This window comes from Podarcis bocagei (assembly GCF_964188305.1).
Source record: "Podarcis bocagei genome assembly, chromosome: 13".
In the NCBI taxonomy this organism is placed as follows: domain Eukaryota; kingdom Metazoa; phylum Chordata; class Lepidosauria; order Squamata; family Lacertidae; genus Podarcis; species Podarcis bocagei.
Window position 1 is genome coordinate 10,175,107 of NC_138138.1, and position 563,491 is coordinate 10,738,597.

The window sequence follows — 563,491 nt, forward strand, 5'->3', positions numbered from 1 at the left end:
TGAAGGAGACATACAAGGTGCAATCCAACCATCTTAGGGACTCCACACCTGATTTGTGTAGGGTTTACTCCTTAGCCTTGCCTTCTCCTGAAGATCTCCTGCAAGGCAGCGGAGGTTGAGGATCAGAGTTTTCCTTCTATATATAGCTATAGCTATATCTTCTAGCTATAACAAAGGTGGCATTTTTTCATCTCCGCCAAGCTAAGCAATTGGCTCCTTACCTCTGACCTAGCCACTGTGACGGTCACCTCCAGACTTGATTATTGTAACTCGCTCTACGTGGGGCTGCCCTTGAGACTGACCCAGAAACTCCAGCGGGTGCAGAATGCCGCAGCGAGACTCCTTACGGGGTCCTCGCTGCGGGATCACATTCACCCGGTGCTATACCAGCTGCACTGGCTCCCGGTGGAGTACAGGATCAGGTTTAAGGTGCTGGTTTTAACCTTTAAAGCCCTATACGGCCTAGGACCCTCGTACCTACGGGACCGCCTCTCCTGGTATGTCCCACGGAGGACCATACGGTCTTCAAACAAAAACATATTGGAGGTCCCGGGCCACAGGGAGGTTAGGCTGGCCTCAACCAGAGACTAGGGCCCTGCGGGACTTGACATCTTTCTGCAGGGCCTGCAAGACAGAGCTGTTCCACCAGTCCTTTGGCCAAGGCACAGTCTGACCCCCTCCTTTGGTAATCCTCATAGAACTCTAGCCCAATGGTTGCCATTAATTTGATTTTGAATTGATTTTAGAATGAATGGATTTTAGAATGTTGTGTTACTTTTTTTGTTGTTAGCTGCTCTGAGCCCGGCTTTGGCTGGGGAGGGCAGGATATAAATTAATAAAATACTAATACTAATACTAATATTATAGATGGGCTACCTTCCCAGGTTGACTAGCCCCATCTGCATCCTTTTAAATCTCACCCTGATGGTCAGGGTCAGATGTCCTAAACTCAACAACCCCATGGTAGAAGCTACATAGTCATGCCGGCTCATGTGTTAAATGGAACTGCTTATTTTTTTGGGGGGGGGAGGTTGCATGGGGTATGTGTCTTAAGAAGCATTCCCTGCCACACGTTACAGAACGGCAGATTACACCTTTGTAATTGGACAAATTACACAGAGGCAAGGAAGATTCTTTGAGTGGTCATTTGAAATTAAATTATTATTTAGAAGACCGCTTTGGGAAGGGGCCAACTTTAAAAACCTTGTATGCAATTATACACGTGCAAATTCAGTTCCTATGAGATAGCTTTAAAACTTCTGCACAACCTGTCGCTAGTTAGGAATGCATTTTAACAAATTATTCCAGTTAAAAAGAGGCCTTGGGGAAAAGTTTAAAAGGGCTGGGGAAGACAACTGCTTGCGGAACTGAAGAGCTGCTACAACACAAGGTTTGGTGAAAGCGCGGGTGGCGCTGTGCGTTAAACCACAGAGCCTAGGACTTGCTGATCAGAAGGTTGGCGCTTCGAATCCCCGTGACAGGGTGAGCCCCCGTTGCTCAGTCCCTGCTCCTGCCAACTTAGCAGTTCGAAAGCACCTCAAAGTGCAAGTAGATAAATAGGTACCGCTCTGGCGGGAAGGTAAACGACATTTCCGTGCACTGCTCTGGTTCGCCAGAAGCGGCTTAGTCACGCTGGCCAAATGACCTGGAAGATGTACGCCGGCTCCCTTGGCCAATAAAGCGAGATGAGCGCCGCAACCCCAGAGTCGGCCACGACTGGACCTAATGGTCAGGGGTCCCTTTACCTTTTTACCATAACTTGCCACTGTGAATTAGGGCTGCTGAGCTTCAGTCCTTGTAGTTAACTGAGTTCTGTGGGCAACTAGTTCCTACAGTTTACAATATTGAAGTGTAACCCTTCCTGTTCCTTGCACATAGAAGCAGATATATTGGTTAAAAAACCCCAAAAACAACCCATGTTGGACAAAAGAAAGCCTTTTGAACATGGAATATCCGTATTTCCAAAGAGGGATTACAATATCGAGGTAGCATTCCAATTTATTTTGCTGCAACTCAGCTTATGTTACCTGTATCTTGACAAACTGGTAAGTACAAAATAGAGTATCTAAAAAATACATTTTTGTATAGCATTGGCCCAAATCCTACTTACTTTAGAGTTAAGAAGTAACTGTTCTGTAAGCTGAGTCAATAATTGGAATGAACAGAAACAGCTCTACAAATTTTGCAAACATCTTCACCAATTTGCCATGTTTCCCTGATAGATGCCATGTTTGATAGCATTTTAGCAAGTCAATCTTTTTTTTTAAAAAAAAGAATTAAGACTATTCCAAATACAGCAGCATTCAAGAAACATGATTTAAAGCAGTCAGAAGTCAACCAAGTAAATGAATACTAAATAGTTATAGCATCTATTTTTATTACCAAAACAGCAAGTTGATGCAGCAACTGCACTTAATTTCTCTTTTTAAAAATCTTACCTATTGGGCGCAAAAGTCAATAAATTATAATCGATCAGTATGTGATTTTAATAATAGAACAAAAGGCTTGTTTTTAACGTGATAATCTGGTAGCATCTTAAAACTTCTGCATGGGTTTTTGCTAAAAATAAAATTCTGTTTTAATATGCTACCAAATGCTGCGGAAATTTGTCTACGGAAATCCCTCCCAAGTTGTTTCGGTTTCTCTTTTTCCTCTGAGGTACAGAATGCAGCCGTTTCAGGCACAAGGCACTCAATGCTGTACAGATCCTCTCAATCTGAAACCCACCAACAAGCAGCCAAAAGGTAAAAACCCCTTAACTTGCCAGTCCCATACACTCCAGTAATAATTTCTGTTTTGAAGTAGCAAGAAAGAGCCCATGAGTTCTCTCCATGCTGAATACAGGAAGCAATGATTTCATTCAACAGATGTTAAACCATATACATACCATATTTAATCACACCGAAGATCCAAATTAGATAAGTAATGACAAACACACAGAACATATGCAAATGCCAACACGCTTGGTTAACCAAACTGTTACCTTCCAATGCTTCAGGAAAGCATCTAAAACAGCTTCTAGTGTGTTAACAATTCGGTTCGGATGTGCATGTAAAACTTAAAACGGCAGACTTCTGTTTCAGCTACAAAGCATTTCCCAACTTCACACCAGAAACTCAGGATTAGTTCTAGTGATCCTTCCACTTCTTTAACCAGGTATTTTGCATCACAAGGCCATCAACATTTATTCTTATAATGCAGTACAGGATTCCCATATTTGACACAATAAAGCTTAATTATCTTCCTCGTCGTCTTCCTCATCGTCCCCTTCATCTTCCTCACCTTGGTCGCCAGATTCCAGTTCATCGTCATCTTCAACCTTTAAAAGAAAAAAGAGGTTGCGGCATTTAGTTAACGGATTAAAAAGTCTTCTCCATGTCCAACAATTAACTGGACAGATTTTTAAAACGGCATTTTATTTTAAAAATGGCATTGATTTTACTGGGGGGGGGGTAGTGGTGTGCTTTTGTTACGTATTTCGTGTTTTTATCTTGTATTTTTATGTTGTGAACTGCTTTGAGATCTATGGATGAAGGGTGATATGCAAATTAAATAAATAGAAATAAATTGTTTTAACTGTAAATAAAATGTTTTGCAAAAATTAGAAGTTTGCTAAAAACTTAGAACGTAAGTTAAAACTGCTTTTGGCATAAATACTTGCAAAACCGTGGATGAGAAGAGGAGGATGAAACCCTCCTCTGAGATGGTTGGAGCCTGTCTGCTACAGCACATGAATACAGTACTAAGTCAATGAAAACTAAAGCAGGGCAGCCTTTATTCCAAATTAGTTAATCCAGAATTACTTCTTCTGGCTCTGCTCATCATCAGAGCAGCAAAAACGTTGCCAATCCAGACTAAAACTGGGCTGTTTGCTTTCCATGATTGGAAAAATGAAATGCTCAAACTTAATGTCTTACCGGTTCTCCAAGCTCCTTGAGTTTATCCTTTAACGCAATTATTTTCTGATCCTGATCAGCCAGAAGAACCAGCAGATCGTCCTGTTCCTTCTTAGATTCTGCGACTTCTTTCTGCAATTTGCTCTTCTCGTTTTGCAAAATAGCCACGGTACTGTTGGATGAGTCCAGCTGCTGCTTGAGTGAAGCCTTTTCTTCGCCGTGGGCCGCAATTTCATTCTGGCAGGAGAGGGAGGGGGAAATATTAGCATGCATCACTGCTAAAATTGCTATCGCCGCCCAAGCCGATACCAAAACAGTACTTTAATATGAAAGCTATCCTGGATGTCCCAAACAAGGGGCTTTTTAAAAATAAAAGTGACCCGCTGTAATCAGAATCCTCACTTTCCTTCCCTCCGTGCTCAATCCATATGTACGATAAATGGAGCTAAATGGACACAGATTTGATACAAGGACAAGCACCAAGGAATTCTTTCCTCACCTTTAGGAATGCCAAAAATCCTTCAGAAGTGAAGTTACACTTTACCAGTTTATTCTGACATCTCTATTATACAGTGGTGCCTCGCAAGACGAAATTAATTCGTTCCGCAAGTTTTTTCTTCTTGCGAGTTTTTCGTCTTGCGAAGCACGGTTTCCCATAGGAATGCATTGAAAATCAATTAATGCGTTCCTATGGAAACCGCTTGCCAGGCTGGCGGTGCGGAGAAGGGCTTTTCTCCCCACCGCAAGCCTTCAGGACAGGTACGGGAACAGAGGGGAAGGGGCGCAGCGCTTCTCCTCTGTTCCCGGGGCTTGCGGTGGGAGTAGGGTTTTTCCTCCCCACTGCCAACATTCAGAACAGCATTCTGAATGTTGGCGGTGGGAAGGAAAACCCTCCTCCCACCGCAAGTCTTCAGGACAGCCATCCGAAGGCTGGCGCGGGGAGAAGGGCTTTCCGCCCCACCGCCAGCCTTCGGAGGAGCCTTCCGAAGGCTGGCGGTGGGGCGGAGAGCCCTCTTCCCACCGCCAGCCCTCGGAGGAGGTCCGAGGACAGTGGGGAAGACGCGCTGCGCTTCCCCGCTGTCCCGGAGATTTCCCTATGGGCTTTCGTCTTGCGAAGGAAGCCCATAGGGAAATTCGTTTTGCGAAGCGCCTCCAAAACGGAAATCCCTTTCGTCTAGCGGGTTTTCCGTCTTGCGAGGCATTCGTCTTGCGGGGCACCACTGTACCAGTTTATTTTGACATCTCCGTGGAAACTAATTATTCTAAGCAACAGAACTTCTTAAGGCGGTTCTGCTGTCTCCAGCTAAGGGGTCTCCCAGGAGTGGATAGCGATTTGTTTTATCGAGGTGCTGAACTTGGGGGATCTCATACAAGTGTTCTACCAGTGAGCTATGGCCCTTGAAAATCAAGTATCTCAGGGTGATTATACAATCCGCTGAATGTGAACCTGCGGGCCCTGCTTATCAAAAAACAATACGCTCCCAGGAAATCATTTGTTAGGTGAGCGTTTGCATAATGAGTCCACGATTTCCTATGGGAACATTTCTAATTTGTGATATCTGCCCCTTTCCCACCCCAATGTTGAGCTGAGCAAGGATGAAGCCGTCAGTTCAGCAAATCTTAACGGAACACTTCAATTAAAAACGTAGTATTTTTTGATTAGGAAACAACCTTTAGTTCTTTATTCTCTTGCAAGAGCGTCGAGAGCCTTCTTTCCAAGTCGGCTGTCTTTGCTACCATAACGGTGCCATTGTCTCCTGATACAGGAACCGGGGTTACGCTCTGCAAAACAAAGAATACTCAACAAGACTGACAGGGTGCAGCAGATATATTTGGTCCAACACCTGCAATGTGTTCTGTACGGCAAAGTGCAGCTAATGCAACAAATCAGACAATCTGTGTAAACGTGGCTAGTCTTTTCTTATACCACATAGAGGAGGGAGAAAGGTTGTTTTCTGCTGCTCCAGAGAAGCGGACACGGAGCAATGGATCCAAACTACAAGAAAGAAGATTCCACCTAAACATTAGGAAGAACTTCCTGACAGTAAGAGCTGTTCGACAGTGGAATTTGCTGCCAAGGAGTGTGGTGGAGTCTCCTTCTTTGGAGGTCTTTAAGCAGAGGCTTGACAACCATATGTCAGGAGTGCTCTGATGGTGTTTCCTGCTTGGCAGGGGGTTGGACTCGATGGCCCTTGTGGTCTCTTCCAACTCTATGATTCTATGATTCTATTTATGGATTATGCTGGACAGTTGAAGGAGACAAGAGGACTACTGCTGTTTATTAGATCCCACAGAAACAATACAAGGACAAAAAGATAAGAGGGAAAGTCTTGTATTACCAGTTTTTGAAGCAGTTCTTGCTTTTCACTCTGAAGTTTAATCATGTCTGTGGACTGTGACTGGATTTGGGCTCTCAGGGTTTCAACTTCCTGTGAAGGGGGGAAAAAATAAATGAATTCCGCTGCTAAGATAACAGCATTGTTTGCAAACAGAAGCAGGATAAGCGAATTTTCCAGAGGTTTGGAGGGCATCACCAATGCACACAACTCATTTCTTTTTTCCCCTTTTTTATTATTTTTAAAAACAAAGCAAAACAAACAAGACAAAGCAAAACAAAACAAAAAAGATAAAAAAGAAAACAAAAAGAAAAATCACATCTACAAAGAAAACCATGTCATGATACTAATCGTTACGTACATATACACAGATTGACTTCCTTCCTTTGTTCTGAGACCTCATAGTTTTTAATCTTTCTGTATTGTTGTGTCTAGTGTAGATTACCTCTATCGTTATGCCTCTTGCACCATTTTTCAATTTCTTTAACCCTGCAAAGCTTCATTCATTACATACCGATACAGTGGTGCCCCGCAAGACGAATGCCTCGCAAGACGGAAAACTCGCTAGACGAAAGAGTTTTCCGTTTTGGAGGTGCTTCGCAAAAGGAATCTCCTATGGGCTTGCTTCGCAAGACGACAATGTCTTGCGAGTTCCTGCTGGTTTTCCCCCCCTCCCCCCCTTTTCTAAGCCGCTAAGCCGCTTATCAGCTGATCCGATCAGCAGATAAGCCGCTAAAAGCCTCTAATAGCGCTAATCCGCCAATCCTTCAATGGGCTTGCTTCGCAAGACGAAAAAAACCGCTAGACAAAGAGAATCACAGAATGGATTCTTTTCGTCTTGCGAGGCACCACTGTATATTTACTCCAGAACAATGTTTTTCCATTTCAAAGGTACTCCTGGTCCGGAGAGTGTGGTGCTGAAATAGGGATTCAGCCTGTTTGGGATGGGGTGGTGCTCCCCTTAAAAAAGCAAGCTTGCCGTTTGGGGGGAGGGGGACTCTTGGATTCAGCTTTGCAACTGGATGTCTAAATAGTGGTTGTGGCCAGGGATGCTGTCAGGCGTTCGCGGGCCCAACCCCCACAGTACTTTGCCAGGGATGGATCAGACAAGGAAGGTAAAGGGTAAAGGGTAAAGGGACCTCTGACCATTAGGTCCAGTTGTGACCGACTCTGGGGTTGCGCCCTCATCTCGCTTTATTGGCTGAGGAAGCCGGCGTACAGCTTCCGGGTCATGTGGCCAGCATGACTAAGCCGCTTCTGGCAAAACAGAGCAGCGCACAGAAACGCCGTTTACCTTCCCGCCAGAGCGGTACCTATTTATCTACTTGCACTTTGATGTGCTTTCGAACTGCTAGGTTGGCAGGAGCAGGGACCGAGCAACGGGAGCTAATTACCTCATCCAGAGGAAAGGGGCAAAACCAGGCTTCCTCAAACTCGGCCCTCCAGATATTTGGGCACTACAATTCCCATCATCCCTGACCACTGGTCCTGCTCACTAGGGATCATGGGAATCGTAGGCCAAAAACATCTGGAGGGCCGAGGTTGAGGAAGCCTGGGCAAAACAAACTGTGCTGCTAAAAGCCCTAAATCTCAGAGAAGGGCCTCTGACTTCTCCCACCAGAAATAACAAGCTCAGAAAAAAAAGATTTATATAATGCTACTTTTTGATCAGGCTTCCTACTAAGGGTACCTTCACAGATTGAAACTGGGGAGGAACCATGTTCTCAAACAGCTGCAGAATATCTTATGGAAGCACCAGGAATTCTTACTTTATATAGTTCTCTGTCAACGTCAGGGCCACTTGGTTTGTTCGTTTGTGAAGACTGCTCTGTTGTTGTTCCTCCTGCCGCAGGCGAAAGCTTCTGCAAATATCGGATATTAACGAAGGAAACATTAATTTTAAAAGAATAAATATTTTTAACAAAGCACTTCCATAAATAGCATCCTGAGAAACTCAAACTTTTTCTTTTTCTTTTTAAAAAGTAAGCCCTTTGGGATTCAGCTATAGGCTGTCATGTTTGTGGCAGTGCCTGATGCCCTCTTTGAAACAAGAAGATAACTCTGCAGCATTTTCAGTGATCAGAAGGATTCAGGAAGTACAGTGGTACCTCGGGTTACATACGCTTCAGGTTACAGACTCCACTAACCCAGAAATAGTGCTTCAGGTTAAGAACTTTGCTTCAGGATGAGGACAGAAATCGTGCTCCGGCGGCGCAGCAGCAGCGGGAGGCCCCATTAGCTAAAGTGGTGCTTCAGGTTAAGAACAGTTTCAGGTTAAGTACGCACCTCCGGAACGAATTAAGTACTTAACCCGAGGTACCACAGTAGTACAGACCATTGCCACTCTGCCCATGAACAGCAGATACAAAATATGCAATATAATGACATATTTTCACATACATGGCATAGAATTTTCCATGCAGGTGTTGGTGTTATTATTTTTATTATTATGTCAGCTCTGGTATAGGTATTTAAAACCAAAATAAGAGGAAGGAATAATGCCTTTTCCATCCCGATCCACTACTTGACAATTTGCCAATGAACAAGCAGCACTGCAGATTTTACATATTGCATGTGACTACACTGCCTCCATTATTTAACTATCATTCAGAGAAATGCTGCAACAAATCAGTGACTATAATTATAAAGTTGGAAGCATTTACTACATGCGCCTCCTTACAATTCAGACACTGACACTCATAAGGTTATTAGGTCAGCATATCCATTTTAGCCTTGTGAGGACATATGTATGGAAGTCACTTACAATAGTGGACTGAAAATCATTATAAAAAAACTTCAATAATGGCTGTGAACAACCAACAGGTTATGATAGCAGTTAAAACAATAGGCAATTGTAGTTCTCAGCAGTTAAGATTTGCCACAGAGTCCCATCTGAAGACCACTTTTTGAGATTAGGTAAGTAGCTACTGAAAAAAGGATATTTATAGCAGTGGTAGCCAAACCCTGGACACCCCAGCCTAGACATGCATGCTTTGTGCCTTCTTTACTATTTTTTAGGCAGTCAATGAAATCTGTCTTGTTCTTTTTTGCCTTTAAACAAAATAGCTTTCAAAAACATCCAAAGCCCATTTAAATGCATTTCTTTGTACAGTGGTGCCCTGCAAGACGAATGCCTCGCAAGACGGAAAACTCGCTAGACGAAAGAGTTTTCCGTTTTGGAGGTGCTTCGCAAAACGAATTTCCTATGGGCTTGCTTCGCAAGACGACAATGTCTTGCGAGTTCCTGCGGGTTTTTTCCCCTTCCCCCCCTTTTTCTAATCCGCTAAGCCGCTTATCAGCTGATCCGATCAGCAGATAAGCCGCTAATAGCGCTAATCCGCTAATCCGTCAATGGGCTTGCTTCGCAAGACGAAAAAGCTGCTAGACAAAGAGAATCACAGAACGGATTCTTTTCGTCTTGCGAGGCACCACTGTACTGGTGTTTCAAGGTGGTTTTATCAGCTGTTTTTATTTTTCCCTTTCGTTATCGCAAGCCACCGCCTTGAGGCTATGTGCATTACGATGGGATAAAGGTCTTACAAACAAACATATCCATACTGCAAGTCACGTTCTTTCCCATTAACCACTCTGTTCAACTAAGGAATAAAAAGTGACAATGGGACCAGTGCCTTCTTCCCCTGGTATCAGGAACTTGCCTGCCTTCTGATTTGAGAGCAAGAAAACAAGCCATTTCTGATCAGCATTTTACAGAAGAAGAAGAAGAAGAAGAAGAAGAAGAAGAGGAGGAGGAGGAGGAGGAGTTTGGATTTGGTAACCCACTTTATCACTACACGAAGGAGTCTCAAAGTGGCTAACATTCTCCTTTCCCTTCCTCCCCCACAACAAACACTCTGAGGTGAGTGGGGCTGAGAGACTTCAGAGAAGTGTGACTGGCCCAAGGTCACCCAGCAGCTGCATGTGGAGGAGCAGGGAAGCAAACCCGGTTCACCAGATTACGAGTCTACCACTCTTAACCACTACACCACACTGGTGTACCGCTCTTAACCACTACACACACAGATGGACTGGAATTTTCATATCAGGTATCAATAGCCAACACTCATGCACTCACCAAGCTTTCAATCAAAGAATCTCGTTCCTTCAGTTGTTCCTGCAACAGTTCAAGCTTGTGTTTCCATTCTTCTATCTCCCCATGCAATTTGCTGATTTCTTCCGGCTGAACGCCATTCATCTGAGCCACATCGCCATGGGAACTATGATGCTGATTGTCTTTTCCTATTAGTCAGATTTGAAAATGACCCATTTGTAGAGCTCTGGGACAGAAATTTCCACAAATATTTCCCATCCCAAACTCATTTAAAATCTTTCCTTCCTTAGAAATGGTACTATGAGCTAGGTAAAGGTAAAGGGACCCCTGACCGTTAAGTCCAGTCGTGAACAACTCTGAAGTTGCGGCACTCATCTTGCTTTATTGGCCAAGGGAGCCGGCGTACAGCTTCCAGGTCATGTGGCCAGAATGACTAAGCTACTTCTGGCAAACCAGAGCAGCGCACGGAAACGCCGTTTACCTTCCCGCCGGAGCGGTACCTATTGATCTACTTGCACTTTGATGTGCTTTCGAACTGCTAGGTTGGCAGGAGCAGGGACCGAGAAACAGCAGCTCACTCCGTCGCGGGGATTCGAACCGCTGACCTTCTGATCGGCAAGCCCTAGGCTCTGTGGTTTAATCCACAGCGCCACCTGCGTCCCAAAAACTAGTACTAGTTTCACACATTTTCCAGGGCTGCTCAAACAATTTGCATCAAAGTAAAATGTGGCGTTCCATTTGTGGTCTGAAAATGTGCAGGAATCTGCATTTGACAGCAAAACTTAGACAGGACACAGCTAGCAGTCCTACCTAGCTGTACTTTAAGGAGATTGTACTGGTCCTTGTGTTGCTGGATCTGCGACATTTGCTGGGTGACTGTTGTCTGAAGCTGCTCGTTTTGAGCTTTTATAGATTCTACTTGTTTCTTCAATTCCTCAAGCTCCTGATCCTGGAAAATAAAACAAGAATCTACTTAATGGTATCTTACAGTCATTTTTTAATTCTGTTGATTGCTACTGTTATTTTTTTAAAAAAAAAGCACCACAAAAATTAAGCACCCATAGGCATTTACCTACAGACATTTGCAAAGGAACTTAGCTCTAACTGCTTATGCTATACAGAATGCCAACAATGCCACCGGTCTAAAATAATGCTTGCGCATGTCTGTGCATTTGCCTGTGTTTGCCAGTGCATTAAACTAGTAAAAAGGTAAAGGGACCCCTGACCATTAGGTCCAGTCGTGACCGACTCTGGGGTTGCGGTGCTCATCTCGCTTTATTGCCCGAGGGAGCCGGCGTACAGCTTCCGGGTCATGTGGCCAGCATGACTAAGCCGCTTCTGGCCAACCAGAGCAGCGCATGGAAACGCCGTTTACCTTCCCGCCGGAGCGGTACCTATTTATCTACTTGTACTTGGACGTGCTTTCGAACTGCTAGGTTGGCAGGAGCAAGCAACGGGAGCTCACCCCGTCGTGGGGATTCGAACCACCAACCTTCTGACCAGCAAGTCCTAGGCTCTGAGGTTTAACCCACAGCGCCACCTGTGTCCCTTTCGCATTAAACTAGTAGCACTGTGCAATATATTTTATGGTATAAGCAGTTAGTGCAACAAACAAAACTGCCTATTTCCAGAATTTAGGGAATTCGCGGGTGTCAGTGCACCCAGAGTGCAATGGATTAGTGCCACCCCCAAGCTGCTTTTTGTTGAGAGGGTTGCAAGTTGTAATAATATGTTTAAATAGCACGATTACGGTAATGGGTAGTTTGGCCCTAATATATACCACCTTAAGCAGATACAGGGCCCACTAGTGCAAATGAAGCTAAGATGTTTGGGTTTTTTACCTGAACTCTAATGATGCTTTTGTAGCGTGTCACTATGTTGTCGTGTTGTTCTAAGGACTTCTTCACTTCCTCTTCCTGTTTATCTTCTTCACTAGACTTATAAACTGCCTTTGTTATAATGCCTGTTTCAAAAAAATAATATCGTTTCTTTTATTAGACATTCTAAGCCACATGGTTTTGAAGCAGTCCCAGTGCCTGTTCAGATATAGAAGTTTAACAGGAGTTAGCCATTTTAGGGATTCTATCATCGAAAAAGCCATTCAAGATGCAATAAATGCGTTGTTGTAGTATGGAAAAATCATTTGTGTAAGCAAGCACTTCAGTAAATCGAGAGTATGACCTCTGCATATTTTCTTAGCTCCCAATCATTGGAATGCCTTTCCAACTGACATATTCCTGGTATTTAAATCCAAGCTCCTCTATAAGATACTTCTGTTCGTTGTTGCTGTTCTCAACTGATCCTTGCTCACTTTCCCTTTTCTTCCTCCCTAGTGTGTCATCTATTTACCTATAGACTGCAAGTCCACAGGCATGGTCCATCTTATTTTGCAAATCTCTGTACGGTACATAGCAATTTTACTATCTATTAGATCAACTACAACCTTTACAGCAGATAACGTAGCCTAATTTTGTAAGAGCAAATCTACTAGCTGCCAGGAAAAATGAACGACAAACCACATTCTCAGATGCAGAATGGATCAGAACATGTTACCAAGAATTTCAGCAGCTAAGCCTCGTTGTGCTGTAAACCAATTGCACCATCACCATCTCACCAAAGTAAACACACATGATGCAGCAAACCCTCAAATATTAAGAAGCCAAATTAACTGGTCTTATAGCACGCCGTGAACATAACAAACCTATTGTACTTCCTGTGTAAAATTGTTTGCCTCCGCGTCATAACATGCTTTAGGGTTGCAGAAAATTAAAAAACCTTAAAAGGTATAACTCAATTAACTTTACATCCAATTCTGAAAAAAAATCTTTCAAATCCAATTGTCTTAAGTAGTAGAGTGGTACCTTGGGTTACATACGCTTCAGGTTACTGACTCCGCTAACCCAGAAATAGTACCTCGGGTTAAGAACTTTGCTTCAGGATGAGAACAGAAATTGTGTTCCGGTGGCGCGGCGGCAGCGGGAGGCCCCATTAGCTAAAGTGGTGCTTCAGGTTAAGAACAGTTTCAGGTTAAGAACGGACCTCCGGAACGAATTAAGTACTTAACCCGAGGTACCACTGTAAACACAAAACTCAAGAGAAGCGAAGTAAGAAGTCTCACCCTCTAGCTCCTTTACCAGTTTAGTAAATTCATGATCAAACATCATATGGTCCGGGCTAGAAAAGCTTGGCTGAGGTTTCTGAGCTGCTCGGGAATATAATTCATGTTTGCTGATGAATCCCAATTTCTCAACGAAGTTTTCCTTGCCAATCCTCTTTTCTATCAGTTGTTTCAATTTCTCCCTGGGGGTGAGAGACGGATCACGTAAAACCACTGCAAACTGCACAAAGATGCCCTCTTTTCCATTTCACCCCACCAGTCCACCCCCAGCAAATTCCTGTTTAACAAATAGTTATATCAGTTATATCAAAGGCAACAGAGTAGTAGTACAAAGTGGTAGAGACATATGTGCCCTCAGATTTGGCAGTTTGAATGGAGTGCAGAGGGCGAAATAGAGAACAGATGAGTTTGCAAAACCGTAAAAGCTCTATTTCAAGAGCTTGGAAATAATGAGCTGAAGGGAGACTATAGTTAAAATGAACAGGATTGGTTTTCATTTTAATGTTGAGACTCAACGTTCAGTTGTGTAAGAGAAATACGACTCATCATGCTAATGGACAACTTGCTAGCTGTTAATTATGATGGAAAACATTCAACCCTACCAATGTTTGTAATAATAAAATAAGTTTAAGTCTGTATCTAATTTTCTCTGGCTTAACCATATTGGGGTGTGTGTGTGTTAATCTATTTCCTAGTCTTTGCCTTGAAAATTATATTAGAATAGACCAGGGGTCAGCAAACTTTTTCAGCAGGAGGCCAGTCCACTGTCTCTCAGACCTTGTGGGGGGCCAGACTATATTTTTGGGGGGGAAATAATGAACAAATTCCTATGGCCCACAAATAATCCAGAGATGCATTTTAAATAAAAGGACACATTCTACTCATGTAGAAACACCAGGCAGGCCCCACAAATAACCCAGAGATGCATTTTAAATAAAAGGACACATTCTACTCATGTAAAAACATGCTGACCATCCGCGGGCCGGATTTAGAAGGCGATTGGGCCTTAGTTTGCCTACCCATGGAATAGACCGACCACATTTGTAGGCAGAGGAGTGAAGCTGTATTCGTCTCTCTCTTTTTTTTACATAGGAGATACTTGGTACACCAGGAATTGTGGCCACGACACAAGTTTCCCATTCACCCTTCCAAGTACTCACTTCTTATAATTCTCGAGCGAGTTGTCATTGTAATAAATGGAAATTCCTAGTAAGAGAGCACACAACCCTTGGACTAAGTGTTCCTCTTCTCCAAGGTTTTCTGCTATCTGTCCTGTCAGCTAAAAAATTGAGTTAAGGATGTGTAGACATTTCATAGACAGAGGCATTCCAATTCTTGTACAATCTTTTTCTCTTTTCTTTTACTAATACTAGCTTAATCAAGCACAAGCATATTTATTTGTACCACACCTTTGCTCCCGAAGGAGCCCAGGGTGGCAAACATTTAAATATCGATAGAATTTAAGTAAAGCACGCACTATTTATATGCATATGGCTGAGAGGAGAGATCAAAGTATGAGACTTTTGAATTCCCTTGAAAGATAATGACCAGATTCTACAGAATGTCAGAATCTGAAACGTCTGTTACAACTGTTAAATAAAAGCCTATCTTTTGCAGGATTGCAACACCTGTCCTTCCGTTAAAGTTTACAAGTGCACATTCAAAATTAAAATCCCTGTGAGTTTATCCACGCGTCCAAGCCTATACCTGTCAAAAACTCCTTAAGAAATTTACATACACTTGTCAAGTTTGCATTTCTTAGTACAGAAAGTATTGATATGATGTGTAGAGTTCTTCCTTATTCTACGTAATTCAAGAGGGTTCTGGAAGCTTCTCTGTGTGAAAGAAGCAAGCAGAAGGTGCATGATATTTGGGTTATTCCTTCAGAGAAGATGAGTACAGCTGGCTTAAACTGGGTCTGTTATCTCTTTCTGCCAAGGTCATACTGACTATAATAGTAGGGCCAGAAGGAGCCTGAGTTTCACATTTCCTTTTTCTATCTCTCCTCTGGTGTGGTGTTTAGGTTAAGTCTGCTGCAACTGGATTTCTTATGGACCAGGGCCAATCCTGACTGTATTGGATTTGTGACCATTATGCTCATTTGCCTTCAGTAAAGTTCTGCTGAATGAAATAGAATTGCCTCTGGTCTATTTTTGGGGAATCCTGCAATGTGTTTAAGTTTTTACTCTGCTAACTATATATTGGAATCTATTCTGGATCAATATTGAGTAGAATTTCAATGACAATACTTCCATCAGACAGGTGGTGACTTCAAGCCTGCTGATCAGCGGCGCGTCAAAGCACCATGCAACTTTTTAAAAGCCCCACGTGGTGCTTTGAAGTCCCAAAAGTCATTACCTAACATGACTGTAAAAGACCAAAAGGTGAATGGCTGCACCCACCTTTCAACTTTAGCCTGTGAAGGATAAAAACCACCTGTGACCTAAAGTGTTGGGGCAGCTCTGTAGGTTATGCAAAAATACTATTTCTACAGGTATAATAGTTTCCTGCAGCAAATATGTGAAATGGGGGCAATATGTACACTTACTGAGATACCTGTGTTACATACAGGAAACACCACATATACTACCTTGAGTTCCAAGAAAGGAGGGATGTAAATGTATTTAAGAAGGAGGTAAATACTGCATTAGCAACACTAATGTGTGGAGTCTCCTTACTTTGAACTCGCATACAGAAACATTTCCTGTCATAATTCAGAGACATTAATTTCTAACGTGTAAAAGGATACAAATGGAACATTGGCAGAATTGTGCAGAAAATGTGTGACAGCAATGGGGCAGTTGCTTAGCCAGGTACAAAGCAGCATCAATAATCCAACTCTTGTCTGCACTTTGCTTCCCTGGAAGAAACAAACAAACAAAGAACAAACTTTTACTTGTATTTACAGGTTTTCTGTTTCTTCCACGCGTTGTTTCTACTTTGAAGCCTGCAGCAGTCTTAAATGTTGAGTGTCCAGAACACTTTTTACACAATTATTAAAATCCAACCATTTCCTCTATTAGGAGTGTGAATCCTTATGTAGCAAAACTGGCAAAGTCCACGCGCAAGAGGGAGGTATCAGAACACCCAGGAGATGGAGAGAAGAAAACTGAAGGTTTGCAGAAGTACAGTTGTTGCTGTTGTTAGAAAACAAGACCTTAAGGGCTGGGATGGGGAGAACCCCTCAAAACAGCTACCGTATTTTTTGCTCTATAAGACTCACTTTTTCCCTCCTAAAAAGTAAGGGGAAATGTGTGTGCGTCTTATGGAGCGAATGCAGGCTGCGCAGCTATCCCAGAAGCCAGAACAGCAAGAGGGATTGCTGCTTTCACTGCGCAGCGATCCCTCTTGCTGTTCTGGCATCTGAGATTCAGAATTTTTTTTTTCTTGTTTTCCTCCTCCAAAAACTAGGTGCGTCTTGTGGTCTGGTGTGTCTTATAGAGCGGAAAATACGGTAAATGAGGACCAAACATGGGCAGTAGCCACAGAACGCTGGGCCAATTGTTGAGGTGGGGGAGGGAGAAGGGAGTGGAATTTCCTGGCGGGAAGTAGCTGGTGAAAACGGGAATGCAACTGCAGCAACCCAAGAAGCATAAAAACACTTCTGATCAGCTAAACGTGTGTGTGTATCTGTGGTGTTTGCCTCCTGGGTGGGTCATAAGGAAAGGGTTAAAATGAGTGTGATGTGATTGGCCAGTGGAAACTGATAGGAGGAGTTAGGGTTAGAGGGGGAGTTGTGTGAAAGTCAGTTGAGAGTTGGGAGTTGAAGAAGGAAGAGGGAGGATATAAGTCTGTGGGTTGGTCGAGTTGTATTGTGAGAGAGTGAGAGGAATTGTTAGGTGGAGTCAGATAGACAGTTGGGATAATCAGTTTGAAGTTGTTAGGAACAAATAGGACAGTTAAGGAACTAAGATTAAGAAACTGCCAAGAAAAATTAACTGAAACCATAAGCTTGTTCATGCCTATAAAATAAACTTGATTATTTGTTAATGTTACCAACTGACTGGACTCTGTGTGTACCCGTGAGAAACGGGTTGGTGGCAGCGAAGAAAGCAATCACAGTGGTGCCACAGGGTCAATAGACCATCAAACTTCTGGGGGCCCTGTGTGATCGCTGCCACCACTTTTGACCCACCTTTTGACCCACCTAGGAGGCAAGCGCCACAGTATCTTTCTCTATCATCCTGTGCTCCCTTTCTCTCCTCCTCTTTCCTCACCTGAGATAAACAGGAGTACAGGAGGATGCAGAAAAGAGACACACATACAAGAAAAGAAAAGAGAATCACATCATTGTCCGGATCAGTCATCTCCTGATTTGCACTGAGAGGCTGCTTTTGAACGTTCCCAGAGATGGAGGTGAGAGCTGTCCGTAGATATCGAAGAAGAAATCAAGTATCTTGGCACAGCTGTGATTGGATGTCAAGTATGCTCATCCACACACACCCAAATAAGAGATACAGGAAAGGAAAATAATTCCAATTCACTCTAACTCAATTGCTATTCAGTGCAAAACAGTTTCCGGTGCAAATGCAGTTCATTGTCCCCACACTGGTTAGAATGGGCTGTTACTGGGAGAGAGGGGCGTGTGACATCCATGCGGTTTAGTTCACACACTGAATATTGCAGACCAGGCTCCGAGTGGTTTAAGGCAACCCTGCAGGGTTGCTCAGAGGTAGGAGACGGCTTAAATTGGAGGGAGAAATAGAAAATACAACAACTCTGTCGTATTCAGGCTGAGGGCTTGGCTAGAGAGTAGCAGCCCTTTTTACTGCCGGAGGACAAAAGCTGGGTATGTGGTTGGTTTCAAGCCCCAGTCAAAAATTCTCCATACCTCTCAGGATCGTGGCAAAGATTAAATTGCCTCCGCAGCCCTTCCTCTTAGGTCAGACCAAATACTCAATTGCGTGCAAAAGCCGCATGCATGTAAACTGATTAACCCTCTTAAACGTTTAAAAACAAAATAAATAAGATTAATGAATATATGAATATTGCATACAAAAGTCAAGTCTAGAGCAGGGACTCCTGTCTTTTTTCAGGTCCCTCAGGCTCAGGTAACTCATGCACACCAGAGATACCCTGTAACACTTTGCATAAGCCTTTTATGGAACACTACCTTCCAGTCTTGGTTCAAATGTAAAGTTCCCCAGCTTCTTAACCATGGTTAAGCAACTAGCAGACCCTCTTAGGTTAATGAATTCTGTTTCCCTTCAAATTACCGTATTTTTCACGCCATTCTGAATCTCAGAAACCAGAACAGCAAGAGGGATCGCTGCGCAGCGAAAGCAGCAATCCCTCTTGCTGTTCTGGCTTCTGGGATAGCTGCGCAGCCTGCATTCGCTCCATAAGACGCACACACATTTCCCCTTACATTTTAGGAGGGAAAAGGTGAGTCTTATAGAGCAAAAAATACGGTACTCCTTCCTGTTGCTATGATGAGTGTTCCACCTGCATCTAGTCGAACAACAATCTCGATAGCTTTAAGCCAGATTTTAAAACCATGGTTGGAGGCGAGTTTCACACTTTGTTTTAAAACAAAAGGGGGGGGGGAACACTTAACATTTCATCCGTGCCGAGTTGAAAGCTAACTATGGCTAGCTCTGAAAAGGGAAGGAAGGGATCTTAGTGGGAGAGGAGGGCACAGGCCTAACGAGGAACTGAGCAGGCATTGGGAGAGAGGAAGGTGTGCTCAAGCCAGCCCCTTCTGATACCTTAACCATGGTTAAGTGACTGGGAAATATTATGCCTGCATAGAGGTGTCAAGAGAAAAAAGTGCAAACCAAGAGGCTCAATGCAAAACCCTGCAAAAACTTAAGAGCAGCAGCATGGGAAGGGGCCTTGTTTAATACTGACCACTCATTTCAAAGAAACAGGAAATATCAGAAAGCAGCACACACTCTTGAAATGAGTGCTTTTTTTAAAAAAAAAAAAGGCACTGCCCTACTGATTTTATTGCTGCCTGTATTTAGAAAGCAATGATCTGGCATTGCTGGTCATTTAACGGGAGGGTTCCTGCTCATACCCCCAAAGGAGTTCACCTTCAAGTAACAAAACACAAGGCCCTTGTTAAATTTTGCATACATCTGCAGCAGTCAAAACATCAGCTGGCAAACTAATCTGTCTTGTCTATTTCTATACCGGAGATGATTTATCAAAACAAGCAAGATCTCTGTTTTTAGACTAAGAGCTTTACGGATGGAGGACTGCGCGTTGAGATTCCTTCATTGCAGGGGGTTTCAGTGTTTCCCAACGTTGGGCCTCCAGCTGTTTTCGAACTACAATTCCCATCATCCCTGACCACTGGTCTTGCTAGCTGAGGATTATGGGAGTTGTAGTCCAAAAAACAGCTGGAGGCCCAAGGTTGGGAAATGCTGGTCTAGATGACCCTCAGGGTCCCTCCCAACTCTAAAATTCTGTGATTCTAAGATGAATTATTTCCTTCGTCCCGCAACAGAACATTAAGGTCTCAGTCCACAGAAACCAAGGATGCAATCCCATCTGGGAATAGGCTCCCCTGAATTCAGTGGCACTTAGTCCCACATAGATATGCATACACTTTTCAACCAAACTCAGGCACTCATGGATTTGAGAACTGTGCAGCGTGGGGTATAACTGTTCACCCTATGCAGCTCTCAGGGAAAGAAAGGGGAAAGGTAAAGGACCCCTGACAGTTAAGTCCAGTCGCGAACGACTCTGGGGTTGCGGCACTCATCTCGCTTTACTGGCCGAGGGAGATGATGTTTGTCCGCAGGCAGTTTTTCCAGGTCATGTGGCCAGCATGACTAAGCTGATTCTGGCGAAACCAGAGCAGCACACAGAAACGCCGTTTACCTTCCCGCCGGAGGGGTACCTATTTATCTACTTGAACTTTGGCATGCTTTTGAACTGCTAGGTGGGCAGGAGCTGGGACTGAGCAACGGGAGCTCACCTGTCGCAGGGATTCGAACCGCTGACCTTCTGATCGGCAAGCCCAAGAAGTTCAGTGGTTTAGACCACAGCACCACCTAGTCCCTATATTTTTTGTATAGTAAAAAGTAAAGGGATCCATGACCGTTAGGTCCAGTTGTGGCCGACTCTGGGGTTGCGGCGATCATCTCGCTTTATTGGCCAAGAGAGCTGCTGGGTCATGTGGCCAGCATGACTAAGCCACTTCTGGCCAACCAGAGCAACGCACGGAAACCCCGTTTACCTTCCTGCCGAAGCAGTATCTATTTATCTACTTGCACTGGTGTGCTTTTGAACTGCTAGGTTGGCAGGAGCATGGACCGAACAATGGGAGCTCACCCCGTCGTTGGGATTTGAACCACCGACCTTCTGATCGGCAAGTCCCAGGCTCTGTGGTTTAACCCACAGCGCCACCCGCATCCCTATATTTTTTGTACACTACTACTTAATAGCTTCAAATGTTGATTAAACCTCTTGCAAAGGTGACACTAAATCCACACTGAGAAAGCCGTCTACCCATGGAGGAGGAGGAGGAGTTTGGATTTGATATCCCACTTTATCACTACCCGAAGGAGTCTCAAAGCGGCTAACATTCTCCTTTCCCTTCCTCCCCCCACAACAAACACTCTGTGAGGTGAGTGAGGCTGAGAGACTTCCAAGAAGTGTGACTGGCCCAAGGTCACCCAGCAGCTGCATGTGGAGGAGCGGGGAAGCGAACCCGGTTCACCAGATTACGAGTCCACCGCTCTTAACCACTACACCACACTGGCTGTGCAAAGCCTCCGCTTGTGGAGAAAGAAAACACCGTAACAACCAAGTTTCCCACACCACAGTTCCCAAGAGCACCAGTAGAGAAAGAGAGCTGGTTACTGGAAATAAAACTGGGCAGCAACACCAAACTGTTAAGTAGGGGAGGGGAAAAACTTCAAAGCAGTTATTTCATACAACACACGGCAAAGCTAAGAGAGCAGAAACACCCTAGTGTGATCCAAGCTCCAGGCGAACCAATACATACCCGTCTGTCGATCTTATCACCCTGTGAATCATACATTAAGAATGAGAAGGGAATGTTATAGGTCTATTATATACACTTACACAATGCAGGGTTAACTTCTAAATGTTTTGTTTTTATTTTCACTGATGGGAGCTGCCCCATGTATATTTATATCGCAGGAAGCATACAGATTAAAATTAAATAAATTAGCACTGGCCATTTCTGGTGCAGCCTGATCACTACCTTATTTTGCATGAGAAGGAAGGCAGCGCAGGAGCCCAGAGGTCTGGTGATTCTGCAGCTTATATAAATCAAATCTGACTCACGGGGATCATATTGTGCTTGTATGCAGGCAGCTACCCATGCTGTTTCCCCCAAATGCAAAACAGGATATTGCTCATTACATAAGTAGGCAATTGTGATTTATTGCGCTCCATACCAAGCAAGAGAAAAGCCTGAAAAGCCCATTTCAAGGCTTATCAAGGAACAGATTGCATGTCGAGACCCAGCAACCACCCCCTCGTTGGGAAATAACTCACACAAGGACACAAATATTAAGTTTATGTTATTGGGCAAATTTGGCCACAACTTTATTGAATTACAGAATGTGAGCGGTATTGGCTTAGGCATTGATTGGACCTGACTATATCTGACTCCTGCGTGCTGTGCAGGAAGTCCGGTAAAGGTAAACCACCAGTAGGGGGAGGAAGCGATCCAAGAGGAAGTCCTCCAGCTCGCTCCTCGGTTTAAACTGCCCCGGCCATGCCCCCCTCCGGCCAGCGGATTGGCCGGCCGGGCTCTGACGTGGCCGGGACCCCCCGGGCAACGGGGGACAAAGTCCCCCGCCCCCGGTGGAGAATGGGTGGCCACGCGGTCTGACGCAACTCCTCCCCACTGGGAAGTGGAGAAGATTTATCTTTCGTAATGGGCAGATGGGGGCGGGGGGGGGGACAACAGGAAGAACGCGAACCTGTTTGGCCTCCGCTTGTTTAGCAAAGTACAGAGTTAATACAGGAATTGGTGTAACCACACAATTCTTGGCATCTTGTCAGAAAGCAACTCAAATGCTAATACTGCCCAAGCCCCCAATCTATTATGCATATTTTGATTGCCAGTTCTGTTGAAGGTCTGCAGATCCACTTGCCTACATTATTTAGTTCTCAGCAACCCGCCGTTCTTTGTGTTACATAAGCCACAGGTGTTGCTTGTTACGCCAGAGAGCCTGACTTTACCCATCCTATTACGTCCAGCACGCTAACTGCAATTCAACAGGAACCGAAGGAGATCGTGTGCAACCTCTTGTGTCCGAGATAATTCACTAGGCACCTTGACTTGTTACAACAAAAACAATTACAGTGCTCCGCAAGACGAATGCCTCGCAAGACGGAAAGCTCGCTAGACGAAAGAGTTTTCCGTTTTGGAGGTGCTTCGCAAAACAAATTTCCTATGGGCTTGCTTCGCAAGACGACAATGTCTTGCGAGTTCCTGCTGGTTTTTTTCCCCTCCCCCCTTTTTCTAAGCCGCTAAGCTGCTTATCAGCTGATCCGATCAGCAGATAAGCCGCTAAAACCCGCTAATAGCGCTAATCCGTCAATGGGCTTGCTTCGCAAGACGAAAAAACCGCTAGACGAAGAGAATCACAGAACGGATTCTTTTCGTCTTGCGAGGCACCACTGTAGCATGAAATTTAAAATGACCGGCAGCCTCCTTTCGATTGAAGAGAACGGCACTTCCTGATATAAAGTACCGTTATTTCCCAGCTTAACAAGAGAACGATTAACGTGAGATACACAAAACGTAAACGCTGTACCTGAGACAGAATGTTGGTGCACTGTTGGAGTAAGGACACTGGAGGGTTGCCAATACTGGTTGCCAACTGCACTCTTAGCAGCTGTTCTTTCAGAGTGGCGTTTTCTTGCAAGGCGTGAGCCAGCGCCACAGCCGCGCACCAGTTGGAAAGAGAGTCTGTAGAGAAGAGTCCTCCACAGAGCAGCTGGCCAGCCGAGACGGAATTCCCAGTAGCTGCAATAGGAGGCACACAATGAAACAAAAAAATGTATTTAAATTATATATATATATATAAAATTAAATCCCTGGGAGTTCATTTAAAATACAGTGGTACCTCTGGTTACATACTTAATTCATTCCAGAGGTCCGCTCTTAACCTGAAACTGTTCTTAACCTGAAGCACCACTTTAGCTAATGGGGCCTCCTGCTGCCGCCGCTGCACGATTTCTGTTTCCATCCTGAAGCAAAGTTCTTAACCTGAGGTACTATTTCTGGGTTAGCTGAGTCTGTAACCTGAAGCGCATGTAACCCGAGGTACCACTGTACATCCGAAACATGTCAAATACAGTCGTACCTTGGTTGTCAAACTTAATCCGTTCCAGGAGTCCATTCGACTCCTGGAACCGTTCGAAAACCAAGGCGCAGCTTCCGACTGGCTGCAGGAGCTCCCTGCAGTCAACTGGAAGCCGCATCGGATGTTCGGCTTCCAAAAAACATTTGAAAAGCCTCACTCATAAAACTACAGCTACATATTTAAAATTCTATACCATCAATGGTTGAAGGTAGAAGTGTTGACACAATTTCTCCTTGCCCTTTCTCGTTCTTGTATAAGAAGCACTGGAAGCAATACAGGACTGCACAACGCAGCACAAATGGTTGTCTTTCATTCACCATCGACATAAGTAGTACTACAATTGCAGGCCTGTCAAGTTTAAAAGAAGAAAATCTATTAGTTTGGGTTTTTAAAAAAAATGTATGCAAGTATACAAACAATAATTCTCTTGGAGACTTGAATGATTATTATTAATAATAATTTATCTACAGTGGTGCCTCGCAAGACGAAATTAATCCGTTCCGCGAGTCTCTTCGTCTAGCGGTTTTTTCATCTTGCGAAGCAACCCTATTAGCGGATTAGTGCTATAGCGGCTATTAAAGGCTTAGCGGCTATTAAAGGCTTAGCGGATTAGCGGCTAAAAGGCTATTAGCGGATTAGCGGCTTAGAAAAAGGGGGGGGGAGTGGAAAAAAATCGGAACAAAAGCAAAGCAAGCCCATAGGGAAAATCGTCTTGCGAAGCAGCTCAAAAACGGAAAACCCTTTCGTCTAGCGGGTTTTCCGTCTTGCGAGGCATTCGTCTTGCGGGGCACCACTGTATATGTCAAACATCTGACTGGGCACCCCCCCAGCCACTCTGGGTGGCTTCCAACAAACTGAAACATCAGCTAAGAGCAGACATATTAACCAACAGAGGCTGCTGAACCATGTGATTCTACAATAAGCACATCCATTATTATTTTTACTTATTAAATTTGTATACTGCCCTGCATCTGAAGATCATAGGGCAGTTCAAAACATAAAAACACAAAATGAGGACACAAAATATATTTGAATAAACAAATGAATAAAAACACCAGCACTAGATTCTTATGCAAAGCAAAGAAACAGTTACGCTGATTGCAACAGGTGCTTATGGAAGTCCTCTTAAAGACTGAAAGGAAGTCTTGCAGAAATCAGAGCACAGGTAAGTGACAGAATGCACTTCAGATGGCAGTGGACTAAAGCTCCCATGTTCCTGGACGGTTAGCTACCTTGGCTGGGGCAGATGGAAGTGGGGAACCCAACGTCATCCAGATGGCACCAGGGTGGCTACCCTGACTTAAGAGGACTACAAAATAACAACAACCCTAGACCCAAAGTGGCCTGTTTGTACAGCTATAAAGTTTCAGCTCAATGAGATGCCAGCCTTGCCATTAGAAAACAGGAGAAGCATGGATTCCCCACCAGCCATCAAATGACGTCTTGATTCTCCTTTGTTTTCACGAAGGGCTGTGGCTCGGTGGTAGATCACATGTTTTACATGCAAAAGGTCTCATGTTCATTCTCCAGGTGAGGCAGGAAGAGACCCTTGTCTATTGCCAGTGAGCGTAGAAAATATTGACTTAGATGGATCAGTGGTCTGGTCTTGGTATATACCGTATTTTTTGCCCTATAGGGCGCACTGGCCCATAGAACGCACCTCATTTGGGGGGGGGATGAATAAAAAAAAATTATCCCCCCCAGCCCCCAGAACAGGCTGCTATCCGCAAGCCTTGCAAGCCCGCAAGCCTTGCAAGCCCGCGGGAACTCCCGCCGGGCGCGCAAGGCTTGCGGATAGCTTCCTGAAGCTTGGAGAGCGAGAGGGGTCGGTGCGCACCGACGCCTCTCGCTCTCCAGGCTTCAGCGAAAACCTGCATTCGCCCCATAGGACACACACACATTTCCCCTTCATTTTTGGAGGGGGGGGGAAGTGCGTCCTATAGGGCGAAAAATACGGTATAACGCACCTTCTTATGTTCCAAAGTTCTTCCAAGGAACAACTGTAACAGCTCAGATCAAATGCGAACAGCACTCAAAGCTAGAATGCAATGTTAACCCACTTAGGGATCAAAGAGAAATCTATTCCGCTGCTGGTGTTTTGTCAGCTGGCAAGAAAATGCTTCCTTAAGCTCTTTCCCCCTTGCATATAGGGATTCTCTGTCTGCGCACTCCAAGTACACATGCCAAGTCGACTTTCCACCCAAGTAGCTATGCTCATAACAGGAAGAGGAGTTTGGATTTGATATCCCGCCTTTCACTCCCTTTAAGGAGTCTCAAATTGGCTAACATTCTCCTTTCCCTTCCTCCCCCACAACAAACACTCTGTGAGGTGAGTGGGGCTGAGAGACTTCAGAGAAGTGTGACTAGCCCAAGGTCACCCAGCAGCTGCATGTGGAGGAGCGGAGACGCGAACCCGGTTCACCAGATTACGAGTCCACCGCTCTTAACCACTACACCACACTGGGTCCAAGCTGGTACACCTACCTACAAGGAGCTCTGCTTAAGACAGCCAGTGCTCCTGCTTGCATTTCCAAACAAGAAGAGTGAGCTACACTGCTGTGAAAGCTAGAGGGAGTAATCCAGGATGGGCTATACAGAAGCTGGAGGAGGATCCCCATTTCAGCAGCAGAGCACATTTACCTTCAGAGGTCCCCGGTTCAATACCTGGCTGCCTCAGTTGAGGCTCTCAGGCAGCAGATCTAAGATGGATCCCTGCCAAAGGGCCCTGGAAAGCTTCCGCAAGTTGATAAAACTTTTCAGAACTGGCGCCAACCTTTAATCCCAAGTCCTTCTAACTGAAAATGGAAATGGCAGTGGAGTGCCACTGGTGGATATAACTTATGTCAGGAAACAAAACATTCTTTGTTCTCATTCCCGAGGTACAAAACCAAAGGTCCCGACAACAATGAGCGATATGGATCAATGGTCAGCCTTGTCATGGAAATAGCTTCACAAGGTCGCTGCAAATTAAGCTTCATGAAACGCCAGAGGCTTCTGTTTTTGCCCGTTTCTGATCACATTTCTGGTTTTACACCAATCAATTCCAGTTGCAAACATCTTGCTATTTATGTTTACAATAAAGGGCATCAAAATTTTCCTTACCCTACCTTGGTGGGTTTGAAGGTGCATTTACTGAAGCAAAGTAGTCTTGATTCATTTGACACCCGCGAATGACCTCCGACACAGTGTTAATGGTCTAGAAGGCAACAAAGTAAAAGCAGGTTACTGAACCATCAGAACCGAGAGTACAATGAACTGGTCCCAGCTTCAGATCTTCAGAACTATGCAACGCTATAAAACATGCAGGGACGCGGGTGGCACTGTGGGTTAAACCACAGAGCCTAGGGCTTGCCAACTGGAAGGTCGGCGGTTCGAATCCCTGCAATGGGGTGAGCTCCCGTTACTCGGTCCCTGCTCCTGCCAACCTAGCAGTTCGAAAGCACGAAGTACAATTAGATAAATAGGTACCGCTCTGGCGGGAAGGTAAACAGTGTTTCTGTGCGCTGCTCTGGTTCGCCAGAAGTGGCTTAGTAATGCTAGGCACATGACCCGGAAGCTGTACACCAACTCCCCCGGCCAGTAAAGCGAGATGGGTACCACAACTTCAGAGTCATCCGCGACTGGACCTAATGGTCAGGGGTCGTTTTACCTTTAAAAAACATGCACATTGCTTTGTGTTTCTGTGAGTATGTGCTAGCACATGCTTTCTGCAGGTCTTGTTCTCAGCATGAAACTGTTTCAGTGAAGAATGTAAAGTAGGCAAAAACAAAGAGCCAAGTTTTCTGAGGGTGAAAAGAATCCCTTTATTTGCCAGTTCAAATTATAGGGAGGAGCAAGGGGAAGGGATAAATGATCCAAGGCAGAGCAACCGCTCTAGCCTCAACTGTACCATCGCATGGTTGTTTTTTGGGGGCATTAATCCTAATGCATCTGGTTTCATGCTCATCATTTGATGACTTGCCTTTGTGACAGAGACACTATAGGTAGCATTTGAGCATCAAACGGTCAAGAGAATTGTAGAGTTCTACAATTCCACGAGTATCATCTAGATCAGGGGTCAGCAAACTTTTTCAGCAGGGGGCTGGTCCACTGTCCCTCAGACCTTGTGGGGGACCGGACTATATGGGGGGGGGGATGAACGAATTCCTATGCCCCACAAATAACCCAGAGATGCATTTTAAATAAAAGGATGCATTCTACTCATATAAAAACACACTGATTCCCGGACCATCCGTGGGCTGGATTTAGAAGCCAATTAGGCCGGATCTGGCCCCCGGGCCTTAGTTTGCCTACCCATGATCTAGACTCTAGCCCAACTCCCTACAATGTGGGTAACTCCTGGCCAATGTAGGGCTCAAACCCACGACACTGCGATTATGAGTCTTATGCTCTACTGACTGAGCTATCGATTGACAAGTAATGCTGTTCAGCAACAGCTCACACGTTATCCAGGGATAAGTCATGCCTGTGTGAACTGAGACTGTGCATCACTACTATAATGCATTCAAGGAATTTTGACTGAGTTCATAGTCCACTATTGGTTTTCTTACACCTTAGTTCTTAAAATGAAGGATATTCATAACAATGGAACTATGGGAACTATTCAGCTGCACAACCCCAAGGACACATTTCCAACATCTCCAGCGGACTCTTATGTTCTTACCAGTTGCATTGGGGATCCCAAGCAGAAAAGTGCTGCTGCACTCATGTCCCGCTTGTGAGATTCCCAAAGGCATTTGTCTGGCTGCTGTAAGAACACAATGCTGGACTAGATACGTGTCTGATCTGACCCAGCAGCGACCTGCTTTTAAAGGTAAAGGGACCCCTGACCGTTAGGTCCAGTCGTGACCGACTCTGGGGTTGCGGCGCTCATCTCGCTTTATTGGCCGAGGGAGCCGGCGTACAGTGTCCGGGTCATGTGGCCAGCATGACTAAGCCGCTTCTGGCGAACCAGAGCAGCGCACAGAAACACGATTACCTTCCCGGTGGAGCGGTACCTATTTATCTACTTGCACTTTGACGTGCTTTTGAACTGCTAGGTTGGCAGGAGCAGGGACCGAGCAACGGGAGCTCACCCCGTCGTGGGGATTCGAACCGCTGACCTTCTAATCAGCAAGCCCTAGGTTCTGTGGTTTAGAACACAGCGCCACCCGCGTCCCTGACCTGCTCTTAAAAGCATCCAAATCCATATCATCCTCTCCTTGCCTGATCAGATCTGTTCTCAGCTACGGAGTTTATTGTTACTAAATGCACCACCTTCCTTCTACTCCCTTACCTCAGTAAGAATATCAGCAGGAACTCCAGTTGCCATCAGGATTGTACAAAGCTGCTGCAGCAACCCACAATGAAACATGGCTCTCTGACAACTGCTCGTGGCACCAGGAGGGTTCGTGGGGGACACCAGTACTCGGACCAGCTGAAAAGGATTTCATATAGCGTCATATACACATGCTAAAAATCCACCCGAGGAACTTTCCTTTTTCACAAGACAGAACTATGTCGAATTACATGAAAGTCAAAGCACTCCTTCATCATGATACAGTGGTGCCTCACAAGACGAAAAGAATCCGTTCTGTGATTCTCTTCGTCTAGCGGTTTTTTCGTCTTGCGAAGCAAGCCCATTGACGGATTAGCGGATTAGCGCTATTAGCGGCTTATCTGCTGATCGGATCAGCTGATAAGCGGCTTAGAAAAAGGGGGGGGGAGAAAAAACCCCCCGCAGGAACTCGCAAGACATTGTCGTCTTGCGAAGCAAGCCCATAGGAAATTCGTTTTGCGAAGCAACTCCAAAACGGAAAACTCTTTCGTCTAGCGAGTTTTCCGTCTTACGAGGCATTCGTCTTGCGGGGCACCACTGTATAGAGGTGAACACAACAGATCTGACCTCAAGTCACTTTGCTGGCCATTACATTACGCTGAGAAGCATTTACCTGGAGCATCAGATGAAGATTGGTTACTTTCTGAGCTGACCACCCAGAATTGTCGTCGCCAACTTCAAACCACGGCTTCATACGCTGAATATAGGAACCTTCCTTAAAGAAATTCTGATTGGAATTGTTGTTCTTCAACAAATTTTGCAGCAAGAGAAGACAATCCTCCACAACTATGCCTGAAAGGACAGAAGCGTCGAAGCATGTTAGTTTCAATAGTCAGAATTACTCCGTAAAATTTTAGCGCCGCATAATACTATTGCTAGCATCTAGGCGCCGAAAAGACTACAGTGAAGGCATCTGTTATCATGAGTTAGGGAGCTTCAAAGTGTGGGGGCTGACACACTAAAAGAATGATTTCTTACAAATGCAGAATGAGTATTTTGTGGCACTAAAATTTTATGAGATACTAAAAGGCCTTCACTACGTAAATACATTTTAGAACCAATTCTTATGTTATGATGTACGGAGCCCATCTGTCTAGATTATTTATTTATTTCCGTTATAAGAACATTCATGGACTGTTTTCAAACCCTAACAAGGATACTGAAAGCAGTCAAGACCTTTCAAAAAACAATTAAAGCAATATTTAGCAAGGTGAAGAGTAAGAAGAGCAAAGAGTGTAAAATTAAAACCGCACTACCATAATTAAATGCCATTGGCTTCCCCATCACACTTTTAGGCTATGAAGGAAGCTATGAGCACTGGCTATTTAAAATTAAGTTTCATTATCCCACCACAAAATGAGGTAATAAGGTTTAGGCTTTGACCCACAAGGTGTTCACGCTCTTTTTTCTCCCCCTTTGTTCCCTAGAATTCAGTAAGACATTGCAAAGAAAGCAAGCTGCGAAAGGGTTAACCAGGATTCCTTAACCCAGATCTGAAACTGAACAGGTTCATGTCTGACATTCAGTGCTGCATAAGCTATGATGACAGAGCGCATCTTTCAAGGCACACCTCCGTCACTGTTTCCCTCGTCCGTTATGATATCCAACAACCTCTCAAAGGCATTTTCAAAAGCGACTATTTTCTGGATGGCTGCATTACTTTTTGTCAACTGCTGAAGTAACAAGACACCCTATGGGAGAAAAAGGAAGACAGAAGTGACCAGCAAAACTTAAACTCTGGAAAAAACCAGTTTCTTTAAATCAGGGGTCAGCAAACTTTTTCAGCAGGGGGCTGGTCCACTGTCCCTCAGACCTTGTGGAGGGCCGGATTATATTTTTTGGGGGGAAATGAACGAATTCCTATGCCCCACAGATAACCCAGAGATGCATTTGAAATAGAAGCACAAATTCTACTCATGTAAAAACACGCTGATTCCCAGACCGTTCGCGGGCCGGATTTAGAAGGCAAATGGGCTGGATTTGGGCCTTAGTTTGCCTATCCATGGGGACGCGAGTGGTGCTGTGGGTTAAACCACAGAGCCTAGGACTTGCTGATCAGAAGGTCAGTGGTTCAAATCCCCGCCACGGGGTGAGCTGCCGTTGCTCGGTCCCTGCTCCTGCCAACCTAGCAGTTCAAAAGCACGTCAAAGTGCAAGTAGATAAATAGGTACCGCTCTGGTGGGAAGGTAAATGGCGTTTCCGTGCGCTGCTCTGGTTCGCCAGAAGCGGGTCAGTCATGCTGGCCACATGACCTGGAAGCTGTACGCCTCGGCCAGTAAAGCGAGATGAGCGCTGCAACCCCAGAGTCGGCCACGACTGGACCTAATGTTCAGGGGTCCCTTTACCTTTACCTTGCCTACCCATGCTTTAAATGATACACCAATGTTCAAGTGAGCAAGGTCCCATTCAGCAGAATCAGACGAGCGCCGGCGTGTGCTGCTGTGCGTGTGACTGTCAGGATTGGAAGGATCAACACCCACTATCCATTATGCGATGCCCTGAAGATCTTAATGCGCTTTCTAAACTTGAACAAATATCTTACAATCAATAATCTAGTTTGGGTATCTATTTGGACATATGGACTGCTTATATCGATATATAAATTAGGACTGATGCGTTGCTCTTATTGTTAATGTAAGATGCCACCCCCCTTTTTTAATCTGTTGTATTTGCAATAAAAATGAAAATATGATTAGCTACAACTGTACACTCTGTTATTTTCTACTTACATCATTCCGTATGACCTCTCTAGAATCTGCTAGCAGGTCCATCAGCCTTGAGACGCCTAAAAGAGAGAACCGTGACAAAATATCGTTATGCTCAGGCATATAAAGCTACCTTAATGCAAGTCAAAAGGTATGCAATTATTATTATTATTATTATTATTATTATTATTATTATTATTATTATCATCATCATCATCATCATCGTATTTTCTGGTGTATAAGACGACTGGGTTATAAGACGACCCCCCAACTTTTCCAGTTTAAATACAGAGTTTGGGATATACTCGCCGTATAAGACTACCCCTCTTCCAACGCACACCAAATAAAAATTAAAAAAACAGTCTCCAGTCCGGCTCGGAAATCCGCTCCACTTCCCAGTGGCCGGGGGCTTCTGGGGCCAATTTTCAAGCGTATTTCTGCTTCATCTAGAGAGCTTGGTGTCCTCTGATTTAATTTGCTGTCGTTTTATCCTTTGGTGGGGAGTTGCTGCAGGAGCTGCTGCTGTAGCCGGTGTATAAGACGACCCCCAACATTTGAGAAGATTTTCCTGAGTTAAAAAGTAGTCTTATACGCCAGAAAATACAGTATTATTATTATTATTATTATTATTATTATTATTATTATTATTATTATTATTATTATTATTGCTGTTGCTATTATTTATTGAAACTAAATCCTTCAAAGACAGAGGTCCTATGGCTAGGTCGGGATAGCATGGGGATGAGGGACCAACTCCCTTCTCTTGCGGGGGCCCAATTAGTGCCATTACCTTCCGTTAAGAGTTTGGGTGTAATCCTTGACGCCTCCCTTTCCATGGAGGCGCAAGTCACAGCAACAGCCAAGGCGACATTTTTCCACCTTCGCCGCATCAAGCAGTTGGTCCCTTACCTTTCCCGCCCCGACCTGGCCACAGTGATCCATGCGACAGTCATCTCCAGGCTTGACTACTGTAACTCGCTCTACGCGGGGCTGCCCTTGAAGCTGTCCCAGAAACTCCAGCGGGTACAGAATGCTGCAGCGAGGCTCCTCACAGGGTCTCTGCCATGGGAGCATATTCATCCAGTGCTTTTCAAGCTGCACTGGCTCCCGGTGGAGTACAGGGTCAGATTTAAGGTGCTGCTTTTGACCTTTAAAGCCCTTCACGGCCTAGGACCCTCGTACCTACGGGACCGCCTCGCCTGGTATGCCCCACGGAGAGCCTCAAGGTCCATAAATAACAACACCCTAGTGGTCCCAGGCCCTAAGGAAGTTAGATTGGCTTCAACCAGAGCCAGGGCCTTTTCAGCACTGGCCCCAACTTGGTGGAACGCTCTGTCTCATGAGACCAGGGCCCTGCAGGATCTGATCTCTTTCCGCAGGGCCTGTAAGACAGAGTTGTTCCGCCTGGCCTTTGGATTGGAGCCAATTTGATTCCCTCCGCCCCCTTTTTCTTTTTTCTTTTCCTTCTCCTGCAATGAGGCTCCATTTTAATATTTTAATGTTCCATTATTTTAATGTTGTATTTTATTTTTGTTTTTAAGTTGTAATCACTCATCTTGTTTTTATTATTGCTTGTAAGCCGCTCTGAGCCCGGCCTTGGCTGGGGAGGGCGGGGTATAAATAAAAAATATTATTATTATATTATTATTATTATTATTATTATTCAACTTATTTGCCATACAGAAAGTCTCCAGGTGGCTTCCATATACAACAAAAACAACTACAGTGGTCCCTTTGTTCTCAAACGCCTTGGTACTCAAACAACTTTGGAACCCAAACACTGCAAACCCGGAAGTAAAAGTTCCGGTTTGCAAACTTTTTTTGGAAGCCAAATGTGCTCCATTTTGAGTGTTGTGCTTTCGATTTGAGCGCCACAATTCTGTTTTGAGTGTTACCCTGAGGTCTGTCTTGTTTTGCTATTTATTTTGCATTTTTGTTTTTGCGGCTGTGTGGAACCCAGTTCAGCTACTGATTGATTGATTGTGTGACTGCAGTACATTGTTTATTGCTTTCATGTTATGGATCAATGGTCTTGTTAGGTAGTAAAATTCTTGTTAAATTGCTGTTTTAGGGGTTGTTTTTAAAAGTCTGGAAGAGATTAATCCGTTTTGCATTACCTTCTATGGGAAAGCACACCTTGGTTTTAGAATGCTTTGGTTTTGGAAAGGACTTCTGGACCGGATTAAGTTTGAGAACCAAGGTACCACTCTATTATGTTTAGCAAAACAATATTCCCCTAACAAAACAATATTCCTCCAAACACACTCTCTCTCTCTCTCTCTCTCTCTCTCTCTCTCTCTAACAATTATCATAATTCCTCAAAAGCCTTAACCTGCTGCTAAAAAGCCAAACACTTTCTCCTCTAACGGGCAATGGATCTCAAGGGTCTCAGCCAAGAGACCTTTCCCAGCCCTACAAATGGGGATCCATTTAACTAAAAATGCCAAGAACTGAACCTAAGAATTTCTGCATTCACACTGTGAGATGTGTCACACTTAAAAAACCTGTGAAAACAGCAACTTCTGGAATGGCTTACCAGCATTCAGAGACCTTAAAAAGCTGTGGACGCTCCCCTTTGTATCACTACAGCCTAGCAGATGTTCTGGCTACATTTCAGAGGCAGAAATGTGTTCAGGCTGCTCTGGATGGAGCATCGGATTCACAGGTTGGAGGATGCTATTGGGCTTATCTCTGAGAGGTCAAGTGGCCTTGAAGGCATGAAGCACCTTTCACCCGTTTACGTTGATGAATCTCTCCTGGATGAAAATAGCCTGGCCACAGTAATTACAGCCTGGTAATATCCTGTTTGGATTACCGCAACACAGCCTAGTTCAGAAACTAGACAGTAACTTATCTACTGTACAGTGGTACCTCAGGTTACATACGCTTCAGGTTACGTACGCTTCAGGTTACAGACTCTGCTAACCCAGAAATAGTACCTCGGGTTAAGAGCTTTGCTTCAGGATGAGAACAGAAATCGTGCTCCAGCGGCACGGTGGCAGCGGGAGGCCCCATTAGCTAAAGTGGTGCTTCAGGTTAAGAACAGCTTCAGGTTAAGAACGGACCTCTGGAACGAATTAAGTACTTAACCCGAGGTAGCACTGTATTCTGTGCTCAGTGGGATCAGGCATGTTGAACATACCTAGTCAGTCAATCTTGAACAGCTGAACTAGCTTCGGATCAGTTTCTAAGCCAAATTGAGGGTGCTGGTTTTAGCTTTAAAACCGTAAATGGCTTTAGAGCACAGTATTTCAAGGACCGGGACGCGGGTGGCGCTGTGAGTTAAACCACAGAGCCTAGGGCTTGCCGATCAGAAGGTTGGCAGTTTGAATCCCTGCGATGGGGTGAGCTCCTGTTGTTCAGTCCCTGCTCCTGCCAACCTAGCAGTTTGAAAGCACTTCAAAGTGCAAGTAGATAAATAGGTACCGCTCCGGCGGGAAGGTAAACGGTGTTTCCATGCACTGCTCTGTTTCGCCAGACGCGGCTTAGTCATGCTGGCCACATGACCCGGAAGCTGTACGCCAGCTCCCTTGACCAATAAAGCGAGATGAGCGCCGCAACCCCAGAGTCAGACACGACTGGACCTAATGGTCAGGGGTCCCTTTACCTTTACCTTTTTCAAGGACCACCTACCACAAGAGTATTTGACTTAACTATTAGCATCCTTAGAAGCCCTGATGCTGGACCACACCACACCCCTTGGTGGGATGGGTGTGGAAGCGGAATAGGACCTTCTTTTAGTTGTGGCACTTGCTAATGGAATGTGCTCCCCATAAAGGATTGTCTGGTGCATAATTTTATCTTTTCTGCACCAGCGAAAATCTTTTCAAGACTTCAGTCTCTCTCGGAGGAGAGATTCCCTGCTATGTCCCACACAGAACAAGAAGAGACCAAATGTTGGAAGCATGGCACCCAACGCCTCTTGACCCAATTTCGATTACAGTGGTACCTCGGATTACATACGCTTCAGGTTACATACGCTTCAGGTTACAGACTCCGCTAACCCAGAAATAGGGCCTCGGGTTAAGAACTTTGCTTCAGGATGAGAACAGAAATCGTGCTCTAGCAGCGTGGTGGCAGCGGGAGAACCCAATAGCTAAAGTGGTACTTCAGGTTAAGAACAGTTTCAGGTTAAGAACAGACCTCCGGAACGAATTAAGTACTTAACCTGAGGTACCACTGTACAAGATCTTCAGGTGATCATGAAGATGGATAAGAGACACTTAAGAGATTGTCTCTTCAAGTCCGATGCAGAAAGGGATTTAACCACGATTGCCTCTACCAAAAGTTCACTATGGTTCCCACTTATCAAAACGGAGTACATCCGAGCTAGTTATCTGACAAAGCTCCCACTTGCCGTACTAAGAATCGCTTTTACAGTGGTACCTCAGGTTAAGTACTTAATTCGTACAGTACAAGGAGAGACTTACATAGAGGACCTGTACCACTATTTATTGCAATGCCCGCTATATATAGAACCAAAAGTCCGATTTATAAAACCCCTGCTTACAAACGGAACACACTTGAACAGGACGGAAAGGGTGAAATGGCTGCTGAGTGATACTGACGACTTCGTAACTTATAAAGTAGCACTATATGCGTTGGCAGCTAAGAAGATCAGGAGAAAAGAACTAGATAAAATACTGGTCAGTTGCAAAGGTGATTCGGATATTTAAGCTGGCCCATTCTATCTGAGAACCAACTGCTATTCCATCGTATGCAACAAATAATTTCTAGCAGACGTGACCGTGGTTTATTGTATTTGCAGTGCCTGATGTTTTTATGGTTATTGCTGTTTTTGTTTCCTTTGTGAATGATGCCATGGCCTTTGGCTAGTGCAATAAAGTTTATGATGATGTAAATCTTTTCATGTGTCCAGGATAGTATGCCTTGATGGATGGCTTTATTTGGTTCTTAAGAAGTTTTTCTTTTGCTGGACTTTCCTTGCTTTATTGTATGGATTTTTACTGATGTTTATTTTTTTACTGTAAACTGCTTTGGGAGGTCACTGCATCTGAAAAGCTATATAGAAATGTTTTAAAATAAAATACCGTATTTTTTGCACCATAACACTCACTTTTTTCCTCCTAGAAAGTAAGGGGAAATGTCTGTGCGTGTTATGGAGCGAATGCCTACAGATGGCGGGGGGATCTGCTGCAGTTGTGAGCAGAGGATCCATGGTTCCCCTTCCTTCCCTCCTTCGTGGCTTGCTTTGAAACAGCAAAGAGGGAGAAGAGCCGCTGAGTGGGGAGGAGAGAGGGACAGAGAGCCTGCTTGCTTTAAAGGAGCAAAGCGGGAGAGGAGGGGAGAGGAGTGTAAGCGGCTCCTGTCCGGTTGGCTCCTTTAAAGCAAGCAGGCTCTCTGTCCCTCTCTCCTCCCCACTCAGCTGGCTAAATAGCAGCAAAGTTTTTCAGCGAGCAGGGGAGGAGGGAGAGAAGCAGAGCCTGCTTGCTTCTCCTCTTATACCCCTCTTCTGCATTATTAACAGCATCCTTCTCCACCCACCCCACGGGTGTTCCTTGGCCCTTGAGTGCTTTTCCTCCCCTCCCCACTTAAAACGTGGTTACAAAGCATGGGTCCACATGGATCCTCAGGATTTTTGCATTGGGCTACCTCAAACTCACCGTCAGATCACATGTCTGTGGCCACAGCATGAACCACAAAAATCATACATCCACTGTTTCGTTTAGAAAATTTTTTTTTCTTGTTTTCCTCCTCTAAAAACTATGTTCGTGTTATGGTTGGGTGCGTGTTATAGAGCGAAAAATACGGTAAATACTTACCCATGGGGCTGACTAGGATTATCTGTTGCACTTGGGGGCCCTGCTGTTTCAATAGCACTGTAAGAAGTTTCACTCCAGGCCACCGGACGTGAAAATCAAATTCCTGCAAGTCAACATGCCTAAGCATTAAAATCCACTGTATTTCATTGCTTACGATTATTCTGGCCAATATTTGTGCTATTATTTTACCAAAAACAACAACAACAGCCACAAAATGATATGCTCTGCTTCTGTCAAAGGAAGTTTACTTTCTGGTCTAAATGACAGCCAAATTAAGATAATCATAACATCACCAACATTTGTATAGAACGTCATACACATAATCAATAATCCTTACTGCAAGGCAGACCAGTATTATTCCCGTTTCAGCCATGTAGTATGCTGAGGGATGCGGGTGGCGCTGTGGGTTAAACCACAGAGCCTAGGACTGCCGATCAGAAGGTCGGCGGTTCAAATCCCTGTGATGGGGTGAGCTCCCGTTGCTCGGTCCCTGCTCCTGCCAACCTAGCAGTTCGAAAGCACATCTAAGTGCAAGTAGATAAACAGGTACCGCTCCGGGAAGGTAAACGCGTTTCCGTGTGCTGCTCTGATTCTCCAGAAGCGGCTTAGTCATGCTGGCCACATGACCCGGAAGCTGTCTGCAGACAAACGCCGGCTCCCTTGGCCTATAGACCGAGATGAGCGCGCAACCCCAGAGTCGGTCACGACTGGACCTAATGGTCAGGGGTCCCTTTACCTTTACCTAGTACGCTCACAACAGGGGCAAAATTTGCTGCAGGGACTTTCTGGTTCATATCTTAGCCACCTTAGTGCAATTAATTTATAATTTTGAAAATTCAATTACTGTTCCTGGGTACTCTACTTTAACCCTTGGACTGATCTAACAAAGCTTGAAGGCCCACACTGAAATTGAGAACAGGTTGCTATGCTACTTAAATGAAAAGATTGTTTTTTACATTTATATCCTGCCCTTCTTCCCAGGTACTCAAACTACCAGGGCTCTTCTCTTCCATGTTATCCCCACAATGTGACACTGAGCTAATCCCCCAGATAGCGTCACAACTGAATGAAGATAGGAACCCCTGACTTCCCAAGTCCCAGTTAAACATCACTTCCTCTACAACCCTTCAAATGATGCTTTTCCCCTAGCCTGGCTCTGTGACTGGATTTGCTGGTCAAGTAGGGAAGACAGCAGTAAAAAGGAGTGGACAAGATCCACCTCCCCAGATTAATACAGCTTTGTTCACCGCAATATCAACCAACAAATTTGTATGCTTATTCTGTGACTAAAGGAGAACAGTTCTCACCTCCAAATAGGTCAGAAGAAGAGTGATATTGTCTGGCTGTTTAATGAAAAGCTCTGTAAATTGACTTCCAAGGTCTTCCGGTTGTTTCTGCGAATTTTCTTCTGTAACATTAACAAAGGTTCAATTACAGCAAAGCTTCAATCAGCTCCGTAATTGCAAACAAGTACTATTTGAGTAAACGTAATAAAAATTTTAGCTTAAAAAATAATTGTCATCCACCAATCAATGTTACAGAATATATTTAATGTGCACTGGAACATTTCACAACTTCAGGCGTGAAAGTTAACATGGACTTGCTGAAAAATGCTGAAGACAGTCAGGAAAGAGAGAGCTATATTTACCAATAAATTGTTCATTATTTAATAGAACTATTTCTATCCCAGCTATCCTTCCAGATGTTCGCATTAATTTCATTGGGCCTGCTCTTTGCAAACATTAAATATTTTTAAAAATTCCATATGGGCATTTAGGAATAAGGCATCAACCATGGCAATATTACTACTGTGGCATATGTTGCATCTATTTATGAATCCAAATAATATTTGCTCCAAGCCTTTATCCCCTGTTAGCAAATCTGCTAGAAACTTAGCTTGTAGGATTCTGCTGTCTCACCCACCACTGACAGCAAATTTGGGAGAATCTCACATCAGGTGGCAGCAGGGGGAGTTCTTCCTGAAGCTCACATCAAGAAAAAGGCCTCTAAGAGGTCAAGTGTTTTGTTTAGCAATGTACTTTGCACATTTAGCTAGTATTATTCACTCAACTGTTTACAGGGTTGCCCTAACAATTTTCAAAGAGGGCCCGATTTTTTAGGATTGAAGTTGTTGAGCTTTTAGGATTTTGCACCAGGACATATACTGCCACAGGGGCCAGATTAAATCGACCAGCAAGCCACATTAAGCCTCCAAAACGGACTTTGGACATGCCTGGTTTACATCACCCGGACAGTGGCTTTGTTTTTTGTCCACCCCACTCATTTATTTTCTACATTATTCCCCAAAAACTTTATAATTAGCACATGTATTCAGTGGTGTGACATGCAGAAAGAAAAACTGAGACCTCCACTTTCCTCAGAGGCAATGTGTTAATAATTGCATGTTCATGACAAACATAATTATTTGAGATGTGCAATGCTTTACACGGCAGATATGATAGAAATGCATATTCATGCTCAAAGCAGAACCATGCTCAAAGGATGATACCTTTAATATGAGATCACATGTATAGTTCCCTGCAGTGAAGTATGAAAATCTAGCTTATCTTGGAACAGTTGCTTTTTTAAAAAATTCAGAGAGAAAAAATGAACAGACTGTTACCTTGGTAGATGAACTTAATGCGTTCCGGGAGTCCATTTGACTCCCAGAACGGTTCAAAAACCAAGGCGCAGCTTCCGATTGGCTGCAGGAGCTTCCCAGTTTGGAAGCTGCACTAGATGTTCGGCTCATGAAAAACATTCGCAAACCAGAACACTCACTTCCTGGTTTGCAGCGTTTGGGAGCCAAAACGTCTGAGTACCAAGGTGTTGGACAACTAAGGTACGACTGTAAAAGGAAGGCTGGCTTCTGGAATTCACAAAAAGAAACAAGCATTTCTATATCAAGGACACAGGTGCAGAACCTCAGGGGACATTGCCATGGCACCTGCAACTGGCCTGGGAGCTTGTAAAATGGCCAGACAGGCCAAGATTACTGCCTCAAGATTACTGAGAGACAGTGTGGTGTAGTGGTTAAGAGCGGTAGTCTCGTAATCTGGGGAACTGGGTTCGCGTCTCCGCTCCTCCACATGCAGCTGCTGGGTGACCTTGGGCCAGTCACACTTCTCTGAAGTCTCTCAGCCCCACTCACCTCACAGAGTGTTTGTTGTGGGGGAGGAAGGGAAAGGAGAATGTTAGCCGCTTTGAGACTCCTTAAAGGGAGTGAAAGGCGGGATATCAAATCCAAACTCTTCTTCTTCTTCTTCTTCAATTGTCAGTAGGAAAAACAGTGATGCCAAAACAGGGCACATTCACTTAGGTAGCACTAAAGGGGCCTGTGTCTACCAGAGAGAGGGCCTGCTCCCATAGCATTGCCCAACACTAGCGCAGCATGCCTGTCTCATGAATTTGTGGCAAGTATCCACCACCCCAGTGAGACGCAGGTGGCGCTGTGGGTTAAACCACTGAGTCTAGGACTTGCCGATCAGAAGGTCGGCGGTTCGAATCCCCATGACAGGGTGAGCTCCCGTTGCTCGGTCCCTGCTCCTGCCAACCTAGCAGTTCGAAAGCACGTCAAAATGCAAGTAGATAAATAGGTACCACTCCGGCGGGAAGGTAAACGGTGTTTCCGTGCGCTGCTCTGGTTGGCCAGAAACAGCTTAGCCATGCTGGCCACATGACCCGGAAGCTGTACGCCGGCTCCCTCAGCCAATAAAGTGAGATGAGCGCCGCAACCCCAGAGTTGGCCACGACCGGACCTAATGGTCAGGGGTTTCTTTACCTTTACCTTTATCCACCACCCCAGACAGAACAGATAACAGCTGTGATCTGAACAAACGGGGAACTTACTATCACAGCAGGCACATGGTAGCAAGGTAAAGTAAAATGCAAAATGAAAGAGAGAAAGCTTAAATAAAAAAAGGAGGGGGAGTTGTTTTTTTAAAAAGCTCAAAATGAAGAGAAAGTTCTGACAATGTTATCACTGTAGCAACCATGATCTGAGTTGTGGCTGGGGACAGGCCTGCTGCCAAAGCGTTTCATTGCCCAGATTCCAAATGTTGCACCGTAGAGCCACAAAACATGCATGTGGGACTCCACGTAAAGAAGAAACTACCATACAGAAGTGATATCCTATTTGCCATAGGATTCACATATTCATGAGTAAAGAACATTCCCAATTTGTAGAACTTCCTTTATTCTTGAAGCATCAGAGAAACATGTCTTGTGTTTTTTACTAAACAGGTGCAAGCAAAACTGCCAATTTATTAGCTCCTGTGGTTTACTGAGCTATACTCTTGCTCTGCTACTGGAAGAGGAATCCAAGACTCCTTTGACTTTAACCTTACCCCATTCCATGTGTATCTTGCTATGAAGAGAAAATACAGTGGTGCCCCACAAGACGAATGCCTCGCAAGACAGAAAACTCGCTAGACTTAAGAGTTTTCCGTTTTGGAGGTGCTTCGCAAAACAAATTTCCTACGGGCTTGCTTCGCAAGACGACAATGTCTTGCGAGTTCCTGCTGGGTTTTTTTCCTCCCCCCCTTTTTTCTAAGCCGCTAAGCCGCTTATCAGCTGATCCGATCAGCAGATAAGCCACTAAAAGCCGCTAATAGCGCTAATCCGCTAATCCTTCAATGGGGTGGCTTCGCAAGACGAAAAAACCGCTAGACGAAGAGAATCACAGAACGGATTCTTTTCGTCTTGTGAGGCACCACTGTAGTGAGTTTTGTATCGTAAAAGCCTGGTGGGGACAGTCCTCCATAAACGAGTGTACACAAATGACAGAATGGCTTGGTTCAGCCGTAACATATCATTAACCTAAGCCAAAATATTATGCAATTTGGACAATGCTATACTTGTGGCCTATCATAGTCACAGCTTCCCATTTGTGTCAGCTAATTCCTCATTCTCAATGGAAAGAAACAGCATGATCTTCAATACAGAAGGAGAACGTCTCCATTTTGACCACATGTATCGTATAGAATCAGAGATGGCTGGTGTAACCTTTCCAAATAAGGCGTTCAGCAATTTACATATAGGAATTATGAAGACCAGGCCCACTGGCTCCCAGCCAGCACACCTGAGAATCAAGTCTGAAGTGTTGAGGGCTTTTACTTCAAGCAGTATGTACTTCTCCATCAAGCAGTAGCTTTTTTCAGTCCTCTTGTTAGCTATTGCCTTCTTGTCTAGTTGCAGGACTTTAGTCTTCCAATGGCAACTTCAGAGATAGGCTTTCCAGGAGTTAGGAAAGTGGACCTCTCCCTTTTGGCTTGCCCCGTGTCTCTACCTACTTATTTTTTGCTGGGATACATCTCTACCTCTCCTGCCAACCTAGCAGTTTGAAACCACGTCAAAGTGCAAGTAGATAAATAGGTACCGCTCGGCGGGAAGGTAAACGGCGTTTCCGTGCGCTGCTCTGGTTCGCCAGAAGCGGCTTAGTCATGCTGGCCACATGACCCGGAAGCTGTACGCCGGCTCCCTCGGCCAATAAAGCGAGATGAGCGCCACTACCCCAGAGTCGGCCACAACTGGACCTAATGGTCAGGGGTCCCTTTACCTTTTTACATCTCTACCTAGTTCACTTTGAGACTTGTTAGGCAGACTCTGTTCCCCTGAAGCCCCATCTTCTGCTCTTCTAAGTCGCACCAGGTTCAGGAGGAGCCGTCATCCTATTTTCCTCCTTATCCCCTCTAGCTCCTTTTAACCTCTATTTCTCAGGCAAATCTTCTTTCCTGCTAGCCATAACCCTTCTTTGACCTCAGAAGGGCAAGCCTCTCTTCAATCTGCTCCACTCCACCACTCTGTTTGTAGGAGCAAGGGTTAGGGAAAAGCCAGGAAGGGGCTGCCGGAGGAGAAGAGTTAAGACAGTATTGGCAGCCACAGCCACAATGGAAGCATGCAATTTTGCCCATATGTCCCACTGGACACACCAATCTGAAAGTTAAAATTCCTCGATGCCATCAATTTTCCCCAGCTTTGAGGACACTGATCAATGAGGTTGACATCAAATCCAGTGAGCTGTAGCCAACCAAGTTCTACTCCTGGATAGACCCAGTGAAATTAATCAACCTAAGTTAGTCATGTAAAGTAACTTCAGTGGGTCTACTCTGAGTAGGACTAGCACTGGCTAAAACCCAACCAATATGCCAATGCCATATTCCAACATTATATTCCTTATCTTCCAAAATGTTAAAATAAACTGACAAGAGAAAATCCAGGAAAGGATACAGGCAAGATAATATGTTAATAGCAAGAAAGCCTCATATGCATATCAATATTATGCTATTAACCAGGTTACAATGTATTTGACATCATTAGTACAGTACTGCAATGAAGTATTTTAAGATTAGCCATTTGATATAAAAGTTTTTATTACAGAAGATGCCTGCAACATGATTCCAAGTGGACCTTGGAATCAAAGGGCTGTTAAGATGCATGCTCATGTACACAGCGTTGTTTAAAAAGGACACTGCAAAAAATACACTTTTGAACTTCAATTGCTATAAAATATTAGCAATTCAGCAATTATTTCTGAACACTGGGTGTTCATATTGCCCCCTTCATAATGAACTCAGCAATCTTAGTAACAAATGGAAAAGTATTTCAGGTCTTTTAATTCAGTATCTAACATTACAAGACACATTTGTCTCCATCAATTATCAATTTGAGCAGTCACGCGGCTCCCCTTTGACATGAAAGGGGCCAAAACAGATGCAAAATTTTAAAGTGTGAAGAAGAGAGGGCTAAAGCACTTGCAAAAGTCTACACAGTATCCTTTTAAAAACCGATTAATGGTGTTGTGAGTCAGTTAATGCTTAGAACTATAGCTAAAGACACACCATGCTAATATAAATTCAGGTTGCTTTACCTTCAGAATCATCTGTAAAGGCAGACAAGAAGAGAGAAAGATTCAAAAATGAAGCAGATTTCAATTTAGTACGGCACAAAAGATCGGTTAATGGCATAAAATTGATTTCAAAAGGAAGAACTACAGATCAATGCTCACTACAGTGGTTACTTGATTAGTTTAACTCAGGCACCCCTAAACAAATTTAGTTAAAAACATCCTCTGGAGGCCCAGCAAAGATTCCACAATCTTGTCCTCCCTAAGCCTTGATCGCTACGCTGATGTTTCTACACTCTCTAAAGAAACAGGTGTGTCCCTGTTCTCCCCGCCTCCCATGGGATGCCTTGGTTTGGCCAACTGTCATCAAAGCATATTCGCCATCAAGAGTGAGGAGACAGCCCTCCTGATGGCGAATATGCTGGCATAGCCCTCTCCAAAATTGGCCTAACTGGGAGCAACTCCCACTTGTTTCTTCCCTCCCTGGACTGCCTGTAAAAGTTATCATTCCAATCTGGGTAGTATATAACTGTAACGTAACTAAATCCACTGGTTTGCCTATGTCCTTTCTTTCTTTTATTGTTTTGTTAGGCATTCTGGTGGTTCAAAGCAGAGTTCAATTTAAAGTATTTAACAAATAAATAATCATCTGCTCGCAGAATATACAAAGTATTCTCAACATTCCTTCCTCAGTTTGCATTGCACAATCTAGTAGCTAAAAATTCAGAAAAATTACTTCTGAAGAATCAATACCAGAACCAGCAAGATATACTCATGCAAGTAAATATTTTGGCACATTCAAATATGCCTATACAGTGCAACGAGGCCTAATTGAAAGTTCTGTCAATGCACATTCCATTATTCCACATAAAATGAAATATTCTAGAAAACTACCTGCAAGCATTTCTATCTTGAATTCACGTAAAAAGTAAGAAGCTCTGTACAGCTATTTTCATCATGATTTCCTTCCTTTTAGTTTGTAAACATTGTACAGCTTCTCAAAAACCTAGCTGACCTCCAACTCATCAGGAAAAGCATTAAAAGTCTTGCAAGAACTCATGATCCTCCAGAGTTGCTCCTCGTGCCCAAGGCAGCCCATAAACCAGGCATAGGCAAACTCCGGCCCTCCAGATGCTTGGGACTACAATTCCCATCATCCCTAGCTAACAGGACCAGTGGTCAGGGATGATGGGAATTGTAGTCCCAAACATCTGGGGAGCCAGAGTTTGCCTATGCCTGCCATAAACTGTCGTACTTGTACACATTTGGAGGATCAGCAGGGACATGAAAAATATTTGGTGGTATGTAACCTGGCACCTGTAAGGGACGCAGGTGGCGCTGTGGTCTAAACCACGGAGCTTCTGGGGCTTGCCGATCAGAAGGTCGGCGGTTCAAATCCCCATGACAGGGTGAGCTCCCGTTGCTCTGTCCCTGCTCCTGCCAACCTAGCACTTCGAAAGCACACCACTGCAAGTAGATAAATAGGTACCGCTCCGGCGGGGAGGTAAACAGTGTTTCCTTGCACTGCTCTGGTTTCAGTGTTCCGTTGCGCCAGAAGTGGTTTAGTCATGCTGGCCACATGACCTGGAAAAACTGTCTGTGGACAAACACCAGCTCCCTCGGCCTGTAAAGCGAGATGAGCGCCGCAACCCCAGAGTCGTCTGCAACTGGACTTAACTGTCAGGGGTCCTTTACCTTTTTAACCTGGCACCTAGTATAGGTCTTAGGAAGTACAGTAGTTCTCAGTGCATTAGCACTAAGAACACGACCAAAGGCTCTGAATGGTAGATAGGGACAAGGTACAGAAGAGTGGGCGGCCACATTTGGCCCTGTCACATGTTAATGCAATCCCTAGATCTTAGCAAACTGTGAGAGGAAGCAGTAGCATTTGCAACTCCTGTTTTCCCACTTCTTTAGTGGAGAAACTCATAATCTCATTCATAACGAGCCATCATTTGGATCTCAGGAATATGACCTTGGGAGAGATCTGCAAACTCTACTCCACAATTACAAGCAAATAACCTCCTGTGGTTCAAGTAACTTGTTTCCTTCTGTCTTCCTCTTATTTGTGTAACCTATGAAGGGCTCTCATTTCCTTTTGAGGAATGTCCTTCACTGACTTCTGAAATGATCGGGTCAGCTAAATCTGTGTCATTCTGTCTGAAGATCAGTAACTTTACTGTGCTCCACAGAGTGTTGCTACAAATCCAACAGCTGCAACCAACCAGCTGCTGGTTTTACCATACGGATGAAAAGAGCATTCATTGTCCTGGTTACTTCAAGTATTCAGAAAGTGGGCATATGTGTTCTGACAAGCTTACTGAGCCCTAGGTAGCCAAAAAATGGGGCATGCTTATTCATCTAGATGTTAAGAAGCTAATATAAAAAAGCAAGTGTATACCTTGTTCTTCCTCTTCCAAATCATTCGAAATGATATTGTAGAGCGTATCCAAAGCATAGCCAATTATTTCGGAATCTGAACTGTGAATACAAGCACAATCTCTCACTGAATGAAAAGCACCAACATTCCAAAAAATAAAAATCATCCACACAAATAGTAAAAGTGGCCTAATTAGCAGCAGCAAAATAAAAGGCTGTAGCATTGATGTAAGGCTGCAAAGATCCAAATATGGTATCTCTTATGGGGCTGTGACTGTCTTATTCAGGGGTCAGCAACCTTTTTCAGCTGCGGGCCGGTCCACCGTCCCTCAGACCATGTGGTGGGCCAGACTATATTTTGGAAAAAAATAATGAACGAATTCCTGTGCATTTTAAATAAAAGCACACATTCTGCTCATGTAAAAACACCAGGCAGGCTCCACAAATAACCAGGAGATGCATTTAAAATAAAAGGACACATTCTACTCATGTAAAAACACGCTGATTCCCGGACCGTCCACTGGCCGAATTGAGAAGGCGATTGGGCCGCATCCGGCCCCCAGGCCTTAGGTTGCCTACCCCGGTCTTATTGGCTATTATTGCTCTTAATCTTTCCAAATACAAAACTGATATTTTTAAAAGCTTTTTGGACTTGCTGAGGTTAACTGAAAACAAATTGATGTTTTGGATTTTGATAAATGCCTTCTTATTTAAATAAACCGTGCAATTTCATCATTTTCACATTAATTTGAATTCAATTGCAGCTCATGCTACACAACAGAAAAAGTGACTAATGCAGAAGACTTGCTTGCATACTTTTAGATTTTCCATAAGAGGCTTACCGATCTGTCTGGAGAACGTGGATAAGATGAGGCATAGCTTGAACCCCCACTTCCAGGCGATATTTCTGTGAAATTGAAGTACAGAAGTAACAACTAAAAGAAAATTACAGAACTCTCAAATTGCCACCAAGTACTATTAGGTGAAGAAGAAGAAGAAGAGTTTGGATTTGCTATCCCGCTTTATCACTACCCGAAGGAGTCTCAAAGCGGCTAACATTCTCCTTTCCCTTCCTCCCCCGCAACAAACACTCTGTGAGGTGAGTGGGGCTGAGAGATTTCAGAGAAGTGTGACTAGCCCAAGGTCACCCAGCAGCTGCATGTGGAGGAGCGGAGACGCGAACCCGGTTCCCCAGATTACGGGACTACCACTCTTAACCACTACACCACACAGTGGTGTCATACACAATTAAAATTTCATGTAAGGGACAAAACATACATACCTTTGAAAGAGATTTTAGTGCACGTACAGCATCCCTGCGATCATCAAGTAAGGTTGAAGATGCTACTCTATCACATAATTTCTGAATCTAGAAGAGAAATAAAATTGAAGTATTTCAGAAAGTTCTCTGTTGTTTGTAAATATCTTCTCCTCACTTCATCTTTGAGCTGTTCCACCACTGAAATTTTACCCGAGTTGAAGCTCAAACTGTTCCATCAGCCTCATGCAAAAGCAAGTATCAAGGTCAGACCGTGGTCAGTTTCAGGCACGAGTCCTTCTCAGCCTTTCCCGGAGATGCCAAAGTCTGACTCCTGGAACTTTCTGTATCCATAACATCTGCCCTACCACTGTGCTGCAATCCTTCCCCCCCACCACAGGGTGGCATTCAACTAAGCTGGACTGAATGCATGACCATGGCTAAGTTGGACCCATTAATTTCAGAGGGTCGACTCTGAGTAAAACTTATAGCTGAATACTACCAGTAGACTCCGGAAAAAAGGGACAAACCTAGAATTATAGTTAGGAATGCTTAACCCACATCCATGGGACGCGGGTGGCGCTGTGGTCTAAACCAAGCCTAGGGCTTGCTGATCAGAAGGTTGGCGGTTCGAATCCCCGTGATGGGGTTCGCTCCTGTTGTTTGGTCCCAGATCCTGCCAACCTAGCAGTTCGAAAGCATGTCAAAGTGCAAGTAGATAATAAATAGGTACTGCTCCGGCGGGAACGTAAACGGCATTTCCGTGCGCTGCTCTGGTTCGCCAGAAGCGGCTTTGTCATGCTGGCCACATGACCCGGAAGCTGTCTGCGGACAAACGCCGGCTCCCTCGGCCTATAGAGTGAGATGAGCGCGCAACCCCAGAATCGTCCACGACTGGACCTAACGGTCAGGGGTACTTTTACCTTTACCCCACATCCAAATAAATTTTTTAAATAATGAATTTTGAACTTGCACGTGCCAAGACTCACTTGTTTTGTTAAAGCATCAACTATTCAACATCTATTCAATGAAAAGATGGTGCAGATCAAGAACCATGGAAGACTACAAGTTTTTCATTTTAAAGATATTAGAAGCATATATTTCTACAAAGTATTTTCACTCCCTCAGGTGTTTTCCTGTTATGCTTATTAATAATATAGCTTGCTCACCCAAGTTATGCCCGTGTGTGTGTATGTAAAGGTACCCCTGACCGTTAGGTCCAGTTGCGGATGACTCTGGGGTTTGTGCACTCACCTCGCTCTATAGGCCGAGGGAGCTGGCGTTTGTCCGCAGACACCTTCCGGGTCACATGGCCAGCATGACTAAGCTGCTTCTGGAGAACCAGAGCAGCGTACGGAAACGCTGTTTACCTTCCTGCCGGAGCGATACCTTTTTATCTACTTGCACTGGTGTGCTTTCAAACTGCTAGGTGGGCAGGAACAGGGACCGAGCAACGGGAGCTCACCCCATCGCAGGGATTCGAACCGCCGACCTTCCGATCGGCAAGCCCTAGGCCAGTGTTTCCCAACCTTTTTTGGGCAAAGGCACACTTGTTTCATGAAAAAAATCTCGAGGCACACCACCATTACAGCCCCGTGACGTCAGCGCGCAGCGTCACGCCGGGAGGGACGCACGAAAGTGTAAGTTTCAATTTTTTTCCCTCCCCCTTGCCTTCCTTCTGTGCCAACCGCCAAAAAGCCCAGAATCGCGGGACCGCCGGCGGAGGGGGGGAGGGCGAGCGGAGGCAGCGGCGAGCCCCATTCCTCCCCATCCGCCCCATTCCGTGCAAGGAGCGCGAACAGGTGTGAGAAGGGGGTCAAACCTGCGGGTCGGCGCCGGGGAACCTCCAAGCTTTGGGGGTGGGGGGGAAGGAGGCAGCAAAGCGAGGCAGGAAGGAGAGCGGGGCTTGGTGAAGTACTCGGCGGCGAAGGCCAGCAGGTCCGGCGGCCGGTGCCGCAGCACCTCCACCGTGTAGCCCTGCAGCAGCTCAGTCAGACCCGGCGGGATCTCGATGCTCATCTTGTAGCCGAGGCGCGCGGGAGACTCAACGGACGGGCCCAGGAGAGAGAGAGAGAGACACGACGGAGAGAGAGCGGGAGTCCCTGCTCGCCGTTGCCGCCGCTACAACTACTGTGGCGGTTGGTCGTGGTCGTTGCCGCCGCCGCCCACCTCTATCTATCTCTCCCCCTCAGCTTTCTACACGGGCCTGGAGCCGGTGGTGGGGGGTGGCCGCCGCCGCTTTCTCCGCCTCCACGTCCTGCCTCCTCCTCCTCGAGCCCTCCGTCAGCCCTGAGGGAACCGCCGCGCTCGCGCCGCCGCTCTCTGACACGCGAGAAAGAGAAAGGAACGGAGCGGCGGGGTAGTCTGGGGAAGGAGGGGCCGGAACGGAAGCGCGAGGCGAGCTGCGCATGCCCAGCAGGAAGCGGCGGAGAGCGCCACAGAGAGAGAGAGAGGGCGGGGAGTGGGCGGGAACACGCTTCATGCGTCACAATAACGGACAAGGGGCGCTCGAGGGATAGATTAGGACCTAATTTGACTTTTACAAAAAAAAAAAAATCTTTTTAATTTTTCCCACGGCACACCAGGCATCATCTCGCGGCACAGTAGTGTGCCGCGGAACAGTGGTTGGGAAACACTGCCCTAGGCTCAGTGGTTTAGACCACAGCGCCACCCGCGTCCCTGTGTGTGCGTGTGTGTGTGTGTGTGTGTGTATGTATCTGTATATGTGTGCATATACACAGTACATACCAATATAAACACCATTCAGCGGTCATCTTCCCTGAGCAGTAGGTAAGTTTTCTGGAGATGACGCAGCTGTAGACCCAAGGCTGAAGAACACTGGTCCACAATGACTGACAGCAGATCTCCCAGCCCTACCTGGGATTCAATATGGGACCTTCTGCATACAAGGTGCTCTATCACTGAGCTATGGCCCAAACGTTTTGCTACACTCTAATATCCATCACAAAGTTCTCCTGTTCCTTATAATAGCATACTGCAGCATTTTAGGCTTGACATGAAGTCTCGTCTTTCCATATTGTTTTAAAATACAAAGCAGAATCAATCTGAGCATGCTGCAAATCTTCAAAGATAAATGAGCAGGCAAAGACGATTAACACTTAGTCCTGTTTCAGCTCAACAGTGGGGAGGAGCGCTACAGGATACCCATATGTTTTCCTGACACAGGTGAACAAAGCTGCTTTTTTTTGGGGGGGGGGTTATAAACTGATAAGCAACTGGTGGGGGAAAGATGATTAAAATAAGCTCTCTCGATGCATCCTTCTCTCAGACTTGCAGCCTATCAATACTCAAATAGCTTTTTAAAAGAAAACAGGGGAAAGCAAACTACATGTGTCTTTTGTGTCTCAAATAGTTGATTTTTCAGTAAAACAAGTTAAGACCTACACCCACACACTATTAATTGCAGACAATAGGGGCATGCATATCTGTGGTATGATAAGGTCAAAGCACATAAAGCATTTAAGAACCATATCGTCAGGAAAGCATTGTTTAATGTTTGGATAAGATATAAGGATTTATTGGAAAACAAAACCCCAAGGTGGCTGTCACTGATGGAAGCCAAAGCACAGAAAAAGCTCAATATGGAGGCCAAATGGCCGAAATATTGGGAAATTCTGGAACAAGAGGGAGATAGACTGAAATTGCAGAGTTTTGAGAAACTAAAAAATAAAGTGTGAGATTGGCTTCATTATTATCAGATAATGGAGGCATATAATTCGGACAAGAAAATTGGTTTCCAGGTGGAAAAATCAAAATTAGGAACAGAACTGTTAGAACCCAAAACTAAGATTTTGTCAAGCATGTACAACTTGCTGTTGAAATGGAATACTCAGGATGAAACGGTGAAATCTGTTATGATTAAATGGGCACAAGATGTTGGACATAATATAATGATGGCTGGCTGGGAACAGTTATGGACCACAGGTATGAAGTTTACGGCATGTAATGCCTTAAGAGAGAATATTATGAAAATGGTATACAGGTGGTACATGACCCCAGTCAAGCTTGCAAACATCTATCATTTGCCCGATAACAAATGTTGGAAATGTAAAGAAACGGAAGGTACATTCTTCCACCTTTGGTGGACATGCCCAAGGATTACGGCTTTCTGGGAGATGATCTATAATGAATTGAAAAAAGTATTTAAATATACTTTCTTGAAGAAACCAGAGGCCTTTCTCCTGGGCATTGTCGGCCAATTGGTGCCAAAGAAGGATAGAACTTTTTTTTATGTATGCCACAACAGCAGCAAGAATACTCATTGCAAAGTATTGGAAGACACAAGATCTACCCACTCTGGAAGAATGGCAGATGAAGGTGATTGACTATATGGAACTGGCGGAAATGACTGGCAGAATCCGAGACCAGGGAAAAGAGTTGGTGGAAGAAGATTGGAAGAAATTTAGATTATTTACAGAAATATTGTAAAATTAATGAATGTTAGAATGATGTTGGATAGAAACTAAGTGGTTTTTAGCTGCAATCCTATAAGGGAATATGAAAAATGGATTACTAATAGGCAAAGATTTAATGTTACAATATTTTAAGATTAAAGATTAGGATAAACAAAGGATTTGCTGAACCAACAAACTGAATTGGAATACAAAAAAGGGAGGCGTGAGGAGGTCCGGGAAACAAGCTAATGAAAAATAAGTAATGGAAAGATTGAGTTGTTTTTAATTATTTTTATTTTGTATTTTTCTTTTTTCTATTTTTATTTTGTAATATTTTGAAAATCTTAATAAATATATTATAAAAAAAATAATTGCAGACAATAGGTTTTTGTTTAGTACTCAACATGAAGATGCACGTAAAAGTTTTTAGCACAGCAAAGCAGTGGCTACTTTCCTGGCAGCATATCTGAGAAATAAAGTGATACATACTGGGAACACTCAGAAAATGCAGGGAGTTGTTTCTCCTTCGATCAAAGGCCACAAAACATCATCTTTTATTGCAGCCTCTGCACTGAGATAACTTTCATATAGCTCTGAATGGAAAGGTGATTCCTGCAGTTGAGAAATACTCACCTGGTCTGAAACATGGTGAAGAACTGAACAAGCTAAGATGCTAAGGGTGAGAGCTCTTGGGCAACAAAAAATCTGTGGCCCTACTGTAATGACTTTGCCTCCTTTGCAAGTATGGAAACTACACTGTTGTTAAACAACTGGGAATCAGAAATCTTTCATAAATCATCCAACAAGAGGGTTGCCATATTTCAAAAAGTAAAAACCAGGACACCCAAAAGTTGTTGAGCTTTTAATTGTTCAGCTTTTTTTAAGGAAAATCTGAAAGTTGTGGACCTTTTTATAGACCCCCCCCCCCAATTTTTCGATTGTACTACTTCTTGGGGAGTTATTGGTATCATATTAGATGTCCATATGACCATATGAAGTGTGCTGGGTGTGCATCATATGCAAAATCACAGGTTACTAAACCCTCATTTATAGTGTGACATAAATCCAAACTCCCACACGCAAGTTACACAACAATGTACAAGAAGTCAGTCTGGTAAATTATTTTGTTGCAGATAGGTAGCCGTGTTGGTCTGCCATAGTCAAAATAAAAAAATTCCTTCCAATAGCACCTTAAAGACCAACTAAGTTAGTTCTTGGTATGAGCTTTCGTGTGCATGCACACTTCTTCAGATACACTGAAACAGAAGTTGCCAGATCCTTCTATATAGTGAGAAGGTGGGGAGGGGTATTACTCAGAAGGGTGGTGGGAATGGGAGATTGGCAGATAGCTGAGATGAGCCTGTTGACGACTCTTAACGACTGTAATAGGTCTTACAGGAAAAGGCAAGGGGTGAGAAGGTGAGAAATGGCTTAGTCACCTTCTCACTATATAGAAGGATCTGGCAACTTCTGTTTCAGTGTATCTGAAGAAGTGTGCATGCACACGAAAGCTCATACCAAGAACTAACTTAGTTGGTCTTTAAGGTGCTACTGGAAGGAATTTTTTTATTTTAAATTATTTTGTATTCAAGTTATGTCACTACTGGGGACTAAGGAGACAGGAAAGAGTGGTAACAAGTGTTTTGGGTAATATACGATCACACAAATGTAGAAAGCATTTTAGCAAACTGTAGCGTAGAGCTAGCAAAGATGTACCTACCAAAACTTAAATGGAAAGGCCTGGTAAAGTAGCACTATACGGAAGATAAATATGGTCCTTCACACCAAATAAATGGGCATGACAGTGGGTGGGACAGCAAGTTTGAAAAAGCAGATGAGGTCAAACAGTGGTTGGTAAATGGCAAAGTGGCATTATTTATTTAATTTGCATACTGCCTTCCACCCGAAGATAGCAGGCTGGCTCACAGCATAAAAGCACAGAACAGATGAAAAAGAACAAACTAATCACCACGCCCCCAACACCTTTGAAAGGATGTAAGGTCCGTATAGTTAAAGCTATGGTTTTCCTATTAGTGATGTACGGAAGTGAGAGCTGGACCATAAAGAAGGCTGATCTCCGAAGAATGGATGCTTTTGAATTCTGGTGCTGGAGGAGACTCTTGAGAGTCCCATGGACTGCAAGAAAATCAAACCTATCCATTCTGAAGGAAATCAGCCCTGAGCGCTCACTGGAAGGACAGATCCTGAAGCTGAGGCTCCAAGACTTTGGCCACCTGATGAGAAGAGAAGACTCCCTGGAAAAGACCCTGATGTTGGGAAATATGGAGGGCACAAGGACAGAGGACGAGATGGTTGGACAGTGTTCTCGAAGCTAATGAATGTGTTTGACCAAACTGCGGGAGGCAGTGGAAGACAGGAGTGCCTGGCGTGCTCTGGTCCATGGGGTCACCAAGAGTCGGACACGACTAAACGACTAAACAACTAAACAACAACAAGATGTTCATCGGCCCAATATAGAAATAAAATAATAATACCATCGCCATATATCAAGCCTGCATACCGCCCTTCCCCCGAGAATCAGTTGTATTAAAAACCACATTGAAAAGCATAGCGACGAACAGCCTATGTACACGCAAGGCCAAAACACGCGTGTTACACGTAACGTGTGAATCAGACCCGATGACGTGATGGGCGAGTGGAACAGGGAGCCGGCCGTCAGGCAACCGGGCGCCCTAAGGGAGGGACTTCGCCGGGGAAGGGCGACCCGGGTCGCCGCCGGGGGGGACCTAAGCGAACTTCCCCAGCGGAGGACTCACCGTGTCGGCTCCGGAGGGCTGGGGCCCGGAGCTCTGGCCGCCCATGACGCCCCGCAAGAAGTTCATCTTCCCCGGCCGGCCTTCCCCGCCTCGCCAGGCTCGCTAGGCCGCGGCTCCTCTCCTCGGGCCGCGTCAGCTCCCGTCAGCAGCCAGCAGCGCCGCCAGTGCGCCTGCGCCAAGACGTGGCACAAAGGTAGCCATCCTACGGAGAGAGACGCCGGAGAGACACCCCGCCTGAACTTCCGGTGTAGGGCACAAAGGTAGTCACCCTAGAGAGAGGAAACTGGTAGAGGGACACACCGCCTCAACTTCCGGCTTCTGTAGACTTCTCTCCCCCGAGGTTAGGAGTTGAAACCCGCCCATGGAGAGGAAATCGAAAGCTTTTTTTTGTTTTGTTTTTTCAGCGCAGGCTTTGATTTGGGCCAGCCCTCCTCATGCAGAAGGCATGGCTTGGCATTAGTTATTATTTCATTCCATTAAAAGCGTTTAAAACTGCAACGTTGTTGTTGTTTAGTCGTGTCCGACTCTTCGTGACCCCATGGGCCAGAGCACGCCAGGCACTCCTGTCTTCCACTGCCTCGCCCTTCCTCACCGCCCATCACGTCATCGGGCTGATTCACACGTTACGTGTAACACGCGCGTTTCGGCCTTGCGTGTACACAGCCTGTTTGTCGCTATGCTTTTCAATGTGGTTTTTAATAACAGTGATTTTCGGAGGATATCACTTGATATACGGCGATGGTATTATTATTTTATTTCTTTATTGGGCTGATGAACATCTTGTTGTTGTTTAGTTGTTTAGTCGTGTCCGACTCTTCGTGATCCCATGGACCAGGGCACGCCAGGCACTCCTGTCTTCCACTGCCTCCCGCAGTTTGGTCAGACTCATGCTGGTAGCCAACAAAGGTCCGTATAGTTAAAGCCATGCTTTTCCCAGTAGTGATGTATGGAAGTGAGAGATGGACCATAAAGAAGGCTGATCACTGAAGAATTGGTTCTTTTGAATTCTGGTGCTGGAGGAGACTCTTGAGAGTCCCATGGACTGCAAGAAGATCAAACCTATCCATTCTGAAAGAAATCAGCCCTGAGTGCTCACTGGAAGGACAGATCCTGAAGCTGAGGCTCCAATACTTTGGCCACCTCATGAGAAGAGAAGACTCCCTGGAAAAGACCCTGATGTTGGGAAAGATGGAGGGCACAAGGAGAAGGGGACGACAGAGGATGAGATGGTTGGACAGTGTTCTCGAAGCTACCAGCATGAGTTTGGCCAAACTGTGGGAGGCAGTGGAAGACAGGAGTGCCTGGTGTGCTTTGGTCCATGGGGTCACGAAGAGTCGGACACGACTAAACAACAACAATGGTATTTTAAACTGTGGGCGGGTGGGCGGGTATAGGGCTGAAGAGCGGCATGTAGCTATAAAATAAAAAACAATACCGTTGATGATGATGTTTCTAAATACCGCAGCCAATGTGGGGCCCAGGGACTCAGCTATACAGCTGCAAACGAAGCGTTTTGAATGTGTTGTACAGTGCCATATACAATTAGTGGCACTAGATGGCGACTGTGAGCTATAGCAAATTCAATGCCTTTTTCAAAACGATTTTTTAAAAAAAGCATTTTCACAGCGTTTTTAACACGCTTGTTAGATTCCACCCAGGTTCCAGACGGGCTCTGACAGGGGCGAGAAGTGTGGTCGATACGGAAATGCTTTCCTTTTCTTGAAAGAAAGAATGTCTTTTTAAAAAAAAATTAATAATCATTATGGATAATAATAATAATAATTAATGGAGTAGCCAAACCATAGTGGCACCTCCATAATAATAATTATGGAGGATTTTGGAAATAGAAGCCAACAACCAACTTCCCTTCCTTGACGTCCTAATCTACAAAAAACCTGATGGCTCCCTAGGACACACTATCTACCGGAAAAAAACACACACCAACCGCTACTTACATGCACAATCACACCACCACCCTGCACAAATAAACTCCGTAGCCAAGACTCTCATCTCCAGAACCAAACGCCTGGCTGACAAGGACCACTTGACAACTGAGTTACAGAATCTCTCAAATGTGTTAATCGCCAACGGATACCAACAAAACAGGGTTACGAAGCTAATCCAAAAAGAAACACCCCCCAAAAACCAAGACACAGAAGAAAACAATGGCATGGCCCTCCTTCCTTATATCAAGGGCACTACAGATAAAATTAGCAAAATCCTCCATAAACACAATATCAAAACAGCCTTTTGCACCAACCAAAAAATAGCCAATATCCTCAGAAACCCAAAAGATAAAATCCAGTTAGAAAACCAAGGGGTCTATGAAATACCCTGCAAAGTCTGCCCAGCCACGTACATTGGACAAACAAACAGACGAATAAATGCACGTATCGCAGAACACAAGAATGCCGTCAAAAAAGAAGAAAAAACTTCCTCTCTTTACCAACACATGAAAGAAACAGGACACGAAATTAATTTTGCAGATTCCAAATTGCTCTTTAACATGGAACATCACCACAAGAGAATAATCATGGAAGCCATCGAGATAGAGAAACACCCTCACAACATGAACAAGCGTGACGACACGTCCCGCCTGCCAGACATCTGGAAATTAGCCCTCCCCACAAAAACCGACACCAGAACCAGAAGCACACAGAACGCCATCTCCAATCAACCACACCAGACCCAAACCCAGACCCTCTCCACAGATAAAGTACAGACACCATCCAGTAGCCAAACCATAGTGGCACCTCCGGATGCTGCACCCCCCTGCAATCCCTACACAGATCTGGCTGGCACAGGGCACAAAACCACAGCTCGCCCCTATACACGAAGCCAAGCCAGAGCACAACTAAGTGCAGTACAGCCATCTTCTCAGAAAAACTTTTCACAAGCTCAAGAGGTCAAGACACGAAAGCTTTAGCAACTAATCCACACCTAATGACCCTCCTAAGTGGTACTCAGAATATCACTCAAGAAATCACTCAAGATATCCCTCAAGTAATTAAGAAACAAAAGAAGAAAAGGCACACTAACCTGGGAACTCCCTCTCTGCCCAGAACGTTGGAGGCTATACACCACACCCCCTCAACAGTATTTATAGGAACTCAAACACTGAGATCCTGCTCTGTTCTAGTAACAAGAAGCCGAAAGCACCAGCCTGAAGATGACGAGTGAGACCTCGTCGAAACGTCGCCTAGACACCCCAACTCTTACACGGGAAGACACCCGAAGACACCAAAACCTGCATTCCTGTACCCGTGAAAATCTACGAAAGCATATATATATATATATATATATTGACCCCTTGTAATCTCCCGCGTTTCCGGTATATAATTCAGAATTAAATTTAAATTAAATCAATTAATTCGAATTTAAATTAATTTAGAATTAAATTTAGAATGTCGTCACTCGGCGCGCCCTTCGTCACTCGTCCCGCGACGGCGCTGTAAACAGCGCCCTTTAACCTGGGAAACGCCATTGGGAGGAAGCGGGCGGGCGGAAACCATAGAGATGAAGCCGCCACTTCCGGCCTAAATTAGAAAAAAGCTACCATTGGCCCTAACAAAACAAAAAAAGAACAAAACCCGAGTGCGCGTGCGCACGCGCGTGCGCCTTCCGCTCCGGCGGCCTCTGACCCCGCCCACGTCCGGGCCGCCCTCCGGAGGCTGCGCGCGCGCCACCTTCCTCCTCCTCCTCCTCCCCAACCCCCTCTCGCTCGCCCGCCCGCTCCTCCTTATTAGAGCGAGAGCGGACGAGACATCCGGTTCCGCCCCGAATCCGTGCTTGTGAGGGAGGGAGGGAGAAAGAAAGAGACGGACGCGCTGCCCCAGTCGCTCCTCCCCCCGCGCCCTCGGCCGGGAAGCGAACCCCGGACCCTGAGACGGAGAAAGAAGAGCGTCTAGGTAACGGCGGGGAGAGGGCCGGGCCGGGCGGGGAAGGCCGCCTCCCTCCCGCCTTCCCCCGTGAAGGGGGTGTGTGGGAAGGGGGGCAGCGGGGCAGCTTCTCCTCAGAGAAAGAGAGCGGGAGGAGGAAGAGGAGGAGCGGCGGCGGCTGTCAACAGCCCCGCAGGCCCCTTCCCCGGGCGCCCAGAGGGGTGCGAGGCCGGTGGCTGCGCGACCTTCTTCCCTCCGGCCTCGCCCTGAGGGGGAAAGGGGCCGGGGAGGTGCCAGGTAGTGGTGGTAATAATAATAATAACATGCAATAAGTCCTCTTTTAGGCGCCCACGCAGCTTGCAGCCACGAAACCGCTAGCCCGTTTGCAATGCTAAGCAGGGTTCAGACGGGATGGGAGGGGGAGGGAAACGCGTGCTGAGGTTCCCTGCATGGCGGGGGGGTGGGCTGGATGGCCCCCCGGAGGCCCCCTTCCGGCTATTCGGTTCTGTGATTTTATGGTACACAAGCCCGCCTTTGAAAGAGTAAAATTGTGAGTGTGCACGTCTCTCTCTCTCTCTCTCTCTCTCTCTGTGTGTGTGTGTGTGTGTAGTGGGGGTAATAATAATAATAATAATGTGCAATAAGTCCTCTTTTAGGTGCCCACGCAGCTTGCGGCAGCATCTGCAGCCACGAAACCGCTAGCCCGTTTGCAATGCTAAGCAGGGTTCAGACTGGGTGGGAGGGGGAGGGAAACGCGTGCTGAGGTTCCCTGCATGGCGGGGGGGTGGGCTAGATGACCCCCCGGAGGCCCTCTTCCGACTATTCGGTTCTGTGATTCTATGGTACACAAGCCCACCTTTGAAAGAGTAAGATTGTGAGTGTGCACGTCTCTCTCTCACTCACTCTCTTTCTCTCTCTCTCTCTCTGTTTGTGTGTAGTGGCGGTAATAATAATAATAATAATAATAATAAAAATAATAATAATATAATATAATAATTGCAATAAGTCCTCTTTTAGGTGCTCACGCAGCTTGCGGCAGCATCTGCAGCCACAAAACCGCTAGGTCGTTTGCAATGCTAAGCAGGGTTCAGACTGGGTGGCAGGGGGAGGGAAACGCGTGCTGAGGTTCCCTGCATGGCGGGGGGTGGGCTAGATGACCCCCCGGAGGCCCCCTTCCGACTATTCGGTTCTGTGATTCTATGGTACACAAGCCCGCCTTTGAAAGAGTAAGATTGTGGGTGTGCACGTCTCTCTCTGTCACTCTCTTTCTCTCTCTAATGTGTGCATGTACAGTTATGTGTGTCCCCGTATGTGCGCACATACACACACAGCTTCCTTCACTGCGGGCTCAGTGACAGCTCCCAAATACTTAGTGCTCATGTGGCACCTTTCAAGTTCCCAGCACACCAGAGTAACATGCTTCCTGGCAAAAACAGCCCTGTAAGGTAGGGGTGGCAGTGCTAGAAGCGTGTGGAACTCCAGGTAATATGAGTGTTAGGAATCATATAATGGTTGGGTTGGAAGAGACCCTGAGGGTCATCTAGTCCAACCCCTGCTTCAGGATGGGAAAGGAGAAGAGGGCTATCAAAGGCCACTAACTATGATGGATATTCACTGCCTCTGCAGTTGCAGGCTATCATGCTTCTGAATACCAGTTACTGCTGGAAGCCTCAGGAGGGGGAAAAGTTTATTGTGCTTGAATTCTGCCTGTGGATTTCTCATAATTGGTATCTGGTCAGCTGCTGTGAGAACAGGGTGCTGGACTAGATAAGGCATTGGCCTGTTGCAGCTGACTCCTCTTAAGATCTTACAAGAGTGAAAGTGACTTACGGTGGCTAAGATCTTAAGTGGGGATTTCCTGTTCAATAACACTTAGCTACTATGCTACATCAGCTTCCATTTCACATGTGAAAATGGGTGCTGTGAACCTGTCTTGTCCCTACTGACGCATCAAGGATTGCTGAGTTTGTCAACCCCACTATAACAAATTGCTTTAACCTTTTCTTTTACCTTTTGACAGATGTACTTATTTACTGTGCATTATAGCTGGTCCTAGACCTGATTTGAAAACAAAGCTCTGTTTGGTTAAAAGGATAATAAAAAATAGAATTCCCTTAAGATGTATTATCATAGTTCTGAACACTAGCCTAGCCACCTTAATGTTTACTCCAATGCATTCATATGCAAATACCCTAGAGACAAAAATAGATCTTCCTTCCATTCAGAGAAAAACAGCAGCTTTACTGCATGTATGCATGCTAAAAGATCCATGTAGTTCCTCATCCTGTTTTCCATTGTAGCTAACCAAATGCTAATGGAAAACCCCCAGAGATGAAGTGGAGAGTGTGGGCTACTTTTACTTAAAAAGGTAAAGGTAAAGGTACCCCTGCCCGTACGGGCCAGTCTTGTCAGACTCTAGGGTTGTGCGCTCATCTCACTCTAGAGGCCGGGAGCTGGCGCCGTCTGCAGACACTTCCAGGTCACGTGGCCAGTGTGACATCGCTGCTCTGGCGAGCCAGCACCAGCGCAGCACATGGAAAGCGGTACCTATTTATCTACTTGCACTTTTAAGGGTGCTTTCGAACTGCTAGGTGGGCAGGAGCTGGGACTGAAAGACGGGAGCTCACCCCGCCGCGGGGATTTGAACCGCCGACCATACGATCGGCAAGTCCTAGGCACTGTGGTTTTACCCACAGTGCCACCCACGTCCCTTTTACTTAGCAGTCTATAAAGGGCCAGGCCAGGCTGCAAACTCATTAACAGGGTGAAGCTGCAATTGTGCAGAGCCTCTTGTTAGCTCTTCCTATAGGGCGTAGGGGCAGGAAATAGGTGAATTAGGCACAACCCCCCATGAGGGATGTGTTTGAACTGGGGCCAAATTCTCCTTTTGCATGTCAGACAACAAGTGGTCATGCCAAAAGATAAGTGGGGAGGGAGAAGCAGGCAAAATTGCAATCCAACCTTTACTCCCCCCAAACAGTTTTCCAACCACTCAGGTACAGCAGGAGGGCATATTATGGGGCACAGCATCCTGACCCAGCAAAGACCTAGAGGGTTGCACCAGGAACCCCAGGTTTCACACACAAGTGGTCCCAGGTTCAAACCTTGACTGCCATTTCCCACTAGAAAATTCTGGAAGGACTTTGTATACCTAGGATGCCTTGGTGAATGCAGAGTCTTGATCCATTCAGAGGAAATACCACATCAGTCAATTGTATGACTCCCACGTGACCCAGTTTGCTTTTGCAGCACTCAGTCCCTGCCATATAACCTAGCCACACTATTCCACATGTTCGTATGCATTATTGTCTGGTACTGCTGTTTATTTCCTCTCTATGTCTTGAGGAAAGACATGTCCCCAATTCTTTCCCCTAACAACAGACTTACTCATTCCTTCACATGCCCACTGCATAATTCATCACATCAGAAGTAACCAGGAGGCTTTTCAACTGTTAGGGGTCTCAACCCCCTTACCTGGAATTCAGATGGCCAACGAAGGAATAAACTACACCAAGACCTGGTGGAAAAGAAATCTTTGAGCCCCTTTCTCTTCATAATTCTATTCTGACACGAGCGCCTGTGAATAAGACTCAGCAGGCGTGGAAAGCAGGGTTCGAAATTAGCAGGGCACCAGGCACATTTTGCGCCTAAAGATACCCCATTTGCGAGCACCGCAAAAGGTCTGGGTTCCATTTTTTTGCACTTGGCTGACACTCAAGGATTACTGAAATGTATTAGCTTTGAAGCCTCAAAGTATATGTTAAGAATAGACAGTACATTAAGGAGTTTAATAATGTAGAGTAGAGTGTTTTGAAAACTGAAGTCTAGTACCAATATTTTATTGTAAACACCAAATTAAACATGTATTTCTTTTTAAAATGGGATATTAACAATGTGTCACTTATGTGAATTGCATATTAGTTCATGCTTATCAAAATAATAAGTGTTGCTGGACCCACCCCTAATGGCAACTAGACATTCTGTTTTGGCACCCACAGCCCAGGTCCCACGAGCCATTTGGCTCCTAGCTTTTCTATCCCAGTTTCTAACACTGGGGGGAAAGGGTCCTCAACTCCCAAACCCCATCAACACAGAAGTGGCAGCTGTAACAAAGCGGAATGAGATCTGGAAGCAGAAAATATGAACATAGCTTCCAGTCACCTTGTCTCAGCAGTGCTCCTTCATCTTTGCTATGTGGCCAACAGCAAAGGAACAGGTGTACTGCTCCATAGTGCTCCATCTCGGTGTTGGCTAGGGCTTCAACAATACATAGCTGTCCTCCCAAGCAGCTTACAAAAAAATACAGGAGCTTAGTAGAACAGGAAAGTCAGCAAAACACAAGGAATAGCACCGGTCACTCCTCTTACTAACATTGTAGTCCTATTGTGTAGTCTTAGTAGGAACTGTCCTTAGAGGGCTGCCTGTGCGCCAAGAAGAGTTGGGGACATTAATGAGCAATGGTCAGGAATCAGCAGCATAGGTTCTGGCTAGTCTCAGCTTCATCTAGCCTTTCAGAAGGGAGCTATCACCGAGACAGTACTTGCTCTTTTTCCTGTGGGGAGCTGCTGTGGAGTTCTTTGTGCAATGTCCACTTTTTTCAGACTGTGATCCTGGAAGGCAAAAGGAATAATGATTGTTTGGCTGGCACTAGCAGTAGCGGTATAAGGGACACAGGTGGCATAAGGGACACAGGTGGCGCTGTGGGTTAAACCACAGAGCCTAGGACTTGCCAATCAGAAGGTCGGCGGTTCGAATCCCTGCGACGGGGTGAGCTCCCGTTCTTCGGTCCCTGCTCCTGCCAACCTAGCAGTTCGAAAGCACGTCAAAGTGCAAGTAGATAAATAGGTACCGCTCCGGCGGGAAGGTAAACGGCGTTTCCGTGTGCTGCTCTGGTTCGCCAGAAGCTGCTTAGCCATGCTGGCCACATGACCTGGAAGCTGTACGCCGGCTCCCTCGGCCAATAAAGCGAGATGAGCGCCGCAGCCCCAGAGCCGGTCACAACTGGACCTAATGGTCAGGGGTCCCTTTACCTTTACCTAGCAGTAGCGGCAACACAAAGCTTACCTGCCCCTGAGCCTGTGTCACTACCCCACCCCACTAAGTGTGTGTACTTAGATTTGCATGGAGACATCATTACTAGCTTTGGGAGAGGAAGGCTTTGTAATGCAAAAAGTTTAACCATAAAGGTGTTGTCGGGTAAGCATGTTACTTCCTATCCCTTGCTTCGTTTTGTGGGGTGCCTTGTCCTTTCCTCCCTTGCTGGGGTAACAGAGCAACAGTTCCCGTTGTATTGTACTTCCCATATAATACTATTTAGAGGTACCCATAATACTATTTAGAGGATAAGCTTTTTGTGGAAAGTGCTCTTTCACTTTAGGAACATACGGTACTGTGCTATACTGAGCCAGATCGTTGATTCACCTTCTGTCTCCACCAATTGGCAGGAGCTCTCCTGTGTTTAGGAAGGAGCCTCTCCACCACACTCACCGTGCTACCTGGAATTGCCAGGTATTGAACTTGGGACCTAGATGTTATAATAATAATTTATAATAATAATCTGACTGGGTCTCCCCAGCCACTCTGGGTGGCTTCCAACCAAATATCAAAAACAATACAACGTCAGACATTAAAAATTTCCCTAAACAGCGCCACCTTCAGCTGTCTTTTAAAAGTAAAATAGTTTTTTATTGCCTTGACATCTGCTGGGAGGGTGTTCCACAGGGCAGGTGCCACTACCGAGAAGGCCCTCTGCCTGGTTTCCTGTAACCTCACTTCTTGCAGCAAGGGAACCACCAGAAGGCCCTCGGCGCTGGACCTCAGTGTCCGGGCTGAATGATGGGGGTGGAGATGCTATATGTATACAGGGCCGAGGCCGTTTAGGGCTTTCAAGGTCAGCACCAACACTTTGAATTGTGCTTGGAAATGAGCCAGTGTAGGTCTTTCAAGACCGATAGATGCTCTACCACTGAGCTACTGTCCTTGCGTAGCTCCCACCAGCAAGGTGAATCCTAGTGGTACAGGTTTTCCAGAAAATTTTGGACTGGAAAATTTATGTTGCCCTAAGGCATTTGAGTTCTGATTTAGCGCATTTGTTTGACTTACTTTTTATTTTTGTTTATTAAATGTGTGCTGTATTAATTTTACATGCTGTATGAACATCTCCGAAGGTTTTCCAATATCCAAAAGTATTAGAATGGAAATTTACCCCCCCACCCCATGTGCTCCAAATGAAGTTTGAAACATTGTATTCAAGCAGATTCAAAACTTCACTTGAAAATTATCTTTATTGGAATATTTGTAAATAATTTAAGGTTTAACAATTCAATAGCACATACTTTCCTTCTGTGGCAGAGGAGGGATGAAGGCGCTGCAAATGTTAACAAATGAACTTTTATCATGCTGAAAAAACAAATAAGTGTGCTACCTATGGTCACCTTATTCCAGAGTATTGTATCTATTCAATTTGATTTCAGTTGTATTAATTATGTTACATGACATACCAAATTTAAGGAAGACACTGACAAACTGGTGTGTGTCCAGAGGGGGATGACTAGCTAGAATGGTCAGTCTGGAAATAGATGCTGGACAGAAGTAGCTGGGTATGTTTAGCCTGGAAAAAATAAGTTTAAGGGGAGACACAGTGGGGGTCGAGAAGATAGAGCAGCGGTTTGACTTCAGCCCCGGAGGTGCATTTCATTGTCTCTTGAGACAGACAGATGCCAACAACAACAATTGACTAGTTTCATGGGGTGGTGGAGTCAACAGTGGTTTGGCTTGGGTAGTACATTGGTTCAGGGAGCCAGTGTGGTGTAGTGGTTAAGAGCGGTAGTCTCGTAATCTGGGGAACCGGGTTCGCGTCTCTGCTCCTCCACATGCAGCTGCTGGGTGACCTTGGGCCAGTCACACTTCTCTGAAGTCTCTCAGCCCCACTCACCTCACAGAGTGTTTGTTGTGGGGGAGGAAGGGAAAGGAGAATGTTAGCCGCTTTGAGACTCCTTAAAGGGAGTGAAAGGCGGGATATCAAATCCAAACTCTTCTTCTCTTCTTCTTAACCCTAAAGCTCTCCAGCCAGCATAAATATAGGCTTGCACCCTTAGCCATCTCTTTGATAAACTGAAAAGTCCCCAATACTTGAGCATTCCTTAGTAGGGTGCTTCCACCCTGTCATCTTCCTGGCTGCGCTTTTTTACATCTTTTCCAACTCTATATCATCTTTTTGTGATGGAGCAACTGAAATTGTAGATAGTATTCCAGATGCAAGTGCATTATAGGTTTATTTATATAAATGTGATATGATAGCAACTGCTTCATTTTAAATTCCTTTTGTAATAATTCCGAGCACGGTATTTTCCTTTTCCATTACCACCATGCTCTTAGTTAATGATTTTCACAGAGCTGTATGCACTGTGGTCGTAATATACATTTTTTTTGTTTAGTCACCACATGTTCAGATCTCATCAATATACAGGTTTTTTCCCCTCCAACGTGTATCAGTTTTCACTTAACTTGCATTGAACCTACGTTTCATTGACTATTCATGCAGTTGGGAGAGATTTTCCAGCTGCTATTAGTCGGCAACCTGAATAATTTGCTGTTCTCTGCAGACTTGGCCATTTTAGTGTTCACTCTTTGTCTCCAGATCATTTAAGGAAAAATTAAATAGTATCGGTATCTTATATTCATTGTACTTCCCATCATTGAAATAATTTTATGTTATTTCAGTCCTTAGCTTCCTGTTCTTTAGCAAATTAATGAATCTCTGTTATTTCTTCCATGACTGCTAAATTTACTCAGAAGACTTTGGTGAGGTACTTTATCAAAAGCTTTTTGGAAGCCAGAGTATATAATCTCTACTGAATCATACATGCTTGTAAAGCCCTAAAAGGCTTTGGCCCTGTATACCTGATGGAGCTTCTCCACCCCCATAGTTCAGCCCGGAGGGGCTTTCTGGTGGTTCCCTCACTGCGAGAAGCCAAGTTACAGGGAACCAGGCAGAGGGCCTTCTTGGTAGTGGCACCTGCCCTGTGGAATTCCCTCCCATCAGATGTCAAGGAAATAAACAACTATCTAATTTTTAGAAGACATTTGAAGGCAGCCATGTTCAGGGAATTTTTAAATGTTTGATGTCGTATTATGCTTTAATTTTTTTATAGCCACCCGGAGTGGTTGGGGTAACCCAGTCAGATGGGTGGTATATAAGTATTCAATAATAAATGATTGATTGTAGAAAATGAAAGGTTGGCAAGGCAGCACAGGACTCCACTTTGCCAAAGCCATGTTGTTTTACTTTACCTTCCTTCAAGTTCAGCCAGTGTTGCCAATGATCGGGGAGTTGTAATGCAGCAATATCTGGAGGACCACAGGTTTCCCCATTCCTGATTTAGAATCTAAATCTGCAGTCCTGGGAATAAGCCCCTTTGAACATGGTGGAACTTACCCTGGAGTAAACATACATTGGGTCAGAACGTTGGGCATCAAAGTAGTACATTCCTGATACTGTATATCCAAATAGTGCAAGTCCCACATAGGATGTGCAGCCCATGGACATGTCACAGAGAGGGTGGTCAGGTGTTGATGAGAATTGGGAGAGGCCAACCCAAGGGAAGGTTCTAGTGGGTTGAGAACTTGCAGCCCTAGGGAAATGGCCAGTGGATTGGGAGGAAGGGATGCAGATTCAGGAGAAGGGCCTAGTGGCTTGTCAGAGATGGACTTCCCAAGCCATATATCACCAGCTGTGGAGGTGGTTCCAGCAGCACCGTACCCTGAAAGTGAAGAGAACTTTGTGAGCTGGCTGTGTCATCTCCAAGGATGCGGAGGCAACATTGCTGGTGCAAGCAGACCATATATGTCCAGCCTCTACAGAGGAGTTCCCATTTGCTTCTCAGTCCCAAGGCTTGGGACGTCAAATGCACGAATGTGCCTGCTTCAGTCTTCAAAAGTAGAGGGCAGGGAGCACGTCAAGTGTAGGATCAAATCTTAAACTTAGCCATGTATCTTAGTACAGTGGTGCCTCGCAAGACGAAAAGAATCCGTTCTGTGATTCTCTTCGTCTAGCGGTTTTTTCGTCTTGCGAAACAAGCCCATTGACGGATTAGCGCTATTAGCGGCTTTTAGCGGCTTATCTGCTGATCAGATCAGCTGATTAGCAGCTTAGAAAAGGGGGGGGGAGGAAAAAAAACAGCAGGAACTCGCAAGACATTGTCGTCTTGTGAAGCAAGCCCATAGGAAATTCGTTTTGCGAAGCACCTCCAAAACGGAAAACTCTTTCGTCTAGCGAGTTTTCCGTCTTGCAAGGCATTCGTCTTGCGGGGCACCACTGTACTCTGCCATGCTTTAATGGCTTGTAACCTGTAGACTCATGCTGGGCTGCTGTATGAGCCAAACTTTCAGAACGCTTTGCGTTCTGAGTCCAAAGGGGTCTCAGGATATCGGGCAAATATTTTAAAATAAAGAATTGCAGCTGCTGCCCACCCCAGCTTTTATGCTTTTATCAGTCATATGTAAGTGAAGTGAACACTTGGAAGGGGAAATTACAGAAACCTTAAATTCTTTTGAAATTGAATTTTGCTGGATAGGAACTGCTGTAGTTCTTTCCCTCCCTGCAGTTATAAGATTCTACTGCATTTAATGTTCATTATCCAATGGAGTACATTTCATCTCACGTTGTGTGTGTTCTCTTGTATTACAGCCTTTGACACTGTCTACCAAAGAAATGGTGATGGAGAAGCCAAGTCCGCTGCTTGTAGGGCGGGAGTTCGTGAGGCAGTACTATACCCTGCTAAATAAAGCCCCCGACTTCTTACACAGGTAACTTCTAAATATATCAATAGCTGGTGTTGTCTTGACTAAAGTAGCAAGTTGAATTAACCCCACTTCCTCCAAATGTAACTGTTTATCTTCTTATGGACAGCTTAACTTGACTGTATGGACTAGTTCTGCCTTGATGTTTTTATTTCATTGTATGCAGCCCTTATAGTTTACTAAAGGGTGGCTTTAAAATCTTTAAATTAAATAGGGGTTCTTTAAATAAACAACAAGCATAGCCAACTTGGGCTATGTTTATTTTGTGTCCCATAATTTGTTTCACGCACAAAGAAAATCCACCCTTTCAAGCCATAAAAAATTATATTTTGAAGTGTGGATTTAATTTAGGTTCTGACTAAAACAGCTGTTCTATGTAAATTTGAAGTGGTTTAAAAAATAATAATAATGTGGGCTTCATTAATAAAGAATAAGCAATTGAAAAAGCAGCCAAACAACACAAATTGGGAGCGTTGAGAGAAGAAACAAAGCACAGATACCCTGCCTCCTATTCCTGTGTATTTATTTATTGAAGGCTTTGTTCAACTAAGTCATATTCATTAGTGACACACTGAAATCATTGGACTTCAGTTGCTCATGACTAACAATTCCATTGATTTCAGTGGGCCTAGTTTGGGCATGGCTTAGCCAGATACAACCCTATGAAAGTATTATACAATTATACTCCCAGGGTGGTTTGCAAAAAAAAAATCAAACAATTACAATGTGAATGCAAGAAAATACAGTAAATGAAAAAGCCACCAAATCATAAAAGCAGCATGATACAGCAAGATTAAAATTGTTTCTTTAAAAGCTGGAAAAATAAAAAGGTCCTTACTAGTGCTGAAAAGATGTTAAGGTAAGAGACCAAGCAAACCTCTCTAGAGATAGTGTTCTGCGCTGTAGTTGTCACTGCTGAGAAGTCTTCTCATACCCTCCCCCATTACATTAGAAAGACGTTAACAAGAGGTCCTTCATTGAGGATCTAAATATATGGGTAGGTAGCTACAAAGAGAAGCGGTCATCAGCCAATCTCATGTTCCAAATGATGCCAAATTAAGCATACACATGTTCTGTTTACATGTAAGAGACGTAGAGAAGTTATTTTGAGTGATCTCATAAATACAATAAACAAATATTTTGATTGGGAATTCCATACTGCAGCTGATCACAGTGGAGCTTGCTGTCAGCAGTGATCAGCTGATCAACATTTACAGCAAGCCTTTCTTGCCAAGGCTCCGAATTGTTTCCATGATGGTGGAACATGTGGGTATAGTTTGGAGGAAGCAGCCTTGTGGGCCAAATTAGGACTCTCAGTGGACCTAATTTCACTTGCGGGGCAAAGGTTCTCCACTATTGTACCAGTTTTCAAAAAAGCAACTTCAGAGTTTGCCTGAAAACACCCTCCTGTTGACTGACAGAATTATAACACTGTGATGTAGCTTTTCAGTTAGTCCCCACTGGCACAGTTTCTTTTCTATTGCCATGATTTTCTGTTATATGCGCCAGATAAATCTCTTGTTGCAAGAAAACTCCTTGCAATAAAGCTCATTCTCCATGATGCATAGCTGAGAAGCAGTACCTGTTACATCCTGGATACCTTGAAGTGATTTAAGCTATTCTGACCCAGGAGCTGCTTACTGAAAACAGCCAATGAGAGTGAAGTGTAAATGGTTAAGCGTCTCAACTGTGGTTTCTTGGCTTCCTGTGCCACACAGTTATGGAGAATGACAAGCGCTGTAAAGAATTCAACATGGGCAGTGAGGTCCTCAAGCAACAGTTTTGAACTGTGAAATAGAGCATCTCTTTCCCATCGATAAGTGTTGAGATAAATATGCACCTTAACTATCCCAGAAAATGCATATGACTAATACTGATGCTGGTTTTCTTCCCACTGGGGTAGTCTGCTGCTAATCAAATGATTAGTAGGTCTGTACTTCAACAAAGGGACGCGGGTGGCGCTGTGGGTTAAACCACAGAGCCTAGGACTTGCTGATCAGAAGGTTGGCGGTTCGAATCCCTGCGTTGGGGTGAGCTCCCGTTGCTCAGTCCCTGCTCCTGCCAACCTAGAAGTTCGAAAGCACGTCAAAGTGCAAGTAGATAAATAGGTACCGCTCCGGCGGGAAGGTAAAATGGCGTTTCCGTGTGCTGCTCTGGTTCGCCAGAGCCACATGACCTGAAAGCTGTCTGCGGACAAATGCCGGCTCCCTCAGCCTATAGAGCGAGATAAGCGCACAACCTTCCGGTGGGAAGGTAAATGGTGTTTCCGTGCGCTGCTCTGGTTCGCCAGAAGCGGCTTAGTCATGCTGGCCACATGACCCGGAAGCTGTACGCCGGCTCCCTCGGCCAATAAAGCAAGATGAGCACCGCAACCCCAGAGTCGGTCACGACTGGACCTAATGGTCAGGGGTCCCTTTACCTTTACCTTTAACTGGCAACATAGTGGTAGCTGACAAGAAAATTAAGAACGTCAAGGGTCATCACATACCCCTTTACTGTGATGATGACCTAGCATTTCTGTCTTTGTCTTAGGATTTGGGTCACAATCTGAATGTGTAAAGAACCTGGGCAATAGTTCAGGAGTCATTGCTTCTCTTATTGCATCTCTTGCTATTAGATTTGATGGTATTAGCATCTTGGAAGCTTTCAGAATTTCATGAACAAGAAATGCTGAATCATAAATGCATATTGATGTACTCCTTACAGCTGCTTCCAGTTTCAGGCTGCTCTTGGAGACCAATATATTGTTTGATTAGTTTTGTATTTTGTTGGCTCCGCTTAAAAAGTTACTATAGTACAGTGGTACCTCGGGTTAAGAACTTAATTCGTTCTGGAGGTCTGTTCTTAACCTAAAACGGTTCTTAACCTGAGGTACCACTTTAGCTAATGGGGCCGCCACGCCGCCGCCACGCAATTTCTGTTCTCATCCTGAAGCAAAGTTCTTAACCCGAGGTACTATTTCTGGGTTAGCGGAGTCTGTAACCTGAAGCGTCTGTAACCCGAGGTACCACTGTAATGACTTTGAAATTACTGGTGCCTTGTGGTTGGATGTGGGCAGGGGAGATCAGGGAGATTGTGTTAGAGCTTCAGAGTACTGTATTTTAATGGTTTTATTTAGTGATAAATAAAAATTGTTTCCAATTTAAAGGCATATAAGCTGATCTGAACTCTGTTCATCATATGAGGCCCTTCATCGTGTGCCTCTTCCATGAGAGGTCCAGAGGGTGGCAATACAAGAAAGGGCCTTTTCTGCAGTGGCTCCCCATTTGTGGAATGTGCTCTCCAATGAGGTTTGGCTGGCGCCTTTGTTACACATCTTTAGGCGCCCAGCAAAAACCTTCCTCTTTAAACAGGCCTTTGGCTGATGTGGCCTTTGAAATGTGTTTGTGGGAGATGGGGTTGTTGTTTTGTTTTGTTTTTGTTTAACTATTTATTTTATGCTTCTTTCCTGGTATTTTTATCTTGTGAACCTCCCTGAGATGTGATGAAGGGAGGTATATTAAGTTTAAAAAGTAATCATAATTTTAATACAGAGAACAAATAGTAAAAATAATCCTTAATGATTTCAGAACTGTAGATATCAGCATTGTATTTCGCTAACTTAATGGAAGAAGTTGGTTATAGTTGAAATTGTTCCGGCTCTGAATATTTTCAGTGATCTCCTTTAGGACTGTACCCACAGATAACCTGGAATTACGTACACTGATCCTTAAAAGACACAGTTTGTTTCATCCATGTAGTTTTATTGCCCTGGAAAGGGATTTTGGGTGAAGTTGCCGCTCCCTGAACACCCTAGTAGTTTCCCTTGAAACTAAGCAGGTCAAGGTCTGGTCAGTTCCAGAACAGGAGAATTCTTGAGAACCATTTGTTTTTATATTATGTATTAATTTATTAAGCTTGTATACCACCTTTCTTCCGAAGATCACAGGGTGGTTGACAACATAACAGTACAAAATGGAAACACAAAATACATAATAAAACAAAAGCAAAATAAACCAACACCCACTTATGTCACCTTGGGTACCATTATGGAAGAATGGTGGGATATCTTTTAAAAGAAACTTTTGTAAGGTGCCTAGATACCAAAACTGGATACAAACCAGATTTAGCGTTATCTTATATCTTATAACATTATTATTATTATTATTATTATTATTTATTATTTATTTGCTATGGGCTTTTGAACTGCATCAGAATTTTATTGATTATACCAGGTTTTAAAAACCATATAGTCCTCTTATCCAAAGCTTACATTAAACTTCTTAGCATTCTTTTTTTAATTTGCTGAAAACCAGATGTGCTCCTATATGACTGTCCTAAACCTCATGCTTGAATGTCTTTGCAGGTTTTATGGCAGGAATTCTTCTTACGTGCATGGTGGACTGGATGCCAGTGGCAAACCACAGGAAGCAGTGTATGGCCAGGCTGTATGTACCTTACCAATTATTTTAACATGTTCAGTCACAATAAATAAAGGCATAGCCTTTGGCAATACATAATGTTAAATATGGTGTTTCCATTAGATCAAGCAGTAATCTAGAGAGAGCATAGCCATTTGTTTGCAGCAGCAAAAATATCAGGGTTGTTTCCAATGCAGAGCTGAAACCTATGGGCTTTTTTTTTTTGGTCATGTATGCTGATTTCTATAGGCCTTCTTTGAGTTTGGCTTAGTTGGATGCAACCCTTAGTTGCCAGATGCTGGAAACAATTATCCCCTGCAGTGTGTAAAAATATGGGATATGACTGATATACAGTGGTGCCTCGCAAGACGAAATTAATTCGTTCCGCAAGTCTCTTCGTCTTGCGGTTTTTTCGTCTTGCGATGCAGGGTTTCCCATAGGAATGCATTGAAAATCAATTAATGCGTTCCTAGGGAAACCGCCTTCAGACCAGGTCCAGGGACAGTCTGTCCCCGGACCTCTTCTGAAGGCTGGGGGGGGGGGAACAAGGGCTTTTCTTCCCACCCCCAGCATTTTAAAAAACCCTGGGACAGCGGAGGACTTCTCCGCTGTCCGGGGCGATTTAAAAGCCCCTGGGAAGGCAGGCAGGGGGGACAAAGACTTTCGCCCCCTGCCCGCCTTCAGAAGGTGTTCCCGCCCCCCGCCCCACTTCGGAACAGCTTTCCGAAGTGGGGCGGCTGGGGCAGGTGTCCCCGCCCCCCCGCCCCACTTCGGAACAGCTTTCCGAAGTGGGGCGGCTGGGGCAGGTGTCCCCGCCCCCCCTCCCCACTTCGGAACAGCTTTCCGAAGTGGGGCGGGTGGGGCAGGTGTCCCCGCCCCCCTCCCCACTTCGGAACAGCTTTCTGAAGTGGGGTGGCTGGGCCAGGTGTCCCCGCCCCCCCTCCCCACTTCGGAACAGCTTTCCGAAGTGGGGCGGCTGGGCCAGGTGTCCCCGCCCCCCCTCCCCACTTCGGAACAGCTTTCCGAAGTGGGGCGGCTGGGGCAGGTTTCCCCGCCCCCCCTCCCCACTTCGGAACAGCTTTCTGAAGTGGGGCGGCTGGGCCAGGTGTCCCCGCCCCCCCTCCCCACTTCGGAACAGCTTTCCGAAGTGGGGCGGCTGGGCCAGGTGTCCCCGCCCCCCCTCCCCACTTCGGAACAGCTTTCCGAAGTGGGGCGGCTGGGCCAGGTGTCCCCGCCCCCCCTCCCCACTTCGGAACAGCTTTCCGAAGTGGGGCGGCTGGGCCAGGTGTCCCCGCCCCCCCTCCCCACTTCGGAACAGCTTTCCGAAGTGGGGCGGCTGGGCCAGGTGTCCCCGCCCCCCTTCGGAACAGCGTTTTAAAATGCTGGGGGTCGGGAGCGAAGCGCTGCCGACCCCCAGCATTTTAAAATCTCCCCGTGTCCCGGGAAGATTTTAAAATGCTGGGGGTCGGGCTGCTGACCCCCAGCATTTTAAAACCTTCCCGGGACACGGGGAGATTTTAAAATGCTGGGGTTCGGCAGCGCTTCGCTCCCGACCCCCAGCATTTTAAAACCTTCCCGGGACACGGGGAGATTTTAAAATGCTGGGGGTCGGCAGCGCTTCGCTCCCGACCCCCAGCATTTTAAAACCTTCCCGGGACACGGGGAGATTTTAAAATGCTGGGGATCGGCAGCGCTTCGCTCCCGACCCCCAGCATTTTAAAATCTCCCCGGACAGGGGGAGATTTTAAAATGCTGGGGGTCGGCAGCTAACGCTTCGCTCCCGACCCCCAGCATTTTAAAATCTCCCCGGGACAGAGACTTCTCTGCTGTCCCTTGGAGATTTTAAAATGCTGGGGGTCGGCAGCGAACGCTTCGCTCCCGCCCGCCAGCATTTTAAGATCGTCCGGGGCAGGCGGGGGGGAAGGCAGGCGGGGGGAGCAAAGACCTTTGCCCCCCGCCGGCCTTCAGAAGAGGTCCTCTTCTGAAGGCCGGCTGTGGGCGAAAGTCTTTGCTCCCGACCACCAGCATTTCCCTATGGGCTTTCGTCTTGCGATGCAAGCCCATAGGGAAATTCGTCTTGCGAAGCGCCTCCAAAACAGAAAACCCTTTCGTCTTGCGGGTTTTCCGTCTTGCGAGGCATTCGTCTTGCGGGGTACCACTGTACCATACAATCAAAGTTCAAGGAGGAATAGGGATATAAATGGACATTGAGAGAGAACTCCAGACATGGTGAATCCTGTTTAATTTTTTACCCTGAACTGCACTAGGGTCAAGTGATGGGGCACATCCTGTTGCATTTAACATTTCCCCTACCTTATTTTTTTAACAGATAGGGTGTCCTCCGAAGCAAAGGTGTGGACATTTGTGTCTGCCATCTTTGTTTCCCAGAGCGCTGTGCCATAGAACACACATAAGAATGTGAAAAAGCAAAGATGGTAGGCACGATTATCTGGAGCCTTCGTAGGGGTAGGTTTGTTAAAGTTGGGGAAAGACAGACAAGGCTTCTGAAAAGTTTCAAATACATTTGATTTCCCATAGAGTTTCTTGCTTGGCAGTGCTAATGTAAGAGGCTGATATCCAACAGACAATATTGGGCTTGGATGTGGGAGACCACTTCTTTCAAGGCCTCATGGTGTGACATTGGGTCAGGTCAGTTATTTTGTGCGCTTCAGAGGCTTCTATGCAAAAATGAATAATAGTGACCTATTTAAAAAGGCAGCATAGAGATTATCAAGTGCCTAGGGCTTTTGGTTTTCAGTGTTCTTGGTAATTCTGTACTGAATGTCTATGCATTTTTCGTTGTCTTTCATTTCTGTTACTTTAGCAATAGATGATCCCAGTTTTTAAAATAGAACCTGATTTTTGACTTCAAAAACTGCCAGAAAAAGAGCTCTAGTCTTGAACCAGCATCAAGACATGTAGATAGTAATCCATGCCTTTGTATCCATGTAATCTGCTCTTAACAAAAGGATAGGGGAATCTTAGGCCTTCTTGACGTTGGCCAATGGTCCAGGGTAATGGGAATTTTAATCCAACCTACAGACCTACAGACTCTCCACCTCTGCCCTAGCAGTGATACAGTTGTGATGTGGTAGAACATGCTGCAGTCTTTAAAAGGTGCACCCAGAGTTTCAAAATATTTATTCAGCGCTTGCTGGGATAGCTGCATATTGCACATTCGAATCGGATGCATTTTCTATGAAGATGATGTAGTTCCACACCTGTAGTCGTCTGTTTTTCTCTGTTGTCATCCAGATTTGGTATTTTCAGGGAAATGGCCAGCCCGTTCCTTGAAATGTTTTAAGACAGCCCGGGATCCCTGATTTCATGGTTGCTGCCCTGAGGCACATGCTTTCAAAACTATATTAACGACTGTTGCATTGTTCTCTTGCTTTCCTAATTAGACACTTAAAAAAAACACCTAAAGCAAAACTTAGCCCAATTACATGTCCTCATCCTCCCCCCACCCCCCAGATTTTAAAATACTAGATTAAGTTTATGACCACATGAAAGAGCTGCAGTGTAGTCCGTTGGCCTGCAGCCAGAATCCTCCTTGTATTAATTATGTAAATAAAAGTATAAAAAATATACCTAGTTTTTACTGGAAAAGAGAGAAAATTAGCCATGGGGATGAGCTTTGGGTTTTCTTGAAAACACTGTAGCATGCTTTAAAAATTATTACAGTGGTACCTCGGGATGCGAACAGGATCCGTTCCGGAGCCCAGTTGGCATCCTGAATGGAACGTAAGACGTGATGGTGCATCTGCGCGTGTGCAGGTCACGTTTTACTGCTTCTGCACATGCGCATGACGTCATTTTGAGCATCTGCGCATGCACGAGCGGTGAAACCCAGAAGTAACATGCTCCATTACTTCCGGGTTGCCATGGAGCGCAACCCGAAAGCGCTCAGCCTGAAGCACATTCAACCAGAGGTATGACTGTAATATTATTTTCATTATTATTATTATTTATTATTTTCTACCAAAAGTGCATTTCTCCCACATAATGTGGCACAATAGCTGTTGAGCTGCGTTACCAGCATCTGATGTGCAGAAACGTCTGAGAATTTCTTGGCTTCCCCTTTAGATTCTTTGAGCAGAGAAGATGTAGGCAGTTTGAGTTGCTCATGGCTGGGGCCGAAGCAAAAGGTTGAGTTTCACAAAATTACTTGTGAAAAGCCTGTGGAATTTCATGGAGGTTGAGGCAAAAATCCTTGTCCCTTCCTTCTTCACTCCATCCTTTCCCAAACCTCCTAGTGAGTGAAAGTGTATGTGTGTTCTCCGCCTCCTCCTCCCCCCCCCCCTTACTACCTTTCTTCCCTAGGACTTTCCCCCTACTCTTTCTAGTGTTTAACCAGGGTCCACCATTCAGGCACTGCTGTTGCAAGTACTGCAGCAGCCTTTCCTTGGCCTGTGCTGAGAAAAGCTTACTGGAGGTGGATCTGGATAGCTGGAATGGCTGCTTTGTTTGCTTGTCAGGATAGTGCCACCCTTGGCCAAACTAACCAGCTGTGTGGCTCTCTCTCAAATGCATTCAATGGAACATTGCAGCAGCCTTAGCTGTAGCCATAGAGTGAGGCACCAGGGCAGTAGGTCAATGGCTGTACAGGTGAGCAGGTGCCTTGGAAGAGGGAGGGAACCTTAAAGAGTCACATCTTCACTCTACCACATTTTAATTTATGTTAAACTTAGTTATGAAGCTGTGTAGCATTATGGAATTTTATCAACTAGCTTGTATCTACCGGTTATTGACCAACACACACACACACACACACACACACACACACAGAGCGCGCTTGTACAGATAGAAAAGGAAGAATGTGTCTCCCATGCTCTCTACATTGAAGGAAAAGCATTTCCATATTCAGCATTTTTAAAGCAATGCACTCAGTATTAAGAGGCCCTACCTAACAAAGGAAAACATCTATACAGTGGTACCTCTGGATGCGAACGGGATCCATTCCGGAGCCCTGTTCACATCCTGAGCAGAACGCAACCTGCGTCTGCGCGGGTCACGATTCGCCGCTTCTGTGCATGCGCGTGACGTCATTTTGAGCATCTGCACATGCGCGAGTGGTGAAAACCGGAAGTAATCCGTTCCATTACTTCTGGGTCGCCGCAGAATGCAACCTGAAAACGCTCAACCTGAAGCGTCCTTAACCCGAGGTATGACTGTAGTTATCAAAATCAGGTACTGAGAGCTTGGGGTTTTATTTTAAATTTTTGGCTAAGTGGGATTTAAGTTTCTTTTATTTTGTCTCTAGGACATACACAAGAAGGTGATGTCCCTGCAGTTTAGTGAATGCCGCACTAAGATCCGCCATGTGGACGCTCATGCAACTCTGAACGATGGAGTAGTTGTGCAAGTCATGGGGGAGTTGACAAATAATGGGCAGCCGATGAGGAAATTCATGCAAACCTTCGTATTGGCTCCAGAAGTAAGTAGCCACCATGAACTTCAAGCAGCAGGGCCCTAAACACGAGTTGATCCCAAATGATCGCCCTCACTTCAGAAACGTTTCAACCATCTGTGGCTGGAACAAATCTTCCTAGACTAAACATAGCACTTATTTCTGCAAGCTTGCTTTGGTCCCTCCACCAGCAATCTTATCTAGGTGTACATAGCTGCAATTATAGCTTCCAGGTAAAGGCCATTCATATATATGAGATGCCAAGTGTTCCAAATGAATTGAACATTATGGCTGAGAACTCTTACATTTCGTGTCATTACATTGGTAGACACATGAATGCAAAAGGAAAAGGGCAACTGAATTTGAAAGCAATATGTTAGAATTCCAGAGAGTTAGTTAATCAACAGTTGAGTTGTTGTTGTTTTTACCCATGGTGTGTTTGTTTTTACAGGGATCTGTTCCAAATAAGTTTTATGTACACAACGACATATTCCGTTATGAAGATGAAGTATTTGGTGACTCTGAAGCTGAACTAGATGAAGGTAAGGGAATCGGTCAGAGTTGGGATGTAGGAAGCCCTGCTAGCTCAGACTAAAGGCCTCTGATCCAGTGTTCTGTTTTGACAGCAGCCAAATGAGATACCTATAGGAAGTCCAAAAGCAGGACTTCAAGGGAGCAGCATGCTGGAACTGAGAAATTCAGGAAATGAACCTGAGCACAACTCACTGTGGAAACTGCATACAGTCATATCTCTAGTTGCGTTAGCTTCATGTTGTGGATTTTCGGGTTCCGAACACGGCAAACCCGGAGGTGTATACTTCCGGGTTTCGCTGCATGCGCAGAAGCGTTCTTTGCGCATGCGCAGAAGCGCACACATGTGCAGAAGCGCTGCTCAAGTTGCTGACTTTTTGGGGTGCGAACGGCACCCCAGAACGGATCGTGTCCACAACTAGAGGTACCATTTTAGAGGCAATCCAAGCTGAGCTAGCACATATTTCCACAAACATTTTGTGCTCCAGGTCGAAGGGATAACACCCTAGCCTTTGAATAAAAGTATGCTTATCTGAGTGCTGCTCAGGTTAGTATCTGGCTGGTGTGGCCTAATCCTGCTTGGGTTATTGTTGCCACAATCCAGCCTGGTAACAAGCCCTGCTAGCAATTTTGCACTTGGCAGGGCCTGACTAGATTATTCAAGATTCTAACCTTGCAGTTATTTGCCTGTTGCTATTCTGATTCAGTTCCCACAAAGGGCAATTTAAATGACGTTTGAATGAATCTGATTGATATTATCATGGCTGTTGTTGACCCCGGGGGGCTGACCGGTCTGTTACCCTTTCATATAACTATCAACTTGACCGGAATTCTTTCTTTCAGTTTACAGTAAGGAAAGATCAGAGAGGTGGCTGTTAGGAATAAATTGTAGTTGGGGGAAAATTTTGTCTGTTTAAAAAAGAGCAAGTCTCCTATGTGCAGACATGCAGTGGTGTGGGGGTGGTTAAGCTGAGCATTGCAGTAGTATTGTGCTGTGTGAGTCAGATTTCATTCAGAGACCAAGCACATGTTCCTCAGGAAAGATGAACGAGAAAAGGGAGCAGTGACTATACAGTGATGGAGGTGGAGCCAAAGAGAATTGCAATGTTCTGTGACTCTCTTCAGTGAACAGTACATTCCCACAGTTGTGCTTGTTGCTATTGAGTCGGCTACTTCCAAACTAAATTACTTTCCACTTTGTCAGTTTGGAGGCTAGACTGGCTGAATGCAAAGAAAGGCCTGAGGAGGCAAAGAAATAAAGGAATATCAGCTAATTTTGAATGGGAAGGATTTCTGAAATAGAGCATGTGACTGACATATAAAGAGTATCATTTCGGATGCATTCGAGTAAAACACTTTCTGTATCCAGCTGCATTGTGGTGGATTCTTCTTAATTTGATGGTTTTCGGAATTTGTGGCAGATCATTCAGTTAGTGTGCTATAATCGATCTTACGAAGGAACGCAGGTGGCGCTGTGGTCTAAACCACTGGGCCTCTTGGGCTTGCCGATAAGAACGTTGGAGGTTCGAATCCCCACAACGGGGTGAGCTCCCGTTGTTTGGTCCCAGCTCCTGCCCACATAGCAGTTCGAAAGCACATCAAGTCCAAGTAGATAAATAGGTACCGCTCTGGCGGGAAGGTAAAACGGTATTTCCATGTGCTGCTCTGGTTCGCCAGAGCCACATGACCTGAAAGCTGTCTGCAGACAAATGCCGGCTCCCTCAGCCTATAGAGCGAGATAAGCGCACAACCCCAGAGTTGTCCACAACTGGACCTAATGGTCAGGGGTACCTTTACCTTTTTAATCAATCTTATAGTCGCAAATGAAAGTGCCTTGATCTTAATAGAGCTCCTCTTTTTTACAGTAATACAATGCACAGCAGGTGTATCTATTCTGGATTATAAACCTATGTACAACCAGTGAAAGCTGTGGGTGGAATTCAACATAGTGCCAAGTCCCTGGGCTATGCATGTGGAAAATGAGGTCTGCTCAAACAATAGGACCTCCCCATCCCATACACATTCCATTCCTCCACCCTTCTGGTGCAGATTTAGGGGGTGTACGAAAGGAGGAAAAGGGAGAAAGTACTACCGTGTGATGTGGGTGGCGCTGTGGGTTAAACCACAGAGCCTAGGACTTGCCGATCAGAAGGTTGGTGGTTCGAATCCCCACGATGAGGTGAGCTCCCACTGTTCAGTCCCTGCTCCTGCCAACCTAGCAGTTCGAAAGCACGTCAAAGTGCAAGTAGATAAATGGGTACTGCTCCAGCAGGAAGGTAAACGGCGTTTCCGTGCACTGCTCTGGTTTCGCCAGAAGCGGCTTCGTCATGCTGGCCACATGACCCGGAAGCTGTACGCTGGCTCCCTTGGCCAATAAAGCGAGATGAGTGCCACAACCCCAGAGTCGGTCATGACTGGACCTAATGGTCAGGGGTCCCTTTACCTTACTACCGTGTGAGCAGGCCACGTTCTGTGCAGGCAGCAACTTAGTTGAATCCAGCCCTCAATTATAGCTTTCCCTTTAGTCATTTAAAGTGAACGATCGAGTCTGATTTTGCTTGGTGCCTATTTACTGGGTGGTTCAAACTCTATAGACCCTTATGCACATGGTTCAAATACTTTGGTTGGCTCTGGTAATCAGCCTAAAGTTGACACTGACGGGACAACGCTGATCTTCCCAGCTTTTGGGGTGGGTGGGGCCTTGTCCCTGCCAGCTTGCTGATCTTGAGAGGCACTCTACACACAGCTCATGGTTATAGATGATGGAGCTTTCAGTTCAAAGTTCAGGGGTTGGGTGGGGGATTGTCTAGTCCACTTTGAATTAGGGGGCATTTGATGTCTCTGACGTGCAAGAAAAATTGCCTAATCTCCTTACCTACCAAATTTTGCAGCCCTGTGAATTGGAGGGTACTTGTTCACTGGTTTGTTGTTGTTTAGTCGTTTAGTTGTGCCCGACTCTTCATGACCCCATGGACCAGAGCACGCCAGGCACTCCTGTCTTCCACTGCCTCCCGCAGTTTGGTCAAACTCATGTTAGCAGCTTCGAGAACACTGTCCAACCATGTCGTCCCCTTCTCCTTGTGCCCTCAATTTCAATCAGGGTTTTTTCCAGGGAGTCTTCTCTTCTCATGAGGTGGCCAAAGTATTGGAGCCTCAGCTTCAGGATCTGTCCTTCCAGTGAGCACTCAGGGCTGATTTCCTTCAGAATGGAGAGGTTTGATCTTCTTGCAGTCCATGGGACTCTCAAGAGTTTCCTCCAGCACCATAATGCCTCCACGGCATAGGTCATAGCTTCTGAGTTATTCAAGCCCCTTCGCCACAACAAGGCAATGATCCATGAAGGAGGGTTCATTGCTTAAAAGACTTTAATATGTTAATCTAACTAAGCATTGCCGATCTACTTCACTCTGCACTGTTCCATATTATATACAACGTTGTTGCTGTCAGTAAAGAGGCACGTTCCTTTAAAAGTGCTGTTCTCCTACTTAATTACCAATAGTTAAAAGGACTTTCTCTCTAACGTTTTAGAGTCAGAAGATGAAGTAGAAGAAGAGCATGAAGAAAGGCAGCCATCCCCTGAGCCTGCTCAAGAGAATGCAAGCAGTACTTATTACGATAATCACCCTGTAACGTAAGACAACTTTATATTCTTACATTGCAACCAGTCTATGCAAAATTCGTTTCATTTTTTAAATTATATAAATTCCATTTTAACAATATTGAGACATCCTGTTTTCAGCTCTTTTATCTTTAGCCTGTGATGAAATCTAATGTATGGAACTTATAATCAAAAGACGCTGAAAGATTGTTCACGTTGTGTTTCTGAGCAACAACATACTCCCTCTGGAAGATTTTTGTAAGGATTATTGCCTTACAGTGATTCTTGTAGTGTATAGAGAAATCAGAACAGAATTTATGTGAGGCATTAATGTGTAGCCCTCTTTTTAAATATTAGGCAGATGTCGTCTCAGTTGTCTTTTTAGTGCCTACTTGAAATCCATTTTAAGTAGAGATCTTTCCCATTCTCCTTCTCTGCTGGATATGTTTTTTAGATGTTTTGTCAGTTGTGTGTGAGCTGCCCTGGGCTTTGGGGAGGAAGGGTGTGACTGAGATACATACATAAAAGAAAATGTATTTCTCTTTTGGTTAATTTTACTTGTAACCAAAAATTACTGGCTTATGTATGCAAGCAGTAAGTGCTAGGGCTGTAAGGGGATGAGGTAATTGATAAGGCAAACGTAAGGCAATCCTTGGGAATCATCTAGGAAGGAAATTAATTTGTTAAACTGTGTTTCTTGGTGTGCACACTAGTGGAAGAATGGCTATGTAGTTTTTTTTATGGCACTATAGGAATGATGGATTTGTCCAGCTATCAGTAGTCAAAGTTTAAGGGGCCAGTGAAATTGTGCTTCAACAGAAAAGAGTTTAACAAAATCATGGATTGCAGGATGGTTGAGATGCATATGCAACATGGGGTAAAGGCTGGTAGGATGTACAGTCAGCTTTCCCCACCGATAGCTACCGTTGCTCATCGCCCTGATCTGGCCACAGTGATCCATGCGACGTTCACCTCCAGGCTTGATTATTGTAACTCGCTCTATGTGGGGCTGCCCTTAAAGCTGACCCAGAAACTCCAGCGGGTGCAGAATGCCGCGGCGAGGGTCCTTATGGGGTCCTTGCCGCGGGATCACATTCATCCAGTGCTTTACCAACTGCACTGTCTCCCAGTGGAGTACAGGGTCAAGTTTAAGGTGCTGGTTTTGACCCTCAAAGCCTATGCAGCCTAGGACCCACGTACCTACTGGACCGCCTCTCCTGGTATGCCCCATGGAGGACCTTAAGGTCCACAAATAACAACACTCTAGAGGTCCCGAGCCTCAAGGAGGTTAGATTGGTTTCAACTAGGGCCAGGGCCTTTTCAGCACTGGCCCCGACTTGGTGGAACGCTCTGTCACAAGAGACTAGGGCCCTGCGGGATTTGACATCTTTCCGCAGGGCCTGCAAGACAAAGCTGTTCCACCTGGCCTTTGGTTTGGACTTGGTCTGACCCTTATGTTTCCCTCCCCTTATGGTTTTGATTTATCAGCTACTTTAAAATGAGACTGCATTTTAAATTGCATTTTAACCTGTATTTTAAATTGGGGTTTTTTCCTTCTCCTCCCGCCTTTTTTGCCTATTATGTTTTTACTGTGATTTTATTGGTGTTAGCCTCCCTGAGCCCGGCTCTGGCCGGGGAGGGCGGGGTATAAGTATAATTTTTATTATTATTATTATTATTATTATTATTATTATTATTATTATTATTATTATTATATTTATTATTAATATTGTTATTATTATTAGTCGGTATATCTGGTTCTGCTATCTGTTAGCATTTTAGAATTAATTTAGCTGCATCCAATTCTTCTAGTAATGGAATAGAAGAAACGTTGGAAGAATCTACTCACGAACCTGAGCCTGAGCTGGAATCTGAATCAAAAGCTGAGGAACTAAAACCTGAAGCGGAAGAAAAAAACATTGAAGAGCTAGAAGGAAAGTCTCCATCCCCACCTCCTGCAGAAACAGTTTCTCTACCACAAGAACCACCAAAGGTGGGTTAATTTTCGATGCTTTGTGTAACTAGACTGAAGATGGCTGTCAAACTCGGATTGTGAGGAAACGTGGGTAGCTATAATCACAAACAGAACTGGTGGGAGTAGCTTTCTGCGTTGAGTATTCAGTATAAATGAGTGTTCCCATTGCCCCGTCCATACAAATGGACATTCACGTTACTTATAGTCCAAAGCCAATTGAAAAATGTTTCTAATGGGTACTGAGGCTAGTAAATGTATTTTAAGAACCTTCTTAAAAATCAAAACTCATTAGTACTGTTGATAGAGGACAGCAAGTTTTTAACATAATTGATTCTTTACTGCTTTCTTACAATGTAAATTGAAATGCATCCAGTCTCATGATTCCCTTCCCTCCCAGTAGAAGGGGAAAATATTGCAGGCACTGTGTTCTGTTATGACAGCCTATTTGAGAGCTTTGGGAAGGTTATGATCTTGAGTATTTACACCTATTGCTTTTTAGCTATGACATACTTAGCTATTACAGAGTAATCATGTTTGCTGCCTCTGGCTGAGACTCCTTCAGGAGAACATTCTATAAATAGGGATCACAACCAATTAGACCCGTTCCCTAATTGTGCCTACCTAACCTCTGGTATAAGGGCACCTGTAGAAGGATCTTGGATCAGCTGGGATAGGTTGATTTGGAAGAGGTGGTCCTTCAGAGATACTTTAGTCCAAGTCATAAAGGCAACAGCTGAAATACCGTATTTTTTGCTCTATAAGACTCACTTTTTCCCTCCTAAAAAGGGGAAATGTGTGTGCGTCTTATGGAGCGAATGCAGGCTGCGCAGCTATCCCAGAAGCCAGAACAGCAAGCGGAATTGCTGCTTTCACTGCGCAGCGATCCCGCTTGCTGTTCTGGCTTCTGAGATTCAGAATATTTTTTTCCTTGTTTTCCTCCTCCAAAAACTAGGTGCGTCCTGTGGTCTGGTGCATCTTACAGAGCGAAAAATACGGTAAAGTAATTCCTGGTCCACTGATGAGCACAATTCAAACACTCTGAATTGTGCTTGTCAGTGGACCAGCAATCAGTTTTAACTGCTTCAAAACAGACAAGGTAAATTCCATATAACTGGTCCCAGTCAGTATTCTAACCTGTTTTGAATCATCTGAAGCTTTTGACTGTTCAAAGCACATCCAGTGCTTTACAGTAGTCTAAATGGGAAGTTACCAAGGGGATCTGCCTATTTCCTTTCTGGTGGGATCTTAGCATGCAAACCAGCCCAAGCTGGTAAAAGCCACTTCATGCTGCAGATGCCACTGGGTTGTAAAAATTTAGAACAGAACCCAGTAGCATCTCTAAACTGAACTTTCTTTTCTAGGGGGGAGAGGTCCTAGTGTGGTCCTGAGAGCCAGTGTGGTCTAGCGGTTAAGAGCGGTAGTCTCGTAATCTGCTGAACCAGGTTCGCGTCTCTGCTCCTCCACTTGCAGCTGCTGGGTGACCTTGGGCTAGTCACACTTCTCTGAAGTCTCTCAGCCCCACTCACCTCACAGAGTGTTTGTTGTGGGGGAGGAAGGGAAAGGAGAATATTAGCCGCTTGGAGACTCCTTAGGGTAGTGATAAAGCGGGATATCAAATCCAAACTCTTCTTCTTCTTCTTCTTCTTCTAGTTAGGGAAGACCCTGGTTGGTCCTAATTGCAGCTAATGACAGAAATGATATCGCATGCTACCACAATTAAGACTGACAGGGAAAGTGTGAGGGAATTTGGTCCTGAGAGCAAAAGGATTGTGGATAGTGCCTGTGTTTGGCCTGTTTCCAGTCTCTGGGAATATTAAGTCTGTACTACCCCCCAAAGAATGATACAGCACGAAAAATGTACTCCTACATAACTGCCCTCTCTTTCACCCCTCGTTAAGTGAGTATAGGATTGCAACCTAAGGTGATGAATGTGATCTGTTGAAATGAATAGATAACTAAAATGGTAAAAAACATTCACAATCTGTTTTGCTGGCATCGTATTATGATTGCACTTAATTCTGAGACTGTCTTGCCATAGAGCAAATGTTTCTATTGGTCTAGTTTTCCCATAAGAAATGTTCGTGGTTTTCCATGATGAGCAGCCCAGGTTTGTTGCATTTCCTGCAGGCTTTCTCTTGGGCTTCAGTGACCAGTAAAAACCTGCCTCCTAGTGGTACTGTTTCTTCCTCTGGAATTCCACCCCATGTTAAAGCACCAGTCTCACAGGTAACCAGTCTGTGAACACCTTAGATTGTCTGCTTGTTTACATCTACAAACTGCTTCACTAACAAAGCAAGTTACAATTCCTCGAATTGTGCCAATTGGCTGCTTAATATATATCCCAGCACCCTGTACCAACTTACGACTGTTTTGTAGACTGGTTCATTCATTTCTTACAAGCAGTGCTATTTTTCTAGAGAAAGGTGCTGGAACTTGCCATGAACGCCTCCCTTGTTCTCTTATAATGGCAGTGGCGCCCACTTGAGAGCTGCTGGAACTGAATTCTGGCAAGTTCTGGCTGAAAAAAGCCCTTCTTACCAGTATTATTGTTACTCCTATTTCCAGAATGTTTGTGGCAGTGCGATATATAAGTTGTCTGGAACAAAGGTGTAGAAGGGATCCCTTGGGGATCATCCACACTTTCGTTTGAACCGTATTTTGAAAATCTGAGAAGTCTATGTGCGCATATTTCATTATTCAGGATATCATACCCAGTTACTTTCTTTAAAACAAAAAACTTCTTTATTTTTCTGTTTCAAAAAATGCATATAATAAACAATCCCTATATACCCCCACCCCCAAGAAACATTCCATTCATACGCAAAATAAATGATACAGTCAAACATTAAGCAGGTTTGTACAATAGTTTAGAGCTGATTAAAGCAGTTAAGGGTCTTCTACTCTCCGTTTTAAGAGATTGTCCCAGAGTGAACCACGAGTAGTTGAAAAGGTAGTTGAGTTTCTCTTTCTGCACCTTAAAATTACTAGAGAATGTTTTGTGGAGGACACGGAGATAGGTTTAAGCACAATGCTGCTGCTTTCCCCTTAAAAAAAAACTTAGCAAATCTGCATAAACACAGCTACCATACCAAGAGGCAAGGTGCAGAACCCAGCTCTGGTAGTAGACATTTAAAGATGTCACACTAGCAGCATAATCGGACCCTTTGACACAGCCCACTGTTGCAAGCTTAGTTGAAATGAACAGGGCAGTGGTTTTCAACCAGTGTGCTGTGGCACCTTGGGGTGCCTTGAATGATGGTCAGGGCTGCCACGGACAACACTGGCCTCTGTCCCTCTTTCCTTCCCTCTCACCGCTGATGTCCTCTTGTGTCTCTGCCTCCCAAAGGCTTGCACAGCTGTTTGTTGCAGCAGCCCTGGCTACTAGCTCCACAGGCGAATGGTGCCTCTGGGGCTGGCCAGCGGGTGCTGGTTTCCAGGAGCTGAGGCAGCTTCGGAGCAAGCAAGCAAGCACTTCAGAGAGCCCAGCCAGCCAGTCCGCCAGCCCTTGCTGTTGGAAATGGACAGACAAGTCCCAGGCCCCTGTGGAGCAATGTGAAGAGGCACCTCTCTTTGGGGGCAGCTCAGAGACCAGGGGCAGCGGCTGCCCGGAGGACTCCCAAGGAGAGGGGAGAGGAGAGGAGGCTGAGGGAACACTCCACAAGGAAGGGTTTTGAAAAAGGGTGAGGGGCTACCAGCTCTACAGGCAAGGGGTGAGCCCCACAGGGGTGCCACAGATAGAATGTAGTTGGTCAAGAGAGCTATGAACTCAAAAAGGTTGAAAACCTTTACAGTAAAACATTGCTGGCAGTGTATATAAGATTTATAGTTTTCCCGAGTGTTAAAATCATTATGTGTAAAACCATCTATTGACATGGGCATAGGAGTTGTCTCCTGTGCCCATGTCATAAAATATTTGAGGGGGCTACCCCCCTCCCAAAATTGATGGGCATTGCCATTCAAATGGTGTGTGTCTGTTGTGCCATGTGATTGATTATGTGGGGCGGTAATTACCTGCCCACCCCTCAAAATATTTTACTCAAGTTGGCCTGGAGATGGCCTCTCTCACTAATGAGTCGGTAGGATTGGTTAGTGTAGAAAGAAGCCACGTGTTTTATTGCCATCAATCCCTTTAACACTGAATACCAACAGGAATGGAGTCAAAGTTGGGTCATTGAGAAATAAGAGGGAGGTATTGGCTTGTAGAAATAAATAATAATAAATCCATTTAAAAACAAACACTCCATAGCTTTAAAAGGTAAAGGGACCCCTGACCATTAGGTCCATTCATGACCAACTCTGGGGTTGTGGCGCTCATCTCACTTTATTGGCCGAGGGAGCCGGCGTACAGCTTCCGGGTCATGTGGCCAGCATGACTAAGCCGCTTCTGGCAAACCAGAGCAGCGCACAGAAACGCCGTTTACCTTCCTGCCAGAGTGGTACCTATTTATCTACTTGCACTTTGACGTGCTTTCGAACTGCTAGGTTGGCAGGAGCAGGGACCGAGCAACGGGAGCTCACCCCGTCTCGGGGATTCGAACCGGCAAGTCCTAGGCTCTGTGGTTTAACCCACAGCACCACCCGCGTCCCTATACTCGCTAGCTTTACAGTCTAACAAATTAATAAAGATACAGCACACAAGGGAAAGAGGGGATGAGGGGGGAAGAGGAATATAAAATTCGAAACCTAGGCTCCAATTTCTAGGCAGTTCCTATATTGACCAGCTGGCTTAGTTCATAGCTCAGTGGCAGGAGGTGCCTGATGGAGCTTGGCCTCCAGCAAAGCAGATGACTTGCACCCGGCTTCCCGTCTCTCCCACCAAGGCACCAAGCTGGCCTTTCGCAGCAGAGCCAATGGGGGGAGCTCTGCTTCTCAGCTCTCCCAGTGCTTAAGCTGCTCTTTGATAGTAGCTCTCATGGCATGGTGCTTAAGAAGGCCCCTGACTTGGGGGGGGGGGGCTTTTCAGGGTTGCCAGGGGCTGACCCTTGAAAACCCTCATCACCACTAGTGCTTTGGGCCTTAGCTAGCCTGAGTTCAGAACTACTCGATGTAGTTCAGAACTCGATTCAGTGCTCTGTTTTTCTGTTTTATAACAAAAAGTAAGCCCTACAGTCCTGGATTGGTACAGAGGAATTCATAAGTGGAATGTTTTTCCAACTACAAAACAAAACAAAAAACCCCAACAGCTTTATTCTGCATTTATGAGTTGCTCTGCTTCGGCTGTCCAAGTTACCTTTAGAATTTTTGCTAACCGTGCCTTTTCTCGTTCCAGCAAAGAGTAGAAACGAAACCTGAAACCCAGTCTCAACCTCCTCGTGTGCGTGAACAGCGTCCGCGGGAGCGGCCAGGCTTTCCCTCAAGGGGCCCTAGACCAGGTAAAAAAATCCAAGCACCAGTATTTCAAATTTGGCTTACAGTGGGTTTTCTGGGTTTTCCTTAGAAAATCAGGTCGTTCACCTGGTTTGACAGGTTGGATGGCCATCTGTTATGGATGCTTTAGTTGAGATTCTTGCATTGCCGGGAGTTGGACTCGATGACTCTCAGGGACCCTTCCAACTCCACAATCCTATGATTCTGTGGCCTACCCTAAGTCTTCTAGCTTTAAATTTGAATGTGAAAGGCCCTTATGGCCTTGAAGGTACATGACAATTACACACATACACACAGAAAGAGGGCTTTCCCCCAAAGGTTTTTGCCAAGTAACAAATGAACAGTTTCTGAAAATACGTTCTTTAAAAAAAGCCCACCTGTTTTCCTCTAAGAACAAGAAGAAAACACATCCAGCTAAATCTGAACTTGACTATTTACCTATCTTAAGTTAATAAATAGGCATTTCCATTTCTGCTGGAGTTCCTCTTCTAGTTCCATTTGCAGTCTTCTCTTTTGCAGTGTTCCAAGTGTGCTCTCTAACTTCCACAGTGCTCCAGCCCCTTTTATAGTACTTCAGTGCTCTATCTTTGCTCTTTTTAATTCCCTCGTCCTTCTCTCTCTCTCTCTCTCTCTATATATATATACAGTCATACCTTGGGTTAAAGACGCTTCAGGTTAAATCCTTTCAGGTTGCGTCCCGCGGCAACCCAGAAGTAATGGAATGGGCTACTGCTGGGTTTCGACGCTCGCACATGCGCAGACACTCAGAATGATGTCACGCGCATGTGCAGACGTGGCAAATCACGACCCGCGCAGACGCGGGTTGCGTTCACATCCAGAGGTACCACTGTATATATATATAATGTTACTTCAACTTTCTCTCCTAACCTTTTAGCCTGCCAGAAAGGGAATAGAATCCAGGATAAGTTTCTAGTCGTTGATACCTGTTAGGTTTCTCCCCTGCCTCCCCTTAAAACTTTTAGGCTTCATTTTCTCCTAACTGTGAAATCCCCGGCTGAATTTTGACATTCCTGATTACAACAGATAATAAGCAAAGACAGCATCCATTTTATGAAATAGAACTGAACATGCGATTGAATCCAGAGTTCATTCTCGACAGCAGGAACATTCCATATGTTTGTAAGCTGACTGCTGTTTGCATCCCGGTTTTGTATGAATGCCAGGTCGAGGAGATATGGATCAAAATGAATCAGACAATCGACGAATAATTCGCTATCCGGATAGTCATCAGCTCTTCGTTGGCAATTTACCACATGATATTGACGAGAATGAACTGAAAGAGTTTTTCATGAGTAAGTGGCACATAAGTGCAGCTTGAGGTGGTGGGGATTCTTGCTAGTCACATATTAAGTTACCTCTCTAATTAGCATTGCTGAAATTGCCTTCTGAGTAAACTGACTTGCTGCCTAATAGATGTTATACATTTTCCCATAACCATCTACACCCTGCTTTCACAGGCTTTGGGAATGTTGTGGAACTTCGCATCAATACTAAAGGTGTTGGAGGAAAACTCCCAAACTTTGGCTTTGTGGTGTTTGATGACTCTGAGCCAGTTCAGAAGATTTTATTGGCAAAAGTAAGTAATCTACCCTAGTCACCATGTGATAAACTAGTGTTAGATTCTGTTAGATTCAATGACGCATTGAATTCTGCTGTCTTAGACTTTTGTAAGTCCCCACCCACTTAACATTCATCCATCAATGGATTTCTGTGAACCAGGAATAAGACAGTGAAAGACCGGGCTTAAAAGCCTTTCTCCTTGAGGTGCTATGGGGGGGGGGTTGTAGGTAAGTGTTCTGTGTGGAAAAAGCTTAATAATGCTATTTCCCACTTGCAGCCTGAAGTGATAAGAGTCCATTCTGTCAGGGGGGTGGGGAGTGTTGGAACCGAGGGGTGAAAAGCCAGCTGTCTCGGCCATCTCCCTCTCAGCCTTGCCGCTGCGGAGATCCATCAGTCATCCTCCTCCGACGTGCTTCTGCGACTCAAGTTGCGGTGCATGCTGGAGCACGCATTACTCAGCAGAGTAATCGCACAACAGAATCAGGCCCGAGGCGTGGATACGATACTAAGCTATGCATTTATTATACATAAATCAGGACAAAGAAAAACATGGCCTCTCTCCTTGTCGTTCTTCTTGGAGAGAGAGAGAGAAAAAAGCAGTACAGAGCGGAAGTTCCGCTCATGCCAGCAATCTGTCCTGGAATGTAAACAGACATGTGACATGTAACAATCCCACATATCTGCAGCTCGGGAGGAGTGTTATCCCAACAAGGTTAGGATCTGGCTGTAGGCCTGTTCAGATGGCACTTTCCTGCCTTTTGTAGATCAATACTTCATAGTGAAGTCTAGGAACAAGTTATGCACCTACTCTCCTTCCTCCCCACTGCACATTTATTGTAGTGGCTTTAAAACAAACAAAGGGGAATCTCCCTAACTCCGCAATCCAGACCTCAATTAAAAGAAGGATTTGAATTGAAGGTTTATGAAGAGGCCACAGTTAATGCATAGCAAGCGATAGCTGAACTGATGAGAGGCAAAGTTCAGTGTAAACCAGTCCCTAGTTAATGTAATAGTGAAAATAATCCTCTCCTATCCGAAAATAGGTCACAGCTATTTGTTTGCGACACCATTGAATACTGAGAGTGTTCTAAATTGCAAAGTGTTATTACTGAAAATTACCGCTCTTGAAAGGAGTGAATCAGGATAGAGATTTGAGGGCATAACTTTAGATGCGGCACAAAACGGTTGATTAGAACGCATACAGAATTACAATGTACGGTAGAAAGCGGCAAGAGAATAACTTCGCAATATTTCAAGATAACAGGAAGCAGTGCTATTTTTCTAGAAAAAGAGGTGCCAGAACTCACGATGAACACCTCCCTCGTCCTCTTAGAATGGGAATGGCACATACCTGAGTTCTGGCTGACAGACCCTGACGGGAAGTCATATTCTTGTAATTATTATTTTTTTAATGACCAGTTGCTTACTGTGTTTGGAAAATCAGCTCAATTGAGAATTGGCCATCCTTGCGCCCAGATCCTAGACCTGAAGAAAGGAGTGATCTGGGATAACTAAGAACATGCATTGCTTCTAAAGTGGAGTTTTGTAAGGAATGTTCAAAGTATGGCAGCTTCTGCCTCACGGGGTCTCTGCCATGGGAGCATATTCACTCAGTGCTTTTCCAGCCTCACTGGCTCCCAGTGGAGTACAGGGTCAGATTTAAGGTGCTGCTTTTGACCTTTAAAGCCCTTCACGGCCTAGGACCCTCGTACCTACGGGACCGCCTCTCCCAGTATGCCCCACGGAGGACCTTAAGGTCCATAAATAGCAACACCCTAGTGGTCCCGGGCCCTAAGGAAGTTTGATTAGCCTCAACCAAAGCCCAGGGCCTTTTCAACACTGGCTCCGGCCTGAAGGAACACTCTGTCTCATGAGACCAGCGCCCTGCGGGATCTGCTTTCTTTCCGCAGGGCCTGTAAGACAGAGTTGTTCTGCCTGGCCTTTGGCTTAGAATCAATTCGATTCCCTCCCCCTCTTTCTTTTTTCCTTTCTCCTCCTGTGAAGGGGCTGCATCCTAATCTTTTAATGTTGTATTTAATCTTCTTTTTAAAGTTGCATTTCAATCAGCTTGTTTTTATTATTGGTTGTTAGCCGCCCTGAGCCCGGTCTTGGCTGGGGAGGGCGGGGTATAAATAAAATGGATTATTATTATAGATTTCTGCCATCCATACAAACAACGTTGTCACAGATGGTGCAAAATAACATCCACTGGGTCTGTGTATTGTAGCTAGCAAGATAGCAGTAATAAGAATTGCTAATGATATGACAACCTGAATGCTAACTAGCATTGTGATTGACACACTCTAAAGAAACTATGCGTTCTGATCTGGTCTGCCAATGACTGTCAGCAGTTAGGTTAGCTATGCACACTCAGTGCTCTAATGTTGCATGCATGACATGGAGATGATGATGATGATGATTATGATTATGCCCAGCCACTCTGGGAGCCTTCTGCATATGTTCTACTAAGTGAGCTAATGAACCTCTTTGGACACTATAAAACTAGCTAAGCTTTTGGTATTAACGCTTTATCTTCTCCTTCCCTCCCCGCCCTATCAAGCCTGTTATGTTTCGTGGTGAAGTGCGCTTGAACGTAGAAGAAAAAAAGACCAGAGCTGCTCGTGAAAGGGAGACCCGAGGTGGTGGCGATGACCGCAGAGATATCCGGCGCAACGACCGAGGTCCAGGGGGTCCACGTGGCATTGTGGGTGGTGGAATGATGCGAGACCGCGATGGAAGAGGGCCTCCTCTAAGGGGTGGCATGGCCCACAAACTTGGCTCCGGAAGAGGAACTGGGCAGATGGAAGGCCGGTTCACAGGTCAACGTCGTTGAAGACCCAAATGTTGGCAGGCAGTCTTGGCAGTGATACATTATTCGTCGTGTTTGCATTCTTGTTAATTTTCTGGCTTTGGAATGTAACACAGCCTTTTTGATCATTTCTTTGATGTGAGAAACATCCTTTGGTTACCAGTTAAATTGAGGTGGACGTTCTTTCCCCAATTTCACAAAGAAGTCACACTGTTAACGTATAACTTAGACTTGGAGATTAAGAACTGAGAAATGACCATTTAAACTTTCTGCAGCAACAACTTTAAAAAAAAAAAAAAGGACAAGGGCGTGCCTAATTTGAGTTAAGGTCCTTTCAGTAAAACAAAACAAAAAAAGCACCCTCCTGCTACACATTTTGTGTAAGTGTTACTGTTTCTGCCTATTACTGTTGGAAACGCAACTAGTGCAATCTTTGCAATTGGAGAAGCTTATCCTTTTCCCCCCTTACAGAACAGTTGGCTCCAAACAACTCCCGTTTTTACGAACTCAAAAGCGCACTAATGGGTATTTGACTCCTTTTACGTTGACATCTGCTGAAAGCAGCAAGGAAAAAGTAGCTTGTGAATCGATGCAGGCATCTGCTCTGCTTTGCTCTGACCAATATATGTACACACACACAAACCTTAACGAGACTACAAGTATGTTCCAGAAGGAAACCATTTAGCTGTAAACACAGATGTAAAAACTTCAAAAATCATAGTCCTGAAAACGAACAAGTTTGGTTTGGTTTGTTTTTTTAAAGGATTTAATGAGCTCCCCCACCTTTCTCCAGAACAGGGATGGCTAACCGCTCAACACACTCCTCCTCCCCTTTTCCCTTTCTGTAAGCAGTGTACAGTGAAAAATTGTCTCTACTGTATTGAGGTCTCTGGTAATGTAATAAGCATGATGGTGCCTTCAATTAAATACATCATTCCAGTGTTGCTGGTGATTTTGTACAGTATAGTGGTATGAATGGCTGTGCTGCAAAACTTTTAACAGCTGTAAAAAAAAATATGTTTATAAAATCATTGTATAAAAAATTGCAGTATCTTGAAATCGGTAAAGGTTACTGGAATATTATTTGCCTAGCTCTGCGGTTGACATGTTTCTGAAGCCTTTGAAGGAGGGAGGAAAGAAAATGGCTGCATTTTTAAGAGAAATGGAGTTGCGGAAGCGTGTGTGCATTCTTGCATAGACAAGTCCAAAGTTAATCAAGCACGTACCTTTGTTTCAAGTATACTTCGGATAAGCATATTTAACATAAAACTTGTTACACCTCAAGGATACTGCAATTTTCACAGGGCAGGAGAATAGCTCAAAGTAATTGCTATTTCCGGGTTTCTGAACTGTCGTCACCCACTTTGCACAACCTCGAAGCGGCTCAGAATTGTACATGGAGGGAGCACCTCTTGTGTATTTGGATTTTTTTTTTAGAGCGTCTTGAATTTTGGTGAGAGGTTTGCTGTTTCCAGGTTCCTGTTTGCATAGATCGCACATTCCAGAAAACTGCAAATGTAGCAAAACGACGCTCCCCCGGCTTCACGCTGGACAGCTCAGTAAGCCTCAGGATTACTCTTGAGGAGGGGAGGCAAAAATATGTGACCACTCAGAGCTGCTCTAAGCATGGAAGACCTCACTTGTTTTAATGTAACAAAAATGCCTAATGCAAGGAGCATTTGGTTAAAAGTGACCATTGCTGTTTCCTATGAATGTGGAAAATCTTGCCTGTGTGTTAAGGGGGAGGGGGAGTGAGTTTGCATCATTTTCTCCCCTCCCCCCCCCAATAATAATAATAATAATAATAATAATTGAGGTCTTCCATGTTTGACGGTAAGTCTTGCACTATTTTCATACACTTTCTGGGACACGTTTCTCTTTTTCCATGGTTATATTTGGGGGCGTGTTTTGTGTTGGAACTGTTTCATTTTCAGACGATGCCTGGAAATGTACTTGAATGCCTCACCACAAACCATAAACCTTTAAGATGAAAGCCTTTCTTTAAACTGCTCTTCTCAGCAAGCGGTTTGCTTACCAGTGTTTTGTGTTCCTTGACTTTTTTTTTAGTGCTATGGTATTGCCCTGCGATCTTAAAAGAAAAAAACTCTTAAAAGGCAAATGGCACTGGAGAAATAATCAGAAAAATACGTAACTGACAATTAGAGGAGCTACTGAGCCATTCAGCTTACCCGGCCGGTTTCTTTAAATGCCATGAATTAACAATATTGGAAGCATACACAGAAGTTTACATGGTGACCGTTCGCCTACTGTACTGTGGACTCATAGTGTTCTCGTCCCTCCTTTCAATAAATGTACCTCTAGAAGAAAAACGCAACAGATCTCCTTTGACCTGTTATAAACTGCTGATTTGTTGACAATGGGGTAGTATTGCTATAATTGCAGTCCTATTTCAACAAACTTGCTTTAACCATCTTTTGGCTTTAGTAGGTATGCAAGACAGTGGACTACCATCTTTATTGCTGTAATGTGTTGAGCATTATATGCTAGTAGAATCTAGTTTAATTGTTGCAGGTGGAAAGTATTTACTTTTTAAGTTTCCATTTTTGAATGTGTTTTGACTAAACATACCAATAAACTACTGATGTCTGCAGCATTCATCAATGGTCCCGAATTCTCTTCTCAGTGGAATTGGTGTTCCTCCGTGGCAGTTATCTACATGGAAAGGCAATCGTGCCGGTGCTGTTGATCCCAAAATTGCTGTTGATCTGATAATTTAACTAGCAGTGGATTCCGCACCTTGCAACAACTTGCATCTTACGCTGTCAATCCGCATGTCAAAATTCTTTGTGTTGTAGCTGCTGTGAAAATATATGCACGTTGACACAGTTGTAATTGTCCATCACGCATGCTGAACCCATGGCCCTTTCTAAACCTACTAGATCTTTTATGCCAGCAAAAGAGCAGAGTCTTTACTGTAGGCCATTCAGCAGAACTTACCAAATCACATGTACTGCACTATCCGTTGCCTTTGGTGTTGAATTTTCTTGTTCTCGCTCTCCAAGGCGAAGGCTATTCTTCCACCGCTGCTGCTTCACCGTAAGCCTGTCACTTACGGAACAGTTGAAATTTTCAAACTGAATTTGTATATTCTATCTTGAGGTCCAGTTCATGCAGGCAGCTGATGAAGTGGTGAAACTATCCCTGGACTGTACCACCCAGTGGTGTTTTGATGCACGTGTGGGCAACTCAAGACTTGACGGCTGATAGATCTTAAGACAGCATGAAAAATTGTGTTGTTGTACCTGTACACTCCCATTGTCTCCCGAGACAGATGCCAGCAACACTTTGACTTCTATTTGTCACAAGTGGCTAGTTCAACAGACAGCTGCTTATTTTGCGCAGTGATGATAAAAGTCTTTTGCATTCCAGCAGAAGGCCCATGGCTTGGCTCATGGCGAAGGTCCCAGGTTCAGGGCCCGATCTGTTCGAAACCTTGGAGCTGTTGCCAGTTGAAGGTAAAGGGACCGCTGACCATTAGGTCCAGTCGTGGCCGACTCGGGTTGCGGCGCTCATCTCGCTTTACTGACCAAGGGAGCCGGCGTACAGCTTCCGGGTCATGTGGCCAGCATGACTAAGCCGCTTCTGGCCAACCAGAGCAGCGCACGGAAACGCTGTTTACCTTCCCACCAGAGCGGTACCTATTTATCTACTTGCACTTTGACGTGCTTTCGAACTGCTAGGTTGGCAGGAGCAGGGACCGAGCAACGGGAGCTCACCCAGTCGCGGGGATTCGAACCGCCGACCTTCTGATCGGCAAGCATTTATTGCATTTATATCCCCCCTTCAAGGAGTACATCGTTCACCTTCCTCCTCCGTTAATCCCTACGACAGCCCTGTGAGGTAGGTTAAAAGGCTGCGGCTGGCCCGCTGGTGTCACTCTGTGTGTTTCATGCCTTAGTGGGGATTTGAACCCTGATCTCCCGGGTCCTAGTCCAGGGGTCAGCAAACTTTTTCAGCTGTGGGCCGGTCCACTGTCCTTCAGACCTTGTGGTGGGCTGGACTATATTTTTTTTTTGGGGGGGGGAATACAGTGTACCTCGTACCATACGCTTCAGGTTACAGACTCCGCTAACCCAGAAATAGTTCCTCAGGTTAAGAACTTTGCTTCAGGGTGAGAACAGAAATGGCGCGGTGGCGGCGCGGCAGCAGTGGGAGGCCCCATTAGCTAAAGTGGTGCTTCAGGTTAAGAACAGTTTCAGGTTCTTAAACCTGAAACGAACTAATTAATCCAGAATGAATTAAGTACTTAACCCGAGTTACCACTGTAATGAATTCCTGTGCCCCAAAAATAGGGCAGAGATGCATTTTAAATAAAAGCCCACATTCCACTCATGTAAAAACACCAGGCAGGCCCCACAAATAACTCAGAGGTGCGTTTTAAATAAAAGGACATATTCTACTCATGTAAAAAACATGCTGATTCTGGACCTTCCGCAGGCCGGATTGAGAAGGCTATTGGGCCACATCCGGCCCCCGGGCCTTAGGTTGCCTACCCCTGTCCTAGTCCAACACTAGCCACCACACCGCACTGCCTTCCAGGCGTCTTCCTGCGATGGGGCAGCTGTTTAAATCAAGCAAGTAAATATGGGAAAAGCAAAACGTCACTTAGGGAAGGATCTGAAATATTTTCCTTGAAGTTTGAATTTCCTTTATTGCAGACTGTTTTGTTTGATGATTTATTGTCTTGTAAACCACTTTGAGATTTGCTTCTTCTTTATAATGCAGTATAGAAATGAAATGAAAAATAAAAATAAATCCCTTGGTTAGGTGGGGGAATGGTGCCTAGGCATTCTGTTGTGGCAGCCATAACCCAGGTTTAAGGTGCTATTTGGCGATTAGCTTATATATATATATATATGAGTTTCTAACACTGAGTCAGATCTAGTTCAGTATTATTTACATGGAGTAGCAGTGGCTGTTCAGGATTTCACATAGGGTTTTCTTCCAGCTTTGCAGTGCTTTTCTTTCGTACACTGAGACCCAAGTCGATTTTGCTCACAGGAATGGAAATAATCAAGCACCTACCGTTTTCTGTAGTGGGCAGCTGTACAGTCCAGCACTTCTAACTTCCATCACCTGCCTCCTGTCTTCTGCCAGTTGACGTTCCTCAACATACGCTGACTTCTCATCCTTCAGCCTCTTGGGGAAAAGCCCAGAAACCCATTACCAATGTGAATTTAACATCCATTTTGGTAATGGTTTTTTTTCTTTTTCGAGTCAACCATTTTCCTGTCCCTCTCAGAGCCACGGTGGGCCAGGGCGTTTGGCTATTAACCAGCAGGTTGCTGCTTGGAGCCAACCCAGGATTTCAGCATTGCTTGGGGTCCCTTCCAACTCTATAATTCTATAATCTTAGGGCTTTTCCTTGTTTTCTAGGAAAGTTCAACAAAACAGCTCAGTCTGTAGAGCAGGGGTAGGCAACCTAAGGCCCGGGGGCCGGATGTGGCCCAATCGCCTTCTCAATCCAGCCTGCAGACAGTCCAAGAACCAGCGTGGATTTTACATGAGTAGAATATGTCCTTTTATTTAAAATGCATCTCTGGGTTATTTGTGGGACCTGCCTGGTGTTTTTACATAAGCAGAATGTGTGCTTTTATTTAAAATGCATCTCTGGGTTATTTGTGGGGCCTGCCTGGTGTTTTTACATGAGTAGAATGTGTCCTTTTATTTAAAATGGATCTCTGGGTTATTTGTGGGGCATAGGAATTCATTCATATTTTTTTTCAAAATATAGTCCTCACCACATGGTCTGAGGGACGGTGGACCGGCCCACGGCTGAACAAGGTTGCTGGCCCCTGCTGTAGAACATGAGAATCTTAATCTCAGCGTCATCGGTTGGAGCCCCATGGGCAAATGATTCCTGCATTCAGGGGGTTGGACTACATGACCCTCGGGGGTCCCTTCTAATTCTGCGGTTCTTTTTTTTATAGAATATTTATTGAGATTATACAAAAAATTACACATAGAGAAAAAAACAAAAAAAACTAACAAACACAAGCTAGCAAGAAAGTTGACAAAAAGGCAACCAAGAAAGAATAAAAAAAAGAAAAAAAAGATACAAAATACAAGAAACCGATAACTAAGAAATAGGAAAAAGAAGAAAAATATTTTTAAAAAGAGTAAATCCATTTTTCAGCATCTTTGAGCTCATTTGCTTATTTCCTTGACCTCCTCACACCTCCCCTTTTGTATTCCCGTTTTCCAAGTCTTTTCAGCAAATCCTTACCCTCTTTCATTTATCTTTGCTCTATAACTTAACCTATTATAACTATATATTTTCATCCGTATAACTATCTATATTTACCTATTCTTATTAACCTTATTACCAAAACCACTTCTTTTCAGTCCAACATCATTTTAACATTCATTAATTTTACAGTATTTCTGCAGATAGTCTTTAAATTTCTTCCAATCTTCCTTCCTCCACCACTAATTCTGCGATTCTATAATCCTATGCTTTAGATGAGCAGCAAGCCTTGCCTACTGCCACCTATCGAACAGTGGGCACCATAGAATTATAGCATCGTAGAGGCAGAAGGTACCCCAAGGGTCATCTAGACCAACCTCCTGCAACGCAATGTCAGGGGTTTAGGAGCAGAGGCACGGGCAAGGGAGGAGACAGAGAGCGAAGGGGAGGAGGCAGAAGAAAAGATGAGTGATGACGACGACCCGAGATCTCCCAGTCTTTCCAGTGAATCAGAGGATTCACAGAAAGGAGCACCAGTGGCCAGGGCAAGGGGGGAGTCTAGGGGGGCACCCCAGGAAGATAGAGCCAGAGGGGACTCAGGGGGGAGCAGCTGGAAATCGGGACCAGCGTCACCGCCAGGAAGCAGGGAAGAGAAAGGGAGCCAGGGGGGAAGCGCTGGCAGCTCACCACAGGAGGGAGGGCATGAGTCAGGAGTGGCCACGCCTCCATCGGGGAGCGAAGAAACGGTTAAGAGGAAAGTGGAAGGTTGGGCGCGCGCGCCAAGTTCAAATGCAGAGGAAGGCGGCGCAGTAAGCAGCCCCGAAAGGGAACCAGGTCCTAAAGCCCGGCGCAAGGAGGCAGGAGGGTCCGGGTCAGCGTCAGAAGAATCCCGGAAGGAAGAAGCCCCGGGGGGTAGAGGGACCCAGAGGAGGACAGTCAGGCGGAAAAGGTGGAGCAAGGCTAGGATATTAAGTTGGTGCACACGGGGCGGAGACTCAGACGGAGCTTCGCCGATCTAGCTACTAGACGTAGAGTTTGCGCGCAGCAGCGTGAGAATGGAAACTGTAATTCAATAAAGACTTTTACTTAATGATCGCTGGCTAGCGTGATCCTCTGTGAGCTAGGATCTTCAAGCAGCTCTGACAGTAAGCTCCGTCTCCCCATTGTGGGCATCTACAGCCTCGAGGAGGGGAGAGAAACAGGTGCCTACTAGCGAGCTCACGAACGGCAGACGACATGACGGCTGAGCAGCAGATAGAGGACCTCAGAAAAGCAGTGGCACAACTGAACGCCGAGGTTCTCGCATCCAGGAAGAGAGAGGAGGAGGCAGCTGCCGCCTGCAGGGATCTCCAGGTCAGGTTAGACGTGCTGACAAAGCAGACACCCCGGCAGGAGGGAATTGGGTTGGCGAGACGGACAGGCGGGCTAGTCTCTCACTTCGATGGGAACCTGCAACAGTATCCCAACTTTAGAGCCGACGTACTGTGCGCACTGCAACTGCTGCATAAAGACTTTAGAGATGAACAAGAGAGAGTGGGGTTCATCATGTCCCATCTGCATGGGGATGCGAAAGCATGGCTACGCAATTTATGGAGAGATAAGGATCCGGCGCTCCAGAATGCGGATGCCTTTATTAAAGCGATGGATGGGTGCTTTTTATCAAGTATTGACGTGGATCTTGCACGGAAGGAGGTGCATGGGCTGAGACAAGGGAGGGCCAGCGTCAGGCAGTATCATGCCCGCTTTTTCGCCTTGGTCAGTGCCCTGGAATGGGACAGAGATTCGGCTCCGGTAAGAGACCTCTTTTGGGAGGGGCTGCACAACTCGATTAAAGATGAGATCGCGAGGGGGGAGAGACCCCGAACCACCCAGGAGGTCGTTCAGAGGGCACTGGCAGTGGGGGTGAGGCTGGAAGGACGTCCGTGGAGCAGGGAAGAAGGGCGTGGAGGGCGCGAACCAGCCGGGGGCCCCTCCTTCCTTCCCAGAGAAGCAGCGCGGGCGCAATCCACGCCTCCGCCAGGAGGAGGAGCCGAACCTATGGAGGTTGGAGGTGCAAGGGCTCAGTCAGCAACCAGAGCCCTAGCACCGGCAGCAGTGAAAGCGAAGCCTCCTAGAGGGAACAGGAAGTGTTACGTCTGTGAGGAACCAGGGCATATGGCAAAAGAGTGTCCCCAGAGGCCCCACAAGCTCACTGCAGCCTCGGCAATGGTGACTGCAGCAACGCAGCAAGCAGGACCACAGCAGGGAAACGACGCAGTCTGGCTGGAGGAAGAGGCACTGGGGCCCAGCCAGACGTGTTAGTGACGCAGTCCCCAGAGATTTTACAGCCCGTGAACCCCCTCCCGCCCAAACCAGTAGTGAGGCTCACAGCATCTCTCCAGCTGCCCAATGGAATCACCATAGACGTGCCAATCACCATCGACTCCGGCAGCAATGCGGACTTTATAGGACAGGACTTTGTCGACAGGCACGCTGTACAGTTACTGCCGGCCACACTGCCCCTGCAGGTTGTCACGGTGGATGGCAGGGAGCTGCTCGGGGGGCAAGTGGTGAAGCAGACGCCACCAATGGTGATGCGACTTGGGAATCACAGAGAAATCATCAGCTTCAACGTCACTCAACTATCTGACACGCCCGTTGTATTGGGCATGAGTTGGCTGGACAAGCACAGCCCAACGATGGCTTGGTACCAGAGGCAGCTGACCTTCGGCTCTTCCTTTTGTGCTGAACACTGCATAGTGCCCAGGCAGGAAGGAGAGGAAGAGGAGTCACAGCTGCTGCTAGGCACGCTGCAAGCGATTCCCCACAAGTACGCTGAATTTTTGGAAGTTTTCTGCGAGAAGGAGGCAGACAGGCTACCCCCTCACAGACCATATGACTGCAAAATTGACCTGCTGCCGGGGGCGGCGCTGCCTAAAGGGAAACTGTATTCCATGTCAGAGGACGAACTGCAAGAACTCAAGGAGTTCATTGATCATAATTTGCAGCGCGGCTTCATCCGGGAGTCCAAGGCAGTGGGGGGCAGTCCCGTATTCTTTGTTAAGAAGCGGGACACGCCCCAAAAGAGACTCGTAGTGGATTACAGGATTTTGAACAGTGTGACTAGGCCATCGGACTTCCCCATGCCCCGAATTGACGACCTCCTCGCGAAGGTACGGAAGGGCAGAGTGTTCACCAAGTTGGACCTGCGGGGGGCGTACAACCTCATTCGCATGCGGGAGGGTGATGAGTGGAAGACAGCCATGTTCACGCCCCTGGGGACCTACGAATATAGAGTTATGCCTTTTGGATTGCACAATGGCTCCCACGTTTTTCAAGCATTTATGCATCACGTGTTGGCGGGACTCCTCTACAAGACGTGCGTCTGTTTCTTAGATGACATCCTGATCTTTTCGGAGTCGCAGCAGGAGCATGACAAGCACGTCAAGGAAGTGCTGAGCAGGCTAAAGCAACATAGGCTCTACGCCAAGCTGGAGAAGTGCCAATTTGACGTGACGGAGGTGGATTTTCTGGGCTACAAGCTGTCTGACAAGGGGCTCGCCATGGACAGCGCCAAGGTTCGAGCGGTGTTGGATTGGAAGAGCCCGCGCAACCGGAAGGAGGTCCAACGGTTTGTCGGCTTTGCGAACTTCTATCGCAAGTTTATCAAGGGCTTCGCGATGCAGACGGCGCCATCACTGACACGCTTAGCTCCAAGAAAAAGAAGTTCATTTGGACAGAGCAGGCGGAGCAGTCCTTTCAGGCACTCAAGCGTCTCTTCGCGTCGGAAGAGCAGCTGCTTCATGTCAACCCCAGCAAGCCGATGAGGGTGGAGACAGACGCTTCGGACAGAGCCGTGGGGGCGGTCCTGCTGCAGAAAGACCCGCAGGGGGTGTGGCGACCGGGAGCGTTTTACTCCAGGAAGCTCAGCAAGTCCGAGCAGAACTACACCATATGGGACAGGGAGTTGCTGGCAATTCATGCAGCGTTCAAGGCGTGGAGGCACTTTCTGATCGGCGCCAAGCACACGGTGCAGGTTTGCACGGACCACAAGAATCTAGAGCACTGGCGCACGGCACAGTTCCTGAACCAGAGGCAGATACGTTGGGCTGAGTTCTTTGCGAACTTCGACTTCCGAATAGAGTATGTCCCGGGGGACACCAACATCATGGCAGACGCTCTCTCCCGTAAGCCACAGTATCTGGAGGACGCAACACCAGCGGCCGCCATGCACATCTTCGCACCGACAGTGTGGGCGTGCGCCGCGGCGACCGTGGACCTAGAGGCGGTACGGCGAGCGTTGCAGGGGGACTCCTTCGCACAAGCAAAGATGGCAGAGGTGCAAAGGGGCAAGGCAGCGGCCGACGGTTTCCAACTAAGAGATGGATTGCTCATCCGTAAAGGGGCCATCTACGTGCCGGGAGACGAACTTCGAGCCAAGGTGCTGCAGCAGCTGCACGACGCGCCCACGGCCGGGCACTTTGGCAAGGAGAAGACGGTGGAATTAGTAGCCAGGGATTTCTGGTGGCCTGGAATGAGAGGGGAGGTCGCAGACTACGTGGCGAGGTGTGACACCTGCCAGAGGGCCAAACCAGTGCACAAACCGCCGGCCGGACTGTTGGAGCCGCTGCAAACTCCGGTAGAACCTTGGGAAAGGGTGGCCCTGGACTTTGTCACGGATCTGCCCAGCTCAAGGGGCAAGACGGCAGTGCTGGTGGTGGTGGACCTGTTTTCCAAGATGGCACATTTCATTCCGTGTGCTAAGGTGGCCACGGCGGAGCAAACCGCCAAACTGTTCATAGACCACGTGTTCAAGGTTCACGGTCTGCCACGGTCTATTCTGTCCGACCGCGGGCGGCAGTTCATCTCGAACTTCTGGCAGAAGCTGATGGGCTTCCTGAACGTCAAGATCAACCTGGCGTCGGCGAGACACCCGCAGACCAACGGGCAAGCGGAGCGGGTCAATGCCATCATGCAGCAGTACCTGAGATGTTATGCAAATCAACAGCCTGCGACGTGGGTGGATTACCTGCCGCTTGCAGAGTTCGCCTACAACAACACGAAGCACGTATCCACGGGGGTCACGCCGTTCTTCGCCAACAACGGGAGGCACCCCAGAACCTTCCCGGGACTGGAAAGAATGGGGGAGGGGGAGCCGCAGACAGCAGATGCGTTCGCGTCGGAGCTGCAGGAAGTCCACGATCAGCTGAGGCGCCACCTGGAGCTGGCCAAGCACGCATACAAGGTACAAGCAGACAAGCACAGAAGGGTTGGAGAAGAGCTCCACGTGGGAGACTGGGTTTGGTTAGCGGCCCACGCAGTGCCGGCCAGGTCGTTGGCCAAGAAGAAACTAGGGCATAAACAACTGGGGCCCTACCAAGTCGAAGAGCAGGTCAACCCGGTAGCTTTCAGACTGGCACTTCCGGAGGGTTCCAGAATGCATCCGGTATTCCACAGATCGGTGCTCACTCCCTACAAGGCACCGCACAGGTTCCAGGAACCCGGAACGGCGCCGAGTCCGGCCAGAGACAGAACAGGACACGCGGGAGCGGCACAGAAAGAACGCATCAACGAAGTCACGGAGATTTTGGACTCCAGATGGGGGGAAGAGGGGGTAGAATACTTTCTCGCCAAGGAGGGCACCCCGGCCAGTGCGAACAGCTGGGTGCCGGGATACGCCTTAGACGAACCTCTGCTCAAAGACGAGTTTCATGCCCTCTTCCCACATAGACCTATGCCAGCAGACTTTTTCGACGACTGGCTTTTCACACCCACGCTTTCGGCCAGCACGTTCCGGGGGTTCGACTCGGACGAGGAACCAACGCGAGACGTCCGTTCCCCGGAGGGGTCACCCTCGGGATCTGTCTCAGAACCCTCGTATTGGTGGGACGATAGGCCAGAGGAGCAGTTCCGCAGAAAGTGGCTGGACTGCTCAGGACGAGCAACGCCGCCAGGAGGAAGTGAGGGAGAGACGGACATGGACATTTTCGGGGACGACCCTGGTTTCGAGCACGGCGGCACAGAGATGGAAGCGGAGGTGACCGTCGTCGACGAGAGCAGGGAGGAAGTCCCGGAAGAGTTCAGATGGAGGCCCGCCACGGGAAGCGACCGATATCCGACGTTCGTCCCTTTGCAACAGCAGCCCCCAGCTCCAGCACCGGAAGGAGGGGAGGGGGGACTGGGGGGCTTCGAGGGGGGGATGGATGTCAGGGGTTTAGGAGCAGAGGCACGGGCAAGGGAGGAGACAGAGAGCGAAGGGGAGGAGGCAGAAGAAAAGATGAGTGATGACGACGACCCGAGATCTCCCAGTCTTTCCAGTGAATCAGAGGATTCACAGAAAGGAGCACCAGTGGCCAGGGCAAGGGGGGAGTCTAGGGGGGCACCCCAGGAAGATAGAGCCAGAGGGGACTCAGGGGGGAGCAGCTGGAAATCGGGACCAGCGTCACCGCCAGGAAGCAGGGAAGAGAAAGGGAGCCAGGGGGGAAGCGCTGGCAGCTCACCACAGGAGGGAGGGCATGAGTCAGGAGTGGCCACGCCTCCATCGGGGAGCGAAGAAACGGTTAAGAGGAAAGTGGAAGGTTGGGCGCGCGCGCCAAGTTCAAATGCAGAGGAAGGCGGCGCAGTAAGCAGCCCCGAAAGGGAACCAGGTCCTAAAGCCCGGCGCAAGGAGGCAGGAGGGTCCGGGTCAGCGTCAGAAGAATCCCGGAAGGAAGAAGCCCCGGGGGGTAGAGGGACCCAGAGGAGGACAGTCAGGCGGAAAAGGTGGAGCAAGGCTAGGATATTAAGTTGGTGCACACGGGGCGGAGACTCAGACGGAGCTTCGCCGATCTAGCTACTAGACGTAGAGTTTGCGCGCAGCAGCGTGAGAATGGAAACTGTAATTCAATAAAGACTTTTACTTAATGATCGCTGGCTAGCGTGATCCTCTGTGAGCTAGGATCTTCAAGCAGCTCTGACAGCAGGCATCTCAAGGAAAGCATCCCTGACAGACGACCATCCAACCTCTGCTGAAAAACCTCCTGGGAAGGGGAAGAGCCCATCACCTCCTGAGGGAGACCGTTCCACAGTCAAAGGGCACTCACCGCCAGAACGTTCTCTCCGATGTCCTCAGTGAATAGTTAAACAGCGGAACTCGCTGCTGCTGGAGGCAGTGACGGCTGTTGTTGTTGTTGTTTAGTCGTGTCCGACTCTTGGTGACCCCATGGACCAGAGCACGCCAGGCACTCCTGTCTTCCACTGCCTTCCGCAGTTTGGTCAAACTCATGTTCGTAGCTTCGAGAACACTGCCCAACCATCTCGTCCTCTGTCGTCCGCTTCTCCTTGTGCCCTCCATCTTTCCCAACATCAGGGTCTTTTCCAGGGAGTCTTCTCTTCTCATGAGGTGGCCAAAGTATTGGAGCCTCAGCTTCAGGATCTGTCCTTCCAGTGAGCACTCAGGGCTGATTTCCTTCAGAATGGAGAGGTTTGATCTTCTTGCAGTCCATGGGACTCTCAAGAGTCTCCTCCAGCACCATAATTCAAAAGCATCAATTCTTCGACAATCAGCCTTCTTTATGGTCCAGCTCTCACTTCCATACATCACTACTGGGGAAACCATAGCTTTAACTATATGGACCTTTGTTGGCAAGGTGATGTCTCTGCTTTTTAAGATGCTGTCTAGGTTTGTCATTGCTTTCATCCCAAGAAGCAGACGTCTTTTAATTTCGTGGCTGCTGTCACCATCTGCAGTGATCATGGAGCCCAAGAAAGTAAAATCTCTCACTGCCTCCATTTCTTCCCCTTCTATTTGCCAGGTGATGGGACCAGTGGCCATGAGCTTCGAGTTTTTTTGATGCTGAGCTTCAGACCATATTTTGTGCTCTCCTCTTTCACCCTCATTAAAAGGGTCTTTAATTCCTTCTCACTTTCTGCCATCAAGGTTGTGCCATCTGCAGCGACAGCTACCACTACCAAAGTCGCTGGGAGTTCCGTCGGAGGCTGTGCGGCGTCATGCAGGCATGCAACAGCACCGTGCCCATTGCGGGGAGGGCCCCTCACTCCCGCACAGGCTGGCAGCAGCAAGGCGGGGTGGGGCTCTAACCTGGCCTTTGGCTTGGAGCCAATTTGATTCCCTCCCCCTCTTTCTTTTCCTTTCTCCTCCTGCGATGAGGCTACATTTTAATATTTTAATGCTTCAATATTTTAATGTTGTATTTTAATTTTGTTTTTTAAGTTGCATTCATTCAAATTATTTTTATTATTGATTGTTAGCCGCCCTGAGCTCGGCCTTGGCTGGGGAGGGCGGGGTATAAATAAAAATTATTATTATTAACCTCCACCACCTGCAGCTGCTGCAGGAGCCGCAGCCCCTTGCGCGCGCGCCCCCGCCCAGCCTTCCACCGGCGGCGCGCGAGAGAGAGCGTGTTGTGCAAGCGGGAGGCTGGCCGTTGCCCCTGGTTACCGCCCGGGCCCCGACGTTCCATTCGCGCGCCGCCCGCCCCCGCTCGCTCCTGCAGCTGCAAAAGAAGTCCCTGCGCCGTCGGAGGGCGCGCTGCTGGCGGCGGGCACGGCGGGAAGGGCTCGCCCCGGCTCGTGGAGGGCGGCAGGTGAGTGGCAGGTGCCAACTCCGGGATCCCCGGTGCTGCGTGTGCTTTTCAAGGAGGAGGTGCGGGTACCCACCTCCCAGGAGCCGGAGCAAAGGTATTTTTTGGGGGGTGCCAGCTGGGCCCCGCGACCGTGGGTGCCCGGGGCCGTGGGTGCCATGCAAGGTGCACGGCCCTGGCACCGACCTCTGTGGGTGCCCGGCCCCTTCATGGGGAATTTTGTGGGTGCTCGGGCACCCAGGGAGTCGGCACCTATGTTCGACAGTATGCCAGTCTGTGCCACCCCAGAGGGTGCCTCGCAGCCGCCTCCCTTCCTCGCACGTCGGAACCGCTGCCAGCAGAGCCTCCTGCCGTCTCTGCCCTGCCTCTGTTTCCCACAGGATCGGGCGCAAGGGGGCTGGATCGCCCCTTGGATGCGGTCCCCAAAAAGCCAACTGGCAGAGGCCGGCTCTACAGGGGCAGCAGATTCTGGCATAGATCTTGGCATGGGTCCCAGGGGTCATCTAGCTCAACGCCCCTGCAATGTGGAGTTCAAACCCACAGCCCTGAGATTAAGAGTCTCCCGTTCTACCGACTGAGCTATTTTCGCAGTAGCTTCCTTCCATCTTCCCCCTTCCTTCCCTGGTGAGGAGGAGGGGGGGGGGCTGTTTTGTCGTTCCCCTCAGGGGCCAAAAGGTCTTGGGCCGGCCCCAGGTTCAGGGACAGGTGATGAGTGGAAGATGCAATGGTACAGAGAAGGGACAGTCGGGGAACCGCAGGCAGCAGTAGCAGCTCCTTAGGGTGGCCGGGTGAAAAAGAGTCACGCGCAACCTGTAAGATTTGTGTACAGTGGTACCTCGGGTTAAGTACTTAATTCGTTCCGGAGGTCCGTTCTTAACCACTTTAGCTAATGGGGCCTCCTGCTGCCGCCGTGCCGCTGGAGCACAATTTCTGTTCTTATCCTGAAGCAAAGTTCTTAACCGGAAGCACTATTTCTGGGTTAATGGAGTCTGTAATGTGAAGCGTATGTAACCCGAGGTACCACTGTAGTTCTTGTTTGGATCAAGCCTAATAGGACAATTCCAGAGGATGCTGCAGGACTACAGTGGTACCTCAGGTTACATACGCTTCAGGTTAGAGACTCCGCTAACCCAGAAATAATGCTTCAGGTTAAGAACTTTGCTTCAGGATAAGAACAGAAATCGTGCTCCAGCGGCACGGCGGCAGCAGGAGGCCCCGTTAGCTAAAGTGGTGCTTCAGGTTAAGAACAGTTTCAGGTTAAGAACGGACCTCCGGAACGAATTAAGTACTTAACCTGAGGTACCACTGTATTAGGATAGCTCAGCTAGTAGAGCACGAGACTCAGAATTTCAGGGTTATGGATTCGAGCCCCATGTTGTGCAAAAGATTCTTGCATTACAGGGGGCTGGACTAAATGGACCTTGTGACTGTCGACGTTTCCCTTTTATTAAAGGGAAATTCCCTTATTCCAAGGACGCGGGTGGCGCTGTGGGTTAAACCACAGAGCCTAGAACTTTCCGATCAGAAGGTCGGCGGTTTGAATCCCCGCAATGGGGTGAGCTCCCGTTGCTCGGTCCCTACTCCTTGCCAACCTAGCAGTTCAAAAGCACGTCAAAGTGCAAGTAGATAAATAGGTACCACTCCAGCGGGAAGGTAAAGGGCGTTTCCATGCGCTGCTCTGGTTCGCCAGAAGTGGCTTAGTCATGCCGCTCCCTCGGCCAATAAAGCGAGATGAGCGCCGCAATCCCAGAGTCATCCACAACTGGACCTAACCGTCAGGGGTCCTTTTACCTCTTACCTTTATTCCAAATAGGATTCCTTGCAAGAAAAGGCGAAATGTTATACCTTGTGACCCCCATCCAACAATTCCATGATTCTTACCTCCTCTCCCACGGGGTGATGTGGTGGTGATTTGTAATAATTTTTATAATCTTGCTGCAGATGCATGCCTTATTTTTTAGCCAGCAAAGTGCCACACTTTTAAAAATTGGGTGGAAAATGGTGCTGATTCTGCTTAATTGATTGTGATTTTATGTAAACTGTGTTACTTTTATTGTTGTTAGCTGCTCTCAGCCCAGCTTTGGCTGGAGAGGGCAGGATATAAGTAAATATTATTATTATTATTATTATTATTATTAATTACCGTTGAGTACCCCCAGAAAAAAAGCACAGCCAATTACTAAATTTTATGCACTGTGTTCTAACGTCTAAGCTACTTTGAAGGGGGTTGGAAAGCAGCTTATATAAATATGTTTTATTTTATTTTATGAAGGATTTGCCGGTCAGCTGCTGCAAGGTGGTAGTGTGTTCGTATTGTCTCGTAGTGTTGTTGGAAAGTGGGAAGAAGGATTGGAGATGCACCCATTTGCTTGTTTAGTTACAGCTTTATCCATACACACCTGCTGCATTGCTGTTTTAATAGTAAGTATGAACCATGTGTTTCTAGTTGTCTGCAGAAATTATTTTTATGCTGCCGCTTTGTACAGTGGTGCCCCGCAAGACGAATGCCTCGCAAGACGGAAAACTCTCTAGACGAAAGAGTTTTCCGTTTTGGAGGTGCTTCGCAAAACGAATTTCCTATGGGCTTGCTTCGCAAGACGACAATGTCTTGCGAGTTCCTGCTGGGTTTTTTCCCCTTCCCCCCCTTTTTCTAAGCCGCTAAGCCGCTTATCAGCTGATCCGATCAGCAGATAAGACGCTAATAGCGCTAATCCGCTAATCCTTCAATGGGCTTGCTTCGCAAGACGAAAAAACCGCTAGACGAAGAGAATCACAGAACGGATTCTTTTCGTCTTGCGAGGCACCAGTGTACCTTGTTAAGTTATTGTTAGCAGTTTTAATTGTAGGCTGCCATTCATACATTTTGTCTTGAAAAGTGAAGAGTATAAGTGCTTAAATTTATATAAAAAATGCCAACAGGCATCAGATTTGAAATATTAATTCATGGGTAGGCAAATTAAGGCCCAGGGGCTGGATCCGGCCCAATCGCCTTCTCAATCCGGCCTGTGGACGGTTCGGGAATCGGCGTGTTTTTACATGAGTAGAATGTGTCCTTTTATTTAAAATGCACCTCTGGGTTATTTGTGGGGCCTGCCTGGTATTTTTACATGAGTAGAAGGTGTTTTGCTTGAAATAATAGAAAACCAAGGGTTCCCAAACTGTGGTCTGTAAGCTTCATTCGTGTGGTCCATGGCATGTCTATGGATTTGTGATTGAAGATGAGAGATCAGACATCTATTGTATTAAATAATCACTGCATTTCCCCACTTCCTTTATATTTTGTTATATAGCAATTCAAATCGTTGTCCCTGTTTAGGGAAGCTTTTAATGTTTAATAGACTATTGTATTTTAATATTGTGTTGGAAGCCACCCAGAGTGGCTGGGGAAACCCAGCCAGATGGGCAGGGTATAAATAATAAATTATTATTAATTATTATTATTATCATCAATTGCTAAGTCATTGCAAAGGGATCTTGGACAGGAAGCAAATGGAACACATTTTCTGTCACAGGCGCCAAAATTGTAGGGGTGTCAGCATGCGCTGCACGCTTTTGACCCATATATGCGTCTCTGAGCTCCTTTGAGAGGAAGGGTGGGGTGTAAAGTTAACAATTAATACTATTATACAGTGGTGCCCCGCAAGACGAATGCCTCGCAAGACGGAAAACTCGCTAGACGAAAGAGTTTTCCGTTTTGGAGGTGCTTCGCAAAACGAATCTCCTATGGGCTTGCTTCGCAAGACGAAAATGTCTTGCGAGTTCCTGCTGGTTTTTTCCCCTCCCTCCCCTTTTTCTAAGCCGCTAAGCCGCTTATCAGCTGATCCGATCAGCAGATAAGCCGCTAAAAGCAGCTAAAAGCCGCTAATAGCGCTAAGCCGCTTATCAGCTGATCTGATCAGCAGATAAGCCGCTGATAGCTGCTAATAGCGCAAAGCCGCTTATCAGCTGATCTGATCAGCAGATAAGCCGCTAAAAGCTGCTAATAGCGCTAAGGTGCTTATCAGCTGATCCGATCAGCAGATAAGCCGCTAAAAGCCTCTAAAAGCCGCTAATAGCGCTAATCCTTCAATGGGCTTGCTTCGCAAGACGAAAAAAACCGCTAGACGAAGAGAATCACAGAACGGATTCTTTTCGTCTTGCGAGGCACCACTGTAATCCACTTTTCAGCCTTAAAAGGGACAAGATAAATCTTTTAGAAACAGGCAGTTAGCTTGCTTAGGCAACCATTCGCAGTGCAAGCCGAGCATGTCCGCAAGGGTGACAAATTTAAGTTGGTCTCAGCTAGCCATCCGTTGTGTCTCGCAACCAGCAAGGCTTGGCTTTCTCACTCCCTGCAAATTGGAGGCAAAGTAAGTGTATCCTCTTCCCAAAGGAAGTTTGTGATCACGAAGGGGAAAGAAAGGTGAGATGCTGCTTAGAATCATAGAATCATAGAATCATAGAATCATAGAGTTGGAAGAGACCACAAGGGCCATCGAGTCCAACCCCCTGCCAAGCAGGAAACACCATCAGAGCACTCCTGACATATGGTTGTCAAGCCTCTGCTTAAAGACCTCCAAAGAAGGAGACTCCACCACACTCCTTGGCAGCAAATTCCACTGTCGAACAGCTCTTACTGTCAGGAAGTTCTTCCTAATGTTTAGGTGGAATCTTCTTTCTTGTAGTTTGGATCCATTGCTCCGTGTCCGCTTCTCTGGAGCAGCAGAAAACAACCTTTCTCCCTCCTCTATGTGACATCCTTTTATATATTTGAACATGGCTATCATATCACCCCTTAACCTCCTCTTCTCCAGGCTAAACATGCCCAGCTCCCTTAGCCGTTCCTCATAAGGCATCGTTTCCAGGCCTTTGACCATTTTGGTTGCCCTCCTCTGGACACGTTCCAGTTTGTCAGTGTCCTTCTTGAATTGTGGTGCCCAGAACTGGACACAGTACTCCAGGTGTGGTCTGACCAGAGCAGAATACAGTGGCACTATTACTTCCCTTGATCTAGATGCTATACTCCTATTGATGCAGCCCAGAATTGCATTGGCTTTTTTAGCTGCCGCGTCACACTGTTGGCTCATGTCAAGTTTGTGGTCAACCAAGACTCCTAGATCCTTTTCACATGTACTGCTCTCAAGCCAGGTGTCACCCATCTTGTATTTGTGCCTCTCATTTTTTTTGCCCAAGTGCAATACTTTACATTTCTCCCTGTTAAAATTCATTTTGTTTGTTTTTGCCCAGTTCTCTAATCTGTCAAGGTCGTTTTGAAGTGTGATCCTGTCCTCTGGGGTGTTAGCCACCCCTCCCAGTTTGGTGTCATCTGCAAATTTGATCAGGATGCCCTTGAGTCCATCATCCAAGTCGTTGATAAAGATGTTAAATAAGACCGGGCCCAAGACAGAACCCTGTGGCACCCCACTAGTCACTCTTCTCCAGGATGAAGAGGAACCATTGATGAGCACCCTTTGGGTTCGGTCAGTCAGCCAGTTACAAATCCACTGAGTGGTAGCAGAGTCAAGACCGCATTTTACCAGCTTCTTTACAAGAATATCATGGGGCACCTTGTCGAATGCCTTGTTGAAATCAAGGTAGGCTACATCCACTGCGTTCCCTTCATCTACCAGGCTTGTAATTCTGTCAAAAAATGAGATCAGGTTAGTCTGACATGACTTATTTTTCAGAAATCCATGCTGACTATTGGTGATCACAGCATTCCTTTCTAGGTGCTCACAGACTGTTTGCTTAATGATCTGCTCCAGAATCTTCCCTGCTATTGATGTCAGACTGACTGGGCGGTAATTATTTGGGTCCTCTCTTTTCCCCTTTTTGAAAATAGGGACAACATTTGCCCTCCTCCAGTCTGCCGGGACTTCGCCTGTTCTCCAGGATTTCTCGAAGATGACTGCCAGTGGTTCTGAGATCACATCTGCCAGTTCTTTTAATACTCTTGGATGCAGTTCATCTGGCCCTGGAGACTTGAATACATCTAAACTAGCCAAATATTCTTGTACTGTCTCCTTAGTTATTCTGGGCTGTGTTTCCTTTGCTGAATCATTTGCTCCAAATTCTTCAGGTCGGGCATTGTTTTCTTTATCGGAGAAGACTGAGGCAAAGAAGGCATTGAGGAGTTCAGCCCTTTCTGTGTCCCCTGTTTGCATTTCACCATCTTCTCCTCTGAGTGACCCCACTGTTTCTTTGTTCTTCCTTTTGCTACGAACATACCCATAAAAGCCTTTTTTGTTGCTTTTAACCTCTCTAGCAAGCCTGAGTTCATTCTGTGCTTTTGCTTTTCTGACTTTGTGTCTACACGTGCTGGCTATTTGTTTGAATTCCTCTTTGGTGGTTTCCCCCCTTTTCCATTTTTTGTACACATCCTTTTTTAATCTTAATTCAGTTAAAAGTTCTTTAGATAGCCACCCTGGCTTCTTTAGGCACCTTTCATGTTTCCGTCTCATTGGTATTGCCTGACGTTGTGCTTTTACTATCTCCCTCTTAACAAACTCCCAGCCATCATGAACTCCCTTTCCTTTTAGTATTGCTGTCCATGGGATCTCACCCAGCACTTCCCTAAGTTTTATGAAGTCGGCTTTCTTAAAGTCAAGAAATTGAGTCCTAGTATGCTTGGCTGCTCCTTTCCGCTGTATAGTAAACTTCAGAAGAGCATGATCACTCGCGCCTAATGATCCTTCCACTTCTACCCCACTAACCAGGTCATCAACATTGGTTAGGACCAGATCTAAAATGGCTGTTCCTCTTGTTGCTTCTCCCACTTTCTGGACAATGAAGTTGTCTGCAAGGCCAGTGAGGAATCTGTTTGACCTTATGCTCTTGGCTGAGTTTGACGCCCAACAAATATCCGGGTAATTGAAGTCCCCCATTACTACTATCTCCCTTCCTTTTGCATGCTTGGCCATCTGTTCCAGGAAGGCATCATCTATGTCCTCCGTTTGGCTTGGGGATCTATAGTAAACTCCCACAATGAGGTCTCTGTTATTCTTCTCTCCCTTAATTTTGACCCAAATGCTCTCACATTGGCTTTGAGGTTCTAAATCTTGGATCTCTTCACAGGTATACACATCCCTGACATATAACGCCACTCCTCCTCCTTTCTTGTCTGGTCTGTTTCTCTGAAATAGATTGTATCCCCCCATTATTACATTCCAATCGTGGGACTTATCCCACCAGGTTTTCAGTGATGCCTATTATGTCATATTTAGTTTGCTGTACCAAGAGCTCAAGCTCATCTTGTTTATTTCCCATGCTTTGCGCATTAGTGTACAGACATTGAAGTCCATTAATCATTCCCCCGTGTCTCTTATTTAAGGTTTTTTTCCTCCCACCACTAGGTCCGCGTGCTGTTTGCTCCATTTGGTCTATGACATTTGGATGATCATCTTCATTAATTGATAGACTCCTACCTTCAGGAGCACTGTCTCCCTCCCCCACATTAGTCAGTTTAAAGCCCTCCTGATGAGGTTTCTGAGATTTTTGGCAAAAACATTCCTTCCAACCGTTGTGAGGTGCAGCCCATCACTTGCCAGAAGTCCATCTTCAAGAAACTGCAGTCCGTGATCTAAGAATCCAAACCGTTCCTGTTTACACCATTTGCGAAGCCAGCTGTTCACTTCCACTATTTTTCCCTCTCTCCCTGGGCCACGTCGTTCAACTGGGAGGACAGACGAGATGACAATTTGTGCATTTAGTTGCTTCAATTTCCTGCCGAGAGCCTCGTAGTCTCTTTTGATCTTCTGCTTGTTTGACCTCCTCTCCCTCGACCCAGCACACCACAGTAACCCAGGATCTTTTAAAAGAGGCAAATCTCTTCCATCTTGTGTTGGTATTGGCTTTTTGAAAAAAGCGTTCCTGAAACTGGAAAAGTGATAAAACACCTACGATAAATGAGTGGCAGGTCCAAATGATAGAATATCTGCAGTTGGCTATGATGACAGGGAGAGTCAGAGAATATCCGAAACAGAAAGTACAGAAAGAATGGAAAATCTTTAAAGACTGCCTGGAAAACTATTGTAATATTAAATATCTCCTGGCAGAACTAGAATGAGTCTTGTAAAATAAGAAATATAATGTTTTTGTTGTTTGATAAAAACAAAGAAATGCAATGTAGTATTTGGAACTGTGTGTGAAAGAACAATAGAAATAATAATATAATGAGTCAAAGTGGAAGTTAAATGTATTTATTCTTTCTTTTTGATTCTTTATTGATTTCTTTTTTCCTTTTTCTTTTTTCATGATTTTCTTCTCTTCTTACTTTTTCTTTTTTCTCTCCCTCCTTTTTCTCTTCCTATCTCCCCTTTGGTCTCTTTTCTTTCTTTCCCCGCTAAGAAAGAGACAAAGTTAAATATGAAAAGTTGACTAATTCAAAGCGAATAGTTTGTTAACTATTGTTAAAGATGGTCCGCCATAGCGAATAGCGAATTGATGTGTTAGTTATTGGTGATTTATTGTTATTGTTGAATCTTAGAGAAAATTTATTAATAAAGAAAAAAGAAAAAGCGTTCCTCCTGTGATGGGAAGCGTACTAGAGGCTATCCCAGTTGGTTGGTTGCCTGAATTAAATTTCTGGTTACTGGAGACAACTTTTGGACTGTGTTTTTCAAACATCCTGTTATGGTGCACAAGGCAAGCTGCAAAGCTGGGTTTGTGCTCCTGGTAACAGGCCTGCCGTGGAGAAGACAGCCTCTGTCTTCAGCCTGAGTGTCAAGCTGAAATGCCTCATTAAAAAAGGATAACGAGCGGCTTCGTCTTGCACATGGTGACGCTGATTTCTCTCTCGTAGCCAAGCGATTCGTCAGCTGCTTGAATCCAAATGGAAAAGTATGAGATCCTTGGGCTGGTGGGAGAAGGAAGCTACGGAATGGTGATGAAATGCCGGAACAAGGAGACCGGCAGAGTCGTTGCCGTCAAGAAGTTTCTGGAAAGCGAGGATGACAAAATGGTTAAAAAAATCGCCATGAGAGAAATCAAGCTTCTCAAGGTGAGCTTACTGCTCGGGATCTTCAGAGACGTGTAGCTCTTTTCTTTAATGAGTATAAGCTTCCTGACTTCGGATAGTCATATTCAAAAGGTTCGCGCAGAACAATTGCCAGTATCTAACTGCATTATATGGGACGCGGGTGGCGCTGTGGGTTAAACCGCAGAGGCTATGACTTGCCGATCAGAAGGTCGGTGGTTCGAATCCCCACAATGGGGTGAGCTCCCGTTGCTCGGTCCTTGCTCCTGCCAACCTAGCAGTTCGAAAGCACGTCAAAGTTCAAGTAGATAAATAGGTACCACTCCGGCGGGAAGGTAAATGGCATTTCCATGCGCTGCTCTGGTTCGCCAGAAGCGGCTTAGTCATGCTGGCCACATGACCCGGAAGCTGTACACTGGCTCCGTCAGCCAATAAAGCGTAATGAGCGCCGCAACCCCAGAGTCGGCCACGACTAGACGTAATGGTCAGGGGTTCCTTTACCTTTACCTAACTGCATTATATAACAGTAATGTCATATATGTTTTAAGAAACAAACATGATTCTAAATAACTGAAGGTAGATAGGAGCAGGCAGGTGCAAAGTTGTTCTGGGAACGCATTTTATCTGCATTCATTCTGCAGCTCGGCTCTGATTTTATACATTTAGGCAACTTTGTGGGTGGCTTCTGGTTTCTGTAACTCCATATGGTAAGATTTTTTTGATAAAGGTTCCCACATGGCCTGGGCAATTGTAGTGCTAATATTGGCACATATACCGTATTTTTCCGTGTATAAGACTAGGTTTTTCCCCTTAAAAATAATGTCCAAAATTTGGGGGCCTCTTATACACAGATAGATCTCTCCCCATTTTCTTAAATCCCCAACAATAGGGGCGTCTTATACATGGGGGCGTCTTATAGACGGGAAAATACAGTATATTTGCTGGTACAAATGCACGCATTCTAATCTGCACTTGAAAGATTGGGAACAGGGTTATGTGTTCCCTTTCCCCAACACCTCCACTCTCCAGAACGAAAAACCCCTGCTCACCTTAACCATGGTTAATTGGTTCTTCTGCAATAAGTGCTAACCAGGGTTTCATCTTAATCAGACTTTGAAACTGACTCCTGTGGTTAAGATGGAACTTGATTTGCATTAGCTTCCATTTATACTAGATCTGATGCAACGCTTTGCTGCAGCAGCACTACCCAGAACTAAGCCATGGTTTGGCTCAGCGTTCTATGAAAACCCGGGCTCATGGTTTGTCTCTTAGCAAGCCACAAGTTGTAACCAAAGTCTGTTCTTGGCTTACAGCTTGCGTGGCGAGTTCCCACCTCCCCCCTCAGAAATAAAGACACGAGACACAAGAATTTGAGTTAATGGGTCAAATTAGGCCACAACTTTATTGATTACAGGAATTGAGCGGTATTGGTATTGGCTTAGGCATTGGTCCTAACAACTAACCGGCTTCAGCCTGCTTGCTTGAAGGGTTAACCGCCAGTAGGGGGAGTCCTGCAGAGGCACGTCAACTAGGAGCTGCCCCGGAGTTACCGCTCGGGGGCGTGCCGTGGGCCCACACCTCCATAGGCTTAGGACAAGGCCACGCCCCCTGGGATCCTTTACCGGACTACCCTTTTGTTTTGGGGGAAGGTGATGGCGCGACCTTCCCCCCTTCATCTCCAGAACAATAGAACAATACCCCTACCAATGCCTAACTGCCAATACCGCTGAGTTGTGACAGATTGCTACGAGGTAGGCGAAAACCAAGTGGCTGGAGCCAATCTGTCAGATGGAAAAATTCCTACCAGGCCCCTTGACGGTGACCAACCGGAGTCCATAGCAACGTCAGAGAGCCTAGCCTAATGGGTGGGAGGGGAGGGAAAAACCTGGCAAGCTGTAGCGCGAGAAAGAGGGAGACCCTTCACCGTGCCAGACCTTAATATGATGAGGCCACGCCCCCCAGGCCAGCTGCTTGGGTGGGCTGGGGATGACGCGCCCAAGGATTCCCTAGGTCGGAAGTGGCTTTGTGGGTTGTCTGGGGGAGACAAACCATCATAAGCTTTGGCTTGCATGCAGCATGTGCCAAGTCGCCACAATTTTAGCTCTTGAGTACCCACACATTTGCTTGTTCGTGTTCAGCCACAGTATTGCTTAGCATTAAATTCAAAGAAGCCACTATGTTATAAACATTGTTAGGCAAAGGCAATTTCCCTCCCGACAAATTCCCTAATACAAGTTAGGCACCAGATCCAGGGCAGTTCTTAACTTTCAGCCTCTTCCGTCGATTACATTTAGCTGTAGGTATTAAAGGTTGCGATTTTAGTACTGTGGAATAAGCTACCGTATTTTTTGCTCTATAAGACTCGCTTTTTCCTTCCTAAAAAAGTAAGGGGAAATGTGTGTGCATCTTATGCAGCGAATGCAGGCTGCGCAGCTATCCCAGAAGCCAGAACAACAAGAGGGATCGCTGCTTTTGCTGCGTAGCGATCCCTCTTGCTGTTCTGGCTTCTGAGAGTCAGAATATTTTTTTTCTTGTTTTCCTCCTCCAAAAACAGTCTTGTGGTCTGGTGTGTCTTATAGAGGGAAAAATACGGTATATGAGAGCGTTTGTCAGGATTACTGAAGCAATGTGAAGCATTTGGAGTAATTTTAAAAAGCATCGTGTGAAAACAAAAGCTGCAATCCTAAGTCATGTCTACTTGGGAGTAAGCCCTGTTGAACGCAGAGGGACTTGCTTCCAAGTAAACACGCACAGGATCAGGCTGCAAATATTATTTTCTTTTTCCTTCGCATTGTATGTATTCAAGGGGCAATTATAGTGAGTGTTTTCAGACTCTCTGTCTGCTGTGTTTTGTGACGCATTTGCTGTCTCCTGATAGCAATTAAGGCACGAGAACTTGGTGAACCTGCTGGAAGTCTGTAAGAAGAAGAAACGATGGTATCTGGTGTTTGAATTCGTGGACCACACAGTTCTTGATGATCTTGAGATGTTTCCAAATGGCCTGGATTACAACAGAGTTCGGAAATACTTATTTCAGATTATAAAAGGGATAGGATTTTGCCATAGTCATAATGTAAGTAAGCTGTTATGTCCGCTTGGTTATTTGTGTTTGTGTGCTGTTTGTTCTTGGTCAAACACATCAGATTTATCGATTCGAGGATCTGAGCTTTTAGTTTCAAATATAAGTCACAGTAAGGGACGCGGGTGCGCTGTGGGTTAAACCACAGAGCCTAGGACTTGCTGATCGGAAGGTCGGCGGTTCGAATCCCCGCGACGGGGTGAGCTCCCGTTGCTCGGTCCCTGCTGCTGCCAACCTAGCAGTTCGAAAGCATGAAGTGCAAGTAGATAAATAGGTGCCGCTCCAGTGGGAAGGTAAACGGCGTTTCCAAGCGGCTTAGTCATGCTGGCCACATGACCCGGAAGCTGTACGCTGGCTTATTGGCCAATAAAGCGAGATGAGTGCCGCAACTCCAGAGTCGGCTACAACTGGACCTAATGGTCAGGGGTCCCTTTACCTTTACCTATATGTCACAGTAGTAAGAGTTAGTTCAAATTACCCAAGTTAACAATGGGAATTATCATTGCAACAAACCTAATTTTGAGTGTTAGCTGGGTAGAATGTTTGCTAGATGTGCCGATTCTATCTACTCAAAATACATTTGCTTTTGAATTTCTAATAATTTAGGAAATTCTGAGAATTTCTGAGAATTTAGGAATTTTGTGGTGTAATTTCAGGGTTTTCACTACAGTCTAGACTGATGACCTCGGTATAGAAAAAACTGAGGTTCTTAAACATATTGCCATCTTTTTTGTCAAAGGAAAAATGGTTTGGCCTCATAATTTAAGATGCAATATGACTTCAGCCTTACGGCACAATATGGATTCCTCTGGAAAATAGGCATAGATGATAGCATATGAACGTTTTTGCATGTAGATTTTATGCTCATGTAAGGTAACAGTTTTCATAGTCTCCTCTTCTTGAACATTCAAAGAATTTGCTTCTAGAATCAGGAACACAGTATTTTAAAAAACACTCTGCATAATCTGGAAACCTGAGAAACAATATTTCTGATTGGGTGGAGAGAGCTTTTAGTGCAGGGAAATTCTTAAATTCTACTTCATTCCACACATGTTAATGGATAAAAAGGAATTGCTTCAGCTTTTTTGCCTTGCTGTAGCAAATTTATATTATGATTTTATTAGTGTGCTTCGATTTGCATTAATATATTTAAAGCATGGTATGGACGCGGGTGGCGCTGTGGGTTAAACCACAGAGCCTAGGACTTGCCGATCAAAAGGTCGGCGGTTCAAATCCCCACGATGGGGTGAGCTCCCGTTGCTCGGTCCCTGCTCCTGCCAACCTAGCAGTTCGAAAGCACGTCAAAGTGCAAGTAGATAAATAGGTACCGCTCCAGTGGGAAGGTAAACAGCGTTTCCGTGCGCTGCTCCGGTTCACCAGAAGCGGCTTAGTCATGCTGGCCACATGACCCGGAAGCTGTACACCGGCTTCCTCGGCCAATAAAGTGAGATGAGCGCCGCAACCCCAGAGTTAGTCACGACTGGACCTAATGGTCAGGGGTCCCTTTACCTTTAACTTATGTGATGTGATATAGATGGAGTTTTTTATGCCAGTAGTTGCAAATCATCACTTGATGTTGCAGTCATCAATTTAGGAATGTTTACATGTGGACTAGCCGGCCACCTTGGTGCTTAAGTGCAAAGAACCTGGGCTAATCTAAACACACACATTCTGCTTTTTTTTTAAGATCATACACAGAGATATTAAACCTGAGAATATATTGGTCTCCTATTCTGGAATTATCAAACTCTGCGATTTTGGATTTGCTCGAACCCTGGCAGCCCCTGGCGAAGCTTACACCGATTACGTGGCAACGCGATGGTATCGGGCTCCTGAGCTGCTTGTTGGAGATATCAAATATGGCAAGTAAGGAATCGTAGAATACGTTACTGGGTTTCCCCTACATTTCCAGGAATAGATCATCATTATTATTATTAATGTCAACAGAAATGTTGCTGTTCAAGCTCAGGGGGTGATAAATTGCAGCCAAAGCAGGGTTTCGTCACTGTAGGGAGGCTGGTTTTGGCACCATCCTTGTAATTATTATTAATTACAATTAATGAATTGCAAGTGGCCTCCCCAGCCACTCTGGGCAGCTCCCAACAGGATATTAAAAACAGAATAAAACATCAAACATTAAAAACTTCCCTAAACAGGGCTGCCTTCAGGTGACTTCTAAAAGTCAGATGGTTGTTTATTTCCTTGACATCTGATGGGAGGGCATTCCACAGGGTGGGTGCCACCACCGAGAAGGCTCTCTGCCTGGTTCCCTGTAACCTCACTGCTCACAGTGAGGGAACTGCCAGAAGGCCCTTGGAGCTGGACCTCAATGTCCAGGCTGAACGATGGGGGTGGAGATGCTCCTTCAGGTATACTGGGCCGAGGCCGTAATGAATATAAGCTGCCTCAGGTGTAGCCAGTCACAATCAGCTGCCTGTTATTGTTGTAAAACGTATTTTTGGTGGAGCTGTCTCTAAATATGGCGCCTGTTTTCCCTCCCCAGGGCTGTTGATGTGTGGGCCATTGGCTGCCTGGTAACAGAAATGCTTACCGGAGAGGCGCTTTTCCCTGGAGACTCGGATATTGACCAATTGTACCATATTATGAAATGTTTGGGTGAGAAAGCATCCCTTGTTTTCTTCTGTGCAGCCAGCAGAGCTTTGGAACCTTCAAGCTGATAGCGAAGGCAGAAGAAAGAGAGCCTGAAATACTTAGGTTGTTGGATAAGATTATGTTGATCAGTTCCTAAATCCTTCAGGGTCCTGGCTTGTAAATCCAGATGGCCTTTCTATGAGTTGACAGCAAGAGATTTTGCACGCCATTAAGGATGGCAGAGTGCAATAGGTCTGATCCATGTAGCACAACTGGATTATGATTAGTAATAATAATTCATGATTAAAGGTAAAGGTAAAAGGACCCCTGACCATTAGGTCCAGTCGTGGCCGACTCTGGGGTTGCGGCGCTCATCTCGCTTTACTGGGCGAGGAGCCGGCGTACAGCTTCCGGGTCATGTGGCCAGCATGACTAAGTCGCTTCTGGTGAACCAGAGCAGTGCACGGAAACGCCGTTTACCTTCCCACCGGAGCAGTACCTATTTATCTACTTGCACTGGTGTGCTTTCGAACTGCTAGGTGGGCAGGAGCAGGGACCAAGCAATGGGAGCTCACCCCATCGCGGGGATTTGAACCGCCGACCTTCCAATCGGCAAGTCCTAGGCTCTGTAGTTTAACCCACAGTAATTTATTATCAGCAGCAACCTGTTTGTCTCCAGGACACAGAGAGTCGGTTTGCAGAATTAAAGAAAGCAAATAAAAGATAAACTACACAGCTATCCTAAAGCAAGGTAATCGGAAACAGTGGATTAAAACACCAGCTTCAAAGCCAAGCGCAGGGAAGTAGCAGAAAACTCAGGGATCAAATAATTTGGCTTAAGCTGTCTGCAGTTTTGCGTTCTGAAAACTGAACAGTCTTATAAATGATTATTAATTCCAGGTAACTTAATCCCAAGGCACCAAGAGTTGTTCTACAAAAACCCTCTTTTTGCTGGAGTGCGGTTGCCTGAAGTCAAGGAAATCGAACCTCTTGAAAAACGATATCCCAAACTCTCTGTTGCCGTCATAGAATTTGCTAAGGTACGTGCCTTGCCGATTCCGTAGCTTTCCATTTTGTTCCTGTTGGCAAAGCCTTCTGTTTGCTTTCTGGAGCCAGCCCTTGATAATGAGTTAGGAAGATTGAGATCCGTGGGAACTTAACTGGGAGCTGAGTCAGCCTACCCAGATTTGCTTTTGTTCAGGTGCTAGAGGCCTTTTCAGACACAGAAAGGAATACAGCTGTCCAGTATCAGCCCCTGAGATTGGCAGGAAGTACAGTGGTGCCGCGCAAGACGAATGCCTCGCAAGACGGAAAACTCGCTAGACGAAAGAGTTTTCCGTTTTGGAGGTGCTTCGCAAAACGAATTTCCTATGGGCTTGCTTCGCAAGACGACAATGTCTTGCGAGTTCCTGCTGGTTTTTTCCCCTTCCCCCCCCCTTTTTCTAAGCTGCTAAGCCACTTATCAGCTGATCCAATGAGTAGATAAGCCGCTAATAGCGCTAATCCGCTAATCCGTCAATGGGCTTGCTTCGCAAGACGAAAAAACCGCTAGACGAAGAGAATCACAGAACGGATTCTTTTCGTCTTGCGAGGCACCACTGTATAAAGCCCCTAAATTAGCCAGGCCTCGTATAAATAAAGGTAAAGGGACCCCTGACCATTAGGTCCAGTCATGACTGCCCCTGGGGTTGTAGCACTCATCTCGCTTTATTGGCCGAGGGAGCCGGCGTACAGCTTCCGGGTCGTGTGGCCAGCATGACTAAGCCGCTTCTGACGAACCAGAGCAGCACACAGAAATGCCGTTTACCTTTCCGCTGGAGTGGTACCTATTTATCTACTTGCACTTTGACGTGCTTTTGAACTGCTAGGTTGGCAGGAGCTGGGACAGAGCAACAGGAGCTCATCCCGTCGCGGGGATTCGAACTGCTGACCTGCTGGTCCTAGGCTCAGTGGTTTAACCCACAGTGCCACCCGCATCCCCTCGTATAAATACCTGAAGCCTAACCTTCTGTCCTTGCCTGGTCAGCAGACTTCTCTGTTTGCTGCTCTCAAACTTCTGTCATGCATACGCACATTATAAGCTGCGATGCGCATGTAACACACTATGTATTCCAGTTATTTATTAGCTGCTTATCAGGGTCAAGTCACAAAGCAGTGGAGAGACAGAAATAAAGCAACAGAACTTCAGGCAATGCATGAAGCACTGAGTGAATGGAGACAAACCGGGGCATGACAGCTGCGGAATTAGATAGCCACAGTTCCTTTAAGGAGAGGCAGTAGCAGAAAGTTGTGGTTTTGAGGCCCGAAAGAGGTCCAGAACTGCAGGGCCACCATCAAGAAGGCCCCGTAGTCTCAGGTGCTTGTCGGCCTAACCAGTTTCACCAGTGGGCACATAATGTCATATGGTAGTTACGTCTCAGCCATAGAGTTTGGGACTGACAGTGAGACCCTAGCCTAGAGAAAGCTGCACTTTCTATCTCTAAAGGTCAATGGTACATCATTTCCCTCCCCTTCCTTCCTTCCTTCCTTCCTTCCTTCCTTCCTTCCATGACTTACTAGACAGGACCCGGTGAGCTACCGTATTTTTTGCTCTATAAGACTCACTTTTTCCCTCCTAAAAAGTAAGGGGAAATGTGTGTACGTCTTATGGAGCGAATGCAGGCTGCGCAGCTATCCCAGAAGCCAGAACAGCAAGAGGGATTGCTGCTTTCACTGCGCAGCGATCCCTCTTGCTGTTCTGGCTTCTGAGATTCAGAATATTTTTTTTCTTGTTTTCCTCCTCCAAAAACTAGGTGCGTCTTGTGGTCTGGTGCATCTTATAGAGCGAAAAATACGGTATTTTAAGCATGCTTGAAGATGCTCAGTTGATTTTCCCCTTGCAATGTCCTTACAACGCCATAACATTGCAAACTGTTTTTAAAGCCCTCACCCTCACCATTTCAAACGTCATTTGTTATGTGGTATGGAGAGAGTAGCTATGGTTTGCCTGAAACCTTGGGAGTGCAGAACCAACTGCGTTGTTCTTTGGATCCCGGCAAATATCAATGAAATTCAACCTTTGGGATTTTCCTCCCCCCCCCCCCTCCACTGTATTTACAAGAAAAATTTTGATCTTATGTTAGCAATGTCTGCAGACTGATCCGGACAAAAGACCATCCTGTACTGAGCTGCTGCAGTGTGATCTGTTCAACAAAGATTCCTTCACTGAAAGGTGTGTGGCTTTTCCTTGTTTAGCGGAGCTGGGCCTTAAAAGGAAACTGTACTGAGAATTTTTGGGCATTGCAGTCAGTTAAGGGTTTCCTATAACTCTGTCAGTGCCCATAATTCCTTGAGGGGAAGAATGTGCTTCAAGTGGGCTTTAAATTTACATACTGGATCTCAGAGCCCATCTTGGGAAATGAAAGCTTTCCAGGGGAGAGGTGCAAAGAAAAGGTTTAGTACTTTCTGGTTCTCCTTTGACTACTTCACCGGAAACCCCCACTCCCTGCTGTCGGAAGTGAAGTGAACACAAATTTTGAAGTACAGTGGTACCTCGGGTTACATACGCTTCAGGTTACATACGCTTCAGGTTACACACTCCGCTAATCCAGAAATAGTGCTTCAGGTTAAGAACTTTGCTTCAGGATGAGAACTGAAATCGTGCTCCGGTGGTGCAGCGGTAGCAGGAGGCCCCATTAGCTAAAGTGGTGCTTCAAGTTAAGAACAGTTTCAGGTTAAGTACGGACCTCCGGAATGAATTAAGTACTTAACTTGAGGTACCACTGTACCACTGCCAAATGTCTAGTACCACCACCAGACTTAGGGCGGTTCCCCTTAAGGCAGGGGTCAGTAAACGTTTTCAGCATGGGGCCGGTCCACTGTCCCTTAGACCTTGTGGGGGGCCAGACTATATTTCGGGGGGAGGGAAATTTCTATGCCGCACAAATAACCCAGAGATGCATTTTAAATAAAAGCACACATTCTACTCATGTAAAAACACCAGGCAGGCCCCACAAATAACCCAGAGATGAATTTAAATAAAAGGACACATTCTACTCATGTAAAAACACGCTGATTCCCTGGCTATCCGTGGGCCGGATTGAGAAGGCGATTGGGCCGGATCCGGCCCCCCGGGCCTTAGTTTGCCTACCCATGCCATGGGTAGGCAGTGGGTTTTTACATGAGTAGAATGTGTGATTTCCCACATTGTCATTATTTTTGTTTTTAAAAAGCTACCATGGAAGTTGCTGTAGTTGAAATTTCTGAATCCCCGGCTCAAATTACCATCTCTTCACGTGAGCTGTATGAACTGAGGGGGGAAATGGAGAGAGGGTAGCAATGGGATATCGTGTGCGAATTTTAAGTCTACAAATTATATGCATGCTTCTTGTTCTGATCTCTTTTCCTTCGCCTCTTAAGATGCTGGAGTTATATTTCTCTTCTTCCTTTTTTATCTCCAAGGGTGGCTTTGGGTTTCGCTGTTCATTTACCTTACAAGTTTGTGGTGATGTTAAGATTGGGGCAGAACATATTATCCAGAGTCCTTGTTGCAAAGGGAGAGGATTCCAGTATAATAACAATAATATAATTCATTATTTATACCCCGCCCATCTGGCTGGGTTTCCCCAGCCACTCTGGACGGCTCCCAACCGAATATTAAAAACACAATACTGCATTAAACATTAAAAACTTCCCGCTGTAATCTCCTTTTTTCCCTAAAACCTCAATATTTTAGCATTCATCAATTTTATAATATTTCTTCAGATAATATTAAGATTAAGTAAAAGAAAAGAATAAATAAGGGACAAATTTGATAAAAATAAGTTTAGGATTTGCTGAAAAATTTTGGAAATTGGGATGTAGAAAGGGGAGGTTTGGGGGAGTCGGTGAAGTGAGGTTTATGAAAAAAGGATATGAAATTATACATGTTTGTTTGTTTCTTTATTTGTTTGTATTGTCTATAAAATTTTTGTAAAATCAATAAAAAATATTTTTAAAAAATAAACATTCAAAACTTCCCTAAACAGGGCTGCCTTCGGTGGGTTCAGAATTTTGTCTACAGAGCAATTAATTTAAAAAAGGTTTCATTTTGTACATGTGCTCTTCTTCTTCAAACACAACAAATAAAGGTTCACCCAGGAACTTAAAGCAAAGATCCAGAAAGAAAGAGAGCACCCTTTGCCCAAGAAATCGAAAATAAGCAGGAAAGACAAAGACGATTCCGGTGATGAAAAGAAAACGCTTGTAATCAAGGTATGTGGAACTTGGTTTATTCTTCCATATTCCTATCTGTAATGCTTTGTTCTGAGTCAGACCATGTCCCCTGGTCTTGTCTCTGCTGATGAAGTTCTCAAGTTAAAAGTTGCTGAGAATGGAGGAGAACAAGCAGCTAAAAAAGCCAATGCAATTCTGGGCTGCATCAATAGGAGTATAGCATCTAGATCAGTGTTTCCCAACCTTTTTTGGGCAAAGGCACACTTGTTTGATGAAAAAAATCTCGAGGCACACCACCATTACAGCCCCGTGACGTCAGCGCGCAGCGTCACGCCGGGAGGGACGCACGAAAGTGTAAGTTTCAATTTTTTCCCCTCCCCCTTGCCGGGGAACCTCCAAGCTTTGGGGGTGGGGGGGGAGGAGGCAGCAAAGCGAGGCAGGAAGGAGAGCGCGGCTTGGCTGGGTGAGCTTTGGCAGGGGCAGGGGATGAGAGCTGCGAGGCAGGCGCTGCGGACGGAGGCGCTGCCCGCCGAGCTCGCAGGCAGCCAGGCAGGCAGACGGCGAGAGCCCCGCGCTGGGCGGCCTCTCCTCGCCGCCGCCGCCCCGCCTCTCGCCGCCCGACTCGCCCGCCTCCCTCCAGGCAACATCTCGCGGCACACCAGGCAACATCTCGCGGCACACTAGTGTGCCGCGGAACAGTGGTTGGGAAACACTGATCTAGATCAAGGGAAGTAATAGTGCCACTGTATTCTGCTCTGGTCAGACCTCACCTGGAGTACTGTGTCCAGTTCTGGGCACCACAATTCAAGAAGGACACTGGCAAACTGGAACGTGTCCAGAGGAGGGCAACCAAAATGGTCAAAGGCCTGGAAACGATGCCTTATGAGGGACGGCTAAGGGAGCTGGGCATGTTTAGCCTGGAGAAGAGGAGGTTGAGGGGTGATATGATGGCCATGTTCAAATATATAAAAGGATGTCACATAGAGGAGGGAGAAAGGTTGTTTTCTGCTGCTCCAGAGAAGCGGACACGGAGCAATGGATCCAAACTACAAGAAAGAAGATTCCACCTAAACATTAGGAAGAACTTCCTGACAGTAAGAGCTGTTCGACAGTGGAATTTGCTGCCAAGGAGTGTGGTGGAGTCTCCTTCTTTGGAGGTCTTTAAGCAGAGGCTTGACAACCATATGTCAGGAGTGCTCTGATGGTGTTTCCTGCTTGGCAGGGGGTTGGACTCGATGGCCCTTGTGGTCTCTTCCAACTCTATGATTCTATGAGGATAGTTCCTGATTAGGAAGAAGAATTGTTGGTGATGCCACTAGCAAATTCATGCCATGCAAGATAGATGCCAGCAGGCAGTAAAATCACACTGTTCAAAGTTGGAATTAACTCTTTGTTAGCAAAAACACTGTTATAAGAAAAAAAAACCCCTGCTCTTTTCCCCTTATGGGGTATCCAAGAGCCCGTATAGAGTCCTTAAGCGGGTTCCCTATTGGCAGGAGAAAATAACAGAGGCCAACCAGAGAATATTGAGAAGCAAAGCAGCTAGTAAGCTTGATCTTTATTGATCTGTTGCAACAGGGTGCTCCCCTCACAAACAGGAAAGGAGGAGGAACCCAGAACAAGGGCGCGCAAGCCCTTATATAGTCTTTTGAAATTGCCCACCCTATAGCCCAAGACCACCCCCCTAAAACATCATACATGCATCACAGAAGGAGGTGGTCTACAGCAGAAATCCTCTCTGCCAGGATACCTGATAATGGTCGCTGGTTGCATTACCTGGGCAGCCTGGCAATTCTTTGGTGGTGGTTAATACTTTAGTTCAGGCATAGGCAAACTCAGCCCTCCAGATGTTTTGGGACTACAACTCCCATCATCCCTAGCTAACAGGACTCAGGGGTCAGGGATGATGGGAATTGTAGTCCCAAAACATCTGGAGGACCGAGCTTGCCTATGCTTGCTTTAGTTCCTGAATGCAGGTCACAGGCTCACCCTATTCATACACAAATACGCCCTAAAGACAGGATTTGCAAGCAAAAGACAACCCGAAGGCTTTCGCATTTCCTTTCTCTTTGCAGAGAAATATTTGAGGTCAATTTGGGAGAATCAAAATGGCTTCAGGATTGCTCTCCTGTACTATTTCAGACACGTGGTTTATATACTTCATCATTTTCATCATCGTTTTTAATTTGTATACCGTCTTTCTATCTTACAATACTCAAGGCGGTTTACAAGCTGAAGAAACAAAAAATGTACATCGTATAACAATCTAATGCAATGCAAAATTGTGATAATAAAACAAAACTTTAAAATAAGCAACCTACATCAAAAAAATGTTGAAAATATTGTTGAATATCAGCATATAAAAGATAAACAGAAATCCACCCAACGGTTACAATAAATAATTTCTAATTATGTGTGTGTTTGCCTTGTACATTTATGAACGTTTAATTTATGTTTGGGACCTTAGAATTCTTATAACAACACGATATCCGCAGACTTAGCTGTGAGGCCTGATCAGCTTATCCCCAGTCGTTCTGAACCCATGAATTACCGTATTTTTCGCTCTATAAGACGCACCAGACCACAAAATCACCTAGTTTTTGGAGGAGGAAAACAAGAAAAAAAATATTCTGAATCTCAGAAGCCAGAACAGCAAGAGGGATCACTGCGCAGTGAAAGCAGCAATCCCTCTTGTTGTTCTGGCTTCTGGGATAGCTGTGCAGCCTGCATTCGCTCCATAAGACGCACACACATTTCCCCTTACTTTTTAGGAGGGAAAAAGTGAGTCTTATAGAGAAAAAATATGGTAGTTACAGAGACTGAAATTCCCCTCTTCCCCGAAGTCACCCGTCCCCTCCTCTCCAGGGTTTTCCCCCAAACAACCTGCCACTCATTTTTTTAACACTACAATGCTTGGATTTGAAACAGGACTTGGGCATGGAATCCAAGCTGAAAGACTCCAAGCTGTTCAGAATGAAGTTGTCCAAGGTTGACGCCGAGAAATCGGACAGATCTTCAAATGCGAGTTTCCTGTATGAGAGTGGAGCTGGGCAGGTCAAGGCGATTCCTTCGACAACTTTGAAAGATTCCAGTAGCAGCCTGGATTATGTGAAAAATCCCGGCACGGTGATCCCTCCCATTACACAGAATTATTCCACGATATCCTCCAGCATCGGTGGAAATCCTGGCTTGGGGTCAAAACTGGGAATGCATAATTACAGGTAAAGTAAAATAACAAAGTACCTAAACCACTGAGCCTCTGGAGCTTGCCAATCAGAAGGTCGGCGGTTCGAATCCCTGCACGGGGTGAGCTCCTGTTGCTCGGTCCCTGCTCCTGCCAACCTAGCAGTTTGAAAGCACCTCAAAGTGCAAGTAGATAAATAGGTACCGCTCCGGCGGGAAGGTAAACGGCATTTCCGTGCGCTGCTCTGGTTCACCAGAAGCGGCGTAGTCATGCTGGCCACGTGACCCGGATACTGTCTATGGACAAACGCCGGCTCCCTTGGCCTATAGAGCGAGATGAACGCCGCAACTCTAGACTCGTCCACGACTGGCCTTAATGGTCAGGGGTAAAAAGGTAAAGGGACCCCTGACCATTAGGTCCAGTCCTGACCGACTCTGGGGTTGTGGCGCTCATCTTGCTTTATTGGCCGAGGGAGCCGGTGTACAGCTTCCGGGTTGTGTGGCCAGCATGACTAAGCCGCTTCTGGCGAACCAGAGCAGCGCACGGAAATGCCATTTCCCACTGGAGTGGTACCTATTTATCTACTTGCACTTTGATGTGCTTTTGAACTGCTAGGTTGGCAGGAGCTGGGACCGAGCAACGGGAACTCACCACGTCGCAGGGATTCGAACCACTGACCTTCTGATCAGCAAGTCCTTGGCTCTGTGGTTTAACCCACAGCGCCACCCGTGTCCCTAATAATGGTCAGGGGTACCTTTACCTTTATTCAGCATTAGAACAAAGGAAAAACATGTCTGCTTCCCTTCGTGTCTAAGCAAACAGCATAAAACAAAAGCTATACACAACGGAAGTTCCCAGCAGGCTGTGCTGGACTGTAAACAGGCATGTGACACACAACAGTCATGCCTGTTCCTTTTAAGGTGGAACGGAACATCAATATCCTAAAGAGTAGCTCGTTAGGGAGCTGTGATTGGCTGCACCAACCCACATGGTTGGTGCCGAAGATATTGTTGTGCAAAACAGTCCTTACTGCTTAGCATTTTCTACAATGCTCTGATAAAATGGTTAGCATGCTTTCAGTGTCTCTTAATATATTATCCTTGCGTTGCAGAAAGGGAATGGGGGTCGAGGGCTTAAGTTTGCCGGTCCTAAAACTACTGGGTACATTTGTGATTGAGGCGAGATTTGAGTCAGGGATTGACACAGCTTCGTTGAAGTGAATGGACCAATCCCAGTGATTCATGGCTTTCGGTTGGATTTTCTGGGTTCCATGATTTCTGAGTCCTTGGCATACCTTTTTATGACAAAGTTAGGTCCGTTTTCCATAGGACATGACCTGAATAGGTACTTAAAAGTATCCCATGTCCACTATCGTGGATTTTTTATCTGTGAGTTCTTCCCATTAACTGTGCTAAAGTGGGGAAGCCAGCTATAAGCATGTTGACACAACTTCCATTTGCTAATTAAGTGGCCTAATTAAGCCCAAGTCTGTCTTCTGAGCTTATAACTTCCTGCTTGTGTGCTTCCCAGAGGCATTGGGCTGGTCACTGGGGGAAACAGGATGGTATTCTCGAGATACGACTTTTGATTTGATTGGTAAATGCTGGATTCAGAGTGGAGCTCATTCTTCTTTCGTTTTGCTCCTCTAAAGGCTTTTGCAGACAAACAAATCTTCATCAGTCCTAGCCAACCTGCTCCACTCTTTGACGTGGAGGGCTGAGGAACCCGTGTGATTTTTAGGGAAGTGGTCCACAACAGTTTATGCCACGATAAATATTCCAGTCTTTAAGGTGCCCTGCAACTCTTTGAACCAGAATGCGGCAGCTAGACTGGTGACTGGGGGCGGCCGCCGAGACCATATAACACCGGTCTTGAAAGACCTACATTGGCTCCCAGTACGTTTCCGAGCACAATTCAAAGTGTTGGTGCTGACCTTTAAAGCCCTAAACGGCCTCGGTCCAGTATATCTGAAGGAGTGTCTCCACCCCCATCATTCTGCCCGGACGCTGAGGTCCAGCGCCGAGGGCCTTCTGGCGGTTCCCTCATTGCGAGAAGCAAAGCTACAGGGAACCAGGCAGAGGGTCTTCTCGGTAGTGGCGCCCACCCTGTGGAACGCCCTTCCAGCAGATGTCAAAGCAATAAACAACTACCTGACATTCAGAAGACATCTTAAGGCAGCCCTGTTCAGGGAAGTTTTTAATGTGTGATATTTTATTGTATTTTTGTTTTCTATGGAAGCCGCCCAGAGTGGCTGGGGAGGCCCAGCCAGATGGGCGGGGTATAAATAATAAATTATTATTATTATTATTATTATTATTATTTGAACCAAGCCCGAGACCCTGTCTGCAGCCCCTATCTTCATACCTCTGCCCTGGGCTTGCTGCCTAGTACAGTGGTACCTCGGGTTACATACGCTTCAGGTTACATATATTTTATATTTTATACCCCGCCCATCTGGCTGAGTTTCCCCAGCCACTCTGGGCGGCTCCCAATCAGTGTTAAAAACAGTACAGCGTTACATATTAAAAACTCCCCTGAACAGGGCTGCCTTAAGATGTCTTCTGAATGTCAGGTAATTATTTATCTCTTTGACATCTGATGGGAGGGTGTTCCACAAGGCGGGCGCCACTACCGAGAAGGCCCTCTGTCTGGTTCCCTGTAGCCTCACTTCTCGCAATGAGGGAACCGCCAAAAGGCCCTCGGTGCTGGATCTCAGTGTCCAGGTAGAACGATGGGGGTGGAGACGCTCCTTCAGGTATACAGGACCGAGGCCGTTTAGGGCTTTAAAGGTCAGCACCAACACTTTGAATCGTGCTCGGAAACGTACTGGGAGCCAATGCAGATCTCTCAGAACCGGTGTTATGTGGTCCCGGCGGCCGCCCCCAGTCACCAGTCTAGCTGCCGCATTCTGGATTAATTGCAGTTTCCGGGTCACCTTCAAATGTAGCCCCACATAGAGCACGTTGCAGTAGTCCAAGACTCTGCTAACCCAGAAATATTATCTTGGGTTAAGAATTTTGCTTAAGGATGAGAACAGAAATCGTGCTCCAGTGGCACGGCAGCAGCAGGAGGCCCCATTAGCTAAAGTGGTGCTTCAGGTTAAGTACATTTTCAGGTTAAGAACAGACCTCCGGAACGAATTAAGTACTTCACCCAAGGTACCACTGTATTTAATTTCTTCCATGGAGGTCAAGGTACTGAAGCAGACCTTCTTGCTTGCTTCCCAGCCATGCCCGGAAAGAGTTCTGTCTGTTAGCCATGATGCAATGTTTGGAAATGGGTTTTTTAAATAATTTCACGCGATCTCTGGATTTTTGTGTGTTGCATTTCCAGGATTGATGAGAAGTCTAAAAGATACCTCAACCCTTTCCTAAAGCAAGGGAAAAAGTCACCCGTAGGACACTATAGCATCAACCTGACAGCATCGGTAAGCTCTTTAAAACAAAATCTCCAGTGAAAGCAGGCATGCCTCAGAGACTCTGTCACGGGACGCCTTGTTCTTAACGCCAGTCCTAGGTTTGAATTCAATTCCTTTCTCTTTGAGAGTTGGTTGTGTCGCAATTCTTGGCTAACGTCCTAATGCAAGCAGCGTGTTCTGTTTGAAGTGCATGATATAAAAACAATATGGGTGGTTGGCTTTGCTGCCCAGCTCCCCAAGGGACTGATTCCCCTAAGTCCATGATCGGTCGGAGATAATAATAATAATAATAATAATAATAATAATAATAATAATAATAATTTATTATTTATACCCCGCCCATCTGGATGGGCTTCCCCAGCCACTCTGGGCTGCTTTCAACAAAATATTAAAATACAGTAATGCATCAAACATTAAAAGCTTCCCTAAACAGGGCTTCCTTCAGATGTCTTCTAAAAGTCTGGTACAGTGGTGCCCCGCAAGACGAATGCCTCGCAAGACGGAAAACTCGCTAGACGAAAGAGTTTTCCGTTTTGGAGGTGCTTCGCAAAACGAATCTCCTATGGGCTTGCTTCGCAAGACGAAAATGTCTTGCGAGTTCCTGCTGGTTTTTCCCCCCCCCCCCTTTTCTAAGCCGCTAAGCCTCTTATCAGCTGATCCGATCAGCAGATAAGCCGCTAAAAGCCGCTAATAGCGCTAATCCGCTAATCCATCAATGGGATTGCTTCGCAAGACGAAAAAACCGCTAGACGAAGAGAATCACAGAACGGATTCTTTTCGTCTTGCGAGGCACCACTGTAGTTATTTTTCTCTTTGACATCTGGTGGTAGGGCGTTCCACAGGGCTGGTGCCACTATCGAGAAGGCCCTCTGCCTTGTTCCCTGTAACTTGGCTTCTTGCAGTGAGGGAACCGCCAGAAGCTAGACCTCAGTGTCTGGGTAGAACAATGGGGGTGGAAACGCTCCTTCAGATATGAATGGATGGAGGCAGGAGACAGTGAAAGCAAGGCAGATCTTTATTTTTCTGTTGCAACAGAGTTCCCTCCCCTCCTGGCAAGGAGGCAAGAGAGACCCAGAACACAGAAGAAAACCTCTCTTTTAAGTGTTTTCATTTTGGCATGGAGAAGGAGGACACCCCCTCTACAAAAATTCAGAAATTACATCACACGTAAGGTGGGGTTACTGTGGCTCAGACAGGCCAAGGTGTGATTTTCCTGAGGATTTAGCAAGTTTTACATAGTTCCAGACACAGTTTACACAAAACATTAGCATTTGATAAAACCATGGGTAGGCAAACTAAGGCCTGGGGGCCTGATCCAGCCCAGTCGCCTTCTAAATCCGGCCCATGGACAGTCCAGGAATCAGCGTGTTTTTACATGAGTGGAATGTGTCCTTTTATTTAAAATGCACCTCTGAGTTATTTGTGGGGCATTCGAATTTGTTCATTTCCCCCCTTCCAAAATATAGTCCAGCCCCCCACAAGGTCTGAGGGACAGTGGACTGGCCCTCTGCTGAAAAAGTTTGCTGACCCCTGGATAAGACCATCAAGATGCCCCTCAGACATCCCTCAATGTGGAGCATCTGGGCAAGCAATGACAATTACCGTATTTTTCGCTCCATTGGACGCACCGGACCATAGGACGCACCGGACCATAGGAGGGGAAAAACAGGGGGGAAAAAATTTCTTGTTCTCCCCCTCTAAAACAAGGTGCGTTCAAGGTACATTCACCAGAGCTTGTGGGGCTGGTGGTGGGGGGAAGCACTGCTTTCCCCCACCGCCAGCCTCAAAGATCCCTGAAGCCTTTGGAGCGCAGCGCCCCGCTGCCCTACAGAGGTTTGCGTGCAGCCGTCCCCAAGCTAGAGCAGCGAGATGGAGCCCTCCGTCTCGCTGTTCTGGCTTGGGAACAGCCTTGCTAGCTTCTGCAGGACAGCGGGGTGAAGGGACCGTCCCCAAGCTAGAGCAGCGAGACGGAGCGCTCCACAGTGCTCCGTCTTCCTGTTCTGGCTTTGGGCTTAGCGGCGCAGCCTGCATTCGCTCTATAGGACGCACACACATTTCCCCTTAATTTTTGGAGGGGGAAATGTGCGTCCTATAGAACGAAAAATACGGTAATACAAAGGAGGTTCCTAGATATAGGAGAGGAATCCCTTCAGGAACTTCCCCTGGTTCCTCTCTGCCTGTGTTCTCAAGCAAGGGGGATGAAGGAGGCAGAGGAAATACTGAGAGTCTTTAGGAAAGCCAAGATGGCTTTGGTTTGCTCCCCTGTACTATTTTAGATATGCAGTTTATATACTTACCGTACTTTTCCGTGTATAAGACGATGGCTTTTTCTTTTAAAATGATGTTAAAAAATTGGCGCGGGGACGTCTTATACACGGCCAGTGCATATTGGTGACATGGGATTGGTTGCTTCCGCTAGCCGGAGATTGTCAGAGGCTATTGTGCATGCTATTGGTGGCTGCGGCAAGGACTGGTATTGATTTGCTGTCGCTGCGGCAATTGGGCAGGCGATTGGCGGCTTCTGCCGGTGAGGGGACAGACGATAGGCGGCTTAATTTCTGGCAACTCCCCCCCCCAAAAAAAGCTCAAAAACTCTGGGCAATCTCCCCCCATTTCCTTAAGTTGGAGTCCCCAAAAAGTCTTCTACACGGTGGGGTGTTATACACAGAAAAGTATGGTATGTGTGTGTGCAATTATCAGCATTTATTCTGGATTCAGGTAGGTTGGTCTGACGCAATCGAAATATATAAAATAAATAAAATAAATGGACAATTATTTTTTTTAAAAAAAATCATATTTCGACAGCATTTATTCTATATCTGAGACCTTAGAATTCCTATAACAGGCAGAACTACGGCTCAATGTCAGAGTGCATGTAGGAGGGTGCCAGCATTTTCAGGCAGGACTGGGAGAGACCCCCATCTGAAACGGTACTGAATATCTCCACTGGCTCCCTTCTCCACGGCTTCCTCCTTCTCAGCCTTGGGAGACATCGCACCAACTGGGCTGATTTGCTTTCAAACTCTAGACTGCTTTTGAACATAGCTGTCAACCGTCCCTTAATTGGTGGGAAACTCCCTTATCCCAGCGCCGTGTCCTGCTGCTGTCCCTTATTGATGATGTCCCTTAAATTTCCTGGGTTTCAAAGGAAGCAGCTCCTCTCCCTCCCTCCCTGCCGGCCAGGGAGGAGGGAGGCTCCAACTGTGTTGCTTGGCTGCGTTGCTCACCCAATAAGGAGTCTAAGAACGACTGGGGGGTGGAGCTTGCATGCCTTGTGCCGATCAAATCGACCATGTTGCCTGGGGACTCGCCTTTGCTCAGCGCTTCCCAGCGGAAAGGTGACGGTGTGGTTATTCTTGCTGCATCCCCTTTGCCGGTTTGCTGCGCTGTGGGAACCACCGCTTGAGGCTTCGTTTGGCTGCTGGCTGGGCTTTCTGCCTTTGGCTCGGAGGGGCTCAGAAGTTGAACATACCTGTGCTCTGAAAAATCCCTTATTTTGGCTGCTGATCCCTTATTTTCGAGGCCGCTGGTCCCTTATTTTCAAATCTGTAAGTTGACAGCTATGCTTCTTGTCTGGAGCTTAGCATATCTGGATGAAACTCTGCTTTTAACCATTCCTGCCTTGGCCAGTCAGATGAGGGAGCCCAGAGATAGTGGATGTTGGTACTTTGTATAATCTCTGTATGTTATGGAAAGTGGCCTTTAAATAAGTACTACAGTGGTGCTCCGCAAGACGAATGCCTCGCAAGACGGAAAATCCACTAGACGAAAGGGTTTTCCGTTTTGGAGGTGCTTCGCAAAACGAATTTCCTATGGGCTTGCTTCGCAAGACGAAAATGTCTTGCGAGTTCCTGCGGTTTTTTTCCCTCCCCCCCCCTTTCCCAAGCCACTAAGCCGCTTATCAGCTGATCCTAAGCCGCTAAGCCGCTTAACAGCTGTCCCGCTAAACCGCTTATCAGCTGATCCGCTAAGCCCGCTAATAGCGCTAATCCGCTAAGCCGCTAATGGGCTTGCTTCGCAAGACAAAAAAACCGCAAGACGAAGAGACTCGCGGAACGGATTCTTTTTGTCTTGCGAGGCACCACTGTAAATGTAGACCACGGATTAGGGTTGTTGTTTTTTAAAAGCAACTTTTTCTTCATGTTTTCTCCAATTAACGGCTTGGTAACAGGTCTCGAATGAAAACAACGTTCTTCAGACAAACAAGAAAAGATGGGAGTTTTCCAAAACAGATGTACGTTTGCCAGAGCTTAACTACGGCTATCTCCCTGAACTCAAAGGTGTGGACGGTAAGAGTTCATGATAGATATCCAACCAATTATGGGATCTAGCAGCTAAATAATAATGATACAGTGGTACCTTGGTTCTCAAACTTAATCCGTTGAAGAAGTCCATTCCAAAACCAAAGCATTCCAAAACCAAGGCGCGCTTTCCCATAGAAAGTAATGCAAAACGGATTGATCCGTTCGAGACTTTTAAAAACAACCCCTAAAACAGCAATTTAACATGGATTTTACTATCTTACAAGACCATTGATTCATAAACGAAAGCAATAAACAATGTACTGTACTATAAAATAAATAAAACAGTATTGTAGATGATAAAGACTAAAATTAAATTTTTTCTTACCTGCGCTGATTTTTTCTTACCTGCGCTGATCATTGTCGGGATGGGGGGGCTTTTATCCATTTCTGCCGTCGCAATCAATCAGTAACTGATCTGGGATCCACACAGTCACAAAAACAAATTAACTGAAAAAGCCTCAAAACAAAAAACGCAAAATAAAAATAAAAACACCAAATACCAGCTTCAAATATCGCGTCAGAACACTACAACCAGAAACAGAAGGTGTGAATTACAATGGGGGAGGGACACAAATTAGCAGTGCAACAGGAAACACAGGGGGACTAAAAATGGAGCACGTTCGGCTTCTGAAAAATAGTTCGAAAACCGGAACACCTACTTCTGGTTTTGCAGTGTTCAGGTTCCAAGCTGCTTGTGAACTGAGCTGTTTCGAAAACCAAGGTACTGCTGTAATTTTTTTTTTTAAGAAATGGGAAAAACATGAACCACGATTGAACTTTATGAAATTAGACTGTCCATAGAAAAGTAAAAGTACGTATTTAAGTGTATGAAGTTTTGCCGTGCCCTTAGCCAGACACACGAAAGTTGTGAATAAGCAGTTGAGAGAAATGTGTTGTTAGATTCAGCTTTGATGTTTTACATTCCTGGGATGGTTCTTGGAATTACTGATGTGCTTCCAACTTGCACAGATAAGTTCATTCCAAAAATGCGCTAATTGATGCATGTGTGCAAATGCTCAGCCCATAATGATCCACCCATCGGCTTGTACAGCAATTGTGAGGAATCACGGTGCCAGCCTGCTTAACTGGCAAGAGTGATCTTTAGTCCAGGTTTTCCCATCCCTCCTTTTTGTGGTCAAACTTCTACAGAAAAAGGGCGTGGAAATGGGGGCGGAGTGGGGGGAGACCAGCTAAGCAGACGTGAACCACGTTCAGATAAACGAACATAAATATCAAAATAGCTTTTGATGTTTGCGTAAGCCGAATCAAAAGAAAAATGTGTTAGGCTGCGAGCCACAGGAAGGAGAGACTACTTTCGCAAGAAAAGAATGACGATAAGCTGATGTGAAAACAAATTGTGTTGCCTTTGTCCGTAGCTCGGAATTCCAGATTTCTGAAGAAAGAAAACAAAATTGTTTCCGAGTCTCGCATGCCGTCTCTCGCCACAATAGACCTTCAGAACCCGAGCCTCGCCCTTCACCAGGTACTAAATCGCTCAGAGTTTGGGAAGGAGAGGGTAAGTCTCCAGCTATTGAGCTAGTAAGGCATCTCTTGTGAGATGCCTGTCTCCGCAGTCCACGGGGCTCGTAGGATTCAGGGTGTGCCTTAGAGAAGTGCCCAAGCCACAGAGGTCCAGGCTGAACCCAGTTGGCCCTTGTGCCATGTGACTCCTGTTGGCTTCTGAGAAACCCCTTCTTAGAGACTCTTGGGAATAGAGATGGCGATTTGTAGTGTTTTGGTATGCCAACGTTCATTCTCCTTGCCCTGCCTTTTAGAAAGCAACAGAGCCTATAATTAGAATAAGAATTTATTATTTATACCCCGCCCATCTGGCTGACTTTCCCCAGCCATTCTGGGCGGCTCCCAATCGAGTGTTAAAAACAACACACCATTAGCACCTTAAAGACCAACTGAGTTAGTTCTTGGTATGAGCTTTCGTGTGCATGCACACTTCTTCAGATACACTGAAACAGAAGTTGCCAGATCCTTCTATATAGTGAGAAGGTGACTAAGCCATTTCTCACCTTCTCACCCCTTGCCTTTTCCTGTAAGACCTATTACAGTCGTTAAGAGTCGTCAACAGGCTCATTTCAGCTATCTGCCAATCTCCCATTCCCACCACCCTTCTGAGTAATACCCCTCCCCACCTTCTCACTATATAGAAGGATCTGGCAACTTCTGTTTCAGTGTATCTGAAGAAGTGTGCATGCACACGAAAGCTCATACCAAGAACTAACTTAGTTGGTCTTTAAGGTGCTACTGGAAGGAATTTTTTTATTTTGACTATGGCAGACCAACACAGCTACCTATCTGTAACACACCATTAAATATTAAAAGCTTCCCTGAACAGGGCTGCCTTCAAATGTCTTTTAAAGATAAGATAGCTGCTTATTTCCTTCACATCTGAAGGGAGGTTGTTCCACAGGTGGGTGCCACTACCAAGAAGGCCCTCTGTCTGGTTCCCTGCAACCTGTGAAACACCCTCCCATCAGATGTCAAGGAAATAGGCAACTATCTGACATTTAGAAGACATCTGAAGGCAGCCCTGTTTAGGGAAGCTTTTAATGTTTGAGGTTTTATTGTATTTTTAATCTTTTGTTGGGAGTCACCCAGAGTGGCTGGGGAAACCCAGCTAGATGGGTGGGGTATAAATAATAAATTATTATTATTATTTTTAAGGGGGTTATGTAAAAGAAATTTAAATTCACAGGGAGTAGGTCTTTTTGTTTTTAGAATGAGATTTTTATTTTAAAATTTCCATAATACAGTAGAATAGCTGCTACCAGAAATACATGTTAAATAAGTAGAAAATTGAGGCCTCTCTAAAAAGTAATTATTAGCTCTTGCCACCCACAGAGGATAGTAGCTGATCCCAGTTCTCACCTGAGGTCTTTCCTTTCCCCTCCCAGCCTCTCACCCTGGGAGACCAACATTTCCCTGTCTCTCATCCATCTAGAGCTGGCGTCAGCAAACTTTTTCAGCAGGGGGCCAGTCCACTGTCCCTCAGACCTTTTGGGGGCCGGACTATATTTTTTGGGGGGGATGAATGAATTCCTATGCCCCACAAACAACCCAGAGATGCATTTTAAATAAAAGGACACATTCTACTCATGTAAAAACACGCTGATTCCCGGACCGTCCGCGGGCCGGATTGAGAAGGCGATTGGGCCGGATCCGGCCCCCGGGCCTTAGTTTGTCTACTCATGATCTAGAGAATAGGTCTATTAATGGCTGTTAGCTGTCTTGTATGGCACTTCCATATGGAGAGATAATATTTTAAGAGGGCCTCCAAGTGGTTTATGGAAATACCTCTGAATATCAGTTGCCACAGACAGATGTGGTTTGATTGAAACCCAATTAAAATTTACTCAATTTGCAGGTATCTGGAATATCTCTGCAAGACTCTTCAGACGCCACTTTCCCCAGAGTAGAGCATTAACGTCAAGTGAGACGGAAGGGTTTCGATCCTGCAAGTGTCTGCAGTGCTTCTACACCCCTGTTGCCTTTTGGGAAGTGCAGAATCCCTTTGAGGAGGATATACGTGGGAGCAGGGGTGAGGGCATGTGTTTTCACCACATTCTAGGTAATGGCAGCAAAAGGAAACAAATATTCCCAGTTTCTTTACAGTTGCCAAGGTGCTATAAGACTATAATGTATATAAAATGTCATCTGGAATGAATTATTTCAGTGCGTCTGGGAGAAACGATACCAGTCATGGCAGCGTCAGGCTTTTATGAGTTTTGAGTACTGCCCGGCGTCTTTTTCCGGAAGAGGTCTGGGAGTAACGTAGCTATTTTTTTCAGAATCCTAGTACAAATGTGAAGCGCTTCAGTACTTGAACGACTCCCTGGCACTCGTTACACTTTCTCCAGGAAAGAATCTTTCGTCACATGCAAATATTGTCAAGTGAGACGTGGAAATGTGTGTTTGTAAACTGCTAAGCATGATGTGCTGGTTTCCTGCCTCAAACTCCCTCACGGGGAGTCTTCTTTTGTGTTTTGCAAACGTGCGTTTCTTGCTCGGTGGAGCTTTCCATTCTAGAATCCCACTGCGCAGACAGCTAACTCCCTTTTTGTATAATGTGCAGATCAAAGCCCTAAGAACTCAGCAATATTAAAAACAGCCTTTGCAAATTCCTCTTTCATCTTACGAGAAATGAATATTTCATACCTGCAGTATAGATATATTCATCTGTGAGGCCAGTGGTACAGGAGTAGCTTTGTCAGAAACAGCTTGCATGATGCTGCAATGTTAGATCATATAGTTTTTGCAATCTCTAAAGGAAAGAAAGGATTTTAACTGTTGTCAATGCTGACTTGTGCATGTGGTGGCTACAAAACAGATTCCTTCTAAGTAGTTCTCCTCGGGTTCCCACTAACCATAATAAGATGTGTATACTGATTGCTGCTCAGATTGTAAGAGTACCTGAAATCTTCTGTAGCAGTTATGTGTGTCAGGAGGTCCTACACATGAGTAAGAGTCCAGCAGAGACACATGCCCGGCTGGCATGTTCTCTCCCTCCTGGCTGGTCGTTCGTGAGATTCAAAAGCTTTCTCCAGCCCAAACATCACAGCGACTGATACCTCACAGCATAGCTGCCAACGTTTCCCTTTTTTTAAGGGAAATTCCTTTATTCCAAATAGGATTCCTCGCAAGAAAAGGGAAGTTGACAGCTATGCCTCAGAGGCATCAGCACACTTCAGGATCAGCAGAGTATAGGCAGTCAGCGTTCAGATTCAGTAGCGCAGCATTTTGGCTAAACTACGTTTATTTACGTATACGTTTATTTCCCTATGTTTAGGGAAGCTTTTAATGTTTAATGTATTACAGTATTTTAATATTTTTTTGGAAGCCGCCCAGAGTGGGTGGGGAAGCCCAGCCAGATGGGCGGGGTATAAATAATAAATTATTATGATTATTATACACATTTGGAGCATCCTAACTCCGCTCCTTCCTCTTCAGCATCAGACAGCAAAGCGAAAGGACAAATGTCCTACATCACGGAAACGCAGTCATAAAATTATCCTGTCTCCATCACTTCCCACAATGTGGAATGAAAACATACACGGTCATGTGATAAAAATAATCCCATGACTGCAACACGGGGAATGAATCCTAACACTGTATACGTACATCTATGTTTCCTGGTAAGATTGCATAGATTCAATTCAACAAAAACATCATATCACTTCTTGTGGACCGCTTAGACGTTTCAATCAAGCGGTATATACATTTTGTTAGATAAATAAAAACATATGGAGTTGCCCTTGTTCCTCATTTTCCCCTTCACTCATCCTAGGCTTGTAGCTCAAGCATGATCCCTATTTTATCCTGGTCCTGATTTTTCTCATGGATATTTTTGTGTAAATAAATGCCATCCGTGTGCACATAATCCAGCCATATAGAGGGAATTGTGCACATTTCCTGGTCTGTATGCATAATCTTCCAACAGCCCTTTTCTTAATAGCAGCATTGGGCGGGGGGATTTCCATCAGAATTGTGAAAGAGGGAGGGAAGGTTTAGAAGCTGTGCTGAAAAGAGAGCTGGATTTCGGGGGGGGGTTAATATTTAGCTGGAGCCCCACCCCTTCTTATTGCTCAGTTGGAGGGTACAATTGTAAGAGTGTAAGATTAGACAGGGGGCCAGATCACACACCAAATTACACTTCAGGGTGCAGATTACACACTTCTGAACAAGAGATGTAGGGAGGAAAGGCATGTTGTTATTATTACGGTAATTTTTATTGAATTTCTATACCACACTTCATCTGAGGATCACAGGGCAGTTTACAATATAAAAACACAAAAATAGATAACAGTACCAATTTTTTTAAAAATACCCCCCTCCATAATTTAAAAGGCCATAGGTTGGCTAAGGCCTGGGAGAAGAGGAATGTTTTTGCCTAACGCCTAAAGATATGTGACGAAGACACCAGCTCAGTGACCCTGGGGAAGAGTATTCCACAAGCCGGGAGCCACTGCAGGAAAGGCCCTGCTCTCGTGTTGCCACCCCCAGACCTCTCGTGGAGGAGGCACACAAAAAAGGGCCTCAGAGGATGATCTCAGGGTCCGGGTAGGTTCATATGGGGAGAGGAGATCCTTGAGGTATGGCAGGTTTGAGCCTTTTAAGGCTTTATAGGTCATGCTTCTTGGAGAATCTGCATACTGACTGGGGAATGTGTTTATAACCCAGTGAATGCACAAAATGCATTTGAGATATTCACTTTCCCCAAAGCCTGTTAGAGATTATGCATGATGGCTGAAGAACGTATAAAAATGCAGTTGATTATATGCACATTTCCCAAGGCCTGTTGGAGATTATGTATGATTGACCAGGAAATGTGCAGAGCTCCCCCTTTATGGCTGGATTATGTGCACATTCTCCATGGTGAATGTACACCCGCCCCCCCAGTCCCGGATAATGTGAATTGACAATAGGCTTTTCTAAAGAGCTTATCTGAGAAACCTCATCCAAGAAGTTGGAAAACTCTTGTCTGTAAATAATCTGTATTTGCAAGTGCTTTTCTTCGTAGCTCAACCTTCTTAGCACGTTTGCAAGCTCTGGGCGCTGATGACGTTTTAAGTGTATAAATATGTGATGCTATAAAGCACTGTATACATTGGTGGGACAATAATAACAGAACATGTAGCATTTTATATCTACAACACAGATTTAAACTGGTTTGATAGTGATTCCTTCTCACCACCAGACAAATTGGGAACTGGAATTCTTTAGAGCGAATTATCAACGCTGTACACAAGCTGCAGTTCCCAGTTCTTTTGGGGGAAGCGGTGACGGTTAAACTGGTATAAAACCAATACATTTTTACAGTACAGAAATGTCGTTTGTGTTTCCTGTTGGAGTGATCCGGTCTCTGCTTTTAAGAAAAACACAAAAACATGTGGATCAAATTGCTATGCAGTCAAGTCATTGGGCAATGCAGCTAACGAGGCTAGCTTTAATGAGCAAGCTGTGTTTTATTTTCTAAAGCTTCTTAGGGTCTTAAACATGGAAGCTGCTTGCTTGACTACTTTCAAGGCGGCAAATTTGGAAAAACAAAACTGTACCTCATTTGTTCTCAGTATTACATTGTTAACGGTATGTTCCCAACTGGTTTTTTGAAAAGATAGGATGGGGACGCGGGTGGCGATGTGGGTTAAACCACAGAGCCTAGGACTTGCCGATCAGAAGGTCGGCGGTTCGAATCCCCGCGATGGGGTGAGCTCCCATTGCTCGGTCCCTTCTCCTGCCAACCTAGCAGTTCGAAAGCATGTCAAAGTGCAAGTAGATAAATAGGTACCACTCCGGCGGGAAGGTAAACGGCGTTTCCGTGCGCTGCTCTGGTTCGCCAGAAGCGGCTTAGTCATGCTGGCCACATGATCCGGAAGCTGTATGCCGGCTCCCTCGGCCAGTAAAGCGAGATGAGCGCCGCAACCCCAGAGTCGGTCACGACTGGACCTAATGGTCAGGGGTCCCTTTACCTTTACCTTATCGTGGTGCAGCCAAGTCATAAACCCAGCTTTCTTAACATAATTGTTGCAATGTCAAAGAGAAAAATAACTAGCAGACTTTTAGAAGACATCTGAAGGCGGCCCTGTTTAGGGAAGCTTTTAATGTTTGAAGGATTATTGTATTTTAATATTCTGTTGGAAGCTGCCCAGAGTGGCTGGGGAAACCCAGTCAGATGGGCGGGGTATAAATAATAAATTATTATTATTATTACTGCTCATAAGTATCAGCAGCCTGTTTTTTGGAAGAAAGTGGACTTTGGGCAAATCACTCTCTTTCGACCTAGCCTGCATTGTCACAAGTGTGGCAATGTGAAGGTAAGACAAACCCTGCTCAATGGGTTTAAGCTAAATGTGAACACAGAACAGCAGCCCAAGCCAGCGATTGTGCGTCAAGGCCCTGCCTCTCCGCTCACCCTTTCAAGCAACTAGGATAGGAAAATAACAATTATGCTGGATATCCCATTATGTGGGGGTCTAGAGATGGGGCTGAAGTAAGAGCAAGGACTCGAGTTCATGACGAAGGTTCGGGTCCATATTTTAGGAGCTGAAATAGAAGGGGGCACCATTGCCTCTGAATCACTAAATATCCCAAGTTAGCAGTGGGCAAGAACAAGTAGGAGAAATTCATGGAGTCTGCATGGAAACTACACCAATGGAAACTAGAATGATAAAAAATGGGAGCTAAATAATGTTTGGGGTGGATAAAGAGTTGCTGTAGTAGGACTAGGAAGACTGATAACACAAAACCCCGTTCATATCCCACCTCTGACATGAACTCACTAGATTATTTGAGGCAAACCACTCAGCTTCCATCCACAATATGCGGCAATAATACTGAACTACTTTGCAGGGTTGTAAGGATTGTAACCAGGTGGCGCTATGGGTTAAACCACAGAGCCTAGGACTTGCCGATCAGAAGGTTGGCGGTTCGAATCCCCGCAACAGGGTGAGCTCCCGTTGCTCGGTCCTTGCTCCTGCCAACTTAGCAGTTTGAAAGCACGTCAAAGTGCAAGTAGATAAATAGGTACCGCTCCAGCGGGAAGGTAAACGGCTGCTCTGGTTCGCCAGAAGCGGCTAAGTCATACTGGCCACATGACCCGGAAGCTGTACGCCAGCTCCCTCGGCCAATAAAGCGAGATGAGCGCCGCAACCCCGCAACTGGACCTAATGGTCAGGGGTCCTTTTACCATTACCTAAGAACAAATAAAGGCAAATGCTAAGTACTAGCATGTTTATTGAATCATAGAATCATAGAGTTGGAAGAGACCACAAGGGCCATCGAGTCCAACCCCCTGCCAAGCAGGAAACACCATCAGAGCACTCCTGACATATGGTTGTCAAGCCTCTGCTTAAAGACCTCCAAAGAAGGAGACTCCACCACACTCCTTGGCAGCAAATTCCACTGTTATTGGAAGTGCTGCCTACCTTCTAGGACAGGCTTCCTCAAACTTGGTCCTCCAGATGTTTTTGGCCTACAACTCCCATGATCCCTAGCTAGCAGGACCAGTGGTCAGGGATGATGGGAATTGTAGTCTCAAAACCCTCTGGAGGGCCGAGGTTGAGGAAGCCTGTTCTAGGAAGTCTTATCTTCAGTCCTGGCCCCTTTAACTGACATGAGCTATTGCCTCTTATTTTGAAAAGCATTTCTCACTGGTCTGTTAAAATGGGTGTATATTTTTTAATGTAATCTCCTATCACAGGGACCTTTTTATACTGAATTTTGTTTCGAGGTGGTGGTTGTTGTTTTTTTTAAAAAATTCCTGATGGCAACATGCTTTTTATATGTGCTGGATGTTTGTTTTTGATGCTGCCGTTACAGCTAATAAAAATCAATACTATTTGTGCCAGAAATACCGTAACTCTGCCTTCCTTGTGGAGTGGGAGGAAACTTCCTTTGCCAGGTGAAACGTCTGTCAGGATTTATGGTGAAACCTTCAGTATATATGTAATAAATTCTGTTTAACTCCTTTGTGGATTGTAAGATGTGCTTATTCTACACCTGAACCCTCTCCAAGGTGACATGAAGTAACATCATCTTTATACAAATATATACCTCTCCCCTCAAAAGTGTTACCACAAAAATACCATTTTGACTTCAACGCTTGCTTAATAACCTGTAATTTCTGAGCGCTGTGGCTTTGCAATGTTCAGACATGTACATCACATTCTTGTAAATAAAAGCCTTAATCAAATTTCTGTCTGGCTTTGATCACTATTTGGATAATTTATCCAAAAGAACCTGTGTTGCTAAAGGAACAGAATCCATTTATTTGAGCAGCTTGCAGTCCGTTCTGTTAGAATACGCAGCACGGTGATTTGACAGCGGCTACATGATACAGGCTGTGAGAATGTGTAGATTTCAAAACCGCAAGTATTTTCAGAAGACTATTTCCGCGCAATGATACAGCGTCTAAATGTCCTGATAGGTTTGGACAAGCATCTCAGTTCTTCCTCTGGCAAGGAGTTGCCCATGTATGCAAACCCAAGCCTCAAATAGATTGTTGTGGTCTCGTTTCCAACTTCTGATTTCAGAAATTCTGAAACTGGGCAAGACCAGGGGGCAGAATTGGTGAAATTCAGCACAAGAGAAGCCAGTAGCGAAAAACCAAACTCATTCTATTTGCCTCTTTACCAGAGATCAAACCTTACAGAATCCCAGATAGTTTCCTTATAGAATTTCAGATTTCTGGGAGAAACATAACCGTTGGCTACAAAGAACCTTTTCCAACTCCATCCGAAAGGAATCTTGCTCACCTACTTGTTCACAAGTAGATCTTTAGCCTAGATTCAGAAACTGCGCAAGCCCACCGGCAGATTTGCCCTTTTCTGCTAACCCGTTTGCAGGCTTAAGTCCAGGATTTAAATTTGTTGCTTTAAAGTGTTCTCTGTTGTGGCTAAGGGGTGGGGGGAGTTAGTACTGCTCAATCCCACAGGGAGTCCTTGCTCTGAAATGAAGGCACAAGACAGGTGTTGATCATCAGGTGAGCTGCGCACAGGTGAGCTGCATGCAAGCTGCCGGCCAGCCCTGTGGAGCCTCCTTTTATTCAGACAAATATGCAAACCAGGCAGATACATTTTGGGCTATGACCTTTACACATCTTCCGGTCCCGAGATCGTGGGGTGGTGCAAAGTTATTTTGGCACCTGTTTCCACCACGTCATTTTCCCCTTGCACAGTGTATGACGAAGGAGACAAAAGGTCTCAGAGACAAAGGTTACAGACAGGACACCGCAGACTGCTAAGACCACAAAAGGTCAGACAGAGGGAACAATGTTCAGACAGCTGTGGCTTGTCTGGGGGGGAATGTGCCCTACACCCCAGGGTCATGCGTGCAGGCAGACTGTGGCTGCCTGCTGGTGGGGAGTGTGCTTCCTCCGGACCCCACTGCCCACGCCGCGATCATCCCTACATCGCTCAGTTGTGTGTCTCTTTTCCTTCACTTCTCTTCCGAGGAGTCCTCACTTTGGGATTTGCCATTCCACAAGGGCATTCCAATGACGGATTTGCCATTCCAGTGACGGGCATGTCTGTTAAAGGGAACGAAAGCACGATAGAAAGTGGGCTGTCTGGGTAGGTAAAAAGGCCTCCAATATATCAGCCGAGGTGCGGCCGCTGCCGCCACAATACGGTGAGTTGTCGCCTTCCTGGTTTTGGGGGTTGTGGTTCTTGCTTTGGTGGTTGGCGATGTTGGTGTTGTTAAGGGGAAAATTTGGCAGTTGGTTTCCTCCCTCTCCAGCCTGCTGAGCTGCGGCACACCAAAGGCCCTGGACCGTTTTGTCAGCCCTGTTGCAAATGGAGTTAGTTAGGAAAGTCTGGTATACTATTTGATTATATAGGAACATTTCTTGCAGATTCAGCCAACAACAGATAGATAGATAGATAGATAGATAGATAGATAGATAGATAGATAGATAGATAGATAGATGATAGAAAGATATTAATAATACAGTGGTGCCTCGCAAGATGAAAATAATCCGTTCCGCGAGTCTCTTCATCTAGCGGTTTTTTCGTCTTGCGAAGCAATCCTATTAGCGGATTAGCGGATTAGCGCTATTAGCGGTTTAGCGGCTATTAAAGGCTTAGCGGCTAAAAGGCTATTAGTGGCTTAGCGGCTTAGAAAAAGGGGGGGAAAGCGAAAAAAATCGCAAGACTCGCAAGACGTTTTTGTCTTGCGAAGCAAGCCCATAGGGAAATTTGTCTTGCGAAGCGCATCAAAAAACGGAAAACCCTTTCGTCTAGCGGGTTTTTCGTCTTGCGAGGCATTCGTCTTGCGGGGCACCACTGTATTATATATACACAGTGGTACCTCGGGTTAAGTACTTAATTCGTTCCGGATGTCCATTCTTAACCTGAAACTGTTCTTAACCTGAAGCACCACTTTGGCTAATTGGGCCTCCTGCTGCTGCCACGCCGCCGGAGCACATTTTCTGTTCTCAACCTGAAGCAAAGTTCTTAACCCGAGGTACTATTTCTGAGTTAGCGGAGTGTGTAAACTGAAGCGTATGCAACCTGAGGTACCACTGTAAAAGGTAAAGGGGACCCCTGACCGTTAGGTCCAGTCACGGATGACTCTGGGGTTGCGGCGCTCATCTCGCTTTAATGGCCGAGGGAGCTGGCATACAGCTTCCAGGTCATGTGGCCAGCATGACTAAGCCGCTTCTGGCGAACCAGAGCAGCGCACAGAAACACCATTTTCCTTCCCACCAGAGCAGTACCTATTTATCTACTTGGACTTTGACGTGCTTTTGAACTGCTAGGTTGGCAGGAGCAGGGACCAAGCACAAGCCCTAGGCTCTGTGGTTTAACCCACAGCACCACCCACATCCCAGTAATATATATATATATATATATATATATATATATATATATATATATATCCCCCTCTAGAGCTTGTTAAGGCCTTCCTGCACAACTAGGGAGGAGTGCATTTTAATAGTAACATAATCATATTTATATTGCACTTCAGAGCGATGCAAGAATTTCATATATGCTTTTGCTTACAAGGCTGGGATAGAGAGCATCAGATCCTCCCGATGTTGTCGAACTGTTAACTTCCATCTGCCCCATCTATCTTGGCCAGTGGTCAGGGATGATGGGAGCTGTAGTCCATAACCAGCTTCTCCATCCCTGTTGCCAGGCAAGCCAACATCCATGTGCCCCTGCTGGGGTTTGCAAGGAGGCTGAGGGATAGCGGCTTGTCTAAAGCCACCTGGGTGATGTTAAGGAAGAAGTGAGGCTTAGGCTGGAAGCTCCTTTTCGTTGCACTCGAAGGCTGTGCTTCCATTTCAGGGGTGTCTTATTCCAAACCCTCAAAACACACCTTTTTGTGACAGGAAAGGTGCTCTAATCCCCCAGAGAGTGCATCTGCGTCCACTGTCTCTTGTTCCAAATTGGATGTGTGCTCACATCCTTGAGATAATGGGATTTCACTCTTTGTATGGATATCTTTAATATATATGGTATCTATGATCCAGTCCAGTTATATAGTAAATAACTCCCATTTATTTAAATTTAATTGTGATGCACGTGTGTTAGATGTAGAATTTTACCAAATACAGTGGTACCTCGAATTACATACGCTTCAGGATACAGATTCCGCCAACCCAGAAATAGTACCTCGGGTTAAGAACTTTGCTTCAGGATGAGAACAGAAATCGTGCTCTGGTGGCGCGGCAGCAGCAGGAGGCCCCATTACCTAAAGTGGTGCTTCAGGTTAAGAACGGACCTCCGGAACGAATTAAGTACTTAACCCGAGGTACTACTGTACCTGAAACCTGAAACTGTATGTAACATTCTAGAGTAGACTTAGCCTGTGCAGTCTGTAGGGTAAAGGTAAAGGTAAAGGGACCCCTGACCATTAGGTCCAGTCGTGACCGACTCTGGGGTTGTGTGCTCATCTCGCTTTATTGGCCGAAGGAGCCGGTGTACAGCTTCCGGGTCATGTGGCCAGCGTGAATAAGCCGCTTCTGGCGAACCAGAGCAGTGCATTGAAAACGCCGTTTACCTTCCCACTGGAGCGGTACCTATTTATCTACTTGCACTTTGACGTGCTTTCGAACTGCTAGGTTGGCAGGAGCAGGGACCGAGCAATGGGAGCTCACCCCATCGCGGGGATTTGAACCGCTGACCTTCTGATCGGCAAGCCCTAGGCTCTGTGGTTTAATCCATAGCGCCACTCGCGTCCCTCATAGTCTGTAGGGTAGACTTAGCCTATAAATTTCCCTGAAGCCCTTGTTGTTGGCCTGTAAAGGACATCCACACGTTTTCCTTATTTCATTCTCATACTTACTTCTTGGGCCACATCCCACTGGGAACTCAGTGTTGTCAATACGCTCATCATCTGCCGTGGGCAGCTCAACAGTGACATCCTGGTTTTCTTCACCAGAGAAATGACTTGAATATTTCCCTAGAAAGATTAGAGCCTAAACTAGTTTACTGTGCCAGGAAAAGCACGCAGACACCATCACGTGCCCATTTTGCCAGTGCATTTAGCCTCAGATTCTACAACAGGGGTCAGCAAACTTTTTCAGCAGGGGGCCGGTCCACTGTCCCTCAGACCTTGTGGAGGGCCGGACTATATTTTTTTTAGGGGGGGGGGAATGAACAAATTCCTATGCCCCACAAATAACCCAGAGGTGCATTTTAAACAGAAGCACACATTCTACTCATGTAAAAACACCAGGCAGGCCCCACAAATAACCCAGAGATACATTTTAAATAAAAGGACACATTCTAGTGTAAAAACACGCTGATTCCCAGACCATCCGTGGGCTGGATTTAGAAGGCGATTGGGCCGGATCCGGCCCCTGGGCCTTAGTTTGCCTACCCATGCTCTACAAGGAGGAAGAGGTGTCTGCATCTCACTCATACACAGTGGTTCAATGAGGCAGGAATTGTGCTGTCCCAGTATTTGCCCCCCAGCAGGAACAGAAATTCCATTTATCTGCAAGAGTGTTGTAAGCATGGGGCAAAGAGGACAGACCTGGGCTGCAACATGATACTTTTTTTTTTTTTTTTTAAGGTAGGCTAGCCTCAGACAGTAGCTAGCTGATGGATGTCGACTTACATTATGGATGTACAGTACGTTCTGTATTATTTTATGAATACTATTGCTACGTGTTTGCCCTGGCCTTTGGCTGGAACAATAAACTTAGGAACTGAACTGAACATACTAACACTGTCTACATGCCAATTCATGCATTTACAAATTCTCTATAGGAGTCTGGCTATAGGGTAAGGGCTGTCACCAGAAGCGGCTGCCTTGCAAAATTTACCACACGCAGAAGCATGGGTATAGCTGGGGGGACAGTGAGGGGCATCTACCCCCCCCCCAAATCAATAGGTAACAGGTTCTGCCCCCCCTCCAAAAATCCTGGTTACACCCATGTGTTTCTGTTGCTCTCGGATTAGGAACTGAGCTATGCGAGGAGCAATTAGGTGTCTAGCTTGCATAGAATTGCGGTGGACGCTGTAATCCAGCGGTTCTCAACCTGTGGGCCCCCAGATGTTGTTGGACTACAACTCCCATCATCCTTGAGCTGTGGCCTTGCTAGCTAGAGGTGATGGGAGTTGTAGTTCAACACCTGGGGACCCACAGGTTGAGAAAGGCTGCTCTAATCCCTTCATCCCGGTATTCCAAAGGGAACATGTGCCTTGTGATCACATTGTCCATTCTGCTACAGCGTTTTCATAGAAGATGGTACATTACAGAATATAGCTTTCGGGCAAAGGACGAAAACTGTCTCTCCAAAGCTACCCACAGTTCTCTAGTGCTTCAGTATCTGTTTTCTTCGTGGGATTTGTATTTAAGTCGCTCACCTACACTCTATGCTAAACACAGACTCCTGATGCCACAGTAGTTCGGTGTAACCTGCTATTTACCAGCCCATGGAAGTAACACTCAATTACAATTATGTGGATAGGAAGTATGTGCCAAAATCTAGAAAGAAAGATATCAGGAGCATTTAAAATTTACTTTCTTGAAGCAAGCTCACTTCAAATGCATTAAATAATGTGGATTTGCCTGAATCAGCGAAGCACACCAATTTTATTGTTTGAAACTTTGCAGAATGAACTTTGATGCACAGATTGTAAATACCTGGGAAACTAACAGCTTTTAAGAAAAATAATAGGCTGATTATGAACAGCTGCTCCGATTGTGACTAGGTGACAACAGAAACACCCAAATTCATGCATCCATCAGTAAACTGCTATGGGACCAGATCTGTCTAGAATGCCATTTTGAATATACTTACGGCAAACTGAGGCATGAGGTAAATTGCACAAATGAATTTTGGCTGCAAGCCGTATTAAGTTTTTTGCACTGCTCGTTTTAACTGTTGTCTGCAATATGCTACTGCACTGCTTTAAATTGCTTTTATGTCATTTTATTATCATGAAATGCACTGGGCTCCCTTTGGAAAGGAAGGGTGGGTTATACATTTGAAATACTGTGGTAAATAAATAGTATACACATGTTACGTAAATAGCAGCTGTGAGGAAGCCTGAGCAGCCTTAGGACTAGAGAGGTGGGGAAGGGGGATAAAAACCATCTTCCCCAGGCTGCTATTTCCAGTTTTAGGGAAGTCTCCACTGGTGCTGATGGGAGCTGCTATAGAAACGTAGATAGTTTTGGAGAGCCAGTTTTTGTCAGGGTCATGGCAGGGGCAATAAGTTGAGCTTTCCCACCTTGCGGATCCCAGAGATTATCTCGGCTTCCCCATTAGCTGCTAATTTATATAACCCCCCCCCCAAATGCATGTCAATTGCATTCACACAATGAACACTTCATCAAGTTTAGCTCTTGGTCCCAGACTCATATGCCTTTATGTGCAACTATCTATGTCCAGCTGTCATTTCTTGAGATCCATTGCAAACATCTATTTCCATATTAAGCACATGAAAAGCCAGTGTGACACAGTGAGTACAGGCATGGGTGGGGAAGGACCTGTGTTTGAATCCTGCTCAGCTTCGTGCTCACAGTGTGACCTTGGTCCAGTCACACTCACACACATGCTCTGTCTAAATAATAAAAATGAGAAAACCCAAAGTACGTTGCCCTGGACTCCTTGGCAGAAGATTCTTTATTTAAATCAAACAAAGATTTGGCAAGCATTCTTGCTTTTGGTCTTTGTCTCTTGAGCACATTTTTAAATGCTTTGGGTTAGCCAGTCTCTTAAATACCATTTTATACTGTTTTTTAAATGGTGTCGTGCTTTTATTGTATATGTGTCAGTACACCACCTTGTTATACATTATGAATTGAGGGACTATATCAACACTTATATAAATGAGTAGACAAAGTGTCCTTCATTTCTAAATTTTTGTAGTGTTTTCCCCACAAGCCAACACCTCAACATTTACTAGAATTGCCTATGTAATAAGCTCCAAACAAACTAGGCCAGCTTTAAAGATCTCTCAAATGAGACAGATACTATCTTCACATGTTAACACCACAAAACTTCCCTAGAACAACCTGATATTTGACACAAAATAAAAAAAATTCCTTCCAGTAGCACCTTAGAGACCAACTAAGTTTGTTATTGGTATGAACTTTCGTGTGCATGCAAAACACGAAAGCTCATACCAATAATAAACTTAGTTGGTCTCTAAGGTGCTACTGGAAGGAATTTTTTTATTTTGTTTTGACTACGGCAGACCAACACGGCTACCTACCTGTAACTACTGATATTTGACTGTTTAATATCTGGGAAGAAATGGAGGCAGTGAGAGATTTTACTTTCTTGGGCTCCATGATCACTGCAGATGGTGACAGCAGCCACGGAATTAAAAGACCCCTGCTTCTTGGGAAAAAAGCAATGACAAACCTAGACAGCATCTTAAAAAGCAGAGACATCATCTTGCCAACAAAGGCCCGTATAGTTAAAGCTATGGTTTTCCCAGTAGTGATGTATGGAAGTGAGAGCTGGACCATAACAACATTTGCCGTACAGCTGTCCCTCATGCATCACTGTACACCAGTGTTTCCCAACCACTGTTCTGCGGCACACTAGTGTGCCGCAAGATGTTGCCTGGTGTGCCGCGAGATGTTGCCTGGAGGGAGGCGGGCGAGTCGGGCGGCGAGAGGTGGGGCGGCGGCGGCGAGGAGAGGCCGCCCAGCGCGGGGCTCTCGCCGTCTGCCTGCCTGGCTGCCTGCGAGCTCGGCGGGCAGCGCCTCCGTCCGCAGCGCCCGCCTCGCGGCTCTCATTCCCTGCCCCTGCCAAAGCTCACCCAGCCAAGCCGCGCTCTCCTTCCTGCCTCGCTTTGCTGCCTCCTCCCCCCCCCCCAAAGCTTGGAGGTTCCCCGGCAAGGGGGAGGGGAAAAAATTGAAACTTACACTTTCATGCATTCCTCCCGGCGTGACGCTGCGCGCTGACGTCACGGGGCTGTAAAGGTGGTGTGCCTCGAGATTTTTTTCATCAAACAAGTGTGCCTTTGCCCAAAAAAGGTTGGGAAACACTGCTGTACACACATATGCTCTTGAATTCTGAATTACAACTGAAAAAAATATCACAAACCACAGAAGACTTACCTTCCACAATGGACAGAGCTATCCAGAAAGTCAGCCACCTGCAGGAGAAGCCAGCGGTTTGCTTGAGAGACATTTTCTACGCTCTGAGCGTCCCAGCAGCCCTGCCTTTAAGAAGAGGGGATGAGTCAGGGCTTGGCACAGCTCTCCGCTGGATTAGTTTGCAAAGTTTGCAAAGTGGACCACAAGGTAAAAAGTGCTGCCTTCCTGCTTTGAATCAGAGTCTTAAAGAGGAACCCCACCCCACCAGTTTTGTCTGGAAAGAAATTTTTTTTGAAGTGTGATCCAGGAGGAATGTTTACATTTATCAAATACCTCTGTTTTCACCTTGGTATCAGAGAATGGGATGCTCTAGAGCAGTGTTTCCCAACCGGTGTTCCGCGGCACACGAGTGTGCCGTGAGACATCGGCTGGTGTGCCGCGAGATGCCTGGAGGGAGGCGGGCGAGTCGGGCGGCGAGAGGCGGGGCGGCGGCGGCGAGGAGAGGCCGCGCCTCCTGCTGCTGCCTGGCGCTCCTCCTCGCAGCCGGCAGCGCTGCCTGGGCGCCTCCGCGCGACTCTGCCTCGCTGGGTTTGGTCTCCCAGCAGAGACGGGTCACACGCGCCCCTCCCTCCCTCCCTCAGCCTGCGCGGAGGGAGAGCCAGAGAGAGGCATCGCTCCTGCGCGGCGGGAGAGGGAGCAGCCGGAGCGATGCCCCAAACGAGCTGAATTCCGAGCGAGGGACTGAGGGGGGAGGGAAAAAACTTTCACTTTCTTGCGTCCCTCCCGGCGTGACGCTGCGCGCTGACGTCACGGGGCGGGGCTTTAATGGTGGTGTGCCGCGAGATTTTTTTTCAGTAAACAGGTGTGCCGTTGCCCAAAAAAGTTTGGGAAACACTGCTCTAGAGAAAGAGGACAAATGGCTGACAGCTTACCGTATTTTTCGCTCTATAAGACGCACCAGACCACAAGACGCACCTAGTTTTTGGAGGAGGAAAACAAGAAAAAAATAAATCTGAATCCTAGAAGCTAGAACAGCAAGAGAGATCGCTGCGCAGTGAAAGCAGCAATCCCTCTTGCTGTTCTGGCTTCTGGGATAACTGTGCAGCCTGCATTCGCTCCATAAGGCGCGCACACATTTCCCCTTACTTTTTAGGAGGGGAAAAGTGAGTCTTATAGAGCAAAAAATACGGTAATTTGAGGCTCCACCAGCCAGACCTTGTTGTTCTTGCAGTTTAGGTCAAGGGGAGTCTGTAACCTGGGGCAGCAAGTTTCCTAAACTCCATTCAGGAGGCGCCCGCCCTGTGGAATGCCTTCCCATCAGATGTGAAGAAATAAAAATCTACCGTATTTTTCGCTCTATAAGATGCACCAGACCACAAGACGCACCTAGTTTTTGGAGGAGGAAAACAAGAAAAAAAATATTCTGAATCTCAGAAGCCAGAACAGCAAGAGGGATCGCTGCGCAGTGAAAGCAGCAATCCCTCTTGCTGTTCTGGCTTCTGAGATAGCTGCGCAGCCTGCATTCGCTCCATAAGACGCACACACATTTCCCCTTACTTTTTTGGAGGGAAAAAGTGAGTCTCATAGAGCAAAAAATACAGTACTTGACATCTGAAGGCGAGCCTGTACAGGGAAGTTTTTAATGTTTGTGGGTTTTTTGTGTTTCAGTACATACCCAACTCCCTCAACCATTCCTCATAAACCTTGGTTTCCAGACCCTTAATCCTCTTGATGGACCTGTTCCACATCTGCTATTGGGTCCCCGGAGCACAGATTCACACAAACGACCTTGCAGGATACAACAGGGTTTATTTGAAATGCATATGCATAGCAAAGGTGCAGCGCAATAAGCTCGCAATCTGCACTCTCAATTCTGAGTGTGCCAGCTTTTTATACATTTGCAGAATACAATACCACCTGATTTCTTGTAAACCACCTGATTTCTGGGAAATCGAAAGTTATAGTAAGTTTCTATTTCCTTACATGGGCATCGCCCCCCTCCATCCTGCAATGGCCCCACTGGCCCCACCATGCCACGTGGATTCCTGAGTCCTCCTTATCTCTTTACAACCTTGAATAAACATTTGAGAGGCCCCTCAATGCCAACCGTGGCTGTTTAGGTTGTGGGTGAACATATCAGACGACACAGCGATTCTTCAAACAGCTCTTGTTTATTCACAGGCCCAGAACAGAACTGAACTGAAGGGTTCAGTCGGCCTGCTTATATAGAGCTCCAGTACAGTGTAACTGTAACAACTTTCTAAAACTATCCAATCACTGAACGTCACTTTCGATCCCTTATTTGCATAACTATCTACAGTATCCCCCTGCTGGTCCAGGGTGAGAACATAACATTGGCAATGCCAGCGGACCTCTCCTTTCTCAGAAAGGCCGTTGGGGGGGTTCCTTATGGCCCTACAATCTCTGTCACCCTCCTCCACACACTCCAGTTTCTCAATTTCCTTCTTAAATTGTTTACCCAGAAGTATGCACCTCTGTATTTAATGAGCCTGCACCCAGGCAAGCAGGTACATAGGATTGTGTCTAAAATACTGTGCAACTCTTCCCCCCCCCAATTTTTTTTATTCATTTTATAACACAAATAAACAACATAAACAGAAAAACAAACAATACAAACAAATTCTTGTCTTATCCTTATTTCTTCTAAATATTGTTAGGTGGGCTTCCCCAAGTCCCACCTATCTGATTTTCATTTTACCTCAGCGGTTTACATATATCATAATTTTTAACAATTTTTTTATCACACTTACTTCTACCATAAAAATCTTCACAATTTATCCCTTACAAATAATACAGTTTTAAAATACACTATCTTCTACTTCTAACCCTACAGCCTATATCCACTTCCAAAGCTATTCTAAGATTTAAATATTAACATATTTTTTTCAAGTATTCTTTAAACTTCTTCCAATCTTCTTCCACCTCTTCTCACTGGTCTCAGAGTCTCCCAGTCAGTTCGGAAAGTTCCATATAGTCCATCATCTTCATCTGCTATTCTTAAAAATACTGTGCAACTCTTATTTGGACTAATCTCAAAATGGTATGTATTTAGTGATGTATGGAAGTGAGACCTGGACCATAAAGAAGGCTGATCGCCGAAGAATTGATGCTTTTGAATTATGGTGCTGGAGGAGACTCTTGAGAGTCCCATGGACAGCAAGAAGATCAAACCGATCCATTCTGAAGGACATCAGCCCTGAGTGCTCACTGGAAGGACAGATCCTGAAGCTGAGGCTCCAATACTTTGGCCACCTCATGAGAAGAGAATACTCCCTGGAGAAGACCCTGATGTTGGGAAAGATGGAGGGCCCAAGGAGAAGGGGACGACAGAGGACGAGATGGGTGGATAGTGTTCTTGAAGCTACCAGCATGAGTTTGACTAAACTGCGGGAGGCAGTGGAAGACAGGAGTGCCTGGCGTGCTCTGGTCCATGGGGTCACAAAGAGTCGGACACGACTAAACGACTAAACAACAACAACAAAATGGTATGTGGCCTGTGTTTCTGGGATCTACTGCTAGTGTTCTCCACCATACATGCTTAGGTGCAGATGATGCCTGTATATGGTATATAGATAAATGAAAAGAACAAATGAATGAATACTTTCCATCATTTTCTCTTTGAGTAACACCAAGCAGGAAGTCGTTGCTGAAACAGAGGCTTTTATTCTTTTTTTGCTGTGACTAAATTGTGCTTCAGTCCTGATGGCTTAGTTAGTATGCCATTTCTTAATTCCCCAGGTGCCCTGACTGAGAAACTGAGGAAACACTGGCCAGCAATGACTCACATGCCGTCTAGTAGTTAAAAGCTCAAACCTATGAATGATACATGATGGGTGTTATTTTCCACCACAGTGCTGGTACCTAATGCGTTAAAGGATGGTTGCAGAGATCTAGTATGATGGCTGCTAGAAATTTAGGGACAGGACAGGAAATATTGTGAGTTTTCCCTTTTTAAAATTGGTTTAGACACACAAAATATAAAGAACAGGAACAATAAACACAGAATCATAGCTGTCAACTTTTCCCTTTTCTTGCGAGGAATCCTATTCGGAATAAGGGAATTTCCCTTTAAAAAAGGGAAAAGTTGACAGCTATGAACAGAATCACAAAGGGTGAGGTAAAAAACAGAAGCCCATTCAGTGATTCTTCATACATTATGTAGTTGTTACTACATTCCATACTTTAAAAATGTTCATTACAGGTAGCACAAAGTCAGCAAATACCAAATAATACTGAGGAGGAGATCTTTAACCTAGGACATCTGTTTTTCCTTGGACTTCGGTTGATCCAGATATGTGTTTGCACTCTCGTAAAGAAAGCTCACAAGCCACTATCTGACATTTTGACACATTTCTCCTCCTTCTGTAAACACAGAGATTGGCAAGGTGGCTCACTGTTACTCCGGCTTGGTGTGGCAATGTTCCTGCGGTGGCGAGAGTAGCAGCGCATAAGGAAAAGCGTTTGTCTGTAGTTTAAAGGTGCTGGGAATTGTAGTTCCGGGAGGGGTAAACTATAGCTCCCATGATTCAGGGTGGGGGCGTACACAGTCTCTGGCTGTCCATTTCCATTCACTCTCTGGCGCATGGTCAATGGGCAGCAGTACCCTCAAAGTCCAGGTGCATAGCGGTACCCAAGGCCAAAAAGTTAATTTGGCACCTGAGGCAGACAATCCTACAAGCACTTCTCCACTTCCCCAGGTACAACAATAATGAATTAAATAACAACCCTTTTATGAGACCCAAATTCAACTCCCCAAGGCAGCCGCCTCACCTTGCCTTGGGTTTGTGAGGCTAGACCTCTCTCTCACTCTTTGACCTTAAACCAAATAATAATAATAATAATAATAATAATAATAATAATAATAATAATAATAATAATTTTATTTATATCAGCATTATATAGTCAGCATTATATATTCAGACCCGTGGTTCTCAAAGGTTGTGGTGCGCCACACTGATGTGGCAGGAGAGGATAGTGATATGGCAGGAAGATTCAAGGATAATATATTTTGGGAATGATTCATGTTCTTATGTAGCTGCATTGTTTTATACTTTCTGGGTGTCCCATGATCATATTATAAAGTTGTTGTGTTCTATAAATAAATAAATAGATAGATGAGAGAGAGAGAGAGAGAGAGAGAGAGAGAGAGAGAGAGATAATAGATATACAGGTGAAACTCGGAAAATTAGAATATCGTGGAAAAGTTCATTTATTTCAGTAATTCAACTTAAAAGGTGAAACTAATATATGAGATAGATTCATGACATGTAAAGCAAGACATATCAAGCCTTTATTTGTAATAATTGTGATGATCATGGCGTACAGCTGATGAAAACCCCAAATTAACAATCTCAGAATATTAAATGAAATCAGCAAAACAAGGACTGCAAATAGAGCAATATTGGACCTCTGAGAAGCATGCATATGTACTCAGTACTTGGTTTGGGCCCCTTTTGCATCAATTACTGCCTCAATGCGGTGTGGCATGGATGCTATCAGCCTGTGGCACTGCTGAGGTGTTATGGAAGACCAGGATGCTTCAATAGCAGCCTTCAGCTCTTCTGCATTGCTCGGTCTCATGTCTCTCATCTTTCTCTTGGCAATGCCCCATAGATTCTCTATGGGGTTCAGGTCAGGCGAGTTTGCTGGCCAATCAGTCACAGTAATCCCATGGGCACTGAACCAGGTTTTGGTACTTTTGGCAGTGTGGGCAGGTACCAAAGTCCTGCTGGAAAATGAAGTCAGCATCCCCATAAAGCTTGTCTGCGGAAGGAAGCATGAAGTGCTCCAAAATCTCCTGGTAGACGGCTGCGATGACCCTGGACTTAATGAAGCACAGTGGACCAACACCAGCTGACGACATGGTTCCCCAAATCTCTTTTCTGATGAGAGCAGCTTTTGCATCTCATTTGGAAACCAAGGACCCGAGTCTGGAAGAAGAATGGGGAGGCACACGATGCCAGATGCTTGAAGTCCAGTGTGAAGTATCCACAGTCTGTGTTGATTTGGGGAGCCGTGTCATCAGCTGGTGTTGGTCCACTGTGGGGTTTTCATCAGCTGTACGCCATGATCATCACAATTATAACAAATAAAGGCTTGACATATCTCACTTTGCATGTCATGAGTCTATCTCATATATTAGTTTCACCTTTTAAGTTGAATTATTGAAATAAATGACCTTTCCCATGATATTCTAATTTTCCGAGTTTCACCTGTAAATAAAGCAAGTAAGCCCACAAGCAATTCATTTCTTTCAAAGAGTCACTTGTGAACACAAATCTCACTTTCCTGCCTCTGGCACACAATTTGCTACACCTGTAGTACCTCTCCGTTATCAGTTGGGGTTGCTCAAGCCATGGTACAAGGACTGCATGGTGTCCGGCTGTCCGTCTGACAAAATGCCTGCCTTCTCAGTGGAGCCGTCCCTGAGAATTAAGAAGGGGCCCAGTTCTGCTTAGTTACGTGTTTCATTGATACGTCAGCGAGTGGTGACTATTTCTGGAAAGCTCATAACCCCGTTCACATAAGCCTCAATCTTTACTGCCAGACAGCATGAGTTTACAGTGAGCATTGCAGCTTTAAGACTTTGTGCAAATCTCTGAAACTCCTGTGGTCTCCCATATGGTGTGTCAAAGCCCACCCCACCCTCCCAAATAAGGCAGGGAAAATAAAGGGGGATAATTATAAACCACCTGAGATGGAAGATTTGGAGATTAGTTTTGTCTCAGCCATCAGCTTAGGCTGTTCAGTCCAGTCACACCTAGGCTAGTCGTACAGCTAAGCATTCAGAGGTAGCTTTGCGGTTTTATTAACTAGTGTATTGTTGCTGTTGTTTTTCACTTAATCACTGTATTTCCCCTTAAGAGTTCCCAATATGGTGTATAAACATAAAGCACAAATAAGAAGATCGGATAAAAGAACACCAACTATGATAGAATCGCTGAAACACAAAATATCAACAAGCTGAAAACTTATTCTGATAAGATATTCACTTGTACCACCATGCAGCCAGTGTACACCAGGACATAAGGAGATTTTCTAGCAACTGAATCACTTGATTTACCAGGGAAAGATGGTAAGGGGTGCCACAATAGAGAAGGCCCTGTTCCTCATTCTCACAGATTATATCTGTTGTTAGACAGGGCATGGAGCACATCTTCTCTGGCAAATCCAAAGTCTAGGGAGGGACATAGGCTGTGTGCACTCCGACTAGCTCTGCACCCAGTGTGCTCCCACTTCTGGTTTGGGAAGTAGTGTGCGCATGACGTTAGCCCCGATCCATAGCTATCCTGCATCCTGTCGTAAAATACTATGCATCTCCCCCGAAACCAGTTTCAATCTGAATTGAGAAAAAGAATGGCCTACCTAGTGATCTCTATCAATGAACATCTATACTTACCCAGGTCCTTCGAAGGAAGCCATGCCAGTTAGTGGTTTAAAACCAGTATCTGTTCTTAACATAAATAGGATCATGGTGTCGTGGTAGGACAAATTGCCCCTAGTGGATTTTGTCCCTTTAAAAAGGTAAAGGGACCCTTGACCATTAGGTCCAGTCACGGACGACTCTGAGGTTGCGGTGCTCATATCGCTTTACTGGCTGAGGGAGCCGGCATACAGCTTCCGGGTCATATGGCCAGCATGACTAAGCCACTTCTGGCGAACCAGAGCAGCGCACGGAAACTGCGTTTAACTTCCCGCCGGAGCGGTACCTATTTATCTACTTGCACTTTGATGTGCTTTCGAACTGCTGGGTTGGCAGGAGCAGGAACTGAGCAACGGGAGCTCACCCCGTCGCGGGGATTCGAACTGCTGACCTTCTGATCGGCAAGTCCTAGGCTCTGTGGTTTAACCCACAGCGCCACCCGCGTCCCTTAAAACCTACTCAATGAGCTGAGTAAATGCTGCAGTTTTGCAGTTGTCCTGGGCTTCCAAGGGCTCCACCTGCCGCAGAGACATTCTTTGTACCAGAAATGCAACTGCCTCTGGGGCAGTAAGAATCTCTTTCGGGGGGCCTCCCAGTATTTTAATAGTTTGCTCTCCGGAGTTCAACGGGAGGGCTGTAACCTGACATGGAAACAGCTGAAAAGCCATGTGTGTTATGTGCTATTTTCTAATGGCAGTTGTTGAGTTGTTCTGGCCCGTCCATGTAATCCTATTCCAATGATGCTCTGGCAGGTCATATTAGATCCAGTTCACCTGTTGCCATTAGGAGCGTGTGTGTATATTATGAACAATTTCAAGTTGCTTCCATGTGGAATCACAGTGTTGAAAATTGCCTGCAGCTGACCAGTACCAGGCCTTGAGAGTGGTTTCTTCCATAGCTAAACTTCACAGAACATTTGTTATTAGAATCATAGAGTTGGAAGAGACCCTGAAGATCATCTCGACCACCTCCCTGTAATGCAGAAATATGCAGCTGACCGATACAGGAGTTGAACCTGCAACCTTGGCGTTCTCCGCATCATGCTCTAACCAACTGAGCTATCCAAGGTATTACTGATTAACAGAATGAGTTCCGTGTAGTTTATGTAAGGATGTAGACTAGCAGTGGGACGTGGGTGGCGCTGTGGGTTAAACCACAGAGCCTAGGACTTGCCGATCAGAAGGTTGGCAGTTCGAATCCCTGCGACGAAGTGAGCTCCCGTTGCTCGGTCCCTGCTCCTGCCAACCTAACAGTTCGAAAGCACGTCAAAGTGCAAGTAGATAAATAGGTACCACTGCAGTGGAAAGGTAAATGGTGTTTCCATGCGCTGCTCTGGTTTGCCAGAAGCAGCTTAGTCATCCTGGCCACATGACCCAGAAGCTGTACGCCGGCTCCCTCGGCCAATAAAGCGAGATGAGCGCCGCAACCCCAGAGTCGTCTGTGACTGGACCTAATGGTCAGGGGTCCCTTTACCTTTAGATTAGCAGTAAGAAATAGTCTCTGGTCCATGGGGTCACAAAGAGTCGGACACGACTAAACGACTAAACAAAGAAATAGTCCACATTCAGTGGGTAATTCAGTACTCACTGAAGAGAACATTAATATTGCCTTTTCTCAACAGCTTTATGCAAGTAAGGTGTATATAGGAGAGGGGCAGTACCTCTGGTGGGGAACTCCTCCTCCTTCTTCTGAGCTAGTTTGTCCACTTTTGGTCTCCATCCTGCACTCTCACCTGTGGCTCCTAGAAGCTGTTAGCATGTGATGGCGGCCGCACCCTGGGAACGTCTTCAACTGGCTGGCTAAACCAGGTGAGGGCAGCTGATAGGTCTCAAACCCTTGGTGAGTTCACGCAAAGACAGGCTCTGGCGAACTGAGCAGATGAGACCAATAGTGGGTCCAATGGTCAAGAAGGTGGTTTCTGCACATGCTGCAGAGGGAAGTAAGGGGCAGGTGGGGCTTGTCAACCTAGGAGCAGGAAGATTCTATTGCCTTGTGGGATATACAGTGGTACCTTGGTTCTCAAACTTAATCCGTTCTGGAAGTCTGTTCCAAAACCAAAGCGTTCCAAAACCAAGGTGCACTTTCCCATAGAAAGCAATGCAAAATGGATTAATCCATTCCAGGCTTTTAAAAACAACCCCTAAAACAGCAATTTAACATGACTTTTACTATCTAACGAGACCACTGATCCATAAAATTAAAGCAATAAACAATGTACTGCAATCACACAATCAATCAGTTAGTAGCTGAACTGGGTTCCACACAGTCACAAAAACAAAACAAAAAAGAGCCACAAAAACGCAAAATAAATAGCAAAAACAGACAGACCACAGTGTAACACTTAAAATGGAAGTGTGAGTGCCTGGAGGCGATTGGAGGTTGGATGGCGGCTAACAGATTGAGGTTGAATCCTGACAAGACAGAAGTATTGTTTTGGGGGGACAGGAGGCGGGCAGGTGTGGAGGATTCCCTGGTCCTGAATGGGGTAACTGTGCCCCTGAAGGACCAGGTGCGCAGCCTGGGAGTCATTTTGGATTCACAGCTGTCCATGGAGGCACAGGTCAAATCTGTATCCAGGGCAGCTGTTTACCAGCTCCATCTGGTACGCAGGCTGAGACCCTATCTGTCTGCGGACTGCCTCGCCAGAGTGGTGCATGCTCTGGTTATCTCCCGCTTGGACTACTGCAATGCGCTCTACGTGGGGCTACCTTTGAAGGTGACCCGAAAACTACAACTAATCCAGAATGCAGCAGCTAGACTGGTGACTGGGAGCGGCCGCAGAGACCACATAACACTGGTCTTGAAAGACCTACATTGGCTCCCAGTACGTTTCCGAGCACAATTCAAAGTGTTGGTGCTGACCTTTAAAGCCCTAAACGGCCTTGGTCCAGTATATCTGAAGGAGCGTCTCCACCCCCATCGTTCTACCCGGACACTGAGGTCCAGTGCCGAGGGCCTTCTGGCAGTTCCCTCACTGCGAGAAGCCAAGTTACAGGGAACCAGGCAGAGGGCCTTCTCGGTAGTGGCACCTTCCCTGTGGAACGCCCTCCCACCAGATGTCAAAGAGAACAACAACTACCAGGCTTTTAGAAGACATCTGAAGGCAGCCCTGTTTCGGGAAGCTTTTAATGTTTGATGTATTATAGTATTTTAATATTCTTTTGGAAGCCGCCCAGAGTGGCTGGGGAAGCCCAGCCAGATGGGCGGGGTATAAATAATAAATTTTTATTATTATTATTAGTAGTAGTAGTAGTAACACTCAAAACGGTGCATGCCCGGATTCCGAAAAAAGTTTGCAAACCAGAACACTTACTTCCGGGTTTGCAGTATTTGGGTTCCAAGTTGTTTAAGTACCAAGGTGTCTGAGAACCAAGGTACCACTGTATACACCATGGGTAGGCAAACTAAGGCCCGGAGGCCAGATCTGGCCCAGTCGCCTTCTAAATCCGGCCTGCGGACGGTCCGGGAATCAATGTACTGTACTATAAAATAAATAAAAGAGCATTGTAGATGATAAAAATTAAAATGAACATTTTATCTTACCTGCACTGATGATAGTCATTGTTTGGATGGGGCGCATTTATCCATTTCCTCAGTCACACAATCAATCAATCAATCAATCAATCAATCTGTAGCTGAACTGGGATCCACACAGTCACAAAAACAAATTAGGTGAAAAAGCCTCAAAACCAAAAACGCAAAATAAATAGCAAAAACAAAGCACCAAATATAAGCTCCAAATATCACCTTAGAACACTGCAACCAGAAACAGAAGGCTTGAATTAAAATGGGGGGGGGGACACACACAAATTAGCAGCGCAACAGGAAACACAGGGGGACTCAAAACGGAGCATGTTCAGCTTCTGAAAAATACAGTGGTACCTTGGGTTACATACGCTTCAGGTTACATACGCTTCAGGTTACAGACTCCGCTAACCCAGAAATAGTACCTCGGGTTAAGAACTTTGCTTCAGGATAATGAACAGAAATTGCGTGGCGGCGACAGCAGGTGGCCCCATTAGCTAAAGTGGTGCTTCAGGTTAAGAACAGTTTCAGGTTAAGAACGGACCTCCGGAACGAATTAAGTACTTAACCCGAGGTACCACTGTAGTTTGAAAACCGGAACACCTACTTCTGGTTTTGCAGTGTTCAGGTTCCAAGTTGTTCATGAACTAAGCTGTTCGAAAACTGAGGAACCACTGTATTTGGAAGAAGAATAGGCTCAGGAGGAAAGCCTACACAAATCCGGAGGGGAGTCCCTAGGACATTTGGATGGTTCCTTGTTCGCCTCCTCATAGAATCATAGAATCATAGAGTTGGAAGAGACCACAAGGGCCATCGAGTCCAACCCCCTGCCAAGCAGGAAACACCATCAGAGCACTCCTGACATATGGTTGTCAAGCCTCTGCTTAAAGACCTCCAAAGTAGGAGACTCCACCACACTCCTTGGCAGCAAATTCCACTGTCAAACAGCTCTTACTGTCAGGAAGTTCTTCCTAATGTTTAGGTGGAATCTTCTTTCTTGTAGTTTGGATCCATTGCTCCGTGTCCGCTTCTCTGGAGCAGCAGAAAACAACCTTTCTCCCTCCTCTATGTGACATCCTTTTATATATTTGAACATGGCTATCATATCACCCCTTAACCTCCTCTTCTCCAGGCTAAACATGCCCAGCTCCCTTAGCCGTTCCTCATAAGGCATCGTTTCCAGGCCTTTGACTATTTTGGTTGCCCTCCTCTGGACACCTTCCAGTTTGTCAGTGTCCTTCTTGAACTGTGGTGCCCAGAACTGGACACAGTACTCCAGGTGAGGTCTGACCAGAGCAGAATACAGTGGCACTATTACTTCCCTTGATCTAGATGCTATACTCCTATTGATGCAGCCCAGAATTGCATTGGCTTTTTTAGCTGCCGCGTCACACTGTTGGCTCATGTCAAGTTTGTGGTCAACCAAGACTCCTAGATCCTTTTCACATGTACTGCTCTCAAGCCAGGTGTCCCCCATCTTGTATTTGTGCCTCTCATTTTTTTTGCCCAAGTGCAATACTTTACATTTCTCCCTGTTAAAATTCATCTTGTTTGTTTTGGCCCAGTTCTCCAATCTGTCAAGGTCGTTTTGAAGTGTGATCCTGTCCTCTGGGGTGTTAGCCACCCCTCCCAGTTTGGTGTCATCTGCAAATTTGATCTGGATGCCCTTGAGTCCATCATCCAAGTCGTTGATAAAGATGTTGAATAAGACCTCCTGGCAACTCTTGCAGCCAAGCTGATGCCGAACATATTGCTCTGCTTTCCTTTGGGCCCCATCAATAAGGCTGAGAGGGGGATCTTGTTGTTTAGGCAGCCCAAGACCTCCACGCCCACTGCCCAAGCTTGCACCCTGGGGAAGTCACTGGTGCTGCTAACACAGCAGTTTGACTTCACCCCTGAAGGCGCACTCTATTGTCTCTTGAGACAGACGGATGCCAGCAACAAATATTCTAGCAATTAAATATGCCTTTCTGCATCTGTGTAGTCAGCCTTAGCCAATTTATTTACATACCGCATATTCCACAAATAAATCTGTGCTCAAAGGGGGTGGCTTTGATTTTGCTCTGAGGGAGAGGTGCTCTTCAATTCCTCGCCCCACCTTTGGGTGAAGCTGCTTCTGTCTGATACTTAAAGGTAAAGGTAAAGGGACCCCCTGACCTTTAGGTCCAGTCGTGGCTGACTTTGGGGTTGCGGTGCTCATCTCGCTCTATGGGCCGAGGGAGCTGGCGTTTGTCTGCAGACAGCTTCCGGGTCATGTGGCCAGCATGACTAAGCCGCTTCTGGCGAACCAGAGCAGCGCACGAAAACACCGTTTACCTTCCCGCCGGAGCGGTACCTATTTATCTACTTGCACTTTGACGTGCTTTTGAACTGCTAGGTGGGCAGGAGCAGGGACTGAGCAACGGGAGCTCACCCCATCATGGGGATTCGAACCACCGACCTTCTGATCGGCAAGTCCTAGGCTCTGTGGTTTAACCCACAGCGCCACCCGCGTCCCTGATACTTATCAACATATTAAAATGTAAACCACACACAGCTGTCACTTCAAAATCATTTAATTCTTGCCCAGCCCTTTTACAGCAAAGTTGGAGAAACCTTGAATGTTGTTGGACTCCCAATGCCCCTCAGCCCTCACTGGTTTGGCGGTGTGTCTACTGCTCTATAACAAGTCCACTCATTCCAATGGGATGGGCTGTTTTATTTTTCAGGGTATTCCAAAGCACTGTGGTAGTCTTTACATTGCAAATACGTCTGTCAAAAGATAAACCACTACCAGAATGTTGGTCATATATATCTGGCTCCCAGTACATTTCCAAGCACAATTCAAAGTGTTGGTGCTGACCTTTAAAGCCCTAAACAGTCTTGGTCCAGTATATTTGAAGGAGCGTATCCACCCCCATCGTTCTACCCGGACACTGAGGTCCAGCTCCAAGGGCCTTCTGGCGGTTCCCTCACTGCGAGAATCCAAGTTACAAGGAACCAGGCAGAGGGCCTTCTCAGTAGTGGCACCCGCCCTGTGGAACTCCCACCATATGTCAAAGAGAACAACAACTACCAGACTTTTAGAAGACATCTGAAGGCAGCCCTGTTTAGGAAAACTTTTAATGTTCGATGTATTACAGTATTTTAATATTTTTTTGGAAGCTGCCCAGAGTGGCTGGGGAAGCCCAGCCAGATGGGCAGGGTATAAATAAATTATTGTTATTATTATTATAGGCAAATATATCACCTAAAGTATGTTAAAGGCAGGCAAATGCTGCTTTTCGCTGAACAGCAATAATTAAAACAAGCTTTTAAAAAGTAGGAAAAGCCTGTTTCACCGTTGCTGTTTTCAGAACTTGTTGTTGGAGTCGCTATCTTGACCCATTATTGTTTTTAGATTGATGGCAGTTCGAACTGTAAATTCCTGAAATGCTCTGCACAGTTTGGCAGCTGTACAAACTGAAAATATCCTTACAGTGCAACCTTATGCACGTCTACTCAGAAGTAAATCTTGTCAAGTTCAATGGGCCTTACTCACTGGAACAGAGTGTAGAATTGCAGCCTAGAATGTGTCTGGATAACTTTTAACACCACCCATGCGCAAAAGCAAAGTATCCGTTGGCTTAGGGCAGTTCAAAATTTTTAGAAGGGGGAAAAAACCCTAAGTGGGCAAAACCCTAAAAACAGCCCAACAAGACATAAGTATGCTGTTTGTCGTGTGTGTGTGTGTGTGTGTGTGTGTGTGTGTGTGTGTCTTGGATTGAAGACTGGAGGTGGAGCTGGAATTCTGAACAGAAGGACTCCATATTGCAAGTCTCACTCGTAAGGCCAATCAGTGGCGTAGCGTGGGTTGCCAGCACCCGGGGCAAGGCAAGTAATTTGCGCCCCCTAACCCGTGGATTTGCGCCCCCTAACCCTAACCCCCAGATGTTGCGCCCGGTGCGGCCGCCCCCCCCTGCACCCCCCACACTACGCCACTGAGGCCAATAACAGCCCCTATGGATTTGATGAAAAAAGCAGGACATAAATTTTTAAATTAAATTTCACGAAAGTATTTTTGTCAGAAGAATTAAAATCATGCTGCTCTGCAAATATGGAGCACCAAGGGAAACAGACCTTCTTCCTAAACTTGCAGCACCTGCCCCATGTTGAATCCAGACCCCTTTTCGCATTGCTGACGTAAGCAACAAATAGACATAGGTCAACTCATAGGATTCCTCTAAGCAACACAGTATAGTCAAGATGCTTCATAAGGTGAAACAGTTTTGCTGGTCCCAGGTGCTTTGTCCTCCTCATCCAGATCTGGACCTGAAAGACTAAGTAAAAATATGGGTGTATAGAGGGTAGGTTATAGGCAGATTGCTTTGGGCAGGTGGAGGTGGTCAACATTACTTTTTCTAATAGCAACAGTAATTAAGTGATTAAGCTTCCTTAGCAATGGTACTGCCTGTCCAGTGCTGAAGCCTTAGATTTGTTTCCACAGTTTGTTTTATAACTTGTAAATATTTGATTGAGTTACTTTAAAATTAAATAAAATTAAAGCTTAGAGTTTGGAGATATTCTGGTTTGGGGCCTCGTATATGTGTACCTCCATTGGTGACCCTGCAAAAAAACCATTTATCTAGTCCCTTTTGAAGAGCTTCTTGCCCATTTGACTAGCAACTGGCACCTTCTCGACAAATATATTGTGGGTCATGTTTATCAGATAGTCTGTAAACACCTTTTTTGGAGTGGAATGGGAGGGCTGACACTTTTTGCAATCTGGGGAAGTGGCTAGGTAAAGGGACCCCTGACTGTTAGGTCCAGTTGTGGACGACTCTGGGGTTGCGGCGCTCATCTCGCTTTACCAGCCGAGGGAACCGGTGTACAGCTTCCGGGTCATGTGGCCAGCATGACTAAGCTGCTTCTGGTGAACCAGAGCAGCGCACGGAAACGCCGTTTACCTTCCCGCCAGAGTGGTACCTATTTATCTACTTGCACTTTGACGTGCTTTCGAACTGCTAGGTTGGCAATAGCTGGGACCGAGCAATGGGAGCTCACCCCATCGCGGGGATTCGAACCGCCGACCTTCTAATCGGCAAGCCCTAGGCTCTGTGGTTTAGATCCCCAGGATTGCTTGTTTGCTGCGAGACAGAACCTATCCTGTGCATTTGGGAACTTGGTGAGAAGGACTTGCCTGCGTGGCTCAGAAGAAATTGAGGACAAGAGATTAGGGTTTTTTTTCACTACAACTTTCCCCAGCCACCCTGGGGGGCTCCCAACAGAATATTAAAAACACAATAAAACATCAAACATTAAAAATTTCCCTAAACGGGGCTGTCCTCAGATGTCTTCTAAAAGTCAGATAGTTGTTTATTTCCTTGACATCTGATGGGAGGGTGTTCCACAGGGCGGGTGCCACCACCAAGAAGACCCTCTGCCTGGTTCCCTGTAGCTTCACTTCTCGCAGAGAGGGAACTGCCAGAAGACTCTCAGAACTGGACCTCAGTGTCTGGGCAGAACGATGGGGGTGGAGACGCTCATTCAGGTCTAGTGGGCTGAGGCCGTTTAGGGCTTTAAAGGTCAGCACCAACACTTTGAATTGTGCTGGGAAACATGCCTGTAACAATCAGTCAATGGGTTGAAGGTGATGCAAAGAGAGTCTTCCAGCTCAAGCCCTACTAACCACTGTCAGACAGAAAGGAGAACTGAATATACCACCCCTCTCCTCCGACACTAGTAATTTAATTCATGAAAGTGTGTTGTGCTGCGATTGTGCAAATCCTGAGTGCGGCAGCTAAAAACTGAACACCAGTCAGCTCCCAAGTGTCACAGGGCTCATTTCTCCTTCGGTTCAAGCTGTATCTAGAGGCACCAACTCTCTTGGCTGTGCTACACACAAGTCACAATAGTCTCTCCACTCTCATTTTTGAGAGCAGGGGACCAGCTGGACTTGCCCTTAAAAGGTACTATGTTGGTGTGATATTTTTAGATGCTGAATTAGCTTTCAGATAGGAGCTGCAGAGAGGGAGTGACGTGACCCAGCTAAGATTCTAAATCTATTGCCTCTGTCCCCATGGTTACAGTTTCCTCTTCTTGACTGGGATCAAGCATAACAAGACACCACAAACATAATCTTGGCGAGAATGTGGACTGCCTTGCTTAGCACAGAAGGAAGATGAGCAACAGAGAGAATAAAGTGGGAAATGATGTAATGTGAGATAAATAATTGCTAGGAAGTGCGCGTGCATGCATGTGTATGTGCATTTTAAGATGGAAGCAAACTATTTGCTATGCAAAAAATAACAATCCAACCCCCAATGGGGTAGTGCACAGTCTGTCATAATTAACTGTACAGTGCTATCTCAGGTTACATATGCTTCAGGTTACATACGCTTCAGCTTACAGACTCTGCTAACCCAGAAAGAGTACCTCGGGTTAAGAACTTTGCTTCAGGATGAGAACCGAAATTGTGCTCCGGCAGAGCGGCAGCAGCAGGAGGCCCCATTAGCTAAAGTTGTGCTTCAGGTTAAGAACAGTTTCAGGTTAAGAACAGACCTCCGGAACGAATTAAGTACTTAACTCGAGGTACCACTGTACTGTAATACATATTGGTGTATATAGGAACTTACACCAATACTGGTTGCAACCACAAAGTCCTGGTCCTCATCAATTTTGGAAGTATCACCTCTTAGAAGGAATATCTTCCCCCAGTTTCCTTGCCCATTTACCCAATTTTGAAGGAATCGTTTTGCTGCTTTTCACAGTCCACTTGGGCTTTCGCCATCGTAAATCATTTGATGCCAACGTTCAAACTTGGTGTACTTTGCTGCTGATTTCTGATCATTTATGAAAAAGTTGAATGGCTAGGAGAGCCTTTTAGCAGCTCTGTCCAGTTTGCCAGCTATGGCCGTTCCTGGAGGGGAATAGCCTGACCACCGTAGTGCCTGCATTGGCAATATTGAGGCTGGATTGCTGCAACATGCTTGATGTGGGGCTGCGCTTGGTTCTGGTTTGGAAGCTCCAGCTGGTGCAGAATGCTGCAACCAGACTACTGATGGGGGCATATGGATGAGAACATGTGACACCATCCTAAAGACATATGCACTGGGCGCCCATCTATTACAGAGCAATGTTTAAGGTCCTTGTATTCATTTCGCTGTGGGTTAAACCACAGAGCCTAGGACTTGCCGATCAGAAGGTCGGCGGTTCGAATCCCCGTGACGGGGTGAGCTCCCGTTGCTCGGTCCCAGCTCCTGCCAACCTAGCAGTTCGAAAGCACGTCAAAGTGCAAGTAGATAAATAGGTACCGCTCTGGCGGGAAAGTGTTTCCGTGCGCTGCTCTGGTTCGCCAGAAGCGGCTTAGTCATGCTGGCCACATGACCTGGAAGCTGTACGCCGGCTCCCTTGGCCAATAAAGCGAGATGAGCGCCACAACCCCAGAGTCGGTCACAACAGGACCTAATGGTCAGGGGTCCCTTTACCTTTATTCATTTCCTCATAAGAAACTGTCTGGGTTCTGAGATCTTTGGAGGAAATCCTTCTCACAGTTCTACCACCCTTAGAGGCACACTTGGTGGGGACGCAGGAGAGGGCCTTCCTGTGGGATGTAACATCACTGAAGCAGTCAAGTCCAACATTTCCTGTTTGCTCAGAGTGGACGCATCGGGGAATGTTTGCTCCAGCCAGGAGGACTTCCTGTCACACCTGGTCTGGAGCATCCTTCCCCTGTGTGTGACCAAGTAGATGGGCATGACCCTAGCAGACCCTACAAAAGGGCTGGTCACATAGCCATCTTCCCTTTTTGCCCTTTTTGCCTTTCCCCCTTATGCTCTCTGCTGGGTCTCAGCCAGCAGCACATGGTCTCATTCCTCACAGAGGATGAACCCACACTTTTCTCTGTACGTTTCCAAGCACAATTCAAAGTGTTGGTGCTGACCTTTAAAGCCCTAAACGGCCTCGGCTCAGTATATCTGAAGGAGCATCTCCACCCCCATCGTTCTGCCCGGACACTGAGGTCCAGCGCCGAGGGCCTTCTGGCGGTTCCCTCACTGCGAGAAGCAAAGCTATAGGGAACCAGGCAGAGGGCCTTCTCGGTAGTGGCGCCCTGTAGAACGCCCTCCCATCAGATGTCAAAGAGATAAACAACTACCTGACATTCAGACATCTGAAGGCAGCCCTGTTCAGGGAAGTTTTTAATGTGTGACATTTTAGTGTATTTTTGGTCTTTGCTGGAAGCCGCCCAGAGTGGCTGGAGAAACCCAGCCAGATGGAGGTGGAGAAGGAAAATGGCGACGGAGGTAGCAGCCTAACCAGAACCTCCCATTTTTAATTAAGCTTTTAATTAGGTTTTAGCCATCTTCTGACCTTATGTTTATATTTTTAGTCGTTACTTTTTACCCCCTCTGCTTTTAGCCCAATGGATTATTGTTTTATTGTTTTATTATCTACTGTTTTATGGCTCTACCCAGCCAGATGTGCGGGGTACAAATAAATTATTATTATTATTATTATTATTATTATTATTATTATTATTATTATCTGTAACTCTAACTACAAGATAAAGCCTGCCTTCAGGACCATACTGTGAACTGAATGTAAGTAAACCTTATCGTTCCTTTTAAAAGAAGACTGTTGTGTCATTATTGTTTTTAAGAGGGAACTAAAAGGGATTTATCAGGAACAATCCAATCTGGACAAGCCAGACTGGATTGATCAACTCAAATGATTCTCACAAATCCATCAACTAGCTTCCTGCAATGTGCAAGGGAATGTGCTCTGCTACTAGCTCACTAGCATGAGTGAGGAAGGTTAATATTTAATCAGTATATCCTCTCCTACTATCCTCAACATTCCCACACTTCTCAGAGAGCCAGTGTGGTATAGTGGTTAAGAGCGGTGGACCCGTAATCTGGTGAACCAGGTTCGATTCCCCGCTCTTCCACATGCAGCTGCTGGGTGACCTTGGGCTAGTCACACTTCTCTGAAGTCTCTCAGCCTCACTCACTCACAGAGTGTTTGTTGCTGGGGAGGAAGGGAAAGGAGATTGTTAGCCGCTTTGAGACTCCTTAGGGTAGTGATAAAGCGGGATATCAAATCCAAACTTCTTCTTCCTCTTCTCAGTGGTGGCTTCTCCTGGTCTTTGGAACTCCCTCCCTAGAGAAGGTAGCCTGTCTCCCTCCTTGTTGTCCTTCTTGTATCAACAGGTGTCAGGGAACTGCCATCGGAGCCAGGGGGAGAGGGAGGGCTCCAGAGGGGTTCCGGAGAGCGTCCCGGGAGGGAGAGAAGCAGCACATCTTCTGGGGAAGGAAATCAGCGTAGCACCAGTGGAGAAGGGGGGCAGATGGGGGAATCAGCGAGGTGGCTCCATGACTCCTCGCCGGGGACCAGCGGGGAGAGCACGGGTCCTCCGCTGCCCACACCCTCCCTGCGCAGAAGGCTTCCGCGCAGGGAGACTAGGCGTCAAAGAGCTTCTTTGCTGGAAGAAGTTCAAGAAATGCCCACTGACGGATTCTGCCAGCGATTGAGACAGCCACGGGCGAGTGGCTGTCCAGACAGAAAGGGTTCACTCAGGCAACCCAGCCAGGTGTGGCGCCGATTTACGCACGAGCAACCCCTAGAACCATTACAACAGGCTTTTGGGAACTGACTGCTTCTAATGAAAGGGCTGGTGCTGTGCTGCTTTTATCATAATTGTTGTATGTTTTAATAGATCTCTCTCCTGGCAATAGCTTTGTCCTTCCAGTTGACACACTTGTTGTTGATGGTATAGTCCAGGGGTAGTCAACATTTTTATACCTACCGCCCACTAATGCATCTTTCTTGATGGTAAAATTTCCTTACCACCCACCAGTGCTCAATGGAAGGAATCATCTTGTGCCGTAGAACCCCCTACCGCCCACCTAGAATCCTGAAACACCCACTCGTAGGGTGTAGGGGCCAGGTTGACAACCCCTGGTATAGTCAATCAAATATACAGTATGCATATACAGTGGTAAGGACCCCTGACCATTAGGTCCAGTCGTGACTGACTCTGGGGTTGCGGCGCTCCTCTCGCTTTATTGGCCCAGGGAGCCGGCGTACAGCTTCCAGGTCATGTGGCCAGCAGGACTAAGCCGCTTCTGGCGAACCAGAGCAGCGCACGGAAATGCTGTTTACCTTCCTGCCGGAGCAATACCTATTGATCTACTTGCACTTTGATGTTCTTTCGAACTGCTAGGTTGGCAGGAGCAGGGACCGAGCAACGGGAGTTCACCCCATCATGGGGATTCGAACCACCGACCTTCTGATCGGCAAGTACTAGGCTCTGTGGTTTAACCCACAGAGCCACCCGCGTCCCTAATATACAGTGGTACCTCGGGTTAAGTACTCAATTCATTCCGGAGGTCTGTACTTAACCTGAAACTGTTCTTAACCTGTAGACCACTTTAGCTAATGGGGCCTCCTGCTGCTGCCGTGCCACCGGAGCACGATTTCTGTTCTCATCCTGAAGCAAAGTTCTTAACCTGAAGCACTATTTCTGGGTTAGCGGAGTCTGTAACCTGAAGCGTATGTAACCCGAGGTACCACTGTATAACATATACCCGGTAGTTTGCATATTTTTTTAGATGTGGTTGTGAATGTAGGAAAAGCTGTTTGTGGCTGTCGCAGCAGGAAAGAGGCTGATTGCATCTGGTTTTAAGGTGTATGTTGCCTGGCCTAGTTGCCTTTGGAGATAAGATCATTGGACCTAGATTGTTCTCCACGACTTGGCTCTTGACAGTTTCTGACATGGAGATGCCTACGCAGTTAAGTGCCTGGCTGCCCTATTTCCTGTCAGCCTTCATGAAAAGGGGCTGCCACTCAGCATCCATTAACAGATAAGTGATCAATTACTTATGTTACATCTAGACACTAACACTTCACGGCTATAAGAAGAGCCTGAGGTGAGTCAATCAGATGTCACCTCAGCATACCTGTTCCCTTAAAAAGGTAAAGGTAAAGGACCCCTGACAGTTAAGTCCAGTCGTGAACGACTCTGGGGTTGCGGCGCTCATCTCGCTTTACTGGCCGAGGGAGCCAATGTTTGTCCACAGACAGTTTTTCTGGGTCGTGTGGCCAGCATGACTAAGCCGCTTCTGGCGAAGCCAGAGCAGCGCACAGAAATGCCATTTACCTTCCCGCTGGAGTGGTACCTATTTATCTACTTGCACTTTGACGTGCTTTCCAACTGCTAAGTTGGCAGGAGCAGGGACCAAACAATGAGAGCTCACCCAGTCACGGGGATTCAAACTGCAGATCTTCCGATTGGCAAGCCATAGGCTCAGTGGTTTACACCACAGTGCCACCCGCGCCCCTTACCTGTCCCCTTATCTGAGGGATATACGCAGGGCTGCAAAGTGGCAAACTTGGAGGCGGTCTTCCATATAACGTCATCTGATTTGACATCCTGCCCACAACAGATCCCCATTGGAACAGATGCAAGACTCGCCATAATTCAGCGGCTTCTGTTACGACTCCAAAAGGTTTAATGGATACAGTAGGCCTGCTTATGTTCTTCAGAACAGGCTTGCCAACTTTGCAATTAAAATGCTGGCACGGGGTCAGGGACTGGGATTCCCGCAGCAGCAGGGCTATTAGCAAGGAGTGTACTTCTTCTCCCTACATTTTTGTGGCCCTGAATCTTGAACAGTCACGGGGGCCCCTTCGCAACCAGCAACAAGGTCTGTGAAACCACACTGTTATCTTCTTGAATGGGATTGTTCCATGACAGATCACCACACCTTTACAACAGCTGAGTCTCAAAAACTTTGGAATTAAAATATATAAATAAAATAATAATAATGTATTATTATTGATACCCCGCCCATCTGGCTGGGTTTCCCCAGCCAAATCAATCTGAGTTGTGCAACTCAAATTGCGTCTACTGGAATCCCAGTCCCTGACCCCGTGCCAGCATTTTAATGCATGCTATCGATTGTGAATGGAAGAAGCACACTTAATGGCTGGGTTCTCCTCCAGCAAACATGGAAGCAAAAGACAGTAGAGAATGCTTAGTAAATGCCCAGTGCTAGTTCCCGGGTTTCCCTCTTACCGCTTTTAGCCATGTGCTCTCTAGCTCCCTCCCCCAAACCATTCCCATAGTTCCTGTTGGCAGTATCTCTTTTTTAGGTTTCCCATCCCCTCCTAATTATTTTATTCAGGCCTGCTTTCTTGGATGTGCTCTGCGGATGATGACAGCAGCATCTGAAATTCCCCAGGTGCATTTTGCACCAGGCTATTGGCCACTTGCGACCAAGTGAAGATGTCTTCATCATCTGGGAAATCACTGGATCCTGGCTGTTTTCACACACTAACAACACATCATTTAGAATTCCATCAGTGATATTTTATCTGCACTATCAGAATGAATTTCAGGAACCAAAAAGGCGTATTGAAAATTAAGACTTTAGAACCATCTGGTCCTCAAATGGCAAACTAGATGTTTTGGCGACTGTAACCCTGGTTTAAGGAGTTGTATATCTGAGTTTCTAACGCTGGCATGGCATTACTCTGAAGGTTCTGTTACGGAAGAGAGCTAAAATGGGGGGAACACCTACTCCTAGCCCCAAAAGGCCTTGCACCTAGACGTGACCAACAGCTTTCCAAAGCAAAAATGGGGAAGCACTTTTTTAAAGGTTGGCGCTGTGGGTTAAACCTCAGAGCCTAGGACTTGCCAATCAGAAGGTCGGTGGTTCGAATCCCCGCAACGGGGTGAGCTCCCGTTGCTTGGTCCCTGCTCCTGCCCACCTAGCAGTTCAAAAGCATGCCAGTGGAAGTAGATAAATAGGTACCGCTCCAGCGGGAAGGTAAATGGCGTTTCCGTGCGCTGCTCTGGTTCACCAGAAGCGGCTTAGTCCTGCTGGCCACATGACCAGGAAGCTGTATGCCGGCTCCCTCAGCCAGTAAAGCGAGATGAGCACCGCAACCCCAGAGTCAGCCACGACTGAACCTAATGGTCAGGGGTCCCTTTACCTTTAAGAAAGCAAGGCTGTGTACACAGTCCCATTTATTCTGCATTCAATGTGCTCCTAAACTGGTTTGGGAAGCGGCACACGGCATTGGCCGCAATCCATCCTTATCCCGTCCTTTCTTTTGAAAGACTGTGTTTTGATGCATTTCCCCCCAAATCCAGCTTCGAGCCAGCCTGAGAAAAGCAATGGCCTAGCTGTGCTTCAAGCTGGCAATGTGTTCGCACCCACATACTTTGTGCTAACTCCTGTTTAACAGGTTTACTTCTATAGAAAAAAAGCGTGAAAGAGAGATCTTTATTATTGTCAAAGTTTATTTGTAGTGCAAACAAGTAGCTGTTTAGCCTCTGGGAGGGAGGAATCAATTTCCCACCCCCTTACACTGTGCACTAAAGAGTTTAGCACAAGAATCTTCCTCCATCCAGCTTTTAATGCAAAAAGGTTGCAGAGACAAGAGTGCTACAAAACAGAAAAACGAAAAAACAGAGAAACACAGGTGTTTTGCTGGAGGTTCATACGGTGTCTCTGCCATCCAGCACAGCAGCAACTTTTTAAATGTGCGAGAATCATTCCTTCCTTCCTCACTTGCCCTAGCATCTAGCCACAGACATGCTGCCCTATCTTTTTGGGGGTTGATATAAAAATAAAAGGAGGGTACCCCCCCCAACTCTGGATAATATGTTGTTCAAACCTCATTGTGACAGCAAACTTGCTTGCAAAATCAATTCAATGTACCAATGTGACTTTGTGCCCTTAAAAATGGAAGGGAAGGAGATAAAAAAACAACAGCAACTGGTAGACTTTGCATACTGAGAAGGCAGAAAGCAACACTGTAGTACTGAAAATGTCTTTTCTGAAATGGAATCCTTCTTTCCTTCTTTCTATAATGGAAAATACATCAAAGGCTTGCGTCTAGGGTTCAGCTTAACGTTAGTCGCCATCGGCTGGAACTCAATAATGAGGAATGAGGTGTTTTACTTCTATTTGGCTTGAGAAGTTTTGATTTGTAATGCAAATTATCCGCTGGCCTTCGCTACCTTTGCATCACGAAGCTGCCTTTTCTGCTTTTTCCTAATCTGTATGTGCTCAAAAGGCGAGGACCCCCTTATCTAACACACTTCTGAAAACACGTCTGAACTGACAAACTTGGGGTGTGGAAAAATAGCCCTTGAGAGTTTGCTTTTCCAAATGGTCCCCACAAAACAAACTTTATTGAAGGCAATTCCATGGAGAGCCTCTGTATTTGGGAGGTAACAATAACTTTACCATGAGCTGGTGGGCTCATGACTTAACACTGGGCTTCAATAAATTTCCAAAAACATTTGCCCAAACTGTAATAGATTTTTGTGAAAGGAGGCCCCAATGAACTGGACCCTACAGAAGGCTGGGGAGGGGAGCAGGACAACAGACTGCCATTTCTGGCTAAAGCCCCTATTACTGTTACATTCTGCCTTTCTTTAGCAAAACATTTAATAAGAACTTCAGTGATATATCAGGTTGCTCCAACCTTCAGCTGAATTCTAATCAGAACACTTTCTTAAGGAGACAAGCCAGAAAAGGCAATTAAAGCAAGAATCAAGATCTGCCGTTTAATTCTGGGAGATCCCTGAGCAACTTCTACCACGATTTTCTGCTATCTGACAACTCTCAAAGGTCACATTCTTCATTGCAGGTCTCCTGTTACAACCGAGTTGCTGGGAGCCCAAACGGCCACAGCAGAACTGGTGGCGAAACTTTCCACGGACTTCGTTCCTTTTTGCAGGAATCCTAATCACTTTGCAGAACGTTAGGGTTTGGAGGCAACGGCACCCGCAAGCAAGTATTCTCGTAGCTACGGATTCCAACTCTTGCCCGATTTCTTGCTGAACGCTCCACTCAGGTTGGCTTGTTTTTCGTTTGGGGCCTGCGCTGCAAAAAGGTATGTTGACAACGCATCAGCAGAAACAGCAGGAGGAGCGACAACGCGGACACTGTATGCAGAAGGATTATCGGACCATGGCGCTTTTAGTGAAATAAGTGCTTCATAAATACACGAGCAGTTTTTGGCTTTGATGGATTCTCCTCCATTTAAGAGTCGTCATAGAGAGGGTTGTTGTAGTTTCCCCAGGATCCATAGTCGTGGTCATCCAAGAGTCTTCCATACGAAGAATGCCTGAGGGAGGGAACAGAAACAGAAGCGTACTCCGGTCAGCCTATGCTTATTACAGAAATGTAAGGTTCTGGAGTAACAATTATAACAATAAGAATCCCTCCTTCACCTGCCTCCTCCCTCTGCCCTTTTGGGGATTGTACTTCCATTACTTAAAACATCCAGGCTGATCAGACATTTAAAAGTGCTTGTGAAAGGACTGCTATCTCAGAAGATCAAATTGTGATTACAGTGGTACCTCAGTTTACGAACTTAATCCGTTCCGGAAGTCCGCTCTTAAACCAAACCCGTTATTAAAGCGAGGAACATTTTTCCTAATGAGGCCTCCTGCCGCCACTGCCTTTCCACAGTTCAGATTCCGTTCTTAGACTGAGGTAAAGTTCTCAAACCGGGACACTACTTCTGGTTTTGAGGAGTCCGTAAACCGAATAGTTCATAAACAGGACTGTTCTTAAACTGAGGTACCACTGTAATTTAAAAAGTAGATCTAAGGATTTTAGCAGACCACAACCTTAACATGAGTCAACAGTGTGATGCAGCAGCTGTTCTAGAGTACATCAACAGGAGTCTAGTGTCCACATCAAGGGAAGTAATAGTCCCACTCTATTCTGCTTTGGTCAGACCCCATTTGGAGCACTGTGTCCCGTTCTGCGCAGCAGAAGAATATTGACAAACTGGAGCGTTTGCAGAGGAAGGTGACCAAGATGATCAAGGGTCTGGAAACCAAGCCAAGGAATGGTTGAGGGAGTTAATATGTTCAGCCTGGATAAGAGGAGACCAAATGGAGGTATGATAAAAAGGTAAAGGACCCCTGACAGTTAAGTCCAGTCACGAACGACTCTGGGGTTGCAGCGCTCATCTCGCTTTACTGGCCGAGGGAGCTGACGTTTGTCCGCAGTTTTTCTGGGTCATGTGGCCAGCATGACTAAGCCACTTCTGGTGAACCAGAGCAGCGCATGGAAACACTGTTTACCTTCCCCCCAGAGCAGTACCTATTTATCTACTTGCACTTTGACGTGCTTTCGAACTGCTAGGTTGGCAGGAGCAGGGACAGAGCAACGGGAGCTCACCCTGTCGCGGGGATTCGAACTGCTGACCTCATCGGCAAGCCCAAGGCTGTGGTTTAACTCACAGCGCCACCTGCATCCCTTCTTAAGGTATGATAGCCATCTTCAAATATCTAAAGGACTATAACCCTTTAGCAAGCCTATGGAGGAAGCTTGTTTTCTCCTGCTCCAGAGGGTGGGTCTCAAAACCAATGGCTTCAAGTTATAAGAAAGGAGATATCGACTAAAGATCAGGGAAGGACTTTCTGACAGTAAGAGCTGTTCAACAATGGAGCTGATGGACTCTCCTTCCTTGGAGTTGTTAAAGCAGAGGTTGAGTGTCCATCTCTCATGGATGCTGTAGTTGAGATTCCTGAATTGTAGGAGGTTGAAGACCATCAAGGTCCCTTCCAATTCTAGGATTCTAAGTTTCTCACCTGTGGTAGCCTGTTGTCAGTATGCTGTTGCATTTGGTTATCGGTTGATACTTCTATTGTTCTTGGGTTTTGGCACAGCTTCTGTATGCCTCCCTGGGAATACTTTGGGATGGGGTACTCCTCATCAGTGAGACACGGGTGGCGCTGTGGGTTAAACCACAGAGCCTAGGACTTGCCGATCAGAAGGCCGGCGGTTCGAATCCCCGCAACGGGGTGAGCTCCCATTGCTTGTTCCCTGCTCCTGCCAACCTAGCAGTTCGAAAGCACGTCAAGTGCAAGTAGATAAATAGGTACCGCTCCAGCGGGAAGGCAAACGGCGTTTCCGTGCACAGCTCTGGTTCACCAGAAGCGGCTTAGTCATGCTGGCCACATGACTCGGAAGCTGTATGCCGGCTCCCTTGGCCAATAAAGCGAGATGAGCAACCCCAGAGTCGGCCACGACTGGACCTAATGGTCAGGGGTCCCTTTACCTTTACCTTACTCCTCACCAGGTGTCTATATGCTATCTGGATAAGAAGTGAATTTTATAGGGGTTCTTTCCACTTTCAGCTGTAGAGGAGTGACTGTAAGAACCATAGTTAAGAAGCCAGCCTCTCCCCAAGGAACTACTGCCTCTCCTCTAAGTAAAGGCACCAATTCTTACCTGATCTTCAGGAATGCGGCTATGCCAAACACCAACAGAACCACTGCAATCACTGTGATGGTAATAGCTGCAATGCTACCTGCACAGCAAAGGAGATGCATCAGAGATCACAGTTTCACCTTCAACCATCCAGATTATTTTTCATCCTACGATTCAGTCTGCAGGCACACTGCCCTCTAATGTAGAAAACATGGCAAACCAAGGAAGCTTTCAGCATGGAGTGCTCAAAGCATATTAAGCTCCGACTCCAAATCCTGCGATTTGAAAATCTGCACGCACACAGACAGACAGTGTGGCGTAATTATAATAGCCACTAGGACCTAAATAGCGCCTTTCTTCTCTGAGGTCAGTCCTATCATCCTCCGATTTAAGCAGCAGAAGTGAGGGGGAGAGAAAATGGTTGCTTGCTTAAGGCCATCAAGTGACGTTATGGCTATGAGATTTAATCTCTGGGGCTTTGAACTTCTGCGTTCAAAGCCTGTGCGCTCTTATTAAGTGGCTAACTGCTATTCCAGCTTTTTTAATACTAGCTTGTAAAAGCAAGGAGAGGGACTGGAGGGCGACATTAATCTTTGTAGTGGGGAAAAAAGAACCAATCACTGCCTGAGTACTAGAGGCCCTCTATCTGCTCTTTCTCTCCTTGTCTCATTCACTAAAGACAGCCTAGCAGGTCCCATGTCTTCAAGGTACTTTCAAAGTCAAGACTGGAGAACCTGTGGCACTCCAGTCGCTGGGGCTCCAATTCCCATCAGCCTCAGTCAATGGTGAGAGAGGATGGGAGCTGCAGTCCAACAATATCTGAACCGAGGGTCCTGTCTGGTGGCCAGGTTCTGCGCCCAGATTTGTAGGCACAGATAACCCTCTGGAATAAAATAGCTTACTAGGGAAATGCTGAAGTTGCCCTTTGAGGTGCCTCAGGGTCAATTTTTATGGTAGCCCAAATCTCAGTTGTACGGGTGTATGTACCGTATTTTTTGCACCATAACACTCACTTTTTTCCTCCTAGAAAGTAAGGGGAAATGTCTGTGTGTGTTATGGAGGAAATGCCTACGGGTGGCATGCCTACGGATTTTCCTCCTCTAAAAACTACGTGCGTGTTATGGTCGGGTGCGTGTTATAGAGCGAAAAATATGGTATATATCTCAATTAAACTCATGAGCTATAGCTGCAATCTGCTCTGATTGTATATTTTATCTTTATGAACTCTGTTTTTATTGTGTTATGCGAGCTGGTCTTTGGCCGTAATAAATTATCTATCCATCTGTGAACTGAGGGTCACAGGTCCCCTTCCGGTCCAATAAACACGGAAGCCCACCATCTTAGCTGTGTGTCCTGGAAGACCTGCTAGATTTTTTCCACCTAGCGTGAGAGGGCTGGGCCCTGACTGAGTGACAAAAACTGAAGCTGCTGAACAGATGCTTGGGCTGGGGTATTGTTCGGGTTTCTTTTTGTTGCTCTTATTGATATTAATTTGGTGGATCTTTATTTTTCGATCTTATGCTTTATGTGGAAACTGTTCAGTTTGGTTGTGTGCTTTTTTATGTGTTTTATTTATTGCTCATGACTATTTCGTTATATTTGTAATTATGTAAATCTTTTCACGTAGTAAGTTGCCTCGAGTGTGCTTTTAATTATGGAAAGGCGGCATACAAATGAAATTATAATGATATTAAGGATTTATTTACAGCTTTCAAGGAGGATCTCTGCGACTTCCACGATTATGATTTAAACTCTACAGATGAATTCAGACATCTAAACCATGGCTAAGTTTAATTTGCTCTGGCCTGTTGTGTGAATTGACATGACATGGTTTGCAATTGGCTAGCAAACCAGAATTGGGAACTACAGGGAGAAGCCGCCTCTCTCTTTAGAATCTGTTAATAATTTATATTTTATTCTTGGCTTCTTCCCCTGCCAGATAAATTCAGAAATATATTTTTGCAGTGACTGAGGGCCACACAGAAGAATTATAACCCTGGTTTATTCTCATTATGATCTGGCGTGAGGCATGCATGGAGTGATGGTAGAAACACAATAGTTGTGGCCATCGCTCTACAAGTTGCTGCATCACAGACAGAAAGTAAGAGACAGGAATGCACCTTCAAAGTTGAGGGCTGAGAGGACGGAGAAAGAAAGCAGACAAACAGCTCTAAACCACAGCTTGCCTATTATATATTGTAGTCTGGGTTCTATGCTATGGTGAATAACAAACCGTGGGTTAGTACAAGGCCTGCACGGAGTCCATTTTTCAGAAGATAAGCGAGAACGTTAAAATGTATCAGAGTGGACAGAATTTTTTTAGTAGGTGTGTTCTGTTGTGTATTATCATTAATTAAATTTACTGGTTGCTTTTGCTTGCCAAAGGCAACTCAAAGTGACTTACAAACAAAACAAACAAAAACCCACATAGATATATTAACACACCCAATTAAAACAATACATTAAAAAAGCCCCATGCACTCTTTAGAGGGCACAGGCCTGGTTAAAGAGGAAAATGGATGCATCCTTTTCTATTTTGACATTTATTTATTTATTTATTTATTTATTTATTTAATTTTTTAGGTTTTGCAGAACTACTTCTTTTTTTAATAAAATATTTATTAAGAATTTAAACAATAAAACACCATTCACATACACAACCCAAAAAAGAGAAAACACCATCACCGTCAATCAGTAAAGAAAAAAAGAAAGAAAAAAGAAACGAAAAAAGATATACAAAAAAAAGACAAAGGACAAAAAATCATAAAAAAGACATGAAAAATAGTTCAGTTTCATGAATAAAGTTTCCATAACCCTCTTTTCTGACTCCCTCACATCTCCCTTTTCTGTATTCCCATTTACAAAATCTTATTCAGCAATGCTTCACCTTCTCTCAAAACTTATTTTAAATTATACGTTTCAGCTATTATGTCTCCAATTTTTCCCTTTGTTATCAAATATTTAAGCTTGACATAATATTATTCAAATTTCGCCTTTGTTCTTATAAATCAATTATTTTCATACTCCTTTCAGCTATGTCACTAATGCCATATTATCTTTATATCCTGCATCAGACATTTATTTATTTTTTAGGGGGGAAATAATCTGTCTTGAGTCTTTCCAATTTATAATAATAATAATAATAATAATAATAATAATAATAATAATAATAATAATAATTTAAAACAATAATTTAGGGAGCCTTATGAACTCCCTAAAACAGACAACAATAAGCCGCAAGGTTGACAAAACCATTGCCGTGCAAAGCGCGGAAACAGACCAACTCACCCGAACTCAAGGCCCGTTGAACTTCTTGTATGGTTACCCCCACCGAGAACGTGGTACTGCCAGCAGGGGAGGTCGCTGGAGTAGCCTTACTTGACATATCTGCTTGTGAAGAAATAGTAGCCCCTTGCGTGGAGCCCGGGGAGGATGCTGCCACAGATGTCTTTCCAGATGTTGCCTCTCCAGTAGGGAGTTTGCTTGAAGACACAGGTGCTGGAGATGTTCCTGCACTCGGCACTTGGGTGGTGCTTAGATAGGTGGCGTTAGTAGGAAAAGGGTTGGTGGACGATCCATTTAGAGTAGGCAAAGAGCTGACTGGTGCGGTTTCCGAGTGAGGAGTGGCGCCTGTGACCAGGCCGGCAACTGATGTCGCAGGGGCTGACGTGTCTTCCGTGGTTTGTAATCCAGTGTTTGGCTGCGGTGATGAATGGGTTGCTGCTGAGCTATCCGGGGCTGTTGCTCTTGACAGGGGCGTTACAGCTGAAACGGGGTTTGCAGGCAAAACTTCCACAGTGGTGTTAGGAGTAGTGGCGCTATCCTGAGTTGAAAATCTCCATGGGAGCGAAATTGTCATGGAGGCTCCCTTCTGGGTGCTCAAAGGAGTGCCAACACTGGTTGTAGCAGCGGAATCATTAAATTCTGTTGTTTCTGAGGGAACCGTGCTTGAGGGAGTAGGTGGACCAGGTGAAGAGGCACAGGAGACATTTAAGCCTGCACAGGTGAAGCACACGCAAAATTATTATTACCTTCTTGATTTATAACCAGTTGGCCATATTATTAGCATGAGCGGGAAACAGAACCTACAGGGGATGGGTGCATGTGGATTGGAAGGGCTGTGAAGGAAGGAAGGAGGCTGGATTCTCAATGACCAAAGCAGGGATATTGCAGGTTGAGTTCCCCAACCCAACAGTGCCTCTGAATCACCCCTATACTTTCTCCCATCTAAATGAATGGTTTACTTGAGGCCCTTCACCAGGTGTTGCCAGGTATCAGAAGGCTACATATCTGACTACTGGAGAGAAGATCTTTTCTGTGGTGGCACTTCAGTTGTGAAGTTGCTTCTCCAGGCAAATTCACTTGGCACTATCAATGCATTTTGAATGTCAGGCAAAATTTGGCCGGTTAATAAAAACAGTGTTCTTTTATTGCTGTTTGAAAGGTCCATATAGTTAAAGCTATGGTTTTCCCAGTAGTGATGTATGGAAGTGAGAGCTGGACCATAAAAAAGGCTGATCACCGAAGAATTGATGCTTTTGAATTACGGTGCTGGAGGAGATTCTTGAGAGTCCAATGGACTGCATAGAAGATCAAACTGATCCATTCTGAAGGAAATCAGCCCTGAGTGCTCACTGGAAGGACAGATCCTGAAGCTGAGGCTCCAAGACTTTGGCCATCTCATGAGAAGAGAAGACTCCCTGGAAAAGACCCTGATGTTGGGAAAGATGGAGGGCCCAAGGAGAAGGGGACGACAGAGGACGAGATGGTTGGTCAGTGTTCTTGAAGCTACCAGCACAAGTTTGACCAAACTGGGCAGGCAGTGGAAGACAGGAGTGCCTGGCGTGCTCTGGTCCAGGGGGTCACGAAGAGTCGGACACGACTAAACAACAACACCTTAGAGATCCCACCGCCGTATACCAACTGTGGCAGATCCCACCTACATACACACTCTGTAGTAACTACCACAGGTTATCTTTTGGATTTTGTGTGAGGAAATACTTCCTCAGGCAAAAGTTGAACGAATAAGAAATATTTATTATATAGAACAAAGTGAATAAAACAAAGGATGTTATCAGGAGATAATGTCCTTTCAGGAAACAGTTAACCAAGTACTAAATTATACTAATTATACTAAATCTAACAGATGTTACAGGCTTCTAATCTAGCACAGCTTCTTTTAAACTTCAGTTGCTTAAGTTCCGTTACAGTGGTACCTCGGGTTACAGATGCTTCAGGTTACAGACTCCAGTAACTCCACTAATAGTACCTCGGGTTAAGAGCTTTGCTTCAGGATGAGAACAGAAATCACGCAGCGGCGGTGGGAGGCCCCATTAGCTAAAGTGGTACCTCAGGTTGAGAACAGTTTCAGGTTAAGAACGGACCTCCGGAACAAATTAAGTCCTTAACCCGAGGTACCACTGTATTGCGCTTCAGGTAGACCTTACAGGTTTCTAGACCAGAAGGTAAATGCTCAGCTTATTTCCAGTTATTCCCCTTCAGTTCCATAACTCAGTTGTTCCAACACATCTCACTACTTTGGTTCTTAAACAAGGTGGACCTTTCTGTCAGTGACCCAACCTTTTATCAACCACACTCCTGAGGTGCTTCCAGCAGTGTAACGGACACAGAGGGTCACCACACCCCTCTTAGTTTGGGGCTCTTCTCCATCTCCCCTTGTGACTGGGATGAGACGCAAGTAGGCTGTATCCTCACAACCTCTAGTTCTCCTGGCTCAAACTCAGCCCTCTGTGGATCAAGGATTCAGTTGTCAGGGGCTAGATCAGGGGTCTGCAACCCGCGGCTCCGGAGTCGCATGTGGCTCTTTTACACCTTTGCTGCGGCTCCGGGGCGGATACTAGCGAGGGGAGGAGGCGCATTGTGCGCCCCGACACTCCCCACTGTGGCAGGTGCTGTACTGGCTGTGACGTCGCATGGGGGCGGTGCGTGCGTTAGTCACGCACCCTCCCGACGTCACCTTCCCGCCCGCTGTCAGATCGTGGCTCCGGAGATATATTTGTTTTAAATGTCGCAATGGTTTTGCGGCTCCCAGTTTTTTTTTCTTCGGAAACGGGTCCAAGTGGCTCTTTTTGTCTTAAAGGTTGCAGACCCCTGGGCTAGACGGAGCCTCCATATTTCTTAGCTTCTCCCCACGCTCCACCCTGACTCACATTAGCAGAGTCAACTGTGAAAAAATAAGGGACACAGGCAAATCTAATCAGCCCATCCATGCTGCAAAATCCAACTGGTGGAAAATTTAAGACTCCTGGCTTCCTTTTTGTTTGGCAAAGCACTCACTGAACCCTGCTTGCCCAAACGTCGCATTTGTCCCATCGAGCTGAACCTTAGCTCATTCATTCTGAAGCGAGCGGAGTCTGCGTCGCTAAATCAAGCCCAATTAACTTCCTGTTTTCAAAGGGTGAAGACAGGCGTAACATTGCAACGGGGACCGCAGCGCGTTTTCTGCCCACAGGGCAAGAACAGAGCTCAGCATGACTTTGCAATTTGTCCCCCCACCCCGCAATTGCACGCCAGCAAGGTGAATGCCGGCTCCTCCCTCGATCTTGGCTTCTCCCCTCAGGCCTCAAGGCAGGCTATCTTTAAATAAAACTAAAGCGAAAGCAGCCCACCACCTTTATTTGCTCACCCTTTGTTAGACGAAAAAGTGAAAACTTTCCGAACCGGCCAAACTACTCCAGCGATTGACAGGGAAGTTGTGCCAGCCAACTGGTGTCAGCCACAGCTGTGGTTTCCCTCAGTTGAGTGGAGCAGATTCTAAAAAGCCGCAGGACGCTTTTATCGTTCATCTTGAAAAATTTATAACGAATGCAATTCCAGCTCCCCTTTGCCTATTGCTCTGCGAATGGGAAATCTGCTTTCATCCAAGATTTTTATTTTCCCAGCAAGCAGGGGTGGCCCAAGACATTTTGGCACCTGAGGCAAACCGCAAAATGGTACTTCTCTCTCCCATCCCCCAGTGTACCTCAGCCAGGAAAGAAAAAGTGAAGATCTACATCAGGACGTGGGTGGCACTATGGTTAAACCAGAGAGCCTGGGACTTGCCGAGCAGAAGGTCAGCGGTTCGAATCCCTGCGACGGGGTGAGCTCCCGTTGGTCGGTCCCTGCTCCTGCCAACCTAGCAGCTCGAAAGCACGTCAAAGTGCAAGTAGATAAATAGGTACCACTCCAGCGGGAAGGTAAATGGAATTTCCATGCACTGCTCTGGTTCGCCAGAAGCGGCTTAGTCATGCTGGCCACATGACCCGGAAGCTGTATGCCGGCTCCCTCGGCCAATAAAGCGAGATGAGCGCCGCAACCCCAGAGTCGGTCACGACTGGACCTAATGGTCAGGGGTCCCTTTACCTTTACCTTTACATCAGGAATAAGGGGAGAAAAGGATGTACATCAGCAGTGGTCAGTATTAGAAACTCAGATATAGAGGCTAGGTGCCAAACGGAACCTTAAACCAGGGTTGCAGTCTCCAAAACAGAACCTCTAGTTGCTGTTTGGGGGCAAGACAGCTATAGACTCTTATTTTTCAAATGAAGGTCTGACTGTATTATTAGTTAAACATATGGCTAATTTAGAAGACAACCTTGAACTAGGTTGAGAACTCTGATAAGGAAGAAGTCACTTGATTCAGGGACATAGATTATCCCTACCTCTTTTTCTTAACAGTCCATTCATAACATAAGAATATTATTCACAACTGTGGGGAGGGCATTGTGGGGGGTAAGTAAGTAAAAATAAGCTACAACAACTGTTTGCCGCTCCTGCTCAGGCTGCACAGAGGCAGCATTTTGCTTCATGAAATTCACTCCGATTGTGCCGATAAAACACAACTGCTAGAATTTTACAAGGTGGGGTATTAGTGTGCGGAAGCAGTCCTGATCCGACGATCCCAGCATGCACCTCCAGATGATGGAGATGTCAGGCATCTTCACTTGGTCACAAGTGGCTGATAGCCCGGTCCAAAATGTGCCAGGCGCCTGGCTAATATCGAACACTGGCCAAGAGTGTTTGCCAAGAGATGGCTGTACAGGTGGCATTGTGGAGTCAGCCAAGAAGGTGACTGATTCAGCAGCAAGAGGCTATGCGTTCCTTGGAGGCCGGCTGCCTCTGTGGATCCTGAGGCCTGAGGGTCCCCTCACTTTTCCTCATGGGTGCGCTGGCTCTGCCAGAAAGCCTCTCTCCTCACCCACTGTTACACCGATTTCAATCGTGGAAAATGAAACCCAACGTAACAGTATGGTTAAAGGTAAAGGGACCCCTATTGGGTCCAGTCGTGACCGACTCTGGGGTTGTGGCGCTCATCTCGCTTTATTGGCCGAGGGAGCCGGCATACAGCTTCCGGGTCATGTGGCCAGCATGACTAAGCCGCTTCTGGCAAACCAGAGCAGCGCACGGAAATGCCATTTACCTTCCCGCCGGAGTGGTACCTATTTATCTACTTGCACTTTGACGTGCTTTCGAACTGCTTAGGTGGGCAGGAGCAAGGACCGAGCAACGGGAGCTCACCCCGTCGCGGGGATCCAAACCGCCGACCTTCTGATCGGCAAGGCCTAGGCTCTGTGGTTTAACCCACAGCACCACCTGCGTCCCAACAGTATGGTTAGGCAATAATAATAATAATAATTTATTATTTATACCCCACCCATCTGGCTGGGCTTCCTCAGCCACTCTGGGCAGCTTCCAACAAAATATTAAAATACTGTAATACATCAAACATTAAAAGCTTCCCTAAACAGGGCTGCCTCCAGATGTCTTCTAAAAGTTTGGTAGTTATTTTTCTCTTTGACATCTGGTGGGAAGGCGTTCCACAGGGCGGGCACCACTCCCGAGAAGGCCCTCTGCCTGGTTCCCTGTAACTTGGCTTCTTGCAGCGAGGGAACCGCCAGAAGGCCCTTGGCGCTGGACCTCAGTGTCCGGGTAGAAAGATGGGGGTGGAGATGTTCCTTCAGATATACTGGACCGAGGCTGATTAGGGCTTTAATTAAAGGTCAGCACCAACACTTTGAATTGTGCTCGGAAACATACTGGGAGCCAATGTAGGTCTTTCAAGACCGGTGTTATGTGGCCTCGGTGGCCGCTCCCAGTCACCAGTCTAGCTGCCGCATTCTGGATTAGTTGTAGTTTTCAGGTCACCTTCAAAGGTAGCCCCACGTAGAGCGCATTGCAGTAGACCAAGCGGGAGATAACCAGAGCAACCCACTCATAAAATAAAACGACATAATTATTATTTATTTGGACCTGGGTGGTATTCAAGCACGTCACATGTGCCTGTCTTTGGACAGAACTAGATCCTGAAATTATGCCAATTGTTTCTCTATCCACTTGCTTGACAGGAATTGTACTGTCAAGAACCGTCACTGAAAAATGCAGAACTGCCCTGTGGGGTTAATAATATACGCACTCAAGAACAATTTCTTTTGTCCCTGTGGAAGCATATCTATTAAAAGCCATTATCGCTTTTGTGCTAGGAGGACTACGTGTTCATGAATGAAATTCCTGAACCTTCTGTTCTTCTCTTTGGTGGCAATGAAAAATAGCTAGTATCAAAACTTTCCAGTCCTTCTGAGACTGTTAATACGTTTGTTTGCTCCCTCACACTTACCGGTAACCATTCGGGACCAGAAGATACTGATCTGAGCATTTCAGATAATCCACAAATTTCTCCCACCCTCAAGATTTCTAAGAGTTGTGTTATTTTTAAGCTTCAAGTCAACTGGTCATGGCAGGTGTTTTCCATTTAAGAGTGAATATAGATGCAATATTTAACAAGGGGACACAGCAGGTTCATCATCCATGGTGTTAATTCTGGCTTTGCAACTTGTAGAAAGTCAAACACAGACTCAGCTGCCAATCATGGCTTCCCCCACCAGTCATGTATTAGATAGCCAGTCCTGCTTCTATTCCAAAGTGCCGTATTTACCAATAACTGTATGAATACATCCACACCCAATCTTACTTTAAAAGGTCCACAGATACGGTTGCAAAATTCCTGTGAGAATTGAGGTGGCTTCCTCTTGAGTCAGCCATAATGCAAGCGTGCAAAAACCACCCCTCAAAAACATGATCCCAAGGCAGAGGAATATACGACTGCACTGATAGTGATGAGGGTATTTCGACAAGGGACCCACTGGTCTTAAAATGTCATGTCGGTATTTTTCCTTAACAGATTATTTTCTAAAAGGAGATGCAATATACGGTGGAGAGCTCAGGACAGGGAATCTCGTTCTGGAACAGATCAGGGATACACACCAAGAATATAGTCAGTCATGAATGATTTATCATTTGGATTTAGTAAGTAAGATTCCCCTTGCTTTTCTTTGAGCGAGGTGTCATTACAGTGGTACCTTGGCTTAAGAACTTAATTCGTTCCGGAGGTCCGTTCTTAACCTGAAACTGTTCTTAACCTGAAGCACCACTTTAGCTAATGGGGCCTCCTGCTGCCGCCGAGCCGCCACAGCACGATTTCTGTTCTCATCCTGAAGCAAAGTTCTTAACCCGAGGTACTATTTCTGGGTTAGCGGAGTCTGTAACCTGAAGCATATGTAACCTGAGGTATCACTGTATTTTGATACCAGTAAAAAGGTAAAGGGACCCCTGACAGTTAAGTCCAGTCACAAACGACTCTGGGGTTGTGGTGCTCATCTCGCTTTACAGGCCGAGGGAGCCGGCGTTTGTCCGCTTCGCAGACAGTTTTTCCGGGTCATGTGGCCAGCATGACTAAGCCGCTTCTGGTGAACCAGAGCAGCACACGGAAACACCGTTGACCTTCCCGCCGGAGTGGTACCTAATTATCTACTTGCACTTTTTGGCGTGCTTTCGAACTGCTAGGTTGGCAGGAGCAAGGACCGCGCAACAGGAGCTCACCCCGTCGTGGGGATTCGAACTGCCGACCTTTTGATTGGCAAGCCCTGGGCTAAGTGGTTTAGACCACGGTGCCCCCCCCCCCCGCGTCCCTTTGATACCAGTACAGTATATTAAAAATGTTTGGGGACGTGGCTGGAGTACAGTGGTAAGACACCTCTGGGTAGCGCTGGGACCAAATGCAGCGCTTGCTTGCCAGTCCTAGTAGGGAAACCTGGGCTAGCAGAGTCCAACATCCAACTCTGTAGAAAGTAGCTTCCTATGTTCCTACCGTGGGTGGCGCTGTGGGTTAAACCACAGAGCCTAGGACTTGCCGATCAGAAGGTTGGCGGTTCGAATCCCCGTGACAGAGTGAACTCCTGTTTCTCAGTCCCTGCTCCTGCCAACCTAGCAGTTCGAAAGCACGTCAGTGCAAGTAGATAAATAGATACCGCTCCGGCGGGAAGGTAAACGGCGTTTCCGTGCGCTGCTCTGGTTCGCCAGAAGTGGCTTAGTCATGTTGGCTACATGACCCGGAAGCTGTACGCCGGCTCCCTCAGCCAGTAAAGCGAAATGAGCGCCGCAACCCCAGAGTCGGTCACGACTGGACCTAATGGTCAGTGGTCCCTTTACAGTTCCTACAGTCTGATTAATCCATTGCCTTGGTTTAATTATTTTCAAATGCAAACATAATAATTAAAAAAAAAGGCCCTGGCTAACTCCAGCCAGTGACCAGCATCCAACAACGAAATAAGTAGCCGATGGAAAATAACCCAGCCTGACTTTTTAAAAAGCATGTGTAATGGTCTATATATAAACAAACAGAATATGCAATTAACCTGCCTTCTAGGTTGCCTCCAGCAGATAAACAGGTTGGCTTAAAAAAATTCTACAACAGGATACATTTGCCCTGAGAACTGGGAAGTCTAAGGTTTTAGCCTTTTGGTTTTAGCATTTACTATAATCTTCAGGTCAAGTTACTGAAACTGCGTTTGGGAGTTGGGCGTGGGATAGCTTTTGACACACTATAGTGGCTTCTCAGGTTCCTTACTCCCAATCCTCAGAAGGCTGAATTGTTGTTTTAATTGAAACATCAGCTGCTTTTTAATGTTTGTTACTGCCGATCAAAATATAACTAGGTTTTGGGGCTACTTACTACATTTCTTATCAGTGGTTTAGGTTTTTGGGCTGCCTAGTTAACAGGAATATGGGCAAGAAGTAGAACAGAGTAATTTTCTTTTCTTTTCAAAGTGCCCTTCAAGAAATAATAAGTTTCGGATCTCACTGGCTGGTGAAAGGCCTGTTTGCTCCAGCTGTCTTTCTGCATTAGCTGGTTGGCGCTTGATAAGGGTTTTGGGTTGCCAAAGATTCTCTGGAAAAGCAGCAACAGCAACAGAGGAGGAGTTATGAGGGCCACTCCAAACTGTGACGGTGAACAGATAAAAGACGTTGACTTCTCCACCCTACCGGTCCTTATCCGGTCCCCTTCAGAGAAATACAGCAGCAGCCCTAGTAGCTTTAGCAATGCAAGAGTCTGGTAGCAAATTGCTTTCTAGAATCATATTCATTATCTGGTCGCCAGATTCTGTGTACAAATCTGTAGACGCAGACCTTCGCCCAACTCAAAATAGTCCGGCACAGTGGCGTAGCGTGGGGGGTGCAGGGGGGGCCGGCCGCACCGGGCGCAACATCTGGGGGTTAGGGTTAGGGGGCGCAAATCCACAGGTTAGAGGGCGCAAATTACTTGCCTTGCCCCGGGTGCTGACAACCCACGCTACGCCACTGGTCCGGCATGAAAATCCCCAAACTCGGTTCCATGGGTGACTCTGAGTCAACTCCCTGGGGTAGTTTATTGTTGTAAATTGTTTCTAAATTTATTGTTGCACATTGTTTTAATTGTCTGTTTTAATTGTTGGTTTCTAATGTTGTGAGTGTCGTCTATTTCAGAGGCTTCCACTCTGCAGCCTCTTATACTTGTTTTAACTGCGAGTCTTTTAGTTCTTATGCGCTTACAGTTGTTTTAACTGCACGCTTTTATTTGTTTTTAGTTCTTATCTGTTTTAATTATCAGTTTTTATCCATCCATTATCCGTGTTTAATCTTGTATTTTTTTCCCAATGTTTTATCCTATGCTTATTTCTTTGTCCTTATTTGCTCTAACAATTATTGGTTAAAAAAATAAATCCTAACTGCTATTTTATTTATATTTTTTGTTTGTTTGTTTGTTTCGTTTGTTTTTTATCCTGGTCTGTGACCGTAATAAAGTTCATTCATATTCATTTTATATTGGTCATTCCGTTTGCTGTAATTCCACCGGGGTTCTACTGATGGGAGGGTCACAGCACATGTTTTGCATGCAAAATGTCCTCTCCCCAGTCCCCAGAAGCTGCATGCAGGGCTGGAAAAGATGCCAGTCTGACTGGCAATATGGAGATGGATGAGCCAATGGTCTCACTTGGTACAAGGCCCTATGATGGCGGGATTACCGTATTTTTCGCCCTATAGGGCGCACTTTCCCCCCTCCAAAAATGAAGGGGAAATGTGTGTGCGTCCTATGGGGCGAATGCAGGCTTTCGCTGAAGCCTGGAGAGCGAGAGGGGTCGGTGCGCACCGACCCCTCTTGCTCTCCAGGCTTCAGGAAGCTATTCCCCCCAGCCCGGCAAGCTCCCAGAGCGATGCCAAAGCTGCGCGCAGCTTCGCCATCGCTCTGGGACCCGTTCTGGGGGCTGGGATCGGGGGAAGCTCGGTCTTCCCCCGCCCGCAGCCTCGCAAACTCCGAGAGCGATGGCGAACGTGCGCGCACCATCGCCATCGCTCTCCGACCTGTTCTGGGGGCTGGGGAAGCTCGGGCTTCCCCCGCCCCAGCCCCGCGCCTGGGGGGGGGGATTCCCCCCTTTATTCCCCCCCCCCAAATCTAGGTGCGTCCTATAGGGCGAAAAATACGGTATACTATTCCTCATGTCTGCAATGGAATTTTTTCTCCAGTGAAAAATCTCCCCTATCCTCGCCTTTCCCCGCTTTGCAGAGCTAGCAGGTGAGTTTAGGGCAGGCGTAGGCAAACTCGGCCCTCCAGATGTTTTGGGACTACAACTCCCATCATCCCTAGCTAAGAGGGCCAGTGGACAGGGATGATGGGAATTGTAGTCTCAACACATCTGGAGGGCCGTGTTTGCCTAGGCCTGGTTTAGGTGGGATGAATCACAGAAGGCAAAGAGTCAAAACCATATCCCAGAGCATCACCTCTCTGATCTGCAGGGCAGAGCGTCCCTACAGGGTTGTGAATGAGCAAAAAAACCCAAACAGCCCGATATCCTTATCAAGCCTATAATGTTTCTGTGTGGCCCTCAGCCCTGCGTGGGATTGAATCCAGAAACAGAACGCTGGTAGAGCCATTATATTCTGAATGATTTCCTGCAGCAATTAAGGTTTGATGTAGGGACAAAATGGGGGGGGGGGAGAGAGAGGGAGGGAGGGAAGCATATTGTTATGTTTCAAGCCACGGAAATACAGTAGCCGCTGTAATTTTCTGTGAAGTCTGTAACTTGAGACGTTGCCTTGCTGCAGCGACGAGCCGCGATAGCAGACCCACAGGGATATCTGAACCGGTTTTGAAACCTAGGCATTGCCAAAATACAATCAAGATTTGCTTGATGACAAGCCTGTAACATTCCGTAATTGACAGAACACAAGCAAAGGGCAGGAAAACAGAGACAAGGCAGATATGTCTGCTTCGAGGGTGGAAAGACTTTGGAAGAAGCTGTCACGAACTGGCCGTTACTAAAATGCTCTGTAGCTTAATGTTATCGGGACACGTAATTTCACATCTTCATTTTTGTACAGTAAAATGTCAAGATGACTTTCCTCTTACTTACTTTCCGTAGCCAACCCCCCCCCCCCCAAATCACTTTCTTTTAACTCTCTGCTTAATAAGGTCTTTGCTGGGAAATTTAACCTATGCTGACGTCGCAAGGTTGAGTGTTGTGTTTGCTGAAGGCAGGGTGAAACTATACGTGACACAGCTATTTCCCTGATCTAAAATCTGCCCTCCCAAACCTGCTATTTGAGCCTGTTGCACCTTTCTATTTTCACCCTGTGAAGATAATAAGGGGTTTTCTGTTATGTTTTGCAAGGGGTGGGGGGATTAAATCATGGAAATACCATGGGAGAAAAGGATCAGACCCCCCTCTCCCCCCAGTGACAATTCCTTAATCAAAGCTTACAGTCTCCTATAGCTGCTTTGAAGTTAACACAAATAAACAAGCTGGATGCATGTGGAAAATTCGGATCACGCCTTGTCTGGCCCTTCCATTCCAGAGATATGGCATTTAGTCGCACAATGGCGGCAGTAGATGCTATTATTTAAAAATTCTTCTGTTTTCCCTTTTATTTTATCTGCTCTGTGGATCCCATCCCCTAGCTTCGGGGTATCTCAAATTGAGGGTTTTATGTAAATGTGACCTCTGGTTCAAGCACCAGAGAACGTTGAGAAATGACGGAAAATGTTTCAAATGGAATGACACCTTGCTCAAATGGAAGAGGCCACTGGAACAAATTTTAGCATACATGTGTGCTTCTATCCAGTTATATAGAATCTTGGTCCTCCGGCTGAAACTTGTAGTACAGCCGTACCTTGGTTCTTGAACAGAATGGGTTCCAGAAGTCCATTCGACTCCCGGTACTGTTAAAAAACCAAGATGCGGCTTCCAATTGGCTGCAGGAGGTAACCCCATTCCCACCCCACACCCTGATGACCTGTGAGCCCCAATGCGTTCTCCTATTTTTAAATCAAACTTAAGCTTTTGCTTTAACCGCTGAGCAAATTCTCTCACGCCAAGTCTTTAAAAATGGACAAAGGTGGTGTGAATTGCTCTTGTGATAATCTCTATCCATATGATGGGCATATACCGTATTTTTTGCTCTATAAGACTCGCTTTTTCCCTCCTAAAAAGTAAGGGGAAGTGTGTGTGCATCTTATGGACCGAATGCAGGCTGCGCAGCTATCCCAGAAGCCGGGACAGCAAGAGGGATTGCTGCTTTCGCTGCACAGCGATCCCTCTTGCTGTTCTGGCTTCTGAGATTCAGAATATTTTTTTTTCTTGTTTTCCTCCTCCAAAAACTAGGTGAGTCTTGTGGTCTGGTGCGTCTTATAGAGCGAAAAATACGGTACTAAAATCAGACAGCTGCAGGATCCAGGTGTTTTTATTATTTTGATGAGAGAACACACTATCGCCTTTCTGCAGCTAATAATCGCTTTTGCAATGCATTGTTAAAACATGGGTTGCTTATTATTTTTCACTTGTCGTTTCCTTTGCTGGAAGTATCCATCTGCTGATAAGCACTTGTTTCTAGGCCTACTCTCCAGCTCAGTGATGGTCAAACGTGGCCCTCCAGCTGTTTTTTGACTACAACTCCCATCAACTCTAGCTAACAGGACCAGTGGTCAGGGATGATGGGAACTGTAGTCCCAAAACAGCTGGAGGGCCAATTCTATGATTTTAAGCACTTACTACATTCAGGTTTTCCCTTGCTGTGTTTGAGGCAGGCATAAATGTCATAAAGCACATTTCATGACATAATTTATATCCAGCCAAAGTTAAGTACTGAGTGGTAGTTGAGGGGAACGACAAAGTTTGTTTTCTGCTGCTTTTATATCGATTGAGATTAATGCGCCTGAACTCTCTGCTGCGCTATGTTGCAGAATTGGCACCAGCATAGCTATATTAAGACTTTCCTTTGGATAAAGGCATTATGGGAGATGGAAGACTTGAGAGGCTATATGCTAAACTGCATATGTGGGGGAACAACAACCAGTCTCTAAATTCACACGTCATGGGTAGGGCCAGGGGTCAGCAAACTTACCACGCCTCAGGCCGGTGTCTCCAGCGCCGATTGCGCAGCGGGCCGGAGGGCGGGGGAGCGCGTGCCCATATGCTATTTCCGGCGCACTTCCGGGTCAGAGGAGCACCGGAAATCGCTTGTGTGCATGTGCACGGGCCTCCTCCGACCCGGATGTGCACCAGAAATAACGCTTGTGCATGTGCAAATAACCCTTGTGCATGCGCAAATAACGCATGCGCACAAGCTACTTCCGGTGCTCCTCCGACCCAGAAGTGGGCAGTGGCACAGTGCAGGTAAGAGTGGGCGGCAGGGGTTGCCACAGGCCAGATAAACGAGTCCCCCGGGCCTTATCCGGCCCGCGGGCCTTAGTTTGCGGACCCCTGGGTTAGGCAGCAAGGCACTCAAAACCACTTGCCACTGTAACAACAGCAACCAGTTCTGATCTTGAATGGATGACAACCACCGGAACATGCTGCCCGAGAGGACTAAATTCTCGTTGAGATGCTAAACCTATGCCTATGTCTGAGGATGTACCACAACAGACCGGAATTTGCATGGCGAAATGCCCTGCCACGCCTTTCTGCCCTCCAAATCCCTGGACCTGGAAAACCAGCTGCCGGGGAGGAGAATTCCAGCAGAATATTCTCCTTGATATACCAGTTTTCTATCTGCAGGTGACTTTTAAACATGCCCCCACCAGTAGGAAACAGGTCAGTGTCTCAAACCCCTCTGTGCCTTTTTGGCTGCCACGCAAAGTTTTCTGAAAATCCCAGGATTTGGCATGAGGATATTTTTTGCAGGGACAGCAATACTGAGCTATAATCTTTCCCCGCAGCATACTCTGTTATACTGGGAGTTGAAGAAGGGAAGGTTTCTTCTAAGTTTCCCGTAAGAAAGACTTATCTGTTTACGATTGAGAGCAGCTTGCATTCCCTCCAAGTAATTGGATTGCATATTCTTGGAGTCACGCATCCCTCTCGGTCTTGCGTAAATCACTCTCTATAGCTCTATAGTTCTGGGCAGCTGCTGCTTAGGAGATGACATCCCATCACCACATTAATAAGCTTCACTGCCAGGCCTATTTTATTGAGTTTACTGGTCTCTGCTTTCTGTCACCAAAGCACTGTGCAAGCCAGCCGATAACTCCTCTGGCAGGCTTGGCCTCGACTGCGACAGCACATAGCCTGTTTTCGTACGGTGTTTCCACTATGAATATGCATTTAAAAGCGGACCGTGTAGCAAAAGCTATGGGGAAAGGGATGGGAAAATTCACTAGATAAGTGTGGGATAACAACTCCTTGGCGCAAGTTTGGGCAAGAGATGTTGGACACAATATAATGTTTGAAGACTGGAAAAGGTTGTGGAGGAAAGGGGTTAAGTTCACTGCATGCACGGTGTTAAAGGAAAATGTTATGAAAATGATGTATAGATGGTACTTAACCCCTGTAAAATTAGCAACGATTTACCATAAGACTGATAACCTATGTTGGAAATGTAAAGAAAAAGAAGGTACTTTTTATCATATGTGGTGAACCTGCCCCAAGGTGAAAGACTTCTGGGAAAAGATATATAATGAATTGAAAAAAATGTTGAAATATACATTTATTAAGAAACCAGAAGCCTTTCTACTTGGAATAATAGATTTGGAATTGCCCCCAAAAGATGTTAGATTGTTTTTGTATGCCACAACTGCAGCTAGAATTTTGCTGGCCAAAAATTGGAAATTACAAGAAGTACCAACAGTGGAGGAATGGAGGATGAAGATGGTGGACTTTTGGGAGCTAGCAGACCTGACTGGAAGTGTCCGTGACCAGAGGGAGGAGGAACACCAAGAGGAGTGGAGGAAATTCAAAGACTATTTAGCTAAATATCTTAAGATAATATAAACAGAATTACTTGCGAGTACCAAATAGGCCTAGGATTTGAAAATGTGATGTGTAAAATATTATGTTAAAGTTAAAAATGAAATGAAAGTAAGATGTTAATTGACCAAGTATGTGAAAATAGTTTTGGAAAACTGTTACAGTGGTGCCTCGCAAGACGAAAAGAATCCGTTCTGTGATTCTCTTCGTCTAGCGGTTTTTTCGTCTTGCGAAGCAAGCCCATTGACGGATTAGTGGATTAGCGCTATTAGTGGCTTTTAGCGGCTTATCTGCTGATCGGATCAGCTGATAAGTGGCTTAGCGGCTTAGAAAAGGGGGGGGGGAGGAAAAAAACCAGCAGGAACTCGCAAGACATTGTCGTCTTGCGAAGCAAGCCCATAGGAAATTCGTTTTGCGAAGCACCTCCAAAACGGAAAACTCTTTCGTCTAGCGAGTTTTCCGCCTTGCGAGGCATTCGTCTTGCGGGGCACCACTGTACAATGATTTATATGGAAACTCAGCCAGGGGGATTCGAGAAAGTCACTTAACAATGTTAACAAAAGTGGAATTACTATAATCAGGATAAAAGTTTGTTGGTTATTTTCTTTTTCCTATCTGTTTGTTATAAATTTGGAAAATTAATTTGAAAATTTGAAAAACACACACACAAAAACAACTCCTTGGCGCAGAATCGTCTAACCTCCCCACAAGCAAATCAGAATGAATGATCAAAATACAGTTGATGCTGTCTAACCACCTTGCAAACTTTGCGCCAACAAATCAGGGTGTATGCTCCATCGAACAGATTGCCTGAAGCACCTGTTATCCTTGGTGGCTGCCATTTATATTTTTGGGGACAGTGGTTGGACTGACTGGAAATGAAGTGTAGGCCAACCAACAGCCCACCTTCTTTCTTGTCATTCTCTGCTGGAATCCCTGTTGTGTTGGGGCGGGTCTGTGTGTGGGTGTTTTCTGGGGGAATGGTGTATATTGCTTTCCTTATTTATTATTATTTTGGTGCTGAGCACCCCCCCCCAATATGGTGGTGGGGTATTGCCTGCTTGTTTTCCCCTGTGTTTTGGTAGTTCGGGGCATTGTGTGTGTTTTGCCAGTTTGAGCACTGCCTATCCTTCTTCTTGGGAGAAAAGCACTGACAAACCTAGACAGCATCTTAAAAAGCAGAGACATCACCTTGCCAACAAAGGTCCGTATAGTTCAAGCTATGGTTTTCCCAGTGGTGATGTATGGAAGTGAGAGCTGGACCATAAAGAAGGCTGATCGCCGAAGAATTGATGCTTTTGAATTATGGTGCTGGAGGAGACTCTTGAGAGTCCCATGGACTGCAAGAAGATCAAACCTCTCCATTCTGAAGGAAATCAGCCCTGAGTGCTCACTGGAAGGACAGATCCTGAAGCTGAGGCTCCAATACTTTGGCCACCTCATGAGAAGAGAAGACTCCCTGGAAAAGACCCTGATGTTGGGAAAGATGGAGGGCACAAGGAGAAGGGGACGGCAGAGGACGAGATGGTTGGACAGTGTTCTCGAAGCTACCAGCATGGGTTTGACCAAACTGCGGGAGGCAGTGGAAGGAGTGCCTGGCGTGCTCTGGTCCATGGCGTCACGAAGAGTCGGACACGACTAAATGACTGAACAACAACATCCTTCTTCTGTGAAATGGGTACATTTTTTGGTGACTGTGACGGTTCCTTATATTTCCGGAATGTTCCGCCCTTGAGCCTGAAAGGATCGTGGAGCCCTGTCTCAGTCTGAGGGAAGTACTGGCCTGAGAGACAGTATCGTCCTTCCACACAGTTCCCATTTTGTCCAAAGCGGTTTTAAAGGGATGGCTTCTCAACGGTTGCCAAACAAAGGAGGTGGAATTGCATCTCTACTGACCCCAAGAACTCAAGATATCAGCTCTATAGCGGGGGAACTCCAAAAAGAACTGTAAAAGCAAACATTTTGGGTTCTCAAGTGGGCTCAAAAGCCATGCTGCTAAATGTTGAACTTATTGAATGATTATTTTTTTCATGTCACCACAGTGCTCTCAGGTTCCAGCAGCCAGGCTTCCGATTTCTGAAATTGTTTAGTTTGCTGTCCCTGTACATTAAAGCAGCAACAGGGCACTAGTTCAGAATTTAAACCCATAATGAGGCAACTGGCTCATTTTGTAGCTTTTCATCTCAGCATGAGCTTTGATCTCATTAAGACAACAGTTCATAGCATCAAATCCTTCTAAATTATTCTTCGCCACCCTGCTTTTCAAAATGGAGTGTTTGTTTCTTAAGGCACGCCGGTCCTGCGTTTAACAAGCTTTTTTCGAGTGCATGAGAAAATGCCTTAACAGTTAAATCTCAGTTGCAGCCCACAGGGATTTGAAGAACCATTATTCAGAAAAGGGGCAGGACCCACAACTAGTCATCTAAGGTTTTTAAAAGAATAGCAATGGATTTCTTACAGGGTCAAAGCGAAGTGCCACATTTTTTTCTGGTGGGAACCAGAATAGATCCAGAATTATTAAGTACAGTGGTACCTCGGTTTACGAACTTAATCCGTTCCAGAAGTCCATTCTTAAACTGGGGCACACTTTCCCTAATGAGGCCTCCGGTGCCCTTCTGCCATTCGGCTTCCCTTCTTAGACAAAGGTAAAGTTCGCAAACCAGGACGCTGCGGAGTTCATAAACCGAATCGTTCGTAAATAGGACTGTTCTTAAACTGAAGTACCACTGTATTGCTGAGTGCTGAGAGTTCGTTTCTAGACACACGACGCTGGTATCTCATTTATGTACAGGGCATGTGAACACATGTGCGGTTTCTGCAGGAAACAGCTGTCCCCATGTAAAACTGGAGGGGATGGGGACGGACTGCTTGTCAGTAGGGTGGCTGAGTGGCTAAGAGTGTGCATATATAGCAGGGAATCTATTTTCTCTTTGTATGGAGAAATGCGTCTCTGTGTGCAGCAGGGACAGATGAGAAGGCCAACACCACAAATATAGTGTTTTGCTTTGGCCCATAGGAGTTAGGTTACCTGTTTAATATTTTTATGCCTTTCCCCTAGCATCAAGACATACTCACGGAAGTCTACAGAAGCTGTGCCAAAGCCCAGCGACAACAGGAGTGTGTCAACAGATAACCAAACACAATGGTATGTTTCCAAACACAATTCAAAGTGTTGGTGCTGACCTTTAAAGCCGTAAATGGCCTTGGTCCAGTATACCTGAAGGAGCATCTCCACATCCATCGTTCTGCCCGGACGCTGAGGTCCAGCTCCGAGGACCTTCTGGCGGTTCCCTCATTGTGAGAAGTGAGGTTACAGGGAACCAGGCAGAGGGCCTTCTTGGTGGTGGCCCCCCGCCCTGTGGAAATAAGCAGCTATCTTATCTTTAAAAGACATCTGAAGGCAGCCCCGTTTAGGGAAGTTTTTAATATTTAACGCTGTATTGTTTTTAACACCCGATTGGAAACCGCCCAGAGTGGCTGGGGAAACTCAGCCAGATGGGCAGGGTATAAATAATAAATTATTATAATATTATTATTATAACAGTAAAACTGACAACAGGCTACAAGCACCCATTGCAAATTCTACCACAGATGAGAAACTTAGCATCATGGGATCATAGAATTATAGAATTGGGTCGCCTAGTCCCATGGTTCCTAATGTGGGGCACATACCCCACAGTGGGGCAATCTGATTTTTAAGGGGGGCAATTAAAGAATGAGTTATTAACAGTGAATGGCCTTTTGGGCTTCCTCCACGTGAACAGGAGTTCGCTTTTTGAATAATCAGAACTATATGTCACCGGGGGGGGGGGCGGCATCAAGGTTTTAGAGATGCTTAGGTGGGGCATGGGACGCATGTGGCGCTGTGGGTTAAACCACAGAGCCTAGGATTTGCCAATCAGAAGGTCGGCGGTTCGAATCCCTGCAACGGGGTGAGCTCCTGTTGCTCGGTCCCTGCTGCTGCCAAGCTAGCAGTTCGAAAGCACCTCAAAGTGCAAGTAGATAAATAGGTACCACTCCAGTGGGAAGGTAAACGGCGTTTCCGTGCTCTGCTCTGGTTTGCCAGAAGCAGCTTAGGCATGCTGGCCACATGACCCGGAAGCTGTACGCCGGCTCCCTCGGCCAATAAAGCGAGATGAGCGCCGCAACCCCAGAGTTGGCCACGACGGGACCTAATGGTCAGGGGACCCTTTACATTTATGTGGGGCATAGCCAAAAAAATCGTTAGGAACCGCTGGCCTAGTGCCATCCCCTGCAATGCAGGAAACTTGTAACGCTGAAACACCTGTAAAATTAAAACATATTTTGCCAAGGGCTGAAAAGATGTCAAGAGGTGATGGCAGGTGTCTCTCCCCCCCCAAAAAAAAATTGCTACCCACCTCACCTCTACATAGAGGGATATAATCTTGGGTAGACTTGGGATACCAATCACTACACACACACACACACACACACACACACACACACACGTATATATAATGTTTATATGTTTGTTTGTTTGTTTATATGTATGTTTAATGTATATATAATATACATTACAACATAGTGGGGGTGGGGGGTGGAACAGGTTATCATTGATGAAATGTGGGTTGTTGTTTTTTTAAACTGAACCTGGAGGTCATCGATCAGAAATGGATCAGGAGTCAGAAGGATCACACCTGCGAAGATGGAAAGAAGATTCTGTACCAACCAAGGAGGAGTGGCAGATTAAACTACAGTGGTACCTCGGGTTAAGGACTTAATTCGTTCCAGGGGTCCGTTCTTAACCTGAAACTGTTCTTAACCTGAAGCACCACTTTAGCTAATGGGGCCTCCTGCTGCTGCTGTGCCGCCGGAGCACGATTTCTGTTCTCATCCTGAAGCAAAGTTCTTAACCCGAGGTACTATTTCTGGGTTAGCGGAGTCTGTGACCTGAAGAACGGACCTCTGGAATGAATTAAGTACAGTGGTACCTCGGGTTAAGTACTTAATTCGTTCCGGAGGTCCGTTCTTAACCTGAAACTGTTCTTAACCTGAAGCACCACTTTAGCTAATGGGGCCTCCCACTGCTGCCACACAATTTCTGTTCTCATCCTGAGGTACTATTTCTGGGTTAGAGGAGTCTGTAACCTGAAGCGTATGTAACCTGAAGTGTATGTAACCCGAGGTACCACTGTACTTAACCTGAGGTACCACTGTATAAGAAGCAGTTTTTGTTTTGTTTTTAAAAAGAAAAAAAACGAAACGAAGAGGTACCATTGTTATGTTTCATTTTCCCCAATTCAGGCAAGTCACAACTGACTACATGCGGTCAGAGCCGGGCTTCCTAATTCAAGAAGGAAAGAGGTATCTATTTGCCCTCCACAAAATTAAGGCAAAATAAAAATCTTAAGATCCAAGTGTCACGGTGGAAAGAGAAAATACGCAAAGCTTTGGGTCAGCAGGTTTCCCTGCTGATCTCATAAAAGCTCACTAAAAGGTAGGACTTACAGCCAATAAACTGTTTTCACTGTCCAGGTAAGTAGGGGCAAGGAGGAAAGTTTGCACTCCTTTTCACGCAAGCAAGGTTCACAAAAGGCTAAGGCGGCCTGCAATTTCTTTGGTGAATTTTGGACCTAGAAAGTTACAGGATAACTAAGCAAGAATTGCATGGTGCCAAAAGTCATTCAGCATGTAGAGGATGTCATAAAGTCAGGTGGTAAGTGATAAACGGCTGCTGCTTCTTACAAGTAACTGAGTTGAAGCTAAACCCCAGAATGGGGTCCAGGGTACCACTGTTAAACTATTCAAAATTCCAGAACACCTGACTGATGAGGATATAATGACATAAGGACTGACATCACCCAGAACCAGGAAAAAGGACGTTGGATAAACTTAGAATGAGAAATGTTTTTTGTAAATAATCTATATCTATGGAATTAGTGTAATACTAAGGAAATACTAAGAGATGTTGGAAAGGAAGTAATTGGCTTTTGCAGAAAGGTTAAATATGGTTAAAACTTCAGAATCTTTAGAGATTTAAGGATAAGATAAAGTTAATGAAACTAATGGGGGGGGGAAATGAAGTGGCTGAGTAATAAGGAGAAATTAGAATCTGGAAGAATGGTTTGATCATAAGTGAAAATATGAAGTAATATTATATGAGGACATATAATTAAGGGTAAGATATGAGGGTACGAATTTGCTGAATAAATTTTTGAATGGAATACAAAGAGGGAGGTGAGAGGAAGTCAGGAAAATAAGTAAAAGAATGATAGAAATTGAAGGGAGGGATTTTTTAATTTTTTCTTTCTGCTTTTATGCGGAATTCTTGGTTTTGGGGTTTTTCTGGTGTTTATTTTTTATTGTTTGTTGTTATGTTTTTTGTAATCTTTTCTCTTGTTAAAACTCAATAAAAATATTATTATTAAACTATTCAAAATTCCAGGGGAGAAAGATTAAAATGCTATTTTGGATTGCAAGGAGATGGCTCTTTGCAAAATAACTTGATTATTTAGAAAAACCGAAAACAATCATAGAACTGAAGTAGGGAGGGATCCGGAAGAACATCAACCCCTATGGGACCGCCTCTCCTGGTATGCCCCGCGGAGGACCTTGAGGTTCACAAATAACAACACTTTGGAGGTCCCGAGCCTCAAGGAGGTTAGATTGGTTTCAACTAGGGCCAGGGCCTTTTCAGCACTGGCCCCGACTTGGTGGAATGCTCTGTCACAAGAGACTAGGGCCCTGTGGGACTTGACATCTTTCCGCAGGGCCTGCAAGACAGAGCTGTTCCACCAGGCCTTTGGTTTGGACTCCGTCTGACCCTTATGTTTCCCTCCCCTTATGGTCTTGATTTATCAGCTACTTTAAAATGAGGCTGCATTTTAAATTGCATTTTAACCTGTATTTTAAATTGGTTCCCCCCCTCTCTTTTTCCCCTATTATGTTTTTACTGTGATTTTATTGGTGTTAGCCGCCCTGGCCGGGGAGGGCGTGATATAAATAAAAAAAAATTATTATTATTATTAATCCAGGAATATGCAGGGATCGAACCTGCAACCTTGGAATTATCAGCACCACGCTCTAACCAACTGAGCTATCCAGGCTGACATAGCTGAATTCATCCAGGCCGAATCACACTGAAGGTGCAACCGTTTTACTGCACACTTTGTCAGGTGCATGAAAAGTTATCAAATTGATGGGGGGCTGTGTCGAGATTCTTGCATTGCAGGGGGGTTGGACTAGATGACCCTCGGGGGGGGGTCCCTTCCAACCCTACAATTCTGTCCTTCACCAGCAGGTGTGTGTGTGTGTGTGTGTGTGTGTGTATATATATATATATATATATATATATATGCAGGTTTTGGTGTCTTCGGGTGTCTTCCCGTGTAAGAGTTGGGGTGTCTAGGCGACGTTTCGACGAGGTCTCACTCGTCATCTTCAGGCTGGTGCTTTCGGCTTCTTGTTACTAGAACAGAGCAGGATCTCAGTGTTTGAGTTCCTATAAATACTGTTGAGGGGGTGTGGTGTATAGCCTCCAACGTTCTGGGCAGAGAGGGAGTTCCCAGGTTAGTGTGCCTTTTCTTCTTTTGTTCCTTAATTACTTGAGGGATATCTTGAGTGATTTCTTGAGTGATATTCTGAGTACCACTTAGGAGGGTCATTAGGTGTGGATTAGTTGCTAAAGCTTTCGTGTCTTGACCTCTTGAGCTTGTGAAAAGTTTTTCTGAGAAGATGGCTGTACTGCACTTACTTGTGCTCTGGCTTGGCTTCGTGTATAGGGGCGAGCTGTGGTTTTGTGCCCTGTGCCAGCCAGATCTGTGTAGGGATTGCAGGGGGGTGCAGCATCCGGAGGTGCCACTATGGTTTGGCTACTGGATGGTGTCTGTACTTTATCTGTGGAGAGGGTCTGGGTTTGGGTCTGGTGTGGTTGATTGGAGATGGCGTTCTGTGTGTCTCTGGTTCTGGTGTCGGTTTTTGTGGGGAGGGCTAATTTCCAGATGTCTGGCAGGCGGGACGTGTCGTCACGCTTGTTCATGTTGTGAGGGTGTTTCTCTATCTCGATGGCTTCCATGATTATTCTCTTGTGGTGATGTTCCATGTTAAAGAGCAATTTGGAATCTGCAAAATTAATTTCGTGTCCTGTTTCTTTCATGTGTTGGTAAAGAGAGGAAGTTTTTTCTTCTTTTTTGACGGCATTCTTGTGTTCTGCGATACGTGCATTTATTCGTCTGTTTGTTTGTCCAATGTACGTGGCTGGGCAGACTTTGCAGGGTATTTCATAGACCCCTTGGTTTTCTAACTGGATTTTATCTTTTGGGTTTCTGAGGATATTGGCTATTTTTTGGTTGGTGCAAAAGGCTGTTTTGATATTGTGTTTATGGAGGATTTTGCTAATTTTATCTGTAGTGCCCTTGATATAAGGAAGGAGGGCCATGCCATTGTTTTCTTCTGTGTCTTGGTTTTTGGGGGGTGTTTCTTTTTGGATTAGCTTCGTAACCCTGTTTTGTTGGTATCCGTTGGCGATTAACACATTTGAGAGATTCTGTAACTCAGTTGTCAAGTGGTCCTTGTCAGCCAGGCGTTTGGTTCTGGAGATGAGAGTCTTGGCTACGGAGTTTATTTGTGCAGGGTGGTGGTGTGATTGTGCATGTAAGTAGCGGTTGGTGTGTGTTTTTTTCCGGTAGATAGTGTGTCCTAGGGAGCCATCAGGTTTTTTGTAGATTAGGACGTCAAGGAAGGGAAGTTGGTTGTTGGCTTCTATTTCCATAGTGAATTGTATTTTGGGGTGTAGGCTGTTGAGATGTGTGAGGAAGCTATCTAGTTTTTCCTTCCCGTGTGGCCAAATTACAAAGGTGTCGTCAACATATCTGAGCCAAAGTTTGGGTTTGTGTTCTGTTTTTCGGAAACCAACATCCAGCAGAGTGCAGGAACCTTCTGCAGCCAATCAGAAGTAACACCTTGGTTTTCGAATGGTTCCGGGAGCCGAACGGACTCCTGGAACAGATTAGGTTTGATAACAAAGGTACCACTGTACTTCAGACCAAATAAATTTTGCCCTTTCTTGAGTCTGACTTGAAGAACCGCAGCCTGTGGCAGCCGGGCTGCTTCCCTCTAAAGCTGAATGCTTCAAAGAAGCACAGAAAAGAAGAATAAGGGAAAAATTTGATAAAACCAAGTGTTAGGATTTGCTGAAATAATTTTGGAAATTGGGATGTAGAAAGGGGAGGTATGGGGAAGTCGGCGAAGTAAGGTTTAAGAAAAAGGGATATGAAATTATACATGTTCGTTCGTGTGTTTGTTTGTTTGTATTGTGTATTGTTTGTGTTTATAAAAACTGTGAAAAACCAATAAAAATTTTATTAAAACAAAAACAAAAACAAAGAAGCACAGTAAAGCCCAATAATATGGTACTGCGAGCTTGAAGTCAGCTTTGTTGACTCAAAAGCTAGCTCCACTGAGTTCAGTGTAATGTACAGTATCCTCAGGTAAGTGTGTATAGGACTGCAGTTTTCACCCCACCTTTTAAAGCAAATCTCTAACCCTTATGGAGCAGTCTGCTTGGAAGTATGCAGGCAACACCTGCTGAAATCTCAGAAGTCCAAGGAGTTGCTGAAAAGGTTTTCCTGGCATTCGGGGGAGGCACTCCAGTGTTTGGGGGTTTAGTTTTTCATCCGTCATCAAGCTTTGCATGAGCCAAAAAAATTATGAAAAAGAAGAAGAAATGGCAAGGGGAAGCAGGAACAGATTTAGGCCAATTTATCCAATAGGCATAATCTATAGGTTATGGGGTGCAGGTGGCAGTGGGATGCGGGTGGCGCTGTGGTCTAAACCACTGAGCCTAGGGCTTGCCGATTGAAAGGTTGGCGGTCCGAATCCCCGCAACGGGGTGAGCTCCCGTTGCTCAGTCCCAGCTCCTGCCAACCTAGCAGTTCGAAAGCACGTCAAAGTGCAAGTAGATAAATAGGTAAGGTGTAGGCGGGAAGGTAAATGGCGTTTCTGTGCGCTGTTCTGGTTTCGCCAGAAGTGGCTTAGACATGCTGGGCGCATGACCCAGAAAAACTGTCTGAGGACAACCGCCGGCTCCCTCGGCCTGTAAAGCGAGATGAGTGCCGCAACCCCAGAGTCATCCGCGACCGGACTTAACAGTCAGGGGTCCTTTACCTTTACCTATAGGTTACAATTCAGCTTTCCCAGCATGGAATCTCTACGAAACAAAAAAAGGGGTGGCGGAGACAGGATGCCAAAGGGAATGGTGAACCCATGTATACACAAAAGGATTACCAAAGAAACTTGAAGAGAAATGGGACAACGTGGGTACAAACTTATTTTTTTAGCTCATGGAATACAGTCTTCACAGCTCTGTTTGTGCTGCTGTACTATGCCTGCCCTATGTGATGGAAGAGTTGAATGTTGTTTGCCTACTATTTCTGGGTGATGTTGTGACTACTACTGTTAACCAATTACGGAAATCATGCAGTGCAATGCTAATATTTTATGTTAGGATTTACTCATGTTTTCTCAGAAGTACACTAAATAGGGAGTTACAGATTCATAGAATGGTAGTCGTCTAGTCCAACCGTCTGCAATGATCTCCAAACTCTAAAAAGTCATGATTCTAAAAGGGATTTATTTACAGTTATATGGTTTGCATAGGTATCTGGTATGTTGCTATGTTTAAGTATAGCATTTAAAATAGCCTAATGAATATTTTGAAAACTGATCTGGGTTTAAGAAGGATAGGATATTTGTAGCAACACAAGGAAAGAAGCTAACTGTGGCACTGATCCATGTATAAATGGAATAAACAGCAGCTAAGTCAGAGTTTGCCACCCAATTAATACTTGACGTGCAGCCAATCCTGGTTTTTCAACTAACACGCCAAAACAATAGGTGCATTTGCAAATATATGTTGGACGCAGTCACTTTAGATGTAGGCTTTTACAAAAGTTATGAAATAGCCCTCTGCTATTAATGACTGTGCCCCCCAGCTCAACTTTTCACAGGTATACAACTCTCGACACTTCATAGAAGGGAAAATTAGGGACATTTTTTTTACCCTTTGCTTCTTAGTTGCTATCCCATGACAAGGGGGCAGCCAACTTAGCCATACCTACCTAACAGAGACGAAATAAACCCCGTGTCCATTGCAATTTGCTGAGTAAAACTCTGGGCACGGTACAGTACCCTTTGCTTCATATTCCTGCTCTCACCAGCAAGAGAGCCACCTTTGCAACGCTTAAGTTTCGATTTTCCACACCCCCTCTCCTCTTTCTCCGCCAAATATTTGACGATAAGTGCCCCACCCCCGTCCACGAGGACACGCGCGCTTCGAGGAACTGGAGAGATGATGGGCCTGGCCACATTCACTCCAAACCATCCCTTCAAATGCAAACCATCGGCTTCTAAATATTGCCCTGTTCACTGGCATCCCCTGGCCCTCCTTACTCGCAAGTAAGCGCCCCTGGTTTCAGCGTCCCATACTTTCAAGCGCAAGTGCTTAGGGACTGCAGCCCGATCGAGCCCAAAACGTTGCGCTTGGAAATCTGGTCCTCGCGCTCTTTGGGGGAAGGAAAGGCGCGCGTAAAGAAATCTACATTTCCCCCAGGGACCTCCAGACGGCTCCTTCCACCCAGTTTATTTCTGGTCTCTGCCGCCCCCCTCGTGCGCTTCCAAGCCGGTACCAACGCCTCCCAAGAGCGCAGCGCTCCCCCTGCCTACCCAAGCAAGCAAGTCGCGTCGCCTTCTGCGCGCCTCTCTCCCTCCTAAGGAAAAGCGGGGTTAAGGACGGCAAGCCTGGTTTTTTGAAAAAGAGAGGGAAGGCTCGGAGCGCGCTGCTGACTTTCCAGCCCCCGCCGCGCTTACCTGCCGCCGTGACAGCGAGGAGAAAGGCGGCGAGCGCCCGGCCACCCCGGTGCGCCATGACGCGCGCCCTGTTGCGCACGGGGGGACCGCGGCGCCGGGAGGGTGGGGAGCTTTGGCGCCCCGCTTGGAGACGGCCTTGGCGGGCAGAGGAGCTGCTGCGATCCGGAGCCGGCGGCACTTCCTCCGGCTGCTTCGAGGCGAGGAGCGCGCGTCTTTCTCTCTCTCCCCTTTCCTTCCTCTCTGGTCCGGAGCTGCTGGTGCTGCAGTGCAACGCCTCCTTCTCCTCCTGCTCCTCCTCCCTTCCCCGGGACTCGTCCGCTGACTTCTCGCCTCCCCTTTCGCCGCCGCTGCTGCTGCTGCAGCCGGCCCTCGCTCGGCCTCAGGGCGGCCCCTGCTGGGCGTTGCGCGCAGGCTTAAGCCCCATGGGAACCTGAAGAGGGGAAAGGAGACGCCGGGCCGAGAGGATCAGAAGATCTAACTTCCCAAGGGCAAGCGGGCTTCTCTTGGCCCCACACTGCTCCGGGACCTGACCACTGGATTGATTGATTGATTGATTGATTGATTGATTGATTGATTGATTCAGTTTCTATGCCGCTTTTCATTCAAATAAATGCCAAAGCGGCTTACAAACAATAGAATCCTAGAACGTTCAGATTTTTGGGCATTGAATTACAAGAGGATCTGTCCTGGAGTGTCAACACAAGGGGGCTTGTGAAGAAGGCGCAGCAGGGACTGTACTTTTTGAGAATACTAAGGAAAAACCATCTTCCGCAGAAACTGCTGCTTGCCTTCTATCACTGTGCCATTGTTTTTTTTTTTAATAAAATATTTGTTAAATTTTCACAAATTATATAAACAAACACAACAATTCAAACAAACACACATACAAGAAAAAACAAGCATAATTTCAAATCCTTATTTTCTTAAAACTTACTTCCCCGACCTCCTCATACCCAGTGGCGTAGCGTGGGGGGTGCAGGGGGGGCCGGCCGCACCGGGCGCAACATCTGGGGGTTAGGGTTAGGGGGCACAAATCCACGGGTTAGGGGGCGCAAATCCACGGGTTAGGGGGCGCAAATTACTTGCCTTGCCCCGGGTGCTGACAACCCACGCTACGCCACTGCTCATACCTTCCCTTTCTGCATTCCAATTTCAAATATTCAGTTCAGCAAATCCTCACCCTTACTTTTATGTAATTATTAACCTTTCTTTTCTTTTAACTTAATCTTTACAGCTGTAATCCATTTAATTTCTAAAACCGCATCATTCTAACACTCATTGATTTTACAATGTTTCTTAAGATAGTTCTTGAATTTCTTCCAATCTTCTTCCGCCGTCTTCTTTCCCTGGTCTCGGATTCAGCCAGTCATTTCTGCCAATCCCATATAGTCTATCACCTTCATCTGCCATTCTTCCAAGGTGGGTAGATCTTGTGTCTTCCAATACTTTGCAATGAGTATTCTTGCTGCTGTTGTAGCATACATAAAGAATGTTCTGTCTTTCTTTGGCACCAATTGGCCGACAATGCCCAGGAGAAAGGCCTCTGGTTTCTTAAGGAAGGTATATTTAAATACCTTTTTCATTTCATTATATATCATTTCCCAGAAAGCCTTAATCTTTGGGCATGCCCACCAAAGGTGAAAAAAAGTACCTTCATATCACTGTGCCATTGAGAGCGTGCTCACTTATGGCTTATGTGTGTGGTACGGAAGCTGTACTACCCAGGACAGGATGGGGTTGTGCAGGGTAGTTAAGGCAGCAGAGAGCATTGTTGGCTGCCCACTCTCCACCTTAGAGCAGATTTATGCCACAAGGTGCCATAGGAAGGCACTGGACATAGTAAAAGATCCATCGCATCCTGGTCACTGTCTCTTCGAGCTCTTGCCGGGTCATGACTAAGCCACTTCTGGTGAACCAGAGCAGCGCACAGAAACGCCATTTACCTTCCCGCCGGAGTGCTATCTATTTATCTACTTACACTTTGACGTGCTTTCGAACTGCTAGGTTGGCAGGAGCAGGGACTTAGCAACAGGAGCTCACCCCGTCGCAGGGATTCGAACCGCCGACCTTCCGATCGGCAAACCCTAAGCTCTGTGGTTTAGACCACAGCGCCACCCGCGTCCCTTCCTCAATATGCAAATTATACAAATCACATACCCTTCAACATTTCTCCGATGAAAATAGGGACATCTTAAAGGTAAAGGGATCCCTGACCATTAGGTCCAGTCGTGACCGACTCTGGGGTTGCGGCGCTCATCTCGCTTTATTGGCCATGGGAGCCGGCGTACAGCTTCTGGGTCATGTGGCCAGCATAACTGCTTCTGGCGAAACCAGAGCAGCGCACAGAAATGCCGTTTACCTTCCCGCTGGAGCGGTACCTATTTATCTACTTGCACTTTGACGTGCTTTTGAACTGCTAGGTTGGAAGGAGCAGGGACCGAGCAATGGGAGCTTACCCTGTCGCGGGGATTCGAACCTCCGACCTTCTGATCGACAAGTCCTAGGCTCTGTGGTTTAACCCACAGCAACACCCGGGTCCCTTTTAGGGACATCTTATTCCATAATACAGTGGTACCTCGGGTTAAGTACTTAATTCGTTCTGGAGGTCCGTACTTAACCTGAAACTGTTCTTAACCTGAAGCACCACTTACCGTATTTTTTGCACCATAACCCTCACTTTTTTCCTCCTAGAAAGTAAGGGGAAATGTCTGTGCGTGTTATGGAGGAAATGCCTACGGGTGGCATGCCTATGGATTTTCCTCCTCTAAAAACTACGTGCGTGTTATGGTCGGGTGCGTGTTATAGAGCGAAAAATACGGTAGCTAATGCAGCCTCCTGCTGCCGCCGCGCTGCTGGAGCACGATTTCTGTTCTCATCCTGAAGCAAAGTTCTTAACCTGAAGCACTGTTTCTGGGTTAGCGGAGTCTGTAACCTGAAGCGTCTGTAACCTGAAACATATATAACCTGAAGTGTATGTAACCTGAAGTACCACTATAATAATAGTAATTTATGCCCTGCCCATTTGACTGGGTTTTCCCATCCACTCTGGGTGGCTTCTAACAAAATTAAACATTTAAAAACTTCCCTGTACAAGGCTGCCTTTAGATGTCTTCCAAAGGTTGTATAGTTACTCATCTCCTTGGCTCGGGGGTTCTATAACTTCCTCCCAACTCTACAATTCACATTACAAGAAAGGAGATGCCGACTAAATATTCGGGGGGTAAACTTTCTGACAGTAAGAGCTGTTTGACAGTGGAACAGTCTCTCTCTGGAAGTTGTGGACTCTCCTTCCTTGGAGGTTTGTAAGCAGAGGTTAGATGGTCATCTGTCATGGATGCTTTAACCTGAGATTTCTGCATGGCAAGGGATTGAACTAGATGACACTGGGGTCCCTTCCAACTCTAAGATTCTTTGATTCTATGAAAGCTAATGCACTAAAATACATACATTAAATAGGTAAAGGTAAAGGGACCCCTGACCATTAGGTCCAGTCGTGGCCGACTCTGGGGTTGCAGCGCTCATCTCGCTTTATTGGCCGAGGGAGCCGGCGTACAGCTTCCAGGTCATGTGGCCAGCATGACTAAGCCGCTTCTGGCGAACCAGAGCAGCGCATGGAAATGCTATTTACCTTGTGCTTTTGAACTGCTAGGTGGGCAGGAGCAGGGACCGAGCAACGGGAGCTCACACCATCGTGGGGATTCGAACCGCCAACCTTCTGATCGGCAAGCCCTAGGCTCTGTGGTTTAACCCACAGCGCCACCCGCGTCCCTCATACATTAAATACATCTAGTCAAAATAGCAGAAATGCCAACGTTTTAAACAAAGTTGTCTGTTTGCAAGATTCAGGACACACCAGACACTCGCTCACCCTAAAAAAATAATGATCAGAACTGTAGTTTGATAAAGGTGCTAGAATTGTAGGTCCACGAATGGTAAATTACAGTTCACAGCAGAGGTCAGCAACCTTTTTCAGCCGTGGGCCAGTCCACCATCCCTCAGACCATGTGGTGGGCCGGACTACATTTTTTTGGGGGGGAATAGGAACGAATTCCTATGCCCCACAAATAACGCAGAGATGCATTTTAAATAAAAGGACACATTCTACTCATGTAAAAACACCAGGCAGGCCCCACAAATAACCCAGAGATGCATTTTAAATAAAAGGACACATTACAGTGGTACCTCGGGTTAAGTACTTAATTCGTTCCAGAGGTCCGTACTTAACCTGAAACTGTCCTTAACCTGAAGCACCACTTTAGCTAATGGGGCCTCCTGCTGCCGCCGCGCCACCGGAGCACGATATCTGTTCTCATCCTGAAGCAAAGTTCTTAACCTGAAGCACTATTTCTGGGTTACTGGAGACTGTAACCTGAAGTGTATGTAACCTGAAGCGTATATACCCCAAGGTACCACTGTATACTCATGTAAAAATACGCTGATTCCCAGACTGTCTACAGGCTGGATTTAGAAGGTGATTGGGCTGCATCCGGCCCCCGGGCCTTAGGTTGCCTACCCCTGGTTCACAGGATTATTGGGAGGGGTAGTATGTTTTAAATGTATGGTGTGTGTTCAGATTCATCTCGTTCACCAAAATACTATGATCTGCTCCTGGTGTTGCTATGAATCGCAGCCTTGCCTGCTCCCAAAACACTGGGCACTTTTAAAATACGCAATTAGCCGAACAAAAGCAACAGTGATCACAAGCGAATGTGGAATGTGGTTTCGTTTTGCAGTTTACAAAATCGTGACCGCAGTCCTGATTTGTGGAAACAAACGCCTTGGGATTCCAGAGGGGTGGCCCTATATTTATCTGTTGAAGGAAAAACAACAAAACCCTCCCGTTCACCTTTAAGACACGCCACTTTATTATGGCATAAACTTTTATGGACCAAAGTTGGGTCGACTGGGAAGCGGGGAGGTTTGTCAGCAGAGATACCTAAAGGTCATGGAATGAAACGCGCATATTGCTAAGCAGAGTTGAAATGAAGACAACAAGATTAGAACAGGATATAGAAACCTTACCTTGAGCTTATCGGTTGGTCTGCTTGTTTGTTTGTTTGGTGTACAGACCCACCACACAAACAAGATTATATATTTAGTTTTGCTTTTGAAAGCGGCTGCGTCATCTGTTTCGGAAAGCAACGAACCCAAAATATCAGCTGCCCCTGTATCTAAAGTTAAGGCAGATAGGTTAAACAACCTTCTGTCTAAGTCTAGCAGTGCAATTCTCAGCCTGCTTTCTCAGAAACAGGTTTTGCTCACTTCCATGGGGAAGGTTAGCTTAAATAAATGCAGACCCTCTGAGTTTCCCCATTTTCCAGGGTCGGTTCTGGATTTGCAGAAGCCGTCCCGGTTTCTGATTTGATTCCGGAATGACCCGCTTTTCCTTAGGACGCCCCTATGTTCATCAGACAAATGTTTGAAGCTATGGAGTTATCTGATCCCTGAGCCATCTGAAGGCAGCCCTGTATATAGGAAAGTTTTTTAATGTTTAATTATGGTTTTATATATGGTGGAAGCTGCCCCACTGTTTCAATAGGAAAAGCAAAGCTTGCAGACCTTATTTGTCTCTCCCTCAAAAAAGATGGCTGCCCCCAGAGTCAGGTCTGCAGTGTCTGTAGCTAATAATAATAATAAATAAGAATAAGAATACTGACAGCGGCAGCGGGGTGAGGCAAAAGGGAGGAGGAACTGAGCAAAAACGAGAATACTCTAAAATGTGAGGAGGGAAGTTAAATTCTGCTCCCCTCCCTAAGATATTTCATCTACATGAGCTTCCTTTCCAAAAAAAACCCCCAAGGAAATTGCAAAATAAAGTACTAAGTTCTACACCATGCCGTGAGCAACCTGAGGTGCTTCACATAGATTCAGCACCCAGTCATGTCATTGCTGATTTAAGCTGCAAGCGGAATAGCAATGCTGCCTCCAGATTTCTGGAACCCAAATAATATTCTGTAGCCAGGAGGGAAGTCCTGAATGTCTGTGATTGTGTGCGTGTGTGCTGAATGATGGTTTTCATTTGAACCGCAGTATGTGTGAAAGGAAAAAGGGACGCGGGTGGCGCTGTGGGTTAAACCACAGAGCCTAGGACTTGCCGATCAGAAGTTTGGTGGTTTGAATCCCCGCAACGGGGTGAGCTCCAGTTGCTCGGTCCCTGCTCCTGCCAACCTAGCAGTTCGAAAGCACGTCAAAGTGCAAGTAGATAAATAGGTACCACTCCGGCGGGAAGGTAAACGACATTACCATGCACTGCATGTGCCCTGATGTGGCTGGGGGGAGAGAAAAGATGGAGGGCGAACTGCCCCAGAAGAAAATGTGCCCCAGAAGAAAATAATTGGAAAAGCTTGCAAATACCAGATAGCCTTAGGATTTAAATACATAATGTGATGAATTAATATGTTTAATGCTGAATTGTAAAGAAAGAAAGATGTTAAGTGATTAAGTTAATTTTTTAAGAATATAGGTTTTGGAAAACTGTTAAAATGATATACACGGAAATTCAACCAGGGGGATACGAGGAAGTCACTTAACAATGTTACTAAGTTTGGTTTAAATACGGTTGAGATTTATGTTTGTTTAATTTTTTACCAACCAACAATATTTATTTATTTTACCAACCAACAATAATTATTTATATATTTTATATATTTTATATTTATATATTTTACCAACCAACAATAATTAATAGCTAAAACAAACAGTATTTATTCTGATCCGTTGTTGCCTGGCCCATAGGCTGGTGCCTGCTCTGTCCATTGGGTAATCTGGCTCTAGTGGAGATCAATCCCAGAACACCCCCCTCAGTCATTCCTTCCTTTAGTCAGAAGCAGACATGGTGTGTGGAACTGGACCAGGGGAAGAAGTGGCTCTCCTTGCCTTCTTACCCCATCTTATTCTCTAATTTTTGTATCCCATGCAAATGTCCTTCCTGAGATTCTAGCCAAGCTCAACTGGTGGTCTCAGTTACCATAATGAACCTTAGAATGAAATAGATATACCTATATATTTATCTGGAACTCCTCCAGCCAATCAGACTAACTGAGCTTGTTTCTTCCTTAGGCGAGAAGCCGGCCAGAACAAAGGGGGAAAGGCTCCCAGCTCAGGTAAGTGGAAATGCCAACTGAGTGCCCCATATTCTAGGAATGCTTCCTTTCCTTCTCCCCTACCCTCATGCCCCAGACTGGGGCTAGCATGGCAGGGAACCAGGCGCCTGCTCATGTTTCTTTTTTCTTTGCAGTGTGGGAGCCTTTCCCCAACACGTATTTTGTTCTGGCCAAATCCCTGGAGAGGCGTGGTGAACATCAGGTACGATGGCAGAGGGAACGAAGGGATCTTTGTGGAACATGTTTTGGGAGTCCTAGAAACACTCTCCCCACCTGTGGCTTCCATTCTCATGTGATGTCCTTCTTCCTCCACAGGGCTACACCTCCAGGGATGAGGCTCCAGCGCCGGCTCCCAGAATGAAGAACCGAACAACATCCCGGCGGTTCCCGGCTGTCGGCCCTCGCGGCGTGTCCCCACTGCCCCTTCTCCGTACGGGCATGGCTCCATCCCGGCCCGGTTTGGCACAGAAGCAGCAGCCAAAGTTTCCTCCCATTAAAACAGCTTCTCAGGTGAGGGAGGAGACTTTGGCTGTTGCTTCTGTGCTAGGCCGGTCGGATGCCCGTACGGTGGAGAAGTGGGGAGCCCTGATAAGATCAGGTAAGTGGAAATGCCCCTTCCCAGGTCCCCCACTCTCCTGCACCAGACTGGGGCTAGCGTGGCTGGGAGCCAGGCGCCTGATGATGTCTCTGTTTGTTTTGCAGCGAGGGAGAAGTTCAGCCGTGGAACCGCCGCATTCCTCCAGGAGGGATTGGAGCCCAGACGACGGCCTCTCGCCCCTGAGGTAATGGGACAGGGGGGAGGAGGGGGGCCCTAGGAAACACACGAGGAGGGCCTGCGGGATCAGGCCAAGGGCCCGTCTGGTCCAGCCTCCTCTTCTCCCAGGGGCCACCCAGATGCCACTGAGAAAGCAGCCAACAGGATTCGAGCCCAAGAAGCAGTGCTTCAAAGATCCCTTCTTTCTTGCAGGATCTCGATCGTGCACCGCTGTGGCTGCTGCCCAAGCCTCCCCCAAAAAGACCAGGTAAGAGGAAGGTAACCTTTGCATGGGGTGGGGAGAACACCTTTGCATGGGGCAGGGAAAAGGCTAGGGGCCTTCCTACAGGGGTTGCTTCACTACAGCTCCCATTGTCCTTGACCACTGTCCTTTCTCCCCTTCGTTTTTTATTAAAAAACCACAGCTTGAGGATTCCACAGCTTGACGAATTCCAGAGTGTTTGGATCTCAGCTGAAGGACTGTATTCCAGTTTCTGATTTTTCAGCTGCTGAAGCATTTGAAAGCTGTGATGTGATAAATAGAGGCTTTACAAATGTGAAGAGCGAACTTTTCCCTGTTCATCCTTTGGACACACCGGATAATTTTGTTGTTGTTGTTGTTGCTAAATCAAGATAAGATGAATTTTTCTACTCTGAGAAATATTCCGGGGCTGCATGCACCGCTGAAGCTGCAGATGGGATTCCAAGCAGTGAAGCTGCTCCAGCGTCTTCCTTTCCTTCCTAGTGCGAACTTGTCCCTGGATATCTGGAAAGGCAGCTGGGACTGCACTGGTTTTGAAGATATACTGAACGACCCGGCACAGAGTGAAGGAATGGGGGATCCTCATCTTTTGGTAGAACACAAACTTGGTTTCTTATAATGCGCACATCCTCTATCCTTCTGTTCATGAAAAAGTTTCTTACCTGTGTCCCTGTGGGTTCAAGTAAACCATATAAACAGTAGTTGTACAGCAGTTGTTTTGATACACACAATGTCTCACTTACCCTGATGAAAACAAGGCACATTAAATGCTTAAATATATTACTTTTGTTCTGTGTTTACTGTCAGTACAAATGTCTTGTAAGTGGGTATTTTTTTTTAAAAAATCGGGAAATATCTCTATTCAAGGCAATTACTGTTTCACATCTGCAACTGTGGAACTGTAAACATTAAAAAGTCTATAGAAAAGAGACATTTTAAATTGAATGTTCTTGTTCTTTGCCATCTATAACCCAGGTATTTGCTGTTTAATCTTTCTTTCCTTGTGCTTGATGACATGCCATCTTCTAAAAACAATGAATAAAATTTTCTATAAATGCAACAAACAAAACAAAACAAAACAAAACAAAACAAAAACCGAGCTCCCCACCGGGGCAACCCAAGCTCTGAAGAATTTAGGCTGTCTCAATTTGGGAAACGGGCCGTGGCAGCAGGGGGAGAGATCAGCTCATCAGCACACAGCCTCTAAGACTGTCCCCGGAGTGAGAAAACTCCCCAAATTAAATCCCAATAAGGAGAGAGAATTCAAAGAATTAGTGGAACAACTTTTGAAAAGTGTCTGGGAGTGAAAGAAGGGAGTCCACTCTAGAGCTGGTCAGAACCGCGTGGGGAAAATCGGACTGGAAAGAACCAGGTACAACTAAACCTTTAGTCTCAGAGTATATGGGCGTAGAAGGGATCCAAGAATTGTAGAGCTGGAAGGGACCTCAAGGGTCATCTAATCCAACCCCCTTCAATGCATGAGCCCCACGTTGGGCAAAAGATTCCTGCAATGCAGGGGGTTGGACTAGATGACCCCCATTGTACCCTCCAACTCTACCATTCTTTGATTCTCATACAAGTGCTGTGAATGGCCTGCATCTGAGGGGCTGCGATGACCCACTAAGTTGCATCCTGCAGGGATAAATGCCTCACCCTGAAGAGAGACTGCTTCCCATCACTCATTTAGAACTCTAAACCAGTGTTTCCCAACCTTTTTTGGGCAAAGGCACACTTGTTTGATGAAAAAAATCTCGAGGCACACCACCATTACAGCCCCGTGACGTCAGCGCACAGCGTCACGCCGGGAGGGACGCACGAAAGTGTAAGTTTCAATTTTTTCCCCTCCCCCTTGCCGGGGAACCTCCAAGCTTTGGGGGTGGGGGGGAGGAGGCAGCAAAGCAAGGCAGGAAGGAGAGCGCGGCTTGGCTGGGTGAGCTTTGGCAGGGGCAGGGAATGAGAGCCGCGAGGCGGGCGCTGTGGACGGAGGCGCTGCCCGCCGAGCTCGCAGGCAGCCAGGCAGGCAGACGGCGAGAGCCCCGCGCTGGGCGGCCTCTCCTCGCCGCCGCCGCCCCGCCTCTCGCCGCCCGACTCGCCCGCCTCCCTCCAGGCAACATCTCGCGGCACACCAGGCAACATCTCGCGGCACACTAGTGTGCCGCGGAACAGTGGTTGGGAAACACTGGTCTAAACAACCAGGAGCAGGAAGAAAGTAAAGACAAATCCGTTCCAGGATCTGTTTCCTTCTTCCTGCTCTGCATGGGCACCAGGGCACACTAGCCATCAGCAACAGGAGGGCATCTTCCACACATATATTTTCCAAATACACTCTAGGTGGTTAGTTCTGCCCCACTGAAGCCAGCTTGTACCTTCCCCTGTTATTGTGACTCACAATTGCTACTGTGATAGGAATTTTATGGTCTTAGATATATGGTAATGTTCATAAGTGTACCAACCAAGCACGTACATAGATCAGCACAGGAAGACCAACCTGGAACCATTTTGATTCCTAAACTGACCAAATCTTTTCTCTGCAAGGTCAAAATGGAAAAGCCTCCCCACTGTCTTTTCCTTCACAAATCCTGTCTTAAGGGCATGTCTGTGTTTGAATATGGTGTGAGCCTGTGACATGGCCAAGGAACTAAGTATTTATCATTACAAAAGACTGGCCAGGCTCCCCAGGCAATCCAATCAAGTAACCTGCCAGACAGGAGATAAACAACAACAGGAGAAAAACAACATTCAAATTTCTGTTTTATACCACCTTTTCTGTGATGTAGGTGTGATGTATCTGAGGGGTGGTCTTAGGTTACACCCCTTCTGTGATGTATGTATGATGTTTCTGGGGGTGGTCTTGATCTACAGGGTGGCAATTTCAAAAGTCTTTATAAGGCCTTGCACACCATTTTTCTGTGTCCCTCCTCCCTCCTGCAGGTGAGGGGAGCACCCTGTTGCAAGAGTTCAATAAAGGCCAAGCCTACAGGCTGCTGTTTTGCTCCAAGTAATCCTGGTTGGTGTCTTTGTTTTTGTCCAAGGAAGCCCTCGGATTTTTCCGTTAACACAACCTTCACACACTAAAAGCATTTACTGTATTTTTCGCTCTATAGGACGCACCTCTTGTGAGATCTTGCAGAGCTGTGTGTGTTCCTGTGAGATCTCACGCGAACATCCCCTGGCTCCTAGCACGCCAAGAAGGCCTTGCCCAGTGAGCAAGGCAGAAATACTGAAAGCTCTTTCAATGCCAGGAAAATCTTCCGTGCGTTTAATGTCAGCAATTTTGACCAGGCAGCCTGCAACCGTGCAAAGTTGAAATTGCACAAGATAAATGCACATAAAACTGTATGTGTATCGTACTGTATTGTTTTTATGTTTTTCAGACGATAAAATTGGGCATTCTTTTTTTATAATGCTACCTACAAAAGAAATTAACAAATTTGCAAATAACATCAGTGTTCTTGCAGATCTCAGAATCATTTTGCACTGTGAAGCTTATTATTATTTAATTAAGATGCTTCATGTTTTGCTTAACTGGGGTTGTAGAATAAATGACCTAATAGGCTTCTATGTGCCCCATTATAAACTGCTGCCGCCATCTATTGGCCACAAATGAAAACAACCACCCAGTTTAGGCAGCTGTGCTTATTCACCAGGAAAAAATTCCAAAAGCCTCAAAGGAGTAATATATATTTTTTTTAAAAAAAGTTTTGTTAGTTTTACAATTTAATATTCCACACACTTATCATATAAAAAATAATAATAAAATAATCCAAATATCGCCCCCCACTCTATGACTTCCAGTTCCGGTTCTTTAAATATTTGCTACTTCTGCTTAATTTATTTTTCCTTATTTTTGTTAAATTTTTAGTTAAATGCTCCTAGGTTCTTATATATTTTTATACCATATTATCTTTCCAATTATGTCTTACATTTAATTAATTTCCAAATTGTTTTTTCTTAATCTTTACATTTGTTTTCTTACTTGTAAGTGTTTACTCAAACCCTGCGAATGAGTCCATTTCTTTACAGCCTTTCTGTACATACAGCATAAACGGTTCCCAATCTTTTTTTAAAGTCTCTATTGCCATTGTCTCTAAGTCTCCCCATAAGTTTTGCCATTTCTGCGTACTCCATAGGTTTAGCTTGCCATTCTTCTTTCGTGAGTAATATATTTCTAAAGACCAACAGAAATGTCATGCAAAGCCATAATCATCACAATTATAACAAATAAAGGCTTGACCTATCTTGCTTTGCATGTCATGAGTCTATCTCATATATTAGTTTCACCTTTTATGTTGAATTACTTGAATAAATGAACTTTTCCACAATATTCTAATTTTTCAAGTTTCACCTGTAGTAATTGCCGTAATAATAAAATACTGTGGTTTATGTACTGGGGAAAACATGATAGTGCCACAAAAGAAAGATGTCTGCATCATGTGAGTTTAACAATGCTGTCAGAGCTGCTTCCAGATCCTAGCTCACAGAGGATCACGCTAGCCAGCGGTCACTTGTAAAAGTCTTTATTGAGTAACAGTTTCCATTCTCAAGCTGCTGCGCGCAGCTCTACGTCTTAAGGGTTAGACCGGCGAAGCTCTGTCTGAGTCTCCGCCCCCTGTGCACCAGCTTACTAACCTAGCCTTACTCCACCTTTTCCGCCTGACCGTTCTTCTCTGGGTCCCTCTGCCCCCCGTGGTCTCTTCCTTCCGGGATTCTTCTGACGCTGACCCCCCGGACCCTCCTGTCTCCTTGCGCCGGGTTTTAGGACCTGGCTCCCTTTCCGGGCTGCTTACTGCGCCACCTTCCTGTGCATTTGAACTTGGCGCGCGCGCCCAACCTTCCACTTTCCGCCTGACCATTTCTTCGCTCCCCGATGGAGGTGTGGCCACTCCTGACTCGTGCCCTCCCTCCTGTTGCGAGCTGCCAGCGCTTGATACCTGGCGCCCTTCCTCTCCCCTGCTCTCTGTTGGTGACGCTGGTCCCGATTTCCAACTGCTCCCCTCTGAGCCCCCTCTGGACCCTTCTTCCTGGGGTGTCCCCCTAGGCTCCCCCCTTGCCCTGGCCACTGGCGCTCCTTTCTGTGAATCTTCTGATTCACTGGAAAGACTCGGAGATCTCGGGTCGTCGTCATCACTCATCTTTTCTTCTGCCTCCTCCCCCTCGCTCTCTGTTTCCTCCCTTGCCCTTGCCTCTGCTCCTGAAGCCCTGACAAATGCAGTTATTATGTTTAAAGAAAATGTTGTCTACTGCAGCCATTCCCATGCGTAAAATCTCAGATTTAGTGGGAAAAGATAGTGGGAGAAACCTTCCATTAGGGTCACAGTGTATCTGATCAATCTCCGGGCTCTTCAGCACTGATCTCACAAATCCACATTTCTCTTTTGAATGATTGGTTCCTGCAACGAGGAAGGCATTTACAGTTTTGAAATTCCAGGCCAGGGGTCAGCAACCTTTTTCAGCCGTGGGCCGGTCCACTGTCCCTCAGACCATTTTGGGGGGAAAAAATGAACGAATTCCTATGCCCCACAAATAACCCAGAGATGCATTTTAAATAAAAGGACACATTCTACTCATGTAAAAACATGCTGATTCCCGGACTGTCTGCAGGCTGGATTTAGAAGGCGATTGGGCCACATCCGGCCCACGGGCCTTAGGTTGCCTACCCCTGTTCCAGGCTATGCCTGCTGTTAAGTTGTGGGTGAACGTATCAGATGACACAGTGATTCTTCGAACAGCTCTTGTTTATTCACAGGCCAGAACAGAACTGAACTGAAGGGTTCAGCCGGCCTGCTTATATAGAGCTCCACTAGAACGCAACAGTAACCACTTTCTGTAACTATCCAATCACTGAACATCACTTTCAATCCCTTATTTGCATATGTGGAGTGAAAACTATCTACAGTATCCCCCTGCTGGCCCAGGGTGAGAACTTCAGTACATAACACCCGCAACATATTTAGATGGTAGATATGCCAAAATATCTGTAAATTGTTATTCATGTACAGCATCTGTAGCCAGAGAGAAGTGGGAAACACAGTGTGACATGATTGTGGGCACAGATGAGGTAGGCGCTGAATTTTGGGAAACCTGATGTAACTCCAAAACCGTGGCATGCCAAACTCATATCGCATGGCACGAGGCAATGTGATCCTTTTAGGAAAACTTTCTGCACTACGGTCAGGTGAAAAACAGGTTTGAGCTCCAGGAGAACCAAGGTGTCAACAGGACAGTGGAAATGCCATGTGGTTCATACCACAAAAACGCAGGAAAACGCAAGTTGCAAGGTGGTTTTTGAGATGGTGCGGATAAGCAGTCATTCGCCACTCTTCACTCATCCTTCCCCGCTGGTGTCAATGCCCCGAATTAACAAGGGTTGTCCATAGAGGGTGCTTTCAGATTGTGACTATTTTCAAGTGGCATTCAATCACATACCAACAAAATGAGGGTGTGCAATTATAGATGATTGTAGTATTGTGTGACAAACCCACTTCCTCCAGAGTCTGGATTTCGTATACCATGGGAAGCGCAGAGGAAAGTGTGGAGATAACACTTGCTTTGATGCAACAACATCTAACCTCCCCGCAAACAGATGCTCAGTTGGTGGCCAACGTAGTCTAATCTCCTTGCCAACAAATCAGGATGGAAATGCAATAAACAGGTCATCTGGAAGCTCCCAGAAATGCTTGCTAGGAGCTGGAAAAAAAACAGAACAGTGCAAAACATCTTACTTCTGAATAAACAAACATAGGATGTGACTTGATAAACTGCACTAACCACTGATGGTTCATTGAGATAATGGTTCATTACGATAATTTTCAGTTCTTTTAAATGTCTGGAATGTAAGTTACACCTACCCAAGTGTGTGAGGGCCACGAGGAGGCAAAAAGAGGCAATTAGAGAAACAGAATGAGTTTTCAAGCTAACAAGAAGCTGGCAGGAAATAGCTTGAGGTTGTTGCAAGGGTTTGTTGTTTTTTGGGGGGAGATGGAGGCTGTCTACTCACTGTTAGAATTCCTGCTCCGTGATTGCAGTCATGGGATTGTTGTCTTTCACATGACGGTGTATGTTTTGACTCCACAGAGTGGGAAGTGACGGAGACAGGATGTTGGTGTTACTGTGTTCCTTGAAGTGGGACTATTGTCCTTTGTTCTTTGCTCTCTGATGCTAGAGAGAGAGGGAGCCATGCTGCAGTGCTCCGTGTGTGTTTAGATGTAAATAAAGTAGATTAGCCAAAATGCCGAGTTGCTGACGTCTGTCACACAAAATGTGCAGACTCTATGGATCCCTAAGTGTGCCGGTGTTGGTTGACATCAGTCGCTGTGATGTTTGGGCTGAAGAGAGCTAATGAAGCTCCCGAACGATCGACCAGGAGGGAGAGAACATGCCAGTCGGGCATGTGTCTCTACCAGGGTCCTACTCAAGTGTAGGCTGAACTCCTGACACTCACCCTATACCTTTAAAAGCACTTTGAAGCATGTTCTTTCCCTCAAAGAACTCTGGGAACTGTAGTTTAGTTAGTGTTGCTGGGAAATTGTAACTCTGTGAAGGGTAAACTACAGTGCCCAGAATTCTCTGGGAAATAAGAATGCGTTTCAAATGAGCTTTAAAGCTATAGCGTGCACATCACTGAGGCTGCTTTCAAACTAGCACAACCTGTTTGCCACCTGCTTTACCTATATACTTATAAATAAATAGCTGTTGCTGAAAAGAGAACCCGAATGAATCACCACCGGTATATTTCTCCCCTCCAAGAAACTGACGCTCTAAACCTGCCCCGGAAATTCAGGGAAATGGGAAACCTAAAACAGGGCAATGGCCTTGGTCTGCTCCCAAGGGGTTATTTGGGAACGTATTTCCAGTTTCCAACTCATCGCCCTTTTGCATAGTGCAGTTAATTATGAAAAAAAACTGGTTCGAAGGATGAATAATACAGTAGGCTGATAAGCACTCAATTCTAAATCCTCAAGGGCATTCTGGGTGCTGTTTTTCAAAATGCCAGTTTGCAGCGCCTAGTTCGTGCCAGCGGTGTGGCCCTGCCTCTCGTAATTATTAGTACAGATTTTGCCTCGCATCCACGGGATGTAATAATTCTGACAGCTGTGGCACATTTTTTCGGGTAGCGTGTTTTCACAGAGTCAGCTGCATTTACTTTTCGGTGCCACACCTCATGACGTGATTGCAAGTGTAGTGGAAAACGGCAGTAGGCGTGTGGGGTGGGGCTTTCTCACACTTCAAGTTCTTAATGGTGCTGCTTCAAGCACCCAAACGTTACACACACCCCATTCACAACAAAGCTGAAGCTCAGGAAAGCAGGCATCTTCTGGCTATCCGAATTAATGAAAAGTGGCGAGGCGGGGGAACTCCTTTCAATGAAATAGCTGTCATTCTCACACCTGAACCACCCCCCTTGCACTTTTTGGGGAAGAAAATAATTACTGTATTTTTCGCTCTATAAGACGCACCAAACCACAAGACACACCTAGCTTTTGGAGGACGAAAATAATATTCTGAATCTCAGAAGCCAGAACAGCAAGAGGGATCACTAAGCAGTGAAAACAGCAATCCCTCTTGCTGTTCTGGCCTCTGGGATAGCTGTGCAGCCTGCATTCGCTCCATAAGACGCGCACACATTTCCCCTTACTTTTTAGGAGGGAAAAAGTGAGTCTTATAGAGCAAAAAATACGGTAATTGGGCAAGGCTTTCCTGTGAAATAGCATTTTTGCTTTTTTAAAAGTGTCTCCCTCTTTCCTTCCGTATCGCTTTTTTGGGACGTGAGTGGTGCTGTGGTCTAAACCATTGAGCCTAGGGCTTGCCAATCGGAAAGTCGGCGGTTCAAATCCCTGCAACAGGATGAGCTCCCGTTGCTCGGTCCCAGCTCCTGCCAACCTAGCAGTTCGAAAGCACGTCAAAGTCCAAGTAGATAAATAGGTACCGCTGTGGTGGGAAGGTAAACGACGTTTCTGTGCACTGCTCTAGTTTTGCCAGAAGCGGCTTAGTCATGCTGGCCATATGACCTGGAAAAACTGTCTGCGGACAAACGGCAGCTCCCTCAGTCTGTAAAGCGAAATGAGCGCCGCAACCCCAGAGTCGTTCACGACTGGACTTAACTGTCAGGGGTCCTTTACCTTTCCCCCCTGTGAAATAGCATTTTTGCTTTTTTAAAAAAGTCTCTCTTTCCTTCCATATAGCTTTAGTCAGATCACATGAAGTGTTGTTGGAGGGTATGGAGATAAGTAACTACAGTGGTACCTCGGGTTAAGTATTTAATTTGTTCCGGAGGTCTGTTCTTAATCTGAAACTGTTCTTAACCTGAAGCACCACTTTAGCTAATGGGGCCTCCTGCTGTTGCCGCGCCGCCGGAGCACGATTTCTGTTCTCATCCTGAAGCAAAGTTCTTAACCTGAGGTACTATTTCTGGGTTAGCGGAGTCTGTAACCTGAAGCGTATGTAACCTGAAGCGTATGTAACCCGAGGTACCACTGTATGCAACCTTTAGAAGACATCTGAAGGCAGCCCTCTATAGTGGAGTTTTATAATGTTTAATGTTTTATTATGTTTTTATACAGTATATGTTCAAAGCTGCCCAGAGTGACTGGGGAAACCTAGGCAGATGGGCAGGGTATAAATAAGAAATGTTGGAAGGTATGCTTTTACACCCTTCTTGGATATTAATTGCTATGGATGGTAGCCTCACCGCCAATGAAACGGATTCAGCCTAGCTTGTGTGTTGACACCAAGCAATTTGCATAAAGTGACTATTGTTTTCACTGTAAACCTGGGTATTTTAAAGTGTGCCCTTGAAACTGTGTAATGTATGAAAAACGCATGAGAACTAATTTGTGTGTTTTTCAATGTATACAGTACAGTGGTACCTCTGGTTACATACGCTTCAGGTTACACACTCCGCTAACCCAGAAATAGTGCTTCAGGTTAAGAACTTTGCTTCAGGATGAGAACAGAAATCATGCTCTGGCGGTGCAGCAGCAGCAGGAGGCCCCATTAGCTAAAGTGGTGCTTCAGGTTAAGAACAGTTTCAGGTTAAGTACGGACCTCCAGAACGAATTAAGTACTTAACCCCAGGTACCAATGTATATCACACACGCGTTCACTATTTAGGGAACCAGGATAAGGCATGGCTCCTAACTGAGCAAAGTTTCATAGCAAACACAGGTTTTGCCACAATAAAGATATTATTATTATTATTATTAAATTAATGCATGTGGAAAATGTCTTCTGGGAGTGGAGAAGCACATTTTAGGCACTGGAATGTCTTCACTCCAAAGGTTTGCTCAGGTAAGAGGGATTAAAATATTTTCACTCATCCTACTCTTGCTGTAGTAACTGGATATTTCATTTACAGTGGGAGGAGAATGGGCCTGATGCTGAAAATCCTGTCCTGCTTCTTCAAGAAAGACAATGGTGTAACTGCATTCTGGTTGCTTCTCTTGTTAGGAAATACTGATGGTAAAGAACAGGTTTTCACAGCCGAAAGAAATGCCAGAGCTTAATCTCTTCTTTCCTTCCAACTCACTTTTAAGGAAGCTGGCGTATTCTAGCAAGTGAGCTAAGGTTGCTTGATAAGGTTGGGATTCCTACTATAGCTACTTTGGAATAACTCTAAGGTAGATAAATAGGTACCGCTCCGGCGGGAAGGTAAATGGTGTTTCCGTGCGCTGCTCTGGTTCGCCAGAAGCGGCTTAGTCATGCTGGCCACATCACCCGGAAAAACTGTTTGAGGACAAACGCCGGCTCCCTCGGCCAGTAAAGCGAGATGAGCACGCAACCCCAGAGTCATTCACGGCTGGACTGAACTGTCAGGGGTCCTTTACCTTTTTACCATGGTGTAAGGAAGTAATGAGGGACGCGGGTGGTGCTGTGGCTTAAACCACAGAGCCTAGGACTTGCAGATCAGAAGGTCAGCGGTTTGAAACCCTGCGATGGAGTGAGCTCCCATTGCTCGGTCCCTGCTCCTTTCAACCTAGCAGTTTGAAAGCACGTCAAAGTGCAAGTAGATAAATACCTTCCCAGCGGGAAGGTAAATGTTGTTTCCGTGCACTGCTCTGGTTCGCCAGAAGCGGCTTAGTCATGCTGGCCACATGACCCGGAAGCTGTACACCAGCTCCCTCAGCCAATAAAGCGAGATGAGCGCCGCAACCCCAGAGTCAGCCACGACTGGACCTAATGGTCAGGGGTCCCTTTACCTTTTAATGGAATTGCTATGGTCCTGGAAAGCCTTTCTCAACATTGGGTCCCCAGATGTTCTTGAACTACGACTCCTTTATTCCCTGAGCACTGGCCATGCTGACTAGGAATGATGGGAGTTGTAGTCCAACAACATCCAGGGTCACGAGGCTGAGAAAGGCTGGCCTTGGTGGTTATCAAAGGATGTGGGCACCACGTGACAGGGGAGAGTGGCAAGTGTGGCAGGAAGATCACATATTTTGGGAATAAAAAATTCCTTCCAGTAGCACCTTAAAGACCAACTAAGTTAGTTCTTGGTATGAGCTTTCGTGTGCATGCACACTTCTTCAGATACACTGAAACAGAAGTTGCCAGGCCCTTCTATATAGTGAGAAGGTGGGGAGGGGTATTACTCAGAAGGGTGGTGGGAATGGGAGATTGGCAGATAGCAGAGATGAGCCTGTTGACGACTCTTAACGACTGTAATAGGTCTTACAGGAAAAGGCAAGGGGTGAGAAGGTGAGAAATGGCTTAGTCATGTATAATGAGATAAGAATCCAATGTCTCTGTTCAGACCAGGTCTCTCCATGGTTTTAAGTTTGGTAATGAGTTGCAATTCAGCAGCTTCTCTTTCCAGTCTATTTCTGAAATTCCTTTGTAGTAAAACAACTACTTTGAGATCTTGTATAGAATGTCCTGGGAGATTGAAGTGTTCTCCTACTGGTTTCTCTGTTTTGTGATTCTTGATGTCAGAATGATTCACATTCTTTTGTAGCTGCAAGGTCTTACATTTTCTGGACGTCCCATGATCACATTTTAAAGTAGCTGTGCCATACAGGGGTGCCAAGTTGAATAAAATATTTGGGAGGGGGCAGGTATCACATGACATGGCACACACACACACACACACACACCCCCCAATTGAATCAACTTGGGGGGCCCCTCAAATATTTTATTGGGGGAGCCGAAAGGACCTTGGCCCCTAGCAGTGGGCTTCTATGGTACCCTAAGTTATAAACCAAGGCTGCTAGGTGTTTCTTATTGTTTTTCGGTGCGGTGCCAGCAAATTTCCATTCTGAAAGTGTGGCTGGACAAAAAAGCAACAACCCTGTTTTTTTGCTTTGTTTTTGTTTTGTACTGCTTTGTTTTGGACCTTATGTTTGTAATTTTTGTTGTAATTTTGCATATATATATATATATATATATATCCAAAATATAAGATAAAAAAACAAATAAAATAAAACCTACATACAGCAACAGTGTTTTGTGTTGTGTAGGCTCCTATGTGTTATGTGCAAATGGCTTTAGATACCTATTAGGTCCGTAAATTACCATATAGCATATATTCAACACAAAACACACACACACACACACACACACACACAGGAAACAGCAAAAGCATAGAATATATATATTCAATGCAAAATTACAACAAATTTCAATGCAAATTACAACAAATTACAAATTATATATATATAATATATATATATATATATAGGCAACAACAAAAGCATTGAATATATATATTCAACAAATTACAACAAATTTCAATGCAAATTACAACAAATTACAAATTATATATATATATAGGCAACAACAAAAGCATTGAATATATATATTCAATACAAAATCACAACAAATTTCAATGCAAATTACAACAAATATATAAAAAAGCAACAACCCTGACAACCACCGGTAGCTCTCTTTGCATCCAGCCTGCGCCCGGAACCCCCCTGGTTCCCCCAGGTGGGGCAGGACCCGCCCTTCCTCTGCTCCACCCACTGCGCCTTCTCACCGCCCGCCCGCCCGTCTCCGCAAAGGGAAGGACGCGGCTCCTCCCCCCGGCCAGGCGGAGGCAGCGCCCCGGGCATCTCCGGCGCCTCCTTCGGCGCTGGGCGCCCGGGCGCGCGGCGAGGTGCGGAGCTGTGCGCGCCGGGGACTGCGCTCTGCCATGGAGCCGGCGCCGCTGCTGCTGCTGCTGGGTGAGGATGGGGGGGGGGCTGTCGGGGTCCGCGGTGGGGCTGGAGGGGGGTCTTTCCCAGCGTGGTCCCTCACCTCTCTTCCCGGCCCTTTAAAGAGCTTCGCGGCAGGCAGACGTCCAACAGGTGCAGCCGCAAAGTTTGTGTTGCCAAACTGCTAGCTGCACCTGGGAAGAAAAAGGGACAAGGGCAGCTCCATTCCTTGCCTTCCTTTTCATGGAGGGGCCATAGAATTGTAGATGGGGCCATGAGGGCCATCTAGCCCAACCCTGTAATATTTTGCCCGAGGTAGTTCTCGAACCCAGGACCCTGAGATTAATAATAATAATAATTTTTATTTATACCCCACCCTCCCCAGCCAAGGCCAAGGTTTCAGGGCAGCTAACAAGCAATAATAAAAACAAGTTGAATGAATACAACTTTAAAAACAAGATTAAAATACAACATTAAAATATTAAAATGCAGCCTCGTCACAGGAGGAGAAAGGAAAAAGGAAAAAGAAAGGGGCTGATGCTCTACCGGTTGGGCTATATAATATCAGTCTCCCTGTCTGGGAGTCAGACCCTGGTCTGGTGTGTGACAGGCAGTGATACCACCAGCGCTTTATTTCTTTAAAAAATGTTTAGGGGTATTCTCGTTTTCCTACTCATTTTGAAATACTGCCCCTCAACGAGGCCAAACTTAGATTCACAAAAGGTTTAGGGGTATGCGTCTCCCCCCAGAAAAAAGCACTGCTTGCACTGTACTAGCAGGAGTACCTTTTAGTCTTACCTCCCCACCTCCTTGCAAGGGGTTCCTGAGCCTTTATGGTACCTATCAGGCAGAAATTCAGCAGGTGCAGTTTCACTTGATCCGTTTCTGCTTGTGGTGTCAGCAGCAGCACTGAGGGGTTTGTGGAAAGGACCAGGGGAAAAAAGCAGCGGTTGTGAAGTCTCTGGATGAAAGAGGTTAGTTGCATCAATCTGAGAACTTGTAGACGGGCTGGCAGAGCTGTGCGGAATGGAAAAGTGTGGTTGGCCGGAGTTTATGTCTTCTTTCCTAATATATATGACCATTGCTTCACTTCTTCTTCTTAAAAATATACATATTCCAGGGCTCATTTTGTATGCTACAAAGTCTGGTTGCTTGATCTTTGAGGCAAGCTGTGATCACTTAATGACAAGGAGGAAGGCACTCTGTGTATGATCAGATGCAGTTTTTAATTTAGTTCATTCTGGGACTCAGCCCTAAAACTAAAAGCACATTCTAGTTCTGAACTTACTTAAAGCACAAATCAACCCCAAACGGCTTGTTTAAGGAGAGGGGGATAAGCAGCACTAGCAGGAGAGATTTTATTTTATATATTATTATTTTTTGATGTATCAAGCTATGCCAGGCCAGCCGGGTTTGTTGCCCGTGCTGTGGCCGTGTCCATCAGGGTACCTACTGAACGGGGCCAGTTCTCTATATTTAGCTCTGTGTGTTTATTTTAGGATGCCTTAGAATCAACGGTAGTTCAGGGAATTTAAAAACAGACCGAGCCCCGGAGTGCTGGTGTTGTATATCACATGCAGTTTTAAATGGTTTTACAACCTTTCTTGCTTGAGAATGTTGCTGGATATATTATGTTTCTTTGCTGTAACGTGCAGGTGTACATTAACCTAGCTCTGTAATGTTAAACAAACTTATGTCAAAACCCACCAGCATTAAATAACGCAGCAAATTATTCCAAAGTTAATTGTGTTCTTTGCAGACTCATGGAACAGTTGCTTCCTAGAAACTAGTGCCGTTTACAATCCACAGAGGCTTAGCTCTCTATTTCCCTAGCTTACCTGTTGGAGAAGACTTGCAACATAAGCAGAATAACATGGGTAGGCAACCTAAGGCCTGGGGGGGGGCGGATCTGGCCCAATCACCTTCTCAATCCGGCCCGCGGACGGTCCGGGAATCAGCGTGCTTTTACATAAAATGTGTCCTTTTATTTAAAATGCATCTCTGGGTTATTTGTGGGGCCTGCCTGGTGTTTTTACATGAGTAGAATGTGGGCTTTTATTTAAAATGCATCTCTGGGTTATTTGTGGGGCATACAAATTGATTCATTTCCCCTCCCCAAAAATATATATTCCGGCCCCCCGCAAGGTCTGAGGGACAGTGGACTGGCCCCCTTGCTAAAAAAAGTTTGCTGACCTCTGCAGAATACGTAATCTTCAAGAACAACCATTCAGAGAGAAGAATATTATTCACTTCTGGATTTTGACAGTGAAGAGGGGTGAAAGGTGTGGGAAAAAACCATAACCCAAGTCCCAGAGAAGAAAGGGTGACATAAACTGGAAACATAAATAGGATGGGGGCCAGTGTCCAGTTACACCAGTCATTCTCACACACGCCCCAAGGACAATAGCACAGGGAATTTTGCTGAACTGGTGTCAACGTGAGCTGTGCCTCACACTCCATAACGTACAGCCTTCACGATGTCGCTGGTGTCAAAAGAACCACTGAGCTTCTGAGAACATAGTTTTACCCCGCCAAAGGCCGGCTCATCATGTGCCTTGGATTGTGAGGAGCTCTGGGAGATGCGCTCAGGGCAAAACTATATCCCATGAAGCAGCCGTGCTTCCAAGAAAGAGTCATTGGATAAGTCTGCCTTTTCATTTCATTTTCATTTCACTTTGGATTTGTAGACAGTGGTTATGCACGCTTTGGGTTATGAGCTCCGCTAACCGGGAAGTAGCTGCTCCTGGTTGCAAACTTTGCCCCAGGATGCGAACGGAAATCGCGCGCCAGAGGCAGACCCCATTAGCGAAAGTGCACCTCGGGATTAGAACGGTTTCAGCTTAAGAACGGACTTCCGGAACTAATTAAATTGATAACCAGAGGTACCACTGTACCGTCTTTCTATTTTACAGGTGAAACTTGAAAAATTAGAATATTGTGGAAAAGTTCATTTATTTCAGTAATTCAACTTAAAAGGTGAAACTAATACATGAGATAGACTCATGACATGCAAAGCGAGATATGTCAAACCTTTATTTGTTATAATTGTGATGATTATGGCTTTGCATGTCATGAGTCTATCTCATGTATTAGTTTCACCTTTTAAGTTGAATTACTGAAATAAATGAACTTTTCCACAATATTCTAATTTTTCAAGTTTCACCTGTACAGTACCCAAGGCGGTTTGCAAGCTGAAGAATCAAAGAATGTACACCTTTTAATAATCTAATCCAATACAAAAATGTGATAATAAAGCATAACTTTAAAATAAGCAACTTATATTAAATAAGTAATATTCAACAATCCATTAGAACAGTAAAGGTAAAGGGGCCCCTGACCATTAGGTCCAGTTGCGGACGACTCTGGGGTTATCTCGCTTTATTGGCCGAAGGAGCCGGCGTACAGCTTCTGGGTCATGTGGCCAGCATGACTAAGCCGCTTCTGGCAAACCAGAGCAGCGCACGGAAACGCCATTTTACCTTCTCGCCAGAGCGGTACCTATTTATCTACTTGCACTTTGACGTGCTTTCAAACTGCTAGGTTGGCAGGAGCAGGGACCGAGCAACGGGAGATCACCCCTTCGTGGGGATTTGAACCGGCAACCTTCTGATCGGCAAGTCCTAGGCTCTGTGGTTTAACCCACAGCGCCACCCGCGTCCCTTAAAGAAGATAAACAGGTCATAAAACCAAATTTAGACTTGAAATGTGGTTTGCACACTTGAGAGTAGCAAAGCTTCAAATACAGTAGGCATGTCCAAAGTCCGTTTCAGGGGCCTAATCCGGCCAGGGGTGATTTAATCCAGTCCCCATGGCAGTATATGTCCTGGGGTAAAATCCTTAAAAAAGCTTAGCAACTTCAATAAAAAAAAAAACCTCAAAAACTTTGGCGGGCTCTCAGGCATGTTCAATTCATCAAATCCGGCCCTCTTTGAAAAAAAGTTTGGGCACCCCTGAACAGGTATCAGCATGGCTGCTAATATCAGTGCAAATAAATTTGTTTAACCTGCCTTTTAATTAATTAAATAACTGCCCACATCATTAAAAAAAAAAAAAAACACCTTCAAAAGAGATGCCTTTTTTCAGATTTCGAAGGAAGCGTAAGACTACTACTGGCAATAAATTAATGCTAAAAAAGGGGGTTGTTCTTCTTTCAGAGGAACTTAAGAGTACCAAAACAGCTCCGTCGCTGGGCCATACTAAACAAGCAGCTAAAGCTCTTCCGGATTAATCTATCAATGAAGAGCCATGCTGGAACAAGACAGTAGCCCATCCAGTTCCCATCAGATGCCTATGGGAAATCTGTGGGCAGGAGCAGAAAGCAGTGGCATGTATCCCACCTGATTACTACAGTGGCACTCTCCCTACTTGTGAATTTTTCAGCAACTGGTATTCAGAGACCCCTTGCCTCCAACAGGGAAGGGAGAACACTGCCATAGCCTGTTGGAAGTTTGCATTCCTACCATTTCTACCTCGGAGCACTTGCTATCTAGAGGCTATTCATCAGAAGCAGGGAATAACCTGTAGAAAGGAAAGCACACTTTATTAAGGCAGGCGGACACTGGCCGCATCCCGCAGGGAAAGTGAGCAGAGCAGAGCAGAAAGGTATGTTTCTGTGCTAAGCTTAGAGTGCTGGTATCAGAACATTCCGGGAATTCTTCCGCCTCCAAAAAAATGTGATGCATATTCATCATTCAAAGTACAGTAAATGGCACAGAACTGGAAGATGTTCCAACTTTTAAATATGCCACCAATGTAATAATTTTCTAGGCAGTTAAAATGGTTTGCAGGATCTCTCAGTTGGTCATTCTTGATCAGTTAAACAAGAGCTCCAGCAAAGAAAATAAATAGCAGAGTGTGCTATGGTGCTTGCAGTTTATTTTTCTAAATCACCCTTAGATATATAACCCTTTTTTCTCTCAGGCGTGCGTTATGGCTTTTTCGGTATTAATCCCTTTCCCTCCAGCTGTCAAAACCCAGAACTGAACGCTCTTCTTCTTCCTCTCTGATTCGGAGTATTTTTTTTATAAAAAAACTTCTTTTATTTCAAATTCCCTCCAACATGGAAAACTGGCCCATGTCAACTACAAATCAAAATGCTGTCTAACGCATGTCATAAATGGAAAAAAACTAAGCAAAAATTGCATTGCATTTTAAAAAGTGAAATTGCAAACTCAATTAACACTTGAGTTGGCTTACAGAACTATTAGGTCTCTAAATTTTCCTAATGGCGCAATCGCATTTCCATTTTGAACGCTGATGTTCTCATGAGCGACTACTGTATATCTGTAGGTACACCAGCCTCATCGCAGGAAAACCTGACAATAGGTTTTTAAAAGCCTTTCTGTCCTGCAGATATTGTCAGTTTGCATGATGTTTCTCTCCAAGTATCAAATAAGGTAAATTTCTGCTCAGTGCTCATTCCTATCTCTCAGTTCCTAAGAATCAGATGTAGGTTCAGGGACTAAAGGTACACTGTCTCAAACAGGAGGTCCTTTGGTTTCCTTTTTCCAGATAAACAAGATGGGATAGCCTTTGCAAACTGTCTTACCAGTTCAATAGGACTGACTCCCATATATTGATGGGTGGATATTGCAAAATTCTTTCTCAGGATCACTATGATATTTGCATCAAACAAGTAAATTTACTGAATATAAAGAGATGAGCAGGAAGGTAAACGGCGCTTCCTTGCGCTGCTCTGGTTCGCCAGAAGCGGCTTAGTCATGCTGGCCACATGACCCGGAAGCTGCCTGCGGACAAACGCCGGCTCCCTCGGCCAGTAAAGCGAGATGAGCTCCGCAACCCCAGAGTCGGTCACGACTGGACCTAATGGCCAGGGGTCCCTTTACCTGTACTGTATTTGAAGCTTTGCTACTCTCAGGTGTGCAAACCACATTTCAAGTCTACATTTGGTTTTATGACCCGTTTATCTTCTTTAAAAAGCTGTCAGGTAATTTTTTTTGCGGGGAGGAATTTGTGTCTGTGTGTGTGTGTGTGTGTGTTTGTGTGTGTGTATGCATGCCTGCCTGTTGGGTACTTTTTAAATCAAATAAACCATCTGTATTTCATTCTTGATATAATCTAATTTCACAGACTTCTGGGTCTCAGAGCAAATGGATTAAATCATGGCTACAATCTTGCACCCAGAAATAAATCCCATTGAAGTCCATTGAAACAGGCCCCGGTGAAGGCCTCCCAGTCTGAGCTGGGAGGATGAAGTGTTCCCTTGAAGGCTTGAAAGTGCAAAGAGCCTTCCCCGCTTTTGTGTTCACCAACAATTGCTTTATTATTCTGGCTGCTGGTTAGCCGTCAAATCCATCCATTCTCATGCTGCTGCACAGCCAAGTTTTCTATCGGTAGATTCCATCTCAGGTTGAGCTTACCTGGTGTGTCAGAGAGCCCGGGATTAGATCATATCAGAAAGCTAAACGGAAGTGGTGATAGCTCAGTCAGTAGAGCATGAGACTCATAATCTCGGGGGTCATGGAAGAATGGCAGATGAAAGTGATGGACTACATGGAACTGGCGGAAATGACTGGCAGAATCCGAGACCAGGGAGAAGAGTCGGTGGAAGAAGATTGGAGGAAATTTAAAGACTATTTTCAGAAATATTGCAAAATTAAGGAATGTTAGAATGATGTTGGATTGAAGTTAAGTGGTTTCTAGCTGTAATGGTTTAAAAGAATATGGAAAGATTGGTTTTTTAATAGGTAAAAATTTAATGTTATAATATATTAAGATTAAAGATCAGGATAATAAGGAGGGAAAGGAATTGCTGAACTAATAAATTGAACTGGAATACAAAAAGGGGAGGTATGAGGAGGTCTGGGAAACAAGTAAATGAAAGATAAGTGATGTAAAGATGGAATTATTTTTAACTGTTTTTTATTTCCTATTTTTTCTTTTTTCTTTTTCATTATGTAATATTGTGAAAACTTTAATAAATATTTATAAAAACAAAAACATAATCTCGGGGGTCATGGGTTCAAGCCTAAGGTTGGGCAAAAAGATTCCTGCCTTGCAGGGGGTTGGACTAGATGACCCGTGTGGCCCCTTCCAACTCTACTGTTCTGTGATTCTGAGATAAGTTGTCATCAGTTTTCTCCTCTGTTGGGGGAGGGCATTTGGGCTGCTCTCCTGTTCTTCCATAGCCCTGGAGCTTTGGTTGATTTAAAAACCTTGGCCTCAGTTTGTTCTCGTTGGTTGCTGGTGGAAAAGTAGTGAATTAAAGAGGGAGAAATTCAAAGATGGGAAACGGGTATTATGATGCGATTAGAGTAAAGACTGTCCATTGGAAAAGGGTGGCTGGAGGCTGTCTTACTGTCACATAGCTTTTCCTGGGTCCAATGGATTCTACGGTCAAACCTCGGTTGTCGAATGTACAGTGGTACCTCGGGTTACAGATGCTTCAGGTTACAGACTCCGCTAACCCAGAAATAGTACTTGTTGTTTAGTCGTGTCCGACTCTTCGTGACCCCATGGACCAGAGCACGCCAGGCACTCCTGTCTTCCACTGCCTCCCACAGTTTGGTCAAACTCATGTTGGTAGCTTCAAGAACACTGTCCCACCATCTCGTCCTCTGCCATCCCCTTCTCCTTGTGCCCTCCATCCTTCCCAACATCAGGGTCTTTTCCAGGGAGTCTTCTCTTCTCATGAGGTGGCCAAAGTATTGGAGCCTCAGCTTCAGGATCTGTCCTTCCAGTGAGCACTCAGGGCTGATTTCCTTCAGAATGGAGAGGTTTGATCTTCTTGCAGTCCATGGGACTCTCAAGAGTCTCCTCCAGCACCATAATTCAAAAGCATCAATTCTTCGGCGATCAGCCTTCTTTATGGTCCAGCTCTCACTTCCATACATCACTACTGGGAAAACCATAGCTTTAACTATACGGACCTTTGTTGGCAAGGTGATGTCTCTGCTTTTTAAGATGCTGTATAGTACCTCTGGTTAAAAACTTTGCTTCAGGATGAGAACAGAAATCGCGCCGCTGCAGTGCGGCGGCAGCGGGAGCCCCATTAGCTAAAGTGGTGCTTCAGGTTAAGAACAGTTTCAGGTTAAGAACGGATCTCCAGAACGAATTATGTTCTTTTCCCGAGATTCCACTGTAATCTGTTCCAGAAGACCGTTGACTTCCAAAATGTATGACAACCAAAAACTGAGAGTGGAAGCCTCAATGCAATAGGGAAACTCAAAACAGAAACCATGTTGAACGTTTGCCTTCTGAAAATCGTTCGAAAACCAGACCAGTTACTTCCAGGTTTTAAGTGTTCGGGAGCCAAAACGTACGATAACAGAGGCATTCGGGAACCGAGGTTTGACTGTAGCAACTACCGTGGTACCTCGGGTTACAGGAGCTTCAGGTTACAGACTCCGCTAATCCAGAAATAGTACCTTGGGTTAAGAACTTTGCTTCAGGTTGAGAACAGAAATTGTATGGCGGCGGCGCGGCGGCAGCGGGAGGCCCCATTAGCTAAAGTGGTACCTCAGGTTAAGAACAGTTTCAGGTTAAGAATGGACCTCCAGAACGAATTAAGTTCTTAACCCAAAGTACCACTGTACAGCCTGGGCTGCAAATTCTTCATTTCTGAGCTAGGTGATGAAGTGGATTGTGGTGGAACAACTGTAGATGTTCCCAGACGGGACTGATAACCTGGATCCATGCTTGCTTGGGTTTGGAGATTGAATTAGCCTTGGCCGCCCTGATGGATTTTCTTAATAAAGAGAAGGACAGGGTCAGTATGGCCCTGATCTTTCTGCTCTATTTCTTGGTTTCCTTCTGGACAGACTCTGCAGGATGAATATTGATGGCTTGGTTCCTACCTGCAGGGTTGTGACCGGAGAGTAGCACTGGAGAGTGTTCTTCAGTCTCCTGTGTTTACACTATGGGTGGCGTTGTGGCCTAAACCACTGAGCCTCTTGGGCTTGCCGATCAGAAGATCGGCGGTTCGAATCCCTGCCACGGAGTGAGCTCCCATTGCTCTGTCCCAGCTCCTGCCAACTTAGCAGTTTGAAAGCACACCAATGCAAGTAGATAAATAGGTACCACTGCGGTGGGAAGGTAAATGCTGTTTCCGTGCCCTCTGGTTTCCGCCACTGTGTCCCGTTGCGCCAAAAGCGGTTTAGTCATGCTGGCCACATGTCCTGGAAAACTGTCTGCGGACAAACGCTGGCTCCCTTGGCCTGAAAGCGAGACGAGTGCCACAACCCCATAGTCACCTTTGACTGGACTTAACCATCCAGGGGTCCTTTACTTTTACTATTTGACTCCAATGCATGGTGGTGCCTGGCAAAACAAACATCATGGGTGTAAAGAGGTCCTTGAGATATATGTGTGTAATGTTTTTGCTTTCTCTCTCCCCACCCCCTCTGAAGGCTTTGCCATTTTCGACTGTGTGACTGGTGATGGCAATGGAACCGCTGAACAGGAAACAAAGAGGCTGTCGTGCAGCTACCCAAATGGAAATTGCACAGGTAACAATATGGATTATATGTGATGGTGCTATTCTAAACCCAGATCTACAGTACATTGCATGGTTAGCCACTCCCAGTCAATTGTCTCCTCCCACTCTCCCCAGCTAAGGGAAATCTCTACTGGCATAAGTTATTTTATTTACTTGTTGTTTAGTCGTTTAGTCGTGTCCGACTCTTCGTGACCCCATGGACCAGAGCACGCCAGGCACTCCTGTCTTCCACTGCCTCCCACAGTTTAGTTAAACTCATGCTGGTAGCTTCGAGAACACTGTCCAACCATCGCGTCCTCTGTCGTCCCCTTCTCCTTGTGCCCTCCACCTTTCCCAACATCAGGATCTATTCCAGGGAGTCTTGTCTTCTCATGAGGTGGCCAAAGTATTGGAGCCTCAACTTCAGGATCTGTCCTTCCAGTGAGCACCCAGGGCTGATTTCCTTCAGAATGGATCAGTTTGATCTTCTTGCAGTCCATGGGACTCTCAAGAGTCTCCTCCAGCACCATAATTCAAAAGCATCATTTCTTCGGCGATCAGCCTTCTTTATGGTCTAGCTCTCACTTCCATACATCACTACTGGGAAAACCATTTTATTTACTTATTATATGTAAATACCACTATTATCTTCAAAGCAGTTCAAGGTTGCTTGCATGGTTCTCCTCCTCTCCATTTCATCCTCACACAACCCTTTGAGGTAGTTTAGCCTAACAGATGGCAACTGGCCCAAGCTCACCCAGTGATCTTCATGGCTGAGTGGGGATTCGAACCATCGTTTCCAAGGCCATAGTCTGACACTCTTGCCATCATGCCACCCTGGTTTAAAAAGGAGAGGGGTGTGTGGAGAGCAAGGAATGAGTATACAGTGGTGCCTCGCAAGACGAAAAGAATCCGTTCTGTGATTCTCTTCGTCTAGCGGTTTTTTTGTCTTGCGAAGCAAGCCCATTGACGGATTAGCGGATTAGCGCTATTAGCACTATTAGCGGCTTATCTGCTGATCGGATCAGCTGATAAGCGGCTTAGCGGCTTAGAAAAAGGGGGGGAAAGGAAAAAAAAACCAGCAGGAACTCGCAAGACATTGTCGTCTTGCGAAGCAAGCCCATAGGAAATTCATTTTGCGAAGCACCTCCAAAACGGAAAACTCTTTCGTCTAGCAAGTTTTCCGTCTTGCGAGGCATTCGTCTTGCGGCACACCACTGTACAGTGGTACCTCGGGTTACATACGTTTCAGGTTACAGACTCCGCTAACCCAGAAATAGTGCTCCAGGTTAAGAACTTTCCTTCAGGATGAGAACAGAAATCGTGTTCTGGCGGCGCGGCGGCAACAGGAGGCCCCATTAGCTAAAGCGGTGCTTCAGGTTAAAAACAGTTTCAGGTTAAGTACGGACCTCCAGAACGAATTAAGTAATTAACCCGAGGTACCACTGTATTAAGGGCAGGGAGTTAAAAGTATAAATCATGGGTAGGCAGACTAAGGCCGGGGGCCAGATCTGGGCCAATCGCCTTCTAAATCCGGCCTGCGGACGGTCCGGGAATCAGCATGTTTTTACATGAGTAGAATGTGTCCTTTTATTTAAAATGCATCTCTGGGTTATTTGTGGGGCATACAAATTCATTCATTTCCCCCCTTCAAAATATAGTCCAACCCCCCCCCCCCAAGGTCTGAGGGACAGTGGACCGGCCCCCTGCTGAAAAGGTTTGCTGACCCCTGGTATAAATAATAACTATATGCAGGCTGCTTTCCTTATATCTTCTTGCTACTCTGTTACCTCCCACCTGAGTTATGCAAGTCTCATTTTAGTTTGGGATACCACTGCAAACTGACAGATTATTACTCATTCAAATGTCAACTGGAGATTAAAATGTTTAGAATTGTTTGGGGCCAAGATTGAGTTTGCTCTACTTTCTGCCCATGTCCAAATATAGCATTTTTTGTAGAATATATTCAAGGCCAGCAGGTATTTTTTCAGTTCAGGCTGAAATCACTCTAGTCTTCCTAGCAGCAAGAGTTATGGGCATCTGAAGTGAAGAGTCTTCATCTGAAATCACTGACAACATGAACCTTCCACAAGACCAAAGAGAGACGATCCTGCTCGTTTTGAAGCCATTTAGGTCAGAGGTAGAAACTGCGCTAGATCTCAGACTTCCAAATTGATTAAAATGTTGGTTCGCCTTTCCCACTAACGGTGAGCTCTTAATCAGTGCATTTAATTTAGTTAAAGCACATAGCCCTCCACCATCTCTTTGTCGTGAATGTCTGGATGGGAGTCCCCTTTTCCCATTCTTCGGAAGTACAATCACAGTGCGGGGGCTGCCCTTGAGACTGACCCAGAAACTCCAGCGGGTGCAGAATGCCGCGGCGAGACTCCTTACGGGGTCCTCGCTGCGGGATCACATTCACTCAGTGCTGTACCAGCTGCACTGGCTCCCGGTGGAGTACAGGATCAGGTTTAAGGTGCTGGTTTTAACCTTTAAAGCCCTATATGGCCTAGGACCCTCGTACCTACCGGACCGCCTCTCCTGGTATGTCCCACGGAGGACCTTACGGTCTTCAAACAAAAACATCTTGGAGGTCCTGGGCCACAGGGAGTTTAGGCTGGCCTCGACCAGGGCCTTTTCGCCTGTGGCCCCGGCCTGGTGGAACGCTCTGTCACAAGAGACTAGGGCCCTACGGGACTTGACATCTTTCCGCAGCGCCTGCAAGACAGAGCTGTTCCACCAGGCCTTTGGCCAAGGCACAGTCTGACCCCCTCCTTTGGTAATCCTCACAGAACTCTAGCCCAATGGTTGCCATTAATTTGATTTGAACTGATTTAATAATGAACTGATTTTAGAATGTTGTATCATTTTACTGTTGTTAGCCGCTCTGAGCCCGGCTTTGGCTGGGGCGGGCGGGATATAAATAAAATCATTTTATTATTAAACCACAGAGCCTAGGACTTGCTGATCAGTTGGTCGGTGGTTCAAATCCCCGCGACGGGGTGAGCTCCCGTTGCTCGGTCCCTGCTCCTGCCAACCTAGCAGTTTGAAAGCACGTCAAAGTGCAAGTAGATAAATAGGTACCACTCTGGCGGGAAGGTAAATGGTGTTTCCGTGTGCTGCTCTGGTTTGCCAGAAGCGGCTTAGTCCTGCTGGCCACATGACCCGGAAGCTGTACGCCGGCTCCCTCGGCCAATAAAGCGAGATGAGCGCCGCAACCCCAGAGTCGGTCACGACTGGACCTAATGGTCAGGGGTCCCTTTACCTTTACCTTTTACTCTTAAGGATCCCCCAGACTTCTAACCCAGACGTTATCTCTTCTCCTCCCTAACGTGTGTATTGCTATGATTCCTCCAGATGTCTAGAATAGGAGTCAATGCACAACATAAGAAGAGCCTGCAGGATCAGGCCAATGGGCCACCTAGTTTAGCACCCTGTTCTCACCGTAGCCTGTGGGAAACCAGCAAGCAGAATTCGAACACAAGAGCCCTTTTCCTCCTGTTGTTTCCGGCAACCAATATTCAGAAAGACTATTGCCTCCAAGCGTGGAAGCAGGGGACGGCCATCATGGCTCCCAGTACGTTTCCGAGCACAATTCAAAGTGTTGGTGCTGACCTTTAAAGCCCTAAATGGCCCAGTATATCTGAAGGAGCGTCTTCACCCCCATCGTTCAGCCTGGACACTGAGGTCCAGCTCTGAGGACCTTCTGGCAGTTCCCTCACTGCGAGTAGTGAGGTTACAGGGAACCAGGCACAGGGCCTTCTCGGTGGTGGCACCCGCTCTGTGGAACGCCCTCCCATCAGATGTCAAGGAAATAAACAACTATCTGACTTTTAGAAGGCATCTGAAGGTAGCCCTGTTTGGGGAAGTTTTAAACATTTGATGTTTTATTGTGTTTTTAATATTCTGTTGGGAGCCGCCCAGAGTGTCCTGTTGAGATGTGAACCTCTGGTGACCTTTGCACCGTCTCTTTGAAAATGCCCACTGTGGGAGATCTCCTCTGTCGAGAGTGGAGACTGTGTAATCTGCCACGGTACGGACTGCATTCTCCGCAGAGCGTCATTTAGTATTCAGCCTGGTAACACAATCCGCACAGCTAATCATTCTTTGGTAGTGAGGTTACAGGGAACCAGGCACAGGGCCTTCTCGGTGGTGGCACCCACCCTGTGGAATGCCCTCCCATCAGATGTCAAGGAAATAAACAACTATCTGACTTTTACTAGACATCTGAAGGCAGCCCTGTTTGGGGAAGTTTTTAACATTTGATGTTTTATCGTGTTTTTAATATTCTGTTGGGAGCCGCCCAGAGTTTCTTGTTGAGATGTGAACCTCTGGTGACCTGTTTCCCTTGCCTTTGCACCGTCTCTTTGAAAATGCCCACTGTGAGAGATCTCCTCTGTCGAGAGTGGAGACTGTGTAATCTGCCACGGTACGGACTGCATTCTTCGCAGAGCGTCATTTAGTATTCAGCCTGGTAACACAATCCGCACAGCTAATCATTCTATTGTAGCAGCATTAACTTTTAACCCCTGTGATGATAGTTCCCGGAGTGGAACGGAGCCGAGTTTTCTGTTCTCTTGTGCTGTTGGGTTTCCAAAGAGTCTGGCGCAGAGCATTCAAGGCTTCATAGTTCAATTTTCAGGTGCCTCAGCCTTCATGAATAGTAGATGGAGCTGATACTTTACATGTGGCAAGCACAAAGGGGTATCCTCAAGCAGATGTAGATAGTGGCAGCGGGGCCTACTCCACTGGGATGAATGGGGCACTGCCCCACCTACCCCTTGCATGCCTCCTTGTCAGGTGTGCGTGCAGGAGCCAGGCCCGGTGACCAATAGGACTTTGCAGGACTGGGGCCTTTCTAAGTTTGTTCTGAAGAGGCAAGGCACGGCCGCACAGGTGAGGCCAATTAGTAACTCACAGCACTTGGTGGCAAGAGCCGGGAAGGGATATAAGGTCAGCATTTTCCCTTCGGCTCTTTGCCACAGCAACATGTTCCCTGCCTTGCTGTGTTTGACTCCTTGCTTCTTGATCCTCAATCCCCTGACTTCTTGACTCCTTGCTTCCTGACCCTCGGACCCTTGACTTCTTGACTCCCGGCCCTCTAACCCTCAGACACTTGGCTTCCTGACTCCTGGTTTCTGGACTCTCGTTCCTTCTCCCACCCTGCCATCTTGCCCCCAGGCCCGACGTCCCCAGCCGGGACTTCGATCACCCATGAACCGGACCATGACACTCCTGTTCTTAGTAGGAACAGCTAGTCTAGGGTGGTGGCATGGGGGGCCAGCTTCTTCCTCCTTACTCTCAATGTTGCCCTTGGGAAATCAGCAGGGGAGAGGGTGGGGATGGACCTAGATAGCTCACTCGGTAAAGCATGAGATTCTCAACTCCAGGGTCGTGGGTTTCAGCCCCACATTGCCCTAAAAGAAGAATAAGAAGAATAAGAATATCTTTATTGTCATTGCCCCCTTCGGGGACAACGAAATTACTTGACTGCTCCATAAAAACACTAATTAAACAATACAGTATAATACAGCAAGGGAGATTAGATGACTTTCAAAGTCCGGGCTTCCCATTCAGGGCCGAGATCGCTCTGGAGAAGAAGCTGTTCTTAAGACGGCTCGTTCTTGTCTTCATCGTCCTGTATCTCCGTCCCGATGGCAGGAGCTCGAAGAGACAGTGACCAGGATGCGATGGATCTTTTACTATGTCCAGTGCCTTCCTATGGCACCTTGTGGCATAAATCTGCTCTAAGGTGGAGAGTGGGCAGCCAGCAATGCTCTCTGCTGCCTTAACAACCCTGCACAACCCCATCCTGTCCTGGGCAGTCCAGCTTCCGTACCACACACATAAGCCATAAGTGAGCACGCTCTCAATGGCACAGTGATAGAAGGCAAGCAGCAGTTTCTGCGGAAGATGGTTTTTCCTTAGTATTCTCAAAAAGTACAGTCTCTGCTGCGCCTTCTTCACAAGCCCCCTTGTGTTGACACTCCAGGACAGATCCTCTTGTAATTCAATGCCCAGAAATCCGAACGTTGTTACCCTCTCCACACAGACCCCATCAATCAAAAGTGGCTGGACGTTGCTCTTCTCTGATCTAAAAGATCCCTGCATTGTGGGGGGTTGGGCTAGATGACCACTGGGGTCCCTTCCAACTCTACAATTCTATGATTCCTAGAGTGACAAGCTCTGCCTGTCATTGGCTCTGGCGCCACCTACTGTTGGCCACCACGTGGGTTAGCCGCTCGGGTGCACGGAGCGGCGCGCGTGCCCTGCAGCCAGGAGCAGAACAAGCTGCCCACAGGGGCAGAGAGAGCCGACGATAGCGGACATTCGGTGTGCAGCCCGCTCACGACTCCTAAGCCTCCCTCAGCTGTCAAAACGAAGGGGGAAGGGGAGAATGCCGCTGGCAAAGTGGTGCAGTTCCCCCCTTGCCCGACGGCTCAGCGTAGGCTTTTGAATCACGGGTAAAGGGCGTACAAATGTCACCCCCCTCAGCGAAGACACCCGGGGTGGACTGCCCCCACCGCCCCTTCCTCCGCCCCGGTATGTTGTTGTTGTTTAGTCGGTTAGTCGTGTCCAACTCTTCATGACCCCATGGACCAGAGCACGCCAGGCACTCCTGTCTTCCACTGCCTCCCGCAGTTTGGTCAAACTCATGCTGGTAGCTTCGAGAACACTGTCCAACCATCTCATCCTCTGTTGTCCCCTTCTCCTTGTGCCCTCCATCTTTCCCAACATCAGGGTCTTTTCCAGGGAGTCTTCTCTTCTCATGAGGTGGCCAAAGTATTGGAGCCTCAGCTTCATGATCTGTCCTTCCAGTGAGCACCCAGGGCTGATTTCCTTCAGAATGGATAGGTGTGATCTTCTTGCAGTCCATGGGACTCTCAAGAGTCTCCTCCAGCACCATAATTCAAAAGCATCAATTCTTTGGCGATCAGCCTGCTTTCTGGTCCAGCTCTCACTTCCATACATCACCACTGGGAAAACCATAGCTTTAACTATACGGACCTTTGTTGGCAAGGTGATGTCTCTGCTTTTTAAGAGACCGCCCTTATAAAGCATATAGCTTTTTGCCTCCTTTCCAAAGCCCAGCACCTCACTTAACCTGGCTTTGAGTCCTGCACAAAAAGACCTGAAGGTCCCGAGTTGGACTTCCCTGCCCTAATTTATCTCCCTTTTTTTATTTCCAGGCGGCACCACAGGACTGAGGTGGAGAGGGCATTTTTCGAAATGTCCTGAGGAGTACAAGCACTACTGCATCAAGGGAAGATGCCGTTACGTTGCAGCAGAACAGATTCCGGCATGCGTGTACGTCGACTTTCCGAAGTAGAGAGAAAGGCGTCACTTGTCCGCTGTTGAATTCTGGCATGACAGGCTCTCTGGAAATGGAGAGCCTTTTCTTCGTCAGCTTGCCTTTCAGTTCTGGGCTTATTCCAGAGCATGGGTAGGCAACCTAAGGCCCGCGGGCCGGATCCGGCCCAATTGCCTTCTCAATCCGGCCCACGGATGGTCCGGGAATCAGCATGTTTTTACATGAGTAGAACGTGTCCTTTTATTTAAAATGCATCCTTGGGTTATTTGTGGGGCATAGGAATTCGTTCATTTTCCCCCTTCAAAATATAGTCCGGCCCCCCCATAAGGGCTGAGGGACGGTGGACCGGCCCATGGCTGAAAAAGGTTGCTGACCCCTGTTCCAGAACATCAGAATATTTGGAAAAGCATATTGCCACCACTGCTGCTGAAATGCAGAGGTGAAGATGTCAAGTCTCCCCCCAGTTTAATATCAGTCAGTGACCAGAATTTTTGTAGTCAGGTGAGGATCCCTGTTTCTGCCAGGGTGGATTTGATTTGAATCAAATTGATTTAAATCACTCGTCAGTAAGACTTGATTTAAATAATATTTTTACAAAAAGACTTATTCTTGCTGGTATAATCTTAATATTTACAAGCAGATGAAGTGTCATTTTTGGAATAATGAATTTTCAGAGTGGCTTATACAGTTATATAAAAATTACTGATTTGATTATACAGTTATATAAAAATTACTGATATACTATTAGAAATACAATAATTATGAAATTATTGTGAGGTTTAATAAGTTAACTATTTATATTTTGACCTAATAGGTATCAAAAGCCATTTGCTCTTAACAAAATATGTATTTTTATCAAAGTAATTGTTGAACTGAAACACAGTTAAGAAGTCCATGCAGAATGTAGGCACCCTATATATGGAACTGAGCAAACCAGTGATATTTTAGGGAGCAGGCTAGCAATTGGGGCTCATTACTTACATCATAGGGACGCGGGTGGTGCTGTGGGTTAAACCACAGAGCCTAGGACTTGCCGATCAGAAGGTTGACAGTTCGAATCCCCGCGACGGGGTGAGCTCCCGTTGCTCGGTCCCTGCTCCTGCCAACCTAGCAGTTCGAAAGCACGTCAAAGTGCAAGTAGATAAATAGGTACCACTCCGGCGGGAAGGTAAACGGCGTTTCCGTGCGCTGCTCTGGTTTGCCAGAAGCGGCTTAGTCATGCTGGCCACATGACCCGGAAGCTGTATGCCGGCTCCCTCGGCCAATAAAGCGAGATGAGCGCCGCAACCCCAGAGTCGGCCACGACTGGACCTAATGGTCAGGGGTCCCTTTACCCTTTACTTACTTACATCATAGGAGCCTACACCACACAAAACACTGTTGCTGTGTGTAGGTTTTATTTTATTTGTTTTTTATCTTATATTTTGGTAATGAACATCAGATTTTTTTCCCTTTACATTTTTTGGGGGCCCCCAAGAGAGTGGGGCCATAAGCTATAGCTTTTTTTAGCTTATATGTAAATCCGGCATTGGTGGGGCCCATTGGTGTGCATTGACACAATGCCCTTTGCGTCTCACAACCCTCACTTCTCCTTTCCCTCCTTTACAGCTGCGAGAAAGGCTACACCGGCGCAAGGTGCGAGAGGTTGGATCTGTTTTACTTGCGAGGGGATGAAGGTCAGATTGTGGTGATGTCTTTGATAGGTGTGATGGTGACGCTCATCGTCCTGACTGCCTGTATATGCACCTGCGCTCAGTAAGTATGCCGACCCGAAAGCACAGAGAGTCAATTCTGGTGTTTTGGGTCTTTTACACGAATAGCAGTACAGTGGACACGCGAACGTGATCCGTGTGGGATGCTGTGGCATTTGCCTCCTAGGATGGGTCATAAGGAAAGGGTTAAAATAGGTGTGATGTGATTGGCCGGTGAGAATGCAAGGGGGGAATAAAAGTTAGAGTGGGAGGTTTTGAAAGTCAGTTGAGGTTTGGGAGTTGAGAGTTGAGGTTTGGGAGTTGAATAAGGAAGAGGGAGGTTTAGGTGTGGGTTGGTAGAGTTGTATTGTGAGAGAGTGGGAGGAATTGTTAGGTGGAGTCTGATAGATAGTTGGTATAATCAGTTTGGAGTTGTTAGGAACTAAGAACAAGAAACTGACAAGAGAAAAATTAACTGAAACCATACGCTTGTTCCTACATTTAAAAATAAACCTGATTATTTATTTATGTTAACAACTGACTGGACTCCGTGTGTCCCCGTGAGATATGGGGTGGTAGCAGCAGCCGAAAAAGCAATTGCAGTGGCGGCACAGGGTCAATTGACCATCAAACGTCTGGGGGCCCTGTGTGTGACCGCCACAGATGCATATTTGCAACCTGCAGTGTTCGCAACCCGCGTCTGCACGCGTGCGGATTGCGATTCAGCGCTTCTGCACACGCGCAAAGTGCAATTTAGCACTTCTGCACATGCACGACCGCTGAAACCAGGAAGTAACCCATTCCGGTACTTCCGGGTTTCGGCGGTCCACAACCCAAAAAATCGCAACCTGAAGCGGCTGTAACCCGAGGTATGACTGTACAGTCATGCCTTGAAAGTCGATCAGAATCCGTTCCTGGAAGTCCGTTCAACTTTGCAAACGTTCGGAAGCCAAGGTGCGGCTTCCGATTGGCTGCAGGAAGTTCCTGCAGCCAATTGGAACCCGCGTCGGATGTTCGGGTCCCAAAGAACGTTCGCAAACTGGAACACTCACTTCCAGGTTTGCTGAGTTTCGGGGGTCAAAACGTTCGATTTGCAAGGCGTTCGACTTCTGAGGTAAAACTGTAAACGGTTCCTAATGCTCCAAAAGTAGCTATATAATATTATTTCTAAAAGGGGAAATGTTGGTTGTCTCTTTTCAAGTCAGCTGTCTAGGCCTTGGTTTCCAAACCCAGGACCAACAAGTCACCCCAATCTGAAACCCACTTTTAATTTTTGGCTTCTCCCCCCCCCCCCCAGCTAAAGGTAAGGGGACCCCTGACCATTAGGTCCAGTTGTGACCGACTCTGGGGTTGCGGCGCTCATCTCGCTTTACTGGTCGACGGAGCTGGCGTACAGCTTCCGGGTCATGTGGCCAGCATGACTAAGCCGCTTCTGGCGAACCAGAGCAGCGCACGGAAATGCCGTTTACCTTCCCACCAGAGCGGTACCTATTTATCTACTTGCACTTTGATGTGCTTTCAAACTGCTAGGTTGGCAGGAGCAGGGACTGAACAACAGAGTTCACCCCATCGCAGGGATTCGAACTGCCGACCTTCTGATCGGCAAGCTCCCCTACTGTACCCTAAATCTGAGGGGGTAGTTTATGCCTTCTTCAGGCAGATCCCTCTCAAGGAAGCCACATTTCAAACAACCTGAATAAAGCAAGGATTGCAACTTGCTCTTAGGCCTCATCCAGACTTCCTTTTGTGCCATGTTTCTAGCTACGTGTTTCTGTGTTTGTTTGTTTGCTTGCTTGTTTTGTCTCTGTCCTTTTCCCAGAAAAACTCATGTTTTACCCTTGAATCAGTGCAAATATCAGTCTGATTTTCTGCAGATTGCTGTTTGCTTCGATTCGGTGGTAAAGTGTGGGTTTTCCTGGGAAAAGTGCTGGGACAAAACAAAAAAACCACCTCAGACATGGAGCTTTACACAGGCTGAGACCCTACCTGCCCGCGGACTGTCTCGCCAGAGTGGTGCATGCTCTAGTTATCTTCTGCTTGGACTACTGCAATGCGCTCTACGTGGGGCTACCTTTGAAGATAATCTTTACAGCTAATCCAAAATGCGGCAGCTAGACTGGTGACTGGGAGCAGCCACCCAGACCATATAACACTGGTCCTGAAAGAGCTACATTGGCTCCCAGTACGTTTCCGGGCACAATTGAAAGTGTTGGTGCTGACCTTTAAAGCCCTAAATGGCCTCGGCCCAGTCTACCTGAAGGAGCGTCTCCACCCCCATCGTTCAGCCCGAACACTGAGGTCCAGCTCTGAGGGCCTTCTGGTGGTTCCCTTACTGCGAGAAGTGAGGTTACATGGAACCAGGCAGTGGGCCTTCTTGGTAGTGGCGCCCGCCCTGTGGAACCCCCTCCCACCAGATGTCAAGGAGATAAACAACTATCTGACTTTTAGAAGACATCTGAAAGCAGCCCTGTTTAGGGAAGCTTTTAATGTTTGATGTTTTTTCGTGTTTTTAATATTCTGTTGGGAGCTGCCCAAAGTGGCTGGGGAAACCCAGCCAGATGGGTGGGATAATAATAATAATAATAATAATAATAATAATAATAATAATAATAATAATAATAATATATTAAGTGTGGACCTTTGCCTGAAAAGTGCAGCTCAAAAGGTGAGCCCTTAGGCAGCATTCTGATCCCTGACTGAACTCTTTTGTGTCTCTTGCCTGTACGCAAACAAAGCCCTCCTGAGGCTGGATTGGATAAGCTAACAGTCAGTGGTGTGAGGTCAGTAGACCGGGGAACTAGGCTAGTCTCTTAAATCTTCACCTGGCACCTCATCCCCAAAGCCCGAGAAGATTCTGCCCAGCTTAGGGAGAGAGGTGTGATGCGACTCTGACCCTAACTGTCCTCCTAGGAAAAATGTCACCGCAAGCCTCTGTTAACAGCGCCCTCTTGGGCTTGCTGGTCGGAAGGTCGGCGGTTCGAATCTCCATGACGGGGTGAGCTCCCGTTGCTCTGTCCCACCTAGAAATTCAAAAGCATGCCAGTGCAAGTAGATAAATAGGTACTACTGCGGCGGGAAGTTAAATGGCGTTTCCGTGCGCTCTGACACTCGCCCCAGTCCTCCGTGCACCAGTAGCGGTTTAGTCATGCTGGCCACATGACCCGGAAAACTGTCTGTGGACAAACGCCGGCTCCCTTGGCCTGAAAGCGAAATGAGTGCTGCAACCCCATAGTTGCCTTTGACTGGACTTAACCATCCAGGGGTCCTTTCCCTTTCCCTTTTATTCCTCTGAGTGGCTAATAACGATGGTTCCTTCCTCAAAGGTAAAGGGACCCCTGACACTTAAGTCCAGTCGTGGCCGACTCTGGGGTTGCGGCGCCCATCTCGCTTTATTGGCCGAGGGAGCCGGCGTACAGCTTCTGGGTCATGTGGCCAGCATGACTAAGCCGCTTCTGGCAAACCAGAGCAGAGCACGGAAACGCTGTTTACCTTCCCGCTGGAGCGGTACCTATTTATCTACTTGCACTTTGACGTGCTTTCGAACTGCTAGGTTGGCAGGAGCTGGGACCGAGCAACGGGAGCTCACCCCGCTGCGGGGATTCAAACCGCCGACCTTCTGATCGGCAAGTCGTAGGCTCTGTGGTTTAACCCATAGCGCCACCCGCGTCACATTCCTTCCTCAAAGTCTTCCACAGTTATGTGGCAAAATGAAGCATATAACACTACTTTGGCCTAACTTGCGAGTTACCACATGATGGCTCATTGTATTCCTTTGACTTCTGTGGGGTTTGAATACTATGGCAACGGTCTGCTTAGTTGCCAAAGCACAACAGGTTTTGTCACTGATTTCATTTGGAGAAAGCACTTGCTTTCTTACTTGGGAATGTACCGTATTTTTCGTCCTATAGGACGCACTTTTTCCCCTCCAAAAATGAAGGGGAAATCTGGGTGCGTCCTATGGGGCGAATGCAGGCTTTTGCTGAAGCTTGGAGAGCAAGAGGGGTCGGTGCGCACCGACCCCTCTCTCTCTCCAGGCTTCAGGAAGACATCCGCAGCGCGGGGAGCCCTGCAGGAATTCCCCGCAGGGCTCCCCACGCTGCGGATAGCAGCCTGCCGCCCAGCGCGAGGGGCGCCCTGAATCAGAGCACCCCTCGCGCCGGGCAGACATCCGCAGTGTGGGGAGCCTTGCAGGAGTTCCCCGCAGGGCTCCCCACCCTGCAGATAGCAGCCTGCCGCCCGGCGCGAGCGGCGCCCTGAAGCAGAGCACCCCTCAGCCGGGCAGACATCCGCAGTGTGGGGAGCCTTGCAGGAGTTCCCCGCAAGGCTCCCCACACTGCGGATAGCAGCCTGCTGCCCAGCGCGAGGGGCGCCCTGAAGCAGAGCGCCCCCCGCGCCCGGCAGACATCCGCAGTGTGGGGAGCCTTGCAGGAGTTCCCCGCAGGGCTCCCCAAGCTGCGGATAGCAGCCTGCCGTCCGGTGGGCGGGGCGCCCTGATGCAGAGCGCCCCTTGCGCCGGGCAGACATCGGCCAGCCCCACAAGCTCGGGGGACTGCAGGGAGGCGCAGCGCCGCCATCCCGCTGTTCCTCGACCTGGTTCGGTTTCCCCGACCTGCTTTTGGGGGGGAAATAAAGGAATTCCCCCCCCCTTTATTTCCCCCCCAAAAAACTAGGTGCGTCCTATGGGACAAAAAATACGGTACTTGAAAAGATGATCTAGATTTATTAGAAATAAAATACGTTTAAGGTGCATGTGTTGCAGTGGTGCGTGTTTCTCTGTTCTAATTTTACGGACTAGATGTGCGCTTAATGACACATATTTGCAAATTGTTTTTCAAGTTACTGTAAAAAAAGGCGCAGGAAGAGGAGAGAGGAAGAAATGATGACATTTGAGAAGAGGCTGCCTATTAAAACAGATGATATTCTAGAGACAGACATTGCATGAAGGTATTTACTTCTTCGCTTGCTTTGCTTATTTGAAATGGTTGGGCTAGCTTGTTTGTCTTCAAATCAACTGAGCTCAGGCTAGTCAACGTTTTCCTAAAATACGAGCGGGGGCTCATTATGTTCTAGCTAACTCCAGATTTCTAACTATGGGAAGGCACAGTTAAGCATGTATTTTAGGAGATTCAGATTGTGTACACATTATGCTTTACTCTGACTCCAGTGCATAGCCTTTGCTGGTGTTTGAAACTAGAGTACACAAGATGTTAGCCTCAATCCATCTGCATCCTGCCGTTTCTTGAGAAATACAGTGGTACCTCAGGTTACATACGCTTCAGGTTACATACGCTTCAGGTTACAGACTCCGCTAACCCAGAAATACTGCTTCAGGTTAAGAACTTTGCTTCAGGATGAGAACAGAAATTGTGCTCCAGCGGCGCGGCAGCAGCAGGAGGCCCCATTAGCTAAAGTGGGGCTTCAGGTTAAGAACAGTTTCAGGTTAAGAACGGACCTCTGGAACGAATTAAGTACTTAACCCGAGGTACCACTGTACTGCTGATTGATTCACATTCGCTCAAACCAGCTTCCACCCAATTCAAAAACTTAAGCTGAGGTGTGTACAGTTTAGACATCCATTGCACATGTGCAGATGACAGCGTCATTGAATAGGAGTTGTGGGTGGTTGTGGAATTGCATGACTTGTGGGATAATGACCATTGGCATGATTCTGTAAAATGATGGGAGGAGGAAGGATGGGACCCAAATTTATTAAGAACACAGTCCTCCAAACCTGGAAATGACTGCAGTGAACACAGTGGAGCTTGTTTCTGCTTAGTGTTGTTCTGCACGGTAAAAAATCCTGACTGAATTACTTTCTCTTTTTACCCCGCAGGTTGTCAAAAGGTGCTTGCAGTCAGGTTCCATACTTTCCAGTGCCCTTTTCATCTTGACGGAACTCATGAGGGCTAGTGACTTGAAAACCAATGTGGCTAAATGGATGCAGGTGTAATAATTGCTGTGCGTTTGTGACTTGATTCTGTGAAAAAAATCAGGAGGAATTGTCTACCATGGGAAAAACAGGAATTTCCAGAAGCACATAATGGATTTTCACAGGGCTGCTTTTCATATCCCCTTCAGTGCTTCAATAACCCACTTTGAATTTGCCAGCATGGAAGAGAAGCAGGAATTTTTATATATATAAATATTACAGGAATTGATGTAATAATCTGTAGTATTTTTATGTACAGCAGAATTCGTGAACCAAAGTGTGCCTTTAGGAGCAAATGTAAATGCCGATGAGGTCTGGATGTTGTATTTATACAAATAGCTGCAGCTTTGATTGATGATATAATGTTTGTTTTTTTTTATTTTACGTGGCAAGGATGTTTTCTGTTGGCTGTTTCGAGCGCAGCTGACCCCTTGCTTTGCTTTAAAAAAGAGAGTTGCATTGTAACTGTAGTAATGAGAATTTGGAAAGTGTAAATTTCCCTTTTCTGTGTGTCTTGTCTCTTAGATATTTGAAAAACACAAAAGGTAGATGATTTTTTTGTGGGCATCTTATGCTTCCATTATATCAGAGCAGTACTTAACAGCAAAGGGTCTCCTGCACTTTAAATTTTTTTTTTTGAAGGACTCTTTGTTAAGATATAAAAGCAGGATATTTTATTATGAAACAGGACAACGTTGTATTTAGTAACTTCCTATGCGCTGTGGGTTAAAACACAGAGCCTAGGGCTTGCCGATTAGAAGGTCGGCGGTTTGAATCCCCGCAGCGGGGTGAGCTCCCGTTGCTCGGTCCCTGCTCCTGCCCACCTAGCAGTTCGAAAGCACATCAAAGTGCAAGTAGATAAATAGGTACCGCTCCGGCGGGAAGGTAAACGGAGTTTCTATGCACTGCTCTGGTTCGCCAGAGGCGGCTTAGCCATGCTGGCCACATGACCCGGAAGCTGTACGCCGGCTCCCTCAGCCAATAAAGCGAGATGAGCGCCACAACCCCAGAGTCGGCCACGACTGGACCTAATGGTCAGGGGTCCCTTTACCTTTACCTATATGATCAGACAAAATCTGCTTTATACATTTGGGAGCTTCCCAAACTGTTGCAACTTCTCCACTGCATGGTTTGGCAGTGCAAAAAGCACATTTTATTATAGACCAAAAAATAAATAAATAAAAAAATCAGCCCTCGGTGCCTTAACCCATGCGGTCACAATTTTTCCGAAAAACTTCCTAACCTGCGGGGTCACAATTTTACAAAAAATCTGACATTCTCCAATTCACTCAAAAATGGTGCCAAACTTGCAAATTTCCCCCTTAAAGGTTCGGCAGTGCAAAAAGAACATTTTATCATAGACCGAAAAAAATCAGCCCTCAGCGCCTTACCCTGCGGAAAAACATTTTTTTGAAAAAATCCCTAACCCGGAGTCACAATTTCACCAAAAATCTGACTTTATCCAATTCACTCAAGAATGGTGCCAAACTGTTGCAAGTTTTCCCCTGGAAGGTTTGGCAGTGGGAACAGAAGGGTTTTTCTTATAGTCCAAAAATTCAGCCCTCGACGCCTTAACCCGTGCAGTCACAATTTTTTTCCAAAAAATCCCTAACCCGCGGAGTCACAATTTCACCAAAAATCTGTAATGTTGCTCATTATCAAAAGTGGCCTGTGATAATCCGTGCAGTAAGCGTTGTGCCCCACTACTTCCCCCCAGGTATAAGTTATTGTAATTTAATTTCTGGGGGGAAAGTGATCTCCTCAATGGAACTGTAACCTTGTGAGGAGACACTTTGACAGTATTTATTCCTTGTGTAAAGCTGCGAGGAGAGGCTTTGTTGAGTTCATTTTTGTAAGTGTCTTTTGTTGCTGTTTTTTGAATAAAGTGGTCTGGGCAACTCAGGAAGGACACATGTAATTATAGTTCAAACGGCCCATGTCAAAACTCCAAGAATATGAAAAATATTCCTGCCTGCCCCACCCCTTCCAATTTTCACCATTCTTTTTAGGGATATTGTGTCGTGTATTTCAACTTTGAGGAACACAAACTTAAGATTTCTCCCCAAATTCTGCAATGCATCTCTTTCCAGCTACACCTGGAGAAATTATTTGGGGGAAGTTAATGGATTTTCAATTAAACTTACATTGTGGGATTTCAAAACCACTTCCCAAAGCAAATGGGACTTCGCCCTCAAATTCCATGACTGGTAGGAAATCCATTTTTTATGTACTGATAACCAAACTGTACATTAGTTTGTTGGAGCCAGACTTAGTAACCACACTCTGAATTACCACTCACAATCACAGTGTCTGACCAGGCCACCTTTTCTGTTGTAATATGTCCGTGTTTTGGTGATATGAGATGCAACTGTCTCAGTGCTGAAACCCCAGTGGGAAAATCAGATGTGTTCCATTCCAATTGGTATTTTGCAGCCTAACACAGCTAATGGCGCCAATTTTGATGGGGAAAAGGTTTTGTCTTCTCACCGGTGAATCTGTTGGATAGGCTGTTCCCCGTTCTATATGTCTGTATGTGTGATGTAGAGATTCTGACCTTCAGGAATGACTGGCTCTCCAAAACCAAATGCGTTTTAATCTTCCTCGATGAATAGCCACTACAGAGGAGGATTATCATCGCCTTTGTAGTCTATAATGCACCCACACTGTCCCTCTTATTGGCAGTTTTCTCACTCTTGGATTGTTCCAGTGAAGCGGGAAGTACCATATTTTTCTCTCCATAAGACGCAACCGACCAGAAGATGCACCTAGTTTTTAGAGGAGGAAAAGAAAAAAAATATTCTGAATGAAACAGTGGATGTATGATTTTTGTGGTTCATGCTGTGGCCACAGACATGATATGTGATTTGACGGTGAGTTTGGGGTAGCCCACTGCAAAAATCCTGAGAATCCATGTGGATCCGTGCTTTGTAACCACATTTTTGCGCCATTGCGGCCCCACGAAACAATGAATGCATGGTTTTTTGGTGCAGGCTATAGCCATGGACATGCTATGTGATCTGATGGTGAATTTGGGGTGACCCAGTGCAAAAATCCTGAGGATCCATGGGCTTTTACCTCCCCCCTCCCAGGCAGCCTTCTTTATCTCTAGAATCCCTTATCTCCCTCCCGATCCCTTGCCGATCAGCTGCTCAGTGGCTTTGTTTCAACACCCCCTTCCCTCTTGTTTGCCTTAGTGTCTTTTCCTTAGCTGGAGCAGTTTTTTGCTCCTCCTTTTCTTCTAATTTCTCTCCTCATTGCTTTAATCTTCCTGTCTCCTCTCCTTGCAAGTTTGCTATCTTTACCTCCCCCCTCCCAGGCAGCCTCCTTTATCGCTAGAGTCCCTTATCTCCCCTCCTGATCGCTTGCTCAGCGGCTTTGTTTCAACACTCCCTTCCCTCTTTCTAAAAAAAAAAAAAAAAAGCACAATCTGCTTTTTCCCCCTGGGCAATTTGGCTCCAGGGCCCACGCATTTGCTCCATAAGACACACAGACATTTCCTCTTACTTTTTGGGAGGAAAAAAGTGTGCCTCATGGAGCGAAAAATACGGTATAATGGCTCATAAGACCTGATCAACCATCCCCAGAAGGACCCACCTTATTTTGTTTGGCCTTTGGTTATGATGAGCCAAGTTGGACCCAGGAAGAAGTCACATCCCTGCAATGTTTGCCAGACAAGAGGACAGAAAAGTCAACAGAGATACTGACTGCGCAAGTTGTCAGTAAATATACCGTATTTTTCGCCCTATAGGACGCACCGGCCCATAGGACGCACCTAGATTTTGGGAGGGGTAAATAAAGGGGGAAAAATTATTCCCCCCCCCTGGTGCGGGGCTGGGGCGGGGGAAGCCCGAGCTTCCCCCTCCCCCAGCCCCCAGAATGGGACCCAGAGCGATGCCGAAGCTGCGTACAGCTCTGGCATGGCTCTGGGAGCTTGCGCCTCCCGCTGTCCCCTGAGTTTGCGGGGCTGGCGACGGGGAGGAGCAGGCTTCTCCCCCTCGCCGGCCTTCCAACCAAGTCGGGGGACAGCGGGAAAGGCGCGCTGCACCTCCCCGCTGTCCCCCGAGCTTGTGGGGCTGGCGGTGGGGCTCTCCTGAAGCCTGGAGAGCGAGAGGGGTCGGTGCCTGCATTCGCCCCATAGGACGCACACACATTTCCCCTTCATTTTTGGAGGGGAAAAAGTGCGTCCTATAGGGCGAAAAATACGGTACCCAATCTGATTTAAGCCTGTAATTCTATAATATTGGTACTTCTGAGTAGATGTGTACAGGGCTGTGTTGTAAACAACTGGAACTGCAGTTTGCTTCCCTCCGTCATGTACAAATAAATAGCATCATGGCAAATATATTTGCTGTTATGTTTGATATGGGGTCCTGGCATTGTAGTGGTGAGCTGAAGGCAGTCAATATTTTTGCTCTACTGGTAGTTTGGAGGAAAAGACGGCTACAAACACATGGACCCGTGAAAGGGAAAATAGCACCTCACACTGACATTCTTTAGCAAAGGTGTTTCATAGTTGTGTGCCTTTTTTCCTGTTGTTTAGTCGTGTCCGACTCTTTGTGACCCCATGGACCAGAGCATGCCAGGCACTCCTGTCTTCCACTGCCTCCCGCAGTTTGGTCAAACTCATGCTGGTAGCTTCGAGAACACTGTCCAACCATCTCGTCCTCTGTAGTCCCCTTCTCCTTGTGCCCTCAATCTTTCCCAACATCAGGGTCTTTTCCAGGGAGTCTTCTCTTCTCATGAGGTGGCCAAAGTATTGGAGCCTCAGCTTCAGGATCTGTCCTTCCAGTGAGCACTCAGGGCTGATTTCCTTCAGAATGGATAGGTTTGATCTTCTTGCAGTCCTAGGCTGCAAAAAAAAACCTAGATTGAGGGAATGGGTGTGTGAAGAGGCTAAAGAATATTATCATTATTAAAATTTCTATACCACACTTCATCTGATAATCACAGGGGGGTTTGCAATATAGAAACACAAAAAGACATAACGTAATTATAACCATAAAACAATGCCCCCTGAAGTGAGTCCAAAGTGAATTCACAATTTTCCATAACTTCTAAATTTAAAAGCTGAGAAAGGGCGGACGCCTTGGTAATTTGCAACAATTGACAGGAATAAAACAGATTTATTTTCAGAAAACCTTTGAAGCACACTAGTTAAATGTCCCCCCCCCCAAAGTCTTTCTCACAACAGGTCTGTTTTATAGGCTGCGGCTGCTTTTGTACAAGACTATGTATTGTGGGGACTATTTGGGGACACGGGTGGCGCTGTGAGTTAAACCACAGAGCCTAGGACTTGCTGATCAGAAGGTCAGGGGTTCGAATCCCTGCCACGAGGTGAGCTCCCGTTGCTCGGTCCCTGCTCCTGTCCACCTAGCAGTTCGAAAGTACATCAAAGTGTAAGTAGATAAATTGGTACCACTCTAGCGGGAAGGTAAACGGCGTTTCCGTGCACTGCTCTGGTTCGCCAGAAGTGGCTTAGTCATGCTGGCCACATGACCCGGAAGCTGTATGCCGGCTCCCTCGGCCAATAAAGCGAGATGAGCGCCGCAACCCCAGAGTCGGTCACGACTGGACCTGATGGTCAGGGGTCCCTTTACCTTTACCTTTATGTATTGTTTGGACAAAAGGGAAAAAAATTGTTCCCACAAAGTCAGGTCCACAAGTGGAAGAAGAAATGCGCTCTCCAACGAAAGTGCCTATTCGTTTACATTAGTAAGACCAATATGCATCTCAGCACTCTAAGCTTATCTGATTTTTTTTGCAGCAGAAATCCCGGAAGTGTGCACCAGTATTTTAGACCCTAATGGGCAAGCCTCCAGTTAAAAAACCATATCTGGAAATAGAGAACCAGGAAACCCAAGGCAAAATCCTAAAGGTGAAGAAAAATGGGTTTTATAGATTAATCCTTATATGAATAAGAATATCACTTTCCTGTCAGGGAATTTTAAAAGATATTCTGCACCAACATATATTTTCTCCCCCTGCTCTTGCTAAAACCAATTGCTAACTATATTACTACCTTAGTTCTATGGGGCTACTTAAGGTCATCACATTTAACTCCCTTCTTCACAATTTTAGCTGAATTGGGGCCAATATTTTTATTTTTCAAATGCAAATTATTTGTACTGCAGAAGAGACCAAGCCAAATTAATCTTCCATGCCAATTAATGAAGCTCTTGGTGACAGTTTCCTGAATTGAGGCTGCCCAGTTTTTCACCACATGATGGGGCTATATTATCAACTTATGTCTAAGCTAAGAGAAGCCAGTCTTTTGAATGTTTGCAGCATTCTGGAACTAAAAAATCCCATCCAATGCGGTAGTCTCTGGCTTGTCTTATGAAAGGAAGAATATCTGCTGGCATTGCTTGAACTGCTGGCTGCACATCAGCAAATTTCAACAAGGCATTTTATTGTTTCAACTTAGCTTTCTAATTGCAGTTCTGGGTATTACTCTGTTTGATTAATATACATTTACTGTTTGGACTAAGGGACGCTGGTGGCACTGTGGGTTAAACCACAGAGCCTAGGACTTGCCGATCAGAAGGTTGGCAGTTCGAATCCCCATGACGGGGTGAGCTCCCATCGCTCGGTACCAGCTCCTGCCAACCTAGCAGTTCGAAAGCACGTCAAAGTGCAAGTAGATAAATAGGTACCACTCCGGCGGGAAGGTAAACAGCGTTTCCGTGCACTGCTCTGGTTCGCCAGAAGCGGCTTAGTCATGCTGGCCACATGACCCAGAAGCTGTATGCCGGCTCCCTCAGCCAATAAAGCGAGATGAGCGCCGCAACCCCAGAGTCGTCTGTGACTGGACCTAATGGTCAGGGGTCCCTTACCTTTTCACTGTTTGGACTACCTGTGTCCTGGTCTGTGTGTATTCTAAGGGTGGTATATCTCGCTCCACAAGTTGCTTGTAGATTCATTTGAATAAGATTATAGTGTCGCCGACAAAGGTCCATATAGTTAAAGCCATGGTTTTCCCAGTAGTGATGAATGGAAGTGAGAGCTGGACCTTAAAGAAGGCTGATCACCGAAGAATGGATGCTTTTGAATTATGGTGCTGGAGGAGACTCTTGAGAGTCCCATGGACTGCAAGAAGACCAAACCTATCCATTCTGTAGGAAATCAGTCCTGAGCGCTCACTAGAAGGACAGATCCTGAAGCTGAGGCTCCAATACTTTGGCCACCTCATGAGAAGAGAAGACTCCTTGGAAAAGACCCTGATTATGGGAAAGAGGGAGGGCACAAGGAGAAGGGGACGACAGAGGACGAGATGGTGGGACAGTGTTCTCGAAGCTACCAGCACGAGTTTGATCAAACTGCGGGAGGCAGTGGAAGACAGGAGTGCCTGGCGTTCTCTGGTCCATGGGGTCACAAAGAGTCGGACACGGCTAAACGACTAAACAACAACATAGTGGTAGGGTCTTGCTGGTCTCTGTAGGTGTGGAAGCAGTCATTGTGTGTGAACCATTAAGAGAATTTTGCATTCAGCAGAGCAACTGGCAGGGATGTCTTACCCATAGACGTTAGTGGCACAGGACGCCAGGACGACAGATTTTGGAGGGTGCCACAGGCTGAGTGTCTGGAAGGAGAGTCAGGGCACACTCCCTTCCTCACTCTGGGGCAGCCCGCTCCTCTCCTCTCAGCCACCCATTGGAGTGCGCTGTGTCCAGGGACGCGGACTTAGAAAAAATATTGGGGGGGCCCGGGAAAGCTCATGAATAATAAATAAGCTCATGAATATGCAAATAAAGTGGCTCCGGCCCTAAATAGGGCAAGCCACGCCCCCCAGCCAGCCGATTGGCTGGCTGGGAGGTGTGGCCAGTCGGGATTCCCCTGTTCTCGCGGGATTTCCGGCCGGGGCTCTCCGATTAGGGCGCGCGGCTGGCTGGCTGGCGAAGGAGCAGGTGGGGAGGAGGCGGGGGACGGCGGCGGCGCTCTGCTGGAAGGGCGCCCGCCCGAGATTATTGGGGGGCTGAGCCCCCCCCAAATTTTTTTTGAGGGGGCTCGAGCCCCCTCAAGCCCCATGGAGTCGGCGCCTATGGCTGTGTCTGGCTCAGGGAGCCGCCTTTGCGTCCCCTCCTGCTGGGGCTGCCTGGGCACCTGGCGGGTACAATTGGGGGTGGGGGAAGGCCGGGGAGGGCGTGTCTCTTCTGCCCCTCTTTGGCTGCTTCGCTGCCTGCGTGCCTCCCTGCGGAGTCTGCAAACGGAGCAGGGACGCACCCTACGCAATTCCAGCGTCGAGCAAGGATTGGACAGCCAGTGAGCCACCAGATCTGTTTGCTGGCCCTCTTGTCACGCGGACTTCCCTGGCCGGGGTAGCTAAGGGGCGCCAGGCGCTTACAGGGAGGCTTTGCAGGAGGGTGCGGCAGGGCGTCTGGGCTGCGATCTGGGTGCCTCTTACTTACGTACAGTGCCGAGCGCGTGTTGGACCACGTGATGTAAACGAGGTGGACCGATGTCATTTTCGCCTATGAGCCAGTGCCACCGACTGGGCTCAACCACTTCAGCCCCAACTGGGCGAGGCGAGCTGGGGTAGCACTTCCAGAGACCTTCTTCTGCAGGAACAGGTCCAAGTGCTGTGGACTCACAACTCAGAGCTGTGAGCACTGAACTCACTTCCAGAAGACAGCAGTGCACAGCAGAGTATAAGGTAAAGGTAAAGGTACCCCTGCCCGTACGGGCCAGTCTTGCCAGACTCTAGGGTTGTGCGCTCATCTCACTCTGTAGGCCGGGAGCCAGCGCTGTCCGCAGACACTTCCGGGTCACGTGGCCAGCGTGACAAGCTGCATCTGGCAAGCCAGCGCAACACACGGAACGCCGTTTACCTTCCCGCTGGTAAGCGGTCCCTAATTTTCTACTTGTACCCGAGGGTGCTTTCGAACTGCTAGGTTGGCAAGCGCTGGGATCGAGCAACGGGAGCGCACCCCGTAGCGGGGATTTTTGGAAGTCCGGAATGGATTCCGTTTGAGAATCAAGGTACGGCTGTAATATGAACAAATCCTACCTACGTACATTTTTAACATCATGAAAGCTGTTTGGAAAGAAATGCTTTTTTTCAGAAACGAGCCAGCCCCCACCTAAACCTAATCTGAAACACCCTCCTAAGCTAACCCAATCTATCTGCTCTTTCGTCACTAACATCTCTAACTTTCCTTCCTCTCTCTCTTAATGCCTCTCTTCTGATTCCATCACTGGACACTTCTGGCAGCAAGAGATGTCACGAAGGAGGGCAGGCACTGTTCCCTGGACAACCCACCATCGGAACTTGATGCTCCTTCAGAACTTTCAGACAGAAAGTTGGTCTGATGGTCTGCCAGGTTGCTTCAAAGTTCAACATTTCACTCCATTCCTCTATCTCTGTTTCGGGTTCCAAAGGCACTGGAACAGGCCCTATAGATGATTTCCCTTATGGCAGTGTAACACAAGGAAACTTAGTGAAATGGGCATAAAAGGCATATTTTCAGAGCCCAGCACAGTGGGCCGGGGGTGGGGGCACTTGGAGGAAGGGTTTAGAAGCAACCAAAATGTCACTACACTGGCTTGGGATAAAAAACGACCACAACTTTATTGATTCCAGATGTAAGCTGGTTTTGGCATAGGCATTAGGTATGTATCCTGAATCAGCCAACTCGATTGCTGAGTCATAACTCCGTCAGGGTTGATCCTGGGGTTAAGGATCCCTCCATGTCTCAGATCAAATAGGGCAATTCCACCAGGATGCCATCAATCTCCATCTGAGCTTTTGGACAGAACCCTACCCTTGGAGCCTTTTACCAGGGTGCCCCAAATTTTGATCCACTAGGTTTTTGACTAGATAGATAGATAGATAGATAATCCAAAGACCAGCTCACGTAACATAACACAATAAAAACAGCGTTCATAAAGATAAAATATACAATCGGAGCAGATTGCAGCAATAGCTCATAAAATTGAGATATATACATACACCTATACAACTGAGATTTGGGCTACCATTAAAAAATTGACCTTGAGGTGCCTCAAAGAGCGACTTCAGCATTTACCTAGTGAGATATTTTATTCTAGAGGGTGATATGTGTTAAGTTGTGGGTGAACATATCCGACAACACAGCAATTCTTCAAACAGCTCTTGTTTATTCACAGGCCAGAACAGAACTGAACTGAGGGGTTCAGCCAGCCTGCTTATATAGAGCACCACTGGAACGCAACAGTAACCATTTTCTGTAACTATCCAATCACTGAATGTCACTTTCAATCCCTTATTTGCATATGTGGACCTGAGTGAAAACTATCTACAGTATCCCCCTGCTGGCCCAGGGCGAGAACTTCAGTACATAACAATCAGTGCCTCCAGATATGGGCGCAGAATCTGGCTACCAGCCAGGCCGTCTTGTGATCTTTGCCTAAGAGGAGAGAATTAAGTTTAGACTTGTCTGAAAGATCGGCGAGCCTCTTCAGCAAAGGATCAATGGTGTCTCTACAGATCTCAACATAAAAAGGACATCTAAAAAAATATATGTTCAGAATCATAGAATCATAGAATCATAGAATCATAGAGTTGGAAGAGACCACAAGGGCCATCGAGTGCAACCCCCTGCCAAGCAGGAAACACCATCAGAGCACTCCTGACATATGGTTGTCAAGCCTCTGCTTAAAGACCTCCAAAGAAGGAGACTCCACCCCACTCCTTGGCAGCAAATTCCACTGTCGAACAGCTCTTACTGTCAGGAAGTTCTTCCTAATGTTTAGGTGGAATCTTCTTTCTTGTAGTTTGGATCCATTGCTCCGTGTCCGCTTCTCTGGAGCAGCAGAAAACAACCTTTCTCCCCCCTCTATGTGACATCCTTTTATATATTTGAACATGGCTATCATATCACCCCTTAACAGGGCTTCCTATTTCCCCTAATGGGCAGGCACAAAGTCTCTGTGCGTACAGGACTCTTCTATAGGACCCTACCAGAACCGGTGAGGGCAAGGCTGAGCTTCTAGCAAGAGTAAAAGCACTTCTTGCGTTTCTGGATGTGAGGAAATACAGATATGTTGCTGGAGCGGCTACGTATCTCCCATTTTCTATGATTTTATAATCGGGGACCCTTGTACAGTCCTGTTGTCTCTCTATGTCCATGATTCTTTGCCTAACCACAGATCTAGCTTGGCCCAGGCCCATAGTTATGAGGGTTTGGGGAGCAAGGCTCAGTTTCTGAAGAGTGTTTAGAACTGCTGTCTGCCTGTCAGACTGAAACTGGTCGCTCAGAATCAATGGGGCTATTCCTCGGGGAAGCAGTTTCAGAGTTGTTGTTGTTGTTTAGTTGTTTAGTCGTGTCCGACTCTTCGTGACCCCATGGACCAGAGCATGCCAGGCACTTCTGTCTTCCATTGCCTCCTGCAGTTTGGTCAAACTCATGTTCGTAGCTTTGAGAACACTGTCCAACCATCTCGTCCTCTGTCGTCCCCTTCTCCTTGTGCCCTCCATCTTTCCCAACATCAGGGTCTTTTCCAGGGAGTCTTCTCTTCTCATGAGGTGGCCAAAGTATTGGAGCCTCAGCTTCATGATCTGTCCTTCCATTGAGCACTCAGGGCTGATTTCCTTAAGAATGGAGAGGTTTGATCTTCTTGCAGTCCATGGGACTCTCAAGAGTCTCCTCCAGCACCACAATTCAAAAGCATCAATTCAGTTTCAGAGTTAGCCACTTATATGTTGATGTTAGACTAATATGAGCTTCGACTTTCATCATGCCTGTTTCTAGTCTGACCCATGCATCTGAAACTTATCTAGGAACTTGTAGAAGGGCTCTGAGGAGTTTGGATTGCACTCTTTCAAGGGGAATGAACGAGGAGGGTAGGTTTTTGACTAAAGGATCCAAAGCCAATGTCTTTCTGCCAAAGTAGGGGCAGTTGCTATGAGGATAGCACACCCCCCAGACCGGTCCAATTTGTCTGCAGGCAAATTCCTCCCTGGCCCCGAATGCAGCAACTGAGTAATTCCATAGCAAAGCCATACACATGCAATGCCTGCGTAACTCCTGGGCAGAGCCGCAGGGTGACCAATTTCGGACGGCACTGCCTGATCACAGTGCAGCCAGTTTTTAGTCCCCGGCAGCGGACCTGACAGAAGACTGGCTCTGCCAGGTCCACTGCCAAAGGACCACCCCTGAGACCACTAGGGCAGTGTTTCCCAACCTTTTTTGGGCAAAGGCACACTTGTTTGATGAAAAAAATCTCGAGGCACACCACCATTACAGCCCCGTGACGTCAGCGCGCAGCGTCACGCCGGGAGGGATGCACGAAAGTGTAAGTTTCAATTTTTTCCCCTCCCCCTTGCCGGGGAACCTCCAAGCTTTGGGGGTGGGGGGGGGAGGCAGCAAAGCGAGGCAGGAAGGAGAGCGTGGCTTGGCTGGGTGAGCTTTGGCAGGGGCAGGGAATGAGAGCCGCGAGGCGGGCGCTGCGGACGGAGGGCGCTGCGGACGGAGGCGCTGCCCGCCGAGCTCGCAGGCAGCCAGGCAGGCAAACGGCGAGAGCCCCGCGCTGGGCGGCCTCTCCTCGCCGCCGCCGCCCTGCCTCTCGCCGCCCGACTCGCCCGCCTCCCTCCAGGCAACATCTCGCGGCACACCAGGGAACAGTGGTTGGGAAACACTGCACTAGGGTCATGATTGGCCCAAAGGAGTTTAAATTTTGGCAGGCTATCCCACCAGCCCCCATGGCTGAACAAGGCCAACTGGGATGCTAGCTGGTTGCATAGACTAGAAAGTTGGCCTTGTTTGGCCGTGGTAAAATACATCTTAGTGTATTTTTGATCTTTGTGGAAGCCACCCAGAGTGGCTGGGAAAACCCAGCCAGATGGGTGGGGTACAAATAAATTATTATTATTATTATTATTATTATTATTATTATTATTATTATTATTATTATTATTATCCAGTGGCTGTGTGGGGTCTCAACGGCCACTGTCTGGATACAGAAAGTGGTCTTTCTATTTTTGTGCCGTCCTCCAGAGACATACCAGACCTGCATACCAGACTGGTACATTGATACCACCCCCTTTCCTATCTCGAGCCAATATTTTTATCTCTCCTGTTATAAAAAGAAAACACCTTAAGTCTCTTCCGTCTTAATCAATCCACCTTTGTAGATTAGTTGACTCAGTCATGTTCACAGCGAATGCTATTTTTAACTTTGATGCTTTCTAGCCCCAGATATGAGTCACATTCTTGTACAATTGTACAATTTAGATTTGATTGTATGTCTTTGTAACTTTTATCCAGTTGCTCTTTTTAAAAATACAAAAAGCCATTTGTATTTGTTGTACAGTGGTACCTCGGGTTACAGACACCTCAGGTTATAAACACTTCGGGTTACAGACTCCGCTAACCCGGAAGTAGTACCTCAGGTTAAGAACTTTACCTCAGGATGAGAACAGAAATAGCACGGCGGCCTTATAATTGCACACATGTGCTTAAAGGTGTGTGGACAATGCCTGATGAAATCTCCAAAGACAGGAATTTCAGAAATAAGACTTCTACTATTCAGGGGTGGGGTTAATCTTCAGAATTCTGCTTAAGCTATTTGTTTTTCTCTGTGACTGAGCAGAAGTAGAATGAATTAAAAGCTACAATCTATGTTATGAACAGTTACAGTCACCATGCAAATGTGCTTAATTTGCACGTGGAACACATCTATTATATATATCATAATCTGGTCTAACGTAGTGTGGGGTTTTTTGAAGGTATGTATATCTTGCCTAGGGATGTGGGTGGCACTGTGGTCCAAACCACTGAACCTAGAGCTTGCCGATCAGAAGGTCAGCGGTTTGAATCCCCACGACAGGGTGAGCTCCCGCTGCTCAGTCCCAGCTCCTGCCAACCTAGCAGTTCGAAAGCACCTCAAAGTGCAAGTAGATAAATAGGTACTGCTCCGGAGGGATGGTAAACGGCGTTTCCGTGCACTCTGGTTTCCATCACGGTGTCCCGTTGTGCCAGAAGTGGTTTAGTCATGCTGGCCACATGACCCAGAAAGCTGTCTGTGGACAAATGCTGGCTCCCTCAGCCTGAAAGTGAGATGAGCGCCGCAACCCCATAGTCACCTTTGACTGGATTTAACAATCCAGGGGTCCTTTACCTTTACTATTTGACTCCAATGTGGTTTGAATCCCCGCAACAGGGTGAGCACCCGTTGTCCGGTCCCAGCTCCTGCCAACCTAGCAGTTCGAAAGCACGCCAGTGCAAGTAGATAAATAGGTACCGCTCCGGCGGGAAGGTAAACAGCGTTTCTGTGCACTGCTGTGGTTTCGCCAGAAGCTGCTTAGTCATGCTGGCCACATGACCCGGAAAAAATGTCTGCGGACATACGTCAGCTCCATCGGCCAGTAAAGCGAGATGAGCGCTGCAACCCCAGAGTCGTTCGCGACTGGACTTAACTGTCAGGGCTCCTTTACCTTTATATTTTGCCTACACTCCCAAGCAAGTTCATGTTTGTTGTTGTTGTTTAGTCGTTTAGTCGTGTCCAACTCTTCGTGACCCCATGGACCAGAGCACGCCAGGCACTCCTGTCTTCCACTGTCTCTCGCAGTTTGGTCAAACTCATGCTGGTAGCTTCGAGAACACTATCCAACCATCAATGGTTCATGTTTACATGAGTATAATCTCATCTTCACCCAAAGGGACAAGCAAAGATGTCATTTCTGCTTGGGAGAAGGGTGCCAGATTTCTGCAAGACCTTTGAGTGACTTCCAAGTGCAGGTTGCGTGGCTAGTGCCCTCTGGGCAGCTTATGTGCTTGGGGGACATCTTTTCAGTGCACAGTCTTCAAATGCAGCCCCACATAACTCCGCCTGTGTGTCAAACAAAGGCAGCATTGTTGAATTTCTTTTTAAAACAGTGCAAACAGCGTCGAATGTTACTGGGCATTGCACGCCAGGCATGCTACTTAGCACTTTCACAGCTGTTGGCTCCTGACAGGCAGAAGCATGTGGTTTCTAAAAATACACACAAGAACACACATTATCTTTCCAGTAGGAGGGTGTAAAGTAAATGTTGTGGCTGTCGCATGCACAATAATTTTCATTTTGGGGAAAAATAATATTGTGTTATTTCATTGGGCTAATGAAACAAACTGTGATCCTACAGAACCAAACTCTCCTCTCCCATCCAAGGACACTTTGAAGCTGTTGTTGTGTCTTTGCTATGGAAATTTGGTGTTAGTTGGGAGGTGCCGAGGCAGACCATTTATAGGATTGGTCATCTGGAAGCTGGGAAGCCTTTAAAGAGCAGGAGTGATAAGAGATTTGAGTCACTTGGAAGCCCTCGTCTTACGAGCTTGGATGCTTTGATATAACAAAAGGGGGCATGGAGAACGTGGATGTGTTCACCTGCGAAGCCAAAGGCAGGGGGCTGAAGGCCGTGAAGGAATTTTGGGCAGGAGATGTCATTTTTGCAGAACGAGCCTATGCTGCAGTAGTATTTGACAGGTAAGGAGGACCAAAATAAAATGGAAGTGTGTTGCTGAAAATTTGAACCTCGCTGCTGACAGTGAATGGAAGAGGGAGCTGATGTGGAAACAGCTGGTTTTAATTCATCCCAGTCTTAGCAGGGGGACTGCTGTGACTCCTTGTCTAATTTACTAATGAGAAGCATTTCAGGAAGAGAGATGCATTTGGCTGTTAGCTAGAAGGTTAGTGGTTCAAGCCCATCCAGGGACAGCTGTGGACAGGATTCCCGTAAGGGGTTGGACTTGATGACTCTCAAGGTAACTTCCAGCTCTACAATTCTATGATTCTGGTGGCGCTGTGGGTTAAACCACTGAGCCTCTTGGGCTTGCCGATCAGAAGGTTGGCGGTTTGAATCCCCGTGACGGGGTGAACTCCTGTTTCTCGGTCCCTGCTCCTGCCAACCTAGCAGTTCGAAAGCACGTCAAAGTGCAAGTAGATAAATAGGTATCACTCTGGCAGGAAGGTAAACGGCGTTTCCGTGCGCTGCTCTGGTTCGCCAGAAGCGGCTTAGTCATGCTGGCCACATGACCTGGAAGCTGTATGCCGGCTCCCTCGGCCAGTAAAGCGAGATGAGCGCCGCAACTCCAGAGTCGGCCGCGACTGGACCTAATGGTCAGAGGTCCCTTTACCTTTACGACCCTATAACCAGAATAGAGCTGGTGCAGAGTGGCAGCTCAAAGACTGAGCTGTGTCAGAAAGTTCCCAGTTAAATTCTCACCTCTGCTGTGATCTCACTGGGTGGCCTTAGATAGGTCACTCGTTCTCAGCCTCAGTCTCCCCCATTTGTGCCTTGTGTGGGAATGTTCAGGGATGCAGGAGAGGATATATTGTCTGCTTATATCCTTATCCAACTGGTGTTGACAAGTCCCCCAATATCAGCAGAGTAATACATTCCCCTTTAAGTTTGCAACGGCTGCGTTTGCTCAGGCTCGCTAAAGCCTCTATAATAACTATTCTGGTAATTTCCCCTTATTCCCTCATAAAATAGAATAGACGACACAGTCTTTTACAAAAGTATGAAAAGAGTTTACTCACATTCTGTTCACAGTCAGATCCCAGAAGGCAGACTTAAGCTTAATGAAGTAATATACATTTGGAATCTATCTCTTAAGAAGACAGTCCCTTTGTCCCCTCTTGGCTGGGAGCCAAGAGGGCATCTTTTACTCAGTAGATGTTGCTTCTTCGATGCATGTGGTGAAAAAGAGACGGAAGAGGGAGATGGCTGCCCTGCCCTGTGCTTTTATCATTACCTGCACAGGTGAGGCCACACCCACCTCTAGTCACATGTAGAGGAAGTCTGCCCCAGCCCAGAAGGAAAAAGGAAGTTTCACCTGCTGGCTAGACAAACATCCCTCTCCATGTGCAAACATGTTCACTCTAGGAATGTTGTACTTGACTGCTCTTGTGTTTCACATCCCACACCTTGGGGATAATAATACTGATCTGCCTTACATGGCTATAGGAAAATTCCTTCCAGTAGCACCTTAAAGACCAACTAAGTTAGTTCTTGGTATGAGCTTTCGTGTGCATGCACACTTCTTCAGATACACTGAAACAGAAGTTGCCAGATCCTTCTATATAGTGAGAAGGTGGGGAGGGGTATTACTCAGAAGGGTGGTGGGAATGGGAGATTGGCAGATAGCTGAGATGAGCCTGTTGACGACTCTTAACGACTGCAATAGGTCTTACAGGAAAAGGCAAGGGGTGAGAAGGTGAAAAAGAAGGTGACTAAGCCATTTTTCACCTTCTCACCCCTTGCTTTTTCCTGTAAGACCTATTGCAGTCGTTAAGAGTCGTCAACAGGCTCATCTCAGCTATCTGCCAATCTCCTATTCCCACACCCTTCTGAGTAATACCCCTCCCCACCTTCTTACTATATAGAAGGATCTGGCAACTTCTGTTTCAGTGTATCTGAAGAAGTGTGCATGCACACGAAAGCTCATACCAAGAGCTAACTTAGTTGGTCTTTAAGGTGCTACTGGAAGGAATTTTTTTATTTTGACTATGGCAGACCAACACGGCTACCTATCTGTAAATGGCTATAGGAATTACTGAGATATGAAGATGCTTTAGCATTCAAAGCACTGCATGGGTGGCAAACATTTATCACCATGGTCACCTGACACTAGAAGTCTCCTGTATGTCAAGCATATGAATGACTTGTTTGTACTATTCCTCTGAGGCTACCAGATTGCATGCTACAGGGATATTTCCGCCCATAGCTGTCAACGTCTCCCTTTTTTTAAGGGAAAGTCCCTTATTCCGAATAGGATTCCTTGCAAGTAAACGGAAAAGTTGACAGCTATGTTTCCGCCTCTCTTTTATTAATACGTTTACTGTACTGAATTTTTCAGAGATATGTCTCTCAAGGGGTTGGGAGTAGGATTAAACAACCTTTTTATTTATTTTATTTTATTTTATTTTATTTTAACAAGATTTATATAACAAGAAAACCTCTAAGCTGTTTACAGAAATATAAAACTTTAAAAATCTAAATTAAAAAGTCTAAAACAGGAACTTAAAATCATTCAAAATCAACAGCAGCTACAAAAATTAGAAAACACATGTAACTTCTGCATGTCTGGATAGGCTTTTTTAACCATTTGCCCAAAGACCCCCAAGATGCAGTATACCAATGAATATTTCCTCGTTGAGTTCCAACTTTCCCTCTTATTCTCTCTTTTATTCCTTCTTCTCTGCTACTAAGTGGATGCTTAGTGTGATTGTTTTCACATAAATATATTATGTGATCAAGGATTCCCCCAAATTACTGGGAATTAATCAATTATTATTAATAATAATTTTTATTAATTTCCAAGGAAAAGGATATAAGCATAACATTGTCAAAACAATTGGTCCCCCCTCTCCCACCCTTCCTCTGGAACAGAAGACGAATGCAGCAAATTTGCACATAAACCTATATGTGTAGTTGGCGGATACCAGTCATCAGGGCGCTCATTTGAATACTTTATAAAGGGATGCCATGTTCTAGCAAAATCATCCATATCAGTTGCATCATTCAGGGTGTGAACTCTTAGTGCGTTTCTCAGATACTTACTGTTTCCATGGTGTGATATGAAATGACCAAGTCTTTCCCAGTCTTTTGCTATGAGCAACCGTGTCGCTACAAGAAGAAAAATGATAAGTTCCTTGTGCAACAATTTACGTTGAGTATCTTAAAAAATTCTTGATAAACCCAAGCATGGGTTGCATTATACTTCCTAATTCGCAATTTTGCTTGTTTCCGTAAATAAAGGTAAAGGTACCCCTGCCCGTACGGGCCAGTCTTGCCAGACTCTAGGGTTGTGCGCCCATCTCACTCAAGAGGTCGGGGGCCAGCGCTGTCCGAAGACACTTCCGGGTCACGTGGCCAGCGTGACATCGCTGCTCTGGCGAACCAGAGCCGCACACGGAAACGCCGTTTACCTTCAAATACCCCTTTCCAAAATGGTTGACCTATCAATTAACTGAGATGCTTTTTGAATCGAGCAGTTGTGATGTCCCAACTGGCTCCACTGACTCACTCCACCTTGAAACAAGGCACTTGCAAAGGTTTCTATAACTCCCTTCTCCCTGGTGTGAACACTATAACTCCTCTGTGCACTGTAGTCAGGAATGGTGAATTTGTAGTGCATGCTCCCCTTAAGTAAAACTCAGCCTCAAGTGTCTTCCTTGAGACATTGATCTCCTGTTGCAGGCCTGTGTTGACAACCTCCCAGGGGGCTGCCGGTAAGTTAGTAAAGGTAAAGGTAAAGGGACCCCTGACTATTAGGTCCAGTCGTGTCCATCTCGCTTTATTGGCCAAGGGAGCCGGGGTACAGCTTCCGGGTCATGTGGTCAGCATGACTAAGCCGCTTCTGGCGAACCAAAGCAGCACACGGAAACTCCGTTTACCTTCCTGCCGGAGTGGTACCTATGTATCTACTTGCACTTTGATGTGCTTTTGAACTGCTAGGTTGGCAGGAGCAGGGACCGAGCAACGGGAGCTCACCCCATTGCAGGGATTCGAACCGCTGACCTTCTGATTGGCAAGTCCTAGGCTCAGTGGTTTAGACCACAGCGCCACCCGCATCCCTAGGCAAGATATACATACCTTCAAAAAACCCTGTACTACATTAAACCAGATTATGATATATGAAAGATGTGTTCCACATGCAAATTAAGCACATTTGCGTGGTGACTGTAATTGTTCATCCCTAGGTTTAACTCACAGTGCCACCAACCAAGTAAATTACTCTTCCATGTTTGGAGCCTGAAGTCCAGTGCTATTTTTCTAGAAAAAGGTCCTGGAACTCACAATGAACGTCTCCCTCATTCTCTTAAAATAGCAATGGTGCCCACCTGAGAGGTGCCAGAACTACTGTATTTTTCGCTCTATAAGATGCACCAGACCATAAGACACACCTAGTTTTTGGAGGAGGAAAACAAAATATTCTGAATCTCAGAAGCCAGAACAACAAGAGGGATCGCTGCGCAGCGATCCCTCTTGCTTTTCTGGCTTCCGGGATAGCTGCGCAGGCTGCATTCGCTCCATAAGACGCACACACATTTCCCCTTACTTTTTAGGAGGGGAAAAGTGAGTCTTATAGAGCAAAAAATACGGTAAGTTCCGGTGAGTTCCAGCTGAAAAAAGCCCTCCTGAAGTCCATCTTCAAGGTTCAGCAGACAATGCACACCCCTTTAGTAGGCCGTTCAAATTCTTACTTCAAGAAATAGGCAAAAGATCTTCTAACTCTCCCTACTACTGAAAAGTAGTAAGAGTTCTGACTTTGCACATGTCATCTTCTGAATTCTGGGCCCCTTGTAGTACCCAGGTCACAAAATTTGGCAGAGGCTCTGTTGTTGTTCACACTGGGGTGTGTGGGTGGGTGACTTAAAACCACCCTCCCTGCATTTTGACTCACACAGGAGAAAGTGGAAGATATGCTGCAGGCTATTTAGGGCAACTTTGGGATTGGAGGTTGTGGCCGAGGCTGGGTGAGGTTGGAATAAAGCTGGTTGTAAATGAGAGTAAGATATTTCTTGTGAGGTCCAGAAGAGAGTCATGAATTCTCGAATTGCTATTTAAAACAAGTTGATTGCTAGAAACCGAAAATTGCAACGTATTCTACCGTATTTTTCGCTCTATAAGACACACCAGACCACAAGACGTACCTAGTTTTTGGAGGAGGAAAACAAGGGAAAAAATTATTCTGAATCTCAGAAGCTTGAACAGCAAGAGGGATCGCTGCGCAGTGAAAGCAGCAATCCCTCTTGCTGTTCTGGCTTCTGGGATAGCTGCGCAGCCTGCATTCGCTCCATAAGACACACATACATTTCCCCTTACTTTTTAGGAGGGGGAAAATGAGTCTTATAGAGCAAAAAATACGGTATGTGCTGCCTACAACGTTTGCACTTTTAACAAAACTGAAAAACGGGGAAAATTTGCTTCGCTTTACCTTTATCTTTTTAAGGATCTGGTGTATAAACTTTAAAACACTGAAGTTGGTACAGTTTTAAGACGTGCAATGTCTTCCATGCTCACTTGGGTTTGTTTGTTTTTAATTAACAGTTTTATTGGAGGTTTTCCACATAAATAGGCAAGGCATGAAAGATGTGCAGGCCCATACAACAATGTCTCATTGTGGAATTCTTGATCGTTATGTACAGCAGTCTTCTGACAAAAGGGTTTATATGTGTAGAAGCAGGAACTGTTGATGTTACCCTTAAGCTTGTTCCGTATCACCATTGCTTGGATAGTAGGTGGTGAACATGCCCTTGCTAAATAAAAAGGTAAAGGTAAAGGGATCCCTGACCATTAGGTCCAGTCGCGGCTGACTCTGGGGTTGCGGCGCTCATCTCACTTTATTGTCCGAGGGAGCTGGCGTACAGCTTCTGGGTCATGTGGCCAGCATGACTGAGCCGCTTCTGGTGAACCAGAGCAGTGCACGGAAATGCTGTTTACCTTCCCGCCAGAGCGGTACCTATTTATCTACTTGGACTTTGACGTGCTTTCAAACTGCTAGGTTGGCAGGAGCAGGGACCGAGCAACAGGAGCTCACCCAGTTGCGGGGATTCGAACCGCTGACCTTCTGATCGGCAAATCCTATTCTCTGTGGTTTAACCCACAGCGCCACCCGGTCCCCTGCCATTGCTAAATACTGTATGCACAAACAGATGGTGGTAGTTTCCCCCCTGTGCTGTTGCACAACTTAGAAACCATGGCTGCTCAACTGAAGACTCATCTATACACTTTTGCTTTTTCCATGACTTTCCCCAGAACACAGGACATCCAGAATGGTGTGTGAGCCTTCTTTTGATGAACATTTAATCTGGCTCATTCACCCTGCATGGAAGAAACCAACCATGACTGGGGATCTGACCATGTGGTCTTGGTGAATGGACTGCTAGTTTTAATGACATGAGGCGATTTTATTGGTCTGGCACATCACTGGGATGAATTCTGGTCTTCACTGTGAAGTGCATACAGCTTTTCTGTTAAGGAACAAACTCCTTAACAGAATTGCTCGCAAGTGTCAAAACGAAGCCGAGGCTGTCTTGGTGTTTCTGGGTAATAATCCAACACAGATTTAAGAATATTCAATTCTATACTGAATCAGTGAGTTCCAGTAGCTTCTGAGAACAGAGAAATACATTGCACTAGGCCCAATCCTTGGTGCTTGCAACATATCAGATGCACAACAGCAAAGAAAATCTAGGGCGCAAGAATGTCCAACATGTGAGTTGATTGCAAGGGATAGCCAGCCATGCATTCCCAAATCTTTTCTAATCACAGGGATCTAAAAGTTATTGGTGATATGTCCACATGCCTTAGGACTTCAGTCTCTCCACTGAATGTAGCTGGTAGTATCCAGAATGCAATGTACTGGAAATCAAGGAGCACATTCTAGAGCTTGGCTGTGTCTCTAATGCGTTGACAGCTTATTCCAGTATCTCACATTACACGCAAAGCATTCATGTTGGGAGGGAAGCTATGGCAGCTTGTCATAATGTAATGAGCTACTGTCCTGTATCCAATTAAAAGCTTTCATCATTGCTTCAGAGGATTATGATGAAGCAGTTTTTAACGGATGAGATATTGTTTGGTAAAATATAATTGAGGTAAAGGTAAAGGTAAAGGGACCCCTGACCATTAGGTCCAGTCGTGGCCGACTCTGGGGTTGCGGCGCTCATCTCGCTTTATTGGCCGAGGGAGCCGGCGTACAGATTCCGGGTCATGTGGCCAGCATGACTAAGCCGCTTCTGGCGAACCAGAGCAGCGCACGGAAACGCCGTTTACCTTCCTGCCGGAGCGGTACCTATTTATCTACTTGCACTTTGACGTGCTTTCGAACTGCTAGGTTGGCAGGAGCTGGGACCGAGCAACTGGAGCTCACCCCGTCGCGGGGATTCGAACCGCCGACCTTCTGAGTCCTAGGCTCTGTGGTTTAACCCACAGCGCCACCCACGTTATGAGAAACCATATATAACTCTATATGTGCCATATATAACTATATATATGTGTGTGTGTGTGTGTGTATATATATATATATATATATATATATATATATATATATATGGTTATGAGAAACCATATATGACTCTGAATATCAATGATCATACCCTTTAACCAAAGCACAACTATTTTGTGCAATGTCAACCCTGATATAGGCAAAGGTTATGTATGCAGACTGAATAGCTCCACACTTAACAATGCTATCCTGTTTGCTTTTTTTGTGTGAAGAATGGGGCATTTGAGGGTTAGAGTGGTCTGATCTCCCCAGAGTAATGTGTTATGTCTTTGTCCAATTTGAAATGCACCACAAATTTTGAAACAAGGAACCTAGCAGTGGGGCATAGGGTGCAATCGTATCTGCATATCTACTCTGTAATAGGGGCAGATGAATGGGTCACTTTGGGTCATAGCTGTCAACCGTCCCTTATTTAGCGGGAAACTCCCTTATCCCAGCACTGTGTCCCGCTGCTGTCCCTTATTGATGATGTCCCTTAAATTTCCCGGGTTTCATGCTTGCCCGGTTCGGGAATCCTCCGCCGTGCGAGACAGAGCGCATTGGCGCTGTCGTCCTGGTGCGAGGAATTCCATCGGCCCATCCCTGCCCGAGAGAGGGGGGGAGGGAGAGAGACTCTCGCCCAGGCCGCCACGAGCCCGGAGGCGGCAGCGGTGGTGGCAGCTGAGGAGGCGGCCTGAGGGAGGAGGAAGAGGAGGGGATGGGGAGGGACGCAGAAGGGCGGCGCTTCAGCGGCCACTGAGGCATCACAACTGCCTCATGCTAGATTGACAGCATCTTTCAATCCTACCAATGTATGTAACTCTTACAAAATCCCTTATTTTGGCTGCTGATCCCTTATTTTCGAGGCTGCTGGTCCCTTATTTCCAAATCTGTAAGTTGACAGCTATGCTTTGGGTTTCTATCAGTTTCTCAGTTTTCCAGTTCTTCACATTTCTGAATTACCGGTAGTTGGCCAGTTCTTTTTAATGAGTCCTTGTTGAAATTTCAGTGACAATTTCTCTTAATGCACACCTTTCTTTGCAAGCAATTTCCCTTAATATAATTCATTTTATAGACTTTCCCCACTAATAAATGCCTTCCAATAACAGACCAATCTTTGGACACTTTATTTGGTTGGAGCACTGCACCACAAAATTCAGAGAAGCATGAATTTCAAAGGATCGCTGTGTTTCGGTTTACATATTGTTTTTCAAATTACAAATTGGGTAGGGTTTGCATGAAGATCCTAACCATATGGAATTTCCCCACCATCCCTACTTGGTAGTAACTCCTGGTGCACATCTGGGAAATGAACATTTTAAAAGCTTCGAAAATAAAATGTTAAATGTTAAAAAATAAATGTTCACTAGATGGTGAGGCACTACTCTGTGAGAGGGAAGGTCTTACTGTTTTGTTCTCTCCCCTGCCCTCAGTTCCGTAAAAGTCTAAATGAACACTCATGCCAGGAAATGTCATTTCAATATTCTATATATCTTTAACTGGATACCTCAGGTTACAGGCGCTTCAGGTTACAGACTCTGCTAACCCAGAAATAGTACCTCGGGTTAAGAACTTTGCTTCAGGATGAGAACAGAAATTGTGTGGTGGCAGCGGGAGGCCCCATTAGTTAAAGTGGTACCTCAGGTTAAGAACAGTTTCAGGTTAAGGATGGACCTCCAGAATGATTTAGTTCTTAACCCGAGGTACCACTGTAATCAAGGGACGCGGGTGGTGCTGTGGTCTAAACCACAGAGCCCTAGGGCTTGCCAATCAGAAGGTCGGCGGTTCGAATCCCCGCAACAAGCTGAGCTCCTGTTGCTCGGTCCCTGCTCCTGCCAACCTAGCAGTTCGAAAGCACCTCAAAGTGCAAGTAGATAAATAGGTACCGCTCTGGCGGGAAGGTAAGTGGCGTTTCCGTGCACTGCTCTGGTTTCGCCATAAATGGCTTAGTCATGCTGGCCACATGACCCGGAAGCTGTATTCCGGCTCCCTCGGCCAATAAAGCGAGATGAGGGCTGCAACCTCAGAGTCGGCCACGACTGGACCTAATGGTCAGGGGTCCCTTTACCTTTACCACTGTAAAACCCTTTTTCTGTATTTTGTTGATCTGAAATTATTTGCCAAAGGGGATTGAAGAGGCATGGATAGAAGCGGAAAGGAGGGGTAAAGTGTAAGTGGGGCCTCCCCAGCTGATCTTGGGGGGCTGGGGGCTGAGTGAGGGCTGCTTGGCATATTCCTCACCTAGGTGGCTACCTGGAAGTTCCACCATCTTGCTGGAGGTCTCCCTTGCTTCGACGTGGCACTGCAGAGGGATAGTTTCCTGTGTGGGGTCTGAAGTCTGGCACCTATGAAGACTGAAAAATGAGTGAATAATAATAATCTATTATTTGTACCCCGCCCATCTGGCTTTGTTTCCCCAGCCACTCTGGGCGGCTTCCAACAAAGATTAAAAATACATTAAAATACCACACATTAAAAACTTCCCTAAACAGGGCTGCCTTCAGATGTCTTCTAAATGTCAGGTAGTTGTTGATCTCTTTGACATCTGATGGGAGGGTGTTCCACAGGGTGGGTGCCACTACTGAGAAGGCCCTCTGCCTGGTTCCCTGTAGCTTTGCTTCTCGCAGTGAGGGAACTGCCAGAAGGCCCTCGGCACTGGACCTCCGCGTCTGGGCAGAACGATGGGGGTGGAGACGCTCCTTCGGGTATACTGTGGTATACTGTGGCTGTGGGTTCCAGGAGTCAAGTTGTTGTTACTGGCATCCATCTGTCTTGAGAGACAATGGAGTGGGCCACCAGGGGAGAAGTCAAACCATAGATACTTACTTCCCTGTGGCACAAGCCTGGGCAGCGTGGATGGATGTTCTGAGCTGCCCCGACAACAGGACCACGCTCTCAGCCTCGCTGATGTGGTCTAAATGAAAGCAGAGCAAAACATTTGGCACCAGTTTAGCTGCATGAGTTGCTGTTTGCTAGTCCCGGGGGGAAGGTTACCGTTGTCGTAGTCAAAGTCCAGTCCTGAGTCACTAGCCTGGAAACAGTTCACAAGGAGCAAGGCGAGGTCCGAAGCAGGAAGCCGGGCGGGGACAGGAACACTGGAAGGTCAGAAGCAGGAAGCCGGGCGGGGACAGGAACACTGGAAGGTCAGAAGCAGGAAGCCGGGCGGGGACAGGAACACTGGAAGGTCAGGTCTGGGTCCGGGTAGGAGCAGGTACTCAACGACGACGTTGCTTCCGCAACCTGGGGCCGGGCTGACTGGCCTTTATCTTCTCTGAGGCCAGGGGCGGTCCTGGCCCCCAGGAGACCCGCCTCTCCTGGCCTTAAGGCGAGCACTCCTCCTGGGAGAAACCAGTTCCCTTCGCCTCTCTGCCCTGAGCCTCTGCAGTTCAGGAGAGGCTGAAGGGTTACTGGGCCCAGGGGGAGACTCACCTGTAGGCACTGAGTCCTCAACCACCTCTGGAGCCAGAATGGATTCACCTGGTGCCTGCTGCTGAGGATCCGGCACAGGTGTAGGCGCCTCAGAATCAAGGCCCTGCCCCAGTTCAGCCGGCCCTGGAGGCGGGGACTCCTGTGCAGGCTGGGATTCCTCTGGTTCATCCTCTGAATCGGATTCCCAGACCATCACATGCTGGAAGGAAGCGTACAAGGCTCCCTCAGGTTTCCATGCCCTGACAGGTTCTGCTGCCAAGTCAGCACTCAAGCAGAGTGTGATGGCCTGGGATTCGGACTCAGAGGTTGAACCTGAGGAATCCCAGCCTGCACAGGAGTCCCCGCCTCCAGAACCAGCTGAACCCAGGGCTGGGGCCTGAGCCTGAAGGGTCCTCACCTGTGCTGGATCCTCAGGTGCAGGCACCATCTGAGTCTGCTCTGGCTCCTGAGGGGATGGAGGACCCATTGCCTGCAGGTGCTCCACTCTCAGCCCCGTCAGGTGAGGAGGAGGTTGCCTCTGGGTCCGGTAACCCTCCAGCCTCTCTTGAGCTGCAGAGGCTCAGGGCAGAGAGGCAGAGGGAACTAAGTTCCCGCAGGAGGAGTGCTCGCCTCCAGGCCAGGAGAGGCGAGTCACCTGTGAACCGGGGCCGCCCTATGCCTGGGGGCAGATAAAAGCCGGCCAGCCCCAGTCCCAGGTTGTGGGAGCAACATTGTTGGTAACCTGTTCCTGCCAGCACCCTGTCCTGCTGGAGCTCCTGCCCTGACCCAACTCCTTGCCTTGGACCCCGCTTCTGCCTTGACGGACAGCCTACACACCACACCCTTGACCCCGGACTGGACACAGACCTCGCCGCACGGTAACCCATCCGGGACCAGCACACAGAGACGGGTAGACTCAGAAAAAGCTTCTTTAAAAAACACACACACAAAACGGACATAAATTTCTTGCAGATAAGTTGAGCAACAGTGCCACTGTATTCTGCTCTGGTCAGACCTCACCTGGAGTACTGTGTCCAGTTCTGGGCACCACAGTTCAAGAAGGACACTGACAAACTGGAACGTGTCCAGAGGAGGGCAACCAAAATGGTGAAAGTCCTGGAAACGATGCCTTATGAGGAACGGCTAAGGGAGCTGGGCATGTTTAGCCTGGAGAAGAGGAGGTTAAGGGGTGATATGATAGCCATGTTCAAATATATAAAAGGATGTCACATAGAGGAGGGAGAAAGGTTGTTTTCTGCTGCTCCAGAGAAGCGGACACGGAGCAATGGATCCAAACTACAAGAAAGAAGATTCCACCTAAACATTAGGAAGAACTTCCTGACAGTAAGAGCTGTTCGACAGTGGAATTTGCTGCCAAGGAGTGTGGTGGAGTCTCCTTCTTTGGAGGTCTTTAAGCAAAGGCTTGACAACCATATGTCAGGAGTGCTCTGATGGTGTTTCCTGCTTGGCAGGGGGTTGGACTCGATGGCCCTTGTGGTCTCTTCCAACTCTATGATTCTATGATTCTATGAACCCACACAACGTTACATTCCCCCCTGTAGGATTAAACCAGGCAAGTGTTAGAGGGGGAACCAGACTGTTCCATTAATACAATCCCCCTTAAGATACGTTAAGTAGACACACTGCCTTCCACAGAACTCAAGAAACTCGGCCACGGTGAAGTGATGCAAACCCCGTACCTCAGGGTAGCTAATGTTGTGTTTACTTTTGGTGTGGTGGTGACAGGATGTCCTGCTCTTCTTGGCCTCGGGTGATCTGGGGAACTCTGCTGTGACAAGTAGCTCCCACTCACAAATGCATAGTTACCAAAGGCGCTGTCACATCGACAGGGATGCAATGGGTCGCTGGGCCATTCCTCAAAGGGCAGAGGAGGGCTATTAATAAAATTGTAGGGCAGGGGTGAGACCTGACTGACCCACAGCTCCTTGTCAGTAAAAGGATGCTTTGCGGACGCAACCCTGTATCTTTGTGATGGTTGCGTCTAAAACGGTGCCACTGCTTCTGCTTTTAGAAGACACCTGAAGGCAGTCCTGTTTAGGGAAGCTTTTAATGTTTGATGCATTACTATATTTTAATATTTTGTTGGAAGCCGCCCACAGTGGCTGGGGAGGCCTGGCCAGATGGGCGGGGTATAAATAATAAATTATTACAGTGGTACCTCGGGTTAAGTACTTAATTCGTTCCGGAGGTCCGTTCTTAACCTGAAACTGTTCTTAACCTGAAGCACCACTTTAGCTAATGGGGCCTCCTGCTGCCGCCACTCCGCCACAGCACAATTTCTGTTCTCATCCTGAAGCAAAGTTCTTAACCTGAAGCACTATTTCTGGGTTAGCGGAGTCTGTAACCTGAAGCGTATGTAACCTGAAGCGTATGTAACCCGAGGTACCACTGTATTATTATTATTATTATTATTATTATTATTATTATTATTAAGCGAAGCACCCACGCTACACTAGCTCTGCATTTATGATGAAGCAGGAATCCTCTTTCAAACCTCTCCTTTCCCCTTCGTCTTCCCAATTTACTTATTTTCCCTCACAGCCCCCAGCACACCCTGTTCCCTGTGACTGGAACATGGCCTTATCAAAGCTGGCAGCATGCCAGGCAGTTGTCCATACTTGACCCCCCCTTCACGTGTTGCTCATAAGAGAAGGGGGGGCACCACACGAGTACTAACATAACACCGGTCTTGAAAGACCTACATTGGCTCCCAATACGTTTCCGAGCACAATTCAAAGTGTTGGTGCTGACCTTTAAAGCCCTAAACGGCCTCGGCCCACTAGACCTGAAGGAGCGTCTCCACCCCCATCGTTCTGCCCGGATGCTGAGGTCCAGTGCCGAGGGCCTTCTGGCGGTTCCCTCACTTCGAGAAGCCAAGTTACAGGGAACCAGGCAGAGGGCCTTCTCAGTGGTGGCACCAGCCCTGTGGAACACCCTCCCACCAGATGTCAAAGAGAACAACAACTACCAGACTTTTAGAAGACATCTGAAGGCAGCCCTGTTTAGGGAAGCTTTTAATGTTCGATGCATTACTGTATTTTAATACTTTGTTGGAAGCCGCCCAGAGTGGCTGGGGAAGCCCAGCCAGATGGGCGGGGTGTAAATAAATTGTTGTTGTTGTGTTGTTGTTGTTGTTGTTGTTAAGTGTGGGTGAACATATCAGACGACACAGTGATTCTTCAAACAGCTCTTGTTTATTCACAGGCCAGAACTGAACTGAACTGAACTGAAGGGTTCAGTCAGCCTGCTTTTATAGAGCTCCAGTACAACGTAACTGTAACCATTTCCTAAAACTATCCAATCACTGAACGTCACTTTCAATCCCTTATTTGCATAACTATCTACAGTATCCCCCTGCTGGCCCAGGGTGAGAACTTCAGTACATAACAATTATTATTATTATTATTATTATTATTATTATTATTATTATTATTATTACTAGGATGGGTATGTTGCCATTATCTCTGGGATGAGAAGCATGACATCATATATTAGCATAGTTGTCTGCAAAGCAAAAAACCTACATGTGAATAGCGGCTTGCCCATAGGTTTTCATGCAGCCAGGCAGGGCTGGCCCATCCATGAGGCAACACAAGGTGACTGCTTCAGGTGGCAGGAGCAACTGGGGCAGCAGATCCTGGTGTAGATCTTTATCCCTCCGTGTTCTTGATGTTCTTTCCTGGTGGGGAGTTGGGCACTATTTTGTGGTTCACCTCAGGTTTCTTTTCCTGATTTAGGTTCTGTTGCCGCGTTTTGCTCGACTATGGAACCAGCAGAAAATAAGCTACAGAACTGATGAGAGATGATAGTTAATGATATTTTAATACAGGTCTTTGAAATGAAGATGTCGCACCTTTCCTCTCAGAAGTCACTGAAACCTTATTTGTTAGGCAGGCTCCACTACCTTGCGTGCTGACAAGGTCGACAGATTTATGTGGTCTATTTTTTTCTCCCTGGCAAGCTGTCGCAGCCAAGACTTGGAGAAGGGCAAGTGCAGTCGCCGTGGGTTTCGTTTCAGGGACTTGAGAAGTTCACGTCCAGTGAACTTTCTGAGGAGGGGAGCTTCTGCATCCTCCGAGTCAGATGACATATGGAAGCTGTAGCCCTCCCAGGGTCGTAGGACTTCAGCTTCTATGTCTGTGGCTTTGGTGGCTGGGTGATGGACTTCAACAGCGTGTGGAGAGCGGCAGATTCCTCTTCTCTAGTGACGAAACACTTGCAGGAATGGTCATCTTCAGCATACCTGCCTTATGTGATTCCATCCATCTGTCCATCTATCCATCCATCCAACACACAGAGGCGCAGAACATGTCCATGCCCACCAGGCCTGCCACAGCATCACACATCCCAAATGCCTGCACATTGAGCGCCAATGTTGAAACATATTTGTGCAGGAGTAAATATCTGATGTATATAAAAGACAATTGTATAGGGTTAAAGACACTGGCTGGGTTGGAATAACTTTTACAATGGGTGGAAAAATAAGTTAATTAAACAAAATACGTAATGTTAGAAAATATATGATACTTACCGAAGTGGTGGAGGGAAGTCCGAAGCTCGGCAGAGCTAAAGATAATTATGTGGTGCATATAAAGTATAAATGTGTTGTAAATGTATGTTTACTGAAAATAATAAAAATATATTGGGCGGGGAAAAGAAACATATTTGCGAACAGCTGCATATGAATGGGCTCTCCACTCAGTCAGGAACCCTGTGTGGTCAATGCTTTCATGAGCTGTATCTTTACAAAGTCCACCTTGCGCGCACACACACACCCCTTGATCAAGGCTAGCCCTCTTATGGTGGTGAGGGTGGTGCTGTGGGTTAAACCACAGAGCCTACGACTTGCCGATCAGAAGGTTGGCGGTTCGAATCCCTGTGATATATAGTATCTCGGGTGGGGTGAGCTCCTGTTGCTCAGTCCCTGCTCCTGCCAACCTAGCAGTTCGAAAGCACGTCAAAGTGCAAGTAGATAAATAGGTACCGCTCCGGCGGGAAGGTAAACGGCGTTTCCGTGCGCTGCTCTGGTTCGCCGGAAGCGGCTTAGTCATGCTGGCCACATGATGCGGAAGCTGTACGCCGGCTCCCTCGGCCAATAAAGTGAGATGAGCGCTGCAACCCCAGAGTCAGTCACAACTGGACCTAATGGTCAGGGGTCCCTTTACCTTTACCTTTACCTTTACCTCAATTATATTTTACCAAACAATATCTCATCCGTTAAAAACTGCTTCATCACAATCCTCTGAAGCAATGATGAAAGCTTTTAATTGGATACAGGACAGTAGCTCATTACATTATGACAAGCTGCCATAATGGTCAGGGGCCCCTTTACCTTACGTGTGTATTTGGCAAAATTGCAAACGAAATGGGAACTAAAATTGCAGGTGAATTTTCAAGAGGACTCTCAAAAAAATTAGACTGATGTGAAACGGTGGCAAAGTGAACGTTAGACTGGGAAAACAAGAAACTGAGAGAAACGGAGATTCGGCCACTTCAAGAAGTTCTGGTTTCTGTCAGCTGCCATGTCAGCAGGGTGAAAAGGGGCAGCAGAGCTTGTCGCCATATATGGCAGCAAGGAGACAAAGGCTTGGGATAAAAACAACTGCAACTGCTGCCTGAAGAAATAAACCGTCTTAGAGGAGGCCATGATAAACACAAGTTGTAATGAGGGAGGGACACTTGCATCCCATTTTACTCCTTAGGACTTACAGTATTTTTCGCTCTATAGGGCGCACCTTTTCCCCTCCAAAAATGAAGGGGAAATGTGTGTGCGTCCTATGAAGAGAATGCAGGCTCCTTGGCTTCAGCGATATCAACGCGAAGCCTCCAAAGCGCAGAGGGAGTGCTCCCTCCGTGCTCTGGAGGCTACGCGTTGCTTTCGCTGAAGCCTGGGGAGCGAGAGGCATCGGTGCCTTAAGCATTTGGAGTACAGCGGGAACTCGTGCTGCGCTCCAAAGGCTTCGCAACCTTGCCGCTGCTCCCGGACCTGTTCTGGGGGCTGGGGCCGGGGGAAGCTTGGGCTTCCCCCACCCCAGCCCCGCGGCTAAAAACGAAGCCAAGACAGAGAGCAGGATCCATCCCACTCACTGTCTTGGCTTCTGCCAAAGCCGCGCACAACCTCTCCAGCTGGGAGAGGTTGCGCGCAGCTAAAGAGGAAGTCAAGACAGCCAGCGGGATGGATCCCGCTCGCTGTCTTGGCTTCTTTGCTCTTTGGGGCTGGGGGGGGGAATAAGATTTTTTTTCTTGATTTCCCCCCTTAAAAACTAGGTGCGCCCTATGGTCCGGTGTGCCTTATGGTGCAAAAAAACGGTATTTCAGAGCAAACATACATAGGAATGAGCCGCATGACCACACTTCTGTTTCACATCTCCCTGAAAATAAGTCACACTTGACTTACTGCATTGTTGCAAGGATTAATGCAAGGAATTATTAGATCACTACTTCACTTGTCCGAGATACTATATATCACATTACCATGTTGATGCAAGTGCATTGCAGGCCATGTAAGTCAGTGTCCGACTGAGATACATAAGCACTTTCAATCCGATCCAAATCTTTAGTACGGTCGTAGACCAGCATAAGATAAAAGCACCTCCATACATAAATAAAACCTACTAGATAGGCAGCAAGGCAGCTGCAGAAGTAGAGGGTACACTTCTGCAACATTTCACCCAGTGGTTTTACAACTTGTTCCTGCCTTCCTGTCTCAGTAAGGTAAAGGGACCCCTGACCATTAGGTCCAGTCGTGGCCGACTCTGGGGTTGCGGCACTCATTTCGCTTTATTGGCTGAGGGAGCCGGCGTACAGCTTCCGGGTCATGTGGCCAGCATGACTAAGCCGCTTCTGGCAAACCAGAGCAGCGCACTGAAACGCCGTTTACCTTCCCGCCAGAGCAGTACCTATTTATCTACTTGCACTTTGATGTGCTTTCGAACTGCTAGGTAGGCAGGAGCAGGGACCGAGCAACAGGAGCTCACCCCATCCGAGATATATATCACAGGGATTCGAACCGCCGACCTTCTGATCGGCAAGTCCTAGGCTCTGTGGTTTAACCCACAGCGCCACCCGCGTCCCTTAAATACTCACATGCTTGCAAGCAATTTCCCAGAACACAATGCATCATTGCATGTTTTTTTTTACTTTAGCATGCCTTTGATAACTACATCACAGCATGAGGAGAAGTGCTGGAAAAGAGAGGGGTAGACTTGGTTAGGGGGCAGAACAGAACAAGATACAGTTGTTGAATGTAATCCATTCTGAAAGACCGTTCAACTTCTGAAATGTTTGAAAAACAAGGATCAATTGAAAAATGGAAAAAACATGCAGTGGAAGCCTTTGACTTCTGAGGCACTTTTGAAAATGGAAGCAATTATTTCAAGGTTTTCGGCGTTGGGGCTCCAAATCGTTTGGCTTCTGAGATGCTCAAAAACCGAGGTTTCACTGTATGTCCTTTCCTGTTTTGGCCTACGTATCTCCTTCCCCATTTCTTTAAGCATGCTGGAGCACTTCCTAGAGCTAAACTCCAGAAAGTTGTCTGTTTGGTCTGATTATGAAGATAGTTTTGCCTGTTTGTAGAACATGAAGCAGCTGTGTGAAGCTGTGGCTTGGATACAGAATTTGAGCACACTGCTACTGAAGAATGGAGCCTGACGAAAGGAGCCCTTGATGGAAGCATCCCAAACACCTCACCACAAGACAAAAGTAACAGGTTAAAATGTAATTTTGGAGGAGAGCAACAGACGTGTCCAACCAAACACAAACAGAGCAGGGAGTGCCAGCAGTGACTGGAAGGGTGTTTGGTTTTGTTAAAAGTGCAACCACAGGGAAGTGTGTGGCAGTAACAAGAGTCTATTGTAGTTTATTCCCCTTGGTTTTTTCATGTTCTGTAGGGCAAAAGCCTCACTTCTTGACACTGGGCCTCATCCTGAATTCTTTCCTCATCCCCAGAAGTTATTAACTGACACCAGAAGCTCTGTCCATTTCAGCTTCCAAGACCCTGCCCTGTGATCTATTAAAACATGCATCTTTAAAACCCACATTGCACTCTTGTCTGAAGCCCAAATTATGCTTGGCACCGGGCCAGTTTAAGCTGGCCAGTATGTGCACACCAAGTGGTATTTTCAAAGACCAGCAATGCCCACGGAGGTTTTATCACTGTTCCAACTTCTCTGTTGTCTGGTAGGTTCTTTTTCTCTCAAGCCAAGGAACCATTTCATCATCTCTTAAAAAGTGTTTACTAGTTAACGCTTTAAAACTCAAATGCCCACATTTCCGCGTTCAAACCGTGATCTATAATGGAATCTGAAAGGCAGAGAGAGGCTGGCTTGCAGCTGTTGTGTCACCTTTGACTAAATGTCCCCTACATTTGAAATGGAATTTATGGAGACAGCTGGTTCTTGTGCAAAGAGCAGCTGCAGCCAAACCATTTGCCATGGCCTGAGAGGTGACAAAGGTGTTCTACAAACCAGTGGCGTATCGTGGGTTGTCAGCACCCGGGGCAAGGCAAGTAATTTGCGCCCCCTAACCTGCCGCTGCCAGCTTCTTCTTGCTGTTGCCTGGTCTGGTCTGGTATGGTTCTCTCCCGCGCTCAGCGCTGCGCTGGGCGGCCGCTGCACTGTCCCTCCCCCAGATAGTCCCTCGCCCTCTCTCCGCACCGCACGCCTGGCACCCACCCCCTCCACAGTGGGCGGCGACCCAGCGGCTCGGATCGGATTCGCACAGCCAGCACTGCAGTGAGAGAGAGTGAGTGAGCCAGGTAGGGGCAGAGAGCTGCGAGTGCGAGCACGCCCCCCGATGTTGCGCCCGGTGCGGCCGGCCCCCCCTGCACCCCCCACGCTACGCCACTGCTACTAACCATTAAACAAGCACCAAGTTTACAGAGACAGAAGTGCAGCTCATTATTCCATATACAGTGGTACCTCTGGTTATGAACTTAATTCATTCCGGAGGTCCATTCTCAACCTGAGGTGCCACTTTAGCTAATGGGGCCACCGCCACACGATTTCTGTTCTCATCCTGAGGTAAAGTTCTTAACCCGAGGTACTACTTCTGGGTTAGCGGAGTCAGTAACCCGAAGTGTTTGTAATCCGAGGTGTTTGTCACCCGAGGTATCACTGTAATACTCAACTCTCTGTATGTATAACTCCCAGTTGATTCAATTCCATCACCCATTAGGAGTATGACAGAATTGAGCAAGACATTTGTGTTTCGTTTTTTATAAATTTTATTAGTATTTTCCACACAACAATAACAACACAAAAAATATCGAAAAATAACAATATACAACACACAAAAACCAACATTAAAAAAACTAAAAATGCAACAACAACTAAAAAAAAAACAACAAATCCATATATTACTTATTAATAATGAATACTAAAAAAACAAAAACATTGACTTCCACCAATCCCACAGCACCTCCTTTATTTCTCATTGTGTCTTCCTGTTTTCCTTATCATCTCTATCCTAACATCTAGATATAAATCCCTCTTTCTTATCCTTTCACTTCACAAGGTTATTCCAGACTCAGCCAGATTTCTGTCCTCGAACCTTGACTTTTGAGGTATTCATTTAGGCACTCCCATTCTTTTTTTACTTCACTTTTTGGTTTTTGTCTTATTATGTCTGTCAATTTGGCTAATCCTAAGTATTCTGAAAGCTTACACAACCACTCCCCCCTAGTGGGTAACTGATTCCCTTTCCAATACTTAGCCACCAGGATTCTTGCTGCAGACGTTGCATATAAGAAAATGTTAGTTTTGTCTTTTGGAATATCTTCATTTAAAATTCCTAAAAGGAATGTCTCTGGCCTTTTACTATACGATATTCTTAATATTTTCTTTATTTTTTCTTCTTTTTTAAAATAAGATATTTATTAAGATTTTTTTGAGATATTACAATACAAAATGAAAAAACAAAACAAAATAAAAATGATTAAAAACCACTCAATTTTTCTATTACTTATTTTCCTTAGCTTGTTTCCCGGACCTCCTCATACCTCCCTTTTTTGTATTCCAGTTCAATTTGTTGGCTCAGCAAATCCTTACCCTCTTTGTTTATCTTAATCTTTGGTCTTAAAATAGTAACATTAGACTTTTCCCTATTAACAACCCATTTTTCATATTCCCTTAAAGCATTACAGCTGGAAACCACTTAATTTCTATCCAACATCATTCTAACATTCATTAATTTTACAGTGTTTCTGTAAATAATCTTTAAACTTTTTCCAATCTTCTTCCACCGACTCTTCTCCCTGGTCTCGGATTCTGCCAGTCATTTCTGCCAGTTCCATGTAGTCAATCACCGTCATCTGCCATTCTTCCAGGGTGGGTAAATCTTGTGTCTTCCAATACTTTGCGATGAGTATTCTTGCTGCTGTTGTAGCGTACATAAAAAAAAGTTCTATCCTTTTTTGGCACCAATTGGTCGACTATGCCCAGGAGAAAGGCCTCTGGTTTCTTCAAGAAGGTATATTTAAATACCTTTTTCAGTTCATTATATATCATTTGGACGTCAGCACCCTTAACAAACTTCAGTTCCCAGCATTCTTTGGGGGAAGCCAAGATGGCGACGGACACAGCAGCCTAGTCAGACTCCTCTGCTTTTAGTTAAGCTTTTAAGTAGTTTTTAAAGTAGTTTTTAGCCACTTCCTGGTTTTAAACTCTTAGTTTTAACGTCTTATCAGCTGTTTTATCACCTCCTCGCTTCCCTTTGCTTTTAGTTTATTGTTTTATTGTTTTTATTGTTTTATTGTTTTACTGGAGTACGGCGGAGCAGAGCAGGTCGAGGGAAGCCACTATCTACCTCCGAACAGAGCGCCTTAATCCTTGCGCCTTAATCCTTGCGCCTTAATCCTTAGGCATTTCCCAGAAAGCCTTAATCCTTGGGCACGTCCACCAAAGGTGAAAGAATGTACCTTCAGTTTCTTTACATTTCCAACATTTATTATCGGGCAAATGATAGATTTTTGCAAGCTTGACTGGGGTCATGTACCACCTGTAGATCATTTTCATAATATTCTCTCTCAAGGCATTACATGCCGTAAACTTCATACCTGTGGTCCATAACTGTTCCCAGTCAGCCATCATTATGTTATGTCCAACATCTTGTGCCCATTTAATCATAACAGATTTCACCGTTTCATCCTGAGTATTCCATTTCAACAGCAAGTTATACATTTTTGACAAAATCTTAGTTTTAGGTTCTAACAGTTCTGTTTCTAATTTTGATTTTTCCACCTGGAAACCAATTTTCTTGTCCAAATTATATGTCTCCATTATCTGATAATAATGAAGCCAGTCTCGCACTTTGTTTTTTAATTTCTCAAAACTCTGCAATTTCAATCTATCTCCGTCTTGTTCCAAAATTTCCCAATATTTCGGCCATTTGGCCTCCATATTGAGCTTTTTCAGAGCTTTTGCTTCCATCGGTGTATTTTCTTTATTTCTTCGTGGGTTGAGCAAGACATTTGTAAGATAAAGTGTCTGCCTGCCTGCCTGTGTGAATAGCAGTACTCCACAAATGCATTACATCTTAGCCTGCCCCAGAGATCATTTGGGAAGTCCAAGCAAACAACTCTGGTAGCCTAGGGGCCAAACCCCCAACACAGTTTCATTTGGCTCCTCGTGAACCTATAACCAATGAAATGACTGTCCACAGATTCACCGGTATGGAATATGTGGGGGGGGGGGGGGCGGAGTGTGGATGCGGAGCTCCTTCTTCCAATAGTTCCACTTTCTGCTTGTGATATTTCATGAATATTTTGCTACTTTATAAACTGCGCTTTATAAATGCATGGTGCAATGTTATGAGCAGTGGTGCACAGATACCTAGTATTGCATAAACAGTATAAACCATGGAGTGCTGAGACTGGATCATGAATAATGTGCTGCTGCCACTGTTGGCTGGTACATTGTGTTCCATATAAGTTGAGGTGAGAAGGTCTGTTTAGGAGTGGACAATGGTTGTGGATACAGTGGTACCTTGTGGATACAGTGGTACCTTGGTTCTCAAATGCCTTGGTTCCCAAACGCCGAAAACCCAGAAGTAGGTGTTCCGGTTTGCGAACATTTTTCAGAAGCCAAACATCTGATGCGGCTGTCGGCTATTGTTCCCGGGGCACCTGCACCAATCAGAAGCTGCGCCATGGTTTTCAAACAATTCGGAAGTCAAATGGACTTCCGGAATGGATTAAGTTTGGCGCTTTTGTTTTTGCTATTTATTTTGCGTTTTTGTTTTTGAAGTTGTTTCGGTTTATTTGTTTTTGTTGACTGTGTGGAACCCAGTTCAGTTATTGATTGATTGATTAATTTGATTGTGTGACTGTGGAAATGGATAAAAGCCTCCCATCCAAACAATGACTATCATCAGTGGAGGTAAGAAAAAATAATAATTTTAATTTTTACTATCTATAAATACTGTCTTATTTATTTTATCGTACAGTACATTGATTATTGCTTTCATTTTATGGATCGATGGTCTCATTAGATAGTACAACTCATGTTAAATTGCTGTTTTAGGGGTTGCTTTTAAAAGTCTGGAACGGATTAATCCGTTTTCCATTACTTTCTATGGGAAAGCGTGCCTTGGTTTTGGAACGCTTTGGTTTTGGAATGGACTGCCAGAACAGGTTAAGTTTGAGAACCAAGGCAAGGTACCACTGTACTAAAATGTCTTGGACAAAGCCTGCCCCAAGGCTAATGTTTCTTCTGTTCTGTTTCAGAAGGATCACTGGTCAAATAGTTACAAAGCAGAATGTACAATTCAACCCATGCCTGCATTTATTAACAATCTTTAAAGATACGCATTTTACATTATTGCAGAAGGAACTTATTGCTTTTCTTCTTGTACCAGCACATAGCAAAAAATGGCAAAAGATTGGATCGTCTACTATAACAAACAACAGGAAGTATGGACAATTGATTTATCTGAGAAACTAGCTCATGCCCTGAACGATGCAGCTGATATGAATGATTTTGCTAAAACACTGCATCCCTTTATAAAGTATTCAAATGAGCACCCTGATGGCTGGCGCCCACCAACTATGTATATAGATTTATGGGGAAAGTTGTTGTATACAGTATATGGGAAAATTTGCTGTTTAAGAGGGGGGAAACCAGTTGTTTAGATAATGTTGTGCTTATATCCTGTTATGAAATTAAAAAGGTAAGATTGGGAGGGTATTGTGGTATTTTACCAGTAAGAGACAAAGTGCACCCCCCCAATGGCTACAAATGAGTCTGTTTCCTTTATTATTTGTTCATTTCATTTCATTATTTCATTTCATTTCTATACGCTTTATATTTTTAAGAAAAATCACAAAGCAGTTTGCAGAATATTAAAACATCAAACAAACAATATGAAGAAAATCAAATATAGAGTATACAGTCAAAGCAACATAATTACCGTATTTTTCGCTCTATAAGACGCACCAGACCACAAGACGCACCTAGTTTTTGGCAGAAACAAGAAAACAAGAAAAAAAATATTCTGAATCTCAGAAGCCAGAACAGCAAGAGGGATCACTGCGCAGCGAAAGCAGCAATCCCTCTTGCTGTTCTGGCTTCTGTGATAGCTGCGCAGCCTGCACTCGCTCCATAAGGTGCACACACATTTCCCCTTACTTTTTAGGAGGGAAAAAGTGAGTCTTACAGAGCAAAAAATACGGTAACAGAAAACTAAAACATTATTTTAAAGATTTCAAAACGAAACATTACAAAGAAGGTCAGCTACAGAATACATGTTTAACACAAACCAAGTTAACAAAAAAACAACAACTTACACATTTTTTAAAAACACCACTGCTAAATGAAGTCAAATATAAAATGCATATTCAAAACAGCATAATTAACAAGAGAATAAAATACTATCATAATCATGGCAGGGCTCCTTGGCAGGCACCAAAAGGTGAGGCAATAGTTGGGGTTTGTTGTCAGGCATAGAGATGTCCCTACGGTCTTACCAGGAACCTCTCTTTCAGCCTCACTCACCTGGTCTGCCACACCTGCTTTAAGCGCCACGAGAAGCTCCAGCGCTGCGGTCAGTGCAAGTTTGCCCATTACTGTGACCGAACCTGCCAGAAGGACGCCTGGGCGAACCACAAGAACGAGTGCTCGGCCATCAAGCGGCATGGCAAAGCGCCCAACGAAAATATCAGGTGCGTGAATAGGCTGATCGCCAACGAATGTGTGTAATTAATTGCTCAAGGGCTATTAATAATAATAATAATTTTTATTTATACACCGCCCTCCCCAGCCAAGGCCGGGCTCAGGGCGGCTAACAAGCAATAATAAAAACAAGATGAATGATTACAACTTAAAAACAAGATTAAAATGCAACATTAAAATATTGAAACATTAAAATATTAAAATGCAGCCTTATCGCAGGAGGAGAAAGGAAAAAGGAAAAAGAAAGAGGGGGAGCGAATCAAATTGGCTCCAAGCCGAAGGCCAGGCGGAACAATTCTTGTCTTACAGGCCCTGCAGAAAGAAATCAGATCCTGAAGGGCCCTGGTCTCATGGGACAGAGCGTTCCACCAGACCGGAGCCAGAGTTGAAAAGGCCCTGGCTCTGGTTGAAGCCAATCTAACTTCCTTAGGGCCTGGGACCACTAGGGTGTTGCTATTTATGGACCTTAAGGTCCTCCATGGGGCATACTGGGAGAGGCGGTACTGTAGGTATGAGGGTCCTAGGCCGTGAAGGGCTTTAAAGGTCAAAAGCAGCACCTTAAATCTGACCCTGTACTCCACCGGGAGCCAGTGCAGCTTGAAAAGCACTGGGTGAATATGCTCCCATGGCAGAGCCCCCGTGAGGAGCTTCGCTGCAGCATTCTGCATCCGCTGGAGTTTCTGGGACAGCTTCAAGGGCAGCCCCGCGTAGAGCGAATTACAGTAGTCAAGCCTGGAGGTGACTGTCACATGGATCACTGTGGCCAGGTCAGGGTGGGAAAGGTAAGGGACCAACTGCTTGATGCGGCGAAAGTGGAAACTGTCGCCTTGGCTGTTGCTGTAACTTGCACCTCCATGGAAAGGGAGGCGTCAAGGATTACACCAAACTGTTAACGGAAGGCAATGGCACTAATTGGGCCCCCGCAAGAGAAGGGATTTGGTCCCTCATCCCCATGCCATCCCGACCCAGCCATAGGACCTCTGTCTTCGAAGGATTTAGTTTCAATCGGCTCCCACGAAACCATCCAGCCACAGCTTCCAAGCATCTGGTCAGTGTGTTCGGGGCCGAGTCGGTGTGGCCATCCATCAGCAGATAGAGCTGAGTGTCATCAGCATATTGGTGACAGCCCAGCCCAAAGCTCCGGATAATCTGGGCAAGGCAGCGCATAAAGATGTTAAAAAGCATCGGAGAGAATTGTGCCCTGTGGCACTCCACACACCAAGGAATGGCGCGACGACATTTCCCTCCCTAGTGCCACCCTCTGTCCCCGACCAGAGATAAAAGAGCACAGCCAGTTACGGGCTATGCCCTGTATCCTCACATCTGCGAGGCAGTAACATTATCCTCACCCATGGATTTGTGCTCACGCAGGTTTAGCCATGGACAAACAGAGGAAAAACACAATGGGGCACAATCTTGTCCAAACCTTACCTGTACACTGCTGCCAATCATTGTAGACCAGGGGTCGGCAATGTGTGGCCCATGGGCCAGATGCGGCCCACGAAGACCGTTTTACCGGCCCACGAGCTGCCCCCGAACCAAGCTGCCTGCTCGGCGAGTCCCCTGTGCACTGCGACCAGCACAGCATGGCCTGGAGACTCATCAAGTGGCGCCAGAAATGGTGTCTGCACATGTGCAGAGACCAGAAATCACGTCTGCACATGTCCAGATGACAAAAATCGCTTCTGCGCAGGTGCGATTTTCGGCGTCTGGGCATGTGCAGAAGCGATTTCCGGCGCCACGGACATGCGCAGATGCAATTTCTAGCATTGCACTGAGCCAGTCCAGCCCACGGACAATCTCCGTGGGAGTAATCCAGCCCATGGCCGGTAAAGCTTGCAGACCCCTGTAGACAGCATTAGGCCAGCTGGACCAATCAGCTGGACTGATTCATTATGAGATGACTTCCTATGTCCCTATAACCACCCCATGGATTTCCAACTTGGAAATCCCTATGGGTGCATCTACTCCTTTCCCCAAAACTCATAACCTTCTGGAAATACTACTAGACTTCTAACCACAAGGCTTCTCCTTGAAGGATCTCCGTCTGGGCCACAAGGACTGAAGTGAAGCATTTAACAAGTCTTCTGCTCCTTGTGCTCTGTCCAGGGTCCTGAAAAATCTGTCTAGGCTGCTTGGCATCTTGTCTTCCTACCCAACCCATGAGCGTGGTCTCTCCACAACATGCAATGAGTATTGGTGACAGTAGGACAGTAGGATCAGTATTAAGAACTGTCACTTGTTAAACAGCTTTTCAAACATCTGCAGGGGACCCAGATGTTTTCAGGGGTAGATCTGGTATAGTCCCACAACCTGATGAGAACGAACAGAGATCTGTGGTCTGCATGTGATGCGGCAACTTTTTAAAATATTTCACGATGCTGTTTATTTTTATTTCTTTATTTCTTTTATTATTTATTTATTTATTTATTTATTTATTTATTTATTTATTTATTTATTTATTTATTTAGAAGAATTTATAAACCACTTACGGGAGGGGGGGTTATTGGTTTGTTTTCCTTTTCCTTTTGTTTTATTATGCATTTTTATGTTGTGAACTGCCCTGTGGTCTTCAGTTGAAGGGCAGGATACAAATTTAATAAATAAATAAATAAATAAACAGTAAGCAGTGTACACAAAAACATGATCATGGTTCACTGACTCTAGAACACCTTCTCAAGGCAAGCCAGTTGAAGACTTTTAAAAATTTGCCCAATTATTCTAAATCTTGCCATTATTCATATTTAAATATTGCTTAATGGCTGCTGCTCTATTGCGTTTTATATAATATATAATATATTATATTATTTTATATATATATATATATATATAGGTTTTGGTGTCTTCGGGTGTCTTCCCGTGTAAGAGTTGGGGTGTCTAGGCGACGTTTCGACGAGGTCTCACTCGTCATCTTCAGGCTGGTGCTTTCGGCTTCTTGTTACTAGAACAGAGCAGGATCTCAGTGTTTGAGTTCCTATAAATACTGTTGAGGGGGTGTGGTGTATAGCCTCCAACGTTCTGGGCAGAGAGGAAGTTCCTAGGTTAATGTGCCTTTTCTTCTTTTGTTCATTAATTACTTGAGGGATATCTTGAGTGATTACTTGAGTGATATTCTGAGTACCACTTAGGAGGGTCATTAGGTGTGGATTAGTTGCTAAAGCTTTCGTGTCTTGACCTCTTGACCTTGTGAAGAGTTTTTCTGAGAAGATGGTTGTACTGCACTTAGTTGTTCTAGTAACAAGAAGCCGAAAGCACCAGCCTGAAGATGACGAGTGAGACCTCGTCGAAACGTCGCCTAGACACCCCAACTCTTACACGGGAAGACACCCGAAGACACCAAAACCTACATTCCTGTACCCGTGAAAATCTACGAAAGCATATATATATATATATATATATATATATATGTAGGTTTTGGTGTCTTCGGGTGTCTTCCCGTGTAAGAGTTGGGGTGTCTAGGCGACGTTTCGACGAGGTCTCACTCGTCATCTTCAGGCTGGTGCTTTCGGCTTCTTGTTACTAGAACAGAGCAGGATCTCAGTGTTTGAGTTCCTATAAATACTGTTGAGGGGGTGTGGTGTATAGCCTCCAACGTTCTGGGCAGAGAGGAAGTTCCTAGGTTAATGTGCCTTTTCTTCTTTTGTTCATTAATTACTTGAGGGATATCTTGAGTGATTACTTGAGTGATATTCTGAGTACCACTTAGGAGGGTCATTAGGTGTGGATTAGTTGCTAAAGCTTTCGTGTCTTGACCTCTTGACCTTGTAAAGAGTTTTTCTGAGAAGATGGCTGTACTGCACTTAGTTGTGCTCTGGCTTGGCTTCGTGTATAGGGGCGAGCTGTGGTTTTGTGCCCTGTGCCAGCCAGATCTGTGTAGGGATTGCAGGGGGGTGCAGCATCCGGAGGTGCCACTATGGTTTGGCTACTGGATGGTGTCTGTAATTTATCTGTGGAGAGGGTCTGGGTTTGGGTCTGGTGTGGTTGATTGGAGATGGCGTTCTGTGTGCCTCTGGTTCTGGTGTCGGTTTTTGTGGGGAGGGCTAATTTCCAGATGTCTGGCAGGCGGGACGTGTCGTCACGCTTGTTCATGTTGTGAGGGTGTTTCTCTATCTCGATGGCTTCCATGATTATTCTCTTGTGGTGATGTTCCATGTTAAAGAGCAATTTGGAATCTGCAAAATTAATTTCGTGTCCTGTTTCTTTCATGTGTTGGTAAAGAGAGGAAGTTTTTTCTTCTTTTTTGACGGCATTCTTGTGTTCTGCGATACGTGCATTTATTCGTCTGTTTGTTTGTCCAATGTACGTGGCTGGGCAGACTTTGCAGGGTATTTCATAGACCCCTTGGTTTTCTAACTGGATTTTATCTTTTGGGTTTCTGAGGATATTGGCTATTTTTTGGTTGGTGCAAAAGGCTGTTTTGATATTGTGTTTATGGAGGATTTTGCTAATTTTATCTGTAGTGCCCTTGATATAAGGAAGGAGGGCCATGCCATTGTTTTCTTCTGTGTCTTGGTTTTTGGGGGGTGTTTCTTTTTGGATTAGCTTCGTAACCCTGTTTTGCTGGTATCCGTTGGCGATTAACACATTTGAGAGATTCTGTAACTCAGTTGTCAAGTGGTCTTTGTCAGCCAGGCGTTTGGTTCTGGAGATGAGAGTCTTGGCTACGGAGTTTATTTGTGCAGGGTGGTGGTGTGATTGTGCATGTAAGTAGCGGTTGGTGTGTGTTTTTTTCCGGTAGATAGTGTGTCCTAGGGAGCCATCAGGTTTTTTGTAGATTAGGACGTCAAGGAAGGGAAGTTGGTTGTTGGCTTCTATTTCCATAGTGAATTGTATTTTGGGGTGTAGGCTGTTGAGATGTGTGAGGAAGCTATCTAGTTTTTCCTTCCCGTGTGGCCAAATTACAAAGGTGTCGTCAACATATCTGAGCCAAAGTTTGGGTTTGTGTTCTGACTTGTCTAAAGCATTGGTTTCAAAGTGTTCCATGTACAGATTTGCGATGACCGGTGAGAGGGGTGATCCCATAGGTGCTCCTTCTATCTGTTTGTATCTTTGTCCATTGTGGATGAAGTACGTGTTGGTTAGGCAGTGGTTGGTCAGGTCCAGGATGTATTCGGGGGGATTGTATTTGTTTTGAATGGCTGTCAAGGCTTCATTAATGGGCACTTGTGTGAAGAGAGATACAACATCGAAGCTCACAAGTAGGTCATCGGGATGTAGGTTTTGCTTCTTTATTGTTTCTATGAACTGGAAGGAGTTTGTAACGTGTGAAGCGATAGATTCTGCATAGGGCTGAAGTTGCTTAGCGAGAAATTTAGCGAGATTTTGTAGAGGTGAGCCGAAAGCACCAGCCTGAAGATGACGAGTGAGACCTCGTCGAAACGTCGCCTAGACACCCCAACTCTTACACGGGAAGACACCCGAAGACACCAAAACCTACATTCCTGTACCCGTGAAAATCTACGAAAGCATATATATATATATATATATATATATATATAATGTTCTATATTATATATATATTATATAACTTATTTATAAGCCTTTCTGAGAGCTAAAGCAACGACATATAAATGCCTAAAATGACCATTGCTAACCAAGGACAGTTTGCCCTGATTTCTATCGTGGGCACAATGATTTTAAATTATGTTTGCCACATAACCAGATATTCCCTTCTGGAGGCAAATGACATCAGTAAAAAGAAGGTGGGGAATGTCTTATTTTTCCACTGTCCACCACTTCTTATTATTTTTAATTCCAGTAATTAAATAATAATAATAATTTAGAAACCTCCTGTAACACTAAATCCTGAAACAAGAAGATACTGTATCTCAAGAAGTTAAGAGGAAGATATCTTAAGCTACCGTCAGGAATTTGCACTTGTTCTCTATCAGGTTCAGCAACTGTGGGGTTCCTTTATCAACTTGTCCTATTTATAGAAGTGGCTGAAAATACTCCATTGTGATACAGGAGACGGGAAGGTATTGTGAGCTGTAATGGAAAGTATGCTTCAAGCTATGGAGTTAGTCCTTCTGGAAGGTTGCCAGCTGTGACTGTGTTTGTAGCAGAAGGGAAATACCAGCATGAATTTTCCATTCTCAAATGCACAGGGGGAAAATCTGCTTTGTTAGCAAGACCAACCCAAGAAGGTCTTCCTTTCTATACTGTTAATCTGATGATCCAGTCAACATCAGTGAACACAATGCCAAACCCTGGTCGATGCAGTAACACTCACTGGATCCCAGTCAAAGTTCGGTTTTGTTCAGTAGCAACCCCAGAGCTACAGGGAATAAAAGCTTACAAATACCAAGACAAACCACAAGCTACTGAACATAACTGAAATAATTTAAATTTAAATTATTTACCGTATTTTTCGCTCTATAAGATGCACCAGACCATAAGACGCACCTACCGGTAGTTTTTGGAGGAGGAAAACAAGAAAAAAAAAATTCTGAATCCCAGAAGCCAGAACAGCAAGAGGGATCGCTGCGCAGTGAAAGCAGCGATCCCTCTTGCTGTTCTGGCTTCTGGGATAGCTGTGCAGCCTGCATTCGCTCCATAAGACGCACACACATTTCCCCTTACTTTTTAGGAGGGAAAAAGTGAGTCTTATAGAGCAAAAAATACGGTATACCTTGCCATATCTGGCTGGGTCGTCCCAGCCACTCTAGGTGGCTTCCAACACATATAAAAACATAAGGGCTGCCTTCAGATGTTTTGTTCTTTATCTCCTTGACATCTGATGGGTTTATTGCTATACAGAGCTGAATTGAAATGGAACATGGAAATGCTATGAAGTGTAGAATGTACAGTGGTACCTCAGGTTAAGAACTTAATTCATTCTGGAGGTCCGTTCTTAAGCTGAAACTGTTCTTAACCTGAGGTGCCACTTTAGCTAATGGGGCCTCCTGCTGCCGCCACACAATTTCTGTTCTCATCCTGAAGCAAAGTTCTTAACCCGAGGGACTATTTCTGGGTTAGTGGAGTCTGCAACCTGAAGCGTCTGTAACCTGAAGTGTCTGTAACCCGGGGTACCACTGTATACAGAAAATGGAAAATGGAATATATATAGCAATTAATACAAAATCAGGCAAGATATTATCAAATGTTTATCAATTGAGTATAGTCTACATATGGATTAACAAATGGAATGGAATGACGAAGCAATAGGTCAAAGCCAGGGGTCAGTAACCTTTTTCAACCGTGGGCTGTCCTATGTGGTGGACCAGAGTATATTTTGGGGAAAAAATATGAACAAATTCCTATGTCCCACAAATAACCCAGAGATGCATTTTAAATAAAAGCACACATTCTACTCATGTGAAAACACGCTGATTCCTAGACAGTCCTAGGGCCGGATTGAGAAGGCGATTGTAGCTGTGAGAGACAGAATAACAACAGGAAAACCCCCAGAAACCCAGAAGACAAAAGTCAGAGATTCTGTCTCTCACAGCTACAATAAACCTACCATTAAAATTATGGACTGGTCATTTCTTCGTCAGAGGGCAAATGGGCAATTTAGCATGGGATCAAATACTTATTTCCCTCACTGTATGTTCAAGCAGAGAGAGCCCGCCCCCATTACGCCACCGTCGCAGGGGAGAGCAATGACAACCTCTCACCGTACGGCCAAAGCCTCCCCTAAACACAATCCCTTTAACGGGGATCCCTGGTATTGCCGCCGCAAAGAGGAGGGGCGTGGGTCACTGCTCCACGCCCACCCCCATTTAGAAAAGATAGCCTAAAGGATTCCACCCAAGGCCTGATACCGCCAAAGTTGTGACGTTTTGCTACGGGAAAGGCAAAACCTGCCAATGCAGGGGAATTCCTTTCTGGCCCTTCAACAGCGACCTTGACGTAGCAGCGCCCACGTACCAGCAGAGAAAAGGTTAACCTGCAAAAGAAGTCTTAACTGAGGGTGGGTAGGGTGGGAGAAGCTCTGGAGCCAACTGACACTTCCCAGGTAAGATCCTCCTCCTATTGTGTGGGCAGGTAGTCCCTCCCCCTACCTGGCCTGATCACCTTGACAACGCTTCCCCAGGCGGGATTGGGCAACTGGCTGAGGTAGGCAGAGACCTCCAGGTATCCCACCTGGGGGGAGGCGGAGCCAAGCCTGTGCTAATGGTGCCGCATAGGGGTCCAGGGGGCTGCGCACGACCACGCAAAGGGCACCCCCCCCCCATTTAATGTGGGGAGCGGTTACTGTAACTCCTTAAGGCCCAGTGGTTAAATGCACATTTTTGGCCTACTAGGTTGGCTGCCCGAATCTTGTGGAGAATAGAGAAAGAAGGAGGCGGCCTGACAGAGGGATGCTTGGTTTCCATTGACAACCTACAGAACCACGTGGATCACTTTGGAGACGAAGAGAAGAAGGAGATGAGGATCGACCTGGAGAGCTTCTTGGAGTTCTGGCCACCTGACAACAAGCAATTTGGCATGACGTACATCTCTCACATATTGGGTGTGGTATGTCTGCCTAGTGACCCAAGCCTGGACGAATAAAGGAAAAGCTACAGTAGTTAGATTGTGCTGCTCATCCCATCATTTAGTGCCACCTTATGTAGGCATAAGGGCCTCTGTTGGTGCTTTTGCATGTGCTGATTCAGGTTATACAACAGAAGGGATCTAATGTGGGTTTTGTGTGGTTCTCAAGACCCCAGCTGACTAACCTTGCTTCAGATTTTGGAGTACTTGTAAGGCAAGAAAACCAGGCTTTCTTGTCCTCCTAGGTCTTCCCTGCTATTTTAACATCTTCTATACTTTTTGAAGACCACTTATTTTGCAAGCTGGTTTTAACCCTATTGGTCTCTTTTTTAATAATAGCTGGTCAGGGTTTTTTTTAGCCCTCTGTTCTAAACCACTGAGCCTCTTGGGCTTGCCAATCAGAAGGTTGGCAGTTCGAATCCCCGCAACAGGGTGAGCTCCCGTTGCTCAGTCCCAGCTCCTGCCAACCTAGCTGTTCGAAAGCACACCAAAAAAGTGCAAGTAGATAAATAGGTACCACTCCAGCGGGAAGGTAAACGACGGTTCCATGTGCTGCTCTGGTTTCGGTGTTCCGTTGCGCCAGAAGCGGCTTAGTCATGCTGGCCACATGACCCAGAAAAACTGTCTGCAGACAAACACCGGCTCCCTCGGCCTGTAAAGCGAGATGAGTACCACAACCCCAGAGTCGTTCCCGACTGGACTTAACTGTCAGGGGTCCTTTACCTTTGCCTTTTTCATAAGATGAGGCTGTTTTTGCTCTGGTTATTCTTTAAGTCTGATGTAGTATTTTTGACATTGCATTAGTTTATATCATTCTGTGCTGGCATCATCACTTTACTGGTATGCGACTTTTCCACAAAAAACTCATGCTCAAAGCTTGTAATGGCAATAACAGTAATACACTGTTAAACCTACCTATCGAATGTTATGACAATAGAATTTTGAGTAACAAAGGCAATGAATGAATGAATGGTTATTTGGCCAATGGGCAGCCTTAGAGCCCTACCCTAACCACAATTCACTATTAGCTGGTCTGCAGAAGCCTACCAAATTTTATTCAAGATGTAGAGAAATAGTGTGCCTGTAGGAAAGAAAGGATTATTTCCCAAGATTGCACACATGTAAGAGGTTCCAATATTAAACATACTGTTGAATTTTATATATAAAGGGTTGATTCTACTGCTAGTCATACTCATAGCAGACCCATCATCATCATTATTTACATTTACTGGTATATACCATTCTTCATAGGGACGTGGGTGGTGCTGTGGGTTAAACCACAGAGCCTAGGACTTGCTGATCAGAAGGTCAGCGGTTCAAATCCCTGCGACGGGGTGAGCTCCTGTTGCTCGGTCCCTGCTCCTGCCAACCTAGCAGTTCGAAAGCACGTCAAAGTACAAGTAGATAAATAGGTACCGCTCTGGTGGGAAGGTAAACGGCGTTTCCGTGCGCTGCTCTGGTTCGCCAGAAGCGGCTTAGTCATGCTGGCCACATGACCCGGAAGCTGTATGCCGGCTCCCTTGGCCAATAAAGCGAGATGAGCGCCGCAACCCCAGAGTCGGTCACGACTGGACCTAATGGTCAGGGGTCCCTTTACCTTTACCTTTACTGTTCTTCATCATACAATCTCTGGACGGTTCACAGACTAAAATACAGGCTAAAAACAAGGAAATCATTAAAGCAAAACAGCAAAACAATTACCTCCCTTCCCACAGACACATTTAAAATTTAAACACATTTAATCAGCCTGGTTGAAGAGGAATGCTTTCACCTGGCACCTAAAAATATATAATGAAGGTGCCAGATGAGCCTCCCTGAGTTGAGCATTCCACAAACATAGTTTAGTACACCTAAGTTAGTCATGCCCATTCATTTCAGTGGGTCTCCTCTGAGTAGGAATAGCACTGGCTACTTGGAGATTTTGTTGCAGACCTTGTCCTTTGCAATGCTTTGGGGCTGCATGGCAAAATACTTCTGTCCTACCTCTCAAAAGGGACGTGGGTGGTGCTGTGTGTTAAACCACAGAGCCTAGGACTTGCCGATCAGAAGGTTGGCGGTTCGAATCCCCGCAACGGGGTGAGCTCCCATTGCTCGGTCCCTGCTCCTGCCCACCTAGCAGTTCAAAAGCACGTCAAAGTGCAAGTAGATAAATAGGTACTGCTCCGGCGGGAAGTTAAACGGCGATTCCGTGCACTTAGTCATGCTGGCCACATGACCTGGAAGCTGTACGCCGGCTCCCTCGGCCAATAAAGCGAGATGAGCACCGCAACCCCAGAGTTGGCCACGACTGGACCTAATGGTCAGGGATTCCTTTACCTTTACCTCTCAAAAACCATCCAGGAAATAGTCCTGAGAATACAGAACCTGGCTGCTCCTGTTCTGGAAATCCACAGCTCCCCTAATCTGTCTTGCTCTTTTGTTTTGCGGAACAGATAAATTGCAATGGCTTCACTCTGAGTGATCAACGCGGGCTGCAGGCAGTTGGTGTAGGTATCTTCCCAAACCTTTGCTTGGTGAACCATGACTGTTGGCCAAACTGCACGGTCATCTTTAACAATGGCAAGTAAGTCATCTCCTTCTGCGCATCAGTGTGAGAAACTAAGCTTGTCAACTCAGGGAATTTCCAGAAAATTAATCTACTCTGAGCTGAGAGGTTGCCTGGCTCTGTTGATTCATGTTTTGGAGCTGCATGAAAATACATTCTTGTGAGCGTTTCTGTTGGCTTCTAACATTTCATTGGGACCTAGTCACTGATAAAGATCCTATCAGTTCTTGGGCCAGTGGGGAGAAAACGTATTGGAAAATGGCAAATTTCCACAGCCCGTTGGAAAGTTCTCCTCTGAAAGTCCCATTAAAATGATTGGGAGCTGTATGTGAGCGTTACTATATCGGTTGGGTTTGCGCCGAGAACATTGCTAAGGGTTGTGCTCAGAATGTGTGATTTTGACAACCCTGCAGAACATTCTTGGGTCTTGACAGATAAGTTAGGGGAGATGGATAACGCGGGAAGTTTAAGCGAACATCAGAATGAAGCTGCCAAATGTTGGTCTTCAACACATTGGCATATTTCCCCACAAATCCTTTTCGGTTCATTTCTAACACAATTAAGCAACTCTGTGCATGCATTTGTGGTTCTGCAGGTTTGTTGTCATGCAAACTGCATAGCTTTGCAAGATGGAAGCCCCTCTTCACCCCCCCCCCCATAAAAGTAGACAGGTGGCACCAGCCTGGCTTTTAAAGAATCTGCAGCTGTAGTTAAAGGCATAGCTGAAATGTCTTTCCTCCAAAACCAAAAGCTCGTAACAGAAACGATGCATTTATCTGCCTGGCAGATAAGTGGTGCCACAATCAGAATATCCTCAGTAAGGAAGGAGATGGTTTATACCAACAGTCTGATCTACAACTACTTCTTCTTTTTTTTACATTTTATCCTATTAGAGAAGTTTCAAAACAGTCAGACTAAAATATTGCGACAAAAGCACATCACAGTTTGAACAGAACAGAAACAGGAGAATGTAAGTCACAGGACAGATCTGATACCAACTAGTGCACGGGAAGTTGCTGGGCTGGGGAATTCATCTCATCTTTGCCATCACAATATTGTTGGTTCTTCCCAAACAGCAAATTTATTTTTTTAAAAAACATCTTCCCTGAAAGCTAGAGAGATCATCCACCAAGTAGCATCAAGGCACAGATCCTATGCTGAGCTTTCGAAGACCTAAGTAAACACTCAAGTAGTTGTTATGAAACAATCCATTAGCAGCCTGTTCAGTTTTTAAAGAGAGAGAGAAACTGTGGACTTGGCTATACAGCTGCAAATAAATGTTTAAAGTGTGTTGCAAAGTGCATTATGCAAATGTGACACTAGATGGCGATGGCTAGCTATGACAAATTCAACACTTTTTTTCAAAACGTTATTTTAAAAAGCAACGTTTTAAATATGTGTCTAGATTCCCCCTGTGTTGAGAAGGGGGAATTTGGGGTGAAGAAGTGTGTAACCATTCCTCTGTCTGTAGTTTCTGCAGTCCAAATGGCTCCCTCGCTGTTGCTCTCCCATGAGATTTCAAATGGCTCTTTGTCGATTGAGAGGAAGGAAGCTTCCAAACGGGTCTTGAGATCAGCACTCTCAGCCAGGCAGCTTAACGGCACAAATATGAAAAGCACACTCAATTGTACAAAACATATAGGGAGGGCCACTGATAAAATCCATTAAGAGCCTGACAGAATGAAAAGTCTTTAGAGCCCATTTGCATAGCTGTCAACCGTCCCTTATTTGGCGGGAAACTCCCTTATCCCAGCGCCGTGTCCCGCTGCTGTCCCTTATTGATGATGTCCCTTAAATTTCCCGGGTTTCAAAGGAAGCAGCTCCTCTCTCTCCCTCCCTCCCTGCCGGCCAGGGAGGAGGGAGGCTCCAGCTGTGTTGCTTGGCTGCTTGGCCCGCCCCCCTCCGGCCTTCTCTCACCAGCCTCGCCCCCCGGGAGCCCCTCCCCGCTGGGACTGGCGGGAGCCTCGGGCCCTTCTGCCACCATCCTCCTCGCGGCCGCCGAACTGAGCGTCTCTGCCTGGGGCCTCCCCTCTGCCCACCGCCGCTGCTGCTGCTCCTGCTAGGCCGTACTGCGGCTGCGCCGCCGAAGAACCCATATGAGATGGGCAGCCTATGAATTGCTGAGGAGCCTTGAGAGAAGAGCGGGGGCAACTATAGAGAAAGCAGTTCAGAGAGAGGAGGCGGCGGCAGGTGTTCCAAGGGCTAACCATAGAGGGGGAAAGCGGAGGAAGGACCGCAAGCACTTCTCCCATAGATTTGTAGTCGTAGACTAGCATAGATGGTCTGATCTGCGGGTTTACTTCAGGCGCTATTCTCTCTCCCCCCCCCCCGCTTCCTCCTGCCCCACCTGACGGAACTGAGAGCTGCAGATGGAGCACAAGAGAAAAGATACAGAACTGCAGCAGCATCTTCGTAGCTTGGACTTCGTTTTGCGCGAAAAGTTGTTGCTGCTTGTAGTTATTTAATTGCAGTGTTTCATCAGCTGGTGTCTTGAGCAGCAACCTCTGGAAATGAAGGGCTAAAAACCGGCGCTGCTCTCCAAAATTATCTGGTCCCTTTTAACTTCGTACTTCAGCTGGTTGACTAAAATCCCTTATTTTGGCTGCTGATCCCTTATTTTCGGGGCTGCTGGTCCCTTATTTTCCAATCTGTAAGTTGACAGCTATGCCCATTTGAAGGCTGCAGGAAAGGGGTGGCAATTCTGTCGCCTGCCGATAGCCTCGTAAAGTCATGGAGGAGAGCGTTGTGGCTTAGGACTCCAACTTGCAATTTGATATGCTACCTTCACTGCTGCCTCTGATCTCTACCTTGGCCCTCAAAAGCTGTACGCTAGCATTTGATGTACTAAATGTATGGATTCAATTTGCTTTTCTTGCTTTATTTCTTTAGCGTGTTTACCTCTGTCAAACTGCAGATGTCTGTTTCTTTCTTTCAGTCATCAGGCTGTAAGATCATTGTTCCACACCCAGATGAGGTGGGTTGGCCTTGAACCATAATATTCCCCCTTTCACTGCTATCCCGCTCGAACACCCCCCCCCCATACCGACCCCAAAGTCCCACAGGCAGTAATAACCAAGTTATAAAGATGACTTTGTTTTTACTCTTTCTACCACCTCTATGCAAAGTCCCACTAAACCCAACCCTTCATTTTGTAATCCCTGCATTTGTAGAGTCTTTCTTTAAAAAAGTAGTCATTATGACAATAATTCCCCCTCTCCTCTGACAAACTTCCCCATACCTCTTAATGCCTGCTCCAATTTATTTTGCTCTCCAATTCTTTCATTGGCAATGATAGCATGAGAATTTCTAACGATGGTAACCGTAGTAGATCCAGTAGATCTTTTATTACAAGAGCAAATAACGTGGCATTGTCTGATACTCTGATTTTGGCTGCATTGACAAACACTTTCGGGCCCCTGTTTAGAATCACAAAACCTTAAAAGCGATTAAAATGGCAAAAGCCGCAGGTGTTTACAATATCAGTTTAGCTAGTTCTAGGCCGCAAGGCGACACCTATTTCTGCTGAGGTCTTCCAAGCAAAGATCAGCCCTCTTGGTGGATCCTCTTTCTTCATGTGGGAATGAGTAGATGTAGATCCCATGGGGACAATCCAGCCAAAGTTAAGTACTTAAAAAAATATATGTCTAATTTTACGTATTAACTTAATAACACAATAAATGCTAAATTTCATTCATTTCAATGGGAGAGAGTTGAACACATGGTGTCTTGGACTGGCTAGATGCAGAGGTACGGTGGAAGGAACCAGCTGGGGAACACCCAAGGGAAGAAAGCTCAGAGAGTGGGGATTGGTGGTGGGACAGGGATGGGTGATCAGAGGGAGAAGAGGGAGCAGATTTGGAGGAGGAGGTGTCGGAAGATGAAGAGGGAGCAGATTTGGAGGAGGAGGTGTCGGAAGATGAAGGTGGCTGATTAGCTGTTCTCCCTGTGCAAAGGTCAGAGGGGGCAGGGTTTCTGTTGAGGAAGGTGATTAGCTGTGGGAGGAGCTTATCAGAGGTAGCAGGGCAGCAGTTGAAGAAGGAGCAAAAAGGGTTTTCTTGTGTGTGTGTGTTTCTTTGTGGCTGATTAGCTGTTTTCCCTGTGCAAAGGGAAGTTTAATCCATCTTTTAGATTTGGGGCGCTAGTCTCAAACGTTTGTTGGGGGAGACCTAGGTTTTTTTGTGGGGGGAGTTATTTGTCCTGTCTTCACGCTTTTTATGATGGAGGACCGCTGTAGCCACCCCAACGACGTTCTCAATATGGAGGGGGAGGGAACAGCTGCAGTCGCCTGCGGTTCCTGCGCAATGTTTGCCATCTTGCCAAAGGTTGCAGGCAGCTTTACCTGCAGCAATTGCATGTTGATTGCCCTCTTAAAAGACAAAGTCCAGCAACTGGAGGAACGTGTAGCTACACTCCAAAGAATTAGAGAGCTAGAGCTCTTCTTGGAAGCAACAGAGCACACCGTCTCCACCAAGGAGGAGACAGGGGACTCCCCTGAGAAGGAGGCTAGTTCATCAACACAGGAGCCAGATATATGGAGAAACGTGACTCAAAGAAGTAGGAGGCCCAGGGTTCGTTCTGATTGTTTAGAAATACACAATCGCTTTGAGGTCCTCTCCCCTAGCATGGAAGACGAAGAGCAGACTCCATCTGAGGATCTCTCCCTCATTTCAGTCGATCAGGTATATGAAGACGAGCAGCAAAGTCAGTCCTCAGGGAATGTGCAGGCGACCTTGGAACGGACAGCTCATGGAAGAACCCCGACCAAACCTAAGAGGAGGCGTGTAGTGGTGATAGGGGATTCCCTACTGAGGGGAACAGAAGCAGTGATCTGTGGGCCTGACAAGATGTCTCGGGAAGTGTGCTGTCTCCCCGGGGCTAAGATCCAAGATGTAACTGAACGACTGCAAGGAATCATAAAACCCACTGACAAATACCCCTTCCTCTTGGTTCATGTGGGAACCAATGACACTGCAAGCAATAGCCTCCAGAAGATCAAAGGAGACTACGAGGCTCTGGGCAGGAAATTGAAGCAATTAAATGCACAAATTGTCATCTCATCTGTCCTCCCAGTTGAACGACGTGGCCCAGGGAGAGAGGGAAAAATAGTGGAAGTGAACAGCTGGCTTCGCAAATGGTGTAAACAGGAACGGTTTGGATTCTTAGATCACGGACTCCAGTTTCTTGAAGATGGACTTCTGGCAAGCGATGGGCTGCACCTCACAACGGTTGGGAGAAATGTTTTTGCCAAAAATCTCAGAAACCTCATCAGGAGGGCTTTAAACTGACTAATGTGGGGGAGGGAGACAGTGCTCCTGAAGGTAGGAGTCTATCAATTGATGAAGATGATCATCCAAATGTCATAGACCAAATGGAGCAAAGAGCACGCAGACCTAGTGGTGGGAGGAAAAAATCCTTAAATAAGAGACATGGGGGAATGATTAATGGACTTCAATGTCTGTACACTAATGCGCAAAGCATGGGAAATAAACAAGATGAGCTTGAGCTCTTGGTACAGCAAACTAAATATGACATAATAGGCATCACTGAAACCTGGTGGGATAAGTCCCACGATTGGAATGTAATAATGGAGGGATACAATCTATTTCGGAGAAACAGACCAGACAAGAAAGGAGGAGGAGTGGCGTTATATGTCAGGGATGTGTATACCTGTGAAGAGATCCAAGATTTAGAACCTCAAAGCCAAATTGAGAGCATTTGGGTCAAAATTAAGGAAGAGAAGAATAACAGAGACCTCATTGTGGGAGTTTACTATAGATCCCCAAGCCAAACGGAGGACATAGATGATGCCTTCCTGGAACAGATGGCCAAGCATGCAAAAGGAAGGAAGATAGTAGTAATGGGGGACTTCAATTACCCGGATATTTGTTGGATGTCAAACTCAGCCAAGAGCATAAGGTCAAACAGATTCCTCACTGGCCTTGCAGACAACTTCATTGTCCAGAAAGTGGGAGAAGCAACAAGAGGAACAGCCATTTTAGATCTGGTCCTAACCAATGTTGATGACCTGGTTAGTGGGGTAGAAGTGGAAGGATCATTAGGCGCGAGTGATCATGCTCTTCTGAAGTTTACTATACAGCGGAAAGGAGCAGCCAAGCATACTAGGACTCAATTTCTTGACTTTAAGAAAGCCGACTTCATAAAACTTAGGGAAGTGCTGGGTGAGATCCCATGGACAGTAATACTAAAAGGAAAGGGAGTTCATGATGGCTGGGAGTTTGTTAAGAGGGAGATAGTAAAAGCACAACGTCAGGTAATACCAATGAGACGGAAACATGGAAGGTGCCTAAAGAAGCCAGGGTGGCTATCTAAAGAACTTTTAACTGAGTTAAGATTAAAAAAGGATGTGTACAAAAAATGGAAAATGGGGGAAACCACCAAAGAGGAATTCAAACAAATAGCCAGCACGTGTAGACACAAAGTCAGAAAAGCTAAAGCACAGAATGAACTCAGGCTTGCTAGAGAGGTTAAAAGCAACAAAAAAGGCTTTTATGGGTATGCTCGTAGCAAAAGGAAGAACAAAGAAACAGTGGGGTCACTCAGAGGAGAAGATGGTGAAATGCAAACAGGGGACACAGAAAGGGCTGAACTCCTCAATGCCTTCTTTGCCTCAGTCTTCTCCGATGAAGAAAACAATGCCCGACCTGAAGAATTTGGAGCAAATGATTCAGCAAAGGAAACACAGCCCAGAATAACTAAGGAGATAGTACAAGAATACTTGGCTAGTTTAGATGTATTCAAGTCTCCAGGGCCAGATGAACTGCATCCAAGAGTATTAAAAGAACTGGCAGATGTGATCTCAGAACCACTGGCAGTCATCTTTGAGAATTCCTGGAGAACAGGCGAAGTCCCGGCAGACTGGAGGAGGGCAAATGTTGTCCCTATTTTCAAAAAGGGGAAAAGAGAGGACCCAAATAATTACCGCCCAGTCAGTCTGACATCAATACCAGGGAAGATTCTGGAGCAGATCATTAAGAAAACAGTCTGTGAGCACCTAGAAAGGAATGCTGTGATCACCAATAGTCAGCATGGATTTCTGAAAAATAAGTCATGTCAGACTAACCTGATCTCGTTTTTTGACAGAATTACAAGCCTGGTAGATGAAGGGAACTCAGTGGATATAGCCTACCTTGATTTCAGTAAGGCATTTGACAAGGTGCCCCATGATATTCTTGTAAAGAAGCTGGTAAAATGCGGTCTTGACTATGCTACCACTCAGTGGATTTGTAACTGGCTGACTGACCGAACCCAAAGGGTGCTCATCAATGGTTCCTCTTCATCCTGGAGAAGAGTGACTAGTGGGGTGCCACAGGGTTCTGTCTTGGGCCCGGTCTTATTCAACATCTTTATCAACGACTTGGATGATGGACTCAAGGGCATCCTGATCAAATTTGCAGATGACACTAAACTGGGAGGGGTGGCTAACACCCCAGAGGACAGGAACACACTTCAAAACGACCTTGACAGATTAGAAAACTGGGCCAAAACAAACAAGATGAATTTTAACAGGGAGAAATGTAAAGTATTGCACTTGGGCAAAAAAAATGAGAGGCACAAATACAAGATGGGTGACACCTGGCTTGAGAGCAGTACATGTGAAAAGGATCTAGGAGTCTTGGTTGACCACAAACTTGACATGAGCCAACAGTGTGACGCGGCAGCTAAAAAAGCCAATGCAATTCTGGGCCTCATCAATAGGAGTATAGCATCTAGATCAAGGGAAGTAATAGTGCCACTGTATTCTGCTCTGGTCAGACCTCACCTGGAGTACTGTGTCCAGTTCTGGGCACCACAATTCAAGAAGGACACTGACAAACTGGAACGTGTCCAGAAGAGGGCAACCAAAATGGTCAAAGGCCTGGAAACGATGCCTTATGAGGAACGGCTAAGGGAGCTGGGCATGTTTAGCCTGGAGAAGAGGAGGTTAAGGGGTGATATGATAGCCATGTTCAAATATATAAAAGGATGTCACATAGAGGAGGGAGAAAGGTTGTTTTCTGCTGCTCCAGAGAAGCGGACACGGAGCAATGGATCCAAACTACAAGAAAGCAGATTCCACCTAAACATTAGGAAGAACTTCCTGACAGTAAGAGCTGTTCGACAGTGGAATTTGCTGCCAAGGAGTGTGGTGGAGTCTCCTACTTTGGAGGTTTTTAAGCAGAGGCTTGACAACCATATGTCAGGAGTGCTCTGATGGTGTTTCCTGCTTGGCAGGGGGTTGGACTCGATGGCCCTTGTGGTCTCTTCCAACTCTATGATTCTATGATTCTATGATTCTAGGCAACAGGGCTTAGGGAGCAGGAAGAGGCTGTGGCAGAGCACAGTTCAGACTCCGAGGCAGAAGCAGAGGCTGGGGAGGAAGAGGGCAGGGTGCTGAAGAAGTGAGGGTGTCTCCTCCTGCTACAGTGTCCAGCTCCTCTCCACCTTGTCTCCCAGAACATGGAGAGGGGTGGAGAGGGCAGAGCGAAGAGAGAGAAGGCAAAGGATCTTAAGTCCTTGAAGCTTCTTCATTGGGGGCAAAACCTACAGGCTGTGCTCATGAGCCTTGAGCTGTTTTGTTTCTTTGAATAAAGATTTAACTTCATTGACACCTTGTGAGCTATTGCTGACCTGTCCCTGACTCCTTCCTTGACACCTGGTGAACTCTCCCTATTGAAATCAATGTGTGATCTTCTTCTTTTAATCCTTTGCCATTCATTTCATATTACAATTTTCTGGTGTGCTCACCCTTGCCACTGGCTCCCTTTGTAATGATAACAAAAATTAATAAACCTAAGTACCTCAGTGAAGAAGGTCTTGCCAATCAGAAGGTCGGCGGTTCGAATCCCCGCGACGGGGTGAGCTCCCATTGCTCGGTCCCAGCTCCTGCCAACCTAGCAGTTCGAAAGCACGTCAAAGTGCAAGTAGATAAATAGGTACCACTCCGGAGGGAAGGTAAACGGCGTTTCCATGAACTGCTCTGGTTCGCCAGAAGCAGCTTAGTCATGCTGGCCACATGACCCGGAAGCTGTCTATGGACAAACACCGGCTCCCTCGGCCTATAAAGCAAGACGAGCGCTGCAACCCCAGAGTCGTTTGCGGCCGGACTTAACAGTCAGGGGTCCCTTTACTTTTACCTCGGTGAAGAGGGAGGGAATGGCTGGCAAGAGATCGTGTGCTCAATCAATTGCAAGCAGCTTAAAAACACATGCTTAGAAGGGTGAAGTCCTTTGGGCAGACTGGTCCATGTGCTTTGGAGTGTGGAAGCAAGCACATCAACCTCCTGTCACTGGTTACCTCCTCCCTTTGCAATGAGGGGAGAGCTGTGAAAACTGTAAGGGTTATTCCAAGCATTCCTGGTGGTCAGGGCCTGTCCAAGACATTTTGGAACCACAAAATGGTATCCCTACGCCCCACCAGGGAAGAAGGGATGGGTGAAGTTCTGCACTGGGGACAAGCAGGGGAATCAAATCAATCTTACCAGATGGTTGAAGTGGGAATCCAATCCAAGGGAGGATCCTGCTCTCAGTCATGCCTAAGGATGGGAGGAGACCAGCAGTGCCTCCTCTTTGCCCATGGGGGGCGCTACCAAGGAGGTGGCAGGTCATGCCTCCAACCAGTGCCCCACAGCTGCCCGAGTTGGTTGGCTCACCTTGGGTCATGGGTGCAAAGTAGGCTGTCAAAACTCCAATGATTTACAAGGGAAACGGTTGCTTGCATGTCTCTAGATAGAATAGCTGATTGTAAAAAAAAGGTCTTTGTTGGGAGATGTTGCATGCTTGAAACTTAAGTCTCCACAACTAACACATTGTTGTCTTTTTAAACCTGTGTGGATCTAATTATGAATATGGTTAATGTGGCATGTAAAGGAACATCCTTTAAAAAAAAAGAGAGAGTGGTGCTTTCAATTGAAAAGTTGTGATTGAATTTGAGTGCACTGTGGCAGATGTTTGCTATTGGTCCCTGCAAATCAGGGCTGGGGAATGCCATCATCCTTGACCATTAGCTAGGCTGGCTAAGACTGATGGGAGTTGGCGTTCAACATCTGGAAGTCTACCAGTTCCTTGGTCCTGCAGCCAATGAGCAAGCACTCATAGATATGTATTCTTCATCTCCCCAACAAATCTAGGGTCCTAATGAACTGTTATGGCGTAGCACTGTTGAAACTAAACAGCTGTGGACCTGGTCAAGGAAGTTTGTGCAGGCCTTTCTGAGCTTTTCAAGAAAGAGCAGGTTATATATGCCTAAAATAAATGAATTTTTAAAAAACTAAACAACTCTTGTGGTACCTGAAAGTCTAGCACATTTACCACTGCATAAGCTTTTGTGGTCTCTGTCCCACAATAATAAAATTGCCATAATAAATGTGTCGGTCTTTAACTTGCCAAAGACTCTTTATTTGTGGCAACAGACTAACACAGCTACCCCTCTGGAAATTAAGGGGGGAAGGTGGGGGAAACTGAAAGATCTTTACATGCAACATGCTTAGAAGAATTGTGGCTGAAAAAATTTGACACAATTCTGCAATCTGGGGAGTCCCAAAGCCTATTTAAGCAGCCCTATTGAAATGACAATAGAAGACAATATGTTTCGGATGGTATGGTACAAAAACACAGAGATGTGTTCGAAATGGAGATCTTTCAAAATGCATTCTTGTTTATGGAGCGAATGATGTACCTGTGAGGATAGCCCAAATGCTGGCATTCCCATGGGGGGCAAAATAAGAACGTTTACTTTCCACATTCCCCATGCATTCTCTCAAGGCTGATGCCTTTGTCCTGGAGAATGATCGAATGGTGCATCAGTTCAGCTGCTAGAGCTCAGGGAGTCTGCCTTGAGTAATGTATGGAGGACCAGGTGGATTCAAATTTAATAAATAAATGGGATTCCTCTGGTGAGCCTGGTGTCCAGCTGTGCAAAGGCTCAGCTTCTTACCACGTAATCTGGGTGACCCATGTCCTAAAATCAGACCCAGTGCTACCTTCAAGTACCGTATTTTTTGCTCTATAAGACTCACTTTTTCCCTCCTAAAAAGTAAGGGGAAATGTGTGTGCGTTTTATGGAGCGAATGCAGGCTGCACAGCTATGAAGAAGAAGAAGAAGAGTTTGGATTTGATATCCCGCCTTTCACTCCCCTTCAGGAGTCTCAAAGCGGCTAACATTCTCCTTTCCCTTCCTCCCCCACAACAAACACTCTGTGAGGTGAGTGAGGCTGAGAGACTTCAAAGAAGTGCGACTGGCCCAAGGTCACCCAGCAGTTGCATGTGGAGGAGCGGAGACACGAACCCGGTTTCCCAGATTACGTGACTACCGCTCTTAACCACTACACCACACTGGCTCTCCCAGAAGCCAGAACAGCAAGAGGGATCCCTGCTTTCACTGCACAGCAATCCCTCTTGCTGTTCTGGCTTCTGAGATTCAGAATATTTTTTTTGTTTTCCATCTCCAAAAACTAGGTGTGTCTTATGGTCCGTTGCGTCTTATAGAGCGAAAAATACGGTAATTTTCTGATTTAAAGGAAATTGGGAAGTGATGCTGGCAGCGAGAGGGAAAGTGCTGACAAAAATCTGACCTGTGTGCGTGAGCAGCAGAAATAGAAATCCACTGACCAAATATATATATATTGGTGCTCTGAGCATATGGTCAAGGCTGTATGTATGCTGTGATCATATGGAAACCCAGAAAATGCATGCAATGTTCCATTAGTTGCACAACTAAGGCAGCTTTCATTTCAAAGCAACAGCTCTGATTTCTGATTCCTTGTGATGTACTCTAGCAGAAGTAGGGGGAAAGAGTGAGGTAGGGGGGAAAGCCCAATTAATTATGCAAAGTAACAAACCCCACCAACATTTTATTGATTTGCATACATTTATGCAGGTAGCCAGGGGACGCGGGTGGTGCTGTGGTCTAAACCACAGAGCCCAGGGCTTTCCTCTCAGAAGGTCGGTGGTTTGAATCCCCACGACGGGGTGAGCTCCCGTTGCTTGGTCCCAGCTCCTGCCCACCTAGCAGTTCGAAAGCACGTCAAGTGCAAGTAGATAAATAGGTACCACTCTGGCGGGAAGGTAAACGGTGTTTCCCTGCGCTGCTCTGGTTCGCTGAAGCGGCTTAGTCCTGCTGGCCATGACCCGGAAGCTGTCTGTGGACAAATGCCAGCTCCCTCGGCCTATAGAGCGAGATGAGCGCCGCAGCCCCAGAGTCATTTGTGACTGGACCTAACGGTCAGGGGTACCTTTACCTTTTATGCAGGTAGCCAAATACAGCCTTCTGTTATGCAGGATTTGTGTTACCTTGGTACAGGGTTTTGGAAGTGTGGAAAGGACGCACAGCTCTGGGAAGGAATCCTTTCGTCCTAGGCATTGTGGGTAGTGGTGGGTCACTCCTGATATTATTATTACTGGAAAGCTACACAGACAAGTCTCTGGTGTTTATCTTTGCTTGTTTGACACCAGGATCGAGTTGCGTGCTCTGGGTAAGATCTCCATCGGGGAAGAGCTGACTGTTTCCTATGTAGATTTCCTCAATGTTAGTGAAGACAGAAAGCAGCAGCTGAAGAAGCAGTATTATTTTGACTGCACCTGTGAGCATTGCCAAAAAGGAATCAAAGACGACCTGATGACGGCTGTGAAAGAGGGGAATGAAAAGGTATGAGACTGAACTTGAACTAGTTCCTTCTACTTGGACTACTGCAATGTGCTCTACGTGGGGTTACCTTCGAAGGTGACCCGGAAACTACAACTAGTCCAGAATGCGGCAGCTAGACTGGTGACTGGGAGTCTAGCCGAGACCACATAACACCAGTCTTAAAAGACCTACATTGGCTCCCAGTACGTTTTCGAGCACAATTCAAAGTCTTGGTGCTGACCTTTAAAGCCCTAAATGGCCTCGGTCCAGTATACCTGAAGGAGGGTCTCCACCCCCATCGTTCAGCCCGGACCCTGAGGTCCAGCTCCGAGGGCCTTCTGGCAGTTCCCTCATTGCGAGAAGCCAAGTTACAGGGAACCAGGCAGAGGGCCTTCTTGGTAGCGGCACCCGCCCTGTGGAATGCCCTCCCACGAGATGCCAAGGAAATAAACAACTACCAGACTTTTAGAAGACAGCCCTGTTTAGGGAAGCTTTTAATGTTCAATTTATTACGGTATTTTAATATTTTGTTGGAAGCCGTCCAGAGTGGCTGGGGAAGCCCAGCCAGATGGGCGGGGTATAAATAATAAATTATTTATTATATTATTATAAAATGAATTTCTGAGCTCTGGCTGGTATACACAATCAGGAAGGTAATTGATCCTGGATTTTGCTAATGAAAAGATAATTGGGTTGCCAGCTGGGCAGTTTTGGAAAATTCTGACAGGAAGAGCTAAAGAGGCACATTTGAATCGTTTCCCCTTGCCTCTTGCAGCCATCCAAGGAAGTGGTGAAGGACGTCATCCAGTTCTCCAAAGAAACCCTGGAAAAGATTGATGAGGCTCGTACCGAAGGGATATACCACCAAGTGAGTCACAGAAGGCTTGGTCCTCTGCTTATTAATGTGTTGAGGAAACCCAGACAATAACATCTTACGTCCACATTATTTTATAGCTAGGGACATGGTGGGAAAAAAATATTTCCATGATCTCCATTTGCCTGCCCAAAAGAAGGCTCTGAGTGATTGGGAAGAACAATGATAGAATACATGAAAATAGTTCCTTCCCTTAACTTAACAGAAATATTTAGCTGCCGAGCAAAGTTTAAGGTTTTACTATTTGTGTATAAAGCCCTAAACAGCCCAGGTCCTTTTTTACCTGAAAGGATGCCTCCCCCTAGGAACCTTGTACCTATGGGACTGCCCCTCCTGGTATGCCCTGAGGAGGACCTTAAGGTCCATAAATAGCAACACCCTAGTGGTCCCGGGCCCTAAGGAAGTCAGATTAGCCTCAACCAGGGCCTTTTCAACTCTCTGTCTCTGCAGGATCTGATTTCTTTCTGCAGGGCCTGTAAGACAGAGTTGTTCCACCTGGCCTTTGGCTTGGAATCAGCCTGATCCCATTTCCTTTACCTTCTGTGATGGAACCTCTATTTCCCTGGCTTTTTTCTGGCCCACGTAGGACCAGTCTGGATAGTTGGCCTTGATGGAGACTTGACGATTTCTCCCCCCAAACAGTTTTTGAGCTGGGCTTCCACTGAAATGAGGCTGTATTTTAATCCTGTTTTTAAGTCGTATTTTAATCAATGGTTTTTATACCTGATGTTAGTCACCCTGAGCCTGGTCTTGATGGTGATGATGATTATCATCCAACTCAGGTGGTTAAGTGGTGTCCTCTTGTGGGTACCACATACTCCAGGAATTTGTTTAATGAGTACCTGGGACTTTTAGTGTGAGGGTTGAGAGTTGGATGGGGCACCACATTACCCCAGAAGGAGCACGGTGTGTCCCCCACCAGCGGCACTACCCTACCCCTAACACACCAAACACCCCATTCCACAAACATGATAGTGTGCTAGCTGACAAAGACTGGAAAGGAATAGCTATCCTCTTGGGAAACAAAATATCATTTTGGATATGTGTGTTAAGCGGGTACCAAAACCGGTCGTTTATGTCCCAACTCCCTTGTAAAACATCATGTCTCCAGAGCTATGTACTGCAGAGGCAGATTTGTTCTGCCACAAGTGTACCTCTTTCTATGATGCTCCTTTCTCTGTGTGGTTTGTCCTAGGTTGTAAAGTTGTGTCGTGAATGCCTGGACAAGCAGGACCCAGTGCTGGGAGACACAAACCTTTACCTACTCAGAATCCTCAGTATCATGTCGGAGGTTCTCTCTTACCTCCAGCTCTTCGACGAGGCAGCTGGTTATTCAAAAAGAATGGTGGACGGTTACATGTATGTATAGACATTTCATTCATTTATTTGGAATATCTCTAGGCTGCTAAAAGTTACCGAATATTGCAGCAGAGTACAGCCGCAATAAAAATGCAACAAATAAAAATGATTTTGAAACAGTTTTCCAAAATGAAACACAATGCTGACTGCAAGCCAACTCATCTTTCTGTAACAATAGGTAAAGGGTAAAGGGACCCCTGACCATTAGGTCCAGTCGTGACCGACTCTGGGGTTGCGGCGCTCATCTCGCTTTATTGGCCAAGGGAGCCAGCGTACAGCTTCCGGGTCATGTGGCCAGCATGACTAAGCCGCTTCTGGCGAACCAGAGCAGCGCACGGAAATGCCGTTTACCTTCCCGCCAGAGTGGTACCTATTTATCTACTTGCACTTTGACGTGCTTTCGAACTTCTAGGTTGGCAGGAGCAGGGACCGAGCAACGGGAGCTCACCCGGTCGCGGGGATTTGAACTGCCGATCTTCTGATCGGCAAGTCCTAGGCTCTGTGGTTTAACCCACAGCACCACCCGCATCTGTAACAATAGGGGAGCTTTAAAGCATCCAGTGAAAGCTGTACAATGTCATAACCTGCTTAGGTTCACCTGGCAGTTCCATCTTTTCTCTGCTCTTCCGGAACTTATTTGCATATATAAACAATGCAGTTAATATATTCCTTGTTGCCAGTGCAGTGGACGCTCGGGTTGCGAACGTGATCCATGCGGGATGCATGTTCGCAACCTGCAGCGTTCGCAACCTGCAGCGGCGCGTCTGCGCATGCAGGGGTTGCAATTCGGCACTTCTGCACATGCACAAAGCGTGATTTAGCGCTTCTCCGCATGCGCGACTGCCGAAACCCGGAAGTAACCCGTTCCGGTACTTCCGGGTTTCGGTGCAACCTGAAGTGTCTGTAACCCGAGGTATGGCTGTAATTCTTCTTTTTATGATGCTACCAAAATGTCCATCATCAGGTCAAGTATGTGTTTTTTTTTCAAGCACCTCTCTTTTGGGCATGAACTGAGTAGGTGCGCAATTCATAGCGATCTATTCCTGTTTTACCCGGGGTCCCCTGTTGGTGCAGTTTGGACCGAGGGCTGGCAGCAAGGCTGTCCGCAAGTGAAGAAATGGAGTCAGTTCAGTGGAAGGGACAGGGGAGGCACCAGTGCTATGGGGGCCAGCGACGGAGCAAGCCGATTGGGCACCTGGGGCATGTGCCCTGTCCCCAGGGGCGAGGCCAGCTGCCCGTGGGGTGGGGCAGGACGTTCTGCGGGGCCTCTGAGGAGTCTGCCTGCCTCCTCCCACTCAGCCGCCCTACAGCTGAGGGGGAGACAGGCAGGCGGATGACGCCACCGTGTCACTCCCAGGAGAGACGCGTGGCTCAGGCACGCTCCAGGCCCCGCGGTGAGTGCCGCCTGGCATTTTGTCACCCCCCTCAGTGGTGACACCCGGGGCGGCCCGCTCCCACCAAACACCCCTTCCTCTGCCCCTGATGGGGGCTAAATCTCCCCCATGCTCCTGGTGATTTCAAAGTCTGGGGCAGGAGGCACCTTCCTATGGCATCCTAGATTGTAACTGTTTACTAGTCCTTTAGGAATTACATGGAGCCATAGAGAATAAAGTCTATCGCTGTCTGCATCATCCAATCCTTGATCATCACCATCCAATCCAACCTTTATAGGGTCATGTGCGAAATCCCTGGCAACTAGCTGCTTGTCTTGTCCTGTCTTGTCCGAGCACAATTCAAAGTGTTGGTGCTAACCTTTAAAACCCTAAACGGTATACCTGAAGGAGCATCTCCACCCCCATCGTTCTACCTGGACACTGAGGTCCAGCACCGAGGGCCTTCTGGTGGTTACCTCACTGCGAGAAGTGAGGTTACAGGGAACCAGGCAAAGGGCCTTCTCGGTGGTGGCACCTGCCCTGTGGAACGCCCTCCCACCAGATGTCAAAGAGAAAAATGACTACCAAGCTTTTAGAAGACATCTGAAGGCAACCCTATTTAGGGAAGCTTTTAATATTCAATAGGTTATTGTATTTTAGTGTTTTGTTGGAAGGCACCCAGAGTGGCTGGGGAAGCCCAGCCAGATGGGCGGGGTATAAATAAATAAATTATTATTATTATTATTATTATTATTATTATTATTATGCATCCCAAAGATCCATGAAATTACATTGGCAGGATCCCAAGGGGCGCCAGACTTTCATGCTCCCATAACCGTTTACCCCACCTTAAGCTTAGTATGTTCACTTTTTGAACACCTATTTTTGAACACCTATCCATCCGTTCAGCTTGTGCCTCCAACCATTCAACATCACAGCTTCCAAGACATGGTCCCAAGGCACAGTAGCAATGGTTGTGTAGTCCCAGAGACCTAGCATAACTTTCCATCCATTATGGAGGCAGTAGTGATTGGTGGAAGAAGGAATGGAGTCAAACCTCCTCCTTTGGACTGAGCCCTCCATGAAGCAAATCGCCACATCTCCAACAAGCTGGAAACCCAAGCAAGAAGCAACATATATGCCCCAGCACTGATTTGCAAATGTCAAGTGGCTTCCTTGTGTATTTCCCCTAGGAAACTCTACCACCCAAACAACGCACAGCTAGGGATGGCCCTCATGAGAGCTGGAGTGACTCAGTGGCATGCTGGCCTCATTGAAGCAGGCCATGGGATGATTTGCAAAGCCTACGCTATTCTTCTGGTGACCCATGGCTCCACCCACCCAATTACCAAAGATTTGGAGGTAAGTGACTCGTGGTATTGTGAGGCTCCAGGAACGTAGAGTGGTACCTCTAGTTTGGACTCACAGCTGTGCATGGAGGCACAGGTCAAATCTGTGTCCAGGGCAGCTGTCTACCAGCTCCATCTGGTACGTAGGCTGAGACCCTATCTGCCCACAGACTGTCTCGCCAGAGTGGTGCATGCTCTGGTTATCTCCCGCTTGGACTACTGCAATGCACTCTACGTGGGGCTACCTTTGAAGGTGACCCGGAAACTACAACTAATCCAGAACGCAGCAGCCAGACTGGTGACTGGGGGCGGCCGCCGAGACCATATAACACCGGTCTTGAAAGACATACATTGGCTCCCAGTACGTTTCCGACCACAATTCAAAGTGTTGGTGCTGACCTTTAAAGCCCTAAACGGCCTCGGTCCAGTATACCTGAAGGAGCGTCTCCACCCCCATCATTCTGCCCGGACGCTGAGGTCCGGCGCCGAGGGCCTTCTGGCGGTTCCCTCACTGCGAGAAGCAAAGCTACAGGGAACCAGGCAGAGGGCCTTCTCGGTAGTGGCGCCCGCCCTGTGAAACGCCCTTCCAGCAGATGTCAAAGCGATAAACAACTACCTGACATTCAGAAGACATCTTAAGGCAGCCCTGTTCAGGGAAGTTTTTAACGTGTGATATTTTACTGTATTTTTGGTTTCTATGGAAGCCGCCCAGAGTGGCTGGGGAGGCCCAGCCAGATGGGCGGGGAATAAATAAATAAATAAATAAATAAATAAATAATAATAATAATAATTACAAACTTGATTCGTTCCAGAGGTCTGTTCTTGACCTGAAACTGTTCTTAACTAGAGGCGTGCTTTCGCTAATGGGGCCTCCGGTGCGCGATTTCCGTTTGCACCCTGGGGCAAAGTTCTCAACTCGAGTTAATTGTACAGTGGTACCTTGGGGTACATACGCTTCAGGTTACAGACTCCGCTAACCCAGAAATAGTGCTTCAGGTTAAGAACTTTGCTTCAGGATGAGAACAGAAATTGTGCGGCGGCAGCGGGAGGCCCCATTAGCTAAAGTGGTGCTTCAGGTTAAGAACAGTTTCATGTTAAGAACGGACCTTCGGAACAAATTAAGTTCTTAACTTGAGGTACCACTGTATTCCTAAACTGGAGAGGGGAGAAGTCTGTGTGGATGGAGGGGAGAAGGAAGGCTGAGAGAGAGAGACAGACGGAGAGAGCAACAGTTACCTGAGGCCACCTGGTGAGATCATTGCAGAGGTGAGATTTGAGGTGAGGACTTTGCTTCAAACGGCAGCTGTCTCTCCCTCTCACCTCAGTCACTATTCTTCACTAGCTACATTAAATACACAACCATCAGGCTGTTCAGTAAATTTACAGTGTTACCTCAGGTTACAGACGCTTCAGGTTACAGACTCCGCTAACCCAGAAATAGTACCTCTGGTTAAGAACTTTGCTTCAGGATGAGAACAGAAATCGTGTGGTGGCAACGGGAGGCCCCATTAGCTAAAGTGGTACCTCAGGTTAAGAACAGTTTCAGGTTAAGAACAGACCTCCAGAACGAATTAAGTTCTTAACCCGAGGTACCACTGTATTTGGAGATTGTTCATAGGGAGAACAAATGATGTTGAAGTCCCTCGAAACTGGATCTCCTTGCCAGCTGCTCCAAGTGGCAAATTGTTTCCAGGCATCCCTCTGGAAGGTGCATTAGCTACAGCCATTCAGCTCAGTTCACATATGCAGAAGGGCCAGACAGACTGCACAAGCGAGCCAAGTGATCATTTGGCCTTGCAATATTTACAGCAGGGGTTACAACTCCCATCTGTCGCAGGCAGCATGGCCAATGGTCAGGGGTTATGAGAATTACAGTCCTGCAGTATGAAGGGCCACAGCTTAGTCACCCATAAAAGTAAAGGACCCCTGACCATTAGGTCCAGTCGTGGTACCTATTTATCTACTTGCACTTTGACATGCTTTCGAACTGCTAGGTTGGCAGGAGCTGTGACCGAGCGACGGGAGCTCACCCTGTCGTGGCGATTCGAACCGCTGACCTTCTGATCGGCAAGTCCTAGGCTCTGTGGTTTAACCCACAGCGCCTCCTGTGTCCCATTAGTCACCAATAGGGGACCCAAATATAGCTGTCTGCAATGCAAGAAATAATAATAATAATAATAATAATAATAATAATAATTATTATTATTATTATTATTATTATTATTATTATTATTATTATTATTATTATTATTTCTTCTATACTGCCTCTCATCCAAGGATCACAGGGCAGTTTACAATACGAAAACAACAAATGACATACCATAGTAGCAAACAAAAACATTAACACCCTCCACACACACAATAACACCCCCACTACCTGTGTTTGAAATTCGCCAGGCCACTTGCGACCAAGTGAAGATGCCTGGGTGACTGGATGGCGCCCGACATCTCCACCATCTTGGAGGCGCATGCCTGAGGATCCTTGGGTCTTGTCAGGGAACTGCCATCAGTTCAGGAGGGGGAGAAGAAAAGCTGGATAGATTACAGAGAGCCCCCAAAGATCGTGGAAAGCAGCTCCTCTTCAATGGAGGAGAGTAACCACGCCTCCAGTGGAGAGGAGCTGCAGGGTTCGGAGGAGGCGAGGCGTTGCCAGGACACTTTGCCTGGGCAAAGCGGGGAGGGGAGAGGTCCACCGTTACCCACGCCCTCCTTGCGCAGTAAGGTTTCGCGCCAAGAGGGGAGGCACAGACTGGGCGTCAAGAAATTACTTTGCTGGGGAAAGTTTAAGCCCCGCCCACTCACGGATTCTGCCAGGGAATGAGTCAGCCATGGGAGAGTGGCGCTCTGGACAGTTAAAGGCTTCACAGCCAAGCAGGGAGGTACCATATTTTTTCCCCTCCTAAAAAGTAAGGGGAAATGTGTGTGCGTCTTATGGAGCGAATGCAGGCTGCGCAGCTATCGCTGAAGCCAGAACAGCAAGAGGGATTGCTGCTTTCACTGCGCAGCGATCCCTCTTGCTGTTCTGGCTTCTGAGATTCAGAATATTTTTTTTCTTGTTTTCCTCCCCCAAAAACTAGTGGTCTGGTGCGTCTTATAGAGCGAAAAATACGGTATTTGCCTGCTTGCTCTCAAGCAACCCCTTGGAAACCTAACAGGTCTTGACTGTTTCAACACACTGACAACACCTCCTGGAGAATTATATCCTCTATATTTTACCTGCACAGTCAGAATGAATTGCTGGAACAAAAAAAACTCATATTGAAAAATACGACTTTCGAATCATCTGCCCCCCCAAAATGGCAACTAGGCATTCTGTTTTGGCAACTGTAACCCTGATTTAAGCAGCCATTTGGCACCTAGCTTGTATATCTGAGTTTCTAACACTGCCCACTAAACGCTCTGTCCGTAGCCTGACCAGTGGGATCTCAACTTGAATAGAAGAGCATGTTTCTAGCTGACACTTAAAAATGTGTGGACTTTATGAAACATCAGAAGCCACAGAGTAGGGGCTAAATGAGAGTTGCATTGGCCTTTATTAGTTCGCATAACCCCTAAGAGCAACCGCTTGCGGTATGACTAGCAGAAGCAATGTAAGTGATGGAAGATTATCATAATGAAATTCAGATTTTTTAAAAACTTGTTTTTGCGCAGAGGATGCACAACGTGTAGTATGACAAGGAAAAATGTTAGCAGTTTGCGATGGAAACTGGGTTTCAGGGATGAGGCCTTCCTCGCGCATCGCAAGCAGACTCCCAAGAAATTAGCTTTGTGTCTCATTTTCTCCATCCTTTCAGGCCATGCGCGTTCAGTCAGAGATGGAGCTGCGCATGTTCCAAGAGAATGAGTTTATGTACTACAAGATGCGAGAGGCAGCTCTTCAGAACCAAACAATCCAGGTCATGCCTGAGCCCGCCGCCAACGAGATTTCACCTGGCATCTTCCAGAAGAAATAAGAATGGGATTGTTGGCCGGCCTGGAGGTGTCTTGTGGAATCCCGACAGCTGGTGCAAAATCAGCCATTTTGGTTCTGAACAGGAAGGAAGTGCCAAGGAAAGTGGGGGTTTGGTTCTGAATGTCCAGCTCTCCTGAGGACAGCACCAGAGAGACATGCTTTTTCTACATGCCCAGCATGTTGAGTTAGAAACATTTCACGGGAGGAGTCAAAGCCTACATTCACTGATTTCAATGATCAATAAAGTTATTATGACACATGTGGCTTCAACACTTGTTTCATTCATTTGTGTTTGTCTTACTTTTGGAAGAACATCACTTTGCCACAGTTTGTACATCCATCTCAAACGGAGGTTACATTTATATTATTCCTTAAAAAGCATTTGAGTGTTAAGATGTTGCCTTAAGTGTGTCCCAAGTAAGGTCAAGGTAAAGGGACCCCTGACCATTAGGTCCAGTTGTGGCCGACTCTGGGGTTGCGGCGATCATCTCGCTTTATTGGCCGAGGGAGACGGCGTACAGCTTCCAGGTCATGTGGCCAGCATGACTAAGCCGCTTCTGGCGAACCAGAGCAGCGCACGGAAACGTCAGTTACCTTCCCGCTGGAGCAGTACCTATTTATCTACTTGCACTTTGACGTGCTTTTGAACTGCTAGGTTGGCAGGAGCAGGGACCGAGCAACGGGAGCTCACCCCATTGCGGGGATTCGAACCACTGACCTTCTGATTGGCAAGCCCTAGGCTCTGTGGCTTAACCCACAGCGCCACCCGCATCCCATTGTGTCCCAAGTACCACCCTTCATTTGCACCAGGCCTAGTGGCAACTGGCATACCAGTTTAGCTTAGGTCAGGGGTTGACAAGGTTTACCTTGCCTGGGCCGGATCACTTGGGTGGAGATCCTCCGTGGGCGCCGGAAATCGCTTCTGCACATGCCCAGACGCCGAAAATCGCGCCAGCACAGAAGCGATTTTCGGTGTCTGTGCATGCGCAGAAGCGATTTCTGGAGCCACGGAAGAGAGTCCCCACACAATTTAACGCAGGTTTAACACAGCACGCCGGGACTCGCTGAATGGGCGACTCAGTTCTGGGGCGGCTTGTAGGCCGGTTAAATGGCCTCCGTGGGCTGTTTCTGGCCCATGGGCCACATGTCGCTGACCCCTGGGCTTAGGTTTTCAGAAGATAACAATTCTGGGGATTCTTAGTTAAAGCAGCATTTATTTCCACTTAGTGCCTTCCTTTTTCTGGCTGAATGTCTGTCCTAGCTAAGCTATTCAGCTTTTCCAATGACCTTATGGGTGTTCAAAGGCCTTATGGGTGAAACCCAAAGTCCTCTGCTGATTCCTTCCACTCACAAGCCATCAAGCATGAATCATAAAATATCATAGCGGTCAACGTTTCCCTTTTTTAAAGGGAAACTCCCTTATTTTGAATAGGACTCCTCGCAAGAAAAGGGAAAAGTTGACAGCTATGTAAAATATTAGGAGATTAGGATTGCCATATTTCAAAATGTGAAAAATCCAGACAGAAAAGTTGGTGAGCTTGTTTTTTGTTTTTTAAGTTTTGGCCAAAGAAATTGGGCGTTTTTGAAATCTGCAAAAACGGCACCGCAGACATGGGCTGCCATATGTCTGGAGTTTTCCGGACATTAGCCGATTTCCGAAAGGACACTGCTTGCGGCTGCAGTATTCCTATATGTCCAGAAAATTCCAGACGTATGGCAACCGTATAATAAATCCTGTTAAGTTGGGAGAGAGACCCAACCTGACCCTAACTGCTGCTCTGGCCACTCTTGTCTTTGATAGCTGTCTTCCATAGACCAATAATGACGGCAACGAAGAGGCGTTTGCATACATTTCACTTTATTGTACTACTTTTACACAGTAAAAGTACAGAAATGCCTGAGTTATCTAGATTCTTTTGCTGATCCTCTTGTATTGAATATCACCCATGCTCAGCGTCTAGAAAGGGAAGAAAAAAACCAAGAGCTTTAATCACCCACACTTTAATTTCTTTTTTTAAAAAATAATTTTTTTTCATTGATACTTTCTCCCAAAAGAGATCAGGGCAGCATATCCATGTTTGCAGTTATTACCTGGCTGCAAATCTGCATTGCTAAACCTAGAGGAGCGTGAATTTCAAAGGATGACTGTGTTCTGGTACATGGATTGTTTATGGAAGGCTTGAATTACCGTATTTTTTTGCTCTATAAGACTCACTTTTCCCCTGCTAAAAAGTAAGGGGAAATGTCTGTGCATCTTATGGAGCGAATGCAGGCTGCACAGCTATCCCAGAAGCCAGAACAGCAAGAGGGATTGCTGCTTTCACTGCACAGCGATCCCTCTTGCTGTTCTGCCTTCTGAGATTCAGAATATTTTTTTTCTTGTTTTCCTCCTCCAAAAACTAGGCACGTCTTGTGGTCTGTGGCTTCTTATTGAGCAAAAAATACAGTAGGTCGTTTTGCCTAGACATGCAAACTGAATTGAATTTCCTTGCACCCTGGTTCCCCAATAGCTACTGATCCTGTGCCCAGCATACATGATGCAAGCAAACCTTGAACCCAGAGTCTTGAGCCTACTGCACATTTGGTATATATGGGTCCCCCAAAATATTACTCCCATTTCTATTCGGTATCACCAATAATTATAATAAGGTAACAGTCACAGATATATTGTCTGCAACCAATGCCTGACACCCTGTTATCTGACCCAGATTTTGTAAACCACTGTAGAATCATTGACAGTGCTTTTTTGAAAATCCCCTAATAAATAAAAATGTAATCAATATAGGCATAAAAAACCAATAAGGGGATTTTGCCTCCTACTCACAGTATATACATTAATACCATGAGAAATCTTTTTCAGGATCAGTGGCGTAGCGTGGGTTGTCAGCACCCGGGGCAAGGCAAGTAATTTGCGCCCCCTAACCCGTGGATTTGAGCCCCCTAACCCTAACCCCCAGATGTTGCGCCCGGTGCGGCCGGCCCCCCTGCACCCCCCACGCTACGCCACTGTTCAGGATGACCTCAAACTTCAAGTTAGCCTTCCCAAGAATGACTAATACTTGATTTGTTCATGGGATGGGATGCTGTTCTCTTAAACATCTGCACCAGGAGTGTACAACTTGAAACAGGATGACCTTTAAAGCCCTAAATGATCTTGGTCCAGTCTACCTGAAGGAGCGTCTCCACCCCCATTGTTCTGCCCAGACATTGAGGTCCAGCGCTGAGGGCCTTCTGGCAGTTCCCTCACTGCAAGAAGCCAAGTTACAGGGAACCAGGCAGAGGGCCTTCTCGGTAGTGGCACCTGCCCTGTGGAACGCCCTCTCACTAGATGTCAAAGAGAAAAACAACTACCAGACTTTTAGAAGACATCTGAAGGCAGCCCTGTTTAGGGAAGCTTTTAATGTTTAATAGACTATTGTATTTTAATATTCTTTTGGAAGCTGCCCAGAGTGGCTGGGGAAACCCAGCCAGATGGGCAGGGTATAAATAATAAATTATTATAATTCTCCACTTAGCAGATGACCCAAAGGCTGTGGCCCCCTGCCATACATTACAATATTTGCATTCTACCTGAATTTGAAACCAAACCACCCAATGCATTGAAACTGAAAAAGTATGGATATGAGGAACATGCTAAATCCTTTGATACTGTGGTGCAGGGTAGCCTATATGGTGGACCCCAGATATTGTGGAACTACAACTCCCACCAGCCTTGACCATTAGCTATGTTGGCTGGCGTCAAAGAGTGAGCCTTCAGTAATCACAACATTCAGAGTTGGAGTTATTAGCAAAAACACAATTTCTGCACTGCAAACTTGGCTGAGGGTCAGGCCCAAAGAGCACAGTAAATCTTCTCTGGCAGGTCTTGCCCCCATGAAGCAGTTGTTGAAAGTGAAAGTCCCCATTTTCCTACAGCTGTCTTAAGTCCCCTCCTCTCCAGGGTTTTCCCCAAGCTATCAGAGACTGCATCTGCGTTCAGCCAACCACTTCTCCGCCCTTTTCATGCCTCTTCTGGTTCTGGGAGACAAAGGGAAGGGGAGCTTGTCAGTGCAGGAGGGGGAGACACCCGTGACTCTTCACTGCCCTGACTCATCTCTGCATCTTGGCCTCCTTCCTCTCTCCTTGCCTTCTTCGGTTTCTGCCTCTGGTTCTGGACTTATCTGTGCCACTGTGATGGCCTGGAACTTGGGCTCGGACTTGAAGCCAGAGAAGTCTCAGTCCGCACCGGATCCTTTGCCTCAGGCGGCATCTGAACCTAGTCTGGGGCCTGATTCTGAAGAGCCCCAGTCTGCACAGGTTCCCCTGCAACTAGCACCAGCTGGGCCGAGTCAGGGGCCCAAGCCTGCCCTGGCTCCAGATGTGAGGATTACCTAATTGCCTTCAGCTGGGCCATCACTTACAGCTGCTCCACTACCAGTTGGGTCAGGAGAAACTGAGGCGGCCTCTGGGTCTAGTAACCCACCAACATCTCCCGAGCTGCAGAGACTAAGGTCTGAGAGGAGAGACCTGAGTACTCGCAGGAGGAGTGCTCACCTTCCGGTGAGACAGGGAGGTGAGTCACTGGGGGATCAGGACCGGCCGTTACCCCGACAAAGAGAAAAGTCTGTCGGACCCCAGGTTGCGGGAGCAACTTTGCTGTTTGCTAGAACCTGCCTGAGACCCTGTGCCTGACCTTGACTGGTTTCCTGCCTTGGCCCTGTTGGACTGACTCCTCGCGGAATCCTGGGATTCTGGATCGGACCTGGACCGCATTGCTTGGGTTAACCCCTGGGCCCAGCACAGCCATGGACTCTCCCACCTCTTTAAGCCCTGTAACCTTTTCAGCTTCTGCCACCTCCTCTTCCAGTCTTCTCCCTCTGACTACTCATTGTTGTCCCACCACCACTCCCTGGGCTCTGAGTCTCCTTCTCTTGGTGGTTCTCCAGCTGGTTCCTCTCCCAGTCCATGACAGTTGGGACTGATGGGAGTTGTTCTCCAACAACATTTGGAGGACGTTAAATTGTCTCCTCCTGTTCTAGAGGCCTTAACTTCCAAGGCCCTCTGAAAATGGAGCAGTTAGGGTAAAATATTGTAGTGGTGGTCCAGGCTGCAATGGAGGCCTCAAGTTTAGGTGGACTTACATTAGTGATGGTGTCCCCGTTTATTTCAGTGACAGACTTGATGCCCTTCAGGTTCACAACCATCTTGTTGTCTCCTTCCATTTGAACAACGGCCTGTGGGAGAAGAAAAGCCGCCGCGATTGGGTTCCAGTTCAAGCGCTGACATTTTCATGTACCTTGTCAACATGTTCATAAGCCCAAGTTTTCCTCCACACATGAGGGGTGCCCAGTGAGCTTGCCTTTTTATTATGATCTATGGCAGTTTCCCCCAAACTTGGGTCTCCAGCTGTTTTTGGATTACGATTCCCATTATCCCTGACCAGCCAAGGATGATGGGAGTTGCAGTCCAAAAACAGCTGGAAATATAAATAATTAGGAGTCACTTGAAAGTACCAAACAGGCCTAGGATGAAATTAGGATTTAATTAAATAAATGGGATTTAGAACAGTAAGAAAAGTGAATTAGATAATAATTGGAAATATTTTTGTTTAAGAATGATATTGGAAAGCTGCTACATGCAGATACAAGGAAATTCAGAAGGGAGGGATTTGAGGAAGTCAATTAACAGTGTAAACAAAATTGGGTTTTCAAGGGATATGGGATTAAGATTACTTTTTTATTGTTGTGGTTTTGGTTCTTTTTTTAGTATTGTATTGATTTCTCTTTGATATGTTTTTCTGTTTCTGTTTTTCTTTTTTGTTATGTTGTATTTGTTATAATTGTGAAAAATTTAATAATTTTTTTTTTTGGGGGGGGGAAACAGCTGGAGACCCAAGTTTGGGAAACGCTGATCTATGGCAATGTGTCAGTATGGCTCTGTGAAATATGTTACACCTCTCTGTTTTCATTAAGTGAGAAATATGCATGTATATGATCAAAGAATGTGGTCTTCCCACATACATTCCCTGGGAAAAAGATGCTTTTGCCTGCTTCATAATACTTCTTTTGAGGCTGCTGTGTATGATATGGTTACCAGACGTCCCCAGTTCCTGGGGACAGTCCCCGGATTTGCAAATCTGTCCCTGAACAAATTCCGTCCCTGGAATGTCCCCAGATTTGCACATTTGTCCCTGGGAACAGTGGCGTAGCGTGGGGGGTGCAGGGGGGGGCCGGCCGCACCGGCCGCAACATCTGGGCGTTATGGTTAGGGGGCGCAAATCCACGGGTTAGGGGGCGCAAATTACTTGCCTTGCCCCGGGTGCTGACAACCCACGCTACGCCACTGCCTGGGAAACATAGCAGTGGCAGCCTCAGCAGCCCAGAGCCAGCCTGGTAGCGCATTTGGCTCTGGCTGGCTTCAGGAGCTGCTGGCTGCCGTGGCGCCCGCCATTTTTCCTCACCGGAAGTCCCCATATGATGTGTCTTGTGTGTATATGATGTGTCTTGTGCGATCTCCTGCCCCCTTCCCCCTTTGTTTTGACTGATCGGGGGAGGCTCGGGAGTGGCGGGCGGCCAGCCGTTGCCCAGTTTCTTAAAAACTCTGTACATTTATGTTTCACAGGGTGCGAAAGAAGGGCTTTGCACCTTTATACAATATGCATGTGTGCTTGGGCCCAGGGTCTTTTGCCTCACTATCACCACTACAGTGGTACCTCGGGTTACATACGCTTCAGGTTACAGACTCCGCTAACCCAGAAATAGTGCTTCAGGTTAAGAACTTTGCTTCAGGATGAGAACAGAAATCGTGCTCCGGCGGTGCGGCAACAGCAGGAGGCCCCATTAGCTAAAGTGGTGCTTCAGGTTAAGAAGAGTTTCAGGTTAAGAACGGACCTCCAGAACGATTTAAGTACTTAACCCGAGGTACCACTGTACTGACTCCCTGTTGCTACTCAGCTTCAAAAAAAAAAAAATCTGTTTAAAAGATACTTGCAAAATCATATCGAAAAATCAGAACTCCTATTAGAATAAACAAGTTCCGTTTCAAATACTGAAATATCAAATAAGATGGAAAACAATGTGTAATAGAAAAAGAAGTATGAAATTAGGGTAAAGGTGTGTGAAAGAAAGTAATAGAAGTGGAAAGAAATTGTAATTGAGTAGATTGGAAGTCTAACACAAAGGTGGGGTGAAGGGTTGGTGGATGGTGATGGGGAAAGGAACTATTTGTGGGATTGAGTGTAAGTATGTTTGAACATTTTTAAGGATTGTATGAAATGTATGTTTGTATGTTTGTATGTTTGTATATGTGTATTAATGATGAATTTAAATTAAATAAATAAATAAATAAATAAATAAATAAATGTGTCCCCGGATTCACTGATAAAAATCTGGTAGCCATAGTATATGGGGAAGATAGAGTTTGCGTACGTTTGTAGGCGGGATCTGATTGTTCTCATTAGAAACTAGCTTCCTGTTCAAAGGAAGCCAGCCCTGTATCAGGTGTGGGGAACCTTTGATTCCCCCAGACACTGATGAACTACAACTCCCATCAGCCACTGCAAGCCTGGCCGATGGGACCTGTGATTCAGCAAGATCTGGAGGGCCATAGGTTCCCTGCCATATATAAATGGAGAAGACTCTACCTTGACCCTCTCTCCTGTTGGCGTCTGTAGCTCAGCCTCCTCTCCGATTGTAAACTCGTTAGTCAACACCTTGCTTCCGGTTGTCACGGTGACCTTGAACTTCTTGCCATTCTGAACAATTTCAGAGATGCTCTTGAGGTCCTTGCCCTTTTCAATCATCTCATCGGAAAGGCCTGGGCAGAAGGAAATCAACAGTCATATGCAATGACGTAATACAGGGGTACCTCGGGTTACAGACGCTTCAGGTTACAGACTCTGCTAACCCAGAAATAGTGCTTCAGGTTAAGAACTTTGCTTCAGGATGAGGACAGAAATCGTGCGGCAGCAGCAGTGGGAGGCCCCATTAGCTAAAGTGGTGCTTCAGGTTAAGAACAGTTTCAGGTTAAGAACAGACCTCCAGAACTAATTAAGTACTTAACCCGAGGTACCACTGTAGATCATTAAATAACCCTATGGCCCTGAGATCTTTTGATAAAGGACAGTATATAAAATAAATAATAATAATAATAACAATAATAATAATAGAAATTGGGGTGGGGACTTCACAGCTCTCAAACTCTCAGAACATTTCCACATGAAGGTTGCGATCCTATGCCCACTTAGGTACTTTGAATCACAATACCACTCACTTCTAAGTCACACAGATAGGATTACATTGTTTGAGAGTCTTTCAGGTACCGGTAGTTGTTCAAATGAAAGAAAAAGCTATGGAGATACATTTTTGTAATGCAAAGTGAACAGTCTGGGAGAATGTAGATTTTATATTCACATTAGAAATCTGACTGAGGTGAGACCTGTTACAACCTTCCTTTTTGAAAATACGCTTAGCTACTACACTCTATCAGACACAACCTCTTCACGGCTTAGAATTGGATAGTACATCAGGTTAATTCTGCTCTTGTGGTATGAAGATTGCCACAAATTTTAAGGCAGGTTATTGTCACTATGCTCTGTATGAGACCAAAAGACATATTTGTTCATTTTAATACCAGCAGGAAAGTAAGGAACATAAAAAGGACAACATGTGATCATAAAAATCCCATCTACACAAATTACATTTGAGACAAAAGCACCATAATTATTTTTTAATTCTTTACTGCTTACTGTTGGATTTCAAATCCCTTTTTAAAAGACAAAAACGAAGACCATGGCAAGGCAGGGAGCACAATTTAACCACCTCATTTGACCAGCTTACCAATGGCTTTCATGAAGGGCTCAAAATTCTCATGGGTTTGGAGTTCGAATTTTCCGTTGAAGCTCATAATGGCGATGCGTTCTTCGGAGAGATAAGAAGAGAAGGCAGCTCCTTCGGAGGCCGGCTCTTCCTTTTATAACCCTCCCTTGCCTTGAAACTTGGTCAGAGGTTAAGTGATTTCACTCCTTCCCCCTTTTGCTGAAGCATCAACTTTGTACCGAAGTGATAGGCAATATCACTAAATCACCTGAGCTAAGTGTAATTGAGAAGTCGCACTTGCCGTGTCAGAAAGCCTCTGTTTTCTGCAGGTGGAATGCATATAATAAGAAACATTTGTTAAAAGCTAGGGCAAAAATATGCAAGTGACGTTGAAGATCAATCTGCATTCTGTAGCAGTACTACAAATGTTGGAAATGCTTGCGAAAGATTGAAAGTTTAAGGAGGAAATTGCTGCAATAAGCATTACAAGTAAACTCAAACTCACTGGTCAATTTCCATTGATTTCTCTGGGCCCGCCCTGAGCTTAATTGGCTATCACTCATAGTGTTTTTCCACTGGGTCGTTACTACTACTACTACTATTATTATTATTATTATTATTATTATTATTATTATTATTATTATTATTATTATATATTGCCCTTCATCCGAAAAACACAGGATGGTTCGCAACATGAAAATGCAAAATGAAAACACATAATACTGTGATAGGAATTTTATGGTCTTAGATATATGGTAATGTTCATAAGTGTACCAACCAAGCACATACATAGATCAGCACAGGAAGGCCAACCTGGAACCATTTTTGATTCCCAAACTGACCAAATGTTTTCTCTGCAAATGGAAAGAAAAATGGAAAAAAACTCCCCATTGTCTTTTCCTTCACAAAATCCTGTCTTAAGGGTGTGTCTGTGTTTGAATAGGGTGTGAGCCTGTGACCTGGCCCAGGAACTAAGTATTTATCATTACAAAAGACTGGCCAGGCTCCCCAGGCAATCCAATCAAGTAACCTGCCAGATAAACAAGGACAAGAGAAAAACAACATTTAAATTTCTGTGATGTAGGTATGATGTATCTGGGGGTGGTCTTGATCTACAGGGTGGCAATTTCAAAAGTCTTTATAAGGCCTTGCACACCATTTTTCTGGTTCCTCCTCCTTTCCTGCGCATGAGGGGAGCACCCTGTTGCAACAGATCAATAAAGATCAAGCTTACTAGCTGCTTTGCTTCTCAATATTCTCTGGTTGGCCTCTGTTATTTTCTCCTACCAATAGGGAACCTATGTAAGGACTCTATATGGGCTCTTGGATACCCCATAAGGGAAAAGGGCAATTTTTGTTTACAACAATACACAATAAATTTCAAATTAATTCATCAGTATTAACACTGATGTTGGAATTCTTCTCTAAAGCAGACTTTTAATTGGTCTGCTGCCTTAAACTGAGTTACAGTGGTGCCTCGCAAGACAAAAAGAATCCGTTCTGTGATTCTCTTCGTCTAGCGGTTTTTTCATCTTGCGAAGCAAGCCCATTGATGGATTAGCGGATTAGCGCTTTTAGCGGCTTATCAGCTTATCGGATCAGCTGATAAGCGGCTTAGCGGCTTAGAAAAAGGGGGGGGGAGGAAAAAACCCCGCAGGAACTCACAAGACATTTTTGTCTTGCGAAGCACGCCCATAGGAGATTCGTTTTGCTAAGCACCTCCAAAACGGAAAACTCTTTCGTCTAGCGAGTTTTCCGTCTTGCGAGGCATTCGTCTTGCGGGGCACCACTGTATATTGGTATGAAGGTAAAGTCAAACAATCATTTGCCCTGTTTTGAGTATGTCTGCCATTTTTATAGTGGTTTAGCTGCATGGCTTTCATGTTATTTAATACTATTTGTTTCATTGCATTTCATACTATTTGAATCCTGGAATTTGTGATTTGGTAGGGGTGCTAGGAATTATCTGTTACAGGTCCATAAGCCCTGCTCCCCATTTACAGAATTGTAAATTCCTAGATTTGTTGAGAATAAATAATTGTCAAATCACTGTACGTATATGGTGTACATCTGCGCTAAGAATCCTCTGAGACAAAGAAGCAAAATTGTCCGTCTTCTTCAATCTGTTGCACAATGTGGTTGCAACAGAGCAACGTGTATCACCAGAACAAACAGTCACATACTTTAAAAATAATTTTCTCTAGTCACTGCCGTGGACCTAAGGAAACCCAGATTCTAGTTTCTACACTCCTAGAACTATTTCCTCTTTCTCCTTCTTAATATTCCCTGAAGCTCTGCTTGCTGACAACTCATGAAAAGGTAAAGATAGATAAGTAGAACCGGTTATGTATGGGGAAGAAGAGGTCAGGCGTCTTTCAGAAAAGCGGTGCAGAAATGGCCAGATCACCTCTGATACACTGCAATTGAGTTCCGTCCCTTCCAGCCATATTTCATCTGAAGCCACTTCTGTACTGTACAGTAAAGGGAAAGGACCCCTGGCCGATTAAGTCCAGTCAAAGGCGACTATGGGGTTGCGGCGCTCGTCTTTCCGGGTCATGTGGCCAGCAGGACTAAACAGAAAACAGAAAACCAGAGCACACGGAAACGCCGTTTACCTTCCCGCTGCAGCGGTACCTATTTATCTGCTTGCACTGGTGTGCTTTTGAACTGCTAGGTTGGCAGTAGCTGGGACAGAGCAACAGGAGCTCACCCCATCGCAGGGATTTGTCAAGAGACGTGGGTGGCGCTATGGTCTAAACCAGGGGTCTGCAACCCGCAGCTCCGGAGCCGCATGTGGCTCTTTTACACCTTTGCCGTGGCTCCGGGGCGGATACTAGCGAGGGGAGGAGGCGCATTGTGCGCCCCGAGACTCCCCACTGTGGCGGGCGCTGTACTGGCTGTGACGTCGCATGGGGGCGGTGCGTGCGTTAGTCACGCACCGTCCCGACGTCACCTTCCCGCCCGCTGTCAGATCGTGGCTCCGGAGATATATTTGTTTTAAATGTCGCAATGGTTTTGCGTCTCCCAGGTTTTTTTCCCTTCGGAAACGGGTCCAAGCGGCTCTTTTTGTCTTAAAGGTTGCAGACCCCTGGTGTAAACCACTGAGCCTCTTGGGCTTGCCAATCAGAAGGTTGGCGGGAGTGAGCTCCCGTTGCTCTGTGACCCATGACCGCTGTCATTTGGTGGACCATCTACAGTGGTACCTCAGGTTACATACGCTTCAGGTTACAGACTCCACTAACCCAGAAATAGTGCTTCAGGTTAAGAACTTTGCTTCAGGATGAAAACAGAAATCGTGCTCCGGCAGCGAGGTGGTAGCAGGAGGCCCCATTAGCTAAAGTGGTGCTTCAGGTTAAGAACAATTTCAGGTTAAGAACAGACCTTCGGAACGAATTAAGTACTTAACTCGAGGTACCACTGTATTTCCCATCTAAATGTAAACAGCCTGAAGTAGACAGAAAGTACTTTGTGCCTTCAGAGTTTTGCCTGGAGACATATAATAAATAGTCCACCCTCCCAGCACTGAAAATTAAAGGCAGAGAGAAAGAGAATAGACCTGTTATACCATTAGGAAATTTGGGGGTTTCCCCACTCGCCCACCCACTCAATTGTCTCTTGCTAAATCGACCGTCTGGTTTCCCCCCCCCCATAGGCCTGTTTTTTTAAAAAAATATTTTGCATCTTACAAAAGCTAAACAAGTAGAAGCATTACTAAACTTCTTAGGCATTTAAGAAGACTTAGTTGAATCCATTTGGAGACTAGTTTAGGCTTGGGGGGGAATTCCAGCCAGAAACTGGTAATTTCCCCAGGCATCAAAGAAGCTATTTGCCTCTTGTCATTTACTGCAAATGTCACTCTAACGTGATCCCCTGGAGGCTTTACAAATAATCGTCATTATTCTATTCCACAAATCCAGCAGTATAAAGCTTTTTAATAGATGGAATCACTGGCTGAATATACAGTTCATCCCCTCTCAATTTATTTGCATTGGCTAAACGTTCAAACTTTTAAATCACACCTTCGGGGGTTGGGGTTGGGGTTGTTGTTGTTATTTTTTAAATCTGATGAGAAGTTATTCCAGCTGCCACTCAAATTCTTGAAGACCTACTGGTATTCAAGGCAGGCCTGCTTCTGGAAACTCATCAGTGCTGCATGGGATAAAGTAACTAATTCCTAATGATCTCAGGTGGCTTTTCAGCAAAGAGAAGGTGAAATAAACTTGGGGACAAACTTCATGGAAAAGTCCCGTGCACAGAAGATACAAAGCTCTACCTATTTCTGGGAGTTAGCCAGGGAACAAGCCCGCTAACCCTTTCAGTGTGGTGGCATTGCACGACAGCAGAGACTCTACTGGGGCCCCGGCCAGGTAATTGCAGCCTAAGCGCCCCTTCTTGATAGGTGGGGTGTGTGTGTAAGCCCCCGCTGTCTATCAGGAGCCAGATCCTGGCTGCATCCTGGTTTGGCGAATGGGCATACAGGCTTGGACACGGGCTGTGGCAGGGGGCGGAGCCGATGGAGCAGGGAAGGCTACTCTTGGGTCCACTCGCTGGCCATTTAAACAGCCCTCACCTGGGGCCCTACCTGCTTTTCCATTGTCGGGTTCTCCACCCACCCAACCTTGGTTCAAGGTGATAGTCAAGGACTTTGCTGTGGCTACGGCAGCCGTCGTTTTATGGGGCCGGGTAGGAATTTGTCCACCGGGCAAACTGGCTCCATCCCGCTGGTTTTGCCTACCTCATAGCAATTGCCGCAACTGGGTTTGGCATTGGGGCATTGGATTGGGCATTGGGGCATTGGGTTGGGCATTGGGGCATTGGATTGGGCATTGGGTTGGGCATTGGGGCATTGGGTTGGGCATTGGGGCATTGGATTGGGCACTGGGGCATTGGAGCATTGGGTTGGGCATTGGGGCATTGGATTGGGCATTGGGTTGGGCATTGGGGCATTGGGTTGGGTATTGGGGCATTGGGTTGGGCATTGGGTTGGGCATTGGGGCAATCCTTTGTCTTGGACGGAGGGGAGGTAGTAGTTTCTGCCTGCCCCTCCAAATGCTGGGGTATCCCATTAAAGGAATCTGGTAAGAGTGGTCATTTCCGTGTGCCCAGTTGGGGCCAGGGCTGAAGGCCCTGCCCCAGTGTGATGGCCTGGGACTCGGGCTCGGGCTCGGAACCAGAGGAGTCTCAGTCCGCACTGGATCCTTTGCCTCAGGCGGCATCTGAACCAAGTCTGGGGCCTGATTCTGAAGAGCCCCAGTCTGCAACAAGCACCAGCTGAGCTGAGTCAAGGGCCTGAGCCTGCCCTGGATACAGATGCGGGGATTACCTCCTTGCCTCCAGCTGGGCCATCACTTACAGCTGCTCCACTACCAGTTGGGTCAGGAGAGGCTGAGGCGGCCTCTGGGTCTAGTAACCCACCAACATCTCCCGAGCTGCAGAGACTAAGGTCTGAGAGAAGGAGAGACCTGAGTACTCGCAGGAGGAGTGCTTGCCTTCGGGCGAGACAGGGAGGTGAGTCACCGGGGGATCAGGACCGTCCTGGATGGGGCCCTGTGGCTGCTGTTTATAACTTAACATGTTAATAGTGCTCATGCAATTGATGCAATGTACACTGCTGCAGAGGGTTGCGGGTTGCGCTGTGGTCTAAACCACAGAGCCTAGGGCTTGCCGATCAGAAGGTTGGCGGTTCGAATCCCCGCGACGGGGTGAGCTCCCGTTGCTCGGTCCCAGCTCCTGCCCACCTAGCAGTTCGAAAGCATGCCAGTGCAAGTAGATAAATAGGTACCGCTCCGGCGGGAAGGTAAACGGCGTTTCCGTGCGCTGCTCTGTTTTGCCAGAAGCGGTTTAGTCATGCTGGCCACATGACCCGGAAGCTGTACGCCGGCTCCCTCGGCCAGTAAAATGAGATGAGCGCCGCAACCCCAGAGTCGGTCACGACTGGACCTAACGGTCAGGGGTCCCTTTACCTTTACATTGCTGCAGAGACACCTGCCCCATGATTTTTACAGATCTCCTTTGTTCATATCGAGGAAGGCAGTTAGTTTTTTTCCTTCCCTTTTAATCAAGTTGCTGAGCCTTTCTGCCAGCAGCCATATATGTAAATATACTGTGTATATATAGGTAGTCTGTTTAATTTAACTGCTGTTTGCTCCTTTTATTGTATGCCATTCTGATCTTTTTAGAGAGGAGGAACAGGATATGAATGATTTTACATAAATACATGGGTGGAATTCAATGCCATGCAAAGGTAACCGGTCCATCAACCCAAAGATTTCTGCTTGCCAAGTGGAACAACATCACCTGTCCCCGCCACTCCATGCTCTTCCAGAGATTCTCATGACCCTTTGGAGCAGATTTGGGGAGGGCACGGGAGGGCACACAGGGGGAGGAGAAGAGGAAAGTCCCATTGCACTAACAGGACTCGCTGCTCTTCCAAGTCCACATTCTCAGCAACTTCGCAGTCCTGTCTCAGCGACGTCTACTGGGCCCAACTCTGCATTACAGTGGTACCTTGGTTTACGCACTTAATCCCTTTCCAGAAGTCTGTTCTTAAACCAAAGCCATTCTTAAACCAAGGCGTGCTTTCCCATAGCAGCGGGGGACTCAATTTACAAATGGACCACACGTTCTGCTTCCAAGGCAAAATTCACAAACCAAAACACCTACTTCTGGGTTTGCAGAGTTCTTAATCCAAGTTGTTCATAAACTAAGCTGTTCTTAAACCAAGGTAGGGTAAAGGTAAAGGGACCCCGACCATTAGGTCCAGTCGTGACTGACTCTGGGGTTGCGGCGCTCATCTCGCTTTATTGTCTGAGGGAGCCGGTGTACAGTTTCCGGGTCATGTGGCCAGCAGGACTAAGCCGTTTCTGGCGAACCAGAGCAGCGCACGGAAACGCCGTTTACCTTCCCGCTGGAGCGGTACCTATTTATCTACTTGCACTTTGACGTGCTTTCGAACTGCTAGGTTGGCAGGAGCAGGGACCGAGCAACGGGAGTTCACCCCGTAGCGGGGATTTGAACCGCCAACCTTCTGATCGGCAAGCCCTAGGCTCTGTGGTTTAACCCACAGCGCCACCCGCGTTCCCTAAACCAAGGTACCACTGTACAAAGATGTCTGGAAACATGACAATAAGGCTGGCAACATCAATCTCTCTTGCAGAGATCTAGCCTGGAGACAGACAATCAGGTCATGTTTCCACAGCAGTGACCAGAGAAGAAATGACCACTGGGAGGAGCACAGAGAGATGAAATGCCCCGGTGCATGTGCAGCAGCACAACCAGACACCTTCCTCTGCCCCAGCTGCAACAAAACATGTCTCTCCTGCATCGGTCTCTACAGTCGCAGCAAGTGCTGCGACCTTCCAGCAGTTGAAATTCACTCCCAAGGAACAGGCTGCCATTGTCTCCTGAGACAGACAGATGCCAGCAACAACATGGTCCGTAGAGGGGTGGAGTATAAGAACCACCGGTCTAGACTCTAGACCAGGGGTCAGCAAACATTTCCAGCAGGGGGCCGGTCCACTGCCCCTCAGGCTTTGTGGGAGGCTGGACTATATTTTGAAAAAATAAATAAAATGAACGAATCCCTATGCCCCACAAATAACCCAGAGATGCATTTTAAATAAAAGGACACATTCTACTCATGTAAAAACACGCTGATTCCTGGACCGTCCGCGGGCCGGATTTAGAAGGCGATTAGGCCGGATCCGGCCCCTGGGCCTTAGTTTGCCTACCCATGCTCTAGACGGCAGCTAGACTGGTGACTGGGAGTGGCCGCCGGGACCACATAACACCAGTCCTGAGAGATCTGCATTGGCTCCCAGTATGTTTCCGAGCACAATTCAAAGTGTTGGTGCTGACCTTTAAAGCCCTAAACGGCCCAGTATACCTGAAGGAGCGTCTCCACCCCCATCATCCATCCCGGACACTGAGGTCCAGCACCGAGGGCCTTCTGGCGGTTCCCTCGCTGCGAGAAGTGAGGTTACAGGGAACCAGGCAGAGGGCCTTCTCAGTAGTGGCCCCTGCCCTGTGGAACACCCTCCCAGCAGATGTGAAGGAAATAAGTAGCTATCTTATTTTTAAAAGACATCTGAAGGCAGCCCTGTTTAGGGACGTTTTTAATATTTAATGCTGTATTGTTTTTAACACTTGATTGGGAACTGCCCAGAGTGGCTGGGGAAACTCAGCCAGATGGGCGGGGTATAAATAAATTATTATTATTATTATGTTTCATGCAACATATGTGTGACAGTGGGATTTGACAGAGAAAAGCAAGGCAGTCTTTCTGCAGGCAATGGCTTTCCCACCTACCTTGCCCCACCCTCCAGCTCCTGAGAGCCTTTCCCAGCCCATGACTTTGAGAACAGCGGAAACAGTTGGAAAGAGAGGAGTTCAGGGACAGTTTTTAAAAATAATTTTATAAGTTGTGCGTCCTTGTTTCTCAGTTTGAGCCTTTTACATGGTTTTGTACGCTTTCTGGTATTTTATGCACTGTGATTTGCTGTTATTTTATTGGTTACAGATTAGTAATTATTTATTGCAATTGATAAGTGTAAATTGTTAAATTATTATTTGCTGGTGCTTAATTGTACTGTTTACTATTGTACTGTTTACTATTGAATATATAAGTTGTTTATTTTGAAGTTATTGTGATTTTTTAAATGTAGGATCTGATTGTTACTATTAATGTTTGATGCTTTATTATGTTTATGTGTGTTGGAAGCCACCCAGAGTGGCTGGGGCAACTTAGCCAGATGGGCGGGGTTTTTTATTTAAAAAGAATATTATTATTATTATTATTATTATTATTATTATTATTATTATTATTAAGCTACCTTGGCTTCTGGTGTCAGATAAGTTGAGTGTTCTCTGCCCCCCCCCAATAAACATTTGCTTTGCAGTTTCACTTCCACTAGAGATTAAAGGGAACCTAAACTCTAGTGGATATTCTTGCAAAACTCACCTACCCTGTTGGGAAACAGTAAAACACTTCTTTCCCACATGCATGGTTAAATAGATGTAATAAACAAAAATCTGCCCTTGTACCCTTACGGGGAACACAAGAGCCCTTGTAGAGTCCTTTGTAGGTTCTCCATCGGTCGGAGAAAATAACAGAGGCCAACCAGAGAATATTGAGAAGGATAGCAGCTCGTAAGCCTGATCTTTATTGAACTGTTGCAACAGGGTGCTCCCCTCACATGGAGGAGAGGAGGAGGACCTTGAACAATGGCGTGGAAGACCTTATATAGACATTTTTAATTCCCTGCCCTGGAGCTCAAGACCACCCCCCACAAACATCATACCTACGTCACAGAAAAGGTGTTTTTCCTGTCTGCCAGGTTGTTATGTACTGAGTTGAATAGGATCCAAAATGCAGAAGTCTGATTGGTCCTAGAATAATAGGATCCAGAATGCAGCAGTCTGATTGGTCCTAAAACAATAGGATCCAGAATGCAGCAGTCTGACTGGTCCACAGGAGCCACCCAATCCAGCTCCAGGTGGAACTGAATCTGCAACCTGATTGGCCTACAGGTGAATCCCGGAATTAGCCAATCATGTGGGGCCCATTGTGTAAATAATGTATATAAGGCAGACATTCTGGGGGAACTTCCATTCCTCCTCACCACTAGGAGCTGAATAAAGAGCATGAAATCCACTCTTGACTCCGAGTATATTTCACAGGTTATCTGATAATGCCTTATCTGATTGCCTTTCCTGGTAATCTGTCACCCTTTGAGATGGTGATTTCCCAATTCCTGAGGCAATGGGAAGGTTCCCTGACCCCCCTCCCTCCTTGCAGAGAAAACATTTGGTCAGTTTGGGAGTCAAAATGGTTTCAGGTCGGTCTTCCTGTGCTGATCTATGTACGTGCTTGGTTGATACATTTATGAACATTTATTATCCATATTATTATTATTACTTAGACTCACCATTCTCTTAAATAAATCATTGTAGTGAGTGTTGGAGATCAAAAGGTCTGCCCTATTTCCCCAAGCTGTTCCTGATGGGTTGCTTGAAGTTAAGCAAAACCACCGCAAAACCAGTTTGGTACGTTATTCCTGCTCTGTCTTTTTGCTGACTCACTTCTACGGTTTCCATTGTTGCACTGCAGTCCAGGCTGGTAGGACCAAGGAGATGGTTGAGCCAACCAAAATCCCCTCGGGGCACCTTCTAATGGCAGGGATTGCGAGCCTGGTCTCAGCATTTCAGGATCATTGCGGTCCACATCCTCAGAGTGCAATATGTAGTTACGTGTCCTGACATAAGCAAGCAAATGTCCTCTCCCCAATAAGGCTTAGAAGCAAAGTAGATGTTTGCTTTCTCCTCGGTTTTTGGAGCTGGCCTAAATAACTGTGTGGTTTTTTTTCTTTCAATAATTTTTATTATTTTTTTCCCAAATGTCTTAAACACAATGCAGCTTAACAATGTTATTCTCCTTTCTATCTATATCTTATCCAAATTAACTTCCCTGCACCCCTCTTCTGGCTTCTCTACATTGCTCTTACTTAAGCGTGATTACTATATATACATTCTATAAATGTCTATAATTCTTTAATAGATTGTTGTATTATACTTTAGACATTTGTTGTTTAGTCGTGTCCGACTCTTCGTGACCCCCTGGACCAGAGCACGCCAGGCACTCCTGTCTTCCACTGCCTCCCGCAGTTTGGTCAAACTCATGCTGGTAGCTTCGAGCACACTATCCAACCATCTCGTCCTCTGTCATCCTCTTCTCCTTGTGCCCTCCATCTTTCCCAACATCAGGGTCTTTTCCAGGGAGTCTTCTCTTCTCATGAGGTGGCCAAAGTATTGGAGTCTCAGCTTCAGGATCTGTCCTTCCAGTGAGCACTCAGGGCTGATTTCCTTCAGAATGGATGCATTTGATCTTCTTGCAGTCCATGGGACTCTCAAGAGTCTCCTCCAGCACCAGAATTCAAAAGCATCAATTCTTCGGCGATCAGCCTTCTTTATAGTCCAGCTCTCACTTCCATACATCACTACTGGGAAAACCATAGCTTTAACTATACGGACCTTTGTTATTACAGCATTACATCTTGTGGTCTAACCAAATGTTTACAATAAACGTTATGAGTTTTATTTCAGTCCTGTGAGTGGGCTAAATAACTGTCTTAAACACAGTGGCCTGGAAAAAAGCTGGGATTTCACAGTGTGTGTTTGTGTGTGTGTGTGTGTGTGTTCACATGTTCCATTATGATCTGTGTACCTATTGTGTGCACAAATGATTGAGCTTCACAAAACTGCAGATGTGCAGCCTTCCACACAAACACTTGTAGATGTGCAAAGGCAGTTTAAACCTGTGTTCAGTATAACGTGTGAACAAGCCTGATGTGAACCAAGAGTGTGGCCCCTGCTGCCGCCTTCTCTCTCTGTTGATTCGGCTCTCTCAGGTTGCTCTGTGGACAAGACTGGTTGTAAAGGATGGCGCCTGCAAAACTCCTCCAGGTGGCATTTTCTGCCCTTGACCAGCGTGCAGAGTTGTAACTCGGCCATCATTTTCATTGCAGCTACAATGTTACGAAGTTATGATGATAATTCAGGATAATGGTTTTCTTTAATCAATGGACTGCTAAGCCATGTAGTAATAACTATAAAGAAATCCGGCGGCGCCAGGTTGTGCAGATTAGATTAGATTACTGCAGTCAATGGCAGTTTATGATAGGTCTTGCAACTGATCACAGACAGTCCCTGTGTGACTGCAGACTGTATATGTACCGCTGCATTAATAAAGCACTGTATTTTTCGCTCTATAAGACGCACCAGACCATAAGACGAACCTAGTTTTTGGAGAAGGAAAACAAGGGGGAGAAAATTCTGAATCCCAGAAGCCAGAACCTGAAGTCTGTAACCTGAAGTGTCTGTAACCCGAGGTACCACTGTGTACAAAAATACATACCCATTACAAATTATCTTTTTATAATATAATATACTTAGATGAAACAGCTACTTAGTCTATAAGAGAACAAAGTCAGAAGGAAGAAAATACAAGGAAAGGAGAAACCTAAAAAAAGAGAACACAAGAAAAAAGGAAAAGAAGGAAGGAAGGAAGGAAGGAAGGAAGGAAGGAAGGAAGGAAGGAAGGAGAGAGAGAAAAAAAGGTCTTCCGGTTCTCTGTCCTGCAGCTACATATGATATTCATTCCTTAAGATAGAACCATTCTGTCTTTTCAGTCTTCAAATCCAGATACAGTGGTACCTCGGGTTAAGTACTTAATTCGTTCCGGAGGTCTGTTCTTAACCTGAAACTGTTCTTAACCTGAAGCACCACTTTAGCTAATGGGGCCTCCTGCCACCGCCGTGCTGCTGGAACACAATTTCTGTTCTCATCCTGAAGCAAAGTTCTTAACCTGAGATACTATTTCTGGGTTAGCGGAGTCTGTAATCTGAAGCATATGCAACCTGAAGTGTATGTAACCTGAGGTACTACTGTATCTCAGGGTTACATACGCTTCAGGATGAGAACAGAAATCGTGCTCCGGCAGCGCAGTGGCAGAGGGAGACCCCATTAGCTAAAGTGGTGCTTCAGGTTAAGAACAGTTTCAGGTTAAGAACGGACCTCCAGAACGAATTAAGTTCTTAACCCGAGGTACCACTGTATTACAAGATCATTTTCACGCAAAAAGTCCACAATAAATTTCCAATCCTTAGCAAATGTCAATAATGACTTCATCTCCACTTGTATATTTGTCGATAAAGCAAGGGCTGGAAAAATCCCACAGCTCCCCTGGGCTCTCTCCAGCCAATGGCCATCATCCTGCACCCACCGGCACCCAGTACAGTTGTCCCTGCAACTTCCTGGGCCCCCAAACTGACTTGCACGAGCAGCGCTGCGGAGCCATTTCGGGAGTGACCTTTGGCTCTGCAAATTGGCCTCGTCTTGGCTCTTGTCCTTTGGTCTCAGAACAAACAGTGCTGCTGATGTGTCTCATTTTACAGTCTCTTGTGAAAAGCTGCCAGTTAAGGCAGCGGTACAAAGGTCTCGGCTGTATCCTTTCTCAACTCGTCCAACGGCTTCCGTCCTACAAGGCACCTTGACTTTATTAGCTCGCAAAATGCATTATGATGACATCGGGAGGTGCCTAGAAGTCTTCATTCACATTGTCGCAGGAACCCCCCCCCAATCATTCAGTTTGTACAAACTTCACACACACACACACACACACACACACACACACACTCTCACACTCACACACTACATATGCTATGCTACGCTTCTGTTATAAATTCATAGAAAATCAACCATACATCGGATCTTCACCATTCTACTTTTATTTTACTCCATGAAGGAAGGACTACAAAATGGGGAAGGTTTGATACAGGGCAGACATAATCCCTTGAGCATACCAGCACATCCACAGGAGGCCCTGCCCAGTTGCTATGCCAACCCTGATGGTCCTAGACAGAAGACCATCAAGATCACAAAGAACTTGCATATGGGAGTGGATTCAGCATGGAGTGGAACAAAGGACAATGATCAGCTCTTCCCTCTGGGGGCAGGAAACTGCAAACTCCCCTTTGTCACCTGGAAAGTACTCATGGGGAGGGGGGAAAGGGGGAACCAGCCAGGTGACAGGACACTCAGGTTACCACCACAACTCCTCCCTCAACCCCTCCTTTTTGTGATGTAGTTGTGATGTAGTCTTAGGGGTATAGTTTGGGGGATTAGTAACTAATAAAAGTTGGGGTCTTCTTTTGTCCTCGGCTTCCATTTTGCTTCATCTTATTGCGGGTGGGAGTCCTGTCGCGACAGTATGCAATAAAGGCCAAGCCTACAGGCTGCTGTTTTGCTCCAAGTTATCCTGGTTGGTGTCTTGGTTTTTGTCCAAGGGAGCCCTCGGATTTCTCCGTTAACAACATTCAAACATTACCTTATGTTAAGGAACCTCATGCAGGAACACAGAAATCTGCCTTATACCAAGTCAGGTTATGAGTTTATTTAGCTCTGCACTGCCTCTGTTGATGGGCAGCAGAGAGCCAAGAAGTGAGGCAGGCAATCTCTCTGAGCTCTCCCTGGAAATGAAGGCGATTGAACCTGGATTATTCTTCAAAGTATGTGCTCTGTCACTGAGCCACACCCTTTCTCCTGAACAGATTCTTCTTCTTCTTCACTTCCTTTCTGTTAGGTACTGAAGTTCTCACCCTGGGCCAGCAGGGGGATACTGTAGATAGTTTTCACTCAGGTCCACATATGCAAATAAGGGATTGAAAGTGATGTTCAGTGATTGGATAGTTACAGAAAGTGGTTACTGTTGCGTTGCTCTATATAAGCAGGCTGGCTGAACCCTTCAGTTCAGTTCTGTTCTGGCCTGTGAATAAACAAGAGCTGTTTGAAGAATCACTGTGTCGTCTGATATGTTCACCCACAACTTAACACTTTCTATACCGCTTTATATTTTAAAGGGGGGAAAAAATCTCAAAAGCAGTTCACAGCATGTTACACGCTGAAAGAAAATTATATGACAATGATGTGCTGATTGTATTTAACTCCTAGCAAATCAGCAAAAAATGTACAAAACAGGCTCAAATGTATGCTGGGAATGTAAGGGAAAAGAAGGCACCTTTTATCATATGTGGGGGAAATGTAAGGTAGTAAAAGGATTTTGGGAAATGATATATAGTGAGTTGAAAAAAATGGGTATTAAGGGGGTAAAAATGAAGAATGATATTGGGATATATGTATACAGATAATAATGTTAAAATGTCAAAGGATGGGGCAACTTTGATTGTATCATTGTAGCAATGTAAAATCAAATAATAATAATAATAATAATAATAATAATAATAATAATAATAATAATGGGACGCGGGTGGCGCTGTGGGTTAAACCACAGAGCCTAGGACTTGCCGATCAGAAGGTTGGCAGTACGAATCCCCTCGACGGGGTGAGCTCCCGTTGCTCAGTCCCTGCTCCTGTCAACCTAGCAGTTCGAAAGCACATAAAAGTGCAAGTAGATAAATAGGTACCACTCTGGTTGGAAGGTAAACAGCATTTCTGTGTGCTGCTCTGGTTTGCCAGAAGCGGCTTAGTCATGCTGGCCACATGACCCGGAAGCTGTACGCCGGCTCCCTCGGCCAATAAAGCAACGGCCACGACTGGACCTAATGGTCAGGGGTCTCTTTGCCTTTACCGTACCCAAATAATTCAATATCTTCTCAAACCAATCCTCCTCTTTCTCACTGACCTTAAACCCTTTCATTCTGTGTATCTTCACGCTTTTATTTTCATTAGGAATGCTTATTTTTAAGGCCCTCTCCTTCTATCCTGAAGAATCTGTATCTGAAGAAGTGAGCATGCACATGAAAGCTCATGCCAATTAGTTGGTCTCCAAGGTGCTACTCTTGGGACGCGGGTGGCGCTGTGAGGGACGCGGGTGGCGCTGTGGGTAAAACCTCAGTGCCTAGGACTTGCCAATCGTCAGGTCGGCGGTTCGAACCCCCGCGGCGGGGTGCGCTCCCATTGCTCGGTCCCAGCGCCTGCCAACCTAGCAGTTCGAAAGCACCCCCGGGTGCAAGTAGATAAATAGGGACCGCTTACTAGCGGGAAGGTAAACGGCGTTTCCGTGTGCTGCGCTGGCTCGCCAGATGCAGCTTGTCACGCTGGCCACGTGACCCGGAAGTGTCTCCGGACAGCGCTGGCTTCCGGCCTCTAGAGTGAGATGAGCGCACAACCCTAGAGTCTGACAAGACTGGCCCATATGGGCAGGGGTACCTTTACCTTTTAAGGTGCTACTCTAAGGTGCGAAAGGCTGGGCTGGATGAATCCCAAGCTGGAATTAAGATTGCCGGAAGAAATATCAACAACCTCAGATATGCAGATGACACAACCTCGATGGCAGAAAGTGAGACGGAATTAAAGAACCTTTTAACGAGGGTGAAAGAGGAGAGTGCAAAATATGGTCTGAAGCTCAACATCAAAAATAACGAAGATCATGGCCACTGGTCCCATCACCTCCTGGCAGATAGAAGGGGAAGAAACGGAGGCAGTGAGAGATTTTACCTTCTTGGGCTCCATGATCACTGCAGATGGTGACAGCAGTCACGAGATTAAAAGATGCCTGCTTCTTGGGAGAAAAGCAATGACAAAGACAGCATCTTAAAAAGCAGAGACATCACCTTACCAACTAGCGGAGTCTGTAACCTGAAGCGTATGTAACCTGTGGTACCACTGTAGATTGAAAGTCGGACACGACTAAACAACAACAAAGGTGCAACTGGAAGGAATTTTTAAAATTTTGTGCCTTCTATCCAGATGGGCTTCATCGCGGGGAGGATTTTAATCGAGAACCGGAAGTGTCCGTTCGTGGGAAAGTCTCTGCGCTCCTTTACCTCTAGGGGTTTTTGCGATCTGCCCAGCAGATCTCCGGATCTCCGGCCCGTCGGTTGCTTTTGCAAAGAGCCTCGCCTCCCCGGAGGAAGGGGAAGGATCTGCGCCAGCGAGGGCTTCGTGCAGCCGGTAGGAAACGGAGTTGCCTTGACCCCAAAGTGCGTTTCCACGCGAGAGGGAGCCTCAAAGTTCTGCGCGCTTTTGCGCCCTTGGTGCGGAGTGGCCTGTCGCGCGCCCGCCTCGGGAACCGGGTGGGTTTGTAGCAGCGCAACACGCGTGTCTTGGGAATTCAACTTGTGGCTCACCGTGGGGACTCGGCTCTGGCATCTTGCTCTCCATCCCGTTATGATCACAGGGCGAGAGTGCTCCTGAGCAGGTGCAGAGCGCTCAGGGCCGGACTGAGACCTTTGGAGGCCTAAAAAGATTTGGGTGCGCCCATATCATGGGTGTAGCCAAGGTGGGAGAAGGGAGGCGCAGCTGTCCCCCCCCCCAAAAAAAAAATCAGTACAAATACAGTGGTACCTTGGGTTACATACACTTCAGGTTACAGACTCCGCTAACTCAGAAATAGTACCTTGGGTTAAGAACTTTGCTTCAGGATGAGAACAGAAATCGTGCTCCGGCGGTGCGGCAGCAGCAGCAGGAGGCCCCATTAGCTAAAGTGGTGCTTCAGGTTAAGAACAGTTTCAGGTTCAGAACGGACCTCCGGAACGAATTAAGTACCTTTACTTAACCCGAGGTACCACTGTACATAGCTATTGTATTTTAGTGTTTTGTTGAAAGCCTCCCAGAGTGGCTGGGGAGACCCAGCCAGATGGGCGGGGTATAAATTATTATTATTATTATTATTATTATTATTATTATTATTATTATTATTACTGAGATTCTGTTCTCCCCCAACAAAAGGCCTGCCCTCCCCTAACAAAAATCCTGGCGACACCCATGGGTCATATGCTGTATATCCAATTCAGAATATAAACAATAATAAACTGTAAAATGAAATTTTATTTTGGGAAATGAAATGAAACCTGCAGTAAGATGGAAAATAAAGTTGATATTTGACTCTCCCCCCCTCCTTTTTCCAATTGCAAAGCCTTTGATGGGAGCCTCAAAATGAACCACACCAGGTAACATCAGAGGGAAGGGTGACACAAGTGAATCCCATTCCACTCCATTGACTCAGCTGAAGCCCTTTGGCTTCTCCCTTCCCAGGCCTGTCTCCTTGCAGTGACTCTCCCTCCTACCCATAATGGAGCAGTACAAAAGGTCTGGTACCCGAGGATGCTCATTTTCCAGTTGTGTCATGCCTGTAATCCATTTATAAACACACACACACACACACAACCAGTGCGGTTGTACTGGCTGGAGAGCTGAACTAGGAGCCGAGAGCCCAGGGTTGACAAAAAGACAGCACATAAATGTAGCCTATGCAGCACAGATAACTCTGTAACCATGTCCATCCCCTAAGACTCTTGGCAAATGTCTTCTGCTTCATTGTCGGTCGTACATTTTCTACCAGTTCCTGCAAAGAACGACATGCAGCCCTGAAAAACAACAACACTGATTTCAGGCAAGGCCAAAGTGCAGGCTTTTATCCGGTACTCATCATGCCGCCCCGATGAGGCCAGTCGTTCAGTGCTGCTGAACTCTGAACCTCATTCTTGAGATCAGCTGCAGTTTGCAACTCAAGCTGGGCTAATTGGACGCTGTTGGCGCTTTGCTGGAAACCAGCAAAAATCAAAGTTCTGGCATTTCAGGCAAAACAAGTGAGCAAGGCATGAGTGTTGGATTAGTGTAGCTGGCAATTTTCAGTAAATGTCATGGACCCTCTTTCTCCAAATTTGAAAAATTTCCTTCCACCACCTCCAGTTTGCTATAAATGGGGACTTTCGCCGATGCACCCCATGAATAATTTTGGTTCAGCCTGTGCCAAATATTTAAAAGATGTCCTACTCCCTTCCCATCAAAGAGCTTTTATGCTTGCGAGACTAAATGCTTTCGCCTCTGCAGTGACCAAAGGCAGAGTCCAGTGCTGGATTTACATGTACAGTGGTACCTCGGGTTACATACGCTTCAGGTTACAGATTCCGCTAACCCAGAAATAGTACCTCGGGTTAAGAACTTTGCTCCAGGATGAGAACAGAAATCGTGCTCCGGCGGCGCGGCAGCAGCAGGAGGCCCCATTAGCTAAAGTGGTGCTTCAGGTTAAGAACAGTTTCAGGTTAAGAACGGACCTCCGTTACGAATTAAGTACTTAACCTGGGGTACCACTGTAAGCTAAACAAGCTATAGCTTAGGGCCCCACTCTCCTGGGGGCCCCCCGAAAATTTAAAGGGAAACAAAGCTGATGTAAGCTATGGGCCCCGCCTGCTAGCCTGATCCCTAAAATATCACTGGTTTGCTCATTTCTACTTCTTAATTGTATTTCCGTTCAACAATTACTTTGATAAAATAGATATTGTGTTGTGTCCAAATGGCTTTAGATACCAATTAGGTCCATAAATGAGCAAATAGCATATACTGTATTTTTCGCTCCATAAGATGCACTTTTTTCCTCCTAAAAAGTAAGGGGAAATGTCAGTGTGTCTTATGGAGCGCATGCGTGGTCCCTGGAGCCGAATTGTCCAGGGGCGAAAAGCAGATTGTGCTTTATTTTTAGAAAGAGGGAAGGGGGTGTTGAAACAAAGCCGCTGATCAGCTGATCAGCAAGCGATCGGGAGGGGAGATAAGGGACTCTAGCGATAAAGGAGGTTGCCTGGTAGGGGGGAGGTAAAAGCACTTGAATCCGCAGGATTTTTGCATTGGGTCACCCCAAATTCACCATCAGATCCCATAGCATGTCCATGGCTACGGCCTGCACCAAAAAAATCACGCATCCACTGTTTCGTGGGGCTGCAATGGCGCAAAAAACATGGTTACAAAGCACAGATCCTCATGGATCCTCAGGATTTTTGCATTGGGCTATCCCAAACTCACCGTCAAATCACATATCATGTCTGTGGCCACAGCATGAACCACAAAAATCATACATCCACTGTTTCGTTCAGAATATTTTTTTCTTGTTTTCTTCCTCTAAAATCTAGGTGCGTCTTATGGTCGGTTGCGTCTTATGGAGCAAAAAATACAGTGGTGCCTCGCAAGACGAAATTAATTCGTTCCGCAAGTTTTTTCTTCTTGCGAGTTTTTCGTCTTGCGATGCACGGTTTCCCATAGGAATGCACTGAAAATCAATTAATGCGTTCCTATGGAAACCGCCTTCAGACCAGGTCCGGGGACAGTCTGTCCCCCGACCTCTTCTGAAGGCTGGGGGGGGGGGGGACAAGGGCTTTTCTTCCCACCCCCAGCATTTTAAAAAACCCCGGGACAGCGGAGGACTTCTCCGCTGTCCAGGGCGATGTAAAAGCCCTTGGGAAGGCAGGCAAGGGGGACAAAGACTTTTGCCCCCCGCCCGCCTTCAGAAGAGGTCCTGGACCTCTTCTGAAGGCGGGCGGGGGGCGAAAGTCTTTGCCCCCCCCCCGCCTGCCTTCAAAAGCCGTCGGGGACAGCGGAGAAACGCGCTGCCTTTCTCCGCTCTCCCGGGAAGGCAGGCAGGGGGGAGCAAAGACTTTCGCCCCCCGCCCGCCTTCAGAAGAGGTCCAGGACCTCTTCTGAAGGCGGGCGGGGGGCGAAAGTCTTTGCTCCCCCCGCCTGCCTTCAAAAGCCGTCCGCGATAGCGGGAAGCTCTTCCCTGCTATCCCGGACTGCTTTTAAAATGCTGGCGGTGGGGAGCAAAGCCTTTCGGCCCCCGCTGGCCTTCCTGGACCTCTTCTGAAGGCCGGAGGGGGGGAAAGGCTTTGCTCCCCACCACCAGCATTTAAAAGAGGTCCCCGGAGATTTCCCTATGGGCTTTCTTCTTGCGAAGCAAGCCCATAGGGAAATTCGTCTTGCGAAGCGCCTCCAAAACAGAAAACCCTTTCGTCTTGCGGGTTTTCCGTCTTGCGAGGCATTCGTCTTGCGAGGTACCACTGTACGGTGTTCAACACAAAAAACAGCGACCATTTGTTGACGACAAAGGACAGCTGGACATATAAGGGCCCCGTTACCTTCAGTAGCTTAGGGCCTCATCAGACCTAAATCTGGCCCTGGCAGATTCTCACACATTCCATTCAAGCCTGTTTGTGTGCCTGCAGTCGAGAAGTACCAGATTCAATGGACCACATTCTCTTAGATTGCCCTTTGCACAGCAGACCTCGCCAACTGATGCTGAGCAAAATGTTGGACCTCTGGCGCACAGCTCTGAGAAGAAGCCAAAGAAGGTTTCTCCTGGCAGATCAGGACGAAGATATTACTGCTTTAGTAGCTTCCTTTTTAGCCAAAGTCTTACCCGATATGGTTCCCAATGAACTATCCTGTTGGGAATTAGACAGGGTATAGCACAGGCATAGGCAAACTCGGCCCTCCAGATGTTTTGGGACTACAACTCCCATCATCCCTGACCACTGGTCCTGTTAGCTAGGGATGATGGGAGTTGTAGTCCCAAAACATCTGGAGGGCCGAATTTTCCTGTGCCTGGATATCCAAATGCACACAACCATAGTGTGACCTTTTAACCCTTGATAGCTTCACCCTTGTCATAGAATCATAGAATCATAAAGTTGGAAGAGACCACAAGGGCCATCGAGTCCAACCCCCTGCCAAGCAGGAAACACCATCAGAGCACTCCTGACATATGGTTGTCAAGCCTCTGCTTAAAGACCTCCAAAGGAGGAGACTCCACCACACTCCTTGGCAGCAAATTCCACAGTCGAACAGCTCTTACTGTCAGGAAGTTCTTCCTAATGTTTAGGTGGAATCTTCTTTCTTGTAGTTTGGATCCATTGCTCCGTGTCCGCTTCTCTGGAGCAGCAGAAAACAACCTTTCTCCCTCCTCTATGTGACATCCTTTTATATATTTGAACATGGCTATCATATCACCCCTTAACCTCCTCTTCTCCAGGCTAAACACGCCCAGCTCCCTTAGCCGTTCCTCATAAAGCATCGTTTCCAGGCCTTTGACCATTTTGGTTGCCCTCCTCTGGACACGTTCCAGTTTGTCAGTGTCCTTCTTGAACTGTGGTGCCCACAGTTAAGTTAACTGTGGTGCCCACAGTTTAATTATTCTAGTTAATTGAAATGTTTTATACTGTGGTGCCAATAAAGGTATTTGATTGATGGATTGATTGTTTTTGGTTCAGGATTGCCAAATCTGGTTTCTTTCTGGTTGCTAGAGATACCGGTCACAGGAAGGCAAAAGTTATTAGATGTATCCATAGTCTGAAGATCCTCAGGTCTGAAGATAATTTGCTGTAATTGCTTTGTGTGTCGCAGGGACCAAGAACGGAAAATGAGGTACGTCAGCACGCGAGGAGGAGCTGGAAGTGTCGATTTTGAAGGTGCTCTTTTATCAGGCTATGCAAGTGATGGTGGTCTTTTCATGCCTCAAAAAATCCCAGCTTTAGACTCTGCCACACTTCGAAAATGGAGCAGCTTCTCTTACCCAGAACTGGTGAAGCAATTGTGCTCTCTCTTCATTTCGCCGGAGCTTATTCCGGAAGCGGAACTAAATGGTAAATGAATCCAGATCAGCTATTGAGATTTGACAGCCTTCAAAACTACCGTATTTTTCGCCCTATAGGACACACTTTCCCCCCTCCAAAAATGAAGGGGAAATGTGTGTGCGTCCTATGGGGCGAATGCAGGCTTTCGCTGAAGCCTGGAGAGCGAGAGGGGTCGGTGCGCACCGACCCCTCTCGCCCTCCAGGCTTCAGGAGAGCCCCAGCGCCAGCCCCACAAGGTCGGGGGACAGAGGGAGGCGGAACGCCGCCATCCCGCTGTCTCCCGAAGTGGTTTGGAGGCTGGCGGCGGGGAGACCCCGCTGCCAGCCCTGCAAGCTCCGGGGACAGTGGGGAGGCACAGCGCGTCTTCCCGCTGTCCCCGGACCTGATCTGAAGGCGGGCGGCGGGGAGAAGAGCGCTTCTTCCCGCTGCTGGCCCCACAAGCGCCTGGGGGGGAAATAATCCCCCCCTTTATTTCCCCCCCAAAAAACTTGATCCGTCCTATGGGCCGGTGCGTCCTATGGGGCGAAAAATACGGTATGTTAGATTTATTTCATGGGAAAATGTTATTTGCTCCCTTTCGTATAATGTAATTAATTTCGGGTGACTCGACAGCAGCGGTAGATGTGCTGGTAGTATTGATTATTCTTATTGTGTTTTATTCAACTTTATCTTTTTCCCCCCAATTTTTTTTATTCATTTTATAACACAAATAAAAAACACAAACAGAAAAGACAAACAATACAAACAAATTCTTGTCATATCCTTATTTTTCTAAACATTGTGAAATGGGCTTCCCCAAGTCCTACCTACCTGATTTTCACTTTACTTCATCTTTAGATGTTTACATATATCATAATTTCTAACCATCTTTTTTTTAAAATCACACTTAAAATAACTTCACATTTTATCACTTACAAATAATACTATTTTAAAATACCCTATCTTCTACTTCTAACCCTACAACCTATATCCAATTCCAAAGTTTTCTAAGATTTAAATATTAACCTATTTTTCCAAATATTCCTTAAACTTCTTCCAGTCTTCTTCCACTGTCTCTTCTCTCCCGATCAGTTCGGCAAGTTCCATAGACTTGTGTTTTATTCAACTTTATCAGTGTGCATTGTGCAACAAAATCCTGGGTCCCTGTCTTCAGGGCAGTTTGAAATTTCAGCGAGAGGGTGCTAAAGTTCGTTTAAACTGGAAATACAGTCAAACCTTGACTCCCCAATGCCTCCGTTACCGTACGTTCTGGCTCCCGAACGACGAAAACCCGGAAGTAAGGGTTCCAGTTTTCGAACGTTTTTCGGAAGCCGGACGTCCGATGCGGCTTCCGTTTGAGTGCAGGAAGCTCCTGCAGCCAGTCGGAAGCCACGCCTCGGTTGTCGAACATTTCGGAAGCCGGACGGGCTTCCAGAATGGATTAAGTTCAACGACCGAGGTTTGACTGTAGCAGTGATGGGTGGGGATCAAGATCAAAAGTGCAAGAAGCAGCAGCCAGGGGGTGGGGTTAACCCTTTCCTTCTGTGCTGCGTTCCCAACAAAAGTTCTATCACAGGCATAGGCAAACTCGGCCCTCCAGATGTTTTGGGACTACAACTCCCATCATCCATGACCACTGGTCCTGTTAGCTAGGGATGATGGGAGTTGTAGCCCCAAAACATCTGGAAGGCCAAGTTTGCCTATGCCTGTTCTATTGGCACCAGCAATAAAGAATATCTCTGACCAGTCAAATAGTATTGGGGATTGGGATGCAAGACCCCAGTTGAGCTTCAGACCATATTGGGCGGCTCCCAATCAAGTGTTAAAAACAATACAGCATTAAATATTAAAAGCTTCGCTAAACAGGGCTGCCTTCAGGTGTCTTTTAAAGATAAGATAGCTGCTTATTTCCTTCACATCTGAAGGGAGGGTGTTCCAAAGGGTGGGTGCCACTACCAAGAAGGCCCTCTGCCTGGTTCCTTGTAACCTCACTTCTCGCAATGAGGGAACCACCAGAAGGCCCTCGGCGCCGGACCTCAGTGTCCGGGCTGAACGATGGGGGTGGAGACGCTCCTTCAGGTATACAGAACTGAGGCTGTTTAGGGCTTTAAAGGTCAGCACCAACACTTTGAATTGTGCTCGGAAACGTACTGGGAGCCAATGCAGATCTCTCAGGACCGGTGTTATGTGGTCCCGGAGGGCACTCCCGGTCACCAGTCTAGCTGCCGCATTCTGGATTAATTGCAGTTACTGGGTGACCTTCAAAGGTAGCCCCGCGTAGAGCGCATTGCAGTAGTCCAAGCGGGAGATAACTAGAGCATGCACCACTCTGGTGAGACAGTCCGCAGGCAGGTAAGGTTTCAGCCTGCGTACCAGATGGAGCTGACAAAACAGCTGCCCTGGACACAGAATTGACCTGTGCCTCCATGGACAGCTGTGAGTCCAAAATGACTCCCAGGCTGCGCACCTGGTCCTTCAGGGGCACGGTTACCCCATTCAGGACCAGGGAATCCTCCACACCTGCCCGCCTCCTGTCCCCCAGAAACAGTACTTCTGTCTTGTCAGGGTTCAACCTCAATCCATTAGCCGCCATCCATCCTCCAGCTGCCTCCAGACACTCACACAGGACCTTCACCGCCTTCACTGGTTCTGATTTAAAAGAGAGGTAGAGCTGGGTGTCATCTGCATACTGATGAACACCCAGCCCAAACCCCCTGATGATCTCTCCCAGCGGCTGCATGTAAATGTTGAAAAGCATGGGGGAGAGGACAGAACCCTGAGGCACCCCACAAGTGAGAGCCCAGGGGTCTGAACACTCATCCCCCCCACTTTCTGGACACGGCCCAGGAGAAAGGAGTGGAACCACTGTATAACAGTGCCCCCAGCTCCTCTAGATGGGTTCTGCTTGCCACACCTCTTTTGTCTGACCACAAAGATTAGCCCAAATTTGTGGACCACTGGCATTGTATTTCCCCTAATTAAATATTGTTGCCCTTATTCTGGAGTGCAGCATTACTGAGGTAAAACTTGACTTGACCGTTATGTTAATATATCTGAAGGGCCAATATATTGCTGTGCCATTTTTTAAAATCCCCCCCCCCCCCATGGTAAATCTTTATTGGTTTAAAATACAGATCATTTACAATGAAGGTAAGTATAAGAGAATTGAATACAAAAAAATACACACATCAAGACATAAGAACAAGAAAAAAGAAGATAAAAAGATAAAAAAGAAAAGGAAAAGAACCAAAAATTTATGCCAAATCATAACCATCAATTTATGCATAAAACTTCCAATCGTTCTCATTATACTGTTTATATAATCATAATTTTATCACACAGCTTTACATTACATCCTTTTTCATGTATCCCACTAAAATATTCGTTTCATTCATTTTTGCTTACAGGTATCATTCCAGTTCTGCTAAGATGGTATTATTTGTACAATATAATCTTATATATTCCTTAAATATTTTCCATTCTCCATATATATTCTGATTTCAAGCTCCTCTGTCTTTTTGCTAGTTGGAAATATTCTATCATGAGCGTCTGCCATTCAATTATCGTTGGTATTGTTTCGCCATATTTTCTTTCATGGTTCCAAGCTAACGATGTCTTTTGACTTGTCGTCTTCCGCTAGACCTGATTGACAGAGCATTCAGCAGGTTCAGGCACAAAGATATTGTTCACCTGTCGAGACTGGAGAAGGGCTTGAACGTTCTGGAGTTGTGGCATGGCGTAACATACGCTTTCAAGGACTTATCATTGTCCTGCACGGGGCAGTTCCTGCAATATTTCCTGAAGAAGAAGAAGCAGCATGTCACAATTCTTGTGGGTATGTTTGCAGCTAGGACTAATGGATTTCTGCTCGTTTTTTAATAATGTGCTGCCTTTGCTCAAAATCCATTTATTACTTCTTTTCCCCTAGCCTCAACGTATTTGTATTTGCATTTAGGCTGCTTCTCGTGTGTTCTATAACTCACTGCCACGGGCTGCATATTTTGGGCACCTTGACAGAGTAGAGAGTAAGAAACAGGGAAGATAAAAATCAATGATTTTTAAAAAATAAAATAAAATCTGAATTTCTTATTTAAATCAGATTTTTCCCTACTCCTCCTTAAAATTTCTGTCTTCCTGATTTCTGATTCTTCCTGTCATTTTTGCCATTTTGGCATAATCCATCAACTTGATCTGCCGTTCTTCTGTGGTTGGGACTTTATCGGCCATGGCCATAAATTTGGCTGGCTTTAAAAGACGATTAAACAAGTTCATGGAGGATAAGGCAGTCCTTGGCTACTAGCCACAAAGCTCCACTGTCAGAAGCAATATGTATTTTGGATCCCAGTTGGTTGGAATCAATAGTGGAGAGATTGCTGTTGCTCTAAGGTCCTGCTGGCAGCCTTTCCATAGGCCATTGTGAGAACAGAACACCGGACTGGATGGAATCTTCTTATGCTCAGAGCAGTGGGAATGAATGAATGAATGAATCTTTATTTGCGTCAGACGTCGGCCATAGCAATAAAACAACAATACAATATACAAAGAATAGAAATAAAAAAGTCAATTACCGGTATATAAAATACATTTCAGGGTTTTGAATCAATAGCCAAATAGTGGATCTTATTCTGATTGCCCCAGCTAAAAACCTTGCAGCCTGTTATGTACTGAAGTTCTCACCCTGGGCCAGCAGGGGGATACTGTAGATAGTTTTCACTCAGGTCCACATATGCAAATAGGGGATTGAAAGTGATGTTCAGTGATTGGATAGTTGCAGGAAATGGTTACTGTTACGTTGTAGTGGAGCTCTATATAAGCAGGCTGGCTGAACCCTTCAGTTCAGTTCTGTTCTGGCCTGTGAATAAACAAGAGCTGTTTGCTGTCACCGGCTCATCTTGATCTGCCAAGACAAAGGACACTGTGGCAGTGTCTGGGCGATGCAGAATGGACAATAAAAGAGGGGTGATAACCTCATTCCTCAAGCCTTTATAAAGAGTACTGCCATATCCACAGGGACATAAATGTTTTTCATGTGGAATCTGTTGGAATGGTCACTCAAGTACAGCCGAGGGCAATACATTCAATCCTGCGAGAGTAAAAGCGCGTCTATATTTTAGAATTGCTAGGTTATGCAGATAGGGTGCCAGAGAGTCGAAATGGGTAGGTGGGAAATTGTCATACCATGGCAGTGGGAACCTAAAAGTGGATCAGCGTTATTGATGGAGTTTCCTGGGAGTCAATTGCTTAGCCTGGAGTGCGCCTTCTTTCCCTCTGACCTTGCAGACTCCCAGCAAGTCTTTAACAGTCTTGGTTATTTTTTTTAAACAGGGACTTCAGGGGATACTGGGAGTTCAGCCATTGAAAGTGTCCGGGGTGAAAAGAACGTGGACATATTTGTTCTGCTTCCACGCGGCCTCTGCACTCAGGTGCAAGAGCGGCAGATGACGACAGTGATTGAAGACAACGTCCACGTGTTTATCAGTGAGCGACTCCATTTTTAACTTCGGAATGCTTCTGGGTTCAGTCATTGTGGATTTGTTGCCTAGTGGGCAGTAGTGGTGTGCAGTGCTTTTCTCTGGGGATACGCATGCCCCTAAACATTTTGTGAATCTAAGTTTGGCCTCATTGAGGGGCAGTATTTCAATATGGGGGACGTGGGTGGCGCTGTGGTCTAAACCACGGAGCTTAGGGCTTGCCGATCAGAAGGTCGGTGGTTTCGGACTTCTGGGTTGGCGCCATCGCTTAATGGCGGATTCCCTCCGAGCTCCGGAGGGAATCGGCTCTGCAGAGACTGGGTCTTGCCACTGCGGCGACGCGGGGACCCTTAAAATCACAGGCGCAGAAGCCTGTGAACGTAGTGACTCGGCGGGCACCATTTGCGCCCCCCCAATCCGTGAAGGAGCCTTTTTAAAGGCTTCGGAACGGGGACGGGGTGCGACGCGGTGCTGAGAGTATGTTGTTATATGTTTTGTTCTTTATGAAAATGCTAATAAATATTCATTTAAACAAAAACAGAAGGTCGGTGGTTTGAACCCACGTGACGGGGTGAGCTCCCGTTGCTTGGTCCCTGCTCCTGCCAACCTAGCAGTTCAAAAGCACCTCAAAGTGCAAGTAGATAAATAGGTACCACTCCGGCGGGAAGGCTGGCCACATGACCCGGAAAAACTGTCTGCGGACAAACGCCGGCTCCCTCCGCCTATAGCGCGAGATGAGCGCGCAAAACCAGAGTCGTCCGCTACTGGACCTAACGGTCAGGAGTACCTTTCCCTTTACCTGTTTCAATATGAGTAGGAAAATGAGAGTACCCCTATACTTTTTTTTTTATAGAAAAAAAGCACTGGTGATAAGTATTAAAGTCTGTGTGAGGATATGCAGCCAAGTTACAAATGCACGATTGGTAGATAATCCCAAACTATCACATCCTCTAAACTTGTGTGGTCGGAAGGTGAACAACCGAAACTTAATGTTTTCTACTTTCAGTCACTGCACACTCTTCTCTTTACCTGCAATGGGGTAGGATGTCTGTGAGTTCTCCAACAAGGAGCTCACTCCATTTTGGACTATGGACTTTTGTAACTTTTAAGAATTATTACCTGCCTGATTTTTATCACTGTATTTATTGAATCCTGGCAAGACTTTGCCAAGTGAGCAAACCTTGTATTTTTCTTGTTTACTTAAACAGTCTGAGAGTGATTTCATTGTTAAGAGGGAAACGTAAAAAGGGAGACAAAATCCCAGTCTGCCTAAGCATCCTTGGATATCATGATTATTCTAGAAGGCTATGCACAGAGCTTTCTTTTCAGCCAGAACACACCAGAACTCAGTTCCAGCACCTCTCAGGTAGGCGCCATTGCCATTCTAAGAGAACAAGGGAGGCGGTCATGGTGAGTTCCGGCACATCTTTCCCTAAAAAATAGCACTGGTTATGGAACCTTGTACCAAATAGCTTCTGGAGATAAACTGCACAAGGATAGTGATTTGTCTCTCTGCTGAAATAGGTATTTGCGTTCTCACACAAGTGGAAAGAGGAAGGATAATTAACAAATAAAATATCCTCTCCTAGTCATCTAAATCCATCCAACAAAGCCCGCAACATCTGAATGGCACCATGTTGGCTGCTCTCGGTGTAGGCAGTACTGAACTCAATGGACCACTGCCAGTGTTGGGAAATCTGCAGTCAAAATCACAATTACCGTATGTTTGCTAAATAAGTATATGAAGGGGTTAAGACTCACAGAGTTCCCGTATTCCTAGAGAAGACAGATCTGTGTGATGTTATACAGTCGTACCTAGAAAATTGAATGGAATCCGTTCCGGAAGTCCGTTTGACTTCCAAAACATTCAGAAACCAAAACATGGATTCTGATTGGCTTCCTGCAGCCAATCAGAAGCCTTGGGAGCCCAACTGGACATTTGGGTTCCAAAAGAATGTTTGCAAACCGGAACACTCACTTTCAGGTTTGCATCGTTCGGGAGCCAAAACGTCTGAGTTCCAGGGCGTTTGACAACCAAGGTACGATTGTATTCCCTACACCCTGTGCTGGGAAATAGGGCAAAGGATCTTAATCTTTTCTCCTTCCTCCTAGCCTCTATCTGTTTTTTCTTTTCAAGCCAGCAATGTGAGCAGACATACATGCCTGGCCTCTGCTCAGAGCCCAGTAAAAAGCACAAAGTGTTTTTACTGTGCTAAAAGTGCTTCATAGCCTGATTACTCTCGTACGATGGTACCTCTGGTTGTGAATGGGATCCATTCTGCAGGCCCATTCGCAACATGAAAAGAGCGCAACCTGCAGCGCTGTTTCTGCGCATGCGCGGGTTGCGATTTGCTGCTTCTGCGCATGCAGATGACGTCATTTTGCATTTCTGTGCATGCGCGAGCATCGAAACCTAGAAGTAACCCTTTCCAGTACTTCCGGGTCGCCGCGGGACGTAACCTGAAAGAATGTAACATGAAGCGGACGTATCATGAAGTATGACTGTATTTCTCTGACATATGCACATGGGACGGGAGGTTTAAATTTTAGTTTACAGATTTCATCCTCAACCCCTCACCATCAACTGGTAGGTCCTTTTACAATCTTTGGTGCCCTGCTTCCTTCACAATCCCCTTCTCCTCTGGGCTGGCAATGGCGCAGTGGAGCGAGGCACTCTTCTGTGACACGACTGATGTAGCACTTTTCATGCTTGCCTCTTCCATCCCTGCTTCTCCCTCCAGCTGAAGGCAACAGTGATGAAATTGATGAGCCCATCAAAGAACTGTTTGCGGATGAGGATTTTTCAAGAAGACACAACCTGATGAGTCTGAATTCGATCAACTGGTCCAGAATTCTGGTGCAGATTGCTCATTTTTTCTACGCCTACTTCCGGTGTGCTCCATCTATGGATGCTGCTCCGCTGCCAGTTGTGGAGGTGGTTGTTCCAACTGGGGGAGGAGGAAATCTCACAGGTTAGCAAAGAAACAACAACACCAAAACGCTTCCTTGAGTTGTGATGAATTCTGCTTGACCTGTCTGAAAGTTTCATCGCTGGAGATGGGAGGAGCTGTCAAACGAGCAGCACGTCAAAGACAACTTTTTATTTTGCTACTTCAGTGCAAACCTAGTACACCTAAAGGGTGCTGTGGGTTAAACCACAGAGCCTAGGACTTGCCGATCAGAAGGTTGGCGGTTCGAATCCCTGTGACGGGGTGAGTTCCCGTTGCTCTGCCCCTGCTCCTGCCAACCTAGCAGTTCGAAAGCACGTCAAAGTGCAAGTAGATAAATAGGTACCACTCCGGCGGGAAGGTAAACGGTGTTTCCGTGCGCTGCTCTGGTTCGCCAGAAGCGGCTTTGTCATTCTGGCCACATAACCTGGAAGCTGTACGCCGGCTCCTTCGGCGCTGCAACCCCAGAGTCATCCACGACTAGACCTAATGTTCAGGGGTACCTTTACCTTTAGTACTCCTAAACAATCTGGCCAAATTTCTGAGGTTTGCTGAATATTTCTCCTAGTTCATCGTGGCTCACTGAGCCGCAGGCATTGACTGAGCCCCTATGTTTAATTGTCATAGACCTGGGATTGGGCAGCTGGAATACAGCCAGTTTATGTAACCAGAACAACTAAATTCTGCAACCTGCATAAATTACATAAGCAGAACGGAGTGCATGCTTTACATATTTCTGCAGTTTTGCTCTTTTGCATAATTTGGCTGGCTTTCATCACTCATGGGGGACAGACAAGGAACCATGCAAAACATATAACCATAAAACATATCAATTAAATTAACAGTAAAATGCCACCAACTTCCAATATCACCAATCACAACTGTATTCAGTATTGACAATCAGATCAAATAGAATAGTTGAAATGATTTCGGAACCATATTGTGCAGCTGCTTTATGTAAGGAGATCTGTAGTACAAATTAGTGATGGTTTGTTTCTTTGGTCCAGCTGGATGTCTTGCACAGAAGATGGGGCTCCCCGTTGATCTTGTGGCAGTGGTAAATGACAACGATGTGGTACACCGAGCTATCCAACAGGGTGATTTCTCATTGTCCAGGTCTGTGAAGTCAACACTGGCTTCAGCAATGGATATTCAGGTAATTTACCTGGAGAGGAACGTGCTGTTTAGTATGGTAGAAATGTGAGGACCAGCTCAACCTCTCTTTCAAATAATAATAATAATAATAATAATAATAATAATAATAATAATAATAATAATATCTTTATTGTCATTGCCCCCTTCGGGGACAACGAAATTACTTGACTGCTCCATAAAAACACTAATTAAACAATACAGTATAATACAGCAAGGGAGATTAGATGACTTTCAAAGTCCGGGCTTCCCATTCAGGGCCGAGATCGCTCTGGAGAAGAAGCTGTTCTTAAGACGGCTCGTTCTTGTCTTCATCGTCCTGTATCTCCGTCCCGACGGCAAGAGCTCGAAGAGACAGTGACCAGGATGCGATGGATCTTTTACTATGTCCAGTGCCTTCCTATGGCACCTTGTGGCATAAATCTGCTCTAAGGTGGAGAGTGGGCAGCCAACAATGCTCTCTGCTGCCTTAACAACCCTGCACAACCCCATCCTGTCCTGGGTAGTACAGCTTCTGTACCACACACATAAGCCATAAGTGAGCATGCTCTCAATGGCACAGTGATAGAAGGCAAGCAGCAGTTTCTGCGGAAGATGGTTTTTCCTTAGTATTCTCAAAAAGTACAGTTTCTGCTGCGCCTTCTTCACAAGCCCCCTTGTGTTGACACTCCAGGACAGATCCTCTTGTAATTCAATGCCCAAAAATCTGAACGTTGTTACCCTCTCCACACAGACCCCATCAATCAAAAGAACCAGTGATGGTCCTGTGTGAGTGTCTGGAGGTGGTTGGAGGATGGATGGTGGCTAACAGATTGAGGTTGAATTCTGACAAGACAGAAGTACTGTTTTGCGGGGACAGGAGGCAGGCAGGTATGGAGGACTCCCTGGTCCTGAATGGGGTATCTGTGCCCCTGAAGGACCAGGTACGCAGCCTGGGAGTCATTTTGGACTCACCGCTGTCCATGGAGGTGCAGGTCAATTCTGTGTCCAGGGCAGCTGTTTACCAGCTCCATCTGGTACGCAGGCTGAGACCCTATCTGCCCACAGACTGCCTCACCAGAGTGGTGCATCCTCTGGTTATCTCTCGCTTGGACTACTGCAATGCGCTCTACGTGGGGCTACCATTGAAGGTGACCCGGAAACTGCAATTAATCCAGAATGCGGCAGCTAGACTGGTGACTGGGAGCGGCCGCCGAGACCACATAACACCGGTCTTGAAAGACCTACAATTGGCTCCCAGTACATTTCCAAGCATGGGACGCGGGTGGCGCTGTGGGCTAAAGCCTCAGCGCCTAGGGCTTGCCGATCGAAAGGTCGGCGGTTCGAATCCCCGCGGCGGGGTGCGCTCCCGCTGCTCGGTCCCAGCGCCTGCCAACCTAGCAGTTCGAAAGCACCCCCGGGTGCAAGTAGATAAATAGGTACCGCTTACCAGCGGGAAGGTAAACGGCGTTCCGTGTGCTGCGCTGGCTCGCCAGATGCAGCTTTGTCACGCTGGCCACGTGACCCGGAAGTGTCTCCGGACAGCGCTGGCCCCCGGCCAATAGATGTGAGATGGGCGCACAAACCCCAGAGTCTGTCAAGACTGGCCCGTTCGGGCAGGGGTACCTTTACCTTTACCTTTACATTTCCAAGCACAATTCAAAGTGTTGGTGCTGACCTTTAAAGCCCTAAACGGCCTTGGTCCAGTATACCTGAAGGAGCGTCTCCACCCCCATCATTCTACCTGGACACTGAGGTCCAATGCCGAGGGCCTTCTGGTGGTTCCCTCCCTGCGAGAAGCCAAGTTACAGGGAACCAGGCAGAGGGCCTTCTTGGTAGTGGCACCTGCCCTGTGGAATGCCCTTCCACCAGATGTCAAAGACAACAACAACTACCAGACTTTTAGAAGACACCTGAAAGCAGCCCTGTTTAGGGAAGCTTTTAATGTTTGATGCATTACTGTATTTTAATATTTTGTTGGAATCCGCACAGCCAGATGGGCGGGGTACAAATAAATAAATAAATAAATAAATAAATAAATAAATAAATAATAATTATAGCTCCCTCCCCCAGTCATGCTCACTCCATTGATGGACCATTCCATCAGCCTTGCTGAGAGATCAGCTCCATCGGTCTCCTCTCTCCCCCATTTGTCAATCATCATCGGCTATTCCATCAGGCTGACGCAGAGGGAGAAATGGGCTGAGGCTCTGCTTAGGAACCAGTCACATATGGCTTCCATTCCAGCTGGCTTTTTGCAGGAACTTCTGGGCAAGAACTGGTGCCTGAGTTTGCCTGCCAGTTTGACAGCCAATTTCCTCCCTTTCTCAAGGGAAAAGGCAGTGAGGGAAACACCGAGAGTCAGTTTGGGGAAGTCTGTTGGGATGTTCTTCCTGGATGAAGCCCTGGTTGGTGAAGGAAGTCCTTGCAGAGTGACTCATCTGCCTCAAGATCCTAAGACCGTTCCCTTGAACTATATAGAGAAGGGATGGAGAAACCGTGGCTCTCCGGTTGCTGTTGGACTCCAACTCCATCAGCCATATCCAGAGGTCAGGGATTATGGGAATTGTAGTCCTGAAAAATCTGATCTCTCTCCCTGATTTAGAGCCATACCATAGCCCTTTGGGCTTTCTGGAACGTGAAACAATTTATTTAAGGTAGATAAGGACAAGATGAAATTATACAGTTGAATATAAATATAGATGGGAAACGGCTATGTATTGTGAGTACTTATCTACTTTTAAAAATGTTCACTTATGATCTTTTTCTTTTACTTCTTTATTCTTTGTTCTTTTTTTCTTTTTTCTGATATCTTATCTTTCATTTCACTGCTTTATTGTGAATAGCATTTTATAGAGGTATAAATAACTGTAAATACGAAAAGAGACAAAATATTCTCTAATTCTTTTTCCTTGGTTAGATGTATTTTCTTTTTCTTTTGTATTTTCTTTTGTTGTGAATATGTATGTTTTCTAATTTGTACTTAATAAAAATTATTATTATTTTTTTAAAAAAAGAGATTTGTCGATGGGTGCCTTTTTCCTGTAATCCATTTCCTTTGGCTCCAGCATAATCTTTGCCATATCTAAATGCTTGCTTGTTTCTGAACATAAACCTTCTTCTAGAAAACAGCTTGTGCTATCTTTTCCTTTGCTAGGAACCTTACAACATGGAAAGGATCTTTTGGCTGTTCTCCGGCTCAGACAGCAACTTGGTCCGAAGTGTGATGGAAGAATTTTACTCCGCTAAAAAAGTCCAGCTCCCGTCCCAGTTGCAAAAGAAGGTTAGCTATGATTTGCCTATGATTCTTCAGCTTGACTTTAGTTTGAAGGCTCTCTTTCAGGAGCGGCTGCCGTGCAACAGGCCTCACGTCAGAAGCATCGCTTCCTGGAGAGAGAGGTATTGGTGGGGAGATATAATAATAATAATAATAATAATAATTTATTATTTGTACCCCGCCCATCTGGCTGGGTTTCCCCAGCCACTCTGGGCGGCTTCCATAGAAACAAAAAATACAGTAAAATATCACAGATTAAAAACTTCCCTGAACAGGGCTGCCTTAAGATGTCTTCTAAATGTCAGGTAGCTATTTATCGCTTTGACATCTGATGGGAGGGCGTTCCACAGGGCGGGCGCCACTACTGAGAAGGCCCTCTGCCTGGTTCCCTGTAGCTTTGCTTCTCACAGCGAGGGAACCGCCAGAAGGCCCTCGGCGCTGGACCTCACGTCCGGGCAGAACGATGGGGGTGGAGACGCTCCTTCAGGTATACTGGGCCGAGGCCGTTTAGGGCTTTAAAGGTCAACACCAGCACTTTGAATTGTGCTCGGAAACGTACTGGGAGCCAATGTAGGTCTTTCAAGACCGGTGTTATGTGGTCTCGGCAGCCGCCCCCAGTCAATGCAGTGATCAATGCAGTGCTTAGGGATGGCAGGATGCAGCTGTGCCAATCAACCTGTTGCGATGTTCACTGGGCAGGTGATGTCTACAGTTTCTCTGGTGGAATCTAGGTAAAGGTAAAGGGACCCCTGAACATTAGGTCCAGTTGTGACCAACTCTGGGGTTGTGGTGCTCATCTCACTTTATTGGCCAAGGGAGCCGGCGCACAGTTTCCGGGTCATGTGGCCGGCATGACTAAGCCGCTTTCTGGAGAACCAGAGCAGCGCACGGAAATGCTGTTTACCTTCCCACCGGAGTGGTACCTACCGTATTTTTCGCTCTATAACATGCACCCGACCATAACACACACCTAGTTTTTAGAGGAGGAAAACAAGAAAAAAATATTCTTAACGAAACAGTGGGTGTATGATTTTTGTGGTTCATGCTGTGGCCACAGACATGTGATCTGACAGTGAGTTTGGAGTAGCCCAATGCAAAAATCCTGAGGATCCATGTGGATCCGTGCTTTGTAACCATGTTTTAAGTGGGGAGGGAAGGAAAAGCACTCAAGGGACAAGGAGCACGCGTGGGGTGGGTGGAGAAAGGATGCTGCTAATAATGCAGAAGAGCGGTTTAAGGGGAGAAGGAACACGCGTGGGGTGGGTGGAGAAGGATGCTGCTAATAATGCAGAAGAGGGGTTTAAGGGAAGAAGGAACACGCGTGGGGTGGGTGGAGAAGGATGCTGCTAATAATGAAGAAGAGGGGTATAAGGGGAGAAGGCTCCTCTCCTCTCCCACTTTGCTCCTTTAAAGCAAGCAGGCTCTGCTTTTCTCCCTCCTCCCCGCTCATCCCTGGCTTAGCGAGCTGAAAAACTTTGCTGCTATGTAGCGAGCTGAGTGGGGAGGAGAGAGGGACAGAGAGCCTGCTTGCTTTAAAGGAACCAACCGGACAGGAGCCGCTTACACTTGTGTAAGCGGCTCTTCTCCTCTCCCGCTTTGCTCCTTTAAAGAAGCAGGCTCTCTGTCCCTCTCTCCTCCCCACTCAGCGGCTCTTCTCCCTCTTTGCTGTTTCATAGCGAGCCACGGAGGAGGGAAGGAAGGGAAACCATGGATCCTCTGCTCACGGCTGCAGCAGTTCCCCCCAGCCATCCGTAGGCATTCGCTCCATAACACGCACAGACATTTTCCCTTACTTTCTAGGAGGAAAAAAGTGAGTGTTATGGTTGAAAAAATACGGTATTTATCTACTTGCACTTTGACGTGATTTCGAACTGCTAGGTTGGCAGGAGCAGGGACTGAGCAACGGGAGCTCACCCCGTCACGGGGATTCGAACCACCGACCTTCTGATCGGCAAGTCCTAGGCTCTGTGGTTTAACCCACAGCGCCACGTGCGTCCCTCTGGTGGAATCTACACATATATTTAAAAACACTGTGGAAAAAACGTACATAAAGCGTAATACAGTGGTACCTCGGGTTCAAAACTTAATTCGTTCTGGAGGTGCGTTATTAACCTGAAACTGTTTTTAACCTGAGGTACCACTTTAGCTAATGGGACCTCCTGCTGCTGCCGCACCGCCGGAGCACAATTTCTGTTCTCATCCTGAAGCAAAGTTCTTAACCTGGGGTACTATTTATGGGTTAGCGGAGTCTGTAACCTGAAGCGTATATAACCTGAGGTACCACTGTATTTGCAGCTGTATCCTCTGAGTCTGGTTACAGCTTTCTGAGTCCCCTGTTTCGTTGCAGCTTTCTGAAGGTCTGAAGTCTTGCTCAGTCTCTGATGAAGAAATTGTCCAAACCATGAGACGCTGCTGGGAGGACAACCGCTATCTCCTCTGTCCCCATTCCGCCACTGCTGTTTGCTACCATTATAAGCGCTCCAGTTGTCATCCAAGCATGTAAGCATGAATTTGTCTGCACGCTTTAGTAGCTTTCTTATTACAGAATTATATATATTATAGAATATTGTAGTACAGTGGTACCTCGCAAGATGAATGCCTCGCAAGACAAAAAACTCGCTAGACGAAAGGTTTTTCCGTTTTCGATTTGCCTCGCAAGACGAAATTTCCCTATGGGCTTGCTTCGCAAGACGAAAACGTCTCGCAGCTTTGTTTCCTTTGTCTAAAAACAAAGACATGTTTTGTTTATAAAGTTAATTTATTTTCCCTTCAATTTTTGAACTGCTCTTTACAGTATGTGTGACTTTAAAGAGTAGTTAATAAACTGTTGTTGTACCAAATTTGGCTTTGTTTCGACTTTTTTTGACCATAGGAACGCATTAATTGATTTTCAATGCATTCCTATGGGATTTCGTGATTCGCAAGATGAAAAATTTGCTAGACGACAAAAATTGCGGAACGAATTAATTTCGTCTTGCGGGGCACCACTGTATTATTATAATATACTTGTCAGGGAACTGCCACCAGAGGCACGGGAGAAGGAGAGGGTCTCTGATTCTGCAGGAGAAGGTCCCAGCGCTAGGGGGAGACTCGGCTGGGAAGAAGGGGAAGGGAATAAGTGTAACACCAGGGATCCAGGAGAGCAACGGGACAGGGAGGTGCAGGGGCTCCAGGACTCTTCGTTGGAAGTTAGTGAGGAGAGCCCAAGCACCCCGCTGCCCACGCCCACCCTGCGCAGGAGACTCCCGCGCAGTGAGAGGCGGAGACGCTTGGGCGTCAAACAGCTCTTATGTTGGCAGCGCTTTAAGAAACGCCCACAGACAGATTCTACAAGTGACTAAGGGCAGCCACGCTGAGATGGGCTGTGCAGTCCGAAGGGTTTAACCAGGCAATCTAATGCCCAAACGGGGCAGGATTACGCACGAGTAACTCCCAACCACTACAATACTAAAGCATGCAAATGAATATAGCAATTTTAAAAATATATTTATTATTTATTAATTGCATAAATAAATTATATTGCAGCTATAATAAGATTAATAAAATCATAGTATTAACAACAACAACAACCTGTGCTTTTTGTTTCTTACCAGTATAATACCCATCCTGAGAACATAAAATGATGTTGATAAAAAGGTGCTAACCTTTAAAGCCTTAAAATGCCTGAGTCCTGCATACCTGAAGGAGCGTCTCCACCCCCATCATCCAGCCCGGACACTGAGGTCCAGCACTGAGCGCTATCTGGCGGTTCCCTCGCTGCGAGAAGTGAAGTTACAGGGAACCAGGCAGAGGGCCTTCCCAGTGGTGGCACCCGCCCTGTGGAACGCCCTCCCAGCAGATGTCAAGGCAATAAACAACTATTTTATTTTTAAAAGACAACTAAAGGCGGCCCTGTTTAGGGAAGTTTTTAATGTCTGATGCTGTATTGTTTTTAATAGTCGGCTGGAAGCTGCCCAGAGTGGCTGGGGAAACCCAGCCAGATGGGTGGGGTATAAATAATAAATTATTATTATTATTATTATTATTATTATTATTATTATTATTATTATTATTACTACTACTATTATTATTATTATTATCCACTCCCCTATCTGCAGCATGGGAGATAATACTATAAATTTAGCTTGTAGTTATTTATCTCCTTGACATCTGATGGGAGGGCGTTCCACAGGGCGGGTGCCACTACCAAGAAGGCCCTCTGCCTGGTTCCCTGTAGTTTCCCATACCTCGGAGCTGAACCTCAGTGTCCGGGCTGAACGATGGTGGTGGAGACGCTCCTTCAGGTATACAGGGCCAAAGCTGTTCAGGGCGCAATATGTGAAGGGACCCACAAGGATTTGAAGATCAACACATTTACTGTGGCAAGAGCATTCTTTGAGACGGAACCCATTCAGTCCTGTCCAAATTTCAGAGACGTTTTGAGGTTTGAGATGTGCTCATTTCCTCTTTTCTTCCGCTCCAGTTCCAGGTGTTGCTTGGCTCCTGCCTCCCCTGTGAAGTTTGAAAATGCCGTTCTCAAAGCCGATCTCACCCTCGACATCTCGCCTGAGATACGGAAGCTGAAAGACATGGAGACCAGATCTTGTGCCCTGAAGAGAGGCGATGACTGGGCAAAACTACTGCGGCAGCAAATAGAAGCAGTTGCGAAACAGAGAAATCTTACGCCAAGCTGAACATTTGCAACGAGTCCCCTAGTTGATTGCGCCATCGAAGCCTCCTACTTCTGTGCAAGGCATATGAAAAGAAAGCTGGCGCTGCTTTCGCTAATGAATAAAGCATAGTTGTGTCACAGTTCTTGCAGAATCATCATCATCAGCAACAATAGTATAGTCATACCTCGTGTTGCGTTTGCTTCAGGTTGTGTGTTTTCAGATTGTGTCCCGCGGCGACCCGGAAATACCGGAAAGGGTTACTTCCGGGTTTCGCCGCTCACGCATGTGCAGATGCTCAAAATGACGTCACGCGCATGCGCAGAACTGGTGAATCGCAACATGCACAGACTCAGGTTGCGTTCTGCTCAGGTTGCGAACAGAGCTCTTTGCAACCAGAGGTACCACTGTAATAATAAATTTATACCCCACCCATCTGGCTGGGTTTCCCCAGCCACTCTGGGCAGCTCCCAAGAGATTATTAAAAACACCAAAACATTCTACATGCTACATTTCATAGCATTTCCATTTTCCATTTCAATTCATCATCATAATAATTCATTATTTATACCCCACCCATCTGGCTGGGTTTCCTCAGTCATTCTGGGTTGCTCTGAACAGAATATTAAAAACACCAAACATTAAAAACTTCTCTAAACAGGGCTGCCTTCAGATTTCTTCTAAAAGTCAAATAGTTGTTTATTTCCTTGACATCGGACGGGAGGGCGTTCCACAGGGTGGGTGCCACCACTGAGAAGGCCCTCTGCCTGTTTCCCTGTAACCTGACTTCTTGCAGTGAGGGTACTGCCAGAAGGCCCTTGGTGCTAGACCTCAGTGTCCAGGCTGAACAATGGGGGTGGAGACGCTTCTTTGGGTATACTGGGACTATTACCTGCTAAAAGTGATGAGCAATTGTTGTTGGCATTTGTCTGCCTCAAGATACAATGGAGTGCACTTCTGGGGGTGAAATCAAATTGATGGGGAATCACAGTGCCTGCTGTGGTTGCGGAGACCAGTAGCTTGTAACTATTGTTTCTGCTATGGAAGTGAGAGCTGGACCATAAAGAAGGCTGATCGCCGAAAAATTGATGCTTTTGAATTAAGGTGCTGGAGGAGACTCTTGAGAGTCCCATGGACTGCAAGAAGATCAAACCTATCCATTCTGGAGGAAATCAGCCCTGAGTGCTCACTGGAAGGACAGATCCTGAAGCTGAGGCTCCAATACTTTGGCCATCTCATGAGAAGAGAAGACTCCCTGGAAAAGACCCTGATGTTGGGAAAGGTCCTGGGCTGCCCAGATGACAAGACCCCTCTCTTGGCCTCGCTGATGGGGCCCAAAGGAAAGCCAAACAAGATGTTTGGCACCAGCTTGGCTGCAGGAGTTGACGGAAGGAGGCGTACAAGGCGCCATCCAACCGCCATAGGGACTCCACTCCTGAGGTGGATTAGACTGAGATCACATAGTGAGCTTTGTGTCAGTCATTGGGATAAACTGTGATGGTTTCTCTTCTGCACATCCTGGTACAGTTTCAGAACCCAGCAGCAAAACCTTAAAAGCATAAGGGTACCATAGATGTCAGCATCTTAAAAAGCAGACATCACCTTGCTAACAAATGTCCGTATAGTTAAAGCTATGGTTTTCCCAGTAGTGATGTATGGAAGTGAGAGCTGGACCATAAAGAAGGCTGATCGCTGAAGAATGGATGCTTTTGAATTCTGGTGCTGGAGGAGACTCTTGAGAGTCCCATGGACTGCAAGAAGATCCAACCTCTCCATTCTGAAGGAAATCAGCCCTGAGTGCTCCCTGGAAGGATAGATCATGAAGCTGAGGCTCCAATACTTTGGCCACCTCATGAGAAGAGAAGACTCCCTGGAAAAGACCCTGATGTTGGGAAAGATGGAGGGTGCAAGGAGAAGGGGGCGACAGAGGACGAGATGGTTGGACAGTGTTGTCGAAGCTACCAGCATGAGTTTGACCAAACTGCGGGAGGCAGTGGAAGACAGGAGTGCCTGGCGTGCTCTGGTCCATGGGGTCACGAAGAGTTGGACATGACTAAACGACTAAACAACAACAAAGCATAAATGTAAGGGTGGCATCTTGCCACAAGGGGGCAGAGCCACCTAAGCTTTGATTTGTTTAAAAGCTCTTCTGATCCTAACTGAAATGATTCAAGAACACTCACTTCCTTGGGTCTGAATTATACGCAAGTAAAAACCCGGAGCCAAGTCTCTGCAATACCTTCTGCTTCTTGCGTGGTTGGCAAGGAATTTGGTTCCGTTCACATTTTAATACTAGCCAACCTAATACACAGTTCACAAAACGATATATGGATTGAAATGCTGGTCTCCTTTGATGTTTGCACTTATTTAGATTTTGTGGCACAATTCCAGTAAAATAAAACACAAAAATGAATGTATTGGATGGAAGGGTGCATGAAAATACACATATTAGAGAAAGCAACGTACCAAAATACAGTCATACCTTGGGATAAATATGCTTCAGGATAAGTATTTTCGGGTTTCGCTCCGCGGCAACCCGGAAGTAACGGAGCGCGTTACTTCCGGGTTTTGCTGCTCGTGCATGCGCAGACGCTCAAAATGACGTGACACGCATGCACGGAAGCGGCGAAACGCGACCCGCACACACGCAGACACGCTGTCGCGTCTTACGTTCTGTTCAGGATGCGAACGGGGCTCCGGAACGGATCCCGTTCGCATCCCAAGGTATCACTGTAATGCATTGGGTTGGTGAAAATTGCTTGCGTTATATGTATATTAGCAAAATTGCATACAAAAATGTGTCTATCAGGAGAAAGGCACCTTGGATGTTGGCAATTTTCACGAGGACATAAAAATATAATACAGTAATCACAAACGGATGCTGAAATATGGTGAACTGACATTATTATTATTATTATTATTATTATTATTATTATTATTATTATTATTATTATTATATGCCACTCATCTGACTGGGTTACGCCAGCCACTCTGGGTGGCTTCCAACAATGTCTTCTAAAAGTCAGATAGCTGTTTTATTTCCTTGACATCTGATGGGAGGGCGTTCCACAGGGCGGGTGCCACCACCGAGAAGGCCCTCTGCCTGGTTCCCTGGAACCTCACTTCTTGCAGTGAGGAAACTGACAGAAGACTCTCGGAGGTGGACCTCAGTGTCTGAGCTGGACGATGGGGGTGGAGACGCTCCTTCAGGTCTACATGGCAGAGGCCATTTAGGGCTTTAAAGATCAGCACCAACACTTTGAATTGTGCTCAGAAACGTACTGGGAGCCAATGCAGATCCTTTAGGACCAGTGTTATATGGTCCTGGCGGGCACTCCTAGTCACCAGTCTGCCAGCCACATCAAGTGAAAGAGACAGTGTGTGCTTGTGCTCCTGCAGAAAGACAAAATAACTCAAAAAGAATAAATAGGCTTTCCTTGTGGAGGGGGTGAGCTTTGGGCAGAGGAGAGCAATGCTATAGAGGTTGGGGAGATTCCCTTTATCTCCTCCCAGCCCGCCATATTGGATGGGTGTTTCCCATCTTCCTCCCATTGACCCTGCCAATGTGATTGTTGGTGAGATTAAATATGGGCGCTCCAAAGCAGGCATAGTTTGGGTGTGTACTGGAGGAATCCTGCAGATCCAAGATCTCCTCTGATCCACTCCCAGCATGCCCCATTCAAGCCTCTACTGGTGTCAGAACACCAACGGCAAAGAAGTTGTGGCAGCAGTAAAGCTTTCCACAACAACAATAAATGGAACTTGGGTCACCCTCAGTGGCCGGCCAAATTGCACAGCATGAGAGGTGCCCGCCAAGACTGTTGCAGTTTGCGGGTTTATGAACGCCCCATAGATTATTGCCATCCCTCTTGAAATATGAAGGGTCTCTTTATTTAAGGAGAATGGCACGTATCAGACACTGCATAATATGTGCAAATTGGTTCCACTAAGAAAGTATTGCATTTAGCATTAATTCTTTAAAGGTAAAGGGACCCCTGACCATTAGGTCCAGTCGTGGCCAACTCTCGGGTTACGGTGCTCATCTCGCTTTATTGGCCGAGGGAGCCGGCTTACAGCTTCCGGGTCATGTGGCCAGCATGACTAAGCCACCTCTGGTGAACCAGAGCAGCGCATGGAAATGCTGTTTACTCTCCCGCTGGAGCGGTACCTATTTATCTACTTGCACTTTGAGGTGCTTTCGAACTGCTAGGTTTTCAGGAGCTGGGACTGAGCAACGGGAGCTCACCCCGCTGCGGGGATTCGAACCTCCAACCTTCTGATCGGCAAGTCCTAGGCTCTGTGGTTTAACCCACAGCGCCACCTGATAGTTCCTTATTATGTAATTACATAAAGCTTTTTTTTTAAAAATGCTCTTCAGCCAACAGCTGGATTGTTTTTAGGCACACCACTTAGAAATGTGAATAATTTATTTAACAATTTAAATGAATAAATATATAAATGCCTTAAACTAAAGCTCCCAGAGCAGCTTGCAAGTGTTGATAAGAAGTCAAGTTCCTGTCCTCCAGTTTACCATCTCAAAGACCCGACACAAAGGGAAGAGGGATTGGGAGAGAGGAAGAAAAAATGCAAACTTGGACACTATTTCTTAGTTATGGAATTCTTCTAATGGCCTGGTGGGAAGATTTCAAGGAGAAGCCAGAATGTTGCTGGTCTTTCAGCAGAGCAGAGACCTCGCAGGCCCATCCATCTCGCTCCCCTATAGCTTGAGATGATAGAAAAGTCCTGTAGTGATTGATCAATGATGGCTCCTTCAACATTTAGGCCGACACTTCCTGATACACTCATCAACTGATCGGCCAGTGTGTTTGAACTGAGCTATTACATTTGTGTTTTTCGATGACAGCTGTCCCTAAGGTTCTATAAGTGCGATGAGTCCCATTCATGGCTTTTCATCTGATTTTGTCCAAGGCAATGACTCAATAGTTGAATTGGAGTTGGCTTTGCTTTTGAATTTTGGTTGGTGTAATGTTTATCTTTCCTTCTTTGAATCTTATTTGGGGAGAAAAAAGAGAACAAAACAAACGAGGGAGTGTGAACTGTCACAAAGGACAAAGACCGAACTTTTGAAAGAGGTGCAGAGAATGGCACCTTTCCAATTATTCCCAAGCCAATGTTTATTTCTTGTATTCTTTATTTGTTTACTGGAAGAAGGGATTGTCCATAAGGAAATTCTCTCTCTCTCTCTCTCTCTCTCTCTCTCTCTCTCTCTCTCTCTCCCTCCCTCCCTCTCCCCCGCAAGGCTGTCCAAAAATCTATAGCCAGAGTACAGTGGTACCTCAGGTTACAGACGCTTCAAGTTACAGATGCTTCAGGTTACAGACTCCACTAACCCAGAAATAGCAACTTGGGTTAAGAACTTTGCTTCAGGATGAGAACAGAAATCGTGCGGCAGCAGCAGGAGGCCCCATTAGCTAAAGTGGTGCTTCAGGTTAAGAACAGTTTCAGGTTAAGAACAGACCTCCAGAATGAATTAAGTTCTTAAGCTGAGGTACCACTGTACTAGTATTATGAAGAGAATATTATGAAAACTTATCTGAAACCACATTCTCTTCATCAGGCATGATTGTACAAATCCTTATCATACCTGCTTTGTCACATTTCCCCCTCTGAAGTGGAAAGCCCAGAACTCTTGAGCTTTTCTTTCAAGGTGATGAGCCCCAGTCCTACCACTTTGGGGCGTGGGTGGCTCTGTGGGTTAAACCAAGCCTAGGACTTGCCGATCAGAAGGTCGGCGGTTCAAATCCCCGCAACGGGGTGAGCTCCCATTGCTCGGTCCCTGCTCCTGCCAACCTAACTGTTCAAAAGCACATCAAAGTGCAAGCAGATAAATAGGTACCGCTCCGGCGGGAAGGTAAACAGCGTTTCTGTGCGCTGCTCTGGTTCGCCAGAAGCGGCTTAGTCATGCTGGCCACATGACCCGGAAGCTGTACGCCGGCTCCCTCGGCCAGTAAAGCGAGATGAGCGCCGCAACCCCAGAGTCATCCGCGGCTGGACCTAACGGTCAGGGGTCCCTTTACCTTTACCTTTTACTTCCCCAACTCAGCTATCATGTCTTATTTACTTCTGTATCATTTATTTATCTTACCCTTTCAGCGTATGATTTTATTTGTGCTCTGGGTGGCAGCAAACCAGCTTAGCGTTCTTTGAATGTCAATTATTCTAATCAATAAATGAAAAAAAATCTGAAAGCATTTCTTAACAAATGTGATGTTGTGGTGATGGTATCTGTAAACCCAGCTGACAATGGCTGCAGATGGAGCAGTGGCGTAGCGTGGGTTGTCAGCACCCGGGGCAAGGCAAGTAATTTGCGCCCCCTCTGCCCTAGGGGCAGAGAGCTGTGAGTGCGAGCGCGCGCCCCCAGATGTTGCGCCCTGTGCGGCCGGCCCCCCCTGCACCCCCCACGCTACGCCACTGAGATGGAGTATATATTTAAAGCACATTGCGTTACTAGGAACTGTAGTTTGTTAAGGGTTGTAGTAGGCATTGCAGCTCTGTGAGGGGTAAACTACAGGATTCTTTGGGGAATGACATATGCTTTAAATCTATGGCCCAGGATGAATGACGCCGTGGTAAACCAGGGGAGAAATACTGCTTGTATTTGGCATCCCAATTCTAGGTACCTTGGTGGGGGAGGGGAGGGTGTAAACCCCACTGAATTCTTTTACCAGAATGTAACTGTACACATTGAGAGCTGGACCATAAAGAAGGCTGGTTGCCAAAGAATTGATGCTTTTGAATTATGGTGCTGGAGGAGACTCTTGAGAGTCCCATGGACTGCAAGAAGATCCAACCTATCCATTCTGAAGGAAATCAGCCCTGAGTGCTCACTGGAAGGACAGATCCTGAAGCTGAGGCTCCAGTACTTTGGCCACCTCATGAGAAGACAAGACTCCCTGGAAAAGACCCTAATGTTGGGAATGATGGAGGGCACAAGGAGAAGGGGACGACAGAGGACGGAGATGGTTGGACAGTGTTCTCGAAGCTACCAGCATGAGTTTGACCAAACTGCGGGAGGCAGTGGAAGACAGGAGTACCTGGCGTGCTCTGGTTCATGGGGTCACGAAGAGTCGGTCACGACTAAACGACTAAACAACAACAACTGTACTCAAAGTAACAGCCATATTTGGACCATAAACAACCATTACGGTGCTCTTTTTGGGCAAAGAGATGGAGGCAATCTTGTTACATTTAATAAGCCAGCTATTTAAATTTGTGCTTCTAAGCCAACAGAACAAAGAGATCGCATATATGGAGCCCACAGGGTAGGCAGTTCAATGTAAAAGTACTGAGACAATTGGGTACTAAGTGAAAGGAAATAAGTTCTGAGAAATTCTTAGTTAGTGGTTTACATGGGGAAGATGTTATAGTGAGTCAACGGTGGAGTGATCCAGTACAGTTAGAATACACTTTGCTAAATCAAGTACAAAAGATTACTTAGTTGACTTTAAAAAAAAAAAATTATTCATCCCAAATTGGGAGTGGGGGGTGAAGAGAGAATAAATCAAATGGCCAGGCTTTGTTCTTGCAATTTGCTGCAAGGCATTCCTAAATGTGTTAATGATAATGAAGCACCTTGCTGTTGTCTTTTAAATGGAGCTCTTTCAGGCTGTAATTAAGTACAGACACCCAGCCCTACCTGTCTGAGGAAGGCAGTAGCAGGCAGGCTTTGGAGGGATTTTACAAAGTGTTAGGGTGACACCCCACCCCACAAAGGGCTCATGTACATAAAGAGAAGAGGAACAATCCAAACCCTCTGCCTTGCAGGACACCTTTGGAAGAAGAAAAGGCTAAGGAGGAAACTCTACACAAATCCTTAAGGCGGCTGGATGGCGCCTTCCAAGCCTCCTTCCAGCAACTCCTGCAGTCAAGCTAGTGCCAAACGACTTGCTCTTCTTTCCTTTGGACCCCATCAGTGAGGACGAGAGGAGGGAATGTGGGACCACCAGTCCTCACAACTGCTTCATGGGCGCAAGACCTCCTCAAAAGACTTGCTGAGACCACCAGGCCAGAGCTGGGCTTTGTTTCCTTGAAGAGTTAACTACACGTCTCGGGTGGTGTAGAGCAGACACCCCCAAATTCTGCCCTCCAGATGTTTTGGGACTACAACTCCCATCATCCCTAGCTAACAGGACCAGAGGTCAGGGATGATGGGAACTGTAGTCCCAAAACATCTGGAGGGCCGAGTTTCGGGCTGCCTGTTGTAGAGTTTTATTGCTTAAAGGTAAAGGGACCCCTGACCGTTAGGTCCAGTCGTGACCGACTCTGGGGTTGCGGCGCTCATCTCGCTTTATTGGCCAAGGGAGCCGGCGTACAGCTTCTGGGTCATGTGGCCAGCATGACTAAGTCGCTTCTGGCAAACCAGAGCAGCGCACAGAAACACCGTTTACCTTCCCGCCGGAGCGGTACCTATTTATCTACTTGTACTTGACGTGCTTTTGAACTGCTAGGTTGGCAGGAGCTGGGACTGAGCAACGGGAGCTCACCCTGTTGCGGGGACTCGAACCGCCGACCTTCTGATCGGCAAGTCCTAGGCTCTGTGGTTTAACCGACAGTGCCACCCGCGTCCCTATGCCTGAATCCAACAGATGCAGGGCCAAGCAGGGGCTGGACCCCACTGCAAAAATAACTGCCAGGGCTGCCGGCCACCTGAGGAGGGGGCTCTATATAATTCCTTCGCCGTGGTGCCAGGAGCGGCACAATTTTTGTGTTCCCCTCCCCTTGACTGTGCCGTTGGCAGGGGCCAACCTGGCGAACCCCTGGGTATACCCCTATTATGGAACAACTCTCATAATCCCTGACCATTAGTCATGCTGGCTGGGAGTGATGATGGGAGTTGTAGTCCAACACAGATGGAGGGCACCATGTCACCTACCCTTCATACGAAGCATGGAAAATCGTAATAAGCAACTGGTTACTTTACTTCATTGGGGGGGGGGGGGGAGAATTGTTTGTTGTTCCTTTGAGGAAAAGCCCAGGAAACACAGCGAGGATTAAGTAGCACAAAGAAAGCAGATGGTGGCGACCAAACAGTTGAAGCGTTTGGATCTGTTTCAAGAGAGGTGCCTTCCCACATTCCTCGGGATCAGGGCCTTCCAAAATAGGGAGGGAGAGGGGAATTCCTGTCCTCTGCCCCACCTACCAGAGGAACTGTGAAAAAAGGCCACAGAGCACATATAAAAAGGGGCTTCAGCCCAAGCGAGCCCCTTTATTCTTCTCTATCCTATAAAATCCCAAGTTATTCACTTCATAACACTGGCTTCTAACCTGCCCAATGCTAATAGAGCCTTCAATTAATCCTCTGATTACAGAATGCTTTTGATGTGAAAGGGGATTACAGATCTGTATCTATATTTCTTACATTTCTGCATAAGCGTGCGTGTCTGCATAAAGCATGCTTTTTCTACAGATCTATAACTCGCAGAGGCAGCAGGTATATTGACAATTTGTCTTAATATACAGTGGGATACAGGCAAGGATTACTAAAAGCTGAAAGTGTTGTCCTTAGGTGGGGAAAATTCCCATTCTTTCACTGGGAGTTTCCCTCCCAAGGAACTAATGCAGGATTCAATCCAAAGCTCTCGTTTTGGTTGCTTACCAGGGGTTCAGGCCTGCCCACAGCGACAGATCTCGGCCCTCCAGATGTTTTGGGACTACAATTCCCATCATCCCTGGCTAACAGGACCCGTGGTCAGGGATGATGGGAGTTGTAGTCCCAAAACATTTGGAGGGCCGAGTTTGCCTATGCTTCTCCTAGAGGGGCTACCTTCCCAGGTGGATGAGTCCCGTCTTCCTCTCACTTCCCTCTACTGCATGTGCAGAAACTGTCTTCTTGACCATTGGGTCCATAAGCAAAGTGGTAGGTAAAAGGTAAAGGGACCCCTGACCATTAGGTCCAGTCGTGGCCGACTCAGGGGTTGTGGCGCTCATCTCGCTTTATTGGCCGAGGGAGCCGGCGTACAGCTTCTGGGTCATGTAACAAACCAGAGTAGCGCACAGAAACGCCGTTTACCTTCCCGCCAGAGCGGTACCTATTTATCAACTTGCACTTCATGCTTTCGAACTGCTAGGTTGGCAGGAGCAGGGACCCAGCAACAGGAGCTCACCCCATCATGGGGATTCGAACCACCGACCTTCTGATCAGCAAGCCCAAGAGGCTCAGTGGTTTAGACTACAGCAACACCTCGGTAGTGTTTTGTCTGGCTAGTTGCAAAAGAACTTCCAGGAAACCAATGTGAAGAACGAGGATGCAGTCAGACTATCTTGTGGGTTTCCTATCCCTTCGGAGGATGAATGCCCAGTTCCCTTTGAAGACGGATTGATTGTTAAACTGCTCTAGGAGGGGAATAAAGATAAAGGTAAAGGGACCCCTGACTATTAGGTCCAGTCGTGACTGACTCTGGGGTTGCGGCACTCATCTCGCTTTATTGGCCGAGGGAGCCGGCGTACAGCTTCCAGGTTATGTGGCCAACGTGACTAAGCCACTTCTGGTGAACCAGAGCAGTGCACGGAAACGCCATTTACCTTCCCGCCGGAGTGGTACCTATTTATCTACTTGCACTTTGACATGCTTTCGAACTGCTAGGTTGGGAGGAACAGGGACCGAACAACGCAGCTCACCCCGTCGCAGGGATTCGAACCGCCGACCTTCTGATTGGCCAGCCCTAGGCTCTGTGGTTTAATCCACAGCGCCACCCGCGTCCTGGGAGGGGAATAGAGGTCCCTTAAAGACTCACAGCACCCTTAACAAACCCCAGCACCCAGAATTCTATGGGGGCACCCCTAATTGTTTATCATAGTGCTGGAAATATATGGTGTGAATGTGATCTGTGATCTTACCTTAGAAAGAAAAAAAAACCCAACACACCAGGAACCAGGGACTCTGCTACATTAGTAAAAACAAACAGATATTTGAATAGTTATAAACATTCAACACCAGACGGCACCAGGGAGCACAAAACCTGTCTATAGCCTTTTTATATAGTGTCCCCCCCCCCGTTTGCTATAACGTTTTAATTTCTGACTTATTTATACATTTACGCCCCTTTGTGTAGATCTACCCCACGTCAGGGTAGGCTAGTGTAAACTGTAAGAGACAATACGTAATAGAAATGAAATCTTTAAATGGTTTGTAGTTTTAAGCTCTTGTAGTAGTCCAGCATCTTAAAAAGTAAAGTAGAGACATCACCTTGCCAACAAATCTCTGTATAGTTAAAGCCATGGTTTTCCCAGTAGTGATGTACGGAAGTGAGAGCTGGACCATAAAGAAGGCTGATGGCCGAAGAATTGATGCTTTTGAATTATGGTGCTGGAGGAGACTCTTGAGAGTCCCATGGCCTGCAAGAAGATCAAACCTATCCATTCTGAAGGAAATCAGCCCTGGGTGCTCACTGGAAGGACAGATCCTGAAGCTGAGGCTCCAATACTATGGCCACCTCATGAGAAGAGAAGACTCCATGGAAAAGACCCTGATGTTGGCAAAGATGGAGGGCACAAGGAGAAGGGGATGACAGAGGACGAGATGGTTGGACAGTGTTCTTGAAGCTACCAGCATGAGTTTGACCAAACTGCGGGAGGCAGTGGAAGACAGGAGTGCCTGGCGTGCTCTGGTCCAGGGGGTCACGAAGAGTCGGACACGACTAAACGACTAATCAACAAGTCCAGCAGCAGTTTTCCCGAATGCAAACTGTTTTGTTTTCCTGCAACCCTCGGACCTTTAAGCTGCCCTGCTGCCACTGAAACACCATCAGAAGATGCGCCCTATGCTAAATCAATGTGCGCTCCGTGTCAACGTATTCAGTAAGTTCACTAAGATGACAAGGCTCTCTCTCCTGCCAGTTTTGAGAGCCGTGCGTGATCTTGCAAGAAAGGCAACTTCAAAATGTGAGTGCCGCTGCTCTGGGCCCCTGGAAACTGAATGAAGAAAAATCCTCTGTACTGGAGACCGGGGGAGTGGGGAGAGGATAATGTTTTAGTGTGGAACCATCTTCCACAGAAGTAAGCAGTAGCTTTTGTCTCAAGTCCTTGGCCCGCATCAGCAAATCCCAAGCGGTTCCTTTGACCCTCTGAAAGGCATTGTGTTAGCCGAGGTGACATGTCCCTCTGTGACAATCTTCCCTTGGTCAGAAGGTTTCTGCCGCTGTCGGCTGTGCTTGAGTTCTCCCGGTCATTATTTCGGCAAGGTCATGGTACAATTTCCTTCCACATAGCTTCTCCGGCTGCTCTGAGGGCCAGTAGCTTTAATTATGGCCTCCTTTGCTCCCAGCTCTGAACACTTTGTGGAAGTCCCGCTTTAATTCGATTCACTAGACTAGAATAATCCAGTCCTTCCTTTTTTATTCTGCCCCCCCCCCCAAAGCTGGCCTTTCACCTTTAATCCCCTCCTATGCAAGAAGTGGCCAGGTAAGGCTATAAATGCTGGGTGATAAACTGTGCCACACAGACACTCGCAGCACAGTTCTCAACAGGCCTACTCAGGAGCAGGGACGGAGGAGGAATTTGGCTCAGTCCGGATTGTAACGAGAGTCTACCCATTTCCCACAAAATATGCAAACAGAAACACAGCCATTGCTCGGAATCTATGCATTCCTGGGTTTGGGGATGCAGTTCTCAAGCCAAAAGATGCATCCAAAAAAATAGAAAACAAAATGTTGACATTAGGGGAAAGCGTGCAAAAAGGAAAAAGAAGCACACATAAGCGAAGGGAACATATAAAAATGCATTGTATGGGAGGGGACTGCTTGCAAAAATGTGTATGTAATGTGAATTTAAGACTGGAGGAGGGGAAATGAGAAACTGAATTTGGTGGGTTCATCCCTACTCAGAAGTAAGGCCCTTCGGGTTCCATGAGGCTTACTCCCAGGTAAATGGCCTTAGACTTGCAGCCTTAGACTGCTTATCAGACAGATCTTCTGGCCAACAGCTCTTACATAAGCTGTGTTATATATTTCAGCTAAAGCAGCTAACTTTTCCCTTCCATCTATCTCTTGGGATTCTGAAATAATATAACAAACACAGGAGTGCCTTAATCTGCAACTGGCACAATAATTCTTCTAATGCAGAGGTTAGTAAATGAAAGGAGTTAATATTATTAGAAATATGAATTTGGAGAACTGTTATATAGGTGATATAATGAAATTCAGTTACAGGGGACTCGAGGAAGTCAGTTATCAGTGTGATGAGAGTTGGGTATTTGAAGAGACAATCTTTTTTGTGTGTATCTAGTTTGTTGTAGTGTTGTGTGTTTTTCTATGTTGTGTGTTTTGTTATGTTATTTTTGGCGATAAATGTTGAAAATCAATAATTTTTTTGAAAATAATAATAATAATTCTAATGCAGGGGAGGCTAATCTGCAGGCTGCAGGACATATCCAACGCCCACAAGCATTCTTGCACGGCCCCCCAAAAACAAGCCACTGCCCCCGTGCGTTTTGCTAACGGCAGCTGTGCATTTGTGCTTTTCCTGATCCACGAAAGGGTCAGGGAACAGATTGCTCACTCCACTGCTCGCGAGATCGATCACCTCATCTGTGACTGCATCAGATATGTGCACTCTGTCCTTGCCTCTCGGCCTATCCTATCTCAAAGGGTTGTTGTGAGAGGAGAGAGGCCCATTTATGCCACCTAGGAATATAGATGGGTAAAGGTAAAGGTAAAGGGACCCCTGACCATTAGGTCCAGTCGTGAACGACTCTGGGGTTGCGGTGCTCATCTCACTTTATTGGCCAGCGTACAGCTTCTGGGTCATGTGGCCAGCATGATGAAGCCACTTCTGGCGAACCAGAGCAGCGCACGGAAACGCCCTTTACCTTCCCGCCGGAGCGGTACCTGTTTATCTACTTGCACTTTGACATGCTTTCGAACTGCTAGGTTGGCAGGAGCAGGGCCTGAGCAACGGGAGCTCACCCCGTCGCGGGGATTCGAACCGCCGACCTTCTGATCGGCAAGTCCTAGGCTCTGTGGTTTAACCCACAGCGCCACCCGCGTCCCTAATATAGATGGGAGGTACACGCAAACAAATAAAACGAACAAACAAAATTTGTGCAACATTTCATAAATTGCAAAACAATCACCACCAAACAGCACTGTAGCTAGCCGCTCGGGTGCCCAAGGTACGACTGTATGTTGGAAGTTCTCCAGAGTGGCTGGGGTGGGGTATAAATATTATTATTATGGAATAGGGCATTATTTCCCTTATTTCCCTACTTTCGTCAGAGACACGTTGGAGGGTATGTAACAGTTCAAGCTTCAGGGTCGCCCAAAATGTAGATCCACCACTCCCTTCAGGTACTTACACTCAGTTGCTTAAGCAAAGTACAGTGGTACCTCAGGTTACATACGCTTCTGGTTACAGACTCCGCTAACCCAGAAATAGTGCTTCAAGTTAAGAACTCTGCTTCAGGATGAGGACAGAAATTTTGCTCCGGCGGCCCGGCAGCAGCGGGAGGCCCCATTAGCTAAAGTGGTGCTTCAGGTTAAGAACAGTTTCAGGCTAAGTACGGACCTCTGGAACGAATTAAGTACTTAACCCGAGGTACCACTGTAACAACAACCTCTCTTGGGACCTATCCAAAAGTCACCTGTCAGTCTTAGGAGGAGATCTGTCCAGTGAGTCATTCCTACACTATTGGTCATCTCTTCAGTGGGCAGCAGCTGTGACCCTCCCCTCTCATTCCTAGTTAATTGGTGTGAAATTGGAGCAAGTTTCCAGGTGATAATGTGTTTGCATTTGCTGCTTGGCTGAGCTGCCCCAGACACACCATCCCAGCTTCATTAAACCTCCAGCTTTCGACTCTGCTGCTGGCTGTGAGCTTCAAACTTTATTTCCTGAGCTCTGGACACACAGCATCCGAATACATGTCAGGAAGACAGCAGGATTGCTGCTGACCAGGTAGCAGGTAACCACTTCTAAAAGATGTGAAAGGGGGGGGGGGAAACAGATTTCATACTTGATAAAGACATATCCCTGCCCGGGTACTTCTTGTAAAACTTCAAATGAATCCTTGCGTTCCCATGCTTGTAAGGGCACATTTTAATGCCCTTTAATTGCCAGCTCTTAATTAATTGTTCCCAGAACTCTTTGAAGACATTGGATGCTATATATATACTCTTACTAACACCCAAGTGAGGCCCCTCTCCCAAAAAAACCTAATGTAGAGATAATACGCAGGTGTTAAGATTTATGTTTAAAAAAGCCTTTGACGGTCCGAAAGGAATAATGAAGGCGTCTGGGTTATGAAACATCATTATGGCGAGAAATAATAACATCAATAAATCAATGGGCCACATACGTTTCTTTAAAACCAATCTTCAGTTTTGACTTACAATAATAAATTGAGTTTCGGAATTTACATTATATATCAGTTCCCAAGGCCGTTTCTCAGTTGCAAGGCTCTCCACGTATTGGTTAAAGCAAGAGCAAAAAATAGCAAATATAAACATGAAATTCACATTTAAGCAGTTTAAAACAGTGTTTCCCTAACTTGGGTCTTCAGCTGTTTTTGGACTACAGTTCCCATCATCCCTGACCACTGGTCCTGCTAGCTAGGGATGATGGGAGTTGTAGTCCAACAACAGTTTGAGACCCAAGTTTGGGAAAGACTGGAATCAATAAATTAGAAAGACCGGTGTGCAGCATCTTGATATAATTTTGATAGCTCATTACTAACTCAACTGAAAAGGAAGTTAAATTGTCCCCCCAGACATATATTACACAAGTATTTTCAATGATTTTATTTTATTTGTTTTGTTTTTTTTCCTTAGTTTTAGGTTGTATTTTTGTTTTGATATTGATTTGTTTGTTTTTTTAGTAGACTGCACTTCTTTGAGATTTAGAAATAATATTTCTAAAATGAAATATTATGTATCGTTTAATAAATGCATACATATTTTTATTTAGATTTATATACTGCTTAACAACAATAATCTTTGAGTGGTTTATAGAGAACAGAATAGATCAGGCATAGGCAAACTCGGCCCTCCAGCTGTTTTGCGACTACAACTCCCATCATCCCTAGCTAACAGGACCAGTGGTCAGGGATGATGGGAACTGTAGTCCCCAAACATCTGGAGGGCCCAGTTTGCCCATGCCTGGAATAGATAAATAAAGTGAAATGTTATTTTCACTGATACTTCTAATTTCCACTTGATGGAACAACAGAAATAGGGAACCTCTGATCTCCTGGGTGCTGGTAACTACATCTCCCATTATCCTTAGCCATTGGCTATCCTTGCTGGGGCTGATGGGAGTTGTAGTCCCTCAACATCTGGCAGGGGGTGGCACAGGCCTTCAGTTCCTGGACTAGATAATCTGCTGGGACCCTTCTTACGGCTCTCTTTTACTCCCTAAAGGTAAAGGTAAAGGGACCCCTGACCATTAGGTCCAGTCGTGACCGATTCTGGGGTTGCAGTGCTCATCTTACTTTATTGGCCGAGGGAGCCAGCGTACAGCTTCTGGGTCATGTGGCCAGCATGACGAAGCCGCTTCTGGCGAACCAGAGCAGCGCACGGAAACGCCCTTTACCTTCCCGCCGGAGCGGTACCTATTTATCTACTTGCACTTTGATGTTCTTTCGAACTGCTAGGTTGGCAGGAGCAGGGACCGAGCAACGGGAGCTCACCCCGTAGTGGGGATTCGAACCGCCAACCTTCTGATCGGCAAGTCCTAGGCTCTGTGGTTTAACCCACAGCGCCACCCATGTCCCTTATCCTGCACGTTTAACATTCATCTAATTCACAAGATGTGAAAGAGAGGATGACGCCTTATTGGGGTGGACAGGGCTGGCCCAAGACATTTTGGCGCCTGAGTCAAATCACAAAATGGCATCCTCCAAGGAAAGAGGGGTGAGTGAAGACCTACATCGGGAACAAGGTGGGGAGTATCAAATCAATCTTACCCAATAGGTGAAGGGGGAATCAGTTCACGGGGTGGGGGTGGGCACTCTGAAGCAAGTCAGGTGGGCGCAGAGCCCAGGAGACCCCCAGAGGGCAACCCTTGCCATTTCTTCCCTAGACGCAGGATGAAGTGGTTTACGGGTGCCACGGGGGTGGGGGGTTACCTCAGGTGCAGATTTATTAAGAGCGCAACCCACGCTACACCACTGGGCCACAGTGGTCCCAAAGGTGCGGCGAAACTGGCAGGGGCTGCCCTCTGGAGGGGCTCCAGTTGGGCAGTTGGAGTCCGCGTCCAGCACCTCCCGGGAGAGCAGGCATCTAGGAGGTGGACCCACAGTGGCGTGCTAGCCCCCTTCTCAACGGTGATGCCACCACTCTTTTGTGACTTGCCCCGGGCACTGGCAACCCATGCTACACCACTGGTAGGAGGAGCTCAGCAGTGCCTCCTATTCACTGAGAGGCCACTGTAGTAGTAATAATAATAATAATAATAATAATAATAATAATAATAATAATAATAATAAAATAATTTATTTATATCCCACCCTCCCCAGCCGAAGCCGATCTCAGGGCGGCTAACAACAATAAAATAATACAACATTCTAAAATCATTTCAGTATAAAATTAATTCAAATCAGATTAATGGCAACCATTGGGCTAGAGTTCTGTGAGGATTGCCAAAGGAGGGGGTCAGACTGTGCCTTGGCCAAAGGCCTGGTGGAACAGCTCTGTCTTGCAGGCCCTGCAGAAAGATGTCACGTCCCACAGGGCCCTAGTTTCTTGTGACAGAGCGTTCCAGCAGATTGGGGCCACAGCTGAAAAAGCCCTGGCTCTGGTTGAGGCCAGCCTAACCTCTCTGTGGCCTGGGACCTCCAAGATGTTTTTGTTTGAAGATCGTAAGTTCCTCTGTGGGACATACCAGAAGAGGCGGCCCCGTAGGTACGAGGGTCCTAGGCCGTATAGGGCTTTGAAGGTTAAAACCAGCACCTTAAACCTGATCCTATACTCTACTGGGAGCCAGTGCAGCTGGTATAGTACCGGGTGAATGTGATCCCGCAGCGAGGACTGTCGACTCAGAGGTGGCGGCGACTGCCAAGAAGATGGCAGATCTGGCCCCCAAGGAGTTTGCCGCAGTTGTCACGGTTACCGCGGCGCTGGCAACGGCGATGATGCATTCCTTGGAGGTCAGATCTGCTGCCCCTGTGGATCCTGCCACCTGAAGTGGTCACGTCACCTTACCTTATGAGTGGGCCGGCCCTGAGGGGGTGGGGAATACATGCTATTGTAAGCTGTGTACCCGATGGCTGCAGATTCCCCAAAACAGAGGCTGTTGCATAATCCAGCTGCAATATTCCTTGGTGGTTTTAGAAATGAGATACCTGCTAATAACTGAGCAAGTAATTGACTTGCAGCTGGCTAATTAGCACTTTTGAAAAAACAGGGCGGGGCAGGGCGGCAACAGCTGTGGGCACATCAGATTGGGAATGATCTTTTCGGTTCTTACGCTGCTCTTTTCTACAGTTTAAGCTATTAGTTATGGTGTTCTATTTATTGTTGCTGGATTTATAATTATTCCCCTGTTCTTAATTTATGCAAGCTGCCTTAAATTTGTTTCTAGAAAGATGGGGGATATATATGCCTTAAATTATTACATTACAAGTACATTGCTTTTGGCTTTGGAAAATCTACTTGCGGACAAGGAATGTTCCATGCTGTGTGAGTCCTGTTGTCCCTGAACGCTGATTTCTGGCAATTCACTTAAGGTAAAGGGACCCCTGACCATTAGGTCCAGTCGTGGCCGACTGGGGTTGCGGCACTCATCTCGCTTTATTGGCTGAGGGAGCCGGCGTACAGCTTCCGGGTCATGTGGCCAGCATGACTAAGCCACTTCTGGCAAACCAGAGCAGAGCACGGAAATGCCGTTTACCTTCCCGCCGGAGTGGTACCTATTTATCTACTTGCACTTTGACGTGCTTTCGAACTGCTAGGTGGGCAGGAGCAGGGATGGAGCAACGGGAGCTCACCCCGTCGCAGGGATTCAAACTGCCGACCTTCTGATCGGCAAGTCCTAGGCTCTGTGGTTTAACCGACAGTGCCACCCATGTCCCTCTGGCAATTCACTTATCCAGATCCAAATTTTTGCTTTTGAGTCTCACCAGGATGTGATTTCGTGGGGACAAATCTAAACAATGGAAATCTGACTTTGCCCTCATCCACACTTCTGATTTCAATCAATCAATCAATTTCTTTATTCGACCGATAGTCAGAATTAAAACATTACACAATAATTATAAACTATAACATCATAGGAGATACATAGGTAAGGTAGGGCCACAGAAATAGACCTCTCACAGATAACCCACATCAAAGCATTCAGTTATACGTTTCCGACGCTTGAGTGCCAGGAAAAGAAATTTAGCCACTGACAAGGTTGTTTTCCCAGAAGACTTATTTAGCAGATATGCTGTCTGGATTCCTCTTTGTCGGGAACTGAGCTGGGGTAAGTATGGAGTTATAAGATACTGTCTTAAATCGTTGTAGAAGGGACAGCTCAATAAAATGTGCTCTGTGGATTCTACCTCACCCAATGCACAGTGGCATAATCTCTGGTCATATGGAACTCCTCCATATCTTCCCTTCAGGACCGCCGAGTCAAGAACATTCAGCCTAGCCGCAGTAAATAGTCTGCGGTATTCCACGTAGTGGATATCCGCCAGGTAGCGAGCTGGGGCAGCCCGATACAACTGCTCCCCCAGAAACAACCCAGGTTTCACACGGGCTATGTCCTCCTGTCTGGCAATATCCCTTAATCTTTGCGCGATCACCGCCTTTGCGTGGCTATACGTCATGGACTCTATATAAAGGGAGGACAACCCACACTTCTGCACTTCCTCCACTATCTCCCCTTCCCATGGAGATTTAAAGTTATCCCTCAGAATCAAGGGGGCCAAACCCACCGGTCTGAAACAGAGCTTGAGCCATAGCCATAGCTTCGCTTTCAGGGCCACATACCTAAAGGCTTGGCAACCGGTTTCCAATCTCATGATCGCGCCTGCCACGGAGGGGGGGATCCTGAGTATGGCCTTGAGGAATTGGGTTTGGATAGATTCCAATTTTTCAAAATCCCTACGTGAGCCCAAGGCAATGCCCACCAGCAGAAGAGGGAGGACTTTCATTTTAAAGAGACGTAAGGCAACATTGACAGTCTGTGCCTGTTTCTTGGAGTACAGGGTTCTAATCGCCAGGGCTGCTTTGGATGCGTTCGAGGCTATGTATTCTCTGTGCGCCAGGAAGGACCTATTTGATCTTACAACCTGACCCAGGTATTTGAAGCAACTGACCTGCTCTAAAGGAATACCATTAATTGACCATAAATTAGGTTTCGGTCGAGCAGCAAAGACCATTATTTTGGTCTTGGCATAATTTAATTGGAGCTCGTGTTGGGTCTCATATTCATGAAGAGCTCGAAGCATCCTCCTTAATCCGATGGGGGAGGTAGCTAATAGGGCGGCATCGTCCGCATACAGTAGGACATTTAAGGCTCGTCCTGCCAGTTTTGATGGATGGAAATCAGCATTTGCCATATGCACCACTAGCGAATTAATATAGAAGTTAAACAGAGCAGGGGCAAGCAAACAGCCCTGTCTTACCCCCCTAGTGGTGGCAACCGGATTGGAGACTAGCCCCTTACTATCTATCCTAATCCTCAAGAGGGTATTTGTATGCAAATTAATAATCAGCAAGAGAAGGCGGCGGTCGATAGATGTCGCTGCCAATTTTGTCCATAGCTGGTTCCTGGGAATTAGATCAAAGGCCTGCTTAAAGTCTATAAAGGCGACGTGGAGGGCTTTTAGGCCATTGCCAGCGTACTTGGTGGCCAAGTGATTTAGGATTAAGATTTGGTCTGTTGTTGATCTTCCGGGGCGGAAACCCGCCTGCTCCTCTGCGATGATATTGTTGCTTTCCATCCAGGTCGTTAATTTGTTAAGTAGAAATCTTGAATAGATCTTCCCAATAACATTTAGCAGGCTAATTGGTCTAAAATTGGCCGGGTCTGTGCGCGGCCCTTTCTTGTGAATTAACACAATCAGTGCAGAGTTCCAGCTTGGAGGAAATTGTGCTGTTTTGTTTATATAAGTAAAAAGAGCTGCTAGAGGTGGACACCACCAATCCTTATTGGCTTTAATAACATCTATGGAAATAAGATCGTCTCCGGGTGCCTTGCCCGCCTCAAATTGGCCTATAAGTGTTTCCACTTCAGAGCAGGTAACAGGATCCCACTCTGGCAAGGGGGCCAAATCTAACCTTCCTCCGCTGGGTGCGTGAGCTGCATATAAATCGGAGAAGAAGCTTTCCCAGGTGTCAGCTGAAATTTGAGGTTCTATCCTTGACAACGGTCTACCCAGGTATTTGGAAATTTGGTGCCAAAAGGAGGAGGGATTTCTATTTTCTGCAGCTTTTAGAAGGTTCTTCCAATCATTTCTTTCTGCCGCAAGCTTCTTTTCCTTTAATAGTGCTTTATAGCTTCTCTTGAGGTTCATAAGGTGACTGCTAGGTGCGGGGTCATTTGATGCCCTATATGCCAAGAATTCGTTATATAGGTTGTTCTTGAAGAGTCTACATTCCTCGTCAAACCACTTTTTATGAGAGAAATGGTTACTATTCATTACCGGGGTCTTAGCCAACGAAGGTTTTAGCAGTTCTACTAAATTGTCATATATTGTTAGTGGCTCAACTGCCTGGATAAGGGAGTCCCTTGTCTCTTGCAGTTGGTCAGACCAAAGGAGTTCATTTATCCGTTGAGCCATATTGTCGGTCCATTTTAGGGCAGTGGGCCTCATCTGAAGCTGGTTATTTGTAATAGGCACACAGGAATAGGTAGCCAATTCTCCATCCAGGGTCAGAGAAAGTTCTAATGGAAAATGGTCACTTTCCAGCCTCGTTACCACCCTAAAGTTGGAAATTTTGGGAATTAGGTCTACTGATGTCCAAATAAAGTCTATGGTAGAGGCTCGGGAGCCTGACCAGAAAGTAAATTCGGCAGGGTAATCAGAACTGAGAGCTCCGTTTAAAAGGTGAAAATTAAGAGCCATCAAGGTTTGTCTACATTTAAAACCTGCATATGTAGCAACACTGTCTTTAAAATTCCTAGGTAAAAGGTCTGAGGTTAAAATGGGTAGTGAGGGATATTTATTATACTTAGCAAATAATGATTTATCAGAGTGAGACAATCGGCCATTGAAATCTCCTGCAACTAGGAAGGTGGCTTCAGGATATTTCTCTAGGAGAGTTTCAAGAGTCTGTTGAATTTCCCTCCATCTTTGGTCCACCAGGTTTTTCTTATAGATTGGGTGCAAATAAACATTAATCACCACAAACACTTCCTCCGCTGTTTGTAGCTTTACACCCAGCATGGATGACGACTGGATGTCGATTTGTTCCACCTGCAGGTTTAAGGCCAAAGAAACTAGGGTAGCCAACCCACCTTGTGGTCTGCCAGATGATAGTAAATTCTGTTGTGCATTCAGGTAGAAGCCCTTATACCCTGATAGGGAGAAGCCCTCGCAAGCCCAGGTCTCTTGCAGCAAAAGAATATGACTGCCTTTTATGTAGGCGACAAAGGATGGATCCATCAGCTTAGGTTTAATGCCAGCTACATTCCAGGATAAGAAAGTAAGTAATCTCCTGGTCACCCCTTCGAGTCATGCTGGGCCTTGCGGAACCAGCACGGCAGAATCCACCTGGGAATGCATGCGGCGAGGGGGGACAATAGGCTGGAAGAAGGAAGTAATTGTAGCTTGCTTACCAGGCAATTTCCGAGCACCACTTACCGCAGCAGCAGCCATGGTTTGAGGCTTAATTATTGGTAGCTGCAGGGATGGATTCTGGTGCACAGGAGTATCACTTAACGACAGGTCCATAGACTCTACATTTAAAGTATGCTCTAAGATTGAGGGGGGTGGGCCTTTTGGATCTGCGGATGCTGTAGGGAACATGCAGTGTAAGGCAGGTGGAAGGCATCCTTTTCGGTTTGCCTCCAAAAGAGCATCCAGTCTTGCCACAGCTTCCGAGTTTGACCAGAGGGTTGTCAAATCTTCCACTGTATCCTGCCCGGGCTTGACATCCCGAGGCCGTGTACAGCCAGGTTGCAGATCAAAGGTCGTTAAAGCAGGTACCACTTGGGCTTGTGTAGACTGATCTACAATTGGTGAGGAATTCATCTTATTTACATGAGCATGATCTTCTGAGTTACGGAGACAGAGTAGCAACTCGTCCAATCTGTCTGTTATCTCTGTCCGCTCCAGTTTTGGCAATTGGGAGAAGGATAGAAGTAACTCACGCTCCGTAGAATTCTCCAGATGTATAGCCTTTGTCAGTGGAGGCAGGGGGGCGTCAATCCAGCTGATTAGATCTGCGGCCAGGGGAGTTGGGGTCGTGGCAATTGGCGGACCCTCAGACTTATCTGCTTTCTTTTTGAACAAGCAGTTTGGTAAGAGGGGGCAGATCTTGGTATTGGTAAAGACTCTTGTAGCAAGGATTCCATAGTTAATTAGAAGGCTTCTTGAGGACATAATAAGTGCAGGGAGCTTTTTGGTTTTAAAGGAGAGCAGCACTCTCTGCCTCTGAGGTCTGCTGCTAATATGATCAATATGCCTCAGGTCAATAGAGCTAGGGGTTACCCTCAGAAGCTCCGCTAGGTGTCTCCTTATATCACTCTTATAATGCCAGTTTATTACCTTGCCTCTAAAGGGGCAAACCGTTAGGCAGATTTTGGTAGCTTGCAGCAGCAGTTTGTGAGGAGGTGCAGACTGTTGTTCCTTCTTATTTTGCTCACCTTGCTCACTTTTCTGATTGCCAGCAGCTTGAGGAATTATACAGGAGGTATGAGGTAAAACGGGTGCTCTGGGCATTTGTAAGGGCTTCATCTCAGGTGGTACATCAGGGGAACTGTCTTTACCTGTTAGGGATACAAGCGAGATAATCTTCTCCAAGGATCCTCGGATGTCTTTTATGTATTTAAAGATATAGTCCACTGTTCTAGCAACCAGGTCTAAAGTAGATGAGTGTTCAAATAGTATCTCATCAATGCAGCCCCCACGGGCTCCAGTGCAAACACTCGAGTGGATGCCAGCATCACCACCGCTTGAAGGTCTAGTAGGCAGGTCATCAAAAGGTTCCTTCACACTGGTTTCCCCGTCATTCATCTCCGCCAGCAGTGCGAAAGAGTTTGAAACCGGGACATTAAAAACATCCTTTGTACCTTCAGATTCGCTAATTTTTGATTGTTTAGCAAGAGGCAGGCATCTCAGTTCCTCTGTGTCGTCTATATCTCTGGAATCTCTGGTACGTTTCCCAGTTCCTCTCCCACAAGCAGGGCTGTATAGTTGCTTAGTCATTTCTCTCTTCATGCAACCACCCCAGTTTCAAGGTTAATGGTTGTCTCCCCGATAGAAAAAGGCGTCCTCCTACTCACTAATTTAAAACTAAGACTAAAAACTAAAAACTAAAAACTAAAGTTAAAAGTTAAAAGGTTAAAAGGTTTCTATGCTCATTAAAACAATGTTAAAAGATAAATCAGGGAGCTCACACTCACGCTGACTAAGTGCCGTTCGCCATTTCTATACACAAGTTTTTCTTTTTTCCCCTATTTTCGTTTCCCCACCACCACTTTCCCTGGGAAAACCCGTCAAATGAGGCAAACGTCAAACGTGTTTCCTGAAGCTTCACGTTTGTTCATATTCAGTGGTAAACAGTGGGTTTTCCTGGGGAAAGTGGTAGGGCAAAATGAAAACCTCTCAGACCCATGCTCAGGAATCACGGGACGAACAAAAGACAACATGGGGCAAACAGAAATGTGGATAGGATGAGTCCCTTTTTCCTGGGATAAAATAGAATCCCTCTTTAATAGCTCTGGTCCACTGGCAGTGTCTCTTTTTTCTCTTAGCTTTGTTGTTGTTGTTGTTTAGTTGTTTAGTCGTGTCCGACTCTTCGTGATCCCCTGGACCAGAGCACGCCAGGCCCTCCTGTCTTCCACTGCCTCCCGCAGTTTGGTCAGGCTCATGTTTGTAGCTTCGAGAACACTATCCCAGTGTTTCCCAACCGGTGTTCCGCGGCACACTAGTGTGCCGCGAGACGTTGCCCGGTGTGCCGTGGGAGGGAGGCGGGCGAGTCGGGCGGCGAGAGGCGGGGCGGCGGCGGCGAGGAGAGGCCGCCCAGCGCGGGGCTCTTGCCGTCTGCCTGCCTGGCTGCCTGCGTGGCGCTGACGTCACGGGGCTGTAACGTGCCCCACATAGGCACACGCGGGGCGGCGAGCGAGCTCCCTCCCACATCCCATCGCCGCTCGCTTCGGCCGGCCTACTGGGCTGTCGCAGGCGGAAGGCCTGCGCATGCGCGAGGTTTTCGCGCCTTCGGGATTCCGTTCACGCCTTCCTCCTCCCGGGTCCTTGAGAGCGCGGGAAGCGGCAGCACGAGACCGGCGTTGAGCCTGGTAGGTATTGCGCTTGCCAAGGCAGTCATTTGGGAAATGAAAACTTGCAAAGCAAGCAACCAGTTCAATCTGAAGTACGTGTATGCTTAATATCCTGTATCTGAAACCTGTTCTGCCCCCTCCCCCACACTTGGTGCCATTTTCATCTGCACATGCAGCAGAGTATGTTGACCCAGAATAGTACCAATTCAGATGGCAGATGGGAGAATGACAGTGCTGAATGCTTTCCCATGTAGAACAGTCCCTGCAAATAAAAACCTAGCATATTTGGAAGAGGGATGCTAGCCTAACCATTACCTTCTATGCTGTTACTATTTTTTTATTTTTTTTTACATAAGTAAAAAGTGACCTTTCCCCATCTGGCATGATACAAGCCCATTCTTACAACTCAGAATTTTTTCGACTATTTCAGCTACATATGTAGAATATGCCTTCATTGATTCCTATTAAAGAGAGTTACTTTATATATAGTCAATATAGGCACAGAGTTAATTTTTTAAACATTTTCTAATGGTGGTGTGCCTCGAGATTTTTTTCATGAAACAAGTGTGCCTTTGCCCAAAAAAGGTTGGGAAACACTGCACTATCCAACCATCTCGTCTTCTGTCGTCCCCTTCTCCTTGTGCCCTCCATCTTTCCCAAACTCAGGGTCCTTTCCAGGGAGTCTTCTCTTCCCATGAGGTGGCCAAAGTACTGGAGCCTCAGCTTCAGGATCTGTCCTTCCAGGGAGCACTCAGGACTGATTTCCTTAGCTTGGGAACCCTAAACTGCTTAAAACTCTCATTAAATACAGTAATCATCGTCCTTCCCTCTTAATAATGAAGTTTTCTAGTCATTCCTGTAAAACTGCAACTACATGACGTGCAGGGCTGGATTTGGGTTTGATGAGGCCCTAAGCTCCTGAAGGCAATGGGGCCCTTTATATGTCCAGCTGTCCTTTGTCGACAACAAATTGTCACTGTTTTTTGTTGTTGAATATATGCTTGCTCGGTCCCAGATCCTGCCAACCTAGCAGTTCAAAAGCACGTCAAGGTGCAAGTAGATAAATAGGTACCACTCTGGCGGGGAAGGAAAACGGCGTTTCCGTGCACTGCTCTGGTTTGCCAGAAGCGGCTTAGTCATGCTGGCCACATGACCCAGAAGCTGTCTGCAGACAAACACCGGCTGCCTCGGCCCATAGAGCGAGATGAGCGCCGCAACCCCAGAGTCGGTCACGACTGGACCTAATGGTCAGGGGTCCCTTTACCTTTACCTTTATATGCTATATATGGTAATTTATGGACCTAACAGGTATCTAAAGCCATTTGCACGTAACAAAATATGTATTTTATCAAAGTAATTTCTGAACTCAAATACAATTAAGAAGTATATTAATAATGAAATACAATTAAGAAGAAGTATATTAATAGTGAAATAATTATTACGCTCTAACTTAAAATGATTTTTTTATTCATAACAAACTTAATAATGCAAACACATTGGCATTTGGCAATAACAAAGGTTCCTTTAGAAACACAATTGACAAAGTTTGAGAGCCAAGGTATCACTGTATATAGAAACGAGCAAACCAGCGATATTTTAGGGAGCAGGCTAGCAGGCGGGGCCCATTACTTACATCATAGGAGCCTACACAACACAAAACACTGTTGCTGTATGTAGGTTTTATTTTATTTGTTTTTTATCTTATATTTTGGAAAGGTACATCCAGTTTGGGGGCCCCAAGGGAGTGGGGCCCTAAGCTATAGCTTGTTTAGCTTATAAGTAAATTCGGCACTGATGACATGTGTATTTGTACATACATAACTGCTGGGAACGCATGTGCTTGTGTGCGCATGATCCCAAGACGGTTGCTCAGGAGCCCCAGAGCCTTAACAGGGAAGTTGCTATTAAGATAAGCAAAATAAACGGCTTCTTGGGTGTCTCTGCGTATTGGAACGGGTTATATTATTGGCACAGAGTAACCACAATGTCTATTGTGTTACGGTTTTCACTTGGGTGTCATTTTCACTATCAGAAAAGGCGTGTGCTTCATGCCCCAAAACAAGATTCTATTTATGGAATTATAGTCTCTCTTTTTTTCTCTTCCAAGAAAACAAGCCAAACTTCCCAACACATGAAAGATAAAAATAGGACACTCGTGTTCACACCAGAACTATGAGTGCCAGAGTCTTGTTGCCAACTCATCTCTCTCTCTCTCTCTCTCTCTCTCTCTCTCTCTCTCTCTCTCTCTCTCCTGCTATATATTGTACAATATTTGCAAAGTCTGCACTGTTTTAAAAGCAAAGGTTTCATCTCTGATGAAAATAGGTTAAGGTAAAGGTACCCCTGCCCGTACGGGCCAGTCATGTCCGACTCTAGGGTTATGCGCCCATCTCACTTAAGAGGCTGGGGGCCAGCGCTGTCCGGAGACACTTCCGGGTCATGTGGCCAGAGTGACAAAGCTGCATCTGGCGAGCCAGCGCAGCACACGGAAACGCCGTTTACCTTCCCGCCAGTAAGCGGTCCCTATTTATCTACTTGCACCCGGGGGTGCTTTCGAACTGCTAGGTTGGCAGGTGCTGGGACCGAGCAACGGGAGCGCACTCCGCCGCGGGGATTCGAACCGCCAACCTTTCGATCGGCAAGCCCTAGGCGCTGAGGCTTTTACCCACAGCACCACCCGCGTCCTCTGATGAAAATAGGGATGCCCTATTTCTTCATCATCATCATCATTCCTCAACCATCTGACTGGGTTGCCCCAGCCACTCTGCAAAGTTCCCAGCACATATAAAAACATAACAAAACATGAAACATTATAAAACTTCCCTTCCCTGAAGGGCTGCCTTCAGATGTCTTCTAAAGGTTTTATACTTATCTCCTTGGCTCGGGAGGTTGCAAAATCCCAAACCCTCCAACATTTTTCTGATGAAAATAGGGGAAAACAAGACATTCCGGGATCAGATCAGAAACTGGGATGGCTTCTGTATATCCAGGACTGTCCCTGGAAAATAGAGACTTGTGGAGGATCTGAAGGTGATATTTGCAGTGTTTCAATGCATTCTAGAAACGTTTACATTTTTGCAAGCTGCCCTAAGACCGAAATGGTGGGGGAACAGGATACAGATATGTTACACACACAGAGAGATGTCCTTAGCATTCATGTCACAGCAATAACTAAATTTAAAAGGCACTCAGAGACTTAAAGCACAACCCAAACCTGAGGTAAGGCCTGTTGAATTCATTGAGGATTACTGCCAGGTAAAGATTGCAGCCTGCATGTCTAGACATCCCAGGGAAGCAGCTGAAATACATTGTAATGTACGGTGAAAATGTACTTGAAAAATGACTTCCATCTTTGAAATCGGATTCACTATATACTATATTTATCCATGTACAGTGGTACCTCGGGTTAAGTACTTAATTCGTTACGGAGGTCCATTCTTAACCTGAAACTGTTCTTTTTTTAAAAAAAAAATATTTATTAACTTTTCAGAGATTATACAAAAAACAAACAAAAAACAAAAATACAAAAATAAAAACACATATAATTTCATTCACTTATTTTCTTTTAACTTACTTCAAGACCTCCTCATACCTCCCCTTTTTGTATTCCAATTCAAATTATTCATTCAGCAAATCCTCACCCTTAATTTTCACTTAATTTTACCCCTTTCTTTCTCCCCCCCCATTATCTTAATCATTACAGCTGATAACCACTTAAATTCTATCCAACATCATTCTAACATTCACTAATTTTGTAATATTTCCCAAGATAGTCCTTGAATTTCTTCCAATCTTCTTCCGCCGTCTCTCTTCCCTGGTCTCGGATTCTGCCCGTCATTTCTGCCAGTCCCATGTAGTCAATCACCTTGTCAGGAGTGCTCTGATGGTGTTTCCTGCTTGGCAGGGGGTTGGACTCGATGGCCCTTGTGGTCTCTTCCAACTCTATGATTCTATGATTCTATGATTCTATGATTCTATGACCTTCATCTGCCATTCTTCCAAAGTGGGTAGATCTTGTGTCTTCCAATACTTTGCAATAAGTATTCTTGCTGCTGTTGTTGCGTACATAAAAAATGTTCTGTCTTTCTTTGACACCAATTGGCCGACAATACCCAGAAGAAAGGCCTCTGGTTTCTTCAGAAAGGTATATTTAAATACCTTTTTCAGTTCATTATATATCATTTCCCAGAAAGCCCTTAACCTGAAACTGTTCTTAACCTGAAGCACCACTTTAGCTAATGGGGCCTCCTGCTGCTGCCACGCCGCCGGAGCACGATTTCTGTTCTCATCCTGAAGCAAAGTTCTTAACCTGAGGTACTATTTTTGGGTTAGGCGGAGTCTGTAACCTGAAGCGTATGTAACCCGAGGTACCACTGTACAGTCAATACCTCAGGTTACAGACGCTTCAGGTTGCGTTTTTTCAGGTTACGGACCGCCGAAACCCAGAAGTACCAGTACTGCCTTCAGGTGTCTTCTAAAGGCATAATGGCAAAAAGAAATACTGTCATACCTCGGGTTAAGTACTTAATTTGTTCCGGAGGTCTGTTCTTAACCTGAAATTGTTCTTAACCTAAAGCACCACTTTAGCTAATGGGGCCTCCTGCTGCCGCCACGTTGCTGGAGCACAATTTCTGTTCTTATCCTGAAGCAAAGTTCTTAACCCGAGGTACTATTTCTGGGTTAGCGGAGTCTGTAACCTGAAGCATCTGTAACCTGAAGCATATGTAACCTGAGGTACCACTGTATAAGATGCCCCCATGTATAAGACAGCCCCTATTTTTTGAGCCCAAAATTAAGAAATATTTTTAACATTTTGTTTTAAACTTTTAAAAATTGGGGGGTGGGAATATAGTCTTATACATGGAAAAATACAGTATATATATTGTATGAAAAATTATAATATGCCTCTATGAAAATATTTTATATGCTTCTTAATCCTGAAGGCAGTCTCTATTACACAATGTACTTGAGAGCCTCACCTCAAATGTACTTCATATAGACATCAGTTTTGTGTGGATACATGTTTGGATGTCTGGAGGACTTAATATTAACTTATATGTTTCATTTAAGGTTGGTGTACTGATGATCACTGTATCCACAGTATAGTGGTCTACTGTTATTATTAATATTATTTGTATATATTTATTTTTCTTTACTGTTCTCTCTCTTCTTCATTTTTATTTCGTTCTTTTTCTCTTCCCCCTTTCTTGTTAAATGTGCAAATAGATTTTATAACAACAACAACAAACTAGATTGTCTTACTGGTCCAGGCAGTAACACCATGTTCTGACAGGTAGCCAGTATTGAGAAACAGAAAAACCAGCAAGCTTGAGAAATGTCCTGATCAAATGAACTTGAGACATTTTGGTGCCTGAAGTGAAAAATCCAAATGACACCAATTTAACATGGGGTAAATTCCCCTGGGACTTTGTCCTGGGCAGGCTCCATTTAAATGAATGGGAACGGGGTTAAGGCATCTTCTTCTATTTGTCCCCTTGTCAGTTTCAGTTTGTTGGTTAGTTTTTCTAGTAAGGCTGTTTCCCATACCATTTGATACCCTTGGTCTATGCTTGCTCCTGACAGTGTCTGGCTATTATGCTTCTGGCTGCTAATAGTAGGTGGGTTATGAGTTCTTTGTGTTGTGAATTGTTACTCTTTGTCACATGCACAGCCCAACAAGACAACAACAAGAACCTGCCAGCAGCATTTGAATCAATCTGGCTAACCTGATCCAAACACACACACACACACACACACACACACACACACACGAAAACAAAGTTCACCAGAGCCAATCAAAGACAACCTGGGTCCCACATACCTTCGGGACCACCTCTCCTGGTATGCCCCACAGAGGACCTTAAGGTCCACAAATGACAACCTTTTGGAAGTCCCAGGTTGCAAGGTGGTTAGATTGGTCTCAACTAGGGCCAGGGCCTTTTCAGTACTGGCCCCAACTTGGTGGAATGCTCTGTCACAAGAGACTAGGGCCCTGCGGGACTTGACATCTTTCCGCAGGACCTGCAAGACAGAGCTATTCCACCAGGCCTTTGGTTTGGACTCAGTCTGACCCTTATGTTTCCCTCCCCTTATGGTTTTGATCTATGGGCTACTTTTAAACTGAGGCTGCATTTTAAATTGCATTTAAACCTGTATTTTAAATTGCCCCCCCATTATGTTTTCAATGTAATTTTACTGGTGTTAGCTGCCCTGAACCTGGCTCTGGCCAGGGAGGGCGGGGTATAAATAAATTTTATTATTATTATTATTATTAACCAACCACACCCGAGGCCAAGCATAGGCAAACACGGCCCTCCATATGCTTTGGGATTACAACTCCCATCATCCCTGACCACTGGTCCTGTTAGCTAGGGATGATGGGAGTTGTAGTCCCAAAACATCTGGAGGGCCGAGTTTGCCTGTGCCCCCCCTAGGCGAGTCCCAACCTCTCTCACCACCAAAGGAATACAAGCGAATAGCAAAGAGAACCTGCCACCCGACCCTGACCCAATTCACAAGGCACCCCTCCACCTCTTGCCCCCTTTTCTTCTTAATGAAACACTAATGTCTCAGCAAATGAAACTGATCCATAGAAAATGTAACTTGAAAAAAGAGACGTTGCAAATACTTTTGTAAACCAAGAAATCTTTAATAAAAATATTTTTAAAAATGAATGAATGGGAACGAAACATGAAGGCAGAGTGTTGTTGTTGTTTAGTCGTTTAGTCGTGTCCGACTCTTCGTGACCCCCTGGACCAGAGCACGCCAGGCACTTCTGTCTTCCACTGCCTGCCGCAGTTTGGTCAAACTCATGCTGGTAGCTTCTAGAACACTGTCCAACCACCTCGTCCTCTGTCGTCCCCTTCTCCTTGTGCCCTCAATCTTTCCCAACACAGAGTCTTTTCCAGGGAGTCTTCTCTTCTCATGAGGTGGCCAAAGTATTGGAGCCTCAGCTTCAAGATCTGTCCTTCCAGTGAGCACTCAGGGCTGACTTCCTTCAGAATGGATCGGTTTGATCTTCTTGCAGTCCATGGGACTCTCAAGAGTCTCCTCCAGCACCATAATTCAAAAGCATCAATTCTTCGGCAATCAGCCTTCTTTATGGTCCAGCTCTCACTTCCATACATCACTACTGGGAAAACCATAGTCTTGAATAGTTATTGTGCATGGGAACTTCATCGTGAGTTGTGCCCCATCACACATGTGATGTAATACTTGTTTAGGGGGGAGGGGACTTCCCTGCTTTTGCCATTTAGAACCCCAGCCTCTTCTCTATTTGTCATCAAATTGATGTGAATAAAAGTTTGGCTTTGGTTAAAACATTCACAGCCCAGAGTCACCGGATTTTCAAGGCATGGGCTAAACCAGCCATTAGATGGTGCTGTGACTAAGTAACTGATTGCTGAACTACAAAGGCTGAAAGTTATGCTGTATCTACATGTTCCTAAGAGGCATTGTGCTCTTGCATGTTTATTTTTTTTTTAAATATTTATTAAACAATCAAAAGCTTCAAAATTTAAACATAAAATACAAAAACCAAAAAAAGTTACAAAAATGAGAAAATACAAAACAAAACACATAGAAGTACACAATAAAAGACAGTTAACAAAATAGAAAAAAGAAGAAGAAACACCAAAAAAGAAAACAGAAAAAAGATTAGTATTTTCATATCTTATACTTCATTCACTAGTTTCTTGACCTCCTCACACCTCCCTTTTTGTATTCCAGTTCAGATATTTAGTTCAGCAAGTCCTTACCCTCTATCATTCATCCTTACTCAACATCTTAATCTACAATAAATATATATTTTCCACCATTGTCATTCATATTTGCATATTCTTATTAATCTTTTAACTAACACCACTTATTTTCAATCCAACATCCCTTTAACATTCAATAATTTTACAATATTTACAATCTTTCAATTTCTTCCAATCTTCTTCCGCTGTCTCTTTCCCCTGGTCTCGGATTCTGCCAGTCATTTCCGCCAGTTCCATATAGTCCATCACCTTCATCTGCCATTCTTCCAGAGTGGGTAGATCTTGTGTCTTCCAATACTTTGCGATGAGTATTCTTGCTGCTGTTGTTGCATACATAAAAAAAGTTCTGTCCTTCTTTGGCACCAATTGGCCGACAATGCCCAAGAGAAAGGCCTCTGGTTTTTTAGGGAAAGTACATTTAAGTACCTTTTTCAGTTCATTATATATCATTTCCCAGAAAGCCTTAATCCTTGGGCACGTCCACCAAAGGTGAAAGAATGTACCTTCAGTCTCTTTACATTTCCAACATTTATTTTCGGGCAAATGATAGATTTTTGCAAGCTTGACTGGGGTCATGTACCACCTATAGATCATTTTCATAATATTCTCTCTTAGGGCATTACATGCCGTAAATTTTATACCTGTGGTCCACAACTGTTCCCAGTCAGCAAATTTGCATGTTTATTTCAGCTCTTGCATGTTTATTTCACAGGGACTAGAACTTCTGGTAAAATGTACCCTGTGAGTTGGTCCTATCTGCTTGCTAATCACCCCCCTTCAACAGGGTCCAAACTTTGCTGCATCTTCTTTTTAATTCCTTTTTCTTCTTCTTTGTTTTTATTCCCCCATTAAAAAATCCCTTTATTTTTTAAATTTTAAATAACACTTAATAGGAAGCAACTAGAGGCAATAGCGGCAAGGAGGAAGCTTCTAAACAAAGGTACAGTAGCCCTGAAAAGTCTCAACAGTGTGTTGCCAGTCCGCACTTTTAAGGCTGCTGCAGCATTTGCATTTTATTGTTAAAGATTGTCATGAAGTAAGTGACAACACAGAAAATACTGGCTTGTACTATGTTGAAGCCAAGAGAACAATAAGGTGGCGTTTCTAACAAAGAGATGATATTGCTTCAATACAGTGGCACCTTGGTACTCAAACACCTTGGTTCCCAAACGCTGAAAACCTGGAAGTAAGTGTTCTGGTTTCCGAATGTTTTCCTGAAGCGGAATGTCGGGTGCAGCTGTTGACTATTGTTTCCGGGGTGCCTGCACCAATCAGAAGCTGCGCCTTGGTTTTCGAACATTTTGGAAGTCAAACGGACTTCCGGAATGGATTAGGTTTGGTGCTTTTGTTTTTGCTATTTATATGGCGTTTTTGAGGCTTTTTCGTTTAATTTGTTTTTGTGACTGTGTGGAACCCAGTTCAGCTACTGATTGCCTCATTGTATGGCTGTGGAAATGATAAAAGCCCCCCATCCAAACAATGGCTATCATCAGTGCAGGTAAGAATGTTTTTTTAAAAAAATTTTGATCATCTACAATACTGTCTTATTTATTTTATAGTACAGTACATTGACGCCGTGGGTTAAACCACAGAGCCTAGGACTTGCCGATCAGAAGCTCGGCAGTTCGAATCCCCACAACGGGGTGAGCTCCCGTTGCTTGGTCCCTGCTCCTGCCAACCTAGCAGTTCGAAAGCGCGCAGTGCAAGTAGATAAATAGGTACCGCTCTGGCGGGAAGGTAAATGGCATTTCCGTGCGCTGCTCTGGTTCGCCAGAAATGGCTTAGTCATGCTGACCACATGACCCGAAAGTGAGTGAGGCTGAGAGACTTCAGAGAAGTGTGACTGGCCCAAGGTCACCCAGCAGCTGCATGTGGAGGAGCGGAGAGGCGAACCCGGTTCACCAGATTACGAGTCCACTGCTCTTAACCACTACACCATGCTGGCTCTCTAATCTCTCCCATTTGGTCTTGGTAGTTGCTGGGCTTGGAAGTGGAAGCGTTCCCACAGGAGACAAAGTCACGCCATGTATGATTTAGCTGGGATTCCTGCCTTGCCCTTCCAACTCTACAGTTCTATTATTCTATGAAAGTGATGGCCACAATCCACAAGGAAGTTCTTAAAAAGCAAAGGAACCGAATGAACAGGAGCTGCCCAAGAAGTTCATGATGGATTGTGTCCAACATGTCATGAGCTGGCAGCAAAAGAATCTTGTAATAGACATCATAACAGGTATCACAGCTGTGATGTGCTCATAGCTGCAGCTTCATTTAAGGCTGACCTTGCCCCACTCTTGTGCCATTGATGTGCACGACTGCTGTGTCTGCAAGACTTTTGCATAGCTGGAAAGCAGCCTACTGAACGAGGTCAGCATCACATCCATCCCTTGTTCCATCCACTTTTGACCACTGGCATGTAGACCACATAAGCTTGCCCATGAGATAACATGTTCCTTCATCTAAGAAAGATTCCTCACCAATTTCCAAAATAATTGGGTTATCTGGGCAACTTTGCAACAGTGGTAGATCTCTGAGTGACAGACGACTCTTTCACAGGCAAAAATAGGAACCTAATCAATTGTAACGTCTTCAAATGAATTTTTATAGGGTAAAACTAGGCCCTTAAATAACCTAAGGCTGCAGCCCTCTGCAAGGCTGTTGTTGTTGTTGTTTAGTCGTTTAGTCGTGTCCGACTCTTCGTGACTCCCTGGACCAGAGCATGCCAGGCACTCCTGTCTTCCACTGCCTCCCGCAGTTTGGTCAAACTCATGCTGGCAGCTTCGAGAAGACTGCCCAACCATCTCGTCCTCTGTCTTCCCCTTCTCCTTGTGCCCTCCATCTTTCCCAACATCAGGGTCTTTTCCAGGGAGTCTTCTCTTCTCATGAGGTGGCCAAAGTATTGGAGCCTCAGCTTCAGGATCTGTCCTTCCCGTGAGCACTCAGGGCTGACTTCCTTCAGAATGGATCGGTTTGATCTTCTGGCAATCCATGGGACTCTCAAGAGTCTCCTCCAGCACTGCAAGGTTACCTGGGAGTTAATCCTATGACTGACTCCCTTCCCAGAAAACATGGAAAAGGCTGAATGGAACTTTGTATTTTAGGTTCACCTGAATTCCAGGGCAGCCTGGAAATATTTTATTTCTGTCTTTCCTAAAAACCAACTTCTTCTTCTTCGAAGAAATACATTTCCTTGTGCTGGAAACTCCATGAATACAAATGTTTGGAATTGGCTCAACTGTCTCCAGTGACATAATTAGAAGGCTTTTGATATGCCAGATTGGCTGATCTCTGTTACTTCCCTCTGGTGCTGGGGAGTGTCAGCAAAAGGATTAGCCTCAAGCTACTTCCTGACACTCTGCTAAATCTCCCTTGCTTTGTTCTCCATCCAAGAAGTGGAAGGGAGTAAGAAAGGAAAGTAACTAAAGCAGATACTGAAGCCTGCCTGGATCCTTAAGTCCACAACTTGCCTTTCCGTAACCAGACAAGATCCGCTTACTGTCGGATTGCAATTCTGTCACTGAGGTTGTTATGATTTGGGAGTGCTGGATTTGGAGCAGAGAGAAACAGGTTCCCTTGCCTGCTAACCCATGAAATTCGCTGGCTGAATTTGGGCTCCTTGTTCTCTGGAACAGCTAGTACAGGCACCCCCAAACTCGGCCCTCCAGCTGTTTTGGGACTACAACTCCCATCATCCCTGACCACTGGGCCTGTTAGCTAGGGATGATGGGAGTTGTAGTCCCAAAACAGCTGGAAGGCCGAGTTTGGGGATGCCTGGGCTAGTAGTTTAACGATGGGTGAAACGTGTGGGGGAGAGGAATGGGTCATATGTGAGGAAATTCAGTTTGGTTCGCATTTTAATGTGAATCCGTCTAATTTGTACTTCCCGAAATAACGTGCAAAATGCAGCTGTTCTACTGCTCCCACTCCTCAAAAATTATTTTGATTGAAATTTTCACATGAACAAGTAACAAAAATAAGCAGGTCCGTCACTTTCAGAATACAGCAACAAAAGTCATAATACGTTTCATATTAGAGTTCAAGAGTCATTGGGAGAAACATCCCTCCACAGGCAGAGGATACAGGTGATATCAGATCCTGGTTGCCCTCAGTAGCAAAATAAATTAATAGGTAAAGCTAAAGGTAAAGGTAAAGGGACCCCTGACCATTAGGTCCAGTTGTGACCGACTCTGGGGTTGTGTGCTCATCTTGCTCTATAGGCCGAGGGAGCCGGCGTTTGTCCGCAGACAGCTTCCAGGTCATGTGGCCAGAATGACTAAGCCGTTTTTGGCGAACCAGAGCAGCGCACGGAAACGCCGTTTACCTTCCTACCGGAGCGGTACCTATTTATCTACTTGCACTTTGATGTGCTTTTGAACTGCTAGATTGGCAGGAGCAGGGACCGGGCAACGGGAGCTCACCTCATCGCGGGGATTCGAACCGCCGACCTTCTGATTGGCAAGTCCTAGCTTTTCCAGGAGTTGGCCTCCTGGGTCATAGCTGTTTCTCTTAAAGGGTCCCTGTGATGGATATTTAATTGATAATGCATTCACCACAATCTTTGATACCAGTTCTTCAAGGAAAAATGACCAGCCCCTTTCCATTTTCCAAGCTGCTCTGCCACCAGACAGTTGAGGACCTGCAGATTCCCCCTTAAAGACAGATAAGAGGACTAGCCTGGGCTGGGTCAACTGTCTATTCTCCAAAACCTGCACTTCTCCTAATTTTACGATGCAGTTTGTCCCCAACCCAAAACTGTGCACATTAGGGGAAATAGTGCATATATTGATGAGAATAACATGCACAAATGCGTTTCATAAGGGGACAGGTGCCTAATAAAATGATTAGCAAGGGATTCCCCCCCCCCTTAAAAAAAATGCAAGCTAGTCCAGAAATGTTGGAAAACACTCTTGCCTGGAGCCTGGAGAGTCACTGTCAGTTAGGGTAGACTCCAAGGATAGCCAACAGATGTTGCAGCACTACGTTTCCCATCCAACAAGGTCAGGGATGATGGGAGTTGTAGTCCAACGACATCCGGCAGGTCTGCCTTCCCTAGTGTAGACGATCTTCAGCTAGATGGGTCTGCGGTCTTATTCAGTATAAGGCAAATTCCTCTCCTCCTCCTGAATGAGAGGATCTTAGCTGCCGTTAGGTCACACGGCACCATCTTGAATTTTTAAACCAAGCAGCTCGTCCTGTATTGACACATCCTCTGCGCTTGTTGGTCGTCATCCTGATCCATTGTACTCCACATTTTAACCTAATCTCCAAAGCAGAAGGAATATGAGCGAGGAATTTAGGGTTTATCTTTTTTTCAAAGGGAGCTGAGCCCACTGCATCTGCCAAGATCAGCCCTGATGGATGCCTTCATGGCTTCTGTGATGTTTGATGCTTCGCTTAGCTGCCTTTTGTCAACTGTATCGGCTGTAAATCACTCAGTTCCTGGCTATACTCCTGCCCATTATTTACCGTTCCTCCATAATCCATGTGTGAATGCCACCTTTAATTTCCCAGGCCAAAACAAAATAATAAAACTCTTCGTAATCTCCCAGCTTTTCCCAAATCCCAAAACTCACATTAGCCATTCCATCCTTTTCTTTCAAAAGGATACTGTTTTTGAGGGACTCATAAAAATAAAAATCAGCGAGCCTTTATTACTGGACTCGTTTCCCATCTGTTTCAAAGAGCTGCACCTATTTCCCTTCTTTGGATTAAGGCAGAAGGTAAGTCTTGCCAAAAATGGCACCAGACAATTTCGTGATTAATAGAAAGTTAATCCTTGCAAATAATAAGACTGAGATGGTTTGGCTGAGGTCTCTTAATGTTGCGTGCTTGAAAAAGGGAATGGCACCTGTCTCTCTCAAGACAATTTGCATTACCTCTGTCAGACATGGGTGCGAGGGACTGTATTGATCAGGGTGGTCCAACGCATGGCCCAAGGGCCTCATTTGGCCCTCATGGGCTTTTTGGGTGGCCCTCAGCAACATTTGATGCCCTGCCCCAGCCCACACACTGCTTCCCAAGGCTGGGCAAGCAAGGCGCTGGGCTTTGGGAAAGAGATGTGAGGGTTCTGGCAAGTTCCTAGTTTCCTGCCTAAAAGGTAAAGGGACCCCTGACCATTAGGTCCAGTTGTGGCCGACTCTGGGGTTGCGGTGCTCATCTTGCTTTATTGGCCGAGGGAACCGGCGTACAGCTTCCGGGTCATGTGGCCAGCATGACTAAGCCACTTCTGGCGAACCAGAGCAGCACATGGAAATGCCGTTAACCTTCCCGCCGGAGCAGTACCTACTTATCTACTTGCACTTTGACGTGCTTTCAAAGTGCTAGGTTGGCAGGAGAAGGGACCAAGCAATGGGAGCTCACCCCGTTGCAGGGATTCGAACCACCAACCTTCTGATTGGCAAGTCCTAGGCTCTGTGGTTTAACTCACAGTGCCACCTGCGTCCACAAGAGTCCTTCAACATAAAACCTGCAGGCCGCTCCCTGCCTTCTTGTGCCAGGGGTGGGGAGAGCAAGGCCAAAATCTGATGTTCTCCCAGCCCTTGCACTTGCTCCCCAAAGCCGGCTAAGCAAGGTGCTGAGTCTTGGGAAGGAGACGCAAGGCTCTGGCAGGCTCCTAGAGCACTCCCACCTCCTTCCCAAAGCTGGGGAAATGCTAACTTGGCTTTGAGAAGGAGTAGGCAGGACACTGGGTGAGTAGGCAGGGACGCGGATGGCGCTGTGGGTTAAACCACAGAGTCTAGGACTCGTTGATCAGAAGGTCGGCGGTTCGAATCCCTGCCACGGAGTGAGCTCCCGTTGCTCAGTCCCTGCTCCTGCCAACCTAGCAGTTCGAAAGCACGTCAAAGTGCAAGTAGATAAATAGGCACCACTCCGGCGGGAAGGTAAACAGCATTTCCGTGCGCTGCTCTGGTTCGCCAGAAGCGGCTTAGTCATGCTGGCCACATGACCCGGAAGCTGTATGCCGGCTCCCTCGGCCAATAAAGCGAGATTAGTGCTGCAACCCCAGAGTCGGCCACGACTGGAGCTAAAGGTCAGGGGTCCCTTTACCTTTACTCTTGTGGCCCACTTGGTATGAAAAGTTGGACCACCCTGATATAGACACGCACACACACACACACACACACACACAAACAAACCTTGTAGCTGGTGTTGCTCAGGGTTTCTTTCAAAAGGATACAGTGGTACCTCGGGTTAAGAACTTAATTCGTTCTGAAGGTCCGTTCTTAACCTGAAACTGTTCTTAACCTGAAGTACCACTTTAGCTAACGGGGCCTCCCACTGCTGCCGTGCCGTCGTCGTGCGATTTCTGTTCTCATCTTGAAGCAAAGTTCTTAACCTGAGGTACTATTTCTGGGTTAGCGGAGTCTGTAACCTGAAGCGTCTGCAACCCGAGGTACCCCTGTTCTGGCCTGACTGCACTGGTTGCAAATCAGTTTACAGGCCTAATTCAAAGTGCTGGTTTTCACCTATAAAGTGTTGCAGGTAGATGGAGTTTGTGAGCAATTGGAACAGGATTGCAGCCCCTAGCGCGCGCGCGCACACACACACACACACACACACACACACACACACAGAGAAAGAGAGAGAGAGATTGCAGGTTGAGATGATGGACTACAACTCCCATCACCTCTCACTAAGCAAAGTGCATGTTGTTGCCCTCCAATACCAACTGAGAATGCAGCAACCCAATTTCGTACAGTCGTACCTTGGATCTCAGACGCCTTGTAACTCGAACATTTTGGCTTCCGAACGCCGCAAACCTGGAAGTGAGTGTTCCAGTTTGCGAACGTTCTTTGGAAGCCAAACGTCTGACACGAATTCCGATTGTCTGCAGGAAGCTCCTGCAGCCAATCAGAAGCCGTGCCTTGGTTTTTGAACTGTTTTGGGAGTTGAACAGAGTTCCAGAACGGATTCCGTTCGAGAACCAAGGTGTGACTGTACAGTACTTCCCTTTTGGAGGGTGGGAAGTATGTTTAATATTATTATTTTTCTTCAGTTCTAATTTTCTTCCTTTATTTCCTTTCCTATTTTGTTGTTTAGTCGTTTAGTCATGTCCAACTCTTCGTGACCCCATGGACCAGAGCACGCCAGGCACTCCTGTCTTCCACTGCCTCCCACAGTTTGGTCAAACTTATGCTGGTAGCTGCGAGAACACTGTCCAACTATCTTGTCCTCTGTCATCCCCTTCTCCTTGTGCCCTCCATCTTTCCCAACATCAGTGTCTTTTCCAGGGAGTCTTCTCTTCTCATGAGGTGGCCAAAGTATTGGAGCCTCAGCTTCACGATCTGTCCTTCCAGTGAGCACTCAGGGCTGATTTCCTTCAGAATGGATAGGTTTGATCTTCTTGCAGTCCACGGGACTCTCAAGAGTCTCCTCCAGCACCGGAATTCAAAAGCATCAATTCTTCGGCGATCAGCCTTCTTTATGGTCCAGCTCTCACTTCCATACATCACTACTGGGAAAACCATAGCTTTGACTATACTGACCTTTGTTGACAAGGTGATGTCTCTGCTTTTTAAGATGCTGTCTAGGTTTTTCATTAAATTATATGTCTTTGATTTTAAAAAATTCATTAAATACATAAAAAGGTCCATAAATAAATTGGAGTCCAACAACATCTGGAGGCTGCCATGTTGGGGGAAGGCTTGCTTAGACAAATAAGATCCTTACTGGTTAGCCTCCATACCATCACAGTGGCTCATCTGAACTTAAGGTGTGTTCAGAAGCGGAAGCTGTTGCATCAGTTTTCCTGGTTATAATGCTAGCATTTATTTTACATTTCACTACCTATTGTGATTTGGAACTGTGGCTTTTTGACCAATGTGCTGCCAGGCGGTGCTAAATTCGTCCCCATCAGTGGGCATAGTGCAACACAACAAACGGTGTCGTTGAACACATTGCCAACATTTATACACTTCTGCCACCAACACCCCGCCACCGCCACACCTGATTCACCCATGAAAATGGCAGGAAAGAACTGTATGCCAGAATACCACCCCCAGTTCCGTCCTATGATGGCATGAGCCATGAAAAGAGCAGGAAAAGGGCACTGCAAAATTCCTGCGATTCTCCAGTTTGATGGGGTTGCAAACATTCCCCCCCCCCCACCACCACAACTGGAAGCCATTAACACAGAAATGGGCACTAAATTTCTGCTAGATTCCACTAGATTTCAAAAAGCAGCTTTTGCTTTGTGTGAAAGGAAATTATCAGGCAAGGAAGCATTGGGAAAACACAACAAGGTGCTGTCTTGGATGTAACCTACCGTATTTTTCACTCTATAGGACGCACCGGACCATAGGAGGGGGAGAACAGGGAAAAAAATCTCCCCCTCTCTGCTCAGCGCCCCTTCAGCGAAGCGGCAGGAGAAACGGAGCCCCTTCCATTTCTCCTCTCGCTTCACTGAAGGGGCGCTGTGCAGCTCTCCCTCTCTCCTGCTGCGCTCCAAAGGCTTGCAGATAGCTGCCTGAAGCCCCCGGAGTGCAACGGGCATTTGCGCTGCGCTCCCGAGGCTTCAGACTTCAGGCAGCCATCTGCAAGCCTTCAGAGCGCGTCGGGAACTCCTGCTGCGCTCCGAAGGCTTGCGGATAGCTGCCTGAAGCCCCCGGAGTGCAGCGGGAGTTCCCTGCACTCCGGGGGCTTCAGGCGGCTTCAGCGAAAGCAACGCGAAGTCTCCAGAGTGTGGGGGGAGATCTCCCTCTGCGCTTCGGAGGCTTCGCATTGCTATCACTGAAGCCAAGGAGCCTGCATTCGCTCCATAGGACGCACACACATTTCCCTTTCATTTTTGGAGGGGGAAAAGTGCGTCCTATAGAGCGAAAAATACGGTAAATGGTTTCAAAATGCTTCTAGGTCGGGAAAATATTGTTTCTCCTGCCTTGCTTGATGGCAAAAAGAAAAATGAGAGAGAGAGAGAAAGAAGGTAATCAGGTAATTAGAAGTTAATTAAGAACCTAAGGAAACTTAGATCTGAGCTATATAGCAGCGCAAGAAAGTTGCTGTAGTTTTGCAAAGCTGACCACGAAGGAGAACAGTTCTGCAAAGTCAGGTCTTGGAAAGTTACCACAACGATCAACTCATCGATAATGTTTGTTAGGAGACTTCAGTGAAGGTAAGGTTCACCACACCAAAGGAAAGGTTGGAAGATCAGATTTCAAAGCCACCTGGGCCGTTAAATTGGATGCCTTTCACACCAAGTGGAAAAAGCTCTCATCCAGTCTCCCAGTGTCCTAATTCCATACAGAATGACTGCTCTTAATTTACCCTTTTCTTCAGAGCAATTGTTTGTTTGGCAAGCCCAGGAGAGAACTCCAGACCACCACATCCCATGACATTTTAACTTCCAACTGGCTGTTTTCTGATTTAATTGTATTTACACCTTTCGTCGATATTTTGGCGTGCTTTATCGAAAAGTTGTTAGCATTCACCTGACTCTCCCAGATCTTCTAGAAATTAAATCTCAGTTGGGTGGTAGATGTATCCTGACTTTCCTTCTTTTCTCAAACACACTATTTTTAATTGCATTTATTTGTATTGCCGCCTTTCCATGATAAACGACGCTGAAGGCAGCTCACGACATGAAAAAATTACATAAATCCCTAATTAAAAGTGAAATGAAATGAAAATGTGTTACACAACAAAATGTAAATAGCAAGTTCATCAAAGCATCTTATTGATAAATATTCAATAAGGTTAAACACACCCACACAATAAGAGCAGAATATTAAAACATAAATCACAAATCAGCTGAAATCATGCCTCTCCCATACCAAATCTTGGCCCTAACAGAACCCCCTAAACCATGGGTAGGCAAACTAAGGCCCGGGGGCCAGATACAGCCCAATCGCCTTCTAAATCCGGCCTGCGGACAGTCCAGGAATCGGCGTGTTTTTACATGAGTAGAATGTGTCCTTTTATTTAAAATGCATCTCTGGCTTATTTGTGGGGCATAGGAATTCGTTCAATATTATTTTTTTCAAAATATAGTCCAGCCCCCCACAAGGTCTAAGGGACAGTGGACCAGCCCCCTGCTGAAAAAGTTTGCTGACCCCTGTCCTAAAAAAAACACCACCCCTGACCCTGATCATCGCTAGGAACAGTGCTCCAAATTGAATATTGTATTAATATGTTAGTAAAAGGTTATCTGAAGCTCAACATAAAAAAAACCAACTAAGATCATGGCTACTGGTCCCATCACCTCCTGGCAAATAGAAGGGGAAGAAATGGAGGCAGTGAGCGTTTTTACTTTCTTGGGCTCCATGATCACTGCAGATGGTGACAGCAGTCACAAAATTAAAAGACGCCTGCTTTTTGGGAGAAAAGCAATGACAAACCTAAACAGCATCTTAAAAAGTAGAGACATCACCTTGCCAACAAAGGTCCGTATAGTTAAAGCTATGGTTTTCCAGTAGTGATGTATGGAAGTGAGAGCTGGACCATAAAGAAGGCTAATCGCCGAAGAATTGATGCTTTTGAATTCTGGTGCTGGAGGAGACTCTTGAGAGTCCCATGGACTGCAAGAAGATCAAACCTCTCCATTCTGAAGGAAATCAGCCCTGAGTGCTCACTGGAAGGACAGATCGTGAAGCTGAAGCTCCAATACTTTGGCCACCTCATGAGAAGAGAAGACTCCCTGGAGAAGACCCTGATGTTGGGAAAGATGGAGGGCACAAGGAGAAGGGGACGACAGAGGACGAGATGGTGGGACAGTGTTCTTGAAGCTACTAACATGAGTTTGACCAAACTGCAGGAGGCAGTTGAAGACAGAAGTGCCAGGCGTGCTCTGGTCCAGGGAGTCATGAAGAGTCAGACACGACAAAACAAAAGGTTATCACACACAAGCAAAAACACACGTTTCCAGCAGCGCATGGTAAGAAATGCAGGTAGCATATACGTTGTAAAGCAGATGTGAATTAAGAAGCTGCCAAAAAGAACAGACACAAAGTGCTGGGAGTGCAACTTTCAAAATATTGAGCACATTTGGCAACGGCGCAGCTTCTTCGCATGCTGGCGAGTCCCTGGATCCTGCCACAGTTAGTGGCATTTCCCTTTAGTCAGAGGAAGAACCACATGACTAAGCATCATACGTGATGCAGCCCCCTAAGTCGGAAAATTTGGGGGTTTTCATTTTCTGCTGTAGAAAGGGATAATTAAACTTTACTTAGACTTACAAAGACTTGCCATGGAAAACTGTTCAAGACCACACATGCGTTTATTTCTTTTAATTCCAGGGCTGGAGGTGGGCTTGGGACATTTCTTTGCCTGGAAGTGGATATCTGTGTGGTCTCCAAGTCTCCCTTATTATAAACCTACAAGCTTAATACAAGAACGTATTACTTCTATCTTTTGATCTTTGCCTTTCAAGCTAGTTAACAGCTCCGAGTAACACTCTTCTTGACAGAACACACCATTCTTGGTATTGTGGTTTTCCTTCAAATATAAATTATGTGGATTGATAACATATTGCAGGGGGGTGGGCTTATGGCAAGGATGAGATCTATGCACACACGCTCTGGCAAAAGTGAATTGACCGAGTGGACTCCTGGTATAAGGTGCAAAGCATCACCTCTTTCCATTTCTAGAGAAAATCAATGGGCAGTGAACTTAATAGGTAAAGGTAAAAGTAAAGGAACCCTGGACGGTTAAGTCCAGTCAAAGGCGACTACGGGGTTGCGGGGCTCATCTCGCTTTCAGGCCGAGGGAGTCAGCGTTTGTCCACAGACAGCTTTCCAGGTCATGTGGCCAGCAGGACTAAACAGCTTCTGGCGCAACGGGACACTGTGACGGAAGCCAGAGCGCACGGAAACACTGTTTACCTTCCCACCACAGCAGTACCTATTTATCTCCCTGCACTGTTGTGCTTTCAAACTGCTAGGTTGGCAGGAGCTGGAACAGAGCGACGGGAGCTCACTCCGTTGCGGGGACTCGAACCGCCAGTCTTCCAATCAGCAAGCCCAAGAGGCTCAGTGGTTTAGACCATGGCGCCACCCGCGTTCCCTGAATTCAGTAGGACGCAAATGTGGCCAGTGTGTTGGTGTGGCTCTGCTGCTTCAGTGGGGGTGACTGCGTCGGACAGAGCTGTAATGTCCAGAGCTGTAATGTCCAGAGTATTGTATGTCCTGTATATAATAATAATAATAATAATAATAATAATAATAATAATAATAATAATAATAATTTATTCATACCCTGCCCATCTGGCTGGGCTTCCCTAGCCACTCTGGGTGGCTTCCAACAAAATATTAAAATACAATAATGCATCAGACATTAAAAGCTTCCCTAAACAGGGCTGCCTTCAGATGTCTTCTTAAAGTCTGCTAGTTGTTGTTCTCTTTGCCATCTGGTGGGAGGGCGTTTCACAGGGCAGGTGCCACTACTGAGAAGGCCCTCTGCCTGGTTCCCTGTAACATGGCTTCTCACAGTGAGGGAACTGCCAGAAGGCCCTCGGCACTGGACCTCAGTGTCCGGGCAGAACAATGGGGGTGGAGACGCTCCTTCAGATATTCTACAAAAGCTGCCCAGACTGGTCATGGCAGCCTCGTCAGATGGAAATTCCACCACTCCTGATGGTATTCCCCCACATTTCCAACCTCACTCCTGCTCTGTGAGAGAGTGAGAGATTTTACTTTCTTGGGCTCCATGATCACGGCAGATGGTGACAGCAGCCACGAAATTAAAAGACGCCTGCTTCTTGGGAGAAAAGCAATGACAAACCTAGACAGCATCTTAAAAAGCAGAGGCACCACCTTGCCAACAAAGGTCCGTATAGTAAAAGCTATGGTTTTCTCAGTAGTGATGTATGGAAGTGAGAGCTGGACCATAAAGAAGGCTGATCGCCAAAGAATTGAGGCTTTTCAATTCTGGTGCTGGAGGAGACTCTTGAGAGTCCCATGGACTGCAAGAAGATCAAACGTATCCATTCTGAAGGAAATCAGCCCTGAGGGCTCACTGGAAGGACAGATCCTGAAGCTGAGGCTCCAATACTTTGGCCACCTCATGAGAAGAGAAGACTCTCTGGAAAAGACCCTGATGTTGGGAAAGATGGAGGGCACAAGGAGAAGGGGACGACAGAGGACGAGATGGCTGGACAGTGTTCTTGAAGCTACCAACATGAGTTTGACCAAACTGTGGGAGGCAGTGGAAGACAAGAGGGCCTGGCGTGTGCTCTGGTCCAGGGAGTCACGAAGAGTCAGGCATGACTGAACGTCTAAACAACAACAACAAAAAGGTGCATCCTGTAGCTAAACAGAGACACAGGTGGCTGTTGAGAAGGAATTCAACTTTATCAAAGCATCATTTTTTTATGTTGCCCATCAAAAGCCCTAGACAGCAGGCCTAGCCTGCACCCAAAACACCTGCTCACAACCTTTCTCATCAGGTTGAGATGTATAGTAAATTGTAGAAAAAATCCACCATTTCCATCTCCCTCTCCATATGCAAATTTCATGCAAATAAGCCCCATCTGTACGCTTTTTTGATTATGCATTTCCCTCCCTCCCCCTGCATAAGTGTCCTCCTTACTAAACAGCATGGGAAGGATCCGCCACTGCGACCAAGTGTTGCCAACTTATTCCAGTTGCGATGGAGAACTCAAAATGAAAACAAAATTTAAAAATTCCTTCCAGTAGCACCTTAGAGACCAACTAGTGTGGTGTAGTGGTTAAGAGCGGTAGTCATGTAATCTGGGAAACTGGGTTCGTGTCTCCGCTCCTCCACATGCAGCTGCTGGGTGACCTTGGGCCAGTCACACTTCTGTGAAGTCTCTCAGCCCCACTCACCTCACAGAGTGTTTGTTGTGGGGGAGGAAGGGAAAGGAGAATGTTAGCCGCTTTGAGACTCCTTAAAGGGAGTGAAAGGCGGGTTATCAAATCCAAACTCCTCCTCCTCCTCTTCTTCTTCTTCTTCTTCTTCTTCTTCTTCTTCTTCTTCTTCTTCTTCTTCAACTAAGTCTGTTATTGGTATGAGCTTTCGTGTGCATGCACACTTGTTCAGATACCATGCACACGAAAGCTCATACCAATAACAAACTTAGTTGGTCTCTAAGGTGCTACTGAAAGGGATTTTTTAATTTTGTTTCGACTGCGGCAGACCAACACAGCTACCTACCTGTATCTAAATGAAAATGTCCAGGTTGTAGACCCAGCTTTGTTTCCCTGGACAATTATGGGGCAAACTTTATGCTTTATTAATAGGGATATGTTGGTTGGTTTAGCAGACTAAATTCATAAATCTTTCCTAAAACCTCAGCCCATAGCTAATGAGGACTCAGTTCAGTCAAATGAACCCAGAGCTCTCATATGGATGACTATGGGGGTTTCAAAAATGGCAGCCTACCGGAATATGGATGTTGTCCAGCTTATCTCTACATAAACGTGTTTAAATTTTGCCGAAATTACTGCCCTAAAGATGCATCCTATAGCTAAATAAGAGACACAGTTGGGTGTTGAGAAAGATTTCAACTTTATCAAAGCATTTTTTTAAAGGCACCTTTGAATTTTTGTGTATTTATATTACTCCCATTTATTGCCTGTGGGTTTCCATGTGGGAAGATCCAAGGCAATTATGCCTAGTTTCTTCAAAACAACATTTTAAAAAAGTTTCTAGATAGGAGAAAGGGCTTTTTAAACTGGCCAGGGGAAAGGAAAAGGGGAAAAAGAACCACGGAGTCATTAAATTCTCCACTATTTTGAAACTGTCAGTTACAGTTTGCTGAGATCCAGCTAGCAGAAACCTTATTCCTGAAATTCTTTATTCCTGAGAAAACTCCGTGTAGCTCAGAGGAGATAAAATGGCGAAAAATTAATCTCCACGGCGCAGTCGTTTCTTAATACTCTAATCCCAAAATAAACATCCTCCCCCTTTAATCCACTTTGTGTTACACTTTCTTTGTTAAAGCTGTCAGGCACAAAGACAGGGCTGGATAAGTGAGGCTGCGTCTTGCCATCAAATTCCCCTAGAACGCTGCCGCCTCCCATTCGCTTTTCCTGTGTTCTTTCTCAAACAGAGCCTCTCCCACCCTTGCCCTTTTCTCTGGAATTGTGGTCTCTAGATCACTCATAAGGTCCATATAGTAAAATATATGGTTTTCCCAGTAGTGATGTATGGAAGTGAGAGCTGGACCATAAAGAAGGCTGATCGCTGAAGAATTGATGCTTTTGAATTACGGTGCTGGAGGAGACTCTTGAGAGTCCCATGGACTGCAAGAAGATCAAACCTCTCCATTCTGAAGGAAATCAGCCCTGAGTGCTCACTGGAAGGACAGATCCTGAAGCTGAGGCTCCAATACTTTGGCCACCTCATGAGAAGAGAAGACTTTCTGGAAAAGACCCTGATGTTAGGAAAGATGGCGGGCACAAGGAGAAGGGGATGACAGAGGACGAGATGGTTGGACAGTGTTCTTGAAGCTACCAGCATGAGTTTGACCAAACTGCGGGAGGCAGTGGAAGACAGGAGTGCCTGGCGTGCTCTGGTCTAGGGGGTCACGAAGAGTCGGACACGACTAAACGACTAAACAACAACAACAACAGATCACTCACGCTTGATGGTAGTAGCTCCACACAACATCACCGCGGTCCAGGATTTCCTATTGCTCTTCTACATCAGCTTTCCCAACCAGGTGACCTTTGAATGTTTTGGATGAAGCCTTCCATCACACCTGGGCATTGGCCACGCTGGTGGAGTCGGATGGAAGTTGTAGTCCCAAACATCTGGAGGGCATCTGGCTGGAGATGTCTGTCTTATGGTCTGGGGATTCACCCCCTGCCCAAAGCAGTAAAACACAATTTCAGCACCAACCTATCTTGTGCAGAGAGACAGGCCACCATTGAGGCTTTACAATTAAAATTAAGCTTCTGGTTTGCAGAAACTAGAAGAGACAGGTGCAGAGTTCAGCAGCAGGAAACTTCTGCCAAATCCTAACCCCTGACAGTAGCACAGATTGAGGGTTAGGATTGCTCTGCCTGTGCTGTTTGGAAAGCTCACTTTTTAACTGGACTTCCAAGTAATTTCAGAAAAACAATGTGTTATACAAAAGGGTTATACTATGGAAGCTATCAGAATCTCTAGGTTTGGTTGTTGATGCTGTTGTTGTTGCTGTTCATTTCATTTCTATACTGCTTTATATTTTGAAGAGCAAAATCTCAAAGCTGTTTACAACCCACACCGAAACATCAGATAAAAATAATCCAGAAGAAAACATTACAGAAGGAAGTCAAATAGAAAGTATACATTCAAAGCAATGTGATGAACAGGAATTATAATCTCAAAGATTTCAAAATAAGACATTACAAAGGAGCTTATCTTTTGGGGGTTACTGTTTGTTGTAGGGTTTTTTTTTAAAAAAAAACAACTAGGCAAATGAATGAAATTTTGGTTGGAAACAAATCTGACCCAACTTGCTGCACTATGAAAACTATAAATTTTCATCCAGAAAATTTCAGCACCAGTCCAAACTATCCAAACTAGGGCGCAAGGTTTAGCTGGTTCAATAAACAGTTTTATCAACCATCCAACATCAGCTAAAACATGAGACCCACTGTAGCCTTCCACTGGGGCTGTCAATTTATTATTTTTGTTTAATATTATTTTGTTTAATACTGTAATCCAGTTTAATAATTTTATAACTGATGAATAATTTGTGTACCACCAAGTTGACCTCCCAGCTGCAAGGGCAGATTTTAAGTGTTGGGGTTTAAAGTGCACACTTTGATTTTTGGAGGCTGTTTGGTTCTGCTGTGTTGCAGCAAAATGGAATGGGCAAGAAAATCTTAAAATACTCTTCCTTAGATCCAGATTCTGTCAGTGGAAGGGCTACTTCCATTGGTGGCAATTCAGCTGAGTAGTTGCCATTCACAAAGGAGAGCTAGAAAAATGCTACCTGTGCCGCTGATAGAAGTTTTATGTCTCATGCAACACGTTGGTGACTAATATACACACAATAATTACCAAAATAATTATACATTCTTTATCAATCTTCTGAGAAAAATACAAAACCTTATGCAAAGCCACAGAGACTTGTGAACTACCCAACCTAAGACAAACTTATAATGTCTGGTTTCAGTGGATTTTTCAAATGCTCAAATTACTCAGTCTTTTGTTTTCTTTATCTTCTTAGGTAAGTTCATGAAGATACCAACAAAAGGTAAGTTCGGTGTTGTTCACAATACCGAGAGATGCTAGTGAAGTTGTAGATGGATATTAACGAAGTTGTAGACAGGGTGCCGCCATTTTGAACCTGTTTCACCTTGGCAGTCCAAGTAATCAAGAGGTCGCTGTTTGCCCCCGATGGGACCCTTTTACTGGGGCTTGCAGGTAGCACACTCCCAAGGTAGTTTTCCGGGCTTCTTCAGTAGTCTAATCTCAAAGCCTTGATACGTATATTGATACTCAATTTCATAGAAAGTACTATGAGGGACGCGGGTGGCACTGTGGGTTAAACCACAGAGCCTAGGACTTGCCGATCAGAAGGTTGGCGGTTCGAATCCCCTTGACGGGGTGAGCTCCTGTTGCTCGGTCCCTGCTCCTGCCAACCTAGCAGTTCGAAAGCACGTTAAAGTGCAAGTAGATAAATAGGTATCGCTCTGGCGGGAAGGTAAACGGCGTTTCCGTGCGCTGCTCTGGTTGCGCCAGAAGAACTTTAGTCATGCTGGCCACATGACCCAGAAGCTGTACACCAGCTCCCTCAGCCAATAAAGTGAGATGAGCGCCGCAACCCCAGAGTCGTCATGACTGGACCTAATGGTCAGGGGTCCCTTTACCTTTACCTTTACTATTTCTTGGCTTAAGCTTAAGAGACTGAGAGGCAATTTCTGCCATTCCCTGCTTCCTCCTGAGATTACCCCCACCCCCACTTTTCTTAAGGGTCAATGATTATATCCATAAAAGATGGTGGAATATAGAAACTCTTCTGAGATGAGAATGAATATACAGAAACTTTGGTGGATGGGTGATTTAAGTCTCCAGCAGAACTGCAAGGGATCTGTTGTGAGGCCAACTCTCTAGGCAGGCTGCTCTTTGGAGAGATTTAGCACCACATTCCAGTTCTCCAGAAGGACTGGATCCAACTGTTTAAAATAATTAATCTGGGACGTTTATAATTTTTTTAAATGATCCTAGCTGTGAGCATGGGTAGAACCAGTACTTTTTTTCTGGGGGGGAAGCAAAGGTATGCATACTCCTAAACATTTTGTGAATCTAAGTTTGGCATCATTGAGGGGCAGTAATAATAATAATAATAATAATAATAATAATAATAATAATAATAATAATTATTTATTGTTTATACCCCGCCCATCTGGCAGGGTTTCCCCAGCCACTCTGGGCGGCCTCCAAAAGAATATTAAAATACTGTGATACATCAAACATTAAAAGCTTCCCTAAACAGGGCTGCCTTCAGATGTCTTCTAAAAGTCTGGTAGTTGTTGTTCTCTTTGACATCTGGTGGGAGGGCGTTCCATAGGGAGGGCGCCACTACCGAGAAGGCCCTCTGCCTGGTTCCCTGTAACTTGGCTTCTCGCAGTGAGGGAACCGCCAGAAGGCCCTCGGTGCTGGACCTCAGTGTCCGGGCTGAACGATGGGGATGGAGACGCTCCTTCAGATATACTGGACCGAGGCCGTTTAGGGCTTTAAAGGTCAGCACCAACACTTTGAATTGTGCTCGGAAACGTACTGGGAGCCAATGTAGGTCTTTCAAGACCGGTGTTATATGGTCTCGGCGGGCGCTCCCAGTCACCAGTCTGGCTGCTGCATTCTGGATTAGTTGTAGTTTCCGGGTCACCTTCAAAGGTAGCCCCACATAGAGCGCATTGCAGTAGTCCAAGCGGGAGATAACCAGAGCATGCACCACTCTGGCGAGACAGTCCGCAGGCAGATAGGGTCTCAGCCTACGTACCAGATGGAGCTGGTACACAGCTGCCCTGGACATGGATTTAACCTGTGCCTCCATGGACAGCTGTGAGTCCAAAATGACTCCCAGGCTACGCACTTGGTCCTTCAGGGGCACAGTTACCCCATTCAGGACCAGGGAATCCTCCATACCTGCCCGCCTCCTGTCCCCCAGAAACAGTACTTCTGTCTTGTCAGGATTCAATCTCAATCTCAGTATTTTAATATGAGCAGGAAAATGAGAGTAACCCTAAACTTTTTTTTTTTTAGAAGAAAAAAAAAAAAGCACTGGGTAGAACCCAAAGTGCAATGGTTCAGTCTGCAAATGAGAAACCAGGATAAATGTAAATCTCCATTTGGAAAAGTTTCCCATAGCAGATAATTGTTCCTTAAACTACTTGTTTGTAAGCAACCAGCTTTAGTTTTACGAAGGAGTTAGACTAGGTGCTGATTTGAATTACTGTTCTGTATTTAATTTGATTTTTAAAGCCATCAAAATTACATTATTTTAAGGCTAGTCATACCGAGTGATTAAAGTTGAGGTGAATACCCAAGCAGACAAATGATTAATCCTGTTGTAGGTGTATAGGATGCCTTCATTAACTGTAAGCTTTTTCGTTCCCAAAAGACCCACAACAAACTAAGAATAATATACCAATAAAAACAAAACCTGTCCTTGGTTGATCTGTAACCTTCCAGATTTACTTGGACTACAAATCCCATCATTCCTTGCCATTGGCCATGCTGACAGAAGATAATGGGGCTTGGAGTCCAGCAACAAATGGAGGTCTACATACAAGTCCACAGCCCAGTGGTCTGAACTCTGCAGCCTATTTAGATATCTGCAATTCCCAGAGAAAGACAGAATTAAACAACTCCTTCCATGGTGCTTTTCCAGATCAGGAAGCATATGTAAGCAGCCAGGGAAGCTGCAGAACACTGTTAGAAATGTTTCCTAGGAAGAAAAACATACCAGCTTTTGTCAACTTGCAACAGGAAGGTAAGCTCAAAGCTCTGCGCCCACTGAGAATGAGAATGAAAAATGGAAGTGTTTTTCCCTCTACGGGAAGAGAACTTTGGGGAAACTGGAGAATAATTGGGTGCACTCTTCCCACCTTGGATCAAATCTATGCTTCCAGATGCCATAAGAAAGCTGCAGAGATAGTGCACACCCCAGAAATCATCTCTTTCAGCTTCTGCCTTCTGGAAGAAGGTACGGGGTTATGAAGACTAGGACTAACCGCCTGAGAAACAGTTTTTATCCAAATGTGATTTTGGTTTTAAACGTAGTGTAAGGAGTCTCTGGGACGCAGGTGGCACTGTGGGTTAAACCACAGAGCCTAGGACTTGCCAATCAGAAGGTTGGCGGTTTGAATCCCCGCGACAGGGTGAGCTCCCGTTGCTCGGTCCCTGCTCCTGCCAACCTAGCAGTTCGAAAGCACATTAAAGTGCAAGTAGATAAATAGGTACCACTCCGGCGGGAAGGTAAACGGCGTTTCCGTGCGCTCCTCTGGTTCGCCAGAAGCAGCTTAGTCATGCTGGCCACATGACCCGGAAGCTGTACGCCGGCTCCCTCGGCCAATAAAGCAAGATGAGCGCCGCAACCCTAGAGTTGGTCACGACTGGACCTAATGGTCAGGGGTCCCTTTACCTTTACAAAGGAGTCTCCATGGGAGCATATTGTATTTTAAAATGGGGTATCAGAGTTTTTAGGGGGCTAACCAGGTTGGGATGGCTGGGATAGTGGGCTTGTTGGATTTTGAATGTTTTATGTAGATTTTTCAATTTCGTTGTTCTGTATGGGACAATGACAATAAAGATTATCATATCGTATCGTAAGATGTTTTAGTGCAACATTGTGTGACAGCATGTGTAAGTCCTCATCTTTAGAAGCAGAATCATGAATGACAAGCAGATTTCATAGGAGCATAGATTTGGAAGGGTTCCCAGGGTCATCTAGTCCAACCCTCTACAATGCAGAATTCTCAACTAAAGCATCCATGACAGATGGCATCCAACCTCTGTTTAAAAACCTCCAAGGAAGAAGAGTAGACAACCCCCTGAGGGAGACAGTTCCACTGTCTCACTGCTCTTACTCCCAGAAAGTTCTTCCTGATGTTTAGTTGGAATCTCTTTTCTTGTAGCTTGAAGCGCTTGGTTCGAATCCTGCCCTCCAGAGCAGGAGAAAACAAGCTTGCTCCATCCTCCATGGGACAGCGCTTCAGATATCTGAAGATGGCCTCTCAGTCTCCTCCTTTCCAGGCTAAACATACCCAACTCTCTCAACTACTCCCCATAAGGCTTGGTTTCCAGACCCTTTATCATCATTTGAATTCAGCCTGAGCTTTTATTCCCCTTCCTTCCCTCCCTCTCCCCTTTTTATGAAGATTACCCGCTCTGAGACCCCACAGCTAATTCTCCCTGGGCCAATTCAGCCTGCTAGTCCTGGTGATTATCTAATATTTATCAGATGGATTTCCCCTAAATTGATTTCTGAACTTTGAATTTTATTTTTTCATGTTTTTATACTGTATTTTATGCTGCTTTTACAATTAAGTGTTTTACATTTTTTGTTAGCTGCCCTGAGCCTGGTTTTTTAATTGGGAAGGGCGGGGTATAAATAAAAATAAATTATCATCATCATCATCATCATCATCATCTTGGTCGTCCTCCCCTGCACATGTTCCAGATTTTCAATATCCTTCTTAAATTGTGGTGCCCAGAACTGGACACAGGACTCCAGGTGTGGAAGGGACGAAGGTGGAATCTACACACGTATAAGAAACATTCTGAAAAATGTCTTTTTTACAGCGTTTTTTAAAATACATTGAATTTTCCATAAGGCTCACCATCACCATCTAGTGTCACATTGCACATTACACTTAAAACACACTTGAAATGTCCCCCCCCCCCAGCTGTATAGCTGAGTCCCAAGGCAGAACAGAGTGGTACTATTACTTCCTTTGAGCTGGACACTAGACCTCTGTGAATACCATTGGCTTTTTTTGCTGCTGCATCACACTGTTGATTTCAATCTTCCTAACTCATTCCTAACTCATTCAGCTTGTGGTCTACTAAGACCCCCAGATCCTTGTCACATGTACTACTGGCAAGCTAGGTAGTCCTCCATCTTATATCCGTTTTGTTATTTTGTGCCCAGTTCTCAAATTTCAAAGGCAATCCTAGCTTCTAATGTACTTAGTGTATCTTGGCTGTTAAGATTGCCGTTTGAAAGATCCAGCAAACACTTGCTGTGTCATGATGCCATCTGGCTGTAGGGATGGAAGAATCTGTCAGTTTCAGTTTCTCCTTTCCCAAATCTTAATTTCAGTTGTCCACATTTCCACAACAGTGTGCAATATTTTTTTAACATCCTGTTTAAAACCCACCAGCATATCAATACAAAGATGCCCTAAAGCACACATCTTTGTATGCAGTTCTGCCTAATATTTGCAAAGCATTTTTCACTAAGATGAGGCATTTTTTGCAACTTCTTTTTAATAACCTATGCACTTTTAAGCGCATTTTATACTTGCACATGAGGGACGTGGGTGGCGCTGTGGGTTAAACCACAGAGCCTAGGACTTGCTGATCAGAAGGTCGGCGGTTCAAATCCCCGCCACGGGGTGAGCTCCTGCTGCTCAGTCCCTGCTCCTACCAACCTAGCAGTTCGAAAGCACGTCAAAGTGCAAGTAGATAAATAGGTACCGCTCCAGCGGGAAGGTAAATGGCGTTTCCGTGCACTGCTCTGGTTCGCCAGAAGCGGCTTGGTCATGCTGGCCACATGACCCAGAAGCTGTACGCCGGCTCCCTTGGCCAATAGAGCGAGATGAGCGCTGCAACCCCAGAGTCAGCCACGACTGGACCTAATGGTCAGGGGTCCCTTTACCTTTACCTTTATACTTGCACATGCTTTTTTGAGCACATTACTTGGCTGGGAAACAGCACTGTGAAATTAAGGAATGTTTCAGTCTGCATATATATATATATAAACACATATAAACTCCATAAACACAATATCAAAACAGCCTTTTGCACCAACCAAAAAATAGCCAATATCCTCAGAAACCCAAAAGATAAAATCCAGTTAGAAAACCAAGGGGTCTATGAAATACCCTGCAAAGTCTGCCCAGCCACGTACATTGGACAAACAAACAGACGAATAAATGCACGTATCGCAGAACACAAGAATGCCGTCAAAAAAGAAGAAAAAACTTCCTCTCTTTACCAACACATGAAAGAAACAGGACACGAAATTAATTTTGCAGATTCCAAATTGCTCTTTAACATGGAACATCACCACAAGAGAATAATCATGGAAGCCATCGAGATAGAGAAACACCCTCACAACATGAACAAGCGTGACGACACGTCCCGCCTGCCAGACATCTGGAAATTAGCCCTCCCCACAAAAACCGACACCAGAACCAGAGACACACAGAACGCCATCTCCAATCAACCACACCAGACCCAAACCCAGACCCTCTCCACAGATAAAGTACAGACACCATCCAGTAGCCAAACCATAGTGGCACCTCCGGATGCTGCACCCCCCTGCAATCCCTACACAGATCTGGCTGGCACAGGGCACAAAACCACAGCTCGCCCCTATACACGAAGCCAAGCCAGAGCACAACTAAGTGCAGTACAGCCATCTTCTCAGAAAAACTTTTCACAAGCTCAAGAGGTCAAGACACGAAAGCTTTAGCAACTAATCCACACCTAATGACCCTCCTAAGTGGTACTCAGAATATCACTCAAGAAATCACTCAAGATATCCCTCAAGTAATTAAGAAACAAAAGAAGAAAAGGCACACTAACCTGGGAACTCCCTCTCTGCCCAGAACGTTGGAGGCTATACACCACACCCCCTCAACAGTATTTATAGGAACTCAAACACTGAGATCCTGCTCTGTTCTAGTAACAAGAAGCCGAAAGCACCAGCCTGAAGATGACGAGTGAGACCTCGTCGAAACGTCGCCTAGACACCCCAACTCTCACACGGGAAGACACCCGAAGACACCAAAACCTGCATATATATATATATATATATATATATATATATATATATATATATATATATATATAATTTCAGTTTTAAAAATAGCTGTGCTTTAATTCTAAAAATCAGTATGAACTGAATTCACAATACACATTAATGAAGAGGCTTTCACTAGGAGTCTGCCCAAATGTTAAGTTTTCTCTCCCTTAGAAGTGACAATTTTATCCCTGATGGATTAGTAACATTTGATAGTTTTCTTTTACATTATCAACCCAATCCCAAGCCAAAAATGCCTATATCTGTGCAGATGAAGAACAGTGATTTCATAAAACTGATTTTTCCAGCATGGTTTGTATTCATAGCTATACACAGTCTGCGTATTGATTCAGAAAGTGTGAACCAGGTATGTGCTCCTTTAAATGTGAACTGTATTGAATTTGCTTCTCATCTGGCTGTGAGGTTTTTAGCTAACAACAGCAACTAATTCGTCAAAGGCACTTAGGAGCTATAAGAATTACGCTGTTATGAGAAAATATGTGGGTTTGTGGTATAGCCCCAACGTTACCTGGATTCAGGACTAAAAACCCAACAGATTGCAATGAGATGTATCCTGCATATCATTGGAACTCTGGATTTCACCAATTAGTTGTTTATTCCAGACCTGCCAAGTTTCCCTATTTTCCAGGGACATCCCTGATTTAGAGAAGCCGTCTCGGTTTCTGATTTGATCCTGGAATGTCCCACTTTTCCTTAGGATGTCCCTATTTTCATTCGAGAAATGTTGGAGGATATGGAGTTATCTGAGCTGTCTGAAGGCAATCCTGTACAGGGAAGTGTTTTTTTTCTATAAAAAAAGTTCAGTGTTATATTGTGTTTTTATATATGTTGGAAGCTTCTTAGAGTGACTGGGGCAACCTAGTAAGATGTGTAGGGTGGTGTTGTTGTTAAGTTGTTTAGTCGTGTCCGACTCTTCGTGACCCCATGGACCAGAGCACACCAGGTACTCCTGTCTTCCACTGCCTCCTGCAGTTTGGTCAAACTCATGCTGGTAGCTTTGAGAACACTGTCCAACCAACTCGTCCTCTGTCATCCCCTTCTCTTTGTGCCCTCCATCTTTCCCAACATCAGGGTCTTTTCCAGGGAGTCTTCTCTTCTCATGAGGTGGCCAAAGTGTTGGAGTCTCAGCTTCATGAGCTGTCCTTCCAGTGAGCACTCAGGGCTGATTTCCTTAAGAATGAAGAGGTTTGATCTTCTTGCGGTCCATGGGACTCTCAAGAGTCTCCTCCAGCACCATAATTCAAAAGCATCAATTCTTCGGCGATCAGCCTTCTTTATGTCATTGCTTTTCTCCCAAGAAGCAGGCATCTTTTAATTTCGTGACTGCTGTCATCATCTGCAGTGATCATGTGTAGGGTATAAGTAGCAAAATCATCTTTATGGAATGGAACAGCCCTATTTACGTCAGAGAAATGTTGGAGGGTATGTTATTCAGTCTCTTTAAGGAAAGTGGATCTGTTGATTATGCTTCATTAGGACCATCCCAAAATGTTATGCTTACCTGACTAAAGGGCAACCAGGTGAAAGAGATGAGGAGAGAACTGGTTTCTGCACCTTTAGCCATTGCGTAGAATGCCTCCCTGCACCTGCAAGGTAAAAAAAACAGGTAGTCATGGAAGACATGTCCCCTCTCACAGCTGCATTTAGTTTCGAAAAACTTCTTGGGCGGAAAAAGAAAGGGGGGGAGACTAAACACAAATGAGTGTCATGGGTGGTCCTGATATCATAAAAAACAAACAGACCAAGACTTAAAGATGCCAAGGTAAAATAAGATAAAGGTAAAATAAGATCATATGTGGTGGGATTGTAATGTAATTAATTTTTTGGGGGAAATGATATACAACGAATTGAAGAAAATGTTCTATTTAACATTTGTTAAAAAACCTGAAGCATTTTTGTTAGGGATTGTAGGGAAAGATCTGCCAAAAAAGCTGAAAAACATATTCATGTATGCGACAACGGTCGCGAGAGTTCTAATAGCACAAGGATGGAAGACTGAAGAAACCCCAACTAAAGAATCATGGCAAGAAAAATGGATGGACTATGCAGAAGTGGCAAAACTGACATATAAGCTATGGGACAAGGATAACTGTGACCTTAAAGATGAATGGGAACCCTTTACAAAGTATCTGAAGACACAACAAAGCGAACTGGACTCCTTGGCTGGCTTTGAATAAACACTCACAAACTTTTTGTTGATAATAATCAGCTAAATAGTTTGAGGATCTATACAACTTTGTAACATGCAGAAAACAGCAGTCTCAGAGAAACCAAAGACTGGAACTGAGGGAAGCCGGGGGGTGAGGGTGGGTGGGTTTTCTGTGGGAGGGTAGGGGGAGAGAGGAAAAATGGGGGGGGGAATAATTAGGATGATATGTTTTTGGATAATAGTTTTAATTTTGAATAATAATAAAAAAAGACTTAAAGATTCCAGGGAATGAATATCTGAGGACGACGTGCAAAGCAACTGGTGGAATGATGGACCCTTCCCCAAACATTCGCTTCATCTGCTTAATAGAATCCTAGAATCCTAGAGCTGGAAGGGAACCCTGGGGGTCATCTAGTCCAACCCTCTTCAATGCAGGGATCTCAGCTAAAGCATCCAAGACAGATGGTCAACCAATTTCTGCACAGCAACCCCACACAGCTCTAACCGCTTCATCTCAGCTATGGGGAGAAAAGTTGAAATCTGGTTCTTCATTTCACCGCTTGCATAGCTGTCAAGCGTCCCTTATTTGGCGGGACAGTCCCTTATCCCAGCGCCCTGTCCCGCTGCTGTCCCTTATTGATGATGTCCCTTAAATAAGCTACTGAAGGTAATGGGGCCCTTTCTATGTCCAGCTGTCCTTTGTCAACAACAAATTGTTGCTGTTTTTTTGTGTTGAATATATGCTATATGGTAATTTATGGACCTAATAGGTATCTAAAGCCATTTGCACACAACAAAATATGTATTTTATCAAAGAAATGGTTGACCCCTTATTTTGGCTGCTGATCCCTTATTTTTGAGGCTGCTGGTCCCTTATTTTCAAATCTGTAAGTTGACAGCTATGCGCTTGTGTCCGCTCGGCAAAAACACATGCTTGAGTTAACTGGCAAAACTATCAGTTTCTAGTTTCCCAGGAACTAATTTGGACATGGGAGCCTGGCCTTTTCTTCTTGAGGCTGGAAAGGGGGCTTCCCCTTCGTCAATAGTAAACACAGATTTAAGTGAAGAACAAACATTGAACAGCTAAGTGGTTGGGTGGCAAAGAACGCTCAGCTTTTTTCTTTTTTAAAGACTGATATATTGAGCTAAAGTAATTGTTTTAATGTAGCAGCATTAATTAGGTTTAACCCGCCCCCCCCCACTTTTCATTAAAAATCCCCTTTTCTCTTGGCGGCAGTGGGGTCGGCTCTTTTGTGTTATTTCTGCGCTGTGTGGACCCAGGCACCTGTTGCCCCGAGGGAGACTGAGTTGCCGGAAGAGAAGCCAAGGAAAGCGTGTTCCAAAATGGAACACGATGGAAAGCCAAAAGAGGGGGGGTGGGGAGGAGAGAGAAAATATATATATGGCTGCGAAGGAGCGTGAATATTAAAATGATTACAGTCTTAATGAAATGCTTTTTAGAGGGAGAACAATAACAGGTATTGTTGGCAGGCGCAATGCTCTCCTTCCTCTGGTTTTCATGCCTTGATAACAATCACAATATCTTTTTAATGATCATTAGCTACACCTCTCTCCCAGCTTGGGAGAACCACACACATTCCAGACTGGCCTTTGATGTCTGTCTCAGAGCACAAAACCTGCCAGTCTGTAGCTGATTTAGCAGAATTTGCTCTCTCAACCCCCTAACCGCCAGTACAGTGGTACCTCGGGTTACAGACGCTTCAGGTTACAGACTCTTCAGGTTACAGACTCTGCTAACTCAGAAATAGTACCTCGTGTGAAGAACTTTGCTTCAGGATGAGAACAGAAATCGTGCGGCGGCAGCAGGAGGCCCCATTAGCTAAAGTGGTACCTCAGGTTAAGAACAGTTTCAGGTTAAGAACGGACCTCCAGAACGAATTAAGTTCTTAACCGGAGGTACCACTGTACATGTATTCAGGTGGGAAGGAGAAGCTAGCAATGGGTTTTCCCCTCCCTATCCTGCCATTCCATTGTGTCTTAAACTTCTCTGTCTCTTCACTGACCAGTGTGCCAATGTGCATTCCCAGCAGGCTAAACAATGTTCTGTTATTTAAAGGTAAAGGGACCCCTGACCATTAGGTCCAGTTGTGACCGACTCTGGGGTTGCAGCGCTCATCTCGCTTTACTGGCTGAGGGAGCCGGCGTACAGCTTCTGGGTCATGTGGTCAGCATGACTAAGCCACTTCTGGCAAACCAGAGCAGCACACAGAAATGCCGTTTACCTTCCCGCTGGAGCGGTACCTATTTATCTACTTGCACTTTGACGTGCTCTCAAACTGCTAGGTTGGCAGGAGCAGGGACCAAGCAACGGGAGCTCACCCTGTCGCGGGGATTCGAACCACCGACCTTCTGATCGGCAAGTCCTAGGCTCTGTGGTTTAGACCACAGCGCCACCCGTGTCCCTTGTTCCGTTCTTTACCCCCCCCAAAAAAAATTTAAATATCAATTAGCATTCATTTTAGAAGCAGACCCAATTTTCATAGCGTTGGAGAGGTGTTTTTTTTAAGGCCATCCAGAGTCAAATTCCTGCTTGCTCCAGGAAATCCAGGGCTACAATCTTCCCAGCCTTTACTGGATAGCTTTCTTCCACCGAAAAGTTTCTCCTAACACTCAACAAATTTCATCCACCTGCAACCTAAGGCTATCAGATCTAGTACAGAAGAGAATAAGTCCTTGCTACCTTCACTGTCACAGTCCTTCAGGTATTTAGTGTGCTACTATGTTCCTTCCTCAAGGGACGCATGGTCTGGGGTCCCTTTACCTTTACCTGGAAGATGGGACCATGGGAGCATATTTAGCTGTTTCTAAGCAACTGCTGGGACGTGGGTGGCGCTGTGGGTTAAACCACAGAGCCTAGGACTAGCTGATCAGAAGGTCGGAGGTTCGAATCCCCACAACGGGGTGAGCTCCCGTTGCTCGGTCCCTGCTCCTGTCAACCTAGCAGTTTGAAAGTGCAAAATAGTGCAAAATAGATAAATAGGTAAAAACATCAAAGTGCAAGTAGATAAATAGGTAGTGCTCTGACGGGAAGGTAAATGGCGTTTCCATGTGCTGCTCTGGTTCACCATAAGCGGCTTAGTCATGCTGGCCACATGACCTGGAAGCTGTACGCCGGCTCCCTCGGCCAATAAAGCGAGATGAGCGCCGCAACCCCGGAGTCGGTCACGACTGGACCTGATGGTCAGGGGTCCCTTTACCTTTACCTTTAAGCAACTGCTCTCTCTAATAGTGAGGGCTGATGATTAGGTTCCTGGTGTTATCAGCACTGATTCTGATTTGATCCCAGAGTGTCCTGCTTTTCCTTAGGACGTTCCTATTTTAACCGGAGAAATGTTGGAGGGTATGGAGTATGCGCTTATCTTCCCAGGGACTGCCACCACAGCCACCATCACCGCTGCTGCTTCCTGTAGGTAGGCGGAGTGAGCTTGTCCGCTCCACTCTCTGGCCCACTGGAGCACCAGGGCGGCGATGGCAGAGGGAAGATGAGCGGCGCGAAAGGGCTGGCTCCTGAGACGGGCTGCTTAAAATGGCACTCAGCCAGCTCAGCCCAGCCCCCTTCCTCCTCTAGGCAGGGCAGGGAGAAGCCAGAAGGAGGGAGGGAGGAGGCACAGCCGCGGTGTGTGTGTGTGTGGGGGGGTATGGAATGGCACAGGGGAAAAATGGCGCAGCCCGAACAAACAGAACCCCCACGCCAATCCACGAACAGTCTATGGGCCGGATCCTGAAGGCAATTGGGCCTGATCCAGCCCATGGGCCTTAGTTTGCCAACCCCTGCACTACAACATTCTGACACAAGGCCTCCCCTTGTCTGAATTCTTCCTTGTTTGCTGGTTCTTTATAGCAAATGCACCCAGTAGGCTGTTTCTACCCATTTTTCCTGTAACAAAGCTGGAAGTAAAATGGGCCAGAGCAAAATATGGGTAAGTGATGGATAATTACTTTGTGGGTACAGTGGTGCCTCGCAAGACGAAAAGAATCCGTTCTGTGATTCTCTTCGTCGAGCGGTTTTTTTGTCTTGCGAAGCAAGCCCATTGAAGGATTAGTGCTATTAGCGCTATTAGCGGCTTTTAGCGGCTTATCTGCTGATCGGATCAGCTGATAAGCGGCTTAGCGGCTTAGAAAAAGGGGGGGGGAGAAAAAACCCCGCAGGAACTCTCAAGACATTGTCGTCTTGCGAAGCAAGCCCATAGGAAATTCGTTTTTTGAAGCACATCCAAAACGGAAAACTCTTTCGTCTAGCGAGTTTTCCGTCTTGCAAGGCATTCATCTTGCGGGGCACCACTGTATTGGGAGTGGTGGTTAACCGCTCTTCCTCCTGCCCTATGCATTTTGATTATCTCAACAGATATAGGCTTTGGAGCCTGCATTTCCTGGAGTAGCATGTTAGACCCCTTGGGCTTTTGCTTTTATTCACTGACGGACTGAGGACACCCTTTGTCCCTGCACTGCAGTCGTGTTCCACAAAGCATGTTCTCCATAACAGAGAGCACGTGTTGCGGTGGGGGCCTGAAGGCCACCCCACTGTTGTTGGGTAAATTGGCCACGAGCACTGATTGGGCAATGAGTGTTGCTGGGGACATTGTTATGTTGCTAAATGGTGGGATGGGTCATAGGTCTTAAATACAGGGCTTGCAGCCTGGGGCCTTCTCTTGAGCTACGTGCACCGGATCACCCGCCCACCCTCCCTGAAAAGGGGGGGGGGGTTCGTTGTCCTCTGACCGTGCTATGCCTGTCATGGGGTCGTCTGCTTTTGGGGCAGGGGCCTGGTAGGAATTTTGTCCATTTGGCTGATTGGCTGTTGTCATTTGGTTTTTGCCTACTGCGTAGCAAATCGTCACAACTTGTAAGGTTGGCGGATAGGCATAGGTTAAAATTGGTTGGTGGAGGGGTAAGTGCCTACCCCTCCAATGGTGGTGCGGAATGCGAATTCCGTTAAAGGAATCCAGGGGCTTGCCATCCCTTTCGTCCTAGTCCCTGGCATCGGACTTGGGCCGTGCAAGCCCCAGGGGGCATGTGGGTGAGAGATGAGGGACTGATGCCCAGATTCATTTCTCCCCAATATGGTTCTCCCTCACTGGCTTCCGCCAGTGGCGTAGTGTGGGTTGTCAGCACCCGGGGCAAGGCAAGTAATTTGCGCCCCCTAACCCATGGATTTGCGCCCCCTAACCCGTGGATTTGCGCCCCCTAACCCTAACCCCCAGATGTTGCGCCCGGTGCGGCCGGCCCCCCCTGCACCCCCCACGCTACGCCACTGGCTTCCGCTGGAATCTGGAAGTCAGTTCTGTCCCTGGGGCAAAGACAGATAGTCGTAACCAATGCCTAAGCAACCACTCACGTGTGTCTATTTAAATAAAGTTGTGGCCAAATTAATGCCAAAAACCTTAAACAAAATTGATGTGTGAAGTGTGAGTTATTGGGGTGGACTGGGGACCTCGACGCGCAAGCCCTTTTGTCTTCCACCTCATCAGAACAAGGTTCTTTTTTCTTTTGCCGGTGATAAATAAACCTAGAAGCCGGCACCCCTCATTTTGTGTGTTCCACAAGTGGCTACAAAAATGCAGCATCGCTTCTAATATTTCAACGCTGCACAATGGAAGTGAGGGGGGAAACCCTTCCTGTCCCATGGAGGCAGGCTCAAGCTTGAAGCAGAATCTCTGATTACGCATTATTGTTATCAGCGCTTCCATCACTGAGAAGAAAAGTTAGAAACTGAAGAGAGGGAAAGGAAGCAAAAAACAGCAAAGGCGGCGAAGGTCCTGTGTGAGTGCCTGGGGGCGGTTGGAGGATGGATGGCGGCAACGGATTGAGGTTGAATCCTGACAAGACAGAAGTACTGTTTTGGGGGGACAGGAGGGGGGCACGTGTGGAGGACTCCCTGGTCCTGAATGGGGTAACCGTGCCCCTGAAGGAGCAGGTGCGCAGCCTGGGAGTCATTTTGGACTCACAGCTGTCCATGGAGGCGCAGGTCAATTCTGTGTCCAGGGCAGCTGTTTATCAGCTCCATCTAGTACGTAGGCTGAGACCCTAACTGCCCGTGGACTGTCTCGCCAGAGTGGTGCATGCTCTGGTTATCTCCCGCTTGGACTACTGCAATGCGCTTTATGTGGGGCTACCTTTGAAGGTGGCCCGGGAACTGCAACTAATCCAGAATGAGGCAGCTAGACTGGTGACTTTGAGCGGTGGTCGAGACCACATAACACCAGTCTTGAAAGACCTACACTGGCTCCCAGTACATTTTCAAGCACAATTCAAAGTGTTGGTGCTGACCTTTAAAGCCCTAAACAGCCTCGGCCCAGTATACCTGAAGGAGCGTCTCCACCCCCATCGTTCAGCCCAGACACTGAGGTCCAGCGCGGAGGGCCTTCTGGCAGTTCCCTCCCTGTGAGAAGTGAGGTTACAGGGAACCAGGCAGAGGGCCTTTTTGGTAGTGGCACCTGCCCTGTGGATGTAAAGGAAATAAACAACTACAGTGGTACCTCGGTTTACAAACTTAATCCGTTTCGGAAATCCGTTCTTAAACTGAGGTGCTCTTTCCCTAATGAGGCCTCCCGCCGCCGGTACCCTTCTACTGTTTGGCTTCTGTTCTTAGACCGAGGTAAAGTTTGCAAACCGGGACACTACTTCCAGTTTTGCGGAGTTCGTAAACCGAATCGTTCATAAACAGGGCTGTTCTTAAAGCGAGGTACCACTGTATCTGACTTTTAGAAGACACCTGAAGGCAGCTCTGTTGGGGAAGTTTTTAATGTTGATGTTTTATTCTGTTTTTAATCTGTTGGGAGCCACCCAGAGTATCTGGGGAAACCCATCCGGATGGGCAGGGTAGAAATAAATTATTATTATTATTATTATTATTATTATTATTATTATTATTATTATTTCAAATACACATACTATTGAAAACTACACACACACACACACACACAATGAGCTGAGTTAGCACTGGCTTTAAAAAGGGCAGAGAACATTTTCTCTCTCTCTCCGCCAACCTCAAAATCTCAAGCCCTGACCCAATATCACCCAAGCTGGAAAGGCTTCATTATTCCATTTAAATTCCCTCAACATCATCCCAGCAGGGAATCTGTCCTGGTTAAGATCTTCTTGCCAGCTGAGCCCTGAGAAGTGCCAACATCAATCTGCGGATTGTTCCAAACACTATAGAACTGTTTCATTGAGAACTATTCTTTTAAAAAGAAAGAAACACACACACACACACACACACACACACACACACACACAGAGAGAGAGAGAGAGAGAGAGAGAGAGAGAGAGAGCAGACTCCTCCTACAGCGTGGAATGTTCCTTCCCGACATCAAATTAATTTTATTGAGCAGAAATCGAAGCTGGCAGATCTGCTCACTCGCACTGCGATGCGAAATGGGAGCATGGGAAGTTGCAGGGCATAAGAGGAAATCGTTTAATTCGGCTCCTGTTAAAGGACTCTCACATGGGTTGTTCTTGTTCTTTGGTTGGCCTCCTTTAAAGAAGAAGAAAAACACCCCAAACCTTAGGTCCTCAACGTGTGTTATCCCAGCCTTGTAAACGATTCTGTGTGTGACCTAAGCATGTGCCAGCCTGAGCTTTCTCTGATGCCTTGCCAACATCAACAGAAATCAGAATAAGGTTTCACCGGATAATCTTGCCAAGATGACTCTGAAGGATGCACCGAAAACTGTATTCTTTGAGAGCCCACCCAACTCATTTTTCGAGGGAAAGCTTGCCACAAAAGGAAACAGCCTTTTGCTACGTGTGTTTTTGGCAGTGTTGGCCAGGCAGGTGAGCGATCCCCCCCCCAAAAAAAGCTTAACAACTCAGGGCAATCTCCCCCATTTTCCTAATTTTGAGTCCCCAAACTAGGGGGCGTCTTATACATGGGGGCGTGTTATACACAGAAAAGTACGGTATGTTGGAAGCTGCCCAGAGTGACTGGGGCAACACAGTCAGAAGGGCAAGGTATAAATAAAACATTATTATTATTATTATTATTATTATTATTATTATTATTATGTTTTTGTTGTTGTTGTCCCTATTTTCATACGAGAACCTAGGAAAGGCATATCCAGTCACTTTCAAACTGAAGATGAGTTTTCACCAATCCAATTCTGATTTCCTGGAGTTAGAATTATTTGGTCTTGAACGCTGCGGTGAAGAGTGTGGACATGTGGAACCCCCAAGTAGATGGACGATGTGAGGAGAAAGGGGAATGGTTTTTTGAGGCACACTTCATTGGCTGCTGATAGCTGGTTTCATTCTGCGTCCAGACATCAAACACTCATTGCCATATTTCTGTACAGTGGTACCTCAGGTTACAGACGCTTCAGGTTACAGACTTTGCTAACCCAGAAATAGTACCTCACGTTAAGAAATCGTGCTCCGGCGGCACGGCGGCAGCAGGAGGCCCCATTAGCTAAAGTGGTACCTCAGGTTAAGAACAGTTTCAGGTTAAGAACGGACCTCCGGAACAAATTAAGTTCTTAACCCGAGGTACCACTGTATCAGGAGAATGGCATGTGCCTCTCTCCCTCTTAGAGAAGGACCTATAGCAGGGCATTCAGCATCATTTTTATATATGTGGGATGCGTGAGAGGTGATCTCAAGGTGAGTTTCCCTCCATGAGAGATTCACTGTCGGGTTGCGGAGGGAATTAGGAGTGCGTGGAAATGCAGCTTAAATGGACTTGCAGCCGAGGACTTGCGCAGCTTCCCAGTGGATCGTGCCCATGATTCAAGGCAGGGAAAGGCAACTTCAGCCTCATTATCCGAAAAGGAGGCGAGAGCGAAACAGAAATATAATCTCCCTACTACGCATACTTACAAATGTGGCTGTACAGTGCGCCTTTGCTTGCAGTAAACATGACCCCTGCCTTCCGTGGCTGTCATGACGCTGGTATGTTGACACTGATTTCTAATACCCACTTGGTTTCTCCCTCTTTCAGCTGAAATTAATTGACATAGATCCCCAGCAGGCAATGTAGCTGTGTTTATTGGTAAATATAGCTTGCTGCACTTTTGTGAATGGAGGCAGGAATGTTAAACATGTGGGGGGGGGGAGCGCACTCCAAACGCTCTTCTAATGTTTCATGGTTGGAGGGGAGCCTTATTTCATTCCAGATATCACAGGCCAGCTGGCTTGGGGTTCTTTTTTGGTCAACTTTATCAAAACACTATTAAAGGGAATCCCTGATGGCGCATAATATTGTAGAGCCACTTGGCATTCTAAAAATAATAATAATTCAAAGGGTGTGTGTGTGTGTGAAAATAACCTGGGAGAAGAAAAAATAATTGTCCAGATTTCCCCTTCACCCCTAATCTGGGTAAGTGAAATCCTTCTCTCCTCAAACTCTTACAGTGCTCAACCATTTATAACCAAGGCCCACTTTACAACCCAATAATTATTGCTGTTTATTGTTCTTAAGGGACGCGGGTGGTGCTGTGGGTTAAACCACAGAGCCTAGGACTTGCCGATCAGAAGGTCGGCGGTTCGAATCCCCGCGACAAGTTGAGCTCCCATTGCTCAGTGCCTGCTCCTGCCACCCTAGCAGTTCGAAAGCACGACAAAGTGCAAGTAGATGAATAGGTGCCACTCCGGCGGGAAGGTAAACGGCGTTTCCGTGCGCTGCTCTGGTTCGCCAGAAGTGGCTTAGTCTTGCTGGCCACATGACCCGGAAGCTGTACGCCTGCTCCCTCGGCCAATAAAGCAAGATGAGCGCCGCAACCCCAGAGTCATCCACGACTGGAGCTAATGGTCAGGGGTCCCTTTACCTATTGTTCTTAAATTTATTTTCCCGCTCACTTCAGCAGCAGGTCTCTGTGTGGGCTACGCCAATTCAAAATTCAGAATTAAAAAGCTTTGCGTAGTGGCAGTATCATAGCCAATGAGGTTAATCCGGGGCACAATTATTCCTAATTACAATTCAGAATTTCAACAAAGTTAAAAACAGAGTACCGCCGCTCTGTTTGTGTTGAAAACACACATCTCAGGTGTCAAAGAGGATTGTGCTTAGCATTTCCCAAAAGCTGTAGAGTGAGGGAGTCAGGCACACCTTTGTGGGGAAGGAATTCCACAACTTAGAGAAAGCATTGTGATGTGTGCACGCATGCATTTTATAAGTTTTTTAAAAGGTAAAGGGACCCCTGACCATTAGGTCCAGTCGTGGCCGACTCTGGGGTTGCAGCGCTCATCTCGCTTTATTGGCCAAGGGAGCCGGCATACAGCTTCCGGGTCATGTGGCCAGCATGACTAAGCCGCTTCTGGCGAACCAGAGCAGTGCACGGAAACGCCCTTTACCTTCCCGCCAGAGTGGTACCTATTTATCTACTTGCACTTTGACGTGCTTTCGAACTAATAGGTGGGCAGGAGCTGGGACCGAGCAACGGGAGCTCACCCCGTCGCGGGGATTCGAACCGCTGACCTTCTGATCTGCAAGTCCTAGGCTCTGTGGTTTAACCCACAGCGCCACCCGCGTCCTTATAAGTTTTTAGGGGACCTTAAAAATGATGCTGATGTGAGGTAAAGTAAGAAAGTGGGCTTGCGAAATTAGTGATAGTGCTGTACAGTGGTACCTCAGGTTAAGTACTTAATTCGTTCCGGAGGTCTGTTCTTAACCTGAAACTGTTCTTAACCTGAAGCACCACTTTAGCTAATGGGGCCTCCCGCTGCTGCTGCGCCGCCAGAGCACGATTTCTGTTCTCATCCTGAAGCAAAGTTCTTAACCTGAAGCACTATTTCTGGGTTAGCGGAGTCTGTAACCTGAAGCGTATGTAACCTGAGGTACCACTGTATCATCAACTCTTTTAAATCGTTCCGGTTGTTGAGATGATGTAACTCCAAATGAAGTTTCAGTCTCGTGTGACTTTTTCTTTTTTAAGGAACCTCGACCACGCTTTGCAATTCTAGATCACAATAGAGTAGCAATCAAGATAAATTGTATCCATGAAGCTGTTTGGACACCAGAACACAGCTCCACGGCGCACCGTCAAAAAGCTCAGCGGGCAATCTGCGCACAACAAGCAAACAAACAAACAAGGAATCTGAGCAGAAACACAAGCCAAACAAGCCAAGCACTCAGGCTCATGTGCTTTTGTGGCTGGTTTGCCAGTCTGCTGAGGCTCAGAGGAACTGTCTGTCTGACAAGACTATGGGCCATGCCCTCGCAGATTTGTTCTCCGTATCTATTCCAGGTTTTAGGACCATAGCTGTCAACTTACAGATTTGAAAATAAGGGACCAGCAGCCTCGAAAATAAGGGATCAGCAGCCAAAATAAGGGATTTTAGTCAACCAGCAGCCAAACAAAGCCTCAAGCGGTGGTTCCCACAGCGCAGCAACCCGGCAAAGGGGATGCAGCAAGGAAAACCACGTCACCTCTCCGCTGGGAAGCGCTGAGCAAAGGCGAGTCCCCAAGCAACGCGGCTGATTTGATCGGCACAAGGCATGCAAGCTCCACCCCCCCAGTCGTTCTTAGACTCCTTATTGGGTGAGCAACGCAGCCAAGCAACACAGTTGGAGCCTCCCTCCTCCCTGGCCGGCAGGGAGGGAGGGAGAGGAGCTGCTTCCTTTGAAACCCGGGAAATTTAAGGGACATCATCAATAAGGGACAGCAGCGGGGCACGGTGCTGGGATAAGGGACTTTCCCGCCAAATAAGGGACGTTTGACAGCTATGTTTAGGACGCCATTCTGCCCAAGGGCTAGATTTAAGGCGGCCGCTAACACGTCACCCGAAAAGAGGAAATGCGTCACACACAAAAGCAGGACAAACTTGCATAACATTCACATAGGATCATTCATACCAGGGCTGTCCAACAGGTCGATTGAGATCTACCAGTCAATCGTGGGGTGCCCCTGGTCGATCCTGGTCGATCGCGTGATCCTGAGTTCAGCAACTTTGGGTCTTCCTCCCCCCCGAAACGTCAACAACTTTGGTCAATCCAATGAGTAGATCACTACCAGGTTTTTTTATACAGTTGGAGTAGATCACAGTCTCTTGGGAGTTGGACATGCCTGATTTATAGGTATACACTGTGATTTTTGGGTCAGAAATGTGATGCCACGTTGTTGTTGTTTAGTGTCCAACTCTTCGTGACCCCCTGGACCAGAGCACGCCAGGCACTCCTGTCTTCTACTGCCTCCTGCAGTTTAGTCCAACTCATGCTGGTAGCTTCGAGAACACTGTCCAACCATCTCGTCCTCTGCCGTCCCCTTCTCCCCTCCATCTTTCCCAACATCAGGGTCTTTTCCAGGGAGTCTTCTCTTCTCATGAGGTGGCCAAAGTATTGGAGTCTCAGCTTCAGGATCTGTCCTTCCAGTGAGCACTCAGGGCTGATTTCCTTCAGAATGGATAGGTTTGATCTTCTTGCAGTCCATGGGACTCTCAAGAGTCTCCTCCAGCACCATAATTCAAAAGCATCAATTCTTCGGTGATCGGCCTTCTTTATGGTCCAGCTCTCACTTCCATACATCACTACTGGGAAAACCATGGCTTTAACTATATGTACCTTGTGATGCCAAGTACTCGTATATTAATAAAAGTGCTGTGGGTGCCAGCACAAAATGGCGGCCATGAGCAGCAGAAAAGATTGTTGGCATTGGCAGGGGTTGGACTAGATGACTTCCAACTCTGCAATTCTACTATTCTACTCTGCACCAGTGAGTTACAGTCATAAAAAGCCGTGAAAACAGATGGGTCAGGAGTCAAAAATCGGTTTGTGAGAGGCAGTTCAGCTGAGGGGAGTGCGAAATGTCCCTAATTTCATCTGAGTAATGTTGAATTTTGGGGTCTTCCTAAAAAAAAGTTCAACGGCTTTAGGAGTGTCCTGGTTTTTCCTTTTTTTGAAATATGGCAACCCTAACGTTACTAAACAGTAAGAACTACAAACGTTTCCACAAATACTTTCCTGTGAAGCTATGCCCAAAGCCCGGATTTGCAGTGGCCTAGTGCCAAGATGTGTCACAAGTTTGGATTAAGAAGCAGTGTCAATTTGGCTTCGAAATGGTCTCTTTCCTTGACTCACAGAAGAAGTTAAAACAATAAGAACAATGGCAAAAGGGGAAGAAGGATTGAAAGAGGCAGACAAACAAGACCCCAGAGCCTGCTCCAAATATTGACAGTTTCCCATACTCTCCAACATTTCTCCGATGAAAATAGGGAAGTCCCATTCCATAAGGATAATTTTACTATTTATACCCCACACTTCTTATTGGATTGCCCCAGCCACTCCGGGCAGCTTTCAACATACATAAAAACACAATGAAACATTAAACATTTTTTTGAAAAAGAACAAACCTTGGTTTACCACTTGTGGTTTTGTTTGAAACTAGCAAACCACGGTCTGCATTCTGCTGGCACGACACATTCAAAATTAACCATGGTTTCTGCCAAACTGTGGCTTATTGTGATGTGCAAACTGGGCCGATGTACTTTGTTGTTTTTTTAAAAAAATATTTTTATTACATTTCTCAGGTACAAACTCCAAAAATATAAGAGATATAAGAAAGAAGTAAGAAAAAAAACCAGGAAAAAAAAACCCAACTTTCCAAAACTTTTTTGTACAACCTACTGGACTTCCCCACATCTTCCTCACCCTGCGTTCTTTACAATAAAAATATCAGCAAATTATTACCTTGTTTCATATCTTATTTTGTACCTTTCAGATATTATGTTTTTGGCTTTAAAATACTTTTTATCAATTACTTGTACCTTAAGTTAAACATAATATTACTTTGAATTTCAACCTTTTCTTACTTGTAACTTAGTTTCCTGTTTCACCAAATCTAATTGCTGAAGCTAAAATTTCCAAATCGTGCAAATTCTTAACATTCATACAACTTATAATATTTTTGTAAATAGTCCTTAATTTTTTTCCAGTCCTCTTCCATTGTTTCTTCTCCCAAATCTCGGATTTCGGCTGATGTACTTTGAACAATTGCAAAGCGCTGTGTAATTCCTACGTATTGTGTGTGTTTTTAACTAAAAATTATGATTTTTATAGTGATGATTACTTGTATAGGGGTCATTGCGTATCAAGGTGAATGACTTTCTAAAGAAATGCCTGAAGTAACTGATATTAAAGTTTGAAGTCTTGTCTATTCTGTTATATTTTACGCCAAGAAGACCCATTTATCCTAAACAGAACCCAATAAGGCAGACATGTATTTACAATTATTATTATTTTTTTGTAAATATCATCCCATTGAGATCCCAATATGAAGATTTGCAGGTAGCTCTTTGAGATATTAAATAAACAATACTTTTGGGAAATTTTAAATCATATTATTATTTTTTAATCACTTTTTAAAATTTTCAATTTTATAACTTAAATTTAAAATTTAAAGTAACTCCATCATGCGACATGTCATATTAACACCCATGAAGTTCTGAAGAGATTGGTGTTTTTAGTTTTGACGTATCTGAATTCTGGACTGAGCTTTTAAGGTTTTTGTGTAGTCCGGCAAGGCCAAAATTGTCAATGTTTTGAAATGTCAAACCCTCATAACTCACAAAAGGGATGAAATTTAAAAAAATTCAGATTTAAGCTTAGTTTTGATCATTCAACAAGTGTATAGAATATTAAGAAAATTTGATGACCTGAGATAAAAAATTTTGGATCACTTGATACGAAATGACCCATAGGCTGATTCTGTGTGACATATTTATTATGCAAGCTTGCTCAAAGTGGTCTGAGGTCAGTTCTGCCCCCCCCCCCACTTTACAGTGGTACCTCAGGTTACATATGCTTCAGGTTGCAGATGCTTCAGGTTACAGACTCCGCTAACCCAGAAATAGTACCTCGGCTTAAGAACTTTGCTTCAGGATGAGAACAGAAACGAGGTTAAGAACTTTGCTTCAGGATAAGAACAGAAATCGTGCTCCAGCGGCGCAGCAGCAGGAGGAGGCCCCATTAGCTAAAGTGGTGCTTCAGGTTAAGAACAGTTTCAGGTTAAGTACGGACCTCCGGAACGAATTAAGTACTTAACCTGAGGTACCACTGTATATTGATGGTAGGAAAGTACTGATGTGGACGTTAATTGTAAAACATTCAGTTCAAAGATATAACTCGCAGCATTCAGATATTATTTGAAGCCAGACTTTGCTATCTTAAACTGACATCCCCATCTGCATTCTTATTACTTTCTGAGGGCAATGGTGGTTCGGCGCTGACACTGGATCCTGCCACCCGTGTCTACATTCAAAGCTGGGAATTAATTTACCTTCATCTCTTTTTCCTGTCTGCCTGGAGGCAACTTAGAGTTCTGTAACGCAGAGTGCAAAAAGAGTGTGAAGGCAGACGGGGGCATCTCCCCTCCTCCTCCCCCCCGTCAATTAATTAAGTTAATCTGGATAGAATTTGGAGGAGAAGGCAGGGAAATTCCACATGTTGAACATTTCCCCTTTAAACTCGGATTATATGATCAAAAAAGCAAAACCACCAGAGATCTGATATCTCCCACCAACAATGTCGCTGGGGCACTTTGCTGCATTCATGGCTTTGGAATATACAGACTGGCTCCTCAAGAAACTATTTGCAGGTTTACAGCTTGTGTGTGTGTGTGTGTGTGTGTGTGTGAGTGTGTGTTGCTGCATCCACACTCCCCCCCCATAAACTTTCCGTGTTTCACACAACACAGAAAATTAAGGTGTAGCCCTTTTTGCAGCATAAAGGTGAAGGTAAAGGGACCCCTGACCATTAGGTCCAGTCGTGACTGACTCTGGGGTTGTGGCGCTCATCTCGCTTTACTGGCCGAGGGAGCCGGCGTACAGCTTCTGGGTCATGTGGCCAGCATGACTAAGCCACTTCTGGCGAACCAGAGCAGCACATGGAAATGCTGTTTACCTTCCCGCCGGAGTGGTACCTATTTATCTACTTGCACTTTGACGTGCTTTCGAACTCCTAGGTTGGCAGGAGCAGGGACCAAGCAACGGGAGCTCACCCTGTCGCGGGGATTCGAACTGCCGACCTTCTGAACTGCAAGTCCTATGCTCTGTGGTTTAACCCACAGTGCCACCCGTGTCCCTTTTGCAGCATATGTGTCATTTAATTGCTGTTGATGTAGAAGACAACATGACACAACTGTACAGGTTACCCATGCATTTAAAGCACCATGATACTATTTTCAACAGTCATCATGGCTTCCCCCAAGGAATTCTGGGAGACGTTATTTGTTAAGCATGCTGAGAGTTGTTAGGAGATCACTGTTCCCCTTCCAGAGTGGTTTAAAAATCAATTTCTCTTCACGGGAAGCTCTGAGAACTGAAATGGTGGCAGCAGTTGCACCTGCTTCAGGTGAGATCTCACCAAAATCTTGCAAGATCTTGTGCGTTCCATGAGATCACGTGAGATTTTCAAATGGATGCACAACGGGGCAAGGCACTATTAATTTGCAATGAGCTTTTTATCCTTGGAATGAAATCAATTTCTTAAGACGTGCTTTTAAGGGCAAAACAATACGCAACCAAACTAGGTTGTGTGTGGACTACATAGAAAAAAGCGAGCACTAAGTCTCCATGAGATGGCTGGACAGTGTTCTCGAAGCTACCAGCATGAGTTTGACCAAACTGCGGGAGGCAGTGGAAGACAGGAGTGCCTGGCGTGCTCTGGTCCATGGGGTCACAAAGAGTCGGACACGACTAAACGACTAAACAACAAGAAGAAGTCTCCATTGATTCTAAGCTAAAATGTTGTGTTTACGCAGCCCAGCGTAATAAGCCGCACAATTTTCAAAAGAGCTGAATCCAGTTCTTGTCAACTGGAAAATAGTTTTAAGTTCAATACGTTTGAATAAAGGACTATGTTTATATGGAACTGCTTGTACAGCTGTGCAACCTCGCTGTGCACTTCTCTCAAAAGCTGAAACCTGGGCCTCCAGGTTTCAGCTTTTTCAACTGGGCCTCCCAAACTTGAGCCTCCAGCTGTTTTTGGACTACAACTCCCATCATCCCTAGCTCGCAGGACCAGTGGTCAGGGATGAGAGGAATTGTAGTCCCAAAACAGTTGGAGGCCCAAGTTTGGAAAACCCTCTACTGGTGGAAAGGGGCAGCAAAGAGATCTCCGTGCAAATGAGATGGTGCTCATTTATACAAATAATAAAATCAAGTGTTAGAGCTTTTCCTGGATGATGGCAGTGCATCAGGCTGCAGCTGTGAGATTGCCTGTTTGAACGTTACCCGATGAAAGCAACTGCAGCTTTAAAGCCATCATGTCAAACAAAAGGATTCAGCCTGGCTTTCTGCTGGATCTGCTTCCTTTCTATATGCAAGGAGATATATTCTTTTTGCGTGTTCAGACCCAGAGACCTCCCCCGAAATAAAGACACACTTGACTCAAATTTTAGTTTTGGTTTTTGGCAGAATTTAGGCCACAGCTTTATGGATTACAGAAGCATAGCTGTCAACTTTTCCCTTTTCTTGCGAGGAATCCTATTCGGAATAAGGGAATTTCCCTTTAAAAAATGGGAGACGTTGACAGCTATGTACAGAAGGTGAGTGGTTGCATAGGCTCTGGTTCAACTAGCTCCTTGCATCCTTGCAGGCAGCGCTGACCCAGGGCACCAGCATAGGTCAGCCAAGGGTGAACACCTGGGTAGGCCAAAAGCCAGGAACAGACTATGCTCACCACCCAGATGCCCCCCTGGACTCAGGCATGGGCACAACCCCCTCTCAGGGGTTGACCAAACCATCGAGTCCCTGGATTCCTTTAACGGAATACCCTTCACATAGGGATGGCGAGAGCGTTCTCCCATCCCTATCACCTGAACCAGTGCCTATCCGCAACCTTACAAGTTGTGACGATTTGCTATGCGGCAGGCGAAACCCAAATGGCAACAGCCCGTCAGCCAAGTGGGGGAAATTCCTGCCGTGCCCCTGTCCCAACGACAGACGACGCACGACGGCATAGCAAGGTCAAGCGCAAGATACCCTAAATACAGGAAGAGGTGGGTGGGTGTTCCGAATGCATGCGCCAAAAGAGGAAGCTCTGGGTCATGTGCATAGGTATATATAGGTCCCTCGAACCGTTTGGACTGCGTCCCATTGGCCAGATTGCACCCAGCTTTGAAGGACCTACCAATCGGGGGTTGTGGCTGACCAATAGTACCCACCCACAACATAGGAGGTCTGTCTCCAGGTCTCACTGCAACACATGCCCTCTTTTAGGGAAGACACGATTTATCATGGAAGAGCATTCCAACACTCATCACATGAAATGGTACAGTCCAGAAAGAGTGTTGCCACGCGATCTTGTAAACTGACCTGGCTTCCAGAAATACAGTGGTACCTCAGGTTACAGACACTTCAGGTTACATACGCTTCAGTTTACAGACTCCGCGAACCCAGAAATAGTGCTTCAGGTTAAGAACTTTGCTTCAGGATGAGAATAGAAATCGTTCAGCGGCGGCGCAGCAGCAGCAGGAGGCCCCATTAGCTAAAGTGGTGCTTCAGGTTAAGAACAGTTTCAGGTTAAGAACGGACCTCCAGAACAAATTAAGTTTTTAACCCGAGATACCACTGTACTCGGTCACGGGGAATACAATGGTAGTGACAAACCTGGTCGACTTTAGACTGAGGACTGCGACATATAAATAAATAACTGCCCCCCACACGAAACACACACACACACACAAACATTGTAAGTGTAATTCATCATTTCTTAAGCACCTAAAATGAGGAGACTTACAGCAGCTGAAATGATGAATTAAACCCCCCTCTCTACGTGCTGCAACAGGTCTCCCTTTTGAAAAGTACCACTGACAATCTGAGCCTGGATTTTAAAAAGCTCTTACTGCAGAGATAAATTATACACTGATCTTTGCCTACAGTTTGGTCTTAAGCCAAAAGGAGTCTCAACCTCCCAGTGAGCCACATAAATCATAGCCTGAGAAGCCTCAGGTGGCTGGATTAATACTGGATCAATGTGAATGTGCTACAAAGTTACTTGATCACTACAATGCTGGTATTGACTGTTATACACCTGTTATATCATTAGGGATTATATCTATTGTAAACAAGCCGTTTGATGTTGCAGACTGTGCTAACCGCACGCTCTATAATCAGGGCTTGTAGCTGCTGCGGAGGCCCCAACATGCCTGGATCATACTCGTTTTCGTGTTGCGTGGGGTGGCCAAACAATAGAGATATGTTTTGTCATTATTCCAAGGCGAACCTAGGCTAGACCAGGAACGGCTAGCTGGCTGCCTGGATGTGGATTCTCTAAGCAGCTTCATCTGGACCTCAGCATCCCCTGACTGGTCTCAATCAAGGTGCAGTAACCTAAAGTTACTGAGGTTACTGAGGAGGAATTAAAGAACTTTTTATTGAGGGTGAAAAAGGAGAGCACAAAATATGGTCTGAAGCTCAACATCAAAAAAACGAAGATCATGGCCACTGGTCCCATCACCTCCTGGCAAATAGAAGGGGAAGAAATGGAGGCAGTGAGAGATTTTACTTTCTTGGGCTCCATGATCACTGCAGATGGTGACAGCAGCCAGGAAATTAAAAGACGCCTGCTTCTTGGGAGAAAAGCAATGACAAACCTAGACAGCATCTTAAAAAGTAGAGACATCACCTTGCCAAGAAAGGTCCGTATAGTTCAAGCTATGGTTTTCCCTGTAGTGATGTATGGAAGTGAGAGCTGGACCATAAAGAAGGCTGATTGCCGAAGAATTGATGCTTTTGAATTATGGTGCTGGAGGAGACTCTTGAGAGTCCCATGGACTGCAAGAAGATCAAACCTACCCATTCTGAAGGAAATCAGCCCTGAGTGCTCACTGGAAGGACAGATCCTGAAGCTGAGACTCCAAGACTTTGGCCACCTCATGAGAAGAGAAGACTCCCTGGAAAAGACCCTGATGTTGGGAAAGATGGAGGGCACAAGAAGAAGGGGACGACAGAGGACGAGATGGTTGGATAGTGTTCTCAAAGCTACCAGCATGAGTTTGACTAAACTGCTGGAGGCAGTGGAAGACAGGAATGCCTGGCGTGCTCTGGTCCATGGGGTCACGAAGAGTCGGACATGACTAAACAACAACAACCCAAAGTTTGCTAACGACATTTTCACTTGTAAGGGAAAAGAGTAACGTGGCTTCATCTGTGGTCTCCCCCCCCATTTTTTTTTATTCATTTTATAACACAAATAAAAAACACAAACAGAAAAGACAAACAATACAAACAAATTATTGTCATATCTTTCTTTTTCTAAACATTAAATGGGCTTCCCCAAGTCCCACCTATCTGATTTTCATTTTACTTCATCTTTAGCAGTTTACATATATCATAATTTCTAACCATCTTTTTTTAAAAAATCACACTTAAAATAACTTCACATTTTATCACTTACAAATAATACTATTTTAAAATACCCTATCTTCTACTTCTAACCCTACAGCCTACATCCACTTCCAAAGCTATTCTAAGGTTTAAATATGAACATATTTTTTCAAATATTCCTTAAACTTCTTCCAGTCTTCTTCCACCGTCTTTACTCTCTGATCTCGGAGTCTCCCGGTCAGTTTGGCAAGTTCCATATAGTCCATCATCTTCATCTGCCATTCTTTGATAGTTGGTAAATCTTGTTTCTTCCCATTCTTCGCTAACAATATTCTCGCAGCTGTTGTGGCATACAGAAAAAAAGTAACATCCTTTTTGGGGATTTCACCCCCCACTATACCAAGTAAAAAGGTTTCTGGTTTTTTAATAAACGTGTTTAATAAATCCTTTCCCAGAAGTCTTTTACTTTGGGGCACGTCCAAATCTGTGGTCTTATCAAAGAGATTGTACTGCCATGCCAAGCATATTCCCTACAGACCCTTTTGGGGTGTCAAGGTTGGCAGAGTAGTTCCCAGCACCCTAAAAGTTCAGGGGGTGGCAGCCCAGAAGAAGGCCCTTTGTGTGGCTTTTTGGAGAGAGGGGTTGGAGACGCTGCCCCAAACCCTAGAAATCTTATTCCGCTTCTAGCTTCTTAGGTTTCACGAGTAAATACTCGCGCATATCCAAGTATATTTTTGTAGAAGCTAGAAACCTGATCCTTTACAAACTGAAAGCTGTGGTTTTCAAAAAGCTGGCTCTTGAACAGCGCATCATCCCACATTTTTTCAAGGCAATGAAACATACACAGATGTGGGAGAAAGAGTAATAGAATGGAATGGTGAGACCTTCTCGGTCAATGTGGATTTGAGACCTTGTTCACATTCAATCGAAAGAAATGTCTGGGGTGTAATAATATTACAATTGTAATATTATTTATATCCCTGACAATATTTATTCAACAACAACAACAACAACAACACTTTATTACGGTCATAGACCAGCATAAAATATTTATTCAAATTGCCATCATGTTGTGTATCTTTGAGTCTCTCTGCTAACCATAGATGAAGCCTATCCTCTATAGCAGCACTGAAATGAATATTCACATATGTTTATGTGTGTATGTATTTGAATACAGTGGTACCTTGGGTTACATACGCTTCAGGTTACAGACACCGCTAACCCAGAAATAGTACCTCGGGTTAAGAACTTTGCTTCAGGGTGAGAACAGAAATTGTGCTTTGGCGGTGCGGCAGCAGCGGGAGGCCCCATAAGCTAAAGTGGTGCTTCAGGTTAAGAACAGTTTCAGGTTAAGAACGGACCTCTGGAATGAATTAAGTACTTAACCTGAGGTACCACTGTATACACTCACTGGAAGGACAGCTTGTGAAGCTGAGGCTCCAATACTTTGGCCACCTCATGAGAAGAGAAGACTCCCTGGAAAAGACCCTGATTGAGGGCACACGGAGAAGGGGACAACAGAGGATGAGATGGTTGGACATTGTTCTTGAAGCTACCAGCATGAGTTTGACCAAACTGCGGGAGGCAGTGGAAGACAGGAGTGCCTGGCGTGCTCTGATCCATGGGGTCACGAAGAGTCGGACAAAACTAAACAACTAAACAACAATAACCGCTGTATACATAATGCTTTTATCATTAAAGAACAGCTGGGGTTTCCTTATTTGGATTTGTGTGTGTCCTTTTTTTCTCTCCTTTGGAGCATAGCTGTCAAGCGTCCCTTATTTGGCGGGACAGTCCCTTATCCCAGCGCCCTGTCCCGCTGCTGTCCCTTATTGATGATGTCCCTTAAATAAGCTACTGAAGGCAATGGGGCCCTTTCTATGTCCAGCTGTCCTTTGTCAACAACAAATTGTTGCTGTTTTTGTGTGTTGAATATATGCTATATGGTAATTTATGGACCTAATAGGTATCTAAAGCCATTTGCACGCAACAAAATATGTATTTTATCAAAGAAATGGTTGACCCCTTATTTTGGCTGCTGATCCCTTATTTTTGAGGCTGCTGGTCCCTTATTTTCAAATCTGTAAGTTGACAGCTATGCTTTGGAGACAAATGAAGTTTTTCAGGTAAGGAGCATCCATTGAACAACTTTTGTCTCGTTCTGCAATATTGATGCTGGTTCAACCAGCAGGAAGCAAAACAGGCTTAAGCAGGCCTTGTTAGCAGACAGCACCGTGCTAAAGATATGGCAGTCACGACCCTCCCCTCCTGCTGCTATATCCCTTCTCCCACCGGACAAAGTTTGTCAGATCTATTAAAGTCATATAATAAAGGTTTCCAATGGGGGCAAGTCAAAGTTTGTATTTCCTAATGATGCCAGATGCTTGGCCTTAGCCCTTAGCTACCCCGGACGTTTCAAGTTAAAGCTCACTGTAACTGACCTTTTGGTTTGTCATGGTTTCCCCCGCCCCCCCGTAAAAAAAGAAAGAAAGATGAAACATTCTTTGAGTCTGTCACTACTGTCCGCAAAACACCCTCCCCGCCCATAGACCCCCCTCCAATCTGTTTTATCAGAATAAACTCATAATTGAGCCTTTGACAATAGCAGGACTGTGCATTTTTTGTCAATAACAATGGCATGTCCAAGTTCATTATCGCAGATTGTTTAAAAACTGATTCATGGGCCAGTAGTAGTAAGCTTATTATACAGCATAAGTGACAGTGTAATCTGGACGGAGGCCGAAGACATTCTTAAACAGTCATGTCCAATTAGGACAAACGTCACCCACATTCCTGGTGGAGCCACATTAATGAATTAGTCCTACCACAAACTGAGAGACACTCACAAGGGCCCTAATATGTTTTGTTCTTACGGATAATTCAGTGCGTTTTTGGAAAGAACTGCACAGAGCGCATTAGTAAAAGAGTAGCATTCACACTGCTCATATTATATTTTGTCTCTGGCTTAAATCTCCCTGCTTAGATTGGGACTTCATTGTGTTCACTTGCAAACTAACATCAGCACGACTCATGGCTTCCAATTTTCTCGTTGTTGGCACATCCTCTGCTATAAAGAGGTAACAACCGCGAACCAGTTTCCATGACATCTTGGGATGCCAATTTAGTTTAATCTTGCTTGCTCAGTTTCCATCTGATGTATGGATTCCTCGTTCGCAGCAGGGTGACCGCAGATGAACTTTATCCTCTCAGCCTTTCACTCCTGATGGATGGATGGATCCTTTAAACCAGGCATAGGCCAACTTGGCCCTCCAGATGTCTTGCGACTACAGTTCCCATCATCCCTGACGACTGGTCCTGTTAGCTATGGATCGTGGGAGTTCCCATGATCCCAAAACATCTGGAGGGCCTGTAAATGATTGGCTGCACCATTGCCAAGTCAATGAAATGTTTAAACAGGATTTGAGGGGAAAGGATTTGATGATAATAAATCAAAATTTGAAAATGAAATGTTGAATAACAAATATAATTTTTTTTCAGAAATGCTGGAAATTGCTGCTTCAATGGCATCGGAAAGATGAAGAGGTAAAGTCGGTAATGATACATTGGGCCAAAGATTTTGGGTATAATATACTGTTAAAAGATTGGGAAAAACTGTGGAAGGAAGGATTAAAATTTACTGCATGCAATGCCTTGAAAGAAAATGTGATGAAAATGATGTATAAGTGGTATATTACCCCTTCGGTTACCCTTCTCCAATCACTTGAGCAACTGATTTTTAAATATCTGTGGGGATTCTTTTTGGTAAGGTGACAGACAAATAAATGAATAAATGTGCATGTGTTGTTTAAAGTATTTTTGAAAGCGGAATGCCCACCTAATGCAGGAGGAGAGGGACAAAACTCAACAGGTGATCTAGTGTTCAGTTGCTGGAATGCATACCTGTAATGCAAAACTAGGTTCCCCAAGAAGCTACTGTAACAGTTCTTAAGATCTTAAACCTTTACCATGATAAAGGTAGATTCTTTTGGGACAATAAAATCTCCTTTGGGAGACAGAAATGCATTTTGTATTCACCCCCTCCCCCCAAAATTAACGCTGTTTTATTTTCTAAGTTGCATTACCAGCTTAAAGGTAGTTGATGAAGTTCTTGAGAAGCTAGAGGTATCCTTTCCCCCACTTTTTATGCAGTAGCTAAGAACTGAGCCTCAACTTGCTTCCTCTTCATGCCTTCACAGTTTCTTAGAATAACAGAATTGCAGTAAAGTTGGAAGGGTTCCTAAGGGCTATCTAGTCCGATCCCCTGCAATGCAATATCATACTTGATGTGGGATGTGAAACACATAGCAGTCAAGTACATTCCTAGAATGGACATGGTAGGAGATGCTTTGTACCAGCCAGGAGAAAACTTCCTGTTTCCTCCTGAGTTGGGACAAACTTTTGGGGAAGAGGAGCACACCATCTTCTTTTGCTCCTCTCGTCTCCATTTTGTTTTTCTGCAGTCACTTGGGACTAACTCCCTTATGGGATAGTTCCACATGTATATATACTTTTGTAAACCTAAGTCTGCCTTCAGGGATCTAACTGTGAACTGAATGAATGTGAGTAAACTACTTTTATATTCACTTTAATAAGATTGCCGTGCCTATTCTTTTTAGGAGGGACAAGAAGAGATCTTCCCAGGAATCTCATAGAGAGAGGTTCAGACAAACCTGCAACAAGCAAACCGCTGTGTGTTTAAAGGGGAATGTTTAAACTCTGCTAAGACATAAGACATAGAACTTGCTAACGCAAGTTAGGAAGGATATCATTAAACCAGGCAGGTCCAAAGTCTGTTTCAGGGGCCCACTAGTCGGTTTAATCAGGCTCCTGTGGCAGTTTATTTCCTGGGGTAAAAACCCTCAACAACTTCAATCCTAAAAATAAAAAGATCAACAACTTTGGTCGGCCCTCACAACCCTTCACTTCATCAAATCTGGCCCTCTTTGAGAAAAGTTTGGACACCACTGTTAAATAATATATCCTCTCCTGCCTCCCTGAACATTGCCACACTTGACAGGTGACCACCCAAACTCTGCTAGAAAAATTGCATGGAAGGCGAGTGACAACTTTATTCTTGGTAGGCTTAAATGAATATTCAATCATTTTTCCTCATTTGTTTTCTATTTCTATATCAGCTGTAGAAATTCAAAATCTAACAGAAAGTGAATGATATGATAAAAAGTATCTTAAAAGGGTTTACGTTCTGGCGAACATTCAGCACTTTTGTTTCTGATAAAGTTAAGCAGTTGCCTAATGGCGTCCCGTTGAAATAACTAAGCCTTCCAACAAATTCAACATTGAATCCAACTGTGACTGGATTCAAAGTTACAAATCATGGGAGCAGTTGTATTTTCCAAATAAGTAGAGAGCAAATAATTTAGGAAAAGAAAAGCAGTAAAACCAATCACGAAAGCCAAATTTCACCATTTGATGGGCGAAGAGAGTTTGGCATATCTGAATTTGACACGTGAGAACTGAAATTCCACCAAATGATGTTTTTTCTAAGTATATATTAGACTGTTGCAACATGCACCCCAGTACCTTAGGGTGAAAGGCAAGTAAGAAATCAAATAAATAAACAAATATATTCCATTTTCTAATCCCCTTTTAAAATTATCTATATTAGCGGCCTCATCACCAGATCTTGTGGTCATGAATTCCATAGTTATCCCCATGGTGAGTTAGCCCCCTGGCGGCTCTGGGAAGTCCCCTAGCCCACCCCCACCCAAGTTTCCAGCTTCTCACTTCAGGAGCTGTTTTCAGAATAAAATGGAACAGCCCCAAGGCAAACCACTTTGAGCTTCTTGGAAGAAAGGTAGGATAAAATTGCGATAAACAAGCCTGCAACTGCTTGAAGGCATACACAGAGCTGGTGTTGCTTGACTGATTTTCCAATAAACACCTCTCTGGAGTCCCTATCTCTGCAATATTGGGAGGAGCTACGAAAATGTTCCTCCCGCGACGGCTCCGGAAATGGATGTGCCCACCCTGGTCTGTTTGAACTCTGGCGTGTAATTAAAACACCCCACTGGCAGATGTAGGGTAAAGACAGGAAAGAAACCTTTGCCGTTCTCTCGGATGCCACCCCTTAGAAAGGAGATTTTCTACTCTGTTATTTGTAAAAGCTGAAGAAAGCAAGAGAATCTCTCGAGCAAGCTAATTGGAGGGGGAAACAACTAGTTCCTGGATAGATAGCAATCGCCACTAGTCATTAGGCCTCCATGATAATGGGCATTTTATCCCGCTTAATTGTTACCTGCATTGCAACCCTCTTCTATATTCATTGTTTACATCCATTGTCTCACGCATGTATTGCCCTTACTGGATCATTAAGAAGAATTGAGGGGATCACCATGGACAGAATTGCCCTTTGAAGCTCTCTGCCAATTTGTGCACGAAGTAATATCTGTGAGGGTGACTTCAATTGCAGGCAAAGTTCTCTTTGCTACACCATTGCTTTGCTCTCGAGGATGAGTTATCGTTCCCCTTTTTATATGTAATGCAACTTGGACCAGGATAAAACAAATCTCTCCTCTGAGCTTTTCTGCTTGGAAGTTGGACCTGAAATCAATATTTGCAAATATTCAAAGTTTTGATGACTCTGGTGAAGTCTTGCCTCAGAATTCTAAAAATCTGAATTCTCCAGGCTTGTTTGTATCTCTTGCTTCAGCAGGCATCAAACATGAGATCTTATGTAAGCTTTCAACTACAGTGGTACCTCAGGTTAAGTACTTAATTCGTTCCGGAGGTCTGTTCTCAACCTGAAACTGTTCTTAACCTGAAGCACCACTTTAGCTAATGGGGCCTCCCGCTGCCGTCGCGCCGCTGGTGCACGATTTCTGTTCTCATCCTGAAGCAAAGTTCTTAACCCGAGGTAATATTTCTGGGTTAGTGGAGTGTAACCTGAAGCGTATGTAACCCGAGGTACCACTGTATTGTTGTTGTTTAGTCATTTAGTTGTGTCCGACTCTTCATGACCACATGGACAAGAGCACACCAGGCACTCCTGTCTGCCACTGCCTCCCGCAGTTTGGTCAAACTCATGTTGGTAGCTTCGAGAACACTGTCCAACCATCTCGTCCTCTGTCGTCCCCTTCTCCTTATGCCCTCCATCTTTCCCAACATCAGGGTCTTTTCCAGGGAGTCTTCTCTTCTTATGAGGTGGCCAAAGTATTGGAGCCTCAGCTTCAGGATCTGTACAGACCTTTCAACTATTAAATGCTGTCAAATATGAAAACATTACTGCGTGTCATCTCATGCAATGATTCTTCAACGCCAACTTCGTTGGAATGGTCATGTTGTTCGGATGCCTGATTATCGTCTTCCAAAGCAACAACTCTATTCCAAACCTAAAAATGGAAAGCATAATGCTGGTGGTCAACCAAAGAGGTTTATAGACTCTCTAAATCTTAAAAAAATCTAGTGTAAACACAACAACTGGGAAACACTGGCCTGTGAGTGCTCCAATTGAAGAACAGCCTTACCGAAGATGTCATGGACTTTGGAGACGCTCAAACTCAGGACAATAGAGAGAAATGTGCTGAGAGGAAGGCACACTTGGCAAACCCTCACCATGATCAACTCCTGCCTGGAAACCTATGTCCCCACTGTGGAAGGATGTATGGATCTAGAATTGACCTCCACAGTCATTTACGGACTCGTTGTTAAAACCATGTTAAGACCACGTTCATGGAAGACAATCTTACTTGGCTACAAGTAATCGCTAAAGAAGAAAGAAGAGAAGGCTTGAAATGCTGTTAGCAGTATAGTAACCAGCTGTAAATCAGTGTTAATGACTTTGGGGTGAAATATCAAAATGAGAATTGTTTTAGGGTTTCTTGGGAGACCATAACCTGTACTTGTTTGTATAATGTCCAGTACATCTGTCCAGAATGCATTTTTTTTTTACAACTCCAAAAGATATGTATGAAATCTGCCTTAATTCTGTTTCACCTCCAACAACACATGTTTCGGCTGAAATCTTTATAATTGTCAAAATTGGTTGCCTACAAAATTATTTTTTTAAACTGAGGTCATTGGAGAAAATGTTGGAAAAATTATTTTGGAGTATTAACACCAGACTTTGCAAAAGACTTTTGTAGAGGCAAAAAGGTCTGAATTATGTACAGTGGTACCTCGGGTTAAATACTTAATTCGTTCCGGGGGTCTGTTCTTAACCTGAAATTCTTCTCAACCTGAAGCACCACTTTAGCTAATGGGGCCTCCTGCTCCTGCTGCGCCGCCAGAGCACGATTTCTGTTCTCATCCTGAAGCAAAGTTCTTAACCCGAGGTAATATTTCTGGGTTAGCAGAGTCTGTAACCTGAAGCGTACGTAACCTGAAGCGTATGTAACCCGAGGTACCACTCTATCTTTGTCTTAGGCTGCAAAGTCCTATGGCAAAGTTAAAAATGTTATTGCACCTGTTCTATCTGATCTTTTAAATTATATGATTACTCATAATGTTATTCCAGATTCATCAAATGAGGCAGAAATAGTTCTTACACAGAAAGGATCAAATTAATGTCAAACCATATGGGATGGTTTCGCTGTTGACTATTAGCTATAAGACATTGGCCACTATATTATAAAAAGGTAAAGGGACCCCTGACCATTAGGTCCAGTCGTGACCGACTCTGGGGTTGTGGCGCTCATCTCGCTTTATTGGCCGAGGGAGCCGGGGTACAGCTTCCAGGTCATGTGGCCAACATAACTAAGCCGCTTCTGGCGAACCAGAGCAGCGCACGAAAACGCGGTTTACCTTCCCGCCAGAGCAGTACCTATTTATCTACTTGCACTTTGACGTGCTTTCGAACTGCTAGGTTGGCAGGAGCAGGGACCGAGCAGCAGGAGCGCACCCCGTCTTGGGGATTGAACCGCCGACCTTCTGATCAGCAAGTCCTAGGCTCTGTGGTTTAACCCACAGCGCCACCCACGTCCGCGCCCACTATATTATATATATATTATATATATCACCACCATTTCCCAATAGAGAACTATTTGGATTTTATTATAGGACAGAGTAGTCAATGTGGGATTCTGCAGAAGTTGTTGGACTTCAACTCCCATCAGCCCCAGCCAGCAGGGCCAATGGCCAGGAGTATTGGGAGTTGTAGTTCAGAAACATCAGGAACACACAATACTGGCTACTCATATTATAGGAAAGTGGCTAGATCAGAACAGAAGAGCATATGAAGAGTTCTACTGGGTCCAACCAAAGGCCCTATCTAGTGTAGCATCTTCTTACCCACAGTGGACAACCTATGGGGAACCTACAAGCTGAACAGGAAGACAAAAGCATTCTCCTGCTCTTGTTCCCTACCAATAGCTATACCTATAGCTATACCAATAGCAATACCTATAGCGAGCTTGACTTAGTGCTGTATCCTTCCTGAATTTGACTAAAGCCATTGGTGGCCACCAACAGCTCTTGTGCTTCCATAGTTTGAACTATATTCTGTGTGAAGAAATACCGTATTTTTTGCTCTATAAGACTCACTCTTTCCCTCCTAAAAAGTAAGGGGAAATGTGTGTGCGTCTTATGGAGTGGATGCAGGCTGCGCAGCTATCCCAGAAGCCAGAACAGCAAGAGGGATTGCTGCTTTCACTGCGCAGCGATCCCTCTTGCTGTTCTGGCTTCTGAGATTCAGAATATTTTTTTCTTGTTTTCCTCCTCCAAAAACTAGGTGCGTCTTGTGGTCTGGTGCGTCTTATAGAGCGAAAAATATGAGGAGTCTCAAAGCAGATCACATTCTCCTTTCCCTTCCTCCCCCACAACAAACACTCTGTGAGGTGAGTGGGGCTGAGAGACTTCAGAGAAGTGTGACTGGCCCAAGGTCACCCAGCAGCTGCATGTGGAGGAGCGGGGAATCGAACCCGGTTCACCAGATTACGAGTCCACTGCTCTTAACCACTCCACCACACTGGCTCTCTGCCCACTTTCTTTACACCCCAGAGCAGAGAAATCCTACAGGTCAGAGAAGCGAGCCAATGAAAAATTAAATTAAAGGGCTAAAGGGCTTATCCAGGAGCTGTGTACAGTGGTACCTCTGGTTACGTACTTAATTCGTTCCGGAGGTCCGTTCTTAACCTGAAACTATTCTTAACCTGAAGCACCACTTTAGCTAATGGGGCCTCCTGCTGCCGCCACTTTCTGTTCTCATCCTGAAGCAAAGTTCTTAACCCAAGGTACTATTTCTGGGTTAGCGGAGTCTGTAACCTGAAGCGTATGTAACCTGAAGCATATGTAACCCGAGGTACCACTGTATATGAACATTGGGACATAGATGGAGCATAGATGTATAACTTCTGATACAATTCTGAAATCTGTGGCATGTTTCTGTGGAGGTAGCATTCAACAGAGAACACGATGTTTGTACCTATCCAATATGTAGACTCTCTGGCATGAGATCTGAAACCAAGTTAGTATATATACAGTAACCAAAGAAACAGTTCTCATGGCCGACTGCCAAGCAAATGACTACATATTGTCCCCAGTTAACTTGGCGGTGAAACAACACAGAAAACGAGAGTAAATTATGATGGTGCTTTCTGTTGAATGAACTTATGTAAATGAGTTCTTTGTGTGGATGTGCCTTTGAGGCGTGCTGAACTCCAGTTTAAGTGTGCATCTCTCTCGCTCTGCGTGTCTAAGGCTGGCCTAAAATATTTTGCCTCCAGAGATGGAGGACAAGATGGCGCCTCCATTTCACGTATTGAAAGTAACTGGATTCGATATACAGGTGGTACATGACCCCAGTCAAGCTCTCAAAAATCTATCATTTGCCCGATAACAAATGTTGGAAATGTAAAGAAACGGAAGGTACATTCTTTCACCTTTGGTGGATGTGCCCAAAGATTAAGGCTTTCTGGGAAATGATATATAATGAACTGAAAAAGGTATTTAAATATACCTTCCTGAAGAAACCAGAGGCCTTTCTCTTGGGCATTGCCGGCCAATTGGTGCCAAAGAAGGACAGAACTTTTTTTATGTATGCAACAACAGCAGCAAGAATACTTATTGCAAAGTATTGGAAGACACAAGATCTACCCACCCTGGAAGAATGGCAGATGAATGTGATTGACTACATGGAATTGGCGGAAATGACTGGCAGAATCCGAGACCAGGGAGAAGAATCGGTGAAAGAAGACTGGAAGAAATTCAAAGACTACTTACAGAAACATTGTAAAATTAATGAATGTTAGAAGGATGTTGGATAGAAACTAAGCGGTTTCCAGCTGTAATGCTTTAAGAGATATGAAAAAAAAGAGGTTTTACAAATGGATAAAAGTTTAATGGTAAGGATTTGCTGAACTAACAAATCGAACTGGAATACAAAGAAGGGAGGAATGAGGAGGTCCGAGGAAATAAGTGTATGTAAGTTATGTTATTGAAAATTAATGTGTGTTTTTAACTGTTTCTTTATTTTGTATGTTTATTTTTATTTTTTCTTGTTATATTTTAAAAACTTTTAATAAATATCTTTTTTTAAAAAATGAAAGTAACTGGATTCATTGCTGGATCTTTCTTCGAGACTGGTGACAAAACAGCAACCTCCCTTGCGCTGGGGAGCAGCAGGCTTAACTTCAGCGCCCTGTCTTTCAGCACCTTCCACCTGAGGCAATTGCCTCCTTCTGCCAAATGGTAGGACCGGCTACACACATACATGTCTCTAAGATATGGTTACCAGATTTTTTCCAATGAATCCGAGGACACTTTTTTTTGGGAAGCTGAGTAGCAACAGGGAGTCAGTAGCGGGGATGGTGAGGCAAAAGACCCTGGACCCAAGCACACATGTGTATTGTATAAAGGTGCAAAGCCCTTCTTTTGCACCCTGTGAGACATAAGTGCGCAGAGTTTTTTTTAAAAAACTGGGCAATGGCGCGCCGCACTTCTGTGACTCCTGAGCCTTCCCCAATCTCCTTCCCCCTTTCCCCGTTGTTTTGACAGATCAGGGGAGGCTCGGGGGTCATGGGCGGGCGGTCGTTGCCCAGGAGGGGCCAGCCTGATAGTGCAGTTGGCTCTGGCTGGCTTCAGGAGCTGCTCACTGCCGTGGCGCAGGAAAAATGGCAGACGCCACATCAGCGAGCAGCTCCTGAAGCCAGCCAGAGTCAACTGCTCTAACAGGCTGGCTTCAGGCTGCTGAGGCTGCCGCTGCCACGTTTTCCGGGGACAGATTTGCAAATCCGGGGACTGTCCCCGGGAACCGGGGACGTCTGGAAACCCTACTCTAAGACCTTTAGTAACATTTTTTATACAAACTGAACACCACAGAGATGTGGTGTGGGAAACTTCTTTGACAGTAAGAGCTGTTCGACAGTGGAATTTGCTGCCAAGGAGTGTGTTGGAGTCTCCTTCTTTGGAGGTCTTTAAGCAGAGGCTTGACAACCATATGTCAGGAGTGCTCTGATGGTGTTTCCTGCTTGGCAGGGGGTTGGACTCGATGGCCCTTGGGGTCTCTTCCAACTCTATGATTCTATGATTCTATGAACTGCTTTTGAAACTGAGGCATATTTCAAAAGCTGTCTGGGGTGTGGCCTGAGATTGCAGCAAATTCTTCAAGTAAAAAAGAACTCCAGTAGGCTTGAAGAAGCTTAGCCAGCTTTTGTTATTTGTTTCAGTTTAAGTACATCAAAATGAAGCCATTCAATAAAAATGCATTTGTTTAAATGGCACAAACAGGTGGATATTGAATGAAAATGATTTCCCAATAAAATCTTGCCTGCACAATCACAAAACTCCTGTGGATTTCAGCCTGCCTACCCTTTCTCCCCTCAGCGATTTCACTTGTGGCCATGTGTTCCACACACTGCTAAGCCAATAATTCTCACTGATTTATAATTTCTTAATTTTATTTAACTAATGTATTTTACCCCATATTTCGGTCTTAGAAGATTCCAACTTAAAATACAACACAAAGCAGTATTTTAAAAATTCAAAATTCCCTGAAACAAAACTCAATATTAAAATATCAGGAACAAGCGAGCGTAAGAGAAGTAATATAAAAGCAGCAAAAGTGAATTATACAATTTTTTAAAAGCATATATAATGAGGATCACTTTACCTGACTGCTAAAACTTATCAAACCTGATACCAGACAAATATATTCAGGGAACAGATGAATAAAGGATCCCAGTTGTTACCTCAATGTCTGTGAGAGGGCATCTGGGCTTAGCCCAAGGTAGGACCAGTCCAAGCCATTTTGCTGTCTGAGGCAGTACAGCATTCCAATTTCATTATTTGTGTACAGTATTTAAAATATTTATTAGCCACCCCTCAAAACTGTGCACAAAAGTGTGAATAGAAGAAAAAAATCATACAACATATGAATAGACAAATAAGCATAACAAAATATAGACGAGGCAAAGCCCCAAAATGTTGAAAACAGAATAGAATATGATTCCTAAAACGATCCACATTCTAAAATGTCTGGGCAAAATAGGAAGATCTTTCAAAAATGCTTCTTCTACTTTCAGAATCCAACAGGAGTGACTGTTGGTTCTTACTTTAATTCTGAAAATGGGATGACATCCTGTGTCACACCTAAACAACCAAGGTAGCAAAAAACTCTATCTTCCCTATCTCATCATGGACCAGTCCTGACCCAAGCCATTTCTTTAAGTATACTGGTCTCAAACCACTTAAGGCTGCCAGGGTGATAGCAAGCACTCCAGTTTCCCCAGTTTTGTGAAGGTCTTTCTCTAGTTCTATGAGAAATTTAAAAATGTAAAGAAAATAAATATTATTTTGTTGTTGTTTAGTCGTTCCGACTCTTTGTAACCCCATGGACCAGAGCACGGCAGGCACTCCTGTCTTCCACTGCCTCCCGCAGTTTGGTCAAACTCATGCTGGTAGCTTCGAAAACACTGTCCAACCATCTCGTCCTCTGTCGTCCCCTTCTCCTTGTGCCTTCCATAATTTCCCAACATCAGGGTCTTCTCCAGGGAGTCTTCTCTTCTCATGAGGTGGCCAAAGCATTGGAGTCTCAGCTTCAGGATATGTCCTTCCAGTGAGCACTCAGGGCTGATTTCCTTCAGAATGGACAGGTTTGATCTTCTTGCAGTCCATGGGACTCTCAAGAGTCTCCTCCAGCACCATAATTCAAAAGCATAAATCAACCTTCTTTATGGTCCAGCTCTCACTTCCACACAGTATTAGATTTCTTACCTGCCGTTCACAGTACTTTTCCAGGGCAGGTTACAACAGTTGCAATGATACAATATGAACATCTGTTAAAACAATTTACAATTCCAAGAACAGGGTGGGTCCTAAATCTCAGGTGGCAAAGGCCAAGTCAAAGAAGTATGTAGGGCAAAATTTATACAAGGTGGCAGGTGGGGAGGGAATTCCAAAGCTTGGGGGCTGCCCTCTCCTGTGAACCTCTGACGGCCTCCCTCTCCCAATCCTAATGCCCCAGAACAGCCTTTCTCAACCTGGAGTTCCCAGGTGTTCCTCGACTACAACTCCCATCACCCCCAGCAAGCAAAACCAGTGGTCAGGGAGGATAGTCCAGCAACATCTGGGGACCCAAGCAAGGCCGGATTTAGGTTTGACGAGACCCTAAGCTACTGAAGGTAATGGGGCCCTTTATACAGTGGTACCTCGCAAGACGAATGCCTCGCAAGACAAAAAACTCGCTAGACGAAAGGGTTTTTTGTTTTTTGAGCTGCTTCGCAAGACGATTTTCCCTATGGGCTTGCTTCGCAAGACGGAAACGTCTTGCAAGTTTGTTTCCTTTTTCTTAACACCGTTAATACAGTTGCGACTTGACTTCGAGGAGCAACTCATAGAACGCGGTGTGGTAGCCTTTTTTGAGGTTTTTAAAGACTTTGGTGATTTTTGAAGCTTTTCCAAAACTTTCCCGACACCGTGCTTCGCAAGACGAAAAAAATCGCAAGACGACAAAACTCATGGAATGAATTAATTTCGTCTTGCGAGGCACCACTGTATGTCCAGCTGTCCTTTGTCAACAACAAATTGTCACTGTTTTTGTGTGTGGAATATATGCTACATCGTAATTTAGATACCTAATAGGTATCTAAAGCCATTTGCACATAACAAAATGTGTATTTTATCAAAGTAATTTTTGAACTGAAATACAATTAAGAAGAAGTTTATTAATGGTGAAATATTTGGGGCGTAGTGGTTAAGAGTGGTAGACTCGTAGTCTGGGGAACTGGGTTCGCTTCCCCGCTCCTCCACATGCAGCTGCTGGGTGACCTTGGGCTAGTCACACTTCTCTGAAGTCTCTCAGCCCCACTCACCTCACAGAGTGTTTGTTGTGGGGGAGGAAGGGAAAGGAGATTGTTGGCCGCTTTGAGACTCCTTAAAAGGTAAAGGGACCCCTGACCATCAGGTCCAGTCGTGGCCGACTCTGGGGTTGCAGTGCTCATCTCGGTTTACTGGCTGAGGGAGCTGGCGTACAGCTTCCGGGTCATGTGGCCAGCATGACTAAGCCGCTTCTGGCGAACCAGAGCAGCGCACGGAAACGCCATTTACCTTCCCGCCAGAGTGGTACCTATTTATCTACTTGCACTGGTGTGCTTTCAAACTGCTAGGTTGGCAGGAGCAGGGACCGAGCAACGGGAGCTCACCCCCTCACGGGAATTCGAACCGCCAACCTTCTGATCAGCAAGTCCTAGGCTCTGTGGTTTAATCCACAGTGCCACCCGCGTCCCATTGATACTTCTTAGGGTAGTGATAAAGCGGGATATCAAATCCAAACTCTTTTCTTCTTAAGCTATAGCTTGTTTGCTTATATGTAAATCTGACACTGCACCCAAGGTTGAGAAAGGTCTTAAAAATACAGCCCATAGAACCGTCAGGTGTAAGTTTGGTGTGTATGCATATGATTCCTGAAATGAGAATAAATATAATAATTTTCCCCCACATAAATCTTTATTAATTTTCATTAAATATACATTCATTATACAAATAAATCCCACATATATCTTTGGCTCTGCCGACCTTCGGACTTCCTTCCACTGCTTCGGTAAGTATCATATATTTTCTAATTACAGATAGGTAGCCGTGTTGGTCTGCCATAGTCAAAATAAAAAAATTCCTTCCAGTAGCACCTTAAAGACCAAGTAAGTTAGTTCTTGGTATGAGCTTTCGTGTGCATGCACACTTCTTCAGATACACTGAAACAGAAGTTGCCAGATCCTTCTATATAGTGAGAAGGTGGGGAGGGGTATTACTCAGAAGGGTGGTGGGAATGGGAGATTGGCAGATAGCTGAGATGAGCCTGTTGACGACTCTTAACGACTGCAATAGGTCCTACAGGAAAAGGCAAGGGGTGAGAAGGTGAGAAATGGCTTAGTCACCTTCTCACTATATAGAACCTCGGTCCAGTATACCTGAAGGAGCGTCTCCACCCCCATCATTCTGCCCGGACGCTGAGGTCCAGCGCCGAGGGCCTTCTGGCGGTTCCCTCATTGCGAGAAGCAAAGCTACAGGGAACCAGGCAGAGGGCCTTCTCGGTAGTGGCGCCCGCCCTGTGGAACGCCCTTCCAGCAGATGTCAAAGCGATAAACAACTACCTGACATTCAGGAGACATCTTAAGGCAGCCCTGTTCAGGGAAGTTTTTAACGTGTGATATTTTATTGTATTTTGGGTTTTTATGGAAGCCGCCCAGAGTGGCTGGGGAGGCCCAGCCAGATGGGCGGGGTATAAATAATAAATTATATTATATTATATATTATATTATAGAAGGATCTGGCAACTTCTGTTTCCGTGTATCTGAAGAAGTGTGCATGCACACGAAAGCTCATACCAAGAACTAACTTAGTTGGTCTTTAAGGTGCTACTGGAAGGAATTATTTTTATTTTGATATATTTTCTAACATCGCGTATTCTGTTTGTTGAACTGTTTTATCATATGCTGTTAAGAGTTATTCTAACCCTGCCAGTGTCTTTAGGGTTTCACAATTGTCTTTTATATACACCAAATATTTACTCCAGCTTTCATGAAACTTCTGTTCATCCTGATCTCGTATTTTTCCTGATAATCTGGCCAGTTCTGCATAATTCATCATTTTAACCTGCCTTTCCATAATAAGTAGGTATTACAAACACACGTGTCCTCACGTTCCTCTCCGAAACTTTAGGGAGTGTAAAGGAAGCATTCAGCTACCGGTAAATGGGCTCATTTCACCCAAGGAGCAGAAGAATCCACTTCCCCGAAAGGGTTAATGTGAGCTCCTTCTTGCTCTCTTCCTCCAGTAGCTTCATAACCCAACCAGCTCAGCTATGCTTTGTTGATCACAATCTCCTTTGCAGAGGAAGCTTTGAATATGTTTGACATAATCAGCTCACAGCCTTTGCCCACTCTCTTTCATAAACAGGCCATTTTCACATCCTTTCCATGGGATCCGACAAGCGGAAAAATAATTAATGTTACCTCAGCCTAAGAGTGACCTAGCTTGGATTCAAAAAGGCAGCCTGTTGCATAAACGAACCGTTTAATTGAGTGACAGAAGGAGACGGCATGTATCAATTCTGCCGCTATTTATTACAAGAAACCAGGGATTTGAGGGGAATTGGGCTCCCTCGGCCTCAAAGCAAGTTCAGATCCAGAAAGAGGAAGGCTTTAGGTTGCAGAAAGGTCTGTGTGCACATGTGAACAGATAACGGGAAAATGACGTCCTTACATTAGGATAGATGAGGCAGTTTCCTCAAGTGGTAGTTGTTTGCCGCCAGTGCCAACCCAAGAGATTTTGCTGCCCGAAGCAAAGGGCAAGAAGTTGCCTCCTCCCGGTCTCGCTCCATGTACGAAAGCCTCCATTTTGCGCCGGGGACAATGGCCTAGTTTAGTGGGTGCAGGTGAGGCTTTACAGCACACACAAAGAGAAAACTCTCTCCACTCACTGCCCCTTGATATTTGCCACCTGAGGCAGCTGCCTCACTTTGCCTTGTGGTAGGGCCGGTCCTGTTTGCAGTGGCGTAGCAAGGTCAGGTGGCACCCGGTGTGGAAAATTTCTTGTCACCCCCCCCCACACACACATTGAAATTATTTTTTTAAAAAATATTTAAAACTTTTATTAGTTTTCCACATTTTTAGACAAGCAAACAAACACAAATCATAACTGAACTGGATCCAATATTAATATCATAGTTAAATAGCTTCCTCAAATTCCCTTGACTGAATTTCATTATGTCTCATTGTAACGGTTTTCCAAAATAATATCTCATAAAATTGACTTAATCCTCTTAACATCTTTATCTCTTTTCATCTTAACTTTAAACACATTGTTTTATAATTTCACATATTCAGATCCTTCGCCTAACTATTATTTTGCAAGTACAGTATTTCTATTTAATTTATCTTAGCAGAAATTATTAATTTTTATTTTATTTTTTGCCTGCAAAATGGTTTGACTTTATTTCATATTTTGAGAGGGAGCCAGAATTGGGGAGCTTTTTTGGGGGAGCTTTTTTGTGTGGAGATTGTGTGCCTTGCGACGAGGAGTCCACCTGCCGCCCTACAGCTGAGGGGGAGCCAGTGGGCAGACCGTTTTGGCAGTGGGAAGCCTGTCTGCACCGAAGCCACAGTGTCTCTCACACAGTTAAGTACCCCACACAGCATTTTGTCACCCTCCTCAGGGGTGACACCTGGGGCGGGCCGCACCCACCTTGCTCTGCCCCTCCCTGCTTGATGCCATGAGGAACAGTGGGGTGGCAGACGGACAGATCTAATCTACGGGAAGTTCTCTTGCGCACACTCCATTGAGATGAACGGGGGAGAAGAGAGCGGAAAAGCTGCCCTGGGTGAATTTATGCTCTTTGTCTTTTCTTTTTATAATTTTTATTGAATGATTTTATGTTACAAAAAACAATACAACCATACTACCACTAAATATAATTAAGAAATAAAAATTGCATACACCAATATTTAGTTTGTTATGTGTTATTTATCGTCTTATTTCCTCCCAAACATTCCGTACAAAAACACACATATGTGCAGACACACCCACACCCACACACAAAAAGATAATAATGAAAGTAAATATTTCCCCCTTTTATCTTACAAAATATTTTCATCAACTTTGACTTCCTGTCAAGTCCCTTTGCATATATTTTATCTTACAAGCGAATGGACACAAATCAATAAACCATTCTATATAAATTTTCCAACACATTCTGAAAACATAATAAATCCTTAATTGTTGCCCACCTCCTTTTAGTTCCTCTATCACTCGAATGCTAGCACGGAGTCAAAACTACTATTGTATTTTTGAACGTATCTTCTATAACCATCCCATTTTCCCGCAAATTTTTGCTTTGAGTTTCCTCTGAGTTTGCTAGTCAATGGAGCCATCTCCACTAATTCCTGTAATTTAATTTGCCAATCTGTTATTTTTGGAGCCTCGTGATCTTTCCATCCTTTGGTAATTTATGCTCTTTGTCTTGGGGGTTCCTTGGCCCACGATCCACAAAAACTGCTAGCAAAATGACAGCTAATACATTTAAAGCAGGGTCCCTGGTTTCATGCGCAGCGCTGAAGAATATGTGAAGAGTTTGTACATACATACATTACAGTGGTACCTCTGGTTGCGAAGGGGATCCGTTCTGGAGGCCCGTTTGCAACATGAAAAGAACGCAACCCGCAGCGGCACATCTGCGCAGGTTGTGATTCGACGCTTCTGCGCATGCGCGTGATGTCATTTTGCGCTTCTGCGCATGTGCGTGATTCCATTTTGCGCTTCTGTGCATGTGCATGATGTCATTTTGCGCTTCTGCGCATGCGCGAGCAGCGAAACCCAGAAGTAACCCTTTCCGGTACTTCCGGGTCGCCACAGGACATAACCTGAAAGAACGTAACATGAAGCGGACGTAACATGAGGTATGACTATTAAAAAACAACAACCCATAAATTTTCAATATTTTCTCCCCACTAGGAAACTGTTTTGCTGCGCTGGTATACTCACTATTTAGAGAACGGGGGAGTAAGAAACTACAGAGAGGAGGCAAACTTTGGCAATCGATTTGGTATGTCAAAATAAGAAAACTGCATTGCAGTTGCCAAAAAAAGCGGGGGGGGGGGAGAGACTCCACTTATCATGCGCCTAATTGGATTTACTGCTTCAGTACAGAAATGCTTGAGATGTTTCTAAAAGCAGCAGGGGATTTCAGATTAACACATATTATACATTGTAGCACAGGTGGCAGGATAGTTCAAAATGCAGTTAAGCTTCATGAAAATTCCCATAAACCTAAAAGGGATTTGAGTCCCCCAACGTCAGTAAAACCAACCACCATTTGTTCAACTCCATGGTGGGCTCAGAAATTAGTCTTTGCAAACTGCCCAGGTGCTGGAAACACGGCTAAAACATCTTCCGACGACACCGGGCACCGCCAGTTCTTAGTATTGTACTGGATTATACATTTTGAGCTGGGTTTTTAAAGAAATAAATAAGCAAGCGAGGTCCTGGCTCCTGAAAACATGCTTTGCTTCTTCAAAAAAATACATTTCTAGGCTCATATGTTGTTCTCATGCTGCAGTCCAGAGATCTGCTCTTTCCCTTTAAACAAAGCAGAAATCAAACCATCCACAACTTCTCGGTCTTGTATACCTGAAGGAGCGTCTCCACCCCCATCGTTCTACCCGGACACTGAGGTCCAGCGCCGAGGGCCTTCTGGCGGTTCCCTTGCTGCAAGAAGTGAGGTTACAGGGAACCAGGCAGAGGGCCTTCTCGGTGGTGGCATCTGCACTGTGGAATGCCCTCCCACCAGATGTCAAGGCAATAAACAACTATTTTACTATTAAAAGAAAACTAAAGGGGGACCTGTTTAGGGAAGTTTTTAATGTCTGATGCTGTATTGTTTTTAATATTCGGTTGGAAGCCGCCCAGAGTGGCTGGGGAAACCCGCCAGATGGGCGGGGTATAAATAATAAATTATTGTTGTTGTTGTGTTGTTTAGTTGTGTCCAACTCTTCGTGACCCCATGGACCAGAGCACGCCAGGCACTCCTGTCTTCCACTGCCTCCCGCAGTTTGGTCAAACTCATGCTGGTAGCTTCAAGAACACTATCCAACCATCTCATCCTCTGTCTTCCCCTTCTCCTTGTGCCCTCCATCTTTCCCAACATCAGGGTCTTTTCCAGGGAGTCTTCTCTTCTCATGAGGTGGCCAAAGTATTGGAGGCTCAGCTTCCGGATCTGTCCTTCCAGTGAGCACTCAGGGCTGATTTCCTTCAGAATGGAGAGGTTGGATCTTCTTGCAGTCCATGGGACTCTCAAGAGTCTCCTCCAGCACCATAATTCCATTTTAGTTCACTGATGCCCAGGATGTCAATATTTATTCTTGGCATCTCATTTTTGACCACATCCAACTTACCAAGGTTCATGGTTCTTACATTCCAGGTTCCTATGCAATATTTTTCTTTATAGCATTGGACTTTTCTTTCGCTTCCAGGCATATCTGCAACTGAGCGACCATTCGGCTTTGGCCCAGCCGCTTCATCAGCTCTGAATCTACTTGTACTTGTCCTCCATTCTTCCTCAGTAGCTTGTTGGACGCCTTCCGACCTGAGGGGCTCATCTTCCAGCATCATAACATCATCATCATCATCATCATCATCATCATCATCATCATCATCATGCTATGCCTGCACCGAAAAGCTCAAGGCAGCTTATGGGCCATCCTCCCTACCTGCACCCTTACAACAGCCCTGTAAGGTAGGTGTAATGGGTATGAGTTACTCGTGCGTAAACTGGTGCCTTTCTCGGTTAATTTGCCTTGTAAAACCTTTCTGACTGCGCAGCCCCTTCTCATGGTGGCTGCCTCAGTCACTGGCAGAATCCGTCAGTGGGCGTTTCTTGAACCTCTTCCAACATAAAAGTTGTTGGACACCCAGTCTCCTCCTCCTCTCACTGCACGGGAGTCTTCTGCGCAGGGAAGGCGTGGGTAGCGGAGGACCTGGGCTCTCCTCACTGATGTCCAGTGAAGAGTCCTGGAGCCCTCTCTCCACTTCCCCCGTCTGCCTCCCTTTATCCCCGGTGTTGCGCTGATTGGCTTCCCCCTCTACTGAGCTGTTTCTCCCCCTGCTGCTGGGTCCTTCACCAGCATCATCTGGGAGCCTCCCCTTCGCCTCTCCCTCCGATGTCAGTTCCCTGACAGTAGGTTAGACTGAGATGGAGTCAGGGAAGCCATCGGGGGCCATCGGGGGCCAGGGGCAGGGCCCAAGGGCCCAAAATTTCCAGGGAGGGGTCCTGGCCACCTCAAAATCGCCTCTCATTGTGTCATTGGCCTGCTCAATCGCGGTGGCAAGCTGGTGCGCTTGAATGGAGTGACTGCCCCAGTCACCCAGTGAGATGCACGGCCATGATATTGTATATTGTTGAAAGAGAATTACATGAAAATGATGTATAGGTTGTACATTACACCATTAAAACTGGCCAAAATGTATAAAACAGAACAAAAGAACTGTTGGAGATGTAAAGAAGGGGAAGGTACTTTTTATCATATGTGGTGGGATTGCAAGATTATTTATAAAAATGGGAAATGATATATAATGAACTGGGGTAAAAAATGTTTAAAATAACTTTTGTTAAGAAACCAGAAGCTTTTTTGTTAGGTATTTTAGGACAAGAATTGCTGAAGAAAAACCGGACATTATTTATGTACACTACTACAGCCACAAGAATACTAATGACACAAAACTGGAAGACCGGAGAAATACCATCAAAAGAACAATGGCAAGAAAAACTGAGGAACTATGCAGAGTTAGCAAAGTTAACGGCCAAGCTTCATGAAAAGGACAACGGTGACTTTAAAAAGGAATGGGAACCTTTTACAACTTACTTGCAGAAACAACAACAAAACATGGACTCATTGGTAGGATTTAAATAAACATCTACAACTTTATTTACAGAGAACAAGAAATATAACAGGTGATATCAGAACTTTATATATAAACAGCAGAATGTAACATTTGGTGTGACAAACCAGAAATGGAAGTTGGGGGAAGTCAACCGGGAGGGGGGAAATTAGAAAATGAATGCTAAGTGATGGTATTGAATATTTGTTATGAGAAAAGAAAATCTATTATTATTATTATTATTATTATTATTATTATTATTATTATTATTATTATTTTAAAAAGAGATGCACAGCCATATAATGAGTTGAAAAAAATGTTGAAATATACATTTATAAAGAAACCAGAAGCATTTCTATTGGGCATTGTGGGGAGTGATATAAATAGAAAGGAATGTAAGCTTTTTTTATATGCAATAACAGCAGCAAGAATATTATTGGCCCAAAAATGGAAGCAAGAAGAGTTACCGTCGATTGAAGAATGGAGGATGAAGTTAATGGACTATGCAGAATTAGATAAACTAACAGGAAGGATTCGAAACCGGCGAGACCAGAAATTCACGGAAGACTGGAGTAAATTTACGGACTATTTGAAAAGTAATTGTGACGAACAGACGACGTTTGTAGGGTTGCAAGAAGTTTTGTGAGGAGTTTTATTGGAAGTATTGTAAAAGTGGGTAAGGGGAAGGATGATTTGTTAAGAGATGTAAAGGCAATATAAAGTTAAGAAATGCATAAGAAGTGGTTAAAACGGTGGATCATCAGAGGTGCTGATGGAAGTCCAAAAAGATTGTATAAGTGATAAGCTTTGTGATACATTTTATAATTTATATGTCAAAATTAATAAAAAATATTATAAAAAGAGAGATGCACAGCCATCGCTAGTGATATAAGTCCCTGATCTGCTCCTGCCCCTTGGTCCACTTGCCCTTCCTGAAAGGTGAAAAAGAGGAAAGAGTCTGTGATGAAGAGACATTTTCAACACCTCTTTTGAGGAGGAAACGACAGACCACAGGATTTGTTTAATGTTGTTTGTGTCATTTGGGCAGGGGGGAAACCTAACAAATAAATGGACGGACTGCCTCAAGGTTTAAGAATACAGCCCAGAGACAACCATCACTCAGCTGCAATGACCTGCTGAACTGCTGCCCAGTGTCTAACCTCTGCTACTTAGGGGGGCCACGAATCATCCAGAAAGGAGCCCCCATTGCCGTCTGTCAGCTGCCATTATCTGAGATCCCTCTCAAAGAGGCTCCGTGCCACAGACTGGCACCAAGACAGCTGCGAGGGCCGGTCTCTGGAATGGAGAAAGCTCCCTAAAACGGTTCAGATGAACACAGAGAAGCCTTTTCTGAGGGTTGTGAGGAGTGTGAAAGTAACTTGAGATTTCAACCTGCCTGGGGTTCTCCGAATCAGAGAGAATTGGGTGTAGGTAAATTAGCCTTTGCCAATTTAGTGCCATCCAGATATTTGGGTTTACAACTCCCATCAGTGCCAGCCAGGGGCTGATGGGAGTTGTAGTCCGAAAACAACAACAACAACAAGAAGAAGAAGAAGAAGAAGAAGAAGAAGAAGAAGAAGAAGAAGAAGAAGAAAAGTAAGGATGGATGAATATGGTGATTCTCTGTTCTCTCTGAGAGCCAGTGTGGTGTACTGGTTGAGAGTGGTAGTCTCGTGATCTGGTGAACTGGGTTTGATTCCCTGCTCCTCCACATGCAGCTGCTGGGTGACCTTGGGCCAGTCACACTTCTCTGAAGTCTCTCAGCCTCACTCACCTCACAGAGTGTTTGTTGTGGGGGGAAGAAGGGAAAGGAGAATGTTAGCCACTTTGAGACTCCTTCAGGTAGTGATAAAGCGGGATATCAAATCCAAACTCTTCTTCTGTTTCCTGTCTTTCCAATCTTAAATTCAGTTAACATTTCTGAGGCAATTCATTTTTTTTTATTTTTTTAAAACCTTCAGCATTTTTGTATGAATGTCTCCTATTTTGGGATACAGCTTTGACAAATATACACATTTTGCAAGCAATTTCCCTATATATGATGCTCACAAATATATGCAATTATATGCATGCTAGTGGCAAACATTTTGCATGCGTCCAGTTGATGTGTGACAGCTGACGTGCTAGTCATTTTGGACCCGGAAGAGGGCAGGATGGGAGTGGAACAGGGGATGGAACAAGGGGACAGAACAGGATGGGCTTATTTTTACTCAACCGAGACCACAAACAGAACCCCTGCACAAAATGGTTGCCGCCTGTATAGGGTGGTATAGAAGTGAAATGAATAATAACAATAAATAATGCATTTACATACATTTTTGTACTTATTGTATGGCTGGAGGCTGCATTGCAACATCCAAAAAAAGTGTGACTTTTTAAAGGTTGGCTCTGTTTTGGTTTTCACGTTGTTTCAGAAAGTATAGTTTTGGTAAGCTCACATTTCTCCCCATCCCTAAGGGTGCTGGGTTCACAAAGATGGGTAGAAATCCTGAGCCATTCCATCGCCGCCAGGAGAGATTCAGCCCCAGTCCTTCATTTGATGTGCTACTTGTTCTTGGAATTGCTCACAGGAGACACATTAACAGTGGAACAACTCACAGGCTAATTGGGCAAATTTCTCTGTGTCCGTCACAATTTGGAATAAGGGAGTCTGGACCCATCATTTTCATTAGATACATAATGTTTCTGGAGTTTGAAGGGTTGGCAAAAGCAACGTACCCACAAACCTTGCCCTGATTTACCATTGCTTAATTGCCATCATAGGTAAGTTCCCTGGCGAGATATTTGTTTTGCATATATTTGTTGTTGTTTAGTCGTTTAGTCATGTCCGACTCTTCGTGACCCCATGGACCAGAGCACGCCAGGCACTTCTGTCTTCCACTGCCTCCCGCAGTTTGGTCAAACTCATGCTGGTAGCTTCGAGAACAGTATCCAACCATCTTGTCCTCTGTCGTCCCCTTCTCCTTGTGCCCTCCATGTTTCCCAACATCAGGGTCTTTTCCAGGGAGTCTTCTCTTCTCATGAGGTGGCCAAAGTATTGGAGCCTCAGCTTCTACCCTGTACTATATACCTATGTCCCTCCATATGCTGCTGAACTCGTTGCCCATATTCCCCGGCCATTGGCCAAGCTGGAATCCAACAGATCCAGAGGTCCACAGGTGCCAGATATCTGCTATATGTGATGGAAAGAGAAAAATGGAAACCATGGAACGGTCAAAGTGAATTTTGTTGGAAACGTGCTTTAGGTCGGGGTTGGCAACCTAAGGCCCAGGGGCCGGATGTGGCCCAATCGCCTTCTCAAACCAGCCCGCGGACGGTCCGGGAATCAGCGTGTTTTTACATGAGTAGAATGTGTCCTTTTATTTAAAATGCATCTCTGGGTTATTTGTGGGGCATAGGAATTCATTCATCACCCCACCCCCAAAAAATATATATCATCCGGCCCACCACATGGCTGAGGGACAGTGGACTGGCCCATAGCTGAAAAAGGTTGCTGACCCCTGCTTTAGGTCATAGAACAATTCCCAAGACCAGGAAGCTGGACAGTTACCTGTTTGTGATAAACTGGCCACTCTCCCTGAAGGTTAAAAAAAAAAAAGGTAAAGGACCCCTGGATGGCTAAGTCCAGTCAAAGGCGACTATGGGATTCCAGCGCTCATCTTGCTTTTAGGCTGAGGGAGCTGGCGTTTGTCCGCAGACAGCTTTCTGGGTCATGTGGCCAGCATGACTAAACTGCTTCTGGTGTAACGGGACACCGTGTCAGAAACCAGAGTGCACGGAAACGCTGTTTACCTTCCCACCACAGCGGGACCTATTTATCTACTTGCACTGGTGTGCTTTTGAACTGCTAGGTTGGCAGGAGCTGGGACAGAGCAATGGGAGCTCACCCCGTCGCGGGGATTCGAACCGCCGACCTTCTGAGTACTGCTCGAGCCATCATTGTCACTGGAGGCGCAGATGTCCTCCATGGCTCGGAGCATTTTCTTCCGCTAGCATACCAGCTATGGGGTTCCTGGATGGTGGAAACCTGGCCGCAATGGAGCAGGTCTTGGTGGACTGGACTACTGCAATGTGTTCTGCATGGAGCAAACCTTTGAGGCTGGTTCAGAAATGGCAGGTAGTGGAAAAAGCTGCAGCAAGGCTTTTGGCCGGATCAGCTCTGTAGTAACATATTACACTGCTGCTGAAATCTCTGTGCTAGCTGCCAGTATATTGCTGAGCTGAGTTACAGTCAGTCACTGCTAAAGTAAAAGGTAAAGGGACCCCTGACCATTAGGTCCAGTCGTGGCCGACTCTGGGGTTGCGGCGCTCATCTCGCTTTATTGGCTGAGGGAGCTGGCGTACACCTTCTGGGTCATGTGGTCAGCATGACTAAGCCGCTTCTGGCGAACCAGAGCAGCGCACGGAAACACCGTTTACCTTCGCGCCAGAGCAGTACCTATTTATCTACTTGCACTTGACGTGCTTTTGAACTGCTAGGTTGGCAGGAGCAGGGACCGAGCAACGGGAGCTCACCTCGTCGCGAGATTTGAACCACCCATCTTCTGATCGGCAAGTCCTAGGCTCTGTGGTTTAACCCGCAACGCTACCCACATCCCTCACTGCTAAAGTACAAAACCCTAAATGGACGAGGACCAAGTTTATAAGGACTTGTCTTTATAAACCAGCCAAACCCCTGCAATCCTATTGCCTCGCTTTCATTGAGTTTGACCCAAATTGACCCACAGTTTTTAGTGTAGTGACACTAGTATTTTGGAACATTTTCAAATGAAAATTAGGCAGGCAACTGCAATTTCCATGTTTCGCTGTCTGCAGAAAATGTTCTTGTTACATCAAGCATTTCTTAGAGTTATGGCAGTGGAGGAGGTATCATCAGTCAGCAATTGCTGCTATTATTTTATGTTAATATCTAATGCTTCTCTGCAATTAAATTCTTTGCCACATCCATTTCCTTGCATGAGGGAGCTCTATAATTCAGCTGCCCTCAAGTTAAGTGTGCATTGGCCCAGGAATCATAACGATTCAGCCTCTCTATTTGGGGCAGGATTTGCAGAGCCAAGGCCCTTTTTATTTTATATTTTGACCACCTTGCAATTGTTTTCTCGTCATCGGATAAGTTCGGCTTCATTGAGGGGCAGTATTTCAATATGAGTCCCAAATGAGAGGGACGCGGATGGTGCTGTGGGTTAAACCACTGTGCTGCTTGGGCTTGCGGATCGAAAGGTCGGTGGTTCAAATCCCTGCGATGGGGTGAGCTCCTGTTGCTCGGTCCCTGCTCCTGCCAACCTAGCAGTTCGAAAGCACGCAGTGCAAGTAGATAAATAGGTACCACTCTGGCGGGAAGGTAAATGGCGTTTCTGTGCACTGCTCTGGTTTCACCAGATGCTACGCTTTTTTTTTTGAAGGAAAAGCAATCACAGGGTCGAGATCCACATTCTGGGCTGCAAGCAGCAGTTTCCGAGGCAAGTAGCAGCCAGAAAGGTTTTTAGGCAAAATAAATAAATAAATAAATAAATAAATACAGATTCCCCGCCCCGCCGCCACTTTTAAATTAAAAGTAGCTTATTAAAGTGTGTAATTTGCCCCTTTGTCTAAAAAGCGTGAGATGTCCCCGAGTTTGTACCCAACTGAACTTTGACCTTATTTCAAATAAGCTGCATGTGACCTGTTCCAGGTATCAGTGTGTTCCTGTATCTCTTGTTTGCACAAGGCTACTGTACTTTTCTGGGTATTAGATGAGGGGTTTTTTACTCTAAAATAAGGTCAACGCTGTGCAAGCCTCCCCCAAAAAAGCTCAATAACTTCGGGTTGGCCTCCTGCAATGGGCCATTTTCTTAATATGGAGTCCCCCAAAATAGTGGGCGTCTTATACAAGGGGACATGTTATACACGGAAAAGTATGGTACTTCCATCACACCAGAGGGAGGGAAAGACTGCTGTAGGCAAGGGAGAGTGTCCATGGGTCTACCTCGTGGGTAGGCAAACTAAGGCCCAGGGGCCGGATGTGGCCCAATCGCCTTCTCAAACCAGCCCGCGGACGGTCCAGGAATCAGCATGTTTTTATATGAGTAGAATGTGTCCTTTTATTTAAAATGCATCTCTGAGTTATTTGTGGGGCATTCATATATTTATTTCAAAATACAGTGGTACCTCGGGTTAAGTACTTAATTCGTTCCGGAGGTCCGTTCTTAACCTGAAACTGTTCTTAACCTGAAGCACCACTTTAGAGAATGGGGCCTCCTGCTGCCGCCGCACCGCCGGAGCACGATTTCTGTTCTCATCCTGAAGCAAAGTTCTTAATCCGAGGTACTATTTCTGGGTTAGCGGAGTCTGTAACCTGAAGCATATGTAACCTGAAGCGTCTGTAACCCGAGGTACCACTGTATAGCCTGGCCCCCCACAAGGTCTGAGGGACAGTGGACCGGCCCCCTGCTGAAAAAGTTTGCTGACCCCTGGACTCTACCTCCTCCATTGGAATGGATAGGGAAGTTGTAATAGCCATGAAGTTCTGAATGGCTACCAAAGCTTTTGTGCCTAGAGCAGATTACTACATTGGAAGCTTTGGTTGCACAATTCACCAGGAAGTTCTAAAGCACCAGGCCTACTGAAACGAATGGGTCCAGTTACAGATAGGTAGCAGTGTTGGTCTGCCATAGTCAAAAATGGCTTAAAACCATGGAGAGACCTGGTCTGAACAAAGACATTGGATTCTTATCTCATTATACATGACTAAGCCATTTTTCACCTTCTCACCCCTTGCCTTTTCCTGTAAGACCTATTGCAGTCGTTAAGAGTCGTCAACAGGCTCATCTCAGCTATCTGCCAATCTCCCATTCCCACCACCCTTCTGAGTAATACCCCTCCCCACCTTCTCACTATATAGAAGGATCTGGCAACTTCTGTTTCAGTGTATCTGAAGAAGTGTGCATGCACACGAAAGCTCATACCAAGAACTAACTTAGTTGGTCTTTAAGGTGCTACTGGAAGGAATTTTTTTATTTTGAAACAAATGGGAACAGTGTTAAGAGCAAATTCCATTCATTTGAATGGGGCCTGTGTAGGCTTGCATCCCAGGGAGGTCATTTCACCTCCAGAGGCATACTCCATTGTCTCTCAAGATGGACGGATGTCAACAAAGTGCAGGAGACATTCTGAGCAGGTTGCACCCAAAAGTGGGATGGGTGACATGTTGGTCTTCCAGAAGTTGGGCTCCATTTTCCATGAGCTGCTCTTAGCATGGCTAATAGTCAGGGGTGATGGGACACGGATTCCAACACAACTGAAAGCTCAAAAATGAAGTCATGTTCATAAAACAACACCGTTTTCCCAAGCTCACATGTCAACAGCTTGTGGACTAAATGCAAAAACACGAGAATGGAAGGCGAAGAATTTGTCTTTTCTTTTTAAAAAATGGAACAACTTTAAACATTTTATTCCCATTGTGCCTAAATTTCCTTAGTAAACTACCAAAGCAAAACAGTAAACTTTCCCAAAGCATTATAAATAAGTACAACGTCAAGGTCATAATTTACAAAACTGTAGGTATAAAAAAGTTTGTTTTATTCTTTATTAACTAAACCTATATACCCAAGGCCTTTGTTCTGGTCAAACTGGAAGGCTAACAACTTTATGTCTTTGGTACTAAGCTTACATCAAAGCGATTGCGCCAGAAGAAAACAAATGAATCCCTGATCCTGACACCAAGGTCTGAATGTATCACGTGGAAGCAAGGACTCAGCAACTATGACCACAGCAGTCAAATCGCACAGCCCTTTATCCGTCCCATGTCTGGAACACAATTCAATCCAGCGAATACAATCAGCATTTGCTGCTATTGTTGGTCTTAGCCTGTAAACCATGGGTAGGTAAACTAAGGCCTGGGGGCCGGATGCGGCCCAATCGCCTTCTAAATCCGGCCCGCAGACGGTCCGGGAATCAGCGTGTTTTTACATGAGTAGAATTTGTCCTTTTATTTAAAATGCATCTCTGGGTTATTTGAGGGGCATAGGAATTCATTCAATTTTTTCTTCAAAATATAGTCTGGCTCCCCACAAGGTCTGAGGGACAGTGGACCGGCGCCCTGCTGAAAAAGTTTGCTGACCCCTGCTGTAAACATTATGCCATTTTTTACACCCAGGGCTGTAGCAAGGGGGGTGCGGTAGGTGCGGTCTGCCCCGGATGTCCCCACAGAGGGAGGGGGGTGACAAAATGGTGGGCGGCACTCACGGTGGGGCCTGCAGCGCGTCCGAGTCGCACATCTCTCCTGGGAGTGATGCGGTGGCTTGAGCGCCCTGCAGGCTCCGCGCAGCCCCAAACGGTCCGCCCGCCGTCTCCCCCTCAGCTGTGGGGTGGCTGAGGGGGAGGAGGCAGGCAGACTCTTTGGAGGCCCCACGGTGCCCCCAGGGGCAGGGCACATGCGCCGCCCCAGGTGCCCGACTGGATTGCTCTGCCACTGTTTACCCCCCAATCTCCCCCTTTGCACTGTGGTTTCTCTGCAATGAAATGAATGGGGTGGAATAACTCAACACCCGCTAGGTTTGCCACACGTCCTCTTTTCCCAGGACATGTCCTCCTTTTAATGGGTATCGTATATTTCGCTCTATAAGATGCACCCGACCATAAGACGCACCCAGTTTTTAGAGTAGGAAAACAAGAAAGCAACGCAAAGCTTCCTGAGCGAAGAGGGAGGAGCGCTCCGGCTGCGCTCAAGAGGCTTTGCACGGCTATCCCTGAAGCCAGGAGAGCAAGACAGATAAGTGTGCACTGATCCCTCTTGCTCTTCTGGCTTCAGCGATAGTTGCGCAGCCTGCATTCACTCCATAAGACGCACACACATTTCCCCTTACTTTTTAGGAGGGGAAAAGTGCGTCTTATAGAGCGAAAAATACGGTATGTGAAATTAGAGTTGTCGTAGAGATCTGTAGTTAAAAGTAGAAGTTGGCAAATGTGTCCTCTGTTTTGCTCGTCAAAACATGGCAACCCTAACGGCAACTGAATTTGTGTAATTAATGGTGTAAATTGTGTTTTTTCGCCACAGCAGACAGTGGGACAAATAACAAGAAACAAACTGAAACAGGAGACATACATAGCATATGTGGCATACATAGAGAAGGGCAGGCCTGCACTTGCGACATCTTGGTCGCCAGCCCACCAGGGGCTCAATAAACCTAAGTTCGGTGCCTGTCTGTAGACGGCAGGAATGGGGCTGGGGCTGGATAGATATAAGCACCTGTCAGGTCAGCTTTAGGATCTAAGAGAAGCTTCAAATAAGCCATGACTGGCAAAGGCAACTAGAATTATTATTATTATTACATTTTTCAAGGCACTTCATAAAATCTCTTCATCTGTCTCTCTTACACCACAGCACTTGTAAACAGAGACTCAAGAAACAAGCAACAAACCCAAGCAACAAGCAGTACTTTGGCGGCTACTCTTCTTCTATATTTGGCCCTAATTTCGATTTCATTTCATTTCATTTCAGTCCAAACGACCCTCGTTTGCAGAACTCGGTGGCCTGCTTGCAAAATGCAACGGGGAGAAAGATAGTTGTCTAGTCTGGGCTGCACAATTCCCCCATTCCAATATATATGAAAAAGAGAGATCCGTATCTTTCAAACACTTTCGCTCCTGGGCGTCACAGGTGTCCCTGCGTGAAGTCTGTTTTCGGAAACGACAAGAAAGGCACGTTCTTCCTGGGTGCAGAAACGTAAACTTGGCCTCTTCCTGCGACCCCTTAAGGCCCTACACCTCAGTGCCCTCCCGGGCATAGATGAGGCTATTGACTGTGAAGTTGTATAAGTGGTTGTACTGGCCTGACTGGCCCCCGCTGCCGGGGTGGAAGGGGCTGTAGTAGGCGGCAGCGGGCGCCGAAACTCGCTGGAGCTGCTCTGCGGGGGCGACTTCCTGGGCGAAGCTGCAGCCGCCCGGGTGTCCCGCAGGGAGGTTCCTGTGGTGTAGGTCACCGCCAATACTCCCAGCCAGGCGCCCGCCATTGCTCAGCGAGTTCATGCTGCTGAAAAAGCTGCTGAGGCATCCGGCTGCGGGCGAGACAATCACAGGCGGAGAGGTGCTTTTGGAATGGTCCCTCATGGACGCCATCGGCTCCAGATCGGAGGAGGGGCTTTCCCCACACGGCTTCCCCGGGACTAAAGGGATGGCGTGGCCTTCCTCCGACTTCAGAGTCCCCAGGGTGGAAGCCGTGGCTGGCGCTGCAGAGCTGCTGGGGTCAGAGCGGCGCTTGCGCTTGCGCCGGAAGTTCCCGTTGTCAAACATTTTCTCACAGTTCGGGTCCAAGGTCCAGTAGTTTCCCTTTCCTGAAGGACGACAAGAGAGCAGGGGGTTAAAAGGGAAGACTTTCCTTTAGACTGCAGAACCGCACACTCCAAATATAGCATCTTAGTCCCGTCCCACCCGTTCCGAACATTTGTGGAGTTACGTGATTTATGTTAACTTGTTTTTAAACTTTTTAAGATGCTGTCGTTTGGTTTCAATGTTTTTCTATTGTAGTAAACCTCTGTGGTATATTTTTTTGATATCAGCGGTATATACAGTGGTACCCCGCAAGACGAATGCCTCGCTAAACGAAAAACCCGCAAGACGAAAGGGTTTTCCGATTTTTAGAGGCTTCGCAAGACGAATTTCCCTATGGGCTTGCTTCGCAAGACGAAAGCCCATAGGGAAATCTCCTGGGACAGCGGGGAAGCGCAGCGCACCTTCTCCTCTGTTCCCAGACCTGTCCTGAAGGCTTGTGGTGGGAGGTCCGGGAACAGAGGAGAAGGCGCGCAGCGCTTCTCCTCTGTTCCCGGGGCTTGCGGTGGGAGGAGGGTTTTTCCTCCCCACCACCAACATTCAGAACAGCATTCTGAATGTTGGCGGTGGGGAGGAAAGCCCTCCTCCCACCGCAAGCCTTCAGGACAGGTCCGGGAACAGAGGGGAAGGCGCGCAGCGCTTCTCCTCTGTTCCCGGACCTGTTTTGAAGATTTGCGGTGGGAGGAAGGTTTTCCTCCCCACCGCCAACATTCAGAAGGCTGTTCTGAAGGCTGGCGGTGGGAAGAAAAGCCCTTCTCCCCTGCCAGCCTTCAGAAGAGTTCCCGGAGGGCTGCCTAGGCTGCGGATAGCAGCATGCTGCCCCGCGCAAGGGGCGCTCTTAAGCAGAGCGCCCCTCGCGCGGGGCAGACATTCGCAGCTTGGGGAGCCCTGCAGGACTTCCCCGCAGGGCTCTCCAAGCTGCGGATAGCAGCCTGCTGCCCCGCACGAGGGGCGCTCTTTAGCAGAGCGCCCTTCGCGCGGGGCAGACATTCGCAGCTTGGGGAGCCCTGCAGGACTTCCCCGCAGGGCTCTCCAAGCTGCAGATAGCAGCCTGCTGCGCCTATCCGCCGCTTGGAGAGCCCTGCGGGGAACTCCTGCAGGGCTCCCCAAGCTGCGAATGTCTGCCCCGCGCGAGGGGCGCTATGCTAAAGAGCGCCCCTCGTGCGGGGCAGCAGGCTGCTATCCGCAGCTTGGAGAGCCCTGCGGGGAAGTCCTGCAGGGCACCCCAAGCTGCAGATGTCTGCCTCGCACCGGGCAGCAGGCTGCTATCCGCAGCCTAGGCAGCCCTCCGGGAACTCTTCTGAAGGCTGGCGGCGGGACAAGGGCTTTTCTTCCCACCGCCAGCCTTCAGAAGGCTGTTCTGAAGGCTGGCAGTGGGGAGAAAAGTCCTTCTTTCCCCGCCAGCCTTCAGAAGAGGTCTGGGGACAGACTGTCCCTGGACCTGGTCTGAAGGCGGTCTCCATAGGAACGCATTAATTGATTTTCAATGCATTCCTATGGGAAACCGTGCTTCGCAAGACGAAAAACTCGCAAGAAGAAAAAACTTGCGGAACGAATTAATTTCGTCTTGCGAGGCACCACTGTAGATACCTTTATAAGTACAGTCATACCTCTAGTTACGTTCGGTTCAGGTTATGTTATTTCAGGTTACGTCCCGCGGCGATCCAGAAGTAACGGAACGGGTTACTTCTGGGTTTCGCCGCTCGCGCAGACACTCAAAATGATGTCACGCCCATGCGCAGAAGCGGTGAATCACAACCCGTGCACGCGCAGACATAGGTTACATTCTGCTCATGTTGCGAACGGGGCTCCAGAACGTATCCCGTTCGCAACTAGAGGTACCACTGTAATTAAGATAACGCCAAAGAGAGACAAAAGTCCTACAGGCCTAGTGTCAGGAACATGGCTGAATCGAACCCCTGGGAAGAGTCTGACTCTGGAGATGAAGGAATGTCAGTACAGAGGGAGCCAGAATCAGACTCTGGAGATGAGGGATTGCAGCCACAGGCAGAGCAGGAGTGGGTTAGTTCACACACACACACCCCTTCATCAAGAGTTCCCAGACTCAGATAGAGCAGCAGACTCAGAAAGCTCACAAGCAGAGGAAGGGGAGGAGGTAGATGGCTTTGAGGGGGTTGCTATGCAACCAGGAGGCAGGCAGTGTTTAGAGGGATCTTTGTTTGATAGCGGGGGGGGGGAGTTCACCCACCTTCTCCCCGAACCAGAAGAGCTGAAAGGGTTACAACACAACAGAAGTACAAGAGACGAAGGACTGGACTTTGGCGCCCTTCATTCTGCAAAAGGGGCGGAGACTCAGTGTGACCGACTCATAGCTAAGAGCGGAAGGCTCGGAGCCCCACTCTGGTTCTTAATTGTAAATATTGAATGAATTTATTATTACGGTCACAGACCAGGTCCTTAACTGTAAATAAACGTACCATAAAACTGTCAGAGACTCATGAATTCTTATCGGGGCTTGCTTGCCTGCCTGAGATCATTACACCTAAGCAACCTGTGGAACGCAGATGTTGCTGCAATCCATCTCCCATCAGCCTCACCAGCATGGGCAGCAGTTAGGAATTATGGGAGCTGTAGTTCAGCAGCATTTCCAGGGAGCAAAGGCTCCCAATCCCAGTAGTTGTTTTTCCCCAGGGGGTGCTCAAGGGTACGCAGTACCAGTACCTCTTTTCTTTGTTGATAAAAGGTGTGGCACTTACTGTAACTACTTCATGGTGAGTACCAGAACCTATTTTTCTAGGTGCTCCCATACCTAGGACTAGAAAAGAATAAGCATACAGTAGTACCTCGGGTTACAGACGCTTCAGGTTACATACGCTTCAGGTTACAGACTCCGCTAACCCAGAAATAGTACCTCGGGTTAAGAACTTTGCTTCAGGATGAGAACAGAAATGACGCAGCGGTGGCAGCAGGAGGCCCCATTAGCTAAAGTGGTACCTCAGGTTAAGAACAGTTTCAGGTTAAGAACAGACCTCCAGAACGAATTAAGTTCTTAACCTGAGGTACCACTGTACCAGGGATATTATTCTGAGGGTCGCAGCTCCCAATCCCTGAAGTACCTTATTTCTCACTGTATAAGGCAATGTTTTTTATTACAGTGGTACCTCGGGTGACATACGTTTCAGGTTACAGACTCCGCTAACCCAGAAACAGTACCTCGGGTTAAGAACTTTGCTTCAGGATAAGAACAGAAATTGTGCTCCTGCGGCGCGGCAGCAGCGGGAGGCCCCATTAGCTAAAGTGGTACCTCAGGTTAAGAACAGTTTCAGGTTAAGAACAGACCTCCAGAACGAATTAAGTTCTTAACCCGAGGTACCACTGTACCAGGGATAAAACTTAACAAGCTATAAAATCTCTCCTTTCGGTCAACTAAGAATTATTACGTTGTAATCCTATGGATGTCCACTCAAAAGCAAGTCCCACAGAGTTCAGTGGGGCAGATGCCGAGGTACATGGATGTATAGGATCGAAACCGAAGGCTTTCTAACCAATTCTTTGAATCGCTTAACAGATCATTAACCAAGCCTTGTGAGGAATGGTTGAGGGAGTTGGGTATGTTTAGTCCAGGAAAGAGGAGACCAAGACAAGATATAATAGCCATCTTCCGATATCTAAAGGCCTATCACACGGAAGGTGGTGCAAGCTAGTTTTCAGCTGCTCTGCAGTGTGGGACCCTAACCAATGGCTTCAAGGGCCAAGAAAGCAGATTCCGACTAAAGATCAGGAAGAATCTTTTGACTGCATGATCTGTTTGACAGTGGAACAGACTCCCTCGGCAAGTGGTGCACTCTCTCTTTCAATGGAGGTTTTTAGGCAGAGGATGGATGGCCAACGGTCATGGATGCTTTAGTCGAGATTCCCGCATTACTTAATTCGTTCTGGAGGTCTGTTCTTAACCTGAAACTGTTCTTAACCTGAAGCACCACTTTAGCTAATGGGGCCTCCTGCTGCCGCCGCACCGCCAGAGCACGATTTCTGTTCTTATCCTGAAGCAAAGTTCTTAACCTGAAGCACTATTTCTGGGTTAGCGGAGTGTGTAACCTGAAGTGTATGTAAACTGAAGTGTATGTAACCCGAGGTACCACTGCAGATACTCACTCACTCATTCATTCCCTATTGTACTTAACACCAACCAAAACAGCTTCAAACAAATAAACCTGTGTTTTGATTAAATCTGCTTCCAGATCAATCCATTGCTGATGATAGTCTGCAGTCCCTGACATGCCATGTGCCAAAAAATGAAAGCCACCGTTCAAATTTGAAAATGCAGTATGTATGCAGTTCAATCGAGAAAAAACAGCTCCGAAACAAGTTTCTGTTATGCAAGAACTCGATGCCAAGCTCTCACATTTACAGTGGTACCTCGGGTTACAGACGCTTCAGGTTACATACACTTCAGGTTACAGACTCCGCTAACCCAGAAATATTACCTCGGGTTAAGACCTTTGCTTCAGAATGAGAACAGAAATCACACGACGACGGCACGGAGGCAGCAGGAGGCCCCATTAGCTAAAGTGGTGCTTCAGGTTAAGAACAGTTTCAGGTTAAGAACGGACCTCCGGAACAAATTAAGTACGTAACCCGAGGTACCACTGTATTTCCCCAAGGAAATAAACAGCGGTGGGCTCTATTGCTCTGTGCTTTGCAGCTCCCAAGCACTGAAGCGCTTTCAGCTATAAATGACTTGGACTTTCCTTCTGCAGACTCTCTTCAGGAATGACTATGGGAAGAAAGGGACCATTTTTCTACCACCCCTGACGGAAGGTAGGATGACCCGAGTGTCAGTTGCTGGGAATCACAAGCCAAGAGAGTGTTGTCGCACCCAGGTCCTGTCTTCCCAAAGGCATCTGGCTGTTCACTGTGTTCTTATCCACGTATGGGAAGAACGCATGAAGCTCCCACAGCACAAAATAGTTGGGCATATTGCAATGGGGGGGGCGTGAACAGTGGCGTAGCGTGGGTTGTCAGCACCTGGGGCAAGGCAAGTAATTTGCGCCCCCTAACCCGTGGATTTGCACCCCCTAACCTGTGGATTTGCGCCCCCTAACCCTAACCCCCAGATGTTGCGCCCGGTGCGGCCGGCCCCCCCTGCACCCCCCACGCTACGCCACTGGGCGTGAAGCAGAATATGGGGTCCCCATCCATCTCACACAGCCACACAGCAGCTGCTGGGTCATGACCCTAGTGTTTGGTCAATAGTAGGAAACTTCGGAGCAGTTACTGTATTTTTCGCCAGATACCACCGAACCAAGTTTGAAAGACAGGTTGCTGCTAAGACTTGGCTTCCGATAAAGGTTTCCATTTAAGAAAACGGGCAAATTTTTACTGGGCATTGTTGGGAGTGATATAAAAAGAAAGGAATATAAGCTCTTTTTATATGCAATAACAGCAGCAAGAATATTACTGGCCCAAAATGGAAACAAGAAGAATTACCGACGATTGAAGAATGGAGGATGAAGTTAATGGACTATGCAGAACTAGATAAACTAACAGGAAGGATTCGAAACCGGCGGGACCAGAAAGACTGGAGTAAATTTATGGACTATTTGAAAAGTATTTGTGAAGATCAGATGACGTTTGTAGGTTTGCAAGAAGTTTTGTGAGGAGTATTATTGGAAGTATTGCAAAAATGGAGAAGGGGAAGGATGATTTGTTAAGAGATGTAAAGGCAATATAGAGTTAAGAAATGCATAAGAAGTGGTTAAAACGGTGGATCATCAGAGGTGCTGATGGAAGTCTAAAAAGATTGTATAAGTGATACGTTTTGTGGTGCATTTTATAATTTATATGTTAAAATCAATAAAAATTATTTTATATATATATATATATATATATATATATATATATATATATGCTTTCGTAGATTTTCACGGGTACAGGAATGTAGGTTTTGGTGTCTTCGGGTGTCTTCCCGTGTAAGAGTTGGGGTGTCTAGGCGACGTTTCGACGAGGTCTCACTCGTCATCTTCAGGCTGGTGCTTTCGGCTTCTTGTTACTAGAACAGAGCTCTGTCAAGAGCTCTGTCAAGAGGTCAAGACACGAAAGCTTTAGCAACTAATCCACACCTAATGACCCTCCTAAGTGGTACTCATAATATCACTCAAGTAATCACTCAAGATATCCCTCAAGTAATTAATGAACAAAAGAAGAAAAGGCACATTAACCTAGGAACTTCCTATCTGCCCAGAACGTTGGAGGCTATACACCACACCCCCTCAACAGTATTTATAGGAACTCAAACACTGAGATCCTGCTCTGTTCTAGTAACAAGAAGCCGAAAGCACCAGCCTGAAGATGACGAGTGAGACCTCGTCGAAACGTCGCCTAGACACCCCAACTCTTACACGGGAAGACACCCGAAGACACCAAAACCTACATTCCTGTACCCGTGAAAATCTACGAAAGCAAATATATATATATATATATATATATATATATAAGGAAATGGGCAAATGACCATCTTTACCCATGTTTGTACTTAAAGCTTCAAGCCTGGACCCAAAATGAGCACACTCAATCCTACAAATGAGGGCACAGTCCTCTAAACATATCCCAGGATTTTAACCAGAGAGCAACGTATGCAACTCAGGTCACCAAGTGAATGTTCAGGTTTGGAGAGCCCAGTAACCGACTGAAGGCTGATGTTATATTTGAGATTGTTTGGCTTTTTGTGAAATTTTGCGTTGTCCTCCCCCCCCTTTTTTTTGCACGATGTCCTTTTATGTGTGAGAAAAGTGTGGTTCGAGTTTATAAAATTAAATCAGGACATTCAGACTTGAGCTCTTTGTTTCTAGAAATCATCGCAGCTCACTTTGACTTCATGAGTTAGAACCTCTTCTTTTACCAGGTTAAGTTTGCTCTGCTGCATAATAAAACTGAGAAATCTCCACTAGCAAATATAACACATTCATAACCAGTGCCGGATTTGCGTATAAGCTAAACAAGCTATAGCTTAAGGCCCCACTCTCTTGGGGGACCCCAAAAAAATTTAAAGGGAAAAAACAACTGGCTGTACATTTCCAAAATATAAGATAAAAAACCAAATGAAATAATACCTATATACAGCAACAGTGTTTTGTGTTGTGTAGGCGCCTATGATGTAAGTAATGGGCCCCGCCTGCTAGCCTGCTCCCTAAAATGTCACTGATTTGCTCATTTTTATATCAATCACTTTGGTAAAATACATATTTTGTTACAGTGGTACCTCGGGTTACATACGCTTCAGGTTACAGACTCCGCTAACCCAGAAATAGTGCTTCAGGTTAAGAACTTTGCTTCACGATGAGAACAGAAATCGTGCTCCGGCGGCGCGGCAGCAGCAGGAGGCCCCATTAGCTAAAGTGGTGCTTCAGGTTAAGAACAGTTTCAGGTTGAGAACAGACCTCTGGAACGAATTAAGTACTTAACCCGAGGTACCGCTGTATGTGCAAATGGCTTTAGATAGCTATTAGGTCCATAAATTACCATGCAACATATATTCAACACAAAAAACAGCAGCAATTTGTTGTTGACAAAGGACAGCTGGACATATAAAGGGCCCCATTATCTTCAGTAACTTAGGGCCTCATCAAACCTAAATCCAGCCCTGTTCATAACTCCCTGGTTCTAGCCAGGATCCAAAGAGCTATGCGCATACATACTACATGCGCCCACATACGAACACACAGACTTCCCAATTTTCGCTTTCAATTCCAGTGCTCGCACTCACACAAGACCACTTCAGAACGTCCCCCAACCTTCAGGAGCGGCTGGCTGAAAAGTTACAGAAGCCTTTATTTAAATCCCACGTACAATGCACCTCCTGATCCACAGTCCTGTCGGCATTACTTAGTATCTTACTTCTCCCATATGCTTGCTGCTCATTAAACTGGGTATCCTTTGTTCTGCAAAGGGCAGGGCATCAGAGGCCAAATATTTTATTACAACTGAAATAAATCATTTCCTTAATCAGTGTGTTGTTCCCTTTGGGGCTCTGGAACCAAGTAACTTCTAACAAACGATTCACACAGCTGATGGGAACCAGGATCCAACAAAATCTCGATGGCTACAGGTTCTCCATCACTGTTTGTCTTTTTTTGTTTTTAACGGTAAACAAAGCTGGAAGCAGTGAACATTTGCGGAAAAGCAGCCTTGTTCAATCCTTCTTGCTAAGAAAACTGTTGCAGTTGACATTCTACACTGCAGTTTAATATATGAAGTGTAAAACGGCTTTTGCTTCAATCAGCCTGTGAGTCGAACTGTATATCAGAGCGAGCGGACTTCAGATTTGATGAATCTTTTTGGGAGGTTTTTGCCCCTAGCACTCCATTACGGAGTGCCTATGAGCACCTCTGTGTTGCAATGAGTCCGTGTGTCTGGCTGTTAACCAGAAGGTTGGTGGTTCGGGCCCAACCAGGGTTCGCTGTGGGTAGGATTCCTGTATTGTAGGGGGCTGGAATGGATGACCCCTGGGGTCCCTTCCGACTCTAGAATTCTGTGTGCTGCGCTTAGGAATTTGTTTTCAGCACTAGAACTGAACTTGGCTCCTTTCACACCAAAGTCCACTCCTGGTTAGCTTTCTTCATTTTGGCAGCTTAATTTCAGAGGTGGGGGGAGTTCTTTTTGTCACTAAACAATTCAGGAGTCAGATCGTCCAGAGATCTACTGGCAGATCCCAATCCACTGTCTTCCCACCTCAGGCTTACATGCAGTGCTTTTTTTCTTCTAAAAAAAAATATTTAGGGGTACCCTCATTTTCCTAAACGTAAAGGGAACCCTGACAATTAAGTCCAGTCATGAACGATTCTGGGGTTGCAGCGCTCATCTCGCTTTACTGGCCGAGGGAGCTGGCGTTTGTCCACAGACAGTTTTTCCTGGTCATGTGGCCAGCATGACTAAGCCGCTTCTGGCGAAACCAGAGCAGCGCACAGAAACGTTGTTTACCTTCCCGCCAGAGCGGTACCTATTTATCTACTTGCACTGGCGTGCTTTCGAACTGCTAGGTTGGCAGGAGCTGGGACCAAACAACGGGAGCTCACCCCGTCGTGGGGATTTGAACCACCGACCTTTCAATCGGCAAGCCCAAGAGGCTCAGTGGTTTAACCCACAGCGTCACCCGTGTCCCTCTCATTTTCCTACTCATATTGGAATACTGCCCCTCAATGAGGCCAAATGTAGATTCACAAAAATGTTTAGGGGTATGCGTACCTCTGCGTACCCCCAGAAAAATCCTACATGGATCAAGGTGCTTCATTTGTATTACAGTGGTACCTTGGGTTACATACGCTTCAGGTTACATACGCTTCAGGTTACAGACTCCACTAACCCGGAAATAGTACCTCGGGTTAAGAACTTTGCTTCAGGATGAGAACATAAATGGTGCAGCAGCGGCGCAGCAGCAGCAGGAGGCCACATTAGCTAAAGTGGTGCCTCAGGTTAAGAACAGTTTCAGGTTAAGAACGGACCTCCGGAACAAATTAAGTACTTAACCAGAGGTACCACTGTACAAGTATTCTCTTCTGCTGTAACAATGATAAGAAGAGGTTTCTAGGAGTCTCAAAAGGTGAACTAAGCCTCACAAACGGAAATTACATGATATCTCTTTTTTTTGCTCAATAACTGGATGCTGATTTTGTCAATGGGTGTGTTGGGTTTGCCTCCTAGCCAGCTGCATACAAGACACGCATAGCCCAGAACTCCTGTCTCATTTATCAACAGCCACCACCACCCGGGAAGGTAGATTAGGCAGTAATTGGAATAAAAGCAGGACAGATGTTGTTGGACTATGACTCCCATCAGTCCCAGTCCACATGACCAATGGTCAGGGATGATGGGAGTTGTAGTTCAACATCTGGAGAGCACCCCATTGGCTGGCCCTGTGATGGAAGTAGCATTCTTGGTTGAGCAAGGGTTTGAGTCTGGCTTCCCCACGGCCAAACTTAATACCATCTACGGCACCACAGAGAGCCTCTTCTCTTCCCAACCTCCTCTTCCAGAATCTCCCATCTGCAAACTGTACCAAAGATCATGTGTTCACAAGTTGATTTTAAAAGCACACACCAGTGCTTTAAAAGATAAATCTGTTTTTAAGCATACTTTCCCAGCTCTCGCAATGAACCATGACGGTCAGAAGCTGGTTTCTTGTTATGAAAGAGGAGGATTTCTAGCCAATTATAACAGCTGTTAAAACCTGAAGTCGACAAGCGTTCAGGATGCCCATCACCCTTAAATCCCTGCCTCGTTCATCTGAAATTAAGTCTTTCTAAGCTGCAGATTATTATTTTTCCTGTTCAAGATCCGCACTTGTAACACTTGTTCAAGCCATTTGGAGAAATTGTATTAGCCACATTCCTTGTATGACCATTTGAACAGAGACTTGAACACCTCCATGGGTAAGGTGGCATCTTCTCCCACCCCTGACACATACACTTGTGATGTCCCCAGTTTCTCTCTTGCCATCGTCAATAGCACCCACAAATGCCCCTCAAAGAACGACTGACATAACAGTCTGGCATAACAAGCCCCACATTGCCCGGGGCATGGGTATCCAAATTTGGGAGGAGAACACACCGAGGAACCTTTTTTTCTCACCGAAAAAATGGAGAATTGTACATTTTGCCTCATATCTCAGGTTCTATGAATGCTAGAAACACACTCTTTCTTTGAAAAAAGAAAAATGAAAGCTGGGGATCTGTAGATTGTCGTTCATCTGAAGGAAATAACTGCCCTTTCTTTTCCTCCTCATGGATGTTCACAGAAGGAGGGATCCCCAATTTTCATTTAAGCTGCAGCCCAGCTTCTCAGTTACCAATTTATCCCCGGAAAATATTTTGCGGCAAATGAGAAAATGTGACTGTGTACATCTACGTACACAATCTATGTTTGTGTACGGCTGTGTATAGCGCGGTTTCCTCACCGCTGAGGTACCGTAATTTTCTCTGGGAAGGGAGCACAACTTTTAGCCAGGCACCTCAGCAAGCTACTCCTTCTTGCCTCTTTGTCCAGGACAGCTCCCCTGCCTCGCTCAATGTGCAAGAGCAATGCTTCTCCGAACAGAAACTCTAACCCATTCCTCCCTAGTGCTTGCTTGAGCCATTGGTTTTTCGTTTACTAAAAAAGTCATCGTCTGCGGCACAGGATTCATCTTAGGGCATCTCAAACTGACTGCCAAGGAACACGGAGTTTGGGAACGGCACTTCCGTTTGGCAAAGGGAGACAGTCGCTTTAGGCGTCAGATGCTGGGGGCAGTGACAGCAACCACCCACAACAGTTCCTCCTGGCCATTTCCCTCTGTTGGGGTACAGACCTGGATATGTCCGGGGACCCCTAAACTAGCCTGAGCTACAGTAAGCCCAGTGGCGTAGCGTGGGTTGTCAGCACCCGGGGCAAGGCAAGTAATTTGCGCCCCCTAACCCATGGATTTGCGCCCCCTAACCCCCAGATGTTGCGCCCGGTGTGGCCAGCCCCCCTGCACCCCCCACGCTACGCCACTGGGTAAGCCTCATCACCAGCGCTGAAATTCTGGTCCAGCTTCCAGTCCAGTCGGCTTCTGTCTGTGGAACTGAGAGGGACTCCATCTTGCTCTTTGCCTCGGGTGGCAAAATGTCTTGAGCTTGGGCTGGCCCAAGTTGCGTCTGATGCAAGAGCAGGCTGTTGTCAGGCTCATACGCACGCCAGCCCCAGGCAGTAAGGCCAACAGTCAGGGATGATGGGCACCGCAGAGCAGTAAGGGCTTTTTCTGAGACAGCTTTGTGCCTACGGAAAAGCCCCCGCTCTGGGGTGTGTCTCGCCACAGCGCTGTTTCCTTTTCATCGCCAGGTGATGATGAACATCTTTGTCCAAGCCTTTGGGGGGAGGGGTGAAGTATCGTAAATCATGAGAATGCTTTTGCTGCTGCTGCTGCTCTGCGGTTTCACTTTGCTGCGATTTTATGACAAGCTATATTAAGTTGTCGCGTATTGTGTTCCAGCTTTTTTATTGTTAATTTTTAAAAACAATATATCTACCTAGGAAACTAATTTTATCATGAGCATTAGATTTTTAAAACACTGTCTATTGTACCTATATTCTGATAATTTCATTATGCTTACTGTTTTTACGGTCTTTTACGGATTTGTTAAAATGAAATTTTTTATCCTATTTTATGAAAACAACTTCCTTTTAGTTAAGTGGTATATAATTTTTGCATGCATACAGGGTCAAAAAGTTAGTCCCAAAGCCGCCCAGAGTGGCTGGGGAAGCCCAGCCAGAAGGGCAGGGTATAAATATTATTATTATTATTATTATTATTATTATTATTATTATTATTATTATTATTATTCATTTAGTTCATACAAATGCTATGTTGCCCTATTATTTTTATCCTGCATGTCCATATAAAATGATTTTTACAAGCTGCATACACTAGAAATACAAGCGGAAACAAAACAAAGCTGTGAGCCGAGGCTCATATTAGATGCGACAGAGGCGGCCATGTTTGGCCTGTTCATATGTCTGCCCATCCACATATAAAAGGGTGCATGATTTTAGGTCAACAGGAGAAGGAAGCAGAGCCTTTAGCTTTCTGTGGTCTATTGCCACAGGTGCGTTTCTCTGGGGCCCAAGGGCCAAATGAACTGAGACATCAGTCACGCATATCTCAACACCTGCATTACTGTGTATTTTCGATGCCAATAACAGCTGCAGGTGTGTTTGTGTGGAAATCCAGGTCTGGGCCACGATGGAAGTTAAACCTCCCCACACACTCCAACTGCTATTTAATTTCTTTAAAAAGAAAACAAAGTATAGCAATCTATGCAGAAACATGCGAACAGTGTTGCTACTTAACTGTGATTTCAATCTGCGGGCCAGACACCCAGCAGTTATCTAACACTGCGAAGAGCGTGAAGATATAGGCTCAGAGAAAAGGAGGTGACCAGCTCACCAAACATCTCAGCCTTTTACTGCATTTGTATGGATGGAAATGGGCAACACCTAGTATTTTATTTTGGTGGCCCTGTGAACATGCCTAGAAAGAGCTGAGGAGCAGCTGCCCTTTGTAGCACTCTTCTACTCTGTGTGTGGTACGCAGAAATCATCGAGGCTGTCAACAAAGTTGCTAACTTAATGACCAATGGCAAATTCATGCACCAAAACTCCCAATTAGGGGCCGATCAGCAGAGTTTATAGGGAACTTCTGAGTATTCAAGGCGCATCACAAACTTTACCTCAGGAATCCTTAACAATTAGATCAGAATTATTGTCCTCCTATTGCAGATGGAGGGAGGAAAAAGATCTTCATTTTTCATCTGTGAGCTACCGTAACTGGGAGCAATTCAGTTCTTAAATACGCATTGCATACCATTTGGGGTTTGTTTGTTTTTTAAAAAGACAGAAAGGGGATAGAAATCCTTCTATGAAGCAAATGGCGTCTTATGATTTCCATGGGCATCTAGACATAGGAAGCTCTCTTATGCTCAGCCCATCAGCCCATTACTGTTTACATTAACCAGCAGAGGTTATCCAGGGTTTCAGACTTCTCACAAGATGCCGGGGTTGGAACATTTATTTATGTGTTCAGTTTATATACCGTTCTTTATCCAAAGATCCCAGAACATGGGACCTTCTACGTTAGAAGCAGATGCACTATGACTAAGCTATTGCTCTCTCCCATAGGATGCTGACAGAAGCCATTTTGTAACTAGAAAACAAAATGCGCAAGATTGGGACTAAGGCAGAAGAGAATGTATTCAAGAATCAAACTCCACAGGGCTTGCACTGAGACAACTTAAGATACCGGTAGGTTGCTTATTCCCAAAACAAATCTATGTGCCGGCGTGTATATGAGCGAGAATTTCTAATTCTCCCATGTGCAAAGGAAGACCGTTACTATGAACTGGGTGCGATTACGCACCTTATTTGATCGGGAAAGGAAATTCCTTTCCAAGGCCGAAGAAATCTCAGCTTCTTTCAGCAGGGAAGCGCATCGCTCCAAGGCATGTCGAATCGGAGAGCTGAACACATACCACATACAGATCACATCCCTTTCACTCTGCCGTAATTAATCCTGAAATATTTCCAGCTATCGAGGTCCAAAATCCTAACTTCCCTTAAGGAATGGCGGGAGGGAGTGCGTGCATTTTGCAACTGCATGTGCAAACATGCTTGGCAAATAGAAAGCATTAAGGGGTCTCTCATTTGAATGAAGTGATGTTTAATGGGAGGCCACCTGTAGAGCTTACCACCTGATCCTAAGGACACTAGCAGTGCAATCCTATAAGCACAAAGAGGCCTGCATTGCACAGATGCTCTGGTGTGTATTTAGTTAGGAGTTAGGCCCATTGCGCCTGGGACTTACTTCTGATTAAACTGCGCCAGGCACGGTGTGGCAAAGTCCTCTGCAAGTTAACTAATGGCACTCACTTCCGCACAACTGCCTCGGATCACTGACACCAGCCTTCCAAGTTGATCTGTTTAGGACTTGGGAACCACTCTAGTTCTCCTCCCAAGTCCAGCCGGAAGTTACTCTTTAAAAGAAAAGAAGGGTATTGACCTACACCCCAGTACCCAGGCAATGTGAGGGGCCATTGGGATTTTGGCACCTGAGGAAGACCCCAAAATTGTGCCTCCCGGCCAGGGAAGGAGGGATCAGAGAAGATCTAGATCAGGAACAAGAGAAGAAAGATTGGCATCGGGATCTGATACTTTAGTTCCTTCATTCATTCAGCTTTTATGGGCATAATTTTTAGGCAACAACAAAAAATGTCCAGACATAATAAATGCACACAACATATAAAAGACCGAGCAGCCTCCATTAGGTAAGGTTAAGAAGAGTGGATCAAATTTAATGATAATTTAGTTAAATATGTTAAGTTAAATTAACTGAAAACAGCTTGCAGATACTTAATTGGCTGAGGATTTTATTTATGTTAAGTGACGAATTAATATGTTTCATTTCATAAAGTGAAGATTTAAGGATGTTCATGTTCAAGTTAAATTTTATAAGAACTGTGATTTGGGAAACAGTTAAAAGGATATGCAATGAAATCCAACCAAGGGGAAGCAGGGAAGTCACTTAACAAAGTTAATAAGTGTCATTTTCAATAAGGCTATGATTTATGTTTCTTTGTCTTATGTGTTTCTTTGTTTATAATATTATGAAAACCAATAAAAAAATTTGGGGAAAAAAGAAGTTTTAAATTTGACTTTAAAAATCTCAGCTTTGAGATTCCTGCAAATGCAGATAGGGTCTCTCCCCCAACCCTAAAATCCCGTGTTTTTTTTTGGGGGGGGTGTGCTAGCCTGGAGTGGCGGGGGACCCCTGCCTCATGCGCCTCTCCACCCATCCTCAGAGGCAGTCTTTCCCCCGCTTCCCCGCCATCCCCACGCCCGGCGATGCACCCACCGGGATCGTCCTCGTCGCGGGGCACCTTTCGGAAGCAGTCGTTGAGGCTCAGGTTGTGTCGGATGGAGTTCTGCCAGCCGGCCTTGCTGCGCTTGTAGAAGGGGAAATTCTCGGCCACGTACTGGTAGATGTGGCTGAGCGTCAGCTTGCGCTCGGGCGCGCTCTGGATGGCCATGGCGATGAGCGCCGAGTAGGAGTAGGGCGGGCGCACCAGGCGCAGCAGCTCCTCTTGGCTCGCCAGGCTCAGCCAGCCCAGCTCCGACGGCGCCCCGGAGCCGCCCGCCGGCCCCGCAGCCGAGCCCAGGAGCGCCGGCGCCCCGACGCCCCTCGGCGGGCAGCCGTAGGGCAGGAAAGGGGCTCCCGAGCCCCCGGGACCGCCACCTCCTCCTCCTGCTGCTGCTCCTCCTGCGGTACCCCCTCCGCTGGGCACGTAGGGGCCCCCTCCGCTCACCCCCCACAAGTAGCCCCCCGCGCCCGGCGGTGGCCCGTAGTCGCCCAGCGCGTACGCGGCGCCCGGCTGCCTCTGCCCAGACGTGCCCGCAGCCGCCGCGGCTGCTGCTGCTTGGGGATACACGCTGAAAGCCTCGCTGCAGTAGACGGCCATGGCGGGAGCGTCCCGGGCGCTGCTGCTGCTCCGAGACCAAGGCGCCAAGGGGCTGCCGGGCGCCGTCGGGGGCGAGCGAGGAGCGCGGGGCGCGGGCTGGCGAGGCAGCTCGCGGGCGCTCATGGCCCAGGCGGCAGGGAGGCGCGGCGAAGGCGGACCAGTCCCCGCCCAGAGCCGTCTGGGCCAGCCTGGAGGGGGCTGCCTCTCTGCCGCCGTCGACGAGCCTTATAGCCCCCGCGCGCTTTGCCCAGCCTCCCGGCCCGGGGCCCGGGGCTGGCTGATCCCAGAAGGAGGGGCTGTGGCGCGGCTGCAGCCCGTCGACGGGGCGGGCGGAGGCGCCGCCGCTGCCAGGGAGGGGGATCTGGTCCCTTGGCCTGGGTCGCCCCGGGGGTCCCCTCCTCCGCTCCTCCTCTCTCAGCCAAGCGCTTGTGGATCGACGAGGCTTGCTTCTGCCCGTCGGGGGGAGGGTGGAATTAAAGTGAACGTGGGACAGGTTGGGGGGGACACCAATGAGCAGTGGCGTAGCATGGGGGTGCAGGGGGGGCCGGCCGCACCGGGCGCAAATGGGGGTTAGGGTTAGGGGGCGCAAATCCACGGGTTAGGGGGCGCAAATTACTTGCCTTGCCCCGGGTGCTGACAACCCACGCTACGCCACTGCCAATGAGTTGAATGTGTTGGTAGAATGAAGGGGATCTCAGTCCCAGCGCATCTTTTCGCCAGAGATGCTGCGCTGTCGACGGGGCTTACTTCCGAGTAACAGGACGGTCCCAGCTCAGGCTCCCTGCTTCGTGTCTGCGGGGCGCTCGCCTCTCCGAAGTGGCTGCTCCCTTGCAGCTGCCCTGGGAGGCGAGGGAAGAACGCAGAGAACTTTTAGAAAACAAGCGAAACTTGGTCTTTTCTGGAGTCAGACTACTTGGAGGGGTTTGTGTCCGTGGGGCTTCGGGTCCCAAGGAAAGCGATTCGAAAGGTGTTTCGGGATCGCCTCCAGGGAGAATACTTCATGCAACCTGCGTCTACGCGTGTTCGCGTTGCAGCGCCCCGGAAGCCCGTTCCATCACTCCATCTGGCCAAACAGGATGGGTGCAAATTATATTACACCGTGTAAATAATCACTTTGCTTGGCCCAAAGATGAAACAAAACCAGCTCGCACTCACCACCACCCATTCCAGCACGCTCAACTTCATTTTATTTCAGACTCAGTTTTCTATTTCCAATGTCCGATCAGCTCGGTTAATAATAATAATAATAATAATAATAATAATAATAATAATAATAATAATAATAATAATAATAATATCACGCCCTCGATTCTCGAATTTTTGGCGTTCATTATATGCAGTTTTGGAGACTGGATTCTGCGTCCCCAAATTTCCTAGTTCGTGAGAAACAATTCAGTTGTTTTACTCGTAACATTTCTAATTTTGGGGAATCCACCGCCTTTTATCTCCCGCCGCATGTAGCAGTCGCCTTCAGATGTTTAGCTCTACAGCTCTCCCAGGTGTCTATCTTTTAATTAACGAACGAAATAAAATTAGAATCGGCGAGGGAGAATATATTACGAAATCTTGCAGAGCAGAAAGCACCTGAAGAGTACTGTTTTGATCAGAATTCATCCACGAGGTACAGATGCCTCATTAATCATCGTTAACAATGAATTAAACAGCACTCCCTTGGCTGGATATCCAAGAAACACGTGGTTTTGAAAACCTGCTTTCAGTTGTGAGTCAACAGGTGTGCATAAAGAAAATTACCTGATTTTTTAAAAAAAGAAATTACTTGATGAAATTGCATCGTACGCGGACGACGACGCACTGGTGCCTTGAACATTTTTTTTAAAATATATATACATTTTTAAGTAATCGTTTCGATTTCCCTGAACCATTCAGAAGAGATATCTGTGCATTTAGGATATTTTGGTTCCACCCTGAGATCAGAAGAGGCCGTTTCTCAGGGTGAGATCCTATACATGACGAGGCGCTTACATGAGAGTAAATCCCAGTGAAATTCACGGGACAACCTTCCAAGAAACCATGAGCAGAACTGCGTGTTAATTCCTGATTCCTGATCTGAGATTGCCTTGAATACACAATCCCGTCCGAACTATTTATGATGTAGTTGACCACTATTTTCCTCTCCCATTTTATTGGTGCGTAAAAGGCAGTTCTGAAGCTTTTCTGCCACTCAAAATTTGCATCCTTTAGAGCCTCGTCACACCGGACTCGCAGGGCTAGTGGGCAGAGAACGGTAAGGCAATGGCAAACTTTCGAAGATAAATGGCTTTCTACCCACACCACTCAGTTTAAAATCCCCCCTTTTTATTTATGGCGCTATTGTCGCGAAAAGCATAATTTTCAAAGTGTTCTTTTTTTAAAAAAACAACAACTACCCTGCAAATGATCCGAACAACGATTTTGGAGCCACCTTTTCTGCAGGGAGGAAAATAAATCGGTTGCAAAGAGAAAGAGAGAGAGAAAATCATAATATTTCATCCCTGCCGTTCAGGGGCGGATGCTTTAAAATAAAATAAAATAAAAATATTCTCCTGCGGACGCGCCTTCCTAGCAGCCTACTTTAAAGTTTGTTCGTAGGCACTTAAAAGCCTCATTCTGAGCACAACGGTGGCTCGAAAAGCAATTTCTATTTAAATCACCGAGGCTTGTATCCAAATCTCCCTCCTTTATATGTTTGTTTGTGTGTGTTTGTGTGTGTGTGTGTGTGTGTGTGTGTGTGTGTGTGTGTGTGAAAAAATTCAGGGCAGTGGAGCGGGAGGAAAATCTGAGGCTCTGATCCAGCCAGAATTAAATAAACCCTAGTAGCAAAAAGGCCCATTCGCTGCCTTGAAGCCGAGAAAACGAGCGCGCGTAAAACTGCGGTGCGCATTTCTCATATTGAAAGCCAAGATAGTTTATTTTACGGCAGTCCCTTCTCCGCCCCCCAACATATACAAATGCCCTTCGGATTTATCAGGACAATGTTTTTTGGTTTTTTTCCCTTCGTGGCGTGGCCTTTTATGCTAGCTAGGCAATTTTTTAGTAAGAAGCATCCCTTGTAAAAATAAAATTAAAAATTCCCCAAGTGAAATATGGTGTAAGGAAGCACGAGAACGAATAAATATGCTAAAGACAACTCTTTTTAATGCAACGGACATTTTTCTCACGAAGGATAGTGCTCTAACTTTCGGTCGACACATTTAATGCTAAGGAAGTACTAGTTTGTGTTGCTGTTTATTAATAAGCCCTGGCGGTCGCGGTGGAGGAGCGGGGTGCGCGGAAGGGAGACGGGCTGGTCCCATTTCAGAGCTTTAATTCGGAGAAGTTGGCTTCGGGGTGCGTTCCCATAAACCACGAGCCCCCTACAGGTATCCGACGCGCGTTACAACTTGGCCAGAGGCCCAATGTAAACGGGGTGAAACTAGACGTGCGTCTCTGTGCATCTTAGTTTGGGTTAGGAGAAGAGGATCGCTGGAAACCAGTGCGCCTTTTCTGTTCCAAAAAGGAGGATAAACGCCGGGCCTTTTCAACTATTACGCACAGGCAGAGTCCAGCGCGCTTCGCTTCGTGGTGAATATGGGCTGGTTCACACGTGATTTGGCACAGTTCTCGGTGAGTGGAAGCTTGAATGTGTGGGCAGATGCCTTGCTCAGCTTTGCCTCTGCGGTGACATCAGGTGGTGTGAAAGTTGGTCCGTGGTGGTAGATCCACGAGAAATCCTCTAACAAAGGGGATTATTAAACCAGTCTTTAACTATTGCAAACTCAAGTTTGCATTCCCTCCCCCACTGATTTCTCTAAGATTTACTATTTCCAAGTGTATCCTTGTTGTTGTTGTTAAGTTGTTTAGTCGTGTCCGACTCTTTGTGACCCCCTGGACCAGAGCACGCCAGGCCCTCCTGTCTTCCACTGCCTCCCGCAGTTTGGTCAAACTCATGCTGGTAGCTTCGAGAACACTGTCCAACCATCTCGTCCTCTGTCGTCCCCTTCTCCTTGTGCCCTCCATCTTTCCCAACATCAGGGTCTTTTCCAGGGAGTCTTCTCTTCTCATGAGGTGGCCAAAGTCTTGGAGCCTCAGCTTCAGGATCTGTCCTTCCAGTGAGCACTCAGGGATGATTTCCTTCAGAATGGATAGGTTTGATCTTCTTGCAGCCCATGGGACTCTCAAGACTGTATCCTTAGAACTGCTGAAAGGTAAAGGTAAAGGAACCCCTGACCATTAGGTCCAGTCATGGCCGACTCTGGGGTTGCGGCACTCATCTCGCTTTATTGGCCGAGGGAGCCGGCATACAGCTTCCAGGTCATGTGGCCAGCATGACTAAGCCATTTCTGGTGAACCAGAGCAGCGCACGGAAACGGCGTTTACATTCCTGCCAGAGTGGTACCTATTTATCTACTTGCACTTTGACGTGCTTTCAAACTGCTAGGTTGGCAGGAGCAGGGACCGAGCAATCGGAGCTCACCCCGTCATGGGGATTTGAACAGCCGACCTTCTGATTGGCAAGTCCTAGGCTTTGTGGTTTAACCCACAGCGCCCCCCGCATCCCTTTTAGAACTCCTTAGGTGTTCACTTAAGCAAGACCAGGCATAGGCAAATTCGGCCTTCCAGATGTTGAGGGACTACAACTCCCATAATTCCTAGTTAACAGGGCCAGTGGTCAGGGATGAAGGGAATTGTAGTTCCAAAACATCTGGAGGGCCAAGTTTGCCTATGCCTGAGCAAGACCATAATGCTTGTAAGCTGAGTGCAAGCAAGGTGCTGGCTGATTTAAATCTCTGAATCTATCAGCTTGCTTCCTCAAAAAATTACATATCAGCAGTGTTTTGGCTTTGCTTTTTTAATACTGAGATTGCAATCTCAGGCAGTTTATAATACCAATTTCATTAAATATTCTTCCACTTTATGTTCTCTTTAAACACCTGGAGCCAGGTCTTTAGGCTTGGTTAAAAGAAAAAGAAAGAAAGCATCAGGTAAAAAACAGTATAGGCAGGCACTCGATGATTATGATAATAATAAGAAAAATAGTGTCTGGCATTTATATCATACTGTGTCTAAAGTGGTCATATGCGCCTTACTTGAGGAATCCTTGCAACAATCCTGTAAGGTGAATCAGTATTATACACATTTGCAGATTGGGCACTGAGAGACAGTGACAGGAACTACTTTGCAGATTGGGCACTGAGAGACAGTGACAGGAACACTGAGGTCCAGCACCGAGGGCCTTCTGGCAGTTCCCTCACTGCGAGAAGCCAAGTTACAGGGAACCAGGCAGAGGGCCTTCTCGGTAGTGGCGCCTTCCCTGTGGAACACCCTCCCACCAGATGTCAAAGAGAACAACAACTACCAGGCTTTTAGAAGACATCTGAAGGCAGCCCTGTTCTGGGAAGCTTTTAATGTTTGATGTATTATAGTATTTTAATATTCTTTTGGAAGCCGCCCAGAGTAGCTGGGGGAGCCCAGCCAGATGGGCGGGGTATAAATAAATTATTATTATTATTATTATTATTATTATTATTATTATTATTATTATTATTATTACTGTATTTTTTCGTGTATAACATGCCCCCTTGTATAAGATGACCCCTATTTTGGGGGGAACCCAAATTAAGGAAATGGGGGGGGGATTGCCCAGAGTTGTTAAGCTTTTTTTAGGGGGGGGGAATTGCCCAGAGTTGTTGAACTTTTTTTTGGGGGGGTGCCGACAATCACTCACCCGCCTGACCGCCACTGCTAATCATACGCTTCGCCAAAGCCACCAATCGTCTGCCCACTCACTGCCAGCAGCCTCCCATTGCCCGCCCAATTCCCACAGCAGCAGCCAATCACCCGCCCAGTCGCCGCTGACAATCTCCTGCTCGCAGCTGCCACCAATTGCCCCCCCTTCTGCATTATCCATGTATAAGATGACCCCCAGTTTCTAACTTTTTAAATACAGTGGCTTCGTTTCAAACCCCCCCCCCTTCCCTATTTCTTAAAAAAAAAAAAAAAGGCACGATCTGCTTTTTGCCCCTGGGCAATTTGGCTCCAGGGACCACACATTCGCTTCATAAGACGTACAGACATTTCCCCTTACTTTTTAGGAGGGAAAAAGTGCGTCTTATGGAGCAAAAAATACGGTATCTACCCTGAGACCTGCCATGGCCCAGAAATTCAGAAGCAGAGTGATCCTTCAGTTGGAGCCAGAATGATGATGATAATAATAATAATAATAATAATAATAATAATAATAATAATAATAATAATAAATAATTTATTATTTATACCCCACCCATCTAGCTGAGTTTCCCCAGCCACTCTGATCGGCTCCCAATCAGTGTTAAAAACACTACAGTGTTACATATTAAAAACTTCCCTGAACAGGGCTGCCTTAAGATGTCTTCTGAATGTCAGGTAATTATTTATCTCCTTGACATCTGATGGGAGGGCGTTCCACAGGGCGGGCGCCACTACCGAGAAGGCCCTCTGTCTGGTTCCCTGTAGCTGATATAATGCTTAGAGCAGTGGACTGGGAAGGACTGGGAGATGCCCACGTTCAAGTCCGGTCATCATTTCTCTCAGCCTTGCCTACCTTGCAAGATGGTTGTGAGGATGAAATAGGGGAGAGAACCATACTCACCACTTTGAGCTCCTCAGAAGAAAGCTTAATATAAATAAATCTGAGTCCAGGGGCAGGGGAGAAGGAAGAAGCTTCTGTGCACTTGTGTGTCAGTCATTGGGAAGCAAGATGAAACATCCCAGGCATCCTGGGTGATGAAGGGCTGGGGTGTCGTTTAGGGGCTTTTGTTCAGGGGCAGAGTGCTCTAGCTGTTATTTATAGTTTTGCGTACCTCTCTTTTAGATCTTTTAGCATCTCCACCCCCATTGTTCTGCCTGGACACTGAGGTCCAGCACCGAGGGCCTTCTGGTGGTTCCCTCGCTGCAAGAAGCCAAGTTACAGGGAACCAGGCAGAGGGCCTTCTCGGTAGTGGCACCCTCCCTGTGGAACACCCTCCCACCAGATGTCAAAGAGAAGAACAACTACCAGACTTTTAGAAGACATCTGAAGGCAGCCCTGTTTAGGGAAGCTTTTAATGTTTGATGTATTACTGTTAAGTTGTGGGTGAACATATCAGACGACACAGCGATTCTTCAAACAGCTCTTGTTTATTCACAGGCCAGAACAGAACTGAACTGAAGGGTTCAGCCAGCCTGCTTATATAGAGCTCCACTACAACACAACAGTAGCAACTTTCTGTAACTATCCAATCACTGAACGTCGCTTTCAATGCCTTATTTGCATATGTGGACCTGAGTGAAAACTATCTACAGTATCCCCCTGCCAGCCCAGGGTGAGAACTTCAGTACATAATAATTACAGTATTTTAATATTTTTTTGGAAGCCGCCCAGACTGTCTAGAAGCCCAGCCAGATGGGCGGGGTATAAATTATTATTATTATTATTATTATTATTATTATTATTATTATTATTATTATTATTATTATTATCTTACTATGTTTTATGCGGAAATCCCCCAGAAATTGTTCAGTTTGGTTGTGTGCTTTCTTAGGTTTTATTTATTGTATGTGACGACTTTTGCTACGTTTGTAATTACGTAATTTTTTCCCATGTTGTATCCGCCTCCGGCATGGGAAGGCACCATACAAATAAAATGATGAATGGATGGATGTAGCCTTGCCCAGTAAGGGATTCTAAAATGTTGAAAGTGTTGTAGAAATATTGTTAGCTGCCTTGAGAACTTCAATTTGCAAGCGAGGGAGAGGGATATCTCAAATAAATAAGTTCCAACATCTCAAAAGACCAGAAAAGACTATTTATGTATGCGACAACAGCTGCAAGGATGCTACTAGACCACAGATGGAAAGAATCAACAGTTCCAACTAGGGAAGAATGGCAAGCCAAACTGCTGAACTATGCTGAAATGGCAAAACTGACCGGGAGACTCAGGAATCAAGAATATAAGGACTTCAAAAAAGAATGGGGGAAATTCATAACTTGCTTAGGAGACGATTGCAAACAAATAAAAACGTTAGCTGGACTTTAAAAATAACTTGTGAAGAAACGAAAGGTACGGATAATTTAGAGAGGTGAAAAACTACAGAATGATATGTAGTTTTAGAAAAATTATTTTAAGGACCCACACAGGAGACCGGAGGGAAGTCACGAGATTCAGAGAATCTCATATATGGATATGTTAAAAGTTTTCTCCCCCTTTGTTATTTTGAATTTGTTTTTGTAAAAAAAATTAATTAAAAAATATTTTCAACAAATATATCTCAAATAAATAAATAAAACAGGTCAGCAGCTAACTTTTTGCTCTGGGGCACTTTGGGGAGAAAGGGGGGTGGTGGAATCCCATGACTGCCCTCCCCCCTGCAAAATCCCTGCAGGAAAGTCCTGTTTCTGCAGTTGCCCCTCTGCAAATCTCCCGCCCTCTTTTGCATCTTAAGTGGTAGCAGAGAAACAGATATCCTTGGGGTGGATTTGGCTTGAGAGACTCTGCTGACTGTCTCTGATAGTAGATTATATACGAATGGAGTGGCTGAGAATTGTGCCTGCAGGTAAAATTAGGGTGGCTGATCCTTATTTTTAACAGACCCCCACCCCTCTACCTTTTACAGTGGCCTGGTATTCAGATGCAGCTTCTTCTTGGCTTGAAGATGAGCAGGAGGGGGTGGAATTCCACCTGCTTAAGCTATGCATATCAGATGTATTAAAGGCAGGGATACAAAAAACAGCTAACAGTAGAGACAATCCCTGACAGATGAAAAATTAAAAAAGTGTCCAGTAGCACCTTAGAGACCAACTACGTGTATCCGAAGAAGCGTGCATGCACACGGAAGCTTATTCTCAGAACAAACTTAGTTGGTCTCTAAGGTGTTACTGGACAATTTTTTAATTTTTTAATTTATTTCGACTGCGTCAGACCAACACGGCTACCTACCTGAATCTTGACAGATAAGTATTAGACCATGCACACACATACACATCTTGGCTATGAACTTTTTATCCAAAGCTGGCAAACAGAAAAGTTTGCAAACTATTGACTTTATTAAAAGATAACAAGCTCTTGGTTGAAACTGAAGAAAGACCATTCTTCGGGAACGCCAGTATTTGTCAAGACAATCTCTCCAGATTAAATCTTCTGGGGATGTTCACCCTCCAGGCGTGGTTTTTTGTGTGTTTTTTTAAAGCCAATTAGGATATCAGAGATCATGATCAGCTGATATGGACTATTTGCCATGAGTGCTTGAGGTGAAGAGACCATTGCGAGATTTTCAATTATAGAAAGCTCTAAACTCTGCTTCAGTAGTTCAGTTGCGGGAGAGCCCATTGTTTGATCTTCTAGAAATTATCCATTTTAGCAGATTAAAGGATTTGCTTCTATTTCGCCCCACCTACGAAATCTGGGTGGTGGTCCAGTTCTTAACAGATAGAAGAGGTATATCACAGTGTCTAATTAAAATATATATATAACCACACAGCGGGGAGAGGGGGGGAAAGCAACCGAGGCATCAACTTCACTTCTGGGGAAATTCACGTTGATTGCTCCCCTTTGATGCTGTTTAATTGCTTTACTTATTGTTCCCCTTTATACCATAGATCAAACCAGCTGCTCCTCTCTCACCTTTCAGCCTTTTATATTCCGAGAATGACTTCAAACCTTCGGCTTGTGAAATCATAAATGTAAATTCTCTGCTGAAATCGCCTGACTTTCATGAGGTCTCAGATTATCCTCAGCACCTGCCCTTTGGCATACCTATTTGAACCTATTAGTTAGCAGGTGAATCACTGAAACAGAAGAGTTGGAAGGGACCCAAAGCACCATCTAGACTGACCGCCAGCAATGCAGGAATCACAGCGAATCTCACAGCCTTGACCTGCCCAGTGCCAGGACTTCATTGGAGAAATTTCCATGTTTTCCAAGTTCCCTCATGAGCCATAGAAATATGTGTAGAGTGGTTTACAAGTTCATGCAAGCGTTGCAGGCAACATTAGACTGCACCATTCATGGTGGCCACATGTGAATTATATAGTCAAGGGGTGGGGAAGTTGTCCAGCAATATACGCTGGATCACAACTCTCATCAGCCCTAGTTCGCTTGCCCAAAGGTCAGGGATGATGGGACTTGTAGTCAAATAATTATTTTGAGGGTTGCAGTTCCCAATCAGGAGGAGAGATAAAGGATGCTAGCGATAAAGGAGACTGCCTGGGAGGGCGGAGGTAAAAGTCCATGGATCCTCAGGATTTTTGCATTGGGTCACCCCAAATTCACCATCAGATCACATAGCATGTGCATGGCTACAGCCTGCACCAAAAAAATCACACATCCACTGTTTCGTGGGGCCGCCATGGCGCAAAAACGTGGTTACAAAGCATGGATCCACATGGATCCTCAGGATTTTTGCATTGGGTCACCCCAAATTCACCATCAGATCACATAGCATGTCCATGGCTACAGCCTGCACCAAAAAACACACGCACCCACTGTCGCCTGGGGCCGCAATGGCACAAAAACGTGGCTACAAAGCACGATTCTGCCTCTTGGTGCGAGATGGAGAGGACAGTAGTGCAGAGTGGAACAAGATGTGTTTACGGCAGTTTGCGGAACAATGAATATGTTTTAATTCTACAACCGCCAAGTTAGGGCAAGGATAGGTAACTGGAATACCTAACCTTGTTTTACAGAGCCCCAATTCAGCTACCATATGAAGAACAGCTGCCATGTTCTGAGTTAGCTCAGCCTACAGTCGGGTAGACCTTTCAGTTTTGGCTTTTGGTCAGTTTCTAATTTTTCCAAAGTTAAATTTGCTTATTTCTGTACCAGTTCGCACCTGTTGTGCCTCAGTGACACAGGAGATTGTCTTCATTAATATGGCCGGTTGCTCCAGACAAATATCTCACCACATAGAAACATCCCTGTCATAGGTTCCAAATCCCTGGGGCCCTGGGTGCCTGTGCACCCACAAAATTCCCCACAAAGGGGCCAGGCACCCACGAATTTCAGTGCCAGGGCCTTGCACACTGCATGGTACCCATGATCCCTGTGGCACGTCTGATGCCTGTGAAGTCTGATTTAAAGTAAGCAGCTATGACAGATGTTATTGCTCTTTGCTAGCCATTATTGTTGCTGTATGCAGTAGTACCTTGGATCTCTCAGGCCTTGCGACTTGAACATTTTGGCTCCCAAAACCAGTGTGGTGTAGTATTTAAGAGCAGTGGACTCATAATCTGGTGAACCGGGTTCGCTTCCCTGCTCCTCCACCTGCAGCTGCTGGGTGACCTTGGGCTAGTCACACTTCTCTGAAGTCTCTCAGCCTCACTCACCTCACAGAGTGTTTGTTGTGGGGGAGGAAGGAAAGGAGATTGTTAGCTGCTTTGAGACTCCTTAAAGGTAAAGGGACCCCTGACCATTAGGTCCAGTCGTGGCTGACTCTGGGGTTGCGGCGCTCATCTCGCTTTATTGGCCGAGGGAGCCGGCGTACAGCTTCCAGGTCATGTGGCCAGGATGACTAAGCTGCTTCTGGCGAACCAGAGCAGTGCACGGAAACGCCGTTTACCTTCCCGCCGAAGCGTACCTATTTATCTACTTGCACTTCATGCTTTTAAACTGCTAGGTTGGCAGCAGCAGGGACTGAGCAACAGGAGCTCACCCCATCATGAGGATTAGAACCGCCGACCTTCTGATCGACAAATCCTAGGCTCTGTGGTTTAACTCACAGCGCCACCCGCGTCCCTTTTTGAGACTCCTTAGGGTAGTGATAAAGCGGGATATCAAATCCAAACTCTTCTTCTTCTTCCCGAATGCCGCAAACCCAGAAGTGAGTGTTCTGGTTTGTGAATGTTCTTTGGAACCCGAACATCTGACACAGATTCCGATTGAGTGCAGGAACCTCCTGCAGCCAATTGGAAGCCATGCCTTAGTTTTTGAACGTTTTCGGAAGTCGAACACACTTCCTGAATGGTTTCTGTCCGAGAACCAAGGTACGACTGTATAGTGGTACCTAGGGTTAAGTACTTAATTCGTTCCGGAGGTCCGTTCTTAACCTGAAACTGTTCTTAACCTGAAGCACCACTTTAGCTAATGGGGCCTCCCGCTGCTGCCGCGCAACCGCTGCACGATTTCTGTTGTCGTCCTGAAGCAAAGTCCTTAAGCTGAGGTACTATTTCTGGGTTAAAAGGTAAAGGTAAAGGGACCCCTGACCATTAGGTCTAGTCGTGGCCGACACTGGGCTTGCGGCGCTCATCTCACTCTATAGGCTGAGGGAGCCGGCGTACAGCGTCCAGGTCATGTGGCCAGCATGACTAAGCTGCTTCTGGCGAACCTGAACAGCGCATGGAAACACCATTTACCTTCCTGCCGGAGTGGTACCTATTTATCTACTTGCACTGGCGTGCTTTCAAACTGCTAGGTTGGCAGGAGCTGGGACCGAGCAACGGGAGCTCACCCCGTCGCGGGGATTCGAACCACCGACCTTCTGATCAGTAAGTCCTAGGCTCTGTGGAGTCTGTAACCTGAAGCGCATGTAACCTGAAGCGTATGTAACCCAAGGTACCACTGTATTGGGAAATGGAATCCAATTGGCCTTCCTAGCTCATATGAATCAGAAGGAGCCCACAACTCTGACATTCAATAGTGCTGTTGCCTAGTGTGTAATACTTATAGTCTCCTCCTTCAACTGGTGGTCTCAATGGATAAAAGACGGCGTATAAATCAAGCTCCCTGGCAGCTGATACATATCCTATGAGTGTAATTGAGGTGCTGATGTAAAAGTGATGTTGGGCGTGGGGGGGGGGGCGGACGAAAGAAACCCCTGAACCTTTGTTGTATTCCACATGGTCGATGTCTCATTTAAACCAGCTTGCCTTGTCAGGGATCCGTGGCTTGTGAATGCACCACCCTTGAATTGGAACCCAGTTTAAGCAAGACGACAGCAAGGGACATTTTATCATATGTGATGGGATTGTAAAGCAATTAAAAAATTCTGGGAAATGATATATAACGAATTGAAGAAAATGTTCCATTTAACATTTGTTAAAAAACCTGAAGCATTTTTATTAGGGATTGTAGGGAAAGATCTGCCAAAAAAAGCTGAAAAACATCTTCATGTATGCGACAACGGCCGTGAGAGTTCTAATAGCACAAGGATGGAAGACTGAAGAAACCCCAACTAAAGAATCATGGCAAGAAAAATTGATGGACTATGCAGAAGTGGCAAAACTGACATATAAGCTACGGGACAAGGATAACTGTGACCTTAAAGATGAATGGGAACCCTTTACAAAGTATTTGAAGACGCAACAAAGCGAACTGGACTCCCTGGCTGGTTTTGAATAAACACTCACAAACTTTTTATTGATAATTATTACTCAAATAGTTTGAGGATCTATACAACTGTGTAACATGCAGAAAACAGCATTTTTAGAGAAATCAAAGACTGGAACTGAGGGAAGTTGGGAGGTGGGGGTGGGTGGGTTCTGTGGGGGGAGGGAGGAAAAAAGGGGGGAAATAAGGATGATATGTTTCTGGATAATATGCTTTGTTTTAATTTTGAATAAAAAAGTGATTAAAAAAAAGCAAGGCGACAGCTGAACAGAGTGCTGCATGGACAACTTTTCACAAAACACTTGGAGGCAACGAGGGGATCAATGGGGAAAGCTGAACGCAACGCAAGGAGCCACCTAGACTCGGCTGAGATGGTTCTTTGCTATGGGCGTCCAAACCCGAAGCTTAGAATGTTCAGACAGGAATTATAGGTGATTTTCTGCCCGCCTTAAAACTCCTGTTCACACACCTGAATCATGAGTGAGTAATGCTCTTTGATCTAGGCTGGCAGGGACTCCTCTTTTTAAATTAAGGTATTCTAGCGTAAGAACAATAAAAAAAATAGCCTACTGGTTCAGGCTAATGGCCTGTCTGGTCCAGAACGCACTTCTCACGGAGGCCACACAGATCCCTGCGGGAACCCCGCAAGCGGGATTCGAAGACAAGAGCACACTCCCTTCCATTAACTGCTAGTCAGAAGCATCAATGCCTCCCGCTGTGAAGGCAGCGCACAGCCATCGTGGCAAGTACCGTATTTTTCCATCTATAAGATGCCCCCATATATAAGACCCCCCCTATTTTGGGGGTCCCTGCTCCTGCCAACCTAGCAGTTCAAAAGCACGCCAGTGCAAGTAGATAAATAGGTACCACTCTGGCGGGAAGGTAAACGGCATTTCCGTGCGCTGCTCTGGTTCGCCAGAAGCGGCTTAGTCATGCTGGCCACATGACCCAGAAGCTGTATACCGGCTCCCTCGGCCAATAAAGCGAGATGAGCGCCGCAACCCCAGAGTCGGTCACGACTGGACCTAATGGTCGGGGGTCCCTTTACCTTTACCTATTTTGGGGGAGTCAATTTTAAGAAAATGAGGGGAGATGGCCCAAAGTTGTTGAGCTTCTCCCCCTACGCAGCTGTGGGCAGGTGTTTCCCACTCACAGCGGCATCGGGGGAAGTTATATAATAATATAATAATAATAATAATAATAATAATAATAATAATAATAATAATAATAATGTGGTACCTTGGGTTAAGTACTTAATTCATTCCGGAGGTCCGTTCTTAACCTGAAACTGTTCTTAACCTGAAGCACCACTTTAGCTAACGGGGCCTCCCGCTGCTGCTGCGCCGCTGCTGCACGATTTCTGTTCTCATTCTGAAGCAAAGTTCTTAACCTGAAGCACTATTTCTGGGTTAGCGGAGTGTGTAACCTGAAGCGTATGTAACCTGAAGCGTATGTAACCCGAGGTACCACTGTAATAATAATAATAATTTATTATTTATACCCCGCCCATCTGGCTGAGTTTCCCCAGCCACTCTGGGCGGCTTCCAATCGGGTGTTAAAAACAATACAGCATTAAATGTTTAAAACTTCCCTAAACAGGGCTGCCTTCAGATGCCTCTTAAAGATTAAGATAGCTGCTTATTTCCTTCACATCTGAAGGGAGGGCGTTCCACAGGGCGGGCGCCACTGACAGACCCCAGAAACACCTTGCAAATAGAACTGTCGAAGAAAGAGTGGTGGGAACAGATACCCTTCTCCATCTGCAATGGTGTCATGTGAAAAAGGTATTTTAGAGTAGAAGCAGTAAAGGAGTCTATAAATGTTGTGAAATAGCAACAACAAGAATAACAACAATTTATTTATACCCCACCCATCTGGCTGGGTTTCCCCAGCCACTCTGGGCGGCTTCCAACAAAATATTAAAATACAATAATCTATTAAACATTAAAAGCTTCCCTAAAGAGGGCTGCCTTCAGATGTCTTCTAAAAATCTGGTAGTTGTTGTTCTCTTTGACATCTGGTGGGAGGGCGTTCCACAGGGCGGGTGCCACTACTGAGAAGGCCCTCTGCCTGGTTCCCTGTAGCTTCACTTCTCGCAAAGAGGGAACCGCAAGAAGGGACTCGGAGCTGGACCTCAGTGTCTGGGCAGAACGATGGGGGTGGAGACGCTCCTTCAGGTATACTCAGCTTTAGCCGAGTTTTCCGCATTGTAGGGGGTTGCATTAGAAAGATGACCTTGGGGTGGGGGGGTCCCTTCCAGCTTCACGCTTCTATGTTTTTCTGCTTCTACAATATTTCCTTATGTCCCTATCATTTTACGTAATTGTATTTTGAATAATTATAAAAAATATATTAATAATACATGTTCTATTTACAAACAAAAACATTTAACTAGCTACCTTTCTACCGGTAGGACGGGGTGAGGGCATGAGCATAACCAGGATTTGGGGGGCAGGCTTTTGTTAGGGGGCAGATTTGTATTGATTTTTACTTATGGGGGGTCAGCTGCCCCCTGCCTACACCCATGGGGGGCGCAGGAGGGAAACCAGGTCGGAAGGGGGCCATGATCAGAAAAGGGTTGTGAAATACTGCTTTTATGACTCTGGGCCAGTTTGTTTGGTTTTTTTATATATATAAATATTTATTAAGATTTTACAAATTATAACAAACATAGCAATACACACACAAACAAAGATAACATAAAAAAGAACAAGTATAATTTCAATACCTAATTTTCTTAAAACTTATGTCACCGACCTCCTCATACCTCCCCTTTCTGCGTTCCCATTTCAAAAATTTAATTCAGCAAATCCTCACCCTTGATTTTATCTAATTGTCATCCCTACTTTCCTTTCACTTAAATCTTTACAGCTGTACTCCATTTAATTTTAAAAGCCACATTATTCTAAAATTCATAAATTTTACAATATTTCTTAAGGTAGTTCTTAAATTTCTTCCAATCTTCTTCCGCCATCTCTTTTCCCCGGTCTCGGATTCTGCCAGTCATTTCTGCTAGTCCCATATAGTCTATCACCTTCATCTGCCTGGGCCAGTTTGACCCATCCGTCTTCCTCTAAACGTTTCGGCAGCTGCCTCACCAAAACTGTAAATAAAACAGCAAGTTGGCGTTCCCTCCCCCTTGATCCCTTCAGCTGAAATAAGTCTGAATTTAATCCTGATGCATAGCTCTTCTTCGGCCTGTTCCTTCCTTCACCTGTTGACAGGTACTTGCCAGGTTACCTTTGATATCACCGTAACAGCATCCTAGCACTTTGGGTGCCTCTTGGCCTATAATCCTCTCAGAAGTCTCCTTCAGTTTGTAGAGTAACCAGAGAAGGATTTCTTCCTTCCCCACGGTGTCATTTTTTGTTCACACAACAAACAAAGCGCAGAGCAGCAGCAGCAGCAATGACACGGAGTCTACTTCCTCAAAATTCTTGAGAATTTATTCGAACCAAATATCTGAAGAGGTTTGGTTAGAGGCAGGCAGTATGGCATGCAACTAGTCAAGTGGTTTCAATGGAGGACGGCGAAAGTATGCCGAGTTGAAGCAATATTATGTCTGGCCTATTCAATAGTTAGTGGTTTGCTAAATGCTTCACTGGGACACAGGTGGCACTGTGGGTTAAACCACAAAGCCTAGGACTTGCTGATCAGAAGGTCGGCGGTTCGAATCCCCGCGACGGGGTGAGCTCCCGTTGCTCGGTCCCAGCTCCTGCCAACCTAGCAGTTCGAAAGCATGTCAAAAGTGCAAGTAGATAAATAGGTACCGCTCCAGCGGGAAGGTAAACGGCGTTTCTGAGCGCTGCTCTGGTTCGCCAGAAGTGGCTTAGTCATGCTGGCCACATGACCCGGAAGCTGCACGCCGGCTCCCTCAGCCAATAAAGCGAGATGAGCGCCGCAACCCCAGAGTCCGTCACGACTGGACCTAATGGTCAGGGGTCCCTTTACCTTTTTTAAATGCTTCACTAACGCAAACAAACCAACCCATTTCTAGGGATTAACAGTATGACAGGCAAACACAATAACAGACGATATGAGACAACAGTTATTGAAAGTACCTGAGATGTATTCCTCTCAACCTGGACACCTCTAGTTTTGCAGTTCAGTCAAGGGATGGGTTCAGAACACTATCTAGTCTTATTTTTATGAGATGAAGTTCAGCGACTGCTGCTTGAGGATGTGGAGAGATGCGGTCTTTCTCTGTCCCCTTTTATAACATCCAACAGAAGCAGACTTCTGTCCCAGAAGTTAATACCGTATTTTTCACTCTATAACACGCACCCGACCATGATACACACATAGTTTTTAGAGGAGGAAAACAAGAAAAAAAATATTCTAAATGAAACAGTGGATGTATGATTTTTGTGGTTCATGCTGTGGCCACAGACATGTGATCTGACGGTGAGTTTGGGGTAGCCCAATGCAAAAATCCTGAGGATCCATGTGGATCCATGCTTTGTAACCACGTTTTTGCACCACTGCGGCCCCAGGCAACAGTGGGTGCGTGATTTTTTTGGTGCAAGCTGTAGCCATGGACATGCTATGTGATCTGATGGTGAATTTGGGGTGACCCAGTGCAAAAATCCTGAGGATCCATGTGGATCCATGCTTTGTAACCACGTTTTAAGTGGGGAGGGAAGGAAAAGCACTCAAGGGACAAGGAACACGCGTGGGGTGGGTGGAGAAGGATGCTGTTAATAATGCAGAAGAGGGGTTTAAGGGGAGAAGGAACACGTGTGGGGTGGGTGGAGAAGGATGCTGCTAATAATGCAGAAGAGGGGTTTAAGGGGAGAAGGAACACACGTGGGGTGGGTGGAGAAGGATGCTGCTAATAATGCAGAAGAGGGGTTTAAGGGGAGAAGGAACACGCGTGGGGTGGGTGGAGAAGGATGCTGCTAATAATGCAGAAGAGGGGTTTAAGGGGAGAAGGAACACGCGTGGGGTGGGTGGAGAAGGATGCTGCTAATAATGCAGAAGAAGGGTTTAAGGGGAGAAGGAACACGCGTGGGGTGGGTGGAGAAGGATGCTGCTAATAATGCAGAAGAGGGGTTTAAGGGGAGAAGGAACACGCGTGGGGTGGGTGGAGAAGGATGCTGCTAATAATGCAGAAGAGGGGTTTAAGGGGAGAAGGAACACGCGTGGGGTGGGTGGAGAAGGATGCTGCTAATAATGCAGAAGAGGGGTTTAAGGGGAGAAGGAACACGCGTGGGGTGGGTGGAGAACGATGCTGCTAATAATGCAGAAGAGGGGTTTAAGGGGAGAAGGCTCCTCTCCTCTCCCACTTTGCTCCTTTAAAGAAGCAGGCTCTCTGTCCCTCTCTCCCCCCCACTCAGCAGCTCTTCTCCCACTTTGCTGTTTCAAAGCGAGCCACGGAGGAGGGAAGGAAGGGGAACCATGGATCCTCTGCTCACGACTGCAGCAAATCCTGCCGCCATCCGTAGGCATTCGCTCCATAACACGCACAGACATTTCCTCTTACTTTCTAGGAGAAAAAAAGTGAGTGTTATGGTGCAAAAAATATGGTAAGTGCCTCACGGCACGAAGGAACAGTTTGAGACTTCCTCATTGGACTACAAGGATGATAAACTTTCTTGAACCCCAAGGGTTACGAGAACTATTAGCTGGTTGCGAATACAGTGGTACCTCGGGTTACATACGCTTCAGGTTACAGACTCCGCTAACCCAGAAATAGTGCTTCAAGTTAAGAACTTTGCTTCAGGATGAGAACAGAAATCGTGCTCCGGCGGCAGCAGGAGGCCCCATTAGCTAAAGTGGTGCTTCAGGTTAAGAACAGTTTCAGGTTAAGAACGGACCTCTGGAACGAATTAAGTACTTAACCTGAGGTACAACTGTATACAATTATTGGGCAAGGCGCTGGAGCAGGTGCTTGCACAAAACATTAGACCAGGGGTCAGCAAGGTTTACCTCGCCTGGGCCAGTTCACTCCAGCGGAGATCCCTCCATGGGCCCTAGGGCAATTTCTGGAGTCTGGGTCTGCACAGACATGATTTCCGGCGCCGCAGAAGCGAGTCCCCATGCCGCACTGCACTGGTTTAGTGCCGTGCGCAGGGACTCGCCAAGCGGGCGGCTCGGTGTGGGGGCGGCTTGTGGGCTGGTCAAACGACCCCCATGGGTTGCTTGTGGCCCATGGGCCTTAGGTTGCCGACCCCTGAATTACACGCACTTGGATGAGACCAATTATTTGGTCCATTTCAAACCAGTATCAGCCCTGGGCTTGGTAAATAAACTGCCTTGTTCATATCCTACCTAAAAAACCGATGATGGGGGTGTCATCTTAGTCCTGTAGTAGCATTAGAATAATACAGTGGTACCTCGGGTTAAGAACTTAATCTGTTCTGGAGGTCCGTTCTTAACCTGAAACTGTTCTTAACCTGAAGCACCACTTTAGCTAATGGGGCCCTAATCCGGCCCAATCGCCTTCTAAATCTGGCCTGTGGACGGTCCAGGAATCGGTGTGTTTTTACATGAGCAGAATGTGTCCTTTTATTTAAAGTGCATCTCTGGGTTATTTCTGGGGCATAGGAATTTGTTCATACCCCCCTCAAAAAAATATAGTCTGCCCCCCCCCACAAGGTCTGAAGGACAGTGGACCGGCCCCCTGCTGAAAAAGTTTGCTGACCCCTGGATTTCTAAAAGGGGGTGGACCTTAGGGGAGATGGTCTCCAGTCAGAAGCTGAAAGGGTCTCAGTTCCCTGCCAACCTTGTTTCTCACCCGGAGCTCTCCATGGTACTGCAACAACTAAGCAACTCTGCCATCTTTCTCCGTGGTTTCCTCTATAGCAGTGTTTTTCAACCTTTTTTGGGCAAAGGCACACTTGTTTCATGAAAAAAATCACGAGGCACACCACCATTAGAAAATGTTAAAAAATTTAACTCTGTGCCTATATTGACTATATATAAAGTAATTCTCTTGAATAGGAATCAAATAAACACAAATCAAATAAACACAAACACTTAACATCAGTGGTGGGATTCAAAAATTTTAGTAACCAGTTCCGACATTCAAGCAAGGTTTAATATTTTTTTCTTTAATGGCAAACAAAAACGTTGCGGACTGTTCTCTGCTCAGCGGGGATCGATCCGCTGATCCCCGCTGAGCCGGCGGATGACAGCTCCGTCTCCGCACTGTGTGCGGAGAGGGAGATGTCAGAGCCCCGCTGCTCTCTATGGGGAATCGGATGAGAGCGGACCGCCTGTCCGCTCTCATCCGATCCCATCTGATCTGATCCCCACCCAGGACGGATGGAAAATAGGGTGGACACAGTCCGGCGCCTGCCTAGTGGGCGAAAATGTGACATTATTTTTTAAAAAAATCTTTCGAATTTTTCAATTTTCCCCACGGCACACCAGGCAACATCTCGCGGCACACTAGTGTGCCGCGGAACAGTGGTTGAAAAACACTGCTCTATAGGACCAGAGTAGGGCAAATAGCCCCGGATACATGTATGCCTCAGTTCTCCTGTAAAAAGAGGTCAATCATCATGATTTGGTATGCTGCCTTAGGATAGCTAGCTGTCGAATAAATCTCCGTTTGCTAGACACCTGTATGCTGTCTAACACACCTCTGTTCCAGTTCTGTTTGATGTCACAATCCTAATAACTGTAATGCCACTTTATAATTATAGAGTGAGAAAAATTATGTAGATTCTGTGTTTCTGCTCTTGAAGGGCTCTGGTAAATAAAATAAAATAAATCTCTGAGTCCCTGCAGACTGATCTTCCATTATGACTGCAGAGATAGCTTGTCTGATTTGTTCTGTTTGCTGTGGTCCACTTGACCAAGGCACTTCGGCCTCCAGCCATATTACACAGATACCCATTTCTTCTTCCTTCCAATATCCACTTTCCTCCTTTTGTGCTGTGTCTATTCAATCATAAGCCATTCCGGAAGTGGCTGCAGTTGCATCCTATCATCCTATTGCATCTACTTTGTGAAGTTTGTTCCATTATCATCATCCTCTGAACATTTCTGCTTGGAAAAAAACACTCGAAGTAGGGCAAAATCACGATTAGGCTTCCGAAGATGTTCAGGGAGAAAGAGCGAAAGGAAAGGAGAAAGGTGGACGAACGAGACGTGTGGGTGCTATAGAAGAGCATGAATTGGTGTGCATGCTTTTTTGTGCATTTCAGATCCTTTCTAGTGACGTGAGATCACATCTCTGAGCCTTCATCACCTCAGAAGTTAACCACGACGGAATGGATACCTCAAGTCTTTAGACTCTTAACAAAGCCTTGGATATTTGATACGAAGAAGCACTGGGCCACAGGTATGTTTACCTTAGACTGAGTGACTGAAAACGTTTTCAAGAGAATATGTTTCCTCTCCAAGGTAATGAGGGGGGGGGGAGAGGCCATTAACAGCAGGTGTGAAAATCCCCCCCAATTTAAATATTTTTAACTTTTCACGTAGCTTTTCTAAATAAACGTTTATGTTTGCTTTACAATCACTCTTAAACTACACCTTTGATATTAATATTAAGCATAAGCAAGTAGATATATGACTTTGCTCGAAATGAGGCAGTGCGTCCCTCCATTTGAAACTAATGCCTATCTGGTAGCGTGTTTGCCGCTGAAATTTGATGAAATATTATTATTCTGTTTGCTGTGTGCGAGTTGGTGGCTTGTGTGTTATTTGGTTATCCCTTCCAGGCCTTCATGATAGAGTGGCTCCTCTATATGAATGAATGATCTTTCTACACAGGAAAACAAATGATTCCAGTAGTAACATGAAATAGGCTCTTTTTGGAGGAAGCATGGAGTATAAATTTAATGAATAAAAGAAAGAGCTATGAACACAACTAACCATTGTTCAAGGACTCTTCGCTTTTTATGTTTTTTAAGCCTATTTCTTAGTCGTCATCCCCCGCCATACTCACATTTTATAATCACTTGGTAGCTGCATGTTATTTTATTTTATTTATAAAAGTAGTTACCGTACATACTGTCAGTTCATACAATACAACACGGTTCACAAAAATATATACAGGGGAAAAAGAAACCATAAAAACAGTATAAATGATTGCTAAAAGACCTGTTCGGAAACCACCAAGAAGACTACAGAATGACAGGATGATACCACTACAACAACCTGAGTGCTGGGTGGTGAAAGAATAGCTATGCTGAATATGTGACCATGCAGACACATATATTTGTATGATAAATAAAACATCATGCATGGAGACAAAACATACAATGAAAAGGGGATTTTAAAAATCCTCTAGCCGTGTGGCCACAAAACTGCAGTGTATGATAATATAAAGGTAAAGGTCAAGGGACCCCTGACCATTAGGTCCAGTCGTGCCCGACTCTGGGGCTGTGGTGCTCATCTCGCTGTATTGGCCGAGGGAGCCAGCGTACAGCTTCTGGGTCATGTGGCCAGCATGACTAAGCCGCTTCTGGCGAACCAGAGCAGCGCACAGAAACGCCGTTTACCTTCCCGCCAGAGTGGTACCTATTTATCTACTTGCACTTTGACGTGCTCTCAAACTGCTAGGTTGGCAGGAGCAGGGACTGAGCAACGGGAGCTCACCTCGTCGTGGGGATTCGAACAGCCGACCTTCTGATCGGCAAGTCCTAGGCTCTGTGGTTTAACCCACAGCGCCACCCACGTCCCTGTATGAAAATATACCCACAAACAAAATGCAATGTGAGGTTATGTTCATACCACCTGTAAATGTATTGTGATTGAGTACAAGGCCTAATATGTTTAGTGTACATTGCAGGCACATGTCTCATGTACATACATTCATTGGGATTGATAGTGGCACCCAGCTGAATGTAATTTCACTGACAAACTGGAGCTTGCTATCATGTAACAGCCCTGTTAGTGCAACACAGCAAGCCATAAACCATAAAGAACAAACCTTGGCTTAACGCCATTGTTTAATAGAAGAGCAACAAACCATGAGTGCTGATTCCTATGTCATGGTAGACCACTGACTCGCTGGATCATCACCTTGTCGTGGTGAGTGGGCTTGCACATTCCCAGTGGCGTAGCGTGGGGGGTGCAGGGGGGGCCGGCCGCACCGGGCACAACATCTGGGGGTTAGGATTAGGGGGCGCAAAATCTGGGGGTTAGGGTTAGGAGGTGCAAATCCACGGGTTAGGGGGCGCAAATTACTTGCCTTGCCCCGGGTGCTGACAACCCACGCTACACCACTGCACATTCCTATGACCCTTGTGATCCAAGCTGTTGGGACTCTTGTACTCCCAGCAGGGTCACCCAAGGAGGTAAGGTCCAAGGGAAGGAGCTAGACAAACAGGCGGATGATAACAAGCGGTATGTTACAACGGCTGTGAAGGCGGATGAAGGCTGCAGCAGATAAGAATCTACCAGTCGTCACTACTCATGCCATCGGAACAGAGCCTTACTGCAAAGACTGTGTGCTGGTCAGTGTGCACTGATCTACACACATAAAACAAATTCACGCACAGGCGCCTTCCAAAAACCCATCCCAAACCCAAACCCCCAAAGTCCCATGGCGATCAGCAAATGATAATGGGATCAGGGTCGTGAAATCTGGAAGCCCCTAGTCATGAACCGGCACATGGGCGGTGGATACAGATTCAGTCGTTCTGACTCAAGGAACGAGGCAGTTGAGAAGCTCGGCAGCTGCATCCATGACTGAGCAGCCCTTTTTAGGATCCACTCTGCTCACCCCACTGTGGGTTAAACCACAGATCCTAGGGCTTGCTGATCAGAAGGTGGGCGGTTCAAATCCCCATGACGGGGTGAGCTCAGCAGTTCTTGACACTTCAGTCTTTGGGTTTGATTGTGAGGAGATACAGCAAGCAGATTCTTTTATATTTAAGCATGTATGCCTTATGGGACATGGGTGGCGCTGTGGGTTAAAACACACAGAGCTTAGGACTTGCCGATCAGAAGGTCAGCGGTTCTAATCCCCGCAACAGGGTGAGCTCCCGTTGCTCGGTCCCTGCTCCTGCGAACCTAGCAGTTCGAAAGCACGTCAAAGTGCAAGTAGATACAGTGGTGCCTCGCAAGACGAAATTAATTCGTTCCGCGAGTTTTGTTGTCTTGCGATTTTTTTCGTCTTGCGAAGCACGGTGTCGGGAAAGTTTTGGAAAAACTTCAAAAATCACCAAAGTCTTTAAAAACATCAAAAAAGGCTACCACACCACATTCTATGAGTTGCTCCTCAAAGTCAAGTCGCAACTGTATTAACGGTGTTAAGAAAAAGGAAACAAACTTGCAAGACGTTTCCGTCTTGCGAAGCAAGCCCATAGGGAAAATCGTCTTGCGAAGCAGCTCAAAAAACAAAAAACCCTTTCGTCTAGCGAGTTTTTTTGTCTTGCGAGGCATACGTCTTGCGAGGTACCACTGTAAATAGGTACCACTCCGGTGGGAAGGTAAACGGCGTTTCCGTGCGCTGCTCTGGTTCGCCAGAAGCGGCTCAGTCATGCTGGCCACATGACCTGGAAGCTGAACGCCGGCTCCCTCGGCCAATAAAGCGAGATGAGCGTCGCAACCCCAGAGTCGGCCACAACTGGACCTAATGGTCAGGGGTCCCTTTATCTTTACCTGCTCACCCCAAAAAGGGGGAGTGGCTAGAAAAGGTGCCCTAAACATAGTCTGCCTGCCTTTTTCACTGACTGGATTACCGCGCCCAGTGGGGTCACCACTCAGCGGTTGTAAGAGACAATTGAACATGGTAGACCACAACCCGTGGTTTGCTGCTTCCGGCCTGACAAAGCGAGGAAGAAAACAGGAGCGGTTCAGCATTCTTACTTGTTAGCACCAACATACTGCTTGTTCATGGCCAGCCATGGTTTATGTTGCAAACTGGCCAAAGGTGTGAAAAGGCCCTCAAGCCAGCAAGGCTTTAACTAAGTAAACGTTAAGCGTGCTCAGAATCCATCAGCTCAGCTCAGCAATGCTCATGCTAACCCCTTGAAACTAAGAAATAAATACAACATATACATTTGCCAGTAGGGGAAAAAAAGGACACAAGCCATCACATTGAGTGCATCCCTAAGAGTTTCTGTTATTAAACCGTAATCGGGGTTTGACCTCGTACTGCCCAAATAATCTGTCAACACTTAAACAGATTTTCTCTTCTCAGATTCTTCTCCCCGGGTGCCCTGTTAACACAAGTAGAGATCACTCCACAGATTACGTGTGTTGTATGGTCTTATTGCTCAGAATCGGGGTATTGCTTGCTCTCTTTTTTAGCTTTCAGCATTTTTTAAAAGCCATTAGGATAACAAGCCATTATTTCCATCTGGATGGAAATTTGTTTACCAAAAGGTGGTGGAGAAGGTTTTTAACACCTCCAATGTCTTCGAGTTGTCTTCAGACTCAAAAAGCAAATATATTTGTCCTCATTTTTACAGCAACTGAAGCAGCAGTAAAAGCAGTTTTTAAAAAAGTATGGAAGGACAAGAGAGATGCCTGGGCAAAGTTACTTGAGCCATAGCCACAGGGTGGGGAACAGACGAAGGCTCTTCAAAAAATATCCCAGGTCCTTTCCCAGATTTTCAGTTTGGGCTTCTTTATTTCAACCTCCAGATGTTTGTGTGTGTGCGTGACATTTACAAATCTACAGGCTGGGGGGGGGGGGAATAAGTCAAAAACTGAAGGACCCGGAACAATTTTGAGAGAGATGAGTAATATATAATTATTACTCAACCTCCAGTCCTTTTGCTCACAGAGATAAGGGAAAATAAGCAGGCAGGATTCTACCCAGCTTGCTCAGCAAACTTGTCTGTGCTTTCCACTGTTCTGATACTCCATAAATGCAAAGGGTGAAAAACAAACAGGCTTTGGTACTTCTAACTCAACATTGAGCTATTGCCTTTGCTCTTCATCAGCAGATATGGGCCGTCTGAAGGCAGCAGTCTGAAAGACTGCCTCCTGCCAATAGTCCCTATCAGGTGCTAAGATGGGCAAAAGGGACCCTCTTGCGAATTCTGCCATCCTCAGAAGCTCTGTGTGGCAGTGGCCCAGGAGAAGGCAGTTCCTAAGCTGTGGAAGTCCCTCTCCAAAGAGGTTCATCTTCATTATACAATGGTACCTCGGGTTAAGAACTTAATTCGTTCTGGAGGTCCGTTCTTAACCTGAAACTTTTCTTAACCTGAGGTACCACTTTAGCTAATGGGGCCTCCCGCTGCTGCTGCGCTGCCGCCACACGATTTCTGTTCTCATCCTGAAGCAAACTTCTTAACCCGAGGAACTATTTCTGGGTTAGTGGAGTCTGTAACCTGAAGCGTCTGTAACCTGAAGCACCTGTAACCCGAGGTGTACCACTGTACAGTTTTTAGCAGATGATGATATACCTCTTCACCCTTGCCAATGACAACTGCGATGAACATTTTTGTGGACCAACCCTACTTCTGTGGTTGTGTTTTCCCTTCTATTGCAAGCTTTGGAAACTGGCGCTGTGGGTTAAACCACAGAGCCTAGGACTTGATGATCAGAAGGTCAGCGGTTCGAATCCCCACGACGGGGTGAGCTCCTGTTGCTCGATCCCTGCTCCTGCCAACCTAGCAGTTTGAAAGCACGTCAAAGCACAAGTAGATAAATAGGTACCGCTCCGGCGGGAAGGTAAATGGCGTTTCCGTGCGCTGCTATGGTTCGCCAGAAGCGGCTTAGTCATGCTGGCCACATGACCCGGAAGCTGTACGCCGGCTCCTCGCCCTGTAAAGCGAGATGAGCATCGCAACCCAGAGTCGGTCATGACTGGATCTAAATGGTCAGGGATCCCTTTACCTTTAACCCACACTAAGACCTTAACACGAAGGGTGGGTAACATATATTAAAATAATAACAATGATGAAACGACAACAGCGTTCATACTTGCATTTATGTATTTGTTGTACCTAATGGGCTGTATGCCCCCAACTTCGTTTGATGTTCAGCTCTACACAGAAATGGGTAACTTAAGCCAATTTGAATGAGACCTGCCAAGGAAATTGAAGAACATTTTCATGGATGCGACAACGGCAGCAAGAGTCTTAATTGCACAAGGATGGAAGAACGAAGAAATCCCGACCATAGAACTGTGGCAAGAGAAACTAATGGACTATGCAGAATTGGCGGAATTGACACACAAACTGCGTGATAAGGACAACTGTGACTTTAAAGAAGAATGGGAACCTTCTACAATATACTTGAAGAAACAACAAACTGAATTGGACTCCTTGGCAGGTTTTGAGTAAACATAAACAAACTTATCATTGGTAACGTATAGATAGATAAATTAAGGATCTTTACAATTTTATAAAATGGATAGATTAACATGTGCTGATAAACCAGAGAGAGGAGCTCTCCGGTTTGGGGAGGGGAAAATAGGGGGGGATGAGGATGATATGTTTTTGATAAATTGTTATGTTATCTGAAATGTGTATGTTTGTATGTATTGGTTTCTGCATGTGCTGTAGAGGGAAGTGAGGGGCAGATGGGACTTGTCAATCTGAGAAGGTAAGTCATCTAGGAGAAGGAAAACGCTTATCCCCAACCTCTGCTGCCTTGTGGAACATCTTCAGCAGAAGAAAAGGCTGAGGAATAAATCCTACACAAATCTGGAGTGGAGTCCCTAAGCTGGTTGGATGGCACCTTACATGGCCTTCTTCCTGTAGCTCCGCTACCAAACATCTAGCTGTGGTTGCCTGAAGGAGTTTTCAGTTGGAGGCCCTAAGACCTATCACATCTTCCATTTTAACAACTGGTATTCAAGGAATTCTGCAAAGAAAGGAGGAAAATGTCGTTTTGTTGATGTGGGAATTTAAGTAGTACTCTTGGGGTCAAGAGGAAGAGAACCTGCTTCCTTATAGGGTGTTTTTGGTTTACGGCAGGGGTTGGTTCCTAATTAATTGAGCGAACGCTTAAATCCCAGGCCTGGGGGGTTTCCCATCAGGGGCCTTAGCCAGATTAGGAAGGAAGTAGATTGTAATCCCTTTAATGCGAGCTGAGATCTTTCTCCTGTTGTTTTGGGCAATCCTAGGCAGCCGGCAGGATCCCAGGTTTCAGAAAAATACTACTTTGTTGTTGGAACTGTAATATTAAGTAAAGAACACTGCAAAGTGTCATTCATCGTTCCGCAGTGCTAAATTTTCACTTGGGAGGAAGTTCTGCCGGCACCAGTGAAATTTACTTCCCAGTAAACACCATGGAGTTTCCACAAATTAAAGATTGAAAGTACAGTGGTACCTTGGGTTAAGTACTTAATTCGTTCCGGAGGTCCGTTCTTAACCTGAAACTGTTCTTAACCTGAAGCACCACTTTAGCTAATGGGGCCTCCTGCTGCCGCTGCGCCGCCGGAGCCCGATTTCTGTTCTTATCCTGAAGCAAAGTTCTTAACCTGAAGCACTATTTCTGGGTTAGCGGAGTGTGTAACCTGAAGCGTATGTAACCTGAAGCGTATGTAACCCGAGGTACCACTGTATGGGATATATTGTATAGGATAAAGTTAATACACTCCAGGCATTAGTCAGAAAAAATGTTACTCAGAGGAGACCCATTGAAATTAATGCACCTGGTTCATAATTTTAATGGGTTTACTCTGAGTAAAACTTAGCTGAATGCCACCCAACGTGAGCTTCTGATAAAGCTGTAAAGGGATTATTTCTTTTACAAGCTCAAACTGTTTGGTGGTTCCAAACAGTATATATATATATATATATCCAAGGGGAAAGCCCAAATTTTTATTAGGCATAGCAAGCCCTCAACCAGGGCCGGCCCACCCATGAGGCAAGGTGAAGCGATCACCTCAGGTGGTAGGATCCACAGGGGCAGCAGATCTGATCTCCAAAGAATGCATGGCAGCCAACCCCAGTGCTGCCTCTACAGTGACCTCTTGGGGAATAGGAAGCACTGCTGGTCTCCTTTTGCCCTCAGAGATCTTCACTCACCCCTTCTTCCCAGGTGGAGGGTGGGGCGCCATTTTGTGGTTTGCCTCAGGTGCCAAAACGTCTTGGGCCGGCCCTGCCCTCAGCTATGCCAAAAGTACAGGTGAAACTCGGAAAATTAGAATATCATGGAAAAGTTCATAGACCCTGGACTTAATGAAGCACAGTGGACCAACACCAGCTGATGACATGGCTCCCCAAATCTCTTTTCTGATGAGAGCAGCTTTTGCATCTCATTTGGAAACCAAGGACCCAGAGTCTGGAGGAAGAATGGGGAGGCACACAATGCAGATGCTTGAAGTCCAGTGTGAAGTTTCCACAGTCTGTGTTGATTTGGGGGGCCATGTCATCAGGTGGTATTGGTCCACTGCGCTTCATTAAGTCCAGGGTCAACGCAGCCGTCTACCAGGAGATTTTGGAGCACTTCGTGCTTCCTTTCGCAGACGAGCTTTATGGGCATGCTGACTTCATTTTCCAGCAGGACTTTGGCACCTGCCCACACTGCCAAAAGTACCAAAACGTGGTTCAGTGCCCATGGGATTACTGTGCTTGATTGGCCAGCAAACTCGCCTGACCTGAACCCCATAGAGAATCTATGGGGCGTTGCCAAGTGCAAGATGAGAGACATGAGACCGAGCAATGCAGAAGAGCTGAAGGCTGCTATTGAAGCATCCTGGTCTTCCATAACACCTCAGCAGTGTCACAGGCTGATAGTATCCATGCCACACCGCATTGAGGCAGTAATTGATGCAAAAGGGGCCCAAACCAAGTACTGAGTACATATGCCTGCTTCTACTTCTCAGAGGTCCAATATTGCTCTATTTGCAGTCCTTGTTTTGCTGATTTCATTTAATATTCTAATTTTCTGAGATTGTTAATTTGGGGTAGGCTTGACATATCTCGCTTTGCATGTCATGAGTCTATCTCATATATTAGTTTCGTCTTTTAAGTTGAATTACTGAAATAAATGAACTTTTCCACGAGATTCTAATTTTCCGAGTTTCACCTGTATTTTGTAGCATACCATTTGTAACATACCAAACACATGTTTAAATCCGAACTCTCTCAAAACTAAATCTCGCCTATTCCTTCAAATACTATCAGGAGGAGAATTTTTGACTTTTGTCATTGGGTGGTGTCTCTTCTGGCCTGAGGAACCATGGAGGAGGAAAGAGGCAGGGCCATTTTGTTTCCGTGGCATCAGATTGCTTTGGAACATGCCAAGAGCTCCAATACCTCATAAAGGATGAACATTCTTCTGCCTCTTCAGAAAGAGTCCAGCCTTATCCTCTTGGCCTAGCAAAGCCCGGTCAAGCAATACCACCACAATGCCAGAACAGCAGCAGTCAAGACCCCAGCTCAGAGGTAATGGCTCTTTTGCTTCCTTGTGGCAATTGGGGGCCATTTCCCCCTGCACCATATTATACACCATTCCCAAGGGTCCCCCAGCCCTCAGGAGCAAATTTTCCAGGAACCCAATGGGGACGCTACGGTTGTTTCTGTGTGTGTTTTAACTTGGAGCAAGGCTTCCCTCTTCCATTACGTTTCCCCATCTAGCAGGCTTCTGTCTGTTAATCAGGGGAAATTCAGCAGCAAGGGGGAAGTTTTCCCCACCGCTCTATAGAAATGAGAGCTTATACTTGGCCAGGGGTCTGCAACCTTTAAGACAAAAAGAGCCACTTGGACCCGTTTTCGAAAAAAACAACAACTGGGAGCCGCAAAACCATTGTGACATTTAAAACAAATATATCTCCGGAGCCGCGATCTGACAGCAGGCGGGAAGGTGACGTCGGGACGGTGCGTGACTAACGCACGCACCGCCCCCATGCGACGTCACAGCCAGTACAGCGCCCGCCACAGTGGGGAGTGTCGGGGCGCACAATGTGCCTCCTCCCCTCGCTAGTATCCGCCCCGGAGCCGCGACAAAGGTGTAAAAGAGCCACATGCGGCTCCGGAGCCGCGGGTTGCAGACCCCTGTACTTGGCCAAGAGCCAGGGCTGTCTTAAGCATATCTGGCACCGTGGTGCAAAGCTCCCTCTGGTACCCCCTCCCCCATTTCCCAAAGTTTTTTAGGGAGGATGGAGCTGCCAGCAGGGCTGGAGGAGGCGGGCAGCAGCTGGAGGGTGGCTCCTCTGGCTGGGAATAGGCGGAGACTGGATGTGATGCCTCCCATCTCAGCTGGCCACTTTGTGCCATGGTGGCCACAGCAGATGGAGGCTCCGGGCGTGGCGCGGCTTTGGCGCGGCATGGCAGAGGGCGGTGAGCTGATGCCGGGAGGCGCCGTGTCCAGCCTCTGACTCTTCCCTGGCGCCCTCCAGAACTTGGCACCCTGGCGTCCCGCGCCACTAGCTTCAATGGGTAAGACGTCCCTGCCAAGAGCTCTCATCTAATCCAACAGCGGCGAAAGAAAGCACACATTCCAACACCAGCCCTGCAAAGTTCTGCAAACCATCACCAGGCACATTTTGAACTGTAGTAAGTCATACAACAGGGGGTGGAAATCCCTTAATGTCTCCATTGCCATTTTTCTTTGTTCCAGAGAACCAGTGCAACATGACGGACATAATGCAAAGAATTGCCCTTTCCAAGGTAAGACATAAATTGGTGTTTTTAGACTGTGGGGCCAAGGTTGAAGGTCTCCTTGTGGGACAGGTGCATATTGCTGCATTGCAGGGCGTGATTCTCAGGGTCGCTGTTAGGATTTTTATCTCACCAGCTGCTCAGCAAGTAGCACTATGGTTGTTTATACCATGTCAGTGTCTGAGAGCGTGAGACAGGAAGTCTCATTACTGTTGGAGTACTGTGAGAAGTTACTTTCACTTTTGTGTGTGATGGTTGTTCTGTACTGCTGCTGAGAGAAGACATGCTGATGGAGCCTCTCTATATAGACTGTAAATAAAGTAGTTTTAGAGCTACTGATTGACTTTTTCTTCTGCAATGAGATGCCAGAAGACAAGCGTGCTCCTCTCAGGAGGGAGCAGTTGCTTATCGCCTGTTATGTACTGAAGTTCTCACCCTGGGCCAGCAGGGGGATACTGTAGATAGTTATGCAAATGAAGGATCGAAAGTGACGTTCAGTGATTGGATAGTTTTAGAAAGTTGTTACAGTTACGTTGTACTGGAGCTCTATATAAGCAGGCTGACTGAACCCTTCAGCTCAGTTCAGTTCTGGCCTCAGAATAAAGAAGAGCTGTTTGAAGAATCGCTGTGTCGTCTGATATGTTCGCCCACAACTTAACATCACCGGTCTCTCTGGACTGAGGAAGGTTTACAGCCAGAGGGTGACCACCAGAGAGACGCCCCGGTGTCTTGGGAAGGTAGTGGCGTTTTTCTGACTCTATGATTCTATGATGCTAAAATAGGCCAAATTTTTAAAACCTACCGTATTTTTCGCTCTATAACACGCACCAGACCATAACACGCACATAGTTTTTAGAGGAGGAAAACAAGAAAAAAAAATATTCTAAACGAAATAGTGGATATATGATTTTTGTGGTCCATGCTGTGGCCGCAGACATGTGAGCTGATGGTGAGTTTGGAGTAGCCCAATGCAAAAATCCTGAGGATCCATGTGGATCCATGCTTTGTAACCACGGAGGAGGGAAGGAAGGGGAACCATGGATCCTCTGCTCATGACTTGGCAGCAGATCCCATCCGCCACCTGTAGGCATTCCCTCCATAACACGCACAGACATTTCCCCTTACTTTCTAGGAGGAAAAAAGTGAGTGTTATGGTGCAAAAAATACGGTACTTTCGGGACTGCTCATGTGCCCGGATCCTGCTTGTGGATTTAACGCAGGCATCTGCTTGGCCCCTGTGAGAACAGGACGCTGGACTAGATGGGCCATTGGCCGGATCCTGCAGGCTCTTAAGAAATGCTTTTGCAATTAAAAATCTGCAGCAAAATGGATCTACCTAAATTGCAACTTCCAATCAGTAGAGTATATTCAGAATAGAATGGTTGTGAATTAATTGTTTTGATGCCATGCCTATTCCAGATGTATCCACATTGCACTGACTGTCTGAAAGTGCAGCATAATTTAATTTAATTTAAATTTTTAAAATTTCTATACCGCTTTATATTTTTAAGGAAAATCTCAGAGTGGTTTACAGCATATTAAATCAATAAAAGATAAATAAAACAATCTGAGGAAATCCAAAGATAGTCAAAGCAACATAACAGAAAACGAAAATATTATCTTAAAGATTTCAAAATAAAACATTGCAAAGGAGGTCAACTACAGAATACATATTTAACATAGTAGGGCTGATCAGTCTGGGCCCTGCCCCCTAGGCCAGGTGGAAAGGGCCTTGCAGGGAGCAGCCTTCATGCCCCACAGCCCATCACACACACACACATATACACACACACCTTTTCAGACTGACCCCAGAAATAAATTCTATTCTCTCTCTTTGCAAACTGTTCAGGGGGGAAAGTTTGTGCGTCACAGAAGAACTTAGAACCTCTCTCCATTCTGCTGCTGCTTTAGTGAGCAACCTGACGATGGAAACCATAATAATTTTAATGATCCCTTTCTCCCCCCTTCTCCCCCAATGCTCAGCCACCTGTGAACAAGGATATGTACAACACCTTATACACTAAGGACTACATACACTATGATGACTATCACTACCAGGTGCCGACAATGGATGCCTCAGAGGTAGGCAACGTTCTTCTCAACCGTTTTCTGATTTGATCCCAGAATGTCCCGCTTCTCCTTAGGAGGTCCCTATTTTCATCAGAGAAATGTTGGAGGGTATGGAGTTATGTGACCCCCCCCCAGGCCAAGGAGGCATGTAACTATACAACCTTTGGAAGACATCTGAAGGCAGCCCTGTACCTCAGTTTACGAACAGTCCTGTTTACGAACTATTCGGTTTACGAACTCCGCAAAACCAGAAGTAGTGTCCCGGTTTGCGAACTTTACCTCGGTCTACGAACGGAAGCCGAACGGTGGAAGGGCACCGGCGGTGGGAGGCCTCATTAGGGAAAGCGCACCTCAGTTTAAGAATGGATTTGGTTTAAGAACGGACTTCAGGAACGGATTAAGTTCATAAACCGAGGTACCACTGTACAGGGAAGCTTTTTAATGTTTTGTTATGTTTTTCTATATGTTGGAATCCACCCAGAGTGACTGGGGCAACCCAGTCGGATAGGGCATGCCTATTTTCATCAGAGAAATGGTGGACACTGAGCGTTGTGTTTGCAGGAAGTTTCTAATGAATCTTCCCAGCCAGATCCACAGCTTGTGTGAATTGTTTGTGCAGATGGTGAAACTGGAAGGCCAGCTGAAGGCCAAGGAGTTCCATACGCCTGTTGAGCCTGAACCTGTGAAGTACGTTGAAGCAGCTGGCTGCCAAGAAGTTCGACCACCTTATCCTATGGACCTGGGCCGGAGGCTGACCACAAGCCAAGTGGCTCCACCACCATTTCAGCAGGTCCAAGAAGATCCACAGGTCTGCCACCTTCTTCCCAAGCAAAGCGCAGCACAGAAGATGGAGGCGGAGAGACTAGCTCAGCAGGCAGATGCATGTATTCCACCAGGTAAAGAGTCCAGCAGTTCTTTGCCATGTGAGTCTTAAAAACTTAAGGAGATCACTGCGAGATCCAGCCAAAGTCACATCTAGACCAGCAAGCATGACCTGAGCACTGTAGCATGCATTCTCACATTCATGATCTCCAGCGACTGCCTGTAATACTGGAGGCTATATCATTATGTATTATACTATTCATTTCATTTCTATAAAACTTCATATTTTTAAAGGAAAACCTTTTTAAATAAAAAATAATAATTTTAATTGTTAAGTGGGGGGGGGGGGAATCAACACAATTTATTTCGCCATTTCTAGCCTCCATAAATTTGTCTACCGTATTTATTGCTCTATAAGACGCACCCGACCATAAGACGCACCTAGTTTTCAGAGGAGGAAAACAAGAAAAAAAATATTCTGAATCAAATGTTGTTGAAGAGGCTTTGCCCGGCTATCCCTGAAGCCAGAACAGCAAGAGGGATTGCTGCGCAGCAATCCCTCTTGCTGTTCTGGCTTCAGCAATAGCTGCGCAGCCTGCATTCGCTCCATAAGACGCACACCATTTCCCCTTACTTTTTAGGAGGGAAAAAGTGCGTATTATAGAGCGAAAAATACTGTTTTCAACCTGTCCAAGTTGGTAGTCATGACTACATTTTATACAGTGGTACCTTGGGTTACAAACACCTCGGGTTACAAACACTTCGGGTTACAGACTCCGCTAACCTGGAAGTAGTTCCTCGGGCTAAGAACTTTGCCTCAGGATGAGAACACAAATTGGGCACCGGTGGCGCAGAGGCAGTGGGAGGCCTCATTAGCTAAAGTGGTGCTTCAGGTTAAGAATGGTTTCAGGTTAAGAACGGACCTCCGGAACAAATTAGTACATAACCCGAGGTACCACTGTATTTTGATTATCCAACCCAAAGGGCAGATATTCTTTCCATTCTTTACCAACTCAGCTTTTGCAACTAAGGGACCCAACACTGTTAGCAAACATTTCTTTTCTAGCATTTATTTTTTTTAAAGAGAAAGCTGTGGTTTTTTCCCCCATCACCCAGCAAAACCTACAATAGCCTCTTAGCACAGGTCATTGCTGTAGTAGCGAATGAGTGAAGTAGGGCATGAGTGAAGAACAACTAATTTTGCAGTGCCCGTCTTACAAATGTGGACTTGCCCCTTCCCCAGATCAAATACCGTCTCCTTGCGTCTGCCCAGAAAAGGGCCAGAACTGGAGCGACTATCAACAGTTTCTCTTGGAAACGCAGCGAGCTACTCAAATGCAACTTCGTGAAATTAAGAAATCACATGTGGGATCTACTGTGTTCCAGCCAGGTCAGTTGAGTTAAATTAAACACACACAACCGCTTGAGGATATTTTGGTAAATATTCCCAAAGAAATACAAGATGATGCATAATACAGTGGTACCTCGCAAGACGAATGCCTCGCAAGACGAAAAATGCGCAAGACGAAAGAGTTTTCCGTTTTTTGAGTCGTTCTGCAAGACGAATTTCCCTATGGGCTTGCTTCGCAAGATGAAACGTCTTACGAGTTCTTGCGAGTTTGTTTCCTTTTTCTTAAAGCCGTTAAGCCGTTAATAGCCGCTAAGCCGCTAATAGCCGCTAAGCCGCTAATAGCTGTGCTTCACAAGACGAAAAAACCGCAAGACTCGCGGAACGGATTAATTTTGTCTTGCGAGGCACCACTGTACTCTTAATGACAGCAGAAGAGAAACAAACTGTGCCAACTTCTGTTGGTGGCTGAATATTCTCTCTTTTCATAGAAGTTTATCCCAGGACCGAACCAAGTACTTACCAAAGAGATTACGTCCCCTGGCCCAGACTCCGAAGTGGATTTTGTAGCGCAAATAGGAATTTCTCCAATCTTGTCTTTGACGATGGCTACTACACTGAGTAAGAGTCTTTGCAAATACTTTATTGGTGCGGTGGGGGGGACTAAAGGAAGCAACAGAACAGTAACATTTATACTCATACATTACATTACGGGTCTCAGGATCCGTTCAATGCAAGGTATCTTTTGTTGGCGGTTTGCGTGTCCAAAAGGATATCCAAAGGAGATGGACAATTATAAGATGTACAGTGGTACCTTGGTTTTCGAGCATCTCGGAAGCCAAATGTTTCGCCAAAAACCTGGAAGTAAATGCTTCCGTTTTCAAACGCGCCTCAGAAGTTGAATGGATTCTGCTGGATGTTTATCAGTTTTCTCAATGGAACTTGCAGCCAGCCCTTTGGGCCTCGGTTTTCAAACATTTCGGAAGTCAAACGGTCTTCCGGAATGGATTACGTTCGAGAACCAAGGTACCACTGTCCTTTACAATGCAGTAAATTCTTCAAACCATAAAGAATGGTGGGTTTTTGTCCTTCCAAGCTCAAATCATTGCACCCACAAGGGCTTACACCAGGGGTCAGAAACTTTATCAGCAGGGGGCCGGTCCACTGTCCCTCAGACCTTGTGGGGGGTTGGACTATATTTTGAAAAAAGAAAAAATGAACGGATTCCTATGCCCCACAAATAACCCAGAGATGCATTTTAAATAAAAGGACACATTCTACTCATGTAAAATCACGCTGATTCCTGGACTGTCCGTGGGCCAGATTTAGAAGGCGATTGGGCCGGATCCGGCCCCCGGGCCTTAGTTTGCCTACCATAGCTCTCAACCTTTCCCTTTTCTTGTGAGGAATTTAAGGGAATTTCCCTTTAAAAAAAGGGAAAGATTGACATCTATGTTGCCTACCCATGGCTTACTCCGTATTTCTGAAAGAGGCGTTCTCAGCACCGTGTTGCCAGAATCCGTCTGAACTAGTCCATCAGTTTAGCCTTAAAACTCCACCAAAACGCTGCAGAAATTAAATAGCCCACTTCCAGAAGTTACTGGTGCTGGAGCCATTTTCTTCATGCAATGGGATTCCCATGAGCAACAGTGCAACTGAGCAGAAGGCTACAAAGTTATCTGACTTAGTTGAAATATACTCAGAGTCAAGAGTGGATTTCATGCTCTTTATTCAGCTCATAGTGGTGAGGAGGAATGAATGTCCCCCTCAAAGTATCTGCTTTATATACATTATTTACACAGTGGGCTGCACATGATTGGCTAATTCCAGAATTCTCTTGTAGGCCAATCAGGTTGTGGATTCACTTCCATCTAGAGCTGGATTGGGTGGCTCCTGCAGACCAATCATACTGCTGCATTGTTCTAGGACCAATCAGAATGCTGCATTCTGAATCCTATTGTTCTAGGACCAATCAGACTGCTGCATTTCGGATCCTATTCAACTCAGTACATAACATTAGCCATATGGCTTCTAAAGTTAAGAGGGTACACACACACACACCCCGGATTCTCCATTTTATCCTGCCATGACTCTCCCTCGCTCTTTCTCTCTCCTCCCTCCCCCCAATACAGGAACCCCTGGGTATCTGAATACATGGACAACTACAATATTTTCTTGAAGAAGCTGAACTGGAAGAATCGGAACTCTGTGTCATCTTTCTGCTCAGCAGTCAAGCCTGTAACCAATTTCTGTCACCGGATGCCCTCTCAAACACCAATAGCAGTGAACACAGCACCTTGAAAGTGTACAGCAATAGTTATTATGGTATGTTCTAAATTGGACCCTGTGGTATCAGGGGTGCCCTTGGCAACAGTAATTGAAGGTGGGGCTCCAGTCCATGGTGTGTGGATTTGGCTGTCGGCTCTACTTACAAAAGAGGGCACACACTTGCATAAAATTCTCGTGTTCTTTGTGTCTTGTGCAAATTTGTGTCCTCTTTTGCAAGCAGGGTGAAGGACTACCTGCCCACCCAGTCCCGAATTTACGTACTGTATAAGCTAAACAAGCTATAGATTAGGGCCCCACTCTCTTGGGGGGCCCCAAAAAATTTTTAAAGGGTAAAAAACTGGATGTATATTTTCAAAATATAAGATAAAAAAACAAGTAAAATGGCTTTAGATACCTATTAGGTCCATAAATTACCATATAGCATATATTCAACACAAAAAACAGCAGCAATTTGTTGTTGACAAAGGACAGCTGGACATATAAAGGGCCCCATTACCATCAGTAGATTAAAGGTAAATGTAAAGGGTCCCCTGACCGTTAGGTCCAGTCGCGGACGACTCTGGGGTTGCGCACTCATCTCGCTCTATAGGCCGAGGGAGCCGGCGTTTGTCCGCAGACAGCTTCCAGGTCATGTGGCCAGCATGACTAAGCCACTTCTGGTGAACCAGAGCAGCACACAGAAATTCCATTTACTGTATTTTTCGCTCTATAGGACGCACTTTTTCCCCTTCAAAAATGAAGGGGAAATGTGTGTGCGTCCTATGGAGCGAAGACGCCATAGCCCCGCGACCCTCTCCCGGCTGGAGAGGTGACGCGCGGCTATGGCAGAAGCCTCTCTGCTGCGCCTTTCCGCTGCTCCCTGACCTGCTCTTTGGGGCTGGTGGTGGGCTTCCCCCCGCCAGCCCCAAAGAGCAGGTCGAAAGGAACCTGAAGCCTGGAGAGCGAGAGGGGTCAGTGCGCACCGACCCCTCTCGCTCTCCAGGCTTCCAAGGTAGCCGCCTGAACGGCACCTTGTTTTAGAGCGGGAAAACAAGAGGTGGAAAGTTCTCCCCCTCTCTGTGCAGCGCTTCCTGCCGCTTCACTGAAGGGGCGCTGGGCAGAGAGGGGGAGAATTTTTTTTTTCTTGTTCTCCCCCCTCTAAAACAAAGTGCGTCCTATTGTCCGGTGCGTCCTATGGTGCGAAAAATACGGTACCTTCCCGCCGGAGCGGTACCTATTTATCTACTTGCACTTTGAGGTGCTTTCAAACTGCTAGGTGGGCAGGAGCTGGGACCGAGCAACAGGAGCTCATCCCGTTGAAGGATTCGAACCACTGACCTTCTGATCAGCAAACGTAGGGCCTCATCAAACCTAAATCCGGCCCTGCCCCACCCCCAACTAATCAGTGGCCACATCCAAGTAATAAAACATCAGACAGACAGTGTGCCACCAGGTGAAGCTTTTTCTAGAATTATTTCCATATGAGAAAAAGGCTAATGTGTCAAATTTCTGCCTGTTTAAAGACACAATATCCCTGCTTTCTCTCTGTGCCAATCCTAAATCACATAAAGAATTCTAGAAGTGGTAAAACAGTTGCGATATTGTAGATCATGGGTGGGAAACCCTTTTTTGGCTCTGCAGGTTGGGCAAGGCTATCCACCTGTCAGTCATCTGGCACCACAATCATGTGACTGGGTGCTTTGAAGTCCCGAAGTCAGAGCTTCAAATCACCACACACAGCCCATTCGCCCTATACAAACTGAAATGCCGCTAGCCTTTGAAATCCGCCTGTCTCCAAATTTTGCAATGCAGTTCTCTAAACAATAACATGTGGGGGGGGGGGGGAATCTGTGAAACTGCATCTAAAAATGAACATATCAGTGAAAGTAACATGCAAAATATGGCACTTAAGGCTGGAAAAATTAGAAACAGAAAGAAACAGGGGTGGACAAATCTATCCATCTCTGCTCCCAAGTGAAACTTGCATAGGTGCATTTTGTAGTGAAACGTTCACAGAAGGTATGAGGATTTCTTATCTGGAAATGATCCAGCTGTACTAAAATCATTTAAACTATTGCTGGGTCAAAAGAAATCTCAGCAGTTCTTGACACTTCAGTCTTTGGGTTTGATTGTGAGGAGATACAGCAAGCAGATTCTTTTATATTTGAGCATGTATGCCTTATGGGACGCGGGTGGCGCTGTGGGTTAAACCACAGAGCTTAGGACTTGCTGATTGGAAGGTCGGCGGTTCGAATCCCCGTGACGGGGTGAGCTCCCGTTGCTCGGTCCCTGCTCCTGCCAACCTAGCAGTTTGAAAGCATGTCAAAGTGCAAGTAGATAAATAGGTACCGCTCCGCCGGGAAGGTAAACAGCGTTTCCGTGCGCTGCTCTGGTTTGCCAGAAGCAGCTTAGTCATGCTGGCCACATGACCCGGAAGCTGTACACTGGCTCCCTCGGCCAATAAAGCGAGATGAGCGTCACAACCCCAGAGTCGGCCACGACTGGACCTAATGGTCAGGGGTCCCTTTATTTACCTTTACCTCTATTTACCTTGCTGGTTCATTCCACATGCTATTCCACATGCCTTGCTGGTCTATTCCACATGCTAAAGTGACACAGAAGGAGATGGATTCATCAATCCCTGGCTCTATTTAGTTAGCACGAATTTGTTGAATATTGTATTGAAGCCCTCTATGCCAGTGATGTCACATCTTGTGGCAGTGGGTTCCGTAAGTTAATTATGTAATAGGTGAAGAAGAACGCCCTCTCTTTCCTGCATAGAGCTCTGCATTTATTCCCATTATGAAAGTTATTGTTTTAGCTTCTGGAAGTATCGAGCCCTGAAATGCACACTAGATATATTTATTTTATTTTTTCTTTCTTTCTGGTTCTAGTTCTGCAAGCAACACAGGATACCAGCTATGGACATTTGGACACAGGACCTTGGAGGCCTGAAGACCTGTTAGATAGCAGAGACAGTTGTTTATATTTAGTGTATTTTTACATTTGTGTATATCATAGCAGGGATATGATATACCTGCTTACCAAAGTAAAACCAGAGCCCTAATTTGAACGGTGTATTGAAATGGACAGTACCACTGTGCAATGCATGTATCTTAGAATCAATAATCAAAGATAGAATTGTTCAGGTCGCTGTGCCTTTTAAATAAACAACAAATGGACAAAACAAACTGGGGTGGCTTGCTGCACTCATTTTGCCTAAGACTGTGTTTGGCCACCTGAACGATTCTTCGTGGCTGGCTTGTGGTTTTTTAAAATGAAATTGTTCTGTCCTAATTTTTAGCTGTAAGTCACCTTGAGTCCTGGTCAGGGGAAAAGGTGGTGTAATAATAATAATAATAATAATAATAATAATAATAATAATAATAATAATAGCCCCCCCCTTTAGCATGCTTCTAGGAGTTCTCTGAACCTTGCATGTTGGACTCTCAAAATCCATTTGGAATAATCATCCTGAGCAGTTTTGAGAATTGATTCAGGTAGGTCGCTGTGTTGGTCTGACGCAGTCAAAATATATAAGAAAATTGTCCAGTAGCACCTTAGAGACCAACTAAGTTTGTTCTTGGTATAAGTGCATGCACATGAAAGCTTATACCAAGAACAAACTTAGTTGGTCTCTAAGGTGCTAAAGGTATAGGTAAAGGGACCCCTGACCATTAGGTCCAGTCGCAGATGACTCTGGGGTTGCGGCGCTCATCTCGCTTTATTGGCCGAGGGAGCCGGCGTACAGCTTCCGGTCATGTGGCCAGCATGACTAAGCCGCTTCTGGTGAACCAGAGCAGCACATGGAACGCCGTTTACCTTCCCGCCGGAGCGGTACCTATTTATCTACAGTGGTGCCCCGCAAGACGAATGCCTCGCAAGACGAAAAAACCGCTAGACGAAGAGAATCACAGAACGGATTCTTTTCGTCTTGCGAGGCACCACTGTACTTGCACTTTTTTGTGTGCTTTCGTACTGCTAGGTGGGCAGGAGCAGGGACCAAGCAACGGGAGCTCACCCCATTGCGGGGATTTGAACCGCCGACCTTCCGATCAGCAATTCCTAGGCTCTGTGGTTTAACCCACAGCGCCACCCACGTCCTTCCTCTCTAAGGTGCTACTGGACAATTTTTGTATAAGTTTTGAGAATTCTTAGCTCGGGTGGGTTGGAGGGATCAGGCTTTTACATTCATCTTAGATTTCAACAGAAAGACTGGGCCCTATTCCAAATGCTCCCTCTCAGCCTTCCAAAATCCCAGCCTTAACTGCTGCCCTTGTCTAGCAACAAACTGAGTCACAGAGGAGCCAAACCAGGTGTACAATTTCTAGAATTGCATATGCTGCCTTCCTTCCTGCAGGTGGTGCTGTTTCCATGCTGATCTTTATATAACCAATACTAAAAGTGTTCAGAGAGGATAATTTCAATACAGTGGTACCTCTGGTTACGAACGCTCTGGTTACAAACGCTTCAGGTTATGAACTCTGCTAACCCGGAAGTAGCTGCTCCTGGTTGCAAACTTTGCCCCAAGATGCGAACAGAAATTGCGCACCACAGGCGCATGCGCAGCGGGAGGCCCCATTAGTGAAAGCACGCCTCAGGATAAGAATGGTTTCAGCTTAAGAACAAACCTCCGGAACGAATTAAGTTCGTAACCAGAGGTGGTTGTTGTTGTTTAGTCATTTAGTCGTGTCCGACTCTTTGTGACCCCGTGGACCAGAGCACCCCAGGCACTTTTGTCTTCCACTGCCTCCCGCAGTTTAGTCAAACTCATGCTGGTAGCTTTGAGAACACTGTCCAACCATCTCGTCCTCTGTTGTCCCCTTCTCCTTGTGCCCTCCATCTTTCCCAGCATCAGGGTCTTTTCCAGGGAGTCTTCTCTTCTCATGAGGTAGCCAAAGTATTGGAGCTTCAGCTTCAGGATCTGTCCTTCCAGTGAGCACTCAGGGCTGATTTCCTTAAGAATCGATAAGTCTGATCTTCTTGCAGTCCATGGGACTCTCAAGAGTCTCCTCCAGTACCATAACCAGCGGTAACCAGAGGTACCACTGTATAAATAACCCATATTGCATAAGCCTTGGCTGCATCCCATACACCAATCTGCCTCCTCAGTGGTCTTACATGGGAGGAGAAAGACAAATACAGTGGTACCTTGGGTTACATACGCTTCAGGTTACACACTCCGCTAACCCAGAAATAGTGCTTCAGGTTAAGAACTTTGCTTCAGGATAAGAACAGAAATCGGGCTCCGGCGGCAGCGGGAGGCCCCATTAGCTAAAGTGGTGCTTCAGGTTAAGAACAGTTCCAGGTTAAGAACGGACCTCCGGAACGAATTAAGTACTTAACCCGAGGTACCACTGTACTTTGTGTAAAAGAATCACAAAGCTGCTTTTCCAACAGTTATTAAGGCATTTTCCGTGTAATAAGCAGCCACTTCTGCAAGAGATGCTAAGACAGGGAATTAACAGAGGCTCACCGGGCACAGACTGAAATTCCCATCTCTTTCAGATTTAGCAAGTGCAGAGCAGGAGCGATTTGGATCAGGAACAGAACGTTGGGGGAAGAGCTTGCTGCCACACAGTTTTCTCCCCACCCTCCACCCCCGCTGCTATTTTTAGAGAAAGTGTTTGCGTACCATTCTGAATGCACAGTCCTTAACAAGGCAAATAGTAGCTGTTTGGGCAGCAACCTTCACTGGAAAAATGCAATGGGGTGAAAGGGTTAAATCCCCCCCCCCCCGCAGTCGCAATGCAGCCCAGTGTAGTTTTTTATTTGTGGAAGAGACAGCCTTGGATTTGTGGTATCTCATATGGTTTGGTCCTTTGGCCTTGAGGTGTTTTTTGTGAAGAGCAAAGATTCATACAGTTACCTCCGAGGATGTGGACAGGCTGCTTGGATGAGCGAAACCTGTCTCCTTGCCCATCCTGGCTCATAAAAGCGAGCCAGGAAGGGCTGGGTAATGGGCTCTGCAGGGTGGTGAACGCTTCCCTCTGTGAGGGAGTCTTCCCAGGCCCTCTTCAAGAGGCGATTATCCAACCGCTTCTTAAAAAAACATCTTTGGACCTTGACACTATGGCCAACCATCGCTCCGTCTCAAATTTGTGAAGGGAGCTCTGTGGTGCTGCAAAGGTTCAAAGCTCTCATGCAGGGGGAGAGGGAGAAATTGTTTTGTTTGACAAGGAAAGGGAAGGACTAAGCTAAACAACAAGGAAGCCACAACTACACTAGGAAGGCCAGGTCTGTTTTCAGTATTGCCGCTATCTCAATGGGAGAACGTTCAGGCCATTCGTTTTATCACCTTTTAAACACGGGACTATTTTCAGATGTCAGCATTCAACCATACAGGTGAAACTCAGCAAATTAGAATATCGTGGAAAAGCTCTTCTGCATTGCTCGGTCTCATGTCTCTCATCTGTCTCTTGACAAATCTCTTTTCTGGTGAGAGCAGCTTTTGCATCTCATTTGGAAACCAAGGACCCAGAGTCTGGAGGAAGAATGGGGAGGCACACAATGCCAGATGCTTGAAGTCCAGTGTGAAGTTTCCACAGTCTGTGTTGATTTGGGGGGGCATGTCATCAGCTGGTGTTGGTCCACTGTGCTTCATTAAGTCCAGGGTCAACGCAGCCATCTACCAGGAGATTTTGGAGCACTTCATGCTTCCTTCCTCAGACAAGCTTTATGGGGATGCTGATTTCATTTTCCAGCAGGACTTTGTCACCTGCCCACACTGCCCAAAGTACCAAAACCTGGTTCAATGCCCATGGGATTACTGTGCTTGATTGGCCAGCAAACTCTCCTGACCTGAACCCCATAGAGAATCTATGAGGCACTGCCAAGAGAAAGATGAGAGACATGAGACCAAGCAATGCAGAAGAGCTGAAGGCTGCTATTGAAGCATCCTGGTCTTCCATAACACCTCAGCGGTGCCCAGGCTGATAGCATCCATGCCACGCAGCATTGAGGCAGTAATTGATGCAAAAGGGGCCCAAACCAAGTACTGAGTACATATGCATGCTTCTAATTCTCAGAAGTCCAATATTGCTCTATTTGCAATCCTTGTTTTGCTGATTTCTTTTAAAATTCTAATTTTCTGAGATTGTTAATTTGGGGTTTTCATCAGCTGTACGCCATGATCATCACAATTATAACAAATAAAGGCTTGACATATCTTGCTTTGCATGTCATGAGTCTATCTCATATATTAGTTTCGTCTTTTAAGTTGAATTACTGAAATAAATGAACTTTTCCACGATATTCTAATTTTGCGAGTTTCACCTGCAATCAGCTCCGACATCACAAAAGAACGCCGTGATTTATTTTGCCGACAACTAAATTGCAGCAACACGACAGCCCCCATCTTGCCATGTTTACCAGGACGGAAGTCCCACTATGTTTTTTTAATGCTACTTCTGGCAGAAATGTGCTTAGGATGGACCTATGCCAAGCGTGTTTAGGAAGAGACCACCCTTCAGAAATCATAGAATTGCAGAGTTGGAAGGGATCTGTTATGTACTAAGCTTGGATCCTAGTACAATAGGCAAGTAGGATCCTAGAATGCAACAACTGATTGGCCTGCAGGAAAAGACCAATCAGGCTCCAGGAGAGAAGCAGAATCAGCCAATCAGACGGGACTCATGGTGTAAATAATGCATATAAAAGCCTGAGGTTTGGGGGGCAATTCAATCACTGTTTTACAAGCTGCAATAAAGAGCATGAAATCACTACAGGACTCCAAGTAGATTTCAGGATCCCAAGAATCATCTAGTCCAACTCCCTGCATTGCAGCAATGAAAGCCGGAAAATATTTTGCCTTTTAAAATCCCTTCATGGTTTCTGGTTCATTCTGCACTGCCAGATGCTCTCAGCTTTCATCTTTTAAAATTATGAACCTTGAGAGAAATCAGGTTTGGAAGCCGTTCTATTAGATTTCCTTTGCTCCAAACACCCGGTCTTGCCTGCTTTATTTCAATTTCCTGTTGCATCTCTTTCAAGTTCATGCTATTATTCCTTAGACATGCTGGCATTTGGGCTATTCTTGGTCCTGTGAAGATTTTTCTCCTCCACGATGCCCCTATTTCTGTTCCTGCTGCTTCAAAGTGGCCTTTAAATTATTGTGCGACAGTTCATGAAAGCTCTGTGCCAAGCTAACAGCTTTCTTCCTTTAGTTCTTCCTTCCACACCAGGGGTAGCTAACTTGCAGATTTCCAAGTAATGTTGGCTCCCCATTTCCCATCATTCCCGGAGAGTGGCCCGCCATGATGGGAGTTGTAGTCCAACAATACCTGGAAGGCGGAGGTGAGCCACATCCTGTTCTACATAGAGTTCATGCAGTTCAACAAACAAACCCAAGTCTCCAATATTATCTCCAAGGAGCATGTGGGATTTGTTTCCGTCTTCCTCATTTCCAAACCCTGCTTTCCTTTAATGCAAAGGTCGCCGACATGTAATCTTCCGGGCTTTGTTGGACTACAATTCCCATCATCCTTGGTTAGGACTGATGGGAGCTGAAGTCCACAATATCTGGAGTATATCATGCTGGCTTCCCCTGCTCCATTCACCCCTTGCCAACAACAGCTAATTCAATTTCTTTTTTAAAAATGTGTTTTATTGGCTATATTAAGAAGGTTGATTGCCAAAGAATTGAAGCTTTTGAATTATGGTGCTGGAGGAGACTCTTGAGAGTCCCATGGACTGCAAGATGCTATTACTATCCTAGCTGCAGTGGTCTCATTTCAGAAAATTCTTTTTTCGATTTTGGTATTACTTTTCCTAAAAGGCCCAGTAGGTAAGCCTCTGGTTTTTTCCTTAATGGGATTTTAAGTATTTTTTTCAACTCCTTAGCATGTTTCTGTGAGGTGTGATCTGATAGATCCTCTGATCCATGGGACCTCATCCCAGGGGGCCATACAATTGCAGCTAAAAGCATTCTGTTTGAATTTCCCAATGAAAATTTCTGCATTCTGCCATTTCTGACAGCATTGCAGACAACCTATGCTTGATTTCTTTCTCTGTGATGATCTTTACATACGTAGTTGCAGTCTATCCCTGAATGAACCATGACGACCATATTTTAAAGTAAAAGATCCCTGTACACTCAGTTTACAAACCGTCTCACGGACCATTTGCCTGCCTAGGTGCATCAATAGCAATTGGCCAGGTGCCACAACAAAGGATGGCGGTGCAATTCGGTTGGGAAATGGCCACAAACTTGATCTTTTTTCCAAAATTTTTTGAAGAGGACAGCAAACCCATTGCCAGAACAAATGAGTGTGTGAGGATAAGCCAGATGGAGAACAGTCTGTTAAATAGGGAAGAGAACAGTTATGTAAATGGTTTGCTTGATTTTATACTAGTTGGGTTTCCAGTAACAGGATGAAAGTAGGTAGTTTTAGGATTCTAAATTATCGATTGTGTTCAGTGGGTCTTGCTTCCAGATAACTCCAAAGGACTGGAGCATCAGCAGCTTATTTCCTAGTGGTGGGTTTGGTTTAAATTTGTTATAAGAAACAGACATTAAAGGCGGCAAATATGAAGATGGCATTCTTCTCATATTTTCCCAATTTGCAAGGAGTGTCTCAGTAAGTGGGCACATTTTTCCATTATATTTTTCACCCCCCCCCAAAAAAAGAACCCCAGAATCATACCCCCACCTTATGGAAGTAAAGGTAAAGGTAAAGGTAAAGGGACCCCTGACCATTAGGTCCAGCCGTGGCCGACTCTGGGGTTGCGGCGCTCATTTCGCTTTATTGGCCGCGGGAGCTGGCGTACAGCCGGCATGACATGTGGCCAGCATGACTAAGCTGCTTCTGGTGAACCAGAGCAGCGCACGGAAACATCGTTTACCTTCCCACCGGAGTGGTACCTATTGATCTACTTGCACTTTTGAGGCGCTTTCGAACTGCTAGGTTGGCAGGAGCTGGGACCGAGCAACGGGAGCTCACCCCATCGCGGGGATTCGAACCGCCAACCTTCTGATCGGCAAGCCCTAGGCTCTGTGGTTTAATCCACAGCGCTACTCACGTCCCCCTTATGGAAGTAGAGTGGTCTATATTCAAGGGCCAAACTACATGCTATATACTAACAGTGCTGTTTGCAGCTTTGCCTCCCAATTTCCTTGAATTTCTAGAGAAACAGAGGCATTTGGGAAAGTGCAACAGAGAAATGGGGTTCATTCCTTCCCATCATCAGCTCCTCTCCGAAATGTCCAGACACCCCAGGCTACAAGTGATGGGGAGGAGACCCTATTCTTGCTCGCTCCAGGTCTAACTCCAGTTTCTACTGGAGTGGACAGGATACGGCCTTCAGGAGAGATCTCCAGACGCATTAACTGAAAGTCAGCACACAGATTTCCTAATTTTCCTCTTCTCTTCCCATTCTTTTTAGATATGTTGTTGTTTAGTCGTTTAGTCGTGTCTGACTCTTCGTGACCCCATGGACCAGAGCACCCCAGGCACTCCTGTCTTCCACTGCCTCCCGCAGTTGGGTCAAACTCATGCTGGTAGCTTCGAGAACACTGTCCAACCATCTCGTCCTCTGTGGTCCCCTTCCCCTTGTGCCCTCAATCTTTCCCAACATCAGGGTCTTTTCCAGGGAGTCTTCTCTTCTCATGAGGTGGCCAAAGTCTTGGAGCCTCAGCTTCAGGATCTGTCCTTCCAGTGAGCACTCAGGGCTGATTTCCTTCAGAATGGATAGGTTTGATCTCCTTGCAGTCCATGGGACTCTCAAGAGTCTCCTCCAGCACCATAATCCAAAAGCATCAATTCTTCGGTGATCAGCTTCAACTTTCACTTCCATACATCACTACTGGGAAACTTTTTAGATATATAATCTATTAAAAGTACGAGCCATTGTTTTAAACTAAACTTCCGATGTTGACAGAAAGACGGTGTTTGTGCCTGTGAATTCAGGGAAACCTTTTGCGGCAAGAGATCATATCTTTGAGGGAAACAGGTCCTCTTGTGATGATCTGGTGTGAGTCACTTGAAAAAGATGCTTGTATTTATACCTCCCAACCGCCCGACTCTTCATCTCTTCGATTCAGCTGCCAGCATAGGAAGTGTAGGCAGTGGAAGTTTTTTCCCCATCCTTTTTTCAAATGAGCACTGGGAGAAATATCAGATTACAACCAACTCTGTTGCAGAGGAGGTGGATTAATCATGCACACTCGCTGAAAGAGACTCTGCTTTTTTCGGCAAGCCAGAGAACAGCCTAGTGCTGAAATCAGATTTTTAAAAATGTAATACCATCATTACCAAAGAGGCAAGAGAAAGGTGAGTCCCCTTGTCATTCCTTCATTGTCATTGCGTTGCTGTATTTAGTTTCCCATCCCAGTGCTGATTTTATTTGGAAGTGTATTGTGGATATATATTTTCCTTCTTTCAAATTCCGTCTGATTTTTACCATACAGCTTAATGGCAAAGGAGGAGGCCGGTTTGTAACATGAACGTTGTACATTACAGGAATTTGTGTAGATGTTGTTTCGATGTTATGTACTGAAAAACAGAAGATGAGCAGAGCTGTGCATTTTTAAATCAAATATCCAAAAATATTGGGCATTTTGACTGCTTCTAAAGCATATGGAAGTTCTGCAAACATGCAACTTCAAAGGCTGTCAAACGAGTCAGAAAAGAACAAAAAAGAGCAAAGCTTAGAAGAATACCTACTCTCAAAGGTCCAGCAAGTTTGGTGGTTGGTTATTTTGTTCTTCGCATTATTGCTCTCTGTCACTAATGTCGCCAGCGGTATTTCATTCGAAGGACAGAATTGTCTCTTTCTTTTCCATCCAAATCTTGGAGCCAGTCCTCCATGCTCCCCTGATCTGAAGGATAATCAACCATCTACTGTCTAGAAACACCCATTTTGATAGCCAAATTTTGATTTGGGGGGGATTTGGTTCTGTTACAATTTTCAAGTATTATTCAGTGTTGTGCCTGCTCTCCCTACTCTGACGATGCTGTCCTCAAAGAGGAACATTCATGGTGCTGAAGGCATCAGAGACGGCAGTATTAAAGCACCATCTCCTTACCCACTACAATAGCAACAAAATGGGAAAACAGGGGTTTCCTTGCTCATCGTGGCCGGTTCCTGCTGAGGAGGTGTGCAACATACAGTTGACTGATTGCT

The 563,491-nt window shown here is 46.0% G+C and overlaps 11 protein-coding genes and 3 long non-coding RNA genes across 23 annotated transcripts; 7 read left to right on the forward strand and 7 right to left on the reverse strand.

The window, feature by feature from the left end:
- Positions 1 to 1,980: 1,980 nt before the first annotated feature.
- On the reverse strand, positions 1,981 to 55,361 carry USO1 (USO1 vesicle transport factor). 4 transcript variants are annotated; one of them, XM_081166186.1, is made up of 26 exons: positions 55,175 to 55,361; positions 48,007 to 48,093; positions 47,567 to 47,631; positions 46,747 to 46,826; positions 44,370 to 44,381; positions 38,809 to 38,909; positions 37,502 to 37,604; positions 31,743 to 31,798; positions 30,584 to 30,704; positions 29,627 to 29,805; positions 28,972 to 29,112; positions 26,804 to 26,892; positions 23,890 to 24,044; positions 23,145 to 23,356; positions 21,356 to 21,376; positions 16,148 to 16,258; positions 14,559 to 14,677; positions 13,399 to 13,580; positions 12,122 to 12,243; positions 11,091 to 11,229; positions 10,305 to 10,468; positions 8,002 to 8,094; positions 6,236 to 6,325; positions 5,568 to 5,678; positions 3,918 to 4,133; positions 1,981 to 3,319 (listed from the first exon to the last, which is right to left on the reverse strand). In XM_081166186.1, exons 1-26 carry the CDS (start codon positions 55,238 to 55,240, stop codon positions 3,233 to 3,235), a joined length of 2,922 nt encoding a protein of 973 aa, XP_081022312.1. In that variant the 5' UTR covers positions 55,241 to 55,361; the 3' UTR covers positions 1,981 to 3,232. The 4 variants fall into 4 exon arrangements, with proteins under 4 accessions (XP_081022312.1, XP_081022313.1, XP_081022314.1 ...); XM_081166187.1 differs by lacking the exon at positions 44,370 to 44,381; XM_081166188.1 differs by lacking the exon at positions 21,356 to 21,376.
- Positions 55,362 to 58,882: 3,521 nt separating this feature from the next.
- G3BP2 (G3BP stress granule assembly factor 2) lies at positions 58,883 to 97,142 on the forward strand. Of its 2 annotated transcripts, XM_081166568.1 has the most exons (12): positions 58,884 to 59,082; positions 68,741 to 68,859; positions 73,199 to 73,280; positions 78,517 to 78,690; positions 79,115 to 79,205; positions 82,723 to 82,825; positions 84,605 to 84,785; positions 86,895 to 86,993; positions 90,037 to 90,139; positions 91,319 to 91,447; positions 91,613 to 91,731; positions 94,276 to 97,142. In XM_081166568.1, the coding sequence occupies exons 2-12, from the start codon at positions 68,765 to 68,767 to the stop codon at positions 94,546 to 94,548; spliced, it is 1,449 nt and encodes a 482-aa protein (XP_081022694.1). In that variant the 5' UTR covers positions 58,884 to 59,082; positions 68,741 to 68,764; the 3' UTR covers positions 94,549 to 97,142. The 2 variants fall into 2 exon arrangements, with proteins under 2 accessions (XP_081022695.1, XP_081022694.1); XM_081166569.1 differs by lacking the exon at positions 86,895 to 86,993 and having other exon boundaries at positions 58,883 to 59,082.
- Positions 97,143 to 109,274: 12,132 nt separating this feature from the next.
- CDKL2 (cyclin dependent kinase like 2) lies at positions 109,275 to 143,583 on the forward strand. Of its 4 annotated transcripts, none has more exons than XM_081166491.1 (14): positions 109,275 to 109,296; positions 111,566 to 111,714; positions 118,073 to 118,270; positions 121,125 to 121,319; positions 123,013 to 123,191; positions 123,829 to 123,941; positions 124,818 to 124,957; positions 127,040 to 127,128; positions 129,026 to 129,149; positions 132,039 to 132,331; positions 135,628 to 135,721; positions 139,884 to 140,001; positions 141,393 to 141,499; positions 143,396 to 143,583. In XM_081166491.1, exons 3-14 carry the CDS (start codon positions 118,103 to 118,105, stop codon positions 143,453 to 143,455), a joined length of 1,680 nt encoding a protein of 559 aa, XP_081022617.1. In that variant the 5' UTR covers positions 109,275 to 109,296; positions 111,566 to 111,714; positions 118,073 to 118,102; the 3' UTR covers positions 143,456 to 143,583. The 4 variants fall into 4 exon arrangements, with proteins under 4 accessions (XP_081022617.1, XP_081022616.1, XP_081022619.1 ...); XM_081166490.1 differs by having other exon boundaries at positions 109,286 to 109,390; XM_081166493.1 differs by having other exon boundaries at positions 109,286 to 109,390; positions 139,884 to 139,992.
- A 3,390-nt stretch (positions 143,584 to 146,973) lies between these two features.
- On the reverse strand, positions 146,974 to 263,838 carry LOC308571492. Its single transcript, XR_014001488.1, has 2 exons — positions 263,253 to 263,838; positions 146,974 to 147,491 (listed from the first exon to the last, which is right to left on the reverse strand). It is a non-coding gene; the product is annotated as an uncharacterized lncRNA (long non-coding RNA).
- On the reverse strand, positions 148,949 to 155,886 carry LOC308571438. Its single transcript, XR_014001433.1, has 3 exons — positions 153,817 to 155,886; positions 150,937 to 151,310; positions 148,949 to 150,466 (listed from the first exon to the last, which is right to left on the reverse strand). It is a non-coding gene; the product is annotated as an uncharacterized lncRNA (long non-coding RNA).
- PARM1 (prostate androgen-regulated mucin-like protein 1) lies at positions 182,253 to 216,952 on the reverse strand. Its single transcript, XM_081166787.1, has 4 exons — positions 216,588 to 216,952; positions 189,499 to 190,206; positions 186,232 to 186,310; positions 182,253 to 184,108 (listed from the first exon to the last, which is right to left on the reverse strand). Exons 1-4 carry the CDS (start codon positions 216,643 to 216,645, stop codon positions 184,024 to 184,026), a joined length of 930 nt encoding a protein of 309 aa, XP_081022913.1. The 5' UTR covers positions 216,646 to 216,952; the 3' UTR covers positions 182,253 to 184,023.
- Positions 223,743 to 225,150, forward strand: LOC308571320 (uncharacterized protein). The gene is made up of 5 exons (XM_081166958.1): positions 223,743 to 223,892; positions 224,006 to 224,288; positions 224,393 to 224,472; positions 224,658 to 224,712; positions 224,870 to 225,150. Exons 1-5 carry the CDS (start codon positions 223,758 to 223,760, stop codon positions 224,872 to 224,874), a joined length of 558 nt encoding a protein of 185 aa, XP_081023084.1. The 5' UTR covers positions 223,743 to 223,757; the 3' UTR covers positions 224,875 to 225,150.
- BTC (betacellulin) lies at positions 235,539 to 262,711 on the forward strand (the record flags this gene model as incomplete). The annotated part of the gene is made up of 7 exons (XM_081165533.1): positions 235,539 to 235,543; positions 237,628 to 237,863; positions 247,202 to 247,300; positions 254,460 to 254,577; positions 256,190 to 256,336; positions 261,109 to 261,216; positions 262,106 to 262,711. 6 exons carry the CDS (start codon positions 235,539 to 235,541, stop codon positions 261,212 to 261,214), a joined length of 711 nt encoding a protein of 236 aa, XP_081021659.1. The 3' UTR covers positions 261,215 to 261,216; positions 262,106 to 262,711.
- Positions 263,839 to 264,160: 322 nt separating the features above from the next.
- On the reverse strand, positions 264,161 to 380,379 carry LOC308571474. Its single transcript, XR_014001471.1, has 2 exons — positions 379,775 to 380,379; positions 264,161 to 264,932 (listed from the first exon to the last, which is right to left on the reverse strand). It is a non-coding gene; the product is annotated as an uncharacterized lncRNA (long non-coding RNA).
- SMYD1 (SET and MYND domain containing 1) lies at positions 277,444 to 335,559 on the forward strand. 2 transcript variants are annotated; one of them, XM_081166559.1, is made up of 10 exons: positions 277,444 to 277,642; positions 302,561 to 302,737; positions 310,997 to 311,210; positions 313,661 to 313,791; positions 316,709 to 316,747; positions 326,223 to 326,415; positions 327,170 to 327,262; positions 328,464 to 328,627; positions 331,194 to 331,362; positions 335,144 to 335,559. In XM_081166559.1, exons 1-10 carry the CDS (start codon positions 277,521 to 277,523, stop codon positions 335,300 to 335,302), a joined length of 1,461 nt encoding a protein of 486 aa, XP_081022685.1. In that variant the 5' UTR covers positions 277,444 to 277,520; the 3' UTR covers positions 335,303 to 335,559. The 2 variants fall into 2 exon arrangements, with proteins under 2 accessions (XP_081022685.1, XP_081022686.1); XM_081166560.1 differs by lacking the exon at positions 316,709 to 316,747.
- FABP1 (fatty acid binding protein 1) lies at positions 337,143 to 344,263 on the reverse strand. Its single transcript, XM_081166991.1, has 4 exons — positions 344,118 to 344,263; positions 342,923 to 343,095; positions 340,422 to 340,514; positions 337,143 to 337,258 (listed from the first exon to the last, which is right to left on the reverse strand). Exons 1-4 carry the CDS (start codon positions 344,182 to 344,184, stop codon positions 337,208 to 337,210), a joined length of 384 nt encoding a protein of 127 aa, XP_081023117.1. The 5' UTR covers positions 344,185 to 344,263; the 3' UTR covers positions 337,143 to 337,207.
- On the forward strand, positions 360,427 to 383,610 carry THNSL2 (threonine synthase like 2). Of its 2 annotated transcripts, none has more exons than XM_081166572.1 (9): positions 360,427 to 360,563; positions 365,781 to 366,019; positions 369,630 to 369,824; positions 371,315 to 371,467; positions 374,202 to 374,432; positions 375,416 to 375,564; positions 378,697 to 378,822; positions 381,164 to 381,315; positions 383,279 to 383,610. In XM_081166572.1, the coding sequence occupies exons 2-9, from the start codon at positions 365,797 to 365,799 to the stop codon at positions 383,487 to 383,489; spliced, it is 1,440 nt and encodes a 479-aa protein (XP_081022698.1). In that variant the 5' UTR covers positions 360,427 to 360,563; positions 365,781 to 365,796; the 3' UTR covers positions 383,490 to 383,610. The 2 variants fall into 2 exon arrangements, with proteins under 2 accessions (XP_081022698.1, XP_081022699.1); XM_081166573.1 differs by having other exon boundaries at positions 360,452 to 360,685.
- Positions 383,611 to 494,202: 110,592 nt separating this feature from the next.
- On the reverse strand, positions 494,203 to 513,200 carry FOXI3 (forkhead box I3; the record flags this gene model as incomplete). The annotated part of the gene is made up of 2 exons (XM_081166655.1): positions 494,203 to 497,099; positions 512,474 to 513,200. 2 exons carry the CDS (start codon positions 513,198 to 513,200, stop codon positions 496,528 to 496,530), a joined length of 1,299 nt encoding a protein of 432 aa, XP_081022781.1. The 3' UTR covers positions 494,203 to 496,527.
- Positions 513,201 to 543,534: 30,334 nt separating this feature from the next.
- Positions 543,535 to 554,559, forward strand: LOC308571235 (uncharacterized protein). The gene is made up of 8 exons (XM_081166798.1): positions 543,535 to 543,645; positions 544,820 to 544,869; positions 546,844 to 546,942; positions 547,550 to 547,826; positions 548,996 to 549,142; positions 549,592 to 549,721; positions 551,233 to 551,425; positions 554,263 to 554,559. The coding sequence occupies exons 1-7, from the start codon at positions 543,609 to 543,611 to the stop codon at positions 551,399 to 551,401; spliced, it is 909 nt and encodes a 302-aa protein (XP_081022924.1). The 5' UTR covers positions 543,535 to 543,608; the 3' UTR covers positions 551,402 to 551,425; positions 554,263 to 554,559.
- Positions 554,560 to 563,491: the final 8,932 nt, after the last annotated feature.

What these genes read in the sequence shown, in the direction of transcription:
- FABP1 (XM_081166991.1), bottom strand. Translation starts at nt 344,184, where the DNA reads ATGAGCTTCAACGGAAAATTCGAACTCCAAACCCATGAGAATTTTGAG. An exon ending in GCCCTTCATGAAAGCCATTG is followed by an intron (nt 343,096 to 344,117) that starts GTAAGCTGGTCA and finishes CCTTCTGCCCAG; the next exon opens with GCCTTTCCGATGAGATGATT. An exon ending in CAACAGGAGAGAGGGTCAAG is followed by an intron (nt 340,515 to 342,922) that starts GTAGAGTCTTCT and finishes CTTCTCCCACAG; the next exon opens with GCCGTTGTTCAAATGGAAGG.
- PARM1 (XM_081166787.1), bottom strand. Translation starts at nt 216,645, where the DNA reads ATGGCGCACCGGGGTGGCCGGGCGCTCGCCGCCTTTCTCCTCGCTGTC. An exon ending in CCTCGCTGTCACGGCGGCAG is followed by an intron (nt 190,207 to 216,587) that starts GTAAGCGCGGCG and finishes TCACCTGTGCAG; the next exon opens with GCTTAAATGTCTCCTGTGCC. An exon ending in TCAACGGGCCTTGAGTTCGG is followed by an intron (nt 186,311 to 189,498) that starts GTGAGTTGGTCT and finishes TTTGCTGTGCAG; the next exon opens with GTAGCATTGCAGCTATTACC.
- CDKL2 (XM_081166491.1), top strand. Translation starts at nt 118,103, where the DNA reads ATGGAAAAGTATGAGATCCTTGGGCTGGTGGGAGAAGGAAGCTACGGA. An exon ending in GAGAAATCAAGCTTCTCAAG is followed by an intron (nt 118,271 to 121,124) that starts GTGAGCTTACTG and finishes GTCTCCTGATAG; the next exon opens with CAATTAAGGCACGAGAACTT. An exon ending in GCATCAACCTGACAGCATCG is followed by an intron (nt 135,722 to 139,883) that starts GTAAGCTCTTTA and finishes GCTTGGTAACAG; the next exon opens with GTCTCGAATGAAAACAACGT.
- USO1 (XM_081166186.1), bottom strand. Translation starts at nt 55,240, where the DNA reads ATGAACTTCTTGCGGGGCGTCATGGGCGGCCAGAGCTCCGGGCCCCAG. An exon ending in CGAGGGAAACAGTGACGGAG is followed by an intron (nt 29,806 to 30,583) that starts GTGTGCCTTGAA and finishes CTGTCCTTTCAG; the next exon opens with GCATAGTTGTGGAGGATTGT. An exon ending in ATTCTGCCAATGTTCCATTT is followed by an intron (nt 14,678 to 16,147) that starts GTATCCTTTTAC and finishes TCAATTTTTTAG; the next exon opens with CTGACAGGACAGATAGCAGA.
- THNSL2 (XM_081166572.1), top strand. Translation starts at nt 365,797, where the DNA reads ATGAGGTACGTCAGCACGCGAGGAGGAGCTGGAAGTGTCGATTTTGAA. An exon ending in GGGAGGAGGAAATCTCACAG is followed by an intron (nt 374,433 to 375,415) that starts GTTAGCAAAGAA and finishes TCTTTGGTCCAG; the next exon opens with CTGGATGTCTTGCACAGAAG. An exon ending in CTTCAGCAATGGATATTCAG is followed by an intron (nt 375,565 to 378,696) that starts GTAATTTACCTG and finishes TTCCTTTGCTAG; the next exon opens with GAACCTTACAACATGGAAAG.
- G3BP2 (XM_081166568.1), top strand. Translation starts at nt 68,765, where the DNA reads ATGGTGATGGAGAAGCCAAGTCCGCTGCTTGTAGGGCGGGAGTTCGTG. An exon ending in TACCACAAGAACCACCAAAG is followed by an intron (nt 84,786 to 86,894) that starts GTGGGTTAATTT and finishes CATTTCCTGCAG; the next exon opens with GCTTTCTCTTGGGCTTCAGT. An exon ending in ACTGAAAGAGTTTTTCATGA is followed by an intron (nt 91,448 to 91,612) that starts GTAAGTGGCACA and finishes CTGCTTTCACAG; the next exon opens with GCTTTGGGAATGTTGTGGAA.
- LOC308571235 (XM_081166798.1), top strand. Translation starts at nt 543,609, where the DNA reads ATGCCAGAACAGCAGCAGTCAAGACCCCAGCTCAGAG. An exon ending in GTCAAGACCCCAGCTCAGAG is followed by an intron (nt 543,646 to 544,819) that starts GTAATGGCTCTT and finishes TCTTTGTTCCAG; the next exon opens with AGAACCAGTGCAACATGACG. An exon ending in GACGATGGCTACTACACTGA is followed by an intron (nt 549,722 to 551,232) that starts GTAAGAGTCTTT and finishes CCCCCAATACAG; the next exon opens with GAACCCCTGGGTATCTGAAT.
- LOC308571320 (XM_081166958.1), top strand. Translation starts at nt 223,758, where the DNA reads ATGCCCCAGACTGGGGCTAGCATGGCAGGGAACCAGGCGCCTGCTCAT. An exon ending in AGAGGCGTGGTGAACATCAG is followed by an intron (nt 223,893 to 224,005) that starts GTACGATGGCAG and finishes CTTCCTCCACAG; the next exon opens with GGCTACACCTCCAGGGATGA. An exon ending in GACGGCCTCTCGCCCCTGAG is followed by an intron (nt 224,473 to 224,657) that starts GTAATGGGACAG and finishes TCTTTCTTGCAG; the next exon opens with GATCTCGATCGTGCACCGCT.
- SMYD1 (XM_081166559.1), top strand. Translation starts at nt 277,521, where the DNA reads ATGGAGAACGTGGATGTGTTCACCTGCGAAGCCAAAGGCAGGGGGCTG. An exon ending in GTCATCTTTAACAATGGCAA is followed by an intron (nt 313,792 to 316,708) that starts GTAAGTCATCTC and finishes TCTTTCTTTCAG; the next exon opens with TCATCAGGCTGTAAGATCAT. An exon ending in CAATTACCAAAGATTTGGAG is followed by an intron (nt 331,363 to 335,143) that starts GTAAGTGACTCG and finishes CCATCCTTTCAG; the next exon opens with GCCATGCGCGTTCAGTCAGA.